Source organism: Mauremys mutica, chromosome 3 (genome assembly GCF_020497125.1).
Source record: "Mauremys mutica isolate MM-2020 ecotype Southern chromosome 3, ASM2049712v1, whole genome shotgun sequence".
NCBI lineage: Eukaryota > Metazoa > Chordata > Testudines > Geoemydidae > Mauremys > Mauremys mutica.
In genome coordinates, this window is record NC_059074.1 from 90,501,877 (window position 1) to 91,006,291 (window position 504,415).

A 504,415-nucleotide genomic window follows, 5' to 3' on the forward strand; every position below is an offset into this window, starting at 1 on the left:
GTAGCCCACTGGTTAGAGTGCTCACCTGAAAAGACTTCTGTGCAAATCCCTTTTCCCCTTCTGGCAGAGGTGGGAATTGAGTGAATCTGGATCTCCCACATCCCAGGTGAGGGCTCTCAACCATTGGTTCTAAACATTTTTGGGCTCAGGACCGATTTGTAAAAGTTCATGGCCTGTTGTGACCCAGTAAATAGTCTGGGGGTGGAGGCCTGGGGTGGTTTTGGTCAGATGCTGTCCCCCAGGGGGGTTGGGTCCTGCCCAGTATGCACCCTACAGCGGTGGTTCCTATGCTGTAGAGCTGGCTGGGCATCTGAAATATGGAGGAGATGCTTTAAATTAGGATCTGATGGTTCTTCTGTCCCCACTTATTAGCAGGAGTTGAAACTCTTTAGGGAAATGTTGATGGATTCTTATTGATTCATTGCAGCATGTGGTGCTTGTTAACTTCATCCTGGCTATAGGGGAGTGACTCTCTAGGTTGAATGGCCTTTAGGGAGGCATCCTGGGGCTGGCTAGTAGTTTACCAAACTTGGGAAGAAAGTTTGGCATTGAATTTGTTTTACTGTTTGCAAATAAAGCTTAAGCCCAGGAAGGGGTTAGGGGTAAGTTTTGACTCTATGCAGTATGTATGGATTTTTGGGGGGAAGGAGAGTAGTAAAGCCATCTACTCACACATTTTTGGGGTGAACTGTAAAAGAACTGATTTTGGACATGGCTTTTATACCATATATGATGCTTTGTCACTCAATTAACTTTTGCTGTGTCTGAAACCGTAGTGACTTCTTACGTGGCCCAAATGGAGTTTGTATTACAGATAGGGCTGGTGGTACCAGCTGTTAAGGTTGTCTGATGCTTCCCATTATAAGAACCTGTTTTCAGTTGCATTTAATTTAACAAATCAGCTCTTGCCAAATTTGAGAGTAGAGAAAATGCAATTATGTACCATGTTTTAAAAATAAATATATATATATATATATATATATATATATATATATATATAAAAATCTGCCAACCTTTTCTTTGAGAATCTCTAGTGCTCTGATTTGTGCCTAAACTTGGCAGGGGGTGGCCTCTATCAGGCATGTGCCTTTTACCTTTGCATTGAAAATTCTCAAATTTGACCAAGTTATAAATTTTTGAAAAATCTGTTTGTACATGCTCAGTGTGAGCAGCTAAATTCTATGAAGGTTCTATCCACAATGATCATTCTTCAGCCTAGGGCTGCAGGGACTAAGCAGGACTTTGCCAGTAATTACTGCTCCTAGTGGTTGAGGGCCAAGGTGGAGCCAGGCATTGAAATGGAGAGCAAGGATACATGCTCTCAATGCTGCCTGCTGGGCCCTAGCAGCATGGAGAAGAAAGCCATCTGACTCCAATTAGAAGGAACAAGAGCTGGAGCCAGTGGGGGTGGAGAGGGGAAGACTGGAAGTAGGAACTGTGGAGAGAAACAGAGGGAGACTGGGAGCCAGTGGTGGGGAGAAGATTGGAATTGGATGTGGAGATGGGGGAGTTGAGACTGGGATTAGGACCCAGTTGGGAGGAAGGAATGAGAGGGGAAGACAGATATGCTGAGGAGCTGGGTTGTGTGGGTAGAACTAGGATTAGCTGGACAAAGAGACTAAGACAAGGAATGGAGACTGAATATGGAGCTTTCGGTGGGAGACTGGGACTAGGAGGCAGTGGAGAGATGAACAAGAGAAAAGGATTAGATAAGGAACTGGAATTGGGAGTAAGGGATGACTGGAGCTCAGATGGCGAGACCAGCACTGGCTAAGCAAGGAGCCTGGGGTTGGGATGAAAAGCCAGGGGTGGGGAAGAGACAGTACTAGAACAATGATAGATTAAAGGGGATGGGGCAGAAGCGGTCAGGATTGGGAAAATGGGTAAAAGAGTCTATGCTCACTATAGCACACAGCCTTCCAGAGCCTGGAATGGACCTAGGGTGACCAGATGTCCCAATTTTATAGGGACAGTCCTGATATTTGGGGCTTTGTCTTATATAGGTGCCTATTAACCCCTACCCCTGTCCTGATTTTTCACACTTGCTGTCTGGTCACCGTAAATGGTCCCCAAGCTTACCAAGTCTCTCTGTTCCTCTTCTGTCATCATATATCTGTGAAACTGACTGGCAAAGTGTGTGGCTCATCCCATGTAGTGCTGGTTCACACAGAAGATGACAGCCTACTACTGCTATCAATTACTCTGTCAGCTCAAATGGCAGAGGTCTGTGCAGTGGATCTCATGGTTCTGCTCCTGCTAATGAATCATGTGGGTGTCAGTGATGCAACATGATGGAATTTCTGTTTTAAGTTTGTGTATTTTAAAAACCTAGGAAAATTATATACGTACACACACAGTAAGTTAAAGAAACATTAAGGTTGCAAAATCAAGGACTCTGAAGTAAGGAAATGGCAGAATTTAGATTGTCTGTGCAACCTTAATTGTGCCCCTTGCGCGTATGAATTATTACTTCATGTTGTGGCCAAATGGGATTTATATGCATAAATAGCTATAATATTTGTAGCCCATGGAACCTTAATGAAGAATAGGGGATGATTGCCTTCAGTATGCTATGCCTTATAAGAAAGGGGCAAAGTAAGTCTGTCGTTCCTGTGTGTAGACTCCCTATAGTCATAAAGGGTGCACTCAGATTAACCATGACCCGATTGAAAGTAAGGTATTCTACTTCTGTCATTTATGACATTAATACATTCTGGCCAGAGGAGAATCTCTGTGTGTCACTACTGCAGCAGAGTTAAGGTTGTTTGGTTTACTGTAACTGTACATTTCCATGTTTGCATTTCCTTCTAGTTTAACCAAAATTCTCAGATTCTGGACTTTCTAAGCTTTTGGCTTTTGTTTTGTTCTGGCAACTACAATGCTCTTGTATGCTTTATACATGCAGGTCTTTGATTATTTACTACTACCCTTAACTTTACCTTAATAATCTTTTTTGCCTGCATATTTTGTTAGGTTTTGAAAAATATTTAAAGGCATATTTAAGTAAAATGAGAGTCCCTCAAATTGCTCAGTGCTTTGCAGCCTGCTAATTGTAACTAGTTATAGCAAACATCTGGTTAAAGGATAGTTCTGTGGAAAATATCACTTTATTATAAATCTACTTGTATTTTCCATATTTTCAAAGCATGTATTTCAGATAACTTTAGCAGACTTATTTAGCTAACCTAGAAGAATCATGTGGGTATATTCTATATCTGTGAGAGAAATATTGTACACTTTTTTTAGAAACATTTCAGATTTGATTCTAATCTGAAAATGTTAGTGAGAATGCAACATATCTATGGCAAGAAGAGCTGATATGCTCCAAAAATCATTCTGACATTTACTCTCATTTATTTTGAAATGCAAATGCATCAAGTTTATGCAGAATTCTTTTGCGGCGTACTGTCTTATTAGTGATCATGCTGATAACTTGAATTTCTGAAATGTTGTTGCTAAGCAATGCAACTTCAGGCATGTAATGAGGCTTTCCAGTGGCTACTTGAAAATGAAGAAAATTATCTCAGCTTCACAGGTTGTTTGATCATCAACCATGTTATAATGCTTGGGTGATAAATACGTTTTTGGCATGCCCTTCCCCTTCTGCAGATAATTATATTTGTACAGTAATTCAAGATCATATAGTCCTAGGAGGAAAGTTTGTACGTTTTGGGGGATAGAGGCAATGAACTTGCCTAGCTCCCAGAGCGTTCCCTTTTTATGAAGAGGTGGGTCCTCCTCACAACCCCTTACGCTAGGGGAGAATAAAGGTGATTTGGGGTCCAAGGCACATTTCACATGACCACATCCCTTGGATAGTGAGGCTACCCATTCATGGGCTGTCTGATGGGGACTTGCCATCACTTCTATTTGGGCAGGCTGGAGCTCTCCACACCATCATCCACTGTCTTCACACAGGTTGGGCTCAGTCCTGGAGGAAGGAGGTGTCTGTCTCTACCTACTGTGTGTGAGGGCTGCTGCTGACATCACCCTAGCAGATGTTCAGTGGACTGGCAGCAGCAAAGTTTCCACATACCCACAAACTCCCAATGGGGTGGTGAGGAAAGCCTGCCTTCCTCTAGAGAAGAAACCAGTAGAGACAAACAGAGCAGCTTGCACCTGTTGGAGCTATTGTTTTTGGCTGGCTGTAGACTCAGGCTGATGTTGTTACATTGGTTACACTTGAGTAATGTTGTTATTTGTATTGCCATAGCACTTAGAAGCCCTAGTTATGGGTCAGGACCCCACTGTGCTAGGTGCTGTACAAACACAAAACGTTGGCCCCTGCCCCAAGGATCTTACAGTCTAAGTATAAGTCAAAAAAGACAACCAATGGATACAGCCTGGGCAGTAGAAGGAAACAATGACTCAGTATTGGTTATAGGCTGTGGTCACAGCCCACCAGCAGCCTAACAGTTGTCAATTTTTTCTGTAGCTATCATAGCAAAGGAGAGTTAGGAGGAGGGTTCTGAGGGTGGATAATGATGGTAGCTTTGCAGATGTTTACAGGGAGCGTTTCCCAGGTGTAAGGGGTAACATGGGAGAAAGCATGAAGGTGCTTGTTTGAAAAATGAAGTGGGCAATAGAGGCTGGCATCATGGGCCCATAGGAGCTGAGCATCAATCGCTCAATAATGAATGAGAGATAATAGGTAGGGTAGGGATTGACCACAAAGGGCCTCAAAAGTGAAGACCAGTAGCTTATATTTGATGCAACAGAGAAGTGGGAGTCAATGGAGGGATTGAAAGCAAGGAGAGACATGGTCAGAATGATGGGCTAGGAAAATGGTCTTTGCAGCAATGTTCTAAATGGATATGAGTGGGACATGACTGCATTTATCAAAACCAGAGAGAAGGATGTTTCAGTAATCGAGATGCAAGATGAGTTTTAGCTGTGTGGATGGATCAGAAAAGCCATAGGTTAGAGATGTTCTGCAGAAAGCATTGACAAGATTTAGACATCACCTGTATGTGAGGACCCAGCAAGAGGTCAGAGTCCAAGATAACATCCAGGTTACAGACTTGAGTGACTATCTCCTTTTTTGATCAGTGAGGAGGCCTTAGGAAGGGAGTGGAAATTAGGAGCTTGTTCTAGCCAGGTTGAGCTTGTGCTGATGGCTAGATATCCTTGATGAGATGTCAGAGAGAAGCTGAGAATTTAGTTGGAACAGAAGGAGACAGGTCTGGAGCACAGAAGTAGATCTGAGGGCTCTCAGCACAGAGAGAGTTGCAAAAGGCTTTCTCCACAAGCATGAGGTGTAAAGACATTTTCAAAAAAATTGTCTGATACTATGATGTGACTGTGATGGGTTTGGTCAGATACCCCCTTGGGACTGTCACCTGATGTGCTGAGACTACCTCTGAGTCCATTTTCACTGCCAGTTTGGGCCTCCAGAACCCTGCCTTGTTGAGCCAGACACGCTAGCCTTCTGCAGCACAGACCCAGGGTCTGAACCATGCCCCCAAAGCTGCAGACTTAACTAAAAACAGCTTAAGAAGTGCTCCTGTCTCCAGCACCCAGACACCCAGCTCCCAATGGGATCCAAACACCAGAAGAATCTGATTTAGTCTGTATAAATCTTACACAAGGTAAACTCATAAATTATCCATCCTCTATAACACTGATAGAGAGGTATGCACTGCTGTTTGCTCCCCCAGGTATTAATTAATTACTTTGAGTTAATTAATAAACAAGTGATTTTATTAAGTATAAAAAGTAGGATTTAAGTGGTTTCAAGTAATAACAGACAGAACAAAGTAAGTTACAAAGTAAAATAAATCACAATATGCAAGGCAAACTTAATACACTAAGGATTTAGTTACAAATACTAACTCCTCACCCTAGATGTTATCTCCGGTATAATCCTTTTCAGACCAACGTTGTAGTTTATGGCCTGGGTCCAGCAATCACTCTCAGCCCCATAGTTGCAGTCCTTTGTTCCAGTTTCTTTCAGGCATCTCTTTGGGGTGGAGAGGCCATCTCCTGAGCCAGCTGAAGATAAAATGGAGAGGCTTCTAGGGCCTTTTATATTCTTTCTTGTGGGTGGAAACCCCTTTGTTCTTCTGTGCAAAATCACAGCAACAAGATGGAGTTTGTAGCCCCCTGGGCAAGTCACATGTCCATGAATGATTCAGCTTTTTGCAGGCCGATGCCATTGTTTATGTTAGTTTGAACGTTCCCAGGAAAGCTCAGATATGGATTGGCGTCTCCCAAAGTCCATTGTTAGTTAAGCACTCCCAATTACTTGAATAGCCCCTTCACAATATGTTGGCCAAACCTCCTTTGTGTGTTTCCTACAGCAAACACGTCAAATACAAGCATAGAGCCAATGCTCATAACTTCAGATATAAAAATGATACATGCATACAAATAGGATGAATATATTCAGTAGATCATAACCTTTGCAAAGATATGTCACATGGCATATCTAGCATAAAGCATATTCCCTTATGTTATAGTTACACTTATAAGCATATTTCCATAAACACATAGAGTGCAACGTCACAGTGTAATCACAGGCTGTACCTTAATTGTGGCTTGATTTTCGAGTGCTTGCTTTTTCAACCTTAATTTTTGTATGTGTAATCTAATATTTCTATTACATTAGTTCCCAAAGCCTCCAATCAGGATATGTGCCCTGTTGTCCACATTGCCTGGTTAGACCTACAGAAAGATATGGTTCCTGTTTTTAAACTCTGCTCTTGCAAACAAAATTTTAAATTGAGAAATGGATGTGTTAAAGTGCCCTGAGGAGCTTGTTTGTTTGACAGATCTTGCCTTCTGAGTAGAAAGTCAGTGTTACAGGCAGAGCATAACTATTTCAGAGGTAGGCCATGTGGTCTGAAAGCCAGACCAAGAAATATGCTCGCCGTTGCTATGAGCTGATGGACTAAATCCTGCTGTCCTTACTCCTACAAAGGGAGTTTTGCCTGGGTAATGATTAAAGATTTTGGGATTTGGTCCCTGAAAAAAGAACATTTTAAAGCTTCTAGTTAGCTGAGCACACTTTGTTTTCTTAGCACAAAGCCACTAAATCTGCACTTACAGTGTATAGACACGAACTTAATCGAAACATCAGATGAATGCACTTATCTGTGTGCAAGCAAGCCTTAAAATATACGCAGTCAAATGCTCATGTAACATTCAGTGCACTGCACTCCCAACTGCTGAAGTGTTTGGTATTCTGGGAAAGATTTCCATTCCATTTTGCTAGCTCATGTTTTCTGGTCTCCAGTGTCACCTAATAAAATATCTTCCTCTGTTTCTGCTCTTAGTTCCAATCCATTCTTCCTTGGAGGAGGGGAAGAGCCAGGAGATGGGATGGTGGGGGAGTTCAGTTTCTTCTGTCTCCTGAAAAAGGAAGAGAGGCTGAATTCAAGGCTGGTGTGAAGTTGCTTCATTGGCTCCCCGAGGTCTGAAATTTAGAATCCACAGGTAGGTACTGGTAGCAATCTCTTAATACAAAATGCAACTTTAAACTGTGGAATTTAGCAGCTTATCTCCTTGCTGCAGAAGCAAAGACTATTCCTGCTCCTGTTGGTAATCACTAAACCCAGCATTCGAAGCTGCCTCCTGTTGCTGTTTAGGATGTGGCCACAGAGCAGCAAGGAGAAAGTCACCTTCTGGTCAGGTGTCACATCTCAGACTTAAGGCTCGTGACTTCAATGCCAGTCAGGAGCTCAATGTCTTTGATCCTTGTAATGATTTTTCTTTGTTGCTGCTCTGCCAAATGGCACTGATAAAATCAAATGTTGTTGGTCTGTACAAATCATTTGTTCAATGGCACGTGTAGTGTGGAGCTTCCTGAGAGGTTTTATTTCCTGTTTGTTATGTATTCAGTTGGCTAAGTTTAAAAGATTATCACAATACATGACCCTAATAGTCAAAAACTGTGTACAAAATAGGTACTTAATTAAAATCCTCCATTTCCAATTAACTTATCAATCAATCCAATCAAAATATTGTAAACACACAGGAAAAGAAGGCTTGTGATCTGTAAAAACATGATACCACAATGCTTTCAAATAAAATAGTTGATAATGTAATTAAGGATTATCTTTCCAGTGTGGTGGTTAAAAATTAAACACCCTAAAGAAGGCATAATGCTTTTCATCTCTGTTAAGAGCTTCACAAACCCATTAACTCTTAGGAACCTGGCTAATTCCTACTAGTTTAATTCCTGGTGGATGGTCCCCTCATGAGGGAGTGAGTAGGAATATTTGCATAGGAGGCAGGGCCATGCAACTAATGTAGGGAGGAACAGCAGGTCCTAACTGACTCCCTTCACTCTTATTTAGAAACTCCTCTCTCTCTTGATCTGTTTTCTTCTCATCCTCCATTACAGCCATGCCATTCTGGCCAGGAGCTGGCAGGGAAGTACTGTCTGCCAGGGTGGCTCCAGGCACCAGCACACTGAGCGCGTGCTTGGGGCAGCAAGCCACGGGGGGCGGTCTGCCATTTGTCGTGAGGGCGGCAGGCAGGTTGCCTTCGGCGGCATGCCTGCGGACGGTCCGCTGGTCCTGCAGCTTTGGTGGACCTCCCGCAGGCTGCCGCCGAATCCGCGGGACCAGGGACCTCCCGCAGGCAAGCCGCCGAGGCAGCCTGCCTGCCGTGCTTGGGGCGGCAAAATACGTAGAGTCGCCCCGACTGTCTGGGAGCAAGGAAGAACTTAAATTAAGGAAAAATGAGTTTGCCGCAGCTGCTTCCTCTGTGGAGGTAAATCCTATTTGCAGGATTAGCTACATGGGCTGGACACTAGGGATCTACAGGAGAGGAGAAATTGCAGAACAGTAACAAAGCTTCTCCACAGCCACTCTTCTGGCCTCAACACAACAAGAGCCTTTGTAGCCTTTCCCCTCACATCGTTGGGGTCCAAGGTTCTGCTATCCCCAACTGAAAAAGCCTCTATCCATAGGCCACCCCCATGGAGTTTGTCTCTGCAATGAGTTAAATTGGCCAAGCCATTTTCTTCAGGTGGGAAACACTAAAGAACTGGAACAATTCTTATGTTGTGTGTTTTTTTACTATGATGTTTCTTAGATGTGGTCTCCTCACCTCAAAAAAGATATTCTAGCACTAGAAAAGGTTCAGAAAAGAGCAACTAAAATGATTAGGGGTTTAGAGAGGGTCCCATATGAGGAAAGATTAAAGAGGCTAGGACTCTTCAGTTTGGAAAAGAGAAGACTAAGGGGGGACATGATAGAGGTATATAAAATCATGAGTGATGTTGAGAAAGTGGATAAGGAAAAGTTATTTACTTATTCCCATAATACAAGAACTAGGGGTCACCAAATGAAATTAATAGGCAGCAGGTTTAAAACAAATAAAAGGAAGTTCTTCTTCACGCAGCGCACAGTCAACTTGTGGAACTCCTTACCTGAGGAGGTTGTGAAGGCTAGGACTATAACAATGTTTAAAAGGGGACTGGATAAATTCATGGTGGCTAAGTCCATAAATGGCTATTAGCCAGGATGGGTAAGAATGGTGTCCCTAGCCTCTGTTCGTCAGAGGATGGAGATGGATGGCAGGAGAGAGATCACTTGATCGTTGCCTTTTAGGTTCACTCCCTCAGGGGCACCTGGCATTGGCCACTGTCGGTAGACAGATACTGGGCTAGATGGACCTTTGGTCTGACCCGGTACGGCCTTTCTTATGTTCTTATGTTATTAGCCTGAGGCCCAGCATCTTCACACTTAGTTTTTACCTGTGTTTGCTGGTAGTGCTGCCACCCTCACCTGCATTTTCTGCCCATGTCAAGAAGATAACTCTGCAGTGAAGGAATAAATGTATTAATCTGGTTAACTCAAGTGATTGGCAACACCCAGGTCTGAGTGGACACTGCAGTCACACTTGAATTATTGTGTCTTCTCTTGTGCAGTGCTTCCCTCTGTGTGTCACTAGGACTTCTAGGGACACAGTATATTGCCAGCTTCAAGAGATCAAAAATCATGAATTAGATCCCCCCCAAATTACAACTGCCTTGGCTCCTTGCTCCCTGGTCTCCTGTGACAGCCCCATGGTGGCAGCACTACCTCCATGACTCCTTGCTGCTGCACTCTTTTCCCCAGGGCTGCTTCTGCCTAGATCCCAAGGAGAGGAGAAATCCCAGGGCAATGGGAGGAGGGAAGTTTTGCTGCTGGGTCTGGGGCCCTGATCCCAGCAGTACTTTTCTCAGACTCCGCAGTCTGTTGTCCCAGGACAATTTCATATTAAAGGCAGGGCTCAGAGACAGGGCAGGTGTTTGCCCTCAGTCTCAAGGCTCTTGCACAGAGTTGTGCCCAGGCCTAGAAACGGTAGGATCAGAATGGAGTTTCTCACATCATTGCAACAGCTCCTCCTACAGGTGTCAAAATTCTGCAACTCAGTTTGCAAGAGTTGGCAACACTGTTGTCCACTGGTTGCTTAAAGGGGATGCCCTTTGCTTTGCATTCCCCCAGGCTGGGAGAATTGACATTCTATCCCATCCACCTCGATCACTGTCCTCTGCACCAGCTCTCAGCCTCCCCGGTGCCCCCAAGTCCCCTGCAATCTCAAAATCTTCATCATGCACCTCATTCTCCCCCTCTACCTTTCAAAGGGACCATGCTGTTTCTCTCAATCCCTGTGTCCTGTCTAGCTCCCTGAACCACAGAGGGGCAGCCATTTTGATTGTGGGCTTGGCTTCAATCTCACTCTCACTGAAAACAGTGGGAGGTGGCGGGCAGCCTCCCTTCCACATACAGATAGACTGTAGAGAAATGGCAGACATCTTGCTGGCTTCAGCCCCACTGACAGTAAGAGGAGATGGTGGCCAATTTGAATACAGGAAATTTGTGAGTTGGCACCTTTCATGTTTTCATGAGCCAGGTTAACCCCCCCACACACCCAAAATCCCTGGAGTCGCAATACAATTGTGAGAGTTGGCAGTACCAGGCATATCTTGTGGTTCTTTGTACTGCAGTCAGCTGAGCTGCCCTGATTCTTTCCTAGTGAATTGTGGGAGAAGTTATCTGTTCTTCTGGATACACAGGAAGAATGGTGGAAGGCACTGGAGACTGTTAGCACTGGAGCAGTTTAATCTGTGTGACTGCAGAGTGGGCAGGTTCCAGCCCAAGTGAAACCATTACTCTGGCTTTGGTCTATAGCCCCATCTGTGCCAGCTAGCCTGGGCTGAAAGCATCCCCAAAGTTTGTGTGTGTGGACAGGAGCTGGGTTAGGGGCAACCCCAGTTAAAACCCTGAGTTAACTCTGCACTAAGACATTCCTTATGTGCCTCCAATTCCAGCATGGATTCTTATGGAGCTCATAAGCCTTGCAGAGATCCTTAAGAGGACTGTTGTGCTATAATGAATTTTGTGCCTAGAGAGCACTGAGATGTGATATAAATATCTAGAGAAAACATGCACAGACTTGCAATCAGAGCATAGTGACTCATTATGTGGTCTTAGGCAAATCACTTTGCCTCCTTTACCTTATTTATAAAATTTGCTTTTGTAAAATGTTGATCTGTGGGCCAAAAGTTCTTGGGACACCAGGATGTCATATGAAAATCTGGGAGCATTGTGCTAAAATTGGGGTGTATGGCTTTTAAAATTCCCCATTGCTGCTCTCTAGCTATTTCCTGGCTTGCTATTGGCTGTTGTCTATCCAGGTATTATGGTGGAAAGGGGACCAGGTGATGACTATGGATCCCAGAGATCCATTGCTAATTGTTCCCTGCTTTTATCTGTAAGAAATAATTAAAAAAAAACCCTCAGTCACAAAAATGTAAAATCTTGGGGTTTATCTGTGAGAGTGTTCAGGTTAAAGGACGATGAATATGTATGTCTCAAGCCTACCACATGGAACACATGGGCATGCCTCAGAAAAGTTGCTTGGGCAGTTAAAGGAATTGAATTAGTTAATCCTAGCTGTGTTCTTGTGACTAAGGAAGGTGTTTCATCTGAAAAATATTTGGTAAATAAACCAGAAAAATAATGGAGATCTGGGCCAAAAGCTCATAATACTTAGTGTGTGTGTGTGTGGTTTATGTCTCTAGTCTGTAACAGACCAAAGCTTTTTGGAGTGACTGGGGGAGGAATGAAATAAAAAAAAAAATTCTTTGAACTCTACAATGTGTCAAGAATGAACATTGTTTTAATATTCATGCTTGCAGTATAAAAATTACTGTCTTCCACTCTGTTGGCATGAAAACCTTGTTAAGACTTAATCTTGTTTTATGCAAAAATTATTTGTTTTCTTGTTCTTTGCTTTATATATCTGCACTGCCAAGCAAGACATTTAAGAATTGCAATGAAATATATTCACTTCCTCTGACAATTTCTAAAATCAAAAGCTTGTGTTTTGGAATAATACATACTAACTAGGTAAGTAATTTAAAAAATAAGTCTTCTACAAATGTTATCAAATTAAATACAACTTTCAATGCTGTTTCTGAAGTATAGCCTTTGTTACCAGAGGCGTCATCTGTTCAATTTATTCTGTTTTGTTCCTCCTGCAACAGTGTAGTGTCAAAGCCAGAAATAAGCAATGGTTGAAAAAGTCACATGCATGCAGAAGATGTGGATGCACTAACATATTCTTACAAGCTTTTAAGAGCTCTTTAAACTTATAATAATACTTAAATACATAAATAGGGCTCTTCATCCATAGATCACAAAACATTTTACAAAGGGTGGGTAAGTATCATTAGTTACCAGTTTTTTAGAATGGAATCACTGGGAGTTGCAAATGATAAAGTCAAGAGGACATTTGGGGGAAGGGATAGCTCAGTGGTTTGAGCATTGGCCTGCTAAACCCAGGGTTGTGAGTTCAATCCTTGAGGAGGCCACTTAGGGATCTGGGGCAAAAAATTGGTCCTGCTAGTGAAGGCAGGGGGCTGGACTCAATGACCTTTCAAGGTCCCTTCCAGTTCTTGGAGATTGGTATATCTGCAATTATTACCTTTAAGTTTGACTTTATGAAGAAAGTAAAATAGAATATCTTTGACAATTAGGGTGACCAGATGTCCCGCTTGTATAGAGACAATCCCAATTTTTGAGTCTTTTTCTTATATAGGCTCCTATTACCCCCCCCACCCCCATCCTGATTTTTCACACTTGCTGTCTGGTCACCCTATTGACAATCAGAATGAAAGCACAGTTATTGAACTGTATCATATGGGAGAAACTGTCTTTTCCATTCTTTCCTGTCAAGTTAAGTGACACCAATTTTTATCTAGAAGAATTATCACATCAATAGATCTGGCTGAAAAAATGCAGCTGATTCATGTACAAAAGGTACGTAAGAGCCTTTAGGTCATAGTGTTCCAGTTCTGCTCAAAGAAGAGCCACACTGGAAACTAGCCAAGAGTATACAAGCCACATCTCATTTCCATTAAACTAAAAAAATCATGTTTACTGTTTTCAATAGAGATGTGACCTGTGGTGACTGCAGGTCCCAGCATGCAATGCTTCATCTGATCTGCAATAACATATCAAACTGATGAAGTGGGTTTTAGCCCACGAAAGCTTATGCCCAAATAAATTGTGTTAGTCTCTAAGGTGCCACAAGGACTCCTCATTGTTTTTGCTGATACAGACTACCCCTCTGAAATCTGTCATTAAACTCAGTTACTGTACAGGAGGGCTGGAGGGTAGTAAATGTCCCAATCTTGGTGGAGGGAGAGGGAAAATAACCAAAAGTCTCATTGGGGCTGATCCTGAGAACCATGGATAGTGAGCCTTACTTCAGTCCAGGCCAATTGGTTGAAACAATCATTTAAAATAGTATTATAAAAAACTCTTCAGTGAACGTATTCTGATAAGGCCAAATCAGCATAGCTTCTGTAACAAAAAATCATGTTTCTCCAGTCCACTACAATTCTTCAAGCATGTCCACAAAAGGAGTGGATAAAGAGGGTTGGGTGTGACACTATCTACTGGGATTTTCAAAAATCCCAGGATAAAGTACTTCCTAAGAGGTTATTAGGAATACTTCTCACCTGCAACACTTCAGTGAATACTGCCACAAATCAGAAACTGGCTGAGAGTCAGAAAACAGACTAGGATATGGTCAACTTTCAATATAGCAAATATTCAAAGATGTATTCCCTCTGGTTCTGTACTAGAACAGGTGATGTTTTCTGTCTTTATTAATGGAAGTAGGGAAGTAGATGAACAACTCATTTGTTTTATTGACTTATTATGTCTGGTCACATTTAGAGGTACTGTTAACTATATTTGTATACTGGGGGCCCAACCTGACTGGGGCCTGTTGGAGCTACTATAATATAAATGCTCAATATTAAGCCAAGGTTGCAAAAATTACACGATTCACTGATGGTAATCAAAGCTAAAAAAAGACAGTGAAGAATTCAAGGGGGACCTTACCAAGTTAGGAAACCGAGTATCATGATGGTAGAACATGAAACTTATTGTTGAACCAAAGCTAGGTTGTGCCTGTCAGAAGGAATCATTTGCGCTACTTGTGCACATTTGGTTCTAAGAGAACTAGAAGCACTCAGGAAAAAGGAACTGTACATCATTGTGGATAGCCAAATGGAAACATCTGCCCATTGTGCAGCAATCAAAACAAAATGTTAGGCTATATAAAGAACAGGCTAGAAAACACTGAATGCTCTCATATCAATTCCAGTAATGTGGAATATTGGGTGCAGTTCTGGACACCAATTCAAAAAATATAATGGACATAGAGAGGGTTCAGAGATGATCAGGAGTGTGGAGAGGCTTCTATGCTGGGAACGATAGAAAAATAATAGGATTGGTTAGTTTACAGAAGGAGTTGAATAAGAGGGTGCATTAGCAGTGTATGAAATAATAAATGGTATAGTGGAAGTAAATGAGCACTTTTTTTTTTTTTTTTTTTTTTAACCATACAAGAACATAGTGACATCAGTGAAACTGTGAGGGAACAATTTAAAATGATACTAGGAATAGATTGAATTTTAAGGCCAGAAGGTACCACCAGATCATCTGGTTTGACCTCCTGTAAAGCACTGGCCACCAACATCATTCTTTTTATAATGTAATTTTACCCTCTGGAACATACTGTCCCAAGAAAACATTGAGCCCAAAAGCATAGCAAATTTTTTAAACCGCCTTTTCTAAGGATAAGGAGAATGTTAGATAGGATAAATAAATGATAAGAAAAATGCTTTCAGACTTCAGGGCATAAACCAACCATTGAACGCCCAGAGTAAAGAAGAAACTTCCCCTTCAGCACAGGTGATTCCATAATAGTCCATTGCTTTACCTTCTTCTGAAACCAGCCTCTGACAATAGACAGAGACCAGACTAGATGGGCCACTGGCATTCAGTATGTCAATTAATTCCTATTCTCCTGATGGTGCCAATCCTGCTGCCTAAATCCTATATCTTTATTCAGAGAATTTACGTAATAAAAAGATTCACTCTTTTAGAGTGAAATGAAAGATCTAAAATCTGCTAATGAGTAGTAGTCTTCTAGAGTTCTCATTTAAATGGAAACAGTGAGGGTATTATGCTGTTTTCCAGCATTAGCCATGGCATTGATACTGGTATCTCCAGAGGATTAATTCAACTCCAGTAAAGGCAGAAAAACTCGCTTAGAAGTGATGAGGTGAACAAGAAGTTAATGAATTTGATTTATGCAAAGTAAATCCTGAAAGTATTGTGAATTATGCAAATAAGTACAAAAAACATCAATTAGTCGTTTGAAAATCTTAATTAAACTTCTTTTTTGGGGGGGGGAGGGAGAGTGACAATGAAATCATATTATATTATACAAAAAATAGCTACCCTTGAGTTGGAAGAGTTTTAATGTCGAGCTTTATTAACTGAGCAATTTAGAAAAATCCTGGGGGGAAGAAAAACTACTGCATAGAATAAAGGGTCCTGAAAGTGCTTTTGTAACAGAAATAATAAACAAACACACACTTGTAGGGTTATTTTTAAATACATTTTATGACTGACAGTTATGCTATGTTGATTAACAAGTTACAGTAAGAGGAATCTCATTAGTATCTAGTATAAGGTATAAGCAGGGTTCATTAGCCAATTGTAATCAAAACATTACCACACTGCAAATACAGTTATTTTGGACATGCTCACCTCTCATGAAGTTGAAGGCTCTAGAGCCATGGTTTCAAGCAGGGCCAGCATTAGACTCACTGGGGCCCAGGGCAGAAAGCCGAAGCCTCACCACTTGGGGCCAAAGCCCAGATCCCTGAGCCCTGCCACCCAGGGCTGAAGCTGAAGCCTGATCAATATAGCTTTGTGGGGGCCCCAGGCAATTGCCCTGCTTGCTACCTCCTACCACTGGCCCTGGCTTTTATATGCAGAAAATCAGTTATTGTGGCACAGGTGGGTTATGGAGTTTTAATAGCATGTTTGGGGGGTGGGGGGCGGGAGGGCTCAGAAAGAAAAAGGTTGAGAACTTCTACATAACACATGGATGCAGAATTAAGGTTGCACAAGTGACAAGGGGGAGGGATAGCTCAGCGGTTTGAGCATTGGCCTGCTAAACCCAGGGTTGTCAGTTCAATCCTTGAGGGGGCCATTTAGGGAACTGGGGTAAAAATCTATCTGGCGATTGGTCCTGCTTTGAGCAGGGGATTGGACTAGATGACCTCCTGAGGTCCCTTCCAACCCAAATCATCTATGATTCTATATCTAAGCTATAAGAATAGATCATGAAATTTCTCTCCTTATCCTAGGCTTCATTCTTAACCAGCTGAAGCAAGAAGGGTGGGTCCAAGGGCATTATCACCTTGTGTCCTGAACAGCCATGATGCTTTGGGTAAAGCCACTATTTTAATGTGAAAAAGTTTTTTAATCCATTGGACCATATGTGCATTGAAGCAATATTCATACACCTTTTTTAATAAAGGTCAACCCAAAGTCTCCTGTCCCAGGATAAAATGTGCTCCATTCCCTGCTGTTGCCTCCCTCAGCAAAAAGCTTGAGTAGACAAACTACCCTTTCACCATGCCTGGATGTCAACAACTGGGAGCTCTGAACTAGCAGAGGGAAGCAAACTCCAGAGCTGCGAGTCTTTCACTGTGAATGCCTTGCCTCTAATCCCCAGTAATTCATATTTTGGGGAAATAGAACCCCAGGTAATATTGACTGTCTTGATGAGAGAGGAGATCTTATGTAGCAAAGACATAAACCATACACAGCAGGGCCAAGATTTTCAGAAGTGACTAATGACTTTAGATGCCCAACCTGAGACATTTTTTAAAGGGTCAGATTTTTCCAAGGGTGGCTGCTCTACACTTTCTGAAAATTGTCCCCTTTATGGCTTGTCAAGTTGGGCACCTAAAATCACTAGTCACTTCTGCAAAATCTTGGCTGAGGGATCAATAGATGAATATCAACCTTGAATTCAACCCAGAAATGAATAAAAAGTAGTGGAGCCTTTTGAGGGTAGCGCCACACAGCTGGCCCCATGCTTCAGTATTGTAGTTTCTGGGTACTGCTCAAGAGTAGCATAGCACAATACATTTGAAAGCAATTTAGGTCAGAATCTGTCACTTGCTATTTGTTTATACAGGGCCTAGTGCAATGGGACCCTAACTTTGTTTCAGGCTTCTTGGTGCTACCACAATATAAATAATTGATTACTTGTATTGTGTAATTTAACTCTGATTCTGGATAGGGACGAGGCACTGCAAGTCAACCTTAACAGCACGTAATGATGTTTTTGGACTGACACTCATACAAGCTTTCTCCCTCAATGACAGATTCAAGTTGATTTAATTTTTTTGCCACAGCTATCCCACCAATGTAAAGTGTAACCTCAGCTGTACGCAGATGTGTGTTTGTAATGGAGCTTCTTGAATCCTCGGTACAATTATTCATTTTAATATGTTAAATTATACATTACTGTCATTCTACAAATAGCGTTTGACTAAAAATAGAAGTGTTTAAATTGGAACATATGACTAGAAAGGAGTACCTGGGTCACTGAGTCCAGTCCTCTGCTATCACAAGCAATCCTGTCATATAATCCCTGTTCATAAATTTATCAAGCTGCATCTTAACGTTAGTTAAGTGTTTGCCCTCACTACTCTTGTTGGAAGGCTATTCCAAAACTTGACTTATCTGGTGGTTAGAAACCTTCTAATTTTCAGCCTAAACTTCCTCAGGGCCAGTTTATTCTTTTTAAACAACGTCAAATTTATTTGAACACTGGTGTCATTTTTTGAATGTAGTATTTGCCCAGTATCAAACAAAGATCCCTCTCTCAAGTGTACTGTAACATGCAGTACAGCACACATTGGAGCTGAACTTGAATCTGAGATTCCGATTCAGCAACAGATCTGCTTTAAAGAGTATTTTTTCTCATTAATTTTTTGATGAAATCCCCGCTTTTGTTCACAAGTGTTCAACCTTCTTAGCAAAACCTGAATAGACAAGTAAAAAAAATTTTTTTTTACATCCTTCCCTCCTCCACAACAAAATTTTAGCCTGCTATACTCAGTAGCCATGTTTTTCTATGACCCAGTTGGTCTGTACTTGAAACTTGTTGCTTAGAGCAGGGGTTCTCAAACTTCATTGCACCGCAACCCTCTTCTGACAAAAAAAAATTATTACATGACCCCGGGATGGGGGACTGAAGCCTGAGCCCGCCTATGCCTTGCCACCCTGGGCAGTAGGGGAGGCAAAGCTGAAGCCCAAGGACTTCAGCCCTAGGTGGGGCCTGTAGCCAAAGCTGAAGCCAAAGCCTGAGCCTAGCCTGCCCAGGGCTGAAGCCGTTGGCTTTTGGCCTCAGGTGGTGGGACTCAGGCTTTAGCTTCGGTTGTGGGCCCCAGCAAGTCTAACGCCAGCCCTGGGGACCCTGTTTTGGGGTCCTTACTCACAGTTTCAGAACCACTAGATTAGAGGCTCTAGTATGGCGAATAATGTCACAAGTGATATTCTGTCAGCAATCATTATCTGTGTATTATCAGCTTCTCCATCATTCTGTCAATCTTGTCCTTTAAATGTTCTTACCTTTCAACTATCTCAACTCATTTTCAAATTGCTAGTTGTTTCTCTCGGTGTATTTCTACTCCTGTAGAGTTTCCTTTAGATTGTTGTTGGAATGTCCCCCTACACTCCAGAAGGTCCCTCACCAAAGGCTCTTAAGCCAAGTAAACTGTCATGAGATAAGAGGGAGGATCCTCTTATGGATCAGTAACTGGTTAAAAGATAGGAAACAAAGGGTAGGAATAAATGGCCAGTTTTCAGAATAGAGAGAAGTACATAGTCCCCCAGGAGTCTGTACTGGGACCAGTCCTATTCACTGTTTTCCACTTTTTCCAGATAACTTATGAATATGTTGAAGTGGCAAAATTTGCAGATGATACAAAACTACTCAAGATAGTTAAGTCCAAAGCAGACTGTGAAGAGCTACAATGGGATTTCACAAAACAGGGTGACAGCTAATAGAATGTTGGGAAGCATTAAGAAAGGGATCGGTAATAAGGCAGAAAATATCATATTGCCTCTACTATAAATCCATCCTATGCCTACATCTTGAATACTGCATGAAGATGTGGTGCCTCCCCCCATCTCAAAAAAGATACATTGGAATAGGAAAAGGTACAGAAAAGGGCAGCAAAAATTATTAGGGGTATGGAACAGCTTCCATATGAGGAGAGATTAATAAGACTGGGACTTTTCAGCTTGGAAAATAGATGATTAAGCGATATGATAGAGGTCTATAAAATCAAGACTGGTTTGGAGAAAGTAAATAAGGAAGTGTTATTTACTCCTTCTCCTAACACACGAACTGGGGGTCACCAAATGAAATTAATAGGCAGCAGGTTTAAAATAAATGAAGGAAGTATTTCCTCACACAATGCACAATCAACCTGTGGAACTCTTTGACAGAGGATGTTGTGAAGGCCAAGACTATGACTGAGTTTTAAAATAAAAAAACTAGATAAGTTCACGGAGGATTATTAGCTATTAGCCAGGATGGGCAGGGATGGTGTCCCTAGGCTCTGTTGGCCAGAAGCTGGGGATGGATCACTTGATGATACCTGTTCTGTTCATTCCCTCTGAAGCACCTGGCATTGGCCACTGTTGGAAGATAAGATACTGGGCTAGATGGACCCTTGGTCTGACCCAGTATGCCTGTTCTTATGTATTGGTGGCTTTTGTAGGTGAAACCAATGAGAGTGTGTGTGTGTGTGTGTGTGTGTGTGTGTGTGTGAAAACTTGAAAGGCCAGCTGTGAAGAGGCTTATGTCTCCAAACTCTATACTGAGCTGCCCCCCCCTCGCGCACACAGTCAATTTCTTGGCCTTAATCAACTTTAAGGAGGGATTGAGGGCTACACATCATGGAAGGGGTGCCTCCCAAAGTTAATCCTGAATGGAATTAGATTGGGAAGGGTAACTCCATGGACAGGATCATTTCCACACCCCAAAGCACACCCTTTCCCAGTGTCCAGATTCCCAGCCCCAGAGAAGACACGCACAGGATCAGGAGAAGGAAAGAGCAATACAAAAGGGGTTACACTTCCCATTCTATCCCCACTGATGATGATCTATGGGGTTTGGTTCTGGGGTAGTTGGTCTGCTCTCTCTACCCATTGAGGGAGAAGGGATAATCTGAGTCAAAATAATTTAGGTATAGAATCGTGTAACAAAATGCTGTAACTCCAGAAAGATACTATTTGTTCCATTCATGTTGTGGATTTGTTGGTTACAAACATGGCAGAGATATTAAATTAGGAAATTGTCCACTATTCTTTCACAGCTACCTGATCAACTCTTTGACCTCAAATCCATGTCACTGTTAATGGAAACCTTTGGTTCTTTGTTGGGATAAACAAGAATGGCTTGTGTTTACCGATTTATTAGTTTATGGGTGAGTCTTTCTACAAATAATCAATGTTCTGAAGAGGGACATGATATAGACCTGTTTGCTCCATAAAGGTTTATATAAAACACAGAAATGTAGATGTCAGTCCATGCTTCAACTAGGAAGTGGTTTTTATCCAAGTCTTGGCATCATTGGACTTCAAATATATTTGCCTAGAAAATGTGGTTTTGAAAATGTGAATTGCCTTGTACAACATTAGTGTTGCTGAAAACTCTAGTTTTATTTTGCATGTGAAATTTACTTTTACTGTTAGATTACACCTCCCCCCCACACACATACAGTCATTTGTAGCCTGGACAGTAAAAGGAGTTATGGCTTTATATGGTTCCACACCACAATATTATGTGGGGGTACGAATAGGAAGCCTGTCTCTATAAAGAAATCATTGTAATATATTCTAATTATGGGAACATGGAATCTTCCCCCTTGAGATATAACATTGCCATGGATGTTCAAGGGCCAAGAATTTTTTAAAATATGAGGTTTAATTTTTTTAAAATATGAATAAAGAAGGGAAAGGAACTTGCCAAGTCTGAACGGGGCAAAATTGGTCTGTACATTTTATTCACATCTTGCCTATTGTTAAAAAGCTCCAACATATCTTCCTGAGATGGAGCATAGTTCTAATTCAATTGTTTTAGTCTTTGACAATTCTACGTAACTTGTCCTGATACCCTTCCCCTCTCCTGAATGAATATGATATACCTCCTCAGAGGTAAGCCTTCATGTCTCTTCATAAATATAGCTGTGAATGAAGTTGTGTGGGCATTTGTTTCTAAATAAGTAGGCTTGGCAGAATTTTTGATTGATAATATTATGTTAACACTTTTCTCTATTTGTATCAACTTAATGTCCTGCAACTGTGAACAATTTATGTGGGGTTTTGACAATTATTTAATGACAGACGTTACAATTCAAAAAAACTAAAGCTTTATAACTGTAAACAAATAAACTGTCTATCATATGTTAATATATGCTAAGTAAATATGCTTAAATCAAACCATAGTTCTCTAAGCAGCATTTTTCTTTCTTGGCATAGCTGTAGATTTATATTATTGATGGAAATATATTTTCATTGGTTTGTGTGTGTGTGTGTACAGTGAAACTGGTGTTTGACTGACACTTACCAATAAAAATTTAATCCTTCCAAGCCTATAAAGTTTTTTTGACTTCTTGTAATAATAAGAAAGGCTGAAAATGTGGGTTCTGATTTTGGAGATTCAATTTGTCCTTGAATGTTATAGCTGGTCACCATTTCTTTATGTAATATGTGCAGGGTGGCTGGCTCCTGGTCAGATTTCTATTGTTCTGGTATTGGATGCTGTTGTCCTCTCTATACAAATAGGTGAGACTGGGGAAGCAAGAAAGGCAGGGCGGGGGTGGGAGGGAGCAGAGGGAGAACATATGACGCTAGAATACTCCTCCTCTACAGTTCACTAATTCTCTAGTTGCCAGCGTCATGATTTATGTGTGGGCATAAACTAGATAAAAGTTCTTTCAGGGCAGCACTATCTAGGAAGCATGCAGAATGGGTTTTGCTAGTATCTATCAGTTAGGTTTATTAACAAGCTTAAAGATTGTTCTAAGGATAACAGGGGTTATACCAAAAGCTAACACCCAGGCAGTTGGTTTGTTAAAGAAATCTGGGTCATCCCTACTTGTGACAAAAATATTTACTTGTGGGGCTTCAGTGTCATTAAGCTTAACTTTCAGAGAGTTGAGTACTACTAATTAATTTTAGAAGGCATCCACAGTTTGATTTTAATTTTGTATGAAATATTAGAGATAGGTCCCTTCCTTTTGTAAGAAAGGACAGTTGTCATTTGTCATTCCTAGCATTCCTCTTTGAAGTTCTGGATTCTCAAAGTCAGACAGGTGAGTTTCCCGTTTTGGTTTTTGTTTTGTTTTGTATTTTAACAAACAAACCAAAAAAACCATCTCTACATCTTCCCTAGGTTTCTTGAGACTTGCCAGTATTCTCTTTCATGAAATAAGATCGATCATCCCCTTAATATTCTATGAAATGATGTTTAAGGAGATACTTGTGATTGCTGATTAGCATTACGATTCCATTTGTCCCAGGTGGGATCAGATTGTGATAACTATTATAAATGAGTGAACTGTCAAATCCCGAGCCTTCTGAAGCACACACAATATACACCAGGGCATGTAGCTAGCTGATAAAGATGTGGTAGTACAATAAACCCTTCACAGAATACCACTGCAGAAAACAAGTGTTTGGTTATAACTGACAGCAGCCTCCTTGCTCACCCCCATTACAGATAACTAGGAAGGTAGGGCAGCAACTTAGTGTTCTGTGCCTCTGCCTTTTTAGGATTTTGGGATTTTCTGGAAACCAAGCATATAGATTCTGTTCGTGCTACTGCATGGAAAAATGTGAAGCTCATCTTTTCAAAATAGGGATAGTGGATAAGGCACTTACCCTGGGACTTAGTAGATGTGGGTTTTATTCTTGGATCTGCCACTGACCTGTTTTGAAACCTTGAGCAAGTCACTTCATCTCTCTCTCTTTTTGACCTCCCAGCCTCTTGTCTATTTGCATCGTAAGCTCTTCAGGACAAGGGTTATTTTCTTACAATGTGTGTTTGGTGCCTAGCATGATAGGGTCCTGATCTCCATTTGGGCCTCTCAGTGCCACTGTAATATTATTGATTTCCCCAAAAAGAAGGCAGGCCAAGATGTAAAATTGCAAACACATTGGCCTTCTCATGTCCTTTGCCATTTGGAGTTTTACCTGCTATAACTGAATGTTATAGAAACTTACACAACATCAGAACAGGCACTGGAACTCTTCCCCATAAAAGCTCTTTTTGATATAAGACAAGCTGTAAGGTTGATTCAGCGCTGGGTTCCATCGGCTCTTGTGGGAGTGATCTATGGCTATACCCACACTAGTGAATTCACACATGTCCATGCACATGGCTTTGCCACACTCCCCCGTTCACTACTAAACACCTATCCGAAGGCGAGTAGAGGGTGAGTAAACTAGCATGCCTGAGGGTTAAGCGTAAGTACACACCTTAGGCTGTGGCATGGCCCCATACCTGTGTGAGTCTGCAGAGTGAATGGGGGTAAGGAGCATGTACCAGGCTTAAGTTTCAGTAGTCCTCCAGCCTCATTCCCACAATTCAATGAGCCCTTTCCTACCTGACCCTTACTCACTCTATAAATGTCCTCTGTCCCCTCATTTTTACCAGCATTAGCAAGTTGCTCTCACCACATCAGCATAGCTTTCCACTGCACTCTTCACAGATCAATACAGGTGAGAATGGATCCAGCTCTGAGAACAGCTGATTTGCCCCCCTACCACATCCAGGTGCTGATCAATGTAAGGTTTCAATGAGAAGGCCAATGTGTTTGCAATTTTACATCTTGGCCTGCCTTCTTTTTGGGAAAATCAATAATATTACAGTGGCACTGAGAGGCCCAAATGGAGATCAGGACCCACGACTTCACCTGGAGTGGGTATAATGCTACCCGGGTCTCCAAACTGGCAGGACCTCTGGCTCCCAAGAAGGAAACCATTCCACCTGGAGGGCAGGAGCAGCACCCCACAGGCAGCAAAGGCAGATAGAGGAGGACCCTGGAAGACTTGTTCATTGGCATGGACACAGGGGCGGCTCTAAGCATTTTGCCGCCCCAAGCACGGCAGGTAGGCTGCCTTCAGCGGTTTGCCTGTGGGAGGTCCGCCGAAGCTGGGGGACCAGGGGACCCTCTGCAGCCAAGCCACTGAAGGCAGCCTGCCTGCCGCCCTTGCGGCGACCGGCAGAGCGCCCCCAGTGGCTTGCCGCCCCAAGCACGCGCTTGGCGTGCTGGGGCCTGGAGGCGCCCCTGCATGGACAGGAGGAATCAGGAGCAGTTTGAGGTTTTTTTTTCAGGGCATGGGAGGATCAGGCACCTCAGCAGGAAGAGAGACTGATGAACTGGGTCATGGAGCAGGAGGTACACCTTTGGGAACAGAAGCATTACCTAATGGAGAGGCTGATAGAACTGGGGGTTGAACGAGTTTGGGGTCTGCCTGCTGCCATAGCTACTGCACCTTTCTGTGAACAGCCAGCTCCTTCTCTGACTGCTGCAGAGGACCCAACCACCCCTGACTCTGTGACATGGGGGAGCCTGCAGACTCCCAGGACCACACCCTCCACTGTCACTGAAACCCCTCACAAGATGCACCCCCCTCACCCCTCTGAGCATGCATGAGGGGAATGATGAGCCTGCAGGAATCCCTGAAGCCCACCAAGTGTCTGCCCATAAGCCCTGTGCAGGACAGGTTCCTGGTTGTCCCCAAGAATTTTTTTTCAGTTTCTTTCCCCCTCCCCGCTTGTCAGAGGGAATGGAAGGGTAAGGAGATTGGCCAAATGTTAGTGTCTCTGAACCTTTGTTCAATGATTCAGTTCCATTATGTTTTGTTGGTTTACATTTCTTTTTACAAATATTTCAATGAGGCATTCCATATACTACTTTAATAATACAGTTTCCTTGACTTGTATGTGGCCCCTCCTTCCTAAGTATGATAAAGGTAAGATGTTTTCAGGTTCAGGATTGGACCCCATGATTCACAGCTCATGAATTGGGAGAATGTAACTGTCTAGTGCCATCATGCATGAGGGATAGCTCAGTGGTTTGAGCATTGGCCTGCTTAAACCCAGGGTTGTGAGTTCAATCCTTGAGGAGGCCACTTAGGGATCTGGGGCAAAAACTGGTCCTGCTAGTGAAGGCAGGGGGCTGGACGTGATGACCTTTCGAGGTCCCTTCCAGTTCTAGGAGATTGGTATATCTCCAATTATTACCTTCTTCCACCCTCCCCCAGCTAAGAGAGAACCAAAATCCCACGGACACACCAGAAGGATGGGGAATGTGCATCTAGGGTTTTGTGCTTACGGAAAGCACTGCTCATTCTAAAAGCAGCAGACTTCTCAACAGAGAAAATGGATAGATAAGCCTCTTTAGGGCTTGGTTCGTATGCAGAAAAACAAAACACACTTCCTGTAACAATACAGGCATTTGCTGCTACCCAGAGATTAAACAGCCCCTCTCTTCCTCCTCCTCTCCCCCAAAATAACTTGACCAGTTTCAACCCTGAGGCTAGTGCTCCATAACAGCCACTAAGTGCATTTACCAGTGCTGAGACAGAACAGTTGGTGCATCTGCACCTGCCAAACCAAATGTTGATAAGGGTGGTGAGAAATTGAGCACTCCCAGGAAGAGGTTTGTAAATAAGTCTGACCAGTTATGCCAAAAACATTGCACAACGACAATGCTACAACTTGGTCCGCACCGTCCTTATCACTAACCCAACCCGAAGGGCTAAACCCAGTAGAGCTGCCCTGTTAGAACTGTGTATAGGGTGGATTGTCACAGGAACAAACAGCAAATGACCATCGACTACCAGGGAACAAAACCCTCAGAAAATGATGTACCCGTCCCTGCTATGTGCCAATGTTCTGTTATGGCCTTTACCAGCAGCTGTACAGGATATGAAGGTGACTCATGGCACAGGAATTGTCATCCTTTGTCTCCTCGCTGTTCCAAGAGGCGTAAACGTATGGCGTCCCTGATTGCCCTTGCCTGCTGGGAACCAGAACCAGTGTGTATTTGGGTGGGATCCAACTGCATGTAGCGTTTGTAAATCAGACTTGACCTGTGCCCACTTGGCATGGAAGCTCTCCCCTGTAGCTCATAAATGTTTTGCAGTGCACAGCAGGTGCTGATTATGTGAACAGCATTGACCACATTGGCATCCAGATGGGTGTGTAGGCAATGCCAACAAGATTTCAGCCTACCAAACATGCACTCCATGACCATTCTGCAGCCACCGAGTTTGTGATTTAATTTCCTTTTTCCCCCACTGATGTTGGGCTCTGGTTTCATCAGACAACTTAGCAGCAGGTATGCCAAGTCTCCCCAAAATAACATTAGTCACAGACATATTGTACAGAACCATGTTGTTTCTGGGGAATAAAGTTCATTCTCCCCCTTCCCCTTCAAGTACAATCCCAATCTCATCATCATCCTGATGTCGTGCACCTATCCAGTGTTTCCCATGTTTGTATTCATGAATCTGCCTCTGTGTTCCACTAAACCTTGCAGAACAAGTGAAAAGTAACCCCTGTTGGTTCACATATTTCTTTTGGTGGGAAAAGTATTGGGATGTGGGTGCCATCAATGTCCCTTGGACAGTTTGGAAACCCCATACCTGAAATCCAACTGTTATTTCTGGAACTTTACTTCTGACACTCACTCATGGGTAGATCAGTGTTAATTGCTTCACAAATATGCACAATCTTGACCCACCAGTGGACTTACCAAACCCAAGGTAGTTTGCAGCTCACAGATAGCTGTCTGGTGTTGCCAACTCCTACAGGGCAATAGCCACCTGTTCTGTACCAGTATGGTTTCCCTGAATCAAGTGTTCTGGTGCTGGAGGTTTGGTGCAAGTGCAACTTGTGCTTGTTTGGTGTGATAATCTATCCCCCCCTCTAGTGACAGCTAGATCAGCTAGAGATTGATGAGTCTGCTACAGCCTTGGCTAATAGACATGTCTTTTAGCTCATTCAATAGCAACTTGTGGATTAAGCTCCAGAGATCCTAGGTTTGATTCCGGCTGGCGATGACCAGGGTCTGTCAGCATTACACAAGCTCCTTGCACAACTCCATGAAGGTTTCTTTCCTCATTCTGATGTTCTAAAGCCTCTGCTGGTCATCCCAGGTTTCCAAAACAACGTGATCCCGCCATCTCATGCTGGTTGTCCTGTATCAGAAGCAATGGTCCACCCATGAAGCATAACATGGCAACACTGGCATTCACCATAGTTACTCTATGGGAGTTGGGTTACCATATGTCCAGGTTTTTTGAACTTCCGTCCTTTGTCCAGAAGGATTTTACAAATAATAGGAAATGTCCAGGATTTTTTCAGAGCAGACATTGCAACTTAGAAAGAGCCCTGATTGGTCCCCTTCCCAATTGGTCCCTCCCCTGCATCTGCAGCTGACTGTTCTAGTCCCCTGCAGCCATAGCTGCTGGATCCCGCCCACCTAGCCCCTGGCTTTCAGCCCTGGGGAGTGAGTCCTGCAAGGAGGTGCTGACTGACGTTTCTTGCATCCTGGGCTTGCGTCAGCCACCCTGACACTGTGACAGAACGCAACACAGCCACCCGCCTCCAGTGAGCACCCCTGCCACAGATGCCCCCTGTCCAGCTGCCCCTCCCCCTCCTCCTCTCTGCCCTCCCTCTGGCAGTGTCCTCTTTTTGGGATCCTGAAATATGGTAACCCTACCTGGGAACAGACTAGACTGTCATTCCCCCTCAAGTGCACTCCTCTTCAGTGTGTCAGAAAGTTCTGCTGAAACTCCATCCAACATTTCACTGGTCTCACTATTTATGTGGTGGAGTAGAAGCAGAACCAGATCATCCTTCAGTTGCTCCATGTCTTCTACCCAGTTTAGCAGGAGGAAGAGGTGAGTAGGAACTGCAATTGGCAGATGTGTGAAGGCATGGGACAGTATCGACAACAACACACTGCACAGTGGTTTGAAGCGTGTCTCTCTGTGGTGCATAGAACCCTGGGATACTGCCCTGGTAGTGCTATTGTCGCGTAAAAGTGGCAGTGTGGATGCAGAGATATACGTGTACACCAAGTTATACCTGTGTCCAGCACAGCATATGTGGACACTCAGGGTGGATATAGGGAACATGTGAGCATGTACACAGTCTAGTAACTGAATATGCACCCCAGGGTAGACACAGTCTATGATGGCAGAATGTCTGTCTGGAGCAGGGTTGTTGTGGTGCCAGGTGCTTGCACTGAGATCAGTGCAACCCCAAACATTTGCAGTGCTGGCTGTGGGAAGCACAAAGGTAGAGTAGCCACGGGATTCACTGATTCAGCACATTTCTGCTAAGTCTCTGCTATCAGGCCACCTATGAAGCCATAGCTGCAGTATAAAGCAGTCCTTTCAAGGCAGAACCTCCGGGGAGGGCAGTGATGCAAACACCAGCCGTCTTTCCATTGCAATATATCAATCTATTCCTGGGTGCAGTGGCCCTTTCTGGCACAAGGGGTGCAGTATATATGTGCATGAACACCTTGGCGTGAGCAGTTGTGAATCCAGGCCCTTTGTTTCATCCATACTATTTGTTCATTTTATTAAGTGTCTTTATTTGGTAAGAAATAAAAACTGAACATTATCATATGGAATGTAACAGTAAGTGGCACAAATAGAATTACTTATGGTACAATTGGCCTTTTAAAGGACTCTCTTAAATGACTTTGTAGGAAGATCAAATTTAGCTCCATTCATCTTATTTTCCCCCCACCAAATGTAGTCACGGAAGCCACAGAACACAGATTTTATGAAATAGTCTCAGATCATTCAAAATAATGACCATGAATGCAGATTCACTGCTTGCACCGATAAAAGCAATGAGTTGGTTTGTTACCATAAATCTTTTCAACTGTGTGTAGTTGCTGTTGTTTTGAGATGCTGAAGTAAGTATGAAAGCTGTTTAGTAATTGTTCAGAGTGGCCACATGGCTTCAGGCACAACTGGCAAAAAAAAAAAAAAAAAGAAAAAAAGTAGTTCTTCCCTGGAAAATAGCTGCTGATCTCAGCAAGTCATTTCTAGAGGAGATTGTTGCGTAGACTTCTCTGTCAAAGTTTGCTGGGGGATGAAATGCATAAGAATCTACTGTCAGCGTGAGCCTTAGAACGAAAGTGGAGGATTTGTATATTGTGTTTTGTTCAGGAATGATGTCAACATTAGTTTTCTTTAGCCCTCATCCCAATGAGTAAATTTTCCATTTCTAATTATTAATAATTTAAATGTTAAAAAACACCAAACAAACCCAAAACTAAAAGCTTCCAGTAATTTCTCACCATTTTACCTTATGAATGGGAATGTTAAATGGATTCCTTGGGCCTTTCCTAACAGCTGGAATTTATTTTTGTAGGGGTGGAATGATAAAGTGTTTCCAAAAGTCAAAGACACAGATCTTCAGCTGGACCAGAGCTTCACTTGGTGCAGCTGAGGGGGACAAAGGTGACTGCCAGAGGCTAGACTGACATAACAGGTTCACTGCTCCAAATTACGCCTGGCTGCACAAGACACAAGGGGCCATTCTGCCGCTGGGGATCTACAGTATGTAGGCATACCTCCATAATGGGGGAATCGCCAGCTGTCAACTTACGATAGCTTTATGGGTCCTGCTGCAAAGGAGACAGATCTGGCTCTAAAAGAGGAGATTAATGTTTCCTTTTATATACCATTCCCATGTACCTTGAGGAAAGTCTGTTGGTTCCGACTCTACAGTTTGTTAGTCTGTGAGGGTGATAATAGAAGGCTTCAGCAGGCATTTGTTGATAGTTAGCAATGATTCTATATGAGGCTGTAGTGCCAGTTAGACCTAGTCCTACACAGGGCATGGCGGTCAGTGCTACAGCATGTGCAGAGAAGCAGCAGGAGGCATTCTCTCTCATAAAATGCCTCCTGGAAGTCTTTGCTGAGTAGGGGAGCACACAAACAGCTACCCCCTTTTAAGGAGTTCAGCATCTCCCCCTACCCTCTTCCTGCATGACTAACTAATGGAGCAGGATTGGGGATAAACAGGATCATGGCTCCACCTGCTCACCATCCCCTTTTGTGTGTTCTCTGCCCCTGAGGGAATTATGTGGGGGGCAATCTCAGAGTTGTCCTGAACACTGGGACTGCAATTCTCCCTAATCCTAACACTGGACTCATATAGGTGGTAGGATATAAACATCTTCCCCTCCATCTCTCAGCCCTACAGCACACCCAATTAAGGGCTAACTAGAATCTAGCCCACAGAGATTGAATGAATAATAAAAATTAACCGTGACAGTTTGTTATAGTGAACTCTCTCAATAAGAATCCAGGCCTTAAATGCCACATAAGAAAACTCAGGATAAGGCTTTTGTATTTAGGCTTAACTAAGTGATGTATTTGTGTGTCTTGTCTCGATTTTTCCCTAGCCCCTCTTTTATAATCCTAGTTTGTTGACCCAATGGTCATTCTAAAACAAAGAAACAATCTGTAATTCTCAATAAACCTGTATCACTGTCATGGAGATCACTTTTTTTTTAATTTAATTCTTAGCATCTTGAGGGCAGCCTCTGGTTAGAGAAAGTGCTGTGGTAAGCTGGTTATGCTTCAATAGCTGTTTCACATACTGGTTAGTCAATAATTAAATTAATATATTTTAAAACACTGGGGAAAAGATCAGCTAGAGCTGTGAATTTATAGCACGCTATCGGTGCTGTGCTTTTAGCAGATATTTTGAGAACACAAAGGCCTTTATAGAATCTGAACTGGGTGCAGCGGGAAAAAAGCAACCAAAGTCTCCTAGTCAGTGTTAGTTTAATAAAATAATATTAATTCATTACTTACTGTATGTAGGAGCTTTCAGCTGAAAATGTAAAGGCACTTTTGAAAGGTGGATAAGTGTGATTGTCATCTTATACATGGGGAAGCTGAGACAGTTTAAATGTCACATCATCACAAAGTAGCTTGCTGGCACAGTCGGCTAGAACCCCTGCGCCAACCGCTGTAGTCACTGAAATCTCAGCACGCTGCCAGCTTTACAACTAGGGAAGGATAAAGTACAATGAATTAATATTAGATTCTAAGCAACAGAAGTAGTATTAATTCATTGCTGCCTCCACCTGTGAGCTTAAGAAAACAGAAGAAAATTAGAGAAGGAAGGCTATAGGCAGGGAGAACCCTGGCCTCCTGAATTCTCCTCACTTAGATATTTTTATACAGATCCCACTTCAGCAGCGCTAAGCTCCATAAGCTTAAGAATCTAGGCCAAAACTTTCAGAAATGGATGCCAAAAATTAGGTTTCCAATTCCAGTAGTGAAGCCAGGCGGAGCTGTACTTTTGAGTGTCAGGTCACTTATTTAGGTGCCTATGTATTATTTTAAGGGGGAGACTTTCAAAGGCAGAGTAGCATAGTGGCGCTTAACTCTCACTGACTTTCAAAGTGAGTCAGCTGCCTCAATGCCATTTGAAAATCTCCCTAGGACACTAGCTTGAAGGATCCACCTTTGAAAATCTTGGTGCTAGTGTGAAATTCAGCCCAGGGCAGACAGCTCACACCATTTAAGCCCTGTGAAGATGTTCTGCACTGGACTAAATTTCACCCCCAATCTTAACTATTGTCAATAGGCCCTCCTATTTGGGCCTATTTGTCATGTAGTCAAGGATATGCAGGATATATTGTTCTCCTATTTGTAAACTCTTCTGAATATTTATTACGTTCTACGCCTGTCCGTAGTGTGAAGGAATGGATTCAAAACTCAAGAATTGCATTGCAGCATGAGCTATTAAAGGTCACGCTCGTATCTGCACTATGTAGCTAGATTTCTGTCAGCCCTAAACTGCCTAACAATTTTGATAGACTACGTGCAAATGGGAAGCAAATTATTATGAGAGCTTTGCACAAGTTCAAAGATTATTTCTCAATAACAGAAAACACTCAGTATGAGACCTCTGTGTTCTATCATTCCAGACAAAAGCTTGGCAACAACTCTAAATGCTTCTCGCATAAGATTCAGGCAACCAGCAATTACATGTGACTTTGCCAGTGATAGACAAAGTCAGATTATCCTAAACTGAACATCACTATGAACAGTGAGGGAATTAACAGAATACACCAAAAATGTTGGCTATAAAATAATCCAGAGAAGTATCTCAGCTGTAAGAGAGAGGAATACAGTAGTCTCAACACCCCTACGCAGTTTACACATTCATGCTTGTGCAGACTAAGACAGTGAGTACTGAGGAAAGAACACATACTGTAGTAGGAAGAGAGGCAGTAAATATAATCCCCAATGGGACAATTAGTCACATCAGGATGCACGAGCTCTTTCTCCAGTCAAAGGCAAAATGTGCGGTGTATGGGGAAAAATAAACCCTGGCCATACAATAGCTCTTAATAGCAGGGCTCACTAACATTTTAAACACATTAACTAAGGTGCAAATGTATGATGATGCACAGACTTTAAGATTATTTTGCACTGGTGAATTTCTCTACACTTTCTGGACGTTAGTGAATTAATCCTGGCAATCAATTACCATTATATACATCTAGTGTAGCATCCCTGAACTCTGGAGCTACTGCTACCAACAATGAAACCTCTACTTACAGATCAAACGCTTCCCTGCTACTTCTAGTGAAAGTTTATTATTAGTCACTTCCAGAACAAGAAACAACATGTCTGCAATCCACGGGAATGCCAATGATCAATGCTCCTAGTCCCAATGTGTGGTGCAGAGGAAGAAAAACAGCAGAAATAGTCCTATGTGCATAATCTACTCCATCTTCTCCATATAAATTACATGTGGCCAATGGGTTGTGTAGTGAGGGAAAATGGGAAGTTGCTGAGGAGGTTGGGGAGAATCTGGGAAATATATTCCCCTTCTTATATAGCCTACACACAAAAACCAGGGTTATCCCATCCTTCCTACATGTAAAAATCAGGGATTTGCTCTGTTGTTCAGAGCAATATCAACTGTCTCAATTACTATGTGCTACACAGGAGTGGTCACAGAGCACAGGTACCAGCCAGCCAATGTCAATGTGACAAGACAATTGCATTTTGTTGGTGGTGTAGAGGGCCTTGGAAGGTATATTTCCACAGGATTCTGCAGGAAACACTGGCATTAATTTTGTGGATTCTCTAGTCTTTTATTAATTTTTATGGTGCTGCACCTCAACCCTACCCAGTCCCATTGGGAAGGTGGGAGAACATGGCCTGACAATTACATCTCAAAAAGAGTTTAAAAAAAGACTAAGTCTTAGCAGACAGCACATTACATGAACTTGTAATGTAACAGACAAGTTAAAATGACCAGTGTAACTCTGGGCATGCAGTTTGGAACGTCATTCTCTCCCACACACAAAGGTCTTGGAGGCTTTGGTAATATACAGAGTGCAGCAATTTAGATTAATAACACTAGTTACTCTTACCACTAAAAAACAAGATCTTTTCACCACAGTTAATTTTCCTTCTTTACAGACAAAATTCACTCTCTTCCTGGGGTTCTTTCCCCAGTGATAGTGGTGAGTTTTGTCATCATCTTGAACTTACACTCTCAACTAAATAAAAGAAAATACCAGCCTAAAGTCAGCAACAAATCTTTTCTTTATTATTTTTCTTCTGTCAATGGAGTTACTCCAAGGATAAATTTGGCACAATATATAAGACTTTTTCTACACTAGAAAAGTGAACTGGTTTAATTAAATTGACTCAAAACCATGTAAATCATTATTGTAGACACATTGAAGCTGGTTTAACCCTTGCTTATATAAATTTTGTAGAATCACAAAATACAGAGCTGAAAGGAACAGGAGTACTTGTGGCACCTTAGAGACTAACACATTTATTTCAGCATGAGCTTTCGTGAGCTAATAAATTTGTTAGTCTCTAAGGTGCCACAAGTACTCCTGTTCTTTTTGCGGATACAGACTAACACGGCTGCTACTCTGAGAGCTGAAAGGGACCTCAAGAGGTCATCAAGTCCAGACCCCTGCACTGAGGCAGGGCCATGTAAACCTAAACCATCCCTAACAAACATTTGTCTAATCTGTTCTTAAAAATCTCCAGTCACAGGGATTCTACAACCTCCCTTGGAAGCCTATTCCAGTGCTTAACTATCCTTATAGTTAGAAAGTTTTTTCCTAATGTCTAACCTAACTCTCCCTTGCTGCAGATTAAGCCAATAATGTCTTGTCCCACCTCCAGTGCCAGTGGACATGGAGAACAATTGATTACCATCCTCTTTATAACAGCCCTTAAAATATTTGAAGATGATCAGATCCCCACCATAGTCTTTTTTGTTGTTAATATTAATTGTGTTAAGCTTCTGGTTACAATTAATTTTTTTTTAGCAAAGAAGCAAAATATACATGAAATAATTCAGCTGTCTTGATGTCATCTGTTATTAGCTCTCCTTTCCCGCTAAGTAGTGGACCTACATTTTTCTTCATCTTTCTCTTGCTCCTAATGTATTTATAGAACCTCTTCTGTGCCTTGCTAGGTGTAACTCCTTTTGTGCCTTAGCCTTTCTGATTTTTGTCCCTATGTGCTTTTGCTAGTCTTTTGTACGCCTCCTTAGCAATTTGTCCATGTTTCTACTTCTTGTAGGATTCCTTTTTTATTTTCAGGTCATTAAAGAGCTCCTGATGGGCTCCTTACTATTCTTCCTATATTTCCTTCTCATTGGGATAGTTTGCTGTTGCATCTTAATATTTTATCTTTCAGAAACTGCCAGCTGTCATGAATTCCTTTTTCCCCACAGATTTTCTTCCCATGGAACTTAACCTGCCAGTTCTCTGAGTCTGTTAAAATCTGCTTTTTTAAAGTCAATTGTCCGTATTCTGCTGCTCTCGCTCCTTCCTTTCCTTAGAATCATCAAATCTGTCATTTCATGATCACTCTCACCCAAATTGCCTTTTACCTTCAGAGTCACACCAATTCCTCCCTGCTGGTCATAATCAAGTCTAAAATGGCTGCCCCCCAGTTTATTCCTCCAGATTCTGAAACAAGCTGTCCCCAACACCATAGGTGCCGACTCTGTGGGTGCTCCGGGTCTGGAGCACCCATAGGGAAAAATTAGTGGATGCTCTGCACCCACCGGCAGCCAAGCTCCCCTCCCCCCCGAGCATGCCACGTCCCCACTCATCCATCTACCTCCCAGTGTGTCCCACCTGGCCGCCGCCAAACAGCTGTTTGGTGGCATTAGCAAGCTCGGGGTGAGGGGAGGAGCGGGAAAGTGGCACGCTCAGGGGAGGAGGCGGGGAAGAGGCGGGGCCAGGACCAGGATTTGGGGAAGGGGTTGGAATGGGGGTGGGAGGGGGCAGGGCAGGGGTGGAGTCGGGGTGGGGGCCGGGGGAAGAGAGGGTGTCAAGCACCCGCAGAAAAGAGGGGAAGTCAGCGCCTATGCCCAACACATTCCAAGAACTTATTGGAAATTTTGTGTTTTTCTGTATTACCTTTCCAATAGATGTCCAAGTAATTAAAGTCCCCCACTACTACCAGGTCTTGTGTTTGGGGTATTTCTGTTATTTGTTCTAGACATGCCTCATGCACTTCCTCCCCCTGATTTGGTGATCTTTAGTAGACACCTAACATGACATCACCACTGTTTTTCCCCTTTTATCCTCACCCAGAGGCTTTCAACTAGGCTGCATCTCACCTCCTTCTGAAGCTCAGAACAAGTGTATATATTCTTGATGTACAATGTAATACCTTTTCCTTTTTATTCTGCCAGAATTCTTGAACAAACTATACTCCTCTGTACCAATATTCTAACCATGAGATTTATCCCACTGTGATGCCAATTAAGTCATCATTGTGCTTATGTTTTAAGACTTTAAGTTCTTTCTGTTTATTCCCCATATTCTTTGCTCAATACTCCTCCCAGTTAAGCTTGCATCAGTTTAGCTTCTGTCATTAAAACCGATTACTTTTTTTAAACCAGTCCATTTTTCTAATTTAGACAAAGCCACATTGTTAGTAAGTTTCACTTTGCCTTAGAACTGTCTAAGCTCTCAGCACAGGGGAAGAAAACTGAGCCTAGCTTTTTCCCTGTGCTGTGGCAAAATGAAGTTTGGTAAGATTAAGTTTCATTTTGAAATTCCACTGTGAAAAGAGCACAGTAGACTGTGGAACAAAGGACAGGACCAGCCAAAAAGACAACAGCAGCTAACAAACAGGCAGATAAGGGGGAGGGAGAAAAGTTGATAGCAAGATGTTTCTACTTGAAGTAGGAAGCTTGACATCTATGATGCAAGGTAGAGGCCTATTTTGTCCCATTTCATCAGCTCTGTCCATTTAACTGCCATATCTCATTACACTGGTCTACAGTTTTTGAGAAGTCATCTGCTTCAGAGATAAAATGTGCTATTTATTATGTATTTTGATGTGCTGAATTCAAATATGACAATTAAAACAACTAATTGGCTACAGTTTCTAAGATATTTAAGTTTTTACATTTTATGTCTATGTATATTGTGTAGATAGTAGAGTTTTAATCATAAATTGTAAACCTAGGTCTTTTCATGTGTTTATGGTTGCTTTACATGATAATATTTCACCTGTCCTGTTCATGTAACACTTTAAAAATCAGCAAAAGGGTTATATAAATAAAATATATTATGAAACAAAAGGCAAAAAACTATTATGTACATAGTTTAGTCCTATTCAGTGTCTACTCGGCGCTTCTTGGCTTGTCTCTTGTATTCATTAAATGGAGCATCTCTTGTCACTGTCCCGCAATAGTCTGCAAGCATTGATGGGCTCCATTTGCCCTGATAGCGTTTCTCCATTGTTGCAATGTCCTGGTGAAATCGCTCGCCGTGCTCGTCGCTCACTGCTCCGCAGTTCGGTGGAAAAAAATCTAGATGAGAGTGCAAAAAATGTATCTTTAGTGACATGTTGCAACCAAGGCCTTTGTATGCCTTGAGGAGGTTTTCCATCAACAACCTGTAGTTGTCTGCCTTGTTGTTTCCGAGAAAATTTATTGCCACTAACTGGAAGGCTTTCCATGCTGTCTTTTCCTTGCCACGCAGTGCATGGTCAAATGCATCATCTCAAAGAAGTTCACGAATCTGAGGACCAACAAAGACACCTTCCTTTATCTTAGCTTCACTTAACCTTGGAAATTTTCCACGGAGGTACTTGAAAGCTGCTTGTGTTTTGTCAATGGCCTTGACAAAGTTCTTCATCAGACCCAGCTTGATGTGTAAGGGTGGTAACAAAATCTTCTTTGATTCAACAAGTGGTGGATGCTGAACACTTTTCCTCCCAGGCTCCAATGACTGTCGGAGTGGCCAATCTTTCTTGATGTAGTGGGAATCTCTTGCACGACTATCCCATTCGCAGAGAAAACAGCAGTACTTTGTGTATCCAGTCTGCAGACCAAGCAAGAGAGCAACAACCTTCAAATCGCCACAAAGCTGCCACTGATGTTGGTCATAGTTTATGCACCTCAAAAGTTGTTTCATGTTGTCATAGGTTTCCTTCATATGGACTGCATGACCAACTGCGCTTTTGTGATGCAAAAGTCACTTCACCACAAACATAGCAGAAGTTATCTGCACTGTTCACACAAGTACGAGGCATCTCTGCTCACTTTGGCTAATCAGAAATGTGTCCCTTTGCAAAATCAAACACTGACAAATAAGAGAGCACGACACTGTATGATTTCTAGAGCTGATATAGGGCAATTTGTTCAGCAGAGTGATGTAAGCTTCGTTATGATTGCATCATCCATGACTTCTAGGAATAACATGATGCAATTCATATCATGTATGATGCAATACCAGCTTCAGATTGCATCATTCATTGTTTTGCCTAAAAAGCAAGTACTGTTCAAACCCAGTCATAGATTTATTCATAGATCCAGTCAAAGATGTATTTTAGTAATTTCTGGTTTAAATTGAGATCCCTTCCCTTTATAACTCACTTTTCCTCCGCCATTCCCAAGTCAAGGGTCGTATATACTGACCCAATAGCATATCTTGAAAACTAGAGCCAATCAACAATTTTAAGCATCATTTTCGTTCTCAGTGACCCAGAATTAGTAAAGTTCGACTACATTTATTTCAGAAGCATTTTGCCTGTAGAGCAGTGTTATTAGTTCCACCATACACAACTTCAATGCTAGAGGAGACTGAACCTTTTGTTTCAAAACACCATATAAGTGCTTCAAGGAGTCCCCAGGGTCAAAAATATCAGCAATGATGATACTCTTGCACATAATAAAAATTGTAACGCATACAACTGGGCTTCCAGACTGCATTCTTTGGGTATGTCTATACTACCCGTCGGATCGGTGGGTAACGATCGGTTTATCGGGGATTGATATATTGCTTCTCATCTAGACGTGATATATCGATCCCCGAACACACTCCCGTCGACTCCGGAACTCCACCAGGGCGAGCGGCGGTAGCAGAGTCGACAGGGGGAGCCGCGGCCGTTGATCCCGCGCCATGAGGATGGGAGGTAAGTCGAAGTAAGATTCTTCGACTTCAGCTACGCTATTCCCGTAGCTGAAGTTGTGTATCTTACATCGATCCCGCCCCCTAGTGTAGACCAAGCCTAAGTCTCCAAACTTCACCCTGAAAACAGCAAAATAGGCAAAGAATGGTCACACTTGAAATTCTCTGGGTATGCTTTGTCACAATAAGGTGTATCTTAATGGTTTAAGACCTTTAAAAGAGTTGCTGCAGCTGCTTACATTGGAGTGTCAGATAACCTTACATCTGTGAAAAGTCAGCTAGTAATGGGCCTCTAAACATTTCTACCTTGTTCTGTCTGTGCACAGCTGACTTTTCTATTACTAGCTCCTTAGGGCTCATTTCCAACAACTCAGAGTTAACACTTTCTGTAAGTGCTGAACATTAGCATGTAGCATGTAGGAGAGAGCAGAGGTAGTCAATTATTTTTTTGTCAAGGTCCAAATTTCTTTTAGTCAAAGTATAGTCAAAGTCCAGACTCCAGAGAAACATTTTTCATACCACAATAACAATAATGATGATAATAAGTAAATTAAAAGATTTTGCAGTCTGTTCAAAAGCAGCTTGTCATCTGGATTTGGTCCATGGTCCACCTATTGACTACCCCGTCCTTGAGTTTTAAGGTGGCCTACAAAGCAGGTAAGTCATATCTTACCCACTAACTGTGGGTGAAATCTAACCCCGTAGACAGAGCCTGCGCAAAGCCTATGTGATGTTTACCCTTAAGCAATCTTTTGAAAGCTTATGTAGAACTTTGGTACAGAGCCCTTGTGCTAGTTCTCTGTATGGTGGTGTATTTCACCCAACATTAATGTGAATAGAGTTGTAGGCCACAGCATCCCAATAGCGACACTGGCAGATTGTAACAATTCAAGACTCTGTGCTACAAAGATTGGTCCATATTATCAACATGTGGAGGTGGCGTGACTATTGTGATATTATTTCATGTACCTACAATTATATTAAATCATTCAAAGCTTTGCACACTATTTGCCATGAATACCCCTGCTGATGGCTGACTATGAGGCACAAATCCTATAATTCCAGGGTTTTCTGTAAACTGGGAGATGTGGACAAATCCTCAGCTGGTATAAATCAACATAACTTCATTGAAGTAAATGCTGATTTACACCAGCTGAGGATTGAGCCCAATATTTTTGGAAGGAAGATTGTCTTTGGAAATAGAAAAATCAAGTACTATAATTCTTGTGAGTAACCTAATTTGCTGGTATTAGCAGAATGGCAGAAGACCTTTTACCATACTGCATTTTTTTGTGCAGCTTCCCTTATGTGAAAATCAGCATACGTCTTGGTAAACTTCAGAACTTCAGAAAGGACTCTCATTGGAATGTAGATGTCCAAATACCTTTGAGGATCTGGGCATATAGCCATATGATAGCATTGATTTTACAGGCACCTTCTGCTCAAAGTACTTCAGCCTTGTGGGTAGACTATGAAGGAAATTACTGAATCTGAATCTGCAAATGTGGCCTGTGTTTGGTGAGCCGAAGGAAAGGATTGACTAGCTCAGCAGGTAGAAAGCACTGTAATATCTGAGCAGGTTTATCATATGACTGTAGGTGGCAGTGGTATACATAATTAATAATGAGTCAATACCTCACAGCTGGCAAGAATCATCTCTAGAGTCTGTGAATACTCTGTACTGTGAAATGTGTAGCATGTCCAGCATGCTTTTGTTATTCTGGCTCCAGCATTTTTGAGCTAAGCTACTGAGACTGTGTCTGCACTGCACACTAAAGTATTCACAGCACATGTAATCCTGTCCCTGATATGACTCAATGGACTAAAATCCAAAGAATGCATTTTAAAGGACACATCCTGCCTTGGCTGATGCAGCAATGGGAAGCAGAGATGCTGCTTCATGCATCCTCTTATTACAGGGATCCTGCTTACCAGGGTAATTCATAGTGTGGGCAGGAGCACCCCGTGGTGGGGTTCACTTTGTTGCCCCTCTAAGCAGGAGCACCATGTCTGCCTGCCACCTAGCTCTTACTGCTGATGGCATCTCATACTCTAGCTATCTTGGGAGTGGAATACCCCCAACATGTTATCTATCTGGGGATATGATATGTTGGTATGCTCACCAACTCTTGTGTGTTAAGGAGGCATCTTGCCCTGCTGTTTATGCATGGGGAAAAGGTTCTGATCTTCATCCCTCCCCAAATCCTTGCTCAGGGCAGTATTGAGCTCAGACTATGCAGTAAGGTGCAGTTGGGCATGCAAAGAGTAGGAAATTCATTTTCAAAAGAGCAATTTAAGGAACTAAGTTCAAATTTTCCCCTGATGTAAAAGCCAGTGCAACACATATAAATCTCTGGGATACTTCCATCAATTACTTAAAAGGGGAAGTAGTTTAACTTGTACTGATTAGGATGTAAGATGAAACAGCACTCCACCCTCTGCTGTTTCCACTGAAATCTACGGAGTTTACAGTAGAAGTGAATTTGGTGCATTGAATAAATCTAAGAACCCTGTCTGGCACAGCTCATTTCCTATATATGTGTTTGTTCAGTGAACCCTTTACCATTAGAATATTCTTAGACTGTAAAAGTAATGTAGATGATATGCTGGGAAATAACTTCTCAGATCGTCAAGTGTAACCCCTGGCATCAAGAAGGATAAAATACTAAACTAATTACACTCTATTTATCTAGCATTATCTTGAACGCCACTAATGATGGTGACATAATGACTTCTCTAGATGATCCGTTCCAAAACCTGATTGTCCTTATTAATCATGTCTGCTGCTAAGATTTTAATAATTAAGAACTATTAAGAAATAAAAGCCTTGAACCTGACTTTTTCCCCAAAAAGGTCAAATTATTTCCAGAGTGGATTCCTAGAATTCACAGATGTGTTTTTCTTACCACACAAATTTAGTTCATCTTTTTTTTTTTTTTTTGGAAACGTCAATCTTCCAGCATGGCTCTGCCTGAATCAGGCATTCCTCTCTGTAGTCACTCAGGTATACAATTATGTTTCTTTTCCTGCCTATGATGTCTGCGGAGCAGCATCACAATTAAAAATAACATGAAAAGGGTCTTGATGCTTTGACAAAGAGAGCTTGCTAATTTTTGGTGACCAATCCTCGTTGAAAAAAGATTAAAACATTTCAAGTGTATTGAATGTGAAAGGACTGGCGGGGCATTTACTTAAGGATCTCAATAATAAAGCTGGTGTGCTGCAGTCAATTTAAGCATCCTGAGTTTTTTGCCTTTTTTTTACTGTTACATATATATATGATTTGAACTGATAGTTTGTCTGATGACAAAGAAATCTGATGTACTTGAGTCTTGATTGAGCAAATGAGCCTAGCAGCTACTGAACATGAAGTTAGCAAGATTATAGAAAGGGCAATATCTCTGCCATTTTCAGGAATAGAGAAATTCAGAATGCATCCTGGACAAGTATTTTGTTACTTTCTTTGCTTCTGTTTTATTGTGCACTTCTATATAATGGTGCATGTGTGCAGGTCACTACAGACTCTCAGCCAGGGTACAGCCCCTTTGTGTTGTTCTGTAAAGCCATTTTACATAGCCTCCTGAGGATTTCCCTGGATGGTAGAGCTGGCATATCAACTTTATGCCACATTTTCTCCTAGGCTCCCAGCAGATGGGCTGCAGCTGGGGAAAAAGGGGTATGGCTAGAGCCTGTATCCCAATGGGCTGAATGATTGTAAATTTGATCAGAACAGCAGGGCTCCCAGTTGACCCCAGGATTAGGGAGTCATAAAGACAGGGTAAAGCCATCTTTACTGTCCCACCCTTTGGTCTTACACAGAGTGCCGCTCAGCCAGAGCAGATCCCTGACCCAACAGCTTACAATCTAGGTCAGACATGACATAAAAAGATGAAATGAGAGATTCCATCAAGCAAGAAGGATGGAGACTTACATAAAATAAGTTTATGAAGATTTTTGTTTCAGTGGTTACAAATCATATTAGTTTCCCCTCCCCCACTTTTAAAACTAATTTAAATTTCCTACATTGTCATGGAAGTATGGATCTGGACTGGAGAGACAGGGCAAAGCAGTGTGTCTGAAGGAGGGAGGCTGTGGGCTGTACAGGATGAGGGGTGATATTTCAGGTGTGGGACGAATCTGTAGCAGCACTTCTGGAAGAAGGATGCAAAGATGCTGGGAGCAGTACGAGAAGAAACAAGATGCAGGCAAGGGAAGGGGGGGTGTAAAACCTGGAAAGCAAGGACATGAGGAATTTGAATTCAATGTGGAATTATAGGCAAAACTAGTGAGGGGTTGATGTGGTCACAGTGGCAGGAGTGAAAGATGAGTTTGATGTCAGGATTTTAGGCAGCTGGAGATGTGAAGGTAAGCCAAAGAGGAGGCAACTGATAGTCCAGTCAGGAGATCACTGTCATAGTGACTCTGACCCCGCCTAGTCTCGCTGTGTGCATCCTACTTACAGGCCTCAAGCCTTCGCCTCTCACTGGGGTGGAATCATGCTATTCCCCCACTCTCTGACCAGACTCAGGGCTGCAGACTAACCATGATTATCTCAGCAGGTCTGATTTAGGCTCAGACCCTGCAGTTCTTTTCCTTCTGACAGCAATGACAATGGAGACAATACAGCCTTCTTCAAGCAAATTATTATTTATTAGAACAAAAGTATTTAAGAGGAAACATCTTAAAAACAATAAACCAGACTATACACCCATTCATACAAGAAAGTCTTATAGCCCAGTATACAATAACTGCCTCTCACTTACCAGATCAGAGTGTTCGTAATATTGTTACAACTCATTCTTAGATTATCTAGCAGCTCCAACAGGATTCATAATATTCTTACATCTCTCCTCCACTTCCATCACACTCACCAAAGCATAGGAAAAGGTTTTGGCAGTTGGGATGGGTTTTGAAGATGGTAACAAGTTGCTGTTCTTTCATGCTAATTGTTACCCATCCACGTCCCAATATTGAAAAGTATTTTAAAGATAGGTATTTAAACTAAATGCATTGTTTCTTCAAACTTTAAGATCTATTTTTCACTGCCTCCCTAGCTTTGTATATGCTGCAATGTTTGATGTTATATACTTCGTTATCTAGAGAGGCTCTGGACAATAAGAGAATAAAAAGGCCTTTTAAGGGCAGAATTGTATGATGAAATTGGAATGGTAGAAAAAACTTCTAGTTAAAAGGCTGTTCCTCTTCATCCTGCTCTTCTAAGCTCATACTGCACACTGAACAGTGGCTTACACAAGTAGTTCCATTAATGTCAATGGGATTAATTGTATAAATAAGGGTAACATGAATGAAAATGGTTTGCAAGACTGAGTACTCTCTGTGTGTACAGTAAAGGTAATTTCTGAACAATATTAAAATGACACAAATTAAAATTCTTCCTGAAAAATTTACAGGACTTCTCAAGCCTTGTTTCTTAATTCCAAGATGACTGTATTTTATTTGTTATCTGTACACTCACTGATTACTGAACAGTAGCAGGTTGGGAAGGGTTATTATTGCTCCATGGAAAACATTTTTTTTAAACTTATTAATTCTGGACAAGTAGAGACACCTTTAAATTAAAAAGTACTTCAGGCTGACATTTAATTATGTAATGAGGAAGGAGAGGAAATGTGCAATAAAACAAAGTAAGAGTAATTGTAATGTGGATTACTAAAAAGAGCATGAAGATTGAAATTGTTACTGTGCTGAGCAAAGACACCACCATACAACTATTCAGTGTTCAGTATTTTCTATTTCAGCAGGTTAGAGTAGTCCTTCCCATTGGCATTTTTGCACTAAATTTCAATGTGTGAGACTATGGCATGTCTCTCTCTGTAATTGGCTGCAAGCTTTTTTGTCTCTCACCCCATCTTTTGAGATTCAGTTCTCTTTCCTGTCCCACGTTTTTGTGTTTTGAGTGGGATGAGTGTGTGAGGAACTGTGCTATGAATGACATGTGGAAGGTAGTACATTCCTGTGGTGGTCTTTTTTCTTGTTTTATTAATCTCTGCAGCATTCCTTCATTCATTCTTCTCAGGTCTAGGAAAGGACAAATAGGCAAATGTATACACCCATGGAAAAGCTAATGGCAGTTGCAGAGCTACGAATGACTGCGATAGACAGATTAGTCAAACCCATCAGACGACAATGGTTGGCAAAAGACAGAAGCACAGGAAATGAGATTTTAAAACAAGAGAGAGAGAGAGACTCTTCAGGAAACATTGAACTAGGCTAGGAAGTTCAGATTCTGAGCTGGCTAATAAGCATCATATTATTGTGAGCTAAATTCCTTAAGCTGTTATTTACAGTAATCTTTATTATGTATTTGTTTTTCCTTAAGGTGAGAGAGAATCTAATAAATTATATTTTCTTTTACCCTGTTTAGACTGGATAACTCATTTTCTTCACAAGATGACTCAGCCACTTGGTCTCTATGACACAATGGTATGTGATGGTTGTATAAATATTTTCCTCACAGGGAAGACTGAGAAACTTGGTTTAATTAGTTTAGTGTATTCCCCACATTTAAAGCAACATCTAACAAACACAATTATAAAATATTACTACGGCACGTGTCACCAGATGGCACTGTTACACATGTTCTTTTTCTTACTGCGCAAGCAAGTGTTCAGTCTTGGGAAGACATGCTGTAGTGTTGGTACTCTTAGTAGTACTTAGAGGGCACTATGTGAGAGCTGGAGGAGAGTTTTCTCTCTAAATTAGTCTCTGATTACAGTTAATTCTTGAGGCAGAGTTGGTGTCTGGGAATTGAACATTAGTGTTGGGATGAGATTCCTGATAGAAGGGATTGGCCCGCATGCTTTTTGCCTACCTATATTCTAGGACTTGTGTATATTATGTAAAAAAATCAATTTACACTTAGAATATAGTCAGCCTTGGCATCACTGATTTCTCCTCCACTAGAAAAATCTATCTCTAAGGCCCCAGACATCAGTAAATGCTTGGCAGAAGGGCAGCGCTAGTGTCAGAATAGGATACTGATGTTGGAAGAAGGGACAACAATATCAAGGATGTTTCATTCTGCTGAATATCTCTGTTCTCTTTTATGAGGACCATTTCTATATAGGGGAATGGAGTTTTTTGGCTTCAATGTGCAGTTTCCTTTGAATTTTTCCATGGGGTAGGGAGAAGGATGAGGGCACTGGATTTGGGTGAAAAGGGTTGGCCTTCCCTGAAGGTTAGGAGATTCACTTCTTAAAGGTGCAGCTGTTAGCAAATGTCAAGCGGCAAACACCTTTTGTGCAAACTGCCTCCTGGACTCTGTGCTACTGCCCATCTCTCTGGCTTCCTGCAACCCCCTGACAGCTCCTCTTTGTTGCCAGGGCTCTAGCCTTCTGACAGTGACTGCCTCTGAACTGCTTGGGGGAGTTCCTTAGCTTGGTGCAGGAAGAATCATACATAAAGTAAAGTTTTGTGGTTAATGTCTCTGTTTCTTTTGATGGTTTTCTTGTGTGTTTTTCTTCCTTTGTTATGTAAATTCTTCTATTTATACAACTATATGGAATTTCTTAATTTGCCTACCCATAAAATAGGGATGACACCACACTGGGATGTTGTGCATATTAGTGTTGTGCTCTTTCTAAAGCACATTGTGCTCTTCCTCGGAAAAGTTCTCTATTGAGGTAAAGTATTATTGTTATTAGCATTTGTTATGCGGATGCTGATGGTAGCAAAATTAGCAAAAATTAATTATTTTGTGGGTGAAGCCTTTTTTTTTGTTCATTCCATCTCACATTTGATCCAGTGTCTGAAACTTCCTACCACTCCCAGGAGCCCCCTTTCATCAGTCCTTGTCTAGAGTTGCCCTTTGTGTCAGGTCTGGTGTTGGTAGTTTTTGTTAGAGCGAGTGGGAAATTTTTGACAAAACTGATTGGCGTTACTATCAGACCATTCTGATTTATTTTTTTAAACTAAAACTTTTGGCAGAAACATATCTGTTCTGACAAAAATTTCCATCTGGAAGGTTTCTCAGGTCAAGGGTGGAATGAAGAGAGAGAGAGAGCGAGAAAGAGAGACCAACACACTCTCCCATATCCCAGATGAATGCCCTAGTCATCGGGCGGTTGGCGGTTTTGGGGGAGGTGCTCTAGCAACCAGTGGTTGGCTGTTTTTGTGGGGGGTACCCTGGACACTGGGCAATTGGCTGTTTTGGGGAGCATTCTGGCCACCAGGCAGTTGGCTGTTTTGGAGAAGGTGCCCTGGCCACCAGTGGTACATGGTTTTTTGGAGCGGGCACCTTTGCCACTGGGCAGTGGGCAGTTTTGAGGCCTGTATTCACACATTTCATGTTATTGTAATAATTTTTGTACAGGTCATGCCTTGTGAGGTATCATTTGAAAACACATAACTTGCTGATGAGTAATATGGTAAAATGTATGTAGCAACATTACATGTAAAGTTATGAACATAAGCTGAAATCATGACTATAGTGTGTTTCCCAGATAAGTCTGTGGAGTGACTAAACCAGTTTCTCAAAAGGCAAGCTGATACCCCAACCAGGTGTCAACAAAGTTGATGGGCCATCACCTATCAAATGGCCATTCTTTGGCAAGAAAGGGGGGCAGGGACATAGATAGATCTGCATCTTAGCAAAGAAACAGCATGAGGAGTCCTTCCTCCCCTATCTCTTAGCTCTGAGCTGGAAATGCTTTTCAAAGAGGGACTGATACTATAAAAAAGGGGAGGAAAGCATCCCAAGACCTCCTCTCTCTCTCCCTACCCATCTCATTCTCTGCAGCTGAGAAAACAAAGGAAAAGAGTCATTGGACTCTGGGAACAAGGGGGGCAGGTTCTGACCTGAAGAGTTTGGTCAGTAGTGCTGTTGGAAGCATGTGATCAGAAACTTTATTTGAATCTAATATAATTTGTTAAGCTAGGCACTAGAAAGCATTTTTATGTTTATTTTCTTGTAACCATTTCTTACTTTTATGCCTCATTACTTATACTCACTTAAAACCTCTCTCTTTGTAGCTAATCAACTTGCTTTATTTAATCTAATCCAGTGTGTTCAATTTGAAATCTCTGGTAACTCCATAGGGTGGCAAATTGTGTGTATATTATTCCCTTAAAAGCATACAGACTTAATATATTTGGGCTGTCCAGGAGAGGGCTGGGCAGTACAAGACATACATTTCTGGGGGAAAATCTGGGACTGGGAGTGTGTTACCAGCACCTTGTAATATAACCAAGGCTGGTGAGATCCAGGATGTCACTGATGGGCTGCAGTTACACAAACATATCTGGGAGTGACCTGCATGCTGGTGGCTGTGTGTGAGAGGTCCAGGTTGGGAACTGCTAGAGTAAGGCAATGCAAGGCACCCCAGGTTGCAGGGCAAGGGTGACACGGACCTTACTGGTCTGGATTGCATCCCAGTATGTCACAGGGTGCCCTGGTTATTGAGTGGTTGGCTGCTTTTGGGGGGTGCCTTGTACATCAGGAGTTGGTTGTTTTGGGGGGCATCCTGGCCTTTGACTGGTTGGCTGCTTTTTGGGGGTGGCTGCTTTTTTGGTGAAAAACTGTTCATCTTGTTTTTGATCTGAGGCCGAAGGACACCCTAACATTTGCTGGCAGCTGGGATTGCGGGTCTCCGGCCTGCCTTAGTTGTGATGACTCCCCATGTCTCACCTCAGCGGCTTTAAACTTCCTAGGACTTTTGGCAGCCGCCTGCCGCTGTCCGCGGGTGGCTGGTACTGAAGGCGGGGGGAGGGGTGGGGACACCCCTGAGGGTGGAAACTACAACTCCCGGCAGGCAGACCAGTCCGGGAGGGGGCAGGCGGCTGGGGGGCTCTCGGTGCTGCATGTGCTCCCTCTGGTGGGTGTGAATAGCCGGGGCGGGGAGGGGAGGGCTGTTGCCCACTGGCTCCGTCTCGACTCCCACTGCTACACTCGCGTTCATTCCCTGCCTCTGACTCGCTCTCGCTCCCAGCCAGCCCCCCGCACGGAGGGAGGCAGGCACCGCACACACGGCCGAGGACTGAGCCCGGCGCGGAGCCGCGGGCTGCACCTGAGCGCCGCACGCTCTGTGTGTGTGTGTGTGTGTGTGTGTGAGGGAGCCGGAGGGGCAGCGCGAGGGGGACACAAAGCGGCTCAGTCCAGCTCGGCAGCGGCTTCCTCTGAGCCACAGAGGACCAGAGACTCGCTGGGAAGGGAAGGGAAGGGGGGGCTCCAAACTGCGGCCACTTCGTGGGCTGTGACCAGCCCTTGCTGCTGGGAAGGAGGCGGCTCGGCTCGGCTCGGTGGGGGCAGCAGCAGCAGCAGCAGCAGCCCGCCCCTCGCTCCATGGCCGCGCAGTGAGCAGGAGCGGGGCACAGTGGCCGCGGCTCTGGAGCTGGCGCTGCGCGGAGAAGAAGCGAGCGAGCCGCCGCCCGCGCGGAAGTGTCGCCCGGCCGGCCGCGCGGCGCAGCATGCGCCCGGCTGCTGCCGTCTGATGCCCAGCCCCGCCGCGATGATCTCCCCCGAGCAGCCGCCGCAGCCCAACCATGTTGTCGCCACCATCGAGAACCTGCCGGCGGAGGGCGGCGCCGGCGGCAGCGGCAGGAGCAGCATCTCCGCCTCCTCCTCCCCCGGCGTGCGCCAGCGGCTCCGGAAAGTGCTGAACAGGTGAGGAGAGGGGCCGGCCCCGGGCGGCGCGGGGAGAGCTGGGCCGGGCGGCGGCGGGCTGAGATCCCCGGCGAGGAGCCGCTTGGGGGGACGGGGGGAGGGCAGGGGTGCCCAGCTGACTGCCCCCCACCGGCCCTCAGAGCAGCGGGTAGCATGTGCTCCCCAGCTTTGCCCCTTGCTGGGGCGGGGGGTGGGGCAGAGCGCTTTGTGCCCTCGGGCTTTTTAAACAGCAGGGCAGCCCGGCCCGTCCTGGTGCGGGCGGGGGATGGTGCTGCTGACCCCGGCGTAGGAGGGCAGATGCCACATGTCTGGGGCTCACAGCCAGCCCGAGTCGTCCTGCAGCAACACCAGGGAGGGAGGGATCGAGGCAAAGGGTGCCCCAAAGAGGCACGAAAGTGTTAAGAAGAGAGAGAAGCCGGTGGAAGTGCCCTTGGCTGCCAGGGCTTCGAGCTGAAAGGACGGGGGTTAAGAACCCGACTGCTCCTCTCAACACAGGACCGCTCTGCTGACTGTTGGAAAGGGACTTTGCACCATGTACTGTCTAACTGTGGGCTCCCTTTTCCCACTCCCTCCCTCCTTTCAGAGCTGGAAGACGCTAATTTTTACATGACAAGTGACTCCATCAGAGGGAGAACTCCATAGAATAAGCCTCCAAATGCTTAATTTTTGCTAGTTAATCTCATATTCACAGAGTACAGCCACCAAGAACTAACAGTAGACTCCATGGTATACAGTCTGCAGTTTTGATTTTTAATGGAGAAATCCCTAAGAAATTATGCCAGTTTAGCTGAGTGGAGCTATGAGCTTGAAGTGGGAGGATGTAGAAACACAGCTGTAAAATTGTCATAGCTGAGGTGATCTGGCTAGTCATTATTTGTGTGGGGGTTTACTGTGTGTGCGTGTGTACATATAATATCCAAAACAAACAAAGTCTAATGCCTCAGGAGATTTTAAATAGGTCTGGATTCGTTGTTGCCTGATTTCTGGTTACTTAAGCCAGTTTGCATTGTCAAAATATGTGCCCTGGCATCAAAAGTGAAGTGTTGGTGAGATTCTAATGGGCAGATTTGCCTATGCATGTGGTTCAGAATTGTGCATGCTAAGATATTATGACTATAAGAAGAATGCGTTAGATGATGCAGCAAAAGAAGAATGAATCCAGTGAAACATTAGATCAATGTATTTAATTTTTGTGTTTTCCCTTTGCAAATTACTTGTTTCTTCTACCTTGGATACTAACATATCTAATATTTAAAGAATCCAAAACAATGGCTGTGATTAAATTTCCCCATAAGAATGGGAGATAAATAATTCAGCAGCATACCATCTCATTTCTAGCAGGCCATCTGAAGCTATCACTTTTGTGTATGCATAGCTTTACTTGCCCTACTGGGCAACTGCAGCACTGCTGACACCTGGGGGAAGGTGTGTATGAATGTTCACATCTCACATTACACTCATATTAGTTTCACACAAGGGCAGCATGGGTAAACAGCTAAGAAAAAGCCCAACACCCTCTTCTGAATGTATCGCTTTTGGAGACAGAGTGCCTTTACTCTTCCAAGCTTTTAAAAATTTGAAAGCAATGATTGTTACCATCAATTCTGAAGGTATTTGTCGGATTCCTCAGGGAACCCTGCCGTTACTTTTGATTAATGAATTCTGATAATTCTAGGAGGATCTTAAAAGCATTTCTTAAGGAGAAAATATATTTGTACTTAGTTATTCAAGAATGTAGAAGATTGAAGAATAGTTGAAACAAATAGAATTATCTGCACAGACTTGGAGACTCAATGCCACATTCTCCAGATGCCTCAATCCAACTGAACCATGATGGTTTTGCTGTATGGGCACTGGCACACAGAACTCTGCACCCCTTCTTCATAGAGATGGGCTCTTTGGTAACTCTGCATAAACCATTGCAGATGGGAATTTGTGAGGGGAGGGAAGCGGTGGAGGTGTGTGTGTGGCCAGGGGAAAACTTTTTTCCTCAAAAACAAACAAACAAACAAACTCAAGGCCAGGATATGTATGAAGGAGAGAGAACCGCCCTCCCCTGAATAGCCAATAATCTAGTAGCTAGGGTAATCACCTAATTTGGAACAGGGACTTGAACCTGGGTCTTCCATATTCCAGGCTAGGTGCTGTACCACTACAGTATAGATTCAGTCTCTCTCTCAGACCCAATGAATATTTAATTATTTATATAAAATCGGACAGCTCCAGCAGGAGAGATTGAGAATAAGCCTTCAGGCCAACCAATAGCTTGGTAGTCAGGCACTCACCTGGAAGAGAGGGTTTACTGGAATTACTCTGAACATAAACTCTGAGCAAGTCTTGAACCTAAGTTTCCCACATCCCCATGGAGTTACCTAACCACTATGCTATTTGGATATGAGGGGCAGCTCTTGTTTTTTCATGGAAAATTTCAAAAGGTTTCTTTTTCATTGTAATCAGCAATATGAACAGATTTTGAAATCTTGATGTTTTTCAAAAAATTGAATTGTTGTTTTCTGACCAGCCCAAGTGACCAGTGAGTCAGATACACAGGCCACATGCACCCCTACTCCAGCCTATGGACAGGAATAGTGACTACAACAGGGTCTTCCAAGTGGACTGTACCCTGCCTGTGACCGTGAGGTACTAGATTGGTTCTTCCAGACCATGTAGTTCTTCTGCTAACATGTGGGCTTTGTATATGTGAATCTTGTCCATTAGTGCATTTATCAAGGGCCAAATCGATATTTTATTTATTTTAATTTATACCTAAATAAAATGACAGTATCCCAAGCTCTAGCACTTCTGACAGATTATTTTAAAACACAGTCCATACAAAAAAAAATTATGGGTTGTTATCTCTGTGGAGGTCAAAAATAGCCTTTTCTTAGGTTAGAATAACCTGTAGCTCCATTCTGCAGTAAATATCAATGGAAATTTTACCTGAGTTTTAGACACTGTTTAAACGGGAAAAATCTAATAGCTCAGTCCTGTATAATGTCATGGCACTCCTGCAAATATCTCTACATGAAACCTAACAAAGCATTCGTGCTTTCATGTGCTATGAAAGGTAAAATGCAAATATAGAAGGGGAAGGATAGTATAGAAATATCAAAACCAGAAGCCAGTTCTAATTGCTCTGCATCAATACATTTTCCTCTGTTGGAAAAGTGGTGCCCATTGTATTTTATCTGTGACTCTTATCTACCATTTGTTTGAGACATTTGTGAAATGTTATTTATTTGAACTTACTTGGGCTGGACTTCTCTTTCCTGCTTAGAGAAGTCTCCTAAAACAAACAAAATAACAGGCTGGCACCAGGCAGAGTTTGCCAAAAACTTATTTGCAGTCTGGAATTGGCCTGGTTGGGGAGGAAACTGCCCGCAAGGGAAGGGCACTCTTAGCAGTTGTGAACTCTCTCTCACACAGAGAGAAAGAGAGAGAGAGAGAGAGAGAGAGAGTAATTCAGTCACCTGGTGAATCCGAAATTGTCTTCCAAGATTTCTCTTAAAATTGCTTTACAAGCTGTGAAAGCATATGGAGGAAAGGTTGAAAGGTGAAGTTGAAACATTCCCCCAGTAAGTTCTAAGATTAGAAGGCAATGTTGACACTGTGGAAGAAAATCTCCAAATGGTTACAGAGGAAAGAGATGTATTGAAAATGGGAGTGGATGGCTTTAAAAATCTATTTCAGTGATCACTAAGAGTGCCTTTCTTACTGTAAGGTGGGCAATAGCAGAAAACCAAAGTATACAATTAAAAATTGGAGGGTGCTCAGCATCAAAGAGGGATAGCGGGATTGAAACAAGTAATGGAAGGTGGGGTTTACTGGAATTATTTTGAACATAAATTCTGACCTGCCATTACTGGTGAAAATGATCTACCATATTTTGAACAAACTCCCTGTTATTTTTAAAACTGTGGTATCCAGAGAGAGTGGCTCTCAAGACAATAGTGTTAAGAGTTGAAAATTGTGTTTGATCCTGAACTGAAAATGTGTTCCTGACTCATGTCCTGCAAATTTTAAACTGAAGTGTTTGAACTGGGCCCATTGTTATGATGAGGAGGAAGAGGGGGTATTCCATCCTCCACTATCTTCCATGCTTGCCCTGCGGCCCTAAGAGGGGTTTTCATGTGAGCTGAGAGAGCTCTGAGCAGCTGCTGTTCCTTTCCTGCTACAACTGCTCAGCAGTCCCCTACTGACCATGTGGTGCTTTGCAGTTGAGGGAGGAGAGTAGTTCTAGCTGTTCCATTGCTTCCTTTCCCCCTGGGATGTGGGATCCAGGACTGGAACTCAACTGGCAATGTCTGATCCTAGAGGACCACTTAGTAAACAATGGCTCCCCTCTCCTACAGCCAAACAGGGCAGCACAGGAGAGGAGGAGGAAAGTTTCTGATACCCACCATTCAAGAAGGATGTTGAAAAATAGGAGAGGATTCAGAGGAGAGCCATGGGAATGATTAAAAGATTGGAAAACATGGCTTATAGTGATAGACTCAAGGAGCTCAGTCTATTTCAGGTTAAGAGAAGGAAAAGAGAAGGTTAAGAGGTGACTTTATTACAGCCTATAAATACCTCCATGGGGAACAAATGTTTGATAATGGACTCTACAATCTAGCAGAGAAAGGTATAACACAGGGATCGGCAACCTTTGGCACGCGGCTTGCCAGGGTAAGCTCCCTGGCAGGCCGGGCCGGTTTGTTTACCTGCTGCATCCGCAGGTTTGGCCAATCGCAGCTTTAGGCCAATGGGAATGGTGGGAAGTGGCGGCCAGCACATCCCTTGGCCCACGCTGCTTCCTGAAGCCCCCATTGGCCTGGGACGGCGAACCACGGCCAGTGGGAGCCGCGATCGGCTGAACCTGCAGACATGGCAGATAAACAAACAGTCCTGGCCCACCAGCGAATTTCTCTGATGGGCCACATGCCAAAGGTTGCCGGTCCCTGTTCTATTGCCTATGTAATACAGGAGGACACACTAGATCAGTGGTCCCAAACGCGGTGCCTGCGGGTGCAATGACGCCCACCAGGGCATCTATATGCGCCTGTGTACTGGCTGGCAGACAAGCAGCCGCCGAAATGCCACCGAAAAGCGGCGTCATCAAGAGGCATTGATGCCGAAATGCTGCCGAAAAGCAGCATCACCAAGAGGCGCCACCGCCAAAACGCCGCTGATTTTCGGCAGCATTTCGGCGGTGATGCCTCTTGATGACACTACTGCGGCGGCATTTCGGCGGTGATGCCTCCGACAGCATTTTGGCAGATGCTTGTCTGCCGGCCACAGTCCTCGGTGGCTCGTTGTCCGGCGCCCGCCACCTGGAAAAGATTGGGGACCACTGCACTAGATGATCACAATGATACTTTCTGGCCTTGGAATCTATGTATCTAAGATGAGAATCAACAACCAGTAGTGGTATCCTGATCCTCTGGTTGGCCCTGGTGCAGTTTAGAGCTGTCTGGGATAGGGTCGAAACCATACAACTGGCAGTGTGTACTGATACCTGTACAGATTTCCCAGCACGGCTACCTCAACAAATGGATGCTCCTGGAAAAACCTGGACATGTGGTAATCCTAGCCTGGGGGTCCTGTAACTTTCACCAAGTGTATATAGTCCTTTGACATGGGACATGACGGTCACCACTCCCTTTGTCATCTGAGTGGTATAAAGGGAGCACAGCAGGGCAAAGAATCACCTTGGAAGTATTGATTGGTGTTCTTTGATCTTTTTGAAATGTGTTTCAGCCTCAGGCTGAAAAGGGGGAACACCACCGCCTTAAAGGAGCTGAAAAAAGGATAAACATTGCTGAAAGATGGAGGGCAGTTATTGTTTGGTTGTCCCCTTAGAGGATTCAGACCAAGTATTTACTGAAATGAGGATCATAAAGTGAATTACCCTAGGCCTTGCTATTCTGATGCAGAACCAAATGATTGGGTGAAAGTTGGACATATTGAAAAAAGAATTAATATGTGGGTTATGATAAAGGTCTATAGAATCATGAATGGTGTGAGAAAAGCGAATAGAGAAGTATTGTTTACATTTTCACACAATACAAAACCAGGGGTCACCTGATGAAATTAATAAGGCAGTAGGTTTAATATAAACAGGAGGATGTATTTTTCACACAATGCATTCATAACCTTTGAAAGTCATTGCTGTGGGAAGTTGAGATGGCCAAAAAAATAACTGGATAAGTTGATGGAGAATAGGTCCATCAATGGCTGTTAGCCAAAATGGTCAGGGATGCAACCCCATGCTCAGGATGATCCTAAATCCCTGACTCCCAGAAGCTGGGAGTGAAAGATGTGTGGACCACTTCATAGTTGCCCTGTTCTGTACACTCCCTCTGAAGCTCTGGTACGGGCCACTGTTGGGAACAAGATGGAATGTGGCCTGACCCAGTATGGCAGCTCTTATGTTCTTACGTTTAACCAGTGGTATTTCATTCAAGTAAACAAAGTCATTCAGGGCAACATAAAGTACAATAGTAAGACCAAAACACTCTGCACTCCAGAGTGATATCCAAGCGCCACTCTGGTGGGTATTGTATGATGATGTTACATTTTCGACTGAGAAGGAAATGACTAAAAACTTATTTACTTTTAAGGCTTAATATATTTCCTCCTCTTACTTCCGGGTCTGTTCTAACCGGTGAAGCTTATTTTTATTCATCTCCATTTTTAATTGAGGCATATAGTAATGTTTTTATAGAACTTAACCAGGAGATAGTAAAAATAATAAATAACAAAATACTCCAGAGTGAGACAAGATGGGTGAGATAATATCTTTTATTGGACTGACTTCTAGTCATGGAATGGACATGCTTTTGAGCTTCACAGAGCTCTGAGGTCCCTAAGGAAGAACTCTGTGAAGTTCAAAAGCTCGTCCCTTCCACCAACAGACTTTGATCCAATAAAAGATATTACCTCACCCACCTTGTCTCTCTTTGGAGTGTCTTGTTATTTATTATTTTTACAATCTTCTGTTGAAGTTCAGTAAACAAAAAATTGTCCTGGTATATAACAACACTGCAAGATGCTCCAGATACATTTTCAATATTATATAAGACTTTCTCATCAAACTAGATCTGTATTGTACATAATGCTTCTTGTTTTACTCTCCTCCACCTCCTAGTACTTTCACAAATGAATACTTGTTGCAGAATCTAGCAACAGTTTATATTTCTGTTTCAAGGATCTCTGTTTCTTTGTGAATGGTACTTTTGTGGTTTTGAAAGTTCCTAAAAATCATTTTTAAAGGTTAAAGAGAAACTATAAAATTGAAACAAAAAATTGGGTTGAGAGTAGTTTAGGCCTTCCACCAGCCCCTGAATCCGGTGTCATTTGTTGTATCTTTACAGTGGTGAGGTAGGACTTGTGCTGTCTGTCTGCACCTGGGTGCATTTCATGCTTACAGAAGAAACCGTGACCTTTATTACAAAAAGAGAAAATGAAATTGTATTAAACAAGATAATTCATACAGGCTAGAAAATAACTAATTTTATTGCCAAAATAAATACATAGTCTGTACATAAGGTCTGTTTTGATACTTCTTCTTAAGGAATACAGCTGTCTGGGTACAGTCTGAGCAAATCCCTGCTTCCTTCAGTATATAATGGACTGAATTTATTACTAGTTTTAGAGTCAAGGAAGAATTTGGCCCAATACTGCACAATAACTTTGAACCTGGACTGTATGCCAAGGCTATGGGCTCTTGAAATAAGAGCATGAAATATTATGTGCCCCTACAACTACATTGCAACCCGCAAAAACTATAATCCCAGAAAAAGAATCTTCTAACAATGCATAGTCTTATGATAAATTAGATATGTATGTATATATTTATGTATTTAGAAATAATAAAACCAAGGCAATTTATTTCACTGCCCCAAAGCAATAACATCATTCAGTTGACTGATTTGAGACACAAACAACAATCCAAATAATTTATGGCATTTCTGCTTTAATGAAAGCAACTTGAAGATCAAATATAGTCCCCTTTGGAATACCCTAAAGAACTAAGCTTTTTTGTTCAAAACAAAAGAATGAGCTTTCTTTGGCATTTTTATTTCTAAAACATTCAAACAGCTATTAAAGATCTCCTCGAATAAGGGCAGGTGAAAAACAATAGATCTGAGGCCTTTTCACATAGCTTTTGCCTCACCTTTAGAAAAAATATTCAAAATTTCCATGCAGTCAAAGAAAATGCACATTTTGGATCATAGATAAAGCAAACACTTGTTCTTTTGTAGCCTTTTTAAAAATTATTTTGCTCTTCAGGGAAGACACTTGCATCTGACCATTACAGAGTGTGTGTTCTGTATATCTCCATGGGTGTGTTGTTTGGGGAATGCTTGCTATTGAAACAGCAGTTCCTGATTTAGTGTTTGAGACTGACCATTTTTAAAAACAATCTTTGGCTATGTTAGTTTTATATCTTGGGCTTGTGCTATCGTCTTCCACTACCCAGATGTTGTGACTGGAAAAAAAATAGTTAGATCTTGGAAAGCGGACCAATGCAAAACATATCTGATCAGAAATTCTCTACTGTACCCTATTCCCAATATTTTACATGTAGTCATCATTCTGAAAGCAAATCACACCCTTGGGTAAGATACAGTTCCCAGTGATTTGTGTTGAAGAGAAATATGTGGCTGTTAGTATTATAATATTAGTATCTTCCCCCCCACCCTCTCCCCACAGGGTAGTTCAGTATGTCTGTTTATTGGGAATGCAGCCTGATATCTCTCAACATGCAGAACTCTGTGTGTGTGTGCGTGTGTGTGCGCGCCCCCTATCATCACATTAGGAGGGATTCTGGGTTCCTCCACTCACCCACTAGCATCCCTCCCTCTTTTGGAGGTTGAAGTGAGAGGGGACCTCAACCTCCAGCCAGTACCGCCATTAAGCACGTTGACAGGGCGGTCCCACCGAGTAGCATCCCAGCTCCTGGTTAGCACTTGCCCCCTGGGGGCTAGACATGATGCCCCATTTCATAAGAAGATGCACTCGGGATGCCCACTGTGTTACCTTTTGGGCTCTGGAGCCTAAATCAGAGAGTTCCTGCACTGGGCGCCTAACAAAAGTTGCAATAACTAAATGACTGTCACGTAGATCCAAACTGTGCCCTCTGGGAGGGGGAGAATTTCCAGCCCTCTGATTGCCTAAAACCCAACCCCTAGGTTTTGCTGAAGGAAGGCAAAAAAACCCAACCAGCTTCAACCCAGGGCCAGCTCTAGGCACTAGCAAACCAAGCACGTGCTTGGCGTCTCACAATTTCAGGGGCGGCATTCCAGACATCTTCCCCCCCACCCCTGCTTCAGCAGTTGTGCTCCCAGGATTTTTTTTCTTTTATCCTAGAGATGGCCCTGCCTCAACCAATCTGGTGGTACGGGGAAAAATTCTTTCCCAGCCCCAAAATGGTGACTAGCACAGCCTGCAGCGACCTACATAAGGGACAGAGGGTGGGCTGACTGCTGGAAACCAGCAAACAGGAAGTGGCTCTGAGCACGTATCTTATCACGGTTCCAAATCTCATGTCAAACCCTGCAAGAGGTGATGGCTCCAAACCATTGACCAAATCCTGCAGGACCTCAAGCCTACTCCGGAAGTCCTGTGGGAGCTGGAAATCTCGTGGGACACAGCCTGTCCTGTCATTTTTCCCCTCTCCCCATCATGGGAGCCAACAAAACACATCCCTCACTAGGCTCTGAGCCCTTTTAGACTTAATGTCCTAATGCTCTGTTGCCCTTGTCTTTCTTTTTTCCTGAGAATTTGCACCATACATTGAGTATGCCTTGGGAGTCATATTCTGAAATAGGAATTGTTCAAAGGGTGGTGATGTACTAGGGCAGAAGCCTGCCCAGTGCCCTGCATTCTAAAATACAAAAATCTCACATACTTGATTGGAAAAAAGCTATTCTTAGATGGAGTAATTTGAAAGACAAATTATGTGTGTTTCTGCAGTTGAACTGTGACATTCAGAAAGTCTGTACTTACTGGGTACCTGTGGTAAGAAAGAAATTTTGACACAGGTTGTAACTCAGGCTTTGGGAAGAGGTTAGTGCCTCTTGAACTGGGGGAGGAGAGGCACGGTTTCAAAAGAGTAGCAGTGTAAATGGCTCCATAGAGAACTCTGGTGGATTGCACAGAGTGGCTCTGATCAAATGGACAGAGTCGCTTTAATGTGCTAATGAGGGGAAGCCCAGATGCCAGCCGGGATGAGAGGAGTTCTTTGTGATGCTGTGTCTTCTGAGATGGCTGGAGTCTCTGTCCTTCTCATTGCTGCTGCTGCAGGCAGGGATAAACACTGGGGCTATTAGTGAGGTGTTCCCTTCCTTTAAATCTAGCCTTACAAATCAACACCTGAATGCTGATTAGGGACAATCACCGTGAGAGTTTGGGGAAAGTGCCTGGTGAAGAAGCTTAAAACTATTCTTCAGGTTTGTCAGGCTTGTGAGTTGAGTTCATGCTCAGCTAAAGTCACTGGAGGCAAATAAATAAAAAAAAAAAGATAAACTTAGCTATATGAGGGCTCATAAAACGTAATGACTAAAATATGAAAGATACAGGTATTTGTGGCTGTAGAATTAGTTATGTGAACAATTTAAGTTCCATGTGCTCAGTTCTGTCACCCCGTTTCCTTTTTCATTGAAAAAAGTGCTCCTTTTGAGGCTCAGGCTTTCTGCTTTCCCTCTTGGTCTCTCTCATGACTGAAGAAAGTACATTCAGCATTTTGAAGTTTGGGGAAGAGAACAACCACTCCTAGGGAGCCCCCTTGTAGCTAGGTATGACAGCTCTTTTGTTATCTAGCCCTGTCTCTGCTGATAGCAGCTCTGGCCTACAGTTGTTTTTCGTCTCAGGAGTTGGCCATCCTTTTATTGAAACCACCCAGATCCTCCCCAGCTAGGATTCATCTTTAAGTGGACCTGGACCGCCCTTCAGGTGCAACCAGGTTAATTAGCCTCTCCAGTCCACATTAATCCTTTCACCACCTGTGTGTGGGGTAAACACCCCTTCACACTGCTCAATATATGATTATGATGATACGGGAAAACATCTTCCTCTATCTTGGATGCCAGCCAATTCTGCCATGAGTTTGACATGTATACATCAGATCCTCAGAACTGTTTGAACCTGAGTGATGGGTGGTGAGGACTAGTGGTGTTCCCCACCTGGGGAGTTAATTTCCCACACCCAGTCTGGATGCTGCTGAACCATCCCTGCTGCAATGACATGTATTATTGCTTCCCCGTTATACTTCTAAAGAAAGTTTTTGACTTTTGGGACATACTACATTGCACCCTATGGTAAGTATTATCCAAATCGTTTCCTGGGAAAGGATATTCCTGCATCCAAACACAAGGGTGTATCCACTACTTTCAAGATGACATTGTAACCTTCAGTAATTATTACTTCTGAACTCCGCTTCTTGTTGTAGCAGATCCATTCACTCCCATGCTTGATTTCAGTTTCCTGCTGGCTTGGTGATCAGTTTTCTTCTTAGGCTCCCTCTTCCATCAGCAGCCTTTAGTGGCCACATTCAGCCTCAAAATAAAACATTGAACTGATGAGCAAATGGCATTACGCTCACAAGATAATAAGCATTGCAGGCTTTGTGGAGCTCATTTGCCAGAGCATGCTACTCTGAGGCAAATAGATTGCCGCAGCTCTAATGCTGATAAATGTGCTAATTTGTGTCCAGTAACAAGACCATAATTATTGCCTCCCCAGCTCCAAAGTTAATTGTGACCTGTAAGCCAATATTAGTTGGTGATGGAAGAAAGCATAACATTTATAGCTATGGCCATTTGATTGCTGAGCTCTGATGTTCATTTGTCAAAGAAAATGGCATGTGTATGTCCAAAAGCCTGCTTGACCATATTTTATTAAGCTACATTGATTTTAAAAAATGATGCTGTTTTATGAGTTGGATTCTTTTTTATTACTTTGTCCTAGCTGGAAAATATTTGTGTGACTTGACATTTTTCTTCATTTACTAGAAAGTAGATTAAGGAGCTATTTGATGGCAGCTCTTTTCCACCTTGCTTTTTGGAAAGAAAGATATCAGAATTTCAAACCCTCCCCGAGTAGCTTTTATGAAAGACAGATAAATTTTGGAATGATAGAGGAGTTTTATAGGGGCTCTGAAAATTATTGTTTTGTTCACATTTTATAATGGCTTTTATGTAACAATGAGCCATGCAGCAAAAAGGCACACTGCATTTTAAAGTTATATTGTTAGCTTTAATAGCAGATCAGTAGTTCAGCTTGGACTAGAATGCAGTATCCTCCTGGTCTCCAGTTCTTTGCTCTAACCACTAGATTGTAGAACCACTAGAGTTAGTGATTAGTTTATCTAAAGGCAAAAGGGGAGACATACACATAGTTTCCTAACTGGGTTTTATTAAAGGGTTCAGGGGGAAGAAGTTGCCAGATGCTCTGAGTGGAGACTGCAAAGTAAGAAAACTGTGGACATTTTAATAAAATATAACGGGAGATAGTCCTCTCCCCTCACCTGGCCCATATACACCATTCTGACAACATATAGGGACCAGAGAGGTGCCACAAAGCATCAGGGGAAAATTGCCCTACTGCCAGCACACTACACTGCTCCTCTCATGAGCCTCAGAATAGGAGACATGCTATGGATGAGAGGAGGTATCTCCATAGAACATAGCAAAATGGAGATTTTGGGCTGCCACACAACACATAGGCAGCCTTTTGGAGGCTGTTAGCTGCTAGAGCAACACCCTAATATGCTGCTCTAATCAATGCCAGAGCCTGCACTGACTGTCTTAAACCACTTCTGCCCTCCTCTTGCTGTGCACTATCATAGCACTTGGACCTGATGTGTCTTACAGTATTCCTTTTGAATGAGTTAAAGGTGTAGTGAAGGTTTCAGGGAAAGTGTAGAGTAGAAAATGAAACCAGTGGTGTCACCATCTTTTAGGGTCTTGAGGGGAAAGCCAGGCACAGACTTGTGTGGTGAGATGCAACAGAGAAACAGGATAGGTGAGATTAAGAGTAGTTTTAAAATATTGGGCCAGATTCTCATCTGGTGTAAACTGGTATAGCTCAGACTCAATGGAATTATGCTGCTTATATCAACTGAGGATCTTCCCCATTGCATTAACAACTAGTGAGGCTACTGAATCCTCGCAACAGAAATCCAAATTCTGACAGATCTTTATATAACTGCCCAAGTTGTAGGTAGGTTGCAGAGAACTTCTCAGGAGCGGCGCCAGGGTTTCTGGAGCCCTAGGTAGAATTCGGGGGGCGGCATTTTGTGTGCTCCCCACGGGGCGCATGGGAGCTTCCGGTTCCGGTCCCATCGCGCTGCTGAAGAAGGACCCTCAGCCGAAATGCCGCAGGCGACAGTGGCAGTCATTGAGCTGCTCAATTGCCTGCCGCTGTTTTCCGCAGCACGTCGGCAGAAGGTTCTTCTTCGGCGGCGCGACGGGAGTGTAACCGGAAGCTCCCGTGTGCCCCATGGGGAGCGCACAAAATGCCGCCCCCCCAAATCCTGGCGCCCTAGGTGACTGCCTAGGGTTGCCTAATGGAAGCGCCGGCCCTGGAACTTCTGTAACACTGACAGATCTCAGTGGGCGGGATCGAACTGGGGACCTCTGGAGCTTAGTTTATGAGCCCCTGCTGCATGAGCTAAAAGACAGCTGGCTCGTAGCTAAGGCTGTAGTCCAGACTCATTTTACTCTCTCTCTCTCTAAGTGGTCTCCATGCCACTAGATGAAACAGAACACCATACCCAGGAGGTGTGTGTGTTACACTTCTCCACCTCTTTGTGCCCTGTACAAGGAGAAACTAGTGTTCTTAGGGTGTGCAGTCCATACTCCTTGGTATAACCCTTGCAGATGTTCAGATCAGGGAGCATACTGCACCTTCTCTAAGGCCTGGTCTACACTAGGACTTTAAATCGAATTTAGCAGCGTTAATTCGAATTAACCGCTCAACCGTCCACACTAGGAAGCCGTTTAATTCGACCTAGAGGGCTCTTTAGTTCGAATTCGGTACTCCACCCCGACGAGGGGAGTAGCGCTAAATTCGACATGGCTATCTCGAATTAGGCTAGGTGTGGATGCAAATCGAACTTACTAGCTCCGGGAGCTATCCCACACTGCACCACTCTGTTGACGCTCTGGACAGCAGTCCGAGCTTGGATGCTCTGACCAGCCACACAGGAAAAGTCCCGGGAAAATTTGAATTCCTTTTCCTGTCTGGACAGTTAGAATCTCATTTCGTGGTTGGACATCGGGGCGAGCTCAGCAGCACCGGCAGCGATGCAGAGCTCTCCAGCAGAGGAGTTCATGTAATCTCTGAATAGAAAGAGGGACCCAGCATAGACTGACCGGGAACTCTTGGATCTGATCGGTGTGTGGGGCAAGGAGTCTGTGCTTTCGGAGCTGCGCTCCAAAAAACGGAATGCAAAGACCTACGAGAAGGTCTCCAAAGCCATGAGAGACAGAGGATACAGCCGGGATGCCACGCAGCGCCGCGTGAAAATCAAGGACCCCAGACAAGGCTACCAAAAAATCAAAGCGGCAAACGGACGCTACGGAGCCTGCCACCACTGCCCCACCAGCGACCATGGACTCTGACGATGGGACAGTGTCAACGGCCAGTTCCTCGGCGATGTTCGCGGACGGGGAAGATGAGGAAGGGTTTGTGGAGGACGAGGCAGGTGACAGCGCTTACAACGCTGGTTTCCCCGACAGCCAGGATCTCTTCATCACCGTCACGGAGATCCCCTACCAACCGTCCCCGGCCATTAACCCGGACCCTGAATCAGGGGAAGGATCACTCGGTAAGTGCTTTAACCATGTAAACTTTTATTCTTAATATAACAGGAATCTGAAGTATGTGAAAAGGAGGTCTCTCTATATATGGGGATAGAGCAGAAATCCTAATGGGAGATCTCCACGAAGCTCTCCTGGAGGTAATCGAAAAGCCTCCGCAGGAGGTTCCTGGGGAGAGCTGCCTTATTGGGTGCTCCGTGGTAGCACACTTTTCCGCGCCAGGCTTTCATGAGGTACTCAGGGAGCATTGCCTCCCCGAGCACGGCTGCATAGGGCCCTGGTTTGTGCTGGCTTTCACGCAGCATGCGCTCTCTATCTCCTTCAGTGACCGTCCTCAGGGTGATCTCGCTCGGAGACTCCTGCATCTAATTAGGGGAATTACTGTAATGTTACGCCTGGTCCAAAGTATTTTAAAAAAATCTCCGGACAGACGGCATAGCAGAGACTCAGCACGCTGCTGCGTGACGAGCGTAACGGAAAGCCAAAGAATCAAATGGACGCTCATGGAGGGAGGGGGGACTGAGGACGCAAGGTATCCCACAGTTCCTGCTGTCTCCGAAAAGCATTTGCATTCTTGGCTGAGCTCCAAATGCTTCTAGGGTCAAAAACAGTGTCCGCGGTGGGTCAGGGCATAGCTAGGCAATTTACGCAGCGCCCCACCCACCCCCAGAAGTGAAAGGGAAAACAATCCTCTCTTGACTCTTTTACATGTCACCCTATCTTTACTGAATGCTGCAGATAGACGCGATGGTGCAGCACTCAACACCAACATCCTTGCTCCCCCCACGCTATGGATGGCTGATGGTACAATACGACTGGTATCCGTCCTCATCATCAGCCTATTGGCACATGGGGCAGTGCAAAAGGGCTGGTAACCATGCTGACTAGCATCGGTAAGGTCAATCAAGGGCGCCTGGCTCTAATTTTTCCTGGTAGATGGTACAGTATGGCTGATAACCATCGTCATCATAGCAACAGGGCGCTGAGCTCCATCAGCCCCCACCCTTCATGTGTAAAGAAAAGATTCAATTGCCCCTGGACTAGCAGCAGGATGATGGGCTCCTCTCCTCCACACTCCTTAATGTCCTATCTGGACTATCATAGCAACTGGAGGCTGCCTTCCACTCATTTCTCACTAACAAGTCACTGTGTCTTATTCCTGCATTCTTTATTACTTCATCACACAAGTGGGGGGACAATGCTATGGTAGCCCAGGAAGGCTGGGGAAGAATGGAATGAACAGGTGGGGTTGTTGCAGGAGCATGCCCTGTGAATAGCATACAGCTCATAATCTATGCAGGATCTGACACAGAGCAGCTGTGCTCTCTGGTTCTCTGATACAGTGGTTCTGTAGTACACTTGCCCATATTCTAGGCAGGAATGATTCTATTTTTAGATACCAAAAAGGAGGGATTGACTCAGGGAGTCATTCCCAATTTTGGCTTTTGCGCCCCTGGCTAAGAGCAGCCAGGGGCACTTATGACAGCAGCAAATGGTGCAGTGCAAAAGGACTGGTAACCATGCCCATCTTATTACCAATTTATGGTATGGTAGATGATACAGTATGGCTGGTAACCATCTCTGCTGTCATGCAAAAGCAAAAGCATGCTGCTGTGTAGCGCTGCTGAACCGCCTCTGTCAGCGGCATCTAGTACACATACGGTGACAGGCACAAAAGGCAAAATAGGCTCCATGGTTTCCACGCTGTGGCGTCTGCCAGGGCAATCCAGGGAAAACGGGCTTGAAATGATTGTCTGCTGTAGCTTTCCCGGAGGAAGGGATGACTGACGACATTTACCCAGAACCACCCGCGAAAATGGTTTTTGCCCCATCAGGCACTGGGATCTCAACCCAGAATTCACAGAGACAGACTACACTGTGTTCATTCTTCGCAAAAATTTATCTTTGCAAGGAATTCACTCCCTTTTTCACATCACACAGCTTCGACTGTCTCCAGACCTGCCACAGCATCCCCCTCACAGAGGCTGGCAAAGATTAGGCGGCGAAAGAAAAAGACAGGGGACGAGATGTTCGCTGAACTTATGGGCCGCTCCCGAGACGAGGCGGACCAGCAGAGCCAGTGGAGGGAGACCCTCTCTCTGTACCAGCGCTCACACAGCGAACAGGAGGAGAGGTGGCATGAGGAAGACAAGCAGGCGACTCAAACGCTGCTTGGACTAATGAGGGAGCAAACGGACATGCTCCTGCGCCTTGTGCATGTTCTGCAGGACCTCAGGCAGGAGGACAGAGCCCCCCTGCAGTGTATCTGCAACCGCCCTCCCCCGCCACAAAGTTCCATACCCCCCTCACCCAAAATAACCAGAAGGAGGGGCGCCAGAGGCCGTGTAAACTGTCACTGCACCCCAGCAGAGTGCTCAAGTACCGAAAAGCTCTCATAGCCTAAATTTTGAGAAGTCCTTTCCTTCCCGCCTCACCCAAGCCCCCATCTCAGTTTCATCCCCTAACTGTCTAGTTGATAATAAAAAATACTTTTCTGTTAATTACTTTTTCCGTCATGTTCTTTTAGAGGAGACTGTGTTTGAAGGGGGGGAAGGGGGTTGGTAATTTGACAGGACAATCACCTTTACCAGGGTACAGACATGGGGGCAGGATCAGCAGCAGGTCACACACACACTGCAGTCAGTACGCACCCTGGTCGGTATGGGAGGTGGTTTGCAGGTTCTGTGTGGGTGGGGGGGTACGTGACTTTGTAGCGGGGGAGGGGGGTTACAGATCTCATGCAACGGTCCCTGTCCTGGACCACAGAGCCACGCAGCAGAGGAATCTGTATCCGTCCTCCCCCGCCAAAAGGCCACATAGCCCCCGCACACAGAGTCCCAAAAAGGAGGGATGGCAGGCTCCGTTGAAACATCCAGTCCGGCACTGCAGACCGCTCTGGGAGCAGGAGCCTGTCATTCCTCGAGTTTACAGGCGGTCTTTACATCACCGCACACCCTACCCAGCACAGTCCGTGTCCCAGTTTCAACCCTGTAACGCAAAGTCATCAATAAAGAAACCTTTGTAAAGTTACAGTGGAACATGTATTTTATTTTTAAACGTGTGTTGGAAGTTGGGGAAGCGGGGTGGGCGGGGTATGTAACTGCAGATGCTAGTCAACAGTCACTTGGTAAAGAAACAGGGGCAGGTTCAGCTTCTCTGTAAAGAAACTGAACAGTCACAGGTCACGCTGCTCACTGCTCGCTGGGACTTGAAGAGTTCCTTGTCGCTGTGCAAGGCGCCTGCACAGAGCTTCACGAGCCAGGGCATTAGCGGGTAGGCTGGGTCCCCGATGATCACTGTAGGCATCTGCACATCCCCGAGACTTATTTTGTGGTCCGGGAAGAAACTACCTTCCTGCAGGTGTCTAAACAGACCAGAGTTCCTGAAAACACGCACGTCATGAACTTTGCCTGGCCACCCGACGTTGATGTTGGTAAAACGTCCCCCATGGTCCACCAGTGCTTGCAGCACCATTGAAAAGTATTCCGATTTCTCAGCAGCTGACTGTGGAAGAGGTGGACGATAAGGTGCGAGGAGTTGACAACGGCCATAACTGCAGCGGGATCTGTGCTCAAAGTGCTGTGGCGCCCGCGCTGTCACTGAGCAGAAAAGTGCACGAACAGATTGCCCGCAGGCGCTTTCAGGGAGGGAGGGAGGGAGGGTGTGATTGACGGTTCAATGACAGTTACCCAAAACCACCCTCCACACATTTTTTCCCCCAGCAGGCATTGGGGGCTCTACCCAGCATTCCACTGGGCAGCGGGGAGTGCGGGAACTGTGGGATAGCTTCCCACAGTGCACCGCTTCCAAAGTCGACGCTGGCCCCGTTACTGTGGACTCAGACAGTCGAATTAGTGTATTTAGTGTGGATACACAAATTCGACTTCATAAGGTCGATTCCACAAATTCGAATTAAGTAGATTCGAAATAGTCTTGTAGTGTAGACGTACCGCTTTAGTGTGGACATCCCAGGAATCCCTAGCTGGAATTCTGACTGACTGTCAGTAATGTGCCTTCCCTTCCCTTCCCCTCCCTAACATGCAGGGAAGAATCTCTCCCAGGATAATTATTGTTCTGAGTCCATCACTGATTGAGCCTTGGCAAAAACTAGCTGGCATTGCACCACTTGTTCTTTCTTTTTAGCACCTGGAAAAAAATTAAAAAATTTTAAGAGGGGAGCTCTAAAGGTCAATCCAATTAAAGAATAAAAGTTGGTGGAAGATGATCTTTATGAATTATCTTAATGTATCCAACAAAGCATACTTATATTTGATATTATTCCATAGTGATTTATTATAGAGTATATAAACTGTCTAGTTCTTCTTGCATTGCCTGTCTTTTGGCATTAGAGCATTCTTTTCAGACGTGTGGGTGTCAATCTAGCAACACACTTGGGCATATTCTTAACTTCAGGCAGGTCAATATCATTCCACTGATCACATTGGGATTACCAGTGTGCTAAGTGTTTTGCAGGGTTGGAGTTATGGGATCATATCTAGTCAGAGCTATATTCTGGCTGGCTTTGTGTGGCAGGGTCCAAGGGCAAGAAGGGGAACAAAGATACAGATTTAACTTAGAACTAAGTTACTTCCCAAATCTACTAAGTACATATGTGCAGAGAATATTTGAGAAGCAGGTGTATATGTGGAAAAAAAACTTGCCAAAAATAGATAACTGCATGATATGGGTAGGACTTTTTTTTCACATACAACCTTCAGCTGTTACCCATTGGGATTTAGTGACGTGAGAGAGGCAGACAGACATAACAGTTAGGGGTGATAGAGACTCTTAGGTCTTCTAGTCCATTCCTTGCCAGTTCATAATAATATCTGGTGCATAGGGCAGGTTGTAATTACACGTTAATCCTTATACTGGTCTGACCTTATTTGTATAATGATCGCAATAACAGTGCAGTTAGATACATTATCCCCCCTTCATTTGGATGCACTAGAAGTGTTCTGTAACCTCAGGGAAGGGAATTATGGAAACAAACTGACCTCTGTCTAGCTTTAAAATCCAATCCAAGGAAAGAGCATACTAAAGTTTTCTAAAGTGAGATCTCAAGGGGAAAAAGAATGCTAGGAGATACTATTTCAACTTGTGCGTTTTAAGAGAAGATGAGGCTGCTTTGAACATTTCCCTCCCCCACCAGGTTTCTTTGTTCTTTCCTAGTGAAAGTTGTCATATCCATTCAGCACACTGTACTGCTAAGCTAATCAGGGTGTACTTTGTGCTTATGGTATATATTACTGCATACAGTTGCTGTACCTGCTGCTAAGGCTACAAGTGCCAGAATACTAATTACTCTATTGGAATAAACATCTGCAAGCTAGAAAGAGCAACCAGGTGACATGTGTATTAAAGGGAAAAGAAATCCAACTGTATAGATGTGTTTTAGAAACAAGCATCGAAGAGGACCAGGCAAAGTGGGGAGTACTTTAATGGTGAAGTTTTGGGATATTAGATTAATATGAAAAATATAGTATGTGTGTCATTTTGATTGTGCTTGGCTAAAATAGTTTATGGGGGTGGTTTTATATGTTGTTGGGATCACCTCTTTTATGGACAAATCACAGCTCAGCAAATTATTACAGCAGGGTTGTTTTTGGGAGGGAGGTCTTATAGCTGAGGGGTTTATGGTCTAGCTCTGTATTTAGAATCCTGGATCAGCCATTGTCATGGTTTGTGGCGTTAGGCCAGTCCTTTAACCTCTTTGGGTATATCTACAGCTCCCAGCCTGGGGAGACAGATGCATCTAGCTCTGCTCTAGCTAGCATGGTAGAAATAGCAGTGTGGACATTGCAGCATGGTTTAGCCACCCGAGGATGTCCCCAGGGAGTCAGGCAGGCTCATACTTGGGTGGCTAGTCTGTGCTGCCATCCATGTCTCAGTATTGGTCTAGTGTTAAAATCAGTGGAAGCTGAGCTAGGCCAATGTTGGGCACTTTTTTGAAAATCCCACTTTCAGGGGGTGAGAGCATGACAGGAGCTAACATGACAGGAGAAACATTCTAACTTTCTTCTGTCTTACTGAAGACAAATTGTGCTTAGTTTACTAGGGTAATGTGTGTGGTAGATTAAAACCACAATGTTGCAGACATCCATTCCTATCAGAAAGCTGCCACATGCTTTGTTGTTGTCTGTCAGTGTCCACTCATAAGGGCAATTATGGGGACTGCTCACTAGTAGGTACACCTCCTCCTGGCTGCTCTGGGGATTAGCTCCTTCCAGGTGTTGTGCCCTCCTCTGACAGTCTTTCCACCCACCTCTGCAATTCCAGGTGCTCCTTTTTCACAACTTGACCAGCCAGGTCACTATGCATACTTCCCACCTTCTGGGGTATCTAAGTCTCTTTTTACCAACAGTCTTCCCATTCATTGCCCCTGTGGTGCCACTTCCACAGTGGCTGGTAGAGGAACATGGACCATCCCTCTACCCCCAGGTCATCTTAGGGACCCCCCTATTCAGCAGCTAAGGTCTGTTCCCTCCCAGAGCTAACTGCTTTTCCCTGAGCCATTTTCTTACCTTCTGACTCTCCCCATCTCTCTGGGTTTGCAGGTCTCACAACTCCATCCTCCTAGGGAGTAACTGTAAGGCACTTGTCTTTGTAACTCCAAACACATCTCACAGGGAGTAACTGTAGATTACTACCCTGAAGCCCCTAGCTGCTCTCCGCTTCTGGGCTTTATAGAAGCCCTGCCTGTTCCTGCACAGGCGAGCTTCCCCTAATTTAGGACTTTCCTCTCAGCCTTTGTTCTCCCAGCTTGAGCCTAATAGGTTAATTGGTCCATCTGGCCTCCATTAATCCCTTTGGGATGAGTGTGGGGTGAACACTCTGTCACAGGGGCAAAGGAACAACACAGTCTAATTGATAGATTTGGAGCTGCCCTGTTGTTTATGAATACTGTATGGAGACCTGGTTATTGGGATGTTTCCTGTATGAATACATTGGTTTAGTTTAATAGGAGGTGGAAAGAAAAAGCAGGTAGGAAGGAAACAATGACTCAAAATGAGCCACTCCTGGGTAAACACCCATGGGTTTTTAAGAGACAATACCTGAACTATTAACTGTGAAGATTCTGCTTCCTGACCCTCAAAAGCTTCTCTCTCTCATCAGCAGAAGTTGGTCCAATAAAACAGTGGTTCTCAACGAGGGGTATGTGTTCCCCTGGGGATACACAAAGGTCTTCCAGGGGGTACATCAACTTGTCTAGATATTGACCTATTTTTACAGTAGGCTACATAAAAATCACTAGCAAAGTCAGTACAAACTAAAATTTCATACAGAGAATGAGTTGTTTATACTGCTCTATATACTATAAACTGAAATGTAAGTACAATATTTATGTTCCAATTGACTTATTTTATAATTATATGGTAAAATGCTATAGTAAGCAATTTTTCAGCAAAAGTGCGCTATGACATTTTAATATTTTTGTGTCTGATTTTGTAAGCAAGTAATTTTTAAGTGAGGTGAGACTTGGGGTATGCAAGACAAATCAGACTCCTGAAAGGGGCACAGTAGTCTGAAAATGTTGAGAGCCACTGCAATAAAAGATATTACCTCACACACCTTGTCTCTCTAATATCCTGGGACCAACACGGCTACAACGACACTGCATACAAGAATTGGTTCATACAAGCCAGGATAAAGCTTGAGAGCTGACAAAAACAAAGGAACTCTGACTGGATTCTCTCTCTCTCAAAGATTCTCTCTCAAAAGGGCAGGTAATTGAGGAGCTGGTCTAGGAAACCAAACTGAGCCTGTACCCAGTGGGGTGTCTGAAGATGTTTGGCCGGCCTAGTTTACCATCAGGGGATGGTAACCCCATAAGACAGACATGCATAGACTCTGTTATTTTAAAATCCTTTTTCTCTTAATGCTTTGTTCCTACTGTTAAAATTAATCAATACTTTGGTTTTAAGAAGGCTGTGTGATTACAGTATGACACTGCTCACAGACTCCCAAATGAAAGAGCTGCAGGTGTCAGACCTGCTGGGAAGGCCTGGTTGAAACACACAATACTGTAGTCCAGGGTCTGGTCCAAGTGGAAAAATCATGTGATTACACCCCAGGAGAGAGAAAGGTCTGAGGCCTGACATCTGAGGGGGTACATTCAGAGAGGGGATGGGCACAGCTAGCCCTGTAACTCTGGCACATAGCACATAGCAAGGATGTTGTAGGTGTTATCTGAAGTGCATTACTGAGCTACCCGGGGAAGCCTGGACAGAACTTCTCCCTATTATACCTATTTTTAGCTAGCACTATTTAATTCCCTCATTTCAATAGGCACTGACGTTATGTAAAATCTTGTATAAACAATCTGTGCATTTGGTCTTTGCTCAGAAACAGAGCAGGGGTCTTATCCTATACAGATTTTATTTTTACAATTACTTATATATGAGAGTTATTTGAGGATGTTTGAATTATTGTATGTAGTTTGTGCAAGTGGCACTCTGTGCATTATGAATCATTCCTGTGTCTCTAAAGAGTTGTGTAGTAATTTCTGTTATACTGATTAGGAAAGAAATTGATCAATGGCTGCTGAATTGATTCATCACATTAATTATGACACCAGACACTATTTTCAGACTGTTCCCTTGCTTTGTGAATGGCTATTTTTACTGGGCAGATGGTTTGGCTTTTTTTTGAGTCCCATGGTAATTTCTTGGCCTTTTTTCCCCTTTTTGATTTTCCCAAGAGCAAATGTTCATGTACTTTCATTTTACAAAGCCAGCACTTTGAAGGAGTGCTCTGATCAGCAGAGCCATAAGTTGAATTGTGGAAAGAGTATTGATCATCCATTGAATTGGTCACATAGGAGCTCCTTCTAGGTGCCTAGATTCATAGGTTGCATTTATATATATATTATTATACAGAGCTTGTACAAGTGTTACTTCTGGCTTTCTGAATCAATCCTATGTTCCCAAAGCATTCTGTTTTAATCTCAGTTGCCAATACTTATTAGCAATGAAAGGGCTGATCACTCATTGCTATATATCTATTCACAAAACCACTCTTCTCAAACCCAACAGTAAGTAAAATCAGTGGTGTTTCTGATGAAAGCATAGGCAGGCTGAATAGGAGGCAAGTGGAGGTAATTGCACACAACAAACATATTGAACTGAAGATACATGCCACTTACAGCATGAAGTGCCAAAAGTGTGACCTACTGAGTGTGTCTAGGTGGCCTACAGCTACCTTGATCAGAAATATGGACTCTGAATATGGACTATCAAGTGCATCAGGACTACAGGCCTCAATATGTAGTGTTTTATTTGGATCCCTATTATTCCAAGTGGAATATTATGTAATGGGACTTATAGATCTTTGGGTTGCATCATTGTATTAAATATTGTGCTGTTGCAGTTTGCTCCATTTGGTTCATTTTCCTTCCAATCCTAGGATTATTGTAGGCCACAAACTCAGACTTCCCCAAGGGCTTGTATATGGAACATAGCCACCATAAACTGTATCATCCTGGATATTATCGATGAGATCTATGACAATCACATACTGTACAGACTAGGGGGAAGTTCAGACAATGCAGTTCTTAAAAAAATAAAACACAGTTGTTGCCAGGCTCCAGCTCAATATGGCTGGAATTTTTGTGCTGATCTACAACTAATCATGTGTGACTGCTGTGTCTGGGAGACAAATAACCTGTTATCTCTGATTTTACCATCAGATATGCTTTCCACATACAGGCAGAAGGAACACGGACAAATTTCCTTTTTTCTTTGTCGTCACCCCGATGAAATTATACATGTGTTGAGACTGACTGGTCAGGTTATTTCCCAGCCTGGTGCCTGCAAAACAGATGGTCATCTAATGTTCTGAATACTGTCAAATACAGTGCTGCACACCCAGCATCCCCCAGTGACTTCAACTGGAGCTGTTGGATACTCCAGCACTTTGCAAAATTATGCCACTAAGTTAGGAACCTAAATAATGGCAAACTTTGGGCTCCTTTTTTTAAAAAAAGTCTTGGCCCCTAGGCCTCTGAGAGTGATGATACGTGATTTTGATGTGATCTACACACTCCGATCAAGAGGAAGCATTGCACATTAGCACTTGTCGACTTCATAGGCTCCTAGCAGTTCGATAATGTTGACTGTGGTTGGGAAAAGTTTGGGCTCTCCTGATCTAGAACCAACGATTCCTTGGCACATCTGCCCCAGGCTAAAGCTTTAACAGTTTGCGAATGGGTACCGCCCAGATTGGCATATGATTGGCAAGAAGATTTTCTGTGCATCACATTACATAGGCATGTTGAAGTATCATTTTCAAACTGGGAAGGTTGAAGCAACTGTCTCTTCTATGTGCAGGTTCTATAAGAAAATGTACAGTTTCTGCTGTATCTATCCTGGATTAACTGTCAAAAGCAGGGAAGGGAAGAAGCTTCCATAGCAGATCTTTCTTACATGTTTGAATTATATATATTGGGAGTGGAGAGGTGTGATACAATAAGTCTTCATCTATTTTTGTCTCTGTCCAAATATGCGCTCATAGATGGAATGAAACCAAAATAAGCTACTGTGGCAGGTGAATAGATTGTCAGGAAGGGAAAACCTGTTCTCTTGCCTTTTGTGTAATGTGTGTGTAATTATTATGGTTCAGTTCTAATTGTAATAGGTTGGCAGCCATTTCTGTGTATCTTGTTAAATTAGCCACTGTACATGTGTGGTTTCATGGCAAGCATTTTAGCTGATTTTATAATCCAAGTGATGGTGATGCTCACCTGCATATTGTGTAGAGCATGACAGACCCATTTCTATGGAAGAACCATAAAGTGCCAGTAAAACTAAATATAGTCATTGCACAGACTAGGACCGAACCATACAATGCATTCTATTTCCTTTCAACCAGCAGTCATCCGATCCCCAATTTAATTGCAAGAATTTTTTTTAGGAAGTGGGCTATGGAATTAATCCCCTACCCTAAATGAAGAGGGTCTATTATAAAGGATTAATTTCTCCCCCCCTCCCCAACCAACAGTGTGAACCCTTGAGAAGTTCGTATTACCCTTTTGACATGCGTGTTTCAGTAAGAGGGTATACTATATTCACTGTATTTCAGAGCAAGTGTGTTACATGTGATACAGGGGTTACCATAGTGATTAATCATCCCTTTTAAGGAATAGTATAGAATACAAATCCATGTAAATTACTCTGAACACTAGTTAGAGCTGCCCTCTAGGCACCTTTGTTTTTGATTTTATCCAAAAAGATAGGAGGATGGAAGTTTTTTTTCTTAAGAAGAGGGATGAAATATACTTGGTTTGTACTGTGTTTGACTAGCTTTATCCCTTTTTTGTCCTTCCTCCCTCCTCTTGGGGGTGTGGCAGAGACTAGCTAGGCATTGTATACAGACAAAGGGGACTTTTGTGAGTAACAAATTACAAAATATACTGGGACTTGGTGGGTTCCATACTTGTGTTTATTCTCTATCCTTGCAAATATGAAATGGTGCATACCTTAGAAATGAAACAAGCTTGGTTCACAAAATGATTTGCTGAGATTTTTTCGTCTAGGTTTTACAATAGAATGGAAACCAATTACAGCAAAACTACATTCAGTGTTTGTGTCGTTACGTGCAGATAGGGGCAATGGGAGAGAAATAGGGGAGACTGACTATGCAGTTATGAACTCGTAAATCTAAAGAGTGATGACCAGTAGTAATTTTGTGATAAGAATGGAAGTCATCTTAACACATTCACTGGAGGGTTAAGGCCTATTGTTATCTATCCATTTTAAAAGCAGTTCTGTTTTCATCCATGCCTTGTTAAAATTGATTGCAAATCTATCCATAACTTTGACAGCTTCTTTAGGGCATTAGGGTCCACTCTGCATTTCTTGGAGCATTAAGAAGTGTAAAACATACTATCTTTTTAGTTTTAATAATAGTCTTCAGAAAAAGAAAAAAATAAACCCTACATTTTAGACTTGGAGGGTCAAATTATCAGCGACCTCAATCTGTCCCTTTAAATGAGTAGGCACAATTCTACATGCCTGAAATTTTGTGGGCATAGATTTACACCAAGTATTTGTATAGGGAAAAACTTGTGCACACAAAACTGTGCCCACTATTTTTAGAAGCTGCTTTTGAGAATTAGAACTCAGAATTGGTGGTAGTAGTTTTGTTATATCACTAGTTTCTTCCAAATCTCTCTCTCTTCCCGTCCCTCTGCTCCCCCTCCTTCCTCTCTCTTGCCTATTGCTCTTAATATCTTTTCTCCATTTGCTATTATTATAGACATTAGATGAGATGTATAATTTGTCATAAATTGGAATTCATTGACATGGTAGGTCACTGAGTCAAATACATGATTGGATTTTAATAAAGGACTGGGTAACTTTATGACTATCAATAACATTGGTATGGTAGCAATGCACACTAAGAATGCATGCTAAATGTCATACTTCACGTCATAAGCCAATCACTAGTAGTGCCAATATTTTCTTCAGCGTATATATAATACTGCACAATTGGCTAGCTATATTGCTAAGTTTGTTTTTACTTTCCTCAGAAATGTCAGGTATTATTGCTGACTGCTAAAGTTTGATAACCAAAGAAGATGAACCTAGAGTCCTTATTCCAACCTGTGCATTGCAAATCCTTCCTATATGGAAGATGGGCCCAAGCCACTGTGTTTGGACCTGAAGTCAGGTGATTTTTTTTTATTTTTGTTTTTGTTTTTACAAAGCTCAGCATTTTTCATATCAGAGGTTTTGTTGTAAGAAGGTAATAAGATGGCATTTTGCCACTATTCCTACAAGTGAGCACTCAATTTAAAAATCACTGCAGAGGAATAGAGCCTCAAACTGAACATGCGTCTAAGATATCTGTTTTAGAACAAGATGGACAGATCTTATTCGGTTAGAATGTGCCTCCACGATCAAGTGCAGGAGGGAACCTTGCAGAAGTAGATTTTCCATGCAGAAGAAGGGACTGTCAACTCTGGGACACCATCATTTCCACTTTCCCTACCCCTTTCACTTCTTTGTTTCCCAGACCCTGCAGCAAGCTGTCTACAAGGTTAGGATCAGTCAGATTGGGGTGGGGGCAAGTGTTTGGCCCCAAATTAGATGGAGAAGTGTGTTGGGGAGCACACCTCTTCCTCCCAACTGCCCCATGGCTATTACCTGGGAAAATCTGTACCTGTATTACCTTTCTCAGGAAGTCCCCTCCACAGTGGGATTCCCCTTAAAGGACACTGAAGAGGGATCCAAGGTCAGGAAGCATTCCTGTGAGGGATAGAAGGGAAGTATGTTCAAGGCCTTGCCTGATTCAGAGCAGAGTGTTTTTTATCCTACATCACTCTGAATTAGGCAGAGCAGGGACTTGAATCTTGCTCTCCCACATCTCAGGTCAGTGCCCTAATCACTAGGCTATAGACTATGGAGAGAAATTCTCTCTCAAAGCCACCCCCCACCAAAACCCCAGCCCCGTTCCCAGTGAAAACATCACTAAAATGGATACATCTTTGCAAAATGTTTTTGGCTTTGATGATGAATCAGCATATTTCATCAAAATTTCATTTAATCAAAGATGTTGTGACCACTCAGGTACAATAGTTGTATTTGTCTTGAGCTTGCCAGTAAGACTGTATGTGTTCTGTATTGTTTGGCACATCTTAGTCATCAGTCATCCCATATTCCTGCCAAACTCCTGAGAATTTTTTGTTCTCCTTGTTGCCGTACATCTGTTCTGCAACGGCAGAACGTAGGTATGGCTTGTTGTATTGCCAGCAGAGGCAAAAAGAAACTTGCTCTTGCAAAGCTGTTTGAGAGCTACAGATACAATACTTTCCAGTCCTGTCAGCTGGCCTGGTAATTCCCAGCTGCTTTCCTAATGCAGCTACCAGAAATGTCAATGTCATCTCACAGTGATGGGAAGTTGCAGGAGACAGTAGGTGGAACGGAGGAAGAGCAAAAACAACAAAACCTAAATGAGAAGTCCCAGGCTGTCCTAGAGGTCTTGGACCTGAAGAGAGATGTGCCAGTTTTGAATGCATTGGTTACTTGAAATCATGGTTGTGGATGGAGACATTGTTTCTTTAAACCAGTCTACTCTGCAAGGGGGTTATTGTATATTATGGGGAATAAAAATGCCACACCGCATCCAGCTTTTAGAGAAGATGTGGGGGAGAGGGTAAATCTATTGGGATTTTGTGTTAGTGAACTGGGAACCCCACACTAATATCTCCTTGCTGAACCGTGTTGATGGGGGTGATGATAGCGGGAGTGGAAGGAACTCAGTCTCACTTGCCGACTGGACCATCCCTAAATGTGCCTATTAAAAGCAAGGGATCCCCCGCTAAGTATCTCTCTCAGGAATGCAGAACGATTGAAAGGAACAGTAAAAGTGCAGCTGCGACTGAATGTTGCCCGTGTGGTTGCTGCCAGCTGGTGGCCCTACTTCATGCTGCTCCCTGTCTGCCGCACAGCCATCTGCTGCAGCTTTAATGAATGAATCTCTCGCTCTCTTTTTTGGACAGAACAATAGCTTCTGAGATGTGATCTACATTCCAATGGACACACACACTCTCTCTGTTGCTTGTGTGGGGTGGGGGTTGGGCCAGAGTTTGTGAACAATTTTTTTTGTATGTTCCGTTTTGTTAAGTAATGGTCAGTTATCCTTTTTCCTCTGTTCCCCATGAATGCAAGTAGTGCCATTCCTTTTGCCCTCTCTACCCTATGGCTTTCTTTTCTCTCTTCCCAAGCAGACTGCGGTCTCTCTCTCCAAGAGGAAAGTGTACTTAGGTCGGGGCAGAACAGGCAAACCTGTTGGGTGAAGTAGTTCAGTTCTTTGTGTCTGAAACAACCCGACTGTTTCTTGATGCCTGCTGTGAGGAATCACTGGCCTCTACCCTTTCCACAGACTTTGTGTTGCAGTTTAGAAGACATTTGGCTGTATATAAAGTTGCACGCATGAGTTGGTGGAACTTTGAGAAACAGCCACAAGCAAGTTCTGTTTCCCTGTAGTGGTGATCCAATTTGTTAACATGTCTCTCTTCAGGAGAGTGTCTAATTACAAATATAAATAACTAGAACAGACTTGGTTTTGTGATTAGGATAATGCTGTTTGAAAATAGGCCGTGCTCAGAAATGTTGCCTTTCTGACAGTAGTCTCTGCTGCCATGCAGGGAGGTTTGATGTGAGGTTCCATCTCACGCTCATGGAGCTGTAGTGGTGGATCTCTCAGCACTCGTGAAGAGGGATGGTCTCATGTGTCCCAACAGTTACCCTGACTAAGGACAGGTTTCAGAGTAGCAGCCGTGTTAGTCTGTATCCGCAAAAAAAACAGGAGTACTTGTGGCACCTTAAAGACTAACAAATTTATTGTAGCATGAGCTTTCGTGAGCTTTAGCTCACGAAAGCTCATGCTACAATAAATTTGTTAGTCTTTAAGGTGCCACAAGTACTCCTGTTTTTTTTTCCTGACTAAGGAGTAATTTTGACAGGATCTAAATATAGTTCTGTTCTGTCATCTTTAGCTGTCAGGACTGTTGCTGCAGAGAGAGAGAGGAAGGTGCCGTAGGTGTTCCAGGCACACCTGGGATTAAATGTGTTGCTTGCATTAACCAACTACACGCACTTACTAACAAAAAAACTGGGAAAAACAATCCTATTAATGACACCATTTTCTGTTCCTCTTCAATTTTTCTATAGTAAATAAATTGTAGCCTGTTATGACAAGAATGGGTTCCTACATAGATTTTCTGTCTATATTGAAAGGCAGAGTTTAGCGGCAGCAGAGTATATTATTAGTCTGAAATTTCTTTGGATCTCTTTATTTTTTAAAGAACTTGGTCTGCATCCAGTACCCATGATGTTTGGGGGAAGCTTGGTTCTAAATCTGGATACAATCTTCATAGCTAGGGTATATCTCTGCCATACTGAACCAGAACCCCAGATCCAAGAGTATCTATATAGGAAATGCTAAGGCTATATTATGCATACCTCTAACACTCTTCTTATTCCTGGACTTCAACATAACTTTTTGCAGAAGCACAGGCCAGAGTTCTGTCTTTTCAGGACTTTTCAGAAAGCATTACAGAGTTAAACTTCAGAGCTATTGTATGTAAAATCCTGATAAGGCGTTAATAGTCAACTGCAGAGAGAGATTGCTAGACAATTTCTTACTGAATAAACATTTAATGCACACATACAACATTGTAAAGCAGCATCCAGAATACTGTAAATAACTTTTCCACAAAAGCTATTAGACAATAAATCTACTGGTGTTCCTTATGCAGACTCTCCCCCATCAGCCTCCCTTGTTGTCATTACACATATTCACATATAACAGTTCAACATAATGTCTCTGTCAGTTTCACCTCTCTTGGGTGAAGACCCTTGTCTCTCTCCCTCCTGACCAGAGTTTTAAGGCTGCACAGCTCCCTGAATTATATTGTGATATCCCCAGCAAGCCAGACTGCCTCAACAGGCCAGTACCTGCACTTTTCTGTCTTTCTCAAGGCTATGAGCAGTGTACTGCTCACCATTAAAAGTTACCACACAGCGCTTTCTGAGCAAGCACATTTATTCTCCAGGTAAAAGCATTACAGAAAAAACACTAAAAACAATAAATGAACCTACACACATGTTAAAGAGCTCATCCCCCCCACCTCCCTTCAACCTTGGGCTCGGGTAGGTATCAGTCCTGCAAAACCCACAATTGAATTTTCCTCATGGTTACAAGTTCATTACTGTCTCAGATTCAGAACCAGAACCCAGGCTTGGCAGTACAGCTGTTTCTTTGTACCAATTAGGCCATTGATCTCTAGCCTCCTGGAACAGGAAATCATCAGACTATGACCCTCTCCTCAGAGCATAGCTTCAAAAGGAGGTGTTTTGCATAAATTGAGTTGGGGCATTTGCATTAACCTCTCCCTAGAGATTCCCCAGGAAATCCACTTCAGGCTTATTGTCCTCCATTCTTGTCTAGCACATTTTCACTATAGTCCTTTGAACTCCCAAGCTTCACATCATATCTCCCCGCATTCCCCCAGAGAGGTTATATACAATCCCAGCTCACAATAACACATAAATCTTTTATTTAATACAATGGACCCCCAAAGATACTTAAGCTTAATTCAGTGAGGTCTCCCAGGGATATGGCAGGATGCTGCCATGTCAGTCACAGTTTACACCTCTATACTTTAGCACACACATAAACACACTGCCCTCTAACCTTCTCTCAGAGATGATTTTCAGTCTTTAAAGTGTAACTATAGTATGTAGCGTGTATGTGTAACCTGGACTCCTCAGAGCTTGAGGAGAATTGCATCATTTCAGTCCTTTCATACACTTCAGAACCCTGTCATCAATTAAAGAATCTGGGGATCTCCACAGCTTCCAACCTTTGGGTTAATAGCTGATTTGTTCTCTGTGTTGCTGGTGAAACCGAAATCTGGAGCCTGTATCCAAAGTGGTACGGGGATTGGGACCCAGCCCTCAGAGCAGACACATCTCTTGGCCCCACAGGGCTTTTACTCCTGTTTATGGATTGCCTACCACAGGAGTCCCCAACGCGGTGCCCACAGGCATCTAAATGCTCCCACGTCCTGGCCAGCAGCGCTGAATTTCGGCGGCATTTCGGTGGATACTCGACCGCCGCCACAGTCCTTTGTCTGGCACCTGCCAGACAAAAAGGGCTGGGGACCACTGGCCTACCATGAAAACATCCTATACAGCTTCAGAATCAATTATTGAGCATGTCCAATAACTGCCACACCCTATTTCCAGATTTTCTGGACCTTTCTAGCTGAGTCACCCTGCCCGGCATTCTGCAGCATATTAAACTAAAACCCATGTCTCCTCCCCACTGCTTCTCTGACTTTCTTTGGGCTAAACAAAATCAAATGCTGCAGTGTAAACTATAACACATATGGGTTACACAATTATCTGCAAACTTTGGGAAAGTTCTGATCCGTATCAGAGGGTTGTGGCTTGGGGTCATCAATAATTTTTAAAGTTTGTTTAAAAGCAGAGCACAAGTTCCCCTCATTTCACTGGTATGTTAACATTCTATAAATGCAATAGCAGGGGCATGTCTTGATATACTTCTATATGAATCATGCATAATAAAACAGACAAATAGTAATGACCAAGGGACATGACCCTAAGTAATTCAGAATAGCAGAGAATTCAGAGATAGATGTATGGAATTCTGGGGGCAGACATAATAGCTTCTAGAAAATGTAAACTGTTGATAGCCTATCATTAATAAAGCATATTAATTTACCAAATTGGGATTAATTATTTGAAACAGATTATTTTCAGTATATAGAAAATAAGTCAATGCAATGTGTATCATAAAAGGAAATTTTCCCAAGTAAGGACTAGAGTTTGGACCTACAGAAATAGGAGAGATCAAAGGCCCATCCTGTGAAATTACTAAGGGACGTGACAAAATCAAGTGAGAATTTTATCTTTAAATGTTTTCATATCCATATAGGGGAACCTCGCTTAATTTTGCCTGAACTGATAAACGGAAATGTACCAGCTCAGACAAAAAACCTGTTTGCTAACCTTTTACCATAATGATAACAGTCCCAAAACTAGTAATCATATTTAACTTACTCATCAAAAAAATTACTTAGGCAGGGTGGGTGAGTAGGATTTTGCAAAGGTGATATAGGGTTGGATTCAGAACTAATGTGCTTTCAGTGGGAATTGCATCTGCTTACAGTACATCAAAGATGAATTTATTCCATAGTCACTCACTAAAGTTGTCTCCTAGCTATCCTGCCTGGGAGTTTCTGCAATATCATTCTTAAAATCCGTCTCTCTTAACTCCTAGCACCATCTTCTTTTGCAACATGTTCTTAAAAGAGGGATTATTTTCATTTAGGGTAGATTGCCCTTGAAGGGTTTTAATAAGACTGAATAACTGAAACAGTATGGCCTATGAAATGTGATTCTCTAGAACCCTACCTTTCTAAATATCTGAGAGAGAATCTATCTACTGTTAATTTTTAATCTAAAAGTATTGGCTTAGTTCCTGCACAGATTGGCCTCCTCATTTGTAGCCGGAAATGTTTGGGGTAGTTCAAAAGGATATAACTAGGAACAATGGGATAAATAAACAAAATTAAAGCTGGATATAGGAAAATAGCCTGATGGTGAGATTTGATACTTCGGACTAATCTCCCTTAGAAAGAAGTGGAATCATCTAAAACTAGACTGCAAAAAGAACCTTCAGAACATATATATGGAGGGAGCAACTTGGTAGTGGCAGTGGGAGAGAAAAGATACTCTGAAGTTTTTATCATCTCTAATTTCTAAGGTTCTGAGCCCTTCACCAAAGCTATAATTTCAGGGTTATTAAAGACAGGGATGATGGATTTAAAATCAGATCCCTGGCTTGTTACATCATTATGACATGCCACTTTCTAATTGTTTTATTCAAGATAGAGGTATAATTTATAATACACTTCATCCCTGTTCACAAGCAGGTATTAGATTCTGAACAGCAGGGCTCCAATGTTAACAGTGTAGAGCACCCCAAGTCCTTCATTTCAAACTAGTGACTGGAATGAGTGCTGCATCTTCCCAGAATGGCTGCTCGCGGTGGCGAAGAGTGCCTATGTATTTCCCATGAGAAGAGCAGCACTGTTCTTTTTGCCTGCTTTAGACAGAAAAGAGAACATATATGAGTTTGGGCAGAACTATGACTTTATTTTCTTTGATGTGCTGTTCAGCTGCATTGTGTGGTGAAGTATTCCGGTTCCCTCCTTTGTGGCACGTAAACTGTGATTAAATCCTCAATGAGTGCCCCTTTACTAGGCAACGGGGGAACAGTGCCTGGAATCTGGTCAGTTCATTGATAAAACTCGAGCCTGAAAGCATGATTATTCCTTTGTGTAAGTGCATCCAGGCCTTTTTAATGGGCTACTGCCAAACTCTGCCATCTGATTCAGCCATTGCCTAATCTGAGCCATTGGAAAGTCAGTTTTCACAGCCTACACTGAGGTTTCTAAGATTTTATTTAACATTTTCATGATCACAAAATATTATTTAAGCCACATGAGCTTGGCTCATGTTGTGTTACTAATATAGAGTGTGTAATACAATTTTTCATAGAACTTTAGGATTTGAACCCATTGCTGAGATCAATGCCATTGGAGGGGTGCTACTTAGAGGAGAGGGAAGCAGCATTATATATGCTATTCTTAAAGCATAAATAACTTAAATTTCCATAGGAATCTGATCCAACAGCTCCCTACTCTTAGCAAAACAAGGTATATACCTCTGTTCTCTGTCTGCTGATTGAGGTCCAAATTCAGACCTAGAGTAAATGAGTGAACTTCCATAGATTTAGTGTAGTTCCACTGGCTTCCACCAGCTCTGTGTTTGCTCCATAGTTATTATTTATAAAAGAAGAGCTAGTCAAAGTTTTTTTCATTAAGGCTGAGTGGAGTATTTTTCTTAAGGCAGGGATTTAACCACTTTTTTATGTATGGAGAGTTACATCATATCTTCCCAAAATTTACAGCACTTTCAGTACAGACTGCATTATCTGAGAATTTACAAGTAAATCATAGAATCATAGAATCATAGATCAGTTAGTTTATTACTTAAAATTAATTTAGAAATGAGTCATTTACAAAATTTAACAGTCTGACCCCCCTTTTTTCTCACGAAAGATCTTAGTAGCAGAATAATGTAGACTTAAAACTTTCCTTATATATAAAACTCACTGAAATCTTGTGCATTGGCTACATCTGAAGAAATGATAGACATGATAATATTTTGCTATTATTATTTATAAATGACAGTTTCTTTCTTCTTCAGCAGGTGCTGATGAATAATTTGTCCTGGGAATTCCACAAAGAACTACCCTCTTTCAAAATGGCTGCCTGTGATGGGGCGTCTGCCCAGCACTGGCTCTGATAGGGTTAAAACCCAACGTGGAGGGCTGCAAGGAAACAGCCAGTTAGGGCAGTGGCAGCAGCCAATTATGGGGGTGGCTGGACCAGCCAATCAGGGCCCAGTCGGCCCCTATAAAAGGTATCTGCAGGCCAGAGCAAGGGCGCGTGCTTCAGGAAGCCCAAGAGAGCAGACTGGCTTCCTAGAGGGCTTCAGATCCTAACACCATGAACAGGGCTGCTAGTGCTTGCAGGCCCGAGGCCCTGGGAAGAGGATGAAGGAGCCAGGGGCAGGAGCCGAAGGGGCTCGGGCTTTAGGGAAGTGGCCCAGGGAATTGAGACAGACTGGTGGAAAAAGAAAGGAAGGGCAGTGGGAAGCTGTTGTTTGCAGGGTTCCTGGGCTGGGACCCAGAGCAGTGGGTGGGCCTGGGTTGTCTCTACCCCCCACCCTTGACGCTGAAGAAGCGTCCAGGCTATGGACTGCCAAGCCACTGTGAGGAGTGGCTAGACTGTTGTTGAAGGAGTCCCATGGAAAGGGGGAACCCAGATTGTGACATGGCCGGAGGGCTGTGCCACAAAGCAGAGGCAGTGAGACTCAAACTGCGGTGGGTCTGCAGGCAGAGGACGGGAGAGCCACCACCACCGGAGGGCACACCTGCTGACCAGAGCTAATTCCTGAAACGGCCAGCAGGAGGCGCCAGTGTGGTGAGTGGCCCCGTGACACTGCCATATATTGTTCTCAGTGGGAATCAGGCTATAATACAGCCCTTTGCAAAGATGGCCTCTTTCTAAACTGCCATTGCATCCTGTTTCAATTGGAATGAAACTAAGCTACTCTCCAGGAGCTTGGTGGCCTCCAGTAATGAAGGGGGCCACTATCTTTCCTAAAGTAAATATTTGTTTTGGGGATAATTACAACATCATTGTTTTATCTTTAATTTATTGATATATATGCAGTTTACTGTAGTTTTACTCTGGGGATTTAATTTTTGTGTTGTGGTAGTGCTCAAAGGCCCCAATCAGAATCAGGACACTCTTACGCTAGGTGCAGAACAAACAGATAAGAAGACATGGTCCCTGCCCTGAAGAGCTTACAGTCTAAATTGAAAAAAAGATAAACAGTAATTAACAGATAACATATAAACAAAATACTTTTTTTCTTCTTCCATATAGGTTAAAAATAGCAATGTTAGATATCCAAGTCTAGGTTGGCAATCAAATTGATTGTTTCAGGTCACGTGGCGTGGATGGCAGAGTTACCACCAGGATAAGATTGTTTGAGACATTTGTTGCTGAGGTGATCCAGAGTGTGAAGTCTGTTTCTGTAGTCATAGATTGGATTGTGTCTCAGTTATGAAGCAGGTAGGTGCATCTGCCATGTGATGTGCAGATGTGGTTCAAAACAGACCATATTTTCTGAGTGAAAAGCCATTGGGTTGTTTGTTTGGATCCTTAATGAGGTGTTTGTACAGGGCATTAGCGTCCTTCCACCTTGCTCACCATCGATCTCTGGGGGAGAGCTCCAAGTCTTTGAGCTTTTGTATTGCAAGCCAAAAAGGCGTAAATCCCCAAATCTTGTTAGTTACCCTAAAAACCAAAAAAATAATAATCAAAACCATTTCTGCCCCTTTCCAATGGTCTATCCACGTGTCTCAGCCACTGTGCTGCGCCATTGCTAACTCAATATTTTCTTCTTCCACCCTGCCTACTCCTCAGAAATAGATTCACGGTTGGAGTTGAGGGTGAAAAAGTCTAAATGCCTCCCTGCTTCTCTGATGCTTTGCTTTCAGTTCAGCTGTTCTCTCCCTACAACTCCCTCCATGGAAGGTCATAGGGAATCTTCTACTTCCATTCTGCGGGATCTGTGGGTTGGGACCAACAAGGCCAGCAGTTTTTGTTATTCTTAGTTAAAGCACTGCACCACGATCCTATGCACCGACCTGATCCTTATTATGGCCATTTTTCAGTGCAGAACATAGATTCTGTGAACTGTTTACAATGACAACATTTTCAAATCATGAGACTAAGTTACTCATGCAGAACAGGAAATCGCTAAGAAATGAATTATTCACTAAGAAAAATTGCAAATTGTCCACACAATTTCCCTCACAACTTACGTGCATATTTTTGAAACTGTAGCCCAGGATATTTCCTGAATTTTAAAAAAAATACCTGGCTAATGGTGAAATCATAGATGCCTCCTTTTTATACCTCTTTGAGTTCTGGAATTCCAGGCTAATATTTTCAAAAGTGATTTAGCCAACTGGGTTCCTAAGTCTCATTATCTTTCAATGGCACGTAGTCCCCTAAGTCTCTTTTGAAAATGGGATTTAGGCTCCTAAGTAGATCTATGTGAATAACAGATTTTTCAGTTTGTTGGGAAGTCCAAAAAGATGAAATTTTTTGGCAAATCAGAATGTCAGTTTTTTTTGTTTCAGGTCAAACAAAACATTTTGTTTCTATTTTTTGAGCACTTTTAAAATGTTTTAAAACTTATTAAAAAAAAAGAAAGAAAGGAAAAGAAATTTAATTTCAAAACCAAAACTCATTTCAAGTAAAAAATATCTGAAAACATAGAAACAAAATATTTTGAGTTTTTCAGAATTTTTAAAGTTTTTTTAAGCCAAAATGGTTACCTAAAAGCAACATGAATTTGTGAAATGTTTCAGTTGAGATGAATCTGCCTTTTTTGCCCCTCCCCCTCAGAGTTTCAGTTGAAAATTTTTGTCTGGCTCTTCTTCTATGTCGCTTAGATGCTTTTGAAAAAATTATTCCTCATCTTGAGTTGTCTTAAAGTGTTGCTCGCATATGCCAGGCCTCATGGACATTCATTTGATTAAATTTGATAAAAAATATATTTCTTATTAATATGGTTAATAATTAAAATGCATTTCAATTTTTTTCTGAGGATCTCAAAATGCTTTTCAAACTTCAATTAAGCAAGACTCAGAACCCCCCTGTAATATAGGTAAACACCCATTTTACACGTGGGTACAGTGAGATAACATGAAGGCACACAACACCTCTGTCACAATGCCAAAAATAGAACCCAGGAGAGGATTCCTGGAGTTGTGCTCTAAGCACTAGAGTATAGGCCCTTGCCTTTGTCCCACTGAAGTCAGTGGCAAAATTCCCATTTTCTTCTGTGGCAGCATGAGTGGGTCCTAAACGTGTTGCTTTTCAGTGGGTGGTGTGAGGTGGCAGAGGCATAAGAAGGGAGAGAAGATTGGTGCTTTTATAAAAGACTTTTAATTGATTTTAATATGTTGCTTTTCTTAACAGCAGCATTTAAAAGCCTTTTAATAAATAATCTGCTCGGCACTGACAATTTATAAGGAAAGGAGACAGCTCTTTGAAAGGTTTTTAAATGATAATGCTGCCTATTATAGCTATATCAATTAAACTGTTTTAAATAGCCATCAACTTCCCCTCCACTCTACTTAGTTATACTTCATATCTTGACCCTGTATGCTAATATGGTGTTATCTGACTGGTAGATTGTGGTGCTGCTGATATAAACTTGCTGACCTGAAGAGTTGCAAAAAGAATCCAGTGGTTGGCTCTTATTTGGGGTCAGCACAGGAAAGTTCCACATTTGAGGCAAGTGGAGTGGGGGGTAATTCTGTAGCAAAATCAGTGAGTGAAGAATTATAGAAAATGTGGGAATCTGATCATCATTGGGAATATCTCCACCATATAGTAGCTATAATTTTTCATTAAGTGTGTGTGTATTAAAGGGAGTTAGCCAACACTTTCGATTCTAAAAATAATACTTGCAACTTTTTTTTAGCACTTTACAGCTCCATGGTTTGCAGTAGGAGTTTGAAATTTGGCAGGAATATAGTTTTGGGGTCAGGGAGGTGTCTTTTTTGCTTCCTTTATAAAAACCTGTTTGTATTTGGCTGCATTATAAGTTGTTGAAAATCACTCCTGCCTGTGTGTTTCATACAACACAGCTTGTGTTTGGCACCCACACCAAAATCCATCAACATTCCATTATTATTGCACATGCTGCACCCCATCCTCTTACTTCAGTACTTTATATACAACATGGACCCTCTAGACAGGGCACAGACAGAATTGGTCTTCCTCTCCTGGGGATGCACTATGCAGGGGCTTGGGAGATCTTGAGTCCTAGACTCACTTTCTAACCAGGGTGGCTAATTCTATGCCCTTCATAACCCACAAATCTCATATCTGTAATCCACCTTGTCATCACTGATATTTGACAGACACTTAGCAGGTAATCCTGTGAGACGCTGAGTGCTTCCTGAGAGGTGTTGTGCACACTCAGCTCCCACTGAAGTCATTGGGAGGTAAGGGGCATTCAACATTTTCCAGGATTGGGCCCTTATTTATGTGTTAGTGTTAATTTTAAGAAAATATTTTCTGATTAAGATAAAAATAATTGTTTGATTCCAACTGGAAATTTAGTTTGTCATTTGAAAGGGAACTTGGACTGGTGCAGCACTAAAAGTGCGAATGAAACCAGTTGGGCCGTATTGTCTATTCCTTTGCCATCATTTGTGACATTTTAAAACTAGATGGGCCAAGGCACTGGATAAATATGCTATAGGAACAATCTCTGTAAATCTCAGAAGTTTATATTCTACCAAGAACTTCAGAAGCTGTCTGTAAATTTTAGATAAATTGCAGGCTGGGCATTGTATTATGTGGAAGTGAATTTCCAGAAAGTTATACAGCATCACCATCAATGTCCTCATCATGTGCATCATCAAGACCAAACAAGGAAACTGCCTATCAGTACAACAGCTTTTATCATGAAGGAAATTCAGATTTCCCATAACACGATGAAGCTGTGAGAGTGCTGCCGTAGTCCCAGCTGATTTAAAGTACCTTCCCTTGCAACTAAACAGCAAAGTCATACAAAGAAGACAGATAGCTGATGTACAAAATGACTGTTTAGAAAGGTTAAAATGAATAAGTGCTTCTGGAGAAACCAAGGCACATATCTTTACCTCAGTGATGTTGCAATAATTACACTGGGATGCCACCTGCCAAATCTTGGCTAAATTTTAATTGACATACCCAATTATCAAACTATAAATTTGGGGAAAAGAGCCTCTGCCTTGTCTCTTTAGCCAGCTATAATTTAGCTAATTCTAATCAGGTTTTGTGATCTCATCAAATAAATTCAGTAAAAGATTTTTCTAATAGTTTAATGTTCTTACAAGAAATAAAAATGAGGTGCCTGTGATTCTTTTGGGTGCCCACAGTGCTGTGAGCCACCTTGTTGCCACCTGACTCCAGCGTGAGGAAGCCTTGCCTATGCCAGCTGGTTGTTAGCTTCCTAACACAGCCAGCCTGTCAGCCACTCAAGCACTCCCCTCTGGGCTATGCCGGTTGATAGATGCACCCCAGCCCCCAAGTCTCTTCCAAGTGTCCCCCTGTGGTTTCCAGGCCCTGATCACTAGATACCTACAGAAATCACAGATCCTCTATTCCCAGAGGAACAGGGTACCCCAGTTTTACCTGAGTCCACTGCTCTTGTGTCACATGCAGCACTTGAGTTCAATTATAGTAATGCAAAAGGAAACTTATTGGAGAGAAAATAAAGATTCAAATAGATACAAGTGTGAGTGATGGAATCAAATGGTTACGTATAAAACAAAATAATAAAACACACATAGAGCCTACACATAATAAAGTAGATTCTCACCCCAGAGTTCGGTCTTTTGCAATGCTTGCTAGCTCCAAGGAGCCAAGACCCAGTCTTTTATGGAGCACCCACGCTCGTCAAGGTACCTCCTCAGTGAATGGATCCAGAGTGTCTTTCTCCACTGTGTGATATACTGAATCAGTCCTTTGTCTTTATTCACAGACAGGGTGATCCCCTTGTTGTCCTATTGTTCCTGTTCATTGCCAAATGGTTTTGATTATCACTTGTCTCTGGTGGTTTTCCATTGACTTTTCTGGGTTGTTGCAATGGCGGACAATTGAGTAATACCCTCTTCTTTGCCTATCAGACAGATAGTTTTGGAGCTGTTTCTTGGTGTGGCTGTTTTAACATAAGTGCAATATGGACATGTTCAGAGCGAAGAGTATTCCACTCTAGAAATACTCCATTTTGATATTTGATCTGCAGGGCTGATCAGAGGTAAGAATCAGAAATGGCTTCTCAGTTGCTGTACAGACATTCTCTAGATGCTTTCATGAATCCTAACAGGAATTTTCACAGCCTGCACGCTGCATTTGCATTGACTGGGCTCAATGGATTTCCAGATGAAGAGCTGTAATATGGGGGAAAAAGTGTTTTTGGTTTTTTTTAGCTTAGCCCCAAAATATGGTATGCCGCCTTATAGTTTATTGAAATGAAAAGATACTCCCTCTGCATGAAATACTGATGCATCACAGCTGCCTGGCATGTAGAGAACCTAGGGAAATGTGTGGACACATCTCTATGCACATAAATACATATATTGTTGTACTCTAAATGTCACAAGCAAACATAAGTAATCCAGAATATCACTTTGGAGGTAGACATCCCCTAGAGGGTTTATTCTGTAAAACAACATGAAATCACATTGGCAATTTCTAAAAGTTATAAATCTCTGTTCCCATGTTTCAGGACACCTTCTGTACTATAGACCAGCCAAGCGGCAAGCAGATGTGCCTTTGAACTCTGATTTTTTCTCTCTCTGTTGATGTATTCTTTTTTGGCATTTGTGAAACAACAGGTGGATCATGCATAAGGAGACATGTGTTACCAGGCTTCAGTGCTGGCATATGGGATTGAATTCCTGCAAATTAAATGGTATCCACAGTGCTGTTCAGGATGCCTCACTGCCTGGCACCTATGGTGGAGGGCAGGAGTTTGGCCAACTTGTATAAGTTGGCATCATGCCATCCAGATAGATTGACATGAGTGGAGGCAGCCAAGAGACAGTGTGTGAGTATCATGTAAAGATGTTAAGAGCCGCATACCCAGCTGAGAGCATACAAAGAACTGTCCATCCAGATCCTCTGAGTTTAGTAATAAAGAGTTGTGACATTGCTTATCAAGCTCTGAAATGGATATAGTCTTAGAAATAAAAATAATGTTGCTTCAGCTGTTTAACCTCAAAGTGCTGGGCAGGAATGGAAAGAATCCTTCCATTGAAGCTTTCACCCCTTTTTATCACTTTCCAAGTGGTTACCCACAAATAGCAGAGAAGTACCGGTAGTTTCCAGCTGAATTTTTTGTGAATTGGACAGAAAGAGGAAGTAATTCTGTCCCCTGGCATTGTAGCAGGTTTCTTGGCATGGAAGAGGGAGACAGCATATAGAGCTCAAAGACAGGAAGTGCTCCTCAAGAAGAGTTTGAACAGCAGTAGTATCATATGAAGTGGGAAAATGAGCTTTTCTGTTTTAAAGAATTAATATTTTCCAGTGGGAAACAGGAAATACTGCTTTCTTCCCGTGTGAGGGGGAGGAAAACAGAATGAAATAAATATATGCATTGATGATAAAGAAAGACAAATACAGTACTTCCAAAAGAACTACTATACATATAGTATGCAATGTGCATGTATATATGTGCTGTAAATTCTGTATTATACATACATTCTATCTATAAGTACTGTTCACTCTGTGTTTGTGGAGTCTTTGATGACATCATAGAGTCACCATGTCTCTGGCTCTGTTAATTAATATGTAATACATAAAACACCCGCCTCCCCAGCACTGCCAATGGAATGTAGTAATTTGCAATGCATTACTCATTTTTCCCCCCAGCTTAATTCACATTATGTACATTTTTGGGTTTTTTATATACTTATTAGGAGAAGACATATCTGTAGCAGAACAGATTTGAGCTTCTCAGTGGAGGGACCATCGCTTCTGTGTTTGGAAAGAGCTTAGCACATTTTAGGCACTACTAGAAATAATAATAGTTCAGAAGAAAGTATTATGAATCAGGAGCCCCCAGCATAGGCAGTGACTTTTTTTAAATTTTTCCCCGGGGGTGCTCCACCCTGCTCAACCCTGAGGACCTTCCCCCACTCCACCCCATCCCCCAAGGCCCTGCCCTTGGGTCTGCCTCTTTCTGCCTCCCTCCCCTGAGGCCCCGCCCTTGCTCCTCCCCTTCCCTGAGGCCCTGCCCTCACTCTGCCTCTTCCTGCCCCTGCTCCGCCCCCTCCCTGAGGCCTCCACCCACCTGCCACTCACTGCTCTTCACCCTCCCTCAAGTCCCTCCCCCAGCTGCCAAACAGCTGATCATGGCACTGTGAACAGCTGTGGCTGGTGGATGCTGAGCACCCTCCTTTATTTCCTGTGGGTTCTTGAGACTGGGAGCACTGAATCAGTGCCTGTGACCCACAGTATACTGAATGCTCCCTGAAGCCACACTGTACCCAACTATATGCCTTATCTAATTGTAACCTAGCCTTGAGGTGTGACTGGAGCCTTCTCCCTTTTCTCCTCAGGGGTCTGGGTCAAGGGTTCATCTATAAAGGCCCCCAGTGCCTCCACCCAAGGAAACCCCTCCTAGTGCAGGAACAAAGAGGGCTTGTCCCTTGCAAAAATACTTAATGCACAATCTGTTACAGAGGAGGGTCAGCCAGAACACACACGATAAAATAGCTATCACAATTCTTAGAGTAATAAAACCATAACTGGGGCTTTATTATGTATGGGGAGCTCAGGGTAAGGGACGGTGGAAAAGGAGATTAGGATAATAAAAGACAAAAACATTACATAAACTCTACTCCTCTGAACGTTTAACACTGCACCACTACCAACTCCCTTGTGCTCCCTCCCAGAACCTGCCTAGGCACATAGTGAGTTAGGCTCACTCTTGGATGAGTGGTGCAGCAGTGAAGTTGGTGGCCGGCTTAAAACAAAACAGCAAAATCAATAGGCAAGGCTGTTCTGACAAAGTGTCCATGTCGAGGATGGACAGATTATCCTTGTGCTCTCTGGTCTGGATTCCAAAGAGCAGTTAGGTTGGCTCTTGGTAGCCTAAACCGTGACTCTCCTCAGCCTCCTGGGTTTCTGGTCTCTGCTGAGATGATACTGTTCATTGTCCCAGAAATCCCCACAGGACTCTTCCTGTGGCTAGGAATGGAGGACAGAAGGGGCCTTCATGGCTGTGATTCTTCTTTTCCTGCCACACACATTTTAAAACACAGTTGAAAGTGAAAGTAAAACCAACCCCATTGTCCTTGAGTTTTGGTTTATGATTGGTTCTGGTAGTGCTGCTAACCAGTTCTGTCACTTCCTTGGACCAGATGCAATCTGGGAAACAGATTTCTGAGCCCTTGCTGCTGTAGTCTAGGGGTGAATAGTGGCTCAGTGTGGTATTTCAGGAGCCCCCTTTCTAAAGGGGTTACACACAGTGCAGTGCTAAGTTCCCTCATCAACTTGTGTTAGAGTCACTGAGAATTGAGTTTGCTCAGCTCCTTGCTGGATCAGGCCCTAGCATTACTTCAGAACTTTGAGGCATCCTGAATACTGGCCTGAGCAAAGACGAAGTGGTGGTTTATTATTGCCCTTTTCGTTGGAATTGTTGCCCTTGTCATAAAAATCTGTTTGGCTCTGTATACAGCAGCATTTGCTCTCTGGATAATTATACAGTGCCTGTGGTTCTGTTTCAAAGCAGAGTGAATTTAAAAGGGCTTTTGTATCTCCTTTTTGTTTGAGGTAAAAATACCTAAACATCTTTCAACTTAAACACCCAAAGAGATTAAAAAAGCAGTATGACTAGTTTCCATGCATGAAGTAACCAAAAAAAGGAACCCAGTTCTCATTAACCAATTACTGGTACACCTCGACCCCGATATAACATGAATTCGGATATAACGTGGTAAAGCAGAACTGTGGGGCGGGGGAGGGGGAGGGCTGCGCAGTCCGGTGGATCAAAGCAAGTTTGATATAACACGGTTTCACCTATAATGCAGTAAGATTTTTTTGGCTCCCGAGGACAGCATTATATTGGAGTGGAGGTGTATGTATTCTGTGAGAGAAGCAGGATTTGTTGTTTTTTTTTAAGAGAGTAACTGGAGAGTACATATTGTGGACCTGATCCACAGCCCATTGAAGTCTATGGCAGTTTTTCTATTAACTTCAGTGGGCTTTGGGTCAAATGCTGAATGAATTAATACTCAAGTGTTCTATACTCTAGAATAGGAAGAATAGACTCCTAGGTATTAGAGACTGAGAGGACCAGCTTTTCCATCCCTCTGGCAGTGCAGGATTTAAGCTGTGTGAAAAATAGAATTTTAGAAACCTAAAATCAGTATCACAATTCTATTTATTTGCAATGGAAAAACTGTCGAATGTTTTGCTACTGAGCTCTGAAAGAGCTTCTCCATGGAGCCTCGTCATTGCTGGAGAGCCCATTTAGAGGAGACTTGGGAGGGGAGGGGTTACCCTGGCAGTGCAGCTCCCATAAAGCTATAGTGAGAATAGCTCAGAGGAATTCTGGGGGCATAGAAGCCAGTACGGAGGCACAGCGTATCTGTACTGATGGTCTTGTGTCTTTGGCAAATCCCTCAAAAGATTCTCACGGTTTGAGAAAAGAACTTCCTATGACTGATGTTCTAGTTCAACCAGTAGTTATGAGTTTGATATAGCAATCACTTGGTGGATTTCTCTGGCCTATGTTATATAGGTGGTCAGACTAAATAATCATGATGGTCCCTTGGGGCCTTAAAATCTGCATACTGAAGAGTGAAGGGAACCCTACCTTCTGATGGGGCAATTTGTGGACAATGCAGTGAGTGCAGTAGGTTCTCCTCTATTTCCCCGCCTCAGTCTGGACCATCATGTTCAGCCTGTGTTTTATTGTCAAGGCACAGTAGCCTTGTGTCCCTCACTTTGTGAAGTCCTGGACTTGATTGTTAGCCATCTTCATCCTGTTCTTTTCCTACCGGTGTAACTTGATTTCCCCATTCTCACTCTCCCTGCCCACTATGCTTCTTGCCCCTTCCCCTCCCCTTCTTTCCTTCCTCCCCTTCAGTTTCCCTCTCCCTTTAACTCACTTTTCCCTCATACTCTTACACACCACTGTACTTTCCATCATCCCTTAGCCCCACTTGACCTCACTGAGTATGACCATCAACAAAGAAAATCTAAGTTGTTAAACAGATATAAAAATAGCCTGTCAATGCAGAGCCCTAATGAGGTGTTTTAGTGCTTGGGGCAAGCAAGCATATGTTCAGGGTCCCCCCCAAGATTTCTGCCTTCCATTTAGCACAGAGGTTTGGAGGCACACCCCACAGTTTGAAAACCATCACCTCCTGCCAGGAACTGGTGTTTTGGAAGCTGGTGGGAGCTGCCCCGCCCCACCTGCTCAGGCCCCTGGCTCTTTGTGCTGTGGGAGCTGGGGTGCTGGCTGGCTGTCCATCAGCCCTCCTTTCCCTGCTTTCTGAGCTGACCCACTTCTGCACAGCCAGGTGCTCCCCAGGCAGGGCGGACATCACAGCTCCATGCTTTGCCCCCGATGCACTCTTGCATCTCCCCTGAAGGAGCACAGCACCTGCCAGCAACTCTCCCTGGAGCCAGACCCTGCCTGCAGGTGCCATGAGATGCTCCCCAAGGCACTCCCTTGCCACTGCAAAGCAACAGCAGAGCCAGGACTACATGGGTGTGGGGGTGCGTCCCACAGATTAAAAACCTCTGTGATAAATGGAAGGCAGAAATCTGGGGAGGCACTTGACCCTGCATGCCCCTCATGGCGCCCCATTTTCTGTCCCATGGCTTTGCACCCTGGATGGCTGTCCCACTCTCCCAGCCTTGTTTATAGCCCTGTGTCAATGTAACCATTGGTTTTCATCCCCCCCCCCGCTCCCCGATATCTTTGTTCATCCTGCATCCATTTGTTATGTCATGTCTTTATCTAGCTTGTTAACCTCTTTCAGAAAGGGACTGTGTCTTCTATATGCTCTGTAAAGTGTCTGTCTCATTTTGGGGATCTGTAAAACAAATAATGAGACAAGTATCCTGGCTGATTATGAACCCAGACTTGCAATGCATTTCAGATACCACCAATATGTGTTTAAAAGTGTTTGTTCTGATGGTGTGTTTTGAAATTTGAAGCATGGAGTTTCTGTTGTTGCATGTGAGAGAACTACTTTTATTTTTCATTTTCCTGGTTAGGAAAAATAACTCAAATCCATTTGAGATTATTCTGGGGCTATCAGATGGATTTGGCTTCACCTCCATAGTCTATTGAGAGGTTGGTCACGACTACATGATTGTCTGTCATATTAAGTAAGACTGATTATCTTTTTAAATGTAGTTATTTGGTGGGATTACTCCAGATTTTATTGCTTTATAGATTAGATTGTACAGTTTGTGCAGCAGGGACTGTCTTTCCATACAATGGGCTTCAATTCTGATTTGGAGCCTTTGAGAGCTATACCACAATAAAACAATTACACCAGCGTATCTGAGATCGCAAGGAGCAAAGTGGAAGCAAGTTAGAATTGCCCAAAGCCACTTAAGGGCAACAGGATGTGCCTCAAAGTAATTACTGAAATTGGAATTTGGCCAGAAGACCAGGCCAATCCCCTGTTCAAACAAAAAATGATGTGGTATCTTTAACAATCATAAGTAGGGTTGCCAACTTTTTAATCACAGAAAACCGAACACCCTTGCCCCCTGCCCTAAGGCTCCGAGGCCCTCCCTCCCCCCGCTCCATCGCTCGCTCTCCCCCACCCTCACTCACTCATTTTCACCTGGCTGGGAGAGGGGATTAGGAGGGGTGTGTGGGGGGGTGCAGGCTCTGGGGTGGGGCTGGGGATGAGGGATTCAGGTTGTGGGAGGGGGTTCCGAGCTGGGGGAAGGGGTTGGGGTGCAGGAGGCAGTGCGGGGTGTGGGAGGGGGCTCAGAGCTGTGGCAAGAGGTTAGGGTGCGGGACAGGGTGTAGGCTCCTTCAGGGAGTCTGGGTTTGGGAGGGGGCTCAGAGGGGGGGGGTTGGGGTGCAGGAGGGGATTCCAGTCTGGGGCCGAGGATTTTGAAGTACAGGAGGGGGCTCAGGGCTGGTGCAGGGTGTTGGGTCATGGGAGGGGGCTGTGGGCGGGCAGGGTGTTGGAGTGCAGGCTCCAGCAGAGATTTTGAGTGTGGGAGGGGGTTCCGAGTTGGGGCAGCGGGTTTGGGTGCAGGAAAGGGTGAGGGGTGCAGGCTCCGGGCAGCACTGACCTCAGCTCCGGGGAAGCGGCAACATCTCCCTCTGGCTCCTAGGCATAGGGGCAGCCCCGGGCTCTGCATGCTGCTCCCACCGTCAGGTGCTGCTCCCGCAGCTCCCATTGCCCAGGGTTCCTGGACAATGGTAGTTGCAGAGCCAGCGCTTGGGACAGGTGCAGTGCGTGGAGCCCCTGTGGCCACTGCTATGCTTAGGAGCCGGGGGAACACGTGGTCACTTCCTGGGAGCCATGCAGAGTCAGGTAGGGAGCCTGCCAGACTCATGTCAACCGGACTTTTACCATCCTAGTCAGCAGTGCTGACTGGAGCTGCCAGGGTCCCTTTTCGACTGGATGTTTTGGTCAAAAACTGGACACCTGGCAACCCTAATTGTAAGTAATCAGGATTTTGGTTTTTCATTTTATCTGCAACACAGATGATGGAAATTGGTGTAGCCAGCTGTCACACAATCCTGCCTAGAACAATGCTTGTACTTTTAGCCATTGAGACACCCATGCAGGCTGAAATTTTCTTTGTATTCAGTATGTTCTGTGCTATTATTTTCCCCCCATTTTATGATATATATATTTTGGAAAACAAAACATCAAAAAGACCCAACTTCTTTAATCTGAGAACTCTTTTAAGTTGTGCTGTAAACATAATTACTTTGTTTTTCCCATACTGACCAGAGCTTGCTATATTCATTGAAGTAATGGACTAAGGCATGAACAGATCCATCAAGAGGAGCCAGTTTGCATTGTTAATGCTGGTTCTGGACACACACACACACACACACACACACCCCTTTTAGGTTAAAATAAAAAATAATATTAGATAAATGATCTCAGTGTGTTTCCATTTAGTGTGCAATTTTTCAGACTGAGCAAGTTACTAATAAAATACTTCAGAAAGGCACCAGAAGCATTTCAAACTTTCTGACAACAGCTGTTGTAGAAGAGAAGCAATAGATTTTGCAAGAGTATATATTTTATATATTGTTTTATGGATTTATTGCATGCATTGTATTTTATTTTTCTTCATGTATTTTATAGCCTTGTGTGGAAGAAAAAGGTTTGAGAAGTGCAGTATATATGGGGAAAGATATAAAAATCAATCTTCGGTGAAGAACAGATTTGTACAGTTTTTGTCTTTTCTCTCTTTTTTCATTACATTGCCTTTATTTACTTTTTAAAGTCCTAGATTAGATCAAGCCCAAAAGAGTACTGATCTATTTTTAATTTCAGTTTTGTTTGGAATGCAAAATCCTTTCAAAATATGTATCTCCAAGTCAACCCCTCTAAAAGTAAATTTAGTTTGTTGTGGTCATTTCCTACAGATCCAGATCCTGACCATAATTTTGTGGCAAGCTGGACCTAAATGCTGAGGCAAGGTCCCTGGATTGTGAGGCGGAAAGGAAAATCTGCAGAACTTTAATTTAAACTGAAAAATGAAAGGGGTTTAGTTTAACATGAAAATGAATAATACAATTACTACAGTGTTTATTTTGAATTTAAATAAATATATTTTTATTTTGTCCCCTCATTTTCAGTAGGCCATAGTATTAATGCATAACTGTCATTTATTTTAAAAAATGAAAGCCTAAATTCTTGAGCACAATTATGTGGCAAGGCAAATACTGCAGCTCAGGAATTGTGGAATACATGGAGCCCTGACCATAATAAGGAAATAGGTAAAGGAGAAAGACAGATCAGATGAGGAGTCGGAAGGGGGAAACTGGGACTGGCTGGAAAGGAGACTGAGACTGGGACGAGAAGCCTTGAGGCATAGAAACTGGGACTAGCTATGTGAAGGGACTGAGACTGGTATGAGGAGCCAGGCACAGACAAGGCAGACTGGGACAGAGACAGATTGGAGGAATGGGGCAGAAGGGGTCACACACAGAGGGAATGGGCAGAAGTGTCGCTGTCCACTAGAGCATGCTCCTCTCCAGAATTTGGGATGGAACCCAAGATTCCTGAGCCTCACCATACTTCTGCTGTCAGCAAATATCTCTGGCAAACCCACTGGCAAAGTATCCTGTCCTCTTCAAGTGCTGGTCCATAGGGTAGCAACTTACTGCTGTTATCAGTATTCTGTTAGCTGTGCAGTGGATCTAAAAGTTCCAACTCAGCTGATCATGCATGTGGTGTCAATGTGACACCATGTACTGAATTTTTCAGTTTGCTTTTTTAAAAATCTAGGAAATTATACACAAAAAATTAACTCAAAAGAATATTACAGAGGTTGCACAGTGAAGCATCAAAAGTTAGGAAATATTAGAATTAAGTTTGCCTCTATGACAGTCTTTAATTACATGATAACATACTAATTTTTCTACAGGACCCTTACCTCATCCAGCACTCAGAATGCAACATTAATTCTGGCATTTCATAACAGTTGAGGGGTTGACGTTTCGGCCTTAACAATGTTATTTTAATGTAGTTTTTGTGCATGTAATATACAGTAGTACAGAAGCATAGCCTTTTAGTAGTACATAGGTAGGAAAAAACATTCCAAGTAGCTCTTCTTAAATAAAATATGCAAATTAGTCCTCAATTAACCCTAGTATAATTGAAAAAAATTACCAAGGGGACTTCTTGACTAGTAAGGTGCTACTTGAGTCATTGAGAAGGAAGGGTGAGAGAACTGGGCCCAGAGTCATATCTTATCTAAGGAGTGCCTATTGAACAATTTTAACCTTTCCTTACCGCTAATCTTTCCAGCCTTGTCACATTCTGAGGTGCAATGCAAACCAATGAAAGATTGTGTCACACCTGCCCCATAACCCTGGGTGCCTCACAATGCTTTGCTGTTGTAGCTCTCAACATGGGCCTCTCATAAACAACCTACCAGTATGCATGTCACATTCAAAGTGTCTGTGTATAGCTACAGCCCTGGTCCAGCAGCTCTGAACCCAGCACTTTGTCAGCAACAATCCACCCCATGCTAACTTCTACCAGCCTTGGTTACTGCTTGCAGGATAACCCAACACACTCCCAGTGCTGAATTTTCCCCAGAACATGTGTGTTCTGCACTGTCCAGCTCTCTCTTGAGCACCCCCTGACCCATACACCAGCACCCCCCTTCCCTCAGAGGCCAGCTATGGGGCACCCTCAGCCAAGACACCTGTATCCCCACAACTTCTTTACTGTCCTGCTGGGGGATGCAGAGTGGTGTGGCCCTGCCCTTCCTCACCCTTTGCCAGAGCTGGGTCTCCTGCCCTCTCCCATCCCTGGGAGAATGAGGATCAAGCCAACAGCATGCAGCCTCTATCCTCGCTGGGCTGGCTACTCCACTCACTGTGAGCTGGGCTCTGAAGAGTCCAGCAGCCTCTAGTGGTGGCCAGCAAATCTGCAGCTCCAGTTCTGTGGGGGAAACACAGAATTCTGTGCAAATTCTGCTTTGAGCAGTGGTTCAGAATTCCCCCAGGAGTAAAACTTTGGGTTTTTTTAGGTGAAAGACAGAAATAGGGAGAGATCCACTGCAGGGTTTTTGCACCTCACTTTTATAGTCCAGTCACCCTTTGAAGTGGATTCTTCTGAGGATTATCCCTTACATCAAAGTTTATTCAAACAGTAAAGAAAGTGACATGGAGGCTGGCAGTGAATGTGGCTTCTTGCTCTTTCTTCTGCCCTGTGTATGCTGAAATGTCAATTTGCCTTGTCTCCTAACATTTTTCCCTCCGTCTGTCTCAAGGACCCTCTTTCCTACGTATATGTAAATTGAGGTAAACATATATTCCTTTGTTTAAATTCAATCTATTTAACAACTTTTGCCTAGTCAGTGCTGAGTGGGGCATGATCATGTGCTAACAACATCATATGGGGGAATTCATAACTTCACATATAATGTTGCTACATACATGTCACCATGATATCATTGACCAGCAAATTATTAGTTTTCAAATAAAACCTCTCAAGGTATATTTTGTACAAAGATTATTATAATAGTGTGTAGGGTGTGAATACAAGGGTGCTTTGGGTCAAAAGCCTCTAATCCTTGCATACTCTGTTCTCTGAATACCCACCATTATCTACCTCTTTCTTGTACGTGGGTGTTCAAATCTGAATCTGTTATTCTTCATGTGGTCTCTCCAGACTATCTGGACAAATATCACCAGAGCATATAGCCACTTTCTTCCCTTACAAGATGACTGCTCCTTTAGCCTGATTCATTCCCTGTGATCATCATTCCAGTGTCCAGTTATCTCAGTGAATGAGACTAACGTCACAAACACATAATCATTATTACCGACAGTATCTGATAAGAGTCACAGACTGAAAAGGGGGTGGTTTCTGTTAACAAAAAGTGTGAGGCAGCTGTGAGCCATGATAAGGAAGAAAATAAAAAACAAATGAGAATTTGATGATTAAAAACAGGATTCAAGTTTGCCACAGTGTAGCAATATTATTTTTTAAATAATGTGGGTTTTTTAAAAAAAAATCTATACTTTTCATATTATTACAAGCATACCTGCCACCCTGAATTTAAAATAAGTTAATCACGAGCTTCCACCTCAGACAAAGGGGCATGTGAGTCTGCCCAAAATTTGCACCATGTGGGTGGAGGGTTCTACTGGGCATTGTTTGCTTCATCTTGTCTCTCCTATACATACACCTTTAGTCAAAGACAAGAAAGAGAGACACTGAACAAGTAGCTGGGAACTACCCTGGAAAAAGTCTAGCGAGAGAGAGCTTTTGGGGGGTTGGCTGAAAAGTGTGTTTTGGGTGGTGTGAGCAAAGGACACTGTCCTGTTTGGTTCCTTGTATGTTCAGAGAAACTGGATTTTTACGTTATTTGTAAATAAGGCTGCATCAACAAAAATACCAGACCCCATTGTCAGTTTCTACTCCAAACTGGAACATCCCCAAAGCCCTGAACGTTGACTAACCGCTCAGATCAAAAGGATTAATGATGTACTTCTTTGTACCTCACTCTATTATGACATCCTTTGGGGCAGAGGTTCCCACATTTTTTTGCCTACATGACCTCTTTTTGAGACGTATTGATTCCCATGACCCCAGACCGCAACATAGTGACCAACGAATTCAAAGAATTACACATTAAGTACATTGTTTAGTTAACTCACCATCTCTAATGTGAGACATGGGTTTGCATGTTGCAACACAGCTTCTTGAAGTCCAGTTTTGTGATAGAAATTGCACATCTAATCTCTGATGTGACATCAATGTTAGATCAGTACCGAGACTTGATGGACATGTTCTCGAATGGCACCATCAATTCAAGATAGGTGTTGAGAGGGCAGGAAATTTGTTCTTGATGTTATACCAATATAATAAAAACCAGCAGGATCTTATTAAGAGGGATAAGGCAAAGATGCCACATTTATTGTAAATATAATAATAAAGCAAAAGACAAAAGTAAACAGCGTTGTTTGACTAATTCCTATTACTACTTATTCCTCATACACACACACACACACATATATATATATATATATATTCATTCACACAATCATTCATTCAAGTTCTGTATAGGTGTTATAGTTACCAGCCTAGAAATTGCTCATGCCAAGTTACTGGGCAGGTATCTTGATCATGAGGATGGAGCCGAGTCTGTGTCAGATGCACCTGATGCGCCTGGAGGTTGGCAGCAGAACCAGAGACTCAAAGTCCTCAGTTTTTGGAGTTCATTCTTATAGGAATTAATTCCTGTTAGTATATGAGAACCGTTTCATCCTGCTGTTGCTGGGCTCAATCAGCAGATGGCACATTCCTGGTAGCTCCACACTGTCTAAAGTGGCACATTACTTCCAGGTGTTTGGGGTGGATCCCAGTTTACCCTCCGGGGGTTATCTGGTGGTCCACTTGACACATTCTTCGGCAGATGGATCCTTTCTAGGCTGGCACCTCCCTAACCATTCACGTACATTAAGCATTCGTCAACATACATTCCATATCTTAGGCAGAGTCAATTAACGGCTTAAGGCTCACAGCAGGCGTGGTAACATAGTGTCCACTTCAAGAACAAAGTCAATTAACTTGTTTGTAAGTTTTACATAGTAATAGAGTATCTTTCACAGGACAGATACAATCAATGTTTTCTGCAGACAGGCGCTTACAAGTTTTAACAGAAGAACTAAAAGATTTTTGTACTTGGTGAAACTGGGGGGGTCACTGTCACTTGGGGGAATCATTGTTAGTACCTTCTTTAATATCCCTACATTGACACTGAACCAGAACTCCAGGAAATTTCAATTAGCTATTTGATTTCAGCTACTGGCAAATCCATGGCATCAGGCTTGCACTGCAAGGAGTATTGCACCAAATCTTACGTTATCACGTCCCAGTCAGGGAAAAAGGATGCAAACTGTTCCTCCAGCTGGCTGAGATGTTCAGCCCTCATCTGTGTGGAAGGCTGAATAATTTCATTGTCAGCCATGAACCTGCAAAGCTGCAGGAAAAGGATCCGTAGTTTGTCTGGAACAGATTATTCTGCCAGAAAACAATTTTCTTCATGAATCCTGTGATTCAATCACTCAGCTGAAAAATGTGGGTGTTCTTTCCTTGCAGACTTGCATTCAATTTATTCAGTTTCCCAAAGATGTCTGTGACAAAGACAAGAAAGCACAGCTTCTTTTGGTCACATTGAAAATCAACAAATTCATTATTTTTACTGTCCATTGCTTAGGCACGCAGCTTGTCTCTCAGTTCAAAGAATCATCCCAGTACTTTTCCTTTTGAGAGCCAACAAGCTTCAATGTGGAACAACCACATGTCATGAGCGGACCATGTGTCTTCACACAGTTTTGCAAACAATTGTGTGAACAGGCTGAGGCTTAATATAGTTTTCAGTGGATGAGACCTGCTGCAAGACTTCACATAGCTCTGGACTCAGATCTTTAGATGCCAGTTGATCTTTATGCATTATGCAGTGATTCTACTCAGTAGACAGAGCACCTTTCTTGACAAAGGCATGCAGACCTGCTTTGTGGCCTGCCACAGACAGAGTTCCATCTGGAATCCCACAGGATATTTTTTTCATGCATGGAGCCATGTAGCACGTCAAATATTCTTTGTGCTGTCTTCTGTCTGGGAAGAGAGAGACAGAACAGAATGTTTTTGGGAATTGCACCATCCCATATGTGTTGTGCAAAAGGGGAGAAATGTATATCATGACCTTCAGGGCTCACGTCAACTTAAAAAGCAAAATCATCCATGTTTTTCAGACACTCCAGCAGCATGTTTTCCTGATATGCTGCTATTGCCTCAATCCATTTGCTTCACTGTATTGTTGGAGAGTGGTATGGTTTTGAATTTGTTTTCTCAGTTTCCCCACACATTATCTTCACCATATTGATTGCAGTGGGCATAATCAAAGTCTTTTCAATTGTGTGAGGCTTCTTGGCCTGTGCAATGTAATAACTCACCTCAAATGATGCCTTCTGAGCTTGGTCAGCTGTTATACTTGTAAGAAGCACACGGGATCTTTATAGGGGAGAAGACAAAAATGCCGCATTTATTGAGAATACAGCAGTTAGCATATGCTTTTCAAATACACACACATACACATACACACCATGTACCCAGTCCTGCCACTTGATGTTTATAGTTACCAGTCCAGAGTCTGGATCCATCTAATGGCCAGCCAGATTGGTTGCAGAGGGGAGCCGGGCTCTGTCGATCGTGATCCGATGCTCCTGGAGTGTGGCAAGATGAACCCCAAGTCTCATGGCCACGCACCCTGTTCTTATAGTCTTTTTTCTCTGTAGAAGTCTATGGATTTTGTTGTGTCAGTTTCTGACTGGTTACTTGTGTTATCTTCTCCCCGATCAATTGTCCTGTCCTTAGGGGTGATAGCCTTCACCTCAGGGTCGTCAATCTGCGCTTCCTTCATTATGGATGTGCGTTGATGGTTCTCTCACTGCTTCCTTGACCATCTGGCTATAACAATGGCCATCACACTGTATCTTTTCCTGATGCATACATTCCTCATTCAGGGTATGGCTACACTTGCAAATTTGCAGCGCTGCAGCAGGGTGTGAAAAAACACCCTCTGCAGCGCTGCAAATTGCGGCGCTACAAAGCGCCAGTGTAGTCAAAGCCCCAGCGCTGGGAGCGCGGCTCCCAGTGCTGTCCGTTATTCCCCACAGGGAGGTGGAGTATGGACAGCGCTGGGAGAGCTCTCTCCCAGCGCTGGCGCTTTGACTACACTTAGCGCTTCAAAGCGCTGCCGTGGGAGCGCTGCCGCGGCAGCTCTTTGAAGCGCTAATGTAGCCATAGCCTCACACAGTCTTTTACAGAGGCCTCAGATAGGATAACATTTTGAAAAGGATTATATGGTTACTAAAGAGATTACAAAAGAATCTTACCCAAACTTAGTTTGCAATGCATACAAGAAGCAAGACCTTATAGCAAATACTGTAACAAAATCTTATCCTAAAACAAAAAGGTAACCATAATCAGCAATAAGGGCTGTTCTGGTCTGTCCCTGCCCAGGGTCAGTACATACACTGGCAGTCTGTCAGATGCATTTCTACCAGTGTCCCAGAGGGTTATTCCTTTCTGCTATTCAAAAAAAGAATGGCTGGCAGGATGAAATCAAATCATACATTTATTCTCATAGTACAATTATAAAATCCTGCCCCTACACAGAGATGGACATGGCACTCTTGCATTGCACCTGTTATAGACTCATAGACTTTAAGGTCAGAAGGGACCATTATGATCATCTAGTCTGACCTCCTGCACAAAGCAGGCCACAGAATCTTACCCATCCACTTCTATAACAAACCCCTAACCTATGTCTGAATTATTGAAGTCTTCAAATTGTGGTTTGAAGACCTCAAGCTGCAGAGAATCCTCCAGCAAGTGATCCATGCCCATGCTGCAGAGAAAAGTGAAAAACCTCCAGGGCCTCTGCCAATCTGCCCCGGAGGAAAATTCATTCCCGACCCCAAATATGGCGATCAGTTAAACCCTGAGCATGTGGGCAAGACTCACCCGCCAGCACCCAGGAAAGAATTCTCTGCAATAACTCAGATCCCATCCCATCTAACATCCCATCACAGACCACTGGGCATACTTACCTGCTGATAATCAAAGATCAATTGACACAAAAGTTCTTCTTTCCAGAAATGGAAAAATGATCTTGTTTTCCCTATGTGTTCCTTGTGAAGGGTTTTCAAGTATTGTTTGTTTATTAGGCTTCATGCTTTCACAAGATATCTCTGTATGATACAGCAGGCATTTTGACCTTTTTTTTTATTATTGACAAAAACACTGGTGAAGTCATGCTCAAGGGAAACCTCATTATATTTGCAAGCATGCTTTTTGCACTCTTGTTTTTCATTCATAATATATCACTAAACTCACTACCGGAGGTTGAACCAGATGCTTTGTGTAAAAATGAGTCCATTGTGCCTCTTATTACAAATCAGAATGAAGAATTTATGATAATAACTTGGTAAAAATTAGCACACTCACTGATAAGCAAATGAAGCCAGAACTTAGGAAGGCTCTGTGTGGTAACACTAGGCTACACCGGCTATGTTAATCAGTCTGGGAGCCAGAGAGAACAACAAGGTCTGTCTGTATCCTGCAGCCTCAATAAAGAATCCCATTCATATTCACTACATCCCAGTCCTGTCTCTTCTTGATCATGAGACACATGACATGAGGGCTTTTATTCTTTCCAGATTGGTTCTTGCCCATTGCTAACTGGACACCAAGAAAAACACTTTTGGTTACTTGAGGACCAGAGGCCAGAAGGAAGAACTCACCATCAAATTATGCGGTCTTAAAGACTGAATTCATCAAAACCTTTCTGAATAGCCATATGCTTCCCAATGCAAAGAGTCAGTGACTTGCAATAATTCTTTGAGTGTCAGCCCAACAGGGTGCTCACGGTGCCATACACATGAAACACTAAAACCTAGTCCCTGACTTTAAGGAGCTTCCAAGTCATTGCAGATTCCCATCTCAGAAAAGCCTAACACAGGCTTCACCATCTCTAGCAGAGAGGATGCTCTCTTGATAAGACTGCTGCACACAGAAGATAAGGATGTTGGTTCAGGTCTCAACTGGATGCTTGCACAGCCATTGGATGGTGCTCGTTGTATGTGTGGGGTCACACTGTTTGTAGGACACCATTTTGTAGAGAAGGTCTGGATGCGTTTGGAGACCAGATGGAATCATCTCTTTGGCTGGATTAGACTGAAGGTCGCGAGTTGGACCTGTCAGTCGGGATCACAACCCAACCTTCTGATGTCGTGGCCTGACCCCTAGTTTAGGAATCACTGCTTTATGCCAAAGTGCTAGCCAGTGTTCAGAGGTTAAAATCATTAGCGCTCTGTAGAAACTAAATACGTTTCTATAGCAATTGCTCTGTAAATATATAGACTTTAACGGAGTGAAAGTCTTTCTATTCAAAGTTTTATATCAACCAATATAATTTAATAGTGAATTACATCGCAGCGACAGAATTCAATAGGTTAATTTAACACCATTGACAGAGGTTGTTAGTTGCTGTTAAAAAATAAATAAAAATATTATAATAATCCAATAAAATTGATTTTCACTAATGTACCGCTTGGAAGCCTTCAGTCAGGACTGAGGCCCTAATGCATTGGGCACTGTACTGTCCCATAAACATTTGGGCTAGGGCACGTAGAAGTTATATTGGCAGATGGTGGGAGTCAATGCAAATGGTAATTTAAGTTCAGTGATTGTTTTTAGTCTCCTTACCATAGAAGGCTGGAAAAATTCTGATGAAACATTTTTAGAGTAGGTGAAATATTAACTTTTCACTGAAGTTCTCATGGAACCCAGGTTTCCTGACAGCTCGCCCACTTGGCTCCTCACCAGCCCAGGTTTCCAGTATCTGCAGCTCTGGGACAACCCGACAGGCAGACTGCCTTGGAGCAGGGGTCCCCAGGATTTCCAGGATCTGTGGCTCTTGGGCAGCCCCACCAAGCAGGCTGCCCTGGAGCCTGCACTCCATTTCCTTTCATGGAGAATTTTTAAATTTTTGGTTTTTGTTCCTAAATCAGAACAAACCCAAATTTAGAAATCTCCATGAAATGGAATTGCCTTTCTCTGCACAGCTCTACTCCTTATTTTAATCCCTTCATTGCTGTGAGAATGTGCTTGTGTCCTGGCACCAGTTTCAATAGATTTCCACTCACTGAATTGGATTTTCAGTTTAGTTGGACTTGTTTAGTCATTTTGACCACTCTTCACAAAGTGTTTGTTCCTTTTATTGACGTGGTGGCTTTCAGTTGATTTTTATCTAAAAAAGTTAACAGATGTGGTCGTGAAATATATTGAAATAATTTGTAGTGACACTAGGGAACATGCTTTATAAACTGTCCCTCATTTGGAGGGAAGTCCCTTATTTTAGGCCCAAAGTTGCATCTATTGTTGAAAATTATTTAATCGGAAATAAAAAAGAATCATGAAACTGAGATTAGTGGGCTGAATCTTGCCAGATGCCGAAAACTCTGGTCCTTATCCAGCAAAGCACTTAAGCATGTGTTTAACTTTAAACACATGTGATGTCCTGTTGTGTTTTGCAGGATCATGACTAGGAAGCTCAGCACTTTGCAGAATTGAGCCCACAGATAGTTATTTACCATAAAGGAGTGAATCAAATAGTATTTTAAGTCTATTAAGTTTCCTTTGTTAATAATTTTTCTGTGTCCTTCACTTTTGGTCTTTGCCCTACATCATGGCCTTGACAAGTTGAGAGGTTTGTTGAAGAGGTATATCACTTTTTCACCAAAGATGCTCTTTGTGATTTCAGAAAGTTCAAAGCTCTCTCCCATCTCTCCTACATTACACTTGTTTAGGAGGAAAAAAATCTGAAAGTACAAGGGCAGAAATAATTTACATCACCTTTAACAATTGCACCCAGGCTGTCAGCTGCTGCAAGTACTGGAGAATGATAAATTGACATTTAACTTGCACAGAATTCATGGCATGCAGAAGACAACAAGAACCTCTGAGGAAATAATTATTTTGCTGCCAGGAGTTCATGCCTCCCAAATTGGTTGGTGCATGGACTTTAGAGTTGCCTGCCTGCCTATTGAATGTGGTTCAGAGCTAGCCCTTTTGGCTGCATGTTAGTGCAAGAGCATAGTCAATGAGATTGTGTTTTAGGATGTCAGAAAAAGAAAAGCAGTGACAAAGGTCTAATGCTGGCTATTTTTGTTTGCATGCAATGAGAGAGAGAGCAAGGGTTGAAAACAGAGTTCAGAAATACATTCCTTTTTCCTTTTAATATAGTTTTGGAACCATCACAGGATGAATCATTATGAGCCTCATTGTTAACTGCTAGGAACGCCCATGTATAATGCAATTTCTATTGAGTGGCAGGTGACATACTTTACAGTCAGTAAATAGTATCTTGCAGTTAGTGTGCTTGATTCTGAGAGAGTAGGAGAATTTCTCTGACCAGAGAGGGAGTGTTACTACTTTGAGTCACAATAATTAAATTTCCATGTAAGGAATTGACTCCTATGTGACAGAACATTTTCCTCTTCATGGTATGACAATTTCTTGGTTTGCTCTTTTTGCACTGATAGAGTTTAAAGGCCTGATCTTGCAAGTGCTGCATTCCCTAGCTCCCACTGAAGTCAGTTAGGAATATGAGGTGCTCTAACTTGACATGATCAGGTCCTCCGTTTTCATTAGAAATTAGTATAAATAACAATTTAGATACTTTCACTGGAAATGAGGTATCATGCCTTTGAAAATCTCTCATGTATCTAAAGAACAGATGCTAGTAAAGAAATCATTCTTTTGAATTCTTACTTCAATTTTTCAGAAAAGAGAATAATAAAATATCAGTATCTACTTGTTATTAGTAAAACCAAAATTGGTGATTGCTTATATTTGGTAAAACTTTCACAATTGAGTTTTTACTTTGCAAGTCCAAAACCAGGGCTGTTCATATCCCAGGTCCATTTGATCTGAACCACCAAAGTTTTGGGCCCTGTCTAGAGGGGCAAAAGTGGAGGCAGGTTTGATTTTTTGTAAATCCTTCTGGGCTGCTTTTTCACTTTGCAGCAGGAGGAGTGGTTTTGGATCCAGCTATCTGAAGCCATTCCTCTGCATCTCACATTTGCACTTTGTTATTGGACATCCAGAACAAAATCAGTAAAGCCAGGAACACCTTCAGGAGCTAAATACAGTCTGGAAATCATCAAAATACAACACTAAAACCAAACTCAAGATTTATCAGAGCTGCGCACTTTCAACATTACTTTATAGTGCAGAATGAGAAAGTATGACATGTCCAAACTGTCTTCATTCCATACAACCTGCCTCAGAAAAATCCTCCATATCTTTTGGCCCAGAACAATCTCAAACCAAGATCGACATAGTGCAGCCAAGAGGATCTGAGCACCATCATTGCCAGGAGGCGCTGGACATGAATTGGTCATGTGCTTCGGATGGAAACTGATTCCATCACCAGAGTAGCAATAAGATGGACGTCTGAAGGCAAGCGAAAACGAGGCTGCCCGAAAACAAGATGGCAAAGAGTTGTGAAAGCTGACCTGAAAAACCTGGGCACAGCTGTGGAACCATTGAAAGACTTGCCAGAAACAAACAGGAGTGGAGGAGCTTCGTCACTGCCCTAAATGCCAGAGGCATAATGGGAACTCGATGATGATGATGATTTGTGACAAAAAGCCAAAATGTAGGGCACACAAAGTAATTCACACAGAAAACTTAAAATGCTGTAGGGTTCATTTCTCTTGTGTACAGGGCTGTCCCTGGGGGGGTGAGGTGCAGTCCCCCATGGGGCAGCGGGCACACTGGGTCTCCCCTGGGACCACTGGTGGGGGAATAGAGGAGGGGGTGCACTGGTGGGTGATGGGGCTTCAGCTGTTCCGTGGGGCAAGTAATGGAACACAAAATTTCACGTCATGTGCCTTTGCATCTTTTGTAGATTTTGTGTCCTCCATAGATTCCTCATTATTTTATTTTAATGTTTCATTTGAGCTGATTTCAGCAATATCCACACCATGTTTAAGAACATATTTCAAGGAAACCAATCTCATCCTAAAGTTTTCAGTGGTATTTTGCCATCTAGAAAAACATTCTTTTTTGTTTATTTGTTTGTTTGTTTGAGATACCTTCTCTAAGCAACCTCCAAGTTCCTCTGAGCCAAATACTTTTTTCCTCCTCATTCAAATATCTCTTCCAAACTAATTTTTTTCACAAAGCCACTTTATGCTGATTTCCTCACTAATAATGACTCTCTGGGTACATCTATACTGCAATTAACATTTGGGCTTACGGGGCTCAGCCTGCAGGGTTATAAAATAGCAGTGTGGACTTTCATCCTTGGGCTGGAACCCAGGCTCAAGCCCAAGCCCAAATGTCTACATTGCTATTTTATAGTCCTGCAGCCCAAACCCTATGAGCCCGAGGCCAACCATGGCTGTGCTGTGGGTATTTTAGTGCCATGTAGACATATCCTGTCTGTCTGTATATAGTAGGACTTTTGTTTATATCCATTTATCTATGGCCAGATTTCAAGCGCTTAGGATCCATGGTTGAGGCCAGATTTTCAAAAGAGCTCAGCTCTTATTTAGGTGTCAAGGAACATTTCAAGTTCTCAAATCCCAACCCACCCACTGTGGCCTTTAGAGACAGATTTGCAAAACTGTTCAATACATTAGAGACTCTGAGTTCTTTTGAATATCTAGCCACTTATTATGGAGCCTAAATGCGATTGTCACACATGGAAATTTACCTAAATAATTATTCCAGAATTATCTGGAATAATTTCCCATGTTAGTAATTAAGGTAAATTAGAATAAGGCACTTTTATTCCAGACTAAGCATGTCCTTATGGGGAAGTATTCTAGAATAATTATTCTCGTATAGCTGTTTTGGTAGTTTTTCACATGTAGATGAGCCCTATGCCAGCTACCACTGTGACAAATAAAGTGATCTCTAAATATCACTTAAAATGCAGTGCAGTATTTACTGAGTTGATCTTTCTATATTAAGCACTGTGCAAACATCCTAGTGTGAATTCAGTCACAGCAGAATAATAAGCAGAGTGAAAATAAGTGCTTTGAATGTTATGTGTATGACTTGGCCTTTAAAATAAGCAATAATTAAAACCCTTTAACGTCCTCTTTCCTTTTAGCAGTAACCAATACATTGCCACAAAACAAACAGAAATGTGCACAGAGAAAGGTAAAATTATTCCTTATCCTTTCTAATTATTAGCCTCTATCTCCTATTCATTTATCTCCATTGTATGAGTGCCTAGTTTCCAGTCCCCTGGATGTTTTCCTTAATGAACTGTGGGCCTTCTTGATACTGAATATAAAGGGAGAGTGTTGCTGGGTTTTGCTCATTATCCCTTTTTTGTTTAAATGAGGGGGGGGGAGCATTTTAAAAACCATCTCTTGTTAGTTCTCTGCCTTAATGTAATATCTCTATATGTAAGAAAACTCTATGCATTGACCGTGATAGGAGATTGTTTGTTACTTTTTCTTTGCTGACTCTCTTTATCTTTCTATTCTCTAAACTGCCTGAAATTAAAAAAATTCTGAGTCTCACTGGTGACCACAATATTCAGAGCCATACAAACTTCCATTGTTGTGATCTAGAATTGCATGCAGTAACTGTTGGGTGGTTCAGAGAATGGCAGATGGTTGATAAAAGCAGAGTGCAGAATTTTCCACATCTTTGTTAGTGGCTGAGAGGGTATTTGCAAATACACAGTTCTTTTTCATCTTCTCTATTTATTTCTGTGCTGTTGGTAAAGAAAACATTGGTGACACAAAGAGGCAAAAACTAGATACCTGCCTGCCGATAGTGCAGGGGATATGTAGTTGACAGAGAGACCTGGTGATTAGTGTTATTCTATTGAAGAATTTCAATTGGTTAGAAATAGATTTAAAAAAAAAAGAATTAAAGTACTAATTTCATAACACTGAGTGGACTCTTACCTGCCAACCACCATCTCTCTCTTTCAAATCCCTCCTCTTCAAACAATCCCTCCTCATCAGTGATCCTCCCATTGTCTCTTTCCTGAACACAGTAGTCTTTGTGCTTTCTTTTGTGTTTATTTTTCTTGTCCTTTTAGTGCCATCTTTTGAACCCATTTCTCACACTGGTGAGCAGTTACTCTCATGAGTAGTTCCACTGATGTCAGTAGGACTATCCTGTGAGTAGCTGTTCACCAATCTGAATAAGGGGTTCAGAAACTGGCCTTTGGATTTTAACCTCTGCAGTCCAAGGAGCATACCGTACCTTATCTATATTTGGTAAAATACAATGCACATTTATAGTGCTACTGTTATAAGGGGCCCAGTTCAGCCACACTTATTCGTACTGCAAAATACCTGACATGGCTCTTTACAAAGTCTTTACAAAGTCAGGTCCACTCAATGTAAGGTTGTTAGAATTGGGTCCTAAATATTTATTAATAACAAACAAAATCTTTTTGAAAAGTTCAGATTTTAACAATTGTAAGTTTTACATTTTGTAAGTTTGTAGTTTTCACTTGCTTTACAAGGGTTTGTTTCTTCGTGACACAGAGAAACACACCTTCGCTGGTCCTGTCGGTGATTCTGAAGTGGGCTTTCCATAACAGAGTGATAGCATACTTGTTATAAGAGGGCATCTTATATTATCCATCTTTCAGATGAGACGTAAAACTGAGGTTAGGCCTGCTTGTGATAGTTAAAGATTCTCTTGCACTGCTTATGAAAACCCCAAGGGTTCTGTGCTAGATCCCAGTCTGACTTAGCATTAATGATCATTAATAATTTATACTTTTAACACTGAGAGGTAGATTGCTAGCGACAGAGAGGAGCTGGCTTTTAACAGCTTTATGGCTACAACCAGACCAAACCCAGACTGAAATCAGTCCAGGATGTTGAATTGATTAATAATTGGTGGTGGTAATAATAACATTTAATGCATTATTTTATTTTGCTTTGTTATGAAATAATTCACCTGGCCAGCTGTGCAGAGTGAACGCATTATATCCTTTTAACTCATGGGGCCTTGGGTTTCTAAGTGATATTGTGACTGAAAAGGAACTATCGTTATCCCATTTTGTATAGGCCCTGCTGTCCTAAGCTGTTTCTTCCCTTCAGAATTCAGCTCTGATTCATATTTCAAGGTATGACAGTGGAAGCACTTAGATTTAGGCACAAAGAATGTCCTAAGCTAAGCCAAAATGGCAGCTAACATTTGGCCCCCTTTATTGGCTTAAAAGGGATAAGATTGAAATGAGTTCCCTACCTGACTAGCCTCTTCTTCTTATTTTCTATGCTGCATTGATATTTTGCTCTTATGACTGTGATGTTTTGGGGTTTAACCCAGACCAGTAAGGGGTGGTTTCACTGGCTGCCCCACAACTCTGGGTGCTTTCAATGCTATGCTGCTGCAGCTCAACAGCCAGCAGATGACACCCTGGCTTTCACCACCCACTTTCTTTTTTGCAAAGTGACCCCAGTGCCCTTGCAGCACCAAATTTCCCTAGAATCATCTCCCAGTGTGACAATCTGTTGGGGTTCCCTTGTAGGTAAAGAACAATAAACCTCAACTCCTCACTTCCCCAGAGACTTCTCCATGTGGTATCCCTCTCTCCTGGAACACTCATAGATGTTAATAAGTTTGCTGCTCCTTTAAAGAGACGGTATGAGCTGCTCATTAATTTAACTGGGGTTTGACAGTCTTATTTCAATCACAGCACTGAATTGGTTTATAATAAAAGTAAAACAAATTTAACAAAAAGGACATAGGATTAAGTGTCCCACAGTATTCTTGCCAGCAAGTTAAAGAAGTATGCATTGGATGAATGGACTATAAGGTGGATAGAAAGCTGGCTAGATTGTTGGGCTCAACGGGTAATGATCAACGGCTCGATGTCTAGTTGGCAGCCGGTATCAAGCGGAGTGCCCCAGGGGTCCATCCTGGGGATGGTTTTGTTCAACATCTTTATTAATGATCTGGATGATGGGGATTAATTGCACCCTCAGCAAGTTCGCAGATGACACTAAGCTGAGGGGAGAGGTAGATACGCTGGAGGGTAGGGATAGCGTCCAGAGTGACCTAGGCAAATTGGAGGATTGGGCCAAAAGAAATCTGATGAGGTTCAACAAGGACAAGTGCAGAGTCCTGCATTTAGGAAGGAAGAATCCCATGCACTGCTACAGGCTGGGGACTGACTGGCTAAGCAGCCGTTCTACAGAAAAGGACCCAGGGATTATAGTGGACAAGAAGCTGGTTATGAGTCAGCAGTGTGCCCTTGTTGCCAAGAAGGCAAATGGCATATTGGGCTGTATTAGTAGGAGAATTACCAGCAGATCAAGGAAAGTGATTATTCCCCTCTATTCGACACTGGTGAGGCCACACCTGGAGTATTTCATCCAGTTTGTCCCCCCACTGCAGAAGGATGTGGACAAATTGGAGAGAGTCCAACAGAGGGCAGGGAAAATGATTAGGGGGCTTGGGCACATGGCTTGCGAGGAGAGGCTGAGGGAACTGGGGTTATTTAGTCTGCAGAAGAGAAGAGTGAGGAGGTATTTGATAGCAGCCTTCAACTACCTGAAGGGGGGTTCAAAAGAGGATGGAGCTAAGTTGTTCTCAGAGGTGGCAGATGACAGAACAAGAAGCAATGGTCTCAAGTTGCAGTGGGGGTGGTCTAGGTTGGATATTAGGAAACACTACTTCACTAAGAAGGTGGTGAAGCACTGGAATGGGTTACCTTGGGAGGTGGCGGAATGTCCATCCTCAGAGGTTTTTAAGGCCCGGCTTGACAAAGCCTTGGCTGGGATGATTTAGTTGGTGTTGGTCCTGCTTTGAGCAGGGGATTGGACTAGATGACCTCCTGAGGTCTCTTCCAACCCTAATATTCTATGATTTGTGATACAGGAGGGCCAGGGAGCAGTGGTAGAGGGGAAATATATAAACCCTAGGCTAATTAAGGTGTGGTTCCCTGTAGACTAGGGAGGGTTGCTATAGGTTAATTAAAAGCAGCAAAGAGTCCTGTGGCACCTTATAGACTAATAGACGTATTGGAGCATGAGCTTTCATGGGTGAATACCCACTTCGTCGGATGCATGTACATGCATGACTCTCTTCAGGGTCTCATCCTAAGCAGTAGCTCTGGAAGATGTCCTTAAAATCTTCCTCAGTTGGATTGGTCTCTTGCTCTCCAATGAGTACACTCTCTTGACAAGACCAAGAGCATAACACATTTTTAACCTCATCAGTGTTTAATGCATATGTTCTCACAATGATATTAATTACCAGTGTGACACAGGCTTTCATAAAAGAGCTTACTCAATACACTTCTTTAATATTGTAATATTGTATACAGTCAGTCAATTCAATTGCTTATCATTTGAGATTCAGACCTCCGGTCTTTATAGTAAAAAAGCTATCTCCCCCACTCACTAGTTTGTTTATCCTTCATGTAAACATACCTTCATTGTCTCTACTGGACCTCCAGACTTGTCAGGCAAGCAAATACACTTTCCTTTGTCTAAGACAGACTGTGCTTTTGCATTGCTTGCAAAACACATATTAAGAACATAATTCTAGCACACAGTCATAACTCTTTGTACATAACACATACATCACACAAAAATATTAATGATGAATGAGTTATTAGTTTTCCAACAATATATTGTATGCTACTTTATGGGTACATATAATGGTAACAGTATGTTAGGTGTAATGAGTACGTCAGGCCTGACAAAAATTGCTGACACAGAGCAGTGAACTATCAATGGTCCTCTGTGTCACAATGACCCCATCTCCCTCTCCTATATCACTAACTGTTACAAGTGTGACATTCTGATAAAATATATTATTGTTACATACAACTAGCTCATTTGCTTTTTTATATGTCATGTCAGGAAGTTTGTGTTTTCCTCCTCAGGGGGTCAATAATTCTGAGATCAGCAAGTGTTAAACAATCAGACAGCATACATAAAAGTGACATTCTGAAGACTATTCAGTAGATCATGATAGTTTATCCTAAACTCATGTGATAGCCAGTGAGATTATACACATCAACTTCTTCATTGTCTTGAGTGCCGTCAATAACAGGTATCCAGCCCTCTGATATCATATTATCTCTAGAATGTCAGGGGTTTCATTGAACATTTAAGATATTCATACCCACACTGGTAAGATTTCCACATATTTCCAATGAAGACATTCAGAATGTGTGTGTAATGAGATATATAAAGTTTTTGGCTGGGATTTGCAAAGGCACATAAGGGAGTTAGGTGCCCAACTCTCTTTTAAATTCAGTGGGCTCCTAACTTCCTTATGCTCCTTTGAAAATGTTTTGGCAAACACCAATGGTCTGATCTTTTAAGCTCTCCATGTCTGGAACTCCCACAGGATGAGTTCTATGCATATGGGGCTTGGAGGAACAGGCCAAAGGTACCTTAGTGTGTGTCAAGGTTAATATTGACCTCTACTTCACCTCAGTCTATGTTTCCTCTCAGGTCAATATGTGCGCCTCAATAGAAGTTAATCATCCAGCTTCATAGTATCATCTTGTTAAACGCATCCGACGAAGTGGGCATTCACCCATGAAAGCTCATGCTGCAAAACGTATGTTAGTCTATAAGGTGCCACAGGATTCTTTGCTGCTTTTACAGAACCAGACTAACACAGCTACCTCTCTGATACTTGACATTGTTAAACAGTTTATCTGAAGTAACATCAGTAACAGTAATTATTTATTAGTGTGTCTTTCTGTCCTGAAGAACTCATTTACCAAAGAGATTACGGTAAATCATTTTCCTGTACAGTCAGTCCATTCTCCCCAACTTCAGCCCTTTCCACCACCACATTCCAAACAAGGCTTGGAACTGTATTTTTACAGAGCTTGCAGCACAGTGTAAACATGTTTAACTGAGGCCTGTTAATTGAGTTTGTGTGTGTGTGTCTCTCTCTCTCACACACACAGTTTTCTGTTAACAAAATGTTCTTGTAGACAGTCACATTTATTTAATTAGTCATCGCTACCTGTAAAAATCTGGTTAGATTGTGTTATGCCTACACATCATTAAAATTAATTTATCATATTTCCATCTTGCTGCTTCAGTGGCCATCGTATTCTAGTTAATTATACGTGTAAGAATATGCACCTACATTCAACACAAGTTGTAAAGGAAAAGACAGTCAGTATATTATAGCATTATTGATTTTATAGAAGTTCATAGACATTAAAAGTCAGAAGAGACCATTATGATCATGTAGTCTGAGCTACATAACACAGACCATTGAATTTCACCAGGTGGTTCCTACATCAAGTCCATAATGAAGACTAAGTTGCAATAGGAAAGTCCTGGCTTCTTAGTAACTTGGGGTTAAAGTCCTGTGGAAAAAACACCATACTAGCAGCCCAACTCAAGATAAGCATGGTCAATACTTCATTGCTGCTTTGCCACACATTCTCCCATCTTCTCTTCACTCAACTTTTTCCCCCCCCCCTCATTTCCATCCGTTCTCCTTCATAAACAATTCAGTGTTGGATGATGGGATGTGGTATTCTTCCTGATCGGATTTTCATGTCATAAGAAGCTCAGCCTATTATCATCCCTCCTTTCTTCCTCATCTCTCAACCCTTCTCTTCTCTCCTCAGTGGGATGATGATATTGATGATATTGGAGGTAAATAAGCCATGTTCATCCTGCCCCTGTTCCTTCATTTTTCTCTCCCTTTTTCCTCCTTAGTAAACTTCTCCTGTTACTTCCCCCCCCAACCCCCCGCACAATTCATGTGCAGGTTGATAAGCCTTTAATTCCCCAAATACACCTCTACCTCAATATAACGCGACCCAATATAACACGAATTCGGATATAACGCAGTAAAGCAGTGCTCTGGAGGGGGGGCGGGGCTGTGCACTCCGGCGGATCAAAGCAAGTTCAATATAACACAGTTTCACCTATAACGTGGTAAGATTTTTTGGCTCCCGAGGACAGCGTTATATCAAGGTAGAGGTATATTATTGACCAAAAAACACCAAACAGATCCTTGAGCCAAATGGCTTTGATGGCAGTAACATAAACTGAGAAATGAGTCTCTGATAATGCTCCATTTACCTGTATTGGATCATAGCTGATCATAGCTCACTGCACAGAAAGAACTAAATCCTGAGGTTCTGATTTTTGGAGGGTTTTTTTTTTCACTCAGTCCTTACTCAGCCAAATTCTCTTTGATTTCAGTGGGAATTTTTTATATGAATGAGGACTGAATAAAAACTGAGTAAGAGTTTAAACCTGCTCCCAACCTCCTCATATTCAGAAAGTCTGTGTTTATATCCTAACATACCATCAAGAGGAGCTTAATGTAATTTTTTCAGCAACTGTAGAATAATGTATTTTATAGCTGGTATTAGACTGGCACAATCTTAAAAGTTCACGGGGTAGTAATACATGAAATATAAATAAAACCTCTCTGCTTGTGGAAGAGATGTGTATCAAGTACTGAAGTGCTTGGTGTTTGAATAAACACTTTAGTTTCAAGCTAGTTACATGATGGAAATATTGCTTCATAGAGATGGTGTCATTGCTATTACTTTTACCTTGTTTAGAGAGCACTGGTGTTTTATAGAAATATTCTGTGCTAAAATATATGCGGTTTCTGTTATGCTCTATCTATCTATCTCTTCTTACTTATCACTTTAATATCTAAGATCCCAGTTCAGGAAAGCATTAAAACATGTTCTTAACTTTAAGCACAAAAGTGGTCTGATCAGATCAGTTGCCTTCAATGGAGTTACTCAAGTGCATAAAATTATGTACATGCTTAACACTTTCCCAGATTGGGGCATAAGTGAATTATGCAGCTTAAACAAAGAGACCCTGTAACTTTTATTATCACATGATTTATGGTTGCCTTGTTCAAAACTCTCCCTTTGCAAAATCGGGTTGGCCTGTTTACAGAAAAAAAATTGACTCACAAATGTAAGTGAAAGGAATTTAATATTATGAAGGATGGAAATGACCTTGAGGATAATATCCATGGATTCTTTACCCAGAACATGGTTCAACAAAGTGTTCAAGGATGGCTGTCTCATTAATAGCAAAATCTTAGCTGTCCTCAGGTGAGCAGTCCATCTTTGTTGAACAAAGTGTGTATTCAAAATAAAGGCAGAGATATCAAAATTGGGAAGGTATACAGGTCTGAGATTTTGAAGCATGATATGGTTTATTATAGAGTTTCTTTGTTGGAAACAAATACTGTTAGAGCATAAAGTGTTAAAAAATTCCACTGGCTCTAGCAAATATTTTGATTAATACCCATTATAGAAGATAGTGGGAGCAAAATTTGTCCCTGCTTTAACTCCAGATGAAGTCAGCTGAGTTACACCAAGGATGCATTTGGCCCAATTCATCTCACATGTATGTGAGGTTTTCTGTTTCGAGGAACCATGTTATTTGGGTCTATCAGTCAGTCTCAGTAAGGGCAAGGGAAAGAGGAAGTGCTGCTTTCTTTTCCTGATGATGCATCTCTTTACTAACAAAAGTATATTGACTAACCAGCTATTCAGGCCTGACTGTGCTTCCCCAAGTACTTCACTCTAGAATTGCTTCTTCCGCACTGGAGATTTCTCTGGGCTTGAATAAGATTTTTCCAGTTTAGACTGTATCTTGTTGAAATTAGCCAGCCTGGGGCTTATGTCCCAGTGTTGGTTTGTACTCCCTATAGTGCATGGGGATGATTCAGAGTCAATATTTTGTCTAACTTATCCAGGTTCTAGTAGCATTGAAAGAGGATTTTGTATTCTAGCTACATAAGATTTGAAAATTAAGGAACTTTTTGTCACATAATTGGGAAAAAATGGGTGTCAGTTAATAATTGCACTGTAGCCCTTTTCTTTAGTTTCCCATATAAGTATGTGTTGTGTCATTTTTTAATCCAAGGCATAAACAGAATTCACAAGGTGCCGTGGCTTTTGTACTTTTTTTTTTCACGGTACAGTGAAATATTTTGTGCTTGGCTTATTTTTCTTGTTCTTTGAAAGCATCTATTGGAGGTACCGTTCAAGGGCTTTTTTGGATGCTGTTGAAAAACTGCCAGAACAGATTAAAGGATTCAAAAGAGCCAATGTAATGAAGAATTCATTTTCTCATTTTCAGATTAATTGTTACTCATTGCAGGAGTCATCTGGCATCTCCAGGTATATTCTAATTCATTTTGCCTCTATGCTTTGCCTGAGGTTCTAAATAAAAAAGACATGAATTTTTGCAGATGGCATTAGGCCATGCTTCATTTCTGGTCAAATAACACAATAATGATGTGACTTGTTCATCCATAAAAATTTGTAGAACTGCACCAAACATCTGCACATAATGAATCCACTCATGCAAAGAAAGCTAAGTTCCTTGTTTATCACACTGGATCTGCAAGAATTACTCTCTTTCCTCAGACAGCTTCAGAAGTTTTGCTGCTACAGGAGGCAACAGCCCACACCTCATTAATGAAAGGGTGCTGAGAGCCTTTGAGCCAAACTGTAAACTCTGTATATGATGGAAACCACTTCAAGCCAGAAGTACTACTCCTACTTCAGCACCTATGCATTAATCTGATGAGCCAAAGTGCAAAATGTCACTCTCACTGTGCTTGTGAATGCCTAGCCTGATTTGGAGGTAAGAAGAAGTGAGCCATGGTACCCTGAAAAAGCAGTAGATTCTACACGACAACTATTATTAATTGTTGTTATTCTTTTGTATTTCAGTAGTGCCTACAATGTGCTAGATGCTGTCCATACATACAGGAAGACACAACTTCTGCCCCAAAAAGTAATATACAAAGTGTGGTGGGAGATGGATAAACCATATTATGATATCTATAATATTATATATAATCAGCCATCTCTATCTACCCCTCTACCTAGCCATTATTAGTCAGCTAGGTTATTTGAAGCGTAATGGAAGAAGTGGGTCTTGTGGAAGGATTTTAAAGTGGAGGTCAGTGGTGCCAGAGAATGGTGGGCTTGGTGGGAAAGAGAAGAGAATTTAGTTTTGGCCATGCAAAGAATAAATTAATGATGAGATACCCAGGAAATATTGGCAGAGACAGGCTCAGACATGGGATTGGATCAAGGAAGGAATATCAGGTGCAGAAAAGCAGACTTGTGATTCACAGGTGTAAAGATGATAGGTGAAGCTATGTGAGCCGATGAAGTCACTCAGAGATTGGGTGTAAAGGAAGAAATCGAGTGGAGGGGACCACAGGGACTCTGAACATTGATAGAGAGGGGAAGAGATTCTGGAAGTGAGGTATGAGAAAAAGCAGTAGAGCAGTGGTTCTCAAAGCCGGTCCGCCGCTTGTTCAGGGAAAGCCTCTGGCAGGCCGGGCCAGTTTGTTTACCTGCCATGTCTACAGGTTTGGCCGATCGCAGCTCCCACTGGCCACAGTTCGCTGCCCCAGGCCAATGGGGCTGTGGGAAGGGTGGCCACAGGACCGGCTCCAGGCACCAGCTGAGCAAGCTCGTGCTTGGGGCGGCAGATTCTATGGGGTGGCAGATTCTACGAGGCGGCATTCCGCCCAATCCTAGGGCCGCACGACCGTTTTTTTTTTTTTTTTTTGGTTCGCCGATCTGGCCGCCCTGTAGGGGGCAGAGGCGCGGAGGAGGGGAGTGCCCTGCAGCAAACTCGGCAGGGCAGCCCGCGTCCTTCCCTCTCGGCCGACTGGAGCGGCGCAGAGCCCTCCCAGCAGACAGCGCGGCAGTCGGGGCCACGTGGCGAGTGCCCCGCTGAAGCCCTGGCCGCTCCTCTTCTCTCTCTCCCCCCTGCTGCCTCCCTCTCCCTTCTGCTAGCCGGGGCACGTCTGCAGCGCAAGGAGTCCCCCTGAACCCTGGCTCTGGCCAGGTCGCAGGTTATTTTGTTTTGTTTTTTTTTTTCTCCCTGCTTTGCTGCTCTGGCTCCGCCATTCCCCCTGCCCTGCTTTGCCACTCCGGCCACCCTCCTCCCCCTTTTTTTTTTTTTTGCTTGGGGCGGCAAAAAAACCAGAGCCGGCCCTGGGCGGCCAGCACATCCCTCAGCCTGCGCTGCTTCCCGCAGCCCCCATTGGCCTGAAGCAGAAAACCGTGGCCAGTGGGAGCCGCGATTGGTCGAACCTGTGGATGCGGCAGGTAAACAAACTGGCCCGGCCCGCCAGGGGCTTTCGCTGAACAAGCGGTGGACTGGCTTTGAGAACCACTGTGGTAGAGGACAAAGATTTGTAAGCCCATGTAGTACAATATTTTGAAAAGGAGGTGTGATCAACTGTCAATAGCAATAGAGGTGCCAAGGAGGGTGTATATTGAATAGAGATCTGAGATTTGACTATGAAGAAATTGTTAGAGAGCTTGGTGAGAATGGTGCCAGATTGCAGGGAATAGCAGATGAAATTGGCAATGCAGGGCAATGTTGGTTAATGGCAAATTCAGTTAAGAGGTGAACAGAAGAAGGAAGTTGGAGAGGCAGGTAGGTTTTATGAGGATGAGGGAGAGCACAACATGCTTATATTTTGAGTACAACTTCCCTAGTTGTACTGAATCAACATGATGATTCTTTCATTATGTTGGCAGCAAAATTAATAGATTTAAAATTGCATTTCTCCATCATTTCTTAACAAATGGGCAATGAAATCCTGTTCCTCTGAGGTGCTGAGCATCCTTACATCTCACCAAAGTCAGCACCTACTGGGATTGGGCCTGAAGAGATCAAGGAACAGACTTCTTTATGTCATATGCCAGCTTTCAGAGGCTAAGGTACTTAATGGCCTTAGTTTTCAAAAGTGACTAGTGATTTTGTGCGTCTCTGTTTTAAGACACCTTTAAACAGATTTTCAGAGGTCAGGTCCTCACACCTCTAAAAATCAGGCCCTTTTACAGTATCTCAAATTGGGCTCCCAAAATCACTGCTCATTCTTGAAAACTGAGGCCATTATCTCCGTTAGTTCTGAGCCCAAATGTCACTTCCAGCATGATAATTCACAGCAAACAGGAAAATGGGGTCAGATACAGATTAAAGAGATTACAGTTGCATGAGATTCTGATACATCGTGAGGCATCACTATTGTCCAGCAATTTATTATGTCAAGAGAGAGAGAGTGTGTGTGTGTGTTGCAAATCCAGGCTACATGGGTAAGTGTCAGTAACAATGGGAAGCATACTGTTTTAAGCAAGATTAGATGTGAAAACACTATAAACCCCTCTGCATTTCTTCTGGCTTTAAGAGCTTTTTGATCAGTCACCCTCTTGAACTGAAAAATACTATAAACAAGGTCAGAAAATTGTCATAAGGAGGTAGGGCACATGGCAAATTATGTTTAATTATCAGACGAGATGCCCAATAACTAAAGCTATGTTTTAATCACAGGTATTTTTAGTAAAAGTCATGGACAGGTCACGGGCAGTAAACAAATTTCACAGCCCGTGACCTGTCCATGACTTTTACTATATACTCCTAAGTAAAACTTGGGCTGAGGAACTGTGGGTGCTGGGTGCAGGGGCAGGCGTCGTCGTGCAGTCCTGGACTGCACGGGAAGTGGTGAGGTCAGGAGGCAGCGTGCAGCCCAGGACCCCTGCTGGTCCCAGGGGGGCAAGGGTTGGTGGGGCAGGCAAGCTTCCTACCCAGCTCTGACTGGCATGTCCCTGGAACACTGTGGCAATAGACTGTGACAGGCTCCCCAGGGTACAGCCTGGGACTGTGAGACCACTGTGCCCCCTTAAACTCTCCAGCCTGAGCTGTCTCCTACAATGCTTTGCTAGTGCCAAGCAGCAAACCCCTCCAGGCGCTGTTATCACTCAGCATAAGCACATGTGGAGCCCTGCACTCAGCTAGATTGCATGAATGCTCCCAGAACCATCCATGAATCACCCAGAGAAAGGAACCAGCCAAATCCCCCCAGCTCCCCGCACTGTATCTCAGGAATATACCGTCTTTCACTGCAAAAGACGAGCAGTGCAAATTATTAATTGGTTCACCACTTCATCAATGGAAAGTGGACATACACCAGCCTTTGCAAGCCTGAATAGATTTAGCACACATTTCAGGCAAACTCACTGGTAAAGATAAACAGTTAAACAAATTTATTGACTTAAAAAGATAGATTTTAAGTGTCTATAAGTGGTAGGCAAAAAGTCAGAATAGTTACCAAAATAGAATAAAATATAAGCACACATTCTAAACTCTCAACCCTATTAGATTGGGCAACATCTCGATTAAGCAGTTTTTCTCACCCCGCTGGATATTGCAGTCCTTAATATACAGGTTTTCCCCTTAAACCTGGACCAGTCCCATAGGCACTGAATCCGTGGGTGCTCCAGGGCTGGAGGAAAAAATGTTTTCCAGGGAAAAATTAGTGGGTGCTCTGCACCCACTGGCAACCAAGCTCCCTTCACCCCCTGCCTCACCTCCTCCTCCCCTTAGCACACCACATCCCCAATCCTCTGCCTACCTCCCAGTGCTTTCCCCCCAGCCGCCGCTAAACAGCTGTTTGGCAGCGTTAGCACACTCCGGGAGGGACAGAGTGTCTCTAAGGAGGGAGATACAGTGAGGTTGGGGCCTGAAGAGCCAGTGGATACCCAAGTACTAAATAAATTGGTATCTCAGCCAAACTTGTTGCCAAATAACAGGTAAAAAATGGAGAACCCTAATGACAACCAGATATTGTCTTGATCTGTGCTTGCCTGAAGAAAAAATAAAAAAAACAAACTAACTCAAATAAAATGTGTATTTTAGTGCTGCTGACTTGTATCATTCTCTGCTCCCACAGTACAGTTGGGCATGAGGATAAAAGAATTCCGAACTAGAATACAGAGGCAGTGTGTGAACCTGTATATGCTTGTGGATTTGTACACACATGCCTATGTTGTTGCTCAGCCCATGATTGCAGCAGCTAGCTGTATATGAGCTAGATATTTTATCTATTCCAGCCTGCTCTTGCAGTAGCCTCTATCTTTCTTGAGACTTTGGTAGCATGCCTTTTTTTGAAACAACTTGTTCATTAATGCAGCAGTAATCATGAAAATAGGTCACAGCCCTTTTGGAGTTAAGCTGTTATGTCCCCACAGAGAACAGCACTTAAATATCAATAGCGTAACCGGGAAAACTCGGCAGTTATTTCCTTGTTTTCTGCAGCTCAATGAGGAGTTGTTTGGTGCAGACCCCATTGCACTCAGGATGAATGGTGGTGATTGTGAGAAAATGATCTCCTATTAATGCAAGATGTCACAGTGAGAACAAAGACTAGTTTTTACCATGATGTGATGAGCTCACCCTAGCCCCAATTTGGGAGACTTTGATGCTGGTCCAGGTGCCAGCTTTTGCATATGTCACATACCAGGGAAAACTTTATAAAATGTTGAACAGGGCATTAAATATTGATTCATGGCATTTGAATCCCAAGGTCATATGGGGTGAGATGGTAATTATGACATTTTGCATACTATTTCCCTCTGCAACCCCCACCCCATCCCAATAATGTAATCTTTAACAAAGCTAAGACAATCACATTCTAATTTAGAAAAAAGAAGCCTATCACAATATAGTAAAAACAAAAAAAAATCAAGGGTTTTTAATTGCAAAATTGCTTCAGTTTTTACTGGCATAAACATATACCAAGAATCAGTGTATTTCAGATTAAAGGTTTCTGCCAACTTTTCCACAGCACACATCCTCCTTGTTCCTACTCTGGGATTTTGTTTTCTTCTCAGGAAGGTCCTGGCATGAAATGCTGTGAAGTTGTGTCATTCCCGTACACATATGACCACTCATGTAACAGAGCAGTAGGGTGAAGGAGCGGCACTCACTGGCTGTTTTGGGCTGCTTGTACTGTGGACTTAGCAATATTTTTTAATAAAATATATAATTTATCAAAAACAGGACAATAAATGCCTTTAACACAGCTACAAATTAAAAGATTAGGTACAACCCACTTCACTAGTATCCTACAAACAAAAGCGTGAGATCTAGCTGTTGTGTTAAAATATCATAACATAAGAATGGCTATACTGGGTCAGACAAAGGTCCATCTAGCTCAGTATCCTGTCTCTGACAGTGGCCACTGCCAGATGCCCCAGAGAGAATGAACAAACAGGTAATCATCAAGTCATATATCCCCTGTTGTCCATTACCAGCTTCTGGCAAACAGAGGCTAGGGGCACCATCCCTGTCCATCCTGAGTAATAGCCATTGATGAACCTATCCTCCATGAACTTATCTAGTTCTTTTTTGAACCCTGTTATAGTCTTAGCCTTCACAACATCCTCTGGCAAAGAGTTCCACAGGTTGACTGTACATTGTGTGAAAAAATATTTTCTTTGTTTTAAACCTGCTGCCTATTAATTTCATTTGGTGGCCCCTAGTTCTTGTGTTAAGTTAAGATATTACCAGTTCTTGCAATATCAACCATTTTATGTACAGGTAAAGCACTGGCTACAGCAGGTTTGCTTACCTAGTGGTTCAAAGGTAAGAACATTTTCTGCATACACCTTTGAACTATAGTTGAGCCCTGTAATATTCCCCAAAAGTCAGTGGGCTTGGTCTCTACCAGCCACTAGGGGGAGCAAATTCCAGAATTGAGGACTCAATGCCCAAATCTGGAACCTCCGGGTTATTTCACTGTTGGGGAAAAGCTCTGAGGCAAGGTCTCACAGACACCCATAACCCAAACCACAAAATTTAACCAGAGAACCAAAATATCTTGAATTGCACCCAGTTAGAAATTGGAACCTAATACCATCTTGAAGAACTGGGTAATGCGTACTCTTTGCAAAACACCAAAAGTAGCTAAATTCTGCAGTAGTTTAGCTGTGAGTTGTCTTCAGGTATCAAGTAAAATGTGTTGCAGCAATCTATTTGAAGACAAAAATCCTAGCCAAATGAAGATGGAAAAAAATAATTAATGGCTGCCTCTGTAGTGTAGAGATCTTAGAAGTATCCTGGGATTCAGCAGGACTCCCAGAATTCAAAACTTGATAGTGCAAGGCAGACATGCCTGCTCAATTGTGCAGTTTGACATTACTGCAACTACTTCAAGTTGCCTTTTCCAGTCTACCAGTATTATCTTTGTCTTATCTGGAATGACAGCTACTTCAGACAGCTACTTTTACCTGAGCCTGTTCCTTAACCAGATACTGGGAAAGTCAGTTAGCAAGATCTGATGAAATAAACATAATGCTAATAAGTGTTATCCTGAGAGCTGGTTGGGAATTTTTTGATTAAACTATTTTTTGTTGGAAGACATTGATTTGTCAAAATGGAAACTTTTCATGGGATTGTACCAATTTCGACAAAGCTTTCTCAGGTCCAGGATGGTTTTGAGAGAGAAAGAAAGAGAGAAAGAGAGAGAGAGAGAGCCGAGAATAGCCAGTAGCTAGGTGGTCAAGGCACTTACATGCAAGACGGGAGACCCAACTCCTTGCTCTGCAGGATTCAGAGCAGGGACTTGGGTCTTACACCTTCCATGTGAGTGCCCTGACCCCTGAGGTATTGGTTACTCTGTTTTTTTGTCTAAAACGTTGAAAGGGCTCAGTTCCCTCCCAGTTTTCATTACCGCCGGTGTACTAATGATACTTCACCCAAACCAGCTCTCTAGTGGCCTTGTGTACTCATCAAATAAGAGGGTTGAAAAGCTAGATCCTTCTTGTATCCTTCATAAGAGAGTCCTCTCAGTTGAGCAATTGCCCAATATTAAGGGTCCTTGTGGAGAGAAAAATAACAGAATCACTCCAGTGCAGTCCTGTCTGTCACTACCAGCGTCCACAGGTATGTGGAAATTTCATAGGCAACAGTATCAAAGGCTGCTGACAGATCTAAAAGAAACAGCATGGGACACCTGGTTTTTGTTTATCCCCTGAGGAGGTTATTCATAAGATCTTTTATGTTATGAAATAAAAGACACTGCAGAGAATAGAAAATGAACTCCTGAGAACAAAGAGAAAATGTTCAGAATACTTTTTAAGCCTTAGAAAAGGGAGAAAACACAACAGAGCAGGAGTTGCCAGGGACAGACTTTTAAAGCATTGAACTTTTTTATTCTGTATAATGCTTGTAAAAAAGCATTAAAATGTATTGGACTTGATTCTGATCTCACTTGGGGTTAACCTCAGTATAAATACATTTACTTTAATAAGACCACTTCTGATTTACACAAGTGTTAGGGAAAGAAGAATTAGCCTTTATTCAGATACGCCAAATAAAATATATGTTACCTTAACTTTATTCAAAATGCAAAACACTATAAAATTCCAGCCTACATGGAACAGCTACAGATTTAAAATACAACTCTCTTTTTTTTAGGAGAAAGAAAGCAGGCCCAGTTCATGAGAGACTGACCCAGTACCCTAGAGCAATTTTTCAGAGAGGGTGAGCAGGAGGGAAACCATCAAAAGAAAACTTCTGATAAAAATGTAATTGATAAGGCATTCATACCTGAAGACCCCTGGACATTTTAACAAAAGTATAGATAAAACCCAGAATTTCAAAACTGCAACATATTCCGAGAATCAGACAGATTGTAGAACTGCCATAAGAACAAATTCCCAACCCCATTCCTGCCATCACCCCAGGTAAGCCAACCAGGAAATAAAGATGTCTTTGTTCTCACCTGGAAGGATGCCACAGATGTCATCTGGCGTACCGTGGTATAGGAAGAAAATCATTCTAAAGATAGGCCTAATTTTTTATCCCAGTGGAACAACTGAGTGTTTTCTCATAGTACTTAGTCTGGTTTTCTAATTCCTAGGCTTATTGGCACCACTTTCTACAGCCAGACAGAAAACATGGGACACCTAACTTGGGAATCACATATCTTGGTGCTCATATTGGCATATAAATTCCTAAAAGTGGTATTTAAGCACCTAAATATTTCTCTGTGAGGTTAAATGCATGATTTAGGCATCCAGCTTACCATACCAGTTTGAAAATGAAGGCCCTGGTCTGAAAAACAACTTTGTGTGGGTGTGTGGCTGTCTCCCCAAGCTGATGGAAACTAAATTTATTTTGGAAGAGATTTAGAGTCTCCTGGGAATGCATGCTTTACAATATATGCTTAGGTTTGGATTAGATTTTTATTGGTAAATATCAGTAAACATCAATTTCACTGTCCACACAAACTGACAAAAATATTTCCATTGATTAATAACTGAAATTTGCAGATAGGCAATGAAAAAATGCTGCTTGGGAACTTAGAGTATGATTTTAGGATGATCTTGACAATTTGTGTTAATGATTATAAAGCTTTAACTTTTTGAACCACACTATCTACTGTCATTAAATAATGTATGACACCCCCCTGTAATGTCCCACTATGATGAAAATTAAAAGAGAAAAAATGCTTAAAATGAACTGATATTATCCATTACAATTATATTGTGCTAAACCAAAATATTCTTCATCTTAGGTCTGATCCAAAACCCATTGAAGTCAAATTGGGAGTTTTTTTCATTGATTTCAATTGACTCTGGGTCAGGTCCCATTTGAAGAGGTCTCTGACTCCATCCCCCAGATTGTAAAGAAGATTCTTTGGTAAACTTGTTAAGTGGTGAGAAGTGATATTAGGTCTGGATTCTGCACTGATCTGCGTATGGATGAAGCCTAGAGCTCACATGGCGCTCACTGCAGGATTGGGGCTTGAGAGTTAATATTGGAAAGGTAGGGAATGTTCAGTATGGCCATGTAAACTACTGAAGCAGAGAAATCATGACTAAGGAATGTATTGTTTGTTTCCCTTCATTTTGAAGTTGGGTGACTAATCATTAGTAATGCTGTGTTTGAGTTATGATTTGTGTTTAATTAGCAAAGACATGTGGTTAGTGAAACAGCATCATGAGCTGCTTGCAATGTCTGTAATGAACTTTTTTGCCTGTGTTGGAAGTCAATTGGAGTAAACCTGCAAGCCAGTGTTTTCCAAGGTCCCATGCTATCGCTACCCATACGAACAGTATCTCTGCAGTTCTAGTCTAACCCTGCTTCTCAACCCCACTACTTCTTGGGCAGATTTTTATCATTGTCACCCTTAGTGTATATTATAAGGGGTTACTCATTTGCCATGGTGGCCAGTAAACCATGAAATTGTGTAGTATTGGTAATCTCCATATTGGTTCTGGAGATGTGCTGCTATGCTTAGTCTCAGCTGGTGATGGTGGACATTTGACACAGAATCCCCTGTAGTAGTAATAGCCTGTGTTTACAAGGTGCAGAGCCATTTCTTTAGCAGTACTTTTAAACATGAGCAAAAATCAGAGTGATCTTTCTGTGAAACTCTCCCCCTCCCCTTCATTACAGTGCTTCAGGTCATAAACATAGCTTGCTGGCTGCCAAATCTCTTAGCAGCAGTAGGGCCTGCCTATGTTATCAACTAATGAAATCGCTGTGATTTCATACTATGCCTGTTTGCTCTTCTCATGCACTCATTCCTCAGTTACTACTGACTCTGAAATTCAGAGTAGGTCAAAAGCCTAACTCCAAGTAGAGAGGGCTCTTCTAAATAATAGCAACTTGGGAACGATGGGAACTCTTGCTAATTATGTTTCTATCATTCATCCACAATAGGCTTTTGTATTACTCCTAATGTGAAATAGCCTTTGGGTATTATTTCAGTGCACTTCTGTAAATGTACTCATTGACTAAAGTGCTTGAAATCAAGCCCTTTTTATGTTGTTTTGCTAATGCCATTGTAGTCTGGGAAGAAATGAGAGGGATATGAGCCACGGCAAGAAACAAGTGGCTAGTTGCATTGTGAGGTTCAAGGCGAAGCTCAATTAAATACAGAAATAGATAAGGCAGTGGGACAGATTCAGAGGTTTATAGTTAAAGTGATGTAAATTACAGGTCAGTAAGTGAGTATAAGTAGGCTAACTGAGGCTGAGGGGCTGCAGGGCCAAACCTGAGTGGGCACACCAGGCACTGGACTGGCCAGCATTGCTCCTCCTTGCCACAGCCATGGGGCAGGTTCCTGCACCAGGGCTGCCACCCCGCGCCTTGCCCAGCTTTCAGCAGCCTGTGTTCCCTCCCAGGACAGGTCTACAGTTAATATGCTGCATTGGCGCAACTGTACCACTGTAGCACTTCAACGAAGACACTCTAAGCTGGATGGGAGAGAGCTCTCATCATCTTAGTTAATCCACTTTCGTGAGAGGAAGTAGCTATGTCGGCCGAAGAAGCTGTCCCACTGACATAGTGCTGTCTGCAGCAGTGCTTAGGTATGTATAACTACCTCACCTAGGGGTGTGGGTTATTCACACCCGAATGACATCATTATACTGAAGTAATTCTGTAGTGTAGACCAGGGCCCAGGAATGGGGAGTGACACTGCACCTGGGCAGGTCCAAGCTGGAACATGGACTGAGCATGATGCGGATTCAGCTGGGGCCAGCAGCTGCAGAGGGGATAGCTCCATGGGGAATGACAGTGTGCACCATGGAAAAAAATTCTGGGAGCATCCCTCTCTGAGGGAGCATGAAAGTTATGCTGTAAAGGGTTTAGGGCTGCCCCTAAGTACACAACTGTAAGTGATGCCAGAATTGAACCCTATGTATCTGACCTGGTGTGATATACACACCACAAGGCTGCAAGAGTATGTAGAAGGTGTCGTTTAAAATTGCAGGGAGAGAGCTACTTTAACTTATACATTTGTGTTAGTTATTTCAATTGCTGCACCCCCTCTCCCAGTGCTTCCATATGTAAATTGTGCCAGTTTAGACTTCCTGAAAGTTGAAGAGTCAGAACCTGGTGCGCTTCAGGCCCTAGATTGCCTTAACCTAGCCCTGAACACATTGCATCCCAAGAGGCATAAGGGCTGTCTATAAATTACATAACATTAGGGTGTGTGAGGGGGGACATTCCTTAAGTGTCAGTTAGTTTCAGTGTTATAAGAGGGTGGGAGCGTCTTGAAAAAAAATCACATCAAAAAAGGTGTTATGTAATTTACGAACAGCCCCACAGAGCTCTGTCTCTTGTCCATGGCTCCTCAGTTCAGTCCCTCTGATGAGCCAGAAGAGTTGTTGTCCTGTTTTCTAGCTACTTCTTTTATGGGCAGGAGCAAAGTCTTGCTTTCTGTCCTGCAATCCTCCTTGTGGTGAAGGCAGCAAAGAGTGGAAGTTGCAGCCAGGTCCAAATGTTGGCCCCTGGCTATGGTAAAATGTCAGATTCCAGAGCCCCCAAAATGGAATTCCCTGGCAGTTTGGCAGAATGCCAGATTCCTTGGACAATTCCATGAATTCACAATAGCACAGTGCATGGGGCTCTAAACCATTAGAAACCTTAACAGCCACTGAACAACATGTGAGTTACATCATCTCCGAACTTGATCCATTGTACCTGCTATTACTGTATGTGGCCCCTTCATAGCAAAATTATAGTATCCCACAGTAATGATGCAGAATGCTACAGCAGCATTCTTCTGTACATTGTGGTAATTTGGGCCAGTATTATAGAATATGGTAGTATTTTTTTAATAAACATTATTTTCCACCAGCAGTAGTAAATTGCTAAGATTGAAAAGTTTAGATGGTTGTGTGCCACTGTTTTACTGTTTGTACAGTGCTATCATTGAATTTACAGGACAGTGCAGTCAATACTCATATCGATTGTTTGACCTTAATAGACATTTTCCAGGCCTTGCACAAATTGAGGGCATATGAAAATAATCTTTTGTTCTTACCTCACAGAAAACTCATGCTATTTGCACCTCTCCCTTTTGCTGTTTTAGTGCAATAATCAGCTGTGGAATATTTTAATTCTTAAAACAGCTTCTCATTTTTTAATTGTATATGTCAGGTCACACCATGCCATTAAAGCTCTAGTGCCCTTTTATTCTTAGTTTGCAAAGGATCACTTTAAATTTGTGGATACAGTACATGTTAATACAGCTAATTTTCTATACTTCATTGCTTGACTAAGTTCTGGTGCCCCTTGGCACCAGCACTTGAGTAAAATTAGTCTTGTTTGAATTGGAGCAAGTAGCACTGAAGAGGTAATTCCAGCAGAAACATTCATGCTTGGATCATTGATCCGCTCACTCAGTTTGACAAGATTTGTTTGGTTGATTATTCAGGGTGGAGGGGTTGTTTATAATGCACTTCATTTCTGACTGTAAAGTCAGCAATAACCATGGCAAATAAAAATGCTGACATAGGGCCAAACTATTCAGTCCTAACTCATAAGTCAATGGGATCTTTGCCTAAATTCAGAATGAGGCAGTGTAGCAGTGCGAGATTCTCTACCATGGTTCCTCCTGCTGGCCATTCTGGAATTAGCTCAAGTCCTTCCACAGGGCGCCCTCCTCTGGTGGTGTCTCACTCGCCGTTACTCCTGCTTTGCTGTCTCCACCACTGTGGGACCCGCATCGCTGCGCAGACCTCTGGCTGTGCCCCGCTCTACTGTCTCCCCCGTTTTGGGGGAACCGGCAGTCTATAGTCCAGCCACTCGCCTCAGTAGCCTGCTGCAATCACCAGTCTAGTCCCTCGCTCTGGGGGGCAAACTGCAGTCTGTGTTGGCCACTTCCTTCAGGGCAAGTGTGTGTGTGGGGGGGGGAAGGGAAACACAACAGAGCCCTAGCACCTTATCTGCCCTTCCTCCAGGGCCTCAGCCTGGCAGTAGCCAGCCAGAAGCTCCTTCTGCTCTGCTACCCTGCCCAGCACTGCTTGAGCTATGGTGCTCCTAGACCAACAGTCCTTCTCCCTAACAGGCCAGAGAAAGACTCCCTCTAGTCCAGGGGTGGGCAAACTTTTTGGGGCGAGGGCCACATCTGGGTGAGGAAATTGTATGCAGGGCCGGGGCAGGGGGGGTGGAGTGCGGGATGTGGAGGAAGGGGCTCAGGACAAGGGATTGGGGCAGAGAAGGGGTGCAGAGTGTAAGAGGGGGCTCAGGGAAGGGGGTTGGGGTACAGGAGGGGTGCAGAGTGCAGGATGGGGCTCAGGGCAGGGAGTTGGGGTGCACGGGGTGCAGGGTGCAGCAGGGAGCTCAGGGCAGGTGGTTGGAATGCACAGGAGTGCAGAAAGGGGCTCAGGGCAGGGAGTTGGGTGCAGGAGGGGTGCGAGGTACAGGCAGAGGGCTTAGGGCAGGAAGTTGGGGGCGGGAGGCAGGAGGGGTTTGAGCTCCAGCCCGGTGCCGCTTACCTAAAGTGGCTCCGGGGTGGCAGTGGCGCACACCAGGGCCAGGGCAGGCTCCCTGCATGCCTGCCCTGTCCCCACGCCACTCCAGGAAGTGCTGCGGCCCCTGGGTGGGGGGGGCAGAGGGCTCTGCGTGCGCACATGGAGCCCTTTGCCTCCCGGCCCAGGGGCTGCTTCTGAGAGCAGCGCCGGGCCCGCAGCACCACCAGGGGTAATCCCGCGGGCAGGATCCAAAGCCCTGAAGGGCCGGATCCGGCCCGCGGGCCATAGTTTGCCCATCCCTGCTCTAGTCCCTTGAGCAGCCCTTTATATATGGCCCCTGCTGGCCCTGATTGGCTGCTGCAACAAGCCACCTCCCAATTGGCTTACTTAGCCCTCCTCTAATTGGAAGGTTCTATGCAGGCTCCCTCTGGCCTGCTTTAACCCTTCTTCCCTGAGTGGGGCAGCGACCCCATCACAATAAGGACCTCAATATTTGGCCCATGAGTAGTGAAAATAGAAACAAAATGGCACGGCTGCTCAGATAAAGTACCTGCACAGTAGTAGGCTACATTAGCATGCATGCAAAGTGTGTTGTTTTATGACTCATAGAAAATACTTTGTAAATGCCTTTGGCATTTCTGGCCTGCTTTTCTGTGTATAATCCTGAGATGATTCAACATGGTCCGAAAGATATAAATGTTCCTTTAAGAGTCTGAGCGATTTCAGAGAGTGCAGAATATAACAATGTTTGGTATGACCATTTACTTCCACAGTATTGCATATATTTCATGGTTACTGAGGTCGAGAAGTAGATGCTGAGGTTTGGGATAGGCGGGGGCAGAGATTATTTTTATTGGAGGGTGGAAAGAATATTTTAAAAAAGAGGGTTCATGCCATATCTGCTGGAGTTAGTGGTGCACTTACATGGTTATTCAGATATATAGATTTTGATGAGATGTGTACAATTCTGAAGTAATTGCCCAGCTGCCAGAAGAAAAGGGAAATGTATGCAGTGCTAGCCGGTGCTTGTCCAGGAACAGAGGAAACCTGAAATTTGTTTCTCCTACTGTACTTTCTCCCTCCCCTTCCATGCTTTTTTCCTTTGTTAGCTCTCCCTAGCTCCCTTATGCCTCACCTCCCTCCATGCTGCATCTAGGGGCAGGGATAGCTCAGTGGTTTGAGTATTGGTCTGCTAAACCCAGGGTTGTGAGCTCAGTTCTTGAGGGGGCCATTTAGGGAACTGGGGGGAAAAATTGTTGAGGAATTTGTCCTGCTTTGAGCAGGGGGTTTGGACTAAATGATCTTCTGAGGTCCCTTCCAAGCCTGATATTGTATGATTCTATGAATGCTGCTGATCTGTACTTAGTCTGTTTATGTGTATACCACATACTGTCTGAAACATGGTCAGAGCAAGGATGGGGTGGGTGCTTGGCTCCCCTCTCTGATCATGTGTTTCGGGAGGGAGGGAAAGGAATCAAATTGCAGAGTAGCAGAGAAAGACCTCAGTGTGTAGAAGACCATGATTGCTGACAGCTGAATACTTTTTCTAGGTACAGGTCTCAAGATAATCTGGGACCCAAGAGTCCCCTGCCACAAAAGGGCAAGGTGTGGTGAATTCTAGGTTGTTTTAATATCCATATCCCAGGACTCAGAAGCTTTGGGGCTTGGATAAACATCAGGAATTTGTACACTCCTCTGAATCTATGGAGCAAAATATGTCCCAAGAGGCTCTGTGATATTCTGTTTCTAAAACAGGGGTAGGCAAACTTTTGGCTTCAGGGCCACATCTGGGTGGGGAAATTGTATTCAGGGCCATGAATGTAGGGCTGGGACAGGGGGTTGGGGTCTGGGAAGGAATGCGGGGTGTGGGAAGGGGCTTGGCAAAGGGTTGGGGTGCAGGAGGGGTATGGGGTGCAGCAGGGGGCTCAAGGCAGGGATGCAGGAGGGGGTGTGGCATGCAGGAGGGCTCAGGGCAGGGGGTTGGGGTGCAAGAGGGGTGTGTCGGGGCACAAGGCAGGGGGTTAAGGGACTCAGGGAAGGGGGTTGGGGTGCGGGTGCAGGAGGGGTTCGGGGTGTGGGCTTCAGCTTAACTCTGCTTACCTCGAGGGACTCCAGGGTGGCGGCAGCGTGTAGCAGGGCTAAGGCAGGCTCCCTGCCTGCCCTGGCCCCGTACCGCTCCCAGAAGTGTCCAGAATGTCCAGCAGTTGCTCCTGGGGGTGGGGTGGGGCAGGCAGCTCCATTGCATGCTGCCCTCACCTGCAGGTACCACTCCTGGAGCTCCCATTGGCCGCAGTTCCCTGTTCCCGGCCAATGGGAGCTGCAAGGGGCGGTGCTTGCAGGCGAGGGCAGCGCACGGAACCCTCTGCCCCTCCTTCTCCCAGGGGCTGCAGGGATGTGGTGCCGGTCGCTTCTGGGAGCGGCACAGGGCCAGGGCAGGCAGGGATCCTGCCTTACCTTGACTGTGCCACAGGGCTGGCAATCCGATGGGCTGGATTGAAAACCCTGATGGGCCAGATCCAGCCTGGAATGTCTCGACCCAGTAAATAGTCTGGGGGTAGAGGCCCTGGGGCATTTTTGGTCAGATCATGCTCCCCAGGGGGTTGGATCTTGCCTGGCACTCACTCCACAGTGGTGGCTCCTGCAGCTCTTGTGCTATGCAACTGGCTGGGTTTGGCTCTCCACGCCAGGCATTGCAACCTCTGGGGTTGCAGCACCACTCAGATTTGGCCCCACCCCCATGACTGGACCGAATTTGTGTGAGTGGAGTTGGGACCTGGCTCATGGGGTTGCAGTGCCACTCACTCAAATTTGTCCTACCCAGACTCCCATCATCATGACAGCTGGGCTAAACCTGAGTGGTGTTGGGACCCCAGAGGTTGCAGTGCCTGGAGCAGGGAGGCGAGCCCAGCCAGCCCCGTGGAACAGGAGCCACAGGAACTGCCATGGGACCCTTTGAAACATTCTGATGTCCCAATTCTGGGTCCCGAACCACAGGTTGAGAAACCCTGATGTAGGGTTTCTCCCATGGGAGCCTGTTTAGATAAGGGTAGGGGCACCTTCAGACTTCTACCCTTTGTGTGTGTGTTCATTGTCCACCTCCTGCCTATCCATATCACCCCTAATTAATTGCATCTTCCACCCACTCAGCCTACAGCACCCTTCTTCCCCTTCCCCCTAATATTTCCCCCCTAGATGTTTCCAATTTACCATGGTCCTCCCATTGCCTTTAAATGTGTGTTACACATGCTGAACAATACTCTGGTATAAATTGCCCAAAGTATGTGAAAAGTAGCTGGAAAGTGATTTTAACCTGCAATCCTGGTTTGTACCATTGCTGAAAGAAAGCACTGACCTGTCAAAGAAATGGTGTGAACTGGGTTTGTTTGAACTAAAAGATCTGTTGGTTAGTTTTTCATGCTTCTGGTGAGATTACAACATTGTTTTATATAACAGGCCAAAATATCCTTAAAATCAGAAGGCTATTGGAAATTTTTGGTCACATTTGATTATGCAAATTTGCCACTCTTCATAGACATTTCTTTTCTGGGGAACACTTAGAAAATTACACCACTCAGGGTCCTTGGCCCTTCTTTCTCATCATCTTGAAAGATGTTCTGAATAGATCAAAGGAGAAGCAACTGGATAAATTTCCGTCTCTGTGTGTCCGTTCTGAGTTAATCTTGCCATGTGAACCTAATATCCCTGCTAATGTCTCTGTGTGACAATTTACACTCTCACCTTATTCCTCCTACCTTTCTCATTTTGCCTTCTGTCTTATAAGAGTGCAACTCAGCCAAGCAGGACAAATTTAGCCTTGCAACTAATGCTTTGTAGTACCAGTCTGGCAAGCTAAAATTGGATATGAACAGACCAATCTCTGTTTATTTAAAAAAAATGGCCAAAGGAAAATAAGAAAAATCTAGCCAAATGTTTTCCCAAGCTAGGGAAGCAAAGCTGGCATCCTAGAGTGGGAAACTAGATCTTGTACAATGGCTGTGATTTTCTAGCAGCTGAACAACAAGCATCAGAAGCAGAAACTGCATTTTCATGTTTTGCTGTTTTTTCCCTTTAGTCACTCCTTTGCCTGAGTTTGTCTTAACAGGATCAGACTTTAAGAACTACCTTCTAATTCTGACTCTCTTTTCCCCCATTTAATACCATCTGAGGGACTGCCAAGCAAAGATTTATCACATAAAAAACCCTATGAAAATAGAAAGGACGAATACTTTTCTTTTTGTGGTTGATATTGGCTGTGTTCATCAAGGGAAACCCAAACTCAGTTTTATGAGACAGTTTTTTTAAAAAAAGGTAGAGCTGAAAACATTCACTAAAAATGAAATTTCTTCAAAAAGCAGAATTGAATGTTTTTAAAACAAAGTTTATGGCTTCCTCACCCCATTTTCTGACTAGCTCTGTAAAAATTAAATAGGTGTTCAGCATCCTAAAAAACCCACCCAATCCTTGCAACAGGCCACCAGTGCATGCCTATCCATTGTTACTGAAGTGTGCGTCACAACCAGGACAAAGGTGGTTAGAGCAGGAGTTGAGCACTGGGAGGTCAAAGTCTGAGATAGGCCAGTGGGCAGACCGAGGTTCAGGTGTCTGGAGGCAGGATCAGGATCAGGTTATCAGGGTCAAGTGCCAGGTTACAGACAGCAATCAAAGAGCAAAGTCAAGGACAAACCAGGGTCAGAAGCCAGAGTCTAGGGTTAATCGCAATCCAGAGTCTGGAGCAGAGACAGACAGTCTGCACTGTTGCTCTGACAGCTCCCTTTCGTGGCTTCCTTGTGTAAGTACTGGTACAAATGGGCCGTGAGGAGCTGGCACTCAGGCCTGCTGGCAGGGGCGGCTCCAGGCCCCAGCACGCCAAGCGCGTACTTGGGGCGGCAAGCCGCAGGGGGCGCTCTGCCGGTGCCGCGAGGGCAGCAAGCAAGCTGCCCTCGGCGGCTTGCCTCCGGAGGGTCCGCTGGTCCCGCGGTTTTGGCAGACCTCCATGCCTGCGGGAGGTCCGCCGAAGCCGCGGGACCAGCGGACCCTCCGGAGGCAAGCCGCGGAGGGCAGCCTGGCTGCCGTGCTTGGGGCGGCAGAATTCCTAGAGCCGCCCCTGCCTGCTGGGCATATTTCCTGCCAAGCCCAGCAGCCTCACAAGGCCCTGCAGAGGTATCAGCAGTCCAGAATCTCCCAGGTTCCAGGCCTGCAAATTCTTACAATGTTCCTGAACAGTGTGCTCCATATCGTCAAATGGGGGCCCCTTTTTTCTTTATCTCTATCCTGCATCTCTTTCCCTCTCAGTTCTGAGTTGGGTTACTGATGTGGGGGGAGAATTGGGTTGCCTCTCACACATTAGGGCAAGAGCTGCTGCTCCCCTGTTTTCACTGCCATGACTCCTGTGCATGTCTGAAGACCCCTAGTGGCAGCTGTCTAAATTGTCAGAAGTGCCAGGCAGCATTTCATTAACCCCGCCTAGAAAGTATTTTAAGACAGAAGAAAAAAAAATTAAAAGTAAAGAATTTTTGAAAGCTTTAACTCAATCTACCCTGCAATACTGGTGTAAATCCGGATTAACATCACTGAGTTGAATGAAATTATTCTGGATTCACATCAATGTAACTGAGAGCAGAATTTGTCCATCTGAATTTTCAACCAGCTTTGCTAAACTGCATCACTTGATTCTTTTTCTCTTTTGACCCGTGTATGCATGGAAATCCATGACATTAAAGTTGAGACCATGGTGAATTTCTGCTGTTGCCATGTGCTGCTCTTCCTTCAAACAGCCGGCTTGTTTCTCTTTGGCGTGTTTCTCTTTGTATAGTCGGCACTTTTAGTTCCTAAACATGGCCCAGAATCCTTTACATTGTTTGCAGTAGTGCTTCAAAGGAACTAGCACACCGGGTTCTTGAGCATATCTGAGATCCCAATGCACCCATTGCACTTGACAGAGCAGAAGCAAGGAGGCCCTTTTTGCAGCAGGAATGAGGTTCAGAGACACTCCATTGCTAGAGAAGAGAAATTTAGGAATGCACTACTGATTAGTGACCACATTGATCCAGGTACGATTCTGGTTATATATTTGATATGGCACTCAAGGAAGGCAGTGTCTGCTTAAGGCAGCCTTAAGATTGGGTTATAATGTTTGCTTTTCTTTGATAGAAGCTTTAATCTAATTAGTCATTATACAGACTGATTCATGGTTACAAGCTTTAATGCAGGGTTTCTCAAACAGGGGTCGCCACTTGTGTAGGGAAAGCCTCTGGTGGGCTGGGCCGGTTTGTTTACCTGCCCTGTCCGCAGGTCCGACAGATTGTGGCTCACACTGGCCGCGGATCGTTGCTCCTGGACAATGGGAGCTGCAGGAAGTGGCGCAGGCCGAGGGACTTACTGGCCACCGCTTCCAGCAGCTCCCATGGCCCGGAGCAGCGAACCACGGTCAGTGGGAGCCGCAATTGGCCTGACCTGTGGACGAGACAGGTAAACAAAGCGGCCTGGCCCGCCAGGGGCTTTCCCTACACAAGCGGCAACCCCTGTTTGAGAAACCCTGTTTTAATGTCTATGCAGAATCCAGTTACCACGGACATTGTTTCTCCTTTTCCAAAAGAGAGGGGAAATGGAATAATATGTCTAAGCATCCCTAGTAAACACTCTGGGTAAAAAAGGCGCACTATGCATTGTTTAAACAATGGCCTTGGGAATTCAGCTGTGCATGCTTAAGTAGAAGTGCTGGTCTTCCTTTGCCTGAAGTCATACATCACAGATTCAGTTATATGATCGTTGTGGCAGTAAAGTTCACTGCAGATTGTTAATCTTATGGTGCAAATCTAGAAGCACTTTTCTCAAATGCTGCTTTTCTTTCATAGAGAGGCTGTTTTTGCAGCTTTGCCTTTGCAACTTCCTCTGTCTTTAAAATCAGCTTATTCTTTTTGCAAAAACAAAACTCCAGGTTTTTTTACAGCAAGAAACCTTTATGAAGGAGCATGTCTATTCTGCTGCTGGAACCATTGTTGGAATTAAATCTGGTGACTTCCCACAACACATAAATCAAAATTACAGTTTCCTTAATGAATACTTGGACATTCAATTAATAGAACATTTAAAGTGAACATTGATGCCCATGAATAATGGAGTAAAACACACTAGAGTTAGGTAAAAGGAGCACTTGTAGAATTTTAATTAACTCTGAAGTAGCTTTGAGCGTGTATGATTTTTGTAGGATAATTTTCCTTAAATTAAATGTGACAGTGTCTCCAAATAGGTGCTGCATGACATAATAATGTAGTTCAACTTCGAATTGTCCTTCAGTAGCTAAAAATTGTATTATACCATCTGGAGAAGAATAACTTTGGCAAACCCAGATAGTCATGGTAATAAGGCTTATTTCATTGCAGCCGTTATAAAGGCATGCGGGTCCTGAATACACAGCTGTTACCAAGGCTTAAGCTTACCCATGAGTTGAACAGCTGATATCTTCCTTTATTTTGTCCCACTACGGAATGAATGGTGTATCTGGTGGCACTTGACATACCTGACTTCTTTTCATCATTGTCCCTCTAACATAATACTAAAGCTTCCTGAATTTCCCTATTAAATAGCTGTTAGTGATACTGTTTAATAAAAAAATCTCTTTGTTTACAACATTTATATCTACATATAGCATACATCCCAGCATCCATTTCTCAGAACTGCTTTGTATATTAGGCCAGGCAACTACTATAATCTCAGCAGTACCATAAACTAAGGAGCTCATTACAATATCAGCAAACCTAGATGTAGGAAGCCTACTCTGTAGTACATTGTGGGACGGAAGATGGGCTTAGGAGAGGATACAAAAAGAGGCCTTTATTTTTTATGACTCCCTCCATATTACTTTTTTAGGGGGTCCCTAATTTTTTTGGTGTATATTTTCCTTGTAAGTCCCAATTGGAGCCATTTGAAATGTTCATCATAGTGCAGGGTTTCTCAAACAGGGGTCACCATTTGTGAAGGGAAAGCCCCTGGCGGGCCGGGCCGGTGTGTTTACCTGTCCCGTCCGCAGGTCCGGCCGATCGCAGCTCCCACTGGCCACGAATCGCTGCTCCGGGCCAATGGGAGCTGCTGGAAGCGGCGGTCAGTAAGTCCCCCGGGGAGCCGCGATCGGCCGGACCTGTGGACGGGGCAGGTAAACACACCAGCCCGGCCCACCAGGGGCTTTCCCTACACAAGCGGCGACCGGCGACCCCTGTTTAAGAAACCTTGTCATAGTGAATGCTGATGAAATTGCAGTTGGGACTGTTTTTTATTAGATATACAATAGTCTAAAATCTAGTAGAATGTAGATTCGATACTATATTCATTTGGTTCATGAAACTGCTGAATCAGAGGAGACAGAATGAAACGTTCTCTCCCTTTTGTGGTTTTTGCTGTTTTTTTCCCCTGAATGTGGTGTAGGGTTACCAACTTTGGTTGGACAAATTCCTGGAGATTTCATCATATGGCATACTCTGTAATCAAAGATTAATCTTTAATTCCTGGAGACTCCAGGACAATCCTGGGGGATTGGCAACCCTAGTGTGCTGCAGGGGATCACACTTCAAAATGCCGAATACTGTTCACTTGAGAACTCTGGTTCCCCCGGCAGCTGTATTTCTTGCTCTGAATGAAGTACAACTACAGCAGTCAGCACAAACACACTCTAACACATGTCGAGGCAGAGGGACAGTCTTGCAGGTGCATGGAAATACTTGAACCTGCTGCCCAGCATCAGATTCTTTGAATATTTACTGTAGGGGATAAACCAACAAATGTGAGAGTTCAGCAGATTTGCCTTTCTGCACATTGGTCCACTATATAAACATTAGAGGTGGTCAGGCATTTTCCAATGAAAGTGTTAGGTTGGAAAATGCTGATTCAGTGAACCCGAAATGTCGTGTGACAGTGAGCTGGGTTCAAACGTTTATCAGATCAGAAGCAGGGGTTTGATGGAACCCTGGAAACTTGCCTAGTACCCAGCCAGATCACCTGGTGGGCCACTGTGGAGCCTAGGTTTCCAGGTTCCATGGCTCCAGGCCAGCCTCACCATGGGGATTGCCCTGGGCCCAGGAACTACAGGGCTTCCAAGGTCCACAGCTCCAGAGCTGCTCGCCATGCAGTACAGTGGTGACACTGAGTAGAATGTCAATTTTAGTCAGTGGCTGCTTGCCCTGGGGAACGTATTTCATTTTGGAAATACCATGCATCTGGTTCTGAATCAAATCTTTTTGAGGGGATTTCTGGCTCACGAGAAATTTTTTAAAATTTGGCTTTCACCAAATTCATAATGAAACAAAATTCTTGAGATCTTAACATTTTCTCACAAAGCAAAAATCCTGAGTTGTGGCCAACTCTAATAAACATATTTTAATTCAGATTGTGATCAGCCCTACACAGGTGCACAAATGGACAAACACACACTCAACACACATACACTATTTCCAGTTTCTTCCCCCCAATGTGGGGGCCAACCATAATCATGGTGATGAGGGAGAAAGAGACAGGGAGAGTTAGAGAAGAGCTTTTGTTCCATCCCCCACAACAGCTGGTGTTAGGGCCAGGGAAGTGACCCTGCACTGTGTACGAGGTCATAGAGTTCCCACTCTGTGTACTACCCCAGAGAAATTCTGGCTAAATCCACCAGAATGCTTTTGAAGACTCTAGCTTCTATGCAGCTCTTTCTCAATCCTCTTCCCACTCCCATCATGACCAGTGGCTTAAAGCCATAATTTGGCCCAGTATTTCTGCTGATGTGCTTGTGATCTGATGAGTTTAGTAAATATAGCTATTAAAGCATTTTGTTTTGTTACGTATTTATACAGGATGCTTGTAAAGCAGTGGTAATGGGAAATTTGGAGACTGAGAGACTTTTAAAACAGACATGAAGCAAGCAAATTAAGATGATGTCATGAGCTGAATATTGCTTTTAGGAGGCATGATGTTAAGGATCCAGCTTTTTAATTTTACAACATAAACTACTTTAAAGTTAATTTATGCTCTATTTCAAACCATTAAGGCTTTCCCCCACCCATTCATTAGAAAGATGTGCACAGTTTATTTAGATTCCCACATGCAGTATAATTTGTGTTGGCTAAAAGGGAAGAGCATACTTCTGCCAAATAAAACATTTGGCTCCAGGATTCACTAAACTTCTTTTCCTCAGTTTATATTGAGAAACTGCTTTAATTTTCCAACTATATCAGAGAACTTCATTAATGTCAAAATGCTGATGTCTTTGAAGTCCATGGTAATGCTTCCATTGTCTCGAATGGTATGAGGATTTGGCCTTAAAGATGACTTTCAAGGGGAAAATAATAGGATTGTATCTTTTTTATATTGTTTTATAGTGTATAAAGAAATGGTGAACATTTCCCAAACCCTTTTCCCATTTTTTTTTAAAAATCTAAGGAATGTCAACTCTAATATTCCATAGGTTTTCTGGAGAGCTTGTTGAGCTCTCACATCTAAATGTTGTTTCTCCAAATTGTAAAAGATGAGCAACTAACCCCTCTCCTGCAAATAGTGGGTGAGCGTAAACAATATATTCTCCAAAATTCCCCCTAACATGTCTGCCATGTAAAATCAGAGAAGACCAAATTGAATGATCCTAAGGAGAAATAAAAAACAAGAATAAATAAACCCCTTTATAACAAAAGTTTCTTTTTGGGTAGTCTGTATATATCGTAGCTTCTTTCTTTTCCTTCTTTCTTCTCTATTTTTAAAAGATATTTTCCAGGTGATCTTTAAAGACTCTGCTGTGCCTTCTGTTGGTCAAACTGTTCAAATTAGTGTCACTTATGTATAAACTATACTCAACAATATGCATTTCTATTGATGTGACCATGTACTTTCTCAGATACACTTGGATCTTACCATGACAGGCACCTCAGAAAAACTAGATAGAGAAAAGAGGTCAGAGAGAGCTGTTACTCCTCAGTTACAGTGCAGATGTAACGCCGACAGACCCAGGTCATTGGCAGACAGGATTGAACCAGGGACCTCTACCACATGAGCTAAAAGCCAACTCGCTGTTAGCTAAGGCTGTAGAGCTGACTCATTTTATCTCTTTCTCTAAGTGTTCTCGGTGCCACTAGATGGGACAGAACACCACACCCCCGAAGGTGTGTGGGTTACACAGACACTGCAAATTTAGCTATTCCTTCAAATAAGATTGATACCAATGACGAGACTCCCAATAAGCTATAGAGGCTTTATTAAAAGTTGTTTTTATTGGCTTTCCATTTTTAGGCAGGTGTTCATCTGCCCTAATGTTGAGAGGATAATTAGGTCTCAAATGTAACACTTAAAATTATTACTGTGCAGCTTTTCTAGTTTCATTAACATCAATAATATCTTAGCAAATTTTCAATGGGTCCCAACATATGGATCTGCAAATTGTAATTTTAAAAAGAGGTAGTGACTATAATCACAAGAGTTCCATTACATGCCCCCTGCAGCTAGCACAGAACGCCCATGAAAGCAGTTCTACCATACGACTAGCTGCAAGGTGGTGGATTAGCAAGAAGCCCTGTAGTGCTGCTGGTTGGAGCACTGTGGGACTGGAGTGCTTTTAATAAAATGGAAGGCAAGAGTTGTTTTACACTGTAACTTTAGTCTGATCTCAGTTCTTGGGGATGAGTTTGTTGATCTGAGGCCAATGGGAATACTGGTGGACAAAAGGGATTTATAAACCCAGCCATCGATGATAGCTCTTTTGTATTTCTCAGTAGTCGACAAGTAAAATAGCTGTATTTGGATCAAAAAATTAGAATCTTCCTCTTCATCAAAATCCTCACGTTACTGGGCAGCTCTGTAGGTTTCCAATAACTGATATTCTTAAGTGTAGTATTAGAAAACAGATTTTCTCTTGGCAAGTTACCTGAAGCATGAGTGGGGAATAGGAGTGATTAACTCAGTACACTCACCTAGGAAGTTTTCTGTCTGAGCCCATTTCCAAAGTTTCCCCCAAATCCCTTCTTGTAACAGAAATAGTGTGCTATATATTTTAGCACAAACACAAAGTGAAGTCCCTTCATAAAGTTGCTTAGTTCCTCCAAATGTATATTCAAACAAGATTCACAATGCAAAATGAGCAAATAGAAATCAATGTGTTTGTAGCAACCTCTAACAGAATAGAGAGTAGCTTATTTTCTTAGCAGCAGCAGCAGCAGAAGCAGCACCCTTTTCAGGAGCTTTTCTATATGTGCTTTTTGAAAATAAGGTACAGCTGTCCTGCTTCCTGTCCTTGAGCTCTTGAGGGAATTGCTCTGGGTCCTAGCCTCTCACCTTCCAGGCAGATGTTGCCTCCCTTCAAAAGGAAAGCTGGAATGTGGAGATAACCGGATCGTGAGGATCCCTTTTTCCCAAACAGACTCTGCCGCTTGTCTTGGGTACAAACCAGCCAGAGTAATCTGAGTACTGGTGGAGAAAACAAGTGTATTTTGCTTCCATTCGTACTTGATTTTTTTATTTGGCTCATGCTGCCTACAGGATTTAATCCATGCCCCTCAGATTTGAAACATTAACCACCACAGTTGCTTTTCTGCTAGAGTTCTTATCTATATTTCACACTGAATGCCTGTAGATTTAAAATTTTTCTTTTAAATTAATTTTCAAGGCTGGCTATATAAAGTTTTTAATGTAAGAAATTGATCAGTGATTTTAGGACTGCCGAGGACTCTAATATTTGTATAGCTATAAATGTGTTTCATGCTTTTGCAGTCCCTTTTCCTGTTAGCCATTTTCATTACAATGTTGTTTGGGACTACAGAGGGTTCATTTTCACAGTTAATTAGTGGACACCATTATTTGTTTTAAGTTTTTCTCCAAAGTTGTTGACTTTTTGACATGTCTTTTCCTTTTGTTTAGGTTTTTTTTTTCTTAATAAAGATAATGTAGTACTCTCAAGATGATCGCGCTCTGTCAGGACCTGAACTATCTTGTGCTCCGTTTATTGCTCTCAGAACTGCACCCCTGTACTGAGCGACTGCATATCTACCTGGCTGTAGAAAGGTTTTTTTGTTTGTTCTATCTTTACTTTTTGACACTGCCACAATATCAACAACAAGCTGGAATCAAAGCCCAGTGAAGACTCCCATTGACTTCAGTGGGCTTTGGATCAGTTCCAGGATCAGCCATCTTGTTGCTGTTAGTGGATTAAATATTGGAGAAGAGTTTAAGCTTCTAAAACTTTAAGAAATGACTTTGCAACACAGCCACCATAAAGTTTAATGGGTTAGGAATAGACTGTGTAAGTTCCCTTTTCCATGTCTTAGCAGATGCTTTTAAAATAAAAGGCAGATATATGTTTATCAAACTGGATAACACTATAGGAGAGTTAGAACTGAACCCAATTTCTGAAATACACTGTTAAGAAAGTTTTTTATAATAATTTTAATTAATCCAGAAGGCTGGATACACACATTGAATGATAAACTGGAATGTTTATTAATAGACTGTAATGTTTCATTTCCATTTTTGAAGATGACAGATATAGGAAATACTTTATCTGGCCATTTTTTCTTAACGGATTGTTTTTTCCATTTGCCCCATATTATTATGTATCAGCAACGCATGCATTTGCTTTATGTTTATGCTTCTTTTGTTATCCTTGGAAAATAGTGTAGTACTCCATATTTCAGATATGTGAACATTTTACATTTCATGCTATTCCAATAATAGCACATTCACATTTACTAATGATATTTTTAAATTTAACCCCCCCATCTCCGATGCTCAGATAGCTCTGATTTTATTTTTGTTGCTTTATTAGACTTCCAAAATCATCCCTGGTATTGTTTTATAGTGATTACTTTTGAACGTAAACACTTTTTAAAAAAAAATCTCTTTTATAGGCACATTGGAAACAAAAACAATCTGTGAAGAATCTTTTGGAAATTCTTGAATGATGGTTTGATTTTGGACAACATATTCTGGTGGGTTTTTTTGTTTTTGTTTTTGTTTTCCCCAATGAAAACACAAACTGCACTTAAAAATTCATTTAAAAATTCACATATTTTTTAAAGTTGAGACTACCTTTTGGGCCTTGGTCTTGCAAATATGTGCTTAAGTTTTTGAGTAATCCCATTGTAGGTCAGGGCTAAAAGTTAAATTTGCAACATCAAGATCTGGCTTTAGAAAGGCTCCATCGTACCAGATGCCAAGCACTCTTAACTCCCATGGAAGTCATCTCTCATGAAGCACTCAGCGCTTCATAAGGTTGGCTCCTAATGGTCAAAAAGGGAGCTGCACATGTGCATCTGAAGAAAGAACTTGTAATTTTGCAGCTGACAATGAGGGTTCTTTCTTGAATGTTCATTTTCCACGTTTTTTCAAGCTGCTAAATTTAACACAGATTTTTGCTTCTATGGACCAGCAAAAAGAGGGTTCTTTTTTAAGCCTACCAAAGACAGCTGCTGGAGCGGAGAAGTCCCAGAACAGTAGCAATATAAAAAAGTGTTAATGCAACAAAGAGGCTGTATAGGCAAAGTCACCACAAATCAGAACATAAAGTTTCCAGCAAGAATCTTAACACTCTCACATTGAACATCATGCATATATTACAGTATATGTTTGATGGCATAAAATAGTAACACATTAAGCTACATAATCAACCAGAAAACCAGGATTAGAAAATACTAAATATATGTGTAATGAGGCTGAGTGAACAGTGCTTGTGGAAAATTAACTTGAATTCACTGACATTTGCTGATTTTAATTATGCAAACTTGATGTTGCATTAATTTAACTTTTTCTATTTAATTTCCAAATTTTAAAAATTCTTTGTTAAAATGACTAAAATGTTAAGTGGGGGGTGGGGAATCTCTTTAACAATATGAATATTTTGACCTGGCATAAGTTCATATGGAGGTACAAGAGCTAAAATTGCCTGAAATCCTTACTGTGACGTTGCATATAGAGGCACAGTAAATCCTTAAAATGCAAGTCACCTCGTGGCGTTCAGATGATGTAGCTTTAAAATAATGTTAAAAATATGGGGTAGCATAAGCCAAGGGGCATAAACATTTGAACTGTTGGGTGAATTTAGAATTGAGGCACTTTATTCGTTTGTGTAAGCTTAGACCTGATACCAGCTTCCTGTTGCATGTGCCTTGCACTTCCTCATCAGTGTAAAGTATGCATAAAGCCATCTTAACCAAGAGGTTGAGGATTCCTTTGCCATAGAGAAACCACCAGGTGGTGTAGAGGCAGCATAATCCTGGTACAGGAAGTGTTAGTGTGGGTAAGAAGAAGGGTCTGCCAAACGACCCTTGAAGGCTGTTGCAGCCACTCTGAATTCAGAGCAGCACTAAGTATGAACTTTATAGCGCTAAGTACAAGTACCCTGCCTTAAAATTTTCCATGATACATGAACTTTTTCTTGATGCGTCTTACCTCTCCCTCTGTGATGGCTCAGCTGTAAGCATGCAGCAAGGATCCTGATTTAGCCCTCAGCTTCAAATGCCAAGTTTCAAAATTCAGACCATTTTGAGTTGCTGTGTGAAAATGTGGCAACTTTTTAAAATAAGTGAAACGTGGAGGTGGTGGTGATGGGGGCCTTATGTATGTTTGTTTTATCCTCATCTTCAGAACTCAAAAGTGATTGAAGAGATTTTGCCCAAAGTTGATTTTTGAAAGTTTGGGCAAAATCTTTTCAGAGAACAAGCACAGGAAATTTCAACCTGAAACTTGATTTTTTTTAAAGTTAATATATGAAAATGGGAGGTTATAATGGAAATAGCCACTCAGATGGCACAACACATGAAATAGCAATCTTCAACTCACAAGCTTTTTCTGTATTGACAGAGATTGTTGTTTCTCGGGTTTCCTTCTTTCCCTTTGTTGAAATAAAATAAATTGACAAATATTCAGGAAGCTTGCCAGTCATTTCTTTATATAAAAAGGAATATAAATTCAATTTTCTCTGATCTACCAGATAAAACCATCCTAGCTGCTGAAACAGAGGGCAGAGTAATGATGGAAATAGAATTTATCTGCCCAAATTGTTGGATCTTAATCCAAGAAGGGTCCATTTATAGCTAGAAGAAGGGACTGTGTGCCTGACCACTTACATATTTATTCTTTCAGCTCAAGAGAGTTGTTAATAGAACAATGATTTCAGAGTTGAATAGAAATTAAGGGCCTGATCCTGCAAAGACTTTATATACTCTGAATACTCATGGCCAGCTTTAAAGAAAGAAAAGCCCTAAGAAATTTCAATTAAAAAAACCCTACATTAAGAGAATAATGTGCTTCTCCACTGAAGCAATCAAAAGCCAGGAAATGCCAAGTGTTAAAATTGCACATATATAAAGCTTCTAAATTTGAAACGAACTTTTGACATTTTCTGATTTTTGATTGCTTCTCTTTGGAACCTTAATACTCTTTTAACATAGCTTTCTGTGTGGAATCAGATAAAAGCGATAATATACAGTGGCAGATTAGCCACTGGGCCAATGAGGCCCGTGTCCGGGGTCCTGGCCAATTGCATGGCCCTCACGTCCCAACCCCTTTTCCGTGGCAGGAGTGTCAGCGGGGACTGCAGGGTGGGGGAGAGCCCCCACTCTGCTCTGGCCCAGGGCCCAACAAACCCCTAATCTGCCTCTCATAATATATGTGTTAGGTTACAACCTTTACAGTGTTCTCTGTCTGTAATTGTAACCAGTGCAGAGTTATTTTACTGAATAATAAAGGTACAGTGATATATGTGAATGTGTTGCTACGCATCTTGAACTGTCAGATTTTCACCCTTCTTTAATTAAACAGGAAAACTGCAAATTAATTCCAGTTCGTGTTATACTCCATGGGCAGCACTACAACACTCATGCTAGATCTCTGTCTCCATCTTTTTGTCTTTCTGTCTCCTGGTGCCTACCCATATGTTACTTATTTCTTCATATGCTGTATTTTAAAGAAATTTACTTTCTCCTTGGAGTAAAAGTGTGTACTTTCTGATGACAGTTACTATATGCCCTTATTAACTCTTAACATATTATAAATCCACTGCCCATCTTATGGATGTTTTAAAATAATTTTTCAAAATCAGCATCGTCCCGAAGGTCCTGAGTAAAACTTACCTGAAATTATTTTATCCTCATTACTGTATTGGGACTGCCTCTCAATTTATCACATTTTTGGACTGGTAAATTTCAGGGAGGCATCCTTAAAATTCTGTGTTTGATAGAATTCAGCAAAGAGAACTGGGAGCTGTCTCGGGGCCCACACTGAGCTGTTCGGCATGAGGAGCCACAGAAATGGATTAATGCAGCTGGTCTGTTAGGAATTTTTGCAAAACAGGTAGTTGATGGATGACTAAGCAGAAATCAAATTATAGATACATTAAGAGCCTTATTGCAGTTCTTGCCACCCATGTTGCTAACTAGAGGGAAAAAAATTCAAAGAGAAATGCTCAGAAACCTGATGGAAAACCTGCACAGGGAGTTCAGTCTGAGTTGTTACCCAGGAGGTAGTTAAAAGTTCAAACAATTTTTCTCACGAATAATGCATGAGCATAAAACAAGAATTTTGATTTGATCTGAGAAAACTCAAAGAGACAGTCTCAGGTCATCTTTGTTCCCCTCTCTCCCTTCCCTCCCCACCTTGCAATCTTTCTTTCACTTAAAATTGTGGATGGAGAAGTTCCTGAAGCTATTAATTCTCACTTCCGTGGAATTCTGGATGACACATTCACATCTTTATTTCTGCATGCAATCAAAATCTAAAATTGTTTGAAGACTCGAGAGGCTAATTTGGCCCCCAAAAATCTAAATAAATGGAGCCCCTTCACTTGTAAGAGAAGATTCAGGTGACATTTAGGTTAGTTTCCCATAACCTTAAGAGCCATTAATGGGTTGTACTATGTTTATTAAGACGGAGAGTAAAAGTAGGCATTTAACGTCCAGATTCCTTGACATCTTGAGGACTCCTCTAAGTTCCTGCTGTCAGTCCCAAGTACTTACTGTGCTCCTGCAGGAAGACAGCTGTAAATGCTCCTGCTCTGAATTTCAGTGTATGTTGTTGTCTAATCCATCGGTGATGAAAAGACCACAGAGGAGAAAGACAAGCAGTACTTCAAGTGAAAATCCTTGCTGCTCATAGCCTTTGGAAGGCTTGTCTACCAGCAGACCTTGAGTCACATGGCTCTGGTGCCAGGACTTATTTGTTTAACCTGATGTTATATGCTCTTCTTCCCAGGGCTGTTGTTGGAGGTGTTCCTGAAGGCTCAGTGGTCCCTGTTCTAATAGTTTGAACACCACTAAAACTGTGTTTAAGTTCTTGCCCAAATTCTTTGGTTAGAAGTGAGCATAGCCACCGTGATTTTACATCATCAGCAAAGTTCCCCACGTTTCAGCATTAAAGAATGACCAAGATTTGACCATTCCTCCTGCTGCAAGCACAATGGTATAGCCTGACCCATATAAAGAGTGTGTTATCTGTGAATGATGTTTCTTCTGCATCACTCAGGAACACCAATCTGGAACCACTTTGTAGTTTGTACTTTGGGCCAGGGAATTTCTTTGACTTGAGTATATTCTTTTATTTGTAATGCCCTGGTTCATTGCTCCTATGAGAGCTGTTAGAGAAGTGGGACAGAACAGAAAGAGAGGCTCCAAAATTTGCAGCGTGATCGATTGCTGCTGCCTCTCACATTTAGGGTGATGAGGGGAGGCTGGTGGGTAGGCAGACACGGCAACTTCAGAGTGGTAGGATGTGTTTAGAAATAGGACCTAAGTAGTTGTTGTTTTCATGATTTTGAGGGGCTAGTCATGAGATGTAGAAGAATCAGTAATGAGCAAAAAAAGTTGTTCCTCACTGTGACGGTCTTTGCTATTGCAGTCCAAACCAGTCGGGGGTTGTGTCACCACTTGCACTGTAACTCTGGGTGCCTCACAATGCTTTGCTGCTGCAGCTCCCAACCTGGGATGCTAACAACCATTGTACAAGCATGCAGGTCACACCCTGAAGTGTCTCTGTGCTAGACAACCCTGTTCAGCAGCTCTGACCCCAGCAGCTTGTCTAAAGCCCCACTCTGGCTTCTATCAGCCATGGTTACTACTTGCAGTGTGACCCTCAGTCCTGAATTTTCCCAAAATTGTGCACTCTGCAATGTCCAGCTCTCTCCTGGACAGGTCAGAGAAATAGTAAAGGTCATTTGTTCCTCTAAAGACATACAACCCACCATCTTGCCACATTAACTAGAGTTAACATTCACTTTAATTCAAACACAACACTGCTGGTTTCAATTAATAGTAAAACAAGTTTATTAACAAAAGAAGACAGTACTTTAAGTGAATTCAGGTATAAAACATAGTTAGAAAGGGTTACAAACAAACAAAAGTGAAAACACGCATCTAAAAATCTAAAACTTAATCTAGAAAGAGACAGACTTTGTTCAAGATGGTTTCTCTTACTAACCTTCCTTCTTCTCAGCCATGGCAGACTTTTTCTCAGTCAGGACCTTCCACAAAAGCACATGGGTCTGGTCTCCCTTGTCTTCTAGGTGAAAGATCTTTGCCTAAGCAAGTTTCTCATCTGTATTCAGTTCCAGAGATTTCAGCCCCCTTCTTGGCTGAAGGACCCATCTTTCTCAGCTCACAAGAGCTCTGTTCCCTTGTGTCTGTCTAATGATGGATGCCAAAGATGGCATCTATCTTTGCTTTGATCTTCCAAAGTTCAACGACTTTATTTCAAGAGGCAGGATGACCTCATGCATTCTTATCTTCCTGTGGACTTCTCATCCTCCATATGATTTCTATGTAAATGGGACGTCCATTGTTTCATTCCACCATGCTTAATTACATAGGAGACAGATAGCTGTAACGTTCTCTCCTGACTGGGCAGACTGTACAGCCTAATATCAATGAGTATGCATAATTCCTTATATAGTGTTGATACATATATATCACAACGATATTAATCACCCCTGTATCTTTAACTTTCAGAAAAGACTTCACTTTATACACTTCAATAATACAGTACTGTTGTATACAGTCAGTTGATTCAGTTGCTCAGACTTCTCACCCCCTAGACCGAGAAACATTTGCAATGTATCTTTGAAAAGTAAAACCCAGACCAAACTTCTCTTTCCTGCTGACTGTAGATGCCATGCTGGCTTCCTGCTGTCTTAATATGAGGTTTGGCTCCACCCCTTTTTATAATAGGGTGTAGGATGTGAATATAGGGGTGCTTAGTGTGCCAATCACATCTAAGGTTGGGAGAAATTCTAGGCTCCCATCAGTAATCTGCTAATTAATAAATTTAAGTTGAGGGGAAAATAAAACTTTATATGATTCTATATTTACAAGCTTTTGCATGGAACTAATTTGGAACTTGATTTTTCTATATAATAATCTTGGTGCACTAAATGTTAAATAAAGATATAAGCATGGGTCTTGATAATACTGTATCTTCCCAGGACTGTGAATGGCACTCTTTAAAAATAATACTCCTGCTGATCACCCAGCCCCTCTTTACTGAACCTGTTTCTACACACTGTGTGCAATGCAAAGCCTAACAACTAAAGCTGGTTGGGAATTTTTAGATGAGGCCTTTTTTATGTCAGGTTGAGGATGGAATTTCTAGGGTTGGGAAGCAGGGAGGAGAGAGAGAGAGAGAGAGAGAAATATTCATCCCAGAATTATCAAAGCTCATTGGTTAGGGGACTCGTGTGGAATGTGGGAGACCCAGAACTTCAAATCCCTGTTCTGTCTGGTCCACTGGGCTATAGAGCCAGTCTCTCCTGTTGGAGCTTGTTCTTATTTATATGAATAATTAAATATTCATTGGACTGGGGGGAGAGAGAGAGAGAATGACTCTATAGTTTGGTTACTGCTCCCAATCAGGTATAGCAGGGAGCAGAACCTGGGTCTCTCATATCCCCAGACAGCACGCTTCCCACCAGGTTGCTGGCTGTTCTGAGGTCTGGGGTCCTCCTCTCTAGTTTTTTCGCAAAGAATTTCAAAAGATCTTGGTTTCATTCCAGTGTGGAATGAAACTAATTTCAAAACCTTAAAATATTTCCTAAAATGGAATACTTGTTTTCTGGCCAGCCCTACTAACAACACCATACATCTTCCCTAGACTCAAAACTTGCTTTAACACTAAGGGTAGGTCTATACTTACCTGCCGGGTCGACGCGTAGAGTTCGACTTCTCGGAGTTCGAACTATCGCGTCTAATCTAGACGCGATAGTTTGAACTCCGAACGCGCTCCCGTCGACTCCGGAACTCCACCACCGCGAACGGCGGTGGCGGAGTCGACGGGGGAGCCGTGGACTTCGATCCCGCGGCGTCTGGACGGGTGAGTAGTTCGAACGAAGGTAGTTCGAGTTCAGCTACACTATTCGCGTAGCTGAACTTGCGTACCTTAGTTCAACACTCCCCCCCCTTAGTGTAGACCAGGCCTAAGAAAAAGGACTTGGAAGACTATGTGTAATAGCGCCACCTGGTGACTCCTGCCATAGTAATATGAACTGGTCTTTTGTTACATTACTACTAGCAATAGGATGGTCATTGAAGGACTGTCAGCTGGTATTTGAATATTTGCTGGTGTAATTCCACCTGTATAGATTTTTTTACTGAAATTTTGGCTACAGTAACACTGGCTGAGACTTGAGGCTTCTTCAAACACTTACTTATGTGGTGTCTTTTTCAGGCACCTATGTACTGCACATTTATTTTTATTTAGTGGGAGTTTTTCAGTAACATTGACTTCTGTTTAGTTTCAAGTAGCTTCCACATTAAAATCTCAACCTTAGTTATTACCAAATGACTGGATGGTTCATCTAACTGCAAAGCCTATCACTGGCTTCTAACTTCTTAGAATCAGGGAGTAAGGGTTTTAAATACTTTCAGATAATGAAAACAGTTGTAAAGATTGTTGTAACATTTTGTATCTGAGTCAATATCCTGCCTGTTAATTAATCCAGTTCAGAATACCTTGTGATAGGTCTAGACCTTGAGGGCCTTTGAGTTGCAAGGGGGAATCATAGACCTGTATATGTCAGATTCAGATTTCTGGATACCTGTTGTGTCTATGTGAGCAAAGCGCCATGATATTGAACAGGATGAGTGTTATTCCCTCATTAGGACCTTGAAAGCCCTTGTTCACACAGTTATAAATTTAATTTCTATTAATCACTGGGATTTACAAAGAGATGACACTAACCCACTTTCTTTCTCTAGGTTGCAATAGACTATATTAGCATTTTTGTGTTCAGGCACAAAGAGAATAAGCTGCACTTTAACAAAACTGATGGCAGTGTCAGAAGTTGACACCATCTTTTAAATGTGTATTATCAAAACAAGTAATAGCCCTTGCCTATATTCAAAGGTGACATCCCCCTCCCAAGCACCCCTCCCCCCAGTTTGTGGTATTGCATATTTTGTTTCCCTGTACAGTAGCAGATTGAGGATATTGCTAGGGTTTTTAAATGATGCCATTCAGTGGTTTTAGTTTATTTTCTATGCTCAGTCACTGTCAGCATTCTTATTTTAAATCTTGCCTGTCTAGTACTGATTGTGATTCCCATAGGAAGCTCAGCTCTGTAGTCAGCATCGTACAGTGAAAAAATCTGAAGAAACTGTACTGTACCTCTCTAAAAAATTCCATGCTTAAAGAAGCGGAACTGGCAGCCATTTAGTACATGATGTATCACACCTGTAAAAATATAATAATGTGCTACTGCTGGGTCTGTCTGTCTCTCTCTCTCTCTCTCTAGTAGAAGGTGCTATCTAGCAACTAGTTTTAGTAAAGCTTTGAATCAGTGCCCATGAAGATCTGCACCCAAGTAGTTCAGTGTAATAACAAATGCAGTACTCTTTTGCTGATCTCTTACAATAAATTGTTTTCCCTTCAGCCGCCGTCTCAATGATTGCTTTTAAACCAGGTCTTCTTTACTGAGTCCTTCTCCATTTGCTCCATTGTGTGTGCAGAGCAAGATTTGTGCTTCTTGGTCTTGACAGGTATGCAGTAATTACAGACCGTGAAGGACAAAAAAAGGACTCTTTATTGGTTCACCTCATTGCCCTAAATGCTGCGAACTAGCAGGATTTTATTGAACGGATTAAATGTCAGGTTCTCTTCTCTAGAACTGATGCCTATTGTGTTTTTAATGAGCACTAATACTTCCTACTATACAAAAGAGAGAGTATGGAGCACACCCATGCTTTAAAACAAAATACTTAAACACAGTCTGGTGTTTTAAGACTTTGATCATCTTTCCGATACGGTCCATGTCACTCCCTGTGTTAGTGTTAAGCAGAAAACACTGGTAAAACCCCCAAATTATGGGAATAAACAATTCCCATCTGCCTCTTGAATTTGCTGCACAGATAGTAATCTGGAAGCTAAACAGGAACATGAAGAAACAGTGACTAAAATACTGCCTTTTTGAGGTGTGGTTAGGAATCATGGACAAAATCCCAAGTAATTTGAGGCCTCAGACTTTTTTTTTTTACCTAATTTCTTGTTGTCTTAGATGTTGACTCTTTGAATTAAGTGAGTCCAATGGGAAAGGTGGTTTCACCACATTAATTGATTTAGTCTCTCTTTGACACTTGTGTGTAATTTCTGTTTATGTGCTTGCACTGAGGGAAGAATAAACCTATAATAATTTAGACATTTTGTTATTATGGGGGAATGAGGGAAATGCAAATGGACAAGTTGCTTAACTTTGCAAAATGGTAGCTCATGTGCAATTATCACATTTTCATAAGGATTTTTATTATGCACTCCAATATACCTTGTGATAATTGCCTAATATGACAGTCTATAATGGCTACAAAATGCATGGAATATTGGATAAATAATACTTTACATTTTTGCTAAATACAGTCAGATCATCAGCTCACATAAATCAAAGTAGCTCCACTGAAGTTACTGGCATTTATGCTACCTTACCTCAGCTGAGGATCTGGTGTTCTATGTTTTATAGGCAGCACAAGTAGCAACACCTACAGTTAAGGTTGCTCAACACTTTTCATTATAAGACCCCTGTTTTCAGTTGCTTATGACTTTCTCAACTGTTACCATTTGGGCTGAAATTTCCCATACTGGGTATCTGACTCAGGCTGAGATTTTTTTGCCGTATTTCAACAAAAATAGGGCAGCCATTTGAGGTTAGGGGAAAATACATTGTTTTGCCTATGTTAAAAAAATTCTTACAACCTTTATGTTAAGAAACTCTAGTGCCTGCATGCTTTGCACTAGAATCTTGAAATTTGGTAGGGGTTTACCTTTAGCCATCCTTGAGAAAATCTGCAAAAAATCAGACAAGTTCTGAGCCTCTGAAAATCTTAGTTTGCTTGTTCTCTGTAGAGTGTGACAGCTAAATTCTCCAAAGGTTCTGCTGCACTGAGCTTGAGCCTAGGGCTGCAGAGTGTGAGCAAAGTTTTCTCTACAATTACTCCTCCCGGCTACCGAGGCTTCTGTGGTGCTGGACACAGGAATTGAGAGCAGAGACTGCCTCTCCAGTGCTGTCAGTGTTCCCTCTCCTGGTGCCCAGGCAGAAAGCAAGTATGAGCTTGAGTTGAATGCAGAGAAGAGCTGGGCCTCCGGGAGTGGGGTGTATGTGTGTGTGTGGGGGAGACTGAGATGAAAATCCAGGAGGGACTGGGATTGGATTCAGGAGCCCAAGGGGACGGGTGGGACTGGGAGATGGAGCCAAGAGGGCACAGGGGGAAGCCTGGGACTGGAACAAGGAGATGAGGGAGTATGGGGGTTGGGGGACCAGGACTAAGACAAGGGCAGGCTAGAGAGGCCAGGGCAAAAGGGTTCAGACATGTGGGGAAAGGGGCAGAAGAGTTTGTGCTCACTAGTCCAGTGGTACACATACCCTTCACACAGAGGTCTTCCAGGGGGTACATCAACTCATCTAGATATTTGCCCAGTTTTGCAACAGGCTACATAAAAAGCACTAGCAAAGTCAGTACAAACTAAAATTTCATACAGACAATTATTTGTTTATACTGCTCTATATACTATACACTGAGATGTAATATAATATTTATATTTCAATTGATTTATTTTATAATTATATGGTAAAATGAGAAAGGAAGCAATTTTTCAGTAATAGTGTGCTGTGACACTTTTGTATTTTTATGTCTGATTTCGTAAGTTTTTAAGTGAGGTAAAATTGGTGGTACACAAGTCAAATCACACTCTTGAAAGGGGTACAGTAGTCTGGAAATGTTGAGAACCACTGCACTAGAGCACACTCCACTCCAGAGCCTGGAAGAGAACCCAGGATTCCCTAGTCTCAACAGTCCTCTGTCAGCAAATATCTGTGAAACCATCTGGTAAAATATGTGTCTCCGCTGAAAATATGTGTTCACAGCTGCCCGCAGTTCCCAGTGGCTGCCGTAGGTCCCATTTCTGGCCAATGGGAACTGCGGGAAACGGCGGCCAGCATATCACTGCATCCCACGCCACTTCCCGCAGCTCCCATTGGCCGGGAATGGCAAACTGCAGCCACTGGGACCTACAGGTGGCCGTGCCTGCAGACGGTCAATGTAAACACTGTCTCGTGGCCCGCCAGCAGATTACCCTGATGGGCCGCATGGGGCCCACGGCCCACAGGTTGCCCACCACTGATCTAAAGGTTCCACCCCAGCTGATGAGCCCTGTGGGAGTCAATATGATTCTACAAATGGAATTTCGGGGGGAGGGGTTGTTAAACTTACGAAATTGCAACCACAAATGCATTAAAAGAATGTTAAGGTTGCAAATTCAACCACTCAGGAATTAGAAAATGTCAGAATTCAAGGTTGTTAGTGCAACCTTAATTTAGCCCCCTTGTGTGTATGCATTATGGTAGTCTTTAAGAACATGATCATAAACCATTTTTTCTGCATAACTCTTACCTTATTCAGTGCATGAGATAGACAGTGCTCACTGAATGGGGAGCTATTCAATATTTTTCTTATCCTAATTGTGTAGTGAAGAAATCGGTAGGACCCTTGGCCTCATTTCTTGCAGAAGTTGGAAAGTGAATGAGGCCTGAGATTGTAGGAAGAGAAAGGAGGATCTCATGGTTAAAGCAGTAGAATACGATTCTGGAGAACTGCATTTTATTCCTGCCTTTGCCACAGAGTTCCTGTGTGATGCTGAGCAAGTTACTTAAACTAAACTTTTGACAAATGGTCACTAATTGTGTGTTCCTCATTCTCAGGAGGCCCAACCTGAGACATCTGTGGTCGGATTTGCAGTAGAGTTGAACGCTCACAATGGCAGCTGAAGTCAGTGGGAGCTGTTCTCTAAACAAATGAAATGGTCTTTGAAAAATAAGGCCATAGGCATCACAGATTGGGTACTCAAAATTAGCGGACACTTTTGACATTGTCTCTGTGCAGTTTTCCATCTGTAAAATGGCGATAATACCACCCCATACATTTGTTAACATTTGTGAAGCACTTAAATGTTGCAGTGATGAGTCCCATAGGAAAACTCAGGAAAGAATTAATAGTTCTGTCTTCAGAGCAGGGTTTGACTAGAGTGAAGTAAATATGGCCTAATACCAAACACTGAACATTGAGAAGAAAACAAAACATGGAATAACTGCTCATTATTGGAGTGCTTCCATCTATGCACTGAATGAGATATGGATCCCATGGGAAAAAAGTGTGCACTCATGGAATTAAAGACCATATCATAGTGCATACACACAAGGGGGACAAATTAAGGTTTAATGGGCAACATTTAATTCTGGTATTTCCTGATGTTTGAGTACTTGAATTTGCCATCCTAAAGTTCTTTTAATATAGTTTTTCAGATCTACTTTACCTAATAAACTAAAGAACTTTCTGCAGAGGCTATTTGTTCTCACAGATCAATAACATATATCTTAAAACCGCTCTAAGTGGTACTCTCACTATAGAACAAAAATGTTAAGGGTAAAAATCCATGTTTTCTTAACATCCATGAATTAATAGGTTCATAGGACACAGTTTAAAATATGTATTTTTCATATTGAACAATGTTGGATATAAACAAACCATTAAAATAATCTCTTATGTTAAAGGGCTTTTTTCTATGGCCACCATGGAATAATATTCCAGAAATAGTGGATCAAGTTAATAAGGCAGACTGTCCACCAAAATACAAGATGTGCTAAGACAAAGGAGAAGGAGAAGGGACAGCCATTGTTTCTCCTTTGGATACATGCACTAGGCTCACTTTATAGTAAAGGATGGCTGAACATATATATCTTGGTGGAGAATTTGGTCTGTGAATAAGAAACTCTGACATGGTGGAGTACATGCTTTATTCTCTTGTTGGAATGTCTTGAGAATATTTTACCAGGACACATAAACAGGTTTCAGTAAATGTTCCAGAAAGAGAGTTAAATTTAAGATCTAGGATCTAGATGCAAACAGTCTAAAATGAAAAGTAACGTAAATACAGGAAAATCAATATTGAGACTTTATTGAGAGGAAGGAAACCCAAAGGAAAACTTGGATGGAAACTGTAATGAGTACTGATTTTCAGTGGCACTCATGCTGTCTGGGTCCTGGCCACTGGGCTGGAGGGCTCTGCATTTTATTTAATTTTAAATGAAGCTTCTTAAACATTTTAAAAACCTTATTTACTTTACATACAACAATAGTTTAATTATATATTATAGACTTGTAGAAAGAGACCTTCTAAGAACGTTAAAATGTATTACTGGCACGCGAAACCTTAAATTACAATGAATGAATGAAGACTCGGCACAGCACTTCTGAAAGGTTGCCGACCCCTGGTCTAGATAAAATCTACTGTAATTCTAAACATTTTCCAGGGGAAAAAAAAGAGCCTCATATCATACGACTTTGAGATGACTGTTATGTTTCGAGTTTTACATGCAGCTTTACAAATTTCTTATACCTTGTTTTTTTTGTTCATTGAGACATTTCACTGCATTTCCCTTCACATCTAATATAGAACCGCTTTTCAGATGTGATGTCTTGCAGATTTTCTTTATATGAATGATAACAGGCAGGCAGGCTGTTTTTTCCATAGGTCCTCAACTTAGCAAAATGTTTGGCACATAGGACTTTGGGCTGTATCACAGTGGCAAGTGCTAAAAGGACACAGTATCAAGGAATCTTGGAAAGTGGTTGGTGACAATTCTTGATCATATTACCCTTTAAGAGGCCTTCTCCTTTTTAAGCCTTATTGTTTGGTTAATATTCCAATATTATATAGTCTTTATTCTTTCAGCCTAAAAATCTTTCAAAACCGTTGCTTAATTTTGGATAAAAGGTTTTAGACTAAATTCCCTATGTTGATAGTTCAGCTAATAACTAACATTGATTGCAGTGCTTATTTCCCCGAAATAATCAGCGGAGAACAACCAGTCAAAATTACGTGTCTTTGCTATTACCATGGTGGTCGGGTGGCTTTAATGGTGATCTCTGAAAAGCAGTAGAAATCCTATTATTTTGTGTGCTTATTCAGGTCATCTAAAGTTATTGAAACTACACTTGATAGAAAAGACGCTTAATAGCAAGAAGAGAGCAATTAGGTATTTTAACTATCACTCATCAGGAGGAAAGGTCAGAGGAGACTACCCTATGGAGTAAAGAACGTGGCTTAGTCTGGACAAAAGGAATTGTTATATTGAAGGAAGTCTGTGTGAAAGGATGGAAAATCAATTTTTTTCCCTATTGTTTCCACTTTCCTTTCTCTTCATTCTTTCTAACTGCTGATCATTAAGTCTGAGAGTCATAAACTCTGATAAACATCTCAGAAGTTATGCAATAAACACTTTTGGTTTATAGTCAAAGCATAGCTGATCAGTATAAATCCTCACCACAGCAGGAGAAACCACCTTTCCTGCTCTGGTCCCCCACTACCAAGAGCCACACAGAGGAGCATCAGGCCCATAGAACGAGGTGCAGAGAGTGTGAGAGCATTCATATCTTTTGGTTTTGGATTGTGTTTTATGTTTGGGTTTTGTCCCATTCCCTCTGATGTAATCTTGTATCTAACAGGAAGAAAAATGTTTCATAGCCCAAATCCCAACAAACATTTGGGAGACTCATAAATAAAATAGCTCATAGGGTATATATCACTCCAGGTCTCTGTAGTAGGTTGCTTGCTGGGTCTAGCCCAGTAAATTGAAAATACAAGAAGGGGGATTGCTCATGGATTGTACTGCTGGTGGAGCTGTCAACAGGGTTTGGGTCTAAGTTATTTTAGAATTGTTTAATTACTTTAGTCAACTCTAAAATAACTGTGCAATAATTTCCCATTCTTAGTGTTGCTGAGTGATTCAGTTAATGGAATTGTTCACCTGCAGAATGAGAGGACATGAATTTGGGTCTCTTTGTGAACAGAAATTTTATTTATTATGTGTCAATTACAGCTGGTTGAAATTTTCTAAAATTCCATTTCCTGCCAAGCTTTTCATGAACATTTTGAATCTCAGTAAAAAATGAGGCAAATGTTTTAAGAAAAACATCCATGAACATTCCATCCTGTTTTTCAGCCAGCTATAGAGTTAGCTGAAAATTTTTGGAATTAGAAATTTTTAGTAAAATTCTACATTGAGATTTCAAATTTGAAAATAAAAGGATGACATTTTCATAAAAATGACTTTTCACTTTTGACCAGCTCTAGTATCTATTTTGGGGGTTTGTACTAGCACCTATCATTGTAGTATCTGAGTGCCTGGTCAAACTATTCTATGAAGGAAGAAGTGCAGGACAGCAATGCATGGCCAGCTCTGTGGGGGAGGCTGCTGGACATAGAAAAATCTCTCTTCCATCTTCTCACTGGAAATCTAGGTTGCTAAATCTCTTGTATCTGGCTAACACTCTGCTCTTGTGGGAGGTAGTGGATAAAATGACGTAAAAGATTTTTGTGTGTGTATGAGGGAATTCACTTCCAAGTAGAACAGGAGAAAGTTGTGGACAAATGGTTGTGGAAGTGCTCCTATAATTGACTCTGAAATACTGTTTTTTGAGATCTTTTGGGACTGGATTATATGCTGAAGGATAGTGATGGGAACTGAAAGGGCTAATAAGTGTAGGGAGATAGTTCTTTATAGATATACTGACATATGAAGTGAGTATGCTGGGGATGTGGAATGCTTACTTGCTTTGTTTTGGTTCTGATATAAAAGAGTTAATACAAAAACTGAGTCAGGTCCCAGATATTTAGTCTCATAATGATATTGTAACTTCTCTTCTTAAGTCTTGTTTAATGTTCATTGGATGCTTTATGATTTGGGATATACACCTCTACCCCGCTATAACGCGGTCATGGGGAGCCAAAAATCCCTACCATGTTATAGCTGAAACCCTGTTATATTGGGGTAGGGGCAGCAGGGCTTCGGTGGTGATTTAAAGGGCCCAGGGCTCCCCGCAGGAGCTGGAGCCCCGGACCCTTTAAAGCACCACCGGAGCCCCGCTGCTACCACGCTATACGCGAAGCCGTGTTATATCGGGTCGCGTTATAGCGGGGTAGAGGTGTGTACTATAACTGTCACTATATTTGTTAACCAATAAAGTATCTCTCAAACCATTAATTAAAATGTTACAATTAAATGGTTAGAGCCTTTGATGAGATTGGGAAAGGACAGGATTATTGTGCTTTATAGTATGTGTGTGGTTGGAACAGTGGGTATAAAGTAATCTTGCTATAGAGTGTGTCTATGTAAGGGCTCAGTAGATAACTAATCCTTTTTGTTGGATGAGCCTATCTTTTCATATAGAAAATAGGCCGAAAACCTGTATACCTCTTCTGCTGCCATTTAGGCGCCACAAGATTTAAGTAGTGCATTGTGTTTTGTACAGGCTCTCTGCACATACTGGATATGTATCTTTTGTAGAATTTAAGTGGCTTCACTTTCATTATTATCTATTATTTGTATTACAGTTGTGGCTTGAAGCCCCAACATGCTTGACATTGTGCAAATGCATAGTGAGACATAGTCCTCACCCTAAGGAGCTTACAATTTAAATAGTCAAAACAAAAGGTGGAAGAGAAAACAGAGGCATACAGAAGTGACTTGCCTAATGTTCATAGCATGTCCATGGCAGAAGCTGGACTAAAACCCAAAACTCCTGATTCCCTGGGTAGTGCCCTAGTCACAAGACCACAGCCACCCATTTGGGTTTAAATGAGAGTGGAGGACTACCATAAAGGGAACAGAAAGACGACTTATATCCCTATTTCTTTTTCCACATCAGCCAGCAGAGCTACCACTAAGACAGGTCCATGTTTTAGAGATACAATCAAACCCAAAGTTTTGTTTTTAGGCAATTTCTTCTGTTTTCCTTTCCTGATTAAAATTATTTCCAGTGCTTTTGTGAATATATGAGAGCTTGTATTGTTTGCTGCCTTGCATTAAATTCAGTATGAAGTAGTTCAATATGTTGTTCAATACAATAAGTTTTATTCAATAAAATGAAAAATAAAAAATATGTTTTAGAATGAAAGTTTAGAAGGATGCTCATAAAGGAGGGGAGAAGTAATAAAATATGGCTTTGACAATGCAAACTTGTGGATTTATTTTTCATGTTAAAATGTGAAATTTCCCTTGTTGTTAATGAAAGTTAACGTATGTGCGCACAGAGTAGAGAAGAGATAAATAGATCCCTGTGTTTTTTAGATTCCCCCCTCACCCCTACACGCATTCAGACATTTGCTGATGTTTTGTGTTTGATAAATAACTTCACAATTTGTTGGTTTAATCTACATCCCAACACTAAGCCGTTCTCATCCTACTGCTTCAGCTGTAGCACCATGATGGAAGCAATGTCACAGCATTGCTGCTGTGTATAGTCAGCCTAGTGACTAAGCGGAACCTTTTGAGGTAAAACAGATATCATCTTAGCTCAGCAGGATGGAGGGATATAATTGATTCACTTTCATCTACAGCCAAGATTCCCTTCCTCCTTTCACATCTGCTAAAGCTGGCACCAACTGAAGATGAATTCTGTATTATTAGTAGTTTTGCATTTTTACTAAAGAGTTGTGTGGTGCAGATAACCCAAACACCCACGTAGTTCACCAGTCTTCCTATTGAGTTGATTGCTTGGTATTGCTTGCAGACCCAGTGCTTACCTTGACATCTGGCACTTTAAAGATAACACTATAATGAAGGGAGACTTCATAATGGACAAAATTCATATGAGAAATAGTCTCTCCTCCAAGAAAGAATGTACTGTAAACTGTGTCCTCAGGAAATGCCACTGACACTCTGTGATACCTCATCCTCTAGGACTGTTGTTACTGTAGAAACACAGTCTTCCATTACAGACACAGACACATATTCAGCTCATCCCAACTCTTCTATTACTTTGTTTCAGTAAAGTGGAAATTTCTACAAAATTGAAAATGTGTTTTATCAAAAGGCTGTCAGTTAAAACCTTACTTCTGATGTAGGACCTCTATTTCCCAGCTGAGATCCATATCAGATACTAATAACTTTTGCTTCATTATTCTCTATACTGCAGCTTGTAAACTAGTTGTCTTTCTGTGACAGTGATATATGGTTTGTGAAGCTCAAGTGAAGTTAACATTTATATTGTGTTTAGTGATCTCACTACAGTTGGATCTCACTGTCACAGTTTCAGGGCAACTGCACCTGTATTCCCCCTTTGTGGTCCACTAAATTCACCCACTTTTGGCTTCCAACTCCACCCATCAACTTTCTTGGGCAGAGGCCTGTGTCTCACTCCCTCCTGACCATGGATTTTAAGGCTGCACAGCTTCCTGCCTGCACCGTGATGTCCCCAGCAAGCCAGACTGCCTAAACAGGACAGCACCTGCAGTTTACTTTCTCTCCAGGGACTATGACCAGCATATTGCCTATAGATAAGTTACCACGCAGCTACTTCTAAGCAAGCACATTTATTCTTAAAGGAAAAGTACTACAGAGATGTACCCATGTCAGCACCCACCTCTGGTTGGGTGTGTCTGCATTATTTCAGCTCTGGTGACCCCTCTCAGTGGTTCTCAAGCGGTTTTTTCAGTGACTCAGCCCTCTGGCCAAGTCTCACACACTGGCTGCATGTGAATCAGAGCAGACCCCTTCTGGGGTATACAGTCCACTAGGGGCTATCTTAGTACCCCTCTGGTGGTGTCTCTCTAGCCTTGCCTGGGCTCAGTCTTTAAGTAATAATACTGGTATGGGGACGTATCCCCAGAGCTTCCTCCCTGGAGGCATTATCTTCTTGCAGCTCTCCCTGGGCTCAGTCCTTACTCAGTCCCAGCAGCCAGCCAGGAGCGCTCTTGCTCCCACAGACCCTGCTGACAATGAGCTGTCCGTGGTTCTGCTGCTCTTCCAGCCAGGAACACAGTCCTTTCTTCTGCAGCACTAAGCAGCAACTAATTACAGTAATTCCCCACTTAATGTCCTCTCACTTAACATTGTTTCAATCTTATGTCCCTGCTCAATTGCAGAACATGCTCCATTTAAAGTTGTGCAATGCTTCGCTATAACATCATTAGGCTGCCTGCCTTGTCACAGCTGGCAGCCCCCCTAACAGCTCCCCTATGCCCTCCCCACAGTGCCTCCCACCCGCTTGCAGACTCCACAGATCAGCGACTTCCCCATCTCCCCCCATCTCCTGCCCATGGCAATCAGCTGGCTTGCAGCGTTCAGGAGGGAGGGGGAGGAGCGAGGACTCGGTGCTAGGGCTCCCCCTCCCTCCCCTGCCTCCCGAATGCCGCTGATTGCCGTGGGCAGGAGGCAGGGGAGGGAGGGAGAAGGAGCAAGGACTCTGCACTTGTCCTTTTTGAACCTCATCAGGTTTCTTTTGGCCCAATCCTCTAATTTGTCTATGTCTCTCTGTATCCTATCCCTACTCTCCAGTGTGTCTACCAGTCCTCCCAGTTTAGTGTCATCTGCAAACTTGCTGAGAGTGGAGTCCACACCATCCTCCAGATCATTAATGAAGATATTGAACAAAACCAGCCCCAGGACCGACCCTTGGGGGACTCCACTTGATACCGGCTGCCAACTAGACATGGAGCCATCGATCACTACCGATTGAGCTTGATGATCTAGCCAGCTTTCTATCCACCTTATAGTCCATTCATCCAGCCCATACTTCTTTAACTTGCTGGCAAGAATACCGTGGGAGACCGTATCAAAAGCTTTGCTAAAGTCAAGGAATAACACATCCACTGCTTTCCCCTCATCCACAGAGCCAGTTATCTCCTCATAGAAGGCAATTAGGTTAGTCAGGCATGACTTGCCCTTGGTAAATCCATGCTGATTGTTCCTGATCACTTTCCTCTCCTCTAAGTGCTTCAGAATTGATTCCTTGAGGACCTGCTCCATGATTTTTCCAGGGACTGAGGTGAGGCTGACTGGCCTGTAATTCCCTGTATCCTCCTCCTTCCCTTTTTAAAAGATGGACACTATATTAGCCTTTTTCAAGTCACCCAGGACCTCCCCCGATTGCCATGATTTTTCAAAGATAATGGCCAATGGCTCTGCAATCACATCCACCAACTCCTTTAGCTCCCTCGGATGCAGTGCATCCAGCCCCATGGATTTGTGCTCATCCAGCTTTTCTAAATATTCCCGAACCACTTCTTTCTCCACAGAGGGTTGGTCACCTCCTCTCCATGCTGTGCTGCCTCATGTAGTAGTCTGGTTGCTGACTTTGTTCATGAAGACAAAGGCAAAAAAAGTATTGAGTACATTAGCTTTTTCCACATCCTCTGTCACTAGGTTGCCTCCTTCATTCAGTAAGGGGCCCACACTTTCCTTGACTTTCTTCTTGTTGCTAACATACCTGAAGAAACCCTTCTTGTTGCTCTTAACATCTCTTGCTAGCTACAACTCCAAGTGTGATTTGGCCTTCCTGATTTCACTCCTGCATGCCTGAGCAATATTTTTATACTCCTCCCTGGTTATTTGTCCAATCTTCCACTTCTTGTAAGCTTCTTTTTTGTGTTTAAGATCAGCAAGTATTTCACTGTTAAGCCAAGCTGGTTGCCTGCCATATTTACTATTCTTTCTATACATCGGGATGGTTTGTTCCTGCAACCTCAATAAGGATTCTTTAAAATACAGCCAGCTCTCCTGGACATCTTTGCCCCTCATGTTATTCTCCCAGGTGATCCCGCCCATCAGTTCCCTGATGTTTTGCATAACCGGAGTTGGGGAATATGCATTAACCTCTCCGGAGAGATTCCCCAGGAAATTCACTTAACATTATTGTCCCAAAAGTCCATACTTGTCTGACGCAATTTCAGTATAGTGTTTTGAACTCCCAGGTCTCACGTGTGTCATACCTTCCTCCTCCAGAGGTTACATACAATCCCAGCCCCAAATAATATAGAAAGTTAATACCATAAGGTCTCTTAAGGATATTGCAGGAAATTGCCATATCTGTCACACTCATCATTGGCACGTATTAGAAGCCTGCAAGCTTGTGTTTTCAGTTCTGGTTGATAGAGAACATTTTATTAATTACTGTGCAAAGGTGGAACAGATACCACTTTCCCCCCACTCACAGCTATTTACAGTTATGACCAATGTTGAGAATTTCAGAATGTCTATGTTGGAGTTTTTGTTTGCTCTTGATTTCAGTTCATAAAATCTTTGTGGGTAGAAGTGATCAATATACATGTATACTGCATTTTGAACAATCAGATAATGTAGCAACCTTAGTGACTGTCTTTTCTGTTTCCTTATTCTCCTGAACCCTCAGGTTGCATAAGGCAGGCACCAGTTTCTGCCATTTGTTTTGGTCTCGTGCTGGTCAGTTCAGGCTTCTGAGTGTCATGTTGAAGGATCTGGCTTTTCTCTGCTGTGCATGATGTTTTTTTAGGTCACCCTCTTTTTCTCTTTCCAGGTGATGTTCATATTATCACTTGATGTGGAAGTTGTGTTCCGAATATGTCCATCATGTTTTCTTACCATATTTGATGCTTTAGGTTGGTGTGCTCTATTTAGAATTTCTGACATTGCGAGAAACTCATTCCAATGGACTCTGAAGATCTTCTGCAGGCATTTGTTTGGAATGAGTTGATCTTACCAAGTTCTGTTGTAGATTTCCATGACTCTGCTCCAGAAAGGAGAACTGTCTTTTAGGAATCATATATTTCAATAATATAACTGTTGAATAATCTCTCAAGTGTATGAGACACATTTGTGATGACTGTTGTTTCATCTTAATATTTTGACTCATAAAGTTTATCTCCTTTCTGCCACCACACATGACAATATCCCTGGAAAATAATCCAGTTAATATGCCATATTGCTGGGTGTGAATTGAGTAGGGACAAATCCTGAAGTCTTTGCCCAGTCCTTACCTGAGCAAAGCCTACACTGAAGTCATATGGGAGTTTTGCCCATGTAAGATCTGAGTAGGGCTTTAGGATTTATCCTGTAGTTTGTACAGTAAGCGTTGCACATTATGACACTATTTGACCCAAGTGTTTCCACCTGAACCAATTGCAGCATCCACTATATGCAGTAATAAGCGCTACAGAGTTGGCAAAGCAGCCTACTCCCTTGGAATCTGTCAGTTTTTTCTCTTTGAAGAGACAAATTGGTACATCTGAAAACTGGAAGCAAAACCAGTAAGACAGTGATTGTTAGTGGATGTTAACTTTTCAGGGCCTGAAGATTTATTAAGCATGCAGAAGCATTTTGCTTTGTTTCTGAATATTAAAAAGGTAATCGTGTTTCCTGAGTTGTCTGTGTTTGAACTGCAAATCACTGAGTGTTTTAATATGGCCAGGTTAACGTGTCACCTTGATTGATTGCATATTTAAGGAAGACGAGCAGTTTTTAATCCAGGCTAAATGTTGCAGTTGGTTTGCTCTTGATTAAAGTGGTTGCTGGTGACATATTGGCAGAAAACTCTTTTTCAGAATCTTCTTAGCTAGCCAGATATCATAAAGTAACATCCTTGCAGTATTTTATCTGCTTGTCTCTTTGTGCAGTGGATGTGTTCTCCAGACTATGTGCCCTTATGAAACTGAGAAAAGAAAAAGCTATAGATTTATTTCCATCACATTTATGAGCACTAAATTTGAATATTGTCCTACATCTCCAGCAGTCTATTACATTTAGATTACCTCTGACTCCCACCGAGCCTCTGAAGCAGTACCCCGATTAGTAAAGGATGAAGACTGCTCGAGTTCCTGATGTCTGCTAAGTTAGCCTTTTGGGTGCTAGACGAATGGCAATTGGCTGCATGATGGAGAACAGTCAATTTTGTTTTTGAGTCACAATCTTTATTTAATGAAGCAGCTAGGTTGCTTCTCTTTTTGTCTCATGGATTAGTCTAAATGCATGTCCTATTTTTTGGCTCTTGAATAATAAGTGATTCCAACTAAGGACTGATATGAACTGGGAAAGTTATCAGTATAACAATGTCAGTGTAAGATGTATATATTTACTAATATAGCTATAGCAATATAAGCCCTGCTGTGGATGCAGTTTTACCTGTGTAGCTTATTCCACTTCCTGAACTAGAATTTACCAGTATAGTCACTTTTGTATAGGTATAACTGTGTCTACAATAGGAGAAATTTGCCACTTTAACTCTCCTGGTATTGTTAAAGCAGCACATCCAGTGTAGATGAGCCCTCAGCAACAGAAGCATGCAATTAACCATTGATTTAGTGCTTTGACCCTGGGCAGTTTGACACTTTGAATATGATGCTTTGACAAGCAAAAAGAAGGCAGCATCATGCAGAAAAATAAGTGCCAGGCTGGGGCTCAAGACATGCTGAGCTATAATCCTGGTTCTGATATCAGTTCCCTCGGTGGCCTTGGGTAAGTCACTTCACTTCTCTGCCTCAGTTTCTCCATCTGTAAAATGAAGATATGAAGATTTACTTCACTTCCTCACAGGATTGTTTTGATAATTAGTTAATGTTTGTAGAGCACAGTGGACAAGTATTGCACTATGGGGGTGAAGCATTACTATTATTGTTAACATCTGTTAGATGAAAATGAATATGAAGATGAGATCCAAAGAGTGCAGACATAGGAAGTTAGGCATGCTAGGAAGTTATGTTTTCCAAACACATGAGAATAAATCATATACTTTCATTCTGAATTAACATAATCTTAGACTGAGGGACATAATAAAACAAGCAAGAACAAATGTTAAGCTTCCATGAGAGGGCACACTGGTCATGATGTTCTCTTAACAGCAGACTTCATTAATTGAAACTGACAGCCAAAATGGAGGAACTCAGAACTGAGAGGCAGGGATGCTCCTTAGAACAGTAAAGTTTAAGTACAATGAAATCAGAACTGTAATAGTAACATGCACCTTTACATACCAAAACATGCAAAAACTTCTTTATTTTCAGAAGTAAATGAAGAGACACATGCAACCACATGCAAATCTTTATGGGTTTGATTTTCAGAGGTTCTGAGCACCTATAGCTAAGATTCATTTTATTTGAATTTTTGAATGCTCTACACCTCTACAAATACAATCCAGTGGGCCTGAACCACAGCCCATTGGAGTCAATGAGAAGAATCTCATGGAGTTCAAAGGGATTTGGATCAGGGTCTGTGTTCTAACTCCTTAATTATGTGCATTAGCCTTGGAATCACATTCCCATTCAAAATAAATGTATTATTGTGACAGAGTGTACCTCTGTATTCACGCCTTCCACATCATTGTAGTAAACTTTGTACAAAGTATGCCTTGCGAGGTATCATTTCAAATCTCATAATTTGCTGGTCATTATAATTTGCTGGTCGTGGTAAAATATGTGTGGCAACAATGTATGTAAAGTTATAAGATTCTAAATTATGTCCCAAGTCTGGGGAGTGGCCAAACCAGTTCCTCAAAGACAAAGGGAAAGCTGATGCCTCAGTCAGGTGTAAACAAAGTCAGTAGGCCATTACCTGTTAAATGGCTATTCATTGGCAGAGAAGAGGGGCATGGGCAATAAATGTACATCTGAGCAAAGAAACAGCATGGAATTCCTCTCCTCACAATCTGCCTGTCGCCATGCTCCCAGCTGGAGATGCTTGTCAAAGGAGGACTATAAAAAGAAAGGGGAGATCCCCAAGGACACCACCTCCTCCTTCCTCTCTCTCTCTGTCCTTCAGTTCACTGCACCAGAAAGAACAAAGGAAGCAGCCGCTAAGCAGAAGAATGTATCCTGGCCTAAGAAGTCTGGCCAGTAAGACTGTTGAGCGCATGCGGCAAGAAAAACTTTACTTTGAATGTAATGTAGTTTAAGTTAGGCATTAGTTGCATTTTATCTTTTTTTTTTTTTGGTAACCACTTCTGACTTTTATGCCTCATTACTTGTACTCACTTAAAATCTATCTTTGTAGTTAATAAACTTGTTTTATTATTTTATCTAATTCAGTGTATTTGAATTGAAGTGTCCAGGAAACTCCATTTGGGGTAACAGGATGTGTGCATATCATTTCTATTAAATAAATGACAGACTTTACATAAGCTTGTATTGTCCAAGAGAGGGCTGGGCAGGACAAGATGCACATTTCTGGGGGAAAATCTGGGATTGGGGGTGTGTTGGGGTCACTTTCAGTTCTTATACTACACTCTGTTGACCAGTCACAGGGAGAGTTTTCACATATAGCAGATTTACACATTCCTTTAAAAACCAAGGAGGAAGTATTGACTTCATTGACATTAATGGCAAAACTCCTATTGACCTCAGTAGAGACAGGATGTCAGAAGCAAAAGATTTTCAGCACAACATTAAAAATTGTTGTGCATCAGAAAAATAATCCTCTTGTAAAGCTCACAGGACATACTAAAAATGAATTAGGAATGGTTTTGAGGGGATTAAATATAAGTTCCTAACATTATTCAAGGAGTCAAATATTTCAGATCTTCCCAGTGCTGGAGTTCAATTCCTTTCATATATATGGATTTAGCAATAGTGTTGTAATTGCATTTTCTAGTGATTAACATTGCATTCTTGTAATATATAAGATCCACAATATCCAAGAACACTGTCTTCCAAAGTGATCCTATCACATGGCCCATTGGCAGAGACAAATGAAGTTAAGTAATTAAATTAGTTATCATTAGCATTCAAAGCTACCTAAACAGAAACCTATAGAGAGGTTTACAATTCTGCTCTCTATTATTCCTCATAAGTTTTTGACAATATTATGTGAAAGCAGACTGCCTCAGAGGACTAGTAATTTAATATGGATCTTTTAATCTTTAGGTTACTAGTTCAAATCCAACCTAGTCTAGTGGTAAGCACAAGTCATTATTATTGGGCTGCTGTTTGGTGGTCTGTGTTAAGTGAGTGGGTTTCAGTCCAATTCCTAGTGAACAGTTGTCCAAATGACAAAAACCACCATCACAATTGGTACTCATTAGCACTCTTGTTGGGGGACTGTTTAGAGAGGCCTTTTTCATCCCTCCTTGAGTCGCTTCAGCTCAAGGCTAAGGCACACTGGTGATGTGGTGTGGGAAAGCTTGCATTGCTGCTGGCCTTGGTGCCTGGTCTCTGGATAAACAGATGACTTTTTTTTCCAGGACTGTAAACCTGGCATCTTCCAAAAGCACTTAATTCACTTACCAAGCAAACAAACAAACAGACAGCCCTGGTGACATTAGGTGAAGAGTGCCAGTTGGGCATGCAATAAAGGAAATTTACAATTGGAATAAATAAGCAGTTGATGTAATCATTTTCCTACACCTGGGCCTGATTTTGTAATAAAACTACTGGGGAGGTTGCATGGCGTAGAGTGTATGTGGGTAGTTTTGCATATATACAAAGACATGAGTTGTGTGAGTGTATGCAAAGGCAGAGTATGGTGTAATACATAACAAATATATACACTTGTTCTGAGGTCCAGAAAGGAGGTGGCAGGCAAACCAGCTGAGAGGCCCTGGGTAAAGATAAAAGGGGTAAAAAATAGGAGTGATGTCATGGTAGGGGATCTACTATAGGCCACCAAATCAAGATGGGGAGGTGGATGAAGCATTTCTACAATGAAAAATATCTAAAATACTAACCTGGTAATAATGGAGGATTTTGACTACCCAGACGTCTGCTGGAAAAGTAATATGGCAAAACACAAAATTTCCACTAAGTTCTTGGAATGTAATTGGGACAACTTTTTGTTCCAGAAAGTGGAAGAATTAACAAGGAGGACAGGCATTTTAGATATGATTCTGACCAAAATGGAGGAATTGGAAGTGAATCTGAAGATGGAAGGCCGTTTGGATGAAAGTGGTCATGAAATGATAGATTTCATGATCCTAAGGAAAGGAAGGAGTGAGAGTAACAGAATAAAGACAATGGAATTCAAAAAAGCAGACTAACAATCTCAGAGAACTGTTAGGTAAGGTTCTAATGGGAAGAAAATTTAGGGGGAAAGGAATTCAAGACAGCTGGCAGTTTCTCAAGACGACAGTATTAAAGGCACAACTGCAAATTATCTTGATGTGAAGGAAAGATGGGAAGAATAGTAAGAGGGCAATATGGCTCCATCAGGAGCTCTTTAATTACCCAAAAAACAAATCCTACAAAAGATGGAAACATGGACAAATTGCTAAGAAGGAGTACAAAAGAATAGCACAAGCATGTAGGAACAAAATTAGAAAGGCTAAGGCCCAAAACGAGTTAAACCCAGCAAGGGACATAAAAGGCAATAACAAGAGGTTCTTAGGAAAAGATGAAGGAAAGTGCAGGTCCTCTTTTTAGCAGCAAAGGAGAGCTAATAACTGAGGACATCAGGAATGCTGCCAGGCTTAATGTCTATTTTGCTAAACAGTTAATGGTGACCAGATACTCAACATGATTAATATTATCATCAAGAGGAAAGAAATGCAAGTGAAAATAAGGACAGAACAGGTTAAAGCATATTTAGACAATATAAATGTATTCAAGTTAGTAGGGCCCTGATGAAATTAATCCTAGGTTATTTAAAGAATTAGCCAAAGCAATCTCAGAACCATTAGCAATTATCTTTGAGAACTCCTGGAGAATAGATGAGGTCCCAAAAGACTGTAGAAGGACAAACCTAGTACCTATCTTTAAAAAGAGGACCCAGGGAATTATAGACCAGTCAGCCTAACTTCGATAGCTGTAAGAATACTGGAACAAATTAATAAACAATTCATTTATAAGTACCAGGAGGACAATAGGATTATAAGGAATAGTCATTATGGATTTGTCAAGAACAAATCATGCTAAACCAACCTAATTTCCTTCTTTGATGGTGTTACTAGTCTACTGGATGGGGAGAAACAATAGATGTGATATATTTTGATTTTAGTAAGGCTTTTGGCACAATTCTACATGACATTCTCATAAACAAGCTAGGGAAATATGATCTAGATGAAATTCCTATAAGGTGGTTGCACAACTGGTTGAAAGACTGTACTCAAAGAGTAGTTATCAATGGTTTGCGGTCAAACTTGAAGGGCTATCTAGTGGGGTCTATCTAGTGGGGTCAGTCCTGGGTCCATTACTATTCAATATTTTCATTAATGACTTGGATAATGGGGTGGAGAGTATACTTATAAAATGTGCAGATGACATCAAGCTGGGAGGGCTTGGAAGCATTTTGGAGGACAGGATTAAAATTCAAAATGACCTTGACATATTGGAGAAGTGGTCTGAATTCAACAAGATGAAATTCAATAAAGAGAAGTGCAGAGTACTTCACTTAGGAAAGAAAAATCAAATGCACAACTACAAAAAGTGGAATAACAGGCTATGCTATAATACTGCTGAAAAGAATCTGGGGATTATAGTGGATCACAAATTGAATATGAGTTAACAATGCAGCTGCAAAAAAGGATAATAGCATTCTGGGGTGTATTAAGAAGGCTCTGGAGATAATTGTCCTGCTCTACTCAGAACTGATGAGGCCTCAGCTGGAGGACTGTGTCCTGTTTTGGGTGCCACACTTTAGAAAAAATGTGGACAAATTAGAGAAAGTCCAGAGGAGAGCAACAAAAATTATAAAAGGCTTAGAAAACCTGACTTCTGAGGAGAGGTTAAAAAAACTGGACATGTTTAGTCTTGAGAAAAGAAGATTGAGGGGGGACCTGAGAACAGTCTTCAAATATGGGAAGGGCTGTTATAAAGAGGATGGTGATCAATTGTTCTCCATGTCAACTGAAGATATGACAAAAATCTGCAGCAAGGAAGATTTAGGTTAGAGTAGCCAATTAGTTCATTTTATCATCCATTATTATTTGTTATTTGGTGTTATAGTCAACTCATATGCTATTTCATATATAATCAATGCATGCTAAATAGATTTAAATTGTAGGATTACAGAAATATTAGATTGACAAGTATTTAGGAGTGATGAGTGTGTATCGGGTATATAAGTAAACCATGGCTGGAATACAAGGCCTACAATCTTAGCCCTGTAAGATTTTAGCTTAGTTATAGTAGGGCCTAGGCTTAAGAATGCTTGACATGAGTGAGTGACCTAGGAATAACCCTATGACAGTAAATTTATAAGATTACTATAAAAGATGTGCCAGTAGGTGATATGGAAGAATTGACTGCAGTAGACCGCAATGTATTGTCCAAGACCATGAGACACCCGATGGTAATATCATGGAATGTTCTGATTTCACTGCAGGTTAGCATGGACATTTTATTATGTATATATGCTAATGAGAATAAGGAGAACTAAGAAACAACGTATGAAAAACTGAACCCCACCCCAAAATTCCTGGAGTATGGAAGTACAGATAAAGAAAAGACAGTTGAAACCCTCATGCTTATGTTAGGCATGGTCAGAACAACAATATAAAAGCAGTTGCCTGTTTGGGTAAAAGTGGGAAAACCCCATGAGAAATCTCAACAGGAACCATCCCTCTATCAATGATCATCTGCTGAGAGATCCATCAAATCCTAGAATATCTTTGAGGATGTATGACTACAGTCTTAGTCACTGCATGGGTTGTTGTAGGATTTATATATGCATGGATAATTGTAACCTCAGTTATTGCTTTACTAAAACTACAGATAAGACTTTGTACTTGTGATTGTGTCTGTGGTCATTATCTTTGGTCTTTGTATGTTCCTAGAGTCTCTAATTTTGAAAAAAGCACCAGAGGTGATTTTCACTGTGTTCAGCTTGAAACTGGAGCAACAAGAGCTGAACTCATAGTAGGCTGATACAAAATAACTAAATTCAATTTAAATTAGAAAAAAGTCCACATTAGCTATTAGGAAAACTTTCTAACTATAAGAATGGTAGTTAAGCTCTGAAATAGGCTTCCAAGGGAGGTTGTGGAATCCCCATCATTGAAGGTTTTTAGAACAGGGCCGCCCAGAGGATTCCGGGGGCCTGGGGTCTTCGGCGGCGGGGGGCCCTTCCATTCCGGGACCCGCCGCCGAAGTGCCCCGAAGACCCGCGGCGGGAGCCCCCCGCCGCCGAATTACCGCAGAAGCGGGACCCGCCGCTGAAGTGCAGCCCGGTCTTCGGCGGTAATTCGGCGGGGGGGGGCCCCCGCCGCGGGTCTTCGGGGCACTTCGGCGGCGGGTCCCGGAACGGAAGGGGCCCCCCGCTGCCGAAGACCAGGCTGCGCTTCGGCGGCGGGTCCCGCTTCTCCCCGGCCCCGGCCCCAGCCTCTTACCCCCGGCTCCCTCCTCGCCCGGAGTCTCAGCGCCTCGCCGGAACAGCCGCAGCGTGTGGCCGGCAGGGCCTGAGCTCCGTCCCGCTCAGAGCCGCGTGGGGAGGGGGCGGGGCTGGGAGCTCCACGCCGATCGGAGGGAGCGGAGCTCCCAGCCCCGCCCCCTCACCACGCGGCTCTGAGCAGGGCGGGGCTCAGGGGCTCCGCCGGAGACATCAAGCGCTGAGGCTCCAGGAGAGGGGCGGAGGCGGGAGCCTCCGCTGTTCTCTTGGGGGCCCCTGCGGAGCCCGGGGCCCGGGGCAAATTGCCCCCTTTGCCCCCCCCTCTGGGCGGTCCTGTTTTAGAAACATGTTGGAGAAATGCCTGTCAGGGACGGTCTAGGTTTACTTGGTCCTGCCATAGCTCAGGAGGCTGGACTTGATGACTTGTCCAAGTCTATTCCAGCCCTCTATTTCTATGATTCTATGTAATGGCACACAGAGCTAAAGTCAGTTAAATAGCTTTCCTTTATTGTAATAACTGATATCGTTGTGGCTAAATTGCAGCAGTGGGAGCCAGATGAACTGGGTTCTATTCCTGGTTCTGTACCTGACTGTCAGTGTGAACTTGGGCAATACTGTATGCCTCAGTTTCCTCATTTTTTGAAAGGAGAAATTAAAAATATTTACAGTGCCACCTTTAAATGTTGTTTTGAGGCTTATTTTATTACTCTATGTAAAACCTATTAAGATCATCCAGGAAAGGTACTGTAAAATTATCTCTTATTATTTCATTGTATGAAGTACATTCCTGTTGGTCAAACAGCCCTTGAGCAAACAAATAATATAACTGTACCTATATTTTGATTATTAAAAAAATGGAAAGGAAGTTTGAGAAACAGATGCCAGAAGGGCATGGAAGAAGGACCATGTGCTTAATCAGCAAAGATATGTTCAAAGGATTTAGGAAAGATACTGGGAAGTAGAGTCCACTGAACTAAAAAATAAATGTGATGTGTGGAGTTGTGTAAAAATCTATTTTCACGTTGGTTTCAGCAAATATAGGTTTACACCTTCACAGAAGTGGTAGTATTATAGTAATACCTACAAGCTCCAAATGTGATCAGGCCCAAGCACATAGTAAGAGGCAATCCCTACCCTAAAGAATTTACTGTCTGAGGCTCCAGTTCAGCCAGGTATTTAAGCATGTCCCTAATGGTGAGCATATGTGTAGTTCCATTGTAGAGGTCTCAGTGGGAGAAATCCTAGCCTCATTGAAGTCAATGGCAAAATTCCTACTGACTTCACTAGGGCCAGGATTTCACCCATTCACTTAAAATAGATTACTCATGTGCTTAAGTTTAAGGATATGTTCAAGTAACTTGTGGAATTGGGGCCCACACAGATAAAGAAAAGGGTGGGAGAAAGGAACTTGACAGTCATTTTGAGCTTCAGGTTTAAATGGAACCATAGTTCAAAGTAAAACTGAGTCAAAACCATAATTATGACTGGACTTTGCATTCTAGCCACATAAATCGCTGAGTTCTTATGTTTTGCCACAAAACTATAAATCAGCCCAGGTTTGCTCAAAAAGTCAGTGACCCTTAGCTAATCTTCTGATGAACCTGGGCTGAGTTTTGCATTGGACATGAAATCTAGAACTAGCTGAACTTCCCAGGGTTTTGTGTGTTACAAAAAATGTTTTGCACAGTTATAGAAATAAAACGTATTCGGTGCCAGTTCTACTTAAGATACTTAGATAAAATTACTTCATTATCTGCAATATTCCATTGCTTTCCCTGTACTTACTATAAGAAATATTGATACAAAAAATATTTAGTTACCTAAAACATTTAGCTGCAATGACGACCCTTAAAATACTCAGCAGAGTGATGACAGTACATGCACAGTAGATCACATCACAGAAGTGAGGACTCAAGATTTAGGCCGACCCAAGTGGAATTAAGATGGGGAGTTAAGTGGGAAGATGAGTGGCATCTGACATCTCAATTGGGGCTACCATTTTATGATTGTATCCCTGTCTCGATTGATTGACAGCCATGTACAGTACAAAGCCCTTCTGTAAATTCCATACCTACAGAAGAGAGGTTCTGCCACTTTAACAACATTAGTATATTTTGTCAACCCACTAGGCTGGCTGGAAAACACCTTTTCAATATATCAGTGTTTTACTTTGTAAAGACTATACATACCTTTAATGACTGACTTACAAAATGTGCCATTTGTGTTTGTAATCATGCTTTCCTTTTATTTCCTGTTCTTGCTTAGCTATTTTTCTGCCAGTCTCTGGCAATGTTGCATTGTAGCTCTAAGTGACAGAGCAGCCTCTTAAAATAGAACGTAATCCTTAGCTATCATTTGATCAGTTTTAATATAATTTCAGTGCAATGAAAAGATAATGAAAGTCTGAACTGCAGATTATGCAATTCATGGAAATTCATTGTCAACATATAGAAGTCATATTCAGCCTTTTGAAATAACAATATAGACCAAACAGAGTGGTCTGCAAGTGTAAAAGTTAAGTGGTGTTTTTATTTATGCCATATAACATAGTACAGTTCTTGGGAATGACATGTAGTGGCCCAGTTTTTTAAATGCGACCTCTCTGATTTTTGAGTGCTTCCATTTTTGGATGTCCAACTTTAGACATAATATCTGATTTTCAGATGTACTGAGCACTCACAGGTCCCATTGACTTTAAGTGATATCAATACCTTTCACTTCTTATAACCATTCTATCAGTATCAGAGGGGTAGCCGTGTTAGTCTGGATCTGTAAAAGCAGCAAAGAATCCTGTGGCACCTTATAGACTAACAGACATTTTGCAGCATGAGCTTTCGTGGGTGAATACCCACTTCTTCGGATGCAAGTAGTGGAAATTTCCAGGGGCAGGTATATATAAGCAAGCAAGAAGCAAGCTAGAGATAACAAGGTTAGATCAATCAGGGAGGATGAGGCCCTGTTCTAGCAGTTGAGGTGTGAAAACCAAGGGAGGAGAAACTGGTTCTGTAGTTGGCAAGGCATTCACAGTCTTTGTTTAATCCTGAGCTGATGGTGTCAAATTTGCAGATGAACTGAAGCTCAGCAGTTTCTCTTTGAAGTCTGGTCCTGAAGTTTTTTTGCTGCAGAATGGCCACCTTAAGATCTGCTATTGTGTGGCCAGGGAGGTTGAAGTGTTCTCCTACAGGTTTTTGTATATTGCCATTCCTGATATCTGATTTGTGTCCATTTATCCTTTTCCTTAGAGACTGTCCAGTTTGGCCGATGTACATAGCAGAGGGGCATTGCTGGCATATGATGGCGTAAATTACATTGGTGGACATGCAGGTGAATGAACCGGTGATGGTGTGGCTGATCTGGTTAGGTCCTGTGATGGTGTCGCTGGTGTAGATATGTGGGCAGAATTGGCATAGAGGTTTGTTGCATGCATTGGTTCCTGAGCTAGAGTTACTATGGTGCGGTGTGCAGTTACTGGTGAGAATATGCTTCAGGTTGGCAGGTTGTCTGTGGGCGAGGACTGGCCTGTGAAAGTGTGGGACCATTGTCCAGGATGGGTTGTAGATCCCTGATGATGCGTTGGAGGGGTTTTAGCTGGGGACTGTATGTGATGGCCAGTGGAGTCCTGTTGGTTTCTTTCTTGGGTTTGTCTTGCAGTAGGAGGCTTCTGGGTACACGTCTGGCTCTGTTGATCTGTTTCCTTATTTCCTTGTGCGGGTACTGTAGTTTTGAGAATACTTGATGGAGATTTTCTAGGTGTTGGTCTCTGTCTGCGGGGTTAGAGCAGATACGGTTGTACCTCAGTGCTTGGCTGTAGACAATGGATCTTGTGGTGTGCCCGGGATGGAAGCTGGAGGCATGAAGGTAGGCATAGCGGTTGGTAGGTTTTCAGTATAGGTTAATGTGACCATCACTCATTTGCACCGTGGTGTCTAGGAAGTGGACCTCCCGTGTAGGTTGGTCCAGGCTGAGGTTGATGGTGGGGTGGAAGCTGTTGAAATTGTGGTGATCTTAATCCAAATCTCTTAAAGACTCCCATTGATTTCAGTGAATTTTGGATCAGGCCATAAGTGCTGTTTAGAGATATCTAATCATCAAGTCCAGTTCCCTTCTTTTTTTGAGCTCAGTTCAGGAAACAAATTTCCAATATCTGATTTTCAGGGTATCTGCCAAAAACTGGAGCCTTACCTAGAGCTTCTGTTGATTTCCATTGCCATGATATTGCGGTTTGGGGGATTGTCATTATTAGTGTCACTGATTTATTATGTTCTCTATCCAATTTTAGCTTGTCTATTATTGAGCCTTGGACTCAAACAGACAGTTTCAGTTCCCACAGAATTTATTTTTGGAGCTTTTTAAATATTCATTTTGTAATATGTTGCATTACTGTGTTAACTGTGGTGAGGTGGTTGTTTGGGAAGAATAATTTATAAGGGGGCAAAAGAGAGACTACAGCATCCTGAAATAAAGCCAATAAATGCATTCTTTGTGTTCAGTTCTCATTCGCACATGACTGCAGAATAAGAAAGAACAGCCGCAGATTAGAACTGTTCTTGGCACTGTTCCATAGTCTGATTGGGAGGGAGGGGCGAAGCTGTCTACACATAATTCCAAGCTCTTCCTGCACTCCAAGAGTAGCTCAGAGACTCATAGACTTTAAGGTCAGAAGGGACCATCATGATCACCTATTCTGACCTCCTGCACATTGCAGGCCACAAAACCTCACTTCTGTAATAAACCCCCTAACCTCTGGCTGAGTTACTGAAGTCCTCAAATCATGATTTAAAGACTTCAAGTTATAGAGAATCCAGCATTAATCAGTGCTTAAAGCTTCTAAAAGGTTCAGAAGTGTAGCTAATGTTGACATTTTAATTCCTATTGTTAGGCTTAATAGTTAACACCTGACTGAGGTGAATGGAGTGTAGCTGTAGCCATCTCAGTTCCAGGACATTAGAGAGGTAAAGTGGGTGAGGTAATGTCTTTTACTGGCCCAACTTTTATTGGCTAGGTTGCTTCAGGAAGTAGGGATGATGATTAAGTAGCACTCTTCCTGTCAGTGTCAAACTGCTTCACCAAACTGAAGTTTTGATACATTGTGCTTCCGGAGGTGCTGTCCTTCAGAAGAGATGTACAGCTGAGTTACTGGCTTCTTGTGATAGGAATAAAAGAAAGAAAACAATTGATGATCACCTGCTTATAGCACGTGTCCTGGAAGCACTGTGTTCACCAAGACAAAGGGGGCACGAGGGAGATGTGCCATTCTCCCTTGACAAGAGGATGGGAAAGTACCTCCCTTCACCTCCAAGCCCCTGGGTGTGAGAAATCCAATCTTCATGTTACCATTTGTCTCAGAAGCAGCCTTGTATTGACATTTTCCCTGGAAAAACAGCAATTAGTGAATGCATCCGTGTTTCTCCTCATGAAGTCAACACACATATACATAGGAGGGCATGAGATGGGTAGAATCTTTAGCCCCTTCATGGAAAATACTGTTGGAATCTTCACCATTTCTCTTTGCACAGAGCAGCCAATGACAAATTTTTCATATGCTGCTCTGCTCCTTCTGATGAGGAACAGGTGGTGACATCTCTTCCCAAGCAGTGGCACTTTGACACACAGTACAATTTTAGGTGGCTCCTCTGCCCACTCAGTCTGCAGGGTTGTCTACACTGCACACAGGGCTGTGACTACCAGTGTGCACTAAAGTGCTGCATTGTACCTTCCCTATATGGACACTGCGGGCATGAACTGAAAGGTTCCTAATCTGCGTTAACTTAGTTCTCTTCAAACAGAACTGTATTAATGTTCATTAATTAATTAATTAATATTAAGGTTCATTAATTAATGTTGAGAATGCTTGGTGGAGATTTTGTAGGTGTTGGTCTCTGTCTGTGGGGTTAGAGCAGATGCGGTTGTACCTCAGTGCTTGGCTGTAGACAATGGCTCTTGTGGTGTGCCCGGGATGGAAGCTGGAGGCATGAAGGTAGGCATAGCGGTCGGTAGGTTTTCGGTATAGGGTGGTGTTAATGTGACCATCACTCATTTGCACCATGGTGTCTAGGAAGTGGACCTCCCGTGTAGATTGGTCCAGGCTGAGGTTGATGGTGGGGTGGAAGCTGTTGAAATTGTGGTGATCTTAATCCAAATCTCTTAAAGACTCCCATTGATTTCAGTGAATTTTGGATCAGGCCATAAGTGCTGTTTAGAGATATCTAATCATCAAGTCCACTTCCCTTCTTTTTTTGAGCTCAGTTCAGGAAACAAATTTCCACTTTCTGATTTTCAGGGTATCTGCCAAAAACTGGAGCCTTACCTAGAGCTTCTGTTGATTTCCATTGCCACGATTAATTAATTAATTACTTAACCTTTTAGTTCATGCCCACAGTGTCCACGTGGGGGAGTTACAGCGTAGCACTTTGGTGTGCACTGCTATTCACACTCCTGTAGTCTGAGCTGAGAGGCAGTGTAGACATAGCCTGAGTCCGATTTGTTGGAATGACAGTAACAGTGGTCCAGCACTAATCAGTTGTGCATTAACCTGCAGACAAATTTGAGGACTCTTCCCAGCATGGAACCCAGTTCACAACAATGAAAGGATTTGCCAGGTACCTGCTCATACATAATAGAAACCCACCTGTTAGTAGGAAAAGTGTAGATCATTTCATTATACTATGAAAAACTATATTATTGTCATTCATATAATTGGGAGTCCAGACTTAAGGGTCTCCATTTGAAAGATAAAGATAAGTAAAGCTAGTCCAATTTTTTATTGATCTGAAAACAGAATTTTTCAAAAATAATTTGATTTTCAAAATGTTCCCTTTTTTCCAAAATTGTCATGAAATTTTAAATAAACAAGTTTGTGCAAAATCAAGATTTGTTTTTGTTTTATTATTTCATAAGTTTGTACTGCCAATTTTGATCATTCAATTTAGTCACATGGTAGGATTGTTTTGGAAAATGTATAATTTAAAACAAACATTTCCACAGAAGATTCCTTTGAACTAAAACTGCTTTCAAAGTTTTCCAAAATTTTGCAACCCCCTCTCCTTTCCCACCTACCATATTTCTGTCAGTCCTACCTATAAAATGCATGTGATGTGGGTTAGGGTGGGGGTGTTCTGTTTTCTTAACCACCCCATCCCTCAATCCTCACCCCAAATAACCCCAAAGGAAATTACATTGTAAAAAAAATCTGCAGAGAATGGCTTTGCTCTTGCAGCTCATTCCAGGCTCATGCAAGGGTGTTTCCACCTGTAGCAAATTGCTGGATCAGGGCCTTGTCCCTGCCTGCAGGTATATGGGATCTTGGGGAGCAATTACTACACGGGTGGGGTGCCAATTAATGGTACTTAACAAATGTGGTCTAAATGACCTTGTTTTTTAATAATTTTCCATAGTTGTGATGAAAATACATTTAGGAAAACCAGCCTATCAAATAAAACCTACAAACCACTGAGAAGAAACCTTATTCCTTCAAATTAATTGATGGTCAAATTTGGATAGCGTTATTTATGTCAAGTAGTACCCTAGTCCAAAAGTAGTCAAGAAAGAATAAGGGGATCAAAACTGACATATCATAACAAGGAAAAAGGAAGTGGTGGGAATTTAACAATGAAATACGATGGGATGGGGTGTATAGGGTGTTTACAATAGACAATGATGATGCGGGGGGTGCTTATGGAACAGTGTAGGGAGTTCTAACAGTGGGGTACAGTAAGTGGGGTTTAGCACAATGGGATACAGTACAGTTAACAACTCTAGATACAGTGTGGAATGTAAAACATACCAAAAAGAGATGCAAAATAAAATGGTAGCTTCTATATAGAATGGTCAACAATCTTAGATAGTATGTATTAAGTGGTTGGTGGCCTTATACACAATGTAACACAATGGTATCAATGCAAATACAAAGTATATCAGAAAGGTGGAAGTAAAATGTGAATCACAGTGCAATAGTACAATATGGGTGATAAATGAAATTATGCAGTGTATACTTAATTTGTGAGGCTGTGATAGCAAGAGTGTACCCAAAGGCTGGGTCAAGAAACAGGAGGGGGTGTGTGTGTGTGAAAGATTAGTGGCAACTGATGAGAGATGCAGCTGCAAGCAGCGAGAGACTCTGAAGCCCTGCGAGGTAAGGACAATGGAGCAGTGTTGGGAGGCGGGGGAAGCAGCAAGGGGTTTGGGAAGTTCGGAGGGTGATGCAGATGCAGGGGAAAAAGCAGCAGCAAGGGGTTTGGGACAGGGAGACACGGAGAAGTACACAGAGGGGGAGATTGGAGCGGGGGAAAAAGCAGCAGCAAGGGGTTTGGGACAGGGAGACACGGAGAAGTACACAAAGCGGGAGATTGGAGCGGGGGAAAAGCAGCAAAAACCTTATCTATCCTCTAACTTAATCAAACTTATATAAAATGACAAGTAGCTTATACAAAGTAACAAAACAGGTACAGAATACAACCAGGCAATGACTTTTTAAATCTATCTTAACCAACGACTAGGCAAAACAACAAATATCACAATTCTAAGCAAAACTATAACAAGCAACTATATGGAGCAACAAAACAACGAACTATAGCAAGGCAGGTGAGACTTACAAGCTTTACAATCTTAACAAACTATGACTTATTAAACTAAAAAAACAAAACCTATGGTGCACCTTATGCTATGGGGAAGTTACAGAGGACAGAGTGGTATGTGCCCCAGGATGCAGCTCCCAAGGCAGCCCCCAAGGAAGCCAAGGGATGGTGGCTGCCACAGTGGATACAGCTGAAAGCAGTGAGCCCAAGGCAAAGCCCACAGGAGCAGAGCTTAGCAGCGGCACAAACTTATTTTTTAGAGTTTAAGAGAGGTTTTAAGACACAGACCAAGGTTTAGCTTGAGTCTGTGTGCTGGAGAGACAGAACCAGCAGCTAAAATAATAAAATAAAAGTATAGAAAGTTTCACAGAGGGATTCTTACCAGCCCCCAAGGCAGCAGCAGAGGCAGAAGCAGGCACAGCAGCAGCATCAGAGGATGCAGAGAGGACTCAATTCGTTCACAATAATCAGGAGATCTCCAAGCAAAATTCGTTGTTCGTGGGAGGGGAGTTTAAAAACGGGGGTACGCTCAAAAATAAAACGAAAGCGGAGAAAGGAACCCCCAGAACACCTGGCTGATCAGACCAGGCAGCAATGCAGAAACCTTTCTGCAGTTTGATCAGAAAATGTCTGGTTATAAAGACAGACTCAGGTAGCTTCCCGCCAGTAACTCTGATTGGTTCCCCTTCTTACAGGCAGGGAAAAAAACTGCAGGTAACCACAGAGGCAAGTCTGGGCAGAGTCCTGTGCAATAGGTGACTCAAAAGCACATGAGGTCTATGACTCATGCCCAGGATCTTAAAAAACACAATAGGTCTTGCAGCTCTGGACATTGCCTACCCTACACCAAGCCCAGGTTTAACAAGGTGATAACAGGACTAACCCTTTGAACAGGGCAGTGGTCCCACTTAGCACAAGTGGCCATCCCTTTGAGAAGGGCAATAGCTCTTGTTAAACAACTTAAGGGGCCCTCCCTTTGAGAAGGGCAGAGGCCCTGGTAAACAACTTAACAGCCAGGGAGGGGCGGCCACAGGAGGAGAACAAGAACAAAATGGCGTAAGGGGACAGCTGTAAGAAACAAAATGGAGCTGTAACAGACAGGCCTAAGGTTGCACAGTTAAGCGTTCGTAAATCAAGAAATATACAAAAAATGTGAACTCTCCCCTTTCTGCATAATGATACATTATTTAGTGGTATGACAAGATATTATTTCTCAATCTAACAATATTTTGTACAATCTTATGGAAATGCTAATGCATAGTGCCCTAATATTTCTTATTTTTACACTTCCATGAATTGTCCTGATCATCTTGAATATTTAGACTTCTAGTGTGATAACTTCTTTTTTCCTTTTATAACTTTAACAATAATTATTATGTAATCTATGTGCTGTCTAGTTTCTTTTCAGAAGGGTAGGAAGGATGACCCTCCTCTCTCTCCGCCCCCCCCCCCAACCAAGACTCAAGAGAGCTTGGGAGCTGGGCTCAATTCTTGACTCATATGGCATCTCTCTTTGTGCTTTTGCACAAGGCAGTTAAGCCTGATCTACAACACAAAGTTTTGCCAGCAAAACTTGCTTGCTGTTGGCCAACCTTCCATTTATCAACTCTTAATCTTTAGGCTTGCCATAAAAACCTTGAACTTTTACCAGTGAAATTAAACCAGTTCCCCAAGCAGCATAAGCCCCTAACTGGGGCTGTTCTACTGGCACAAGACCTGTGTGGATGCTGAAGTACCCGTACTGGCATAAGCAGTCCACCAACACCACGCCCCCAATGCCTGTCCCCATGGCAGCAACCGCTCTGGTCAAATGTTTGAACTCTGCTGCTCAGAGCTCACAGTGAATGCTGACAGATTAGGTGGTAAAACTTTCTAGTGTAGACAAACCCTTAATCTACCGGCACCCCCGATCCCCATCTGTAAAATTGGTAATTCTTTACCTCACGGGGGTGTTCTGAGGATAAAATTCATTAAAGATTCTGAGTCACTCAAATACTACAGTGATGGCCATGTATAGATTTAGATAGAATCACCACAGCCTCCTTAAGTGAAATTTATGAGATGAAGTTAACGTTAGCGGGCTATATATAGCAGCCAAATTTCAGTAATACTTTTTGTTTTCATTCATCTTCAGTATGTTGTGGAAGTTCAGTTTACTGTGTACTTTTCATAGAGGTTCCTTTTGTGAATTATGTTTATCTTGCTTACACGGAACAATGCACACTACTAAAAGATGTGTATCAGCTTGTAATAACCATTTATGATGATAACTGAGGCATAATATATAACCACACAGTTAAGATTATACCCCCAATTCAGCATCTCTGAGTAGGAAGGGGGCTTACGCATGTGCTTAACCTTAAGCATGTGCTTACTTCCCATTACCTTCAATAGGATGTAAGCACATGCTGAGGTACTTTCCTGAAATAGGGGCTATGTCATAATTTGTATGATCAAGTATGCAGAATTAAAATTACAGCTTCAGCATTTCCTGACTTTTTAGTGTTCATTAGTGCAACTTTAAGGCTCCCTTATATATATAATATATAATATGTATATGTAATATGTAATTATATTAGCATTGTTTTAAAGAACAGCATATTTCTATGCTAACAGTTAACTTTTCTCTGGGAATATGCAGTACATGTATACTGTAAAGCACCCTGATGCTTTCAAAGATCTATATTCAAATAAAAGAAGTTCTGTCTAATCTACCTGATCAGTGTATGAACCGTCAACCAGCAGCTGGTAGAAGATCTCAAAGATCTAGTCTACACTGGGGGGGAGGAGGGGGTCAATGTAAGATACGCAACTTCAGCTCCGGGAATACCATAGCTGAAGTTGACTTATCTTATTTCGACTTAACTCCCGTCCTCACGGCGCGGGATTGACGGCCGCAGCTCCCCCGTTGACTCCGCTACCTCTGCTTGCTCTGGTGGAGTTCCGGAGTTGATGGGAGCGCATTCGGGGATCAATATATCGCGTCTAGATCGGCGGGTAGTCTAGATGTACCCAAAATGCTGGACTTGGCCAAGTACCAGCAAAGAATGCTTACCTTTTATAATTCAAAGCACATAGGGAAGTTATATTCATTTGCCACTAGTATGGAATTCAGTCTAAGTTATACTAGGAAGCTGATGTTATCAACTAACAGTTTTTACATTCCAAAGCAGAGTGTAAATAGATGAAGGAGAATCAGCCTTCTACTCTAGACTGGCTGGAGGCTCACATCATCAACATGAAATTACTTTTCTTTGCATGCATCAATTGAAAGTGCCACTGCATAGCAATTAGGTGTAATGAAGGGAAGCTGCTAGCTCAGACATTTTGACAGACCTTCTGTTTATTATTTTTAAGGGAATAGATTCACAACCTGTTTGTTTTTTAAATAAACTGTTTTTTTCTTATTGGTTTTAGTTTTCTAAAGAAAACGCTTGCTTGTTGGTTCAGTAAATGGAGGCAAGCAGAGCAAACTGGAGCCAATAGCTTTTTTGTCGAATATTGGCTCATTTCATTCCTGATTATTGCAGTTGGGAAGCTAAAATCATAATAAATCTAAAATTTTGCTGAAAGCTGGAATTTAAGGTAAAACAGCGATCTTAGAAGTTTCCTCTCTTGAATGAGTTATCTTTCTTTTATTTTTTTAAAAATAACTATTTATTTAGGAAGTTTTAGTGGGTTTACAAAGCAATGCCATGTAAATATCAGAAATAAAATGATAATCGTTACACAGTGAGTTTATTTTTTTTTGTTTAGATAAACATTGTACATAATAAAATCATCAAATCTCTCTAACAGGTGTTACCATATTAAAGAGTGTGTTCATAGTTCCAGATATTTTGTTACCACAGAAAACTTTTTGATGTACAGAAAACTTGAGAGAAAAGAGTAGGACCTTCTGTTTAAAGTCCTGTCCCATATGGACATTGAATGCAGTTCCTTATATGGATATCTACTCTTTATACCATCCCAAAACAGCTGTGTGGGTCAATGGGGTTAAATCGCCTCTGAATTACAAAGGGAAATAAGCAGGGATGTCTATTGTTTCATTTACTTTGGAATTGTTCTGTCCAGCTAATTGGTTTTCACTTGGCTCTGAAATATAAAAGGTTAACCAATTTTGGAAGCCATGGTAATACATCGCCTCCCACTCACATCCTTCTAAAAACATGTACATAGGGAGCCAAGTTATTACAGATAATACTTTTGTCAGAAAGTGGCTCCTTCAGGATAGTGCTTTAATTGTATTTGTCAGATCTTCAATGCAGACACCCAGGCCTTGTCTACGCACTGAGTTGTTACTCCTGGGGAATTCTGCCTCACTGTGCATGCACGGAATCCATATCTCCTGCAGATTTTTTTTCCAGAGAGGTGCTGCAATTGCATCTTTTGTCCAACTGAGGCTGCTGTGGTGTCAGAAGAGAGAGCAGTGGCTCACAGGCTGGAGCAGCCAGTCCTGGAGATGGAGGGGGCAGAGGCCAGGGGAAGAGGCAAAGGATATGGGGGGGGATAGACAGAGTGGGGCACATGGGGCTGCTTGGGGGGTCACATAGACTGGGATTCAAAAGCACTAGTGGGGGGACAGACTGGGGTGGGGGCATAAGAGCTAGTGGGGTGACAGCATTAAGTCAGGGGCTGAATGGGAGGGTGTGCAGGGCCACTTTGGGACAGGAAGGAGAGTGGTGCAAGGACACCTGGGGACGGGGGAGAGGAGAGTGCATTGAAAGAAGGAGTGGCTGAGTCAGGGCACAGGATCACACAGGGAGGAGGAGTGGCTAAGTGAGAGTGCTGGGACACCTGGGGAGAGGAGCAGCTGTGCCTGACTGAATGAGAGAGGCTAGGGGTCAGCCAGGATTTTCATGGGGGAGGCTCCCCAAATCCCTAACAATCCCTCTCCCCACCCCCAAATCTGTTCCATACATCTCCCACCCACACACAACAACCTGACTCCCCCAAGGCTTGTCCCTTTGCTCCTCCATTACCCCTGACTCCACCAAGCCTTTCCACTGCTTCTGAAGGGTGCGGGAAATATGGTTCTGTACTGTTCTTTAAATGAATTATTACTCAACATTCTCTATTAATATGCTCAGTAAAGAAACTATTTGTCAAAAACATTTCCTGAATCTTTTTTTTTTGTCTGTATTGTTATAGACATACTTGCTGACAGGTATTTTTAAATAAATTACCAGAATAATTGAAACTGGCATGATTGTATTGTGTTATTTTGACAAATAAAATATGCAAAATTTTAAAGTATTGTGTGCAGAATTTTTAATTTTTTTGGCACAGAATTCCCCCAGGAGTAAACAGTTGTATTGCTTTAACTTTACTGATATAGTTTCATTCCTGATTATTGAAGTTATGACACTAAAATCATAACAGTAAATCTATACTCTATTGGTACAGCTAAAATAATGCAATCCTCCTTGTTCAGTTGTATCCGTATCGGTATAAAGATATTTTATACTGGCATAGCTATTACCAGATGAACGGAGATAAGCTACACTTGTCTAAGGCACCTTTATACCAATATAACTGTGTGCATACGAGCAATTGTACCAGTATAACCATTTGGGTGTAAAAAAAAAATCACCCCCCCCAACCAAAATAGTTATACCAGTTAAAAAACTATGTGTAGACCAGTCCCTAGTTGCTCCCAAAACTCAGAAGTATATTGTCCTCCAATAGGAAATGACATTAGTTACAAAGGCTTTGCTTTTTAAGCTTAAATGTCTGGTGACAAAAGACATCTTTGTTTCACAAATGAAGTCTTGTGTAAAAGTTGGCGCAGTGTTTCACAGTTAGAACATTGTTCTTTCCTCACCCTCCTCTCCCACCCCAGCTACCCAGCTCTATTTTTGTTTTGACTAATAAATGAACCCTTTCTGATCAGATAATCATTGTAGACTGAGACAGGGTAAGATGTGTGGAAAGTAATGTTTGTTGCTGCTGCCTGTATTATTATGCTCAGATATTGGAACATGTAACACGGGGAAAAAACAGTCTTATGAGGTTGTTGATGACTGATTTGGTATAATGTATTTCATGATTGTCGGCTGTTACATTATGTAGGTATGATGGTGTTTTTTGCATGATTGTGAAGGTTGAATGAGAAATATCTACAATGGGTAAAAGAAAACCTTTTGGATAGTCTCCAATCTACCACACACTCATGTGAACTCTCAGCAGGTTTGTCTGAATTCATGTTCTAGTTCAAAGCTGGTAAAGGGTCTTCTGTTCAAGCCTTTTAGTTTTTAAGTACCATTAGTAGATTATAAAACCAAGAATCATGTAGGGAATTTGCATATGCGTGAACATTTACAATAGCACAAATAGCAGAAATAAAATATTTTAGCCAGTAGCCAGTTTTTCTTTTAGTCACAAGTGGCATCTTCCTTTGGAATTTCAAATAAGATAAAATTGGAGCAAGCTGTACTGAAGTGACTTCCACACCAATGTCTGCTGAGACAGACATAGTTTAGTCTGGTGGATTGAGCAGAGAATGGGACATCATGAGACCAGGGTTGCATTCCTAACGGTCAGTGACTCACTCTGCCACCATGGTCAAATCTCATAAGACAAATTTTCAGAAGTGGCCACTGATATGGGGTGTCCAACTTGAAACACCTTAGAGCTTGTCCACATGGCGGCTTAGTGTGCAGCAAGCTGGAGTGTAAGTCTACAGTGCACTAGCCTGCCACACATTAACTGGCTGTGTGGATCCTGCTATCGGACACAAAGAGTTCTGTAGTGTGCTTCGACCTACTGCTGAAATAGTAATTTTAGAGTGTGGTACCATACTACTAGTATCTAGTGAAGGTGGGATAAGAAGTAATGGGCTTAATCTGCAGCAAGGGAGATTTAGGTTAGATATCAGGAAACAGTTTCCAACTATAAGGATAGTAAAGCACTGGAATAGGCTTCCAAGGGAGGTTGTGGAATCCCAGTCACTGGGGGTTTTAAGAACAGGTTAGACAAACACCTGTCGGGTTTAGATTTACTTGTTCTGGCCTCAGCACAGGGGGGCTGGACTAGATGACATCTAAAGGTCCTTTCCAGTCCTACATTTCTGTGTTGCTATAGTCTTACTCTCATTTTATACTACCTCTTAGGATATGTCTACACTATGAAATTAGGTTGATTTTATAGAAGTTGATCTTTAGAAATCGATTTTATACAGTCGATTGTGTATGTCCCCACTAAGCGCATTAGGTCAGTGGAGTGCATCCTCAGTACCATGGCTAGCATCGACTCATGAAGCGGTGCACTGTGGGCAGCTATCCCATAGTTCCCGCAGTCTCCACTGCCCATTGGAATTCTGGGTTAAGCTCCCAATGCCTGATGGGGCAAAAACATTATCGCGGGCGATTTGGGGTACATATCATCAGTCTCCCTCCCTCTGTCTCTCCCTCCCTCCATGAAAGCAACTGTAGACAATCATTTCATGCCTTTTTTCCTGGGTTACCCATGCAGACGCCATAGCACAGCAAGCATGGAGCCCACTCAGCTCACCGCTGCTGTTATGAGCAGTGTAAACACCTCACGCATTATCCTGCAGTATGGGCAGAACCTGGCTAAGAGATGGCAGCACGTGGGCGATTGTGAGGAGGACATGGACACAGATGTTCCTGAAAGCATGAGATGTGGCAATCGGGACATCATGGCAGCAGTGGGGCTGGTTGATACAGTGGAACACCGATTCTGGGCTCGGCAAACAAGCAGAGACTGGTGGGACCACATAGTGTTGTAGGTATGGGTTGCTTTCCCCCGCCCTGAAGCGCAGGAATACCAAGATGAGAGCTGCCCTGACAGTTGAGAAGCGAGTGGCAATAGCCCTGTGGAAGCTTGCAATGCCTAACTGCTACTGGTCAGTTGGGAATCAATTTGGAGTGGGCAAATCTACTGTGGGGACTGCTGTGATTCAAGTAGCCAGTGCAATCACTGACGTTCTGCTATCAAGGGTAGTGACTCTGGGAAATGTGCAGGACATAGTGGATGGCTTTGCTGCAATGGGGTTCCCTAACTGGTGGGGCGATAGACGGAACGCATATCCCTATCTTGGCACCGGAGCACCTTGCCAACCAATACGTAAACGGCAAGGGGTACTTCTCAATGGTGCTGCAAGCACTGGTGGATCACAACGGATGATTCATCGACATCAACATGGGATGGCCGGGAAAGGTGCATGACATTTGCATCTTTAAGAACTCTAGGCTGTTTGAACAGCTGCAAGAAGGAACTTACTTCCCAGACCACAAAATTACTGTGGGGGATGTTGAAATGCCAATAGTTATCCTTGAAGACCCCGCCTACCCCTTGCTTCCATGGCTCATGAAGCCATACACAGGCAGCCTGGACAGTAGTAAGGAGCAGTTCAACTATAGGCTGAGCAAGTGCAGAATGGTGGTAGAACGTGCCTTTGGACATTTAAAAACTTGCTGGTGCTGTTTGCTGACTAGGTTAGTGTGGCGAGGCGACGACTCACCAGTGCGGCGCCTCCTGCTGGTCGTCCAGGGAATTAGCTCACTAGCCTCCGGAGTGCCCTCTGCAGGCCGGTGTCCCGCCTTGCCACTGGCCCCCGTGTCCCTCCTGATCCCGGTGCCCCTTCTTTCAGGGTTCTGCCCCCTGCAGTACCCCGCAGTCTCGCAGGGTCTCCCTTCCCCCCAACCCCCTATCCGCACCTCGCCTCAGTCTTGGCTACTGCCAGTCACCATCTAGTCCCCGCTCACTGGGGAGGACTGCAGTATAAGTGCCACTCATCCTCAGCAAGGAGGGTTTGGACCTGCTGCCTCTGCCTACCCTTGGGCTTTCCCCAGCCCTGCTCCACTCAGGTACCCTGCTCAGCTCCCAGCAACCAAGCCCTCCTCTCTCAGCATCCAGAGAGAGTGTCTGGGATCCTGGCTCACAGCCTCTTATAGGGGCTAGCTGGGCCTGATTGGGGCATGGCCCCAGCTGTTACTGCCTTCCCCAATCAACCCAGGCTTTGCTTCGCAGCCTCAGCCCTATCCCAGGGCTGGCTTTGACCCTTCCAGGGCCGGAGCAGGTGACTCAGGGGCGGCTCTATGTTTTTTGCTGCCCCAAGCACGGCAGTCAGGCAGCCTTTGGCGGCATTTCTGCAGGAGGTCCGCTCCGATCATGTGGATTTGGCGGCGGTTCTGCAGGAGGTCCGCTGGTCCCGCGCCTTTGGCATACCCGCTGCCAAATTACCGCCGAAACCGTGGGACCGGCAGACCTCCCGCAGAAACGCCGCCAAAGGCTGACTGACTGCCGCTCTCACAGCGACCAGTGGCTCTTCCCCCGTGGCTTGTCGCCCCAGGCACGCGCTTACTGCGCTAGTGCCTGGAGCCACCCCTGAGGTGACCACCCTGCTACAGTTAGACCTCAGCACAACTAATATTCCCATTGTTATTGCTGCTTGCTGTATAATATCTGTGAGAGTAAGCGGGAGACATTTATGGAGGGGTGGGAGGTTGAGGCAAATCGCCTAGCGGCTGATTTTGAGCAGCCAGACACCAGGGCAATTAGAAGAGCACAGCTAGGCACACTGTGCATCAGAGAGGCTTTGAAAACCAGTCTCATGACTGGCCAGGCTACCGTCTGAGAGATGTGTGTGTTTCTCCTTGATGCAAACCCGCCCCCTTTGTTGATTTTAATTCCCTGTAAGCCAACCACCCTCCCCCCTTCGAAATAAAGTAACTATTGTTTTGAAACCATGCGTTCTTTCTTTATTAATTAAAAAAAAGTGAGATAACTGATCAGGTAGCCTGGGTGGGGTAGGGGAGGAGGGAAGGACAAGGCCACATTGCTTGTTGTAGCCACACTACAAATCAAAACTGTTTGAATGGCAGCCTTCTGTTGCTTGGGCCATCCTCTGGAGTGGAGTGGCTGGGTGCCCGGAGCCTCCCCACCCCGCGTTCTTGGGTGAGGAGGGTATGGAACTTGGGGAGGAGGGGAGGCGGTTATACAGTGGATGCAGCGGGGGTCTGTGCTCTTGTTGGCTTTCCTGCAGCTCCACCAGATGCCTATGTCCATTTGCTCCCTGATTAGCCTCAGCATCTTATCCTGCTTCTTCTCATCGCTCTCACTTAATGCTTTCCTGGACTCTGCCACTGAATACCTCCATGCATTCAGTTGTGCCCTATCAGTGTGGGAGGACTGCATGAGCTTGGAAAACATGTCATCACAAGTGCGGTTTTTTTCATCTTCTAATCTGCGATAACCTCAGGGATGGAGATGATAGGGGGAGCATAGAATCATTTGCACCTGCGGGGGGATAAAAACGGAGAGTAAAATTTAAGATGATACATTTCTAAGAACAAAAGGGAGACTCTTTCACAGTGAATGAAGCAATTCACAGCAGACAGCACATGTGCTTTAGGTACAAGGTCACATTTTGCCTTTTATATTGAGCGCCTGCCAGTATGGTAACACATCATATGGTTTCCAGGTAGCCATGGTAAGCCAAAGGGTATGTGGGGTTGGCTTCTAAGGCCTTCATAACATGTGGGAATGGTTTCAAACTGCAACGCCCTCCAGGAGCAGCGCCAGAGTTTCTGGCGCCCTAGGCAGAATTCGGGGGGCAGCATTTTGTGCGCTCCCCACGGGGCGCGTAGGAGCTTCCAGTTCCACTTCCATTGCGCCGCCCAAGAAGGACCCTCCACCGAAATGCCACAGGCGACAGCGGCAGTCATTGAGCTGCTCGGTTGCCTGCCACTGTTTTCCGCGGCACGTTGGCAGATGGTCTTTCTTCGGCGGCGCAACGGGAGCGGAACCAGAAGCTGCCGTGCGCCCAGTGGGGAGCGCACAAAATGCCACCCCCCGAATCCTGGCGCCCTAGGCGACCGCCTAGGGTCGCCTAATGGAAGCGCCGGCCCTGACGCCCTCCTTTCCCATAGCAAGCAATGTCGGTTGGGTTTGCTATTTAAAAGGACAGGCTGCAGTTTTCGGGTGGATGTGCAGCACACACCTCCCCCCACCCCACCGCGTGGCTATTCTCTGGGATGATCCCTTCACTCCTCCCCCCACCGCATGGCTATTCTCAGCCAAGTGCAAACAGCCCAGCATGACCGGGGTCCTTTTACTGTTCCCTTACAAAAATTCTCCTATTTCAACCAGGTGACCATGAATGATATCACTCTCCTGAGGCTAACACAGAATGATATAGACCGAATGTTGCTTGAATGTGACCAAAATCCAGGACCACTCACTGCCATGCTTTGTTCTGCAATGATTCCAGACTACTTGCTACTGGCTTGGTGTGGTAAAGTGTCCTACCGTGGAGGACAAAATAAGGCAGCCCTCCCCAGAAACCTTCTGCAATGGCTTTCAGAGTACCTCCAGGAGAGCTTCATGGAGATGTCCCTGGAGGATTCCCGCTCCATCCCCAGACACGTTAACAGACTTTTCCAGTAGCTGTACTGGCCAACTTCGGATGGTATTGGCTCCAGGGTGATGAAAAGGTCCTGGCTGCTGGGGAGAACAGATTCACTGCTTGCCTGCTGCGCATTCTCCTCCTCCTCCTCCTCTTCCTCATCCACAAAATCCTCCTCCCTGTTGAGTGAGACTCCCCCCTTGCAAGTGTCCATGGACAGTGGTGGGGTAATGGTAGGGTCCCCCCTAGAATGCCCTGCAGCTGATCATAGAAGCAACATGTATGGGGCTCTGACCCAGAGTGACCATTTGCCTCCTTTTTCTTTTGGTAGGCTTGCCTGAGCTCCCTTAACTTTCACACGGCACTGCTGTGTGTCCCTGTTGTAGCCTCTGTCCATCATACCCTGTGTGATTTTGGCATATTTATTAGCATTTTTTCTTTTTGATCAGAGTTCTGCTTGCACAGATTCTTCTCCCCATACAGCAATCAGATCCAGTGTCTCCCTTTGCTCCATGCTGGAGCTTGTTTGCGATTCTGGGTGGACTGCACGGTCACCTGTGCTGCTGAGCTCACCACACTGACCAAACAGGAAATGAAATTCAAAATTTCCCGGGGCTTTTCCTGTGTACCTGGCTAGTGCATCAGAGTTGAAAGTGCTGTCCAAAGCGGTCACATTGGAGCACACTGGGATAGTTCCCGGAGGTCAATAATGTCGAATTGCGTCTGCACTACTCCAATTTCGAACCAGCAAGGTCAATTTTAGCACTACTCCCCTCACCAGGGAGGAGTACAGAAGTCGATTTTAAGAGCCCTTTAGGTTGACAGAACTGGGTTAGTTGTGTAGACGCATTCATTTTGAAATCAACTTAACACGGCTAAATTCGACCTAACCCCATAGTGTAGAACAGGGCTTACTCTCATTGTAGCTATAAAGTTTGCAAACACTCTCCCATTGCTTGCAATTTTTGCAGGATCTCTAAGGGACATTACAACTGTCTGATGTTATAGCAGAAACGTGTGTGTGGCAGGTGGGAGGGGGTGTTTGGGGAGTAGATTTTGAGTCAGCATAAAAAATATAACTAAACTGGTAGATAATTATCACTTACTTTCTGCAGTGATTTTATCCTTCCAGTGGCTCTGTTGGGAGGGAGAGACAGCATTATTGTTTAGATAAGAAGTATTAATAGGGATCTGAGGTCCATGTTGTCATGGATTCATAGGGTCTGGTCTATGCCCCAGCCTGTAACCAGTCCTTTGGGAGGATCACTTTAGTGTGCCAGACTCTAAGGATCCACACAGTTCCACAGGGCCAGGGCTATGGTCTTCATGACTCCAAAACTGGGGTTTCGAGTGCCAGCAGAATCTTAGTCTCTCTGTGGCTACTAGGGTTTCCACCTCTTCGGTACAAAAAACAGGACATCTGAGATATCCTGAATCCACAAAACTGGACGACTGGCCGTGTGTACCAAGCACTCTTATAGATTTCCCGGGACAGCTACCTCAAAAAAGGGAAAATCCTGGGAAAACCTGGACTGGTGGCAACTGTGCTGGCTTCCTGCACCAAGTCCATCCAAGCCAGATTCCTGTGGGAGGTTTCAGGGCACAGTGTTCTGAGTAAGTATCTGCAGTGACAGGAGGCAGCCTTTTAAAAAAGGTAACAGTTTATTAGTCGCCAGGAATACAGCACCAGAAAGCTGTTAAGTTATCATAGAGAAGCAATGACTAGGAGATAGTCTGTTCTGGATAAAGCCAGGGCTCCCTTGAGTCATGCTGCTGTAGGAACCATCTCTGCTTCCTTCCACTGACTCTGGTCCTTTGTCTTAAGCTTGGTCTATTCTACCGACGTATGTCAGTATAACTACATCACTCAGGATTTTCCACACTCCTGAGCAACATCGTTATAAAGACTTAACCCCTGGGGTAGACAGCGGTATGTCGATAGGAGAGCTTCTCCCGCCGACATAGCTACCGCCTCTTGGGGAGGTGGAGTACCTATGCTGATGGGAGAAAATCTCCTGTCGGCCTAGGTAGTGTCTTCACTAAGTGCTACGGTGTGGTTGATCCACTGCAGCGCTGTAAGTGTAGACAAACTCTTACACCTACTTGAGAGCCCTTTGAGCTTGGCTCTTACCAGAGCCACCTGACATCTTTCTCTTTATTTCCCTGGCTCGGGACTTGTACTCTGCTTCCCTGCAGACAGGTGGGGGGAAATTTCCACTTGGCTGTTGGTCAGTAGGTGTGAACGTGCTGGCCATTGGGAATTCCATTTTCTCTTCCAAACCTTCCACTCACATGTATATGCTCTATTCAGTTTGTTAATGACTTTGGTTTCCAATCAAGCTGCTTTGTGAATCAAATATCTTGTCCTTTCCCTTCATGCTCAGTGTATAGCAATACAAAGCACAGAGGGAAACTAACTTGAGCACAGGAATCATAAATTTTTTACCAACATTTCCACATTTGTCACACACATGCCACACTGTGAAGAAAAGTAGTACATCAAGCCAATGATCTCTTCGACAAAGAAATAGCTCAAGGGACCTTTTGCTTTACAGCATGTCTGTAGTATCTTGAATTAGCTGCAAAGAACCTTTAAATTTCTTTTTATAACTTAATAAAAATGAACAATAGTTAATTTCTCTAGTGCCTGAGGGATTCTCTTCCATTCTGATATAAAAATGTTAATTTCTCAATGAAGAAAATATGAAGCAAGACAATATATCTGTTGAATCGGGTTGGCTACACATTTAGTTTAACTTCAGTGTCTCTTTTCTTGAGCAGATATTTGATTGTACCTATCAGGAATAACAAAGGCCTTCTCCCTTCCTCCCCCCGCTCTTGCCCATTGGTGAATTAAGGGAGTAATCCAAAACTCACTGGATTAAAATCAGAGGAAAAATTCCAATTAGAATCTGACGGTAACTCTTGTGTCTTAGGCTAGCTTTAAAGAAGTACATTTGGTGGATACTCAAGCATCTCTTTCATGCCAGTTTCAGAATGACATTGACATTGGTCTTGTACAACAAGGAAGAATTGTAGCACACTGAAGAAGGACAGAGTTTTGAAGGTTTTAAAACAAAGTTGAGACCTTCAGAATATTATCTGATCATCTGGAGTATGTGTCCCAAGTAGGGCCTTCTCTTCTAGGACAGGGATAAGAGTTGCAAACTATTGAAATGCACTGAGGACCCTTTAATGAGGAAGACTTTTAGGGCACGAAAAACAAACCAACCAACCCCCTAGGTTAAATCAAGAAAAATACCCACAATCTCAAGGCAGGGGCGGAGGGGTATAGAAATTATTCTTATCAATCTTTATTTTCAGGTTATTTTCTTTTTTGTTTTTTTTTCTGTAAATTTCAGATCCTTCTTTTGTTTGGAGAAACCTTGATATTTTATCATAAATTTCAGAGCATTACTGTTGTATCTCCTAAGGGCCCTATCATGTAAACACTTACATGAGTGGGTAATTTTATTTATTTTATTTTATTTATAATTTAATTAAATTAGTCATTTCAGTAAAGTCATTTTTATATTTTTACACGATTGGGTCCCAATAGGTGTTGGATTGGGCCATAAAATTGTAATAAATTGATGTGATTAGTAACTCAAAGGTGCCCAGATTGTAAATACAGTACCAACGTGAATTATATGTATAAAAGCAAAAGTTTAAAAAATCACTCTAATCCATCAAATACACCTGCAAGTCATCACATACAGTGTGCAAGGTTGGAAGAAGTCACATAATAGCTGTATGAAAAGCTATTAGGACAATGTAAGTATGGAATGGGTGAGAAATCATGTGCTATTTCTTGGATGGATACTTAGAACTGGTGCTGAAATAAGTAAAACCTCTGCAAAGTTGCTTGTAGGAATAATGTTTTCTATATTCATTTAAATCTTTTCAACACCTCTTTGGAATTCTTCTCCAGCTGCATCAACTGACCTTAACACAGTAAATAAAATAAGGAAGTCAGATATACACCTGAGAGAGGGTGATACCAAAATAAAGGTTATCCATCCTAATAGCTGGAACGAGAAAACTGAATTTAGTGATGGGTGAACTTCAAAGGTACATAGTTTTGGTTCAGTTGTGCTTAGTTTGGAGGGAGAGGTTAAATAAACTTCTTTAATCCCCCAAACTGGTTCAATTTGAATTTGTGGTGAAGGCTTGTGTCTACAATTATTTTAATCAAATACTGCACAACAGCAGTTGTAGTTACAAAGCAATATTACTGGCCATGAAATGGGGCTTTTAGGCACAGAATCTTAGTGTCTGAGGATATCTTAATGAGCTAAACCCTGGAGTGGGGGATGAGGAAATGAAGACAGAAGCACAGATAACAGTGTCTGTGACACAACCAATTATTGTACTTAATGAAAGGAAACTTTATTTTTGGAGGGTGTGTGTGGGAGAAGCTAGAGCAGTACGATTGAGTTGCCTGTCTTGTAGATTTTGCAGTCATTGGAAGAGATGGAGGTTGTGCATTCCTAAGAGAAAACAGATATTGTCTTAAAGCGACTTGTGCAGAACACAAAAATTGGCTGAAGTGCAGGATGAGGAGAGAACAAAAACTGCTAAAGCAGTCATTGCTCTCTGACAGGAAGCTAAAGGATCTAGCAAAAAAGGACATTTAAAGGGGTATATTCTATTTATGTTATGCAAGGCCTTTTAAGTAGGCTTGGAAGGATTAGATTTTTACCAGTAAATGTTAAACATCAATTTCACCATACACATACACGACTAAAAATATTTCCATCAATAATAATTGAAGTTCACAGATAGGCAAAGTAAGAAAAGTGCTGCTTGAGAACTTATTAGAGTTTATGTTAAGGCTCTTTACTTTGTATATATTGATATGTGATGTTGACAAATTGTGTGTTAATGGTTATAAAGCTTTTAACCTTTTGAATCTCAACATCTACTGCCATTAAATAATTATCTGACCTCGCCCCATAATTTTCCTCAATTGTGAACATTTTAAATCTAAAATATTGAAGAAATGCTTAAAAATAAACATGAAATTATTTTTAAAAATTGAATTCTGCCAAGCCTACTTTTAATACAAGGACAAAAAGTTTGAGCTTGATGTGGTGGAGAAGGGAGTTAGTGGAAGGATTCAAAGTGAGGTCAGAGCAATGGGCAAGGAAGGTGATCTGAGTGAATACATTTTTATATATATAAAATTTTTGAATAAATTGACATGGCCAGGGAGGTGGCGGGTACAGTAATCAAGGTGGGAGAAGAAGGCAGCCTGGATGGGAGCAGTAGATATATGGACAGAGAGAACAGAATGGATTTTAGAGGTGTTATGTAGAAAAAAGTGGCAAAAATTGGAAACAGGCTGGCATGTGTAGAGTGATTGAGATGGAAGAGTCAGGGGTTTCAGAGGCCAAGCAGAATGCCAAGGGGGAGGAGAGGAATCCCTCCAAGTCAGGGCTGCTTCCCAGCATGGGTAGACAGATGTGCATTACCTCTGCTAGAGCAAAAATAGCAGTGTGGTTGGGGGTAGCATGGGCGGTATCTCAGGCTGGCCAGCTAGTATGTACCCAGGGACTTTGGGTGGGATTGTACTCAGGTGGCTAGCCTGGAGTGAAGACCACGCTGCACCACGCTGCACTGATAGGTTTAGCGTGCTAGGTTGAGCAGAGCTAGCATATGTCCATCTACTCACATGGAGAAACATGCTCCCAGCTGCACTCTGTAGACATCCCTTACGGGAAAAAACAATAAAAAGCATCCTCAGTTTACGAAACAGTCATGGCCTTTCCTGGATTATGCAAGAAACTAAACTTTGGATAGCATAGACAAGGTTGCACTGTCATAAAATGTTTCTTAGATCCACCAGATGATAATAGGAACTACGGAAGAAATGCAAAACACGTTTGCCTGATGTATTTCTGAAGAATTGAAAGTATTATTTTCCTAATACGATTCTTCTGGCTTTTTCATTATTGCTGTGAGAATAGATTGCTCCTTTAGAAGGAGCTATCACCATAGCAAAGCCAGTCTTGGAAGTCACTGCAGCACTCTGTAGTTTTGACTTTTTGTGTGATTGGAAGCACCGGGGTAGATCTGTATTACGCTTATGACGCCATCAGAGGTAGATTAAGGTTTTCTGGGGCCCTAGGCCAGAGTAAGTGGGGGACCTCTCCCCACCCCTTCCACCTGAGGTCCTGCCCCGTTCCACCCCTTCTGCCTGTGGCCCTACCCATGGCCCTACCCCTTTCTTCCCCTTCCCCGGGGCTTGCCCCTGTTCCGCCCAGGGTCCCCCACCATTGTTCCCCCAGGATATTGCTGAAAATAACATTATTTTGCACCCAGGAGCCTGTGTGAATACTCATACATTGAAGACGTGATCAATAAAAACCCATAGTTTATGTACCTCACTATTAAGTCTTAACAGTTTGATTTAAATTGCTACACAATTACCTTGGACACCACAGAGCACGCTGGGTATTTAATATGCAATTGACCACACAAAAAATCCCACCTTGCTTTAAAATTCCTTTACCTCGTGTGGTCATAAGTCATGTTTTGTTCTGGAATAGGATTTGCCCAGTCAAGTGATTCAGCTATGGAAAGTTTCATAGTCACTTTTAAAATTACAGAATTTTATTGTAAAACCACAAGTACTAACTCCAGCACACACCGGGAAGACCTAACTTCCTGCTAAACCCTCCAGATCAGACACAATAACATAATACCATGCAAGACCTAACTTAACATTACAATAAAGATACAGCACTTGCTGGTGGAGATGCTGCCTGCACTGATCATTACAACTTCTCCCTCTTGTTAAATAAGAACATATAACAATGACTCCTAGGGATCCAGATAGTGTTTCATGCATGCTGGTTTCTCTATGGGTCTGCCTGCCTGAGTCATAAGACATCACTTGTAGTTGGATCTAGATCAGGGGTCGGCAACCTTTCAGAAGTGCTGTGCCAAGTCTTCATTTATTTACTGTAATTTAAGGTTTCGCATGCCAGTAGTACATTTTAATGTTTTTAGACGGTCTGTTATATAACTAAACTATTGTTGCATATAAAGTATGCATATAAGTCTGTTATATAACTAAACTATTGTTGCATATAAAGTAAATAAGGTTTGTAAAATGTTTAAGAAGCTTCATTTAAAATTAAATTAAAATGCAGATCTTATCAGTTCAGTGTGATCCTTGCCCTTGCTTTTCCTTGATGAGTTTTCCAATGTCTGGCACATATTTGGATACTTTAAGCTGCACACAGGCTTCTGAGTGATCAGTTGTTAACCGGCTCTGAGAGGGACAGAGGACAGATTTCATATGTGAAAATACCTTTTCACACAGGTATGTGGATCCAAATGCTGAAAGCATTGCAAACACAATTTTCTTCAAACAGTTAAATTTCACTGGCAGGGATGTCCAGCAGGTCAGAATAGAGACTCCATGATCTCTCTCAGTAGCTTCAAGTGCACTCCGCAGATCTGCAAACTTTGATGCCCACAATTCTGAGCTTTTTAACTCAATTAGCTGCATTTTGAAAGCAGCGGGGGCTGAGGGACTTACTGGCTGCCGCTTCCAGCAACTCCCATTGGCCCTGAGCAGTGATCTGTGGCCAGTGGGAGCCGCGATCTGCCGGACCTGCGGACGGGGCAGGTAAACACACCGGGCCGGCCTGCCAGGGGCTTTCCCTACAGAAGCAGCAACCCCTGTTTGAGAAACCCTGCACAATATCTTGCAATAACTGCCAAATGTGGAATGTCGTTTATATCCACACTCTTGTCAACTGCAGCACTAAACACTGCTGTGTCTTTTAATGCAGTCGTCTGCTTTTCGTTAATGTTTTCTGCCATTTTGCTTATGCGTCTCTCAACTGTTCTGGCAGAGACAGGCTGTTCTTTTATTCTAGATATGATGGTATCTTTATTTGGCAAATCATTGAACAAAATCTTCGAACTGCTAAGAAAAACTTCTTTTATATATTCCCCATCTGTAAACAGCTTTCTGTTTTTTGCAGTGCACTGTGCAATCTTGTAACTTCCTTCTGTAGCTTGATTTTTACTTACACTTAAGCATTTAAAAACACCGCTTTGCTGCTCATATCCTGCTACTGCCTTTTTGATCAATTCAGTCTTGTCTGCTTTGTCAAGAAAGGTTTTTTCGTGCTTAATTTCAAAATGTCGTCGAACACTTGATGTGCGACAAACAACACTTTCACAACAGAAACACAAACAGCACGGTCCTTCTTTTGAATAAATCCAAATGTGTCTGTCCAAAAAGGCTGAAATGAATGGACACCTAACTTTGCTTTCTTAGGAGCTGACATTTTGTCAAATGTACCCCTCAACTCAGCAGAAAAAAAAATCGTGACAGACAACATGCACAACATCAAATGCAGTGTGCTGTTCCACGTGGCGTGGTATAAACAGCAGATCAGGACAATAAGGTGGGAATTTTTAAGGTGGGGATGCTGAGCTGTGCCCCCTCTTGCCCCTGTCTGCTCCCCTCACTGCCCCAGGCTGGTGGGCCACAGTGGGCCACGGCTGGGGACGGCTGCAAAGCGCCAGGCTGAGGCCAGGAGCAGAGCCCTGGGCCGGCGGCCAGTACCCCAGGTCGGCAGTGGGCTGAGCGGGGCTGGCGGATGGAACCCCAGGCTGGCAGCAGAGTGCCACTGAAAATGAGCTCACGTTCCACCTTTGGCACGTGTGCCATAGGTTGCTGACCCCTGATCTAGATTATCATTCAGTACAGCATTCATGTCCTCTAGGTTAGAAAGGTTCATTATGGACAGACTATCTCTTGAAGACTGGTGATTCCTCCTCCACAGTCAGTCTTCCATTACAAGTCACCTACCAGGGTACCTCTAAATCCTCCTCTGCATTTCTCTGGGATGGTTGTTGAGCGTCCTCAGTGTTTGCCATCCCTTTTCTTTCAATGAATCCAAGCAGTTCTCAGTGCACTACAAAAAAAATTAAGCTCTTGCTTTGTGTATCAGCAAGTATAAGTTGTTTAGTTATTTTTTTAACTACAGTGTAAGGTCCCATCAAAAAATGAGTAAGTCTGGGATTTTTTCCAGGCTGAATTTTCCAGTTGTACACCAAACCTTCTCTCCTTCCTGGATGGGCCATAATATTCCATTTTCCTGGTATCTTGTTCACTTCCAGTTCATCTGTTCCTCCACCTTCTGGAATGCAGTTCTCAAGTCCTGTGATTGCTCAAGGATGACCAGTGGTCACCAGTAAAAGCAACAGCTAGTGCATTTTTTAGAAGCTCCACTTGGTGATATAGGTCATGTATTTGTGATGCAATGGTTCCTCAGGAGAGGACAGTGTATGACTGATTGGAAGATGAAATTTGAATAGCATCTCTTAGCCCTCTGTCATTTACAGTGTTGAGTGGTCTGCAGTCCATAGCTATTCACTATGCACTAGCATTGGCTAAGCTGTTGTACTTTGAACCATGGACTTATAGTGATCCCGAAACTCTGTAAGCATACTCTGTCAGGGCTTGTGGGATTCATTTGCTGTTGATGGGTTATCTGTAGTTCAAGAACTGGAGGCAAAAGGCAATACCATACTATGCCATCCTTACTTCTGCACTGCTACTGGCGGCGGCTCTGCCTGCAGAGCTGGGCTCCCAGCCAGCAGCTGCCACTCTCTGGCCGCCCAGCTCTGATGGCAGCGCCAGTGCCAGCAGCAGTGCAGAAGTAAGGGTAGCAGCACCGCAACACATTAACCTTGCCACCTCCTCCCACAACTCCTTTTTGGATCAGGACCCCTACAATTACAACACTGTGAAATTTCAGATTTAAATATCTGAAATCATGAAATTTACAATTTTTAAAATCCTATGACCTGAAATGGACCAAAATGGACCAGAGTTTGGTAGGGCCCTAATGATCAGTTCCAGATTCAGCACAGTAGGTTCTACTTTGTAAGGACATCTCCCAGCCAGGGTGGTGCAGGGAAACCTCCATCAGTCAGTCACTGCAGTGCACACAAATAACTAAGGTCCCTTCTGCCTCCTGGCTTCCATTTCTGCTGGTGTTACAAAAAGGGCAGCCCCATCTCATAGCACTTGCATAAGTGTTTATGTAACAGTCTATAAGAACCATGATCTGCACTGGGATGTTACTGATAAAATGCTTTGTCATTGCCATCCAAGAACACTGCTAAGTACCGTGCTGTTTTCTCATCAGTCCACTCCTCACAGAGAGCAACAGCTCAAAGTCTGTCAAGTACTCACAGATTCTCGTGTCATCTACATGACCAGTAATTTTCTTCTCAGGCAGCCACTGCCAATTTTCTTCATCTGGCAGCCACTGCCACCAGTTGTAATACGTGCTTATAGAATCACAAGGATTTATTGGACCACTGCAAGTACCAATTCTAGCACACACAGGCGAACTGAACTTCCTGCTAACCCTCCATGTCAGATCAGCAATATCATAACATACAAAACCACAACTTAACACTAAGATAAAGATACAGCACCATCTGTTGGTGGAGGTGTTGTCTGCAATGATTGTTATAATAGCTCAGAAAAAAACTGAAAGGCCTTGTGTGTACACTGAAGCCCCAGTTAAGTATGGTGTGATCCCTTTCATTTCAATGGAGCCATTCACATATTTTAAGGTAGGCACATGTTTAACTATTTTGCTGAGTTGGGAGCCGAATGCTTTTATACAAATCTTTGCAAGAGTTACTTATGGAAAACATATTCACATCACATTTGACAGAAGTCAAACTCATAATAACTTTGTTCTCAGTCAATAAATATATTACTTCAAACCATTTATCATGAAGTTTGACTACATTTTAATTTTCTAGCTTATTAAATTTCTCTTGGCAGCATACTTAAAGTTATGGCTGATAGTGAGTTTAAATTTGGCCAGTGCAATGTGATGGGCAGTGAAAAAAAGGGTTCCTTGTTTAAATGAAGCCCTACAGAAGACTCTCAGGCAAAAACAATTATTCTAAAATGCTTAGTTAGGCTTCACTGATATCTTAAAAGTTATGTCAGTTTTTATATAAATAAAATGGTTATGCATCAAAACCCCTCTAAGGCCAGCAACTAAAGTCTTATTCTTTAGGTATGTTCATTTAAACAACCACAAAAGGAGAGAACTACAGTATACTCAATGAGAGGTCAGAAATCATACTAAAATCTGCCCTCAGAAACCATGCTACAAACAGCCTTCAGAAAGATAAGTCTAGACTCTGTAAATGGACTGATTGATGAATGAAATTACAACGAAGAGCAAGGAATTATCAGAGTTGTTGGTTGCATTTTGAAAACCATATTTGAACCTTTGTTATTGACTGCAGATTTGAAAATGAGCATCTATACAGAAGCAACAACAAAGTAGCAAGAAAAAGAAAGAAAGAAAGAAAGAAAGAAAGAAAGAAAGAAAGAAAGAAAGAAAGAAAGAAAGAAAGAAAGAAAGAAAGAAAGAAAGAAAGAAACTGTACAGTGATGGCTGCAGTGAATTATGGTAGTCCTGTCACATAGCCACCACAGATGTGTCACATAAGAGGATCACACTTACTTTTTTGCATCTCTCTCATAGCCATTCTGGTACTCATGCTTTGAAAGCAAATGCAGAGATATGGACATGATTCTGAAGGCAATATGATTTTTCTGTTTGCATTGCAAGCTTGTATTATGTATGGCTTTCCCCCTCTAGCCTCCATGCTCTAACTGTGTTACAAAATGTGAGCGATCCAAAGTACAGTAAATTGGCTGCCTGCTGGAGGGTGCTGTTGAAGTCCATGGTGGTATTTTATGTGATTTTTGACTTTTAATGGCTTTTCTGGTCCTTAATTGAGCTATTAGAGGCTGAGCCAGGTTTGAAATGGGATGAAAATGCTTGCAACATATGCTGGTGCTTGCTGGAGTTGATTGAAATGGTGATTGAGAAGATGGTAGAGACTGCTCTGATTTGCTTGGACTCCTGGTGGCTGCATGTCTGAAATGCACTGTAGCCTGGAATAAATGAAAGACTTATGTGCAGCAGCTGCGCCACCCCACCCTTGCATACCAAATGTGGGAAAAAAACTGCTGCCATGGGCACTTAGGGGGAAGATACGTTGAAAGAAAAAGGGGGAATGCAGGAAAACATGATGGTAGCCTTATGTAAAAGTTAGTCACTTTTACAGGGCATATGGTAAGAGTCCTATCCATACACTGCCACCGCAAACTCTGAGCTCTTTTAATCCTTGCACATAGGAAGCATGAGGGCTGAGATTGTTCTGTGAAATAGGGTGCTACAAAATAGGACTTCTTGTACCTTCTTCTCCTTTGTTCATCTCTCCAGAGACAGCCATAGGTTGGCTCTAAAACATTAGATTTGCATCTACTGGCACTGTGCTATCCCTATGCTGTAAATCACATAGCTCTATCCTTTACCCACCCAGAGAATGGTGCTAGTGTGCTGTTGAAATGGGAATGATGCTTGGATGTCCAAAAGATTGGGCGGTGTGGCCAATAATGGGTCCTTTTAAACACACACATACACAAACACACACACACACACCCTCTCTTTCATTTCTGGTAATGTGTGCATGAATGAATAGATATATTTCATGTGATTGTACTACGTTCCTCACAAAGCTAAATATGAAAGCAGACAGATGTCTGTAAGTGATGAGATGTTAGTAGAGTTCTCCACTCATCAGGAGCAGTACAGGATCCACTCACTATTTGTTTATCGTATTGCTCAGCGGTAACTGTACAATTCATTTTTATGTGCAACTTTTGGGTTGTGATTTGCACATATTAAAAGGCACGCATTCAGCAGAGCACTTAAGCATGTGCTTAGCTTTAGGCATGCTCTTAAATTCAGTGGGACTTGAGTACATGCTTAAAGTTAAATATGTGGTAAAGAGATGAATTCAGTGCGTGCTCAAATGCTTTGATGAATTGGTGCCTACAGCAGTACTTCTGTGGTGTTATTAATTCAAGAATTCTGTGTTGTTATTGCTATTTCTTTGTAGTATGTCATTTATTTAAAAAAAAAACAAAACCAATGTGCATGGAAGGGCAAAGGGAAGCTTCTGACAGCAGATAGCTGGATATCATTGGGAACAGATTGTATGGGAAATGTGGGGTTAGCCCTGATTCTCTGAAGAAGGCATTTTATGAAAAGGTTATGTCTACTGAAAATTGACTGTCATGTTTTAGTGATAGATCTGCCAATGATAGACAGCACCATGTCTTTTACATTTCTCCCCAAAGTCTACCAGGATTTATTGATATCAACAGCAGCTTTGTTAGTTGCACATTCTTTGAGCCTCCTAAAGCATGCTACTGCTTTCCTCCTCTGCTCTGTTCTGTCAGTTTAGTTCCTTATTTTAGCAGAATTGTTCTAGCAGACAGCTTTTCAATTTGATTAGAAATATAAAAATAAACATTTAGAAATGACAAATGACAAAGCCATCACTCAGCACCTGTATCTATAGGTGGGACATGTTGGGCAATATGCAGTTCTGCATGTTCTGGTAGGAGTACTTACTGTAATCTCTTGTTTTGAGGAGGGTGTGATGGATTGGACCCCCTGTCTAGGATGCCTCCTGATGTGCTGGGGTCCTGTTGGTTCCACCCATTCCACCAGCCTGGGTTTCCTCACCCTGTCCTAGCTGTGCCAGGCCCTCAAACCTTCTCCAGCACACACACACACACACAGGTAGGGACACACTCAGCTGCAAATGGGCACAGAGACACTGAGATCATCTCTGTGCGGGAGGAATCAGCTCAGGGAGTCACACAGTACTCCCTTTTGGGAGTAAACCCAAAATAATATTTTCTTTTGCTGTATAAAAAGATCTGCACAGTGTAAGATCATAAAAATTCGCCCTCTCCCTCAATGTGGAGAGAGATATGCACAGCTTCTTGCTCCCCCACTGCATGATATGAATTGCACAAAATGGGTTATATTATAAACAAGAAATAAATTTATTAACTACAAAAGATAAATTTTAAGTGATTATAAGGGATAGCAAACAGAACAAAACAGATTACTGAGCAAATAAAACAAAACACACAAACTAAGCTTAATACACCTAAAAAAGCAGGTTACACATAGTAATTTCTCACCCGAAATCAGTGGTCCCCAACCTTTTCGTCTGGCAGGCACCAGACGAAGGACCGTGGTGGCGGTGGAGCATCTGCCGAAATGCCGCCGAATTTCTGCGGCATTTCGGCGGCGACGCCTCTCAATGACGTCACTTGGCGGCGGCAAGCAGTGTCATCGAGAGGCATCGCTGACGAAATGCTGCAGAAATGTGGCGGCATTTCGGCGGATGCTCCACCGCTGGCCAGGACACGGGCGCATTTAGATGCCAATAGCTGGTGCCATGGCACCCAGGGGCACCGCGTTGGGGACCCCTGCCCTAAATGTTGCTTAGGCAGGTTGTAGAGTTTCTGCAGCTCAGAGTTCCAGTTATGTCTATTGACAAGCTAGACCCCTGTTCTCAGCCTGGACTCAGCCCTTGCCTTCCCCAGCTTAGTTCCTTAGGTTCTTCAGGAGCTTTCCGCAATCTCCCTTCTCAGGTGGGGAGGCAAATGGAGAGCCCTGAAAGCCTTCCTTCCCGGCCTTAAATAGAATGTACATAAGGCTGGAAGCCTTTGTTTCCAGTGGACAAGTACCAGCAGGGTCCAAGGTGGTATTTTGTACCAGGTCACTTTATCACCTGACCTTGCAGTCTCAAAGCAACCATGAAACCAGGTTTATTTGCAGTGTCCACAGGAAGGAACTCCAGGGAAGAGGGGAGATCCACATCTTCAAAGATTCATTGTTTTTTCATAATGGCCCATGAAGGCTGATTGCTTACTGTCTGGTGGGCATTTCCCAAGTACACACAAAGTTGTAATTGTTACATAGACAATAGTCCTAACCTCATATACAGAAATGATACATGCATACAAATTGGATAATCACATTGAGCAAATTCCAGTGATATCTCACATGACCCATCTTGCATAAAACATATCTTAGTTATGCCATATTCATATCACAACACTATTTCTATGAAATATATGGGGTGTACATCACAGGGTGAATTTCACCCACTTGCGTGTAGTTGCTTTCACTATACCGTATAGTTAGTAACCCCTTTTGTTTGTGTCGGTATTTCACACAACAGCAGGGAAGAGGTTTTTATTTTTTAAATTGGAAATGTGATTGTAACCAAACATTAGCAGGTGGCAGCGGGGCCTGAAATCACATTGAACTCATTGTTTGTACTTGATTAGGTTTCTAATTGATCATGTCCTTTTAAGTGACGGTATCAAGGTAGCAAAACTTACTTTCCAACTATTTTGTTTCACTCCCTTCCACCCTTTTAGAAGGTACCTGGTGCATGACAGCTTTCTCATGTGATAATGGGAAAGAATCACAGAAAAGATCACAATAAGGAAAACAGTATTGTTCCTAAAGTTACTTGTGCTCTCCTTCTGCCTCGAAACTTCCCTGGCCCTCCTCCTACCCTGTGTTCTACTATTGATTTAAAGAAACAGGACACACGTTCTCCACTGCTGTGCCTCAGCTCTCTTGCAAACTTCTGTTTGGAGGCAAGAACCATTGATGGCCTGAATATCAAACATAGCATGCATGTGTAGACTACCTACCTATCTTGGGCTGGCTTTAATAGTGACTTTTTTGTACATAGATTTACTTGTGTGGGAGAGATGTTCAAATCACAAATATCGTTAGGAGAATTTTTCAGCTAGCAGCAGCAGTAGCTGATAATGCCACAACAGTAATTCTTTACACCAATTAAACAAAACAAACTAATCCATAAAACAAACAAGTAACATTCAGCTGAAAGCTTTAATAACAATCCAAAACAATTACCAACTACACAGTAATTATTCCAGAGTGCACATTGAAACACAGCTAATCCAAGCTGGTTTCTGATGTCTAGGCATTGCTAATTCTTATCTCAGGCCAGACCCAAGTCAGCCAAAATAAAACTTCTCCTTTTCCAGTTGCGGTAACTTTTTCAAAAGTAGTTCTTAAAAACTGCTGTCGTATAAAACCTCATTCTCTATGGGTCACATTCTACCTTTGTTCCATGCAATTAATGCAAACTGTGTACAAGCTTCAAGGGGAAAACTCTGACACCAAGAAAAATGTACTAGGGAAGGAGATACATGTTATACAATGGAGGAGGAGGCATTTTGCTAGGTGTACAGCAATGACAGGCCCAAAGTAGTAGAGACTCCCAGTAGCCAGGGTAAAGTTCATTTTAAAATTCACTCAAGAAACATCTAGGGCAGGGGTCAGCAACCTTTCAGAAGTGGTGTGCCAAGTCTTCATTTATTCACTCTAATTCAAGGTTTTGCGTGCCAGTAATACATTTTAACGTTTTTAGAAGGTCTCTTTCTATACGTCTAGAATATATAACAACTATTGTTGTATGTAAAGTAAATAAGGTTTTTAAAATGTTTAAGAAACTTCATTTAAAATTAAATTAAAATGCAGAGCCCCCCGGACTGGTGGCCAGGACCCGGACTTTGTGAGTGCCACTGAAAATCAGCTCACGTGCCGCCTTTGGCACACATGCCATAGGTTGCCTACCCCTGCTCTAGGGTTTTAAATTGGCAAGTGGCAATGAAAAACAGGACTTGAAATTACCAATTTGTTAGAATTCTCTTGAACTCCCAACTCACCGCGTGAGAAGGAGCTCAGATATAGACATCGATCACTGCTGAAGCCTTCATAACTGAGGCCATGTCTACACTAGGAGCACTTTACCAGTATAGGAACTAGCACTCTGTACTGGCAGAATACTCCTAGTGTGGACTCAGCTTACACTAGCAAAACTGTGCTTTTACTGGTATAGGTTATTCCTCCACCTCCTTCTTCCCTATCCCTCGGAGGGAAACAAGCTATACCGGTAAAGTGCAGCTTTGCTGATATAGCTGCATCCACATGAGGGGCTTCTGCCAGCACAGAAATCACACCTCTGATTGGCATCAGTATGCTGGCAGAAATCTGTAGTGTAGATATGGCCTTAGGTGCAGTTCTGGTAGACTTTCTGATTAATTGAGAGCTCCAGGGTTGGCGCACCCACAGAAAAAAATTAGTGGGTACTTAGCACCCCCACTGCCCTCCCGCCCAGCAGCAGCCCTGCTGATCAACTCCTCCCCCTCCCTCCCAGTGCTTCCTGCCCGATGTGATCAGCTGTTCCATGTCATGCAGGAGGCACTGAGGGGAGGGGAGGAGCAGGGACAGGGCGCATTTGGGGGACGGGGTGGAACTGGGTGGGAAGAGGCGGGGTGGGGGTGGAGTGGGAGCGGGAAGAGGCGTGGTGGGGGCTTGGGAGTAGGGGTGGGGTGGAGTAGGGGGGTGGGAAGAGGTGGGGCGGGGTAGGGGCTTGGGGGGAAGAGGTGGAGTAGGGGCAGAGCATGGGGCTGAATGGGAGTTGAACCCCTATCCCCCGGGGAAAATTAGGAGCTGGTGCCTGTGAGAAGAGGTCTAGATAGGGATAAAATCTGCTGCTGTTTAAGTATTTTATTTTATTTGTTCAATTACTGGGAGTCAGTAAAATCTGCTGCAATGACAGGATGTGGAAATGAGTTCACGCAGTGGAGTGAATACAAAACAGTGTAGGTTTGAAATGGTCATGTTCACAGTGGGTACGGGGAAGATGTTTTTACTGGCAATGGCCATAGTCCCTGGTTCTGAGGCACATTCATAGCTGTTGGCAGAGAAGACATTCGAGAGAGGGATGAATTCTATTAGGAGAGCAGAAAAATCGTAACGTTTTTGTGCAGTGTTGTTGCATTGGATTAAAACCACAAATCATACCTCGAACATTCAGTGTAACTCAACCATTTTGAACAATTTGTAGCTTGCAGCTCCATTCCAGATGGACAAAGAGTTTCAGCCTTGCTGACAGTCAGGATAAGAAGGATATTTTGTGACCCATTGTCTCCAACTGTGCCCAGAACTGCCACCTGGGAATTCCCAACATAGGAGCTCTCAGTCACCCCCTTCCTGTGGTCTAGCACAGCTGGGAAGAGGGAGTGTAGCTGGAGTGACTCTGTATTCCAAGTATTCCTGCCTGCCAGAACAGCCCCTTGGCACGTGGGTAGCAAAGTGTAAGACAGGACTGCTTTAATTTATGGTGGGCCAGGCCATACTACCCCCAGAATCCTAAGGCCTCTGAGGTGTGAAAAAACTGTGCTTGCCCTTCCTCATGCTGAACTGCACTGAGTACCACTCTGATGCAGCTCAGAATCTGACCTCAACTTCCTGACTCCAATCCTCTGCATTGCTACTCTCCATCCTTCTTTCCTACATGTAAGGAGTGCAAATAGTATTTGAAGTGATGAAGGAGAGAGAGCTGCCTAACTACAGGGCCTTAGATTAGCATTCTCAGACATGGGGTCAGCTAAAAAATGGTGGGAACGGTAACAGGAAATTTGAGGAATCCACCTAAGGTGCAAATGAAAGTCTTTTGCTCCATTTGTTATTTTAGTGCTTACTCAAAATCAAATACATTGTGAATTGCCACGCATTGAAAGAGGTAAGGCTCGCATGATAAAGTAATCCTGATGGGTATTGTGGTGTGCTTACCCATGGAGGGAGCTCACATAATCATTTTTAATAGGGAAGCTGCTGTGCAAATAGGAACACTATGAACCAATATTTGCATATTATACTAAGAGCATGTTGCATCATATTATTATCAAATTCTGATTGTTTCTGTTGTTTGAAGGTTTGCTCAAATATTAAAATATTTACTCAGCATGTCCAAGATGAGCACAGAAATCACAGGGAAACAACTTACCTTGGCAACATGTGTTTACATTCACAGAAGGCCTGACATTGCTCTTACTGAAGTCAGTGGCAGTTCTGCCATTAACTTCAGTCTGAGCAGGATTTGACCCAGAATGTTTCAGTCTGAATGATTTCTCTTCATTGTTTATTGGCCAAACATGTCCTCTGGAAATACGGACAGAAAAGGCATAATTGGGCCGGGAAACTCCAGGCACTTGACCCTGTGGAGTTGGTTTACAGATCTTGTTCTTAAGCTAAAGGAAGCAGTGGTCCTCCTAAATAGACAGTGTACATGATTGCTCTCACCCATGCTCCTCTCCATTTCCTCTGTGCTAGCACACGTACACAGTGGGGAGGGAATACTGTTAGCTTCAAATGAAGTAGTGGGTGAAGCTCCAAATCCTGTGGATCCTGGCATTGGAGGCCTGTGAGCCCTCATCTGCAGAGAGCTGGCCTCTCCACACTGTTCCTCCAGCCTCTCTTCCCTCAGTCAGTGACCTCAAGCCTGCAGAAACCCTCTGTCTCTGAAATGAGTACAGGAGAGGAGCCTAGGTTGAATGTTCCTTCAAATAAATATTAGCTTAGGCACTGATACCGGAGTAGGTATCCGCCATCTCTAGGTGCGAGACGACCATGAAGAGGATTGTTGTCATCCCTCCATGTCCCCTCTCTACAAATCAGATCCTTCTGGAGCCCTCATAGTGGGGCGTCTGCTGGGTTATAAAAGAGGACACAACGCTGTGCAGGAAGTACTTCCCCCTTCCACACGGCCTATGTGAGATCTACTTGAATAGCATCTCTTGCTGCTGAAGCAAAAGGGATGGTTGACACTGGTATGTTGTTTCTTCCGTTTTTATATGGAGTATGGTTGATGGGATTTTTATGGTGACTGATTGATCCCTTTGAGGTCTTTACAGGCCCTTCAGCTGTTATCAGAATCCTGATTACAATAACAGCTCCTAAAAGTCTTTACATGTGAAACATAGGAAAATATTTTTGATGATACTTGATGCACAAATGAAGAAGCATCTGGATGCCAGTGTCCCTTTAAGGGCTGAAAATCTACAGAAGGGTTCGCAGAGGACAGCTTTGACAGCAGCAGAATTGTATGTATGATTCGAAAGGATTGAATAGCAATGAGGTTTGTGCGAGCTGTGTTTGTTTGTTTGTTTGTTTGTTTGTTTGTTTGTTTGTTTGTTTAATACTAGTTTTAATCTAACTTCAGTTTTAAAACTCTCCCTGATCTGGGAGTGTAATGTTTGGCAAGCCAGGCAGGAGAGACTGAATTGTAATGATCTGACCTCTCTGAGAGATGAACCTACCTGGAAGCTGCTATAGATTGTTCCAGAAGAGTTGCCTGGGAAGATTTAATTGTTTGCAAGCACTATGGCTGGGAGAGAATCAGAGGACCTTAACAAGGAGATAGAAGAATTTTTATATCAGCTAAAGGATGAGCATTTAAGAGAAGTTTGTGTCTCTCTGAGCATTTCTGGGACAAGTTGCAGTGAAAGTGCAACAAAAAGTTGTTTTGTTTTATTCAAACATATAAGAAGCCACATAAATGCGAAGGAAGATTTGGAAGATCAGGGACTGTCTACATTGCTGGCATTAAAAGATAAGATTTTACACCTCACTGCTACATCAAAAGAGGAGCAAACTAAAACAACTGAAGTAGAGACCATTCAGAAACAGTATTCTGAAAATTTAAAATGACTTGGAATACAATTTCAGAAAATCTTGAAAGAAATTAAAAGCTAACCCACTGTGGAAAATCTGTCACCCCTACCCCAGAAAGCAGAACCAATTTTAAAGAAAGGCTTTAAAATAACAGGACAAATTGGGAGTCCTACCAAAAGGACAAGTTAAGTCTCTAAAGGAATCTTGTGCAACACCTTCAAAAGACGAACCCATGATCTTAAATTCATGAATTTGCTATAGACTAAAAATCATGGTCTTAATAAAGACACTGCATTTATGGCATATTACAATAATTTGTAACCCGCTCACCCCATGTTCTTTTGTCCTATGACTGCAGGAGTGGTAATGGGCCACTTCACCTTCAATGGTCCCTTAAAATATGTAACAAATTATTCTAAACAATTTGTTCCATCTTATTAGCTGTGACGTGTTGAGGACCTTTCCTCAACCTGAAGAATAGTTTTGTGTAGCTCAAAAGCTTGTCTCTTTTACCCATAAAAGTTGGTCCAATAAAAAATATTATCTCACCCACCCTGTCTCTTTAAATTAAGCCTAAACAGTTTGGTTTATTACATTGAAAGTGAGATTTGAAAGAGGTATACCGAGGAAGAGATAATGGAAGTTGTGCTTAGGGAAGTTTGCCTCCGGACTTTCTTGGGTGGGGTGGAGGGGTACTAATCTGAGCCTTCTAAAACTAAGGTCATCTTAAGGTCCTAGCAGGAAAAAGGTGCAACTGAATGTTACCTGCAGCTCTCAAGAGCAGCACAAGAGCCAGAAGAGACACCTGAGGATTTTCTAGACCAAGCACTTGATTTGAGACAAAAGTATTGTTTGCCTCACATCAAGCTCACTCTGACCTGAGATATGACCTTGTCCTCGTACAAACCACGTTCTTCCATTCAGTCCTGACAGGACTGCAGAATAACAATATTCTGTCTGTGATACGACCTTATTAAAAAGATAACCGGGGTTGCAGAGGAGAACTTGTTTGAGAAGCTGCATGCTGTTGTAAGTGATGAGGTACAGACACATCAGAAGCCGGGGAGGGACTACATGCTAAGGCAGTAGCGTGTAATTCTGTGCAGTCATCTTACAAAGAGCACAGGTCAAAGAGGAAAGCAGCACCTCCTCTGAAGGGAAAAGAAGACTCCAAAGGTGACTCACTGATGAATGAGACAAGGGAACTACTGCCACTATTGATGAATTCAAAGATGTGAATGCTGAAATTAACATATTAAAGAAGCCATCTAGGAGTGTATCAAAAGTGCCTACAATGGTAGGCGCAAACATGCAGACAGGCAACCTGAGGGAAGAGGACGTGGTAGCTGCAAGCAATCTGGCAGAGGCCAGTAAAGAACACTACCATTCAGGATGCTGTGCCAGTCAGGGCCGGCTCCAGGCACCAGCTTATCAAGCAGGTGCTTGGGGCGGCCACTGCGGAGCGGGGCGGCACTTTCAAGTATTCGGCGGCAATTTGGCGGAGGGTCCCTCACTCATGCTCGGAGCGAAGGACCTCCCGCTGAATTGCTGCAGATCGCGATCGTGATTGTGATCACAGCTTTTTTTTTTTTTTTTTTTTGGCTGCTTGGGGCAGCAAAACCCCTGGGCCGGCCCTGGTGCCAGTAAATCATAAGAGAGCCAGGACTACACTTACATTGCATCTGGTTCACCAGGAGCAGTCTACTTTTGCCATCTAACACCCAAGCAGCAAATCAGAGTAGCTAATTGAGTTGGAAAGAGATGCGTAGCATGGTGTTTTCTCAATAAAGTACAAACTCAAGTGCTATGGGATACTGGGGCACAGGTGTGCATGGTCTCAATTCAGTGGGTGGAAGATAATCTCTCAGGGACACACCGTAAGGACCTTGAAGAATTACTGGAGATAGAGGATGGACTTGATTTTAAAGCTGCCAATGGAACAAAAGTCCCTTATAAAGGATAGATTGTAATCCAGTTCTGATTAAGCAAAGATGATGACAACTTGACTGTTGTTGTGCTGGTGAGTCCACACAAATTAGAGGCTTTGATCATTGCCTACAATATTATTGAGGAGATAGTCCAACACCACTACTACAATTCACCTGATGAGGCACCAGTATTTCCTCATGATGGCCTGGAAAAAGTGGAAGCTCTTGAGAACTCCATCAGAAGCAAAATTCAGAAAATCTGTGCATGCTTAAAAGTGGGGAGGAGGGATGTAGTTATCCCCAAAGGATAAACCACTACTGTAATATGCTGGATTCACCCAGGCCTGGATATTGAAAGTTTAACAGCAATGTTTGAGCCAGATGTTGCTGCTCAGTGGCCTGAGGATTTGGACAGAAAAGAAACACTAGTCAAAATACCTAAGAGGATTATTTTGCCAGATAAATATCTCTGTGAGTAACCCGTCAAAATATGACATCATTGTGAAAGGATTAATTGTGCTTGGAAATTTACAGCAGATTAAATCTGAAATTCCAGTGGATGCTCAACAGATAAAAGCCTTACAGGTGGCAAGTGTATGGAAAGAGAGAAATGGTAATACCAAGGATCAAGGACTAACCAACAAAGTGAGAACTGCCTCTAGGTAGAGAGGCTGATTGAGATCTGTTTGAAGTGGCAGTGAACCTGAGCCATACAGAGATGAAAAGGAAAATGGTCCAGCAAATACTGAAGGAGGATTTTAAAGCTTTCTTCTGACATGATGGTGATATGGGACAGATCCCTGGTCTGCAGATGCATATCAACAACCAGCAAACATGTACAGAAGACTTTCATCTAAGTACTTTATCGACTGTATAAAAAAGTAAAGGAATATCTGAAATATTTCCTAATCAGGGTGTGGATCACAAAATCAAAGTCATCCTATTCATCACCAGCGGTACATGTCCAGAAAAGGCATTGTCATGTAAGACTCTGTGTAGATTATCAGGAATTGAATAGTAAAACAAAACGAGACAGACAGTCCATCCCAGGACTCCAAGATGTTCTGAATGAATTAAAGGTTGGTTTTCTATCTTAGATCAAGGGAGGCCTACCCTCAGGGTTCCATAGCTAGACAAAGCTGTCACCTCACATTACTCCTTGGGCCTATATAAAATAAGTTACAATTCCATTTGGTTTAACAAATGCACCTGCTGCCTTCCAGCAGGATTTGGAAGATTTCTTTGTGGAATTTAGGAATGAGGAGTATACTTCATACCTGGATGATGTTCTTGTTTACAGTGGCATTTATGAAGAACTCATGGCAAATGTAAAGAGAATAATGCAACAGTTACCAAAGCATGGAATGAAGCTGAACGCTTCTAAACATGACCTCTTTAAGAGAGAGGATCATTACCTTGCTGAATGTTACAAGATGGATCCTACTGTCATCTTGGCAGTTTGTGCTCTTACAGAGAAACCAGCAACCACCACAGGGTAACTTCACAAGCTGCTGGGTTCCTCACCTACTATCAAAGGTACATTCAAAACATTTTGCAGATAGCAAAGCTCTTCTATGATTTGTTGACAATAGAATCTGACCCACAACACCATCAAAAGTGGACTTGGAAAAAGAAGATGCCAAAGGGCAAGAAAAGGGATCTGGACAGATGTTTTCCAAATGGCCAGTTACTTGGCTTGAGCAACATCAAAGTCATCAATAATAGTCTATTCTGATTTTGCCTTACCTTTTATCCTTTGTGTAAATGCTTTCAATAAGGGACTAGGTCTTGTAGCAATGTTAGGAAGGTAAACAAAGAGTTATTGATTATGGGTCAAGGGCACTAACTGGATCTCAGAAGAATGATCTTAACTTAAGAAAGCTGAAGTTTCTAGCTTTGTTATGGGCTGTAACTGACAAAATTTGTGACTCCCTCTGCTATGCACAATCCTTTATGGTTTACAGTGATAACCCGCTGACGGGTATTCACCTCTGCCATGCTGAACACCAATGCCCACTGGTGTACACCAGAAATAGCTGACTCTTACTGCAAAGTTAGAGATCATCCAGGGAAATCTAATATGGAGGCAGGTGCTCTATCTGGAATGCCCCATTGATATTGAAAAATATATGACAGAGTGCACAGAAGAGACAACCAAAGATGTTGTTAATGCTGACTTACAGTCACTGGGTGTACGAAGAAATGAGAAGGTGTCTTGGTTAGCAGCTATAATTGCAAATTCTTTGGCTGTAGAAGACTTCTCTATGAACATTAAATACACCATAAAGCCTATTACATGGGGAAACATTATGGCAGCTAAGAAGGAAGATCCAGGGATTTTATATAATTTTTCATTATAAGTTCTTGAGGCACAAACCGAATAACCAAGAGAACTTAGAAGGATGTGTAAGATCACCACCCTTATGTATGAATGGTATCGGTTGCATTTGGGTACAGATGGAATACTTTATTGAAAACCAAGTTATGAAATCAACTGTTACTACGTGAAAATTACAAAAGGCAGGCATATCAAGAACTACATAAAGAGATGGGACATTTAGGAGCAGAATGAACAGCTAACAGATGGCAGCAGAGTTTCTATGTGAGTGTGGCCTGAGAGGAGAGAAATTGTGGGGCAAATAACTTAATTAGTTTGAAGAGAGCTGGACAAATTTATGACTGTGCTTGTATGATGGGATTACTTGTGATGATAGGGCGGCAGGACTCAACAGCCCTGGGGCTCACTTCCAGTGTATGTCTTACATTCCTAAATGCTCATGCTTCAGCATTTGAGCCACCCACATCCAGGAGTCAGGAAGATGTTCTCCCCAATGTATTCTGGGAGAGTTGTTTTTAATCTCCATTCTCTGAAGCACCAGGAATGGCCACAGCTGGAGAATGGGACATTGGGTAGGGTGGGCAAGGTCTGTGAGGTGGTACCAGGCATTCTATCTCAGGTGCTTGTCTGGCTGCTTAGATCAGCATCCAACTGATCACCCTATGGGAAGGACTTTTCCCTCAGGTCAGACTGGCAGTGACCTTGGGGGTTTTTCACCATTCTCTGCGGTGTGTGGATGTGGACCACTTGCCAGGATTATTTAGCTATATCTCACTGAATCATTGGCAGACAATCTTTTACTTCCTTGTGACTTGTTACTACTAGATATAAAAACCCCCTTCTAAACCATCACAGCGGAAGATATAGAAAACAAGGCAAACTAGCACAATAAGAGATCAGAACGAAGATAAGAATTTGGACCCCAATGATCTGATGGTGAGAGTAAAGATGAATTACATGATGGGATGTTACTGGATGCTGTCCATGGCACAAAGACTCTGAATCCAAAGGCAGAAACATTCTGTCCCTATCTGGAAAACGAGCATGTTGCTGATCCTGTAAAACTTGGAAACTGCTGATGATATTGATGTGACATTCACACCAGCTGTTGAAAGACATGAAAGCCAAACGTGACCATGGAACTTGAAATCAGTAGCGCACAAGAGGACAGATCACTAGAACAATCCACTAACACATGAGGTTGCCCGACTAGAGAGAAAAGAGCCCCACAGATAGTGATCTATGAATAGTTAGGCATGCTTATCAGTGTCTAAATCCAACTGTTGGACTGGTGAATGCACCATGGGGTTGTCCCCATGTTGTAACATGTAATACCAAGTACCTATTCCTATACTTTATCCTGCATTCGATCCAAGACTGAAGTAATATTCGTAATGATGTGATATTGACTTATGGTATGGATATTTTCAAATAACATGTTTAATAGTTCTATTATTATGTTAATTTAATAGATGCTTTCCTAAATAGCTTGCCATATGCTCAGTGATTTGGAGTTACATGGTTATACCATTGATCATATAGGAATTGTTATTTCATAAGACAGGAATATCTTTGGAAATTTAAGCTGCTCAGAAATAGCTATTCTGTTGGATAGAAGAACTAAAATTGTCACAGAAACTTCCTCCAGTTTAATGTGAAATAAACTGAAGAGAGATACAGAATTTTCCACCATCAGTACCAGAACTTGAGAAATAAGAGAGATCTAAAGACTCAGTTGAGAATGAGTTATGAGTTTGTGGAACTCATGGGCTACTGCTAATAAGTCAAATGAATGGACTGTATGTTATAATTTGTTAATAGAAAAGTCAGGATGACATTACATTTATGAGGAGGGAGTGTTTTACTCATAAGGGAATGTCAGGTTGCATTTACCTGTGCCCTGTCTCTTTAAGGATAGTAGGTCTTCTAAGGGAGTTAAAGGGGAAATTCTAGTTGCAGCTGCAGAGTTCTGTGTGCTCTGATTGGACTGAGCAGCAAGGAGGCTTCTTGTGCAAGCTGTTTGTTTGGTTTTATGCTAAGTTTAATTAAACTCCAGTTAGAAAATTGTTCCTGGTTGGGAGTATAACACGCACTGGTAGAAATACACAGATTTCAAAAGATAGATATTTGTGCAGTGAAGCATGATTTTTTTTTAAAAAGTCCTGAATCAGATCCAGCCTCACATACAGAATAATGGCCACAGCTGTACTGCAAGATCTCATCATCATCACTTTCTTGCTGAATTCTTTTCACTTTCTGCACAATTTCACCTCATGGTTATCTCTCTTACCATTGCACCTACAAATACCTGCACCTGAAATGTTAACACAGAGGCAGAGTGAACTAGGCAGAAGGGTGATTCTACCTGGTTTGCTCTGTATTGTTGACTTCAGTTAATTAAGACGAGAAAGAAAAAACACTAAGTTCTGAGTCCCCTTCTCAATATGTGCAAGCAGGTTTTTCTTCCTGTTTTTGCAAGCAACTGCAAACGCTACATAGGCTGCAGCATTCAAGCATTATTGCCACTTTTCTGGTTCTTGTGACAAATGTAGAAATATTTATTTCTTGCAAAGCGAGGTTTAGCCTTGTTTTCTTCATTAAAGATGGAATCTGTTACTTGCTAAAAACACACACAATCACACAAGCTGCTATCTTCTCATCATTTCAATAAGTCAGAAGTACAGCACTGAGTCTGATTGTGGTCATTCTGATTCTATCCATCTTAAGCCACAAGAGAATCCAAGAATGACAGATGTTAGATTTCCTTGTAGTACAAGCATCATGAGAAGAAAAAAATCCCAGGCAGAACTAAACTCTAGAATGTGCCCACTGATCTGTGAAAATACCAACCACTCCTAACAAGGAAGGCAAGTTGTCAGCCATTATTGACAGGGGATTCTGAGGGGGAAGATGGTATTGTTTTTATTTATGTATTTTGGTTTTCTTTCTCAGTAAGACTGCAGGAATTGTATCATGCTGTTGAATGTACACTATTTAATGACTTCCACATTTGTTTTGTAATGCCCACTTACTCTGCAATTTTAACGACCTTCTTCGCCCCACCCCCCAAACTTTTAAAGCACAAAAGCAAGGGGGATATTAAGGCAAATTAAATGGCTGTTTGAATACAAGAAAAAGTGTGAGACAGGATCGTTCAGAAGGAACATTTCTCTGATTGTTTCTGGGCTTGGGAGGCCCTGCAGCTGGGCTCTGGTTGTGGAGGAGGTGCAGGTGTCTGGGCCAGGGTGGGGGCCTGCAGCTGACCTCTGAGGGGAAGGGGCAGAGCAACAGGAACTGGGTTGTCATAGTTGTTTCTTTAGCTCTCTACTCCTGGGGGAATTTTTGTGTGTGTCTGTATTCTTACAGACATAGTTGCTGATAGGTATTTTGAAATAAATTACCAAAATAATTGAAATTGGCATGATTATAGTGTATTATTTTCACAAATAAAATATTCAGAATTTTGCAGAATATTAAAATATTGTGTGCATAATTTTTTATTTTTTGGTGCAGAATTCCCACAGGAGTAAGTAATGGGTTTTTATTAAAAGTGTTTGAGCATTGGCCTGCTAAACCCAGGGTTGTGAGTTCAATCCTTGAGGGGGCCATTTAGGGATTTGGGGATTGGTCCTGCTTTGAGCAGGGGGTTGGATTAGATGATCTCCTGAGGCCCCTTCCAACCCTAATAATCTATGATTCCCCTCTGACTTACCCTTTTGCAGATCTGAAGTAACTCTATTGAAGTCGATAGAATTATATCAGTGTGAAACCAATGTAAGGAAGTGAAGAATCAGGGTAAATGGCTCTTAAAGGACTGTGTTTACACTGAAGGGAGATAGAGGCAAAAGCACAGCCCCAGAACTGGCACACACATGCTGAACAGAGAGTTCCCTTATGCCAAGGGAATTTGATGAGGGGAATTTTACAGCCAGATTAGATCCTTTACACCAGTGGTCCCCAACCTTTTCTGGGTGGTAGGCGCCGGACAACGAGCCACCGAGGACTGTGGCCAGCGGACAAGCATCCGCCGAAATTCCGCTGAGAAGCGGCAACGTCAAGAGGCACCGCATTGGGAACCACTGCTTTACACCACCTGAGCAATGTAAAAGTGCCATAAAGTGAGTAGAGAATCTGGTAACACATGTGGAACAGGCTTTATATGAACATGATTTAATTAAGGAGGAAGCATGGCCAGAAGAAACTCAGCTGCCCCACAGGCTCCTCCAGGAAAAGAAAATTGTGAAAAGATGCTAGGAGAGCAAAGAGTGCAGCAGCCCGGGGCAGCTTTACTTTATTCAGTTTTGATAGTACACTAGGATAGAGTAAAGACACCGCTGTTGGAGTACCTCTCGTATTTGTTATGTCAGCAGTACTGTGTCATGTGCCCTGCACTCTTGAAGGCTAGGTTCAGTAGAGAGATCACAACTGCTAAGCTACGGTGTTCTCCTTGCAACCATAGCCCACCATTGTTGCTTCACATTCATGCATTCTTTATTAATTCATCACACAAATAGGGAGATAACTGCCAAGGTAGCCCGGGAGGGGTGGGAGAGGATGGAAGCACCAGGTGGGTTGGGGGAGGAGGGAAGGACAAAACCACGCTGCACTTTAAAACTTATTGAATGCCAGCTTTCTGTTGCTTGGGCAGTCCTCTGAGGTGGAGTGGTTGGGTGCCCGGAGGCCCTCCCACCGTGTTCCTTGGCATCTGGGTGAGGAGGTTATGGAACTTGGGGAGGAGGGCGGTTGGTTACACAGGGGCTATAGCAGCGGTCTATGCTCATGCTGCCTTTCCTGAACCTCAGCCATACTGTTTAAGGCAGCAACTTGGCATCTTTTCATACCTTACTTGTCACAGCATTACAAACATGACATGACAATATATGTAGATGCTACCATTGGCAGGAGTCCTGCCTGCTTTAACCATTAAACTCTCAGATATTTTCTAAATCACCTACTCTCTTCTGCTCTCAAGGTGGGTACTGCTGTTAAAGTTGCAACTTCCTAGGCTGCTGCAGAGGGACAGTGGAGAATGCTAATCTCATACCTGTCCATCTCTTGTATTGGTTGTCTGAGTTCCTCTATACAAGCCTAGTCCTTTTACCTTGTTTTTCATGGTAGTAATGGATTTGCAGCTGTTTTCTCTGAAAAATTGTTCTTTACATATAATTTAGAATGAATGGAAAGTTATTGCTTTGTGAGTCTGGCCAAGCTAGCCATCCCTTTTATTAGGGGTACCACAGCTTTGCTTTTTTTCCCCATATCCATTTGCTGGTGGGAGCACTTATACCCATTATGTATGCTGTCATAGAACAGCTAGGAGAAGCCAAAATTACAGGTGAGAAATTATTCATTCATTCCACATGTTTTGGCATATGTATTATGACATCTCAGGTATATTATGGAAGGCTGGAAAGTGGCTTTTGAAGGACTCTGCTAAAGCAGTCAATAGTTTGACTGCAATTATCAGTGTTGCTTTTTATCTTTAGCTGCTTGCTTACACTATGCTTTTTAATCCACAGGCCGAAAGTTGCCAGTTTAGTTTTATGTTCCAGTATTATTCTGTGTATTCTTAGCAAACCCCTACTGTAGTTGGAAGAAGGATTTTTGTGTTTTACGTTATAACAGAATGTTATTTTGTCTCACACTGTGAAAATTAAGCTTCTGATAGTGTTAAATTGTATTCATTGTTTATTTACTTCATTTTGTTTAGAATCAGGGTTTCCATTTGACCCAGCTCTCCTAAGTAGGCATTTCTGCAATGTTGACTGCTGCAGCTTCTACTGGGAGAAGCTGGAAAGGAATAGCGCTTGGTTTCTCTACAGCGAATTTCTAAATGCCCGAGTGCCATACCAGCTGATCATCAGGATACTTTATCTTAGTGTTGACAAGTGCAATCTTCTATGCTGTTGCAAGATTTTCTTTTGGGGATGCTGAGAGGGAATTCAGCATGTCACAATGAATAGATCAGGTTGTCATATTGAGGTACAAGTTTGAATGCTGCTGCAGTTGCAACCATAGCCCACCAGGTGGTGGAAGGGAATGAATCAGCCTGCAGTTGCTCAGCTACACAACTGTTGAAGTAGATATACAATAATAGACCATTTTAAAAGCCTGTTCTACATAGTAGGAATGTGTATGGGTCTCAACATGTATGGTATGGAAGAACTTGGAAGATCTGGAAAATTTTGGATTCAGGATATTAAACATTTAGTACATTAAAACGTCAGTAAAGTGCAGATGAAATCCAAAACTATAACTGGAAACGAATCTCTATCAAGGAACAAGAGCAAATGTACCAGTAAAAGAATGCGCCTGGGCCAAGGGTGTGTTGTATTGCTCAGGAGTCTTGTAAGAGAAGAAACATGCTAGAATTTGGTCTGCGATGACTTAGTGACTCTGTTTCCACATTAGATGAAGTTATTAAATTAAAATCCTTTCTTTGCCTTGTAAAAAAAAATCTGTTAGTCTAGCACCTGTGACAATTGAGTGCCTACACACTGCTTGTCTGCTCTCACAGGCCTCTCGTGAGACAGCATGTCTTAGGATTGCTCATTAATTGGGTTGCCACACTGTGGGTGTGAGAATATGAACAATTTCAAAAGTGGAAATGGAAACTCTCCTGTACAAATAGAACAGAATGTGGCACACACTGGCCCTTATAATATCATTATTGCCGCCATATAAAGGGCTTTGTAAAAAGGATTGTCTCTTAAAAAAACAAATAAAAAAAACCTTGGGCTGACTGTCAGTAGTCAGCTGTGGCCTCTGTGCACTGATCAAGGTGCAGTTTTTCTTCCTTGTTTAGTTTTTGCTAAATTGTTTCTATTGTTAAGAGATTTCAGCCCAGTCAGGAGCTCTTCTCTGGTTCCCTTAATTGGACCTAATTTTCAGCTTCTTGTGAACTCTCTGCTTTCACTAGTCAGCTATCTTACCATAATTCAGAGCACTATTAATTCTGCATTGCTGCTAAATCAGCAGCATTCTCCAAACCTGAAGCTGGAATGCTAACATAACAGAATACGCAAGAGGTATAAACCAAGTACACCTCTACCCCGATATAATGTGATCTAATATAACATGAATTTGGATATAACGCGGTAAAAAAAGTGCTCCAGGGCGGCGGGGCTGCACACTCCGGTGGATCAAAGCAAGTTCGATATAACGCGGTTTCACCTATAACGCGGTAAGATTTTTTGGCTCCCGAGGACAGCGTTATATCGGGGTAGAGGTGTACTGTATGGCCAAAGCAAAGCAGAATTCTGGCCAAAACTGAAGTTTTCTTATTGGCCATCATTAATACTATATCCACAGTTCATGGCCTAAATTTTCAAATATTGTGACTGGTGATTTTAAGTGCTTCAATTTTTTGGTACCTGACTTGACATAACTTTCAGGAACCTGATTTTCAGAGGGTGGGTATCTTAATTTGGGTACCCAAAAATGGGGCTACCAAAAATCACTAGTAGTTATTTGGAAAATACAGGTCCAGTCTACAGTTACCAATAAATACACGTCTAATAGTCTTCCTAATTTATTTCAGTATATTGTAATTTCCATTTCACAGTAATAGCAAAATACATCATAGACAGCATCTCTGGGCAATTAGTGCACTCTTTGGGTGGTTAAAATTTAATATTTTATAATATAACCTGTGGTGTGATATGTATACTCCCTGCTATGTCTCAATGCTTAATTATTATATATCTGTGGAAGACCTTCCAGAAGAAGTAACATAATGGAAGCAGAATTAGTCTTTGATTTAAATCAATATAAGGTTAGATATAAAATGAACTTTTGGTGCTCAGCTTCAACTTAGCCAAACTAGACATTCTCAGAAAATACACAAACAAACAAACAAACAAAGGAGCATAGATTAGAAAAAATTGTCAATTAAAAAGTTAACTAAACAAGTCTACTGTATAGAAGTGTCAAAGTGCTGGATTAATTAAATGAAATCTTCCTTCTCGCCTCTCCTACTTTTATATTCCAGACTGGCTGTACATGTCATTCACAGAGCTAATTATTTTACCCTGGGTCTCCAAATCTGATTAATTGCTTCAGTGCTGCATAATGTACCAGCTACACTGGCCGAAATTCAAGTTCCCCTGCTGCTCAGGGTATTTAGCAAGTTCTTCTCATATACCAGCACTTCAACTCTGAGCTTCATTGGAAGTGGGGTGGAAAGCTGAAAAGTGAAAAGGAGACACAGTTGTTGCCATTGGGAGGGGGAGGCAAGCTGGAGAGTCAGGGGACAGAGTGTGCTCCAGTTGCTGGAAGGTGAGTCAGTTTGAGATATATATTCAGGAAGAGGGAGGGAAAACAGAGTCTTATTGTAGTCCCAGAAGCAGAGTGAGCTGACAGGGTGCTACTATGTCTTGAGGTTGTGCTGCACCTCTGGGGAGAGGTTGAGTTTCAGTAACCTGGTGATAGGGACATTATATGCATGCCATTGTTATGACAAGTGGGTCAAGGCATGTTTCCAAGGAAGTAAAGTGTTTCACAAGAAGCCCAGTAAAACTTCTTAGTAAAAAAGATTGGGTGTGTGTCCTTTGCCATATATTGAAATGTAGATAAGTAGAAGAAACTTCCAGAAGCCTCTGATGCTTCTCTCATCTCACCTTCAGTACCCAGACACAGGTAAATGTAAGTGGCACGAGGCAAAGAGATTGTGAACAAATACTATTCTTATCAGACCACGAAGATCTTAAGCTCTTGTTGTGTGGTTCTCCTGGAACTTGGCAGTCCATAGAAGTTTTATTCAAGATCTCCTAGCTGCCTCTCCTAAGGGTGTCACCCCTACCTTCCATGGGCAGTGGGAAGAGCCCCCCTTTGGGGAGGCTAGTCCCAGCTCTACCCCTTCTGCCCTCACCCTGCCTATGGCCAGAGTCCCAAGCACCTCCCCCCCACATCGGCCAGAGAAGTCCCGGACCAGCTGCAGCCACACCGCACCTCCCCTCCGAAGACCAGAAGCCACCCAGGGAAAAGCGTCTCTGGTCTGGAAGAAGCTTTTGCTATACCCCATGCAGGTTCCGGGGAAGCTGAGGAGGCAGTATTTGCTACTCAGTATTTGCTACTTTGCTGGAGTCTAGGAAACTGAATAGCACATACCACCTCCTCAGCCGCCCCGGAACCTGCATGCATCATAATAAATAAAAAACTTCCCCCAAAACCCCACAACCAGGGATCTTACAGCCATAGCAGCACCAGGGGAGGCAGAGCGTCCCCTGGCCTATTATACGCAGCACCCATGCTACCTTTCTTATGTCAAGGGTGCAGTTATGCCACAATGAATCTGCAGAACTTCTGTAGTTTAATGCAAGGTTCCAACCACCTGCTAAGAGGGTGGGCCATCAGGAAAACCTTGCCATGCTATTATAAGAGAAAAAGAGGCGTAACATTAATTTCTTAGAGTCTTTCCATTTTAAATCATGAACTCTTTACACCAAAGGCACATAAGGTGAATGCTTATCATTATTATCAAGTGGAAATTTGATTTGGGGTCTCTGACCTTTAACTAAGATGCCAACAGTGGGCAAAAGAAATATACCCTGGTGACAAAGAGGCTAGAAGTCTAGTTCAACCTACCAGTTCTTCAGAACACACACACATGCATCCTGTTTTATATGAAAGGCAAATATATAATTATATTTATCTTTTCTGAACCCATAGTATAAGTAATATCTCTCAAGGCCAATTATTGTGTCAACTAAAGTAGGAAAGTGTAATTTTCAAGTTGGTTGAAGTTGAGATAATCCAGCTAATGGAGTGGTTCACTTACACACACTGAATAATCTGAAATTTAACAATCTGGCCTCCCATGTTTTACCTCTTGAATTGTGAAAGAAAAGCCTGGTATTTAGGAAGACTGCTAACCACTGATATGAATGCATCTTTACTGTCCAGTGAAATCCATTTCCAAAATGTCCTGAGTGGACCATAGAGAAGGTAACATGTTATTAAACAGTAAGGAGGATATAACACATACCCAGTATCCTAGTTTCCATACATAGGCAGAGTTTGAGAAGGACAAGGGAGGGCATAGCACCCCAAACTGCAAGCCTCAGGGGAAGGCGGCCTGAGTGTGCAGTGCAATGCGTTCTGCAGAGTAGACAGGAGTTTGCTCACCTGAAGCAGGGTATTCAGAATTTTGTTTATCAACAGAGTGATTAACAGGTGGTTAGGATGAGAAAGGGCTGTTAGAATGTTGCCTAAAGTTGAATGATCTGTTCCAAGCCTGGTGAACGGCAAAAAGTAAGTAGCCTAAATGATAGAAAAGTTATTGTAGATTTTTCTACAATTGTTTCTGTTGTTGTATTTAGGAGGTGGTAACAAAATTACTAATATCTTTCTTTGAGAAGATAACTGATTTTTTAGACAAAGGAAATGCAGTAGATCTAATCTATCTGGATGTCAGTAAGGCATTTGATACAGTTCCACATGAGAAATTATTAGGCATGGAATTTGTTTCCCCCAAACACACACGTGGCCCCTTTGGCCTGACTGGAGCTGCCCCCTGAAATATAGAAGTCAAAGTATGCCTATGTTTTCATAGTCAGAAACCAAAGACAGGTCATTTAAAATCATCAGTACAGATCCTGGCAGAAGACATATACTTAGCCCACAGACTAATGGTACTTAACAAATGTGGTCTAAATGACCTTGTTTATTAATAATTTTCCATAGTTGTGATGAAAATACATTTAGGAAAACCAGCCTATCAAATAAAACCTACAAACCACTGAGAAGAAACCTTATTCCTTCAAATTAATTGATGGTCAAATTTGGATAGCGTTATTTATGTCAAGTAGTACCCTAGTCCAAAAGTAGTCAAGAAAGAATAAGGGTATCAAAACTGACATCAAGGGGACTAATGGCGCCATCACAATAAGTAAGCAATCAGAATCTGGCCCTGACTAATTTAAGCGTAAATATTTTGAAATAATAGTTCCACAGTTATGTGAAATATCAAAAGTCTCCATTCAGTGTGGACATTGGGTCTAAATCTTTGCTCTGTTGTCAATGCTCATTCCACTTTTGCATTTCGTTATTTTCCTTCCTGTTATTTAATGTGCTCATATTGTGATGGCATTTTTGGAGAGAGTGTGTGTGATATTTACTGTTGGATGCCTGCCACAATCAGTATTTTAAGAACTTTTTTTAAATATGCTATTGTACCCTGTAGCATATCCTGAGCTGACTCCAAGGCCTTTGGGAATTCAGCTTACACTTCTGTAAAACTGATTTACTGTTTCCATCAGAACTTGTGAGGAAGAGAAAGATTCCATTTCAAAGTAGGCTTTTCACAGTGGAAATACCCTAAGGAAATATGAAGCCGATAAAATGAACTCCTACTTTTCCTTATAGAATGCCACACAGTGATATTTTATTTGGTGTTACATTTGAGAGGAAATTATTCTGCAACAGTGTATTATAAAAATAATGTAGTATGTTAAATTTATTTGGTAAGTGCAATTTTCCACCAGTTTCCTCATTTATTTTTACTTTCATATACAGAAAATTGAAGTATGACACTATTAGAATGTAAACTGTTATTGTTAGCTGGTACCGGTATAACTCAGCTGTGGTGAATATTAAAACAACATGACAGCTTCATTCCCAGTAGCTGATTGTGCTATACATAGTGATATAAAAAGATTCAATATAATGTAAAGATGGTCATGAAAGAACATCTGCAACATACAGGCAGACATTTTATGTGTCCCAGTTTGAAGCATTGCACAAGCTCCACTATCCCTAAATATCGCACAGAGATTAAACTAAGAAACGAGAGTTATTAACTTCATTCTACCTTGCTAAATTCTCAGGTAGTTTTAGTGGAATGTGCTTTTGTCATTTCCAGTCTTAAATTGTTTTGTAGTGCTCTCAGTTGCTGTTAAATAGCTGCCATATTTTGCCCTAGAGGGAGCTGCATTATAATTGATGATGTGATTAATACCTATTTATTTGTCCATCAGATATTGTTTGTAAAGCATTTTTGTGATCCTTTGGGATAAAAGTGCTATTCTTGAAAGCCAAAAATTCGGAGTTTTAAAGTTGCAGTAACATTACTGTAAAAGTTATGGTGCTATGACAGTTTAGAAAGGAAATGGATAAGACTGGGCATGATAATATATAAAATAATGAATGCTATTGAGAAAGAAGATCAGGAGCTTCTGTTCTCCATTGCACAACATAACAAGAAATTGAAAGGTAGCAAATTCAAAACTGATAAAAGGAATATTTTTTAACTCAATGCATAATTAGACTGGGTTACTCTTTGCCACATTTCCACAGATTACTGCTGGAATAGTTTGTCCGATTCTAGTTCCAGAATTCAAGAAGGATGTTGATTAATTGCAGAGGGTTCAGAGAAGAGCCACAAGAATGATTAAAGAATTAGAAAACATGCCTTATAGTGATGGACTCGAGCTCAATCTGTTTTGAATTGACACAGTCTGTAAGTATTTACATAGGGATGGGAAACAGAAATTTGATACTAGAGGGCTCTTCAAGTTAGCAGACAAAGGTATAATAAGGTCCAATTTTTGGAAGTTGAAGTTAACTAATTCAGATTAGAAAAAAGACACAAATTGTTAACAGTGAGGGTAATTAATCATTGGCACAATTTACCATGGGCTGTGGTGGATTTACCCTCACTGGCAATTTTAAAGTTAAGATTCAATGTTTTTCTAACATATGTTCTAGTTCAAATAGGAAATAATTCAGGGAAATCCTATGGCCTATGTTCTACAGGAGGTCAGACTAGATTATCATAATAGTCCCTTCTGGTTTTATAACCTATATGATGTCACCAAGGCCAAGAATTTAGTGAGATTCACAAAAGGATTGGACATTTATATAAACAATAAGAATATCCAGAGTTGTAACAGTTAAGGCAAACAAAGAATATGGAAGGGATAAGGTAAACCTTATACTTCAGGATTTAAACCAGTCTATAACTATTAGGAATTGAGGATTAAGGATGAGACCTTGCTGGGAATTACATCCCAGCTGCCTCAGGTGGGTTTCTTCCACCTTTCTGTGAAGCATCTATACTGATGATTTTAAATGGGTCACAGGCATGGATTTTATCCATTGATACTGATGAACTAATATAGACCTTAATTAATCAGCTCCTCTTTCCAACATCTCTGATAAATCACTCAGTATCTACTTTTACAGACATGTATAATCTCAGGATAGTAAGGGAAAACAGGGACAGTTTGGATGGTTGTTTAGAAAAAGGGACTATGTTCACTTTCATAGTTGGATGAGTAAATCAAAGGGATGTATCCAAACGAAAAATGTTTTGGAACAGTTCAGTCTATAGGGATAGCGGAAAACTGGAATTAGACTTTATTGTATTCCTCCAACTCACTTCACCCCTTCCTAGTTATATAGCTCTAGTGAGTTATGGAGCAGAGATTATATAATCTGACCTCTTTTCACATTCTTTTTTGTGTTCTTTTATAACACTTGTTACATTGCCTTTCAACACCCATTTGTAAAGTATATTAAGATTTTTCACACTTCACTTGGTTGCTTTGCAATCTCTGGCTTTGGTGCTAGATTTTGTGGAGTATGAGAAGAAACATGTTTATTTGAAAATGAGAGAAATTTAGCAGCAGGTGGTTAGTCAAGGCAACAAGGTAGACGTGACACAGACCTGGCCTGAGAAGACTGGATTTGCTGTATACGTGTCTGTCCTCTCAAAATGCTGACAGTGTCAAGAACGGAAATGCTTCTCCTGGGGCTGTGAAATCAGGAATTGAAATAATTCTAATTACATCTTAAAGTATAACACAACAAGATGTGAACAGGGGCACTCTGGGTCAGTGACGAGATTGTTTTTCTCCCTCCTGACTGCTGGTCTCTTACAGCCTTGCAGCAGATTTAGTTCATAAAGGAAGCAGAAGTGGGAATTGAGAAGAGTCATTCTCCTTCTTTTCATTGGGATAGTCAGATAGAATTCTAGTGATGTCTTCTTTCTTTAGACTGTGCATTTTCTTTAGACTGTGCGTACCATTTGTTTTCCTTAGCACTAGGCACCAAGATAACCTTAAACAAAAGCTACTATATATATATATATATATATATATATATATATATATATATATATATATATATATATATATATATATATATATATATAGTATAAGGTCTAAATACTCGTAATTTTACTCACCTAAATCAAGGAGTTTACTTGCATGATTAAAGCAAGTAGGATGTGACTGACCCACGTGCTTACAAACTCTGAACTATTCACACCTACATTGCAAAAGGTGAAATACCTATAACCTTCTGCCCTGGTGTCTAATGAAATAGTATAATATACTGATGCTTCAACAACTCTTTGAGACCATTTGAAACAAAAATTTTGATCCCAGTTTTGTGTCTTATCCTCAAAATAATCTTGACTTGGGCCAAACTCTGACAGATCATCCTGAGGGATGGGGCAATGGGACTAGTCAATATATACTGTAGTAAGAAAGAAACATGGATTCAGTGACATTATTCTTGCTAAACACATACTGTTGATTCAGGAGAAGGCATGTAGGAACCAATTCTGAAAGGCGCTGAGCATCTCCTGCCAGTTATTGAGTGCTTTTAACTCCCATTGACTTCAATGGAAGTTGAGGGAACTTAGTGTATTAGAGGAGATGCCAAGCAGTGCCTCACGGGATCATTGCGTTAGAATACAAGTGAGAGTACTGCTATAGTTCTCTTCACATCTCTCTGTCTAACCATGGGCTGAGTGGAAATGAGAGGCAGATAGCATGAAAGGTACCGGTAGAACTTGCCCTGTAAGGATGTATAATGGATCCTTTTCTTTTCTTTGACATTTTCTTTCTCAAGGATAAAGGCTAATAGCCATGATATGTGGAAAAAAAAACATGTTTTGATTCTAATTGATTAATGATGTCCTTTTAAGTAATGGGGAAGGGGTTTATTCCATAAAGTCACTAAAGAACAATTTAATTGTAACTTCAGGTCAGTTTTTATACCAAGATCTAAAGGCTGAAGATTCCGTAGTTACCACAAGGGAAATTCGAATTGGAATTTGGGCCATAGTAAAGAGATGGAATGTTGTGGTCAGAGAATCATAGTAATGAGTGTAATCCTGGCCCCATTGAAGTTAGTGACAAAACTCCAGGTCATTTCAGTGGAGCCATGCTTTATTTAACCTGTGATGCGAAGGCCCTGCACAATAATTAATTTCCAATTAAACCCTATTCTGGTGTCTTAAATAGGATTTTAAGTGGTGTATTATGCTGGCCCTCTTATTAGTGGTGAATTTCATCATATGTAACAGATTAATAAGAGAATGAGCATCTCGAGCATTCAGGTATTTAATTTCAAAGGCAGGATTATCATAAGAACATAAGAACATAAGAAAGGTCGTACTGGGTCAGACCAAAGGTCCATCTAGCCCAGTATCTGTCTACCGACAGTGGCCAATGCCAGGTGCCCCAGAGGGAGTGAACCTAACAGGCAATGATCAAGTGATCTCTCTCCTGCCATCCATCTCCATCGTCTGACGAACAGAGGCTAGGGACACCATTCTTACCCATCCTGGCTAATAGCCATTTATGGACTTAGCCACCATGAATTTATCCAGTCCCCTTTTAAACATTGTTATAGTCCTAGCCTTCACAACCTCCTCAGGTAAGGAGTTCCACAAGTTGACTGTGCGCTGCGTGAAGAAGAACTTCCTTTTATTTGTTTTAAACCTGCTGCCTATTAATTTCATTTGGTGACCCCTAGTTCTTGTATTATGGGAATAAGTAAATAACTTTTCCTTATCCACTTTCTCAACATCACTCATGATTTTATATACCTCTATCATGTCCCCCCTTAGTCTTCTCTTTTCCAAGCTGAAGAGTCCTAGCCTCTTTAATCTTTCCTCATATGGGACCCTCTCTAAACCCCTAATCATTTTAGTTGCCCTTTTCTGAACCTTTTCTAGTGCTAGAATATCTTTTTTGAGGTGAGGAGACCACATCTGTACACAGTATTCGAGATGTGGGCGTACCATGGATTTATATAAGGGCAATAATATATTCTCAGTCTTATTCTCTATCCCCTTTTTAATGATTCCTAACATCCTGTTTGCTTTTTTGACCGCCTCTGCACACTGCGTGGACATCTTCAGAGAACTATCCACAATGACGCCAAGATCTTTTTCCTGACTCGTTGTAGCTAAATTAGCCCCCATCATGTTGTATGTATAGTTGGGGTTATTTTTTCCAATGTGCATTACTTTACATTTATCCACATTAAATTTCATTTGCCATTTTGTTGCCCAATCACTTAGTTTTGTGAGATCTTTTTGAAGTTCTTCACAATCTGCTTTGGTCTTAACTATCTTGAGAAGTTTAGTATCATCTGCAAACTTCGCCACCTCACTGTTTACCCCTTTCTCCAGATCATTTATGAATAAATTGAATAGGATTGGTCTGAGGACTGACCCTTGGGGAACACTACTAGTTACCCCTCTCCATTTTGAGAATTTACCATTAATTCCTACCCTTTGTTCCCTGTCCTTTAACCAGTTCTCAATCCATGAAAGGACCTTCCCTTTTATCCCATGACAGCTTAATTTACGTAAGAGCCTTTGGTGAGGGACCTTGTCAAAGGCTTTCTGGAAATCTAAGTACACTATGTCCACCGGATCCCCCTTGTCCACATGTTTGTTGACCCCTTCAAAGAACTCTAATAGATTAGTAAGACACGATTTCCCTTTACAGAAACCATGTTGACTATTGCTCAAGAGTTTATGTTTTTCTATGTGTCTGACAATTTTATTCTTTACTATTGTTTCAACTAATTTGCCCGGTACCGACGTTAGACTTACTGGTCTGTAATTGCCGGGATCACCCCTAGAGCCCTTTTTAAATATTGGCGTTACATTAGCTAACTTCCAGTCATTGGGTACCGAAGCCGATTTAAAGGACAGGTTACAAACCTTAGTTAATAGTTCCGCAACTTCACATTTGAGTTCTTTCAGAACTCTTGGGTGAATGCCATCTGGTCCTGGTGACTTGTTAATGTTGAGTTTATCAATTAATTCCAAAACCTCCTCTAGTGACACTTCAATCTGTGACAGTTCCTCAGATTTGTCACCTACAAAAGCCAGCTCAGGTTTGGGAATCTCCCTAACATCCTCAGCCGTGAAGACTGAAGCAAAGAATCCATTTAGTTTCTCCGCAATGACTTTATCGTCTTTAAGCGCTCCTTTTGTATTTTGATCATCAAGGGGCCCCACGGGTTGTTTAGCAGGCTTCCTGCTTCTGATGTACTTAAAAAACATTTTGTTATTACCTTTGGAGATACCTCAGATTATCTGTATCTCTAATAAACTTTCATACACTGGTAACATTCTTAACCTGCAATCAAGAAACATTAAAATGTGATGTGATATTCTTTCCTATCCTGGAAAACAATGAAAATATAAATTTCCACTCTGAGAAGCAAAATCCCTATCGATCAATATAAGCAAAGCATCACCACACATGAGAATTGACTTTTGGAAAGCAATATTTGCTCCACATAGCTGAAAGATCACTACAGGCAGATAACAGTAAAACCAAAGTTCCATTATACTATCGGAAAGCCATATCTCCTTAGGAATGGAAGTTTATTGACATTTGAAGAAATAATGTAGATCCCAACATTTTTTCATCTTCAGTGGAGTTCACTGCATTAAGCTTAAATGTTATTTGCACATTTCTCTGGCACACTGGTGAGTTTCTCTTTTTGGTATTTAACAATATGATTTCTTAAAAAGAGGTTTCTTAACATTTCCAGAAGAACACCTAAAATCTTCTACCTTGCAGTCAGCCATGTTTTCAAGACTTGTGTATTAGAAAAGAGCCTCAAAGTTTGACCATTTGTAACAAATGGAAACAAAAGGGGAAGTTGATAGTGATGAATATAAAGCAGAGACTAAGAATTGTAGAAAATTGATAAGGGAAAACAAAAAGACACAAGAAATCAGTGGCCAGCAGAGTTATGGGTAATAAGAAGGATTTTTTTCAAGTATATTAGGATAAAAAGTAACACTAACAACGGTATTGGCATATTACTAGATGGATATGGTAAAACTGTCAATAATAATGCAGAAAAAGCAGAAGAGTTCAATACAAATTTCTGTTTTGTTGGGGAAAAGCCAGATATAGTTATATTATGATGATGGAATACTTTCCATGCTAACGGTAACTAAGGATGATGATAAACAACAACTACTGTAGATAGACATTTTAAAATCAGCAGGTCCAGATAACTTGCATCCAAGAGTTTTAAAAGAGCTGGTTGACGAGCTCTCTCAACCATTAATGATGATTTTCTGTAAGTCATGGAACATTGTGGAAATTCCAGAGGACTGGAAGAAAGCTAATGTTGTGTCAATATTTAAAAAGGGTAAACCTGGATAATTATAGGCCTGTCAGCTTGACATCGATCCCAGCCAAAATAATGGAACAACTGATTAGGGACTTAATTAATAAAGAGTTAAAGAAGAAGAATATAAAGGACGCCACTCACATATTTTTTTAAATAGATCCTGTCATACTAATTTGATATCTTTTTTTAATGAGATTGCAAGTTTGGTTGACAAAGTTTATAGAGTTGATAGGATATACTTAGATTTTTGTAAGACATTTGACTTGGTGCCACATGATATTTTGTATCTTTCTAGTTTTTTAATCAAAATCAACATGGTTCACATTTAATGGACTAAAAGCTGGCTAACTCTGATAGGTCTCAAAATGTAAATGTAAACAGGGCATTATCACTGAGCTAGTGTGTTTCTGCTGTGGTCCCACAGGGATTACTCCTTGGCCCTACACTATTTAATATTTTTATCAATGACCTGGTAGAAAACATTACTGATAAAGTTTGCAGAGGACACAAAGATTGGGGGAGTGGTAAATAATGAAGAGGACAGGTCACTGATACTGAGCATTTGGTGAGCTGGGCACAAACAAATAATATGCCTTTTAATATGGCCAAATGTTAAGTTATACATCTAGGAACAAAGAATGCAGGCCTCTAAAAAGAACCTGGGGATCATGGTGGACAATCAGCTGAACATGAGCTCCCAGTGCGACATCGTGGCCAGAAGGGCTAATGCAATCCTTGGATGTATAAACTAGTGACTATTGAGTAGGAATAGAAAGGTTATATTAAGACACTGTATCTGGCCACTGGAATACTGTGTCCAGTTCTGGTGTCCACAATTGAATAAGGATGTTGATAAATTGGAGAGGGCACAGAGAAGAGCCACAAGAATGATTAAGGATTGGAAAACATACCTTACAGTGAAACCCTGGAGGAGCTTATATCTGTTTAGTTTAACAAAGAAAACGTTAAGTGCTGACTTGATCACAGTCTGTAAGTACCTACATGGGGAATAGAAATCTGATAATCAAAGGCTCTTCAATTAGCAGACAAAGGTATAACAAGATCTAATGGCTTGAGGTTAAAGCTAAACAAATTCAAAGTAGAAATAAGGTAAAATTATATAACAGTGAGGGTAATTATGCATTACAACAACTTACCAAAGGTTGTGGTAAATTCTCCATACCAGGAAATTTGTAAAGCAATATTAGATGCTTTTCTAAAAGATATGCTCCATTTCAAACAGGAATTAATTCAGGGACATCCTATGACGTGTTGTACAGGACATCAGACAAAATGATTGCAGTGGTCCATTCTGGTTTTATATAATCTATGGATCTATGCTTTCTTAATTGAAATGCCAAGGAGCACAAACTAGTTCAAAGAAAAAAAATTTAGAATAAGTACTTAGAGTGATTCTTTTCACTTCCATTTTCTTTTACTACATGTTAGCTATAGTGTTAACATACAGCTTCACAGGAAAAACCTCTTTCAGCAAAGAGGTTTTCTGAGTGCTTTCCTGATTGGCATTCTTGTTAAGCTGTCTCCAGATATCACTGAGCACAATTTGTTATGGTGTCATCAGGCTACATATCCTCAGTGGATTATGAGTTTTAGTGAAAAGCCGATTTCCTTGCATGGTAACTGTGAACTGCTTTTTTTCATTTTTCCGGTTATTCTGCAAGTTAATAAAGGGATTTTTCTTTCTTTTTCTTTTTTTTCTTCTAAATAATAGAGGGCCTTTTAATCTAGTTGACAAAGTCCAGTGACTAGAAGTTGATGTTACACATGTTCAGACTAGAAATAAGGTGCAAACTTTTAACAAGAAAATTAATTAACCATTGGAATAACTTACCTAGGAATGTGTGGGTTCTCCATCACATGAAGTCCTTAGCATAGAATTCATTTAAAAAAAAAATCCTGGTCCCTTTTTGTCCTGTGTTATTATTCAGTCAGAGCCCTTTCAGTTGGCTGAAGACAGTGTTTGGAAATGGAGACATAGGGTCAGTTTCACTGGTGCCATAATTAGGCACAACTCCATTGATTTCTTGTAATGTAAATTTGTCCTGTGTGGTATATTTTGATCTCAGGACCTAGGGGTTCATGTGTATATTAATAATACTGGGAAAGCCCCATGCAGATAGATCACAACTATAGCCACATAACTGTATCTGCAGGACAAGTTTATTAAAGTGAATGTTTTCTTTTAACACACATTTTCTGAAGGATATTCAGGAATTTGCCCGAAAGGCCAGAAGGAGGGTTGGAAAGCTGAAAAGAATGGACAAAAAGGAAGAGATCTATGATAAATGGACATAATTTTCAAATGCCTGATGAGATCGTATCCCATTACAGTTGTTTTCTCAGCAGCAGAGAGAATGGAGTGTGAGGCTTGGCATAAGCTGTGCCTGTGAAGCATTAAAAGAGAGAAAGCACAAAGTTGTATCAAACTGAAAATCAGGGCAATGGAAGTGCTCCTTTCCCTGCCTTGGCAGAAGCCCCTCCGTGGGGATCAGATTTTGGGGGTAGAAAGAGGGTAGGGCTGGAGGCACAGCAGTGGGATATAGGGTTGCCAACCCTCCAAGATTGGCCTGGAGTCTCCCAGAATCAGCATTGAAAGCAATCCAGGAGATTTTAATAGGATATTTTAAGAAAATGACATTACATCATGTTGAGGAAAAAAAATCTCCCAGAATATCTTCAGTCAGAGTTGGCAACCCTAGTGGGATAGGAGAACTCTCATTGTAATTGGCTGCCCAGCAATTACTGTGAAATGCCTCCTGAGAGAGAATTCCATGGGCACTGGTTGGCAATGGTGGACCCCAAACTACACAGCTCCCGAGGCAGTGTGGTGACTGGCAGGTAAGGTAGAAGGCCTCTGCATGAACAACTCTGGCATTCACTGCTTCTGGTGGCTGAGTCCCCACTACCACTATGAGTGAAAGGGGAAACCCCCTCTTACCCTCTTATGAAAGAATGGTTATAGTTTCTCTCTCTCTCCTCTCCCCTCCTCCTTCTGTGTAAGGACATATACTTTGCATTGTGATGATTTTCCTTAATTTATTAACGCCTTTTCTTTTAACTTTCCCTTCTACTCCTTCCACTTTCAATTAACCTTTTGGTTGTTCTGAGATTTTTGTCTTTTTGTAATAAAAGTGCTTCCCCTGTCTGTGCCCCCAGGCCCTGGATCAAATTGCTTTTCCTGTCACTACATCTGCAGAGGTAGAGGGAACAAGATGATCCTTTATTAGGAACATAAGAGGGTTAAAATAGAATGTAGCCTGTATGTTCTTTTAGCATGGGCATCCCAAATCACATGCCTTAAGTAAGGGCTTTACCCAGCTCTAGTTGTGTAATTTACATATAAATTAAAAATATTTGTGATGGCACGTGTTGGCAGGACACTGAAATATTGCAAAAGGACCATGAAAGATTAGGAATACAGACGGGAAATAAGAAAGTTAGATTTCTCTTGGTGAAAACATCAGCAATTATATGTGAAGAAAAATAATTCTTAACACAAAATGAAGCTAAGTGATAACTGAGAGGGGACATAAAGTTAAATTACAAAAGAAAATGTAGACTAAATATCAGGAGAGGTTTCTGGACAGTGAGTTTTAGTATTATATGTATCAGATTCATGCCTAGAAGCCCCAACATACAAAGTACTACACAGACACATAATAAGATGGTTCCTGCCTCAAATAGTTTACAGCCTAAATAGACAAAACAGCCAGAGACTGGAGAGTAAAGAGGGGCACAGAGAGCTGAGGTAGTCTGAGGTCACACATAAGGTTAGTGGCGGAGGTGGAAATAGAATGCAGCGGCAGATCCTCAGCTATGACAATGTACATAAGCTGAGGATCTGTCCAGAGGTCTCCTGCTTCCCAGTGTAGTGCCCTATTCTCTCTAGATGAGCATGCTGGGACAATCTCTTTAGGGAAGTGGTGGAGTCTATTTTAAACTACTAGAGGATGGAATAGATGATAAAATGGGCCTTTCCCAGCTCTAATTTCAATAATTTGATGATTTTCTCTATAGCATCTTTCATTAAAATTGTATGAGAAAATGATTTGTAGGCAAATTAAGTGATTGACTTAGATACTAAATAATAAAATCTTATAAATTAAACACAAGCACTCAGTTAGTTATAAGATTAATGTCTCTCATCTCCTCTGTTGATATCTCTCAAACATCCTTGAATGTACATAACAAGTATTAGCAAAAGAAGTAAACATTTTTAAGTACCATAACACAGCACTGATCATATTCTGCACATCAGATGATTCTATTGCACACTTTGGTGAAGTCTGATATTTCCCTTGAATATGTAATAGAAATCAACTAACCTGTGTTATAATATTTAGGGTCCAATTTTTATCCAGGCTTCAACTTGACTTCCATTTTTGCATGCTCAGTTGTGTGCATGATGTGTATATATAGAATTATATACTGTATAATCTTTTGTGTTCCAAAAAGGAGACACAGTGGAAATTCACTTCTCAATTAGGGTCTGATCTGATGTTCAAAGATAGCAAAAGATGCCCACCAATTTCAGTCAGCTTTGGATCAGATCCTTACCCCTATGCAACCCTACTGGCATTAACAGGGTTGCACAGGTGAAAAGAAGAGAATTTGACCCAAAGGAGAGAGGTCTATAGGGGGAAAACCTGTCACTACTGACAAAACTGGAAAAAGGTTATGTTGCACTTGTGTCTTGAAAAAACTAAACATTTGATTTATTTGGATCTCACTTTTGCCATGTCAGATGGTTTTCATATCTGAGTTGCATCTGCAAACCCTCTTGCTTTTAACCCTCCTTCTCCCTCTGCTCCCCTGCCTTCCCCCAAAAAAATCTGTACAAGAAGACTGCGCCAGACAAAACTGATTGAACAAAAGTTTGTCTCAAAACTTGAACAAAACTATTTGTGGTAGAGTAATTTAATTACAGTTCAATTAAATATCAGCATAATTCACAAGTAAAGCATGGCACAATATGCAAAGCTAATGTGCTTCACCGATTTTATAAAACGCAATTAAGTTGTTCTACAGCCCTGTATGCTCATTCCAAGATAATCTATTTCATGCATTAACTAACCAATCTATTGGAGTAAAGAACAAAATGTAGGGTGCATACCAACACATAGCAAATATAACCTATTGAACATAATCTCTTAAGCATGTGTGTGCTGCACATGATAAGTGATATCATTTAATTCTCTCACCTCTCAGAGGAGTGTTTCTTCCCTTCTTTATTTTCTTGTCTCTCTTAAACTATGAAAGATTAAATCAATAGGAAACTAAACATATAATATTCAAATCACATTTAGTGGTCTGACAAACTCAGAAAGGCAAGGAAATTCAGAGTTAAGGCAGAAGTTCCATCCTTTGGTTATAAGTAGAGCCTTTAAATTCCTGTCCTGCAGGATAATAATGGCAGACGTTCATCTTGAAGGATGATGGTGTAAGGGCCAAAGCAGTTCAGTTACTGTGTGTCATTCATGAGTAGCTAAAAAAGTCCAGTTCATCTTGCAGACCTGAAGAAGAGCTCTGTGTGGCTCAAAAGAACAATAACAGAAGTTGATCCAATAAAATATATTATCTCACCCGTGTTCTCTCTCAAATTCCTGAGTGACAGCCTTTGCCACAGGCGTAAGGTGAAGGGCCAGAGGATGAAGCCAGCACACTACTAGTACTTGAGGCCTGCTGCACTTTCCTCTTCGCTCTCTTCATTTCCTCTCTCTCAACCACCTCCCTTCAGCCTCTTCGACTCCTGCAATGCAGCCCTCCGGTGTGTCCTGTTGCTTGCTGCAGTGTCAGTGTTAAAAGTTTTCAAGTCCCTCTTGCAAATGTCCTTGAATGCAGGGTAAACACTATTGAATAATATTGAGTTCCTGTTTCTTTTTAAAAAGATACTACCCGTAGGTATTACAAAGTGTTGATGCTATAATAATAATAACAATGATAATAATTATTATTATTTTGTTATGCTGGTGACTAAAGTGTGCTAGGCACTGTACAAACACAGCTGATGACACAGTCCCTACCCGTAAGAGCTTACAGTCTAAATAGGCAAGACATACAACCACTCATAGACAAGCAACATACAAGGAAAATGGTGATGTTAGGGGCATTTTCTCCCTTTTCCCCTGGCTTGCACTCCCCAATTTCACCTCCATTTCTTTCCTCCCATTTTCTCCTCTTTCCAGCTGACAACCTGCTCTGCTGTTGCTGGGCTAACGTGCCTTCCTTCTGCTCTCTCCACCACAGAACATGGATTCGGGCTCAGTATGAGAAGCTAGGAGGGAAAAAGCAAACTACAGATGATGCTGATGCCAATGAAAGCATCTGTATGTGTCTGTGTGTGTGACAGAGGCAAAAGAAGCTTTGCTTGAGAGAAATGTGTTTAGTGACCAGGACGCATCTCTGTTTTTTAGTGAGCTTTTATTAGGTTTTGGAGATGTACCACAAACAATTTTGAGCAATTTAAAGCAGGTATCTTGTAGTGGAATTTAAGATAATTCTTTATATTACTCTGATTTATACCACTGGCCCACGCTCAGACACCACAGACGAAGGCTTTGTAAACTCTTTGGGCAGGGCCATGTCTACCTCTGGGTTTGTGAAGTGCCTATATACTGTCACAGTGGGGCCTGGACAATATATACACTCAGTCCTCAGGTTCTCTATAGTGGAGGTTGGCACACCTGAAGTGTAAGGAAGCAAAGATGATGTAATGACACCTCTCTGTCCACCATAATCCCAGGATCACCATGAGCCTGATTCAGCTCCCATGATAAATTAGTGCAGCCTAAGGGCTGTTCAAATTTACACCAATAGAAACATCTTCTTTATGATCCATTCTACTGTTCCAGGATCCTAAGAGGATATTGGCCTCTGGCCCACCACCCGTCCTCATCATGCCATCTACACCACAGAGGAAGTGAGAAATGTAAAGCATTTTTACACAACTCAAAGATTCATCCACCTGGGGGAATCCTTGGCTGCCACTTTAAAGCACATTTTGTGTCACTCCAGTGTCCCAGGTGGGAGGACTTCTGTTCTCAATAAGTCGTCATTACATGATTGACAACAACTCAAGTTGTTGCAACCAAAATGTAGATCCTGAGATTGTGGAGGAATTTCAGTAAAACCAGCTGGAAAGTAGTGAATGTAGATAAATAAATACTCTATCAGAAGGTCAGACTTGATTTATCTCCTACATGAAGACCATATACATCTTATTTCTTCAGAGGTTTCATTTTACTTTAAGTGAGTCATCATGATCATCTCTTGGGTCATCAAGTTCTTTGGTGTGATTATCAACACAGCACTGTCCCACAGGCCAGGAGTTACCCTGAGTTGACTCTCCAGAAATCTGCAGCTGACACCTTCCTCTGTCACCTTTAAACTTTGTGTGTATACTAAGAATAAACCCTTTTAGACACATTGCAATTTTAAACTCTATTAAAAGCAGCAAAATGAGATCAGTGCCCTAATTTTTTTTAATGTGTGTTCCATCAACGTGTGTCAAGTCTGTAATACATTTTCAAAGCTGTCAGAAGGTGTCATGCTGTCTCACTTTATTGAAAGGCAGGGAGGAAGGGAGACATTTATCTTGGCGCTGAAGGGGAAAGCAATAAACCCAGACCTGTTTCATTCTTAACTTGTACCTAAAATTGAAGGTCTCTCCTTACTAAGAGAGCAGAACTTATTTTTAGTAATAGACAAATTATCTATAATTTAGGTTCCTGCTCACGATACTTTTTTCAATTTTTGCATAAAATAGGAATTTAAACACAAAATCCTGACTGTGGACTTCCCGTTATTATACTCTCGTTAATGATTTCTGCAATAAAATTACTATCTTTAGTATGTGTTGTGAGGAGAGGACATGCTGATCCTGTGGTGCAAACAGTAAAAACATGTAGTCTAGCAGTCCTTTTTTTAGAAACATAGGATCCGTTTATATGCTGCACTTGAAGGCTCACTATGCACAGTGTCAGAGAAGCAGAAAGGACGACCACAATTTTCCACAGCAGCTAGTGATTTTGTGTGCCCAACTTGAGACCACTTTGAAGGGGCTGGGCACCCACTCTGTGAAAATAAGGCTCCTTTACGGTGCCTCAAGTTGGATACCCAAAATCACTAGTCATTATTTTTAAACATTGGCTGAGGTCTCTAAGGTAACAGACACCCAAACCATTTAGGGGTTCCATGATCAAAATCATGAAAATAATTGAATTGCACATGAAAACAAACTCAAAGCCAGTACAGATTTAAAAGCTTAAGCGTAATGTGCTCCCTGAGAGTAACACCACTAGGCAAAGCAAGAAGCCATGTTCCGTACTAGCTGAGGTTTTTAATTTGTCTTCAGGTATCTTCAGGTTGTAGTAATCCAGTCTTGATGTGAAAAGGGTAGGAGTAACTGGTGAGGTTCCCATCTGAAAGGGAAAGATATGTTTTTCTTGCCCAGTGCAGATAGACTGTTGGCCACTTCTGTCATCTGAGTGTTCAGAACAGCAGGAGATCCAAGAAGACCCTGAGAAACAAGAATTTCCCCCAGGGAACAAACCTGAGCAGTAACAGGCCTTAAAGATTCAGATCATTTGGATACACTTTAGGCATCCAAACATCTGAAAGTTGTAATCAATCTACACTTGATAAATTGTGTTCCCCACAAGCTTCATGAGGCAACAACTTTGAGGATTATTCCCTTCTGAGAGGCTGCAGAGAAATGAACCTTCTGGAATAGCAGCCAAAAGTAGAAAATCGTGAAGGGAGACATGGAAGCAGGGCCCTGAAGAGGCTAGGTCAGAATTAGCCACAGGCATACAAATATCTCCTTTGAAGTGGTTACTGACTGGGGAAAGATAAAGTAGCAAAAGCTGCTTATTACCAAACTGGGACCCTCTGTAGAGCAGACTTCAGTGAAATGGTAAACCTCTTAGGTTTTTCAGTGTGCAGTGTTATAGCTAAAGGACAAACTTTCAGGGTGCAATTTAAGGATTTCCGCCCCCCAGGTTTTTACCTATTTTTTGCATATGGCTGGTGGCAGAAATCTGCTGGAAAGAAGTTTGAAGCCAGTGTAAATTGCATATGCCTATCTTGGATTTTGACTCCATTGGGTATTGATTTCAAATAAATATAAATAAAAACACTATCAGTAACTTCCCAAAAGAGTGTAATAATTATCATAAACACTAAAAATACTTTCCACTAGTCAGGCAAAAGACTTAGATGTAACAACAATCAGATCATTAAATTAGATGGATATTTGCAAACCATCATACTGGTCACTCTACTTATACATTATATCCTTCCCCCTATTCCTTATGTTATTTTGTCTATTTAGATTGTGAACTCTTTGGGACAAGAATAATCTCTTAGGGTATGTCTGTACTGGAGCTGGAAGGTATAAATTCTGATTGAGCTACTGTGCTAAAAATAGTATAGCTACAGGGCAGAAGGACCAGCCGGAGAGGCTAGCCACCCAAAGTACATACCTAGTGTCTTGGATGGGATCAGATTTGAGGCCGCTGGCCCCTCCCACCACAGCTACACTTCTATTTTTGGTGCTACAGCTCATCAGAGCGACCACAGGCATGTTTCCTTAAGCAGGGCCGGCTCCAGCTTTTTTGCCACCCTAAGCGGTGAAGCGGTGAAGCGGAAAAAAAATACTTTTTTCGGCGGCAGCTCAATCACGTCACTTCATTCTTCTGCGGCAATTCGGTGGCGGGTCCTTTGCTCCCTCTCTTCCCCTTCAGCGGCAGCTCAAAGAGGAAGAGAGGGACTGAGGTACCGCCACCAAATTGCCGCCGAAGACCTGGACATGCCGCCCCTTTCCATTGGCCGCCCCAAGCACCTGCTTTCTTCGCTGGTGCCTGGAGCCAGCCCTATCCTTAAGCAGGAAATTATACCTTCCAGTTCAGTGGTCCTTTGGTGCTATTTTACTGCAAACTAATAATAAAATAATAATTAATAACAAAAACACCAAACACAGTGTATTTGTTCATATAAAAATCCCTCTTTTTAATGTACTTATTAGCTCTAATTTTCTAAAAATCAGCCACTTCTTTATTAAGTGAAAACTTGCATCTATACAATTTGTATCTGTCACTTTTTGAACCTGTGGCTTTGTCCCACACAATAATCTGAGCAGTAGCCCTGGGAAGGTATAAAGGATACCATTCCTCTGGGGTCAGAGGCCAGCAGCTGGCTGGCTGATGAGCCCTGCAACTGCACCTGGGAAAAAGACCTGCAACTTAATTGGCTGATCCTCATAAAAGAAGGCAGCGGGAAACAGAGGGGGGAGCTGGAATACCTGCTAGAAAGCTGTGGGCCCAAAGGGCTGTGGCTAGAGCAATCACAACAAGGAACTGCTCCAAGAAACAAATGGGCAGAAGGGAGACTGGGGGAAGTCTTGTTATTACTAAGGCTCTGAGGCAAGAGCCAGGAAATTTTGGGTTGATGTCTTAGAGGGGTGAAGGACAGATTTGGGGAAGGGATTGCTTACCCTGTACAGACTCTGAGGGAAGAGTCTGTGAAGCTTTGATCTTGTTTTCTTAAGAAGGCTTGAAATAAAAGGGAGGAGGAATTAATGGATCCCTGGATTCTGTGAGAGGGTTCCAGACAGAATTTCCCCAGTGAGGGAGCTGGCTCAGCAAGGGCAAACCTGGGTCCAACAGGAATGGAAGAGGGTGCTGTAAAATAGACCCCAGTCCTTTACATGCCCCTTCAGCTACTTGGTTGTGGGTAAGCGTCAGGTCATTTGAAGTGCTTGTACTTAGAGTTATGCATGCAATATATTTTACATTTTAAGAAAATTCAAGCACAACATTTGCAACTGCAAGTTGCACCAGCAAAGATTATGACCAGGGCTCAGCACATCTGAAAATTTCTTTCACTATGTTGGTATGCAGCTTATGTAATTAAGTGAAATTTTCTCTCGGTTCCATGACTAGCTACTTAATGTAATTTCTTTCTCCTTGGCATATACACACACCTCCTTGCAGTGCTTTTGATCTTTTCCCTTTCTGAGAGGGTGACATCTCCTATTTCTTTTAATTTATGAGAGAATGGTATGTGTAAGGTCAAAATATTCTGACTCACTCATATTTGGGGAAGTATTTGGGGAGATGTGAAAGATAGTTCTTAGAGCTGGGAAGAGTCACTACAAAACTTTTTTATTGAGATCTGAAATTACACATAATCACTGTGATGTTTCTTTTACTGTGTGTGTGTGGGGGTAGAATTCTGTGCCAAAAAAAATTAAAATTTTGTGCATAATATTTTAAAATTCTGTGTATTTTATTTGTCAAAATAACACAATATAATCACACCAGTTTCAATAATTTTGTAATATATTTCAAAATATGTATGTCTAACAATACAGACAATAAAGATTCAGGAAATGTTTTTTGACACTAGATTCCTTTCTAGGCATATTAACACAGAACTTGATGTATCTTTGTTTACAGTTATCTTCTGTTTCAGTGACATTAAATATTTCATTTAAACAAAGTCATGTTATATAAAAGTATTGTAACAACCTAGCCTAAAAGGGCAGTAGCATTCTTAAGGTTACTTTTGTGTCTATCTGTCATGTCTTGTTCAAACTTCTGTGTGTATTGTAAGATTTTTAGGTCACGCCATTGTAGAGAGAGGAGGGTTGGAGAGGGTTAGTGGTAGTTTAGTTGTAGGATAGAGGGTGCTTAGCATGAGGAAGGGAGATCCAGCGTAGTATGTGTTTGGGTAAGTATGTGTGGGGGGAGGGGAGGTTGGGTCATGTACATGGTTCGCCAGTCAACACCCCTCCATCTCCAGAGGTGGCATGCATGCCCCTTGCCAGGTGTGGATGGGAGTGCTGGGGTGGGAGCGAAGGGCAGAGGGTGGGTTCAGGCTCATGTGTGGGCAAAGACATTGCGTGTATACATAACTAATACATTTGAAACATGCAAAACCGGAAAAGTGAGCATTTTGGTGGAAATCACAAATTCTGTCTGAAAAAATAAAATTTTGCAGGATACATTAATTCTGCAGAAATTCTGCATTACACAATGGCGCAGAATTCCAGCAGGAGTATTCTTTTTCTATGTAATTTTCCAGGACCACAGCTGGTAGCTAGGACCACAATAAATTAGGTCACATGTACCTTCTCTGCCTGATTAATCAGTCACATTTCAGCTTGCTTCCCATCTGAGTCCTAAATTGGAATTGTTTTTATAGGTGATGAGTGTCTCAGTAGCTGTGATGCTGCTTGCCTTCTTCACTATTTGCTGTCCCTTAATATTTGTAGGAATAAATCTGTGGACCTGCTCCTCCACAATTTTAAACTGCACTAGCCCATTATGCAGTTGTGGCAAAGGGGAACTAGCAAGAGATGTACTTGTAAGGGCACTGGTGAGCTTCCCCCCACCCCACCTCTGGGAATTACCCACACTTGTTACTACATGCTGTATACCTCCTAGAAAAATGGTAGCTGTCGATCTTAGCTGATTGGAAACTTTTAAAACTATTGCTCATTTTATCCAAAGACATTCATCACTTAGTGGAATCCAGTTTTACCACTTTGCTGTATTTATAATGTCCTGAGCTTCAGGCATAAAAGTTGCTGGCAGTGAGATGAACCAATGGAAAATGACAGAGCTTTATTTCCTCTAAGAGGCAGATAGCCATCAGTTACTTTACACGCTATTTTCCTTTCAGAGCTAACAGCTCAAACTAGTTCATTTACAATAGAGTAAAAGCTGATGTTAACAACCTCACATAAGTCTGTGTGCTTTCTTTTTTTAATTGTAATACCGGGGTGCTTAAACTTTGCCCATCTAAGGGGGCTGGTAGTGTATTGTCTGAAGCCCAAGGGTGTGCCTATTTTTGATAAAATTTCAGCTGCTCTCATCTTCGGAATGGAGAAACTACAAATTAGGGAAGTCATGTAACCTTTCCATCCCTCTGCTGACCCATCTGTAAAATGAATGTTACCTATTTCAAATATGTATTCTTTACTGATTAGAAAGCATTTCAAGATCCATGACTGGAAAAGCAAATGATAATGTTAGTTATTCCCGTTAAGATGGAGATTTTGATGTGGAATCTATAGTTTCAATGGGACAGACTTCTACATCAATACTACAAGGACAGTTGAAGGCTGAACCATAGATTTTTGAGTTGCATTTAGATCTAGGAGACTAATTGACCTCCAAAAAAGAAAATTATCATTGTGCTGGACAAAGGGTCTATGACTTTGCATCATGCACTACCAGATAAACTACCAAGAACCTAGGGTGACCAGACAGCAAATGTAAAAAAATCGGGACAGGGGGTTGAGGGTAATTGGAGCCTATATAAGAAAAAGACCCCAAAATCAGGACTGCCCTGATCTGGTCACCCTATAAGAACCATATGTAAATACACCTCCACTAAATCACAGGCTTTGGAAATAGTCCTGCTCTGGTCTCTAGATAGCCTAATCTACAGAAAGTCTCGAGTTGACAGACAACTGTCAATTTTAAAACTGAAAGTATTATGGATTTTAGAAATAACCTACCTTTTCCCGTGAAGAGCTCCTTGGTAGGATGTCTGTTGACAAGTTACTTCAAAAAATGTCTGATTCTGCCTAGAATAGACTGAATTCAGGGGCACTCTAAATAAGAGCCCTACGGGCTTCTCCTTGCACTTTTTTTTACTGTTTTTCAACATGCTTCTTGTTTAAAAAAACATAATGATGAAAAGTGCTGTTTGTGTTTGCAGTCATAGCAGCAGATTCTCCAGTGCCGTGGAAATGCACTGCAACTGTATGTAAGGGGAGGAGAAAGATCTATGTTTTCAGGGAACAGCCTTACACCATTTACTTGTGTGTGTGAAAGAGAGAAAAAACACAAACTTGTTTAGATACAAGCTCACTAGTGGAAGTCCATTTATAAGAATTACAGCACAGTGAAACATACAAGAGAAAGGAAACATTTAGGAAATCTCCTGTCTTCAGAGATTGTCCTAAAGATGCCCCAAGCATATTGAAGTACACATTTCTGTTCCATCTCCATTACAAGGTCACCTCTGTTAAGCAGTTAATTTTTTTTTTTGGTCAGCCCCTTCGGTGGCCATTAAAGATAGGTTTCAGTGCACTGATGAAGGAATGAAGTGTTTCTAAGACTCAGTTCTCATTGTCCAAAGCTAAGGTGACAGGAAGGAGAAGAGGATGACTTGGAAAAAGTAGTGGCAGGAGGGGACAGAACAACCAGTGCAGTGAAAAGGAAATTGCTGACCCACCTCTGACCTTCACAGAAGAGCTCAAACCAGTTGGAAAAAGTCCTTCCTAATTTAGATAATAGTAGAAAACAGAAGACTAAAACCTCTTGGCTAATGCTTTATTCTAATAGCAATTTCCCACTGTAACTTTGTTGCTTTTCCTTAAACTTTAGTCTGTGATTCAAGGCCTAAAGTTTTTCAGGTCATCTTGGTGATCAAAGTGCCAGAACAGCAAAGAGTCCTGTGGCACCTTATAGACTAACAGATGTATTGGCGCATGAGCTTTCGTGGGTGAAAACCCACTTCGTCGGATGCATGTAGTGGAAATTTCCAGAGGCAGGTATATATATGCAAGCAAGAATCAGGCTGAAGATAACAAGATTAGCTCAATCAGGGAGGATGAGGCCCTCTTCTAGCAGTTGAGGTGTGAACACCAAGGGCTAGTCTACACTTACCTGCCGGGTCGACGCGGTGAGTTCGACTTCTCGGAGTTCGAACTATCGCGTCTAATCTAGACGCGATAGTTCGAACTCCCCGCGCGCTCCAGTCGACTCCGGTGCTCCACCACTGCAAACGGCGGTGGCGGAGTCGACCTTGGAGCTGCGGACTTCGATCCCGAGGCGTCTGGACGGGTAAGTAGTTCGAACTAAGGTACTTCGAGTTCAGCTACGCTATTCACGTAGCTGAACTTGCATACCCTAGTTCGACCCCCGCCCTTAGTGTAGACCTGCCCCAAGGGAGGAGAAACTGCTTTTGTAGTTGGCTAGCCATTCACAGTCTTTATTTAATCCTGAGCTGATGGTGTCAAATTTGCAGATGAACTGCAGCTCAGCAGTTTCTCTTTGGAGTCTGGTCCTGAAGTTTTTTTGTTGCAGGATGGCTACCTTTAAATCTGCTATTGTGTGTCCAGGGAGATTGAAGGGTTCTCCTACAAGATTCTCCATTCCAGGACAGGATGACCCTCTCAGAGGTGTATTGGAATGTTTACATCAAAAGATTACACAAGTAACCAGTCAGAAACTGACACAGCAAAATCCATAGACTTCAACAGAGAAAAAAGATTATAAGAACAGGGTGCTTTGCCATGGTACTTTGGGTTTGTCTTGCCACTACTCCAGGCACATCGGATCGTGACCGACAGAGCCTGGCTTCCCTCTGCAACCAATCTGGCTGGCCACTAGATTGATCCAGACTCTGGACTGGTAACTATAAGCATCAGCTGGCAGGACTGTGTGCATGGTGTGTGATTGAAAAGCATATTCTAACTGTTGTATTCTCAATACATTTGGCTTTTTTGCCTCCTCCCCTATAAAGATCCCATATGCTTCTTATAAGTATAACATTGTAGACCTCAAAATAAGGATTCAGTTAGGACTTAAGTGATAGAGAGGCTTATATTGACCTTCTCCTCAGAGGTGAACTTCACTAATTGAGTTTTATGTAAATATTTGAGTAAAATTCTTACGGTGTTAGGTAGGATCCAAGCTTTGCTATTTCACTGTCCAGTGATGGCTATTACCTATGATTCTGCAGCTCTGAAAGGTTTATTTGTGCCACTGTCAGAAGTAAAAGAGGTCTTTAAATATTAACCTTATAACAGTTACAGTTACACAGGGTATTGCCTAATGTAATCATTGAGAATTAACATGATGAGAATAGTTGATTAATATAATAAATATATTATAGGTGCCAACTCCATTAACTGTTAACAGCACTTAAACACATAAATCTGCTTGCTCTTCATTGCTTTCAATGTTTTATTCTTGGAAGTCGTGATCACTTATGTAAATTATCATAAGCTGATACAGATGCTTTAATGTATTAACAGAAGATTTCTGCTATAAAATTTGTGTTGCTGGGAGAGATGTGGAGGTTGAGAGGTTTGTATGTGCCATCTTGCAGGATTTCTCCCCTGTGTAGTGCACACATAAGAATGGGGTAAAAGTAAGAATGCATAGGGGAAAACACTTACTAAATAGATGCAAAATCTCTCTCTCTCTTTCTCCCTTTAGGTATAGCCAGTATCAAATCAAACAGAACAGCTGAGAGGCTTTCATGTGTGCCAGACTGAAAATTATTAGAAATATGTAGCCCCAGCTTTCAAAGATAACTGGCCAGTTGCTTTAGTTGGCATAAAGAAGGTTTTAGAAGCATCCTATTAATTAAACTTCTCAGGTGCCGCATATGCATATAAGGTGAATGTGGCAATATATTGTAGAAATGTCTATTTTCCTGATATGTCCCTATTTAGGTCTGGTGTAACACTGAGACCTAAGAGCTCTTCCATACTGCAGCAGCAGCATCCTATTTTCATGTTGACATTTGGGTTTTCAAACCATACTACTTTGCCTTTCTTTCTGTGACAGAGTGACAGAAAAGTCAAAATTAAAGATGGGTGCCTAAAGTTAGGGTGCTACGTCCATATTCAAACACTTCAAATAAAGCTGGTCTGATAGTCACAGGAGAACATGAAATTCCTAATGAACTCAGACTAGAATTTTTAAGATAGTGGTCTCTTTTCTTCTGCTGTTTATATTAATACATTAAAGTGCCCTCAAGTAAAGCAGCTTGATAAAACCTTGCACTCAAATGAAATACATGCCCTCATCAATTTTAATCTGTGTTAACAGTAACCAGTCTCCAAATGAGATCCTTCTTTCCTTTAAAAATACATCCTTATAATATTTTGATAAATAACTCAGTCTCTGAAGTATATTACTACCTCAGTGCCTGTTCTTCCACCATACTATGAAACTATTATATAGACTGCTGCTAACCTGGTAAAGACTCAGGTCAGGAGAGAATCTGCCAGGCTCAGACCCTGGCTGGCAGATATTGAGTTATGTTGAGGGACTGATACTTTTCAAATCTCTGGAGATTAAAAGTACCAGGAGTTTTCACCTTCTAAGGTATGCTGTAAGAGATGCAATGGGGACCTAGAAATAAAATGGGACCAAGTAAAAAAGAGAAGGGGGGAATCTGGTAAGAAGGAAATTGACCTGCATGGTTCTCAAAACAGAATTGTCAATAACTCAATGGAAGTAAACATTTCCCAAAACAAATAATCAGGGTTGAGTATTCAAACCCTTCAGCCACTTTTGTAGGTCATTGGTTCAGCAAAAAAGGGTCAGATATCACTAGCACAGTATGCTGCCCCTATATGCAGTTCAGAATGTAATCCCACTTTGATGTTGGGTCATAAAAGGCATTTGACTATTATGGAGGAGAGTTGTACTGGTCTGGTGTTCAAAGTGAATGCTGTAACGATATCACCTTTGTCTGGCTTGTCCTCATCTGTCCCTCCACGAACGCAAGTCAACACAACACCATTCCGTTTTGTTGCGAGCACATTCTTTCCATTTCTGGCCAAAGTTTTGTCATGGGATCAGCCCAATGTGTTTTTGTTCTGCCGAGCAGTTGCTTGTGGTCTCTGGGGATCCAGTCACTGATGTGGGGTGTCCATCTATTGTCTTGCCTGCGGGGTACCGCAGCTACAGGGCACAGGGTCTGGCACACCAAATGTACTGCTGCAAAATTCTTCTGCCAAACAAGCCACACAAAGCAGAATAAACTGGGAAACTGTAACAATATGAAAATTTGAATTGCATGAGAACCTGAGGAAATCTAACAACTATATGTCATGTATGGATGTACGTGCCAGGGGCTGAGAAGTTAACCTTAGAGTGGTTTGATATTGGATTTTCTGCCTTTAGGGTTTCCAATGTCCACATGACTGATAACTGGGGGGTGGAGGGAGGAGGAACAATTATAGAAACACAGTATGTCAAAGTAGCAAAGAAAAAAAAACAGCGCATACCAACTGCAAGCACAGAAGTTTTAAGCAGAATAAAATGGCTTCCTGTGCCAGGCTTGGGCTGCCTTCGCTCCTCTCACTGGTTTTACACTGATGTAACTCCCTTGACTTTAGTAGCATTAACTCCTTTACACTGGTGTAAATGAGATCAGAATCAGGCCCCTTGTGAATTATTCTAATTTATAAGCCATTCTGATATTGTCTCGCAGCTTTCATTTTCTTCTGGGAGTTCTAACACAGTGTGTGGCTTTTTAAGCTTTCCAAATGGTAGTGCAGTGCTTAGAGTTTAGAGGATGAGACGATGCTGAGCTGTGATTGTACTAAAATTGCAGAATGGCAGGATATTGAGATTATCCTGGGATGAAGATAGAGTTTATAAAGAATTATTTGCTTGTATCTCTTTCAAAACACCATAAATCAAACTCAGCATATTTATGGGTAGCTGCCTCCACTAGATGGCTTGGGTGTGATTCTGGCTTTCTATCCCACTATTCAAGATATTGCTGCCATATCATGAGTAAAACTGGTACCAATAAATTGCCAGTGTTGGTTAGATTGAAATGGATTTATGCTGTTTCTAGAGGGAGTTATGATTATAATACAGCACTGAATTCAATTGGCAGCAAGATATCAAAGAAGTAGGTCCTAACTTGCCTCTTCCAAGCATCATTGGAGGAGAATCATCATTGTGAGCTATTCAGCAGGAGAGTAGAAAATCTTCAAATTATTTTAAATTCTAAAGTCTTAATGTGGACCAGTGGAGAATGAGGTGCCCCCCTTTGCCTGAGTAGGAAGAGCTTATGGTGATTTGCTCTATTACGACTTTTAAATGGGATAATGGGTAGAGAAATAGAATACACGAATAGTAAGAGTAGGCTCCAAAACTGGGGAAACATGCCTAAAGCTCCCTTTCCTTCTTTAATGTTTTTGTAGTGAGTCTCTGGCCTGGTCTACACTAGGCGTTTAAATCGGTTTTAGGAGCCTAAAACCGATTTAACGCCACAACCGTCCACACTAGGAGGCACCTTATATCGATTTTAATGGCTCTTTAAATCGGTTTCTGTACTCCTGCCCGACGAGAGGAGTAGCGCTAATATCGGTATTAACATATCGGAATAGGGTTAGTGTGGCCGCAATCGACGGTATTGGCCTCCGGGAGCTATCCCACAGTGCACCACTGACCGCTCTGGACAGCATTCTCAACTCGGATGCACTGGCCAGGTAGACAGGAAAAGCCCCGCGAACTTTTGAAATTCATTTCCTGCTTCCCCAGCGTGGAGAGCTCATCATCACAGGTGACCACGCACAGCTCATCAGCACAGTTAACAATGCAGTCTCCTGAGAATCGAAAAAGAGCCCCAGCATGGACCGCTCGGGAGGTAATGGATCTGATCGCTATATGGGGAGAGGATTCAGTGCTAACAGAACTGCGTTCCAAAAGACGAAATGAAAAAGTATTTGAAAGAATTTCTAAGTCTATGACGGATAAAGGCCACAGCAGGGACTCCGTGCAGTGCAGAGTGAAAGTTAAGGAGCTCAGACAAGCCTACCAGAAAACCAAAGAAGCAAACGGAAGGTCCGGGGCAGGTCGAAAAACATGCCGCTTCTATGCTGAGCTGCATGCAATTTTAGGGGGCTGCGCCACAAGTACCCCACCCCTGACCGTGGATTCCGAGGTGGGGGTTGTAATCTCTGCCATGTCAGACGGGGAAGATGAAGATGAAGAAGAGGAGGAAGACCTCGCAGAGAGCACACAGCACTCCGTGACCCCCAGCAGCCAGGAGCTTTTTATCACCCTGACGGAATTACCCTGCTCCCAGCCCTCACAAGCAACTATTCCAGAGAATGACGCCATGGAAGGGAGCTCTGGTGAGTGTACCTTTGCAAATAGCAAACAGTGTTTTTTAAGCAAGCCTTTTTTAATGATTGATTTGCCCTGAGGACTTGGGACGCATTCGCAGACAGTATAGTTACTTAGAAAAGTTTGTTAACATGTCCGGGGATTGAGAGGAAATCCTCCAGGGACATCTCGATGAAGCGCTCCTGTAGGTACTCCAGAAGCCTTTGCAGAAGGTTTCTGGGCAAAGCATCCTTGTTCCGCCCACCATGGTAGGACACTTTACCATGCCATGCATGTAGCAAGTAATCAGGTATCATTGCGTGGCAAAGCATAGCGGCGTATGGTCCCGGTGACTGCTGGCATTCAAGAAGCATGCGCTCTTTATCTTGTTCTGTTATCCTCAGCAAAGTGATATCGTTCAGGATAACCTGGTTAGAAATCAGGAATTTAAGTAAGGGGGGGTGGCCATTTTTCTACTGGGTTCGTGGAATGCAGCAGCTTAAAAAAAACACTTTCCTGCACGTAGCGAAGCGGGGGGAGGGGAGGAGTGAAATGCCGATGATCTTTTCTGTTTGGTCACCGGCGAGGCGATCTTCCCCAAGCTACCGGACAAGCAGTGGGTGGGGGGAGGGGGAAGGTTGTTGATTAGCAGGGAGCTAGCGTGGTATTAGCCATGCGTTGGGGGGGGAGGGGTAAATCACTGAGACAGTGGCTTACCATGGCCGCATGCAAGCTGAATCCTGATGCCTGGACCTGTGTCTGAGATCTGTAACCCAAGAGTTGCAAGCAGGCACTATTAAGATGAAAAATGCGACCTTGTAGGGAAATCACATGTGCTATGTAAGGTGAATAGTGCTTTTCACTGTGAAAGAGTATAACCATTGTTCTGTAAAATGTATCTTTCTAAATATTTATCTCCCTCATGCAGCTGCAAATATTTCAAGCGTCCCTCCTCCATCCCAAAGGCTAGCACAGATAAGGCGGAGGAAAAAGAAGACGCGAGATGAGATGTTCTCGGATATTATGGAAGTTACACGCAATGAAAGAGCTCATCTGAATGAGTGGAAGGACGTGGTTTCAAATTACAGGAAAGAGGCCAGTGAACGTGAGGACAGGAGGGATGAACGTGAGGACAGGAGGGACAACCGAGATGAGAGGTGGCGGCAGGAAGACCGGCAGGAAAATCAGCGGTGGCGGCAGGAAGATCAGCGGTGGCGGGATGCAACTCTGGGGCTGCTGCGTGATCAAACTGACATGCTCCGGCGTCTTGTGGAGCTTCAGGAACGGCAGCAGGATCACAGAGTGCCGCTGCAGCCCCTGTATAACCACCCTCCCCCCTCACCATGTTCCTTAGCCTCCTCACCCAGACGTGTAAGAACGCGTGGGGGGAGGCTCCGTGCACCCGCCCACTCCACCCCCGTGGACAGCCCAACCAGAAGGATGTCGTTACTCTGAATTTTATTTTTTTAATGGCCTTCTCCATCCCTCCTTTCCTCCTCCCAAAGCACACCCTTACTTCTCTCCCTCTTTTTATAATGAATCAATAAAGAATTCATGCTTTTTAAATGAGTGACTTTATTTGCATAAGTAAGCTGTACTCGAAGGGGGAGGGGGAGTTGCTTACAGGGACTGAGTCAATCAAGGGGGTTGGGTGTTCATCAACAAACACAGCAGTCACACTGTACCCTGGCCATTGATGAAGCTCGTTTTCAAAGCTTCTCTGATGCGCACCGCTTCCTGGTGTGCTCTTCTAATCTCCCTGGTGTCTGGCTGCGCGTAATCAGCGGCCAGGTGATTTGCCTCAGCCTCCCACCCCGCCATAAAGGTCTCCCCCTTACTCTCACAGAGATTGTGGAGAATACAGCAAGCAGCAATAACATAGGGGACATTGGTTTGGCTGAGGTCTGAGCGAGTCAGTAATGTGCGCCAGCGCGCCTTTAAACGGCCAAATGCACATTCCACCACCATTCTGCACTTGCTCAGCCTGTAATTGAACAGATCCTGACCACTGTCCAGGCTGCCTGTGTATGGCTTCATGAGCCATGGCATCAAGGGGTAGGCTGGGTCCCCCAGGATAACGACAGGCATTTCAACATCCCCAACTGTTATTTTCTGGTCTGGGAAGTAAGTCCCTTGTTGCAGCCGTTTAAACAGAGTAGTGCTTCTGAATACGCGAGCGTCATGAACCCTCCCTGGCCATCCCGCGTGGATGTTTGTGAAACGTCCCTTGTGATCCACCAGTGCTTGCAGCACCATTGAAAAGTACCCCTTCCGGTTTACGTACTGGGTGCCCTGGTGCTGCGGTGCCAAGATAGGGATATGGGTTCCATCTATCGCCCCCCCACAGTTAGGGAATCCCATTGCAGCAAAGCCATCCACTATGGCCTGCACGTTTCCCAGAGTCACAACCTTTCGTAGCAGCAGCTTAGTGATTGCTTTGGCTACTTGCATCACAGCAGCCCCCACAGTAGATTTTCCAACTCCAAATTGATTCCCGACTGACCGGTAGCTGTCTGGCGTTGCAAGCTTCCACAGGGCTATCGCCACTCGCTTCTCTACTGTGAGGGCTGCTCTCATCTTGGTATTATGGCGTTTCAGGGCAGGGGCAAGCAAGTCACAAAGTTCCATGAAAGTGCCCTTACGCATGCGAAAGTTTCGCAGCCACTGGGAATCGTCCCACACCTGCAACACAATGCGGTCCCACCAGTCAGTGCTTGTTTCCCGGGCCCAAAATCGGCGTTCAATGGATAGAATCTGCCCCATTACCATCAGGATCTCCAAAGCGCCGGGGCCCGCGGTTTGAGATAATTCTGTGTCCACGTCCTCATCACTGTCATCGCCGCGCTGCCGTATCCGCCTCTTACTCGCCTCGGTTCGAAGGTCCTGGTTCAGCATATACTGCACGAGAGTGCGCGAGGTGTTTAAAACATCCACGATTGCGGTATGGAGCTGAGCAGGGTCCATGCTTGCTGTGCTATGGCGTCTGCACGGTTCACCAAGCAAAAAAGGCGCGAAACGGTTGTCTGCCGCTGTCAGGGAGGGAGGGAGGGGTGAGGCTGTACCCAGAACCACCCGCGAAAATGATTTTTGCCCCATCAGGCACTGGGATCTCAACCCGGAAATGCCAAGGGGCGGGGGAGGCTGCGGGAACTATGGGATAGCTACGGGATAGCTACCCACAGTGCAACGCTCCAGAAATCGACGCTAGCCTCGGACCATGGACGCACACCACCGATTTAATGTGTTTAGTGTGGCCGCGCACACTCGATTTTATAAAATCTGTTTTACAAAACCGGTTTATGCAAATTCGGAATAGTCCCGTAGTGTAGACGTACCCTCTGATGCTGCATACTGAGCCCACCCCCCAATCAAAACCTACTACTTTTCTTCATCTTACGAATGAGTAGCACTTGCTTAATGGATGTATACTACTGACGGCTAACAGAAGAAGCTGTTCTCTTTGTGACATACTCTGTATGTATGTCTGGAAGCATCAAAAAGAACTTAGAAAAATATTGCAGTTAAAACACAGGGGTTCTGAAATATTGCATATCACAGTACCCAGAGAAAGTATTAAGTAATTGTTGGATTTGTTTGGTGGTGCTTTTTCTAAAGAAAGCAGTAGGTTTTCCACTGACAAAGAACTAATTTCTTTTCAATGGTTGTGCCACAGTCTTTGGGTAGGCTGCCCCTTCAGAGACACTTTTCAGTCCCCTTTCAAGTGGCAGGCCCATGCTTCTACTTCTCTTTGGGGTGGGACCCTGTGATCCAACTGGACATTTGGTTACGCCACACTAGTTACCAACCATGTGATAAAGCAGGCCCAATGGACTTGGCACCTGCATGAGTTCTCTTCAGGAACCCGTGGACAGTAACAGTATGAAGGAGCACAGAAGCAGATTCTTCAAAACAAAGTATGATTTATATGCAAAAAGTACACAGCCCTCAGTAAATGGATGTAAAATAAATAAAAACGGTTTCCTACACTTGGTGCCCCCTTCAGGCCCCTGGGTCAGGCTGACTTAGACTTTGTTTACGCCTTTCTCTTGGTGACCAGTTACAGCTTCCCCACTGCAAACCTCTAATTCACAGTCAGTGTTTCTGTGTCAGTCTGCAGCCAGAGACAACTTCCTCCTTTTCTGTAGGGTGGGTCCTTTCAGTGACCAGTGTCTTTTGATCTCTTCAGATTCTCAGCCTTGGCAAACAGCCCTGTTGCCAGGGTTGGGGCTGAGGACTCCTCACAGCTGTGAACCTGGCTATTGTGTTTGAGGGGACACACCTTATCTAGGTCACTGTGCTTTTACCTTTTCTGCCTGGTTTCTTTAACCTTTTGAGAACATAAGAACGGCCATATTGGGTCAGACCAAAGGTCCATCCAGCCCAGTATCCTGTCTTCCGACAGTGGCCAATGCCAGGTGCCCTAGAGGGAGTGAACGGAACAGGTATTCATCAAGTGATCCATCTCCTGTCACCCATTCCCAGCTTCTGGCAAATCTAATTATTGATCTAATTATGCTTTCAGGCAAGGTAATATCACACACACACTGAGGGGCATATGACATTTATAAAAATATTTCCCAGTTTCCCACAGTTTAAGTATTACCCTAAAACTGAAAGAGAGGTTACTGAGTCTGTCCAAATCCTGGAGCTAAGTACTTTGTATTAAATCACTGTTGGTAGGAAGAATAAAAATGAATTGGAAAAGTTGTCCCATAAAGCATTTTCTGCACAATGAAGGTGTTTAACTTTGCTACTGGGGCCAACCAATCTGTGCATCATTCCATATCATTGTGTGTTGTGTTGCTTCTGGATAGTGGCTGACATTTCCACCAATTAAAAAAAAAAAGAGATTTGTGTTGTCCCTGTGTTAAAGGGTCAGGAAAAGTTTCCATATGCCGGCCCAGCCAAACAAGCAGAATAACACATCTTCATTTGAAGGTGTTCACCATGCCAGCAGCCTGTTATGTTGTTCACACTTTTAATTTCTCTTATTCAGTTCGCTCCCTGAAACCAGCCCTCTGTCAGGGTTCATTGGTGATTCACTGGTGAGGAGTGGAACTGGTAGAGTAAAGCCTTCCACTTATGATTCAAGCAAACATTTCTGTATTTGGGGTAAGAGATTTTGAAGAGTCTTAGAAGAAACTACAGTTAATAGAATGGCCCTCCCTACTCAGGAGATCTGCATTCCGTGTTCATTTGAGCCATTTCTGCACATTATTAAATATAAGTATTGATTAATGTTTATGCTGCAGAGCCAGAGCAGCTATCAAAGAGCAGGCTGAGTTCTATTCTGCCTCACATGCCATCCACAAAATGATAAACCAAGTTCTGACTGGAGGAAGAACACAATATAACTTTCTAATCCCAGCTTGAGTTTGCAGCACTAGCAATTAAGAAGACAAAGTGGATATGGAAGTCATGGACAGACTAGCTATCCGTAACCCTTCAATCTTGTTTGTACAGTCCAGTATTTTGAGTGCTGATGCAATTTAAGGGCTACATGATTTTTTTTTCTATGTTCAATAAAGGCATGACCATTTAATGATTAATAATACTTTGTTAAATGTTAACACTATGTTCATTACTGTAGAAGAGAGTCCCTGCACAGAAAAGCTGACACTCTAAATAGAAAATAATAGAAATGAGAGATGGAAAAGACCTTGTAGGACACCTTCCCCCACCTTCCAACCAGTGCAGTACTGAATAGTCAGAAAGCTGTGTGGTCAGGCTCAGAAGCAAGACTCATACAAAAGAAAGGTGGGAAGCAAAAAAGGAAGCTGGACTATAAAGAGGATCAATGGCAAGTAGGAGGCTAACAGACTTCAGCCTTTCTCCCTTGAGCCACCCTACTCAGTAGTACTCTTACTTTGGAGGTGGAATATGCCAGGGGAGAGGGAAGCAAAAACAGTAGGGCTTGACCATGTTGTTTCTGAGTGCATGATATATATGATTTTAGTCTTCATTTCCTAGGTTAGATAAGAACTTCCTGTTGCTCTATAGCACTAATTATAACAGACTTTTTTGTTAAAGTGCTTTAAGGGATTCAGTGACTCTAGGTACGCGGGTTTTATTTACATTGGTTATATTCAAAAGGTAAATTCTGTTTAGAGATAATATTCTGATCCACATCCAAACTGTTCCCAACGTTTGTGTACTTTCAGAGGAGGAGTCTTGATTCTTGCCCCTCTCTAATTCCATTGCACTTGTAACTGCTTTTCTGTCTCCAATGGGAATTCCAGCTATGCGGTGGAGGCAATAGTAAGAGTTGATTTAAGGATGTTTAATAGCAAGGGTTGCCAATTTTGGTTAGATGTATTTCTGGAGATTTCATCACATGACAATCTTTAATTAAAGATTAATCTGTAATTCCTGGAGACTCCTGGCCAATCCTGGAGCGTTGGCATCCCTATTAATAGCAAATGCAAGAGTTGAATACTTAGCAGAGATGAAAAGCTATTCTACTGCATCACCTAGGGGCTGAGGACAAAGAATTAACTGAACACTGACCCATCTGTAGCTACAAAGACCAACACAGAATGTGCAGTTGCACTGAAAACATCAGCAGAACTGCTAAGTAGCCATTAATATTGTTACCAAACGTTACATTCAGAAGTAGAGGACATCCTATAAATAGGACTGTAGGCAGTTGTAGAGGTGTCTTAAGAGAAGAATTCTCACTTGTGAATTCGGTATCATGCAGGATGAAATGTTAATGAACCAGCTGTTGGAAAATATTTCACTTAGTTCTACATAGACAGAAATGACTGTTGGCAGAACTGAAGCTTATCCTGTGGATGGCAATGATGCTGACATAAAGCCCTGCCAAATTAACCAGTTACTTTCTATGTGCGATTTGGGATAGCCTGTCAGTCCAAGGGGACACAGATTGGAGAGGTAGAAAACGAAGGTCTGAGTTTATGCACACGCTGCTCATGAGGGCCACATCATCATGCCTCACACTAAAAGAAGGATCTGCCAAAATTAGTGGTGTCCAGCAGTGGCCCACCATGTGGAGCAAAAGCCACTATTGCTAACCTCCTTCCATGAGTGATAAAATTAGTGTGTCCACTTTTCTGAGTATGAGAATAAAAACTGAGGCACTTGCCTCCACAATAGTTCTATTGTAGATGTGTTATGTATCTATGTGGTGTTTGCTGATGGTCATATATGGAATATGTCAAGGTTAGAGAAGGCAAGCAACCATTCTACAGCCTGTGTGAAATCAATCAAGTATATATGCATGCAGACTTGAATTCAAGCACCACCTATAAAGGCCACTAGCATAGAGTAGTGAGAGGATGCTACTGCATGAACCTCCATTTTAGAGAAAAAAAACAGTAATTGAAGCCGCATCTAAATGGATAAAAAAGGACTACAAGTGTCTAGGAGATGGATCTGCCTAAATTTCGGTGAGACTTCAAATTTTACAGTATCTCATCAATGGGCAGCCGTGGCAAGAATTATAGATATGTGGTTCCTTTAGCACTAATGTTAGTCTCTTCTGTTGCCATCTTTAACATGGTGGCCACCACCCAAGGACTCTCTCATGGCCAGGAGTGCCTCTACGGTGTCTGCCTCAGTTTCCCCTTCTTCAGGGTTCCTTAAATGGAACTGCCTGCTCATCCACTTGCAACCATTCTTGGGTCTGGAGTTTTGTATTAATAATAAAAAAACCTTAACAAAAAAATCTTCAACCCAGTCTTAAACTGGGGAAAGCCCACAAGAAACTGTCTCTTTCTGCTGTGTAAGCAGCTGGAGAAGATGCAAAGCCCGGCCTGCCTTCTCCAAAGGATAAACACACCTTCCATCTGGGTCTTCTTAACCAGCCCCAGTCCCTTCTTCTCTCCCTGCATCTTTACTGCACAGTTCCTTGTAGCTCTGTCTTCAATGAGCCCTCTCTGACTGCTATAGTCCAGATGCAGCCCTGTCCCCTTAACTGGCTCAACTGTGAGCACCTGCTCTAGAACAGGGGAGCTGGATCTGTTTTTAATCACAAGGCCCAGCCATCCTGTGAAACCATCCCAGTTGGAATCTTTATTTCACAGAGGCATGTTTTGTATCTCAGTGACCGATGTAAGGGTGGAAGGAGTGGTTACATGTGTGACAGGTTTGGTCACAGAGACCCCCTTGGGACTGTCACCTGACGTGCTGAAATTACCTCTGAGCCCGTTTTCCCCACCAGCTTGGGACTCCAGAACCCTGCCTTGTTGAGCCAGACATGCTAGTCTGCTGCAACACAGACTCAGGGTCTGGGCCATGCCCCCAAAGCTACAGACTTTAACCAAAAACAGCTCAGCAGGTTACTGCTCCAGCACCCAGACACCCCAGTTCCCAATGGGATCCAAACCCCAAATAAATCCGTTTTACTCTGTATAAAGCTTATACAGGGTAAATTCATAAATTGTCCACCCTCTGTAACACTGATAGAGAGATATGCACAGCTGTTTGCTCCCCCCCGGTATTAATCACTTACTTTGGGTTTATTAATAAACAGAAGTGATTTTATTAAGTATAAAAAGTGGTTTCAAGTAATAACAGACAGAACAAAGTAAGTCACAAAGCAAAATAAAACAAAGCACGCAAGTCTAAGCCTAATACATTAAGAAACTGATTACGGGAAATATCTCATCCTCAGAGATGTTCCAATAACTTCTTTTACAGACTAGATGCCTTCCTAGTCTGTGCCCAATCCTTTCCCTGCTACAGTCCTTGTTAGTTCCAGCAGATATCTCAGGTGGTAAGAAGGGGTTTTCTCATGACTGGCAGCCCCCTTTGTCCTGCTTCACCCCCTTTTATAGCTTTGGCACAAGGCGAGAATCCTTTGTCTCTCTGAGTCCCCACTCATCCTTCTAAATGAAAAAGTACTAGATTTAAGATGGATTTCATTATCAGGTGACATGGTCACATGTCACTGTAAGACCCCTAGTCTCCATTCCCCATGGGCAGGCCCACATATACACAGGAAGGCTTTCAAGTAACTAAGGCCATTTACGACTGATTGTTTCTGGAGCACCCTTAATGGCCTCCACTTAATATGTTTACATCAGTGATACAAGTTTATATCTTATTCTTCTAACTCCGGACATAGAAATAATACATGCAAACAAACAGGATGAACACACCTAGTAGATTATAAGCTTTGTAATGATACCTTACATAAAGCATATTCCAGTTGCATTGTATTCACATTCATAAGCATATTTTCATAAAGCATATGGAGTGCAACGGCACAACAAGATCTTAGATTCCACTAATCCAAAAACCTCCTGTAAGCATGCAGTATCTAGCACAGTGAAGATTGTTCTCTCTCTGTCAGACTGCTTATTTTGGTTTTGGGTTTTTTTGTTGTTGGGGGGGGTGGTTTGGGAGGGGGAGGTTAGCAGGGGAAAGGGGGAGAAGGTGCTATACTTGTGCTTCCCTGGGCCTGTTTGGTTGTTTCATACCATGGCTGGCACCAGGACACAGTAGGAGGAGGATTGCTTGAGAAAGGGGGAAACAAATCTGACACCCGAGGTTACTAAGAAAGGGGTATTTGTAGCCTAGATCTTCACAGCTGCCAAATATTCAGCCACTTTGAGGGAGATATGGCAGGAAGAGAGAAGCAACATTGAAAGATTTTTAATATTTGGAGATGGTTGTGTATAAAAAAGATTTTCATCCTACCTGAACAGTGTTCCACACTGACATACTGCCTTCCCTGTGTCCTCCGCTCCCCTGAAGCAGGACACAGACATGGAATAGACTTGGCATCGGCACAACCATAGAGACAAAATAGTGTCTGGGTATGTTTTCAGTAAAGTCATCTCGAGGGTAAATTTTTCAAAAAATGATGTCTATGTTGCACGTGTAGATTATCTTGTAACAAAGCTGGAAGCACGAGCAAGTAACACTTGAATGTTCTTTATCTGGGTTGAAGTGAACTGTGGTGTAAAGAGATAACAACGAACCAGGACTGGATGGGCAGGAAGGAGAAAATGATGAGGATGCTGAGGGAGAATATGGGGGGTGGGGGCAGGGAAAGAGAGCAGGGTATTGGAGAGGCAGAAGAAAGGAGGAACATGGAGGAAGAAAAAGTCAAATGGTGGGGGGTGGGGATGAGGAACGGAAAGATAAACTGAAGCAAGAGGCCAGTTCAGATAAGGAAGTTTCTTGGAGTAAAAGGAGTGATGAAAAGAAAGTTTTCAAAGAGAAAAAATCCACTAAAGCAGGGGCGGGCAAACTTTTTGGCCTGAGAGCCACATTGGGTTTCGTAAATTGTATAGAGGGCTGGTTAGGGGAGGGTGTCGTGGCCCAACCCCCACCTCCCCGGGACTCCTGCCCCATCCAACCCCCTCTGTTCCCTGATGGCCCCCCCAGAACCCCTGCCCCATTCACACAAACCCCGCTCCCTGTCCCCTGACAGTCCCCAGACCCCCGCCACCCCCATCCAACCCCTCCTTTCATTCCTGATGGCCCCTCTGGAACCCCTGCCCCATCCAACCATCCCTTCTCCCTGTCCCCTGACTGCCCCCAGAACCCCTGCCCCTGACTGCCCCCTGCCACTCCATCCAAACCCCCTCCTTCCTCTGCCCCCATTCAACCCCCTATTCCTCCCCCGACTGCCCTGACCTCTATCCACACCCCTGCTCCCTGACCACCACCCCGAACTCCCCTGCCCTCTATCCAACCCCCCTGCCCCCCACTCGCTGCCGCCTTTCTGCACTGTCCGGAGCACTGGTAGCTGGTAGTGGTACAGCCGCGCCGCCCAGCTGGAGATGGGCCATGCCACCTCTGCCACCACCATGCAGCACAGAGACTGGGTCAGGCTGGATTCTGCAGCTGTGCTGCCCCAGGAGCTCACAGCCCCGCCATCCAGAGCATTGCGCCGGCGACAGAGAGAGCAAGCTGAGGCTGAGGGGGGAGGGGGGACAACAGGGGAGGGGCCGGGAGCCAGCCTCCCGGGCCAGGAGCTCGGGGGACCTGCAGGACAGTCCCATGGGCCGGAAGTGGCCCGTGGGCCGTAGTTTGCCCACCTCTGCACTAAAGAGTGGAGGAGAGAAACAAGATGGTGAAAAAGATTAAAGAAAAGATACACAGTAGAAGGAAAGAAATGAAAGCAAAATGGAAATGAGATGAGAGAACAAATGAAGGAAGACAGTACATTCATACATTTTATTTTATAAAAATGTAGATCTAGAAACATGACAAAATCGCATGTTTTTTTTTCTCTATTTGGTCGTGTATACAGAGAGACACATACGAAATACTGGGACAGCTATACACTTTCATTGTATTGAAAATGTGAATTTATACTCCTGGGTCTCTCCTTTGAGACACACACAAGCAAACGGGGGAAAGGGGTGAAGAAGTCTTAAGGCTAAATGGGCCCATATCCACCAAATCTTTCCCTTGTGTGGTGTGCGTGACATTTCACTGTTGTTCTTTTCATAATCAGAGGTTTTTATAATACATGAACAAAAGCCAGTGTGTTTGGGAAGTATCAGAGAGGTAGCCGTGTTAGTCTGGATCTGTTAACTCAGGTGACGTCGAGCATGAGTAATATAATCATTACAAGAATCCCATGAATAAGGGAGGGTAGATAGAGTGGAAAAGAATAGTAGGAAAATAAAGAAAGACATCACACGAGGGAAAGAATCTTATGGAACGGTGTTCATCAGAACCTTCTTAAGCAACAGTGTCTAAGGCTGATCTTTTCAAGGTCTGGAGTCTCCCGGTTCCAGATCTTTACATTCGAAAAGCGACTGCCGCCTCCAATCCTGGAGTGACATGGTTGGTGTAGGTGGTAGTTCAAAAGAACCCCGCAATTCTCAATGCAATGGAGGGCAGTTTGCTGCGAACCCGGAGGTTTGGCTTTCGTTTTGTTTTTCAACACCGGAGTGTTGACTTCTCCCACAGGGTGTTTTTCAGCCCAGTCACCCTGTGGGGCAGGGAAGTGTTTGGGAAGTATTTCAGTAAATGCTGAGGAAAGAGATGGTAATACTTATTGGACAACTCCTACCAGGTACATTAGAGATCAAGGCCATCATGTTTCTTCCCATGTTTTAACACTTTCATTTGGATTTATGCTCCTCAGAGGAGGATAAGAATTTCCTTGTTGGCTGAGAGGTTGAGTGTTTTATGTTCTGTGTTTTCTCTTGTTTCTTTTAGGGAGCTCTTGCTGTCTGTGGCTCTTGGCCAGGTTTTGTCCCTTCTTATCTGTGGTATTGGCCTGACCAGCAAGTATTTGTCAGAGGATTTCCATGCCAACACTCCTGTTTTTCAGAGCTTCCTCAATTACATCCTCCTGTTTTTGGTCTACACCACTACACTAGCTGTCAGACAAGGTAAGTACCATTCTTTGCAAGGGAGGTAGCTTCTGTAAGCTATTTTGTAGAATGTAGTCCAGTGGTCCCCAAACTTTTTACCTCCCCCCCTCAGCCCTGCTCCCTGGAGCCAGAGCCAGGAGCGGGGCCACAGCTCTGGGAGATAGGGACACAGACAGAGGTAAGGTGGCCAAGGTTAGGGCCATAGCTGGAGGTGGGGGCAGAAGCGGAGCCTCCCCTGGGGGCTGGAGCTGGCTGCTGGTGCCCCGGGGGCCAGGGCCAGGAGCAGAGCTGGGTGGCACTCCCTCCCTACCCCCCCATGGGGCTGGCCTGGGCCCCAGCCGTGCCCTACCAAACATTCCTCCATGCCCCTCTAGGGGGGCGCACCCTACAGGTTGGGGACCTCTGATCTAGTCACTATGGACAAAATTTTCCAAAGCACTCAAATCTTGTTTATTAAAAGCATCTAAGTCACTCAAGAGCCTAAGTTCCATTGCCTTTCATTCAATTCAACTTAGGCCCAGATTTTTTTAAAGGTATTAGGCACTGCTGTGTTTAGTATTGCAACACCTAAATGATTTAGGAGCCCAAAGCTATTTTCAGCCTAAATCCTTTTTTTAAATGAGCATTTGGGCTCCTAAAAATGGAACTTAGGCTCTTGAATGGCTAAAGTGTAAAATTTCCAAAAGCATCTAATGACATTTCTGTGTGTATTAACTGATCCTTTTTTCCACAACACATTAAAAATTATATACTTTCTGGATGAAAGGAAAAAGCAACTTTCATTAGAAAGGACTATTTTAATAAATAACCAATACAGTAGTGTTGTGTGAAAGAAAAATCTGTATCCCTTCTGCCTGATTATTCCCATGTGAACATTCTCCTTGCTCCTTTCTTCCTGTTTCATATACACTCATTTAGGTCTAGATTGTGAGTTGGAAAGTTTTGGAGTGTTCTAAAACCTGGTATCTATTAAAAATGTTCAGAACTGCTGAATGTTGATCTCTGGGCATGTCAATCCTTAGGAAATCTCTCTAGGAAGTTGCTGCTGTTGCATAGTGGCCCAAGAGGTGTTAATTGTCAGCAGTCAACATTGTGGTGGAAGCATCAGCAGCTTATAGGCAAAAATTAATCCTTTCTAAAAGCCACCAAGTATGTTATAAGATTTGGCATATAACCAGATTTGACCTGTGCCATGAAAGATGAGTTATAACCTCCTGTGAGACTATTAGCAGCTGAAGTCGTGCCACATGTTATTGGAAGATTTATTTTGCATCAATTTCCTTCTTGGATTAGACCTATGACCTCAGTATCTTAATATGTGCATTCCTAATTTACCAGCTACTCAAATGGGTTCTTCCACTTGAACAAACAGTGTGTTTGAATGAAAAGACGACCTTTGCAGGATTTGCTCTATTTCACTGTACTGCACATCTGCCCTTTGGTGAACAGTCAAAACAACTTATGTCTTCTGTTGGTCGATTTCATTCTAGTAGTAATACTGCATTGATCTTTTCATTAATTAAGGGCCAGATCCGATAGCTCAGATCGCATAGGCTACCCCACTAGATACCCAAGGAGCTTTCCCCACAGTTGGCACCTCTGTGTTTGGGTCACACATAATAATGTGGCTGGGACATGCAGGAACATTTTCAATAAAATGTGGTTTTGTTTAAATAGGCTGTTTTTGTCAAAGCCAAAATATTTTGCGGACGCATGTTGATTTGGCTAAAGTTTTCAATGGGAAGGTTTCTTCAGTCCAGGACTTTCTAGTCACTTCTGAAGGGAGATCCAAATTGAAGAGATCCAAATTGAAGAAGTCTGGTTTTCAGTTGGGAAACGAACGTTTCAATCAGGACTGGCTTTAGGCCCCAGCAAACCAAGCATGTGCTTGAGGCGGCACAGTTCCAGGGGCGGCATTCCAGTGAAGGCTTTGTTTGTTTGTTTGTTTGTTTGTTTGTTTTTGCTTGGGGAGGCAAAAAACCTAGAGCCAGCCCTGGTTTCAATGCACGTCGATTTTGCACAAAATATTCAAAAGGTATTGATTTGATTCCAGTGCAGAAGGCAAACGAATTGTGAAACCTCAAAAGTTGTTACAAAATGGAGTTTTGGTTCTCCAAACCACTCTACCTGTGAGAGTAACAGTACTGACCTCCCTGAGGGGGAGGGGAGGGTGGAGCCATGACCCAGATCTCACACAGGCCAGCAGAACATGTTGCAGACTTTTTAAAGGTCAGCAGAGCTCCCATGGCACCAAGCACTGCCCTCGAGGCCCAGGATTCTTTCTGGAGCTCCCACTGCAGAGGGTCCCTTTCACCTACCCCAGTGCAGGGCTATGTGCTTAAAATCACAGTCTAGCCCTTTATTTTGAAAAATAAACAGCCTATGCATGCATTACCACTTGGGGTCAGCACCAAAATGACATTTTAGCATTTGGAATTCTCATAACAATATTTCATGTTCCCCCTACTGTGTGTTACTTTGTAGCTGTCAGTGGATAGTGCACTTCCTTTAACTTCACTAGTCTTTCAACCATGAATGCCAAATTGTATGGGATACATTTATCCAGTCTGCCAGTTGGCAGTCTCTTTGGCTGTAAGTTGAAGATCCCTGATCTTATTCAGATAAAATTCAGTTAGTGGATGAGAAATAAAACTGCAATTCTGATTCCGGACAACTTGTAGTTTAAAGTTCCATGGATCATTTTGCCAGGAGTCAGAGTTGTCATTTTAGTTTATACTCTTTTGGGGGGACAAGAACTGTCTTTGTCTGTCTGGAATGCTGTAAGCACTTCTGCAATCTAAACAATAGTAATAATAGATCCAGTTTCCTATCCAATCCAGTTTGGATAATTACATTGTGCCTGCTTAAATTTTCCCTGTAGTTTCAATTGAATAAGGTACTTTTTTTTTTCATTTCCCACCTTAAGTTGTTGGATAATGTTGCTGTGTGTTGTATAAAAAAAATTCTGTTCCCCTCAAGCAGTGGCTGCAGTTCAGTGGTAGATGAAATGATTCCTGTATGTATAATTTGTAAAGGACTTGCAGATTCTATTCCTTTGAGATACTTTTCTAATTACCGTAGAAAATTTCCCTTCCCATAAATGGAAAGATATCTTTTATTTATTTTCTTCAGCCATAGACTGAAGCTGATGTGATTTCAATGGAACAAGATTTATTCCACACCATATGTGAGAGGAGCGGGTAAAAACATTAGCCCTGACCTTTCTCCTGTTTTATTTTGACTGGTTGGTTTTTTGAGTGTCTTTTATTTTTGCCTCCTCTCAGTTGGGAGTTTTCTTTTACCCTGAGGGCTTGTCATTTGTCAACTGCCTTTATTCTACCAAGATACACAAACTAGGACTACATAGGCCTCTGCATCCTTTTCACCCATACGAGGGACCAAACATCTTAGGGCTCGAGTCAGTTTTCATCAGGTGCCTTTTGCTTTGCTAGCAGATTTAGTAGATTATAAATATGCACTTACAGAGATGAATACTGGCCCTAGACATTAGGCCTAGGTGTTGATGATTTTGAGCTGCTTTACCTACCTTCTTTTTATCACTTTGATTTGAAGGTGGTGTCCCCCGAGCAGGGCCGGCTCCAGGCACCAGCTTCCCAAGCAGGTGCTTGGGGCAGCAATCTGCAAGGGGCTGCAGTCCGTGTGTTTTTGCCCCCAAGCAGCACACCGAATTGCCGCCGCAGACAGCGGGGGCAGTCCGTGCGCCATTAGGGCGGCACGCGCGTTTCTGCAGCGGCGGCAATTCGGTGGCAGCTTCTATGTTCAGCTGTCTGCAGCAGTGCAGCTTCTGTCTTCCAGCTGAAGACAGAAGCTGCCGCTGAATTGCCACCGCCGTGGAAACGCGCATGCTGCCCTAATAGCACACGGACTTCCCCCGCCATCCGCGGCGGCAATTCATCGTGCTGCGTGGGGCGGCAAAAACAGTAAGCCAGCCCTGCCCCTGAGTCTTAGCTTACACACACCTGCTGTCTAAATCCATGGCCTGCATCCTATCTTTTTTTTTAAAAAAGTGTTTTTTTCTTTTGATCCTAGAGATGGCGGCACACCATAGCATTTCCATCCTGTTGCATCATATTATTTGAGTAAATCATTGGTGTAACAAACATCATGTGACACAGATAGTAGTAAATATTGAAAGGACTCCTCCTCTTTGATTCTGGTGGCAGCAGTTAAGTATGAACAGTTAAGTATGTCTGAATGCTGTGTGCCATGCAATAATGGTACAAATGCTCAAATACCCATGTTGATCCCCAAGAAATAGAGCCGAGATCTGACCATGCTGGTGTTTTCCCTGCATCAGTGACGCTTTTTCTGTGAGGTCCTGCATATAGGTCACATGGAGAACAGAGCTCTTGTTTCACTTGATCTCTGTCAGGGTGAGTAGGATGCAGCTGAAAGGAGCACTGTCTGATGCAAGGGAGGCTGTAGGAAAGAGCTGAACAAGTGGAGAGGCACTACCAAGGTCCATCCTTCCATCTCAGCAGTCAGGAAAAGAAGAGGAGTGGGAGGAAGGACTAAGACACCCTCCCACTTGCCTCTGCCATCTATTGATGTAAGTTAGGAGGAAGGGGGAGATTCTAATGTATCTGATGGAGTTGCAGAGAACCAAAATATAATCCTGGCATAACACTGTGCTGTCATGTTTTTGTCCTGATGCTAGCTCAACTTGTGATGACGGTGCTACATCCTGGTGCAAACATGATCAGATAGGCCCAGGTTTTCAGCCAACCTGTAAAATGTGCCAGCCTTTGAATTGTGGGGAAAATCTCAATACTTGATTCCGTGACTGCCTAACTGAGGTCACAAATCCTCAGTGAGAACCTGGTTGAGGACACACATCCTCAGTGGTTAGACTGAGCCTGCAGTTCACATTGTGGGTGCAGTCCGAACGCTTGTGCCACTAACTACAGGATTTATGGTCTCAGGCAGGTAGTCACAGATTTTGCAGGTCAAAGAGGCCACACTTTTGAAAATGCTACAAGCCAGATGCTTGTCACCTAAGGCATGTGTGGAAAAAACCTGGGTACCCCATTGATGGGTACAGTATAAGGACACGAACAGAATAGAAAATTGTGCTGAGATGATTTTGTGGCTCTCTCTGATTCCATTTGAGGATAAAGTGGTTCACTAGCTTTGCAAGACTGCCCTACTGTATCCTACAATAAACTGTTTGTTTATCAGAGGTGGAGGCTCAATCACAAATATAGTACAACTCCACACAGTATGTCTCCTTGGCAATTAAAGGATAACTGTCCTTTATAGAGTTAGTATATGGCTCCATCTCTTTTTCTTCTGCTACATAAACATTTCAAGTGCTGTTGTTTACAGCACAGACCATCCTTTCCCACCCTATTGAGGATAGTTAATGGTTTTGCTAAAATAATGCACCTCTGATTCTATTGCTGTAAGCTAAATGCAAGGCCAGGGTTGCCTCCCATTTTATCCAGCATCAGTCTTTGCCTGCGATTTATGGAAATATTTAAATATTCATCAATTCAAGCTGCTAGCAAGTATAGTGCAATGCACATTCCCTGCACGTAGCTTTAGTGTTCATACGGGAGATTTGAAGTGTGGTTACAAGATGATAACTGTATTGCCTGAAGGAGATAAGTCCCGCTCTGCCAGAATGGTGCTTTGTATATAATTAGTGTAAAAATTCAGAGGAATAGAGTTTATCTTTGCAATCGTCTTTCTCATTAAAAAAGAATCATAATGAAAGAACAAAGCGGTCCCTGCAGTGAATTGAATTGCCTCCCTACGTTTTCATTAAATCAAAGACTCAGCAGCATCCAGTTTTGCAGAACCCAGTTGCAGGTAGTACACAAGACCCACAGTAGAGCCCCTATGCAGATCATATTTTTTTGTGCAGGCTTGGAAGTGCAATATGTTTATCTTACATGGGAAACAGCCTACTTGCCTCTTTTCTTCTTATTATTTCATTGGCTTCTGTTGACAAGATTCTAGTGGTATAAAGACTACTTGTGGTGCTACTGGTAGTAACTTTGCTCAATGCAAAGCAAAGTACTTTACCCTCTCATCTAGAAAAAGGACCATAAAAGATTATATGAAACAAGGGAAGAGAAAGCTGTGGCAGCTGATAAGGGCTTAGATTTATTTCACAATTTCCCATTTATTGTAATGACACATTTTCTGCCAAGCAATAACACAAATGGCAATTTCCTCCTCCTTTATCTGCATTATTATCAGCATGATCTTGTAACAACAATTATACAGTAAATGCATCTTCAGGGCAGAAACTTACAAATATTCTGTCAATTGGTGGGTTAAGAGTTTTTCAGTCTTTTTATAGAGACATTTATTTTTCTTCCTTTCTTTTTTTGCTTTTCTGTGAGCCATTAAAGCGTGATCCCTTTATATTCCTGTCACATTTCTGGATGCCAGTGCTATGATAATAATTAAGCTTTTCATCTTTAAAATGTTTATAAACATTTAAGCCTCATACTTACAAAATACCTGTGAGTGAAATAAATAACTATTATCCCAATTTTGGCAATTAGGCGATTAGGGCCTAGCTCTTTGCTCACATCTAGCTTTTCTTGTAGGGCCTGATCACTGCAGTCAAGTGGAGTCCTTCCATTGACTTCAATGAGAACTGGATCAGACTCGTAAAGAAAAAGGTGGTGTGGTTTTATCCAGTAGGGTTATGCAAGACAACTGATTTTACCTCATAATTCTGAAGTGATAGTCTGTAGGAAGACCTGTGGTAGGAAGCTGAAGAGGAAAAAGAGTGTTCTCAAAGATTTCTCCCAACTTGTTCTGTTGGGTGATGGGATTGCCCTGTCAAACAGCGCGCGGGCTGTTTTCACAAACTTCACAGATCCCTTGGGATCCATGCAGATCCTAGTATATATTGACAGGGGAGGAGGTAGGACCCTCAGTGTGGATGCTCTGTGCCAGCCTGGGTCTCTGTAGTGTGAATCCATAATTGTCAAGGCTTCTGCTTCTAGCAACTACCCCCAAGATCCCTACTGTGGGGGAGGTGGGTTCCCAGCAATGGAGAAGAGGCCAAAGAAAAGTAATACAGCCTCTAGCAGTGTATTATCTTTCCAGCCTTAGCATGACAGGGCCAGCAGAAGTACCATGCAAATCCCCCTCTCTCCCCAGCCTATTTGTCCCTGTGCAGAGATCCACAGACCAGTGGAGAGCCCTCCATGGGGAAGAGAAGAACCCAAGTGAGGGCCTTAGCACCCCATGGCAATGCAGGAGAGGGAGAATGTGTGCAAATCTAGGGGAAACAACTGGGTCCTTAGCTTTTCCACACCTAATGCAGGTGACCATCACTTGTCCGAAATGCATTTTTGGTACTGATTCCAGTAATACAGCAAATAGAGGTTGAAATCAAACTACAGTGGTACTATTTTAAAGTTAAATAGGAAATATTGTTCAACCTAATGATCTAGGTGAGGTAATAGAATTTTTACAAAATAAAAGTGGTGCATGTGTTGATGATTCTTCATCTAACAAACTGATTATCTGTTTTTAAGGGAGATTTTAAAATCAGAGCCAGACCCCCAGTAGATGTATATTGGCATAGCTCTAGTGACTTATTCAGCCTCCGCTGGTGTATCTGTGTGTGTAGGACAGTGTGTGTTTCTTTTGTTTATTTGTTTTTCATTGGTGTTTGGTTCTTTTTTGCTTGAGTGTCACAGTATGGGTTAGACTGCTCATTCTCCATGGCTTGAAATGACAGAATGTGCAGTGCTGTCATTCTTCGTGGCTAGCTAGAGAGAAAATGAGCAAATATAAAGAATGGGATGTTCTGAATATTTCCTTCCTTAACATAGAGGCCAGATACTTAGCTGGTGTAAATTGGTGTAACTCTGTTTATTTCAGTGGAGCTACAGTGGTTTACCACAGCGGAGGATCTGGCCCTAGGATGCTTTCCCTTGATGCATAGGTAACTTCAGTAAATAAGTATTAGTAGTATTTATTATTAATATGTGTTACTGTAGCACCTAGAAACCCCAATAGACATCATAGTCTATTGTGCTAGGCCCTGTATAAGCACATACTAGGAGACAGGTTTTTGCCCCAAAGACCTTTTGGGTGAGATCCTCCCATCCACTCCCACCCTTTTACACCAGGTAAAAGGACAGGAGTGACATAACGGGCCCCCATTTTTGGCTAGGGGAGGATTCACCAAGCAAGGAGGCTCAGTAGGAGACAGCCATAAAGCTGCCCTCCGAGGAGCCCTTCACAAGTCCTGGTAAAGGGCTAGCTGGGGGTGGAGTGGGGCGTGGGCAGAGCACGCCAAGGACAGGGCTGTAGCATGCAGCCCTACTGAGACTCCAGGCAGTGCTGCAGCTTTAAGTTAGAGCTGCCTCCCCAGGCTGCCCTAAAAGTCCTGAGAGCCGGTTTAAGTTATGCCAAGGGCCTCTCCGATCCCTGGAGCAGCCCGTGAGCTGAAGGGCAGAAAGGTGGCTTGCAATCACAATAGCCGCCTTGTCCCACTGGGATGTGAGTCACACCTTTTCTCCTTGCATCAGTTTGTTGTATTTTGATAAATATTTAGTGGCAAGGGAAAAAAAACTATACTACGAGCAGTAATGGTTTTTACCATTACTAATGTAATTGCGTTGCTTTTGATAATTATAGAAAACCAAGTACTTATGTACAGTTTTTGAGAGTGGTACTCTTTACCTATCCCAAAGTGATAATTGTTCAGTCTGAGTAAAATCCTGACCTCACTGAAACCTATGGGAGTTTTGCCATTATCTTCAGTTAGGCCAGCTATATATCTGACTGAAAGTAACTAAACAAAAGCAGCATTAGAAAACTTCCTGCCCGACATTACAGCTGCAGCATCAGACTTGCTAAAATGTCAATGGTTACTGTGTGCTTCCTTTATGTGACTGGCAATACTTGTGCATGGATATTGACAGGCAGCATGTGATGGGCTGAGATCATCAGCACTCTGAGAAATGCCTACTTTTCCCCCCTTGTATTTGACATTTTTTAATTGCAAATAAAAAAAATTGGAATCTAGTCATGGTTGATTTAGTGGGGATTTTGTACAGCTATGGGTTTGGGGGTTTATTTTTATTTCTAGAAAACAGTGATCTGTACTTATCAGGAGATTTCTCTACCGTATGACAGTGGAGTAAGACAAAACTGACAGAGAAAAAGAAAATAGCACATACATGATTCTTTAAAGGAAAATGACACACCAAAGAAAAATAATGTATGATTGTTTCAAGATAAGAATTCAAGTCAGGCTCTCAGAACAATATCGCCTTCGGCATTCTCAAAGATACACAGATAACCATGGCATGAACTATAGTATTTTTGCCAATGAATGATTATTTTTCTTTCAAAATAGAGATCTCACTTATCAGGTGCTTTCCACATTACAGCATCATGATGCTAACAGTTAGGCTTAGTTGAATCTCCGAAAGTTAGAGTGCTTATCCACAACTTTTCCATGGTGTGCACCACTATTCCCATTAACATCAATAGAAATAGTCTGTAATTGTAAAGGAGAAAATGGCTCCCATAGACCCTATAGAAGAATCACTTAGCTTTGACCACAGAAATACATGCCAGGTAGACTGACTTAGATAACATATGTTGTACTTTAATGCCTATGTATCTTTCAGTTTTGTTTTATGGGGATTGTGCCCGTGTGCAAGTCTGTATAGAGAGTGTTGTCTTTTTGTGATGGAATTATTTGAGAATCAGTATTCTCTAGATTAAAAAACAATGAATCACCACCAATTATCAGGATAACTGTGTCTTATTTCTGTAAGGGAAGTCGGGGTAATCCTCAAGGTGGAAATAGGCATAGAACTCTAAGAAGTAAATGGTGCTGTTTTTAAAATTATAGTGAACGCAGAAAGGCTTACATTAATGGTTCTGGCTCAGTAATACTCTATCGGCTGTCTCTCACTTCTCTCAAAATGCTCAGTTTTTCTTTCATACTTTTTAATAGATTTCATTTTATCAATAATCTGAGGAAGTGTCTTTTCCATATTTCTTAATATTTTGAACAGTGAAGTAGAAATAATTATTCATTTTCAGTCTCTTCTGTCACATTCATTAGAGTAATTTCTCTCTGGATTTTCAATGTGCCTTGTGTTTCCCTGTGTCTCTCTGTTTCTATTTCCACTTTGTGATCACAAGTTGTGTATTTGAGGGACTGCTTGTGTCCTGTGAATTTCACTGTTGAAAGGTAGTCTCCTAGAGTGAAGCTTCTCTGACAGACTCTGCAGCAATGTATTACTTTTGTTTTTGTTCTTGGTTTCTCTGAATGCTGCATGCTAGTTTTTCAGGGATTAGCCTGTGGTGGACTGAGCATTGTTTAGTGGGATTGTTAGAATCATGGATACACAAGAAAACAGCAGTTTGAGAAGCCACAAAAAAGTTGTTTTCAATCAAAAATTGGGAACAAGGAGAGGAGTGATTGGTACCACTAGAAAGGTGTGGAATTGCAAAACAACAGAAATAATTACCTGCATGTTGTCTCTACCAGATCAATAAGATGAAAAAGCAATGTTGTTATGTGGTGCACTAAGTTACAATACTACTTCTCTGCAGTCATCACTCCATAGGAAGAACAAACCAGCATCAAACTGTATTGACTACTTGTGAGGAAACCATATCTGAAGTAGCAGGTTCTAGATATCTGCAGTGCGTTTTGCTTAGTGGTCTTCACATTTGTTAGGGTAGAATTGTCTAGCTATGGAAACTAAACTGAGCGTCTTTATTGCAGGCTTTTAAGCTGGATATTGATTGTAAATTTTGAAATGAAAACTCATCCAGTATGAGCAGGAAAACAGAAAATTTGTATTTTTGAATATACTATTTCCATGTAAGGAACATGCTAAATTAATTCCTTCAGTAAGAATTATTTCTATTATGTATTAATATTGTCCTTTTAAAAGTAGAGATTATACATTTCTTAATAGTGTACACTTCAGTGCCTCAAATGATTGAGAACTGAGAAAGGATTTCCTCTTCCTGAATTGCTTATGATTGGGACAATTGTACTATCATAGAAATTAAGAAGACCTCTTGAGCTCAACTTTCAAACACTGTGCCACCAAATTGAACCATTGCAATAGCAGTAACCAGGAACAAGTGGTGTTTGTACCCATATCACTTTTTCAAAGGAAGGTGCCAGTTGGGTATATTTAGGGCTACCATATTTCAAGTTCCCAAATAGAGGACACTGCCAGAGGGAGGGGGAGGGGATTACAGTTTCCATGGCAATACCATGCCATGCCACCCTTACTTCTGTGCTGCTGCTGGCAGCGGTGGTGCTGCTTTCAGAGCTGGGCACCCAGCCAGCAGCTGCCACTCTCCAGCCACCCAGCTCTGAAGGCAGCGCCACCAGCAGCAGCGCAGAAGTAAGGTGGCAAATCCAATAAACACGCACACTGCTATTAGGGAACACTGGGAATTGAAGTTCTACAAGAATCGATGTTGGGGGGGAGGAGAGGGGAAAAGGATGAGCAAGGAAAAATCATGGACATTTGTTCATATTTTAAAAATCCACCCAGATGGAGATCAGAGGACCAAAAAGAGGTTATGTCCAAGAAAGCCCTAAGTATAATTAGAATGTGGGCCCAAAATGTTAAGTCTGGGAAGGGAAACTTCTGGAGGGCATGGCCAGAAAATGATCCTGCAAATAAATTCTCAAAGTAGCTCACATAAGTAGGGAATCATTGGGGAAAACTCAGAAAGCCAGTCGGCTACTTCTGTTCTTTCTGAGTGCCATTCTCAGGAGGGTTTATTTTAATAACTTCCTCTGAGTCTGGACAGCATCAAGGTCATGAGAGAGTTTCATGACTCCATATAGTTCTCATGTCCAGTTCTGAGTGCTACGAAGTGCACTTGTTCCCTTCAGGCCAGTCTCCCCAGGCAATGAGGTGGCTGTGACATACTGGGGCACAGTCCAGACTAGTGGGGAGCTGTTACCCAAGCCCTGCAACACTGAATGCTTGACAATGCCTTGCTGTACTAGCTCCCACCTGGGCTGCTTACAAACAGCCTTCCAGCATGCAAATCACACCCAGAGTGTCTGTGTGTAACTGCCAGCAACACCTTGGCTCTTGGCAGCTTTGGTTATAATAATAATAATAATTGGAGATATACCAATCTCCTAGAACTGGAAGGGACCTTGAAAGGTCATCAAGTCCAGCCCCCTGCCTTCACTAGCAGGACCAATTTTTGCCCCAGATCCCTAAGTGGCCTCCTCAAGGATTGAACTCACAACCCTGGGTTTAGCAGGCCAATGCTCAAACCACTGAGCTATCCCTCCCCCCCGGTTATGCTGCAGAGTGACCCCAACACACCTTCAGTACCAGATTCCACCCCCCCCCCCCCCACTGTATGTACTGTACTACTCAGCCTTTTCCTGGACAGTACAAATATATTAAGTCTGCTATTCCTTTAAGGGAATAATATGCCAGTTTATGTTAAATAGAGTACCCAGATACTCCAATTTAAACAAGCTGAATTAGATAAAACAGTAAAACAAGTTTATTAACTACAAAGAGATTTTAAATGAGTACAACTAATGAGGCATAAAAGTTAGAAATGGTTACAAGAAAAATAAAGATAAAATGCTTACTAGTGCCTAATTTAACAAACTATATAAGAATCGAGCAAAGTTTTTCTTACCACATGTTTCTGCAGATTACTAACCAAACTCTCAGGTAAGGAAACCCTCCCCACCCTAAAAGTCAAATAGCAGTTTTCCTTTGTCTTTTTAGGTGCAATGCCAGAGACAGACAGAGAGAGAAAGGAGGGTGCCTTGGGGTGTTTGTCCCTTCTTTATGTAATTTTAGTCCCCCTCCTGAAAAACATTTCCAGCTGAGACCCACGAGACAGTTTATGTGGAAGGATATTCCCTGCTGCTTTTTCCTTCACCTGTTTGAACTTCCTTTGTTTTGTCTTCCTGCTTTATGACTCTGCTTACTGCTTAAATGCAAAATAAGGCAAGCACACATTCCTACCTTTGTTTAGGACAGACCTGACTTCTGCCTGGGCAGGGCTGTGAGGTTTTAAACATGTGTTAATAACCTCATACAGGGGAATCTTACAACTTCATATACAGTATAACCACACATATTTTACCAGGACAATACTGACCAGCAAATTAAGAGTTTTGAAATGATACCTTACATGGCATACTTTGTACAAAGATTATTACAGTGGTGCGCAGGGTGTGAATACAGAGATGTATACCATCACAGTGGCCTACAGGAACAAGAAGCGGTTCCATTCCATCAATCTGCAGGTTGTCCATGATGCAAAATCACCTAATCACAGACGCATTGGCAAACCAGCTAGGGATATATCTTGACTCCTTCGTTCTCAAGAAGTCTGGGCTTGTAGAAGACATAGAATCTAGATACTTGCATGGTTGCTGGGTATGTAGTGTGGCTTCACCATTATTATAAAGGCAGATTGTCCCTAGCAATATCACAAATATGTGATGTACTACCTCTGTAACACATCTTAAAGACAAGGCTTATGTCTTCTCCTTCAGAGAACTACTGTAGTATTACCTCCCTCGCCACTAAGACATCGTTCTGCTCAGCAGAGAAACTGAGCTTCCTCCTGCACTGGCAGTATCTACTCTTATCTGAGGACATGGTGGAAATGTAGGCACAAGTGTCTTTCCATTCTAATTAAGGGGCACACAAAAGTGGCCTGGTATGTTGAAGGAATTTAGAATTGTGCTTTAAGTTGAGTATATCTTCCAAAAAGTGAAGTGGAACTGAAAATTATTTCATTTTTTGTACCCGTGTCAATCAGTGGTACATATTAGAATGTGATTTGCACTGTCCCCACTGCATAACTTTGCAGGCACACTAATTAAGGCTTTTCCTCCCTAAACCCATTGAGTTGGTTTGCATGGACAGACAGACAAACAGAACAAATAAAGTAAAGAATAATAAATTGAGACTAGGAGCAATAGCAAGTGAGACTAAGACCTCAACGTCAGCTGGAGCAAAGCTACGGTTCTCAGTGTGATGTGGAAACTGGACCATCAAATAGGTAAAATACTGAACAAGCTAGCAGCATGATCATATCACAGCTCTCCTTTCCCCTGCTTAATTTTAAGGTGTTAATTTAAATCTAGGATCAATGAATCCTTCCACTGACTCCACTTGTTTCCATCACTTCAAGTTTATGCTTCTTGTCCTCACTGCCAAGACCCTTCACAACTCTGCCCGTTCCTACTTCTCTGGTTTTGTTTCTTACTCAGACCCCTTTCCCTCTGACCCTCCAGTAATGTCAGCTTCAACCTCATGTTTGACTGCTTTATCCATAACTATCTGTGCACTTTCTTCCATGCAGTCCCCTATGGAAACCCTTCCTACCTGACCAGAGCGATGCTCCTTTTGAATCCTTCCTCAAGTGCTGCTTCTGCTTTTGAGTTAGACCATAGTTCCTTCCCTATTTGTTCCACCTCTGCCATGTCAGCAAAAATGTGCATTGTAATATCCCCCTCAACCCCACCCCCCACAGTTTGCTTTTTATTTCTAGGAGGAACAGTTAAAATCCTCCGGAAGGAATGATATGGTGAAGGACAGCACCACACCAGAGAACTTTTGTAAACTAACAGCAATAGTGCCATAATGCCCAATCCTGATGTTGTCACTTCGTCCTTTGACTGAATGAATCAGTGGGAGTTTTGCCTGACTAAGAACATCAGGACTGGGGTCAAATATTTGTCTTGGGCAGGAGGACGAGGGGGGAGCGAGAGAGAGAAAGAATGCTGTGCTGTATTTTAGACGAGTGCATTATTTCTGTTATGAAATTGCCTTTTCACTGCATCAGCAAGAAGTGATCTCTGTATCACAAATGAAATTATTCCAGCAGCACAAGCTTTGATTTATGCATAAGCTATAATAAGAATTTCATAAATTTAAAGTTTGAGGGGAAAATACCCTTTTTCAGTCAGGAAATTCATTAATGTGGAAAATTATGATTCGCTTTTGAGTCCTTGTGCTCTACCAAAGCAAATGGAAGTTATAGCTCATCCTTTGGAATTAAAATATAAGTAAGGAAATAATAATATATATAGCTTTGATGCATTAAATATTTCACCTTGAACACTGGTATAGTTTCTCCAGGTGGGATAACATTTTCCTGGCTGGTGCCATGGAAACAAAGCCGATATTTTTTTCTTTGAAAGAATAACCCCCTGTGGATAGGAAGTTCTGGTAAAGAGTTTCTCACAGATTTTGGTTTCAGTGTTGTAGAATGATAGTTCCATACTGACAGCAAGTTACATCACAAGTATGCATCCCCCTCATGGTAGCTGAGTGCATTTCCAGGCCTTTTCATCTGAAGGCAAGGGAGTCCTTAGGATCCTGTTTATAGTCCTTTATCTGGCATCCTGTTTAGATTTTGTATGTTCTAATTTATAAAGTAGCACATTTCAGATCCCAAGGCTACTATTCTCTGTTGCCAACTCACTTGTAACACTGGACAAGTCATTTAGCGCAAATTTTTCATCTGTATCTTCTATCCTGGGCAACTGGGGGAACAGAGCAGGCATGGTGAAGACTAGGGCCAAGGAATTATCTACTGGTGTAGAGCACAGCATTTCCAAATCTACAGTTTTATCATGCATCTTATTATATTTGGTGTTTTTTTAAAAGTCCCAGATCTTGGAGTCATGTGAGGATCTCAGCTTTCATTTATTTTAAAAAGAAGTATATTTCTGGCATGGTTGTAGAGAAAAGCTTGTAAACATGAAACCTAAAGGCTCAAATGCCAAAGGCAAATAAAAAGAATCTGAATTTTTAGTATTTTTAGCACTCATGATTTTTAAACTAATCTCACGAATTTCTCACGAATGTTGAGGTCTGATTCCTGATTTTTCAATGTTTATGGGTGGCAATAGTGAGTAGGAGGACATAGAAGATCAATCTGCTCAGCAGCTATAATGAGAATAGGATGGCATAGGGGAGCAATGTGCCCAGCAGCTTGCCTTGTTGCTGCTCCAAAGAAGGGGAAATGTGCTTTACCTGGCCCTAGTGGAACAGGAGAAAGTGGTGGCAGACTCTGGGAAATAGCAGTTTGACTAATGCTGCTGACTAAGCCCATCTCAGTGGTGACTAACTCAGGCATCATAGTTTGCCTACTGGTCCACTGAGAAGTGAGGTGGGCTGTCTTGCCCTCCCAGCTAGCCAAGATTATCCCCTACTATTGAGACATCACTATGGTACATGATCTACTGCTGCAGAGTTACAACTGCCATCCACTCCCTCCACTTAGTCTTCATTCAGTCCTGTGGATTAGTGCAAATGGAGAGAGCAAATGGAGATCAGCTTTGTAGCAGTTTTCCTATAGTTAAAGCCAGTACCATAGTGTGATAGTAATAATATTGAAATTTATATCAACCATAAACCTTTTATAGCAGTGTAATTAGTAGGGCCGTTAATACTACCCAAGCTTAGCTTTATTTTATTGCTGTGAACACAGCTTGTAATCACACAAATGACATCAGTAATAATGCTTAAGGGCACCCTGTAAGCCAAGGTATTTCAGTCAGTTGAGCTAGAGCTTAAGCAGACTCCCTGTGGAGAAAAACAGGGGGCCCTGGAGCCCCCTCTCCCACACACACACACATACACACGCTCCTGTGGGTGACACCTACTTAGTTGCTTTCCTTACTGATTTTTTCCGAACAGAAAAAAAGATCAGGTCTGATTCTTCTTTTGCTTACATCAATCTTACATCTGTGCAAATCCATTTATTTCAGTGCTGTTATTTCTGGTTTATACCAGAATTTGCAAGAGGAGAACTGAGCCCAGTGTGTTCTTATGGGTCTTGGGGGGTGTCTTTTTGTTTTGGGGTGTGTGTTGTTTTGTTTTTTCATGTATAGTATCTTGTGACTGTAGAGAAGTGCCATGCACTTAGGTTTGAGAAAGTACAGTCCAATTAACCTTGGAACACAGGTTTACCAATTGGTGGCTTGGGTTTGTTTTTAAAATATATATTCTTGGAGTAACCCAAAGCTGCAGCACTGTACTAGTGCATGAAAACTTGAGAGCAGTGTAATAGACTAGAAGCTAACTATAAATGGTGATACTGACTAATGTGTTTTCATTGACCAACCAGAATGTAAAATGTGATAATTAAACAAATAGCACAGAGTGGAACTGTAAATCAATTTTAAACATTCTTTCTGTGTTAATAATTTAAAGTACAATTTGTAGAACAGGTAAGGAATTTTTTTAAATGTGTTTTTTAAGCTGACAGTTTCCATTTAAGAGGAAAATTAAAAGGCCCGTTTTATATAAAGGTCTTATGGAGGCTGGATTCTGCCATGCCGTTCTGCAGATACACACTGATGGGGAGCCGTGAGGGTTAGGAAGTAAGGAGCTTTCCCTTGCATAGTTTAGTTAAGGGCTGGACAGAATAGCAGTCCCTGTGCTCAAGGGACTGCTCTCATTAATTCTCCAAGGAAGCCACCATCCTAAAGGGGACATCAAAGGGAAAAGAGTAGGTGGAGTGATAGCTCCATTGCCACCCTATGCACTGAAGAGTGCAGCTAGTGGCCATCGTGGCATATGTTGCATGCTTTAAAAGGCGGTATCAGTTTGCATTCTTTACTGTGCATAAGGGAGCTCACTGCCTTTGAATTGCCCCCAACTCAGAGCTGTGTTTACAAGGCACAGCCTAGTCCATTCTGAGCTTTCCTCTGGTTGAAAATGTAAAAAATACCCCGGAGAGAGATCACAACCTCATTCAGAACTCTCTAAACAACCAGGTTATTTTACTGTTTTTAACTAAAAACTTGGGGTAAGACAATATTTCATACAGAACTCAAATTTATTCAACAAATCAGGTTACCTTGAAGACCTAATTTTATCTCTGTTTGAGCATACTGTCTTGAAAATGTGAATGGTCTCTAATTATTTTCTCTGTTTAATCTATTTAAAGCTAAAAGTGCATTTGAATATTGTCACTGAACTTCTCAACTGTTCTTATTAGCTCAACTGGAAACTGCAAAGGCAAAAACTATTAAGAAAGTCTTATTTAAAGGAAGTTTAGACAAGTGTAGATCTCTGAAGAAACAAGCAAGCAGTCTTTTATACAGAGCCACTCATTTAACAGTCTCTGCCATAGGCCCTTTGGGTTACTTTTAAATCTCCTCTAAAAATATTAGATCCAGTGCATAGAGAGATCTATGCTGAAGCTCAACTTCTATTACATTTTAACCACCATTTGTTACAGGGCTTTGCATATGATGGTGATACATTTTAAGATCAGGGAACTCAATAGGTGTTCATCTTTCTGTTAGATTCATGACGCGCTGGGTAACAGTTATTATTTTAATTTTACTAATGCTCTTTACAAACAGATTCCATCAACTAATATTTGGTTCTTGAAGAGGTTCCAGGATTCCCTGATTCTCCTGTAATGTAGTTTGTGTAACAAATTCTACTGATAGTATTGCTTCTCTTTTTGACTCCTATAGATGTGAACCGCCAACAACATCCATCGCTTGGATATGCAGAACTAAAACTAGTATTTGTTGGAAGTACATCTCTTCAGATCATGAGTTGCTACTTGTATCACACAAGTAGAAAGTAAAATTCCAAAATACATTGATCCATATGATATTGGCCACCCAAACATCACAACCAGTTTCTATCATAGCAGTAAAGTAGTTTCTTCAGTATTTAATTTTTTTAATAGCTTGTATGAGTGAAACAGAAATCTTTTGGTTTAAACATATTTGTTTGATGTTCGTTCCTGTCTCCACTATAGAAGTGTATTGTATAGCTTCTGTTTTACAATCTCCAGTTGAGGTTCCTTCAATGTTGTAGATTTTACAAGTTTTTGTTATGCAGTTGGAGCCACCAAAACCACCAAACTATGCTCCTCAAACTTAGTTGATTAGAGTCTTCTGCCTTAGTGAAATGCTGGTTGTTCTTGAATGGAGATGAAGTGCTTTGTTCTCGTCCTGATTAGTGACTTTCTTGCTCACAATGGCAACATTTAATTCTATAACAATTTATAGAGTTCTTGGTGAAACAAGTTTTTTTAATCATAACTACTTTGTTCTTTAGGAAATATACTAGATTTGTTTTATCTTCAATTTATGGTTCATTACAAAGTTAAGCATTTATAAATTGGTCTTACATTAAGCTACCGTGTAGTTCCTCAGGGGCCTCTTGACTTAGCTGACGTCCTAATTGTTCAGTGTTTTGAGCCAGTTCTGGCAGAGATTCTTCATGTCCTCTAGTACAGAGTTGGCTGTTCACATGGTATAAGCACTCCTCTATGCGGCTGAGAGGAATTGAACAGATCAAGCAGGGGAGGTGAAATGAAGAGCAAAACTGGACAATATGATTAACTTCTTTTTAGTAAAAAATTACAAAATGCCCATCTCATTACAGGCAACTAACAATACACAATTACTTTCCTGTGGAAGCAATTACTGCAGTTGACACAGGGATGTGATGCAATCATGACTGGAAAGAGAGATGCTCCCAATTGCAAATGTGAAGGGCAATGTTCCATAAGACAATCTCCATAAAGATATGGCCCACACTGTGGAAAAAATCTGAGAACTTCTGCTGCCAAACTCTTGAGTTTACACTCTGCCCATTCTTTTTGGAGTCCAACTCCAAAATAACTAGTTAATGCAACTACTAATGCTTGGTAGGCCTAAATAGGGGAAGGTCCTATTAGACTGATACCATGAAACCGTGTTTTCTGTTCCTCAGTCCAGTGGCTCATTTGGCTTCTTTTTCCCAGTTAGGTATAATAAGCTTCCTAGGATGAGTTTTTTTTTTCTTCCAAGCTAACCAGTCTTTGAATTGGTCAGTTAATTAGATAGACTGCATTCTTGATTGCCTTAGATTCTTGAGATTGGAAGCTTTGTGATAAATTACAGAAATGTAAAGAAATACTGCTATTGTCCTGTATTGACATGACTTTTCTTTGCTGATGAAGAAGGCACTGTAGATTGTGGTTCTGGCCTAAAGCACTTAATCTTTTCTAGTTCTGTCTCAAATTTTTGATGATCCCCACAAATATTTCTTTGAAAAGAAGGAATTTATGGAGGAGGCATCCCAAAGGCAGTTGCTATGAAACATGCTCTCATAAAACATATGCTAGGAGAGCAATGTATGTGAACTCCCAATGGCAAGGAACACGCCAGATGAAAGAAAGTGATGGTCTCTTAACTAAACAAAAAACAGTCAATTACATCAATATTATTGGATGTTTAAAACTAAAGAGAGCCAGCGATGACAACATAAACACCAATTGGGAATGACATTTTTTCAAACCTCCCCTACGGCTTGGGGAAGAATTTTCTCCACTTGCTTGTTACCAAAAAACGGGGCCATGAATAAAAGAGACTATGTGTCTTTCCTTGTGGAAGCCAGCACGGTTCAGTAGACAGGGCACTGACTGAGAATCAAGTCTAGGTTCTATCCCCAGGGCTGCTATTACACTGCTGTTCGACCTTGGACAATTCACATACCTTCTCTTTGCTTCAATTTCTGCAACAGTAAAATAGGGTTAATAATGTTTATCTACCTGTGTAAAGTACTCTGAGGTTTACAGGTGGAAAAATACCGTATAAGGGGTTATTATGAGTATTTTACTTATCTCCTAGATGACAATAAGAAGTGGAAACTGAGGCCTTGTTAATTTCATCAATATTTGCTACTGGATCAAAGGAACCATACACAAGAGTCTTCCCCGGTGCCCTCAAAGCAGCAATTTATCCATTTCCAGATCACAGTCAACCAGCACCTTTTATTTAAAACAATAAAGATGGAATTAGGATTGATCTGGCTTGAAATAACATATTGGAGCTGTAAACTGGGGAAGGGAACCACATTAGCTTTAATAATGCCTGTGTAAACTGATTATTTAAATGACTATCCTTTTGTGTTATCCGGCTGCTTCAGTAGCTATCAAGTTTTATCTGGTCAAGTGGTTCCTTTGCTAGTATGTTTTTGGTTATTTACTATTTTCAATAGAGCTGCTTGAAGTGTACAAAAACAACAAGGAGGTCAGAACTGCCATACCATCACCAGCTATAGATAGTATTTATAAGATATAAAAAGTGAACATACTTAAGCTGAGTTTTGGCCATGTTGTTCATAGACCAACAAGCCTAACTGAGGGCTTGTCTACATTACACACTGGATCAATGGGCAGCGATTGATCCAGTGGGGGTCAACTTATCGTGTCTAGTCTAGACACGATAAATCGACCACCAAGCACTCTCCCATTGACTCCAGTACTCCACTGGCGCGAGAGAGGCACAGGCGGAATCGACGGGAGAGCGTCAGCCATCAACTTACCACAGTGAAGACACCACGGTAAGTAGATCTAAGTACGTCGATTTCAGCTACATTATTCACATAGCTGAATTTGCGTAACTTAGATCGATTCCCCCTGCCCCCAGTGTAGACCAGGCCTTAGCATCTGTTCCAAACCTCTGTTGTAGTTTAGAAACAACAAGTCCTCCATTTTCCAAAGTAACTAGTTATTTTGGTTGCCTCTGGTTTTGCGTTTTAGTTTTTAGCTTTTCTCCACAACCTTGAGGACTTGTTTTTTAAATGAAAGCTGAGATTTTCATGTAATCACTTGACTCCATGAACTGGGGCTTTAAGAGGAATATTTGTATCACAAGACTTATGACAAAATCGCAAGAGTTGGCAGCACTGCAATTAGGGTTGTCACCTGGCCAGGTTTTCCTAGGATCATTTTTTTTAGATAGCTATCCTGGAAAGTCAGTGAGGATGCTCAGTACAAATTTATGGGCTCAGAATCATCCTGGATATCCTGCGTTTTTTATACCTCCAGAGGTGGCAACCCTAAGTGCAGTAAAGTGTGTCAGAGGGAAATAATTGTTTTAAAAGTTTTTATTTCATTGTAATAAGTTTATTTTTAACTAATCATAAATTGCAAGCCTACATCTTCATACTGTGTGCTCTATAATCATGCATATTGTGACATCACTTACTTTTCAATCTCATGTCTAATAATGCACTGAGGCATGCATTATTTCATTCCTTCTCATGTCTCAGTGATTGCTTACAGAATTCAGAACTAACAAACCAGTGCCAATACAAAGCAAAATAAAAATGGAACATGGCTATAATCAGTGATGAGCTGCCAAAATCTTAACAACGGGTTCCCTATAAAAAGTTCTGATTTAACAACGGGTTCCCTATAAAAAGTTCTGATTTAAGGGATGTGCGACAGCATGTATTTTTTGTACCAATAGGGTTACCATACGTCCATATTTTCCCAGGAGGTGATTAAGAACCGAAAAGCCTGACATGTCCAGGAAAATACAGATGTATTTTAACCCTACCTAAAGTTCTTTTTTAAAAAGATGGGGCTGAACTAGAAATGAGCTCCGTTTCACATGTGTGGGTGGTGATCAGGGACAGTCTCAATTTTTGGGTCTTTTTCTTATATAGGCTCCTATTACCCCTCACCCCCATCCCGATTTTTCACACTTGCTGTCTGGTCACTCTAGGGTGTGCACATGTGTGGGTCCCAGCTGCTCCCTGCCCCCCCCTCATTAAAGCAGGTGTGCAGGGTTACTGCCCTGGGAACTGCAGGGCACCAGTGGATGTGGGGCTGGCTGCAGATAGGGGCGTGGGGCAGGGCTAGCTGGAGGCAGGGAGTGACACGGGCTGGCTGTGGGCAGGTGATGCAGACGGGCGGGCTGCGGGTGGCTGTGGGCAGGGGGTGGCTGCGGGCAGGGGGTGGGGCAGGGGGTGGCTGTAGGCAGGGGGAAGGGGGTGGCTGGGGGTGGCTGGGGGCAGGGGGGGCAGGAGCTGGCTGGGGGCAGGGAAGGCGGGGGAGGGGCGCAGACACTCACACGGGGGGGGGGGCTGGGAGCCGCAGGACGCAGCCGGGGACTCACCAGGGCCAGAGGTCCAAAGAGCAGGAGCAGCAACAGGGCCAGGAGGCAGCTCACATGGCTCTCGCAGCGCAGCGCAGCGCCCCCCGGCGGCCGGGAGGATGAATTACAGGCTTCCCAGGCAGAGCCCGTCTTAGCTTCCCTCGCAGGGAAGCTAGTTAACAAGCGGTTCTAAAACCGCTTCTAAATTTAACAACAGGTTCGTGCGAACCGGTGCGAACCAGCTCCAGCTCACCCCTGGCTATAATGTCACAACAGTTTCTAAGCCAGTATAATTTGTAATGCTTAAAATGTACTCAGAACTCTATTAAAAGTTTAAGATTTTTCTCAATATTCTTATTTGGATGAACTTACAGGAGTTCTATGAACAGTCTACAAAGTCTGTATTTATTTGTTTTGGTTCCCTCACCCCAAAACTCCAGTGTCTTTCAACAATAGCTTCTAATACTGAGCTTATCTGCATCTGCTGTCCTGACAAATGCAGTTTTAGCCATTTCAAGTAGCCATTTCATTTTGTAGGGGGAGTATTAGAGGCCATGTTTCAAAATTTGACCTATAGTTGTTGGTGATTGACTGTATTAGTAGACTGTCGCTGACCTGACATTTTGCAATGGAGGGACTTGCCCTTCAAAACACTGTCCTCCCCAGCAACTCCCAATTTCTGCCTTGCAGGCTTCTCTACGGCCCCACCTCCTAAACCTAGTCCTCTCACAAACTAGGCTGTCCCAGGTATTCTAAACAATGATTCTCTCTCCTTCACACAGCAATGTGAGGAAGGAAGGGTTTGCAGCAGGGAATTTTTCTTCTCCCGAGGCCCAAAGCAGGGCTGGTATAGAAGCAAATCACTTTCTGCCTTCTCCCACGGCCTGGATCAGAGTCATCAGTAGTGAAACACTTTCTCTTATCTGGGTGTGGAGGTACAGAATTAGAGGGGCAAGTCCTTTTTTCTTCCAAGGGGGCCAAGAGCATGGGATCTGTGGCTGAGCGTCCTTCCCCTTCACCCCCTACTGCCCTCTTCATAGGTTGGGTCCAATTAATCAGGATAGGCAGGAAGAAACTGTTGGTGGGTTGATGGCCAGATGGCTTATAGCTGTCTGACCCTCTAAAATCTCACTGCTTCTCGCTGCCTCTGCTCTCATTTCCTGACACACTCAGACATCACTGCCCAGGTGGCCTTGCAGGAGGAGACTTGCACAAAAGTGAGCAGGAGAGAATGTGGGCACTCTCACAAGGTAACTGCACCTGTGTTCCTCCTAAGTGCCCTCAAGGGACCACACACTTAAGGTTTCTGGCTCCTAGCCAACATCACCTCTCCTGGGCACAGGGCTGTCCTTAGGCATACGCAGCTGCGTAGGGCACCCAAAAATTTGGGGCAGCCCTGGGTCTTAGTGTCCACCTTTCTGCCTCTTCCTAACCCTGTTTTAACCCTTCCTGCAGGCTCCCACTACAGCTGGCTGCTGCAGCCTGGTGAGTCTTCCTCTGGAGGGGATCTAGTACTTAAAACTGAAAAAGCCTTCCAGACCTATTAGCACAACACTGAAACTGTTAAAGAGCCATCCAAGTGATAATGAAGCCATTTAACAGGCATTTGCCAACCCCCAGGTATATACTGTCAGTTTCTGAATTTACTGACAAAACAGTTGTGCATTACTGTAATATTTACTCAGAACATGTCTACAGGACTTTAGTTTAAAATTTGCTTTAAAAATATTTCATTAATATGTTGCTGAAGAGTATAAAATCACCTCTCTAAAAAATCCTTGCATAGATTTTTAGATACGCAATCTGAGTCTTCAGCCTTAAATGCTGCAGACATATAGTTTTTTAAATAAATCCTTCAAAGGACCACCCTTATCTGAAATACACACGTGAGCTTGGACTGCCGTCAGGCATAGGGGCACCAGTTTAATAATACTTCATAGGACCCCATAAATCCTAAGGACGGCTCTGCTTGGGCAGAGACTTGCATCTCTCTCCTGACTGGGGTATTAAGGCTGCACTGCTCTCTGTCTTATGCTGTGATATCATAGCAAGCCAGTTTGCCTAACAGCCAGCACCAGTATTTTCTCTCAGAAGGTTATGACCAGTGTCTGGCCAGAAGTTACAAGTCACCACACAGCTCTTTCTAAGCAAGCACCTTTATTCTTAAAGATAACACGTTATAGAGAAAACATGTAAAAATCCAATTAAAGTTTCTGTATACATGTTGAAAGCTTATCAGATGTCACCCACCAGTCTTACGGGGCCCTAGAAGGCCAAAGATTTTCCTACCCTTCTGCAAGGGTTGGGGCGCCTTGGACAGAGGTCATAGATTCATAGACCTTAAGATCAGAAGGGACCATCATGATAATCTAGTCTGACCTCCTGCATATTGCAGCCACAGAACCTCACCACTGACTCCTGTAATAGACCCCTAACCTCTGGCTGAGTTACTGAAGTCCTCAAATCCTGATTTAAATACTTCAAGTTACAGAGAATCCACCATTTACACTAGTTTAAACCTGCAAGTGACCTATGCTCTAGAGTTCCTGTCCATTTGCTGAATCAAAAGGGTGACTGTGAGTCAGTTTAAACATAGCCTTTTTATGCTAAATACACTTTTTGTCTGTTGGTCTCTGGAAAAATCCAGTTTGAACCTCTATGTACAAGCCTCCCCAGGAGGGGTACCTGTTGGAGGTGTTTACAACCTGAGTGATTCACCTGTACCACCTCCTACTGTTCTTAGTTCCTGCCAGAGGTATGGCACCACTCCCTGCCCCCTGAAGTTACATACAATCCCTAGCCCGCAGTGATACATAAACCATTCATACACTATATCTGTCCCAGGCACCACTATCCTTTCCTCTTTCTCTTTCCTTTCCTCAACAGAGCCTCTCCCACCGAGCCCCTGCAAGCATTGCTAAGTGCTGCCCCAGCATCATACTCTCTAGCTTTACCCCTTTGTGCTATGATTTGCTTTGCCAGTCTTATTCAGTTTTAATGCACCGTCTTTACAAAAGCTCTGAGGTCCTGATTCAGCAATAACTACCTGCAAGTTGTAATGGAAACATGGATAATTTTTGAAGGCTTCTGAAGGCTTGCACAATGTGGTAGTTTTCTGTTATTCTGGAAGATTATAGAAGAATTCATATTTATGATTTTAGGACCATATAGTTAGGTAGCATAAATCAGCATAGCCCCGGGGACTTCATTAGAGCTACATTGATTGATTTACACCAGTTGAGAACCTGGACCTTTGTGTTTAAAGCTTCATGTTTCATGTCATCAGCAGCACAATTCCAAAAGGTTGAGTGAAGTCTTTATAGCGCTGCTTATCCGAGGCACATGATGATGATGATGATTGTAGTGTTCTGAAAATACTCCTGGAGACAGAACAGCTAAAAGACTGATGGTCAACAAAGAATGTGTATTTGTTAAGCAAAATGTGTATATAAATGAGAGCTACCTAATAAAACATGTGAATGCCCCTAAAAATATGTAGGGATAAATGAAAGTATAAAAATGAGGTCAGAAGCCACTAGACCCCCACAAGAAGGAAGACAGCATGATTCTTGAATATGAAAATATCATCTTCTCAAATATTTAACTGGCATGTTGGCTTCCTTATAAAATATGGTCTGCTACTCATTGAGTTTTTATCTGTGATCTTACACCCTAGAAGCAAATCCTTCCCCAAACACATAGCCCAGGTTATTGCATTGTTTATTCAGGTCTTTGTAGGGCTAGTGGAGAAAAGAATCCTCCCTACAGTAGCTCCAGTGGCAGAGGATACGCAGAGGATAATGGTTGGGAGATGTATGTAAAAGCAGATCCATTGGCATCACCCATTCTTCATCCCAAACCCATGCACCACCACGCACAAGAGCACACAAGGGGCCATAACCAATCTGTGTTCTCCATCCATATCCTGCAGTGTTGCCAACTCTCAGAATGTTATCACGAGTCTTGTGATATGTGGTATTTTCTAAGGCTGTCAATGAATTGCCGTTAATGCATGTGATTAATGCAAAATAAATTAACGACTTAAAAAAAGGTCATGATTATTCAGAGTTTTAATTGCACTGTTAAACAATAATAGAATACCAATTTGCATTTATTATAAATTTTGGATATTTTCTACATTTTCAAATATATTTCAATTGTAGCACAGAATATAAAGTGTACTGTGCTCACTTTATATTATTTTTTATTACAAATATTTGCACTGTAAAAAAGAAACAAAAGAAATAGTATTTTTAAATTCCCCTCATACAAGTACTGTACTGCAATCTCTTTATCATGGAAGTGCAACTTACAAATGTAGAATTATTATTTTCTTACATAACTGTACTCAAAAACAAAACATCCAAAATATTTGCCTCCTAATGCCAGAAATCTGGATCTCCAGGATGCCCTCAGCTGGTGTTTGGAGCACCTCAGCCATGAGAAATCACAACTGACATACCTGAAAGGGTTAAACTCTAAAAATGTGATGGATAACATTTAACTCCATTACACATGAGCTAAATACTATAGTGCACCTTGGATTGGAAGATACTCAGTCATTATCTCAAGCTAAGCGCAGGTGCACATTATTTGAGCAGCACTGTCTCATTAGTTTTAATTCTCTGCTATCAAAATCACTCATGTGACTAAATATCAGTTCTATATGCCAGTCAGAAGTTGACCATCTGTGGACTAACAGATCACAAGCCTCTCATGAGCAAAATGCTGATCAAGCCAGTGTTTCACTGAGCCACTTCCCTCCCCTATTCCATGGCAACAAAGTAAAACCAACACTCTGAACATCTATTGCATATTCAGAAGAGGCTAGGGTAACCATTTTGGGGTCTTTTTGTTATATAGACTCCTATTACCCCCCACCTCCTATCCTGATTTTTCACACTTGCTGTCTGGTCACCCTAGAAGAGGCCACTAACTTTTAGCAATCCTCTGCATGATTGCTTTGTGTTGATGGCACATGTGCATTGGATGAAGAACAGAAATCATGTGCAGCAAAGGGGGAAGTGAATGATGCTACAGAGAGAGACATTTTGATTCAATACCAGAGCCAGTAGAAAGTGCTGTCAGTAACAGACACCATAGCAGAGTAATGACTGCAGAAGACCTCTCTCCCACTGTGAGGTGCTGCAAAGTCTGAATGCCAGTCAGATTCCCACCTGGCTGTGCAGGGAAAATATCTCTTTGAATAGTATGCATCTGGCTGATTAAGGCTATTGTACTTGGCCTGGCTAAACTTTCTTTCTGGCTCACTCAGAGGAGGCATGTGTTCAACTGGGACTTTGTACCCTGACAAAACAAACTCAAAGAAATCAGCAGCATTCCAAATTAAATTTTGATGGCCACACATGAGACTTCAACTCTATTATTGCCATTCATAGTGTTCCAGTTTGCATTTTGTCCATAAACAGAAGGCGATTGGGATGGTAAGGAGAAGATGAAAGGAAATACTGACAGAGAATCGTCTCATGCTTGTTTTTTAATGCACTATGTTTCTAATGTGGTCTCTAATTCCAAACAGTTTTGTCTCATTGCATGATAAGAGAATTGATGATACATTGTCATTACTGACTTGGCAGAATGCGGACCAAGAGTACTGGTAATTTATTTTTAATACAGATGAAAGAACCGTTACACTACACAAACAAAAGATCCCACAGAGTAATTGCATTAGTCATGAAAACAGTTTCTGAGTCTGTTTGTTTGTCTGGAACAACAGATTGGGTAGAGCAGGTCACTCTTTGTGGAGAAATCCTCCTGCAGTTTGATTATATTGCCTCATGTTTTCATTATCATAATGTGAGCAGAGAGAAGCCTGTCATTCATCATAAAGAGAATTTTATTTAATTGACGTAACCTTGTAGGACCTACAGTGATAGCTGAAAGGCTAGATCAGTATGTGTAAATGCATCTAATAAGCAACCTGAGCTGTGGATAGGAGCATTGTCAATTGTAGAAATATCGGACCAATTCTGATCTCACTGATCTAACTCCATTAACTTTAGAGGAGTTGCTCCCTGTTTACTCTTCCCCAGCACTACCTTCCAGCCACTGATAGATGTAGTAGAATCAGCATGGACGCTTACTGGAGCTCTGAAACAGGGCTATTTATACTAATGACAATATACTACTGACAGAATGTACCCAGGTCCACAGCCTAAAAACTGTTGTAATAATCTTTGTACAAAGTATGCCTTGTAAGATATCATTTGTAAACTCATAATTTGCTGGTCAATATTATCCTGATAAAATATGTGTGGCAATGTTGTATGTGAAGTTATATGACTCCACTGTATGGTTATATTAATAGGTCTGTCTCAAACAAAGGAATGTGTGCTCTGCTTTATTTGCATTTAAGCAGTAAACAGGGTCATCAAGCAGGAAGGGTAGGCAAAGAAACATCAAACGGGTGATGAAAAGCAGAAGGGAACATCCTTCTCCATAGACTTTTTTGTCTCCAGAATCTTAGCTGGAAATGTTTTCCAAGAGGGGGACTGACGCTATAAAAAAGAGGGACAAACACTCCAAGGCACCCCCTCCTCCCTCTCTCTCTGTCCATCGATTCAGTGCACTAAAAGGGACAAAGGAAGCAGCTATTGAACTGGAGAAGGGATCTTGGCCGAAGAAATTTGGTCAGTAACACTTCTGAGAGGATGTGATGAGAAAAACTTTGGTTTGAATTTAATATAGCTTGTTAAATTAGGCACCAGTTACATTTCATCTTTATTTGTCTTGTAACCATTTCTGATTTCTATACCTCATTACTTGTACTCACTTAGAATCTATCCCTTTTGTAGTTGTTACTTGTTTTATCTAATCCAGTGTGTTTAAACTGAAAAGTCTGTGAAACTCCATTTGGGGTAACAAGATGTGTTCATATTATTTTTATTACATACGAACCGCCATATTGGGTCAGACCAATGGTCCATCTGCCCAGTATCCTGTCTTCCAACACTGGCCAATGCCAGCTGCTTGAGAGGGAATGAAAATAACATCATCAAGTGATCCAGCCCCTGTCGCCCATTCCCAGGTTAAAGAAATACAGGCTTTATATGAACTGCTCTTGACCAGGATAGAGCTGGGCAGGACAGGATATACATTTCTGGAGTAAAATCTAAGACTGGGAGTGTTTTGGGGGTCACTATGCAGTATAACCAAGGCTGGTAAGAGCCAAGGTGTGGCTGACTGGCTTTAGCGTACACGCACAGACACAAACACACACAGAGCTGGGAGTGACTTGCATGCTGGAGGCTGTTTGTGAGCAGTCCAGGCTGGAGGTTACAGCAACAAAGCACTGTAAAGAAAACCCCAGGTAAGAGGGCAGGGGTGACACAGCTACATGTTAGTCTGGTTCGTACCCTGAGTATGTCACAGCTAACTCCTCTTCCTAGTTGCTCTCCAAAGAGCTGCAGCTTAGGAGAAGGGTGTCCTTCCTACATACCACCCAGTACTACTCAAGAGAAAACAGTTTCCTCCTCAGGCATGAGGCACTTGCAGTGACTGCCTGGCCTAGCCCCCTGAGCAGCAGGCACAATCTGACCCTGTATCTTATTGAGTTACTTAGTAGTGGTTCCATAGTTAATGTTTACATCAAGGTCCCATTCTAAGCCTCAGTTTCAACCCCTCATAGTTATGTCAAAAAATTCCTCCTATTTACCTGAACATATTCATGCTTACTCCTGAAAAATAGAGACACCTGAAATCTGTGGCCACTTCTGAGAATTTTGCCTTTAACCTCTCTGCTCCTCAGAGGAGAAAATTGAAATCATAATTGTTGTGAGGCTTAAATCGTGTGTTAAGTTTTTTAGATCCTCTGAAGAACTGCAGAGTGTTGTAATTATTGTGGAATGTGACGGTTATGATAACAGACATTAGAAAATAATTAGCCATTGAACTGCTCATGTTAAAGAAGATGATGTAATTCTTCATTACTTTAGACTCCTATGTGTGGATTTATGAAGTCCAGAAGGGATGCAAAGTTGGTCCTTATTGTATCTGCAGAGGGCAGTTCATTTATGCCTATTCAGTATTAAGTCTCCATTTGAGGGGTCAACTGAGTTGCCTAGGCCAAAGAAAGACTTGACAACCTATCAGCAGAGCCCACTGTTCCCATTCCTTCCTAGTACAGGTCTTCCCTGTATAATTTATGCCTTAGAATGCACCATGAGCTCACAAAATCTTAGAAAGCACAAGATCTCTCTTTCTCCCAGAGACCTATAAATATCTCCCAAACAGCCATTGTTATTGTGCAACAGGAAGTCCATTTGTGTGAGTTCTCCTCCTCCTGGGCAGCTCTGTCGCTTCCCACCATGGAGGTTTTTTGTGTCTATGGTTTCTACTGCAGGCTGACCTTCCCCTCTGCCTCTTGATTTGTGTCAATCACCATCCCCAGGAGGGAGTTATTCAACTACCAGCCCGATAGCATACAGTGTAACAAATACACATAAACCTGCCAGCAGAACTAAAGCAATCTTAAAAAGGGAGTAAATATTGAATAGGAAACTGCAAATAAACTCAGAATGGTTTATCTGTTAGCAAATGTAAAGAAAAGCTTCAGAGAGGTAGCCGTGTTAGTCTGGTTCTGTAAAAGCAGCAAAGAATCCTGTGGCACCTTATAGACTAACAGACGTTTTGCAGCATGAGCTTTCGTGGGTGAATGCCCACTTCGTCGGATGCAAGAGTGGAAATTTCCAGGGGCAGGTAAATATAAGCAAGCAAGAAGCAAGCTAGAGATAACAAGGTTAGATCAATCAGGGAGGATGAGGCCCTGTTCTAGCAGTTGAGGTGTGAAAACCAAGGGAGGAGAAACTGGTTCTGTAGTTGGCAAGCCATTCACAGTCTTTGTTTAATCCTAAACTGATGGTGTCAAATTTGCAAATGAACTGAAGCTCAGCAGTTTCTCTTAGAAGTCTGGTCCTAAAGTTTTTTTGCTGGAGGATGGCCACCTTAAGATCTGCTATTGTGTGGCCAGGAAGGTTGAAGTGTTCTCCTACAGGTTTTTGTATATTGCCATTCCTAATATCTGATTTGTGTCCATTTATCCTTTTCCTTAGAGACTGTCCAGTTTGGCCAATGTACATAGCAGAAGGGCATTGCTGGCATATGATGGCATATATTACATTGGTGGATGTGCAGGTGAATGAACCGGTGATGGTGTGGCTGATTTGGTTAGGTCCTGTGATGGTGTTGCTGGTGTAGATATGTGGGCAGAGTTGGCATCGAGGTTTGTTGCATGGATTGGTTCCTGAGCTAGAGTTACTATGGTGCGGTGTGCAGTTACTGGTGAGAATATGCTTCAGGTTGGCAGGTTGTCTGTGGGTGAGGACTGGCCTGCCACCCAAGGCCTGTGAAAGTGTGGGATCATTGTCCAGGATGGGTTGTAGATCCCTGATGATGCGTTGGAGGGGCTTTAGCTGGGGACTGTATGTGATGGCCAGTGGAGTAAAGAAAAGCTTATTTTTCATCTAATAATAGAATAAGATCATTTAGAGCTGGAAAAGATGTACTATTAGCGCATATCTGCTCAATGCTTTTTCCTTAGAGTATTGTCTGGTTTTGTTTATTTCTATGTACACCTCTACCTCGATATAGTGCTGTCCTCGGGAGCCAAAAAATCTTACTGCGTTATAGGTGAAACTGCATTATATCGAACTTGCTTTGATCCACCGGAGTGCGCAGCCCCGACCCCCCCGGAGCGCTGCTTTACCGTGTTATATCCGAATTCATGTTATATCAGGTCAGAGGTGTATTTAAAACAGAGACAAAGTCAGGATTATAATAAAAATGTCTTGCTGAATGCTTCACTTTGCTGTTTGAAAATGCATGGGAGACCTTCCATCAATTGTAAAAAGGAACTGCTCCATCTTTGGTATCTTGCAGATTCTTATTATATCTTAGATTTATTATGATTATTTACCTACTAGGCAATAGGCTATGTACACACAAGAAAACAAAGTCTGTGCCCCAAACAAACTACAACCAGGGTCTCCGATCCTATGTTGTGTGGCATGTGGAACAGTCCACCTACACACTACAAGTTTGAAAACTAAGATCCCGATCCTGAATTGGACCATATAGCCTTTTTTATTAAGCATTTCCTGGTTTTCCTTTTTTTACTTCTATTTCTATTGTCCTCAGTTTGTGTAACCCTTTCCTATTGTCCTTATTAACTTTTACCCAATAGCCCATTTTCCTCTTCTTCACTATTTTGAGCCTCTCTTCTTTCTGTTCATGTGCAGATGACTATATACTTACATTATCTATTGTCTTGAAGTCAGTCCAGAATTAATTATTTCAAATTGGCTCCTCTGACAAGGATCTTAAAAAAGAGAGATAATTTGATTAAGTTAAACAGATAGAGTGAAGAGTTCTTTTTGTTCAGATATTCATATGGGGTGCACCAGTCCTTTTCCCGGAATTGTATTGCTTATCAGTTCTGAGCCATTTTGTTCACTTAACTCTTAATTAGAATCCCTGTATTAATGTTCAGGGCCTAGAACAGACAAGGCCAGGTAATGCAGTCATAATTATAATTATAGGGATTGTACAGGCATTCATTTAATAACTGTTCAGTTTCATTAGCTAATGGCCCAGTCTTGGTGAGAGTTACTCTGATGCACACACCTAATACTGTGTGTATTTCCACTGAATAATAGGCTTGGAGAAACTATTTGAAGGACAAGTCCCTTACTCAGCAAATTTTACATGATCTGAGATCATCCTTCCTGAGATTTATGTAAGATAAACAATTGTAGAGTTTTATCATTTTTCACTTCTGGATTATTTTGTTTCTTCTCTAACTTATTACTTCAACAGTGGAAGAAGGGACAGACTTATGGTTAAAGCACAAGACCCATAAAAAGGGAAACACAAACTTATTGGGTGAAATCCTGAAGATTTGCCATTGTCTCTCTCGAGGTGTTTACATGGCTCCCTTGTCTCTATTGAGGTGTTTACATGCCCCCTCCACCACTACCACAATATCTAAATGTCTGTTTTGTTTGGCAAGTTGTGTAACCTCTCTGTGCCCATATCTGCTCATTGGCAAAATGGGGACACAACATAAAACTACTACAGGACCAAATTCTACACTGCTGGTTTCATTGGGAGCTTTACCTGAGTAAGGTCTACAGGACTTGGTCCAGAAACAGGCTGAGAGTTGAGTAGTTGGGGTATACAAATCAGGCTTGAGAGCCATTGGCTTAGCTGTGCAGCAAGTTCAAATTCTAAGGCACTTCTTTCATCACAAGTCTAACCAAGGTTTTTGTGTTCCCCATTACCATAGTATCTGAGCACCTCACAATGTTTAAGCTGTTTTCCTATGCATAATTTGCATGTATTACCTTATCTGCAAGAAGTGACATGCTGTAGCTGCCAACACTTTGTTCAACACCCAAAATGTGCACCAAACCAATGCACGAAGATATGGGACTGGTAGGATTGGGTGAGAATAAATAGCTATAGGTCTTTATAGCAACACACAACTGGCCTTTTTCTGATGTGCCTTTCCCAGATGAGTTCACTCACAAAAGATGACACATCTTTTCATATTGATCACCAACAAGACAGCTCCTGAGGCAATTTGAATCATTATACCAATAACATTGTTGGCATAAATCTTGGATTGTAAGGCCTTCCAGCACTTATATTGACAGGCTGCTGTATCTGGTAATGACAAGACAACTAGACTGGAAAGTAAGTTAAACCAAGATGTGTGAAACATTGCAGAAAGGTTTCGCTCTAAACACTGCCTGGTGTTACAGAATCCAGGCTTGTAGTTGATAAAAAATCACGGTAACAGGGATACAGCAAGAATCCATTGCCAATTTACAGTGAGATCTGGTTCAGGTTTTCCTCCTTTTTATTTGCAAATAATTAGGCTGAAAAGACTTTCTCCCTGACCATCCCAAGCAAACTTTTTTCATTTGAAAATTTTATGATCAGCTCAGTCATATCTACTTGAAATAGATTTTGTGTATGATACTGTGTGAAAGAAAGAGAGAGACTTCACCAGCTCTGAGGATCCAATCCTTAAGTCCCTATTCAAGGCTGAAAAGGAATATTTTCTATAAGTATTGGAATTCCCAGCTATAAGCCTGACAATGCAGTAGTATAAAAAGCAGCATGACCAAGAGTTGCACATCTATGGTGGTTGAGTTCAGATCTGAAATGACTCTCTTTGGGGATGGAAGTTGCTCTCTGAGATAACAGATTTTCTTTCAAGACTTCTAGGATTGTCTGCATTCAATCAGGTCACCACCAAAATTACTAAAGCACTTGCTTCATGACATTTTCACTGTGTACCCCAGCCAAAGCCAGGACTCGCAGAAGCATACGATTATTTTATTTTTAGCTTATTTAAAATATATCTCATAAGGGTCCTGATCTTGCACTATTAGAGTCAGTGAGACGCAGTGATTTTGATGGACCAGGACTGGATCCAGAAGTTCATATGCACTAGGCGTTTGAGTGCACACTATATAAAAAATTACATTACACTCCAATAACCACTGCTTAGCTCCTAATCATTGAGGAAAGATGGTTCAATGGTTAGGACTTGAGAGACCCACGTTTAAGTCCCTGATCCACCACATATTTTCTGTATGACTTTGGGAAAGTCTTTTAGTCTCTTTGTGACACAGTTCCCTATCTGAAAATCAAGTATAACACTTCCCTACCTCACAGAAGTGCTGTGAGGATAAATACATTTTCTTTCTTAAGTGACTTCAGTGCAAGTGAAAGGTGCCAGGTTGACACAGATTCCTTACACTGACATCTCCCCATCTAACAAATATGCCTCAATCCTGATTTGGAGAGACCATCTGGAGGGGTTGGTGGACAGTTTAATTCCCATTCCATTCATTCTTGGGCATCCTGAAACTATTTATTATTAATAATTATTTGTATTATAGTGGCATCTGGAGACCCCAACTGCCTAGAAGCTATACATACACAGTATAAGGGACACTATCTGTCTCAGTCCGCAGAGACAAGACATGCAAAAGATGAAAGCAAGGAAGAATTATCCCTGTTTTTATAGATGGGGAACTGAGGTACGGCGAGATTAAGACTTGTCCAAAGTCCCACATGGAGTTTGTGGTAAAGCCAGGAAATGAACTCTCATCTCTTGGGTCTCTCTTCAGTGTCTTAAATATGAGACCAGCTTTACTTGCTGCCTGTGGTGGTGGTGATAGTTTTTTTTCTGAGGTGGACCCCAGTCCTGCTAAGAACTGAACTGAAACTCATTCCATACAGGGCTACTGAAAACCTGACAGATGGTAATTATATTTTTATCACTACTCACCTGGGCTAGCTATGAACTTGTGGCATAGATGAAAAACACTGTATCCATTACCAATCTGTTGGGCGTTCCTCAGAACTTCAGTTTTTATTAGCCGGAGTAATTAATTATACGTGGGAGAAGTTCATGATGCTTTAGCGCGCTGCAGTTTGTTGAGCATCCTGCAGACCTGGAAATGCAAACTGTGAAGAAGCAAATCAAAAATAAACAAGGAGCCAGCTGCGTTTTTGTTTCCTTGAAATAACCCATATTCTGTACCTCTGTCTTTCTTTTTGCTTTGTTTGATCTTTTTCTTACTTGTCCTTTGGAAATAAATCAGCTATAAAACTTTTCATGTTGAGATTTGGCCAGATAAGGTCTAAAGAGGGGCCATAGTTGCACTAGCAGCTAGACAACCTCTGCATTTTCCTAAAGGAGAGTAGCAGCAGGACAGTACCAAAATCTGGCAAAAAGGCAGTTCTAGGGATTTAGCCATTCAGATGCCGCAGAAGTGAGTGACTGCTGGGTGGGAGTTTAACATATGTTTTGCCTTCTGTGAGAAACCTGGCAGCCAGGTTGTTAGTTTTGTGGAAAGGAGAGTTTGCCCTGATAGATGTAAAAAGTTTGACATATTTGCCTCCCTTTTTAAATGTGAAAAAATAGAAAAGATTTAAAAACTCCTGACAGTAGTAATGAAATTCACAGACAAATCATCAGATACATTTTTCATGTTTCAGTTTACTTAATTCCTAGTATGGATCCAGCATAGGGTCAGTTCCTGATTTGTGCATGTGAGTGCTTAGAAGGGGTGGAATAAAGGGTGTGCCTGGAGTCTTATGCAGCACAAGGCAGGATTTTAATCTAGCAGTTGAATGTACGAAGGGGCGGGGGCTTCCTTGGAACCACACAACATCCATAAGGTGGCGTTCATTGGTCAGGGGGTATGATCAGACCCCCAACATGTATGTTACTGTGTGTTAGTCCAGGGTACATGATTATCCTTACCAGAGCAGTAGTAAAGTGCATCCTACTGCATGTTCCACCCCTGTTCTCCAGGAAGCCCTGAGTTATCTTGTGATACACTAGCATATTGTTCTGGGACCCAGCACTCAATGGCACCATTCCCAGCCCCAAAGCAGTACAGCCAAATAAAGGCAGGATTTTTACAAATGCTATAGTAAATTCAGGGTGGTAATTAGAAGTTAATCAAGGTTATCACACACTGTTGTGTAATACACATTGCCATAGTGCTGCACATTCAAGCACCCTACTGTGCTTTAAAGGGTTCGTGTCTACTTTGTTGAGAGCCAAATTCTCTTGTATGGCATCAGTGTAAATAGCTCTTTAAGAAAGGTACCATTTCTGCCTAAATACATTTTTAGAAGTATTTTTATAATGGCATAAGTACCACTAATTCGATGCTTTGTGATAATTGCTAAGAGTATTGGGAAAGCTAGTTTGTAAAAGGTGCTGTAATGTGGAAGACAGGCACCACTCTTCAGCTTGTAGGGTCCTGAGATGACACTATTATAGTTAATTTAGTATATTCTCTAGTATGTGGCTTCCAGCCATTTATATGTGTAGCTATACTGATATTTGAGAATATGTGACTGGTTGTCACTTGATCGCCCCCACGCTTTTCTTCATGATGAGCCTCTGTTAAATCATATTGCACTGCAACTACTGGCCTTCCTATCAGATGCATGTGCCTTAATCTACAGAGCAGTGTGGCTTGCTCCAAACACCAATGGAGATTAGAGCTCTCACTGCTGAAAGAAATGTGGGTGGGCACTAGCTAGCCAGGGGCGGCTCCAGGCCCCAGCACGCCAAGCGCGTGCTTGGGGTGGCATGTCGCGGGGGGCGCTCTGCCGGCCGCTGGGGGGGCGGCAGGCAGGCGACATGCCTGCGGAGGGTCTGCTGGTCCCGCGGCTTCGGTGGACCTCCCACAGGCGTGGCTGTGGAGGGTCCGCTGGTCCCGCGGCTCCACTGAAGCCACGGGACCAGCGGACCCTCCGCAGGCACACCTGCAGGAGGTCCACCGGAGCCGCAGGACCGGCGACCAGCAGAGCACCCCTGGCGGCATGACGCCGTGCTTGGGGCGGCGAAATCTCTAGAGCCACCCCTGTAGCTAGCATTGCCAAGCTAGTCATATAAACTGCCCAAAAAGGCTGGAAATCCCTGCCAATCACACACATGCCATTGTAGACTAGTAGTAGTAATAATAAATTCACACTACCCAGGGAAACTTGAGCTCAGTGTTTGTGTACATATTTATTTATTACAATCTGGCAGCTAATTCTCTCGAATTAACTAGATAAATGTCCCATGTTCTTCACTCAATCTTCATTACAAATATTAAAGTGTGTGCTTTTGTAATAATTTCACAAGATTAATTTGTTTTCCATAAAACTCAAAGTGAAGCTGTTAATTATCTTCAGCGTAGTATCCGATTATTTCTCTTGGGTTGGGAGGCAAACATCAAGCATCTGTCTACAAAGTGGTCCTCTCCTACTGATTTAATTTGCACTGCTTAAACAACTGTCCTCAGTACCAATGAACACTACTGCGGGAAGCTTGAGCCCCCTGCATTGTCCTGGCTGCTGGTAGGCAGCAAGCAGATCATGAATGTTTCCAAGATTTCAGCTGTTAATAGCCCACCTTAACTGATTAGTCTTGTTATAGTTAGTATGGCAAGACCCATTTTTTCATGTCCTCTGGGTATATATACCTTCCTACTGTATTTTCCACTGCGTGGATCCGATGAAGTGGGTTTTAGCCCATGAAAGCTTATGCTCAAATAAGGTGCCACAAGTACTCCTGTTCTTTTTATGTATAACTCTGAGGTCTGTGCTGATAAACCAAACATGGGTGTCAATCCCAGTGGGAAAACATCACCAAGAGTTGTATTCCAGCCCAGCTGCCAGATGTCTGCAGACGCGCACACTTTCACATGAGGATATAATGGACCAAATATTAAAATGCTATTGATGACTGGGATCCAGTATGTTATGCACATTTGCAGCAGCTTTCATGCTGTCTGTGGATGGGTAGATGATTGATCAAGACAGCTGGAGCAGATAGTCTAATATCTTAAAGAAGATCAATGTTTTTACAGCTACAATAGTTGCACATATCATTGCTGCTGTGCACTGAAGGAAAAAAGGCAACTGAGAAAAAAATTCTATACTGTTATGAAGATGTAGGCCCCTCGTAAAAGTACTGAGTCAAAAGCAAAGTAGCAGTGGATGATCCCTTATTAAATACTTTTTCCTTCCACCTTGAAAGAGAATTAGACATACTATGAACTACTGAACTTTGCAAACACACCTGTTCAGTAATATCCTTGGTGAGAATTTAGAAGTCCAAAACACTGTTTCTGTAAGATCAATATTCACAATGTTTACAGTTATTTAGAAAAGACCCCTTTGCCAGCTAACATTCATCATAATCTTTCCCTTCTTCCTCTTGTAAGTATGACTTTGATCCTATGGTTACAGCTGGCTGTTTTGTTCGTTCGTTCGTTCTTTCTTTCACAAGTAGCTAAGTGATACTGGGAAGTAGTATGTAAGTGCCAACAATGTATCAAAACTGTGCTTTGAGGCACAGGTTGATGGTCAGAAGTGGTCAATTAAAGTTAAAATAAAATTAAAGGAGGCAATGCATTATTTGGCAAAGCACTTGTTCCCTTTCTAGGCTATCTATATTTTGCTGGACTGCCTATCATTGAGGTAGATGAGGTATGAAAGTTCAGAATACAGCAATCTGAATGTTACTGGGCTGTCTGGAATGTCTCAAAGAGGGAGAAATTAAACATGCATATGAGAAACAGGCATTTTTTGAATTTGTAATAATAAAAACACCAGAGAGAATACACATGAAAGGTTATTTGCTTGCACAGCAAAGATGAGGCATATTGCTAGGCAACAAAGACATACAGGCAGTAGTGGGCCATGAAAGAGGAATAGTGAGAGACTTTCTGAATAAATTCTTCTCATGTTAAGAACCTGTTGGCAATCTTGTGTCAGAATTCTGCCTATCACATTAACTAGCAAACCTTACATGACTGAGACTCTAGGTTGATGTTTTTGCACCAACCACTTTTCCTTTATGCGTGGTAGGGATAGATTTCCACAAGGGCAGCTGTTGTGTCAGAATGGAAATGAACACGCAGTCAGTCCAGGGCTCGGAAACAACTATAATGAGTTTATTCATATATAACACTCTCAGGTGACCACAGTGTAACTCACTGTTAAGGGAGACTTGACAATGTGCATTTCCTTTTAGTGGGGACTGGCCATTCACATGTTGATATCCAAAAGTTTACCAAAAGAGAAGGGTCTTAGGGGTTAAGACACAAACCTGGAAGTCACGACTTCTGGCTTTCCAAGTGTCTGATGGATGACCTTGGGCAAGACCCTGTTGTCTTAGTTTCCCCATCTGTGAAATGGGGATACTTAATGAATTCATCCTTTCATAGATAAAGTTTGTCACGTGCTTAGGGCCTTTCAGCTGAGGCTCTCAAAGCAAAGTGTTAATATGCAAAGCAGTTTGAAATGTTGTTTCTCTGTGTAGTGGGAGATACCTGTCTCTACCATCAGCATAATGAGTAAGCCCTCACTCCAAGCACCTTTCAGATCTCTGGTGTTATCCTTCACCCCCAGTCACTGCCATCTCAATAAAATTCAGACCTGAAACCAAACTATGTTCCAGGATTACAAGCCAGTCTTTGAAACAGAGTATTCAAGTGAAAAGAAAGGTCTTTTTCTTTCCCTAAAGTAAAAATGTGAAGGAGAAAAATGTTAACGGCAGCTCAGTGGATTAGAGTTTGAATTCTCTTTTGGTTTAGTACAGGAATCCTTTATTCTCTTGACTGTTGGACACACCAGTCCCAGCTATGAACTGAAAATCCTGTGATTTCTTTGTCTTCTTAGATTTTCTTCCTGGAGGGAAAGAGAAACACACACTCAGTGGGGAAAGAATAATGGCCCAATCCCGTATACACAGGTATACATCCAGAGTAAATCGGCTGAAGCCTTGTGCCCTTTAATCTACTTCCGTTTCAAAGCAAGGTAGTTCAAAAGTGCACTATGCATTTGTTCATTTAAACAAGCCCTAAGAGGAGGAATACCAGGCCTGCCTGGGAGGAGACTGCAGTATTACAAATACCTTGATAGAATAGATAGAGTGAGAAAAGGTATGTATTGTACCATCTAAATCCAACTAGGATCACAGCAGAGTGGTGAAAAGGAGCAGGATATTTTGTCTGTATGTATGTGTGAGTGTATTACTTTGAATGTGTCTGTGTAGGGTGAAATGGACAAAAAAACCTAATCAAATTTGGTGATATCATTAATATCAACCTATTTACAGCATAATTGCAATTGTGTGCTAAGTTAAGGGCAAAACAGTCTGATTCAAAATGGTTTAAAGGGGAGTAGAAAGAAAAATATATTTGTACTGTATTAAACTTTCTCTCTGTATAGGGTAAACTAGCCTGGAGAAAATTGTATTTGTTCTTTTTAATGACATAGAACAATTGCCTCTTTTCCCTCCCATATAAGTGAGGAGTGACTGTGCTTGTCGCTCAGAAGTTGCCAGTAATTGGACCTGATGTTTCCTGACTGCAGCAGATGAATATGTCAATGTTGTGAGTTTGAGCACAGAGCTGGGCGATACATTTTGTGTCATTAGTTAAGGATTGCCTCAGGACTCTTACCACTTGATGAGCACAGTCAAAGGTATGACAAAAGGTCCCATCCTGAATTGCTGCAGGCTGACCCCAAGGCCTGACACAAGGCATCCATCTTAGTACCCACCCGTAAGTCACACCCAGCACAACAGGTTAGTCAGACAAGGCTGAGCTGCACTGTACCATAGAAAGGAAATGCAAATGGAACAGAGTGTTTTGTTTATAGCTGTTGATTTTTCCCCCCTTCTATGTACTACAGCAACTGTGTTTAACTATTTAAATACTGGCATTTTCCGTACTGCCAGCCAAATTGACACTTGGGAAGATGTGCATGTATATTTTCAAGTTCCAAGGGGCTAATCTATTCATGTCCTAATCCAAAGAGCGGTTGAGCATCTATTGGGATCAGTCCCCTGTCTGCAACAAACCTGGGATGAAGGACAACAGAATCTTTTCTGATATCTTGGCTCAAATTTTACCTATCATAACAGCTTGTGCAACAGCACAAAATAAGTATCAGAAAATAACACTGTAAAAAAAAACTATAGCACATACTAAGGAACACCATGGTGGTGTAGGCATCAGGTTTCGTTTAATCCACCTACTCCCTATAACCAGAGGCTTGAGTTCTACTAGGATTGTTTCAATCCTTCCTATTTTCAAGGTAGATAAACTGTTTCTGTGCAGTTTACTGTGTGTACATATCTTTCAGAGAAGACTTTCAAATCTCACATTATGCCTAATCTGCATGAGCATTAAAGATCTCATGCATTTTAAAACCCAGTGCCATAGGAATTGCCACCAGATCAGTCTCTCACTCATAGATTGTATGGTCAGAAGGTACCATCATGATCATCTAGCCTGACCTGCACATTGCAGGCCACAGAACCTCACCCTCCCACTCCTGTAATAGACCTATAACCTCTGGGTGAGTTACTGAAGTCCTCAAATCATGATTTAAAGACTTCAAGTTACAGAGAATCCACCATTTACATTAGTTTAAACTTGCAAGTGACCTGTGCCCCATGCTGCCAATCTGACCTAGGGGAAAATTCCTTCCTGCCCCCAGTTAGACCCTGAGCATGTGGGCAAGACATACCAGTGAAACACGTGGGAAAGAATTCTCTGTAGTAACTCAAAGCCCTCCCCATCTAGTGTCCCATCACCGGCCATTGTAGGCAGTCTCATCATACCATCCCCTCCATAAACTTATCAGAATCTGTTTTGAAGCCAGTTACGTTTTGTGCCCCCACTGATCCTGCTGGAAGGCTGTTTCAGAAGTTCACTCCTCTGATGGTTAGAAACCTTCATCTAATTTCAAGCCTAAACTTGTTGATGGCCAGTTTATATCCATTGTTCTTGTGTCCACATTGTTACTTAGCTTAAATAACACCTCTCCTTCCCTGGTATTTATCCCTCAGATGTATTTATAGAGCGCAATCATATCTCCCCTCAGCCTTCTTTTGTTAGGCTAAACAAGCCAAGCTCTTGGAGTCTTCGCTTGGAAGGTACTTTTTTCCTTTCCTCTGATTATCCTAGCAGCCCTTCTCTGCACCTCTTCCACTTTGAATTCATCTTTCTTAAACATGGGACACCAGAATTGCACACAGTATTCCAGATGAGGTTTCACCAGTTCCTTGTATAATAATACTAACACTTCTCTATCTCCATTGGAAATACGTTACCTGATGCATTCTAGGATGTATTAGCCTTTTTCACAGCCACATCATATTGGCAGCTCATAGTCATCCTGTGATCACCAATATACCCAGGTCTTTCTCCTCCTCTGTCACTTCCAACTGATACATCCCCAATTTATAGCAAAAATTCTTGTCAGTCTTTAAGTGCATGATCTTGCACTTTGCACTATTAAATTTCATCCCATTTCTATTACTCCAGTTTACAATGTCATCTTGTATGATATTCTGGTCCTCCTCCATATTGGTAATATCTCCCAACTTTGTGTCATCCAGAAATTTTATTAGCACACTTCCACTTTATGTGCCAAGGTCTTTAATAAAAATGTTAAATAAGATTGGTCTGAAGACTGATCCCTGAGGAACTCCATTGGTAACCTCCCTCCAGCCTGACAGTTCACCTTTCATTATGATCCATTGTAGTCTCCCCTTTAACCAGTTCCTTATCCATTTTTCAATTCTCATATTAAGCCCTATCTTCTTCAATTTAACTAATCATTTCCCATGTGGAACTGTATCAAATGCCTTACTGAAATCCAGATAGATTAGATCTACTGCATTTCCTTAGTCTACAAAATCATTTATCTTCTCAAAGAAGGAGATCAGGTTGGTCTGGCATGATCTACTGTTTGTAAAACCATATTGTATTTTATCCCAATTACTATTTACCTCTAAGCCTTTAACTTTCTCTTTCAAAATTTGTTCCAAGACTTTGCATACAATTGAGGTCAAACTAACAGGCCTGTAGTTTCCCAGGTCACTTTCCCCCCCTTTCTTTAAAATAGGAGCTATTTTAGCAATTCTCCATTCATAGGGTATGACCCCTGAGTTTACAGATTCATTAAAAATCCTTGCTATTGGGCTTGCAATTTCATATATTAGTTCCTTTAATATTCTTGGATGGAGATTATCCAGGTCCCCTGATTTAGTCCCATTGAACTGTGTGTGTTTGATTTCCTCTGATATGGTCATTTCTATTTCTATATCTGCATTTCCATTAGCCACCCTGCCTCTACCCCTATGATCCTCATTATCCCTATTAAAAACTGAGGCAAAGTATTTCTTTAGGTGTTGAGCCATGCCTAGATTATCTTTAATCTCCATCCCACATGAAAATGTAATCTGAAATAAGGTAGGGTGTGAATTTTAAAGCAAATTAACTATTCCTGATTAAGTCTCTGTGCAGATGCTCTTATTCGAGAATGAGTGCCTTATTCTGAATTATTGTAGTCCATTTTGGAAGTGGATTAAACGAACACAGAAAAGTGTCTACACATAGAATTAAGAATAGTTAATCCACTTTAAATGCATACCCTACCTTATTCAAGATTAATTTTCATGTGTAGATTATCAGGAACAGCTATTCCAGAATAACTCCTTATGTAGACAAGCTCTTATTTGTGGGTGGAGCTTGAAATTGTGCCACCACATTTTTCCCTAATCTAATCCTTATCTGGGCTTCTTATTTTAGGTCAATTCAGCATCCTTGCGGATGATAGTTTCTCAGTGTTTTCCAAAGATTTTATGGCCACAATGGCAACCATGGACCTATCCCAGTTGTTTTCTCACTCAGTACTTGTGAGTGGACACTGTTTGCATCTTGTATTGCACTGGGTTGGCAACTGAGGTAGTGAAGTTTATACCTAATGGTTTGACTATTATCTCCTTCAGTTTGAAGTCAGGAATGTTACATGCCCTGAGTTTGTAACTGCGTAAGGAGAATGACTGCTCACCTCATGGGTGAACTAAACTGTCTGCCTGTGATGGACTCTACCTGCTGGTGTTCTGAAGCCCCTCCATGCAAGTTACCTCCACTTGCAATACATGTATCACCATGCATATAAATTGAAACTGTACTAGTAATAGTAAATAAAATAACATGTTAGCAGACCATTTGTGTATCACTTCCAGTGCATAAGCTGGCTGCTCAGTGTGGCAGGGGCTACTCCACTTCTAACATTGATTTGTTGAGAGCCTACTTACCCATCATGGATTCCTTCTCTAGTCCAACACATTCTTTTTCCTGTTTCACTGGCATAAACTCCATAATGGGGGAGGGGAGCAAGGTAAATATCATACATGTATCTTTGTTTGAGATCAAGGCCTTAGAGGTAAGTAACCACATTATGACAGTCCATCTGAGGTAATATTTCATATCCTCTGGGAGGTTTTGTATGTTTTTATGCATAAATATTACAAATTCCACATCAGTTACATAAAACAGACCAAGGTATAACAAGGACATAAAAATAGAAGAGGAGGTTATCATGATAGCACTGCATTCATGTGCTGTCACAACATGAGGTTCAGAACTGGTGGGTCCCTTTTCTTGAACTAAGAACAATTTGTTACTTATTCCTGCCTTCAAAGAAACCCTTATGTACCTCAAAATGGAATAAATTAATTATTAAACTCATAATTAAGGACCAGATCATTCCAAGTAAAACGTAGTGTAGAAAGTGAGGGGACTCAGAATTCACTCCGGGCTTGTCTACACCACACAGCTTTTAGTGACAAGGCTGTGTCGACACAACCTTGTCACTAAAAGTCAGTGTGTGTAAATGCTCTTTTTCGGTACTTTGTCAGCACTTTTGTTGGTACTTCCAGCCCACTGAGCGGCGTTAGCTTTGTTGGCAGGAGAGCGCTCCTGCTGATAAAGCCGCGTTCACACTGCAACTTGCGTCGGCAAAACTTTTGTCTTTCATGGGGGGGCTTTTTTAAGTACCCGTGAAAGACAAAAGTTTTGTTGACAACTTTGCAGTGTAGACAAGCCCTCAGGAGCAAAGTAGAAAGAAGTACTAATGCTGCATGTTTCCAAGGTAAAGTTGCAGAAGAAGTGTACGTGATACAGGACAGCTACTGCTTCATGTAGAAAGGGGGCTGTGGTTGTGCAATTTGGGGGGATGTGTCAAGGCCACAGAAGGACCACTAGGCCATTGCACAAAAAGGCTGTGGGACAGGGAAAGAAAAATAGAATCATGTAATGATTGCAGGGAAAGAGTTTATTGACTCTCCCACACGTCTGTCTGTGGCTGTAATTGGTTTACAATCACCTCCCCTGTTGATCTCTAATTCAGTGGTTCTCAAGTCCGGTCTGCCACTTGTTCAGGGAAAACCCCTGGCAGGCCGGGCCAGTTTGTTTACTTGCTGCGTCTGCAAGTTCGTCTGATCGCGGCTCCCACTGGCCGTGGATTCACCGCTCCAGGCCAACGTGGGAGGCAAGAAGCGGTGGCCAGCACATCCTTCAGCCCGCGTCAGTTCCCGCAGCTCCCATTGGCCTGGAGCAGCAAACCGCAGCCAGTGGGAGCCATGATCAGCCGAACCTGCAGATGCAGCAGGTAAACAAACTGGCCCGGCCTGCCAGGGGCTTTCCCTGAACAAGTGGCGGACCGGCCGCTTTGAGAACCACTGCTCTAGGTAGTTTAGATCATGCTGGGAGTTCTGTTAATCTCATAAATTCACAGAACAGCATACTCTGGCTTTTAGCTTTTGCCTAAACTAAGTGCCACCCTTAGCAGGTGGAGAGAAACACAGTCCCACCATTGAAATAATATATCTATCATTGCTTTGGGGCTTAAATTAGTGAATGTATGCTGTTCCCTAGGTGCGGGGAGATGAGAAGGCGTGAGCAGAATAGTGACGGTGCTGGATGGAATATGGCTCCAGTAATAATTACTTATCCAGATGGCTTCTGACCACACCACAGATGAGCAGTGCAATGATCAGATTCCATTTCAGCACAGTGACTTTCACACTGAATCCAAGTTGAGAGACACAAAAGCCTAAGCAGATGCTTGGAATTGAAAACCCACCCACTACTCATACTGCTATTGAGAGAAATACCCAGGTACTTTAAATAGTTTGAAGGGTGAGAGTGAAGATTATAAAAGTGCTAACCACAATCATTTATTCAGCCACTGATACAGGTCAGGATTGTGCTGCTGGTATTGTTTGAATGGACTTCCAAGCAGACCTGGGTCCAACTGTGGTTTGTATGCACACTGAAGTAATTGTCTTACTGCCAGTGGTAATAAAAGTTGGCTGAAGGTGCTGAGCCTTTACAGCAGGTGGGCACTTCATGTTAAAAATCTACTCTTAAAGACGCAAAGTGATGTGGGGTGGCCTGGTCTAGTATTGGCCATGTCACTAAATGACCACAGAAGGCTTGAGTCTCCTCTGACTTGCACCTTGTGTAATTGTTCACACATGTGCAAAGCAGATGTCAATCTCTGCCATTCAGACCTGATAGTTTTACACCCAGTTTGCACTCACAGGGTGCAAGGCAGCAGAGAAACATGATGAGATGTTTTAAAAGTATAAGTGAGGTTTTCTATAGCAGATACAAGAACATGAACAAACACTGAATATACAACTGTACCTTAATACTTATTAGATGGGATTTCAGTTCCTTGGGCTTTCCCCTGGATAGTACTATGGTCAACATCTGTTGCCATCTCCTCCCATCAAGGGAGCATCAATTCACGTGGAGGTTCATCATCTGGGCTTTCGCAGCCATATAATTGCGACGTAGTTTTTCTTCACATCAGGAAGCTTTTTTTCCTGCAGTGATGTTAAATGTCATGCAGTGATCTATGGAAATGGTCTCTACTGCATTCCTAATAGTTCACTTTTCAGCTCAGCTCACAGCCTGTGGGGCTGCTTTATTGTCCTTGGCAAACAGGATTTCACAATTTTCCAGCACTGTGTCTACCATGACGATTGATTCCTCAGCACTCAAATTGAGATGATGCCTCCTCTGTGAGAGGTCAACAGCATCCTTATTTTTTTTACTGCCTGATCCTGCATGATGTAGCTTCACTCTGCCTGAGACTCTGCTCTGTTGATGAGTTGGCTTGTGTAAGCAAGGTGTACCCTGCTTTACTGAAATGGGCAGGGTGGATTCTATTGGATCATCTAGAATGGCTTTCAGTTGCCTTAGGCATTGTATTGAAGTGGTGCTTAGAGTGAGACATACCAATATAACTACCTGCTTTATAAAATAATGAAAATGCTCTTTCCTTTTTTTTTAGTCTACTTAATATCAGTCCCTTTGAGCAGCTGCATGTTAAAGGAAGGTGCACTGTGTTTTTTATTTGCTGAGAAATGGGTGCATGACTGATCTAATTCAAGGCTTTGACCATGATATAGATGGGTAAGCAGATGAGGATAAATTCGCAGGTGTGAATATTGAGTGAAATAATGAAACAATTATGAAATCTCTGCAGTGACTGAACTGGACATATGTTAGTGACCATAACAAAATGTTCTACTGAGCAAACTGATGGATGGTTAAACAGTAAAGTCTTTGTTGGCGATGCTAGAGTAACCAGGGCAATCTGGATGCTTAAAAGGGGAGCCTGTAATGATTGTGTATGCTTATAATTCACTAAATAATGCTTGACTACCTCATCAGATGATTGATCTCTACTCTTTTAATATTGAAGTGCCCACAGAATGATAGAAATGTGGGGTTGGAAGGGACCTCGACATATCATCTAGTTCACCCCCCTCGCTTAGGCAGGATCAAATAAACATAGATCATCCCTGATCACAGGCTTTCATATAAACTGTTCTTAAAAATCTCCCCTGATGGGGATTCCACAACCTCCCTTGGAAGCCTATTCCAGAGCTTAAGTGTCCTTAGATGTTAGAAAACAACTTTCTAACTATAACCTAAACCTCCGTTGCTGCAGATTAGGCCTATGACTTCTTGTCCTAATATAGCAGCAAAGAATCCTGTGGCACCTTATAGACTAACAGACGTTTTGCAGCATGAGCTTTCGTGGGTGAATACCCACTTCTGGGTATTCACCCACGAAAGCTCATGCTGCAAAACGTCTGTTAGTCTATAAGGTGCCACAGGATTCTTTGCTGCTTCTACAGAACCAGACTAACATGGCTACCCCTCTGATACTTGTCCTAATATAAACTCACATACCTTAAACTGCATTATTTGACTTTATTTCTTCAGGGGAGGAGACATAGATCTTAGCTGGATACTGTCTTCACACATGTGCAAAGAGCAGAACAGGGCAACTCAAAAAGACCCAGAAACTTACAGAACAGAGTATGGTAATTGCTAGATATTTTAAGTAGCTGTTCTAAAACTACATAGGAAGTTTCCATTCTGGATAGGGTGACCAGATGTCCCGATTTTATAGGGACAGTACCGATTTTTGGGTCTTTTTCTTATATAGGCTATTACCCCTCACCCTCTGTCCCGATTTTTCATATTTGCTGTCTGGTCACCCTAATTCTGGGCAACCCACCTGGTAGATCATTTGCTCATCACCTTTTAAGTGCTGAACAAATCAGAAAGCAAGGGGTGGGAAAGGTTTTAAGTAGAGTTCAGAAGAGCCTTGTGGACCCAATCAGCAACTGATAGATGCAGAACTAAGTTTAGTTACTGCTGTAAGGGCTGGGTCCCATTCCCTGTACCACTCTGGACACAGGCTACAGGTTTCTATTTCACCAGCTACAGGGAGGACCAGTCAATGATTAACCCAAGGACTGGAAAGCTGCTAGTTGTGGAGAGTCCCAGACTGTTTGTTTGCTGAACTGCAGCTGGGAGTGAGCTTCACGGCCCAGGTAGACAGACTCCTGCTAGCTTGGCTTGAGCTAATACACTAAAAATAGCAGTATAGACGTTGCTGCAGCTTGGGCACCCAACCCCTGGGTCTGAGCTTGGGTGGGTAGCCCAAACCTCCACCAGAGTCATACTGTCCACAATTCTATTTTTAGTGCTAGCTCGAGCCAAGCTAGCAGGAGTCTGTCTACCTGGCTCGGAGGTTCACTCCCAGCTACAATGTAAACATACCTTAAGATGCTGCCATTCCACAAGCTCTGAAGAGTCCAGATGACACCCACTGCATTCTACGGTCAGATTGTAAAGACTGAAAGTCATCTCAGAGAGTATCAGAGGGGAATGTGTTTTGATGCATGTGCTAAAGTACAGAAAATGTTATATTGAAACCTCATATTTGAATACTTATAACAGAAACAAAAGGAGGGAAAGTCTGTATAAGGAACACCAGAAGATTTACCGTCTAAAGTTTATTCATAGTATTCCCAGTACTGCTTACAATGTTTTATACTTTTTACAATATGTTCTGTGTGCATTGTTTGTTAGTTTTTACTGAGAAAGTCTATGGAACTCTGTCGCTGAAACTGACTGGGAACTATTAACATCAGGTATTTACATACCATAGCCAAGGTTTAACACTGTGTATTGTTTTCTGAAAAGACAGAATTCTGACCTGTGCTTCAGCAAAGAGTTAAGCTGAGGTGCAGGAAGCAGGGGGGTGTAGTAGTTATACAGACTATGCCTGAGCATCCCTCTGTCCCAGCTATGCCACCTTCAGTGGACACAGAGAACAATTGATCACTGTACTAATTATAACAACCCTTAACATATTTGGAGACTGTTTACAGGTCTCCATTTAGTCTTCTTGTCTCAAGAGTAAACATGCCTAGTTTTTTTAACCTTTCCTCATAGGTCAGGTTTTCTAAACCTTTGATAATTATTGTTCTCTTCTGGACTCTCTCCAATTTTCCACATCATTCCTGAATGTGACGCCCAGAGCTGGACACAGTATTCCAGGTGATGCCTCACCAGGGTCAAGCAGAGCAGGACAATTACCACCTGTGTCTTACATATGACACTCTTGTTAATACACTCCAGAATATTAGCCTTTTTTAGCAGCTGCATCTCATTGTGAACTCATATTCAATTTGCGATCCATTAAGATCCCCAGATCCTTTTCAGTAGTATTACCATGTAGCCAATTAGTCCCTATTTTGTAGCTGTGCCTTTAATTTTTTTCCTTCTTGAGTGTAATACTTTGCACTTGCCTTTATTGAATTCTACCTTGTTGATCCAACTTGTCAAGGTCATTTTGAATTCTAATTCTGTCCTTCAAAGTACTTTCATCCTCTCCCAACTTGGTGTCATCTGCAAATTTTATAAGCATACTCTCAGTTATCCAAGTCATTAATGAAAATATTGAATAGTACCTGATTCAGGACAGACTCCTGCACAACTCCACAAGATACCTCCTCCTAATTTGACAGTGAAACATTGATAACTACTACCCACGAGGCAAAGAAGGAAATTAGGTTGGTTTGACTATTTATTCTTGAGAAATCCGTGTTGGTTATTGCTTATCACTGCTGTCCTCTAGGTGTTTACAAAGCTAGTTCCTTAAGTACCCTATGGTGAATTTAATCAGGTCCTGACAACTTGAATACATCTAACTTATTTAAATATTTGTTAACATATTATTTCCCCCTTGTTAATATTGTGTTAACCATGTGGTCACAATTAACCTTTTTAGTAAAGACTGGAGCAAAATATACATTAAACACCTCAGCCTTCTTGGTGTCATCTGTTATTAGCTCGCCTTCCCTGCTAAGTAGCAGACCTGCGCTTTCTTTCATCTTCGTTACATGATGTGAACTCCTACTACTCTAACTCTACAGTTCCATATCATAGGGCTCTCTCCTGCAGTTGTCAGTCAAATAGATTTTGTAATGGCGCTGTATTTTCTGTTCTTATAAGGGTTGGTGTATATTTCTAAGTAAGTGAGAAATCATCAGCATCGTGGAAAGGATACTGTGGTTAATTCCTGTTGAGAAACAGAAAACATGATATGATAAACAACAAGGAGGCATCCTGCAAGTTTCTTTTAACTACGTTTTTTTTAATGAGATTGCTCACTGCTAGTATCACTGCTTATTTGTGGCCCCCTATTTTTAGGTCTCATGGAGACTAGGTGGAAAAGGGGAAGGTATAAATGTGCTTTACCTTTGAAAGGATTCTACTTCTAGGTGTCCTTAGATGTTATGTATGTTAAGACTCGTGCTTTCTTGATTCTTGTAGTGGGGATGGGAAATACTTTATATCCGTGCCCCCCTATGCAAGGTGACATGGTACAGCTGCAGTATCACATTCATTGTGAGAATTTACAGAAGACATTTTAGGTTTTTGGAGATGACAGATACTTAGTGTATTGACTATTTCAGGATTGGAAGATAATAGTTCTTTGTGATCTGCTTGCACCCAGCCTGCAGACAAGATCTAGGAAGATAGCAAAACCTTCTATAGGCAAGAGAAGACATGTGTCACTATACCAGTTACAAGAATTCTTGCTGTAGGTTGCTAGAGGTAGGCAAGGCATGTGTCAGTCCCTAGTACCAAGCTGGTTTTACCAATGTAATAAAATTAAGCTAATCCACACTGAGTATTTAATTCGATTTCCCACATTGTACAAGGAGCCAGGGGTGAAAGTAGAAATAGGGACTTACTGGTAGGCAGCTGGGTTGGGGCTGGCTCTGGCCCCTGGAAGGGGCAGGGCCTCAGGCATAAGGGGCGGGGATGGGGGGGGGTCAGAGCCAGCCCCGGCCTGCCCTGTACCGGGTTTTTTTTTTTAACCTCTCTTTCCCCCCAAAACCTTCCCCTCCCTGGGTAGCCTTGAGAGACTCCTCCACCTATTCCCTGGTGAGTCCAGATCCAATTCCCTTGGATCTCCAAAACAAGGAAAAAATCAATCAGGTTCTTAAAAAGAAGGCTTTTAATTAAAGAAAAGAAAGGTAAAAGAAAAAAAAAACCCTGGGAGACAGCATACCAGCTAATTTCACAGACAATAGATAGAAAACACAGGATGTTCCCCTGGGCAAAACCCTTAATACACACAAGAATACCCAATTTGATAATTCCCCTAATTGCACCAAGACAAGTTACAAAAGAAAATAAACATAAACCTATTTATTCCTTTCTAAAACTTACTACTCTGATAAGAGGCTGGTTCCTTGATCTTTTTCACTCCGGCTGAAACTGAAAACTGACTAAACAAAGGAAACTTCCCTCCTTCCTTTTGAAACATCTTGTTCCCCCATTGGTTCCTCTGGTCAGGTGTCAGCTAGGCTAGGTGAACTTCTTAACCCTTTACAGGTAAAAGAGGCATTAACCTTTAACTATCTGTTTATGACAGGAGCATTTTACAACCACGCTGCACAGGTGTACATGTGATAGAAGGTAGTGGAAGGCCAGTCCCCTGTTGCCCAAGTTGTGCTTCCCCATGATGAACATATGCAGGGGGGAGGCTGCTGCTGCTATCTGGTTATTTAATACTAATATTACTGTAACTTCCAGAGGTCCCAATCAAGATATGGGCTCTATTTTTTAAGTGCACTACAAGTACATTTCTGTCATTAAAGTCTAAAAAGCATCTGGCCTACAGTCTTTCTTATAGTCCATTCTGGATAATTCATTTCTTCAATACCTTCTCATGCCACGTAGGTGGCCAGATTCTTCCACAGAAGTGGCATACAATAATGCCCGCAGGAAGAACCATAAAGTGTACTTGTAGCACCTTAAAAATGCACTTTTAGTACCTGCATAATTAAGGCAACACTGTATTAATGTTCCTGGGGAAGGCACAGAGGATGTGCATACATGTGCCTGCATGCTACATAAGCAAAAAAAAAACAAAAACACCCAACAACATTGCAATGCAGTCAGAGAAGAGTGATCTGGAGGAAGCACTAAGACAGAGTTAAGAGACAATATATGTGCCTAGGCAGCAAAAGTGGGCATTTGGCACTCAGGTATAAACTGACCCTCAACAAGTTTAGATTTGAAATGAGATGATGGTTTCTAACCATCTAAAGGGAGCAGTGGAGGCAAAAAACCTAACTGGCTTCAAGACTGATCTTAGTAAGTTTATGGAGAGGCTGGTGTGATGAGACTGCCTACAATGGCATGTAGCTGCTCTGCAAGTGCTAGTAGCAAATATCCCCAACGGCTGAAGACAAGACACTGGATGGGGAGGGCTGAGTTACTACAGAGAATTATTTCCCAGTGTTTGGCTGGGTGGTCTTGCCCACATGCTAAGGGTCCAACTGATCACCATATTTAGGGTCAGGAAGGAATTTTCCCCTGGTCAGATTTGCAGAATTGGGGGGTTTGTTTGGGGTTTTTTTGTATTTTTTTTTTTTTGCCTTCCTCTGCAGAGCAGGGATCGGTAACCTTTGGCACGCAGTCCGCCAGGGTAAGCACCCTGGAGGGCCGGGTCAGTTTGTTTACCTGCCACGTCCGCAGGTTCAGCCAATCGCAGCTCCCACTGGCCACAGTTCACCGTCCGAAGCCAATGGGGGCTGGGGGAAGCGGCGCGGGCCGAGGGATGTGCTGGCCGTCACTTCCCGCCACCCCCATTGGCCTGGAGCAGCGAACCGGTAAATTCAAGTAAATGGTGAATTCTCTGTAACTTGAAATCTTTAAATCATAATTTGAGGACTTCAGTAACTCAGCTGGAGTTTAGAGTTTATTACAGGAGTGGGTGGGTGAGGTTCTGTGACCTACAATGTGCAGGAGGTCAGACTAGATTATCACAATGGTCCTTTGGGCCTTAAAGTCTATGAGGTAGTTGTAATAATCCACGTTAGATAAGTACTTTTGCATTACATATGTACCCCTAGTGGGCCAGGTAGCTGTGTGCTGCGTTATGATATTTTGATAAGCTTTATAGCTGTTTTCTTCATAGCTGACTGAGAGGGTATGCTTTTGGCACCTCACGTCTGTCTGACTGTGTTCACTCTTCACATAGAAAGCATGATTTTTGGAGCCCCTTTGGCCATCTTTAAATGGATGTCACTCTTCCAGCAGCTTGTATGTGGGTATGCCTGTACTATGACTTTATCAGGCTTTTCATGCTCATGCATAAACTACCATCAAGGTTAATGACATCTTGTGGTCCACAAGTATCTAAAGGAACATTTGCGACAGTGGGTGTGCAGAGCTAAATTCATACACAGGACTTTCCTTCTTTTGACAACCTTACCACTGAGCACTTGTTTTTTTTACATCTAAAGTAACTTGGGCTGATCCTAATGTGTGCCTGATACTGCCCTTGGTGAACCTTTAGCCCAGGGATCAGCAACCTTTGGCCTGCGGCCCGCCAGAGTAAGCCCCCTGGCGGGCTGGGCCGGTTTGTTTATCTGCCGCGTCTGCAGGTTCAGCCGATCGCGGCTCCCACTGGCCACGGTTCGCTACTCCAGGCCAATGGAGGTGGCAGGAAGCAGCAGCCAGTACATCCCTCGGCCCACGTTGCTTCCTGCAGTCCCCATTGGCCTGGAGTGGCGAACCGCGGCCAATGGGAGCCGTGATCGGCTGAACCTGCGGATGCGGCAGGTAAACAAACTGGCCCAGCCCACTAGGGTGCTTACCCTGGCGGGCTGCGTGCCAAAGGTTACCAATCCCTGCTTTAGCCCATAATAATGACACAAGCATGTTTCCTGGGGATCTGCGTACCCTCTGCAATGCAGCAGAGCCTAATATTTTATGTGGCTTTAGTAGAGCCCATTTCAGTGTCTTCCCTAATTTTCACTGGCAATGTCACTAGCATGAAGGAGAACCAGCTTTTCATAGAACGCCCCCGGATCAAGCATTCTTCTACTGGCCCTGCTCCCGATGATCCTTCAAGCAGGCATTTCCAGCAGAGCTGAGTGCAACCTTTTAACATAGATGGATAACTGAACAAGTCTACATATAGTTACAGCTTCTGTGCAGATGTAGGCATCCTGAAGCAATCCGGTCCTTAGGTATTCTGCATTGGTTTACCACCCAGGTTGCCTGGGACCATAACAGGACATAGTGCAGCTATTAGCATCCTGTGCATTTTCAGCTTATTTTCCCTACACTTTTGGTAGACTCCAGAAACATCTTTATTTCTGCCACTTTCTCTCTGACATAAACCTGATGCTTTTCTTTCTCCTCTGAAACATTCTGCTCTGACACTATTGTCAAACTAGCAAGAACAATCACAATACCGGTTATATATATATATATCCCTTCTGCTTATTCTTCAGACTCCAAACAGCCTATTTTTATTTAGGCACCAGGGGCTAGATCCATAAAGGGGCTTGGGCATTGCAATGCCTAATTCCTGGATGCCCTGCCATCTGTGGAATCTTCAGCCCCAAGTTATATGGACAGCCTGGACACCTAATGAATGGGAAGAGTTAGATGCCTAAGGAAAGACTCCTCAGAAGCCAGCAAGTGGAATAGGGAGCTGCCTAAGGTAGCCAGGAGTAAAAATGCATAGGAAAGGGGCAGGGGTGGGGCCATACGTTCCTAACCCCCACTGATCTGAGCCTTAGGCACCTGACAAGCCAGAGGGACACACCCATTTCCGTTCAGGATTCTCAGCCTTGAACTTCCATCCGAAATTAGATGCCTAAGCCGGGTGGGAGAGAGGTAGGTAGGTAAGGTATGTCTGTGTCTGTGTGTCCCCAATTATAGCCTGTAGACTGGTTGGGGCACTCAGCTGGGTTGTGGGAGACCTGGGTTCAAATCTCTAACAGAGAAGGGGGTTGAATCTACCCACCAGGCTATATGGTAACCTGGGATGGGGCTCTCTCCCACTGGAGCTGTTCCACTTTATAAGTACTAATCAGGCCAGAGAGAAAAAGACTGTATAGCCTAGTGGCCAAGGTACCCACTGGGATGTGAGAGAGTCAGATCACAGTCTCTGTTCCAGGAAATATTTATTTATACTAAATGGAGCAGCCTCAGCTGGAGACACTGAGAGAACCACCCCAAAATATCACCTGCAATGTAAGAAACCTGGGTACAATCCCTGCTCCAAATTAGGCAGAGAAGAGGTTTGAATCTAGGTCTCCCACATGCCAGGTGAATGTATTAACTGCTAGGCTACTGTGTATTCTGGGAACATCCCCACTCATGCCCATCCAAGCCTGCAAAATTCCCAGCCTGCTCATCGCTGGCTGTCTTTTGTGCCAGGTCCAATCCAATAGGGATGCTCAATGCTTGCCAATGTGATTGGGGCCTGCTAGGGAGATAGGCAGGCGGTCACCTAGTATGACCAGTATGGTCACCAGGGCTTAAGGCTATGAGCAGCTCATTAGCTGTGGGGCAGTGTCAGTCCTTAAGCAGTTTTACATGTGCCCACCAGTAGAAACCTAGATGCCTTGAGGATTGTAGGCAGCAGCTGAGCAGTAGGTTTGAGAATGTCATTGGTGGATTCAGGCCCTAAAGGTGCTGGTAGGCATCTAAGTACTTATGTGGACATAGCCCCAGGAGCTGCTGTTGTAGAAAAAAAAATAGCACTCTCTACCTTGTACCTGTTACCAACCAGACTTGTTTTCTAACAGAAGTATCTTTTCTGTTTCATAGTTTATCTGTTGGTTCTGAATGCATGTCATGTACACTCCTTGCCTGATATTTCATGCCAACACTTTCCAATAACAATGAATAATTTGTTGGATCTGCTTGAGCTGCTTCTGATTAATAAACAATGATACTGTGCCTTTTGTCTGAAGATCTCAAAGCACTGTACAAATGGTAGGTAACTATCATTATTCACATTGACTTTCTAAGACAAACCGTTTACATGGAAAACCTTTTGGACTAGAAGAACTTCAGAAAGTTATTTACACTAGAACTTTAAAGGTGAGTTTGGAGATTTTTTTTTTAAAACCAAACTCTAATAATTTGAAAGGGTTAATATCAAGCAAATATTATACAGTTCTTGTCACTGGCTGTTCCCTGAGATAGCACATAGCAATAACACATAGCACTGTCTGCCACCAAGGAAAAAAGATGGATGTCACTAGATAGAAAGTCCTGATGAGAACTTGTCATCAGCAAATCCTTGACCATTTTATGGTAGTAGTCATATTTGTACTTAAAAAAAAGACATGATCAGCAGTCTCTAGAAACAAGATGGTGTCTAAAGGTTGTTAATCATGTCTGTTATGGTATTGCTTAAGGGCCAACCAAGAATTGGGTCCCATTGTGCTAGGCACTGTACACAACTAGATTAGTAGATGGTCCCTGTTCTGAAGAGTTTACAATCTGAAAACGGTTGCTGGTTCCAGCAACAGACTTTGTGATGGACCAAAACCAAAGCCTCAGAGATTGAACCCTTTATATTTTGGGAAGAGTCAGATTTAAATTCCCAGATCTGATGTCATCTCTTGTATTTCTGGTTCAAAGCCCTAACAAAGGATCAGTTTTCTAGGTCTGTTTCTGAGGCAGCAAAACATCATGAGAACAACTCCTCATCACATTTTAGGAGGGAATAGCTGATCTGAATATTTGAGATGACTTTCAGTTTAGTAACGAAGGATTTCACACATACTGGGCTATGAACGTTGTAGAGAAGAATGAGACTAAGTCAGAGGTAACGGATGCAAAGGGTACATACCATTTTTGCTTTGTGAATAACTCCTCCTGATGTCAGTAGATCAAGGGCTATATGAACTAGCATTTCCTAAGCTGCTAGCTAAATGAATACTTAAGAGTTAGTGGGAATAGTTAGGTACATTTAGTTATTGAAATTCCGAAGAGTTGAAGCAGGCATTGTTACCTGGCTAGACACTAAATAGGATAAGAATTCTGGATGCAAGAATCATAAACAGTATCAATTATTAGAAATACACCAAAATCCCCCAAACACTGAAAAAAACCTACTTTGATAACCGATAAACAAGGATCTCAGAATACATCCCCAGTATGTAGCCCTTTCCCAGAGCTAGGTTTGTATACTGTAAAAACCTTGGCTTCAGGAGCATGATATTGCAGAAAAACAAATTTCATTGTGCAATACATAACGTGTGTGTGTGTGTGTGTGTGTGTGTGTGTGTGTGTGTGTGTGTGTGTGTGTCACAATAACTGAGAAAAGCCACACACACAAAAGTTCAACCTAAGTCTACCTTGTTTCTGCAGTGGAGGCAGCAAGTGAAATGTGAAAACAAGTTGAGAAGTTCTCTGCTCTCCCAAAAGGCTTAAAGAAAGTGTGGTACATAATGAAAGCAGAACAGAATTAAAAAAAAAAAATTCCCCACACACAAAAACCTCATGAATACATTAAACAGAATACACAAGCAAGAACAGAACAGCCCTGTAAGGAGATGAATTTGTCCTCTATGAGCATGAATAATTTGGTGACAGTGTGTTATCTTTAGTCCAATAAAAAAAAAGAAGTTGTTGTTGACCCATCAATAATACATATAAGTATGAAGGAGTAAACAAGCATCATGGGACCATATTAAAAAACCTCTCAGAATAAGACCGCAGACCTCCATAGCTGTGCAGCTTTTGAAGAGCTACAAGCCTGCTGCATCATCCCGTTGGGTCCAGTGGGCTGGCAGGAACCACGCCAGCATTTTTTTCATGTACGATAGCCATAGGAATACACAGAAATGACCCAGACCTTTTAGAGTTCAGGTTATAATATGGGGGTGAAGTTCCACATAGCTGCTACACTGTCCCTCCCTCATCTCCCCACCAGCTGGAATTGCAGCTTAGCTAACAAAGATGTTATTCTATGATTGGCTAAATCCCCAGACAGGTATGTGTCCAAACTCTCTGAAATATGTGAAAGCAATTGAAAGAAAGTCACTACTCTGAGTGATAGTACCCTGTGACTGAGATTGCCTTATAAAGAAACCTGCCATTTTGACTGGATGATCCTGGTTCCAACCACCATCTCCTGTGGCTACTCTCTCATCCACATGATGCTCAGTTCCCACGCAGCAGGTGGGGACAGGGGAGACTCATTATGTAGCCATACTCCTCCAATCAATCCTCTTCTGTGCATTGAGGTCCCTTCTGCTGTATTCCATGCTGTATAGCAAAAGGGCAGCATAGGGCTTCTGGTGACCTTCACTTAAATAGCAAGCTGTTATCCAGATTGCAGTGAAATAAATTGGATGGCTATGGCAGATGAGAAGAGGAAGGGCAATATGTTTAAACTCTGAAGCCTATCAGATCCATTATTCTACCCAGATACCAAATCCATGCACAAAGAATTAAATCTGTTTTTTGTCAAAGGCTCCTCTGCAGCTGTGGAAATGAATGTGAGAAGGTTTCTACCTGTGCATGTGTGGTTTTGGTAGGCATTGCACAGATAAGGCCTCTTAATTTTCTTTTTCTCTTTCTTAATTTTGTAATCTCCTGGGGGTGAATCCTTCTTTGTGATGTAAAAATCATTTCTCTTACAAAGCAGCCTACTTGTTGAATTGAAGCCAGCAGTGGCAAGAGTGCAGCTTTCATACTCTAGGAGATCTTCTGCATATAGGCCTCAGAGTATGTGTCTGGGGAACACTGAAAAACTGTAGGTAAATCACTTATGAAAAGAGGAGGGGGGAATAGGTGGTCCCCCCAAGAGCGTGCAAAAGTAGGCATTATTCTGTGCTCTCACACAAGTACATCCTCACAAGAACCACTGCGTGTCCCATGGAGTCTTTGAAAATGTTGCTCTTATCAAACTAGACTTTGCATCTTCTGGTTTTCAAATTATTATTATTTGTGCCTAGGACCCCTAGTCATGGACCAGGACCCAGTAGTCGTAGGTGCTGTACAGACACAGAACAAAAAACAGATGGGCCCCCACCCAAGATCATACAATCTAAATATATTTATATAATGAAATTCTAGATTTTCATTCTAAAGGCAACATGCATAGGAACAAAGTAGATTTGTGCCTCTTTTTTTTTTGTTTATATTGAATAGAGAGCATGAAACATTCCCACTCCGCAAAGAAGCAACCAATTTTTTTCTTCTTTGTTTTACCTGGAAACGTCACAATGTCTTACCTTCCCTGTTTCTGTTGTAGGTCCAGAAAAGTGGATTGGGAGCTGTCTGCATCCTTAGGAGTGGTGTTGTTGAATCATTAATAAGAATACATTTTCTTACATCTGTTTACAAAACATTTGCATTAAATAGCTGCTAACAAAACCCAACACAACATTTTAAGCACACTTTGTCAAAAATCACTTCATTTCTTAATTAGGACTTAGTGGTACCTGTCAAAGGGCACCTCGGTTGCTATCCAGTGTTTTTCACTGCCTGGCCAGTTCATGTGGTCTCTCAGTCACAAATGCATATGTGGTTGTTATCCTATTCACCATGTGTGTATTTATTCCTTCTTTGCAAAGTATAACAGCATAATGCAGGCTCATGCCAAGGAGGGGTTTCCCACCGGCCTTCACTCATCAGCCCAGTCTCACCCTCTGAGCTTTCCTTCTGAGCTCCTCCTTGCTTCCTGTTCCATCCACTTATAGCCTCCCAATTACATCATTAGCCCAGTGATTACCACCCAGGTGCTCATAATCCCCCAACAGAAAGTGTTTAATTAGTCATAGCTGAGCCTGCAGCCTTCCTCATGCTGTAGCTACATCAGCTATCAGGGTGCTACTATTTGTGCCCTGTGACACACCTCCCCCCACCTTATTGCACCCAAAGCCTTTTCTTGCCTCCGGAAGAGGTAGTCTTTGCTGTCCATGCCACACCCTCTTTACAGAATTGGGATTCTACTGTGGGTTCCTGTGGGGATGGTCCTCAGACCACCAATGAGGGTCTCCTGCCTTCCACCCACAAAAGGTACACTGAGAGGTTGGAGATTTCCCCGAGAGCTCCTTCTCAGTCCACTGGTCATCGCACCAATCACATCCCACAGACCTTTCCTCCAGTTTACTTGGCCCCAGGCCTATATCTATCCACATGAATTGTCTCTCTTGAGCCACTGTCTTGGGATCTCTCTTCCCCGATTTACCTTGCCCTGGTTCAGAACTAGTGGTGTAAGTTCACCCACCAAGGCTTCCTTGTCAGGACCCTCCCCCCATCTCTCTTTGGCTTGTTCTTCATCCTGTGGCTTGCCCCAGGCTTGCTCCTTCTGGGAGTCAGCCCAGTCTCTGCCCGCCTTCTCCTCTAGATGTCCCTGAGCTAATACTTCCTGTGTCACCGCGCTCTTCTCGGGTTTCCTCCCCCACACCCCCAAAAGTCCTCCAGTGTGTTGCATTTTTCTGAGCTTGTTGCCATATGTCTAGGGGCATCACACACTGGGCCTGGAGGACTCCCTGGAGGTTCTACACTTGTGAAGCTTTTAGGTGGACCCACCAGTTAGGATACTTTTCCCCCATTGTCTGCCCTTTTTACATAAGGAGAATGAGGGCCAGTCTGTTCCTAACATTACCAAGTAAGGCAATGACTTTATTATCCCTACTCCAGGCCATCTAAACTTTTCTTCTACTGCCAAGGGGATAGCTGCCACTGGATAAATGCACTTTTCCCCATGTATTGTGACAGACCCAGGCCAGTGGGGTAAGGAGTCTGGTAGAGGGCAAGTATACTGGTCACTGGATGAGTAGTTTGCTGTTCCCTGAGTGACCAGAGCAGGGGCTGCACTAGAGTAATCAGGAACCTGCTAGAACCAATTAAGGCAGCCAGGCTGATTAGAACACCTGCAGCCAATCAAGGCAGGCTAATCAGGGCACCTGGGTTTAAAAAGGAGCTCACTTCAGTTTGTGGTGTGCATGTGAGGAGCTGGGAGCGAGAGGTGCAAGGAGCTGAGAGGGAGTGCTGCTGGAGGACTAAGGAGTACAAGCGTTATCAGACACCAGGAGGAAGGTCCTGTGGTGAGGATAAAGAAGGTGTTTGGAGGAGGCCATGGGGAAGTAGCCCAGGGAGTTGTAGCTGTCATGCAGCTGTTACAGGAGGCACTATAGACAGCTGCAATCCGCAGGGCCCTGCGCTGGAACCTGGAGTAGAGGGCGGGCCCGGGTTCCCCCCAAACCTCCCAACTCCTGATCAGACACCGGAGGAGTTGACTCAGACTGTGGGTTCCACCAGAGGGGAAGATCACTAAGGTGAGCAAATCTGCCAGTAAGTGCAGGGACCCACCAAGGTAGAGGAGGAACTTTGTCACAGTATGCATAGTTTCTTTTGCCCCCTCTTGTCACCTCTGCAGCCTAACCAGGTTGCTCTGCATGAGGGAACATGCTGCTGCTGAATCTACAATGCCACTGTCATTCTTTGTTCGACTTTGACAGGGATCGTCCTTATCCCAGCCTCTCCCACTCCCGTTTTATGCCTGTCCACCCACAGAACTCTGAAAACCCACAGTCCATGTAGGGGCAGTCTCTCTTCATGTGCCCTTTTCCCCTGCACTGATAGCAAGCTGGTGTGTGGGCAGCTGGCGCACCCTTGTTTGCCCCTTGCATCTGCTTCCTGACTTCACTGTGACAACAACTCACAGCATAGAAAGCACCTGAGCCTCACCGGCCAGATAAGAGGCTAGGCAAAGTGCCCATGCACCCTTGTCCCATCCAGTGCTAATGGCCACCGACTCAAAGGTTAGTAAAAAGGCAACGGGGCCATCCCCTGAAACCATCTTACAGAGCCCCAGGCCCACTGTTAGATTTCCAGTCCCCTAACTGGAACTCATCAGCCTCTGCAGGGGCTGTTGCTGTACCTGGGCCTGCTCCTTGAGGAGTTCTTGTAATGTTCATTACTGCTCTGCCTGCCAACCTAGAAGTGTTTGCCTCTCCGCCAGCTGCATCTCCTTTTGTTGTTCCACTAGCCAGCGCAGCATCTCGCCCATTGTGCCCGGAACCCCTGCCTTCGTGCAGGTCACCCCTCAAGTCTCCTTCTCTCAGCTGAGATAGTTAATGATCCCGGATAAGCCCGAACGTGTCACAGGGCCCCTTGGTCACTACTTCACTGTCTAGCCAGTTCATGTGGTCTCATGGTCACAAACACACATCCAGTTGTTACCCTGCTCATTGTGTGTGTGTGTGTATTTATTGCTTTCTTGCAAAGTATAATAGTGTACTGCCAGATTACAGCAAGAGGTGCTTTCCCCACAGCCTTCACTCCTCAGCCAGTTTCACCTTCTAAACTCCCCCTAGCTTCCAGTTCTTTCCACTTATATCCTCCCAATTACATCATTAGACCAGTGATTACCACCCAGGTTCTCATAATCTCCCAACAGAAAGTGTTCAATTGGTTATAGCTGAGCCTGCAGCCTTCCGCAGGCTGCAGCCACATCAGTGACCAGGGTGCTACTATTAGTGCCTGTCACAGTACCACTGATACACAGGCCCTCACTAGGGTGCATGTAGAATTGAATTCACCCCCCATTCCTCCTGGCACTCCTTGGCATGCATGGAAGGGGCAGCAGAGGGGGAAGCAGGTATGCTGCTACACTCCATCAGGGGATGCAGCTCACCACCCCATGTGCTTGGCCAGCTCAGGTGCTATCTCATGAAAATACTTGTAGAAAATAGCTATCTCACATATACTGAGAGAAGATTTCTTTCTTGGTGATCAATTTAGATAGGTAAACATGTGTAAAGAACTAGCGCATCAAGGAAATGTTAGTAAAATAGATGATCATACTGGGGTGCAGGGGAAATTAAACACAAATCATGAAATTAAGACAAATGCTAAATTTGACTGCCTTAGTATGTATGCAGCATGTGAATGAAAGCAAAAAAGTGTTGCATGAAGGAAAATGCGGTTTAATCAGGAGATTTTTGTCAGGAATAAATTCAGTATTTCAGTCCTGCTGAATCTGTGTACACTGCCCAGGTTGTCAGGGGTGAGACTGACACCCACAGTGAATCCAAACCAAGCTCCAGCCCTGCTGTACACTTGCTTCATAAATTCCTTTCGTTACTGCTGTTCACTGCTCAGAGTCTTCCCTTTTGAACCTGGTGTTTTGCAGTTTGGAATATCTCAGGAAAAGACAGAGCTTGTATTTGACGTTAAACACCACTCTCAAAATACGCATTTTTCTTTTGTTTTCTTTTGTGTTAAGTTTTGTCATTAGTCCAGAAAGGATGTAAAAGCAAAAGAAACAGAGAGAATACACAACAACTGAGAATATCAGTTGAAGTGTAGCTGGTTTCATTTCCATCCAAACATTGCTTTGTCTGTATGCTGTTCAGTCAGATGTCATGTCAGTAGATCTGTTTTTAAAGGGAACGTACTCTGACTAGGTTTGATTGAGCACCACAGACAGAGTGATTTATGGTTGGAAGCTGAAGCTGGTAACAAACACATCACCAAAGCCTCGCTGGCAAGGGGATTCCTTAAGCGATGTCTCTAGTCCATTTATAAAGTCTTTAGACATGATGAAAGATTCTGTGCTGCTGATTCTCAATGATCAATATTCCATGAAGAAAACCTAGTAATTGGTCTTGGACATTCTTATAATTGCAAACACATGTCTTTAGCAATTGATGCAGCTGATTCTGGGCATGACAGGCATTTCTTCAGTCAATGCCAACTTGATCAAAAATTATGTGTTTGGTTACAAACAGAGGATGGATATATCTATTCATCTTGGGCTATGGATCTATCACTCCATTATTTAATCAATCTGCCCATCTCATAATTGGTTATGAAGTCTATCTGTGTTACTGAAGTCCTTTGCAAAATGTTTCGGTCTTCTGGATTTTAAACTGCTTAAAGTTTCTTAAAGAAAAAATGAGAAAGGGAAAATATAGATGTCGCCAATAACTTTTGTACCTCTTCCACCCCAAAAGGTAAACAAGTTGCATATTGTCATAGCGTATCCTATTGTTAGGGACCCGCAAGTTCTCATGCTCACTAACATACTCAGAAATCTTGGAGTACAGAGCTAATTAAATTAGATCGACCCTCCAATGAAGTCTGAACTCCAAATGCTGAAAAACTAGCAGTATTCCCATTTTTCTGCTCTGGTTTCTAGTAAAACTTTCAGTAGTAACATCCTGATCTTGATTGGACATCTCTGCTTGTAATGCACTGACTGGAGAAGGAAGATGTTTTCAGTCTCAGGCCTAATTGGAACACAAGAGAGATCAAGTCTTAGCCCACTGAGCATTAACTGAGATGAGTCTCTAAAATTCTGGAATTCCCAGACTAGCTAAAACAACCTGATGTGCCTCCTATCACCAGCTGGGGTCCCCACAATTTCTGTCTGGGCATACCCAGTCAAGGAATGGACTCTGCTCAACACAGAGAAGAATATAGTCTTAGGAAGTCTCAAAGTAAGGCAATTATTTTTCCCAGGCCAGGATGAATACAATGAGGAGGAAAATACAGACTTCCAGGGGAGACAATGAAGAAGAGTGGTGCTCTAAGAGGAGGTCCCACTATGGATTGCCATTCTTGTGGATTACAGAATGATTTTGGGGGAAAATCTTAGTTAACTTCCTCATCTTCCACTTCAGCGAGGTTTCGGAAGGGTAGCTAAATTTCTTCCCCAAAAGGTTGACTAAAAAACTAAAACTCTTAGATAACCCTCAGCAAGTGTAGAATATGAATGACAAGCAGATGTCCATCAGTCCTGGCCTTGAAAAAATGCATGTCAGAGGATGTTACTGAGATTAAAATTACTACCAGTCCGTCTCATGTAGGGAACACTTTGCAGAGGTTAACATCCAGGCTTGGAGCTGTCAAAGGTTGCATTTCTACGTGGGGAGTTCACATATGGACTCACAATGTTTGAGACGAGGGCATGCTAAAGTAATAACAAAAGCCCTACAGTTTCAGAAGTGAGTTTGGACAGTCTGGGGGCTGACTGGGATGTAGATTTGGAAATTTCTGTTGATGTGCTTAAGTGCAGAGTGGAAGGCACAATATGGAAAAAATCACCTTTTGAATTTACATATATTGACTATGTAGCACAATTTATCCTTTACATGCATTGGGGCCCTCTTAGCTATTTTTTAAGTAATAATGAGAACTGTTGGCAATGCGGAGGCACACCAACATCTCTATTACCTTGGTGTAGAATTCCCTAAAAAGAGAGTCTTTTGGAATAATGTGTGCACAAGGAGAAGCTTTATTTTAGATATAAGACTTGGAGTGAAAACCAGAAATATTCCTACCAGCAATCCTTAGTTTTAACAGACAGCTGAGTAAACACCAGAACCTGTTTCTGTGGACTGACCTCATGGCCAGATTGTCTCTCAAAAGTTGGAGGTCTAGCCAGGGAGCAAACTGAGAATTGGTAATATAGTCCGTCAGAACTGGCACCTCATTAACCTCTGGCATTTGAAAGAGAAGTGAGCCTTCGGACTCCTGTGGTCGCCATTTATTATGTTAACGATTGATAGTAGAGTTGCAGATGTAAGCAGAGTCAGGATGAGCTCTACTCTGACATCTGGTGGTGAATTATGGCGAGTGTGGAAAAAAATTTCAGGAGCTGATCTTGTTTGCATAGGCATACCCACCCCGCCTAGCATAGCCCACGGCAGCCTAAAATGGTCACTTTGACAGCTGTGGGATCCCCAATTTCTCTGTTATTGGGGCAGGAGGAATAAAGTGTTGTTACCCTGATTATGTGAATGAGGGACTATGAACCTGTTTTATGACAGAGGATCTCACCATCAACTAAGTCGCACTCGCTAGACAAGGGACATGGGTGCCAAAACCCAGTGAATTGAGAGAGGTTGGGGATTGGTGTGTGTACCTGATGGTATGGGCCCCTTTTGAGGGCCTGGAAACACCAATTGCACCTTCTCCTCTCTCCACTGTTGAAGAGCAGAGCTAATTTTGATTCCATTAGGAGTCCATCTAGAGGCTGCTGAGCTGAAATCACTTTGGGCCAATGGTGCACCAGCACTGGGGCTCCCCTACTACAAGCTGAAATCACTAAGAGCTGAAATCACTAAAAGAGCTAAACTTACTGAGCTGAGATCACTGAGTGCTGTGTTAACTAGTGGGGGAGCCTGAAGATCTACCGCTAAGCAGCTGGCAGAGCGGAGCAGTTTGCAGCACGGTTGGAGCAGCCCACATAACAGTGAGAGGAGCAGAGCCGAGCTGAGCAGTTTGTGGGACGGTTGAAGCGGCCCATGGAACAGTGAGCGGAGTGGAGCGGTTTGTGGGGACGGCTGAAGCGGTTCATGGATCGGCTGGAGGAGCGGCACAGCTGGTGGAGTGGAGCCGTTCGTGGTGAAGGCTGCAGCAGAACTCCATGGAGAGGCGGGGCAGTCGGCCCCGGCCCATGTAAGGTGCCCCTTAACACCCTGTGTGCCCCCCATCCATTTCCACCCAGGCTGGGGGGGTAAAACTCTGCAGATAAACTTTTGAACTCTGGGGCGGCACTGACCAGGGACAGAGACTTTTGGGTTGTTGGACTTCGGGGTGATTGGACTTAAGACCCTAAGAGGAAAAGGACATTGCCAAAACTTACTTGGTGGGTCTTTTGCTCATGGTTTATGTTATGAATCCTGTTTGTGGTGTTTCCCCAATATGATGCCACATTGTTTCCCTCCTTTATTAAAAGGATTTTGCTACACTCAGACTCTGTACTTGCGAGAGGGGAAGTATTGCCTCCTAGAGGCACCCGGGGGTGGTATGTAATTATCCCAGGTCACTGGGTGGGGGCTCAAGCCGGTTTTGCATTGCGTTATTGAAACGGAACCCCTGGATACTGAACCCACCCCTTGTTGCTGCCAACTCAGAGGGGCAGAAGGGTTACACAAGTAATATGAAATACAGTTTACAGTATTGTTGAACTACACCTTTTGTTACCCAGCAATGGTTTAGCTATTTCTAGTCTATTTACTCATTTAATCATCTGTCTTATTTCTGCTTTTCTTGAACTTGGGTTCTGTGGTGACCTTTGCTATTCTTTCATTGTTTCCTTAATGTGTTTCCTTTTTTTCAAAATGATTGTATATGTTACATGCAGGATTATAGATACAAAATCTTGTATTATAGATTATCCTCTGTTTAACTTCCTTTTCTCAGTTTGTGATACTAAATCAAGACAATACACATTACATCCAAAAAAAAAAAAGGAGAAAGGAGAAAACATGTTACCATTGGTCCATTGGGGGTCAATTTGGTAAAGACACTCTATATTGTGTTGTACTGTAATTTAAGCCATCCTGGTCAGATTATGTGCATCCATTTTATCTGATATGTAAATATAATTATTTAAAGCCATGGTAATCTATTTCACCATACCTGCCCCACTTTGGTTTGTTTCAGAGCAAATGATTTGCTGTTCATGACTTACCAGTGCAAGCTAATGCTTTTTTTTATTTCTTAAGATTCTTTATTTCAGCCTTTATTGTAATTTTCCATTAATTTCACAAGTTCTCCCAGTTGGTGCGGGGAGATCTATGACTGAACTCCCAGTAGCATTGATAGTACTCAGCTGTGTAAACTTTCCTCCCCACTGCATTTATAAGGCAATAGACCCCTTCAACTCCACTGGTGCTCAACTCACTTCCCAATAGTACTATTTATAAAACAGAAAGAGGGCCCTAATGTAATTGTAAATAACTTTGCTCTGAATTTAGCAATCTAAAGTTACTTAAGCACTTCATATTTTAAGAGAGTCTTGATCTTTCAATCAACACCACTTTTTTTCCGCCTTGGTCTTTTCTTTCATTCTATTCCAAGCACCCCATATCTCTGGAGCACAGGAATTAAGCCCCAATTCAGAAAACAGTTGAAGCATGTGCAATGAGATTTCAACAGCTTCTCAAAGTTAACTTCATGCTTATGTGCTCCCTTGAATAGGCATGGATTTAAGCAGGTGTTCAGGGACACCCTTAAGAGCAGGCAAAGGAGGATGGTTGTCCTGGGTGCCAACTTCCAGGAGTACCAAATCTGGGGTTGGCCTTGCAGGTGCTTAAGTGCTTTGCTGAAACAGAACTTTAATATTGACAAGTATCAGCATTAATTCCCCCACTAATACTGTAGCACACTATATGACTCAATGAACCCTGCAATGTTCCAGAACTTGATTTCATTATTTTTAATCTCTCTTTAAAAGTAAGGAAAAATATCACTTCAAAGCTTTAATATGCCTTTTCATTACACTGGCACTTTTCAATGCGGTGTTTTAAGGGTATGTCAAATCATTTTGGCACTGTAACTTTTTGGGATACATTTTCAAAATCCCTGGAAAGGATTTACCTGTGTGACTTGCACTGATGTTAATCACGTGGCTAAATCCCCAAGTGCTGCTTTGAAAATTCATCACTTTCATGTTCAAAAAATAAGCAGACTCAAAGGAAAAAGTTTCTCTGTTTTGCATCCTCAAATCAACACAGAGGCATAAAGTTATAGCATGTTTCAAATATATTGTGCTGTGCAACATCATAAACCAGAGTGTTTTTGCAGCCAAAATCACTTAAAGCATAAAGGTTAATGGAAATGTCTGATGTGGTAGAAGAGACCAACTCATTCGAATCCAGATTCTTAAATTACTTATTGGATGTCATCTGAGCAAAGTAATCACATTCCTGACTCCTGCTGTTTCTGTGCTTCTTTCTGCAAGTAAACAAAGTCTGGTCTTAACCTACCAAAAGTTATATTCTCAATGTCACGGCCAGTACAGCAAATAATTAGGATGCTGCCTCATGATACCCCCATTGCAAAGAGTGCATGTGAGTGTATTTCTTAATGAACAAATGTCCTATGAATCACAGTTTTGGTTGGGGAAAATGCTCAGGATTAAATCCTGGCCCCATTGAAGTCAATGGCACCACTCCTATATATTCCAGTTAAGCCAGTTTTTCACGTCCAAGCTTTTGGACGAGTATCTGAAGTATTTGCTGCTTTCATCTGCAACAGTAGGTTAGAATTCTCATGAGATTTCAGACAGTCCTCCTCCAGGTTGTTCCAGAAATGCCAAGAGGCCACCTTTTCCTAGGAGATGGTAGCACATCTGTTACCCATTTCAGCTGGAACCTAGAAATACATGGGCTCACATGACAATGAAGAATAATAGGGGTGCAGTTGGGAAAGCTGATGAAATTTTTTCAAACCTTTTAAAGGTTTTGGTGTCTATTTGGAATAATGTTCAGTTTATTTTTTTATCCTATTTTGCCCATTGGTAATTGTGGTTACAGCTGACACTAAAAGGATTTGTGGAGACACACAAAAATATTAAATTGATGGAACTTTTTCTAACTTCCCAAATGGTTCCCATTCAGGTCAAGCTTTATTACAGTGGTTCAGGTCAGCTCTAATGTCCATATTTAGACTATAAGCTCTTTAGGGCAGTGGCTGTCACTTACGATGGGTTTGTACAACTCCTCACACAAGGATTGGGGCCCTGCAGGTGCCACCACAATGCACATAAATAATAGGGTTATCTGTCCCTGGTGAATGTGTGTTTGGTTTCCTTTGAACTGAGAACAGTAATAATCTTGGCCCAGAATTAGAACTGTCTGACCTTTCCGAAGTTATGGATTTGATGTGCAAGCCATGTTGTGCTGACAGTCTTCATGTAGTAGAAATTAAGTATTGTGTGACTGGCAGGATTCCATTGCCAGGGCATTGAAGAACAAATCTAGTTGCTCAACAATTGACTCTGGAAGCAGAGCTACCAGTCATGCAAGATCTGTTTGTCTCTGTGCAACCTTTCTCTAAACTAGTCCTACATTTTTGAATCTGCACCTAAGATCACAATAACTTTCCTTTAAACTTTATAATAAGCCTGATTATTCTGTTACTGTTCTGCTTGGTTACTCTGATACCCTTACATACTGTTGCTGTCCTACTTTAAATGAGAACCTTTTGCATCATGTTTTACATCATATTTATTATTCTGTAGTCAGGACATTCATAAACTGAACAACAAAATATTCTTAGGAAATATTACCAAAAATTGTTTAAGTTCAAATCATTTTTCATGGCAAGTTTTTAAAACCCAAGTGAACTGAAAACCCAGACAACCAGCTTGCTTTGTGGTGTTGAATTGAAAGACAAATAAGGTGTTAGTTTTTACCTACCTAAAATACCTTGTAAATATTTCAGTTTTAACTATATTTAAGTCACAATCTGGATTTATGTTCAATTGAATCTATCCACTAATTGGATTGCATAAGATTCTATAGTATAATCTCTCATGAGACATAGTTTGTTGTGGGTGTGTTTCTAACTCTTTATATGTAATTGTATGTTTGTTTTTATCTACCAACACAGGAGAAGAAAACTTGTTGGCAATTTTGAAACGGAGATGGTGGAAGTACATGATCCTGGGGATAATAGATATAGAAGCCAATTACCTGGTAGTCAAAGCTTACCAATACACCACTCTTACTAGTGTACAGGTAAGTACTCAGATGATTTCCTCTCTCAGGGTTTGATTCTGCACCAAGTCAATGGTAAAGTCCCCATTCACTTCAACAGGGCAGGATCAGAAACCCAATTCCTTCTTTGTCTTCCTCTTTATAATGTCTCACACTCATAAAATGATGTCTTTTTTTTTGTTTGTTTTCATCTTTTGCTAATTTTAATGCTGACCATTCTGCAATCTGTAGAAAAAGAAAATGTTGTGTAAATTACTCACTCTCAGATGTTTGGGGCTAAGCTACTTGGCTTGGTCCTTTAATAATATATTTTAAAGAGTAAACACCCATTTGTGTAGACTCAGTTTGTAATTGGAAAATTACAACCACATTTTTCACTGTCCTAAATCAAGTAATCACGTGCATTTATTTCAGGCACAGTTTGCCCTCTCCAAAAATCACCAAAAACTCCCAAAACAAAACCCCATAACCCTCCTCCCCCAACACACAAACACAATAGGAACAGTCTATTTAAAGGTATAGCCTGTAAATTTTAAAGACTTAGGTTTTTTCCATTATAACGGAGAAAAAGTAATAGAAATTCATAATGGAAAATGTATATCTCTGGACATAGCTACACAAATTGATGTTGATCATTCTGAAATAAAACATTTCCACTCTATATAATGTCTAAATAGCATGGCACCCTTAGATAGTCTGATCGTATTTATACCTTACTTGCTTGAAACTTGCTATAAAGCCAGTTAAAATAAATAAGCAGCAGTTAATGTCCTGAAAAAGCAGAGATAATTAAGAACATATCTCTTCCATGCTTGAGTGAGCAGTGTTGGTACTAAAAACCGAATTGTGCCTGAATAAGATGCAAGAATGAGGGGAAACTTTGCAGTTTTAAGGATTATATGAAACATTTCAAATCAATGTGAGCAACTATAAGTGATTCTGCTTCCAGAATTTGGCTTTCAGACTTCTTTGAAACACAAATACGTCTTTAAAATTACCTGTAGCACCTTTTCAAAGGAAATTATTGAGAACTTAATAACAATCCTACCCCCCCACAACACACAAATAACTCTGTTATTTTATACCTAGTGGAATGGAAAAATCTATCATCATAAAACCAAAATCAATACTACTATTTTTGTATCGATCTCCCTGAGCAAGGTTCTACACTACTTATACGGGCACACAACCCCCTGTACTTGGTCTTTATAGGTCTTTGTATCTGTCTATGTATCTGCCTTTCTCATTCACCCATATAAATGTGCTTCAGCAGCCTGGTTTGTGAATTATTTGGCCAGTTCTAAAAACTGGGTAAGTAACTAAAATAATTAATTGAAATATCGTGAACATTGTCAAATTAAATACTTGATGGAATTATTTGACCAGCTCTGTGATAGATTTAGTGATACAATCAATTTTTGTAAAAGCTTATTTTTTGCTGCCACATTGTATTGTGATCTCCCATCCAATTTGCTGCCTACTGAGACCCCAACATTTCCACATTTGTACGTCTCACTGAATATTTTTGAGCTTGCATTTTCCTAAACTGAATCTTCTTTTGTTGTTTATTGCCCATCTTTCTAGTTTCTCTATGCTCCTTTGCATCATTTATCCTCACTGGTGTTCAGAGCTCCTCACAAGAAGGTCTCATCTATGCATTTCATTAAGCTACTGTTGTTTCATTAACACTTAATTTCTGCCATGATGGATCTTATGGAGAACAGAGAAAGAGGGTAGAGCTAGGATCCTCACTCTGTCCATGCAGAGGCAGGTGGAAATAGGAGAAATGCCATAGGAGAGAGACTGCTGGCCCTTTAGTCCTCTTGCACACAGAGGTGGTAAAGGGGTTCTATTCTCCTTCCTACACGGCTTGGAGGAGAGAAGAGCTGGAAGTTCAAATGCCATGCGGCCTTTTGCCAAGAAAATGGCACTGTAGTGTCTCCCATTCCCATAGCTGTCCTGGATTGTCTTAGGGCTTGTCCAAACATGGAGTTATTCAGAAATATTGATTTGTGCTTTAAATTCACACCCTAACTTAATCCAAATTAACTTTCAAGTGTAGATGAGCCCTAAAAGCAGGCAGACTGAGATGAGCATAAATCAATGGGTTGAGATGAGGAATGAACCAAATAACACATTTCATGAATTGTGGCCCAAGTTTTACTATACCCAGGAAATATCATAAAAATAGTGCATCATTAAACTTGAACAAAAGTTCCCTGGTTGCTGACAGGGAAAGAAGATGGAAGAAGGGAAGTTGGTAAAAAGATTGATGAAATCAAGCTGTTCCAAGGAACTCATTTATTAGAAAGGGAACAGAACTATTCTCTTCAGAGCATCTCCTATGAGATGCTGCATGCCATCAACACAGAGTGGGAGGCATTCAATCCTTTTCAGAAATGGCCCTAAGAAACCTGGGTCAGACTTTCAGTGTAAATCATTACAGCTTCATGAGAAGCCAGTAGAACTATGCTGATGTGCAGCAGCTGAGAATCTAGCCCTTTGACTGTGTTTAATAAGAATCTTATTCTGGACGGATTTTACACTAAGTCTTCTCTGACATGCGGAGAATAAGTGTATTGTTGCACTTCTTTAACAGCTTAACAATGACACTTCAATGAATGAGAAATCTTTCACTATTTTTATAGCAGTGGTATATGGACCATTTCAGTAGAAAATCAGCTTTACAACATACACCCTTTATCACATGGAGTCTCTGCTCCATCATGCAAAACTAACGTGTAAATGTACTGAGCTTGGGGTGCTTTTAGGAAAGAAACATTAGGCAGCTCCCAGCAAAAATCCAAAGTTTAATTAGAAAATTAAACTTTTAATAAAACCGATTTCCTGTTTTAGTTTCAGTTTACAACTGCAAACCCTCTGGTAGTGTTTGCCAAACAGCATTATGCTTTTTAGGATTGTCAGATTTTCCAATGTAAACAGGAACTCAATCTTGTTTCTATGCATGTTATCCCACAGTGTCTGTGAGAAAGACATAAAATGCCACCCCTCTTTCCCCGCTGCCCAACGCCCACACATCCCCTAAAACATCCCCTTATAGACTTTGGTCCTTTGGGCTAGAATAGAAAGGGGTTTCTAGTGAGTTTTTCATATACGTTTCATAATATCTGTTCAAAACTGCCAGTTGTTCAAGCTAATGGGGTTACACTGGCATAAATGAGAGCAGAATGTGGGCCATATCATTAACTTCTGGATGTGCTTCTGGTTAAATATTTCAAAGTTCTTCCACAGTCACTGTCTGACAGTGAGTTGTTCAGTTCAATTGGCTCCCGGATGCACCATTGTGAGATGAAAACAAAGCAGCATTATGTCTAGTACCACAATATTCTCTCTTTTTTAATAATATAAATGTCAGGAGACTCATACTGTAGAGTAGGTTGTGTATAACAGTTTGGTTTAAAGCCACTCTGAATTTCATATTTTACATGTCAGGGTATAAGCCAATCACTAACTGCCTGGAGTTAGGAAGAAATTTCCACCAGGGCAGATTATTATGTAATTTTCCATTTCTATCTTCCTTTAAACATCTGGTATTGGCCAAGATTAGAGCAAAGGATATGGGACTAGAATGACCATTGGACTCACCCAATATGGCAGTTACTGTAGTATAATGCAGTATTTCCATTGTGCATCTGGCATCTTGGCACTGTGGCATAATGGTCATAAAATCAGTCTGGCCCTCTTATGGTTTCAGTCTGTCCTTTGTGCATCTACATCATGGCCACTGAGGAATGGCCGGAGGGCAGCAGATGCTACCTTACAGAAAAGCCGTTCCTTCCCAGCTGATATGTCTCATAACATGTTCTTTCATTTAAAAATTCCTGCAGCGAACCAAGAGAAAGGGCAGTATGGTTTGGAGCAGAGTAATTCACCCAATAGATAAATTTGAACACACCAGAAACTGGCCATTCAAGATGCACCAATGTACTATAGTCTATAGACAGATCACATTTAATTGTCTCAGACAGCTGAGTCCTGACTCCCGAATGGCTATGAACTTGTAAAATATTTTCTATTTTGCCTATCTATTTTGTGATAAATTAACCTAACCTGCATTGAGTGATGCAGTCCTCTCGCATTTCAGCTGTATCGGGTGTATAGAGCATATCTAATAGTCCTGTGTACATTCGAACCAGCTCCCTGAGGGCTGACTTTAAGATTATACAGTAACTTCTAAGACTGTATGAGGTATTACTTTCCCTATTTATCTTTGCTGTTTTTACATGTCCCTGGTGTAGTTCTATGGAAGGTTTAGTAACTATTCAAGAGATGTTTTAAGATACCACTTTCCACTTCAGATAAAACTCTTTTCCCCAAGGTAATAAGAAGTTCTGAATTTCTTTGTTTAGGTCTAGACTCAGTATTCACATAAAGTATATTTTTTTGAACTTCATTTTCCTGGTACTGTATTTACAAGATATTACATCATGCTCATCTTACCTGTGTTATAAAGTTTTCTGTTAAACATATTGTGTGTGATACAAACATATCTAACTTGCCTTCCAGCTCAGTTCTTCCCCATTTTATCATACAGCATTATGAGACAGATTCTGCTCCCTCTCCCCGTTTACTCACATTCAGTAGTAGTGCTTTTTCCCCCAGCAAGCAGTCCCATTCATTTCAATGAGATTGCTTTCAGAGTTTGGTGTAGTTCATCATGAGTAAGGGATCTGGCTCTATTTCATTAGATGAAATACCCTTTCCAATCTGATTGGCCTCATAATAACAACTATCTTTCTCCAAGATGGTAGATTCGATCTCTTTAAATGTTTATGTGCTTTATGATGCTGGCAGGAAACAAACTTTGAATACATGGGTGCTGAACATTTGAAAGTCTGGCTTTGAGCTCTTTTGAAAATCTGGTCCCAAATGTCTAAAGACTGAGAATTTCACATTCATTTCCAAAATCCAGGTCTTCAGCACAGCAGCCAAATACCATCTCATCACTTAGGCCAGCCCTAATTAGTCCCTGAGTCTCAGGGCTTGGCTACACTTGAGAGTTGCAGCGCTGGGAGTTACAGCGCTGGTCATACAGCTGTGTAGGGAAAGCACTGGTGTGTGGCCACACTCACAGCTTACCAGCACTGCAGTGTGGCCACATTTGCAGCATTTGCAGCGCTGTTGGGAGTGATGCATTATGGGCAGCTATCCCAGCGTTCAAGTGGCAGCAACGTGCTTTTCAAAAGAGGGGGGTGGGGTGTAGTGTGACAGGGAGCGGGGGAGAGAGAGAGAGAGAGAGTGGATTTTTGGAGCCAACACTAGCTCCCTGCCATGCAAAATCAGAAAATTTTCCTGACCACTTAGTCTTAACTGCAAACAGTCTGCAGACCAGATAAGCAGCACGGACTCCCTTTCTCCCCCTCCCCCCCCCTTTCTCTCGTCAAGCAAACACTCAACCCCTGTGAATGAGGCAGGCAGGGGTTTATCTCATTTGATTGTTCACGGTCAGTTACAGATTGATCACAGCAAACAGGAGCTGTGTTTGTTTTTTAGATAAGCAGCTCCGGGAGCCCCAGAGCCCCGAGTTCACAACAAAACAAAGAGAGGCTGCATAACAAAACAAAGAGAGTAATTTAGTTAAAAGCATTCTGGGATATCTCCTAATACCCTGGAGGCCAATAACAGCGCTGGTGTGTGGCCACACCTGATGAGCAGCGCTGCATCACTAGCGCTGCACTCGTTATTCCCCAAGCAGACCAGGTGTTCAGCCAGCGCTGCAGCCAGGGAGTTGCAGCGCTGGATGTGCCTTGCAGGTGTGGACAATTACTAAGTTGCAGCGCTGGAAAGCCTCCACCAGCGCTGCAACTCTCAAGTGTAGCCAAGCCCTCAGCTACATGCAGTGCAGTATATGTTGTTCTGTTGTATTATCTGGTATTAATTGTTTTCCTTATTCTACATCAAACAACTCTTTAGGCTGCTTCTTCAAAGCTCTCTGCCACAGTACTATAGTGTATGCATACGGAGCCACCAAAAAAAAGACCATTGCAGAAGGGAGAGCCATTTTTCTAAATGGTGATTTATCTGGTAATTTATTCCTTGGGCACGCAAGCCTTTGACTGGCATGATAAAAACGAAGATAGTAAAACCTCAGATTTATAGACATCTGGAGACCAACAATAAAAGTATGTTCTTTGAGTTATTTTCCCTGTAGTTGCTTCCACTTCAGGATGTGCGTGCCTCCGTGCATTGTTGGTCAGAGATTTTGTCAGCAGTGTCCATTAGTCTGCCACTGTGCCCTGCACATTCTTGTGCTCCAGAGCAAGGATACAAATATAGGAAGGGCAGGCACACTGTGGCTCCCATTCCTTCTCAATTTCCTGTGGCTTGATATGGAATGTCACGATGTCCATTTTAGCTCCATGCAGCTTGCTGTTTTCTTCTCTTAATTGTTCTTTCTTTTTTCCTTAACTTTTCTTTATTTTTGGTTATTTAGCAAAAATGTGTGGGTTTTTTGGGGGGGGGATCCCCCTTTCCTCTTTTTTTGCCTAGTTGGGACCAGCATTCTGATTCATCCTCCTCTAGCCTTCCTAAAATGTTATGCCCAAAAGTCTGGGCTTCAAACCCTGTCACACCTGCCCCAGGTATTTGCCCTGCAGCAACAGGCATTCTATCTGCCTCCACTGTCTCAGAGAGACTCACATCCCTTCCAAATGTAAGGTCTGCTCTGGATTCAAAAGCAGATGCAGAAAATGGAGGGAGGACCGACTAAAATTCCATCTTATAGAGCATTTTCTGAGACCCACAGGGTCCAAATCTCTCCACCCCCGCATTTTGGCTTCACTGCCCAGTGCAGTGAATATTTGTGAATATTTTTGCTCTGGTAAGCAAAGACCCTGGGGATCCTTCAGAGTTGTCCAGACGTTTTAAAAAAGAGACCCAGTTCTCCAGAGGAAGAAACCAAGAGAAGAGCTAAGTCACCTCTCAAACTGGAACCAAGGAGACTAAACAGCCTGGCATGTGTACCACTGATGCTTCTATCTCCTCTACTACCGAGATCCGGCACTGACTAAAAAGACCATGCCAAATACTGAGAAGCCTTCTAGTAAGCAACCTCAAGTAGTATTACTGTCAGTACCAGACTCAGTGCCTCTGAAGTGTTACCCACACAAAATTCTCTGTTACACACACTCTAAGGCACTCAATTTTAACCTAAATTTGTTGCCCACACACTCTAGGACATCCCACCTCTACCCAGTTCCTAGGGCTCAATGCTTCCACCTCTACCTAGTTCCTAAGGCTCAAGGCATAACCCAGCTGATTTAGGCACCCTCCACCCTTTCCCAGTTTGTAGGGCTCCAGGCAAAAGGCACCTAATTTTACCCCTCTGTGGGCTCTGGGCACTGCTCCTCCGTGGGCTCAGAGCAAACACCGATTCCTTGTGGACTGAAGGCTTAATCTTTTGCAGGTTTACGGATCTTTTACCAATGAGAGAGCCTTACACAGTAATATCCTACTTAACCTCTATTTATTAACAATCACCAAAACAGAATGCACACGCTAAGCATACAATGCTCACCACTCCCAATAAGGCAGATGAACTTTTCTTGATGAATAGTCAGGATCAGGTCATCTGGGGGACTCCATCTTCTGCACAGTGTCATTGGCAGGGTGTGGAGGTCTGGCAGCTCTGATCTTGGGGCTGTGTCCTGGAGTTGGAGACCAATTCTGGACCCCAGGAGTTTGAACACTTTCATCCTCTTTCAACAGTTCAGAATGGTAACCCTACCACAGATACTTTCCTCATTGGAGATTGGTTTGTCTCCTTTGATGTTCAGGATGCCTGGTTTGTTTTTTATAGCCATACACCTGTCCCACAGACATTTTCTATGCTTCGTCATCGGCAGAGACCACTACCAATACGGTGTCCTACTTTTAGGTCTCTCCACTACCCCAAGATCTTTACCAAGATCCTCTCAGCCACAGCAGCCCATCTCTGCCAGATGGAAATAATTATATTTCCCTATCTGGATGACTGGCTTGTAAAGGGTCACTCAGTTCTCAGCAACCAACAAGATCCTACCCCTATTCTTCTACTTGGGCCTCAGCTTCAGCTTGGAAATGTCAGCTCTCACACTTACACAACGAATTACCTTAACTGGGCCTACTGTGGCCTTCACCACCACCAGAGCATACTTACCCACACACAGGTTTGTTACAATGTCCAGCCTTATTTCCACAATACAGTAGAGCTCACAAGCCACAGTGAGGGCTTGCCTTCAACTCCTGGACCACATGGCAGCCTATACGTTTGTAATATATTTTTGGCAAGACTACACTCCTGCTATCTTCAGACTTGGCTGAGAACAGTCTAGGCATCCAACAAATAAAGTCTATCCAAGCAGGTGTCAATACCTCAAAGGGTCCTCAACTGTTTCAATTGGTAGAAGAATCCCCAAAAGGTCTATGTGGGACTTCCATTCCTGCATCCCCACCCTTCTGTGAAAAATGCCTTCCTGCTATTCTGGGGTGCACATTTTCAGGACTTCAGAGCTCAAGGCAAATGGACCCAACATGAGACCACCCTCCATATCAGGGCAATCCATTATGCCTGGCATCATTTCTTACCCCACATCGGGGCCACTTGATCAGAGCAATCCTGAACAACAGCTGCAGCAATGTATTATATAAATCATCAAGGAGGAATAAGATGGAGAAAAGTTGTTCTCTCTTGCCTCAGAGGCAGGACGAGAGGCAATAGGTTCAAACTACATCGCAGCAGATTTTAGATTAAATCTCAGGAAAAACATCCTAACTGTAAGAACAGCAGGACAATGCAACAGACTGCCTGGGGAGGTTGTGGAAGCTCCTTCACTGGAAGTTTTCAAAAGGAGGCTGGATAGTCACCTGTCCTGGATGGTTTAGACACAATAAATCCTGCATCTTGGTAGGGGGTTATACTAGATGACCCTTGCGGTCCCTTCTAACCCTATGATTCTATGATCTTATGTGCAGAATCCATACAACTATGGAATTGGTGCATATCTCACACATAGAGATCTCAGTGGATTACCTACCAGAATTGCAGAACAAAGTAGCAGATTCTCTGAGAAGACACTTCTAACCAGGAGCACAAGTGGGAGCTGAACAATGAGAACTTCAAAAGATTTGTCTTACCTTGGACTACATGGATGCAGATCTCTTCCCAGTTCCATCCAATGTGAAGTGCTGATGGTTCTGCTTGAGGCGGGGGTGGGAGGAAGAAGAGGATGGGACACAGTCGTAATTTCTTAAGAGATGCTTTCAGTATCCATTTGTGTGTGTGATATATAGTTAAATTGAGTATATGTGTTTTTATGAGGAGAGATGTGCAAACTGAAGTGGAGATGGTAATGAAAAGCATAACAAGCCACTTTTTAGGCTGAAATTCTGTATATATTTAAGCATGTCTGTGCTGTTGTGTACAACATATGCCTCCTTTCAGCGTTAAAACAGTAGAAACAGGATAGATTCTTGTTACATTACAGTCGGCACATAGGGTAGGATCCACAAAGGTGTTTAGATGCCTAAACCTTAGGGGTCTACGTCTTGGGTATACACACCTATGTCCCTGTTTTGGCTCCTCTGTAACCCACAAAATTTCTGCCTAACCCTGTAGGGCCTAAACTTACTCGGTGCTAGGGTGACCAGATGTCCCAATTTTATAGGGACAGTCCCGATATTTGGGGCTTTTTCTTATATAGGCGCCTATTACCCTCCACCCCCGTCCCGATTTTTCACACTTGCTGTCTGGTCACCCTACTCGGTGCCTAAGTTCCCTCTGTGTCTATGTTTCTGCCCCGATCATGCTTCTGGATGCCTAACTGCTGCCGAAGACCCAGAATGAATCATGAACCAGGAGATTATGGGCATTTGTCCACTTATCTCGTGTGCAGAGTCCAATCCCATAGCCTCTGAGCACACCTACTAGATTGGTTCCCATTCAAAAAATGTGGCTAGAGGAGCAGGTGGTGCACACCTTATAACTTTTAGCCCATTGGTGAGAGCACTCACCTGGGATGTGGGTTACCCAGGTTCAATCCCCCTATCTCTAGCAGAGGGGAAGAAAGGATTTGAATAGGAGGTCTCATGAGAATCCTCCAACTACTGAGCTTTGAGATATTCTGTTGTGGGCTCCCTCAGTCTCTCCTGGTGAAGCTGTTCCACTGTGTATAAATAAAGAGTCATTGGAGCAGGAGTATGATACCTGAGGTCTCCCACCTCCCAGGTGGGTGCCCTAACCACTGGACTACAGAATCATTCTTTTTCTCTTTCTCTGGCCCAATGACTATGTAAGTATTTATCCACAGTGGAACAGTCATAGGGCGAGAGAGAGGGAATTACTCTGTAGTTCCCATTTGTGACTCACTAAGCAGAGATAGGTGCCTCCCTGCAGCCCTGACTTAGGCACCTATCTCCAAAAGAGGGGCAGGGTTTAGGACGCTGCTCTCCTCAGCATCTCCCATAGGCTAGGTTAGGTGGCTCCCTGCCTAGCATGCTGGCTTTTGTAGATCACACTCTTAGACACCTCTCTCTCCCATTCATTGTATAAGGAATCTAAATGCCTATCTCGGCTTTGTGGATCGCAGTTTTGTTTCTGCAATTCTTCCAGGCACCAAAAAGTTAAGCTCTGTGGCCACGTCTACACTACCCGCCGGATCGGTGGGTAGTAATCAATCTATCGGGGATCGATTTATCGCGTCTCATCTAGACGCGATAAATCGATATCCGAATCAATGCCCGTACTCCACCTCAGCAGGAGGAGTAAGCGGAGTCGACGGGGGAGCTGCAGCGGTCAACTTGCTGCTGTGAAGATGGCCAGGTAAGTCGAACTAAGATACTTTGACTTCAGCTGCGCGAATAGCATAGCTGAAATTGCATATCTTAGATCGATCCCCCCAGTGTAGACCAGCCCTGTAATGCTCTGTCTTGCAGTGCCTAAGTCTATTGATGGATCTCACCCATAAAGTCTGATACTGATGCCACTGAAATCAATAGCAAAACTCTGACATCAGTAGTTCAGGATCTGACCCATAAATTATTAACTAGAACAGTGCAACCCAGCAGTCTTAATTACAGTACAGCAGCATCAGTCAGCACATAGTCAATGCATGTAATATTCCTTGCATTGCATATTTTTCCATGAATTATGCTGATTTTACATCTGTCATTAGAGGGCAGAACAGATCGCGATTAATTAATTTAGCATGCGATTAGTGCATGTTCAGGTTTATTTTTACATAGGGAAGGGAGTGCTAATGGCACTTTCTCTGTCCTTTTTCCCTATTTGGTAGAAGAGAAAAATGAACATAATTCCCAATTCCTGCAGATAAAATACACTGTGAAGCTGTGCATTGCTTGCTGCCTGGCTCTTTTTGTTGTTCAATTAACTGTCATGCAAAAGAGAACGCACAAATTATGTTGATTATACTGAACGGTTCTCACCCAGTCATCATACTTCCCTAAAATCTCCCTTTCTTTCAATATCAAGATTTGTCACTATAAAATAAATCATTATGATTGATTTACAGAGCGGAATAGTTGTTTACTCCAATCATTAAGAAAATTGTGTATCTATAAAAGCAGAATTGTTGCTTTCCTGAATATGAAGTATTTATTGTGATAAGTTGACTTATGCCTCACTCATGTTTCAGTTCTGGTATTTAACTTATTATTAGTAAATAAGAGTCAGTCATGAGACAGCAATTTGACTGACTACAGTATATCCCATTTGGTATAATTTCTACATTTTGTCTCTTTGTTGCCAGTGAAATGTCTCTACATGATCAAAATTAATCCAAAGGGACACATTATTGTCATTATCTTCAGGAAGTTCTAATCACCGTATGCTTTTTTTAAACAAATGATTATCGTGAAATATGTGAAGTTGGTTCTGGGTTGATATTTGACAAGCATGTATCTTGTCATGCTAATTTTTCCATTTCCAGGATGCAATTGATTTTTTATTATTATTTTTAAATGTGCATACAATGGGAAAATTAATTTAAAATGTTATAAAGAAGTTCCTGTACATACCATATTTCCAAGTTAAAGTGACCTGATTCTACCCAAACCCAGGGTAGAATCAGGTCAGACGTCATCAGATAAATTCTCTCTTTTTGTCATGGGAAGATGGTAAACTTGTCGTCATACACAATTTAAACATTCCTTGCACGTGATGCTGAGGTAGAGGGTGGGTTCAATTTACCTATATCCTGCTATCCCCTTCTGTGGATTCCTCTAGTGACAATTCTGATTTAAATCATTTTGGGAGACAGGGTATGAGACTAACCAATCCACTGATCTGTTCTGGTGTGGCAATTCTTATATTCTTATGTTAATATGCCAGACAAAACTTCTCTAGGTGGTTGATAATTAAAAGACATTGCACTGCCTCTGAGCCAGGGTTGATAACAGACATCTGAGAGATTTTTTCCCCCCACTGGTGATAACATTTTTAACAATTACTATGTTTTATCATATTTGTGATTTGCAAACATGTTACCCTCTTGCTGACAGTGACATCTATTCTCCAATCTGTGCAAACAGAGTGTGCATGCAAGGATGTAACTGGAATGTATCGTAAGTCTCTGGAAAAGGGGAGAGAGAGAGCTTTAGAAATAAGGTCACTAATGTGCAGGAGTAATTGCTGATCTGTATCAATATCAAAAGGAAAAAGTGCTGGTCAGCAAACTTCCAGTGGAGAACAGCAAGAAACAGCTGAGCTGATTCTTCCTTTCCAAACATTCATTGAATTTTCTTCCAATTACACACTCCCCTTCCTTGTGTTAGGGCTCCTCATTAGCACTTCCCTCAAGCAAATCGTGTGGTGAGAGCTTCCCCTCACAGCTGCCACCTGTCAGTGACTGGCCCTGAGGTACTGTAGAATGTGGAGAGGGATTTCTCTGCCCCCACCTCTCCTCTTCTAATTGGCAGTTCCCCTTTGGTCATTTCTAATGTGACAGATGAGGAAATGCCTGTTCTCTTGTGTAAATCTGAATCCTGATGGCACATGGTACTTAGAGAAACAGCCGCACGTTCTTTTAAGCTTACTTTCCATTTTGAAACTGTAAGTAAGGAGATCAATAAAATCCACAAGTGTCATATTCACATACCATTTTGAATTGTTAAGCTTGTGCTTGTGCTACTATTCATCCTATTACTTGAATTCAGTAGCATAATACAAATAGCAAGTGCGGCCGAGCAATGGAAACACATCTTGGCATTTTATTTTGCTTTTTAGTCAATGTTTTTAGGCTGAAATTCTGACTTTAATTGATCCAGTTGTAGCTGTGTATTACACCTAATATACGTTTGTAATAGACGTGTGTAAGCACAAGTTTAATGGGATATAGTCATTATTCAGTAATATTTTCTAAGTATAATGGTTACCAACACTGAGAGAATAGAGTGCAGACACATACAGATGCTAGGCCATTGCTCCAATGGAAAAAAAAGCCACCCTGCATCCCCCAAAATTTCAAAAATTAAGGGAATAACATCCAGAGAAATACACAGAATAAAACTTCCCAGTGTTTCACAGACAGTCTGCATACACTGGAGCCCTAAGTAATAATTTCTTTAAGGATAAGCAAGATAGTGAAATACCTTGCCTTACTAGCCATATAACTTGCAATTAAACACTCAGGAAGAGATTCTGAAAGGCACAAAGTGGGATTCAGCACCAGCTCCCACTGAAGTTTAATGGCACATGGGTGCCAAACTTCACTTCATGTCTTTCAAAATGTTTGGTTTTGCTGACACTTGAAAGTTGGATCTGCATTGCTATGTTGGTGAGGTATGGGTTAAAACTATACCCCACATCAACGTTGCAATGCCAACAGATCCCACCCCAACCCCCAGTGTAGACACAGCCAGGTCACTGAAAGAATCCTTCCATCAACATAGCTAACATTGTTCAGGGATGGTGTTCCTCTGATGGGGGCCGGGGAACTTCTGTTAGTGTAGACTAAGTCTACACTATGGAACTGTGCTGGCATAGCTATGCTGGTATGGTCTCCATAGTGTAGACATACCTTTTACCTTTTCATTTTACTGATTAACTGTACTGTGAACCACTGTTTTTATGGAAGCAGAAAACCCATCATGTAAGTCAGACAACCAGTTTCATGTAAAGTCCATTATACTTTCTCCTAAAAATATTCAAAAGCAGCTAAGTGACTTAGGAGCCTAAGTCCCAATTTCAAAAGTTACTTAAGCATAAAGGAGTAAATTAATGGCATTTAAGCTTCTAAATGACTAAGGCCCAGATTCTCAAAGGGATTTGGATACATAACTCCCATTATTTTCAATGGGAGTTAAGCACCTGAGTCCCTTTGAGGATCTGGCCCTTGAAAATGGGACTTAGGCTTCTAAGTTACTTAGGCACTTTCAAATATTTTGCTCAAAGTCTTTGGCTTTCAGTGGCATGCTGGTTAGCTCTTTTACAAATATTTGATCTGATTTTCTTAGCTGGTAGGTCTCTCTGAAAATCAGGCCAATTCATGATTAATTCTTACAAGACCCCTTTGAAAGAGGTACTATCCAGATTTTATGGATGAGAAAACTGAAATGCATTAATGGTCTGATTTTTTTTTCTTTAGATGAGCTCAGAGCTTGATTTTTCAAGTGCTCATCATCCATAATAAGGGTGAGATTTTCAAAAGTGCTCAGCTCTCATTGTGACACTTGTGCCCAGATTTTCAAAATGTGCCCCAAATTGTGGATGATGAACACTACCGACAATCTGGCCTTGGATGATCTAACCAAGGTCACATGGTGAGTCAGTGGCACAGCCAGGAATCAAATGCAGAATTCCTGGCTCCCTGTCTTGTGTTTTAACCACTAGGTCACACTGTTTCTGGTAAGGAAAACTATCAGTAAATAGTCCTCTGTTCTGCTCCTTTAATTGTTACTAGGTTAGTGTTTTTAGAGTAACCTGTGCAGCAATGCTTTTTTGTTGTTGTTCTCCTCCTCCTTGACAGCTCCTAGATTGTTTTGTTATCCCAGTGGTGATATTACTGTCCTGGTTCTTCCTGCTGGTCCGATACAAGGCAGTTCATTTCATTGGAATTGTGGTCTGCATTCTGGGCATGGGCTGTATGGCAGGAGCAGATGTCCTTGTCGGGAGACAACAAGGAGCAGGTGAGTCTTTGGATACATTTGTGTGATTTCATTCGGGGAAAGCTATGTAACTCTGAGGTGATCCAAGAGGGTAGGAAGGGGGCAAAGAAGGGAAAGGCCCCAGGAGATCATGTGTGGGTTTAAATGTGTTCCTGAGTTTTCAACCATCTCCATGCCTCAACATCCATTCATTGAGGGAAGGAGCCATAGAATAAAATGACCCCAAGTAATAAGGGTCAGTGCCACTTAGGGAGATGACTTGAAACCCTTTTACTTCAAGCCTCAGCAGCAATCTTGCTCAGCTTTTGGCTGCATCTTTGAGCGACAGCCCCCTATTCTCTCTCAGCCCCTCCAGTCTGTTTTCTCACTTCTGTTCCCTTTTGCTCACTTTCTGCACACAGTCTACTTCACTGGTCACATACTCGGACACATCCAACCCACAAATTAACAATCTCCATCGTGTGCTGCACCAAATCTGAAATAAAGGTTAATTGTGGAGATGCCTGCATCATACCTGAAATAACTTGTTTATATGTAAAACATGCTTTTTTTGGCTTATATGAATAATGTGTGTTTAGCCACAATTACAGCACACTGATGGGCAGTATGGAAGGGGCTACATTTCATCAATCAATATCTTCTGCCACATTGATTTTTCTAGTGCCAGCCCAACTGATGTGGGAAGAGAACAAGTTCTTTTCAAAAATTGGCAGTTGGATGCCGTTTTCATTCTAAATTATAAGTATTGAATTTTGAGCTGAGCATAATGCACTGGGATTTTAAAGTCAGTGTTCTGAATACAAATGTAAGTGCAGAGAAAACTGCACTTGCCAAGATGCTACAGAACAAAAACTGAGCAGGTTTATAGAGAGCAGATCTGCCTGTGTTGTCCCATCACTTTCTCTTTTCCTGTCCTGAAGACTTTCACTTCATCTCCCTACCCAAGAAGTAACTCTGTTTCAGTTACAAAGGAGAAGATCTGCTCTGTCCCATGAATCAGCAAATCAGAGCTGCATTAAGAAAAAGTCTACACAAAAAATAAAGCTACATTCAGAAAACAGCAGCATTGCCTACACTCAAAAGTCAGGAAAGGCCAAAGTTAAGGTTGCATGGGCATCTGTGTAATGCATTGTAATTTTAGTTACAAGATCATAGCCTATTTCTCAGTTAATACAATACAATATCATACAGTGCTTCTACAGCCTTACAGAAACACCTATAGTGTCTTGCAATTTTTTCCATTCCTTTTACTTAAGCAGTTTTCATTAATGATTTAAATATTTTGGCTCAGATGCACCAGAGCAGGGCTCCCCTCTGTGCTCCTTAAAAATTTCTCAAGAGTTAGTCCTCAGCTGCTGTACATTTTGGGATGCAATCCCGGACCCATTGAAGTCTATGGCAAAACACCCGCTGACATCAGCAAGGTCAGGATTTCACCCTCAGGCACCAAAGGAAACATCCTGGCTACCCATTCACCTGCTCCTCACTGGGTGGATGCACTGTGGCTCACTAGGAACTTGCAGGGCTGTGGATCAGGGTGGAGAGGGCATGCAGAGATTCAGGGGCCAGTGAAGCAGCTGTGAGAAATGGTGGGGAGGAGGGAGAACCATACACAAAAGGAGTCTGTCCAGTGGAGTTCTAAGCCACTTAGGAATGTACTAAAAGATCTGCCTCTTAGGTAAAGGAGCCAGGGACCAGGAGGTTCTATCCTTTGTTCCTTAGCAAGTTTACAGCTATAGAGATTGCTGTTCAGGAAACTTGGAGACAGAAGCCTGGAGGAATGTGAGGAAACTTGGAAATTGAAACTAGATTTGTGTGGAATCCATCATGTGCCCTTCCTCCCTAGCAACTTTAATTAGTTCACTTGACTTCACTTGTTCTATTTAGGGAAAGAAAAAGTTAAGAGACAATCCCATACTAACTAGAGTAAATCATTAGATTGAGGTGGTCACTTGGCAGTTTACTGGCAAGAAGCAAGTAGTATTTGTCATATTCATTGGTACTATACAGATAAGGCTACTAGGTATTTTGATCCCAGAACATTCTGTACCCGCATTACCACTTCTGAGCGGGGTGGCTCTAGCCTTTTTGCTGCCCCAAGCACAGCAGTCAGGCAGCACTCGGCGGTGCACCTGCGGGAGGTCCCTGGTCCTGGGGATTCGGTGGTGCGCCTGCGGGAGGTCCCTGGTCCCACAGCTTCAGCGTACCCACCGCCGAATTGCAGCCGAATCCGTGGGACCGGGGACCTCCCACAGGCAAGCCACGGAAGGCTGCCTGACTGCCACCCTCGCAGGGACCGACAGGGCGCCCCCCGCAGCTTGCCGCCCCAGGCACGTGCTTGGAGCGCTGGTGCCTGGAGCCACCACTGCTTCTAATGTAGACCTGGACCTGAAGGACTGTCTGTATCTGTGTTTATTGGTATGCAAGGAGAAGAAATTCAACCACAAGCATCTACCTTTCATGCCAAGTATCACAGCTCTTTTAAAATTGTAAAATGACTTTATTAAAATTCAGGGAATGACTTTTATGTTACGTGTCCCCTTTAATGAAGTAAAATGTCTGAGCTGGTTCTATTTATGTAATGTGGTCAAGACGGACTCTAAATAAATAAATGCTGGCGGTGAAATAAAAGGCTTCAGGAGGCTCTTCATTAAAAAGTGCTGCACTGTTTATAGGATATTTTCCCTGGCTAGGCTGACATAAGAAGGGTCTGAACCAGAAACAAGTACACTTTTATTATTTCTCAATAAATCCCTTCTCCTCCTGTGCACAAACTGTTTATGTTCAAGGGCAGTGAACTTATACATTTACAGGACATACCTGATATCACTGTAGCATAGTCTCTCATAAAGATATTATTTATTATGTTAACAGTCCCCCAAAATGTGCTAGGCATCAGCTGAATGAGAAATTGTGTATATAACAACATAGGGCTTGATCCTACAAAGACTTAGGCACTTCTGGGTCATTGAACTCACGTGAGTAAAGTTACCCAGGTGGGTAATGCACTCTACAGATGTGTGATTTCTAAAGCGTTCTAAGTGTTGCATGTTAGTTGGTCCATATAGACTCCACTGGCATGAATTAGAAGTTCCTTAGTGCACTATAGCATAGAGCTGTTTCATAATATAATACTAATTAAAAATATTTCAAAATGAAAAGTCATTCCAAATGAAAAATCAAAATGTGGTGTTCCAAAAAGAGTGGAAATGGGATGTTTTGACATTGTTGGAACTGTTTGCCTCTCCATTTTCTTCCAAAATGAAATTCTGGCAAAATCTACCCTATTTTGCAAAGCATTTCATTGTTGACAGAACTGCATATTTTCATGGAACACGGTTCTTTTGAAATCTCTTCAACTTGGTCTAGTCAATAGTCCTAATGAAATAACTGGGATTAGTCACATGCTTAAAGTTAATCGCACTCATAAGTCTTTGCAGGATCAGTGCCTAAGTTTTCTGGAATAGTTGGAACTTGAATAAACCTACCTGAAAGCTCTCTGCTAAAATAACAATAAAAGCTTCCAAGATTTAAGGAGGTTTTGAACGCTCTTTGAGACTGCCGGTACTTCAGCGGCAATGCACATCAGGCAGGTATGTTTTTCCCTGTGTCTGGTACATTAGACAGCACTACAGTCATTAAATACAGTGTAAAAATCTCAGTCATCACTGCTCTATACTTCACACCAAAAAACAAAAAAGGTTAGTCTCTGGAATGTGCTAATTTTTTCTAGGCTTTACAAAGTCATCTTCTCCTCCAGTTTATCTCCTTCACAAAACAATTAAATCTCTCCCTCTGTCTCTGCTAAGTTTGCTTTACATTTTGAATGCAAATAGGCAAGCAACAGTATATTTGCATGCAGGTTGTTTACAAAGACATGGGCTATTTTGCTAGGTCTCGAGTCTGTGGGGAAGGGCTTGCAATAGTTCTAGGCAAATGATCACTATTTTGAAGCCTCCTATGTTTTTTCTCCATTTATTCCTAGGTGAAAATAAGCTGATAGGGGATCTCTTAGTACTAGGTGGAGCAACACTCTACGGCATCTCCAATGTTTGTGAGGAGTACATTGTCCGAAACATGAGTCGGGTGGAGTTCTTGGGCATGATTGGGCTGTTTGGCTCCTTCTTCAGTGGAATTCAGCTGTAAGTGAGAGGGTTTGCGGTTTGAGCCTATTGAAACTAATTCACCAGTTAGCTTTTTCTTGGTTTCGTTCTCCTTTCTTCTTAGCCAGACATTTTCTGTGGAGAGTAGACTGTTTAAATTCTTGTGTTTTAAGTCTTTACCTGGTCAGTTTTAATATTTCCTGTCAGGTCAGTAACATTTCAGCAATGATCTAAATAATTACCTAAATTTGCACTGAGACACTACAGTGGATTGTGTTCTATAAGTACCAAATGTAGACTGATAGATGTAAAATTGTGTCCACCTATTTGCTATTTCAGGACAAATGGCAGTTTAACATCTTGAGCTGTATTAGGAATGATACAGGCCAGACCTATCTCTAATTGTGATTCATGATTATAAAAAGTCACCTAGAATTTATAAGCAGATGGAAACACTGACTCTGCCAGAAGATATTTCATTAATAGTTTTACTCCATGTAAATAGTTTATGATATTTAGAAAGATATGAAAGAAAACACGGAAACAGTTACTTTGCAGTGATAACACGGAAAGGGACAAAGGTTCAAAAGCTTAGCTCATGAATTGCAGGCACACCCATTGCACCCATAAAGCCCACATATATTCACACAAATGGGTAGTGATGTGCGCAAGTGTCCATTTTGCACTCCAGAGGCAGGCTTTGTAGCGGGAGAGTAGGCTCCAGCCTTTGAAAATGTGGCTGGTAAAGGAAAATACCATTCCAAACCATCATTAGGTAATATTGCTAAATTTTATGCAGATCTGATTATTGTGGTGCCCAAAATAACTTGTAATTAGTAATCAAAACTGGTGGTTTATCTGCACAGCTGATCTGCTCAGCCTCCAAGAATGGAGAATGATCAGCGATAAATCTCTATTGAGTCCCACTGAACCCACTACATTTGTTTAGTAGATTAGTTTATTATTTTTGTATACCCATTGTTGTGGCGTCTGGGCACATGACTTAAGTATTTTAAATTAACTACTCGCTGCACAAGTAAACTGCATAAAGGAAATAAGAACTGGTAAAACTGTCTGATTTGCTTGGGGAGAATCATTTTTATTGCCTTGGTATAGGTATACATGGTCAACAATAGGTAATGATACAGATGACAGTCATTGTGGAGTCTTACTAAATGTATGTCAGCTTAGACACATCTAGGAGGCAGTGTTGCCTGAAGGAGACAGTACAGGGCTGTGACTCAGGAGAGCAGGGTTCTAATCCCAGCTCTGCTGCTGGCCTTTGGGAGCTTACTTTACACCTGTACCTCAGTTTTCCCATTTGGAAAATGGGGGTACTGATACTGTGGCCTTTATAAATTGCTTTAAAACCTATGGATGAAAAACACTATATATTATATTAAAATAATAATACAATTTACCATTTGAGTTTTCTGCATTGAATTTATAGAAGCATAGCTTGAAAAGCTGTGTGTGATTATTAGCTATTTCAGTGCAATGAGGATCTAAAATAGATGGGAACAGTCTGGAGAAGGAATCTGCCTTGGAAATCAGACAGTTGCCCAGCATGTCAGCAGCAGCACCTATTTTGGTGGCATTCATGGGTGCTGGGATAGAAATTAATGGGTGCTAATCTGGGCATTATAGTCAGGAACCATAAAACATAGATTGAAAAATGAAGCATCTACTACAAAACCTAGTGTGAGGAAGAATGAGTTTGATAGTAAAACTGCAATATTTCATTATCTTTTAGCTTACTCTTGTCTGGAGAGTTGCATCCTGAGGAGGGGGGCAGGGGAAGGAGGAAGAAATGGTATTTGTTTGCTGTTGATATATTATAAATCTAATGCTGTACATAAAATAATGAGATCATTTTGTCTGTAAAATAATGGAATTATATGTGCCTTTATATGCATGAGACTTATGTCTCTGTTTATGGGCTGTCCCCCAGGATTGTCTTGAAAACAAAATGTTGCAGTTCATGAGGTTACCCTGCTGAGCAAAATGTTAAATGAAGTTAAATATAAGAACTTTGCTGCAAGGCCCCAGGTCAGGAAAAGGCAATACAGAAGAAGTATATGACAGTAAATTATGTTCTGTGGAACAGCACTCCATTATGTTGTATGTCCCCCTCATTTACCATGTAGTTGTTATAGATCATGAACAGTCCTCTCCTCACCAGCTAACTTCCTCTTCTGATTTTGACACCAAGCTCTCCCTCTTCCTCTCTTCATTGTCTCCCAGCCTCATCCTCTACACTTCAACTTCCAGAGTACTGGACCACTTAGCCTCTTGTCTCCCTACCCTCACCTCCTTGTTTGCTCTGCAGCTTTGAGGCACCGTTTGCTTCTTCAACAATCATTAGCTTGCCTTATTCTATGTATGCTGCCCTCTGTACATGGGATGCCCTTCCTGAGCTAGTCCACAAAACCACAGTCTTCTCCTTATTGAAACCTCTCCTGGAGACACACCTCTACTGCAGTGGCTAAAAGTAGACTAATTTGTCTCTCTTTCTTTACATATTGCTTGCTTGCTTGAAGATTATAATATGGTCTGTTTTGGGGGGCTCTGTGCTGTGCCAAGTGGCTTGCTAGGCTAGGCTGAGAGCTTACTAATGAGGCTCTAGCCTGTGATCTCTTGATGCCTAACCTCTTTAGGATGCCTTGACTAGGGGACAGGGCTAATTTACATAGAACAAGGGTTTAAAAAGCCACCTCCACAGCAACCAGAGAAGCTAGCGAACAGGGAAGTTTTGTGAGGGAGTTTGAAAGACATTCCTTCCAGGTCCAGCTCTCAAGCAGAGAGAGTTCCATGACAGAGTGAGAGAGCATAAGACAGAGTTCAGCAGCAGGGAGAGGTGGCTATAATATAACTACTAAAGAGCTCCAGAAAAGCCCTCTAGAAAAAAAAACACAGGAGGTAAGGGGGAAAGGGGAATGAGTATGAGAGAACGGGGGGGAGGGCACCTAGCAAACATACTCTAAACTTAGGCCAATAACTCCACCCAAAAAAACCCAAAAATAAACCCCCCAAACCACTCCTGCAAAAGTAAAAAGAATGCAGGGTGGGGGTTCTCCAGTTTATTGCACTGAATGCAGCATGGGCAGGTGGTGTATATGTGCATTTGATGCGAGAAATTCATGGCCAAAGAGACACAGTATGAGCTCTTGAGGCTAGAGTGGCGGAACTGAAGGAGCTAAGGGAGACAGAGAGGTACATAGAAGGGACTTTCAGCAAACACAGTAGAGCATCCCATCCCCAGTTTGATAGCGTCTGTGCTGTTGAGGAGGATGAAAATCTCAGGAAAGGGAGAACATCAAACTGGAGCATAGGGAAATGTTTCTATAGTTGGAATGTCCTTCTAGAGGACATCATGATTTCCTTCTGGGGAGAGAACCCCAGTTATTAGGAAGAGCCTGGTAATAATGATGGGAGATTTGCTTATTAGAAATATAAATAGTTGGGTTTATGATGATCAGGAGAACCGCATGGTGAATTGCCTTCTGAATGCAAAGGTTGCAGATCTCATGAGGCATCTAGGCATATTTATGTGCAATGCTGGGGAGTAGCTGATGGTCATGGTTCATGTAAGTACCAGTGACATACGGAAAAGTAAAAGAGAGCTCCTAGAGGCCAAATTTGGGCTGCTAGGTTAGAGATTAAAATCTAAGACCTCCATGGTAGTGTTCTCTGGAATACTCCAGTTCCATGCACAGGGCCAAAAAGACAGGTGAAACTGCAGAGTCTCAAAGTGTGGATGATATAATTGTGTTGAGAGGAGGGTTTTAGGTTTATTAGGAACTGGGGAACCTTTTGGGAAAGTGGGAGCCTATACAGGAAAGATGGGCTCCACCTAAACCAAAATAGAACTAGCCTGTTGGCATGTAAAATAAAATGATTGTAGAAGGTTTTTTAAAATTAAGGGCTGGAGAAAAGCTCACAGGTATGATGGAGCACACAATTCAGGTGGAGACATCCCTTAGGGAAGAGTTTATTAAAGGGGAAACTCTATATCCTATTAAAGAGGATAAGAAAGAAGTTGATAAAGCCGCCCCTGGATAAAATACAGGTAGGAACTAGTGAGGAACAGTCAAACATAGGAGTCCCATTAAATATAACACACAAAGGCAAGCAACTGATTACTGGCAAAACATACAAGTGTTTATATACAAATGCTAGAAGTCTAAATACGAAGATGGATGAACAGTAGTGCCTGGCATTAAATGAGGATATTAATATAATAAGGCACAGCAGAAACTTGTTAGAATGATGATAATCAACAGGATATGGTAATATCAGGGATCAAAATATATAGGAGTGATAGAGTAGGTTGCACTGGTGAGGAAGTGGCACTGTTGTGAAAGAAAGCATGGAGTCAAATAAAGTAAAAATCATAAATGACTCAAACCGTACTATAGAATCTCTGTGGATAGAAATTCCATACTTGAACAATAAGACTATTGCAGTAGGAATATACTACTGACCACCTGACCAGGATGGTGACAGTAACTGTGAAATGCTCAAGGAGATTACAGACAGAAAACACAATAATAATGATGGATTTCAACTATCCTCATATTGGCTGGTATATGTCACCTCAGGAAGGGATGTAGAGATAAAACTTTTGGACAACATTAATGACTGCTTCTTGGAGCAGCTTGTCCTAGAACCCACAATGGGAGAGGCAATTTTTGATTTAGTCCTGAGCGGAGCACACGATTTGATCCAAGAGGTGAATATAGCTGAATGGTTCAATAATAGCGACCATGGTGTAATTAAATTGAATATTCTTGCAGGGGGGGAAATGCAAAAGACACACACCACTGTAGCTTTTAACTTTAAAAAGGAGAATTGTGCAAAAATGAGGAAGCTAGCTAAACAGAAAGTAAAAGCAACAGTCACAAGAGTGAAATGCCTGCAAACTGCACAGAAACTCTGTAAAAACACCATAATAACTCTGGCATGTCAGGTATAAAAGTGTAATAAACCAGACCAAGAAAGAATTTGAAAGAGCAAATACCAAAAGACACAAAAACGAACAGCAATTTTTTTTAAGTACATAAGAAGCAGGAAGCTGCCAAACAGTCTGTGGGCCCATTGGACTATCGAGGTGCTGTTAATGGAGCACTCAAGGAAGACAAGGCCATTGAGGAGAAACTAAGCAAATTCTTTGCATCAGTCTTCACTGCAGAGGATGAGAGAAATTCCTGCACTTGAGCTGTTTTTTTTATTTTTGGGGGGGGGTGACAAATCTGAGGGACTGTCCCACATTGAGGTGTCAGTAGAGGAGGTTTTGGCACAAACTGATAAATTAAACAGTAGTGTGTCACCAGGACCAGCTGGTATTCACCCAAGAGTTCTGAAGAAACTCAAATACGAAATTGCAGAACTACTAACTTAAATCAGCCTTTGTGAATGATTGGAGGGTAGCTATTGTAACACCCATTTTTTAAAAAGCTTCCAGAGGTGATTCTGGCCAGTAAGCCTAACTTCATTACTAGGGAAAGTGGCTGATATTATAGTAAAGAACAAAATTATCAAACACATAGATAAACATATGTTGGGGTGGAGCCAACACAGCTTTTAAAAAGAGAAATCATGCTTCACCAATCTATTAGAATTCTTTGTGGGTATCAACAAATATGTGGACCAGGGTGATCCAGTAGATATAGTGAACTTGGACTTTCAGAAAGCCTTTGACAAGGTACCTCACCAAAGGCTCTTAAGAAAACTAAGCAGTCATGGGATAAGAGGTAAGGTCCTGTCATGGATTAGTAAGTGGTTAAAAGATGGGAAACAAAGGATAAAAATAAATGGTCAGTTTTCAGATGGAGGTAAATAAATAGATCCCAAGGATCTGAACTGTTCACCATATTCATAAATGATCTGGGAAAGTGGGTTAACAATGAGGTGGCAAAATTTGCAGGCAATACAAAATTACTCAAGATTCAGTAGTTAAGTTTGAAGGTGACTGTGAAGAGTTACAAAGGGATCTCACTAAACTGGGCAACAAAGTGGCAGATGAAATTCACTGTTGATAAGTGTAAAGTTATGCACATTGGAAAACATAAATCCCAACTATACCTACAAAATGATGGGGTCTAAATTTACTGTTACCACTCAAGAAAGATTTTGGAGTTAATGTGAATAGTTCTCTGAAAACATCTGTTCAGTGTGCAGCAGCAGTAAAAAACAAAACAAAACCAACAAAAAACAGAATGTTAGGAACCATTAGGAAAAGGCTTGATAATAAGTCAGAAAATAACTTAATTCCACTATATAAATCCATGGTACCCCCACACCTTCCATACAAGGAGAGGTTAAAAAGAGTGGAACTGTTCAGCTTAACAAAGGGACAACTAAGGGAGGTCTGATGAGGTGTATAAAATCATGAATGGTATAGAAAGAATGTTATTTACCCCTTCATGTAACACAAGAACTAGGGGTCACCCAATGAAATTAATAGTCAGCAGTTTTAAAACAAACAAAGAGAAATACTTCTTCACACAATGCCCAGTCATCCTGTAGACCTCATTTCCAGGGGATGTTCTTAAGGCCAAAAGTATAATTGGGTTAAAAAAATAAATAAGTTCATGGAGGATAGGTCCAACAATGCCGATTAGCCAAGATGGTCAGAGACGCAACCCCATGCTGTGGTTGTCCCTAAACCTCCAACTGCCAGAAACTGGGACTGGATGACAGGGAATGGATCACCCAAAATTGCCCTATTCTGTTCATGCCCTCTTGAAGAATCTGGCATTGGCCACTATCAGAAGATAGGACACTGGGCTAGATGCACAATTGGTCTGACCCAGTATGGGCATTCTTATATTCTTAAATATTTATATATTAAAAAGCTAAGCAAAAGTATTGTCATGAAAACTCTGAAGCATACATAGTGTGTCCTGTCATTTGTCTGTGGGTCCCCTTTTCTTTCCCATGCATCTCTCTATTTGTTTTGTATTTTTGGAGTGCAAGTTCTTTGGGACAGGAACTGTGCGTCCTTTTGTCTTGTGCCTGGTGGGTGCAGCTGGAAACTAATAATAATAATAAAGAAAAGTGGTAGCAGCATATTATGCTTTTTGAAAATCGTTTCAGAATTATTTTAAGTCTCTCTGTAAATGACAGGAAATGGGGATCTTCACTTTAAGAGGCACAAACTCATAAGAGTCCTGCACAGCAGGGTTTTATCCCCAAATCACAGACCAGAGAAGGCTAGTTGAGTGGAGAACTAGCTAGGAGGAATCCTGACCTGTAGGATCCCATCCTTAGAGCATGGGGGGGCCTTATTGGCACCTCACTGTTTCCTTATACTCCCCCATCTGTCCGTATCCATCTCTTGTCTTTTGACTTTATAAGTTCTTTGGGGCAGGGACTGTTTTTTTGTTCCGTGTTTGCACCAAGTGGGTCTTGGTCCATAGCAGGGACTCCTATGCACTACAATAACACAAACAATAAGGGTCTTAGTGTTAATGGGCTTTTAACATTCAGTTAATCTTGAAACTAAATCCTGAACTGGACTCCTTCAGTTTGGCCCACCCTTAGTTTTGTTTCTTGAGTTTTATTGCTATGATTACTTGGTTTCTCTCTTAATGTTTGACAAATCATAGCGCTGGATGTTTTCCCCAAGACTATGCTATGAAATCTGCTACCTCAAGTCTGTGATTTACTCATCATTGTATTTATTCTACAGTGCAGAGGAGCTTTGAAGGGTGTATAACTCATGCAGATACATTATCAATCCTTAAAGTTCAAGAGCTTTAGGAATATTAAGTCCCAAAGGGCAGGCCAGTATGAAAGTGAGGGGGGTGGGCAGCTCTGGATTAACAGCCAGAGATCTGAAGATAAACCAGGGCAAATCACATGCTATCAAATCTTATTACTGCACCAAAGATCTTTCCAACACACAGATATAGGAATAAAACCAAATTGGGTTAACTAGATCTGACTGCATTTGGTCTGTATAGCTTTTTCCAGAGTCTGTTGTTATAAGGCTATTCACTTTGTGTTGTCCACCATATGAATTGCATGAGTGGAAGTAATTTAAGTTCTGTTCCTTCCCATCAAACTTTGCCTTCTTTTCTTTTCCAGTGCAATAATGGAACACAAGGAGTTATTAAAAGTTCCCTGGGATTGGCAAATAGGTAAGAAGATAATTCACTTCATTGAAAACTGTTGCTAAAGAAAGCAACAAGAGGAATAATGCTTAGGGAGGAGTGTAGGAGGGTTAAAGGAGGCAAGGTTTGCTATGTTCATGCATGCTACTGTCAAAGGTTGGAACTGCATGCCTCAGAACCTTTTGAAATGATCTATACCCCCACTCCTCCTACTGCCATTTTATATATTCCCTGCACAATTAGGTTAGGCAGAGAAGAAGCATGTGAATGTCATGGGTAGATCATTCTGGTGACAGAGTGACTTAACCAATAACAGGCATCTCGTTCCAAGATTCAGTGCAGCACTGAGACAAATAACCGGAGTGGTTGTTAAAAACCAGCATTTTACACTCAGTGTAAAGGAAAGAAAACAGAGCTTAACAAAAAACTATAAAAGAAAATTGCCTGCACTGGATTTTGCAGGTCCATAAAACCTTTTCTGAGGGGAGCATTTCTGCATGCAAATAGTTAATTGCTCTCCAAGCGAACTTGGTGAGTTATAGCAGATATGTACTTCAAGTAAGTTTTTGGTAGCATCATGCACAATGACTATACTGCATATTAAGCGGAGGGTGGGGGCACCATTGTCTGGCTTGTTGGAGGAAGGCATGTACCTCATTAAAGGGCTAGAGAGGCATGGAGCGACTTTTACAGATGCTGCGGAGCAGGTCAGTGTGGGAACACTGACCCATCCCTCCCCACAGGTGACCAGAAGAGAAGGGGTACTATAGAGGTCCATGCCAGTCAGAAAAAACCCTCTTTTATTTGGACCGGATAAAATGGATTGGTAAAGGATTTAAAGGAGGTATTTGTTAAAGGAGCAGAAAAATGGGGGGTTCAGGGCTCTTATGCCTGCACAGCAGGGAGCCAACTGCCCCTCCTTTGTAGCCCCATCCAACCCTCATTCGAGGAGGAGGGACGGCAAGGTCCCAACAGCAGGTTGGCCTTAGAAATATGGAAATCAGCTGGCTATACAGGGAATCTCTGTGACGTGAAGTGATAAGTAACATAGTAGTTTGTTGCTTTCTTTACCACTTTATTCACTATTTCCTCTAATTATCCTAAACCATAATAGAGCAATGCATCTGTCATGAAGCATCGTCACTACAAGTCTTGGAAATTTTACACGAGATTGAAAACTAAATGACAAATCAGTTAAAGTATCAGCTGAGGAACAAACCCTACTGCAGATTGTAGATTCATTTGCCTTCATTCATCTGAGATCCTTAACAAAGCTCTAGCAGAGCTTGGTAACACTTCATGTTAAGAAGCCTATGATCATGAATTAATTTGGTACTGATGGTACTAGCAGTCATCATAGTGAATTCATCTCCTAGTTATTTGGATGTCATTTGTAGCTCCACAAGAATTCTGTTGTAATTCAGGATTAGTTAAATGTGCCCTTAAAATAAAGTCACACTAGGTGGTCTCCACTGCCATGAAAATGTCTTCCCAAGTTAGTCACAATTTATAAGAGTAGAAGGAGGAAATCAACCTGCCAAGAATGGTGTACAGCTGTATTTGTTTTGTGAGTGCAATAATTTGAAATGTGGTTGAGTTGCCAAAGAATATGGATAAAATGATGATAACATTGTATAGTTTTGAATTCTTCCCTGGGTTCCACTGTACTTGGTGCATTTCCCATTGCGTTGGCAGCATTGTAAATTTGTCAAGTAGTGATTGACAAGACTACATCAAGGAGGACACAACCTTGCTTGTCCTAAATAGTTATCTTGTGCAGCAGATTTAAACCTGTGGCCTAGCACGGTTAAATCTTCAGCCCTTTGAATGGTAGTGATAAAGTCATAGCAGGCAACCTAATAAATAACTAAAGATGGCCTCTTGCCATCTACCATAATTATGTCATTAAGAATGTAGGAACTAACATTCAGCTGATGTAAAATGGAAATGCTTTTGTGTTAGCAAGGTCCAAATCCATCCTAGCATATAACACATTTAACATAGATGTAGCCCTCTTAGCTATTTAGTTTTTCTCCTGCAAGGTTCCTTCACACACAGGACCAAATCCTCAACTGCTGTAAACCAGCATAGCTCCATTTTAATCAATGGAGCTATGCCAACTTCTATCAGCTGAAGATCTTCCCCAAAAGGAAAGGATTTGACTGTACGAATCAAGTGGAGCACTATAATTCATTTGTGAGGTGAATAATGAAACAGTAACAAACATGAAAACAGTAATTTGATGTGAGACAGAAGTAAATTTGGGTCTCAAAGAGGCACATCCCTCGCAATGAGAGGTATGATTTTTTTCTCTAGCATCCTTTGTTGTTTGTTCTAAGAAGCAAGTTTAAGAAATCTTTGTGTGAAATGGTCTCTGACTGTCAAATACCAGTGGAACTCTGGATTTCCTAGTACAATGGTCAAGGCTAAAACAAGCTGATAAGAGCCATCTAACATGCTGAGGCATTTCTACTCTGAAAACTGACTCTCTGTAAAAATCACATTGGGGGTTCCAACTTTATGGTCTCTCGGTCACTTCCAGATCAAATTTGATCAGTTTACAAGTAAAATAAGTATTTTTTTTCTGGAGCTGCTAGCCTTGTAACTTGGGCTGTGAAAGTCAAATGGCATTCTTTCTGGCTCACACACAGTCACCAAGAACTGTCACCCAACTGAGGTGGATTATAGGTATCATTAAGGGGCAAATAAGATGCCATTTTTTACACTCAACCTTCAGAGTACAATCACAGTGTAAGCATTCTTCTGCTGGAACCAGAACATAGTTTGAAAAAGTGACTCTATGAAAATGCAGTTAATTCCCTGACAGAGTATCTTAATATGAAGAAAATAATGTAAAATGCTATTGTTCATAGAGACCCCAATTCATCAAAGCACTTAACTTTAAGCATGTACTTAAATCCCATTGAAGACAGCTCAGTGATATATTCTTCATCTCCAGTTGCTGTTACAGGCATTCAGACTGCTCTTTGCAATGAGTATTTGCACCTGTGCCCTGCCAGCTCTCTGGTGGTTTGCAGAGTGTTTCATGAAGCACCATTGATGTGATGACTACTGTTTGAGAACTGCTCACCTAAAGGCTGGAATAACTTCTTTACCTGATCTGGTCTGAAGCCAGGAAGAAAGAAGCTGAAGTAGTGCAATATGCTGAAAATTTGTCATTAGACCAAATTATACTCCCTTTTGTGGAATCATTGTCCCAACACAGAATGTCAGAGCTGGCATAAAGCACTTCTTTAAGTACTGTATGTGGGAGAATCCCATGAATACCCATGTACAGTGCTAACCATTAAAATGTCACTATTTGCTAACAGATACAACATTCACGACAGTGATTTCATATTCTAAGTCTAGATTGAAACTGTGATATCAGTGTGTGGTATCTATGGGCATTTGCTGATCTCTTAGGATGACCGCTATATATGTTTTATACAAAGCTATACTTCAGTTGAACTGCTTCTATGAGATCCAAACCAGGAGTATTATGGCAGTATTTGTCTGCTGGGTAGCCTTTTTTTTAAAAAAAGATACAAAATCAGCAGGACTTTATTCATTGTTATTATCAGTTAATTCCCTATTTTGTACTTTCAAGTCTCTGGGTATCAGATTCTCTGCAGTTTTAAGTTAATGCCTCTGAAGGGCTAGCATGAGTCTAAATTTAGTTCATGCACACATCGCAACATCCAGTAGCAGGGGAATTATCATTTGCTTGAGTGCAGATGAGTGGAGAAGTTGAGTGTTTTTTTTTTGTTTTGTTTTTTAAACTTGCTTTGGGATTTACCACCAAATAATTACTGCTGTGAATTATTCCCTGGTAGAGCTTCAGATGGTTTTTTTTTAAGTTAAATTACTTTTTTAATAGAATGTATTATTTATATTACATCAGTGCCTAGATGTCCCACTGTGTTAGGAACTGTACAGACACATAGTAAAAGACACTCCTTGTCCTGAAAAGCATGCAATTTAAATAGACAAGTCAGACGAAGGATGGGAGAGTAAATAGAGGCACAGAGACATACAATGATTTGCCCAGGGTCACATGAAAGATCAGTGGCAGAGCCAGGAACAGACTCGGGATCTCTTTATTCCCAGCCCAGTGCCCTGTCCATGGACAGTACTTCATCTGCAAGTGCAGTATAATCCATTTTATGGGCCTAATCCTGCAATGTGCTGAGTGCCCTCAACCCCTGTTGAATTCAGTGGGAACTGAGCATGTTCAGAACCTTAGAGGATTAGGTCCAGTTTGGAGGATGCCCCAGAACACACTGTTTCATTTCCCATTAAGAGGAATTCACAATTAATAGAAGATACGGTTTTAATAGTAAAGCTATTCTCATGGGAAGTACAGAACACTTTGTGTTATTGGACTAGTCCAAAACTGTTGAAAAGGCAATATTTGCACAGGGATGGGTAGTTAGCTTGCTTCCTGCTCGACGGCAGGGGCATCTGCAAGACTCACAGCATAGCTGCTTAATATGTCTAAGAGGGGATGAAAATATTCTATCATGTAAAAATGAAGCCAGCCACACACAGTCACCTGGTGATCTTCTGAATGAGTAAAGAGAGTTTTGATGAAAACCTGCTTGAGTGACTGATACTCTAAATGTCATGGAGAAACTTCAGTGTCTCAATGCAGACTGCCTGACAACAATCCAGATGGACTATCCAACCATAGCATCTGATGTCAAGGTGAAGCAGCATTGAAGAATTGCATTCATCCAGTCAGGGCACAAAAACACGGGCACCCAGCGGGCAGCATACAAACTATGTGCCCAGTCAAAACAGCATGAATGTCTAATTTAGAATATTCACAGCAAACCCCTGTCAAACAAGCTACAGGCCAAAAATTATTCACAGAATTTATTATTTGAATAATTTTGAATATCCAGCACATTTGAATAAATTGTGATGAGCTCACAGACAATTCAAAAACAGAACAGGTGTAATTTGTTCGATAAATAATTCATTATGAATTAGACACCAAGTTCTATTGATTGTGTGATTCCATTGATTGTGTGATTAATGAATGACAAACCTGTAGTCTGCCGGGTCCCATCACTTACGCTATTTATACCACACCAGGCAAGATATCTGCAAAATGGTTATTAGTACACAGGTTTCGGAACACATTTCTTATATTTAATCAGCCATATTCGCAGTTGATTTAAATTGATGTAGCTCACTGACTTCAATGGAGCCATAACAGCTTACATCAGCTGGGGATCTGGTCCTGTGTGATTTAGACATTTGTAGCGATTACGTGATTTATTAGAGGATTTTACATTTCCACTGTATAGTACATATTTCTATTAATGCTCCAAGTATGTCTATAAATATATACACAGGTTAATAATTTAAATAAATGCTCTTTGAAAAAAATATTCTTAATTCTTTTTTAAACAGTGTGGCTTTTTCTTCTTTCTCACAACACAAATTCAGGCAATATGGGACCTTTGGATTATCTGTGGTAGATCATTTTATCTTGTTCCTCTTCCCCCAGGGTTGCTGTATGTTGGCTTTAGTGCCTGTATGTTTGGCCTCTACAGCTTCATGCCAGTGGTCATTAAGAAAACCAGTGCTACTGCAGTCAACCTCTCCCTGCTCACAGCAGACCTGTACAGCCTATTCTGTGGATTATTCCTCTTTAACTACAAGGTAAATTTAATAGATTATGTATTTGAATGATGACTCTGTCTGAAGTAGTGTCAGTGCAGAGAAATGAATCAGTCTAAGGACCACAACGAGAACTGCTGGGTTTTTGATGGCTCTATGCATTGAAGTGGAGAACTTTTGATGTATCTGTTATTACTTATTAAAAGTGCAGTCTTCCCCATACTCTCCTTTCCCCCAATGTAAACCACGTTTTGTGTGCTTCTCCCTTGTTCTGAAATTACCACCTCTGAGGGAGAACCTAATTCAGTCTCCATGCCTACTTGATCCCTCACCCCCCGTCCTTGACCAGATCCAAACTGGTGTATGAGAGGAAAGTCAATTTATAAACCATTAATAAATCCCTTAACATATTTTTGCAAGGTGATGAGCTTGTTTTGTGTTTCACACTGTATCTGAAATAGTTTTAACGTTGAATTATTTTTGCATAATGCCTCTTGGCTGTCCAAAATATAGCTGCAAAAATGTCCTGTTAGTGTATCAGAATGTGAAGGAAACTTATGTTAAAGTCAAACCTCTAGCTCTCAAGCCATCTGATATTTAGAACATGGCATAGGCCACACTCCAGGCCTCCAGTTGCAAAGGATTATGTCACACTATTCACAACCCTCCCTGGATGGCCATCTTAAAAACGGCATGATGCTCTTGGAGGTGATTGCTATGTAGACATGATTTATTCAGAAAAGGAAGGTGACTTAATGGGGAAAATGGTGGCCTGGAAACTAGTGGAGGAAAATGAAAAATGATGATGCCGACCTGGCAAACAATCCAGAGTCAGGGTTTAATGTATCTGAATGGTGAGGAAATGTCCACATGCAAAACTTTCAGGGCCCAACCCAAGAACAAAAATTCTTATTTGCCTATTATTTTATGCTAATGACTCTTCAGGGGCATTGCAGATACCAAATAAAGATGCATATGGAATCCAAAACTAAAATAAAAACACACTGGAGAGGGCACTTGCTGGACCACGGGACTGATTAAGAGATATGGAATCCCTGACTTCTAGATCACCAGTTCAAATCACTAGTGACGGAAATGTGTTACTATCTGATGGCTGCTTGGAGTCTTATAGTGAAATGTGCTTAGTGGTGTCAGTCCAGTTTCTTGTAGACAAGTGGCCACATCACAAAAAACAGAGATGGGCAAACCCAGGGTGGATTTCGTTTCGCAATGTCATTGGTCATTTTGCCTTAACAAAGCCGTCCATATTCCACAACAGGAGAGTCAGATCCAGGTCCCATTTTCTCCAAATCATTATAATTCTGGGGGGTTGGATACGTGATTTTAGTTTTGGTCCATGTATGCTCCAGATAGAGATGGACAACAAGATGTGTGAGATTTTGGTTTTGCAAAACAAACCCTGGTGCTGGATCTTAGTCCAGTTTTACCTGAACCCTAAAGTACAGGGGATGGATAAATGGTTCCAGTTTTGTTTCATTTCTATAAAATATATTTTAAAAAAATAATCAATTGATACCATTGCCAGGAGTCCCAGCCCATGAGGACTGAATTATCATGAAGATTGACCCACATTCATAAGCTCTTGTGGGCATGAATTTTCTGTTATATGCATGTGTGCAGTGCCTAGCACAATGGGGCCTTGGTCTCCACTCAAAGATGGTGATTGCTACCATGAGAGATATAATTAATAACAATAGTATCATGATCCCTCCAGTTGGAAGCCCAGTTGGGAAGTGTGAAGAAGCTTGTCCTGCCTCTACACCAATGCAGTACCAATCTCAGTGCTGTCAATCTGTCTCCTTTCACAATCTTCATGGTCGTTGGGGAGAAAAATTTAAAAAGAGGAAAAGGGGTTGGTAAAAGAGCTGGATTAAAATTCCGGCTCTAGCTGTCTGAACATTTTTATATATCAAATTAATTTCTCTTGTTCTGATCCTTAATCTAATCTTTTTCTCTGGTTTACTATCAGTTATGATTTTTATATGAAGAAGAGCTATAAAGTGGGCTCCTTGCATGAAATAATGAAGTCTAATACATATGCATTAAATGACCTAAATGAATTCCCCTTCTAGGACGGCATGTTTTCTAGTTTCAGAAAAGCTGTTCTGTTCCCAGCCCAGCTATACCTCTTCTTCTGATGCACTGTTCTTTCTATTTATTGCTGTGCTGACCAATGGGTGAAGCCCCACTTCACAGCAAATGGCTTTATGCTAAATTAGAATCACCTGAGTGGTTTAGTGCCCCTTACAGAATATAATTTTATGAGGCTTTCAAGAAACAGTTATGATTTTTCCCTGTGCCACTACTTTTATCACCTGACAGCTTTATTGCACCTACAGCAGTAAATCTATGAAAGTCTATGGAAAATACAGGAAATGAGTTTTACTGGGCTGACAGCCTCAGAAACCAAACTGAAGAAGAGATTATATTTGAAGTGTTTTGATTTGTTAATATTTCAGCTTCTTACCACAAGGACTTATGCTATCTTGATATACAGGACAGTATGCTTATAAATAAACCAAAATCTATATGTATTATATGCACCCCATATGCTAGTGTCTCTGTATTATATTGGCCAGTCCCCAAATGTTAGTCTGTAGTAAACCAAAAATATAGCATGTATCTAAGAGTCAACTTTAATGGAGGATTAATAATGTAATAAGTGAATTTTATATATTGAGATAGATTTCTGAGTATGCAAATTGCAGTTCTTTTTTTAAAAACTAATCAAATTATTTGAATTCTGCCAACTAATGCAGTCATTTTTTTTAAATCAGTAACTGAGTCCAAATGTTCTGCTTGTGAGAGAAAGATGTTTATCAATGCTTTGTCCAGTAGCTGCATAATTCTCATTACTGAATTAACAGCGTAAGCACCACATTACACATTTTCATCCCATTTATCCCCCTGCCTTCTGAACCTTCTGGCCCAGGTACAACCCTTTGACCTGTCTCTCAAGAGTGATCTAGCTATCTCCCTACTTGAAAAATAAGATCCATCAGGATCCTAAAACTGAAATAAGATAAGGAATTAAAGGAGTTGTTTGGTTTTCTTATTTCTATCATATTGAATCAGGCCACACACTCTCCCAATCTCTGTCTAGGTCTCTCTCTTGTTTTTTAGCTTCTGTGAAATACATTTGTGGTGGCAGGGAAAATGAGTTCTATATGGGATGTGATGTGGTGGGCAAATTCCATGCTAGCCCAGCCAGGGAAAGGGTTAATTCCCACCAAACAGAGCCAGGCAGAAGTCCTATTATAACCTGTGGATTTTACTCAGCTTGCACATCAGAATACATACTTAAGCAGGAAGAGGTAGCAACTTGGGGGTGTGCGGGGAAACAGCCTGCCTCTCTCCTCTAGTCTAAGGAGTCCCCTGGGTGAGAGACTGAGGAGGCAGTTTGTTTGGACTTTGTTTCTTTTGATTTTTTTGTTACATGACCCTGGCTTACTTGACCTCTTTCAGTGAGTGAACAGATCAATCTGGCCTAAGTGGACAGTTGTACTGTGGGATGGTACCCCAAGTAGGGGTGGCTTCATTTGACAGGAGAGCCAGATATAGAGAGCCACGAAGACTGGGTAACATACATACACCCCAAGGAAGAGAGGGAAGCAGTGGAACTAAGTGGCCTGAGTCAGGAAGCAGAGAAGGCTTGATGCTTGGAGTGGGTGGCTGCTTCCTTTTCAGGTCCCAAGCTGGAACTTCCAGTAGAGGGCAGGCTAGGCTGCACCTCCCCTTCAACCACACGATATCAAAACAGGAACTTGTCACCTTTCCCCATTCCCACAGGATATGAGTAAGGCTGCAAGTTTGTCACAAAGGTCACGGAAGTCATGGATTCCGTGATTTTCTGTGACCTCCATGACGTCTGGGCAGTCTTGGGCCACTGCTTCCTCCACACACACACAGCAGCAACAGGAGTTTGGGTGGGGGGATGAGGGTTGGGCGTGGGAGAGGATATGGGCTCTGGGCGGCTCTTACCTTGGGGCAGGCTCCCCAGAAGCAGCGATATCCCTCGGCTCCTAGGTGGAGGTGCTGCCAGGGGTCTCTGTATGCTGCCTCTGCCTGCAGGCACTGCGCCCACAGCTCCCATTGGCTGTGGTTCCCCTGAGGGATGTCACCACTTCTGGGGAGGCATGAAGCCTGGTAGGGAGCCTGCCAGCCCTGCCAACCCTCCCCCATCCCTCACCAGCGTGGGTCCCAGGCAACTCACTGCCACCCACTCCCCACAGCACCAGCAGGGGTCCCAAGCCCCCCTGAGCACCTGCAGCACCCCACCCTCCACAAACCTCCCCCCCTGAGCACCTCTGGCGCTCCCCCAAGCACCCGACCCCCAGCACCCATGGCACCTCCAGGCCGCCCCACTCCCCAAGATTTAGTCAGGGATATATAGTACAAGTCATGGACAGGTCATGGGCCATGAGTTTTTGTTTACTGCCTGTGACCTGTCCATGACTTTTACTAAAAATACCCACCACTAAAACATGGCCTTAGATATGAGTAATTCCCATTTACTTTAATGGAAGTTACTTGGAGCAGAGATGGGAGCAGAGAAGAGAGAGAATCAGGTCTCTGGTCTTATAGTGGAGCCTAACTGGCTCTTCATATGTATTCCAAGTTACCTGTCTCTTCCTGCATGGAAACATCTGTGAAGCTAATACTTCCCCTGTTCTTGCAATTCACACTGGGATTGTGTCTGTCCCCTATGCAAGTGTGTACGGGAAGGGAAAGTTTTTGCCCTCTCTTCTGCCATTCACACTTGTGCAGGGCCAGCCACATTCTGTCCCCTAGTTTCATTATAGTGTCAAGGTTGCTGCTATATTCCAGACTAACTACAATTTATATCTAAGGGATTTTATTTTTTTTAAACTGTATAAAGAAAATGTACGGACATGAAACAATGAAGGCAAAAATAGAGTGAGCTATGCCCCTCATGGTCACATGCATTTTACCAAAGTCCTGCAGCATAGGTAGCCTTTTAGTGTGAAGAACCAGTAGAGGGGATGTTATTTACTTTGCATTACATTTTGCCTTCATCTTGCAGTTTCAGGTCTTCATCTCTTGCCCTAAACTATTGTGTCATATTGCTGTAGTCTCTTAAAAAGCTTTCACCTTCCACACTAAGCTAGCTCTGTTTTGGAGATGTTTTCCATATCCCAGATTTGGAAAGTGCTTTGAGAACATCCAGAATGGAAGATGCTAAATAAATGCAAGATATTTTTATACCATATCGGTATTGCAATGCATAGGCATACTATGGGCTGAAATAAGCACATCAAGGTAGCCTTAGTGACATGACCCTGGAAAGTATAATTTAATAGATTCCTAGAGTTATAGGCCATAAGGGACCTCCTATATATACAGAAAGGCATCCAGTCTTGATTTAAGAAGATCAAGAGATGGAGATTCTACCACTTCCCTCGGTAGTTTGTTCCTGTGATTTATCACCCTCACTGTTAAAAAATTGCGCCTTTTTTCCAGTTTGAATTTGTCTGGCTTCAGCTTCCAGCAATTGGGTCTCATTATGCCTTTCTCTGCCAGATTAAAGAGCCCTATAGCACCCAGTACTTTCTCCCCATGACAGTACTTCCCTGCTGTAATCAAGTTACCTCTCAATCTTCTTTTTGATAAGATAAACGGATTGAGCTCCTTGAGTCACTCACTGTAAGACATTTTCTTCAGCCCTTGAATCATTTTTGTGACTCTTTTCAGTGCTTTGTCCAATGTTTCAACATCCTTTCTAAAATGTGGACACCAGAACTGTACAGGGTAATCCAGTATCCATCCCACCAGTGCCACACAGAGGTAAAATCACCTCCCTACTCCGCCTCACGGTTCCCTTGTTTATACATCCAAGCAGGGCTGGCTCCAGGCACCAGCGCAGCAAGAAGGTGCTTGAGGCAGCCAACACAAAGGGGCGGCACATCTGGGTCTTTGGCGGCAATTCGGCAACGGGTCCCTCGGTCCCTCTCGGAGGGAAAGACCAGCCACCGAAGTATCGCCAAAAAATGAAGCAGCAGCGGTAGAGCTGCTGCCGAAGTGCCGCTGATCACGGGTTTTCTTTTCTTTTTTTTTTTTTCTCCCGGCCGCTTGGGGCAGCAAAAACGGCCCTGCATCCAAGAGTTGCATTAGCCCTTTTTCTACAGTATCACACTGGGAGCTCACGTTGAGAGTTGTTTGTACACTATAACTCCTAAATCCTTTTCAGAGTTATTGCTTTCCAGGATACAGTCCCCCATTTGGTAGGTATGGCCTGCATTTCATCTTCATAGATGTATGACTGCGTTTGGCTCTATTAAAATGTGTTTTGTTTGAATAGGCCCAGACTACCAAGCAATCTGGATTGCTCTATGTGACTGCCCTGTTCTTATCATTTTTTACCACTCCACTAGTCTTTGTGTCATCTGCAAATTTTATCATCAGTGATTTTATATTTACTTCCAGCTCACTGATGAAAATGTTGAACAGCACAAGGTTCCTGTGGAACTCCACTAGAAATTACATGTTGGTTCTGGGGTAGGGCGTTGGGGTGCAGGGAGAGGCTCAGGAGTGCAGGCTCCGAGTGGCGCTTACCTCAAGTGGCTCCCGGAAGCAGCGGCATGTCCATTCTCCGGCTCCTACACGGCAGCGTGTCCAGCCGGTTCTGCACATTGCCCCATCCACAGGCACCACCCATTGGAGCACCGAAGGGGGCCATTGGAATGTGTAGGAGCTGGAGCGTGGCTAGGCTGCGGCTTCCGGGAGCCACATGGTGCAGCTCCCGACTCTGCACACAGGCTGGATTGATGGAGCAAGGCCATGCAGCGGCTTTCAGGAGCCACGTGGTGCAGACCCCAACCCTGCGCCCCTGCTGGAACACTAAAGCAGGGCCATGCAGCAGCTTCCAGGAGCCACATGGTGCAGCCCCCGACCCTGTGCCCCAGCTGGAGCACTGGAGTGGGGACATGCAGCTGCTTCCGGGAGCCATGTGATGCGACCCCCCAACCCTGTGCCCCAGCTGGAGTGCCAGCAAGCCCCAGAGCCTGCTCCCCAGCGGGAGCTCCTGGGCCATCTTAAAAGAGCTCACAGGCTGGATCCAGCCCACAGGCCATAGTTTGCCCACCCCTGATCTACACAGTTACCTTTATCAACAAAATTAGTAATCTCCTCAAAGGATTAAATCAGTTTTATTAGACAAGGGCTATTTCCATCAAACCATTAATTTCCCGATTGTAGAATACAGTATTCTCTGGCTGTTACTGATGCACCAGGACCATCAATGCCAGGAAATTAATGTATGATATCCCTAGGTTTATTATTTCTCTTGGTTTTTTGTTTGGCTTTTTATTGTTTGGGATTTTTTTTTGTCTCAGCCTTAACTTAATGTTAATGTCAGCTTTTAAAATTTCATGCCCTTCATTTTCAAGCATATGTTGTACTTTAGTTATTTTAAGTAAATTGTATTCTCACTAAGTAATCTAAGCAGTTTATTTTACATTTTCCACTAGCTAGACCATGCATGCTGATTATGTTCTGCATCAGCAGGCCCAGTCACACTATATTATATCATTACCTAGCAAGCCAAACACAATAAATTATATTCTGAACTGGCAAATCCTGTTTTATCCAAGATTTAGCCATGAAAATTCAGATATTCTGGACATAGCAACAATTTATTAATCAGGACAATTTGGCTATTACATGGATAACCAAAAAAGTCACAAATCCTGCTGTAAAAGCTAATAAAATAGGGATTACAAAGGAATCAAGAATGTACAAATAAATATGTGACATTCAAAACCCTTTTAGTATTAGAGTCTTGTAAATGTTATAGGTTCAGAAGAGGACATATTTCATATTAGCTCTAATATCAGAGTTTCTCCTTTGAAGACTGTGGATGGGTATTTCATAGAGAGTTCAAGAAACCTAACACAATGAAAAGCTGTTTTTCTAACATGATAAAAAAGTACAGAGTGCTAGATTCTGATCTCATTTATGCCAGTGTCAATCCAAAGTAACCACAATGAGCTTTGGATATACACTGGCTTAACTAAGCAATCTGGCCCCGAGTAAGAAGCTATTTAAAAAAACAAAACAAAAGAAAAAAAAACCCATAGAATTGCAGCAGAAGAATTAGGAGCTTTGGTTAAAAAGAAAGTCTCTAAATATCTGAGCCAAGGCCCATGAAGTCAATAAGAGTCTTTCAGCTGACTTCAGTGGACTTCGGGTCATGTCCTAAATTGGCAAAATCTGATACTTGAGAAAGAAATCTAAAAGTACTTGATAGCTTAAGGACTATAGAAGGCTGCCTTATGACCCCTCCCCCCCATATGTTCCATTTTAACATATGAAGAATATAAATGAAGCAGTTAGGCACCAGCATGGTTAAAAACACGAATTCTTCAGCCTTCACTTTTTCACTAAGAAACCTCAAAGTACTTTACAACAAAGAGTTCAAACAGCCCTTTTTCTTCTGTTCACAAAAGATGGTTATTTTGTCTATTTTTTCCCCTAGCAATAGTCAGTCAAATTGATCATTTGAAAGAATGTCCTAAACATCTGAGAGTTATCGAACAATTTCAGAAAAAGGTGTTGCTTTTGGGGGGTTTTCTTTGTAAACCAGAGTAGGAGAAAAGGTTTGAACCAATATACATGTTGCTTTTTCTTCTGCTGCACTAAGGGCCTGGACCAAGGCTGATTTAAGTCAATGGGCGTCTTTCCATTCCCTTCAATTGCCAATGGATTGAGCACTAAATTTCAAGATCTGACAGGTGCTCTGCCGCTGGTCCATTATTGTAGGTTGAGTGGGAGTCAGGGAAGCCTAAGCAGATAGTGCAAGGGATAAAGGCCAGCAGTGACAAGAAATGGGATTATAAATGAATACAGGTGTGCAGGTCAGATGTTACTACTGCTGGCTGCTTTTGCTTGAGAACAGGCAAGCGTTCACAATTCCTTTTCTAGCCCGGCTGAATTATTATAACTCAAAACATTTGTTGACAGTTATCCACCAATTTTTCAAATGTCAAGAACCTGTATTTCAGGATATTTTCTCTATAGATAAGTTTATACTGCAAGCTCTTTGAGCTAGGGACAATGTCTGTCTGCGAGCTTGAACAGAATCTAAAACAATTGGGCCCCTATCCTGATAAGGGCCTCTGGACACTACCACTACAAATATTTAATAATAATTATGCTAATGACAAATACCATTATTAGTGATTCAAGCTATTGATGATATATAGCAACCTGATAGTTTATTTTACTTTTACTTTCTCTTCCAACCTATGAAATCCCTCTTACTGTAACTCACCCTCAATAATGCAGTTACTATTAAGCAACACGGTGAAATTGTGCTGGTTATGTGCCTTCCATCTGAGCAGGCAGAGTTCCAAAGCAATGCCTGAATTTTTTTTTAATCAATTAGAGACCAATTATGGAGAAAAATCAGACTTCCAATCTTGAAAAACTGGCTTGCAATTCAAGAGAGTTAGAGATGTTTTTAGTTGCAATGAGAGCCCCTTGTCATTCTTTGCTCTCTCTTCATTGGAAGAAACAGGAGCTAGTTTTGGTAGGACCATACTCAGGTTATCCTCTGGTATGACTCTGTAGAGCACTAACTCATAGTATAAAATTCTAAAGTGAACTTCAGGGGAGGGCACAAAACGGAAAATAACATGCTCCCTAATGAGACATTTCATAGTCTGACAGTAGATTGTTCGCAACTTCACACTGAGATGCTAGTTCTCTGAGAAACTTGCATTATCAAGGGACTGCTCCTTCTTTTGCATGCTATCTTGTATTTAAATTTATTATTCATAAATCATAAACCAATGAATTGTGAAATAATTTATAACTGCCATTTTCTGGCCATCAAAATGTACTGCATAACAGGCTGCAACTGTAACACAGAGGTAATATGGAGGTTTCCATTCCAATAAATCACTTTTTCAGATGCTGTTACTTCACAAACATCAATTGCCATAGGCTAAAATAATGTTTTAATGAATTGTTTCAATTTGGATTTGGGGATTTTAGTTTTAAAAACACTGTTCACAAGTAGTGTAACACAACACCAAGCCTGTGATTGCATCTACTTCCTTGTCAGAATACTATAGCTGCCTTTTTTCTGATACAAGATTAATGGTATGTTGACTCCATGATTTAGACCTCTTATTATTCTAGGTTGAGCGTATGATTGATAAAGACTAAGGATGACAGCAGTGTTCTGGACTTCGATACTCCAAAGTTGTATATCAAATTGTAGTGATGTCTCTACTATGGGCCTTACTTTTGAGAATCAGTAGATCATTGGCCAGAGTAACTTTTTTTAACCTGCTGTCCTCTGAAAGAGAGAAAGATGCTGCTTCTCCAACATGTAAAAAATGGACACAAAACCTTATTATGCCCTGGTCCTACACATTGCCGAGGTAGTACTGCCTTGTTGAAGTAGGGGTGTGTGTGTGTGTGTGTGTGTGTGTGTGTGTGTGTGTGTGTGTGTGTGTGTGTGTGTGTGTGTTGAACTGCATATCCCCATCACCAGAAGGAATTCTTTAACTGCGTTTATCCCAAAAGGGTACTGTAGTGAATATAATAGCACCAGAGATGCTGAAGTGCTATTTGGTGAGTCCAATTTGTGTAATTTAGTCATCTTAATTTTTAAGCAAGACTGTGGATTATCTGAAAGATGGGAGAATAGTAAATAGTTCAACCTAAATACATTTGCACTCCTTTAAAAATAAACACTTTTCATGATCATTTGTTCAAGTGCGGTTTTGTTCATACAGATATTTACAGAAAGGGAATTTTGAATGATCTAAATTCATTTAATCATAAATGAAATTTGTAGTGAAACAACATTAATTTTAGATTGAAGCAGAAATAGTTTGAAGGTGAATCTATTTATCAGTCAGGATAAAGAAGCAATAGCATGTGACTTTTCTGAACAGTCAGACAGCTCAAATATCACGTTGCAGATATTGACTGCTTCAAGAGAATACTTGCAGTGAAAGTGAATTGAAGAGGTACAAGTAGCAAACAAATGTAAAAATCAGTCTGTTCATGGACAATTTGGGAAGAGGAAAAAATCTAAATAAGCTATGTTGTCCATTGTCCAAATGTTTGCTCAGATTTACTTGAACTGAAAGATTTACATTCTCAAAACAATTATCTTCTGGGAAAGAAGGTACATTGCCAAAATCATGTGCTTTGTAGTCCAAGAGGTGCTGATTTCCGGTGAAACTTTGAACCAAGGTTGCGAGTGTCCTAATAGAACCTATTGGTCTTATGGAATTTATTTAAAAGATACAAAGATGAACTCCAGATCATAGCCAATATTTTTTCTCTACATAAAACAGGTTTTCACAGTTTAGGTTACCTTACTTCTTACCTTACATACTTACCTTACTTCTATTTGACTGTGCATTCGATTACCTAATCCTAGGAAGAAGCCTGGAGAAATGAGACAGAACTGAAGCAAAACTCCATGAGGTTGATCTTATGGATTTAGCTGTAAACTATCACCTAAAGCAGAAGGGATTTGGTGTGGTGTGGAGGTGGGAAAGAGTAAAGCCCCTCACTCTGCAGACCTGAGGATCCACCAAGAAAGGATTCCTCAATTCCACTGAAATAGAAGCTATCAGCAAGGCTGAATGAACCTCCATACAGATCCATTGCCCATTCCTCCTCTAGCACCATGTGGCTATGTCCCTTTCAGCTTCATAGAAGACCCAGAAACCCAAGAATCCAAGCTGTATTAACATCCAGACAGATTTCCATGGGGAAATCTAGACATTCTTCAGGGACAACCAATCCCTGCAGCAAATCCTCCTACTCCAGCATCTTCCCCAGACTATGTAGAGCACCCATATAGGACCATACACTGGAGTTCTTTGCAGAAGTGGCACACCCCATCCTTCCAAAGAGGTGTGGAGTTCTATCCGATGAGAGTCTGCTTCCCATGCATATCAGTGAAGATGATCTGGCACTGTACCACCAGAATTCAACTCACTGCTTTGTAAATTACCTTGAGGTGAAAGACACTATATAAATAAAACCCAATTCTGTTCTAATGTATGGAAACTAGTGTACCATCCGATATCAGTCACTTTTTAATGAATATTTAGATTTTTGACATTTGCAAAATATAGACTTTGTATAGACTTTCCAAAAATCAGATGTATAGGCTGGTATTTACAGGAGGGTCTGCTGCCCTCACAGACTGAAGTTTGAAGCACTAATTGTTTTTACAGTTTCTACAACCTTGTCCAAAACCCATTGAAGTCAATGGGAATCTTTCCTTTGACTTCAAGAGGATTTGGATTATGCATGTAAAATTGTTCCTAGTTCATGCAAATTAGTTCTTTGGAGGATGAATTTAGATATGGATGAATAAAAGAAGAGGTATATCTGAATTATCTTTGAAAGGTGACTCAACACATTACATCAGGATCATGGAACTTCAAGGTTGGACAACCTGCAGAATATTCAGACCATCATCACTAGTACCTCTGCATACAATAAGAAGGGGCAAGAAATGGAGAAGTATGTTTAGGGAACTAATGAAAAAAATCCATGCTGTGTAACTTAGGGTTGGCAATTGTGCAACCATCAGTCAGTTCTTTGGAAAGACATCTCACTTTTTAAAAATATTAACATTTTTACATTTTTAACATTAACATTAAAAATGTAAAACTAATTGGCCATAGTGGCTTGGAGTCACTCTGTATGACAACCTTCTAGTTCTCTGTTTTGTTGGACAGTTTTGTGCTTGGATATAAGAAAATTCATCTGCTGAGTTGGTCAATGCTCCACTAAAATTGCTGTAGGGCTATGGCAAGGTGCACTAGGTCTGGAAGCCCCCTGCTGGAGGCCTTGTGGCTCTGCATCACCCTGCCCCAGAATAGAGCAGTTCTCCAGCAGTTCTCCAGCCTCAAGTGGCTGCAGAGGAGCGGCCAATCAGAGGGGCTACGAGAGCAACCAATAAGGGGCCAGAAGGGCAGATAAAAGGCAAGTAGCAGAGCAGAGACTTCATTTCCTGCCTGGAGTGCAAAGAGGGTGGACCAGGTGCCTGGCTGGCTGGCTGGCTGGCTGGCTGAGCAGCAGGATCGTGGATAGCTCTCTGCAGAAAGCTCACTGGAGGCAGAACTGAGTCCAGGGAAGGCTACCAAAGACCTCGTGTCTGGCTGGCTGGATAGAAGAGCAGCAGAACCATGAAAAGGTCAGTGCGGGCAGGCTGAGCCCAGGGGACTGAAACCAGGACCCAGCCAGACCAGGCAAGGGTACCGAGATGGGCCCTGCTGGTCTGGTTAAAGACGGAGCCTAGGGAGGGCTGCTGAAAGGACACCAGCCTAGAGTACCAAGATGGGCTCCAGTTGGGTTGTTGAAGAAGGTAGTGCTTCTGGGAAGAAGCCTTAAGGCTATAGCCCCATACCAGGAAAAGAACTTGGGACTGTATACCTCAGAAGGGGGGAACAGCATATGCAGCTTGGCTGAAGACCCGCTGAGAAAACCATCGACGGGTGGGTGCCCACAAGAGACAGGTGCCACCCCATTGAAAGAACTAAAATCAAAAACAGGCTCACACCCGACCAACCAAAAGGGGGCTGTCCATGAAAAGTGGGTGCCATTCTGAAAAAAGACTGCGATTACAGGCATATTGGTCAGAGAAAGGGGGTGCCCAGGAGAGGCGAGTGCCGACCCCATTACAAGGACAAACTATGAAGTAGGCAAGGTCAGTCCTTTTTCCATTCTCCAGGAAATATTGCAATGGATGAGCTGCATTTTGAAAACTGAAGTGAAGAGTCAAGTAGAAGGTGGAGGAGAGCAGCTCATGGTTTCTACTGAATGTGAAAATGCAGCTATTAGCTGGCATCATAGAATCACAAGACTGGAAGGGACCTCAAGAGGTTATCTAATCCAGTCCCCTGCACTCATGGCAGAGCTAAGTATTATCTAGACCATTCCTGACAGGTGTTTGTCGAACCTGCTCTTAAAAATCTCCAATGATAGAGATTCCACAACCTCCCTAGGCAATTTATTCCAGTGCTAATCACCATGACAGTTAGGAAGTTTTTTTCCTAAACTTTTTTTTCCCCTAAATTACAACCTAAACCTCCCTTGCTGTAACTTAAGCCCATTGCTATTTGTCTGCATTTTCTAGATCCATCCCACTTCTATGGATCTTGACCTATTCAGAGTAATTAATTCTTGCAGATGGAACTGGGTGGGGTTTGTAAAAGTGTCAGTGAACATGAGCTGAATTTCCAGTATACATGGGCCAGTTTTTGGATAGAAGCCATTTGAAATTCAGCAATTTCCACCCAAAACGAGGCAAAGCTTAGTAGACTTTTTTTGCTCAATTTCAGTTTGTTTTCAGATTTATTTGGGAAATTTTAGGGGTTGGGCTAATGCAAATACATGCAAATAGAAACAAAGAAAAAGATTTGCATCAATTTCTGGAAAGCAGGTCAACTAAATTTCAAACAGCAATGCATGAGAATGTTTGTCACCAGTGTCTATGTAACCAAAGATGCAGTCTCTCACCTCTCCTGTTTGGCATTGCCATTGACTTCATGAGAGAAAGTGTAGACGGATACAACAAAAACATTGCATGACTTAACAGTACATTAGAAGGCAAAGGGATACAAAAGGTGGGTCACTTCTCACCCCTTGGTATTAATATGCAAGCTAGTGGGAATATCCAGGAGAAAATAATGTCACAAATTGGCCAAGAGGCAGCTGCATTCACCAGTTTAAACAAGATTTGGTCATCAAAAAATTTATCACTTAAAGACCAAACTATGAATCTTCAACTCAATGGTCTTTCAGCCTTATTATATGGATGTGAAAGCTGCAAATACACAAAGGGTATAGACTGATGTCTAAATGCGTTTGAAAGCAAACGCCTTAGGAAAATATTCAGTATTTTTTTATGGAATTTGTCAAAAATGCTGAGATTCATCAGAGAATTCAATACCCTTGGATCACTAAAGTTATCCAGAATAGAAGATGGAAATATCTGTGATGTGCACTAAGAATGAAGCCAGAGCATTTGCCCTGGCAGGCATTTCATCGGGCAGCTTGAGGAACACACAAACAGGGCTAACTGAAAGAATTCCTCTGTCAAACAGTATTCAGAGAGGGGGAATTTATGGGACTTAACAACATAAGGATATGCAAAGAGTAGTCTATGATAGGGGTGGCAGATCCTCATTTGTGCCCTAAGAGAGATTTGATGGTGCGGAAAGGATTCCGGGCAAGAAAAGAAGAGGGAACAAGCAAGAGTGGCCGAATATGTTTGAGTTCAAGGCTATGGGAGGGTTTGACATTTTCAGTCATGTTCTCAGGAGCAAACACACCAAACTCTTAGAATCCTAATGAGAAAGCATGGCATTGTATTCTCCCCTCCCACCCCCCAGGTGATTTACAGTAACTTACACTGAAGGTAATGAATTGCAGCTGCAGATTCTTTGTGTCAGTGTGGGAATGTTCTCCAGTTGTATTGGTGAGATAAAGAATGCCATTCTAATGAAGCTATGCTGTATGCAAGTATTGTAACACTCAGCAGAAAACGTATAAACAAAGGCCCCAAGAAGAATCAATTGCAGTAACCTTGCTTTTGAACACCATTATCCTCAAATACAGCAATATAGAATTGATTACTGCAGGCAGCTGGTGCTTTATTAAATTCTTAGGCACACAAACAAAAAGCACTCATGACAACTGACAGCTGATAAAATGAATCACTAGAGAATATTAAAAAATAATAGGTAGGGGGAGGGGAGTATATGTTATTCGTAAGCATTTCTATGGCGCTTATTCCTATAGTATTATGTGCATTTAAATATCTATTTTATTTTCAATGTGTGCTAATTTAATTCAGTGGGCTTTGTCTCAGAAGGTCAGTACTGTAGGTACCTGGAGCTTATATGTAACCAACTAGCCTTTGATTACACAAGTAGTCATTATAATTCCATTTTACTGTAGGAATAATGAGCTGGTTCAGTCTGTTTGACAGCAGAACTTCTACCTGTGGATAATAACCCATAAGATAAATATGCAAATTTGAACAGTCGTGGATGCCCATACCCTGATTTGCTCCAGTTTGGAACAAAAACACCACAATGCATGTAGTAGAGCTACTCAGACTTTTAAAAAAATCTTCACGTTTATGAGAGGTCAATTCTGAGGGTTAACTATGACTCCTCGTGAATCTAAATGCAATTTTATTACATCAATACAGCAAATAAAAAAATTAGTATCAAACCTATAGATTTCTTCAGTACCAAAACATACACAAACCCTATGCATTTAAAACATGCACCCCTGATTTGGTATTAATGTCCCTACACCATCCTGAGCCAAACAGGCAGCAAAAATCCATTTCTTTGACTTGGCTGGTATCCTTCTCCTTGTGGTTGTCTTCCTGCTGCAGTTAGTGAAAGCAGCCCTATAAGCATCAGCCCTCAGGACAGAGATCTTCACCTCCCCTCTGATATGGCTGTCTCACTCTGGGTCTGGTTGAAACAACTGAAGAGTTGGGTGCCTTTTTTTTCTTTACACTTGGGAGTGGAAATGGCCCCCACCCTTGGAGATACCCTACTGAGCATGCTGCAAGGGCCAGATTAGCTGGAGTCCATAGACAGTTGATCCACTCTTCTGGCAAAAATAAATATGCTCTGACTACTACTGTTTAAAAGGAACAGTGACAAGCATGGGTTACATATGCAAGTACCTTTCCCATTCTTATCAATGTAAAAGAGTTTGCACACCTACAGGTATCTTGATATATTACAGTAAAATTGTATTCTAGCTACACGGTAAGTTGTTTTCACACTAAGATCTCTAGAGCTCATTCAGGTGATCCTCCTGCTTTTCTTCTGATTCTGAGAGTTCTGCTTCCCCACCACATGGTCCCATGGATCAGCACTCCATTTGCTAAGAAATGAAGAAAACTTTACAAGAGCTTTTCCCTGTTGTGTCTAATGGCTGTGAACCATTCAGAGCACTCTGCCTGGTCTTAGGCCTTGTCTACAATGGAAAAGTTTTGCCAATTTTTGTTATACAGGTGTGTGTGTGTGTGTGTGTGTGTGTGTGTGTGTGTGTGTGTGTAGATATACATCTTCCCTCTGTGAACACTAGTTCTGGTATAAGAGTGGCTTTTTCAAATTAATCTTAAAACCCTCCCCAAGTAACATAAGCTATACCAGAAAAGGGCCCTCATATACTGAAGTAAGAGTGTCCGCTCAAGGAATTATACTGGCTTAGCTATACCAGTTTAAAATCATATCTTAGGTTTTACAGAAAAAATCTCTCCTGTGCAGACAACCCTTAGACAGTATGAGTAAAAACACTGTTTTCAGGTGCCTTCTGCCTGATGTATTTGAATTAGACAGTGTGGTGACCACCTCAGATGTATTGAACACAGACTCATTTCTCTCAATTCCTGTGATGTGGTGGAAGAAGGGGCAGAAGAGAGAAAGTTGTCTTCTTAACCGTATCCCCTACTCAGCTGCCAGGAAAGGAAGAAGGAAAGAAGAGAAGATAGGATGAGAGTGGAGCTCTCTCACATAAACACACAGTCCTAGCAGGAAAGTATTTGGGAAGGAAATTGCACAGTAGGCTCTTCGTAATTACATCATCTGTGAAATATGAGATCTGACTTGCAGAGTTGAGAGGACACCCCCGGCTGCATCTTTCTGGTTTGGGCAGGATATCAGTGATTAAAGTTGTAGAGGACATAGGAGGACACATAAAGCCTCAAGTGGGATGATTCTCGATTGTGTCATAGCCTAGAACTTAGTCCATTTTAAATACATATAAAATGGTGGGGTCTAAATTAGCTGTTACCACTCAAGAAAAAGATCTTGGAGTCATTGTGGATAGTTCTCTGAAAACATCCACTCAATGTGCAGCGGCAGTCAAAAAAGCAAACTGAATGTTGGGAATCATTAAGAAAGGGATAGATAAGACAGAAAATACATACTGCCTTTATATAAATCCATGGTATGCCCACATATTGCCTCTAATAAATACATGGGATGCTCACATCTTGAATACTATGTGCAGATGTGGTTGCCCCATCTCAAAAAAGATATACTGGAAAAGCTTCAGAAAAGGACAACACTAATGATTAGGGGTATGGAACAGCTGCCATATGAGGAGAGATTAATAAGACTGGGACTTTTCAGCTTGGAAAAGAGACGACTAAGTGGGGATATGATGGAGGTCTATAAAATCACGACTGGTATGGAGAAAGTAAATAAGAAAGTGTTATTTACTCCTTCTCATAATACAAGAACTAGAGGTCACCAAATGAAATTAATAGGAGCAGGTTTAAAACACACAAAAGGAAGTATTTTGTCACACAATGGACAGTCAACCTGTATAACTCCTTGCCAAAGGATGTTGTGAAGGCCAAGACTATAACAGCATTCAAAAAAGAACTAGATAAGTTCATGGAGGATTGATCCATCAATGGCTATTAGCCAGGATGGACAGGGATAGTGTCCCTAGCGTGTGTTTGCCAGAAACTGGGAATGGGCAACAGGGGATGGATCACTTGATGATTAACTGTTCTGTTCATTCCATCTGGGGCACCTGGCATCGGCCACTGTCAGAAGACAGGCTATTGGGCTAGATGGACCTTTGGTCTGACCCAGTATGGCCGTTCTTATGTTCCCTTACCCAACTCAAAGTCATAGACTTGGAGATATGGCTAGAGTGACACTGGGGAGTGCTCTGGTTATAACAACTCTCTAGTCTGTGACCAGTTACCAGACATTAGGAACCAGAGCCTGCCACAGCTCGGGGCCACAGCCATAGCTTCCCACCTCCCAAATCAGGGAACAGCAGGCAGGGACAAAAAAATTTTTCCCCTGGCAAGGGGCGGCTAGGGACTGGAAGCCCATCCAGAGCAACCTCAGCCAATGACTAGAAGCAGCCAGATCCTCCTCCCAGGCCAGAGCGGCAGCAGCCAGCACTGGGGGATAGCCACGCAACCACAGCCCTCCACCCAGTCCAGGGCAAGGGACAGCCAGGGCAGAGCCTCAAGGAGCTGAACAGGAACCCAGGGAGATGCCAGAGAAAGCCAGGAACTGAGCACTGCTATGTTCCTAGAGCTCATTCCAAGCTGCAGCCTTGTCACACTTAAATGCTGTTAATTAGGACATTTGCTGTCATTCATGTAAATAAGGTAATGCATAATACTCAGATATGCAAATTAGGGCATTAGGTCATTTATGTAAAATCTCCAGATATCTGAACCTTCGGCTGTAACAAGTATTCTGACTGATTAGACTTGCATCCCACAGAGAAAACTCACTCATTCCATGCAACTTCTGGATTTTGTTATAGTGCAGTTCATTTGCTGTATATTTTAGGTGAGAATAGAAAGCAGTGCGCAAACAAGCTCAGACTCTCGATCAATTCATCAACCCAAGTGGAAATGTCTGTCTGCCATATAAAAGATAATGAGAGAAATTCGTTTTTAGTTCTGTTAGCTCAGTCAGTTCATGTACTCATGTGTGAAATTACCCAAGGGGGGAGGATACGAGTATGTAAAGGAACCCTCATTGGCCTCTGATTTGATCGGCTGTGCAGATTATGCTGCAAAATGAATTAGTTTTGAAAACAGAGGGCTCACCAAACTACACAGGATTGCTGATTAGAATAAAGCACTGCTGGGGACTGCCACTCCTCACAGCATCAAGAATGTAAAGAGGAATATGGAATGAAATGAACTGTGCTCCAGTGAAAGGTTTTGTGTAGATTTTGTCGCTCTTTGTGAGCATCTTCTCAAGAAGTTACTTCTCTAAAAGGGTTAACATTTCATGGATTAATTAGCCTGGTTTGTTCATTAATTCTTGTTGATGATTTGCTTCTCCACCGTTTCCCAACTGGAGAGGAAAAAAGGTAGTGGTTCTTACATTTCAGATGCTTATCATGTAATATGAGGCAGATAATGTCTCCAAGTTTTCTGACTTCAACTAGTCATCTAATAGACATTTTCTCATCTCAAGACTTAAGAAACGCAGTTAGGTTGCCATCAGCAGGTAGTCTGATGTTTCATATCAGCCCCCAAGAGGCTTAGACTGCTGCTCTTCTTATGAAATAAAATTGTAATTGGAGAACCCCAGCGGAAGAATCTGCACTGCTCTTGCAGGCTATTTCCAGTTCAATGGGCCGGATAAAAGAAAATTTGCATTTTCATAACCATAAAAATAATGGTCATGATCATTATCATGATGGTTTAGTGCAAAACCAAAATTAGCAAATCACTGAGTGTCTTTGTTTGTGTGGGCTGTTCTGCAGAAGCACATCTGGCTGTCTTTGTCATTCACACTAGTGTTTTGCCCCAGTGCCAGCAATAATGTGGCTCTGTTCAGCAGTGATGGGCAGAAGCACTTGTCTGCAAATTCCCTCTTGCAGCAGAAATACTCCTTAGCTGAAAACACACTTTTATTTCCTTTTGTTCTGATTTCCCATTTAAGTTCATGATATATGAAGAATGACTTGCTCTTGTCAGACCCAGAAATTTATTTTCCTCCCTTTTTATAGTTTTTTCCTTTTATTTTCATCTAATTTCTTTGTAGTTATTCAGGAAAGATGAAATCCAAAGCACTATTTGCTCCTCAGCAAGGACCCACCTTTGCACCCAGTTTCTCAACTAGATTATTTTGAGGCAGTGTTTCTCAATGACTGGTCTGTGTGAACCAGTGCCAGTCCCTGAGATCTTCCTGACACAGTTTAGGAAGGTTGCAAGCTGACCCCTTGTATCAAAAGGGTTGAGAAACACCATTTTGAGGCACAAGGATCTCAAATACGGATAAGAACAAACTTTGAAAGGTTTAAAGGTTCATTCTGGATAAGCACCCAGAACTTCAGATGCATTCATCCAAACCTAATTTAGTTTGAAAACCTTGCACTATCAGGCTTTTCCACAAAATGTCTAGTTTCGTGGATCCAGATGGGAAAGATATATTGTAAGAACAGACTTTCACAGTTTTTAGGAACTTTCATTTCCAGCCATAACTAGAGATGTGTAATGCTGTTTTTAAAAATAACCAAACCTTTTTGGTCAATCTGCAAAATGGTTCTGGTCTTAATTTATGTGAACTGGTTCACCCACCTATAGCAGAAACTTGAATGGGCTTGACCACTTGTCTTCTTTGATCACTAGATCATAGTGCTTCACCAGTTTCCTGGCAGGAGCCTATAGTAACCACACATCAGAACTATTGCCTTGAACCCCAAGTCATGAAGCTAAATCAGATTATGTTATCTTTTCCACTAACCCTGACTGGGTGGATGTATTCTGGCATCAATTCCCTATGGAACATCCCTAGGATATATAGCAGGAACATCCAACCACTCAAAATCGGTAGGTTTGCTGCAGATACCGAGCATGTCATGTCATACATGTTATCTAGGCCTTGTTTTGTATGATTATCTTCAGTTTGACAAGCACATAAAATACACTTTTTATAAATCAAAAATTTAAAAGTGTTAGTTGTATAGTTTTTATTTTCACTGCAGGTATTGAAATAAGGTGAGGAGAAGTAATCTTTATGGCTTCCTAATATTTTGCAAATTTCAGTAGCATCAGTAATCTATACTGAGGGCTTGGATTAGGCTGAGATTTAGACTCATAGACTTTAAGGTCAGAAAGGACCATTATGATTGTCTAGTCCAGGGGTCGGCAACCGGTGGCTCGCGGCTCACCAGGGTAAGCACCCTGGCGGGCCGGCCCGGTTTGTTTATCTGCCGCGTCGGCAAGTTCGGCCGATCGCGGCTCCCACTGGCCGCGGTTCGCGGTCCCAGGCCAATGCGGGAGGCAGGAAGCCGCGACCAGAACATCCCTCGGCTCGCGCCGCTTCCTGCCTCCCGCATTGGCCTGGGACCGCAAACCGCGGCCAGTGGGAGCCGCGATCGGCCGAACTTGCCGACGCGGCAGATAAACAAACCGGGCCGGCCCGCCAGGGTACTTACCCTGGCGAGCCGCGAGCCACCGGTTGCCGACCCCTGGTCTAGTCTGACCTGCACAACGCAGACCACAGAATCTCACTCACCCACTCCTATAATAAACCCCTAACCTATGTCTGAGCTGTTGAAGTCCTCAAATCATGGTTTAAAGATTTCAAGTGCAGAGATTCCTCCAGCAAGTGACCCGTGCCCCACGCTGCAGAGGAAGGCAAAAAAAAAAAACCCAGGGCCTCTGCCAATCTGCCCTGGAGGAAAAATTCCTTCCTAACCCCAAATATGGTGATCAGCTAAACCCTGAGCATGTGGGCAAGACTCACCAGCCAGACACCCAGGAAAGGATTCTCTGTAGTAACCCATCTAACATCCCATCACAGGCCATTGGGCATATTTACTGCTCATAGTCAAAGATCAATTAATTGCCAAAATTAGGCTTTCCAATCATATCATCCCCTCCATAAACTTATCAAGATTAATCTTGAAGCCAGATATATCTTTTGCCCCCACTTCTCCCCTTGGAAGGCTGTTCCAGAGCTTCACTCCTCTGATGCTTAGAAACCTTCATCTAATTTCAAGTCTAAACTTCCTGATGGCCAGTTTATATCCAGTTCTATGCATCTGAAGAAGTGAGCTGTAGCCCACGAAAGCTTATGCTGAAATAAATTTGTTAGTCTCTAAGGTGCCACAAGTACTCCTGTTCTTTTTGCGGATACAGACTAACACGGCTGCTACTCTGAAATCTGTCATTTGTTCTTGTGTCCACATTGGTACTGAGCTTAAATAATTCCTCCCCCTCCCTGGTATTTATCCCTATAATATATTTATAGAGAGCAATCATATCTCCCCTCAGCCTTCTTTTGGTTAGGCTAAACAAGCCAAGCTCTTTGAGTCTCCTTTCATAAGATAGGTTTTCCATTCCTCGGATCATCTTAGTAGGCCTTCTCTGTACCGGTTCCAGTTTGAATTAATCTTTCTTTAACCTGGGAGACCAGAACTGCACACAGTATTCCAGATGAGGTCTCACCAGTGCCTTGTGTAACAGTACTAACACCTCCTTATCTCTACTGGAAGTACCTCACCTGATGCATCCCAAGACTGCACTAGCTTTTTTCATGGCCATATCATATTGGCGGCTGCAGCGGGGTGGTCACCCACTCCGGCCTTAAAGGGCTTAAAACAGCCCAGGAGAGCGCTGTGGCTGGGAGCATGCAGTTCACAGGCTGATTGGGAAAGCAGGCTCAGCTGTGGCCACGCCCCAATCAGGGCTCAGCTGGCCCTTATAAGAGGGCAGTGGGCCAGGTTCAGAGTCAGTTTCTCTCTAGAGGGAGAAGGGCCTGGCTGCTGGGAAGCTGAACCAGGGCCGCCCAGAGGGGGGGGCAAAGGGGGCAATTTGCCCTGGGCCCCGGGCTCCACAGGGGCCCTCAAGAGAACAGCGGACGCTCCCGCCTCCGCCCCTCTCCTGGAGCCTCAGCGCATCAAGTGCCGTGTCTCCGGCGTGGAGTTCACAGCCCCGCCCCCCTCACCACGTGGCTCTGAGCGGGACGGAGCTCGGGCCCCGCCCCGCCGGCCACACGCTGCGGCTGTTCTGCGAGGCGCTGAGACTCCGGGTGAGGAGGGAGCCGGGGGTAAGAGGCTGGGGCCGGGGCGGGGGGGAAGCGGGACCCGCCGCCGAAGCGCAGCCCAGTCTTCGGCGGCGGGGGGCCCTTCCGTTCCGGGACCCGCCGCCGAAGTGCCCCGAAGACCCGCGGCGGGGACCCTCCCCCGCCGCCGAATTACCGCCAAACACCGGGCTGCACTTCGGCGGCGGGTCCCGCTTCGGCGGTAATTCGGCGGCGGGGGGCTCCCGCCGCGGGTCTTCGGGGCACTTCGGCGGCGGGTCCTGGAACGGAAGGGCCCCCCGCCGCCGAAGACCCCGGGCCCCCGGAATCCTCTGGGTGGCCCTGAGCTGAACAGGGTACCTGAGTGGGGCAGGGCTGGGGAACAGGGCTGGGGAGCTCCCACCCGGAAAAGCCCCAGGCTACGGCCTTGTCAAAGGCCAGAAAGGTACTAGCGTGCAAGGGTGCAGCCCAGGGTAGGCAGAGGCAGCCTGTCCAAACCACCCTTGTCTATGATGAGTGACTTTTACACTGCAGTCTGCCCCAGTGAGCGGGGACTAGATGGTGACTGGCAGTAGCCCAAGACTGAGGTGAGGTGGGGATAGTGGGTGGGGGTTCCCCTGGGTGGGGAGACCCTGAGAGCGAGTGTACTGCCGGGGGCAGCACCCAAGGACAAGGGGCACCGGGTCTGGGAGGGATACGAGGGCAAGTGGGCGCTCTGGGTCAAAAGAGCTAAGTCCCAGGACGAATGACAGGAGGCGCGGCAGGGGTGAGTCTCGCCCCGTTACAGCAGCTCATAGTCATCCTGTGATCAACCAATACTCCTAGGTCCTTCTCCTCCTCTGTTACTTCCAAGTGATGCGTCCCCAGTTTATAACAAAAATTCTTGTTATTAATCCCTAAATGCATGACCTTGCACTTTTCACTATTAATTTCATCCTATTACTATTACTCCAGTTTACAAGGTCATCCAGATCTTCCTGTATGATATCCCAGTCCTTCTCTGTATTGGCAATACCTCCCAGCTTTGTGTCATCCACAAACTTTATTAGCACATTTCCACTTTTTGTGCCAAGGACAGTAATAAAAAGATTAAATAAGTTTGGTTCCAAAATCGATCCCTGAGGAACTCCACTAGTAACCTCCCTCCAGCCTGACAATTTACCTTTCAGTACGACCCATTGTAGTCTCGCTTTTAACCAGTTCCTTATCCACCTTTCAATTTTCATATTGATCCCTATCTTTTCCAATTTAACTAATAATTCTCCACGTGGAACCATGTCAAAAGCCTTATTGAAACTGAGTTAAATTAGATCCACTGCATTTCCTTTGTCTAAAAAATCTGTTACCTTCTCAAAGAAGGAGATCAGGTTGGTTTGGCATGATCTACCTTTTGTAAAACCATGCTGTATTTTGTCCCAATTACCATTGACCTCAATGTCCTTAGCTACTTTCTCCTTCAAAATTTTTTCCAAGACCTTGCATACTACAGATGTCAAACTAATAGTCCTGTAGTTACCCGAATCACTTTTTTCCCTTTCTTAAAAATGGGAACTATGTTAGCAATCCTCCAGTCATACGGTACAACCCCTGAGTTTACAGATTCATTACAAATTCTTGCTAACGGGCTTGCAATTTCATGTGCCAGTTCCTTTAATATTCTTGGATGAAGATTATCTGGGCCCCCTGATTTAGTCCCATTAAGCTGTTCGAGTTTGGCTTCTACCTTGGATGTGGTAATATCTACCTCCATATCCTCATTCCCATTTGTCATCCTGTCATTATCCCTAAGCTCCTCTTTAGCCTCATTAAAGAGTAAGGCAAAGTATTTGTTTAAATCTTGGGCCATGCCTAGATTATCCTTAACCTCCACTCCAGGCTCAGTATTTAGCGGTCCCACTTCTTCTTTCTTTGTTTTCTTCTTATTCATATGGCCATAGAACCTTTTACTATTGGTTTTAATTCCCTTTGCAAGGTCCAACTCTACATGGCTTTTGGCCTTTCTCAATTTATCCCTACACTTTCTGACCTCAATAAGGTAGCTTTCCTTGCTGATCCCTCCCATCTTCCACTCCTTGTAGGCTTTCTGCTTTTTCTTAATCACCTCTCTGAGATGCTTGCTCATCCAGCTTGGTCTACAATTCCTGCCTATGAATTTTTTCCCCTTTCTTGGGATGCAGGCTTCTAATAGTTTCTGCAACTTTAACTTGAAGTAATTTCAGGCCTCCTCTACCTTTAGATCCACAAGTTCTTCAGTCCAATCCACTTCCCTAACTAATTTCCTTATTTTTTTAAAGTTAGCCCTTTTGAAATCAAAAACCCTAGTCCCAGATCTATTTTTGTTTATCCTTCCATTTAGTTTGAACTGAATTAGCTCATGATCGCTCGAACCAAGGTTGTCCCCTACAACCATTTCTTCCATGAGGTCTTCACTATTCATGAAAACCAAATCTAAAATGGCATCCCCTCTTGTTGGTACAGCAACTACTTGGTGAAGGAATCCATCAACTATCACATCCAGGAAAATCTGAGCCCTATTATTATTATTAGCACTTGTCCTCCAGTCTATATCTGGGAAGTTAAAGTCTCCCATGATCACACAATTCCCATTAGTATTTACTTCATTAAAAACATTAAAAAGGTCTCTATCCATATCTAAATCAGATCCCAGCGGGCTATAGCACACCCCAAGCACTATCCCAGGGGAAGCTCTAGTACTTTTCTTCCCCAATGTGATTTTTGCCCAAAGAGACTCTGTCTTATCCATTCTATCACTTCTTATTTCTTTACAGTCTACCTCATCATTGATATACAATGCTAATCCACCACCTTTGCCTTTAAATAGATCCTCTAATAACTTCGTTCAAGCACAGCAGGCAGGCTGTGATGTGTAGACTGACTTAGTGCTGACTAGTTCACATGTTTTGGGGAATGTCATAAATGTCCATTATGATAAGAGCACGAAGTTAACTATAACAGAGGTATTTATTTTCTTTCTCTATAGAAGAGATCTCTGCATCCTTATTAGATCCAGGAGGATGTCTGTTTCCATTTCTTTATGTCATCAAGGCCCATGCTGTGCCCATCATCCTTTTTCTGATTAAAGAAGTCTGGATGCAAGTCCTTAGAAACCCACCAGCACTGCTCATTAATTGGTAGAAGTGGTCGATACTGAGCAACATGATGCATCCATTCAACCTGACTACATTACAGCATTTACCGCTCCAGTTCAGGCTGGAAATCAAACTCTTCAGGACAGGAACTGTCTCTTTTTCCTGTGTGAATATGTAGCTCCCAGCATAATGGATGGAGCCTGGCTTGGTTGAGATCTCTAGGTGCTACCCTCATCCATGTAATTATCATTAACCCCACGGAGGGTTCTGACCTATCTACACAGATACACAGAGAAGTTCATTTTAATCCTCCATTATTTATCTGCCATAGTATCAGCAAGGTCCCCCTAGCAAAAATAGGCAGCGTGGTGATTCCAACTGGCTTTAGCTCTATTTCAGAGTTCCTTTTCTCACTATAAGGAAATTTCCATCTACTGCACTGAAAAACAGCTGGCTTCTCCTGACTGATTTGGCCAGTGCTGTGGATTCAGTATCAGGGCTGAAGATTATAAATATACGACCTTCTTTTGCTGAGTTTCATTCTGTTTTTTGTTAAGTGTGGTCTTAGGTCAACTAAGGCAAGTGTTCTCAACCTAGGGGTTATCCCGGCTCTTCTCACATTTGCTAAATGGAAGGGGGGTCAGTATGAAAAGGGCTGAGAACCACTGTTGAAGGGCAATTGTGGTCCACCACCAGTGAGATAGACCTTTGCACTGGTCAAGGACAGCAGAGAAGTTTTGAGCTCATTATTGACAGAGATTGCTAATGCTTCCCTGTGGAAGGGCAGAATGCCAGTTGTGATGTACCTGCTTAAAAGAAATAATGTGATTGAAGAGCTAACTATCTGGGGGATTGTCTCCCTCTCACTGGCCCATCACCGCAGTTATGAATGACTGGGTCACATGCTGTTCCTCTGCTTGAACATTGCAGGATCAGTGGCAGGGTGTTCTTGTTAGAGAGCTTCCTCCTTTCTAACTTACTCCCTCTTGTCCCTTAAAACCCAGATTTAGGAAGCTCTAGAAGGCAGGACAAGGCTTAGTTGCTTCCCTGACTTAATTGTTGTTCATGTTTATTTGGCTCCTAAATCAACAATAGCTCCTAAAAGGCCCCTACTTAGAACAGGGCCACACTGTGCTAAATCCTATACAAACACATTAAGATGCAGTCCCTGCTCCATAGACCTTGCAATCCAAACACAGACGGCGGACAGATGGTGGGAGAAGGTACGTATTATTGTTCCTCTTTTACTGATCAAGAACTCAGGCACAGAAAGATTAAGTGATTTGGTCATCCAAGAGCTATGGCAGATTATCCTTTCTCTCCATGAGATGATGTTGCCACTGGTTATATTAATTTGTGTGAATTTTGTGTTCATTGCTGTCTGGTGTCCAGTTTCCAAGGTTCTGGGGGTGCCACTTATAAATATTTAACTAACTAGAACTACAGAATTTCTTGCCATATTCCATTTTTAATGTTCCATTTTTATCCTGTTTAGCATGGATGGAAGTGGGTCTCAGTGAGAGCTACAAGTCTGGAGTATTTTTATTAGGGCTGTCAAGCAATTAAAAAAATTAATCATGCTTAATCACATGATTAAAAATAATTGTGATTAATTGCATGATTAATCATGCTGTTAAACTAATAGAATACCATTTATTTAAATATTTTTGGGTCTATTCTACATTTTCAAATATATTGATTTCAATTACAACACAGAATACAAAGTGTAAAGTGCTCACTTTATATTTATTTTTATTACAAGTATTTGCACTGTAAAAAACAAAAGAAATAGTATTTTTCAATTCGCCTAATGCAAATAATATAGTGCAATCTCTTTATCATGAAAGTTGAACTTACAAATGTAGAATTATGTCCAAAAAAATAACTGCATTCAAAAATAAAACAATGTAGAACTTCAGAGCCTACAAGTCCACTCAGTCCTACTTCTTGATCAGCCAATGACTCAGACAAATAAGTTTGGTTACAATTTGCAGGAGATAATGCTGCCCACTTCTTGTTTGCAATGTCACCCAAAAGTGAGAACAGGCATTCACATGGCACAGTTGTAGCCAGTGTCGCAAGATATTTCCGTGCCAGATATGCTAAAGATTCATATGTCCCTTCATTCTTCAACCACCATTCCAGAGGACATGCATCCATGCTGATGACAGGTTCTGCTCGATAATGATCCAAAGCAGAGAGGATCGACGCATGTTCATTTTCATCATTTGAGTTAGATGCCACCAGCAGTAAGTTTTTCTTTTCTGGTGGTTCATGTTCTGTAGTTTCTGCATGGGAGTATTCCTCTTTTAAGATTTCTGAAAGCATGACCCATACCTCATCCCTCTCAACTTTTGGATGGCACTTCAGATTCTTAAACCTTGGGTCGAGTGCTGTTGCTACTTTTAGAAATCTCACATTGGTACCTTCTTTGTATTTTGTCAAAACTGCTGTGAAAGTGTTCTTAAAACGAACATGTGCTGGGTCGTCATCCAAGACTGCTATAACATGAAATGTGGGTAAAACAGAACAGGAGACATACAGTTCTCCCCCAAGGAGTTCAGTCACAAATTTAATTAACACTTTTTTTTTAATGAGCATCATCAGCATAGAAGCATGTCCTCTGGCCAAAGCGTGAATGGGCATATGAATGTTTAGCATATCTGGCACATAAATACCTTGCAAGGCCGGCTACAAAAGTGCCATGCAAATGCCTGTTTTCACTTTCAGGTGACATTGTAAATAAGAAGCAGACAACAGTATCTCCTGTAAATGCAAATAAACTTGTTTGTCTTAGCAATTGGCTGAACAAGAAGCAAGACGGAGTGGACTTTGTTTTTGTGTGCAGTTATGTACCAAAGAAATCTACATTTTTAAGTTACACCTCCACAATAAAGGGATTGCACTACAGTACTTGTAGGAGGTGAATTGAAAAATACTATTTCTTTTGTTTATCATTTTTACAGTGCAAATATTTGTAATAAAAAATAATATAAAGTGAGCACTGTACAGTTTGCATTCTGTGTTGTAATAGAAATCAATATATTTGAAAATGTAGAAAAACATCTACAAATATTTATTAAATTTCAATGGGTATTCTATTGTTTAACAGTGTGATTAATTGTGATTAATTTTTTTTGAGTTAATCATGTGAGTTAACGCCGATTAATCAACAGCCCTAATTTTTATATTTTTTGCTAGGCTTATGAGACATATATGAGAGAAAATGAGAGATAAGTTAGAAAAATGAAGAGCAATATCTTTTCCAAGCAATGGTCACCCAAAAAGAGGAATTACACAACCTCTGAGAGCTCTAGTTCAGTAGTTCAGTTATATGCAGGGTAGCAATACAAAATGATGTACTCAAACTCCATTTCTTAGAATAGTTTATGGAACAGCTATTTTTGAAGTTGTTTCTTTTACTGTCTATTAACACTGAATCTAAAGGAAATGAGGTTCGCAGGTCAAGATAAAAATTCCTTACACAGACCCAGCAGTAGAGCAGTTCAGTGAATACAAGTTTCAGTAAAACAAAGATTTCATTTGGGGAATCTAACAAACTCTGCACAGTGAATAGCACTTGTAGTCAATTTCCATTTGATTAACATAGTCTGTCTTAATCTCTTCAGAGTGCTGATTTCAAAGCCCATGAAATCAATTGAAAGATTCCCATTGATTTTAGGGGGCTTTGGATGAGACCCAAAAGCTGCTGGAAAAATTATCCAATAATCAATGATTGCTCTCCCTCACTAGCCTGCTATATATATATATTTGCTTTACCTCCCTTGAATGAAATAGGCTGAAACCCTAACAATGCCGCCCAGAGGATGCAGGGGGCCTGGGGCAAAGCAATTTCGGGGGCCCCTTCCATAAAAAAAGTTGCAAAACTATAGAATACTATATTCTCAGGGGGGCCCCTGCAGGGCCTGGGGCAAATTGCCCCACTTGCCCCCCTCCAACTCCCCCCACACACACACCCGGGCAGCCCTGGCTACAGGGCTCTGAATTGCAGCGCACACCAAAGTGTTGAGTGCTAACTGTCCCGTGTCAGCGCTGCTGGTGTGACCTACAAGGTACTTGGTTCATGTTAACATAACCCTCTTTCAACAGGACTGTGTTAATGTGAATGAGGCACCTTTTCGTTTGCACCAGCAGCGTCGTCATGGAGAAGTTAGTGCGCAACACTTGGTGCGCTCCGCAATTCATACCCCTATAGTCCATGCTGTGGCACAGTGCAAACATAGTCCCAGCAATAACCTGGCCCCAGAGAGCTTGCCATTTGCAAATCACAAAAGCAGACAAAGGGCGGGGGGAGAGGATAACAGCATATAAGTATCCTGAGGGTATGTCTACACTACGGGATTATTCCGATTTTACATAAACCGGTTTAGTAAAACAGATTGTATAAAGTCGAGTGCACGCGGCCACACTAAGCACATTAATTCCGTGGTGTGTGTCCACGGTCCGAGGCTAGCATCGATTTCTGGAGCGTTGCACTGTGGGTAGCTATTCCGTAGCTATCCCATAGTTCCCGCAGCCTCCCCCGCCCCTTGGAATTCTGGGTTAAGATCCCAGTGCCTGATGGGGCAAAAATCATTGTCGCGGGTGGTTCTGGGTAAATGTCATCAGTCACTCCTTCCTCTGGGAAAGCAACGGCAGACAAGCATTTCGCGCCCTTTTTCCCTGGATTGCCCTGGCAGACGCCATAGCATGGCAACCATGGAGCCTGTTTTGCCTTTTGTCACTGTCACCTTATGTGTACTAGATGCCGCTGACAGAGGCGATTCAGCAGCGCTACACAGCAGTATTCATTTGCTTTTGCATGATAGCAGAGACGGTTATCAGCTGTTCTGTACCGTCTGCTGCTATTGTAAATTAGCAATGAGATGACGGTTACCAGTCCTTCTGTACTGTACTGTCTGCTGCTGTCATGGGTGCCCCTGGCTGAGGTTGGCCAGGGGCACAAAAGACAAAAATGGGAATGACTCCCCGAGTCAATCCCTCCTTTATGGTATCTAAAAATAGAATCAGTCCTGCCTAGAATATGGGGCAAGTGTACTAGAGAACTAGTGTATCAGAGAACCAGAGAGCACAGCCGCTCCGTGTCAGATCCCGCAGAAATGATGAGCTGCATGCCATTCACAGGGGGTGCCCCTGCAACAACCCCACCTGTTGCTTCCCTCCTCCCCCAGCCTTCCTGGGCTACCGTTGCAGTGTCCCCCCATTTGTGTGCTGAAGTAATAAAGAATGCAGGAATAAGAAACAGTGACTTGTTAGTGAGATAAAATGAGGGGAAGGCAGCCTCCAGCTGCTATGATAGTCCAGACAGGACATTAAGCAGTGTGGGGGAGAGGAGCCCAGCATCCCGCTGCTATGATAGTCCAGGCAGTACAGAATCTTTTCTTTACACATGAAGGGCGGGGGCTGATGGAGCTCAGCCTCCTGTTGCTATGATGAAGATGGTTACCAGCCGTTCTGTACCATCTACTGGGAATGGCCGGGAGGCCAGCCAGGAGCACTCATGGGCTGATGATGAGGACGGATACCAGTCCTTCTGTACTGTACCGTCTGCCACCAAGGAGGGGGGGCGAGGATGCTGCAGTTCACTGCCGCAGCATCGCGTCTACCAACAGCATTCAGTAGCCATAGGGTGACATTTAAAAGAGTCAAGAGACTATTTTTTCCCTTTTCCTTCTGTGGGTGGATGAGGGGGGTAAATTGACGAGCTATGCCCTGAACCACCGCGGACAATGTGTTTGACCCTACAGGCATTGGGAGCTCAGCCAAGAATGCAAATACTTTTCGGAGACTGCAGGAACTGTTGGATAGCTTGAGTCCTCAGTCCCCCCTCCCTCCCTCCATGAGCGTCCATTTGCTTCTTTGGCTTTCCGTTACGCTTGTCACGCAGCAGTGTGCTGAGTCCCTGCTGTGGCCTCTGTCTGGAGATTTTTTAAAAATGCTTTGGAATTTCGTCTTCTGTAACAGAGCTCTGATAGAACAGATTTGTCTGCCCATACAGCGATCAAATCCGTACGGTCCATGCTGGAGCTCTTTTTGGATTTGGGACTGCATCGCCACCCGTGCTGATCGGAGCTTCACGCTGGGCAAGCAGGAAATGATATTCAAAAGTTCGCGGGGCTTTTCCTGTTTACCTGGCCACTTCATCCGAGTTCTGATTGCTGTCCAGAGCGGTCACAGTGGTGCACTGTGGGATACCGCCCGGAGGCCAATACCATCGATTTGCGGCCACACTAACCCTCATCCGATATGGTAATACCGATATTAGCGCTACTCCTCTCAGGAGTACAGAAACCGGTTTAAAGAGCCATTTATATCGATATAAAGGGCCTCTTAGTGTGGACGGGTGCGGCGTTAAATCGGTTTAACGCTCCTAAAATTGGTTTAAACGCGTAGTATAGACCAGGCCTGTGAAGGAGAGGCATATCTTGTTAGTTTGTTTCCCTCATCCTGTCCCCAGCCAACAATGTGGAAGTGGGGAGAGGAGTGCAGTCAAAATAAGCTTTATTTTTGTAAATATTTATGTTCTCTCCCCTTTCCCTTGTTACCTTTCCTTTCCTACCTCCACCCCTGGCTGTCTTCTCTCTCTCTCACCTCTCCCCTCATCCTCTTTGTCTCTCCCTCCTTACTCCTGGATATCTGTAGCCCACAGCTTCCATAGTGTAGGGATCCTCACCCCAAGACAGTTTTGTGCTCAGCTCCATTTTTTTAAGGCTACTGCAATCTGTATGATGCTGTTGCTCCCTGAGCTGCTTTTCCCCACTATCCCTGTGACTGGCAATTGCACTGGCAACTCAGTGAAGGAGCCAGGCATCTGGCAGTGGGTAGGGGACTTATAGACCTTTGCCGAATATGGGATTGGGGGCATACGTCTGTCCTCCCCACTGCTTCCCTTCTTCAGTTTCTGGTGCTCAGGGGTGTCTTGACCTAGCAGGCAGCAATATAAATGAAATTCAACTGCCAACCCAGTGTAAAACTCCTGAAGTCTGGATGGTAATTGGACCTTGGGTTTTCGTTCAGCCTAATACCACAATAGAGACTAGCCATGACATTCGGATTGTTGGATCAGGGCTCAGATTCTTGAAACTCTTCCTCCCACCCTAAAACCTTTTGGGAAAGTTTGTGCCTGGGATTTTAGTTTGGGCTTATTTGTAGACAGAAGGGTCCACTGAAAAGCAGACCCTCTGCTACAGCCAAGAGGTGCCAAAATTTATGTATGAGGAGAAAAGGAGAGACTTGAGACATCCACAGGGAGTGAAAATTAAAATGAAACAAAGAGGAAAAAGACATTGGATCGATTGACTTGAGGTTTGATTACCACAGGGGGGAGATCTCTGCCCAACCACTCCTTGCAGGCTTGTGACACATGGAAGGACTCTTTCAGCAGACTAGCTCTCGCATTCTGCATTGTGTTTTTGGCTGGGTGATTACATCAGATCACACTGCCAGATGACACGTGAAGACCTGGTGACATGCTTGGAAAAAAGCAATTAATGACTGACGAAAAGCAGAGCCCTGCCTTCTTTCCAGCTACAGACCTGACATGCTTTAAACTTTCCCCATTATGGTGCATTCCCTTCTGAAGTGTATTTATTACACTCTCGCTGTGGAAAATGACGGCAGATACAGACTTATCAGGGGTTATGCTTCTAGCATTTTCAAAAGCTCTTCAGAGGGGCTATTTCTGAAAAATGCCAAATGCAGCAGGATTAACCATGAGTAGGAATGTTGGACACAAACTCTGTAGCTCAGTGCTGTGATAGCAAATTAATAACAGGAAAAAGTTTGCACCTTTAAACAGAATTTGCATTTGACAAAATTATTTCCTTACAAGCATAAAGAAGTGGGGCAGAACTGCTGAAGCTCTTGCTTGAATAATTTAACTTAGTCTGGCCTTTTAGCACTGCATCTAAATGAACCAAGAGAAACACATTTGGCACCTGTCGTAGTCCCATAGTCAGCTAGGATTAGAAAACAGATTTGCAGCCACCTTTTGTTCAGAATAATATATCCACCTCATGAGGTAGCCTGTAATTGGTTACGATTGCAGTTAGCTGTTGGCATTTTCATTCATTCTTGTATTCCTGACCACAGCTGAACACTTGCACTTTTAGAATTCTTGCTAAATACAAAATCAGTTCTGTGTCCTTTGACCTACCAAGTTGCTCCATGCAGTTTGTCCTCTGGTGAGTCTTGAATTCAGATCACTTTTGATTGCTTTGGGGGAGTTGATTAGTGGTGCACATGTACCCTCACATCACATCTTTGCCCATTTCTACACTGTACTGTTTAAAGATTCTGAAAGTTAATTTTTCTTCCTTTTTTGGGTTCAGGGTTGGAACAGCTTGTAGTGAGCATAAAGGTAACTTTAAGCCCCACTTACTTCTCTTTTGATCCTAGACAAGCTGGAGTGACCATATGGCTGCTCTGACTTATGCCAACTAGAATGGCCCACTAGGGACCATTCCACTGGCTAGAAATTAGTGGAGTGCATTGTGTTCCAGCACCAGTATAATTCACATTCCTTCTGCTGATGTGGGAGAAGCAGACAACATAAAACGGTTGATGCCGTCTTTCCACCATCCAAACTTTCGTCCATTGCTGAGGAAAGCCTCAGCTGCCCCTTTAGGGCAGCTTTACGGTCACTTTGTGCTGTTCCAGCAGGATACCGTGACCTTACAGGAGATTAAGGATCAAATACTTTATTTCTAATTCCTATGGATTTCTGGGTTCCTGCCTCTAAAGTGCTAAAATATTGCCAGAAAGGCTATTTGTGTGATATTTCCAGCCCAATCTGAAAAAGGTGATATCAGAAAACTCAAGAGAAGTTCTGGTCTTGTGAAATTGCCTATCAGATTATGCAGACTCAAGCTCTGGATAAATATCTGATCTTCTGTGTGTACATTTCAACCTTTTGAAGTCAGCCCAGGGCTTCTTAAAGCTAAAGTCTCTGACTCTTCTGAAATCACATTAAAGCATGTGCAGCCCTATTAGCTGCTTTCTGAATTCAGCTTACACACAAAATATTTATTGCTGCAAGTGAACTACCTTGGGCTTTCATGTAGGTGAATAAATACTGATGTACCACCAGCACCAATATATGGTTAGGTAAATGTCAAAAGAGCCTTTACTAAAAATATATTTTCTAAGGGTACTTTTTAAATGCCTTTTTAAAATTCATGGTATCATTGCTATTTATATAGCACTGACTGTGTGTGTTATACTTTAAGGACACGTGGTTTTAAATCAATAAAACCTCACACTTATACTGCACCTTTCATCCATAGACCTCAAAACATTTTACAACTATTGGGAAATAGCATTATCGCTATTTTGCGGAGGGAGAAACTGAACTCCAGAAAGAGGAAGTGACTTGGGCAAAGTCATATAACAGATAAGTGTCAGACCTGAGAACAAAACCCAAATCTCCTGAGTCCCAGTTAACAAACTCATATTTACCTATTGCTAGAGCCGCAGGAGAATTGTACTCATATTTTTGATAAAATAGATGGCACGAGTAATGGAAACAAACTTCCAGTATCTCCTCAAAATCTACAGTCAAACAAGGAACGACTAACAGTGCTCTATGCTCTGCATACAAAAACAAGGATCTGTGCCTGCAATTTTCCACTAGCCCTTGTGAGCACAGAATAACCAGTGCAACTTTCTAATGACTTAACTCTTATTTATGTTTAGTTTTCAGGACTTTATCTGCTGTCATTCTTCACAATCCTTGTTGGGCTGGTGCTGTACTCCTCCACCTCCACATACGTAGCCCAGGATCCACGGGTGTATAAGCAGTTTCGAAACCCTTCAGGACCTGTTGTAGACTTGCCAGCAACCGGACAGCTGGAACCTTCAGTAACGTATACCAGTCTAGGCCAGGAGACAGAAGAGGAGCCTCACGTCAGAGTTGCCTAAACCCAGGCACTTGTCTCCCACTGATGATTTCAGTGGAGTTTGTATATCCATGGTCCCTGTATTGTACATAGAGAAAGGTATTTACTGGGTACAGTTACACAGGTGAGCTTCAAGGTAGCAATAGGGAAAGCTTGTAAAAATTACAAACTAATTGTCACTGGGTGTACATTGCAAAGAGGTGCCAGTCCCTTATTTAGGGTGTTAGCAGTATGCTGGTCTCAACAGAATGGTCTGTGTGAATCGTTCACTATCAAACGATCTGTGAAAATATTCAAAATACAAGCTGAAATTACATAGAAATCAAAAGGGTATTTTCACAGAGTTGTGGAAAAGCCACATTTTTACAGCAAGTCCACTTGTACAGTCACTGTTATTTTCTCTCTTTTTAAAATGTGTTTGTTTTGCACAAATAGGTGGGATACTTCTGGTGGCTACACCCTGATGCATTTTTGGTAGCACCTGGATCTTTTGGGAGAAAGGATTAGTGAGTTCATCTGTACTATCTATCTGGTAGCCCACTTTATATGTAATCTCTGCTATGAGTGCAGGGGAGGGACAACTTACAATATCAGTCTCTATTCTAGGAATAGGTGTAAAATGAGCATTTTAGCCTTTCTATATTTACAGAAGTGAATTACTGAAGCATTGATCTTTTTATGTTTCATTGAGGATTTCCTGGTGGCTGAGGTTCTGCACCAGGTGACAGGGGAATTACATTTCTGTGGCTGTGTCTAACCTGCAGAAACAGAACAAATTTCTTACTTTTAAAATTAAATCTGTAACTAATTTTCATTTTCTATTTTCCTACATATTGTAGCTCTCATTAGTAATGATATATCAGTCAGACCAAGGCACTTATTTTCAATGCTCAGTGCATATTCAGGAGCCTTCTACTATTCCAGTTCTGTCAGTCCTGTGGTACAGGAGGCTTTGCGTTCCTTTTCCTAACCATGCTAATCTGGAAATATGTACATTTTTCATTAGAACCTTCTTGTTCCATAATCATAAATATTAGTATGATAATGCAATGACCTCATGAATATTAAGAATAAGACTGACCCATCTGCTGGTGGTACTGCAGCAGCATGATGGTATTCATGCCAGAGAGGTGTAGCCAATTATTTTTCATTTATCTACAAAAGTAAAAGAATTTAGCAGTTTTCTGATATTCACCAGGGAATGTGATAGTCCCTCTGAAATAAGGATGTGCTCTAAGCTGTACTTCTGCTGCAGGAAACTCATCAGAAATGTGGAGCATTTAAAACACTTCTATTGAATCTGAAGCAGAACCCTGCAAATCTGTAGCCTGTCTTGATTTTTTTTTGCCCTTTTAAGAGCACAGTGAAAGACAAAAGACATTGTTTCATACATCCTCAGTCCAGTTTCCTCTTAAAATTAAGGAAAGGAAGGATAGTCTTGTGTTTAAAGAATAGGATATAGATTTAAGAGAACTCGGTTTTATTCACAGATCTGCCACAGACCTCTTGTGTGATCTTAACCTCTGTGTGGCTTAGTTTCCTAATCTGTATATACAGGGATAGTAATTCTTTACCTCCCTCACAGGAGGATTGTGGGACTAAATTTTTTTAAAGTGCTTTAAGATCTTCAGAAAAAAGGAGCCGAGGAAGCAGGACATATTATTATAATAGCTTTTATATATTCATTGTATTGGAAAACAGGGTATGCAGCAAGGTTGTGGTAAATTGCTGCATTTTCTGCTGGTGGGCATATGAAATGTATTTTAGTTGAATTACATTATTCTGAAGAAGTCAGTTTTAAATGAAAATGTAGGGCTTTATGTAAAAAAAAAATACAACTCACCTATTTCTATGAGAAAAAGAAACTGCACACTCTTGAGATTGGAAAAGGCCATGCAAATCAACCATGCAGGACGGATTTCTGCTGAAGTATTGTCTTATAGTCCTGTTCTGCAAAGCTATAAAAAGGACTTCTCTGAAGCAGCCTGAGGGAAGCTTGCATACAAGTATAAAAATGGTGATGTGCCAATATGCTAATAAATTATTGACTACTTGTTTAATCTCATTCTTCCTGTTGATGAGGAAGAGAGACACAGTCCGTTGAAAAAGAGGGGAGTGTAATATTTTCAATCCCCCTCACACACACACACACACACACACACGTGTTCAGAAATCATGAGATTTACCCCCACACACACATACACAAATGCTGGGTTATTTTTATTTTTTTACTTCTGTTTGGGAACTTTTAGTGGTCATGTTTTCAAGCTTTCCCCTGCAACCATTAGGGCTGGAAACTTAAACAAACAAACAAAAAAAAGCTGAGGTTTTCATATAACGTGACTCCAGGATCTGGGGCTTTAAGAAAAACTGCAAATATTGTGAGATTCACACTCTAAAATTACAAGAGTTGGCAACACTGAGATTTTTCACATTCATCCCTATTTGTTGGACCTCTCCATTCCCAGTTAAGACCTCAAAATAGGTTTTAAGTGGGACTTAGGTGACCAGACAATTCACTCTTGTGCAGAGGGCACAAGCACAAGCACAAGTCCTCAAATCAGGGCTTAACTGGTGCATAGGCTTTGTGTAGTCACTGTACAGTTCAAGCCCCTGCAGTATGTTCTCGTCACAACTGTCATTGTTCTCTCAGGTACCCTGAAGAGCATTGGTGGGCACCTGTCATCTCCCAGTCTTTTTGCTACCTTTTATACCAATTAAATACCTTTCTCTGAGCATTATTCCCATGTTAGTCTTGAGACCTTTGAAGACTGGGAGTGTATGTGTGCATGTTTGTTTCATGTTTACATTCCTTCATTTTGCATAATTGTTTTGGTTTACTTCATTCTTAGTATTTATTTTCTAAGCCAAATGTCTGTAGTCTTTTTCTCTCCCTTCTCTCATTTTTATTACAATAATTTGTAGATGTTTATTAAAGTCTTACTAGGAACAACTGGATCGAAGGCATATCCAGGTCAGCTCACTGACCCAGGAGTTTATACATATAAGGGTTTGAAATCAACTGATGGCTAAGAGGTGCCATCTGAGACAACTGTTATCGGATATCTTAAATGACTTAATTGTATGGAAATAAATTGCAACTGTTCACATATGCACTGTGCACTCAACAACCATCCCATGTGTTCTTGCACATGAAGAGGTTCACGTCACTGGGATAACTTAGTATGGGGTTGTTTTATTATTATTTTTTATTTTAGTTTTATTTTGTTTAATGGGCTCCAGCTAAAGAGGATGTGTTGAATAGTTCCAATTTGCCAGTAATGGATGGACCTCAAAGGAGAATAGTCGTATAGCTTTACAAATACTCTGAATGAAAGCTGAGGTCCAGCAGGGAAAACTTATTATTTCTAGATGTTTCATTTCCTGCAATTCCAGAACTCAGTGGACACCGGCAAGGTTCAGCTATCCAACAGGCAGCGACTCTATTGGTTGAATTAGGACTTCACCCGCTTTGTGTGTATCTTTTCCTTGGAAAAAACTGAACCTCTACTACCCATTGGCGGTGAGTGGCCCTTAGCAAGGCTGATGTGATTTTCTGCTACTGGATGGAGACCTGCACTGGGAGTCAGAACTTGTCTTTTTTTCCCAGCTATAAACTTTTTAAATACACAACAACAATAGACAAAGCAATTGAAAATTTTGCACCACTGTGTCATATGGAAAAGTTTCAATGTATAGTTTAGATATTGCTAACGTGTGCTATTAACATTTTGACAAGCGTGTTGTATTGTTTTCTTTCCCTTTTAAAAAAATTAGTATTCCCAAGCTAGCTACAAATATAAATTTTACCCCATGGGTAGGATTTTATTGTTAAATGTCATAATTAAGCACACTAATCTTGGCACTGCAAATGGAAATATGAACCAAAACCAACCAAACAAAAACACTCCAACCCCAAACTCCTGCACCAAGCTGAACAAACTTTTCTCTGTTTTGATATTTGCATGCTCCTATATGGACTGGCTTTGACAATGTAATGCCTGTATAATGTTTTCAAATAAAAAATAAATGCTTTCTGAAAGCAGGGTTATTAGTTTCTTTGCCTGGTTCCTTTCCTGTGGAATAACCTGACATGACTTTCTTGACATATGAAGATTTAGCAGGGGGCACTGTAAAATTAAAATCACTGGATGATTTTCAAGTGTAGGCAGCATTCTTTGCTACACAGCCACGTTTACACAAGCCTGACTTTAGCCATCTTCATGAAATCACTTACAACTAGCCAGACTTCATTAGGAGCAGTAGTATTCCTGCGTCAGGGGCTCCTGTGGCTTCTGTTGCTAGGCAGCTGCAACCATCTCTCCTGGCTTCCTTCTTTGGTGCTCTGCTTCCGGTTTCTACATTCACTGACCCCCAGCCTTAGACACTGCAGCCATCTTTCAGGAAGGCTCCTGAGATGGGAGAAAGGAAAAAAGGTGAAGGAAATTAGACATCAGAGGGGAAAAGGGACTGGGGTGGGGGTGGGGGTGGGGGTGGGGGGACCAGAAGGCAGAGGGGGAGAGATAAGACTGGAGAAACTTCAGAGTAAGGTGACCAGATGTCCTGATTTTATAGGGACAGTCCTGATTTTGGGGTTTTTTTCTTATATAGGCTCCTATTATCCCCCACCCCCATCCCAATTTTTCACACTTGCTGTCTGGTCACCCTACTTCAGAGCAGACTGAGAAGATGGAAGAGATGAAACCCTAGAGTGTACAGTCAATGCATTCAGTGGAGTGTAGGTATTGACATTCAAGGATACTTGTCAAGATGTGTGTCTGCCCAGTTTTATTTGCATGGCATTCCTGTAAGAAAATCCACCACCAGATTTCCCCCATCTCCTGCCCCAGTGCGGGGAATGCAAATGGCTGGCAACTGATGCCATTTCATACCCTCTTCTCACATCAGCCCAATTGCAGCTGGATGGAGTTCCACAGACAGAGATTCTGAGCTAATGCATGCTTTTATTCAGTGCCAGATTAGCAAGTGTAAATTTGTGCATGTTATCGTGTCTTTAAGTAATGAGTAAGTGTGTGTGGTTTGATTGTGCTAATAATTGCTGTATATTTTCCTCCAATCCTGCACATCCCTGCCTCCACCACATTAAAAAATCTCTTGTTATCTTCTGGCTGGAACTTGACCTCTGCCTGTATGAATCCTAATAATAGTGATTGCTTGGAATTACTCTATAAATAACTGTTTACTTGGAAATATTTTCACATGAATGATATCACACATGCTTCAGTATGAAAGGAACGCTGTTAAGTAACATTAGATAATGTTTTATTTAAAAATTTAGTCAACATCTAATGGCAAGAAACATTTTCATTAGTATCACTTTTCTCAGGGAAAACAGGTTTGTTTGTTTTGTTTTTATTTCAACAGCACCCTACAATGGCAGAAATCCAAAGCCAACTGCTTAATAGAAAGGTGCCAATGCATGAGAATCAGGAAGTGATATTATCTGCAAATAGAAAGGGCAACTAAGTAGACCATCCTAGTTTCACTGTTTAAGCTTAAAGAAATGCAAAAAAAGTAACCAAAAGGCTTGATTCTCCTCTGTGTAATGTAGCTATTTATAACTGTGGATAGTGAGTGCAAAATGGGTATAAAATGCTAACAAAGCAGAATGGTCACGTTTTACACCCACTTTCAATGCAGTTTACACAATTATAAAGTGACTGTGCAAGGTCCAAATTCTTTGGTCCAGCCAACCTGTGCTTGGCACAAGATCAGATTGGGGAGCTGAAGGCAGGCAGAGAAAACTTTATGATGCCTTTGTGGCTCCTGGAGCTGTCTGGGGAAGAGTACAATTGCTGGCATAAGATAAAACAGCCTAAAAGCATTTTTTAATCTATGTCTGGCTGCCCATGGCCCCAAGGGGTTCATGCCAGCAGTGTGGGATGGCTAGCGTATAGAGGCATTCTAGCCATGCCCTCTTCCCCTGGAAACATCCCCTCGGCCAGAGGTTAGGAGCGGAGTAGCATAGATTCTATGGCTGCTCTGTGCCACCTGGCGCTTCCCCTCACGTAATGGGGAATCCTCCGTGGTGTCAAGTAGTCAGAACAGGAGCCAAAATCTGGGTGAAACGGAAAGACTGAAAGAATCAGGCCCATTTTTAAAATGCATTCTCTTTTTTAATCTAATTTTTAAAATGCATTCAGTTTTAATACTCTAAGGTAGTGCTATCATTTTCTTTCAAATACTTTATTTACTTTTTTTTCTCATCTTAACAGTACCGGTATTCCCTTAGAGTTAGTTTCTAAATTAAAAAAAAAATAGTATGGCATTACTCTGGGTTTCCCCTAGCATAAATGAGCTCAGAATCTGGCCCTTTGTGTATAGGCTATCATTTTTTTAGATTCAAAAAATGTTCATGTCATTTTTTCAGAATAGTGTATTTTATGATTTCACCCCACAACCTTGAGATACAGTCAACATTTTAGTGGCAACTGATTATGTGCAGTGTCCCTCAGGCAACTGGCTATTGCTACCAACATCAATTAATACTTTACTGTCAAATACATTTATACAAAATATTGCTTTTTATTCTTGGTCAGAGTAGGCTCGTGCAATTTTAATATAAATGTCATGCTGCTGTCAGTACAAGGCCATTTTCCATTCTTCATTTGAAGGATGTATACACTTGTCAGGGACAAAGTACTGGATTTTCCATGGATAACACATTGACTTCTACTCAAGCCCTTGCCAAAATAGAGTGGGTGAAGGGTAATGGAAATCTACTTGAGTCTACAAGATCACTGAGCACTAAAGTGGTAAGTAATTTAATTACAATCTGTCAGGATTGGGACATAGGTGAACAGGTGTAGTGGTTGGAGTCAGAGTCATAGTGAGGAGTCAGTGCAAGGGTCAGAGCCAGATTCAGAGACCAGGGGCAAGGATGAGGAGCATAGCAGGGTTCAGGCATCAGAGAGGAAAGCAGGGTTCAATGTAGCAACCCAGTGAAACTCAGTTGGGCAGATTCTCGTGGGGTTTAAATAGGAAGCCCTGACCAATCAGACTTCAGGGTGTTCCTCCAATCAGGCCCAGGGAAGCTCTTCCTGATGTTACTTCAGGTTACAAGGTCTCTCCTGCTTGGGTGATTAGTAGCAAGCTGCTGGGTGTGAATGTGGAGGCTAACAGCTGAGTGGGAACCCTGTGGACCCAGCTTCAAGATCTATGGCAGGGGTTGTCATTGCACAGAAACCCCCTTCTGACAACAAAAATTACTACATGACCCCAGGAGGGGGGGACCGAAGTCTGAGCCCACCTGAGCCCTGATGCGCCAAAGCCTGAGCCTGATCCCAATTGCCCCACAAGGGAGGGCGCAAAGCTGAAGCCCAAGGGCTTCAGCCCCAGGCAGGGGCCTGTAACCTGAGCCCCGCCACCCAGGGCTAAAGCCCTTGGGCTTCGGCTACAGCCTTGGGCGGTGGGTCTCAGGCTTCAGCTTCGGCCCCAGGAAGTCTTAACACCAGCTCTGGTGACCCCATTAAAACAGGGTCATGACCCACTTTGAGATCCCGAGCCACAGTTTGAGAACCACTAATCTATGGGATCATTACATTATATTAGAAACACTTCACATCCAGAATAACTAACCTGGTAGTAGATGGGATTGGATATTATACATGTAGAATGACTGGAAATCTATGGCACTGGATCAAAATCATGCTGAACTGCACATATTTAACTCAGCTAGTTGTTTCCTTGGATACCATCAAGTTTCACAGAAGGCTGGCCTCGTGCCAGTTTCACAGCAAACTAGCAATCCAAATTTGCATATTCTTAAAATGACTACTTTTCTAAATGAAAGTCCTGAGGGAGAATGGACTAATCACAAGAATAATCAAAGCAATCTTATTACATGGCTCCCCATGAGCTTTTGTGTGAATTCTCTAGCTTAGTTTTTGGCATTAAATAGATTTTTAGACGCTAAATAGATCTGTCACACATACATGCACATGCAACTGGTTGGATGGATTTCGTAACTCTTGCATGTCCCCAAGACAACTTCTCTTTTCTTTTTAATTAAAATTAACAGAAGCCTCACAAAACAGGATGACAACTTTAGTCAGTTAAGCCTATGTTAAAATTCAGATTTACCATACTTCACTCTGCATTTAGGATTCAATTAATGGTCAAGCTGATGAGGTGCCTTGAAAGAGCAAAGCTCCTTGCTTTCACATAGCGACCTAGAGATGTTGGCAGACATATGTTCCAATTGGGGCTCACGGTGGTGATGGGACAACAGGCATGCAACTGGACCGGCCACCCCAGCCAACAAAGGCACACACAAAAAATCTTTCAATGAACAACTTTTCTCTCTCTAGCTTTATTCCTGAGGTTTAGGCTGCATGCAGCACGTAACAAAAGGAAATATGGCTTTCTATAAACCGGAAGAAAATAGCAGTCTGTGATCCAGCCCTCTAACAACTGGATTTCTGGCACTTCACTTCTTTGGCTATCAGGTAGCTGCTTTTTTTAGAGTTGCCTGGTTTTCTTTCCCAACACCCACAGTACCTTCCTCTACTCAGTCAATGACACTGGCTAAAACCTGCTTCTTTGTCCGTGTCACTGACCACATCACCCCACCCCCTGCCTCTTTTGAATCCCTAAACTGGCTCCCTTTGCTTCACCTCCTCAAGTTCAAACCTCTTGCTCTCACTTCAAGGCCCTTGACAATGCTGCTTTTCCTGACTTTTCCACTGATAGCACTTTATTCTCTGCTGCCTCCACTTTACTAATGTGGGCCGCCTGAGCAACTTACTTGAAACGTCTCATGCAAATGGTTTTCAGTCTTGGGTATGTTTGTACAGCACCCAGAAAAATGGGCCCCCAGTCCTGACATGCCAGGATCAGGAATCACAGTACTCTGCTTGTGTACCAGGGACAGGCCGGCACATAGGCCACAAATGGGGGATTTGCAACTGATTCCAGCTTCAGAATTGGGGCAATCAGAATTTATGTGGAGCACTGTGGGCTGCTGCAGGGCAGGATGTAAAAGGGAGTTTGAGACACTAATACAGGTGTCTAGCCCAAGGTCCAGTGTGCTTCAACAGCTGCCAGGGAACTACAAGTTGTGGACTACAAATGGCGGCATGCTGGGAGAACTCCCAGGTTCCCGCCAGGAAGGAAGTCCTCTCTGCCCTTCCAGCAGGAAGTTCAGCACTGACTGAAGCGGGAGCATGAGGCAGGCAAGCAGAGAGGAGGCTGCTGGACTGTAATCCTGTTTGTGTTTCTTTGCAGGTAGGACCAAAAAGGGTTACAAGAGCCCCCTGAGAGGGGTTTAAATGACCCCACAGGAGCACACTAGCTTGTTTATTTGGGGGTTAGTTATTGTGGGAGTTAGGGGGTCGTTTGATACAAAGTCTCCTTTGCCCACAAGGCAGTCTTACCCTATCTTGAAAAACCTCATACTGGGCCAAGTATCAGAGGGGTAGCCATGTTAGTCTGGTTCTGTAGAAGCAGCAAAGAATCCTGTGGCACCTTATAGACTAACAGATGTTTTGCAGCATGAGCTTTCGTGGGTGAATACCCACTTCTTCGGATGCAAGCAGTGGGGGCCAGTAGATGGTGGGGGGCTACACAGGCCCAATTATAAGGGATGTAGAAAGGGGGCATTTCTCACTCCCCAGCTTTCAGCTTCGGGGGGACAACAATATCTTTCCCTCTTCCCACTGGTTTTGGCCAAATAAGGAGAGTAGGGCTGGGCCAGAAAGAACAGATATCGAGCTGGGGCTGCTGCTTTGGGAAGGGAGTGCTCAGGAAGCAATGCACCAGGCCAGCTGAGCAGAAACCTCCCTGGGTTTGCAGGAAGCTGCAGAGAGATTCTCTCCACAGCTGCCCTGCGCCTCTCTCTGTTTTGCCAGGCCTCTCTCCTCCTGGCTCACAGGGCTTGAGAGCAGGGCAGGCAGGAGTTAAAGCCACTGGCTGCCCACCCAGCAGCAGCTTCTCCTCCCACCTTTTAGCAGACAGGTATGGTGCCTTGGGGGATTGATCCTTGGGAGGGGACACCTGGAGGAGGCACTTGGGCTGGGGTTAGGAACCTTGTGGGTGGAGGAGCAGGTATGGGGGCAGGGGGAGAAGGGGAACTTGAGGTGGGGGAAGGAGAGATCTGGATGGCCTCTTGGAAACTGAGGCCATTCTAGGGGAATTCTTGGGGAGGAGGCACCTATGAGAGGACAAGGGGAACCTTGTGGACATATGCAAAGGAGAGCTGGGGACATGCAGCTGTCTTGTGAAGGGAGCAACAAGAGTGGGACCTTGGGGACAGAAGAGGGGGGGGAGTTAGGGAGTAGGGAGAGGGAGCCAGAGACTTGAAGGGGAGAGCTGGGAAATCTAGGAGAGGGAAAATTGGGGACCTTGGGAAGAAGAGAGGGGTAACTGGAGCGATAAGTGGTATCTTGGGGGCAGAGTGGGGGGACATCATGGGTCTAGGTTTCTGTGACACCTTGCTGGTAGAGGGACATTAGAAGAGGCAGAGAAGTGCAGGGACAGGGCACTGGGGGAGAAATGGGTGATGTGGGACCTTTCAGGGAATGAAGGAGGAGAGTATGGGCTTGGGAGAAGAAGATGAGAGAATTAGGGGATTCTGGGAGAAAAAGGGGAAATGACAGAATGATGTCAGGGAGGAGAGGAAAAGAAGTGATGAGGGATGTTTATAGTATAGGGAAGGGAGGATGTGGGTTGTTTCAGAGATAGGAGAGAGGCTAGTGGGAACCCAGCAGCCTCTTGGAATTGGGACCTTATAATACTGTGTGGAGAAGGGAGTTGTCCCCAGCACCCGCCCCCAAACTTTTCAGGCAAAGTTATAGCCTACAAGGTTCTGAAGTTCATGGACACAAGGTGCTGATTGCCCTCAACAGGATTAATCTCAAATGAAAGAAAACACATTTTGCCTTAACTTCTATAGTTGTTGTAAGGGGGATGTTCTTCTTCATTGCAATTTTCTTTGATTCCACTCCTGACATTGTAAGGTAACAGGTCTCCTTCATATCATAATATAATTTCCATTTACTTCTATTAACCTCATAAAGTGGAGACTTTTATTCATATTGTAACAGAATTCCCATCAGCTTCTAATGACATTGTAATGTTACCTGCCCTTTCACATCATAATGTTGTTGCCTCTAGCTCCTACTGAGCTAATATACCGAATCTTTGACACATTGTCCTATAATTGCTTCAGACTTCTCCTGAGCTGGACCTCTCTCACTGTAACTTCAGTCCTTCACACAGTACTCTTTGACTGTATATAATGCTTTCTTACCTAACTTAGTCCTCAGACCTGCAATGTGATCCATGCAAGTGGAACCTTATGCCCAAGAGGTTCCCAGTTGATCTGAATGGGACTTGGTGGAGGTATAAGGATCTGGCCATCTGGATAAGATTGCAGGATCAGAGCCCTAATTGTTTATGCAACTTTCAGTATTTGTACTCAGTTCTACATCTCTGAAATCAGAGAGGAATTCAAAATGAACTGCAAGAAGTATGTGAATGTTTTTTTTCCCAGAAGCTGTCTCTTTGGGTGCTTACATAAATATATATTAAAAGCAAGAGTTTTCAGCCCCAAAAGGGGATTAATAAATAAATAATAATACAAATAAATGTATCCCCCGCTCCAAACACTCCCCATTTGGAGCCCAATGCTGAATTCCTTGCCCACCAAATATAATCCTTTGATTTTTAGACAGGAGACGTCAGGGGATATATTCTGTAGGGCAGCCCTGAAGAGATGATGTTCACTGTGCGTGAGAGAGGTGTTCCTGCTTAGAGGGAAAGGAATAACCTGCTTTGAGTTAGTGTTTGTTTCATGATATTGATGCTAGCTTATTGACTTTTCTTTTTAAAATCATTTGATGGGAAATTAGTGAGAGAGTTTGGGATCCTATGATTGGGTTGTATGGGGATTTGCAAGTGGCATTTTATTCTAGTTTAGAGTTCCAGATAGTACAGGCAGGCTTACTTTTGTTACTTACATTTTTTTTGTTTGAAAATGTTTTAAAATCTTCAAAAAGGTATGAAACTGCACCTGGTCAGTCAATATTTTGTGGAAGAGGTAATTCCCAGTCTCCATGTTTAATGTTCTCTTTCTGACTTGATTTTTATTTGGCTGGCAATAGGCCAAGGGAAAGAGAGTAAGGAAGGTAAGTCCTCAAAGTAGCAGGGTTGGTTTTTTTGAGGAGTTGTCGGGCTTCTCAACACTAGGAAAGCTCCATCTCTGTATCCATGTGATTCACACCGTATTGATTAAGTTGTTTCCCCTTTCCACCTGTGCTGCTGATGGCTCTACATATGGGATACACTTTGCTGTATCGGGTTAAGTGGAAGTAAAGCACACATTGCAATATATACGAATGTACACTAAAGGAAGGATCGTGACTATTAACATTGAAAGTTTCTATTCGCATCCATACTCTGCACAGTGTTTATCTGTGAACAACAGAAATAAAAGCTTGAGTATTCTGATTTTTATAAATGTAAAGGTGTAGTACACAGAAAAAAGACTGAGACAATAACCACATACACTACAAAAAGTATAATAGTATAATGGAGAGAGATTTCTATGCTGCAGTATCACCATTTCCATCCATTTTGAGCACCAAGGTGGTCTTCCTTGGCAGTTTCTACTTTTAAAACCATAGCATCCACCTGACAAAATGCACATTTTTGTAGTTTCTCTTGGTTGAAAGGAAGCAACAGTAATACTTTCACTTCTTAGCATCATCTGTTCAAAGTTCCCAATGAATTTACAATTGTGTGCAACTCTGGGCCTGTTCAAGGGTCGTGGTAGAGAGTTTAATTCCTAGTCCTTCTCCCTCCCCCCAGCTTAGTTCTCTGTCAAAGATAGCTACTCAGGCTTTGTGTGTGTAAAGTTGATTTTCAGGATATATACTGACAAATAATGGTATATTAAATATGGATAGAAAGGAATTTCAATCTGCCAAAAATGTATAGTTGATGGTCTAACTGAAACTCAATAGGATTTAGGGTACAAAATGCTTAAGTCAGATTTGAAAAATTGACTTGATATCGCAAGCATTTAAACAGAGAAGGGCTCCACACCAAATAATTTGGATTCTATACAACTCTTTTAAACTTATAGGCTTAGTCCCAGTGATATAAAAACATTTATTTCTTATAACTACCCCAGGCCTGCTGTTAGCTCACTGCCTTTTGTGGATGACACCTACACCAGACCGACTCAGTCCTTGCTCTGTCTTCTGAGACAGCTAATTAGTGTCAACGGTGCTACTTCTTGGGAAAGAGGGGTGATTGTGGGATAGCCATCCCACTGTGGTAACAGTCTTCCATTGCTATCAACCCATGTTATATCCAACTAAAAATAAACAAATAAATAATGTGGAAGATTTTTATATATTTGATACTACTCAACATCTAAAAGCCATTAAAGAAATGGAATTTAAAATAATGGTGAGAAAATATCTGAGATACATGGTTCCTTTGCCCCATTTTGTATAGTCTAGCTATTAATTTTTAAACACACTACTGAATACTGTGTGCAGTTCTGGTCACCCCATCTCAAAAAAAATGTATGAGAATCGGAGAAGGTACAGAGAAGGGCAACAAAAGTGATAAGTATGGACCAGCTTCTATATGAGGAGAGATTTATAAGACTAGGAATGCTCAGTTTAGAAAAGAGTTGACTGGGGGTAGGGATATCACAGAGGTCTATAAAATCATGACTGGTGTGGAGAAAGTAAATTAAGGAAGTGTTATTTACCCCTTCACATAATACAAGAACCAGGGGGGTCACCCAATGAAATAAAAAAGCAGCAGGTTTAAAACAAACATAAGGAGTTACTTCTTCACATAATGCACAATCAACCGGTGGAGCTCAGTGCTGGGGGATGCTGTGAATGCGAAAAGTATAATTAGGTTCAGAAAGGAGTTAGTTAGTTAGGTTCATGGAGGATAGGTCCATCAAGAGCTATTAGCTAAGGTGGTCAGGGATGCAGCCCCATGGTCTGAGTGTCCCTAAACCTCCAACTGCCAGAATCTGGGACTGGATGACGGGATGGATCACTTGCTAATTGCCCTGTTGTGTTCATTCCTTTTGCAGCATCTGGCGCTGGCCACAGTCAGAAAAAAGGACACTGGGCTAGATGGCCCACTGGTTTGACCCAGTATGGGCATTCTTATATTCTTTTACGTAAAACAAATGCAAGCATTGAATTGCTTTTACCAGAGATACTTGAATCTTTTGCACGTTTATATCTGTTGCTCCTATTTTTAAAAATAGGAGCGGCCTAATGGATTTTGCATTTAGACAGAAAGGGTAACCACTGAGAATACATACACAAGGAGGATTCTTGAAATGATGCATTGCACTTTTGAGCTGTCAGCTGGATGTTTCCCTTTAACTGGTCTGTCTCAGTTTGGATTTTAATAATTCCTGTGCTGCCTTCACCCTTAAGGATGCCTTTAGGCACCTGTACATATGGAGCAATCTGTATAAAATGTTATCTTACAGCAGACAGCTGCAGTTTTTGACCTTTTCTGGAACTCTAATATGCAAACACTGATTGGGTTGATGATCCCTTTCCTCTTATCCAGTTTTGAGATGATAAATAAGTTTTAAGGAATGAGTAAAGAATATGTTGATGAAAAACATCAAGGTTGGTAACTTCTATCTGTATTTTACAAGGTGTATAAAATACATGAATCAGAAAGTATCTAATCAATCATTTTAGATATTTCTATAGCACCCATCTCTATAGTGTTTTAAGAGAAGAACAAGGTAAATTAGACCTGCTTGGCAATTGTCTATAGAAGATGTCACAGTGGGATTCTGCTGTTTTCTCCCCAGTTTCTACGACGTTCTGCTTGGTGGCCTTTGTTTGAGTTCTTTTTGTTTCCCCAATATGTTCAGAATGAGCTACTTGCTCAAATAACTAATTTTCTTGACAAAGGACATTTCACTTCAGAAACAAAGTGAAGAAGTTAGGAAAACCAGTATCTGAAAACTGTGTAATTTGCTTCCTAAAGTTTTGAATCCAAAACTTTGCGGTTGTAAAATTTTGTAATTTCACTGTGGACATTATACTCAAGTGCCCTCTGACATGGAGCATATTCTGCAAATCAACTGAAGTGTTACTGGCCTGAACAACTGCTGCTGCTCATCCTAGTCCATAATGGCTCCTCCTTAAAAGGCTTGTTCTTGGACATGATGGTGTATAGCACTTGAGAGACCATTTCCAGTCTTGTCTCTCATTGCTGGTTGGAAAATATTTAATTAGCCCACCTGGCCCCAACAGCTAAGATTTCCTGCCGCTAGCCACTAAAGTGGTCTGTATTTGAGTGGTATGAAGTAGTCCTGGGAGGATGTTTTTAAGGCTTTCATTAGCACTGGAAAAATAGCCAGGCCACTTTGTCTTCCATTGCAAATGGAATATACATCTGTACCCTAATTATAAAATGATTGACTAATTTTGTCATCTTGCCTTTTTTAAGCAGAAAGTTACTTGCCTAAACCTTAAATCAGTGTTTCTCAAACTTTTTTAGTGGTGACCCCTTTCACATAGCAAGCCTCTGGGTGCGACCCCCTCCCCTTATCAATTAAAAACACGTTTTTATATATTTAACACCATTATAAATGCTGGAGGCAAAGCGGGGTTTGAGGTGGAGGCTGACAGCTCGCGACCCCCCATGTAATAACCTTGCGAACCCCTGAGGGGTCCCGACCCCCAGTTTGAGAACCCTTGAAATCAAGGCACTCAGATTTGATAATGAGTTGCATAAAGTACCTGTGTAGACTTTAACTGATCTTTTTTTTTGTCTTCCCTCTCTGAGCATGCTTCCCAATTTGCTAAGGCCTAAACGAGGGACACAATGTGTGACAAAGGCCAAAAATGAAGAACACCAAAAAAACTGTTCATGCAGGAAAATTAAAATGCTGGGAGAGTAATTTTTTAGTGTAAATAACTTTCTGTAACCTCAGTTTCATGATTCTTTTAAAATATAAAAGTGAAGGGACGCTTATATTGTGTAGCACGTAGTTACCTTACGGAATAAAACATGGGATGCCCCTTGACATGAGGGATAGCTGAGATGTATATGAATTAAGTATTCACACAGGACTGACTAAGTTCTGCTCCAGCATGCACTGAACTTAGGTGCTAAACCTAGGAAATACTTTCTGGGAACGGCATATTTCTGGCTATCCCACCGTCCTCATTTTAAAATCAGGAAGGTGGATCTCCAGAGGATCACAGCTTTGTGGTCAGAGCTGTGTAAACTACTAGATATAAACAGTTCAAAATCTGCAAAGATCCGAGGTTGCAAATGGATTAAGAGATGGTCACAAAGGATAAAATATGATACATACTGTAAGCTAACTTCTTATTAAGGGCCACACATTAGGTATGACGAGGCTTTGCTTACGATGGGATCAAACAATAGTTTTCCATGATTTTTGTTTGTTTGTAATTTGTGTTTTCACAGGGTGATTCTTTGTCTGGGGATTAATACATTTTGAAAATACAGTTCATTTTGCCAAAGTATCTAACATCTGTGCAGGGTTATAATTTAAGATTAAAGAACTCATACAAAACTATATATTTAATTGTTTGACGGAAACTGTTTGCTGTATCTGAATTTCTCTCCATCTGTGGGGCTTCTATTGCTGTGTAGGTCCCCACCCCCCCATATTCAGTCCATTAAAACAAAGTGGACTGCAGTGAAAATTTAGAATGTGATTGAATTTCAGGATTAACTTTTTTCATTTGTGATTATTCAAACAGAGGATTAATTTCTAAAGTAGCTTATGAATAGGGTGCCTGGGTGTCTAGTAGATACAACTGCTTTTAATGGAAATACACTGGAAGGCTTAAATATGTAAGTGTCAAATCTTTTCTTAAGGGAATGAATGGCCAGAGCTACTCTGACAAATCACTGTGCAGATATGATGGAGGATCAACACAGATCTTCCCTTTAGATGTTCCTGGCTGACTTTAAAAGCTAATACATTCAAATATGTAAGAACACTTCAGACTTTTACAACAGTTCTTGAAAATGTAGTTAAACCTTTCTTGTTATAGAGTTAGAAACACGGGGTTTCTAGTGTTTATGCCGCAGATGTAAATAAATATACCAGTTAAATAGGAACCTGCACTGGATTCGCTCTCTCCTTTCAGGCATCTGTTAAAAGGTTAACAAAATCCTTTCTATTTTATTTTAGTAACACACAACCCAAATTTTGAGTCTATTTTATTACACTTTTACAGTTAAATGGAAACATTCATACTAAAGAAAAAATTGAGTTATACCACTAAGAGGCCCATCTTGTATACTTTACGCATCTATCATAGAATTTTTTTTTAAAAACTCAGCGATTCATCAAACTAAAATTAGTAGTGGAACTTACTTCGTCTTCAGGCTGGCTACTAGAGTCAAAATGATAACCCTTTGGCAGACCTAGAATTCCCTCCAATAGGGGGTGGATGGTACACAGTCACATTAGCCTAACGTTTCCCAGGCCGACGGGGCACATGATTAGACTAATCCAGAGGTGATGTGGACTAAAAGTGAAATGCAAAACAAGGAAGAAGAGCACAGGTTGGGGAAAGTTGCACAGGCCCATATTCAGCCTAGTTCTTCACGGAGGACATCTTTCCTTCCCCCCCACCCCCTGCCCTGTAGCAGTCCCTTATACAGCTGACAACAGGAACAGCTCATGTGAACATGGCCACACACCTCAAACAGCATGTAGCCTGCTGAGTGAGGGAATAGAGTGGGGGAGCAGGGGCTGATTAGCCAGTAGGTCAACAGGGCCCATGCCCAGGGGCCCCAGCCAAGTGGGGTACCCTGGAAAAAATCCACCCCCAGTGGAAGCCCAGAGCCTGGCTGCTGGGTGGGCAGGGCAAGGAAAGGAAAGAATCATAGGAGGTCATCTAATCCAACCTGTTGCTCAAAGCAGGGCCACTCCCCAGATAGATTTTTGCCCCAGATCCGTATAATGGCCCCCTCAAGGATTGAGCTCTTAACCCTAGGTTTAGTAGGCCAATGCTCAAACCACTGAGCTATCCCTGGCCCTGCTCTGTAGCAGCAGTGCCAGGCGGGGAAGCCTTTCCCTCAGCGGCCCCCTGACCCACTCTGCAGCAGCAGACTGGGTGAGGGAAGGCCCCCCAGCAGTGCCCAACCCTATCCCTGGCAGAAGCCTCCCCGTCAGTGGCCTCCGACCTCATCCCCAGCAGAAGCCCCTGGGTGGGGGAAGCCCTAGCACCCCCCATCCCTGGCAGAAGCCGTGGGGTGGCAGAGGAAGCCCCCATGCCTGACCCTCGTCCCTTGCAGAAGCACAGGGGGTGGCAGGGGAAGGCCCCTCTGCAGCCCTGGGACAGGAGGCGCTCTCACTCCCGGCTGTGCCCATGGCCGAGACAGAGCTTCTCCGGTCTTGGGGCTGCAGTGTGGGTGGGAGCAGAAAGGAGCAAAAAGGGGTTGTGGGTCTGCAGTGGGGGGTGGAATTGGGGGGAACTGGGGAAGGGGCAGAAAGGGGTGGGTCTGTGGGTAGGCCGCAGGCAGAGGGGGTGGAATGGGAGTGGGGCCGCAGACAGAAGGGGTGGGGAGAGGCCCCCAACTTGCTCTGGCCCAGGGCCCCAGAAAACCTTAATCTGCCTCTGTGGGGGAGTACTTAAGGATGAGGATAAAAATGAATGCAAATACAAAGCAAAAAAAAAAAAGATGGAGCTAGAAATGGAGAAGCGGAAGACTGGACAGAAAAAAACAGAACTGTGGTGTAACAGGATGATAGAAGGCAAGCAGTAGGGGCCTGCTTATCCACCAGTGTGTCACACAAAGGACTCCACCACTAAGGCCTTGTCTACACTACAAGACTATTTCGAATATATATTCGAACTTAGTTCGAATTTGTGGATTCGACCTTATGAAGTCGAATTTGTGTATCCATACTAAATACACTAATTCGAATTTCTGAGTCCACATTCACGGGGCCAGCGTCGACTTTGGAAGCGGTGCACTGTGGGAAGCTATCCCACAGTTCCCGCAGTCCCCGCTGCCCATTGGAATGCTGGGTAGAGCCCCCAATGCCTGCTGGGGGAAAAAATGTGTCGAGGGTGGTTTTGGGTAACTGTCGTCATTGAACCGTCAATCACGCCCTCACTCCCTCCCTCCCTGAAAGCGCCTGCGGGCAATCTGTTCGTGCACTTTTCTGGTCAGTGACAGCGTGGACGCCACAGCACTGCAAGCATGGAGCCCGCTGCGATCCTCGCCGTTTTCTCCTCCTCGCACTTTATCGTCCACCTCTTCCACATTCAGCTGCTGAGAAATTGGGCTACTTTTCAATGGTTCTGCAAGCACTGGGGGACCATAGGGGACGTTTTACCAACATGAACGTCGGATGGCCGGGCAAGGTTCCTGATGCGTGTGTTCTCAGGAACTGTGGGCTGCTCAGACGCCTGCTGGAAGGTAGTTTCTTCCCGTACCACGAAATAACTGTTGTGGATGTGCATTTGCCTATAGTGATCCTCGGTGACCCAGCCTGCCCGCTAATGCACTTGCTCATGAAGCCCTATACAGGCGCCTGGGACAGCGACAAGGAACTCTTCAAATACCAGCGAGTAGCGAGCAGCGTGACCTGTGACTGTTCAGTTTCTTTACAGAGAAGCTGAACCTGCCCCTGTTTCTTTACCCACTGACTGTTGACTCTCCTCTTCGGTTAAATACCCCGTTCTCCCCGTTTCCCCCACTTCCAAGACACGTGTAAAAATAAAATACATGTCACACTGTTACTGAGGAGAGGTTTCTTTATTCATGACTTTTCGTTAAAGGGTTGAAACTGGAACGCAGACTGTGGTGGGTAGGGTGTGCGCTGATGTAAAGACCGCCTCTAAACTCAAGGAATGACAGGCTCCTGCTCCTACAGCGGTCCGAAGTGCCGGACTGCTTGTTTCAACGGAGCCTGCCATCCCTCCTTTTTGGGATTCTGTGTGCGGGGGGCTATGTGGCCTTGTGGCGGAGGAGGACGGATACAGATTCCTCTGCTGCGTGACTCAGCGGTCCAGGACAAGGACCGCTGTATAAGATCTGTAACCGCCCTCCCCCGCTAAAAAGTCACATCCCCACCGCCCACACAGAACCTGGAAACCACCTCCCATACCGACCACGGTGCCTACTGACTGCACTGTGTGTGTGACCCGCTGCTGATCCGGCCCCCGTGTCTGTACCCTGGGAAAGGTGCCTGTCCTATGCAATTAGCAACGCACTTCCCCACGCACCCCATTCAAACAAAGTCTTCAGTGAAAAAACATGACGGAAACAGTACTTAACAGCAAAGTATTTTTATTACTTAAGTACACAGTTATGCAAACGTAGGGTATGAGAGCTTTTGGTTACTTGAGCACTCTGCTGGGGTGCAGTGACAGTATTCACGGCCCAGGGCGGGCATCCTCCTGGTTATTTAGGGTGAGGGGGGGTATGTGACTTTGTGGCGGGGGAGGGCGGTTGCAGAGATACTGCCGGGGGCTCTGTCCTGCAGCGGTTCTGCAGAACATACACAAGTCGCCGGAGCGTGTCCGTTTGCTCCCTCACTAGAACAAGCATTGCTTGAGTCGCCTGCTTGTGTTCCTCACGCCACCTCTCCTCCCATTCGCTGTGTGAGCGCTGGTACAGAGAGACTTTCTCCCTCCACTGCCTCTGCTGGTCCGCCTCGGCTAGGTAGCAGCCCACACATTCATCGAAAATCGTGTCCCTTGTCTTTTTCTTTCGCCGCCTAATCTTCGCCAGCCTCTGCGAGGGGGATGCTGTGGAAGGTCTGGAGACAGTGGAAGCTGTGAGATGGGAAACAGTTAGTGAATTCCTTGCAAAGATACTTTTTTGCGAACAATTAACTGAGTCTAGGCTGTCTCTGTGAATTTTTGGTTGAGACCCCTGTGCCTGCTGTTGCACAAATCATTTGCGCGGTGGATTCTGGGTAAATGTCGCCAGTCATTCCTTCCTCCGGGAAAGCAACGGCAGACAATCATTTCGAGCACGTTTTCCATGAAATGCCCTGGCACACGCGATAGTGTGGCAACAATGGACCCTATTTTGCCTTTTGTGTATGTCACCGTATGTGTACTAGATGCCGCTGACAGAGGCGGACCAGCAGCGCTACACAGCAGCATGCTTTTGCTTTTGCATGACAGCAGCGATGGTTACCAGGCATACTGCACCATCTACCATACCATGAACTGGTAAGAAGATGGTAATAAGATGGTCATGGTTACCTGTCCTTTTGCACTGCGCCATTTGGTGCTGTCATAAGTGCCCCTGGCCGATCAGCCAGGGGCGCAAAATTTGGGAATGACTCCCCGAGTCAATCCCTCCTTTTTGGGTATCTAAAAATAGAATCAGTCCTGCCTAGAATATGGGCAACTGTACTAGAGAACCACTGTATCATAGAACCAGAGAGCACAGCTGCTCTCTGTCCAATCATGCATAACTTTTGAGCTGAATGCTATTCACAGGGTGTGCTCCTGAAACAACCCCAGCTGTTCATCCCGTTCTTCCCCCAGCCTTCCTGGGTTCCAATACCATTGTCCCCCCACTTGTGTGATGAAGTAATATAGAATGCATGAATAAGACACAGGTAGTCGTTTGTGAGAAATGAGTGGAAGGAAGCCTCCAGCTGCAATGATAGTCCAGAGATGACATTAAGGGGTGTGGAGGAGGGAGCCAGTCATCCCTCTGCTAGTCCAGGGGCAATTGAATCTTTTCTTTACAATGAAGGGTGGGGGCTGATGGAGCTCAGCCCCCTGTTGCAATGATGAGGACGGTTACCAGCCATACTGCACCATCTACCATGAAAAATTAGGACCAGGCGGCCTTGATCGACCGGTCCCAAGCAAGTTGGTACGGTTGTTATGGTTACCAGTCCTTTTGCATTGCCCCATGTGCCAATAGGCTGATGATGAGGACGGGTAGCAGTCCTATTGTACCATCAGCCACCCATGGCGGGGTGGGAGGAAAGATGTTGTTGTTGAGTGCTGCAGCAGCGCGTCTATCTGCAGCATTCAGTACAGATACGGTGACATGTAAGAGTCAACAGAGGATTGTTTTCCCTTTAACTTCTGGGGCTCGGGGGGGTTGCGTAAATTGCTGAGCTATGCCCCGACCCACCGCGGACACTGTGTTTGACCCTAGAAGCATTTGGAGATCAGCCAAGAATGCAAATGCTTTTCGGAGACAGCAGGAACTGTGGGATACCTTGCGTCCTCGTTCCCCCCTCCCTCCATGAGCGTCCATTTGATTCTTTGGCTTTCCGTTACGCTCGTCACGCAGCTGCGTGCTGAGTCTGTGCTATGCCGTCTGTCCGTTTATTTATTAAAAATACTTTGGACCAGGCGTAACGTAACAGTTCTTCCCCTACTTAGATGCAGGAGTCTCCGAGCGAGATAACCGTGAGGACGGGCACTGAAGGAGATAGAGAGCGCATGCTGCGTGAAATCTAGCACGAACCACAGACCTATGCAGCCGTGCTCTGGGAGGCAGTGCTCCCTGAATACCGCATGAAAGCCTCGCGCGGAAAAGTGTGCTATCACGGAGCACCCAATAAGGCAACTCTCCCCAGGAACCTCCTGCTGATGCTTATCGATTAACGGCAGGAGAGCTTCGTGGAGTTCTCCCAGGAGGATTTCTGTTCTATCACCATATATACAGAGACCTCCTTTTCACACACTTCAGATTCCTGTTATATTAAGAATAAAAGTTAACATGGTTAAAGCACTTACCGACTGCTCCTACCCCTGATTCAGGATCCGGGTTCCTGGCCGGGGAGGGTTGGTAGGGGATCTCCGTGACGGTGATGAAGAGATCCTGGCTGTCGGGAAAAGCAGTATTGTAAGCGCTGTCGCCTGCCTCGTCCTCCACAAACCCTTCCTCATCTTCCCCGTTCGTGAACATCGTCGAGGAACTGTCCGTCGACACTGTCCCATCATCAGAGTCCATGGTCACTGGTGGGGCAGTGGTGGCAGGCTCCGTAGCATCCGTTGGCCGCTTTGATTTTTTGGTAGGCTTGTCTGGGGTCCTTGATTTTCACGCGGCACTGCGTTGCATGACGGCTGTATCCTTTGTCTGTATCATGGCTTTGGAGACCTTCTCGTAGGTCTTTGCATTCCGTTTGTTGGAGCGCAGCCCCAAAAGCACAGACTACTCGCCCCACACACCGATCAGATCGAAGAGTTCCCAGTCAGTCTATGCCGGGTCCCTCTTTCTATTCAGAGATTACATGAACTCCTCTGCTGGAGAGCTCTGCATTGCTGCCGGTGCTGCTGAGCTTGCCCCGATGTCCAACCACAAAATGAGATTCTAACTGTCCGGAAAGGAAAAGTAATTCAAATTTTCCCGGGTCATTTCCTGTGTGGCTGGTCAGAGAATCAAAGCTCGGACTGCTGTCCAGAGCGTCAACAGAGTGGTGCACTGTGGGATAGCTCCCGGAGCTACTAAGTTCGATTTCCATCCACACCTAGCCTAATTCGAACTAGCCATGTCGAATTTAGCGTTACTCCACCTGCCGGGGTGGAGTACCAAATTCGAACTAAAGAGCCCTCTAGTTCGAATTAAATGGCTTCCTGGTGTGGACGGTTGAGCGGTTAGTTCGAATTAACGCTGATAAATTCGAATTAAAGTCCTAGTGTAGACCAGGCCTAAGTTTGGGAACCACTGCAGAAGCCAGTACGCTGTGCTTGATACTGTGAATTGTGCAAACTGATTGCTGCACAGACCATTCTGAATACTTTGCTTTCTGAATTATTTGGCAAAACACCATTTGGCTTGCCAAATACCTCAGTAAATGCCCCATACCAGTCAAATAAACATTATTTAATATATCCCTATGACCATAATGCAGGTTTATTAAATAAAGCTTAATTTATCCCATATGCATAGTTTACATAGTCTCTTAAAGGCTACCAAAGGCTTTGGTCTCGATTTAGAGTTTCTGCAATATATTCTATCCCCTAAGCCAACAATTTATCAGTAGCTATTAGTATTACTGTTGTGGTTTCTTCCTTCTCATTTGAAACACTTGACAAATCATTCTTTGCTGCTACCTTTACAGTCTGTTCTGACCCAACGCCTGTGCTGCTATCTATCATATCTGATTATGTATGTAACCAGGTATATTGGTCATCATGTCTGAAAACTCGCTGTACACTGTTGATACTGCTATTCTACACACATGCACACAGAGTCTTCAGACTCACTTAACTTCTATTACAGATAACTTCACACGTGGTTGTGGAATGTATATGTTTGGAGTTTAATGTCATTACGTCAGAAATAATGAAAATCCCTTTTCTTTGTGGGAGGCATTACTCTGACAAAATGTGTTGGTTCAACAACATGTTTTAAGTCTTTCAGTCATCTCAGAGCCTGCATTTAATGCTTTATAAAGTTAAACCGTCTGGGTCAAATTCTGCTTCTGTGCAACTGCATCAAGAGTAGAATCCAACCCTAACTACCAGAAAGATGTTGACGAATTGAAGGAAATGCAGAGAGGAAGGGGAAATGTTAGTAAGGGACTGGAAAATGATTTGTGATGAGAGAGGATTTTAAAATTATAGATAGGGTAAATTACAACTGTGGAGGGATATTATAACTCCCTGAGAATCTGAAAGTTTTAAGTTCCAAGGAGTGGTTGGGGATATAATTAGATGTAGTGGGATGAAATTGAGGAAAAGAAATTTTAGATTACATATTAAGTTGCTCAGAGTGAGAACTATCAAACTGTAAAAATAGTTTTTTCACGGGCAGTGTGAGAAACCATGTTGCTTGAGATGTTTAAACCTACACAAGGAAAAGTATTTAAGAATATACATAAAGAACAATACCGTATGAACTCTTTGATTAGATGGATGGTTTTGATGATCTATTAGTTATTTCTGATCTCTAATGTCTTTGATTTCTGTTTAGCAGTGTTCGTGTAATAAAAAGTTGCTATATTAATTGTGAAGGGGTCAGGCCAGGTGGCTACAAGAGAGTGTTAAAAAGCAGATATATTAGTCCCAGATTAAGTAGGTCCCTTTTCCCTGGGTAAGGTAACAGGGGCAGTTCCAGAACAAGCAGGAACTTTCTGGAACCAATTAAGGCAGGCAGGCTAATTAGGACACCTGGAGCCAATTAAGAAGAAACTGCTAGAATCAATTAGGATAGGCTGGCTAATCAGGGCACCTGAGTTTAAAAAGGACCTCACTTCAGTTTGTAGCATGCATGTGAGGAGTTAGGAGCTGAGAGTGGGAGGGTGTATTGCTGGAGGATTGACGAGTACAAGCATTATCAGACACCAGGAGAAAGGTCTTGTGGTGAAGATAACAAAGATGTTGGGAGGAGGCCATGGGGAAGTAGCCCAGGGAGTTGTAACTGTCATGCAGCTGTTCCAGGAGGCACTATAGACAGCTGCAGTCCACAGGGCCCTGGACTGGAACCCGGAGTAGAGGGTGGGCCCGGGTTCCCACCAAACCTCCCAACTCCTGACAGACACAGGAGGAATGGACCTGGACTGTGGGTTCTACCAGAGGGGATGGTCTTTAGGCTGTTCCCTGGCCCACATGGTAAAGCTCTGAGGTGAACAAATCCTCCAAAGAGCGCAGGACCCACCAAGATAGAGGAGGAACTTTGTCACATAATATATCTTTTATAGGTCCCAGTCCTTCTCCCACTGATGTTAATGAGAGTAGATGGGCCTACAGTATCCATTTTGATCTTGCTTAAGATGTGAAAGGATTAGAAGACTTTTTTTTTCTCCACCAACAATAATGGCCCAATTCCATTTACAATTAAATTGATGAGTCTCTTCCTGCACTTCACTAGGAATTGGATCAGGTCACAAGATAGAATATATCCGAAAATGGTGAGGTACAGTTACTACTAAGTCTTACTTCAAGACTGACTTGCAAAAAGGTTCATAGATACTTGTTTGCAATTTTAGGTTTGAAATAGTCTTTTTATTAATACAAAATGGAAATTATAGCTGTTAATTATACTGAGTTATGTAAATGTTCACTTTTTATTGTTCATCTCAAGACTGCATCTGTAAAAACATATTACAAAATTAGAGCTTTAAGAAGCTCTCTCCTATAGTCATTTTATTTATTAGTGAATGATTAACATATCGGATTAGAACCCCCTTGTTTGTGAAACCTCGCCTGGCATATGTGCAAAAACTCATTAGGAGTCAGCAGTGAGCTGTAAGTCTTAGCTTGTGTGCATGATATACAACATATTTCATGTGTTAATAAAATATTTATGCTTCCATGTCAGCAGTTCCACATTACTTTGCCAATAATGAACTATAACAACAAAAAGTGCAGGAAGAGTCCAAGTTTGTAAAACCCAGGCAAAGTGTAAATCTCACTTTCACGTTCTAAAGAATGACATTTTAATGTATACAGCCACTCCTGGATGATAAAATTGTTATACTAGGGCCCAGTTTTGTCCCTGTTACAGTTAATGGCATAATTTCTAACTACCTGATTGGTATGTAACCTATGTTTAGTACAGCACAAAAGAGAAAATGTCTCTAATTCAACTAATGCTCTAGGACCTTAAAATGTACAAAAATCTTCAGAAAATCTGCCTTCAGTGGGCCCACTGACTGGTTCAACATATTCTGTGCACTGAGACTAGAAATCTAAATATTTTAGGGCTAGATCGATGGAACTACTTATGGAGTAAGGGCCTCCTCAGTGTGAGTAAGGGGAGGGGGCAGAATCTGCCCCTGTGTAAATAGTTCATTTTGTTAGTTTTCTCATTAGTATGAGTATCTCATTTGAATACAGCCTTGGTGCTCATATTGCAGCACATAATATATTGTCTTTAGAAATTCAATTCTGAATTTGTTAAAAAAGAGTTGTAATTTGGGGACTAGTTTTATGACCCTCCTCAATAAGCAGCTCATTGTGGAGCAAAAGTGGAGTGTCATGTGGTATCATTTAACCCTGGCTATTGTTACAGATTTTTCAAGGTTTGTGAGAGCATTGGGACATTTCTAAGAAGACTATAAAACAAAAAAAATCTCCAGTCCCCAGTTGGGGGATAGTTTACCCATCTGTGTGTACTATAATGGTGATGATTGCTATCATTATGATTGAAATACAGCTCCCATCATCCCCCTTTTTCAGTCACATGCTTGGTTTCCTGCCTGAGCCCAGATAGTTTTGGAAAGTTTCAGCAAAATCAGTTAAGCTAGGTTGTAAAAACAAAGGCAAAACCAAACACTTGGTCGATCTGTTCAAAGGAGAGAATTTGTCCCTGTATAACTCAGCGATGGCTTCAATGGATTTTGTTCAAGCCTGCATTGTTGTACACATCACAGAGATGTAAAGAACAACCCAAGGTTCAAGGAAATTAGTTTAGTAGTTTTAAAGTTCTAAGTGTTAAATACCTAGTAGGATTTTCTGTGATATGTTTTTCTGCTCATTTTAAAGTGGCTTAGTATATTGAGGTGCTGAGAAGAGCTATGGCTTTACTTAAACTTGTAAAGAATTTGAAAATATAAACAAACCTTAAAAAGCTTTTGGAAATCTGGAACAAACATTTTCATCATAGCATTGGTGCTCTCAAGAGGCCACAGGTGCAGCACAGTTACAGTACAATACAAGATTTCCCCCCCCCACTCTTTTGGGGTTTTTTATTTTATTTTTTGAAAGATAAGTAGTGATGATCCTTAATTCCCTTAGGCCTGGTCCACACTAGGACTTTAATTCGAATTTAGCAGCGTTAATTCGAATTAACCGTGCACCCGTCCACACCAGGAAGCCATTTAATTCGACATAGAGGGCTCTTTAGTTCGAATTCTGTACTCCTCCCCGACGAGGGGAGTAGCGCTAAATTCGACATGGCCATGTCGAATTAGGCTAGGTGTGGACGGAAATCGACCTTAGTAGCTCCGGGAGCTATCCCACAGTGCACCACTCTGTTGACGCTCTGGACAGCAGTCCGAGCTTGGATGTTCCGATCAGCCACACAGGAAAAGCCCCGGGAAAATTTGAATTCCTTTTCCTGTCTGGCCAGTTTGAATCTCATTTCCTGGTTGGACATAGGGGCGAGCTCAGCAGCACCGGCAACGATGCAGAGTTCTCCAGCAGAGGAGTCCAGGCAATCTCTGAATAGAAAGAGGGCCCCAGCATAGACTGACCGGGAAGTCTTGGATCTGATCGGTGTGTGGGGCGAGGAGTCTGTGCTTTCGGAGCTGCGCTCCAAAAAACGGAATGCAAAGACCTACGAGAAGGTCTCCAAAGCCATGACAGACAGAGGATCCAGCCGGGGTGCAACGCAGCGCCGCCTGAAAATCAAGGACCTGAGACAAGGCTACCAGAAGACCAAAGCGGCAAACGGACGCTCCGGAGCCTGCCACCACTGCCCCACCAGTGAACGTGGACTCTGACGATGGGATAGTGTCGACGGCCAGTTCCTCGGCGATGTTTGCAGACGGGGAAGATGAGGAAGGGTTTGTGGAGGACAAGGCAGGCGACAGCGCTTACAACGCTAGTTTCCCCGACAGCCAGGATCTCTTCATCACCCTCACAGAGAGCCCCTACCAACCCTCCCCTGCCGTTAACCCGGACCCTGAATCAGGGGAAGGGTCAGTCAGTAAGTGCTTTAAACATGTAAACTTTTATTATTAAGGGAACAGGAATCTGAACTATGTGAAAAGGAGGTATATATATATATATGGGGATAGAACAGAAATCCTCCTGGGAGAGCTCCACGAAGCTCTCCTGGAGGTAATCGAAAAGCCTCTGCAGGAGGTTCCTGGGGAGAGCTGCCTTATTGGGTGCTCCGTGGTAGCACACCTTTCCGCGCCAGGCTTTCATGAGGTACTCAGGGAGCATTGCCCCTGGTTTGTGCCGGCTTTCACGCAGCATGCGCTCTCTATCTCCTTCAGTGACCGTCCTCAGGGTGATCTCGCTCGGAGACTCCTGCATCTAATTAGGGGAATTACTGTAATGTTACGCCTGGTCCAAAGTATTTTTAAAAAATCTCCAGACAGATGGCGTAGCAGAGACTCAGCACGCTGCTGCGTGACAAGCGTAACGGAAAGCCAAAGAATCAAATGGACGCTCATGGAGGGAGGGGGGACTGAGGACGCAAGGTATCCCACAGTTCCTGCAGTCTCCGAAAAGCATTTGCATTCTTGGCTGATCTCCCAATACCTGTACGGTCAAACACATTGTCCGCGGCGGTTCAGGGCATAGCTCTTCAATGTACCCTCCTCCCCCACCCCCAGAAGGAAATGGAAAAAAAATCGTCTCTTGACTCTTTTAAATATCACCCTATGTATACTGAATGCTGCTGGTAGACGCGATGCTGCGGCACTGTACTGTAGCATCCTCTCCCCCACCCCCCGCCTCATGGGTGGCTGATGGTGCAACAAGACTGATATCCGTCATCATCATCATCAGCCTTGCTGTATATGGTGTAGTGCAATATGACTAGTACCCGTCCTCGTCATCAGCCCATAAGTTGACGGCCTGCTAACCGTCTTCATCATAGCAACAGGTGGCTGAGCTCCATCAGCCCCCGCCCTTCATGTGTAAAGAAAAGATTCTGTACTGCCTGGACTGTCATAGCAGCAGGATGCTGTTTTCCTCTCCCCCACACTGCTTAATGTCCTGTCTGAACAATCATGGCAGCTGGAGGCTGCCTTCCCCTCATTTCATTTCAGTAACAAGTCACTCTTTCTTATTCCTGCAATCTTTATTACTTCAACACACAAATCAGGGGACACTGCAACGGTAGCCTGGGAAGGCTGGGGGAGGAGGGAAGCAACAGGTGGGGTTGTTGCAGGAGCACCCCCTGTGAATGCCATGCAGCTCATCATTCCTGCATAATCTGGCACGGAGCGGCTGTGCTCTCTGGTTCTCTGAAACACTGGATCTCTACTACACTAGCCCCATATTCTATACAGGAATTATTCTATTTTTAGATACCATAAAGGAGGAATTGACTCAGGGAGTCATTCCCAGTTTTGTCTTTTGCACCCCCGGCTGATCTCGGCCAGGGGCACCTATGACAGCAGCAGAAGGTATAATGCAATACGGCTGGTAACCATCATCACCTTGCCAATTTACAATGGCATAGTAGATGGTACAATATGGCTGATAACCATCTCTACTGTCATGCAAAAGCAAATGAATGCTGCTGTGTAGTGCTGCTGAATCGCCTCTGACCGCGGCATCTAGTACACATACGGTGACAGTGACAAAAGGCAAAACAGGCTCCATGGTTGCCACGCTATGGCGTCTGCCAGGGTAATCCAGGGAAAACGGGCTCAAAATGATTGTCTGCCGTTGCTTTCCTGGAGGAAGGAATGAGTGACTACATGTACCCAGAACCACCCGCGACAATGAAATTTGCACCATCAGGCACTGGGATCTCAACCAGGATTTCCAAGGGTCGGGGGACACTGCGATGGGGTGGAACAGGGGCAGAGTTTATGCTGTCTGGATACGAGATAGGTGCTGTGCATGCTCTTGTTCACAGACACAGACTAGACTGTGTTCATTGTTCGCAAAAATGTATCTTTGCAAGGAATTCACTCCCTTTTTCCCATCACACAGCTTCGACTGTCTCCAGACCTGCCACAGCATCCCCCTCACAGAGGCTGGCAAAGATTAGGCGGCGAAAGAAAAAGACACGGGACGAGATGTTCGCTGAACTTATGGGCCGCTCCCGAGCCGAGGCGGACCAGCAGAGCCAGTGGAGGGAGACCCTCTCTCTGTACCAGCGCTCACACAGTGAACGGGAGGAGAGGTGGCGTGAGGAAGACAAGCAGGCGACTCAAATGCTGCTTGGACTAATGAGGGAGCAAACGGACACGCTCCGGCACCTTGTGCATGTTCTGCAGGACTGCAGGCAAGAGGACAGAGCCCCCCTGCAGTGTATCTGCAACCGCCCTCCCCTGCCACAAAGTCCCATACCCCCCTCACCCAAAATAACCAGAAGGAGGGGCGCCGGGGGGCGTTAAAACTGTCACTGCACTCCAGCAGAGTGCTCAAGTACCCAAAAGCTCTCATACCCTAAATTTTGAGAAGTCCTTCCCTTCCAGACTCACCCAAGCCCCAATCCCAGTTTCATCCCCTAACTGTCTAGTTAATTATTAAAAATACTTTGCTGTTAATTACTGTTTCCGTCATGCTTTTTTTAACAGAAGACTGTGTTTGAAGGGGGGGGGAAGGGGGTTGGTAATTGCATAGGACGGTCACCTTTACCAGGGTACAGACACAGGGGCAGGATCAGCAGCAGGTCACACACACAGTGCCGTCAGTAGGCACCCTGGTCGGTATGGCAGGTGGTTTCCAGGTTCTGTGTGGGTGGGGGGGGACGTGACTTTGTAGCGGGGGTGGGCAGTTACAGATCTTATGCAGCGGTCCTTGTCCTGGACCGCAGAGTCACGCAGCAGAGGAATCTGTATCCGTCCTCCTCCGCCACACGGTCACATAGCCCCCGCACACAGAATCCCAAAAAGGAGGGATGGCAGGCTCCGTTGAAACAACCAGTCTGGCACAGCGGACCGCTCTAGGAGCAGGAGCCTGTCATTCCTCGAGTTCAGAGGCGGTCTTTACATCACCGCACACCCTACCCAGCACACTCTGCGTCCCAGTTTCAACCCTTTAACGCAAAGTCATTAATAAAGAAACCTTTGTTAAGTAACAATGGAACATGTATTTTATTTTTACACGTGTGTTGGAAGTGGGGGAAACGGGGTGAACGGGGTATGTAACTGCAGAGGATAGTCAACAGTAACCGGGTAAAGAAACAGGGGCAGGTTCAGCTTCTCTGTAAAGAAACTGAACAGTCACAGGTCACGCTGCTCGCTGCTCGCTGGTACTTGAAGAGTTCCTTGTCGCTGTCCAAGGCGCCTGTATAGGGCTTCACGAGCCAGGGCATTAGCGGGTAGGCTGGGTCCCCGAGGATCACTATAGGCATCTGCACATCCCCAACAGTTATTTTGTGGTCCGGGAAGAAACTACCTTCCTGCAGGTGTCTAAACAGACCACAGTTCCTGAAAACATGAACTTTGCCTGGCCACCCAATGAACTTTGCCTGGCCACCCAATGTTGATGTTGGTAAAACGTCCCCTATGCTCCACCAGTGCTTGCAACACCATTGAAAAGTAGCCCGATTTCTCAGCAGCCGACTGTGGAAGAGGTGGACGATAAGGTGCGAGGAGGTGAAAACGGCCATAACTGCAGCGGGCTCCATGCTCGCAGTGCTGTGGCGTCGGCGCTGTCACTGACCAGAAAAGTGCACGAACAGATTGCCCGCAGGCGCTTTCGGGGAGGGAGGGAGGGCGTGATTGACGGTTCAATGATGACAGTTACCCAAAACCACCCTCGACACATTTTTTTCCCCCAGCAGGCATTGGGGGCTCTACCCAGCATTCCAATGGGCAGTGGGGACTGCGGGAACTGTGGGATAGCTTCCCACAGTGCACCTCTTCCAAAGTCGACGCTGGCCCCGTTAGTGTGGAATCACAAAGTCGAATTAGTGTCCTTAGTGTGGATACACAAATTCGACTTTGTAAGGTCGATTCCACAAATTCGAATTAAGTTGAATCGAACTACTCTTGTAGTGTAGACATACCCTTAGTTGTGGTATTTTCTTGTAGGCAGTGGATCTTGAAGAGACTAGGGGCTTTGTGGACTAGCTCAGGGAACACATTCCATTTGGAAGGTGCATAACAATGAAACAAATGCAGAGACTGTTGTGGGAGAAGCTAAGAAAGAGTTGTTGTTTCCAAGCAACATCCATCATTAACAAAGGGGTTGATGGGAGAGTTATGTGATAAGAGACAAGGCTAGATAAGTGTCAGCCTGGGCTCAAACCTTAGCCCACCTCTAGGAATAAGATCAACAGGTAAAGACTTTCTGCCATTACCAGTCTGGGTAGGGCTCTAGAGGTGAGAGGCATTGTATCCTGTTGTTAGCAACAGGTAGTACAAATAAATCCTGATCATTATTTTGTTTTGCCTCATGAACATCTACATTTGTGTGTGTGAAATGCACATCTGACTCTCTATCAGAAATTCCTTTTTAGGAAGCCTTGATGTTATGAATAGTCAAGCCAAGGACATGGGTGTACTCGTCCATCTCCAGACATTCAATTCTTGTCCCAGCTTTGTATCTACTGAACATTAGTAGTATATAGCTTGATAGCATTCATCACCATGTATTTTTGAGAGGTTTTGATGCCCTGTTTTGGGCTTATATCCCACCCTCCATTCCTGTTTCTGTTGGTGTTGAGGTTTGGCACTGTGGGCCATTTTTTATTTTTTGGTTTGTCAGGGAAATGTTGGGTGCCTGTGCTTTGATACGTTTGGTTGATTTGTTTAGAGAAAAAGGTTGAAAGAATAGAGTGAGAGTACTTAAAGGAAAGGAGCTTAAAGATTTGGTTAGGTTTAGAGGAAAAAAGAAAAGGTTATTATACACAAGAAAGAGTGGTTAGGTTTAGTAAGGAGAGATGATTTTAAAGGACTAGTTTGGAATGTTATTAAAGAATAGAAAGAGAGAACTTAAAGAAAAATATAGATTTTTGTGTTTAAAGGGTTAGTTTGAAAGAATAAAGGCGAGTTATTAAAGAAAAGAGATTTTTGGTTAGGTTTAGAAACTTTAGAAAGGAGAGTTGGTTTTAAAGGCCTAGTTTGGCATGTTATTAAACAATAAAAAAAATTAAATTTAAAAAGTTTATTAAATATAAGGGTAGATTAAGAAAAGAGCATTTAAAAAGTTAAATAAAAGAGAACAATATAAAGAAAGAGAGCATGGCAGAAAAAGGGACTAGAAAGCCCTTCGCAAAGATAGGCAGCATGTGGCTGAGTCAGAAAGAGAGAGAGAGATCTTACCCTTGTGACTATTCCTGGGGAAAGAGAGAGCTCCCAAGGCTCACAACCCCTCGGGGTGATTACCCTGGCGGGCCGCGGGCCAAAGGTTGCTGATTCCTGGGCTAGCCAGTGATCCATGCACTATAGTTGCCTTAGCAATGCTCTAGGGCAGTGGTTCTCAAACTTCTGCATTGGTGACCCTTTTCAGACAGCCTCTGAGTGTGACGACCCCCACCCCCTTACCTTAAAAACACATTTTTATATTTAACTCTATTATAAATGTTGGAGGAGAAATGGGGTTTGTGGGTGGAGGCTGGCCTTGTGACCTCCCCCCCATAATAACCTTGCGACCCCCCTCAGGGTCACAACCCCTAGTTTGAGAACCCCTGCTCTAGGGGTCACCCCTTCAGTTTTCTCTGTGTGTGTGTGTTTTTTTTTTACACAGACTTCTTTCCTAACTTTTTAAACACTGTTAAAGTTTTAACAAATGGTGAGATTACATTGAAAGACACTTTGTGAAAGTTATAACTGGTATTTTATTCCATTTACTGATTTGTAAAAGATGAAAAACCATCGCTTTGTGACTGCATGATGTTCAGAGATAGCCTATCTGAAGAACACCCCCCACCACTCGACTTTTCCCTCATACTTCTAACACTTGCAAAACATGCAATGTTTCATTATATTAAAAAAAAACATGAAAATACAGCATTGACTGAGATGTAACATAACATGACTTTTCTTAAGGATATTCTGTATGCAGTGAGGCCTATTTGAAGCATTATGTGGGTTTTTTTTAAGTTTAACATGAAAAAACAGTATTGACTGAGCTGTAACAAAACAAGGCCACTCTTAGGGATATTTTGTAGAAGTTTAGTGAACTAAAAAGGCTAAAAAGGGACTGGCGACCAGCAGAGCGCCCCCCGCGGCATGCCGCCGTGTTTGGGGCTGCTAAATGTCTAGAGCCGCCCCTGGGGGTACCTCCCAATTATAGTACTGTACAGTATGGCAAGAAAAAAAATTCCCTGGAACCTAACGCCCTCTCTTCCCCCATTTACATTCATTCTTATGGGGAAATTGGATTTGCTTAACATCGTTTCACTTAAAGTCGCATTTTTCAGGAACATAACTACAATGTTAAGTGAGGAGTTACTGTTTTAACAAAAACAAACTTAAAGATACTTTGTAGCAGTGCCTGTAAAGCAACAATTACAGTTTTGTTTATCAGTATCTTGTCTAAGCCCCTAGAGAATATTTTTTGTTTTGTTTTCATAAAACACTTTTATGCAAACTGTAACCCTAGATGCTGTACCTCATCAAATAATAAGAACCAGTAGACGAGAGACCCGAGACATTGTTGAAATCAGAAGTGTCATGATTAAGTCCTAATGCAGAGGGCCGGGTGGGGGGAGGGGAGAAGGACAATGAAAAGGTACAGCCAAAGCGGAAGACGTTATGATTTAAGAGGGGTTCTGGTGCTGTTTTGTAATGGTCCAGATGCCCCAACAGCCTATATCCTTCATACACAAGTGCCAGTGTTGGGTGGGGTGGGTGGGTTTTTGTTAGAGGAACAGGCCGCTCACATACCTCTTGTTGTAGTTGACAAATTGTAACTTAACTGCACATATACTGCAAGGGCAACCTACTTCCCTTTTGACAAACCCCACACCCCTTCAACGCCATAAAAACACGCTTCACACTGTTATTTTCACCGGACATTTTATTTAAAACGTGCATCTTTATCTTATTTTACAACATGCCCTATTTTGTTCCCAAAACACGCTCTAACTTTTTTTTTTCTTAGCAAGATTTTGTAATTTGCTGAACAAAGATGTTCAACGTTTCGTATTTAACACTTATCTGTTGGTTTGATGGTTTAATCTAAAACACTATTTGGGTTCTCGGCCTCTGTCACTTTGTCTACCAATTCTGCCTCTAGAGCTAAATGTTCCTGGGTTAAACAGAGGCACTGCAGCACGTATCCCAGCATCATGATGATATTTAACACACTCTCCATTTGCAAACTACTGCTAATTTATTTAATTTTACAGTTCACCTCATCTAAAGACCAGTACATGCATTTGTGATGCTCTGACTGGGGGCATCTATGGTGCACCCAGGGCAATCCTCACTTTATTTCTCTCTCAGGCAGTCCTTGATAATTCCGTGCACAGCCGCTTGCACAAACGTACTCATCATGGTTTTATGGTTATGAACTCGCAACGGCTTAATACCGAATTTCTCTCTCAACTTTAGATAGTACAGGCCTACAGAATAAGCATCCCCCTCTGTTGTGGCATTCTGTTGAGCATCTGGTTTTGCATCTGGGCAAAAACAGATTGGGCCCAATCCGCTTGCCCTTCGGCACTGTCGGTTTCCAGAACCTACAAGTCCTCTGAAGAACCATTGCTCAGCTGCTGATAAATTGACAATAAGAAATACGTGTAAGGCATCTTTGTAGTTTTTCATAACATGATTTTAAAACCTTTTACACTGTTTGTCGAGACCCCTTCTGCATGCAGCTTTTAAAAACAACAACAACCAGTGCAATATGTGTTTGTGCAGGCTGAAGGAAGTCCCAAGGAAGACCATCGGCAATCCTTCAGAGTTCGAGTATGACTGTCTTCCATAAAATGATAGCCAGTTACTGCTGGTGGATCTGCAGGTGGCTAATGAGGCTGATCCAGGACCCACAGATCTTGTCACAGTTGGGGCAGACATTTCCTGGTGGAAGGGGTGGATCTGGATTGAGTCAGGCTGTGGCATGTTCTTTCCTCCTTTCCCACTTCTCCATTTTCTGTTGTCTTAGCTGGATCTCAGATCTGTACCACAATGTACTCTTCCATTTTGGTCTGTTGAGGGCCTGTGTTTCCCATGCATTTATGTCAATATTGCACTTCTTCCTGCTGGCTTTGAGGGTGTCTTTGGAATGCCTTTTTTTTTGCCTGTCCCAAGGAAGCTATCAAGTCCCACACCCTCCCAAAGGGGGGTGGGGTGGAGGGCAGGAGGACCTTCAATCTGTTTAGTGACTCCTGTGGATGTTTAGTTCCAGTTGTGGAGTCTGCAAGGACTCTACCCTCTCTGGCTTCCCCAAGGGAGAGTCTGGAAAAGAGCGGGTTTCTGTGCCCTCCATATCAAGGTGGTTGGTAGGGGAGCCCAGGCCTTTCCACTCAATGAGGCTCCAGCCCGAAGCACTGTGAGAAACAATTATGTCGAGCACCTAGGAGTGCTTTAATGCTACCTCCCTAGGCCACTTCCTACTTCTCACTGTTAGCCCAAAGTCTGAAGGTGGGGATGGACAGGGCTGCCTGATCCCTGGATTGCTTCTTAACCCCTTCAGTTCCAGTGTGAGTTTTATATATCCCATCACAGTCCAGTACCTTGTTCTTTTAAAGATGATCCTCCAAAGTACAAACCAACTCATGGGGAGGAGTAGCTTAGCGATCTGAGCTATAGCTTTGCAGTGCCTACCAATGTTTCCTAGAATCACAGATTTGAACTCCAGCAAGGTTGACTCAGTCTTTAATCCTTCCAAAGTAGATAAATGGCATTGTATATCCTGTTTACTGTGTTTACATTATTGAGAATAGATTTTTCTAAATGAGGTCCTGTCTGCACTGTGTGGACAGTAATGCCCTAGCAGCAAAGAATCCTGTGGCACCTTATAGACTAACAGACGGTTTGCAGCATGAGCTTTCGTGGGTGAATACCCACTTCTTCGGATGCAAGTGGTGGAAATTTCCTGGGGCAGGTATATATAAGCAAGCAAGAAGCAAGCTAGAGATAACGAGGTTAGATCAATCAGGGTGGATGAGGCCCTGTTCTAGCAGTTGAGGTGTGAAAACCAAGGGAGGAGAAACTGGTTCTGTAATTGGCAAGCCATTCACAGTCTTTGTTTAGTCCTGAGCTGATGGTGTCAAATTTGCAGATGAACTGGAGCTCAGCAGTTTCTCTTTGAAGTCTGGTCCTAAAGTTTTTTTGCTGTAGGATGGCCACCTTAAGATCTGCTATTGTGTGGCCAGGGAGGTTGAAGTGTTCTCCTACAGGTTTTTGTATATTGCCATTCCTAATGTCTGATTTGTGTCCATTTATCCTTTTCCTTAGAGACTGTCCAGTTTGGCCGATGTACATAGCAGAGGGGCATTGCTGGCATATGATGGCATATATTACATTGGTGGAAGTGCAGGTGAATGAACTGGTGATGTTGTGGCTGATCTGGTTTGGTCCTGTGATGGTGTTGCTGGTGTAGATATGTAATGCCCTAGTTCAGCAAAACACTTAAGCAATTGTTTAATTTCATCCCTGTTGAGTAAAGTACTTAAGCACATGCTTAAGTTTAAGCATGTGCTTAAGTCATTAAAGTCTTTGGCACTTAAGCACATGCTCAAGCATTTGCCTAAGTGTTTTTACTGAATAGGGATGAGCTGCTGAATCAAGACCTAAAATCCCATTTTGTAACAATAGGAGTTTGCTTCAGAGCTTTATTAAAAAAATTATCTTTTCCCCCTCCTCCCACTTTTTAGCTAGTGTGTGCTGCACTGTTTGACTGGTTGGTGCTCTGTGCAGTGGGTGTAGTTCCACCACTTTGCGGTGGTGCTGTGGGTCATTGGTAGAACGCTTAGTGGTTTCTTGGAGGAAAAGGATTTATGACCGTGCAATAGGCCAGTGTTTGTTTTCCACTTTTAAGTTACTAGAAACATATTTTCAAGTAAATCGGGGCATGTTTTATACAATTTGGGCAGTGGCAGAATGAAGCAGGCTGTCACAGACAGTAGATAAAATTCACCTTTGGAGGGCAGAAGGACTGTTGCCCTGCTCTGTTACCTGCTAGTTTGAGTCTCCATTTCACAGGGGAGAGGGGGAGACGTTTATTTCCCTTTGCCGCTTTACATTGTTTGTGGCTGTTGCCAGGGACTTTGCTGGCAGAAAGTAAGTGCATAGCCTTTTATTATCTGTTCCTGCTCATCAGGTACATGGACAGTCTGGGCTTCTTTATATAATGTTTGTTAATTATGTGGGTGTTGTTTTTGTGCACATGAAAACTGCCAGCTCTGAAAACAGACATGCTCTCTCCACAAAACAATTACACCATCAGCAATGGCAGTGAAAGCTTCAGTGCACTCAGAGGTAGTAAAAACTGCCTTGCCAATGTGAAGGGACGGTTGTCCCATTACCAAAACTTTGTGGGTTTGGTTGGAGGCCTCCCCCTTCTCTCCCGCCCCCATGCCAGGAGCGAGCGGAAGGGCTGAAGAGGAGTCAGGATCCTGGGACTGACAGGGCCTCTGGATAAGCAGAGGGCCAGTGAAATGTAGACAGCAACCCAAGTCAATCTGATTGACCAGAGAGCGAGGTTAATCAGGGAGCCTCAGCTCAAGTCCTGGCCTCCATGTTTGCTGGGGAAGGAAACACAGAAAGAGCAGGGTTGGAAGCCAGCAAGAGCAGACCAGTGTGAGAGGCTAGAAGGGAGCTACCTAGTGACACATGCAGAGAGTTGGTGCGTGGGATTAGGATCAGTGCGAGGAACGGGAACCCTCCGCAAACAAGGTGACAGAACCAGCCAGGCAGGGCCCCATGGAGGGGTGTGAACAGCAGCACTAGAGATGGGGGGGAACCGGTAGGGAGCAGCTTGGGGAATCAGACACACGATAAAGGGAGGGAGAAACAGTCACAGGGACCCCACTGAAAGAGAGTGAGTGGAGCAGCTGGGTGGGGACTGAGCTGCAGGAGCCCAGTAACCCCCACCACTATCATCATACTGGTCTGAAATCAGCAGTGCAGGGAGCCGTGACTAGCACCAGCCAGCGGAGTTCCTGGCAGCCACAATCCAGGGAGAAAGCAGCAAGTCCTGTGTGGTAACTTCAGCTGGTTTTATGGGGGGCTTTTCCAGTCCAGTCCTGAGGCAAAGACCTGCATGAGCTGAGCACAGCTCAGACAACAGTGGCCTCCACCTTGCAGCAGTCAAGGGAGTTGAGAGCTCAGAGGAGGAGGATTTTTTTTTAATCCTTTTCAGTCAACCTTTGACTATGGGGGATGGGGTGGAATGATGGGGTGTACTCGGCCAGAGCAGTCACCTGCTTGAGAGTTGGGTCTTCTTCATTCACTAAAACCTACTGGGGAACAGCACCTGGGGACCTTTCAAATCAGTTGCCTCTATTGTATAAGAAGATTTGGGGCTTTCACAAAAAGAGGAAAAACTGGGGGTGGGGGTCTGGACACTGCTGGGGTAACTTGTGTGGAACTCTGAGTGACGCCATAACCTGGTGGGTGGGGCGTTGTCCTCATCACACACCTCTTCTGGGTCTACCAAACTGAAGATCTAAGTGCCCCAACCCCCAAAAAGAGACTGTTACTGTTTAAAGTGTGTGTGTGTGGGGGGAGTGTATGTGTACAATAGAGTACATAGTCTGGTGTGTCTTTTTGTCTGGGTGTAGGAAGTAGTGTAAGGATTGCTTTAGTATATTTTAAAACCTTTGAACTGCTTAGTATATTTTCAAAATTGCTAACAGTTTTTCTCCCATTTTCAGGCTCTTCCTCAGAAAGATAAATGTTTGCTTTGATCTGGTGTTTTGTGTGTGTGCCCATTTTAACAGTTTAACAAGATAGTTAGATTTTCAATAAATAACATGCCCCTAGCTAGTAACAGAGTGGGAACACACCATCTCACAGATAGATCTGATGCGGATGAGAGGAGCAACTGGGGAGGAAGGTGAGGTGATTTGGAAGCTACTTCCCCATTGTCTCCACTGTTCAGTCTCCGTCCCAGGGTCTCCTGAGCATCTGTGAGTCCCTCAAGAGGGAGAATAATTGGGTTGTAGCCTCACACCAAATCCCAGTGTGTTTTGAGTACCCAGTAGGCAAGGCCCAGCTGGTGTAGCCTCCCTAGGTAAATTGTTGGAAGGAAATCCCCTGGAGTTACTAGCGTATCACCCCTTCCCACAGGCAGAGAACTATGCCCAGCCTGTTCCTCTGGGTAAAACCAGGGGTGGAGAGATGGGTTGCTTCTTGTCCCATCGAGGTAACAGGGTGGGATAGGGTTCCATTTTACAATTCCCCTAGCCCTGTCACACCAACATGTGCCACTCTTGACCTGGAAGTACCATTGCTAGGGGTGAGATGGTCGTTTAACCTCTGTAACCATTTGGCCTTTGACCTTTCTGCTGACACTGCCAACAAGTCTGCCATTTGTAGTACGGAAGTGGTTTGGTGATGTTGACACTTGTCCACTGTGAAATGGACAAAGACTGAAGAAGAGCTCTGTGTAGTTTGGAAACATGCCTCATTCACCAACAGAAATTGGTCCAATAAAAGATATTACCTCATCCACCTGGTCTCCCTAAAGCCTAGGATAGCCTCTCTTAAAAGTAGTGCTTCTGAATAGATATCTGGTTACTGATAATCATTTTCTCCATGTTTAGCAATTTACTTAAATTTAACTATTGGTATAAATAAGCCATAAAAATTATGGCACCCAGTAATATGAGTGTTCTCATATTTTGTTGCTTATTATTTTATTTATTAATATGCCCTAAGGAATTTACAATCTAAATTAGACTGATAACTTAGTCCATTTTGTTTGTAGAGTATTACCATAGAACACAGATAACATGGAACAACTTTCACTTTAATATTATGATCTATCATAAGTCTTCTTCAAAGGGTGCCCTCCAAGGAATTCATGGAAGAAACAAGTTGTAAGTAGGGGCTGGATTGAAGAGAAAGGGGATGGTATGGAAGGATGATTACAGTGTGAGAACAATACAAAGGGAATGGTTAGACAGGGGTCTTGGGGAAAGCAAAGGGAGCAAAAAAGACAAGAGAAGAGCTGTAAGCAGGAGCAGAAATGTGCAAAGCTTTTCAAGAGTCGTAGTTTCCAAGTCCAGTAGAGCCCATTGAAACCATCTAGTCTGACCTCCTGCATAACACTGGTCATAGGACTTCCCCAAAATAATTCCTTTTTGTTTACAATAGATCTTTCAGAACAACATCCAATCCTGATTAAATGGACTAAAAGCTTGCTAACTGACAGCTTTCAACGTAATTGTAAAATGGGGAACCATTATCGAGCGGGTGTGTATCTAATGGGTCTTGCAGTGATCTGCTCTGAGCCTTATGTTATTTAACATTTTATCAAAGACATGGAAAAAGACATAACATCATCACTCATAAAGTTTGCAGATGACTCTCAAATTTGGAGAGTGGTAAATAATGACAAAGACAGGTCATTGATGCAGAGCAATCTGGATCACATTGCTTGCATCCATCTTACCAACATGCATTTTAATATGGCTAACTGTAAACATACATCTAGAAACAAACAATGTAGGCCATACTTACATGGGGGACTCTATCCTGGAAGAGTGATTCTGAAAAAGATTCAGGGTCATGGTAGATAATCATCTGAATATGAGCTCCCAGTGTGGTGCTCAAAAGGGCTAATATAATCCTTGGGTGCATAAACTGGAATCTGGAGTAGGAGCAGAGAGGTCATTTTACCTCTGTATTTGGCAGTGGTGTAACTGCAGCCGGAAAATTCTGCCTAGTTCTAGTGGCCACAAAAATTCAAGAAGGCTGTTGATAAATTGGAGAGGTTTCTGAGACAAGCCATGAGAATGATTAAGGATTAGAAAACATGCCTTATAGTAATAGACTCAAGGAGCTCAATCTATTTATCTTAACAAAGAGAAGGTTAAAGGATAACTTGATTAGAGTCTCTAAGTACCTGCATGGGGAATAAATATTTAATAATGGGCTCTTCAATCTAGCAGAGAAAGGTATAAAACAATCCAATAGCTGGAAGTTGAAGCTAGACAAATTCAGACGGGAAATAACGTGTAAATTTTTAACAGTGAAAGTAATTAACCATTGGAACAATTAACCAAGGGTGGTAGTGGCTTCTCCATCACTGACAATTTTTAAATCAAGATTTTCTAAAAGAGATGCTCTAGATCAAAAGGAATTATTTTGGGGAAGTTCTGTGGCCTGTCTTATGCAAGATACATTAGATGATCACAGTGGTCCCTTCTGGTTTGGGAATCTCTGGGGGGGAAAGCGGGAAAGATAACAAGGTTGTATGATATAATCTATTTTCCATAAACCCATGTTTATTGGCATTAAAGAATTTAAGAAAAGTAATATAATTATTGAGTCCTGTATCAGCCGCTTCATTATCTTGCTCAGGCTCAGTGTCGGACAGTTGAGCCTGTAATTACCTGCATCATCCCATTTAAAATATTGGCATAACATTAACTTTCTTCCAGTCTTCTGGAACTTCTCCAGTGTTCCAAGACTTATTGAAAATCAACACTAACAGTCCAGCGATCTCATCAGACAGCTCTTTAAAAACTCTTCGATTCAAGTCATCTGCACTTGCTGATTTAAAAATGTCTAACTTCAGAAGCTGTTGTTTATCATGTTACTGAGATACTGGTGGAATGGAAAGAGTGTCATCCTCCTCATATGATATGACTACATCATCTGGCTGTTCTCCCAAATACAGAACTTAAATATTTATTGAACACGTCTGCCTTTTCTGCATCATTATTGATAATTCCACCATTTCTATGTAGTAATGGACAAATACCAATTAATTTTCCTCTAAGCAGGTCAGTTTTTGTAACCTGTATGGTCTTCTTCCTCAATTGTGGCTTTTTGGGCAACAAGTAAAGTGTTCTTAAACAATTTTCAATTATAATACACACTTTTCTGATTTAAATTCTTCCTCCCAGTTGATTTAGCTTATAATTGTTTTCAGCTTTGTGAAATTGGTCCTTTTAAAGCCCCAAGTGTGTGTGTGGGTGTATGTGTATGTATATATAATGACCGGTTTGAACTTTCTTCTGTTTGCCCATAACAGATGTGATCAAGTCATGATCACTTGCACCTAAATTAGCACTAATTTTTTGTGATCAGCTCCTCTTTATCTGTCAAGACGAGGTTGGATATAGGATTCCTCCCTGTTGGATGTAATGCTTTTTGAGACTATATTATCTGTAATATTTAGAAAATCCAAGGATGTTTTAGTACTGTCAGCATGAGACCTGTTCCTTTGTGTTCTTTGGTGGCCTGTAGCAGACACCAGCTAATGCTTGGTACTTTATCAGTTAGGACAACGATCCATAAAGCTTTCAAGATAATTTTCTTCGAAGTTAGCAGTGACTTGGGAACGGGCCATTTTTTTTTTACATAAAGTGCCCCGCTTCCCCTTTTGCCCGCTTGATCCTTGCTAAATAGGTTGTAACCTTTAATTTTAAATATTCCAATCATATGAATTATCCCTTCAGTAATATAAAAAAGATTGAATTTATGCTCATAAGTGAGTAAATCCAATTCCACTTGTTTATTATCCAGGCTTCTACCAGTAGTGTTTAGGCACCTAAAGAATGTATTCTCTGTGTGTCATTTGGTTTCTTGATTAATTTTATTCTCAACACCCACATTTTTGTGCTGAGTGCTCATTTCTTCCCTCTTTTACTCTCTCCTTTTTTGTTATTAGTTTAACACCCTTCTCATTACGCTAGCTGGTCTGTCGCCTAGAAGTTTTGTTTCCCTTTTACTGAGATGGAGGCCATCCAAACTATACAGACTCTGTCCCCATAGAAGGTGGACCAACATTCCTCAAAACCCAAATCAACCAACTTGTACCACGTATGTAGCCAGGGGTTCACTTCCAGAATCTTCTGCCTTCTGTTTTCCTTTGCTTGTGGGACATAAAGATCTCCAAGAAGCTCACTTGGATGTTCTTCTTCAGCACCCTTCTGAGTACCCAGAAGTTGTCTATTATCTGTGAGAGATTCCATGACACAGTGTCATTATTGCCTATATGAATAATCCCCTATCCAATCTTAGAGTGCTGCATCATTTCTCAGCTCCAGGCCCCAGCCTGCCTATCTTCATCTGTCTCCAGACATGTAGAGTTCTTCCTTGACCTCTTGCACCTGGTGGTTACAAACTGCCCAGCCTCCTCTCTGAGTTCCTCTCTCTCCTACTTCTTTGGGTAGGTTTACACTTACCTTCTGGGTCGACGCGGTGAGTTTGACTTCTCGGAGTTTGAACTATCGCGTCTGATCTAGACACGATAGTTCGAACTCCGGAAGCGCTGCGGTCGACTCCGGTACTCCACCACTGCAAACGGCGGTGGCGGAGTCGACGGGGGAGCAGCGGAGTTCAACCCCGCCGTGTCTGGACGGGTGAGTAGGTCGAACTAGGGTACTTCGAATTCAGCTACGCTATTCACGTAGCTGAATTTGCGTACCCTAGTTCGACCCCCCTTCTTAGTGTAGACCAGGCCTTGGTGGCCAGTTTTATTCTTCCTTGAACCAGGGGTACTGATGTTTCTCAAACCCTGATTGTCTAGGAACTCCTCAGCTTCTCTGATTCTCTACAGCATCTTAACCCGCCTTTCCAATCCACAAATCTTATTTTTTGCAGCACACCCGCTAACTTGCATTTCATATACAGGAAAGTCCCTTCTGCCCTCAGGCAGGAAAGAAAACATGGCACATGCATTGCAGATCTCAACCATTGTTCCAGTTGAATGTAGAATGTAGAGCTGGACCTGGAAGGAAAGCTTCTCATGCTCCCTTTCCAAACTCCATCTAAAACTCTTCTGTTAGCTGCCTCTGTTTGCTGCTCTCAAGTTCTCCTAGCAAGTTTCAAAGTAGCAGCCATGTTAGTCTGTATCTGCAAAAAGAACAGGAGTACTTGTGGCACCTTAGAGACTAACAAATTTATTTGGGCATAAGCTTTTTTGGGCTACAGCCCACTTCATCAGATGCATAGAATGAAACATATAGTAAGGAGATATATATATATACACACACACACACACACACACACACACACAGAACATGAAAAGGTGGGAGTTGCCCTAACAACTGTAAGAGGCTAATTAATTAAGATGAGCAATTATCAGCAGGAGGAAAAAAAACTTTAGTAGTGATAATCAAGATGGCCCATTTCAGACAGTTTGACAAGAAGGCATGAGGATACTTAATATGGGGAAATAGATTCAATGTGTGTAATGGCTCAGCCATTCCCAGTCTCTATTCAAGCCTAAATTGATGGTATCTAGTTTGCATATTAATTCAAGTTCAGCAGTTTCTCGTTGGAGTCTGTTTTTGAACACAGGTACACAGAGAATGATCGGACAACCCAAAAGAGCAACAATGCTTGAACGTGATACAGAAGCTTATGCAAAGGGGTGAAGGTATTTGATGAGGAGAACTATGTGGTCAGAGTGGTGGTGAAGATTGCTTTGCCAGCAGGATTTTGGATGGGCTGGCGTGGAGTGAATTAAGAAGCTAAAGGCAAGAAGGATGCAGATTTCAGTAGCTGAGGTGGGAAATGACTGAGACACAGGTATGTTTTTTGGGTGTAGGCAAGGAAAGGCAGATTTTGGCAATGTTGAGGAAGAACAATGAACAGGATTTGGCAATTGCTAGAATTTTGGGGAGGGAATAGAAAGCGGAGCAAAGTACAATGCCTTGGTGGTATGCCTTGGTGAGTGGAATGATGATGGAGTAACTCACAGAGAAGTGGAGGGAGGTATCCCTCCCCTCACTTCCTGGATGCATTGTAAGGTACTAGCAGAAAATTACTCTCTGCTGTGAAATGAAAATAATATTGAAGCTGCACAATGTATCAGTTGAGCATTCAGAAGTCAGTCTCTTTAATAATAAGGCCATGAGGAGATGGCCTGACTGCATTGTCAGAACTGCAAATTCAGACTGCTGTGGCTATTTCCCTACCTTTTGGTGAATCTTTCATACATGCACCAGCCATCTGCAGATAATCTGTCTTTAGTGGATAACGTTCACCAAATGGAAAGTTTCTTGGTAGGGAAGTACAGGCTGTGATCAGGGTTTTTTTTTTTGTTTGTTTTGTTTTGTTTTTTTCTTCCATGTTACAGACAGGGGCGGCTCTACGTTTTTGGCCGCCCCAAGCAGTCATGCGCGGGAGGCGCCCCGGAGCCGCGGGAGCAGCGGACCTCCCGCGGGCATGACTGCAGAGGGACCGCTGGTCCCGCGTGGCTCGGCCAGACCTCCCGTGGCTGCGGACGGTTCGCGGGTCCGGCGGCTCCGCTGGAGCTGCCGCAGTCATGCCTGCGGGAGGTCCAGCCGAGCCACGGGACGAGCGCCCCCTCCGCAGTCATGCCTGCGGCAGGTCCGGTCCTCCCGGGGCTCCGGTGGACCTCCCGCAGGCATGACTGCGGCAGGTCCGCCGGCCCAGCCTGCCGCCCCCCCCCCCGGCGGCAGGGAACGCCCCCTACATTTTGCCGCCCTAGGCACCAGCTTGTTTTGCTGGTGCCTAGAGCCGCCCCTGGTTACAGACCATTACTTGAATGGAAGATTGGCCAAAGGGGTCAAGAACCTTGGTAAAACAAAATCCAATATATTACAGACAGAAAGAAGCATCTAAACAGCGGATAAGCAGAATGCTTCATTTGTTTTTATGCCTGTTGTGCTACTGCTGTTAGCTTTGAGTCTGGAGACCACTGGCTGCCTTGGTATTTTTGCCTTGTGAAGTTTGAGATGCTGAAAACCGCTGCGTTGACAGCCAGTTATGTCAGGGACAGGAGATGTGTTGAGTTTGAGATTAAAAAAAGAAAATCCCTTCAATTTAAATTATGCACACATGAGCAGTCAGCAATGGCAGAGTGTTCAGCCGTAAGCAAAGCTGATTTCTTCACCCATGCCCCCTGGAGCTGGTGTAAATTTCTCCATACGAATGTACGGCACCTCATGTTCTAAGGATGACAAATAGACCTGTAGGGCTCCAGAGATGGTTGCTGAACAGTCCTGTGAGTAGCTGAGCTCCCCAACTCTCAGTGAAGTTCATCAAAATATCCACATCTGATCCGTAAAAATTGTCTGTGGATATCTGTGGCTGCAGATATCCGTGGATTTGCAGGGCTCTAAACAGCTTCACAGGTCGTTGAGAAGCAGTAACACAGGGCTGTGCCAAGCTCCTGACCCCCAACCACCTCCCCACTTCTCCCTAGAGACCTCCTTCCCAACCATGTCCTCTGCCCCCACAGTACCTCCTTCCCCCCATTCCGGGTAGGAAGGCTATAATCCTGAGCCCTCGGGTTCAGCATTGCCCTCCCAGTGGCAGTGGTGGGGGGTGGACTCAGACTCCCCTGTGCAGCTGTGGGGGCTGTAATGCATGCAGACCCAGCTCGGGCAGAGAGCATCAATAACTATTCTCTTCAAAGCACGTGCCTTTGCCGCCTGCTAGTTTAAATTACAACCACACCTCTTTCAAAATAGCGCTTGGTTCACTCCCTTCTGAGAGTTGTAGTTTACCTCTTCCATCCAAGCAAGTGGGGACTACAACTCCCAGAATGCCCAGCGGGCTATCCCCCTTGCTGCATGATTCAGAGAGCCAAGCTGGAGCCTGCAGTTCTGGGTGACAGCTGCTCCATTCAGGTCAGTGTGTGCTGCAGAGCCCTGCACAGATACAAAATTTGTATCTGCATCTGAGCTGCGATCCGCAAAAATGGTCCACGAATATAAAGCAGATACCTGTGGATTTGCTAAAGAAGGGATTTTCTTTATGGGCTCTACCCATAGTGTGGTTGGACCAGAAAGGAAAAAAAGCACTTATTAAAATGACAAATCTGGGTAGGTAGTCTGATGGTAAGTGGAATGTAGCCCTCTAGGACTTTAAATTGTTTGTATTCTGACATGACAGTGTAATGATGCGACCTTTGGTGGGACACAACTGAGAGTATCAATTCAGGACAAATTGCTTAGAGTAGGGCAGTTACAGCCCAAACCTGGAGTTCCTTTACTATTAAGGCATGCCAAACCAGCCAAACAGAGACGACTTTGGTTTTACCCCACTGGCTAACCAGAAGTCATACAAGCAATTCCCTCAGATATTCTAGTTCCTTTGTAACACCACCAGTACTGCTCCTTATGGGGACGAATGGTTATGAAAACCAATACCAAAGTAAAAGAAAAAAGGGTTCTCCCAGTCCCAAAGGACCAAGCCCCCGACCCAGGTCAATATACAAGTCAGATCTTACCCACAAATTACGCTGTTACCAATCCTTTAGAATCTAAATTCTAAAGGTTTATTCATAGAAAGAAATATAGATGAGAGTTAAAATTGGTTAAATGGAATCAATTACATACAGTAATGGCAAAGTTCTTGGTTCAGGCTTGTAGCAGTGATGGAATAAACTGCAGGTTCAAATCAAATCTCTGGAGTACATCCACAGCTGGGATGGGTCATTCATCCTTTGTTCAGAGCGTCAGTTTGTAGCAAAGTTGCTCCAGAGGTAAGGAGCAGGATTGAAGACAAAATGGAGATGATGCAGCTGCCTTTTATAGTCCTTTTGCCATGTGGCTTGTGCTTCCTTTGTTCCAAATGTAAGCGGCAGAATGGTCCCGCTATTGTGGGGAACTTTCCTGGCTTCTGCACTACCCCAGTGAAGTGGGCTAGCGAAAGGATCTGAGTCCTCGCTCCCACTTCCTTTACCCAGAGGCCTCCCTGCCCTCGAGGACTCCCCTTCCACTCTCCTGTCTGGCAGAGTCCTCGTAAACCCAACAAGGCTGGGCCCAGGATTCCTGGGGGACTCAACCCCCAACCCTGCTGTGGTCACCTGGGACAGTGGCTAGGGTGTCCCCACTCCAGGGTGCTTTCTCTGCACTGGGCACCTCCCTGACCCACTGATCATTTCATACAATTTAAAGCAAATACAAATTGTTTAACAATTAATTTAAAAAAAGAATAAGGAAAAATGGGAACGGTTAAAGGAAAACACATCACCCTGCTGTGTGGCAGGGAACATTACAAACAGTGTCTCTGGACATCAGGGCACTTCACAGTTCCTTGTAGGTCCCAGGTCTCCTTCTTAGGCCCTGGCTGTGCTGCAGGGATGCTGCGGGTTGGACACTTGCAATGGTGGTGGCCACACACCTCCGGGCTTTGGGTGGTGGGACCCTTCTTCCCAGCGTCAGCCCCCCGTCGGGTTAAGATCCCCCTCCCAGTCTGGCCTGCAAGGACCCTTGGCTGGGGGTATCTTTCCGCACTGGGCCCTTTGCCCAAGGTCCCCCCCCTTGCCTGGCCCCAACTGCTCACCACACCTGGCTCTGTGGCTGCAGCTCTGCTCCCAGCACAGGATCTGCTCTTCCTGGGCCATGTCTCTGGCTCTGCTTCCAACTCTGACCTGCTTCCTGAGCTGCTTTTCTGGCCCCTCTGGATCTGGCATGGCTCTGCTCCCCAGCTCAGCTTGGGCCCCTGCTTTCTCCTTAGCTCAGCCCCACTCTGTCTGACCCCGGCAATTCCAGCTCACACGGAGGATGGGACCCCCTGGCGTCCTGATTAGCCTGCCCGTCCTGTCAATCAGGCTCAGAGGCTGATACTGACCTGGAGCATTGGCCTCTTCTCAATCTTTTAGTGCTGGGAGCTAGCCAACCAAAACACCCCCACTGAATGTTAGTAAGGGGGCAACAGTCCCCTTACACAAACACAAGCCACCCAGCACATGGCATGGAAAAACCTTAGCGTTCTGTCCATAGGCAGGTCCCTGCGTGCCTTGCTGAGTCACAAGGTGTATCTGCCTTCTCTCAATGGATCAATTGTATAGCTGATTTGGTGCCATTACAGGACCTTGGGTGCAACAATGATCTATACGGTCCCAGTTTGTGTCATTAATGTCACAGCTATAGTGACATTCTGTTAAGTTGTCACTTTATTTTGTAGAATCTTTATGGTGTCGTATAGTATGGAGAGCTAACTCTGTAATCCAGGAGGGGATGATTTAGGCCTGTCAGACCGAACAGTTTGATATCTGCTATTTGTGTATTTAGAGATCCACACAGTACAACACAGCTTCTTCATGTGTGACTCTTCACTGGCATTGATTTTGGAGCATAACTAGAGAAGATTTAAAAGACAAAGGGTAATACTCTGAGGGGTAGATTTTGATTCTAGTCTTGTTTTAAAATTTTGGTTGAGGGTGAAAAAAGGAGTCTTAAACTGTTGACCACACCCAACAGCAAAGGCTTTTTGGCCTATCACCCCACTTGTTGAAAAAGATGCAGCTTCCTCTGCAGTTTTTCACTGCTACTCCACAAATCCATGAAAGGGAAAATTGCTAGAGTAACATAGTGACATCAAGCTCTCCCTTTCCTGGGAGCTGAGCTAGATGGCTCTGCAGTCTTCTTCAGCCCCTGCTACCCAGGTGGTGAGTGAACAAATCCTGCTCCCTAGCATAACAGCTGTTTGATCAGTGATCTGGTGCCCGTACTAAAACTTTAATTAAAATAAGATATACTAGGCAATGGGCTTCTGGAGAACTATAGTTTAAAGATGTTCAGACACAAAAGGAGACACTGTCAAGTAACTTGTCTCTCATTCTGTATATTTTACAACAGTTGTGCATTGGTGGCAAATATCTTGTTTTGCTGTTAATTCACTGGACTATGTCAGTGGAAGAGGTTCTCCTACTGACATAGCTACTGCTGCTCGAGGAGCTGATTTTATTATGCCGATGGGAGAGCTCTGTCCTGTTGGCATAAAGCATCTTCATCAGACATGCTGTAGCAGTGCCCTGAGTTTGTTAAAGTCTGCTTTTTTTAAGTCCATTGTCCTTATTCTGCTGCTCTCATTTCTTCCTTTCCTTAGAATTGTGAAATCATTTCATGATCACTTCCACCTGAATTGCCTCCAACGATCGATTCACAACTAATTCCTCCATTCGAATCAAGTTTAAAATGGCTGTCCCCCGGGTACTTCCTTCACTTACTTCCCCCAGTACATGTTCGTATATTAATAAAGAACAAGACTAGGTTATATTTTTGGGGGAGGGTGAGCCAAAATGCTAAACTGGATTGAGACTAGTAATTATTACAAATTAGTAAGGTTCTATTGTAGTAGCTTCTTGGGAGGAAATATTGATTCCCAACTCAGTATTAGATGTTGGTATCTGATTGTCCAGTCTAGAAGATTTTTTTAATTACTTGCTGAGCTTCAGCATAGGTTAGTATATCCACATGCAGACTGGCAGACGTGCAGATTTGGCTTGTTTTGTTATCACTATGTGAGAATTTAAAATGGCATAACTGAGAAACACATAATGCAAGAGATGGCTTTTGCATTTATTTTAAAACTTTAATCTTGCGTTTAATGATCTCTTCAGAGTTGAGTATTTTTAAGTTCAGTGTTCTGCATCTGCAGTTTTAAACTCTGCTTCTGAGTCAAAGAAGTTTGATGGTCTTGGCTTAGGCCAAGTGGACCAAATCTGTCAAGCACTGAGTGGTACAATGAATGGTATGGCTGTTGACTGAAGCATGGATGATGGGAAACAACACTACACTGTTAACATCAGAACCTCTCTTTCAAAAGAGAGCTCTGCAGTTCTATCAATCAGTTCATTAACTCTAACAAGCCAAACAGTTGTGTGGGTTTTTTATTTTTTTTATTTTTTTAAATCTTTGGGTATGAAAATAATATCTAGTGCTTTTCATTTTCCAGGCTCATGATGAACAGTAGAAGCCAGATTGCGAATGGTCTCTATGCAGATGCGCCAAGCGAAAAAAGGCAGTCCAATTCAGCTGCCAGGCATGTTTATATCCTTGATGCTCACCCGAGCCCCTCACACATCCAGCACAGGAATGGCTCCCTGCTGGTGCCCTTCTTTGGTGCAGGCCACACCAATGGAGGCGGGAAAGGCACTGCTCTGACCTACCCACACTGGCCAGCTTTAAGAGGTGTAGCAGGCGGGCACACCTCTTTTGTGCACCAGGAAGCTGCAGGAGGCATTTTGTTTCTCAGTGAGGAGGTGTAACACTGGGCTCTGTTTGTCACTTACAGTGAGATCAAACTGATTAATTCTCTCATACCCTTGAAGTACATAATTACCTTATTTGCTTTCCTAAAGTCAGAGAGGGAGCTATGTCAGAGGCAAGATTAGAACTGAGGAATTCCAAAGGCCCATTTTTGTGGTCAGACCTCCCCTCCCTTTGGAATAGAAAATAAAGTAAGAATTCCTCGTAGTGCAAATTTTGTCAAGAGACAGCTTGATCTTGCATAACATCTAGTAAGATTAGGTGAACAGACCGCAAGCTTAATACAAAAGACTCTTCTAGACTCAGCATACTGCAAGGTTAAAGCCACATAGTAAAAAATAATAAAAATGTTTGAGATCACATGCATAGTATGCCTTGTCTGTCCCTGAGCTGGGCACTCATAAGATCTGACTCCCAAGTCTTTGAAGACTTAATTGGCGGGCTATACAGATTTCTGATTTCAGCAATGTGGGTTTTGATAATCACTGAAACAGTTCTGGCAGGCAGCCAAAGCCCCAATAGCAAGACTATTATAAATGATGTCAGCTGTGGGTTTATTCTGACTCTTTATCTTTATTGAAGGTAGTTTTCTGAATGTTCAAAACATCATTGACTGCCTTCACCTGCTAATATATTTTAAATGGGATTGCATGGATTCTAATGGAAAACAGATAACCTGAACAGCTGCAGTATGTCCTTAGTTACTTTATCCCATTTTAAAAATGTACTGTAGTTCAGGACTCAGTTTGGGTTGACATACAGAGTCCTGTGGATTCAAACATTTGTTATATTTTAAATTTTCTACTCAGTCATCAGAAAACGTGGCACATTGGAGCAATTTTTTGTGATCCTTGCTCTGTCATTTGAGAAGTAAGTAACAAACTCTGTTCCCAAAACTATACTTCATTTAAAAAAAAATTCTGGTACAATAAGGTATTATATTTTTGTTGTTTTAAAACCTGCCATGTTCATTTTAGTTCTGGTCAAAATGCAAGGGAAAAATAGTTTTTTGCTAAATGGAAAAGGGCTATCAGTGCAGATGAGTAACTTTATGTTCACTCTCATTGGGGGCTGGTAGTGAAAATGAAGAGCAAAACCCAAACCTTAAACTCTTCATTAAAAAATCAGTGTCTTTAAAAAAAAAAAAAGAAGTTATTTGATTTAGGCTTTTGACAAAGGAGGCTTGTAACAAACCCTTCCAAGTTTAATACCGGTATTTAATCATTTATGTAAGAAAATGTAGACATTACCCAGCGCTGATATAGTAGTCAGAACTAGAGCAATATAATGAGTATAACCTCCAGTGTCTGCTTACCATAATCATAATTCAATGATTTTCAAACACATTGTCTTTTATTTCACATAATTTCATTGCAGAGGGGAAGGGTGAAACTGAAACTGGGTGCTTGAGAGTTTGATGTGTTTTAGTACTGTTTAATATTTAATTCATCTTCCCCAATAAGAGAGAGAGGAAGCTGGTGAAATCTTTCCAGATGGACATGGGGGAATCATGTCTGCTGATAAAGCAGTGAACGCTCCAATCATATTGGATGAGGGAGAGTATGGCACAGAAGTAATTGTAGCTGTTCAGGAGGCAGGTCAAACTCTAATTCCATTTAGACTGAGTAATGGGAGGGCTCTGGAATAAACTGGATATATAGGAGTCAGTGGCTGTTCTCTTAATCAAAACATAGCTAAATAATAAAAGCAGAGGAAAGATGAGAGAATGCACACTGGTCTAGGACTATTCTATATTCTTCTTTACATCAACCCTAAATGAATTCCTGAAAAAAATGTTTTCAGATACCACTGAGCAAAGTCCCATGATGTTTTGTAGGTGTATTTATAGTGAAGATAATGCTAACGTGGAAGAATATAGATTTGCCATCACAGCTTGAATGTTTTTATAGTACTGCTTAAATGTCAATGCAGTTGTGCTTTTTAAAACCTTCCCTAAATTACACTAACATTCAGAAAGGCATTGTGTGAGAGAGTTGATCAATGAAGTGAATTATTGGGGGAGAGGAAGTAGTAAATGCTAGCAGCATTATTTATATTTAACAGAATTATTGTGCATATTTGCTTCTTTTCTTCCATAGTATCTGCATGATAGCTGGAAATCCAGTTTATCTGTAGAAAATTAAAATGCCTCAGCTGAGGTTACTCAGGATATAGGCTCTATAATGCACTACTATTTGTCTGTCACCCATTCAAATCCAGACAAGATTTATGTAACAGCACATTATTAAAATCTCAAGCCTCTTCATTACTATGTATGTGAGATGAATTGGTGCTGGTTCAGTCTATTTCTTAGTGGAGAAGATTCCACATCACAAAACTCTCCACCTGTGACAAACTGGGAAATAGCTGTATTATTTTGTATGAATATGGTGTATGCCTCTGTGTCAGTTTATGATGGGTTGTCATGCAATTAAATCAAAAGGGGTTGTTAGAAGAACCAAGCAGGAAAGGTAAAGCAATGGCTCAGATAAGGAGCATCCCAGCAATCCTTCAAATGCAGGAGTCAGGTTTATAGCAATGAAGGGGTGTCTCTTTTTCCCAACCCCAGAGACATAGCTATTGTGCCAGAGCTGAGAAACCCCAGGGTTTAGAAAAGGGTAGAGTTGATCAGGTGGCTGGAGCCTTCCCAGAGAGTGTCAGCGAGAGCTGACAGGCTGGCCAGGGATTGGACAGAGTGTGCTGTTAGCAGGGCAGTGTTTTAACCACCCAGGGATGGCGGTTAGCTGGTCAAAAATATTGAGGAGAGATGTTCTCTGTGCGAAGCAAAAGGTAAACCGTAGAACACCTTGCTCACAGATGCATCATTCAAGAGTTCTGTGCTTATCTGCAATTCATGGAACAGGATGGTATATTCAGTGTCCAACAGCAAATGGAGCAGTAACACCTATTGAGCATGGGATTGGAAATCTAATGAAAGATAAGAGCAGAGGTTGAGCCTTACTATAGAACTTTGATATCAGTGTATACAGCAGATGCTCTGCTTGTAGAGGTCCATGTGTATCAACAATTAATAAAGATGGGAAAATGGAAAAGACCTTCTAGGTGATCTAGTTGATCACCCTGCTGGTTTGTCCTCTATCTATAGTTTATTTTCTAGTGCTTTGTCTTGTTTAGTGTTGCCTGATACTGCTGATGAAGAAGAGAGACACTGCAGTTTGGGCAACATTTTATTTTTGAAAAGTAATTAAGAGTAAATAGAAATGTGTTTTAGTGCTGTCTCCTAGCCTGTGAAAAGGGGAAAGAGAAATGATTTTGTGAGTAAAAGAGGATAGCAGCTCTGGCATAGATATATGTGTACGTTCTCTGTGCTTCATTGACTGGTCGATTTGCAAGACAAGAGTTTGTGTGTGGCTGAAATCCTGGATGTGCAAGTGACCTATGGCAAGGCAAGTGACCTATCATTCAGTCTGACCTCCCAACATGAAATGTAGAAAGGTACTTAATTAGAGCTAACTTGTGCCTCAGTTTACATACCTGCAATCACATGTATGTGTAACCACAGGCAGAATTTTTTCCTCAACTACCAGGTACAGCCTTCCTATAACTTCAACCATCACCTGATCTCCAGTGCCTGTTTCAGTTCAAAACATTCTGTATGTTTCTCTTTCCATTCTCACTCATTCACTTAAACATTTATTGTCATGTAGGGTATGGACGAAGTAGCAGAAATGACTGAAACAGACTTTCTATGCAGTATTGTTGTAGCCATGTTGGTCCCAGAATATTATAGTTTCCATTTTAGATGGCAAGAAGGAAACAGAGAAGCCTGAAGTAGTGAGAGAAGTTAACGATGGTGACAAAAATAAAGAAACCAGTTCTTTGGTTACTGTACCTGTGTTTTTATTACTTACTGAAAGACAAGAACCCAGTAAACCTGTAAAAATAGTCTGTTCCCTACTTTTTTAAACAATATTCTCCTAAACGTTTTATCACCATGAGCTTTTTAGGCAACTTACTGTCAGTTGACAGTTTTAACGGTTTAATAGTGTACCAAAATTCTTGCTGTTGTAAGAGCTTATTATCTGCTCTCAAGAACAATAGCTTTTATTTAACAGTTTCTCAGACCTACTTTATGATCTGTTTGCAGTTTTTATCTAATTATAAATCCTTCCATTAATGTTCCTTATTCTATGAGTACTAGAGTACCTTGTGTTCGGGTGACATCTTCTGGATCAGGTTGCCTGTAGAAGGAATAATCAATATGGCTCTTCTTCAAACCTTCTCCTTTCTTTTCTGCCATCTCTATGCTTGCCTCTGACACAATATGGAGAGAGGGGCTGGAATGAAATATGTCTCTGCCCAGTTCCATTTGTTAATATCTGATTCATAATTGATTAACTGACTTCAGTCTTAGGCCTTGTCTACACTACAGGACTATTTCGAATCTACTTAATTCGAATTTGTGGATTCGACCTTATGAAGTCGAATTTGTGTATCCATACTAAATACACTAATTCGAACTTCTGAGTCCACATTCACGGGGCCGGCGTCGACTTTCGAAGCGGTGCACTGTGGGAAGCTATCCCACAGTTCCCGCAGTCCCCGCTGCCCATTTGAATTCTGGGATTTCCCCCCAATGCATGCTGGGGGAAAAAATGTGTCGAGGGTGGTTTTGGGTAACTGTCGTCATTGAACCGTCAATCACGCCCTCACTCCCTCCCTCCCTGAAAGCGCCTGCGGGCAATCTGTTCGTGCACTTTTCTGGTCAGTGAAAGCGTGGACGCCACAGCACTGCAAGCATGGAGCCCGCTGCGATCCTCGCCGTTTTCTCCTCCTCGCACTTTATCGTCCACCTCTTCCACATTCAGCTGCTGAGAAATTGGGCTACTTTTCAATGGTTCTGCAAGCACTGGGGGACCATAGGGGACGTTTTACCAACATGAACGTCGGATGGCCGGGCAAGGTTCCTGATGCATGTGTTCTCAGGAACTGTGGGCTGCTCAGACGCCTGCTGGAAGGTAGTTTCTTCCCGTACCACGAAATAACTGTTGTGGATGTGCATTTGCCTATAGTGATCCTCGGTGACCCAGCCTGCCCGCTAATGCACTTGCTCATGAAGCCCTATACAGGCGCCTGGGACAGCGACAAGGAACTCTTCAAATACCAGCGAGCAGCGAGCAGCGTGACCTGTGACTGTTCAGTTTCTTTACAGAGAAGCTGAACCTGCCCCTGTTTCTTTACCCAGTTACTGTTGACTCTCCTCTTCGGTTAAATACCCCGTTCTCCCCGTTTCCTCCACTTCCAAGACACGTGTAAAAATAAAATACATGTCACACTGTTACTGAGGAGAGGTTTCTTTATTCATGACTTTTCGTTAAAGGGTCGAAACTGGAACGCAGACTGCGGTGGGTAGGGTGTGCGCTGATGTAAAGACCGCCTCTAAACTTAAGGAATGACAGGCTCCTGCTCCTACAGCGGTCCGCATTGCCGGACTGCTTGTTTCAACGGAGCCTGCCATCCCTCCTTTTTGGGATTCTGTGTGCGGGCGGCTATGTGGCCTTGTGGCGGAGGAGGACGGATACAGATTCCTCTGCTGCGTGACTCAGCGGTCCACAACAAGGACCGCTGTATAAGATCTGTACCCGACCTCCCCCGCTAAAAAGTCACATCCCCACCGCCCACACAGAACCTGGAAACCACCTCCCATACCGACCATGGTGCCTGCTGACTGCACTGTGTGTGTTACCCGCTGCTGATCCGGCCCCTGTGTCTGTACCCTGCGAAAGGTGCCTGTCCTATGCAATTAGCAACGCACTTCCCCACGCACCCCATTCAAACACAGTCTTCAGTGAGGAAACATGACGGAAACAGTACTTAACAGCAAAGTATTTTTATTACTTAAGTACACAGTTATGGGATGGGACTGGGATTGGGACTTGTTTGAGTCCGGAAGGGAAGGACTTATGCAAACGTAGGGTATGAGAGCTTTTGGTTACTTGAGCACTCTGCTGGGGTGCAGTGACAGTATTCACGGCCCAGGGCGGGCATCCTCCTGGTTATTTAGGGTGAGGGGGGTATGTGACTTTGTGGCGGGGGAGGGCGGTTGCAGAGATACTGCCGGGGGCTCTGTCCTGCAGCGGACCTGCAGAACATACACAAGTCGCCGGAGCGTGTCCGTTTGCTCCCTCAGTAGTACAAGCATTGCTTGAGTCGCCTGCTTGTGTTCCTCACGCCACCTCTCCTCCCATTCGCTGTGTGAGCGCTGGTACAGAGAGACTTTCTCCCTCCACTGCCTCTGCTGGTCCGCCTCGGCTAGGTAGCAGCCCACACATTCATCGAAAATCGTGTCCCTTGTCTTTTTCTTTCGCCGCCTAATTTTCGCCAGCCTCTGCGAGGTGGATGCTGTGGAAGGTCTGGAGACAGTGGAAGCTGTGAGATGGGAAACAGTTAATTCCTTGCAATGATACTTTTTTGCGAACAATTAACTGAGTCTAGGCTGTCTCTGTGAATTTTTTGTTGAGACCCCTGTGCCTGCTGTTGCACAAATCATTTGCGCGGTGGATTCTGGGTAAATGTCGCCAGTCATTCCTTCCTCCGGGAAAGCAAGGGCAGACAATCATTTCGATCACGTTTTCCATGAAATGCCCTGGCACACGCCATAGCGTGGCAACAATGGACCCTATTTTGCCTTTTGTGTATGTCACCGTATGTGTACTGTATGCCACTGATAGAGGCGGACCAGCAGCGCTACACAGCAGCATGCTTATGCTTTTGCATGACAGCAGCGATGGTTACCAGGCATACTGCACCGTCTACCATACCATGAACTGGTAAGAAGACGGTAATAAGATGGTCATGGTTACCTGTCCTTTTGCACTGCGCCATTTGGTGCTGTCATAAGTGCCCCTGGTCGATCAGCCAGGGGCGCAAAAGCAAAATTTGGGAATGACTCCCCGAGTCAATCCCTCCTTTTTGGGTATCTAAAAATAGAATCAGTCCTGCCTAGATTATGTGCAAGTGTACTAGAGAACCACTGTATCATACAACCAGAGACCACAGCTGCTCTCTGTCCAATCCTGCATAAATTTTGAGCTGAACGCTATTCACAGGGTGTGCTCCTGAAACAACCCCAGCTGTTCATTCCGTTCTTCCCCCAGCCTTCCTGGGTTCCAATACCATTGTCCCCCCACTTGTGTGATGAAGTAATATAGAATGCATGAATAAGACACAAGTAGTCGTTTGTGAGAAATGAGTGGAAGGAAGCCTCCAGCTGCAATGATAGTCCAGAGATGACATTAAGGGGTGTGGAGGAGGGAGCCACTCATCCCTCTGCTAGTCCAGGGGCAATTGAATCTTTTCTTTACAATGAAGGGTGGGGGCTGATGGATCTCAGCCCCCTGTTGCAATGATGAGGACGGTTACCAGCCATACTGCACCATCTACCATGAAAAATTAGCAACAGGCGGCCTTGACCGACCGGTCCCAAGCAAGTTGGTACGGTTGTCATGGTTACCAGCCCTTTTGCACTGCCCCATGTGCCAATAGGCTGATGATGAGGATGGATTTCCATCGTTTTGTACCATCAGCCATCCATAGCGTGGGGGGAGCAAGGATGTTGGTGTTGAGTGCTGCACCATCGCGTCTATCTGCAGCATTCAGTACAGATACGGTGACATGTAAAAGAGTCAACAGAGGATTGTTTTCCCTTTAACTTCTGGGGGTCGGGGGGGTGCGTAAATTGCCGAGCTATGCCCCGTCCCACCGCGGACACTGTGTTTGACCCTAGAAGCATTTGGAGATCAGCCAAGAATGCAAATGCTTTTCGGAGACAGCAGGAACTGTGGGATACCTTGCGTCCTCGTTCCCCCCTCCCTCCATGAGCGTCCATTTGATTCTTTGGCTTTCCGTTACGCTCGTCACGCAGCTGCGTGCTGAGTCTGTGCTATGCCGTCTGTCCGTTTATTTATTAAAAATACTTTGGACCAGGCGTAACGTAACATTTCTTCCCCTACTTAGATGCAGGAGTCTCCGAGCGAGATCACCGTGAGGACAGGCACTGAAGGAGATAGAGAGCGCATGCTGCGTGAAAGCTAGCACGAACCACGGACCTATGCAGCCGTGCTCTGGGAGGCAGTGCTCCCTGAATACCGCATGAAAGCCTCGCGCGGAAAAGTGTGCTATCACGGAGCACCCAATAAGGCAGCTCTCCCCAGGAACCTCCTGCTGATGCTTATCGATTAACGGCAGGAGAGCTTCGTGGCGTTCTCCCAGGAGGATTTCTGTTCTATCACCATATATACAGAGACCTCCTTTTCACACACTTCAGATTCCTGTTATATTAAGAATAAAAGTTAACATGGTTAAAGCACTTACCGACTGCTCCTACCCCTGATTCAGGATCCGGGTTCCTGGCCGGGGAGGGTTGGTAGGGGATCTCCGTGAGGGTGATGAAGAGATCCTGGCTGTCGGGGAAACCAGCGTTGTAAGCGCTGTCGCCTGCCTCGTCCTCCACAAACCCTTCCTCATCTTCCCCGTCCGTGAACATCGTCGAGGAACTGTCCGTCGACACTGTCCCATCATCAGAGTCCATGGTCACTGGTGGGGCAGTGGTGGCAGGCTCCGTAGCGTCCGTTGGCCGCTTTGATTTTTTGGTAGCCTTGTCTGGGGTCCTTGATTTTCACGCGGCGCTGCGTTGCATGACGGCTGTATCCTCAGTCTGTATCATGGCTTTGGAGACCTTCTCGTAGGTCTTTGCATTCCGTTCGTTGGAGCGCAGCTCCGAAAGCACAGACTCCTCGCCCCACACACCGATCAGATCCAAGAGTTCCCGGTCAGTCTATGCCGGGTCCCTCTTTCTATTCAGAGATTACATGAACTCCTCTGCTGGAGAGCTCTGCATTGCTGCCGGTGCTGCGGAGCTCGCCCCGATGTGCAACCAGAACGTCAGATTCAAACCGCCCAGACAGGAAAATGAATTCAAATTTTCGCGGGTCATTTCCTGTGTGGCTGGGCAGAGAATCCAAGCTCGGGCTGCTGTCCAGAGCGTCAACAGAGTGGTGCAGTGTGGGATAGCTCCCGGAGCTACTAAGTTCGATTTCCATCCACACCTAGCCTAATTCGAACTAGCCATGTCGAATTTAGCGTTACTCCACCTGCCGGGGTGGAGTACCAAATTCGAACTAAAGAGCCCTCTAGTTTGAATTAAATGGCTTCCTGGTGTGGACGGTTGAGCGGTTAGTTCGAATTAACGCTGCTAAATTCGAATTAAAGTCCTAGTGTAGACCAGGCCTTAGTAGTCTAAAAAAACCCTTTGTTTTAAAATCCAAACACCTAACAAAAGGTACATGCATACACTCCAGCTCCTAAATGCATCAAGCCCACTTTAGCATCTAACTGCAATCCAGATTTTTAAAAAGATACATAAAGCATCACATCTACAAATTTGTTTTTTTCCAATACGAGGCAATGTAGTCCAGAGGCTAGAGTAGACTTGAAATTAGGAAACTTGGGCTCTGTTCCCAGTTCTTCCTGACGTAGTGTCTGACTTTGGGCAAATCACTTAATTTTTCTTTGCCTCAGTTTCTCCGTGTGTTAAATGGAGAAAATCATATGTACCCACCTTTTGCACAGCACTTAGAATGCTTTTTTTATCTGCAGATTTCAATAAGTGCTGAGCACTATTCTGTGTATCTGGCAGAAATAAAGGGTGGGCTTTTTAAAAGAACTCAGCATTGGCCTAACTGTTCTTGTGAAGTTAGTGGTAAAAATCCCGTTGATTTCATTGGGAGCAGAGTTAAGTCATGACTTACTGGTTTTGAAAACCCTGCTGCAAATGTGAAACCAATACACACAAGAATGGATCTATTAGAATGATCTGTAAATGTATGTGAATAAACATTGGTTCCTAGAACACTGGTTATCAACCTTTTCATAGTGGGAATATTCAAGAACCCACCTCCATTCCTTTTTAGCCGCATGGGAAAGGCAGGGTGGTTGCAATTCCCAGACATCAGATTGCAACCTCCAGGTTGAGAACCCATGTTTTATTCTGCCCCGTATGTAAGCATTCCGAGGAAGCCAGTGCTGGATAGTATTCTGCATGGGCAGAGTCACGTTCAATAAGGAAAATCCTTCACACTCTTCTCTGATTCAAAACTTTGCCACGTGAAAACCAATGAATTTCATTCTGTTTGTAAGAGGAGCTACTGGTATTGAGAGCTCATTTCTTCACATAAAATAGGAAAGAGGCATGCATTGGGTTTACCTTTAATAAATTTCACAATTTATTTAATCAAATTCACTATTTTTACAACCTCCTCAAATATCTTTTTCAATTCTACTGTCAACTTCTCTGCCACCAAATTCTCCTGGTGAGTTGACCAGAGTACTGTCGCTAAATGGCATGGAGTGAAATAGACCAGATTCTAGTCATAAAGCCACACTGTTTTCCTGTCACGGTTTGGGCACCCTCAGCGGTGCAATGTAGTGACTCCAATCCAACTTGTCTGAAAGAATTGACTGTTCAAAGTTCCAAAGCACATTTGGTCTCCAAATGTCTCCATGCTCCCTCCTTCTAATGGCCATATACATGCCACAGAATCCTTTGCCAGTTGCTGCAACAACTCCTTTTAAGTACTGTGGTGCATGTGTGGGTCTGAGTCCACAAGACAGGAAAGTCAGGCTGCAAGGGACACGGACACAGAAGACTGCAGAAAGCGGAGGTTGTTTGGACTGCCCTGCTGCCTAGCTTCATGAAACAGTGTAGTGAGCATGTACTCAGCCCCTGGCCCCGGTCCCCTTCCCCTTCCCCCCAAGGCCCCACCCCACCTCTTTCTACCCCTTGTCCAAGCATGCCCATCCCTGCTCCTCCCCCCCCCCACACCTCCTGCATGCCACTGAACAGCTATTCCACAGGGTGCAGGAGTCACTGGGAGGGAGGGGGAGGAGTTGATCAATGAGGCCAGGGCCCTGGACATGACTTGCGGACGCCAGTTTGAGAACTGCTGATCTAGTCCATTCACTTTTTAATGCAAATTTGCTTACTACCCTACATTTTCTAGTGCTTAGTTCAGCCTACTTTAAAAGTCCTAAATAATAGGTTTCCACCACTTCCTGTGGGAGATTATTCCCTAATCTAATAAATCTCAGAATTTTTACTGTTCTTCATTCCAACACGTTATTCCCTTTCCTGGACACTGACTAGCTTGCTCTTTAAATTTCATCTTAAAGCTTGCCTTTTCTCTTTGGCTCACAATTTTACTATCTGCAAAGTGTTGAGATATTCGGTGTGAAGGACACAATAAAATAAATTATCGTGACTAGCAAAGGAAGGAAGGTCTTGTGGTTAATGTATTGGACTGGGTGTCAAGAGCTCTGGGTTTAATTCCCAGGTCTGTGTAGACTTCCTTTATGATCTTGGGCAAGAAATGTAATCTTTTTGTGCTTCAGTTCCATATTTAAAAATTTGGGATTGTAATATTTCTCCCCTTTCTGTCTCTCTTAGCTATTTAGATTGGAAGCTGTTCTGGGCAGGGGCTGTTGGTACAGCAGTTAGCACAAGGGGACCCCAACCTTGGCGGGGATTTCTAAGTGCTTCCAAAATATAAACAATATGATAGTGGGCTCTCTGGCTAGCAGCTTTTCTGAGCTGGCTTCTGTAATGGTGCTGCCATCCTCTCAGGAATATGCACGTAGAGTTTGCATATGAGAATTTCCGTAACTGTGTTTTAGGAGCAGATCCTGAAACAAAAGAGAAAAATCAACATGAAACCGCATAAATAATAACACTCCAATATCCAAATGGGTAATGTCTTTCATGTAGAAACCAAAGCATCTTTTTATATGGTGCCAGGAATCTGTGGATTCTGTCATAAGCTGATATTTTACTGTTTTAAATGAGAAATTATTTCAGGTTATCCTTGCCATTATACCATGTGTATAGTGCATAAAATATCTATTAGGGCTTTGCAGTATTTTTTTTCCATTGGGATCTTTGAAGTGCTGGTCTGACCTTTTCTGACTAAACTGCTGCTGATTTCTGTTGCATTATGGGTTTGGAGGAGGAATCAAGACGTTATTTGCTGTTCCTGGCTATATTTATATGTGAGGGTTCACCCTGATGACTTTTAAAAATGTGTTTAATACTCCAATGTCTAGAAAATGTGTAGCAAAAGATATTAGTTACAATTCCTTTTCCTAAGGTTCTTGCAAACGTGAAAGGTTATTCTACAATTGTGTTCCATGTAAAAGTCCATGAGATGAATAATACATGTTGCTCTGAAAGATGTGTAATTCAAAAAGAATACATTGAACAAGAAAGTCTCTAAGTGGCAATTAATTTCTTATATTTGAGATACCAATTTTATCATTCAGAAGCTAAAGTGCTCGAAGATTTTGAGGTTCTCCAGAGGTTGTGTGCTATGCCTCGAACAAGTTATTTTATAAAATATGGCACTACTGTTGAGTTTAAAAATTGCCTTATTAATTTAGCAAGATACGTTGGGCCAGAACCTGACTCCATTACGCAAGTATAAATGTGGAGTAACTCCATTGAATTCAGTGGAGTTACGACTCTAAATGCAAGACCTCATACATTATTACTGTGAGAACTTCGTTGAGAAATCTGAAATTCCTGTCTCCCAGTCCTGAACTCTGAGAACAATGGAGTTTGGAGATTGCCAGTAACATCCATGTTGAAGAGTTTGTTTACTTATTGTGTAGTAATATATACTTGTTTTTAACTAAACATCTGAAATTTATTCCTGTTTTTAACATCTCTTTTGAAGATAGGAAGATTGTGAAATATTTTATTAACTTGATTAGCTATCAAAGTACTTAATCTTTTTGTTTCAATTGTGCTTTGCAGTGACCACTTTGTTTAGTGTGTAGATTACTTTATAAATATCTTCACATGACACAAGTCGAATGTCTCTTAGTATAAAGATACCTGGGTTGCTCCATCAGGTGACGCATGAGAGGGCACGCAGAGTCATGTGTCTCTTCCCCTCCCCCCACGTGAGTTGCTGCTTGGCGTGTATTGAGCATGCTCAGTAACATCAGCTGAAGCTGCTGTCCTCACTTTGTCCCCCCCCCCCATTATCAACAGGTACAGGTCATCTCTGGTTGCTCTGAACCTCAATCTTGCCTCAGAAAAGATTAAAGCCTCATCCATATTTTAAAAGAAGGAAATCTGGGTAATTCAACACAACTGTTGACTTTTCTCAAAGAATAGAGCAACTTACTCAGTATCAGATATGTAGTTGGCAGCCAGTATCAAGTGGAGTGCCACAAGGGTCGGTCCTGGGACCGATTTTGTTCAGTAGCTTCATTAATGACCTGGAGGATGGCGTGGACTGCACCCTTAGCAAGTTTGCAGATGACACTAAACTGGGAAGAATGGTAGATACACTGGAAGGTAGGGATAGGATACAGAGGGACCTAGACAAATTAGAGGATTGAGTCAAAAGAAATCTGATGAGGTTCAACAAGGACAAGTGCAGAGTCCTGCACTTAGGACGGAAGAATCCCATGCACTGCTACAGACTGGGGACCGAATGGCTGGGCAGCAGTTCTGCAGAAAAGGACCCTAGGGATTACGGTGGACGAAAAGCTGAATATGAGTCAACAGTGTGCCCTTGTTGCCAAGAAGGCTAATGGCATTTTGGGTTGTATAAGTAGGGGCGTTGCCAGCAGATCAAGGGACGTGATCATTCCCCTCTATTCGGCATTGGTGAGGCCTCATCTGGGATTATTTAGTCTGCAGAAGTGAAGAATGAGGGGGGATTTGATAGCTGCTTTCAACTACCTGAAAGGGGGTTCCAAAGAGGATGGATCTAGACTGTTCTCAGTGGTAGCAGATGACAGAACAAGGAGTAATGGTTTCAAGTTGCAATGGGGGAGGTTTAGGTTGGATATTAGGAAAAACTTTTTTACTAGGATGGTGGTGAAGCACTGGAATGAGTTACCTAGGGAGGTGGTGGAATCTCCTTCCTTAGAGGTTTTTAAGGTCAGGCTTGACAAAGCCCTGGCTGGGATGATTTAGTTGGGGACTGGTCCTGCTTTGAGCAGGAGGTTGGACTAGATGACCACTTGAGGTCCCTTCCAACCCTGATATTCTATGATTCTAATGGGAAGGGTTACAGGCTTGACAGCTGGCTTGGTTGTACAAATGTATTAGTGTCGGGGTAAGCAAGCTTGCAGCTGTTCTCATGGTGGTAAATTAGAACTAAGGCCAATGGCTAATTTATAAACACTACTTCTTGCAAGAGAAATAGAATAGCTTTTGGAGTAACCAGATCAGTGATCATATGAATAATTTAGCTGACATGGCAATCACTAGACTAAATTATCTGTAGTGATAAATTAATTACTTAAAGGCCCTCTAATCATTCCCATATTGTAGAGTCTAAGAAGCTGGAGTGTGCGCTGGGTAATTTCTTGGGGTATGAAATGGGGAATCATGGACAGGAAATAAGGTCTACAGGAAGCAAGGAATCTTGATAAACTTAGCAGAATTCTCTCATGCTACTTGGAATTAATTGGAATAATCACTAGGAGCCTGTCCAAGGAATACAAGGGGGGTGATGTCTTGTGAAATAGTAAGGGCTTGTGAGGGAAGTTCATGAGAGAGGGCCAGTGAGCACCAGGGGCCTATTAGAGGATCAAAGAAAATGATGCAAGGGCCTGAGAATCAATTGTGGAGAGGTTGGAATGGCTGCAGGTTGCTCATAGGCTCCAAACATCAGAGGGCTTTGTTTTAAATAAGGGTTTAAATTTCCCAAGATGTTTATTCAAACTGCTTTGCTAAATCTTTTGAGACTGCCCATCACTAAAGAGGGTCTTGCTTAAGTAGAGACTTAACCAGAATGAGAACCTGCAGTATGAGGTTAAACAGCCAGATCTGCTGTGAGAAGAAAGTAGAGACAAAAAATTACAGTCAAAGGAAATTGTTTAAATGATTTTTGAAGTTTGCCTCAGTGTGAAAGTCCCTTTTCAAGAGGCATGTTTCCATTCACTCCTCTGCCCTCTCTGAAGCTCTTTTAGAGGATGCCTGACTATGATTGATAGGGCCCTACCAAATTCCCAGTCCATTTTGGTCAAAGGATTTTAAAACAATACATTTCATGATTTCAGCTATTTAAATCTGAATTTTCATTGTTGAAATTATAGGAGTCGTGACCCAAAAAGGCATTGGGGGGGGGGGGGTCGCAAGGTTATTGTCGGGGGAGGAGGCAGCTGAAGAGCAGCGGTTGCTGGCCAGGCACCCTGCTCTGAAGGCAGAGTGGCCACCAGCAGCGCAGAAGTAAGGATGGCATAGTATGGTATTGCCACTCTTACTTCTGTGCTGCTGCTGGCGGGAAGCCGCTTTCAGAGCTGGACGCCTAGCCAGCAGATGCCACTCTCCAGCCACCCAGCTCTGAAGGCAGCGCAGAGGTAAGGGTGGCAACAATGCAACTCCCCTTAAATAACCTTGCGACCCCCCCCCCGCAACCCCCTTTTGGGTCAGGACCCCCCAATTTGAGAAACGCTGGTCTCCTACGTGAAATCTGTATAGTATAGGGTAAAAGCACACAAAAGACCAGATTTCACAGTCCGTGATGTGCTTTCCATGGCTGTGAATTTGGTAGGGCCCTAATTATTGATGATAGCACTGAGAATTACCTCATCCGAATTATGATAATGCCATGTTCTTTCTCATGCTTATGGTGCTCCAGACTTACTAGGCTCCCACTTTGCAGGTCATATACTGTATTATATTTTACTGAGCAATAAGTGATGTACATACAGCTACTGCATCTATAGGGCTATATTTCAACTGTTTGTGCACTTAGTCATAAACCTCTGCCTTGGCATGTGCTAATGTTTGCACAATGTGATGGTAGCTGTGCATTCATATGGAGAGACAAGGTGCAGGTTCATTGTTGCATCCATATACATTCATGAGAGTAGCCCAGGCTTGTCAAAATTGGGCCATAAATTATACAGTTTCACTCTGAGGCTTTCAGATATGTTTTTCTCTGTTCTCATCCCTTCTCTTACCTCCTCCAAACATATTCATTAATGGCTGCTGTCTTCCTCAGTGACAGGGGCCATCTGATTATGGCCTATGTCTTTGGAGCACTCTGAGTCTTAGTGAAGCCTATAGGAATGAGAGGTTTTGATAAGGTATCAAACAGTTTGGCTCTGAGTTAGCAAAGCTTTTGATGAAACTTCTCTTGCAGTTCCCTGATCTCCCTTTGGAAAAAGAATAGGATCTGCTTGTTAAAAAGACTTTGATGGAATGTACTTTCTTCTCTTTGAATTATGAAGCTCTATGAAGCACAGGCAAGAAGTCTAGATTTTCTTGCCACAAGGGGATATTTGGTATTGTTCTGACATTCAGTCTTTATTCCCCTGATGAATTCATTTTATTTCCAGTTGAATTTAATATGATGAATTTTTAACAACTGTCCTCTGGCCATCTTTTCCCAATTTAATCTGTTTTGTTTTAGAGAAACAATGTTTAAATATTAATCCAAAGTAAGTTGCCTTCATGTTTAACCAGATGCCTGTTTCATTCCCATATTTGTAATGATATTGATGTCAGTCTTACACTTATTGGCAAATTAATGTCAGATCTAAGGTGATGAATATTAGTCGCCTGATTTATTTATTTATTTTTTTTAATTTGAAACAACCTACTGTGATATCCTATATAGTGAGTCCTCCTCTCTGTTATCATAGGCTTGGCTTTACCAATGTTCACTCAAAGTCCAGCCACTAAAAAGTATGTTGCCACTGGCTTGCAGGATCTTAATCTTCTTCATATATCTGACTAAGTCATCAGTGAACAGCATATTCCAAGGTGTTTCCCTTTGTATAGTCTCACTTATCGCATCCATGACCACTGCAAACAAAAAACACATTCCCCTGATGTAGGCCAATGTTTACTGGAAATTCTCTAACTGTAGCCCCATTTAGTTTTGACTGCAGTAGTCACTTCATCATACATATCCTGGATAAGATGGATATATCTTCCTGGCACCCCCTCCATCAGAAATCCTGCTAAATTAGTTCTCTTGGCACATGATTGTGAACCTGGAGAAGGCGTACAAAGACCATACCCGGTTGCCATCTCTTTTCTATAAACTTCTCAGAGGATCCATAATGCAAATATTGTTATATCCTTGGGGGGAGCCGGTTTAGGAAGAAATCAGTTGAGGCCAGAGAGCTGACAGCTAACAAAACCACCATTTTATTTACAGAGACAGAGAGCTCACCCAGCTGGCTGAAGCTGGCTGAGCTAACCCATAATAATCTAACTCAGTTGCCATGGCAACAAAAACCATGACAACCAAATACACAACAAATATGGCATCAATTGTGCTCTTCCCAGCATGAATCCATACTGATCCTTCCAAATTTCAACAGTTCTACATAGATGCTCTTCGGTAATCTTCTCCCATACATTCATAGCATGGGACATCAGCTTAACTGGATGATAATTAGCACACAGTGTAATATCGTCTTTGAGTTTATAAATAGGCACCATCAAGCTTTTACACCATTAATCTGGCATTGTCTCTTTCTGAAGAATATTGTTGAACAAACGTGTAAGATACTTGATTTCTTCCCTTCTCAATGACTTCACCGCATCCTGTGGTACTTCATTTGACCCAGATGCTTAAGTGCCTCTGTAACCTCTTCCTTTATCTGCCATGCACCAGTTTGGTTTCCTTGAGTTCTCCTCATTCTCATCACTCTTTCAAAATTATCACTCCAAACATTGATTCACTATTTGTTTGCAATATGCCATATTCAATTTTAATGTAAGCAAACTCTTTCATATCCCTCCTCATTTTCTTTCTTGACTTGGTGAGTCTCTAGATGGTCTTTTCTTCCTCATATCCTCCTAGCGGGTTACATAGTCATCACTGCCTAGACTTTTGGCTGTCACAACACCTCTTTTGGCCTTCTTTTTGGCTCCTGTATATACCATCTTATCACAGTTATTGATCTGCCCTTTTTTTTTTTTTTTTTTTTGAAGGTTACCTTTTTTTCCTCAGTGGATTCACCACCAAATCTATCCTCTTATCCTTTTCAGCATTGGTTTAATCACTCCTAGGATTTTGTATGCCATTTCCAGCAAAGTTGACTTGAGTTTGAACCAATTGTCGTCCACACATTCCGGTGTGCAGTCAGGAAGTCTACACGTTACTCCTTAATTGGATGAAGGTTTTTTTATTCTCATCTTTAAGTTTCCACCACTTAGGCTTTTCCAGTGCCCAGGGGTTCAGGTGCTTCCAAAGTCTCTGCATTCTGAATACCACAAGGAGCAGTCTGTCCTGTCTCACAATGCACTTGCCAACTATTATCTTAAAATTGATTATCCCTGATCTCTCTCATTATTATTAAAAGGAACTCAATTTAGGACTTGTGTCCTCCACCAGCATAATTTATGAGATGGCTTTTCCTCTTCTGAAAGTGTGTGTTTGCAATTGACAAGGCTATAGGATTATTTCCCCCTCTGAGTTTCCAGTTCCAAGGCTGTGCCCTCTATGGACTGTTTCATATCCACCTTCACAGTTCCAACATATGCATTTAGGGGCTTGTTTTCACTACTGCACTAAATCTGTCAGTGATAAGACTCTGCGTTAAGTTGATGTAAGTTATATTGCTCAGAGGAGTGGGTTTTTTACACCCCTGAGCTATGTAACTTACATCTACCTAAGCGGTAGTATAGAGCTCTGCTCCAATAATTACCTTCTGATTGGATGGTATGTTTCCGGTAAGGTACAACAACACATCAAAACACTCCTCTTTTACCTTTTTGATCCTCTCCCACTTACTGTATGCATAGTTACCTCTTCCCAACACAGTTTTACAGCCAGCAGTTGGTCTGACATTCTGGTAACCACGATCCTAAGCCTCTGCATGGTTTCATCCATAATAATGCCAATGTCCTTTCAGAAGGTTGAACCTCCTGAATTTTGTAACCTCTATCAGTATTTTGGCTTTGCAACCTTTCCATATGGTCTCTTGTACACAGGTAATATTTACTCTTCCTAGGTGTGTCGCCTGCCAAAGCTGATGAGTCCCACCTGCCCCAACAAGACTTATGGTGTAAAGTTTTTTCCAGTAGCATAATTTTAATATATATTTTGAGCCAATCATTTCATTGATGGAAGCTGTGGGCATTTCTGTTGCAATTCTATGTTGCATGAGTTTAAAAAAAAATCAATTAAAAAAATGTCTAATACCCATGAAGAGAGAGAGAGGTTATCAGTGCTTACTACACTGTTTGATCCAGATTTCTGCACAGCACAGGAGGGAATAGCCTTCTGCACAGCACAGAAGGGATGGTTAGTTTAGGCTTCATGGCAGTTTAGTCCTTTGATTCTCAGACTGCAAAAAATGGGGATTTTTCATCCAGCTTTTTTGAGATCTCCTTATGCAGAATATTTATTTGTTCTCTTAAAAGATGAATAGAATGGCTCAGGAGATCATCACCCCAGCTATGCCATAAGCTTAGAAAGAGGCTAAAATTATTATATATTAAAACAAGGGTTCTCAGACTTTTTCTTAGTGTGGACCACATCTTAATAGAGAGATGGGCTTGGGGAACACATCCTGTTGTATTTGCAATCATGTCATCTCTGTGGCACGGCAGCAATTGTTTGGGGACATAGGAATTGCCATATTAGATCAGATTTATGGCCCCAGTGGCCCAGCATTAGTCAGCAGCACCAACAGTTAACATGGGAAAGTAGTATTAGGAAAGTATTTAATGCATTTCTAGGTTTTTGGGGTTTTTTTTTTTTTTTTAAGAAAAATGTAGTTTAGCAGGTGGAAACATGGAGGAAGGCACCAGGACATCAGCTCTCTGCCAATCGGAGTCAAAGAATTCCTGAACAACAGGACAGCAAGGTATTCCGATGCTACGGTAAAGTGTGGCATGTAAGTAGGTAGAGAGAAGGGGAGAACAAAGCAACTTTTAGAAGCACGGCGATCTCTATTAAATGGGTTCACATTTACCATTAGCTGCTCTCCCTCACCCTGTTGGCTGACGTGTTAGAGTTAGTTACATATTTTAAGTAACTCCTCATACTTCATCATAGAATTATTTCTCCTTCGTGCACAGTGGGTGGGTACACAAAAAAATAACCCATGACCGAAACATAAAAGTCCAAAACAAGAGATGTGTTTATGCCAAATTCTGTCCTGATTTACCAGGTATATAACCATAATGAAATGAATAGGGCTACAGGAGGTGTAGGTCACAGCAAATTAAAGCCTAAATTCTGCTCCCTATTTTTTTAATACAGGATTTATTTTAAATTTAAATTTAATTATTTTGTTCTCTATTTTAAAATCAGTATGAACAGACATCTGGGTTTTATGGCCTGGTAGGATCTTTTAAGCCTTTTGCAGTTCAGACAATCAGCTGTTTCAAGCTGTTCTATGTGCTGACCTTCAAAGCTGGAGTAACAGCAACAGCAGCAGCAGCAGCTTGGGGAGAATCCAGTATTTTCTGCAAAGCCAGGATTTCAAGAAAACAATTTTCTTTTTAAATCGGAGAAGAGCTTTAAAGTCTTCAGCCCCCCCTACCTCATCACACAAACAGCTGTTGCTGACATATCAGCTTTTGTGCTGCACACCACGATGGTTTAGACTGAGCCACATCCATTGTCTTGGAGTCTTTTTTCCACCTCAGACATTGTCTTGAATGCTGCAAACAGAATCCTCTGAAACTCTACTACCTCATATGCAAAAATACTGTCGCTCACTTCTTACCATGGTGGCTAAGTTTGAGTGTGAGGTTAGAAATGTTCAAGGCTGATATAATCAGTTTTAATTAAATGTTTGAACAATAATTAAACTAACCATCCCATTACTTGTCTTCACTCTTTCATGGACTGATTAATATAATGGAGGATAATGTCACTAACGAACTGATTGTCATGGTATTATGTAGTATAGCATGTCTCAGAGCCAGTCAGATTATGCCATCAATATAAATCACTTCATAATGTTTCATTGCTTAGCAGACCTCTAGGCAGCAGGGACATGGTCCTTGAGTTGTACTAGCTTAATATTTTTTTCAGTAAAAGATATAAATCCTCAGGAGTCAGGGCGGAAGCCTGCCAGCATCTGCCTGAATGCAGAAAAACATCCCCTTGGGGCAAGTTTTCGTTTTTGTTTTTTTGGTAATAGTTTTCCAGGAAGGTGTAGACAAGCGGACTCACCCCAGCGGCGCCTCCTGCTGGTGTCTTCCAGGAATTAGCTCGATTCAGCTCTGGAGCGCCCTCTGCAGGCCGGTGATCCGCCTGTCCTCTGGCCCCCATGTCCCTCCCTGGACCCGATGCCCTTTTACATGGGGTCCACCCCACTACAGAAGGGTTTTTGTAGAACTGTTATGACCCTCTGTGAAGTAATGGCTTGAATGTGCCAATCATTGATATTGGACAAAGAATTATTAGTTAGACAACAGTATAGGAACGGAGTCCTGCTATGTTAGCCACAGATGCAAAGAAGACAACAAGCTGTCAGCTAGACTAGCACTTTGAATATTATCCCAAAACAGATGCTAAGAGGGATGCAAATGTGAGCTGAACACTTCCAGTTGTGTGAATATACCATCAAAGCGATACTTGGGGTGATCAGTTGCAAAAGAACAGGCACTGATGCTCAGTCTTCATTGGAAGGTAAGGGAGGGGCCTGGGGGCAGAGGAGAAAAGGTGGCTTTAAGACAGGTGGCTGCTTTGACCAACATGGGCCACCTTGTGTCCAAACCAGGCACTTGTATAATTTACAATAGTCTAAGGACACCCATAGGGACTACTTCACTTTACTAGCAAAGGATTAAGCAGAGCACAATGACTATGGTCTGTCCTACGCTGTACTGTGCCACCCAAGGAATCTCCTGCAGTGGAGAGAATTCTTGGTTGCCCTTGAGTGGGGTTAGGCTAGTTGTTGGCCCTCAGCTACTTAGCCAAACCATGGGGTACAGTCCTGTATGGATATGGGAACAGACCAGAGACCACTACCCTGAGAGGAGGTGTTGCGACTGCTATGAGGATGTGCCATAATCAAAGAAACCTGAAACGTACAAAACTCCTTGATGGGAGTGGCAAACCAGTGAAGTGCCTGAAACCACTGTGGCTTATTGTTAAAAGCAGTGTATTCAGCAGTCTCAGCTTGACCAAGGCAGGAGGGGAGGGTTTTTTGGGTGCTACAGAAAGGGCAGCTTGACCCTGCATCCTTCCTAATAAGAATTGTGTTGAAGTTGCTGATACATGCATTTTAAAAGAGCAGGATGTGCCCCAGGAATGTCTGTTGGGGTCTCAAGACTGCAAACTTTGGAAAAACCCACACCTGGTTAATCAATAATCAGAAGGAACCTCTTGCTTGACCATTGAAACTGCTTACTTAACAAGTTTTCTTTAAAGGACATGTCATTCTGTTACTAATGTATAAATAAGGGGGAAGTGTGAGATAGTTGGACTCTCCCTCTGGATCCATCTTGTGGTCCCCACCAGCACACAAGATTTGGCCAGCAGAAGCCTGCCACTGTGTCACTCGAGAGCCACCAGCTCGGTAATTATCAAGGATTGGGAGTGTTTTTACCAACTTGTTGCAGACATGTGTAAGTGCTTGAGACTAAGTAAAGTTTAGCTTTAAGTGAAAGCACTCTTGCGTTGTCCTGTTTGTGCCAGCCATCTATCGGTTGGACGGCCGTGTCTCCTCTGATTAATTTCCTGACACCACCTCGCATAGAGTAAAAGTTACCAAGAGCTTTGGGTTGAAAGACCCCCGGGGTAACAGGAGCAGGGGACAAAGAACCAAAACTGTGTGTCTCTAACAGACTGGGCAGCCAGAAGACTCACAGGGGAGTGAAAAATGCATTCTGGAGAAAATGTGGGGTGGCTTTGTTCCCTGTGACTAAGATATATCATGCCTTTGTGGCTCAGCGTTAGCAAAGTGTAAGGCTAGATGTTATAGCTTTTGTTTGTTAGTCTTTGGAGTGATTTTTTTCCCCTCTGTGTACTTGGACTATTTGAGTCTCTTACACAAGTTGTCCACAATTCTCAAACAATCCTATGAGGTGAAGTCAGAGAGCTTGGTACCTACACTACTTGGGACCATTTGTCAAAGTAGGGCACTTGCTGGACTGTGTGTTGACAGACACACAGGAAACACCTATTGGTCATAGAAGAGAGACAAATTTAAGGGGTCAAAAGAAATTATGGCCATTGTTGGAAATCCTGGACTACATAGAACTTTGGTCATTTTGGCAACTAGTACATATCCTACTGTTATAAATGAATGAACCCAGATAGATGAATAGGTCTTTTCCATCCCCAACTCTAATGAGCCTAATTTATATACCTTTAGGAATACACTGAATTTAAAAAAAAATGGTCTGAGTGAAGGTGTTGTCATGTGAAGTGCATTTGTTAAATTAATGATTGTGGCTATGATTAAATGGTCTACAGAATGACCATAACGTTATGTATTACCCATATTACCTGTTCAAAGCTCACAAATTGATTTCTGTAATATAATGTCGCTACAGCACTGAAATCATGAATACAGAAGTCATGGAAAGGAGCGTAGCAATTAATTTGCGTCATTGTGGAATCAATATTGTAGGAGGTAGCCTGAACCAAAAAAAGTCAGTGATATGTTTAAAATTTATTAAAAAGATGGTAATGCTTTCTAAAAGCATACTATTGGGATTAACGTGTAAGGAATTCTTAGGGCATTGGAGAAAGTGGTTTAGTTTCCTGTTCATACGTCTGCCTTGTTTCTAGTGCAAATTCTCCGTTTCTTTCTCCAGTAACTGAAATTGGGATAAAAGAACAGGAGTACTTGTGGCACCTTAGAGAGTAACAAATTTATTTGAGCATAAGCTTTCGTGGGCTACAGCTCACTTCTTCGGAACATATATTGAGGAGATATATATATATATACACATACAGAGAGCATGAAAAGGTGGGAGTTGTCTTACCAACTCTGAGAGGCCAATTAGGTAAGGAAAAAAAAACTTTTGAAGTGATAATCAAGATAGCCCAGTACAGACAGTTTGAGAAGTGTGAGAATACTTACAAGGGGAGATAGATTCAATGTTTGTAACGGCTCAGCCATTCCCAGTCCCTATTTAAACTTAAGTTGATTGTATCTAGTTTGCATATCAATTCCAGCTCAGCAGTTTCTCGTTGGAGTCTGTTTTTGAAGCTTTTCTGTTGCAAAATTGCCACCCGCAGGTCTGTCATTGAATGACCAGACAGGTTAAAGTGTTCTCCTACTGGTTTTTGAGTGTTATGATTCCTGATGTCAGACTTGTGCCCATTAATTCTTTTGCGTAGAGACTGTCCGGTTTGGCCAATGTACATGGCAGAGGGGCACTGCTGGCACATGATGGCATATATCACATTGGTAGATGTGCAGGTGAACGAGCCCCTGATGGTATGGCTGATGTGATTAGGTCCTATGATGATGTCACTTGAATAGATACGTGGACAGAGTTGGCATCGGGCTTTGTTGCAAGGGTAGGTTCTTGGGTTAGTGTTTTTGTTCAGTGATGTGTGGTTGCTGGTGTGTATTTGCTTCAGGTTGGGGGGTTGTCTGTAAGCGAGGATAGGTGATCCATCACTCTATCACTCTCACAGATCTTGGGGGACAGACCTATCCTCGCTTAGACAACCCCCCAACCTGAAGCAAATACTCACCAACAACCACACATCAACCTTTTGTTTGTTCTTCATGAGGAGCTTTATTAACCTCCTGCTAGTTCGATGATGTAACTGTACCTATTGTGTTAGTGATCATAGTGTGTGAAATAACTTCTCTACCTTGGGAGATCAGTAGTATGGTTCAAGTAAGGGGCAATGGATTGCCAGGTACTGGCACATATTTCAAGTAACCAGCTATATTCAGTATCTGCATGCAAATTTTAATTAGCAGACTGGATTTCTACACACAAGGTTCGAAAGAGAAACAGGTAGCAAGTCAGTGACAAATGTAAGCAGACAAAGGTAAGAAAAGCTGTTCCATTTGTACCCTCATTCTGCCCTTTGTGGGATTGCGTGTGTAACTGATGGAACTGCAGGGTGGTTCTTTGTTTTGGACTTTCTAAGGGTACGTCTATACTAGCTGCCGGATCAGTGGGTAGTGTTTGATGTATTGGGGAATCGATTAATCGCATCTTGTCTAGGCGCGATAAATCGATCCCCAAATCAACGCCTGTACTCCACCTTGGCAGGAGGAGTAAATGGAGTCGACAGGGAAGCTGCGGTGGTCTACTTGCTGCCATGAGGACGGCCAGGTAAGTTGAACTAAGATACTTCAACTTCAGCTAGCTATTTGCGTAGCTGAAGTCGAAGTATTTTCGTTCACTCCCCTCTCCCCCTGCCAGGCTTAAGACAAAACTCTGAACCAAACTAGCATAGAGCCTGCTCTGTGCAGCTCAACAGCCATGCCACATCGGCAGCTGTACATATCAGTGTGTGGTGTTTTCCAGCAGCTTTTATTATAATATTGGTTATCACTCAAACTGTTTTTATTTTTGTTCTTTAATATTATGTGAAAGAGTCAGACATTGAGAATGTAGGTGGGGGTCTACGCAAATAGCCCTACACAATTCTTTGAATGCATTTCTCTCTCATCTGCATTACCCTTTCTGTGATGTCAGTCCTAGAACACTGAATATAAGATACTAGCTGGGCCAAATTGTGTGGTGACTTTTTTTTTTAAATTTGAATTCATTCCATTTTCAAGTTTTTGTTTTTTTTTGTTTTTTTTTAATAATCCAAAGAACAGCCCTATATGTTCAGCCTGAAATAACTTATTTTTAGGCTTGGCTAAATTCAATTTTACTTTAAAAAAAATTTCAGTGGATAATATCAATGCTTATTTTAAAACTTTATTTTTGATCTAAATGTTCAGTTGTGGAAAATTATGGTGGCTTAGACAATTTAATGACCGAAGCGGAGATTCAAGAAGTTAACTGTTAAACATTGTCAACATCATCAAAATAAATAAAGTAAATATCTTTAAAGCGGACTTGTTCTCAAACAGCATATATGTAAATTTTGATTACTAATGGAAATAGTTTGTTTGTGTATACGGTAAAATCAACATTTACTGATAAAATCTTATCTTTCCAAATGTACTTATATTAAAGAAAAAACAAAGGAGAGAGAACAAAATTAGTCTCCATGACAGAGCATAACATTGCAATCCTCGAGCGTGCTGTAGCAGGTCTGCCTCATAAAATGGCAACTGCTCCCTTGCAGATTTAAAAAGGGGCAATACACAAAAGTCTGTCAAGTTGTATAGAGCTCAGATGTATAGTGCCAGATATGAATTCAGACCTCAAGCAGAAGCAATGCTAATGCATTGAATTGTCATGCCACCTAGCTGCCTTTGCAAATGTAGATGCATGGCCAGTGTCACTTGGAGAACTTCTTTCTACTAATTGCAGGCTTCAACAGGTGGAAATATAGGCCATGGCTACACTTGCAAATTTGCAGCGCTGCAGCAGGGTGTGAAAACACACCCTCTCCAGCGCTGCAAATTGCGGCGCTGCAAAGCGCCAGTGTGGTCAAAGCCCCAGCGCTGGGAGCACGGCTCCCAGCGCTGTACGTTATTCTCTCCCCCAGCGCTGGCGCTTTGACTACACTTAGCGCTTCGAAGCGCTGCTGCGGCAGCGCTGCCGCGGTAGCGCTTTGAACTGCAAGTGTAGCCTCAGCCATAGTTTTGGTTCAGCCTTTGAAATGTTTTATAACCTAGTGAAACAGTTCTGTATTTTGGAGCCAGTGGCCAACTGTAAAGCTAACTTTTCTGCCACCGTGACTGTAGTCATCACTTTTGAATCATAGCAATAATGTGAGATTGGTTCTCTGGTCCATCTCTCTGCCAGTCACAAATTATTCTCTACCGCAGTGACTCAACCTTTCCAGATTATTGCACCCCTTTCAGGAGTTTGATTTGTCTTAGGTACCCCCAAGTTTCACCTCACTTAAACACTACTTGCTTACAAAAATCAGACATAAAAATACAAATGTGTCCAGTGCACTATTACTGAAAAATTGCTTCTCATTTTTATAATTATAAAATACATCAATTGGAATATCAATATTGTACTTATATTTCTGTATATAGAGCAGTACAAACGAGTCATTGTCTGTATGAAATTTTAGTTTGTACTGATTTCGCTAGTGATTTTTATGTAGCCTGTTGTAAAACTAGGCAAACATCTAGATGAGTTGATGTACCCCCTGGAAGACCTCTGTGAACCCCCAGGGATATGTGTACCCCTGCTTGAGAATCACTACTCTACAGCATATCCACGAGTGCTTTGTGCAGTTGAGTTTCACACAGTATTGTGTTAATTTGCAAGATTTTATTAGAAAAGAAGCTGGATTAGTGATTTTTTTATGTATATGAAAATGAGATTTTGCTATTAAATATCTCAATTTTCTTTTATTAAAGGAGCTGTTCATGATATAAAGTAACCCTATTTCAGTGCAAACCTTTAGCATCATCGCAAGTATTAATTCTGGGACTAAGGCAGAGGAATTTAAAAAAAAATAAAGTAGGAACGAAATGAACTCTACCTCTCCTGGGTCATGTGCTTCTTTCCTTCAGCGTCTTTTTTTTTTTCTCCTCCCCCTTGGCCATCCCTCTAGGCAATAGCTTTCAGAGGGGTGAGACTAACAAATCCAGTTCTCTCTCAGGTCCATTAATGCCCATGTTTGCTTTCTTCAGTAACACTGCCAAACTGGTTATAAAACTTTCCAGGTGTATTAGCTGAAAATATTAAGTTTTTCTAAAAAGGGCTCCAGGTAGACTTTTCAAGGTATTGACTTCAAGAGAATATCGGGTAAAGTCCTGGCAAGAGGAAAAATTAGAAAAGTAGCCCTAGACAGTTGGGCAGAAGTAACAAAGCACGAGGAGACAGTTCTACTAAGCTTTGCCACACACACACACACACACACACACACACCCCTCTCTCTCTCTCTCTCCTTTGCCCATGCCTTCAAATACACCAGCTCACACTGATGTCATTTGTTTCCAGACCAAATGACTCTTCAGCCATAGTGAACCACTGCAAAATCTACTGCAGGTTTAGCTGTCAGTTGATGTGTGTTTTGTAAAAAATAATAATTTAGACTGAGGAAAAAATTTAAGAATTAAAATGGCTTTAACCTTATGAGAATGTGATGAATAAATCTGTTAATCTTTTATGAACCGCTCAACCTTAGGGAAAAGTGGGATCTATGTTGCCTAGCACATATGTTAATACGGAGGACAGAGGGGGTCTCATTTAATTAGAAGTACCTCATTAGAAGTTCAGACAGAAGGCTAGAGAACTCCCAGTGATGTGAAATGTGTGTAACACACTGGCTAATTATATTAGAGGTGAATTTTGTGGTGTCTCTGGCAGGTAGGCATAACAAATAATAATTTCTGTGCTGTGCAAGCTCTGGGAAGTGAGATGAGGATGACTGAGAGGTGGTCTCTAAGGGAAAGGCTCACACAGAGTCCAAGGCCAAAGAGAAAGGAGAGAGAAGAGTTCTTACAGGGAGTTGCAAGGATCTAGGAGAGGTGAATATAAATGAACCCTCTTTCTTTACTTTGCTTTAGGCAACAAGCCATTTGGAGTTGGTCATTCTCCTTTGACCCGTCTTCTGCTTCATGTGTTTATGAAGTATCTGGCTCTACTGGTTATGAACTGGTGTTAAGTGGGGACAAACACAAATCTATCTTGGACTAACTCCACAACAAAAGCAATGACAGCCTTTCTTGTTCAAGTCATGTGACAGGGGCCTGGATTATTTCATGCAGCTTGAATCTCTGAGCAACTTTGAGATGTCAGTTGGACCCAGATCACGACCCTTTTGGGAATGATCTTCAACAAACAGCTGGCCAATCGTTTTACTTCTCTGGACAGACTCATCTTACCCTTCCCCCCCTTGCTCATTTCTCCTTGGCCTGCATGTTCTCTTACACCTTTCTGCATCTGGACTCTTATCCTCCTGTTGGAAGCCAGAACAGCCTATAGATTCATGCTGGCTTGGCTCTGAGTCAGCCAGAATGTTTCCTAGGGGATGAAGGATTTCAGAGCAGCCCAAATATCTGCAAGAAGCATAAGGAGCCTCTTTGTGCCTAGCTGTGAAGCAGTCTTAAAGTAAGATTTCAAAGGCCTTGTGTGAGAGCAAATGAGCCCCCTCACCCCCCCCCCCGATAAGAATACCAGTGCCAGGGGTCTCCCACATTGCATGGGAGTACCTTAACTACTGAGCTAAAGGGAATGAAGGAGGTCCTAGTTTCTCATTCCCTCCCCCCAACCCTGTGTGGCCATTTTTTGTGGCGTTATGAGCGTGTCTGCAGGGCTTGATATGGTAGGTGTGCTCAGAGGCTGCCTATTTCCCCCGTGTTTATGAACTGCACTAGGGCTTAGGCACCTGGCGTGAGGCAGTAGCACACCTGTTCAGAGGCAGAAACATGGGCACTTTTACTGCAAAAAGTTTAAGCTCCAAGTGAGTCTAGGCACTTACAGGGTTAGGCGGCAGCTGAGTAGGGGTTGTGTGTATGAATACCGATGGCGACGATGCACACTTGGTGTCCGTGAGTGACATGTATTCTGCCAGTTTGCTTCCTGGGAGGTGGAATGGCTCGTGTGTGTTTTAGGCTGTTTTTGGTGTAGGATAGCTCGAAGAGAGAACTATTTTAAAAAAAAAAGTATTAAGGGTGAGTAATTTTCCTTCATCTATCTAGGTATGTCTCTCAGTGGGTATGTATTGGTATCTCTTCACTTTTACCTTTATGTTGTTGGCCTTTCAGTGGAGGGACCAGGTCTTGCTCCTCTTTTGTGTAGTGCCTAGCACAGGCAGGCACTCATCCTAACTGGGTGTTACCACAATATAAATTATGATTAAACAGAGTTATTTTGTAACAAAATTTATTTTTGCTCTGTAGATACAAATCCCAAACATCAACAAACAAAATTCCAGTGGAAAAATACTAGCCATTAACAATGAAAACTTAGTTAATAAATAGAACTTTGGCATTCAAAATTCTAGCTGTAAACCCTACTATAAAAAAATTACAAAAAGAGGCAATAACCACAGAGCTAAAGGTGAGCCACCCAGTGGCGCCTTTACTTTTTACACTGAATGCATTTTGATTAAGTCATGACAACTCTATTTACACATGAGGTATTCTGAGCAGTTCGAAAACAGAACCCAATTTACATAACTACCAGCCTTTGGGGACTAAGCCAGTACATATATGTCAGCTGTGCTTTTAAAAGTCAGACTCAGCCCCTCCTCTCCACTGATTACCAATGAGATATTGTAGTTAATAAATACAAAACTATCATTCTGATTGAATTTCCTGCTCACTCTTCCTCTCAGAAAAACTGGACTGCTAAAATCACTTAACTTGCAAGATGTATGCCTAGTACCTATAGCATTTAGTACATATTTCTAGATATTATGTAAGAGGCTCCTTACTATCAAAGCCTAAAACCAAAAGATCCGTAGTTAGAGCAAACAAGGTGCAATAATTACTGACCACCGTCTAGCTCAACTAAAATGTATTGGGACTATATACATTTACTGAAGGCAAAAAAAGGCACAAAGGTATGCAGCAGTGGAATTAATACTGCTGATCAGCTATCTGTTTATATAATCTTCAATAGCCACTGCTTTGTTTTCATATTTTAAAATTGTTGATTGATTCAAGCAATCGAAATATTTCCCCACGCATCAGAAAAACCTGTTGTATCAATTCCATTAAAAGAACCAAATTCTAATTCCAGTTACGCCCAGGCAGCCCCACTTATGTCATTGAGGGTAACATAAGTGAGGGCAAAATTCAGGTGTCAGGTAGGTACCTGAAGAGGGATTTCCATCCTTCCTTGCACCCTCTTATCTTTAAAACAGCAAGCAGGATAATGTTTTCCTCTAACTGAAAGTGGTAAGAAATCTTCAGAAACGAGCAGAGCAAAATAACTTTGGCTCTTACAGCTACATCTATTGGCAGTTTTAAAATGTTGTCGCCTGAGTTGGTGGTTATAGCAACCACAATAAGTTACAGAAGTACATCACTATAAACCTACATATCTGAGGCTAAGAATCTAAGTTAAGTTTGCACAATTGAGCTGAACTACTTATATACAGTAAATACATAGCATCTTTATAGCTTGCCCAAAGACAACTACTTTCCAAGCCATTTTTAAAATACATTCTTGAATACAGTAGTTATTTACTGTAAGTATCACTTAAAACGACTGTAGAAGTTAAACTGAAACTATACAAAAATGACTGTACTTGTTTTTCTAAGTCCACTAATAGACAGAATGGTACAGTATCCACTCAGACTTTTTTTTAGCCCTTGAGATTGTCTCTAAGTTATGGCAAAAAGTTGTCATGACTAAATCAGTTTCAGTAATGCCACTGTTAACATTTGTTAATCAACCATATCATTAAATAGGTTGAATGAGACCACACACGCTCTACTTTTTAACCGGTTAAACAATCATGCATATCTTACTTAGACAAAGCTTATTCTGTTTGGAGACATCTGTAAACTGATGCATATATAGCAATAGCTCCTACAACAGCACGCCCAATTTTAAGAAATCAAAGAAAAGGAAAAATACTTATTCTTTGTGGTCACTTCATTCTAACCTTATCAGTAATTTGCATCTTTGGCTCATCACATCTGCCATTTCTCTCCCTGCTTTAATTTGACTGAGGCAGATAAACTCAGTGTGTTACTTTACAAATCAAGTGCTCTATATTTTAATGTAAATAAAATTGGTGCTCTAATATAACGGAGAGAAAAAAATGCAGAATTACAGCATCATCATTCACAATAGTGCAACTAAAAACATCAAGACTTTCATACTGGGAGAACCTTCTATAATACTCTTGAATCACAGAACTTCTTTCCAAGGATCTAAGTGCTTTATAAACATTAATTCATTAATCACAACTCCCCAGTGCAGTATCCCCATTTTTGAGATGGGGAAACTGAGGCGCAGAGGTTAAGTGACCTGCTGAGAATCACACAGGGAGGACCTGGCACAGATAAAAACAGAATCTGCTGTTCCCTTCTGTAACACTACACTACTATCCCTCCAGTATGTGCCTATGCGATTTAAAACAGCAATACATTTCCCTTTTATAGGCTGATTTTTTTTGTCCCGTCTGCTTATTGAAGTATGGTGTTGCTTAGACATGGATTTCCTCCCTTTTACCCCACCAAATACTCTTAGTTGACTGACTTAAGTCAAGATGTTGAATTCCTGACACTAGACAAATTTGCTATTAACACAGGATTATGACTTCACTTCAGGGTCAAGCAGAAAGAAAGTGAGTTATATAGAAGTAAGTAGTTATTAAAACTACTAATCAAAACAGCAACCACTAAGTTATAGGCAAAGATTCCTTATTTTCAGTTTTGCCCTAATGTGAAAGTCCCTCTTTAAAGTTGTCTCAATAATAATTCTACAAACTCCAATTTTTAGGCAATTAAAAAAAACCCTAAAAACCAAGTTCTGGGCAAAAAGCTTCTTTCTTAGCCCCCGAATATTTTTTTAAAAAACGTAAAGATTACGCTGTTCAGTTGTAAGGATGGAAGACTTAATGCTCCCAAAGTTGCTGCTTCAGCCTGAGCAAATAATCTGCATTTGAAAAATACTGAGAACCATTAATATAACCACTAACATAGATTTTCACAGATCTAGGCCAGGTGTAGGGACAGTTTAGCAAGCAAGACTTGTTAAATAAGCAAGCCCATGTAATAGTTAGAAAAGACTGACCAGAAGATTTTTAAATCACTAAGTTCATAAGAATGACATTTAAACACTCTTTGTAACACAAAACAGAAGGCTGAAAATTTCAATGTTAAAATCAGCAATGTCAATCCACATTATCCTTAAGCTATTTTTTCTGTTTTTAACAAATGGTGAAAATTAAATATAGATATTAATGTCAGAAAAAACAAAAATAGCCATTCCTTTACCACAGTTTGCTGTCTTCCAGCCTACTTTGTCATGGCCCATAAGGTTACTAACAAAAGATTTCTAATGCTGTCAGCACTGTACTGTCAGCTGTAATAACTGCACAAGCGAGCTGCAGCTATTTGCTCTCAAACTTTTTCAGTTTTTAAATGTTTGCAGTCTTATGATTGATTCTCATTGTCTAACATTAATAATGCAGCTTGGCAGCCATTTTGGCCAGGTCAGCATTTGAAGGCAGAACTTATTTGCTCCGTTTGTCTCCAGTGAAATAGAGGCATCCTTGTTTTACAGTTACCCAGCTAAGTTCTGATCACAGAATCGTTTTGCAGGAGTGCTAATATTCAATCTGTCCTGCGGGGGCAGTCTTGCACTGGATAACAATGTGTTCCTGTATTTTTTTAAAAGTAATCCTTTCCTGCAGGACTGGAAAAATCTACAAGTCCTGCACACCACACAAAATGATAGAGTCTGCCGATAACATTCTGAGCTTTCAGCACTAAGAGGCAGAAAATTTTCTGTATAGGCCCAGATGCTGCAAGAGTTGGGTTGTTCATTACCTTCAGGAGGCCTGCAGGATTGGGCCCTGGATATATAGGCTGAACACATTTAAAACAGAGGTTGTACACACACCATGAGACATCTCCAGGGTCC

The 504,415-nt window shown here is 42.5% G+C and overlaps 1 protein-coding gene and 2 long non-coding RNA genes across 4 annotated transcripts; 2 read left to right on the forward strand and 1 right to left on the reverse strand.

Annotated features, from left to right (window-relative positions):
- The first annotated feature begins 463 nt into the window (after window positions 1-463).
- On the forward strand, window positions 464-30,839 carry LOC123367607. Of its 2 annotated transcripts, none has more exons than XR_006578553.1 (3): window positions 464-602; window positions 7,275-7,434; window positions 29,803-30,839. It is a non-coding gene; the product is annotated as an uncharacterized LOC123367607 (long non-coding RNA). The 2 variants fall into 2 exon arrangements; XR_006578554.1 differs by lacking the exon at window positions 29,803-30,839 and adding an exon at window positions 16,673-16,958.
- An 18,238-nt stretch (window positions 30,840-49,077) lies between these two features.
- SLC35F1 (solute carrier family 35 member F1) lies at window positions 49,078-422,150 on the forward strand. The gene is made up of 8 exons (XM_045009629.1): window positions 49,078-49,496; window positions 275,996-276,171; window positions 348,472-348,599; window positions 363,560-363,719; window positions 367,684-367,840; window positions 375,893-375,945; window positions 381,437-381,591; window positions 417,950-422,150. Exons 1-8 carry the CDS (start codon window positions 49,324-49,326, stop codon window positions 418,172-418,174), a joined length of 1,227 nt encoding a protein of 408 aa, XP_044865564.1. The 5' UTR covers window positions 49,078-49,323; the 3' UTR covers window positions 418,175-422,150.
- On the reverse strand, window positions 327,529-338,420 carry LOC123366315. Its single transcript, XR_006578033.1, has 4 exons — window positions 338,306-338,420; window positions 337,347-337,448; window positions 328,095-328,354; window positions 327,529-327,681 (listed from the first exon to the last, which is right to left on the reverse strand). It is a non-coding gene; the product is annotated as an uncharacterized LOC123366315 (long non-coding RNA).
- Window positions 422,151-504,415: the final 82,265 nt, after the last annotated feature.

Coding starts and splice junctions, on each gene's coding strand:
- SLC35F1 (XM_045009629.1), top strand. CDS start 49,324: ATGCCCAGCCCCGCCGCGATGATCTCCCCCGAGCAGCCGCCGCAGCCC. Junction 348,600..363,559: donor CCACTCTTACTAGTGTACAG/GTAAGTACTCAG, acceptor CCTCCTTGACAG/CTCCTAGATTGTTTTGTTAT. Junction 363,720..367,683: donor CGGGAGACAACAAGGAGCAG/GTGAGTCTTTGG, acceptor ATTTATTCCTAG/GTGAAAATAAGCTGATAGGG.